This window comes from Perognathus longimembris, chromosome 2 (assembly GCF_023159225.1).
Source record: "Perognathus longimembris pacificus isolate PPM17 chromosome 2, ASM2315922v1, whole genome shotgun sequence".
Classification (NCBI taxonomy): Eukaryota; Metazoa; Chordata; class Mammalia; order Rodentia; family Heteromyidae; genus Perognathus; species Perognathus longimembris.
Genome location: NC_063162.1, coordinates 71,875,952 through 72,436,491, shown reverse-complemented (window position 1 = coordinate 72,436,491; position 560,540 = coordinate 71,875,952). Strand labels below are relative to the sequence as shown.

Below are 560,540 nucleotides of genomic sequence, written 5' to 3'. Positions count from 1 at the left end.
TCTCCTCCTCCTCCTCATCCTCTTCCTCCTCCTCCTCCTCCTCTTCTTCTTCCTCCTCCTCCTCCTCCTCCTCCTCCTCCTCCTCCTCCTCCTCCTCCTCCTCCTCCTCCTCCTCCTCCTCCAACTCCTCCTCCAACTCCTCCTCTTTGTCCTTCTCCTTCTTCTCATAGTACTGGGCTTGAAATCAGAGCCTTGAGCTTGCTCTTTCAGTTAGTACTCTACCACTTCAGCCATTCCTCTAGCCCAAATTTTCCCTGGTTAATTCCCTGGTTAATAAAGATGGAGTCTCCAGGACTTCATCTCACCTGGCTTTAAACTTTGATCCTCAGGACCTCAGTCTCCTAAGTAGCAAGGGTTACAGATATGAGCCATCAGTGCCCAACAATTTGTTCTTGTTTTTTTTGTTTTGTTTTGTTTTGTTTTTTGTCGGTTGTGGGACTACACTATCCCTGAGCTCTTCAGCTCGAGGCTAGCACTCTACCACTTGAGCCACAGCACCACTTCCAATTTTCTGGTGGTTAATTGGAGATAAGAGTCTTACAGATTTTCCTGCCTGGTTGTCTTTGAATTGTGATCCTCAGATCTCAGCTTCCTGAGTAGCTAGGGTTGCAGGTGTGAGCCACTGGTGCCTGGCAATTTATTCATTTTTAAGAGACTGACTTTTGTGCTCTAAAGGGGAGAATTGAACATTTCTCTTTTTTCCCCCAGGGAAAAAAAGAAATCATTAAAAGATCACACATCAAAAAAGGAAAGATGTCGAGCCTAACTGCTTTGTTCTAAACTGAGATACAGTGAGGTCACATATGACTTGCAGACAAGATCGGAGGACAGAGCCAAATACCACAGCCTAGACAAGTGTGTTAAAGAGCATGCAGTTCTCCCTGGAGAATGCCTAGGTATGGGAGAAAGCGTATCACAAACTTAGATAACTGTGAAAACTGTCAGAATTGGTAGCATTGTTTTTTGCCCTAAGAAAAACATTTTAAATAGCAAATAAAGTTCTAGAATTGTGTTCTTTCCAGGGTACAGAAAATACCTTTTATAATGGTTTAGAGATTTCTTGGGTAGGACTGGAATTCCCAATCCTGTGAAAGAGGCACCTCAAACCAGGCTTTTCTCACACTGAGCTGCCAGCATAAGTTGGGCCAATGAACGCCCCTCTGACACCTACCTGTGAGCTTATGACATTCTCTGAGACCCAGATACTACTGTTAAGGTCTCTGGCTGTGATCAAGGCAAACTCTGGGGTGGTCAGTACCATCCCAGGGGTGGGGCCTAGAGAAATTCCAGCAGATTCCTGGGGAAACTGAATAATGTTGTGACCAACACCCAAAGGCTCAGGTTTGAATCTCCTATCTTTACTTCTGAGCACAGAATTAGACTGCTTTTCTTCTGTTTCCTGCCAGGCAAGAAGCAAGTGCAGAGCAAATCAAAGCTCTGCCATTTCTGTGGTGAAAGTGTGGCCACACCAGCCAGTTTCCAGAAAACTCTAAGGCCTCCTAGTAGTTGCTGGGCAAGATGTGATGAATGGAAAAAACAGTCTATGTGTGTATGGATGGCAGTTACAGACTATCTCCTGTGGGGCCCCCATCTGTGGAATGCAGAAACTGGTGAGGAAGTTTCTGGGGACTCCTGGCAGAGCATTTGGAACTCATTCTGGTCTCCTGAGAGTCCCGGGATCCATGTGTATGGTCGTAAGCAGGCTTGGAAAGTCTTGGGGTGGAATATAACACCAGACAGGAGCTCTGTGATCTTTGTCATGTGTACATGAGCCAGGCAGTTCCAAGATAAGATGGGGCATCCTGAACACAAGCTGGTGCGCTCAGGTTTGGGAGAGAGCTGTGAATGTCACTGACTTAATGTTATAGCAAAGAGCAAACCCCTTTTCAGTTTCCAGAGTGACATTCCTCAGCTGGAGAAGGGAGATGACATCATATGTCATGGATACATGATATGACACATGGTAGGTTTTCCGTAAATGAAAGCACTAAGCACTGGCAGCTCATGCTTATAATCCTAGCTACTCCAGGATGCTGAGATGTGACGATCGAGGTTTGAGGTCAACTTGGGCAGGAAAGCCTATGTAACTCTTGTTTCCAATTAACCAGTAAAAACTCAGAAGTGAACCAGGCACCAGTGGCTCACACCTGTAATTCTAGTTACACAGAAGGCTGAGGTCTGAAGATCATAGTTTGAAGCCAGCCAAGCAAGAAAGTCAGACTTCTATCTCCAATCAGACCCAGAAAAAGCTAGAAGGGGCCCCATGGCTCAAGTGGTAGAATAGTAGCCTGGAACAAAAAGAAGCCCAGGGACAGTCCTCAGGCCCACAGCTCAAGCCAAGCCCTAGAACTGGGAGAGAGAGAGAGAGAGAGAGAGAGAGAGAGAGAGAGACAGAGACAGAGACAGAGACAGAGACAGAGACAGAGACAGACAGAGAGACAGAGAGACAGAGACAGAGACAGAGACAGACAGAGACAGACAGAGACAGAAGTATTAGTGTGGCTCAAGTGGTAGAGCATCAGTTTTGAGCAGAAAAAGCCAAGCAAGAGCATGAGGCCCTGAGTTCAAGTGCCAGGAGTCTTTTTATCAATCAATCAATAATTTTTAACAAATAATGAATAACTAGACAGAAGCATTTTTTATATGTAGAGCCTTTACAAGGCAATGTTAAAAGAAGAACAGGGGAATCAGGAAACTGCTTTGCCAGCGATCACTGACAGGGAAGTGCACGCAGACCCCACTGATAAACTGCCACCATCACCAAGGTATAGTCCTCCTGTCTGCACAGCGCCCCTAAATACAAGGTGCAGGATCAACTGCTGTTCATGCTGATCAACCACAGGTAGCCCTGGAGCCACCTGTAGTTTGGAGGAATTGGCTGGACCCCCACTCCCACCCCCATCTGCTGTCCCAGAGGTTCCCCTCTGTCAGACACTCCAATTCTGATTTTTCTCAGTCCCTTTTTGAGAATGAGGCTTCTTCCATGGAGTGCTTTGTTGCTTGGCTCTGTACGCTGGGCTTGGAAGCCCAGCCTTTCTCCCTGCCACAGGAAGCAGTGGTTCAGGCTGCTCTCTGTAAATTCCCTTCCCCATGACTGTTTGACACACTGACACATGGCTCTCATCCTTCTCATGCACAGCAAGTTCTTTTATTAGATTTTCTTCTCTAAAGCATAGGAAGAAAGAGAAGTGACGACAAAATTTAGTGAAAGCTGATGCTGGCACAAAAGCACCTGTCCTATTGGATTTCTCCTCTTTCTAAGCCCAGCTTCTGGTTGCCCTCTCTCGCTCCTGGCTTCCTGGATTCCTCTGCTGCATGCAGTCTCCTCTTCCACCTAAGCCCAGCTCCCCTGAGGCTTGCACCTCCTTCTCCTAGTTCCATTAGGACCCCCTCCCCTGGGCTCAGGAGGTGGTCAATCCACCCAGGAGGAGGACTAATAAGAAAGCAGGTTTGGGTGAGGATGGCCCAAAGCCAGCTCATCATTCTGGGTTCATCTTTCAGTAGCTGTGTGTCCTGGGCCATGGGCTCTGCCTCTCGGAGTATCAGTTCATTCAATGGGAACATGGGACAGAGAATGGCAAAGTTACAAGATGATTATGGGCATGAAAGAGATACTGTGAGGGAAAAACTAATAGCAAGTGCTTGATGAATTAAGAGCTAATGACAACTAATGAAAAATATCCACCATAGTTTGTATACCAGGGATACCTTCTGATGCCGAAATGTCACACTGTCACCCAGAAATACAATTCATTACAGCTCCAATGTTTAAGTGAAAGCATTTAAAGCTAATAAACAAAACCTTAGTCATTACCAGGGCAGGCTTTCTGGGATAAGGATGGTTGCCAGTATATCAGGCTCCTGCCTTACTGAAGGTTTTTATGTTTTTGTTATTTTTTTTTAATTTTTATTATCAAACTGATGCACAGAGATGTTACAGTTTCATACGTTAGGCATTAGATACATTTCTTGTACTGTTTGTTACCTTGTCCCTTCCCCCCCCCTCCCACTTTCCCTTTCCCCCCCTGAGGTGTTCAGTTCACTTACACCAAACAGTTTTGCAAGTATTGCTTTTGTAGTTGTTTGTCTTTTTTTTCCCTGTGTCTCTCAATTTTGGTATTCCCCTTCAATTTCCCACCTCCAATACCAGTATACACGGTTTCCAATATACTCAGATAAGATTACAGAGATAGTGTAGGTACAACCACAGGAAGGTGATACAAGAACATCATCAATAATAGAAGCTACAGGGCTGGGGATATAGCCTAGTGGCAAGAGTGCCTGCCTCGGATACACGAGGCCCTAGGTTCGATTCCCCAGCACCACATATACAGAAAACGGCCAGAAGCGGCGCTGTGGCTCAAGTGGCAGAGTGCTAGCCTTGAGCGGGAAGAAGCCAGGGACAGTGCTCAGGCCCTGAGTCCAAGGCCCAGTACTGGCCAAAAAAAAAAAATAATAATAGAAGCTACAAATACAGATAGGACGTTGAAAGTAGTTACAACTGTGATATAACAATCGTTTCCATAACATGGAGTTCATTTCACTTAGCATCATCTTATGTGATCATAAGGGTATAGCTCTGCTATGCTCTGCTATGACTTGCCTAAACCTGTACTAATTATTCTCAATAAGGGAGACCGGTTTTTATGTTTTAATTTTAGCAAAGCCACTATGTTTAATACACATAGATATCAGAAATGTAGATACATGGTATTATTCACACCAACAAAAAAGATAACATTGTCCACCATATTAAAATATAATAGTAAAGTAGAAAATTGCATATTTTATGATGTCATGTATCCAATAATGAAATACTAACATGAACATTGCATATATCCTCAAACAATTAGAAATGTTGTCAAATATGTTCAGAATCAGGCAGTTCCTTTAAAAAGTATAGTAGCCTAGAATTAGTGGCTCATGTCTGTAATCCTAGCTACTCAGAGGGCTAGGATTTGTAGCCCTCTGAGGTTTGTAGCCAGCCCAAACAAATCAGAGAGAAACTTATTTCTAAGTAATCAGAAAAGCTCCAGAACTGGAAGCATGGCTTAAGTGTAGAGCAACAGCCGTGGGCAAAAAAAAGCAAAAGCTAAGCAAGAGAAAGAGGTCCTGATTTCAAGCCCTAGTACCAGTAAAAAATAAAAGAAGTAAAAAGTAAATAAAAACACATAAGTGGTATAATAAATAAACAAAAATGTACTATTATACAAATAGTACAATAAGTCCAAATGGATCATAAACTGTTTATATTTTAACTATATTCTTAATTTGATTAGTTAAGTAAATGTAAAAATCTATACATTTTAATTTTGCTTTGGAAACACAAGTTCTAAAGGCATAGGCCATTGGAATCACATTTCTTATTTAAAATAATCCACATGAAAAGGTAGTTCTACTTTGAAGCTATCACGTTCTTTTTCTTTTGTATTTTGAGGGGAAAAGCTAACATACAAAGTTTATACCTTTAATTGTTTCTTAGTTAAGAAAAGTAGTAAAAATCTTACTGAGGGTTTTATGACCAGAGGTTTTTTTTTTTTTTTTTTCAATGAAATATATGGATTAGCTAAGTCCAGGAGAAGTCTACATAAAATACAGGACATCGTGAATGAAGCACAAATGGCTATTGAAAACACAGAACACCAGAGTGATATGGGATCCTTAGCCTGCATGGCCAGGCTTGAGTGGTCCTGGGAGGATGGGCTGGATGGCCAGACAAGGGGTAGTCCTGCCAACTTGCTGCTCCAGTGGACCCCGGGGTCAGGAGGAAGGAATGCCCTCCCTGCGTGCCCTCCCCCCAATCACCTCCAGACATCAGCATGGAGAATTTCACTGCAGGCTGCTCTGGGACCTGATATCCCAAGTTAGTGCACCTAGATTTGATGAGAAGATCCTGACCTTTTCTCACATGGTGCTTAGGCCTGAGCAAGTGCTCAAGACATGACACCCACATTAAGTATTGTCAGTGGGAAGGATTGGGAAGAAAGCCTGGATGGGAGTGATAAGTTTGCATAGAGTTCACACCACCAGTAACCAGCACAAGGCTAGGGTTGTGGCTCAGGCCTAGGCCAGCTTCCCCTGGGGTGAGATTGGGAGGCTCATAATATGAGGCCAGTCCAGGACACTAACTCAGCCACTAAAAAGATGGGTGTAGTGTTTCACACCTGCCATCCCAGCTATGTGGGAAGTATAGGTAGAAGGAATGGTAATAGGAGGTCCAGACATCTTGGTGTAAATATGAGACTCTACGTGGAGAGAAAAATACTAGAACAAAAAAAGGCTGTGGCATGGCTCAAGTGGTAGAGTGTTTGCCTAGCAAGCAGGAAGCTCTAAGTTAAAACCCTTGTAGCACAACAACAAAAATCAACACAAATGTCTCCTTCTGTGAACTTATGCTAAGGGCTGGGCTTTAGGAAGAAAGCTGTAGGAACATGATTCAAGACAAGATTAGAACGAAAGGAAAAGAGTGGCTTCAGCTTCAGACATGATCATACCCCTCCATTGCTTATGTCCTATTAATGGTGCTGGTGACCCACCAACCCAGAGTGAAGAACTCAAGCTGGCCTGGTCACTACCCAAAGCCCAGACCCTCCAGCCACACTCTAATACTTTTCTCATGTGCCCTGGGTTTCTCATCACACCAAGTGACAGTGTGGTCCCAAGACAGGCCCAGTTGTTCATACCTCAGTGCCTGTGCATGAGCTTCCCCTTGCCTAGAATGTCCTCCTTCCAGACCTGAGCCTTCTTACCAGTGTCACAGCCAAGAATGTGCCTATCAGCAGATATTCAGTAAATGGGGGTGGGAGGAGGGATAATCAAAACAAAACAGAAAGAGAAAATATGTTTGACTTCATAAGCCTATGGTGGAGATGTGCCATGTGGAAACAAAGCCCGAAGACAGCAAGTGCAGGCTCAGAGCTAAAGCCCAAGGTCAGCATGGAGGAAGTCAAGGGTGAGCACCCACTAGGATGTGAGACACTGCCCTGGGGCCAGCAGAGAAAACAGGAAGTGAGAGGGCAAGATTTCAGGGTGAGAGGCCCAGTGTCATGCAATTCCCTTCAAGGTCTGTCCCACTTTTTATAATAAGACAATCAAGTACACTTCCTGAAGGACTTGAGAGTGGAAAGCGGTGGTGCTGATATCATCTTGCAGAGCTCAGACCCTGAGCAAGGGCAGCTCTGAGCAGCCAGATCCCAGCTCACCTGCCAGGGAGAAGCCTGGGAGGTACCTGTGGCTTGTGGCCAGCATAAAGGTGCAGCCGGCCTCTGGGGGCCTTCATGTCAGGCAGGAGGAAAGTGGCTGACCTCAAGGTCAGTAGCAGAGTTGGCAAAGGAAGGGAGGCAGAGAGACTGCTATGGGGGCCAGACGGGGTCTGACTTGTATTTTTCTCTTCTACCCACATCCCTCAAAGAACTTTTAAAAGTATCCCAGTATGATCTTGCCTCTCTCACATGACATACGGAGTTTTAGGACCTGAGTGTGTGCTAGTGTCAACAGGACAGTGAATGAAATGCTAGGGACACACTTTGATCAGTGGTAATTCTATCTTGATAGGCAACAGTGTCTGGCATGAACCACCTTTGATCTAGGCCAAGATGTTCCATTTGTTCTGGGCATTGTCAGGAAGAGCAAGGGAATGGGAAGAGATGATGAACCAGGGCACAGAGAGCCAAGGATATGCCAACTTGACAGAATAAGATGGTAGGGCTGGTGGTGTGTGGGATTCACATCAGAACCAGAGAGGCAGGGCCCCTGACTGTAGAATGCAGCTGACAGTAAGCCCTTTGGCAGCCTTAAATTTCCTGAGGCAGGGCTGTACGGAAGGGGCACAAGAACCATTCTGGCACTAAAGAAGCCATGTGATTCCCCATACATTAGGGATGGTGAGAGAATCTCAGCCCTTAGCTTGAGGTTTCCCATTGCAACTGCTTATGTGGCTAGCTGGACACAGAGCGGGCCTGCTGTGTATTTTCAGATGACTCCACACCACAGGAAGGGGAACCCCTCAGGCCAACACAGTGTGCCCAGGGTTTTTACAAAATATCTCAATCCAGGGGTTCACTTTAAAGAAGGAAACTTCTGTTTATGGAAGTTTCACATCTGTGGTAGACAAAGAAAGAACTTGAGAAAAAAACACTTTCAGTTCATTTTTTCTTTTCTTTTTTCTTTCTTTTCCTTTTCTTTTCCCTCCCTCCCTCCCTCCCTCCCTCCCTCCCTCCCTCCCTCCCTCCCTCCCTCCCTCCCTCCCTCCCTCCCTTCCTTCCTTCCTCCCTTCCTTCCTTCCTCCCTTCCTTTTTTGTCAGTCATGGAGCTTGAGCTCTGGGCCTGGGCACTGTTGCTGAGCAATTTTTCTCAAGGCTACCACTTTGAGCTACAGCACTACTTCTGGTTTTCTGGTGGTTAGTTGGAGATAAGAGTCTCACGGACTTTCCTGCCCTGGCTAATTTGAACTGCAATCCTCAGATCTCAGCCTCCCAAGTAGCTAAGATTACAGGTGTAAGCCAACAGCACCTGGCCTCAAGCCAGGGGGTCCGTGTATGGGATTCATGGCCTCCTAGCAGTGGGGACCATACAGCCCATGGGCTGCATAAACCCCTCCAAATCATTTAGCCCATGACAGGATATGTGTATATGCCTCTCTATGGCTGCCTGTACCCACCTGCCTGTACTAATAATTGGGTATGGCCGTTAATGATGCTATAAATGTAAAAATGGACCTTGGCAGAAAAAAAAAGGTTAACTGCTTTGGATAAAAAATAGATAAAAGTTTACTGTAGATTTGGTATAAATGTTATGTTGAGGAATGTTCTCTCTATTTCTAGGTTCTCCAGAACTTTTATTGCAAAAGGATGTTGGATCTTGCCAAAAGCTTTTTTTTGCATCTCTTTTCATGGTCATGTGACTCTTGTCTTTCCTTCCTCTATTATTGTGTTTATCGATTTACATATATTGAACCAGCCTTGCATCTTTGGGATGAATCTTCCTTGACCATGTATGAATATTTTATTCATTTAAAAAAGTTCATTTAGCTAGTAATTTATTGAGAACTTTGCATCTATGATCATCAGAGTTCTCTCTCTCTCTCTCTTTCTCTCTCTCTGTCATCTCTCTCTCTCTCTCTCTCTCTCTCTCTCTCTCTCTCTCTCTCTCTCTCTCTCTCTCTCTGGATGAGTCCCTGTCTCTTTATCTCGTGCCCTGATGGTACAGGTGTGCTCAGGGTAGCCTTAAGCCTTAATTGGGCCTGGAAAAGCAACAGGCTACAGTCACATGTTCCTCTTCTAGTGTGCATTAAGCATCTGGGGAAATAGGTTTTCAATAGTGTGGTTTAAAAAAGAAAAGTTGTGGGCTGGGGATATAGCCTAGTGGCAAGAGTGCCTGCCTCGGATACACGAGGCCCTAGGTTCGATTCCCCAGCACCACATATACAGAAAACGGCCAGAAGCGGCGCTGTGGCTCAAGTGGCAGAGTGCTAGCCTTGAGCGGGAAGAAGCCAGGGACAGTGCTCAGGCCCTGAGTCCAAGGCCCAGGACTGGCCAAAAAAAAAAAAAGAAAAGTTGTGTGTGAATAGCCCAAGTGCACATTATGTTGAGGTTTCCCATTCACCTCCCCATTCCCTGCTCTCTCTCCATCTGGTCTGGAGCAGGCCCACTTCTGTGTGACACATCCACTCTCTCCCAGCACCATCACTCCAGTTCACACCTCACCTTAGTGCTCAGCCCTGGGGCTATACACCCTGTGCACTGAGAACCATGTGTGGTCTTGATGAGATCACCCTAACAGTGCCCCCAACCTCAAATCCTGTGTGCTCTCTTGGCCCTTCTTCCTTCCTGTTCCTTGTTGACAAGCTCAGTTACAGCTAACATTGTGGCATGCCTGTGAGCTGGGAGAGTTAATGGCATGTTCTAGGCTGTGGTAGATGCACACAATGTTCATCCAACACATACTGTGCCCATGTGTGAAGTGTTAAGTTTCACCAGGCTTAGTCCCTTTCAGATGTGTGTGTATATATATATGCATATATTATATATGTGTGTATATACGTATATATAATATATGTGATATATATATATATATATATATATATATATATATATATATAAACACATAGGCCCAGACCTGCTCTCTGCATCCTAGAAGTGGCTCCTCATTGGCCTCCTGTGGCCAGTAAGTTGTCTAGGTTTCTGTAAGTGTTCTAATCCCATTCCAGAGAGCTCCACCCTCATGGGCTGAAGTGGACCAAACCCTCAATAATAAAGCTATGATCTAGGAGATGATTTCATGTGGCGATTCTGAGCCCATGAGACTGGCCTCCTGGTAGGAAGCCACAGGGAGAAAGTCTTCCTCATTCGTTCTGGTCCTGGGGTCTGTGAACATCCACCCAGGTCACATATAGGCCAATGGAAGGTATTGAGTTTACCCTTCCCCTACCCCCAACTACTACAAGCCACTTAAGGAGTACTTCCTCTTAGCACTTGATCTACCAACCCTAACGGCACCCTACAGAGAATCTGAGTGTCCTCTGCCTGAGATCCTCCTGCCCTGTCCTCAGGAATAGGGCTAGGGCCTGAATCCACTAAGTGCTGTGCCTTGGCATTGAGTCTACTCCAGGGAAGATGATGGGACTAGAAGACTGTCATCACAAATGGCAAATGGTGAGATCTGGGACAAAGACTGGGCAGCCTCCTCCCCCTCCCCCGCCCCAGGACCATACAGGACCAAGTCACATCCCTCAAATTTACCACCATTCCCTTGGGGCAAGTCTCTCCAAATAGGGACCCTACCTGAGACTGGGGCATCATACTCACCCAGGACCACACAAGACCAAAGCCATAGCCCTAAGCTGAACTCCCATCCCCTAGGGATTCCAAGTAAGGATCTTACTCCATCCATGACTAGATGTCTACTCAGAATCCACACAGGGCCAAGCTATGTGTCCTGCTAGACAGAGCCCATTCCCCTCGTGTCTGTTCGCTCCAACTGTGAACCCTGATCTAGACAGGAGAGCTTCAGGCTTCCAGGGCCCATGTGGACCACGCCATGTCCAGCCAGCCATGCCCGCCCCCTCCCTGGGGTCTCTTCTCTGTTAGTCCACATACTGCTCCCTAAAAAGGAGCTCATGTCAACATGAGGACTGCCTTTGATGAGGTCTCTCTGCATCTATGTCACTAGCACAATGCTTTTTCCCATTAACTGGCAGCCTGCATTGACATTCTGAGATGCCCTGCTGGGGAGAGCCTTTGTGACACAAAAGGACCAGAGGGTGTCCTTGGATTCAGTGTCCAGATCCTCAAAGACAACATCAGCCACCTGCTCTGCCTTCCTCATGAGGGATGGGGAATCCTGGCTAAAAAAGCACTTTAGGGAGTGGACTGGGCAGTGGTTGATGGTAGAAGGCCTACCTCACATGTGTAAGGCCCTAGGTTTTATCTACCTGTATACAGGGGGTGTCTGAGTACACTACCATTGAAGGATTTGAGCACAAACACTTCTTTATTTAATATTTGATTTTATTTGGAGGAATTAGCTTATTATCTGTGGCTGCCTTCAATTGTTAGCAATTGTTTTATTGTTATTACAAAGGTGATATACAGGAGGTTACCATTACATAAATCAAAACATACATTTCTTATATTATGTAGAAAAGAAAAATAGTCCTAGTTTCCATCAACACCCATAAATTTACCTGTACTGGAGTTCTCATTTCTTTATTCATTCTGAATTCCTCTGATGAACTTGAACCTTGACCTGAAAAACTCCCTTCTTTAGAATTCCTTACTATTTGTGCCTGGAAGTGTCGACATTATTCTTTGTGTTTGAAGGACAGACATGCAGGACAGAATGCTGTTGACAGAATTTGGGGTTTGGTAATTACTCTGTTCGATGCTGACTACCTCCCTTTATTTGATGACAAAATTAATGGTGATCTGGGAAACCCTGGTGGGGGTCTTCCTGTCCTCAAGGTACATGCATGTTAGAAATGAACCAGAGTGCCTGAGGTAAATGTTATGCCAAACGTGTTTGACATCCAGCTGAACTGCATGAAAATAAAATGTGTGTAGAGTCGACATTGTGTGTGGTAATAACAAAGATGGTACCAGTATTAAAGCAAGAACAACAACTATATTGAGGGATGTTCCAGGTTGTGATTTGGATGAAGTTTTGAACTTAGGCTCTCGCACTTACTAGGCTGACCCTCCTCCTGCACTGAGTCAGACCAGCAGCCTTCGCTGTGCGGGTCATGGTCGAGAAAGGGATTTTGCTCCTGCTTGAGGCATGAGCTGGAGCCTCCATTCTCCCATTTTTCACTTCCTACCTCATCTGGGAAGACAAGCATGCCTTCCTATGTCCTCTTCTCCCCTTGCCATGGTCTCTCATGCACAATTTTCCCAGGCTGGCTTCAGTCTGCACAAGGAAGACAGACTGGAGCATCACATCCAGACCAGATCATAAAAATAGAAAACAGCAATCTACAACTAAGAAAAGGTTTTGGTATGCTGATTTTCCCATTACCAAAAGGTTTAAGGCCTGGAACCCTAGCTCTTGAGGAGGCTGAGATGTGAGGATGGTGATTCAAAGCCAGTTTGGGCTGAGAAGTCCCTGAGATTTTATCTCCCATTAACCATTACTGAGATAGGAGTAGAGATGTGGTTCATGTGGTAAATCACCAGCCTTGAGAAAGCACCTAGGGCCTGAGTTCAAGCCCCAGTACAGCCATATACATGAAATGTGACCTTCATGCCAGAAACTGAGATAGCACTCTGGGCAACACCCAGCCAGAAGAGGGCCCTTTGTACTCTGATTTCACAGAAGCCATTGTGAAGGAAAAGCAGGCAATGTGAATGAATGTGAGGACGAAGCAAGGCTAGATGTGTATCCACTATAGCAGAGAACTTCCCTGTTGTGTTGGACACACAATAGCTGGATTGGTTAGGTTGTCTGGGTTAGGAGTTGAATTTTTGCTGTTCATGTTGCATTAGTATATTGTTTAGATAGATAGTGTGGTTGTGGGGTGGCTTGGGGAGATTCATAGATAAATTAGTTACTGTGTTTGGGGTTTGCTTCTGTAGAGGACCTGGAGAAGGCACTGCAGGTCTTTGAGGCCAGAGCCACCAAGGGGTCGGATCTGGTGGTGATAGGCCAATATGCCATACTGGGGAGTTTCGGGAGCGTGCATTTGGCCTGACACACCCACACAAGACAACTTGTAGCAGTGAAAATCTTAGAAAAACTGGACAATCCATTGTGTGAAAGTGAAATGGACATCGCCAAGTCTCTGGATCATCCATGTGTAGTGAGAACTTTCCAGGTGGTGGAGAGCACTGACAAGGTGTTCCTGGTCATGGAGTTCGTCCACAGATGGGACCTGCTCCATCGCCTGCAGGAATGCAGGGGGATGAGGGTGGATGAGGCCCAGACAGTTTGTCACCAGATCCTCATGGCTACACAGTACTGCCACAAAAACAGCATTGCCCACAGGGACATAAACTCGAAACCATTTTATTAGATCAATGGGGAAGGGCGGAGCTATGTGACTTTGGACTAGGTCTAGGTTCACACCAAGACAGAAACTGGAAGTGCAATATGGCAGTTTGCCCTTCTGGGCAGCAGAGCAGTTCCTGCAGGAGGGCTATTATGGAGATAAAGTCGATGTATGGAGTCTGGGCATCCTCCTGTCTACCATGCTCACGGGTCACTTCCCATTCTGAGGGAGGACCTGGAGCAGGCTGCAAGCCCAGGTGAGCAGGGGCCACTTCCTGATGAGGAGACATCTCTCAGAGGAGAGCAAAGGTCTGCTGGCGCTGCTCCTCAGGCCCTCGCTGGAGCAGGAACTCCAGCATCCCTGGCTAAGGAACACCCAGTGACACCCGCAGTTGAGCCACAGCCCCCTGCACCAGCCCAATCCTGACATCATCAGCATAATGGCTTTTGGGGACAGTAAGCATGAAAAGGTGTGGGAATCTCTGGTGTGCCGAAGATTTGATGCCATGACATATTTGATATTAGCTACAAAAAGAGAGCAGGGGTGTGACCCCACTGGTCATGTGAGGCACCCCATTCCTGGACGTCCACCATGCCCCCCACCTGCAGGGCCAGGGCCTGCACCAGCCTAAGGAAAACAACCGGTTTGTTTACCAAACAGGCCCCCTGCCGATGCCTGCCCACTGAACAGGAGGCACAGGTGGATGGCAGCAAATGCAGCAGCTGTGCCTCCATGCTCTGCCTCCTCTCTGCCCCCAGCACCCTGGGCCCTGAGGAGGAGGAGGACTGCAGCTCGCCTCCCCAGGAGCCACAAGAAGTCAGCTCCTCTAGCCCAGCCACAGCCGCAACCCAGGACAACAGCTGGGGCTGGAAAAAATAAAGGGGAGAATAATAATAAGAGTCCTAGGAGTCTGCTGCAGCCGCCTTCTTTTCTCAAAGAGAAGGTCTGGCAGAGTGTGTCCCGAGAGAGGACAGGACAGCAACCCACACCTGCAGAGCACAGACGTGGGCACGGAGCTGAGCTCTGGCTTTTGTCTATGACCCAATGAAGTGCTTTTCACCTGCCCAATCCTTGTCTGTGGGTTCTGGAGGCAGAGAAGAGGGGTCAGGGGGAGGTAGAGGGTGTCCACAGGGACAGATTTCAGGAGGGAGGGCTCATGACCTGGGTGCTGAGTGACAACACTCAGAGGCATTGCCTTCTAAACTTTAGACCTATTTCTCTTCTCCCTTTCTTCCTGCAGATGAGTATCTCTCATTGGTGAGAAGATACTACATGTTAATGTATTTCATTATCTTAACCAATTATTGCTCCAGAGTCCATTTCATGTATTCTATTTGTGATTTTCTGTGTTACTTATTATAGCAACAGTAATCAGAATATTGTGCAGTTCAATCTGAACTCTTGCCTGTCATCGTAGCTATTCTGAACACTCAGACTACATCAATTGACATGGTCATGAGTCTTGTCTTTGCTTTGTTTTATGTGCTGTATTTCTTTACTAATAAATGCACAGTGAACCAACCTTGCACCCCTGGAATGAATCTGAGTTGATGGTGGTGTATAATTGTTGTGTGTGGGGTGCACTGTGGCTGGGCACTGTCCCTAAGCTTTTGCACTCAAGGCTGGTGTTCTACCACTTGAGTGTGACACCTCCACTTCTGGTGTTTGCTTGGTAAACTAGAGATAAGAGCCTCATGAACATTCCTGCTTGGGCTGGTTTTGAATAGATCATTTAATATTTTACTATTGTTTTATACTATTCATTATATTATACTATAATATATTTTTTTTAAATTATATTCTTTCTGGCTTTTTCCCCCTGTGTTGGTACTGAGGCTTGAATTCGAGGTCTGAGTGCTGTCCCTTAGCTCTTGAACTCAAGGCTTGGTGTACTACCACTTGAAATATGCTTTCATTTCAGTCTTTCTGATTTTGTTACAATTGTATACAGTATTTGAATTTCATTATTATTTCAATACTTGGAAACAATGTGAAATGGTAAAAATACTTAAATGTTTGGAACAGTCTTACTTAAAGTAGGTTAGCTTATTTCACTTATAATATCATTTTATTGTTTGCTTTTTCTTTATTCTTAACTAATTAGCAATGAAATTTGGTAATTTTTTTCTTTGAAAGGAGGCCACCAGTTTACATGTTAGAATGGCATTTCCTGTAATTTTGTATTGGCCTTTCAGGCCTTTTGAGGTTTTGTTTTGTTTTGAATCCTGGGGATGGAACCAAGGGCCTTGTGCATGCTAGGCAACACTGCTTTCCCACACAACTAAATGTACAGCTTCAGTGTGTGTGTGTGTGTGTGTGTGTGTGTGTGTGTGTGTGTGTGTGTGTGTGTGTGTGTTTCTGATCTGTTTTAGAGAGTTGTTAGATGTCTATTGTTTTTTCTTCCTTTTCAACAGATTTTAGATGGCTTCATTACGTGGACTAACTGAAGCTATGCACATGTGGAAACGTTGCTCACTGAAGTTCATGAGAACATTCAGGTTCTACTTGAACATTCCTCAATGCATGGTCCTTGTCAATGGAGTACTGGCTTCCTGCCACAGATTCAGAAATAAAAGCTAATTCAGAGCTCCTTTAGAGAGGGACTATATGGCTCCTTTATTGTAGCAAACCTGGCATGTAGGCCAAATAAAATGCTCCTAGCTTCATAACAGACTTAATAAAAAGTGTATTTCATGATCATTTTATGATATGTTTTGTTGAAGACAGACATTTTTGTGTATAATGTAAAATCTCAGTGTTTAACCATAACCGTATTCTTTGTATCAACCACAAAACTGTGTGTCATTAACATTTTCACACTATCCAATCTAACTTAATAAAGTATAAAACTCAAAACAAAAGACCAGTGACTAATGTCTGCAGTCTTAACTACTTGGGAGGTTGAGATCTATTTGGAAATTCACAGCTGGAGGCCAGCCTGGGCAGAAAACCAACTCTGTCTCCAAAGTAGCCAGTGCTGGAAGCATGGGTCAAGTGGTGGAGCTCTAGCACAGCAAGTCAAGAACGCAGCCCTGGGTTCAAAATAAATAAAGCACACAATTTATACAGTGTATGAATCAAGTTAAGAGGAGCTAAGACATTTGAGGGTGGTGACAATGAAATTTCAACTGAGAAAATAGTTGCAAATATTTTAATATTTGGACAAATGAATAGAATTGTGTCGTGAAGATTTAATCTATAAAGAAACCTGGGCTGGCTAAAATATCTGCTATTTCTAACTTCTTTTCAACAAATAATATTTTTAAATGTATTTGAACAATTTTGTTACTGCAATTTGTAGCAAGTAATTTTTTTCAAGTCACTTTCTAAAGTAAGTCTTTTATCACTTTCTAACTACAAAAATGCTGTGCCTATCTGTCATCGCTAAAATATGGAACTAACCCAGATGCCCCTCAGTAGATGAGTGGATCAAGAAAATGTGGTACATATACACAATGGAATTCTATGCCTCTATCAGAAAGAATGATATTGCCCCATTCGTAAGGAAATGGAAGACTTGGAAAAAATTATACTAAGTGAAGTGAGCCAGACCCAAAGAAATATAGACTCCATGGTTTCCTTCATTGGGAATAATTAGTACACGTCTAGGATAATCCTACCAGAACATAAGACTCAATAGCTATGTCTATATGAACACATAGATGATACTAAGTGAAATGAACTCCAAGTTATGGAAACAAGTGGTTTAGCATTGTTATTATTTTCTTTTTGTTTGTTCATTTGTTTATTTTTGTTGCCAGTCCTGAGGCTTGGACCCAGGACCTGAGCACTGTCCCTGGCTTCTTTTTGCTCAAGGCTAGCGCTCTACCTCTTGAGCCATAGTGCCACTTCTGGCTTTTTCTGATTGTGCGGTGCTGAGGAATCAAACCCAGGGCTTCATGCATGCTATGCAAGCACTCTACCTCTAGGCTACATTCCCAGCCCTCTGCTGTTATTTTCAACATACTATGTCAAAGTATGCCCTTTTTCCTTTGTCTTTCTTTCCCGTGGTTTTACCCCTGATGTCACTGTAGCTGATACCCTGGATATTGTATATACATGTATTGGAACTAGAGAAGGGAAAGGGAATATCAAAATCGAGAGGCAAAAGATAAAAAGACAAACCAATGCAATAGCAATACTTACAAAACTATATGGTGCAAACCAACTATACAACTCATGGGGGAGAGGGAAATGGGAGAAGGAGGGGGGAAATGAGGGAGGAGGTAACAAGTTGGATAAGAAATGTATGCACTACCTTACATATGAAACTGTAACCCCACTATACAGCACTTTGACAATAAAGAAATGAATAAAATTTGAAAAAATAAAACAAAAAAATACTGTGCCATAAACAAATTGTGCCAAGTACATTTCCTTTTGAGTTATCTGGAAAAATGCAGGGATTTATTATAGCTAAAGAGAGCTCAAGATGATTCTGTTTCAAGGTGATAATGTGGCATGTGATTTCCTAAAATAATGGCTAACATAATATGCTTCGGAAGAAAAACAAAACAACATAGAAATGAAATTTCATGAATTGTTTTCTATGTAACAATATGAGAAAACACTAAATTGTTTAAAGATCTTAAGGAGTAACAATGTATATTTAATTGTGATCTTTCTCTAGTAAGTATGGCAAAATTGAAATGATAGCACACATCATTATAATCACTCATTAAATTCACAGATTTCTTCCAAATATTCAGCCTATAGTAATGTGTTTATCTAGTTACCAAAAATGTGCTTAATATTAAATACACAGTAAGCTTCAGCAAAATGATTTGACTCTGTGAAGAATTTTTTTTCTCACTTTAAAATACTTTTCTGAATAATTCACTTTGTTTGATTGTTCAGAAATGGTCCTTATAAGGAGGGGGGACTTCTGAACAGGGCTTGATAATAATAGTAATATTTTGAGAATTGAGGGTCATGTAGTCTTTGGAACAATAGCTTGATGTTTCCATTGTTGGGAGAAGGTAATCAACATCAATACATTGCAATCCAATGAAAATATTTATGTAGGCAGGTGGTAGGATAAATTCAGTCCAGAGTAAGGTTTGTTGATTCATTTGGCATACATAACAGGGAAATGTACTCACTGCCTTCCATATGAAACTGTAACCCCTCTGTATATCACTTTGACAACAACTAAATAAATTTAAAGAGAAGCAACTTGGGGAACACATGGAATGTACAACTTTTCCAAAGTGATTCAGGATTATATTCTAAAGTGCAGAAGGCAACTTGAATCTTTGCATGACCAGGGTAGAATAGACAGAAATGTGTCAACATACAGAACTTTCCAATGAAGTGCTGTAGATTTCAAAGAAAAAGAAGTCCTAAGAAAGCCAAGCAGAAAGGATTCATTAATGTATAATTAACAAAGCAAAAGAACTTAGACTCTAATATTTAAACCACAATACTCAAAATTTGGCAAAATGTTCAAAGCCTACATAGAAAGTATGAACACAGTTCTCTTTTGTTTGAAAATGTACAAAAATTTAATCATCCATAAAAGCTGTAACTTATTATGACATAAAACACAAGAAGCAATATTAGAGTTGGTTTAGTGTACTATGTATTTTAGTTTTGAAAGCCACAGAAATCAGTTATCCCAGTGTTTATCTCTATAAATGATACCATTTTCCAAAGCATTATGTACAATTTTAATTAGAATATATCAACATGGTATTTCATAATTTTAAAGTAAACAATGAAGATGATGACTTGAAAAAGTTATTTGCTGCAATGAGTTTGAGGGGAAATTTTATAATCTGTACCATTATGGATACAAAATATAATGGTTCAACTTTTTAGTGCTTGACTGGGAGGAATAATGAGAAAAGGGTCAATATGAAGTCATTTGATTATAGTAGCAACATCTAACATTTGAAAGGCCTCCTTGCTCTTTTGTCTAATTGTAATAGAGTCAAGTATACTTATTTTCCCATCTGATATAACTGCTATTGCAAAGGAGAAATAGTATTGTCTTATTTTCCAAAAGATTTATACACAGAGCAATTTGATTCACACCCACCCCAGGGAACTTGTGCAAACCTATGTAAGATCTAAACTCTTCTCATAATGTATAAAACAGAAGAAACCTCTTCAGATTTAGTTTTTTGAAGTTTGGAATCCTGGCACTTAGCGCTAGGCACCAGTGTTCTTCACTCCTGTAATCTGGGTCAGCGGTCTGGAGAGCAAACATGATTTCTTTTTGGGTTTCTGCTTTTCCACTGGTGTTTCCCTATTTATCTGTCTAACTAGATCATAAAATATCTCATTAACATTGGTGTTAGACTTTGCAGAAGATCTTAATGAAACACATTTATACCACTGTCTGGCTAAATTCTGGCCCTGTTCTTTGCCAGCTACTTGCACCATCTTCCAGATCACATTTATTGCCAACAAAAATCACTGGAACATCTTCTGTGTCTTTAATTCATAAAATCTGTTCCCTCAAGTCCTGTAAGTCATTACATGTGGACTGAGCTGCAATAGAACACACAAATGCCAGCCCTTGGCCATTCTTCAAATACAAATCCCTCGTTGCTATAAATTGCTCTGCTCCTGCTGTATCCAGGGTTTCCAGCATGCACTGCTGGTGATCTACTTTAGCTTGCTTCCTAGGAATTTTCTATCGTCAGGTCATATTTTTCAAGAAAAATTCCCTGAACAAATTGAACCATCAGAGCAGACTTTCTCGTGCCTCCTGAGCCGAGGACCACCAGCTAGTACTCACATATGAGTGGTTTGTTTACATATTGACACTTGATATTGTTTGTTCTCTTTAAATATTTACAGGTCTCAGGACTGTTTCAAAACTGACAAGTTAGATCAGCAGGGTTTGGTGGTAGAGTCCGAGCATAAAGTCCTGGACTGGATTCTTAGCATCCCATAGTCCAGCATCTACTCCTCTTCCTCCTCCTCCTCTTTTTCCTCTTCTTCTTTGTCTTCCTCCTCTTCCCTCTTTCAGGCCTTGGCTCTTTTCAGGATCCTGCTCTGCATAGCAATGGCAACAGGAGCTGCCAGATATGGAGCCTCCAGAAGATTTTCAAAAATATTTTTATTATTTTTAAGTAGTTGTACAAAGGAATTGTCATTCACCAAAGCAATTTGTGAATACAATGTGTCATAGTCAATGTCACCCCATTTAACATTCTCACCCACCTCTACCAGCCTTCCCCTTCCCTCATTTTTCTTAATTTTTAAATTATGTATTGATTTTTTTTTGCCATTTAACAAAGCAGCTAATGTGTTCAACACATCTTGATCTGGCACCCCTTCAGCACCTTCACTTCCCTTCTCCCTTCAACTCACCACTTCCCTTGTATATTTCATTTCTGTGGCATTTACAGTGAATTCTTGCCTGCATTCTCCCCCTTCCCACCTTTATTCATCTACCCCTCCCCACTCAGTCCCACCCTCCCCTCTCACAAGCACTCACAGTTCCTGGTATTTATTTTGTTGGGCTTTGACTTAGTCTCTTTAGAGAATTACACTGCCATGCCAGCCAAAGCTTGAGAAAGATGTGTGTCAGCTGAAGAACACATGATTTTGGAGGAGCCTTGTCCCCTAAACCTTTTTTTTTATTTTTTGCCAGTCCTGGGGCTTGAGCTCAAGGTCTGGGCTCTGTCCCTGAGCTTCTTTTTGCTCAAGGATAGCACTCTACCACTTGAGCCACAGTACCACTTCTGGCTTTTTCTGCTTGTGTGGCACTGAGGAATCGAACCCAGAGCTTCATGCATGCTAGGCAAGCACTCTACCACTAAGCCACATGCCCAGCCTCGGTTAAATTATTATTATTATTTTTTTTTGGCTAGTCCTGGGGCTTGGATTCAGGATCTGAGCACTGCCCTGGCCTCCTTTTGCTCAAGGCTAGCCCTCTGCCGCTTGAGCCACAGCGCCACTTTTGGCCATTTTCTGTATATGTGGTGCTGGGGAATTGAACCCAGGGCCTCATGTATACGAGGCAAACACTCTTGCCACTAGGCCATATCCCCAGCCCCTCGGTTAAATTCTACACAGAGGTTTTTTAGGTCTTAGTTTTTTCTTAGTAGCACAAGTTTGGCCAGAGAGTGCCTGGAGGAGCTTTTGCACTGAGTGTTTGTCAGCAGAAGAGCTTTCTCCCTTATCCGTGGTTCTTGACTGAAGTTCTGGAAGCTTCACTTGTTAAGAATATTTAGCTTCCTTGGTAGCTCTCTGGTGTCTAAAAATAGTGGTGGTTGTTGCTTTGCTGTATGCAGCTTTTAGTAGGAGGCTTATCTGACACCAGTCACTCCATTATAGGCAGAGATGGAAGTCTTTGTGTGTATGTGTATGTGTGTGTGCACACACACGTGTGTGCCAGTACTCAGTGCCTTGATCTTCTTTGGCTTGCTTGTTTATTTGGTTCTCTACCACCTAAGTCATGTATCCAGCTCAGCTTTTCGCTGGTTAGTTGGAAAGAGTGTCTCAATGTTCTGTCTAAGCTGTTTTCAAATGATAGCCCTGTAGATTTCAGCCTTCTTAGTAGCTAGGACTACAGACAGGCCTGAGCCACCCCTGTGTTGGGGTCCAGCTTTATGGACTTCAGGGTGAAGGGCATTGGAGAGCGCCCGGGAGACGCCGCCCTTCCCCCCAGCCCTGGGGGAATGCGGAAGCAGGCCACAATTCTCTGGGTCTGGAACCAGAAGAACCGGCTTTGCACCCAGCCCCCAACTTTCTCATCAGCCCAGGCGCCCCCAGTCTCTCCCTGGCGTGGCGCTTGGCGCTTTCAAGTGACGTTAGCTCATGAGGGGGTCACATGGGAAGCTCGTAACCTATCAGCATCCTGGCCGATCGCCTTCTCTCCCTATCGTTAGTCCTTGCCCCCACTTTAATAAATCAGATAGCTTTTGAAGCTTCTCCGAGACCTGCATATGCCTGGCTTTCTTTACTGGTAAGGAGGTGGGCGAAGCGTTCTCGTTCGGTCGCGTGCACGTGAGGTCAGTGCTGGCTCCCCCGCCCCATCCTGGCCTTACCTGCCGGCCGGGTGACCAGGGGAGAGGGTGAGAAAGGGAGTTGTGAGAAGTGTAGCTGAGCCTTAGTCCCCGCGCCAGGGGAGGCGACCCCAACCCGACACCCCCGGTGTCTAGCTTCTGTGTTTGGTTGTTAATGGGTTCAAAATAATGGACTCAAGCCAAGTGCTATTGGCTCATATCTGTAATTCTACCAATGTGGGAGGCTGAGATCTGAGGAGCGTATCTTGAAGCCAGCCTGAGCAGGAAAGCCTGTGAAATGCTTACCTATAATTAATCACCTGCCTCTCCACAAAAGAAAGACAGAAGTGGACCTGTGGCTCCACTGAGAAAAAGAAAAAAAGATTGAAAATAAAACTCTAAAGGATATCCAGGCCCTGAGTTCAAGCCCCAGGACTGGCATATACAAATAATAATAACAATAATAATAGCAATAATAATGGCTTTTAGATCCATTAAAATATAAGACAAAAGCACTTTGTGTCCCTTTTCTGTGTGTGTTGGTCTACCTTCACATTTCAGCAATAGGAACAGAGCAAAGTGCTCCTGTCTTTGCCGTGTGCTCTGATGAGCTCTGGCAGATGTGCACACATGTGTAGCTGTGTCATTTCATTTTTAAACACAGCCTCTTTACAGTGCCTAACTTAATCAACACTAAAATAGCTTTGGCATTATAGTCAGAATCCATAAATCAGAACAAATGTTTACAAATTGGATTTTCACGATGTTTACTTAAGCAAAGGTGTGAATTACCATTTTAATACAGCTCTCTTCTATCCATCTCCCAGGCTTACTTTGAGAAGGTGAATAAATGTTTGCTAGCCAAAGTGAATTACTGACTTTGTTTCCAAATTAAGTTTCTCAAGTCTTTGCTTTCAGTAATAAACAACTTTAAATCTAGATTTGAGTTACTTTTCTTTCTTTTTTTGGTCAAGGGGCTTGGACACTGTCCTTGAGCTTTTTCACTCAAGACTAGCACTCTACCCCTTAGAGCCACAGTGAAACTTTTTTTTTTTACGTGGTTAATTAGAGATAAGAGTCTCACAGACTTCCCCAGGCTGGCTTCAAACCATGATCCTCAGATCCCAGCCTCCTGAGTAGCTAGGATTACAGGAGTGAGCCATCAACATCTGGCCTAAGTTACTTTTAAGTAACCTTTTAGCTCAGTAATTACTGTATTGTTCAAAGATTTTAAAAAGGTATGAAGGGCATTTTCAGACTTCCTCACCACTAAGACTGTGCTAGATATGATCAGCTTTTGCAGTTTGATTTTTATGTTCTTCTTGATACTTTATGTTAATAAAAACTACTGTGTTTGAACTTTGAACTACTTTAAAACTTAACTATACTCATAGTTTCCTGTTAATTGTGTTTCTTTTAAATAGCTATATGGAACATATTGTGTATCATTGGATTATTAGAGTAGACTATTTCAAGTAATTTTCCATTAAAATCCCCCTTGTGGGTCAGGTGTAGACAACTTGCATCTATCTCCCAGATATAGTGGAGAATCACATTGGAATGACTGTGGTTCTAGGCCCACCTGAGAAGAAAAGTCCATGAGCCCACTTCTCAACAGAGAAAGCAGGGCACAATGGTACATGTCTGTCACCCCAAGTGTAAAGGAAGCCTAAAATAGGGTAGTCAAGTCCCAGGCATATGCCTGAGGAAGAAGCAAGATCCTATCTCAAAAATAACCAAGACAAAATAAGAGCTGGAGATGTGGTTCAGTGGTAGAGTGCCTGCCTAGCATACAGGAGGCCCTGCATCCCAATACTGCTATCATAATCACACAATCTGGATTATATATCTCTATAGTAAAGGAATTCTTATTCCATTGCTTCTCTCCTTTGATAAGTGTTGACCTGTGAGAATGCTTAGTGTTAGTATGCACATTTAAAAATACTTCTTTTTTCATATGCTCAGGTTTCTCATGAGAAATTCTTTGCCAAATAGTTCTTCATGGCTTCAAGGAGGTATTTCAGTTTCTCTCTCACTTCACCAACATAGACAGAAAATGTTATACCATTTCTGTTTAATTTGTATATTTATCTCCCTCCCTATGTGCTATATAGATAGATCACTTTGAGTGTCCATTCATATACTTCCATGTGTTTTTCTTATTAATCTGGAAGAGCTCTTTATATATGAACTCCCAGACTACCAACCATGTTGCAGATTGTCATTTGCCTTCTAGTTATAGTTAGGTCATAGCACAGAACCCCAACCATGGGCATAGATGTGGGGGGCCTAAGTTCTAATGAAGAAGGAAAGAGGGGTGAAGTCTTCAGGTATTTCTGGCTAGATAAGAGATGAGAGAGAAGAATGTGGCACCCACACTACTCGGCCACTGGACCAAGGCGGAGACATGCGCTAGGTGCCTTGGCCTGAGTATGGGCCAGCAAGCAGAAGCTGCTTTGGATGGAAGAAAATAGTCTTAGAGTCACTGTATGTACCTGCACCAGGTGAGGCTGGCCCAGGGCCCCACAGCTGAGATCCATCCCCGGCACAGGGGTGGAGTAAACGAGGCACACTGCTATGGAAAGACATGAGAATCAATAGTGGGACGGACAGAACACTTTCATTAATGGAATGTTAGCTGCAAGGCTGTGCTATGCTGTTTTATTTTGTGGATGTCATAGCACATTAGCTTTCAAACTTTCTTTTTTTTTTTTTTTTAAACCTGACCCAAAGTAAGAAATATATTTTAGGCCATGACCCAGAACCTATAGAAAAAAATTTCACTCTGTACTATACATTTACACTCTGATATTTTATATCCTATTATATTTTATTTTTACAAAAATGCTGGCCACTGACCCTCTAAATTGATTTCATGACCCACTCCTGGCTGTAAAACTCCTGCTTTCCCTCATGTGTGGGAAGAGGGAACAGCAGGAGGGAGATGGGGGGTGAGAGAGGGAGGGCAAGAGCAGTGTCGGCATAAGACTCTCCTCTTTCCCAGAGAAGGAGGCATCAGTAAAAGGGGGGAATTTCTTTGCCCTTGAGAAGAAGTAAGGGGAACTGTTAGGTAAATCACTAGAGATAAAAGGGATCAGACATAATATCTGGCAGATACCATCTGTCTTATCATTGCTCTTTTTCTTCTTCTTCTTCCCATAATGCCCTGGGTGCCTACTCAACCAATGACAAGAGCCAGGACGAGCCATCAAGCAATCAGTGTAAGCCAGCCCAGGGGAGGAGATAAGGGAGGACTAGAGAAACGCCTCACCCTTCCAGAAGGTTCCATTGGTCTCTTTTTTTTTGTTGCATTCCTTTCCTTTTCAAATAAACTTGCTCTGTCTGCTTTAAACATTTATCTGCTTTTTAATTCTTCAGTGGAGGGAGAAAACAAACCCCCACCTCCACAGCATTATCTCAAATAAAAAGACAATTATCCCATGTCTAGTAAAGATGTAGACTCATACTGACAAAACTGAATGGAAGATTTTTCATTGTTATAGACAATCTTTTCATTGTTTTTTCTAATGGGTGAAGTAAAGTGTGGGAGATGAAAAGTTTATTAGGTCTCCAGTGTGAATGTCCAGTCCTATCTAAATAACTGAAAACATTTGCAGAACAAGATCATTTCATCCTTTTTTAATTTAAACCCAGAATTGAGCACCTTTGACTGCAGAGACTTTTCTATTGCAGATGATGGCATCTTTTACAGGTCAGTTTCCATGCAAAATCACAAGTGCTTAGGACACAGCGCTCCAATGCACCTAACTGGATCTCACAACAGGGGAATCTTACAAGATGAACGTTTTAGCAAAGTTTTGTTTTAGTATAACAGGAGAAGGGGCAGAAAGAGAGACAAGAGAGATAGAGACAATGACACAGAGAGAGATCCTTCATGCTCCCATGCAGGAGATGGACATATATGATTCAAAATAGCCACTCCTCTCTCTAGCTTTTATCATTGCTGAGGTGAGTGGATGTGTGTGTCATGTACACACTCGTTATCCTAGCTACTCAGGAGGCTGAGGTTAAGATGATAAAGGTACAGGTCAATCCAGAAAAAACAATAGATCATGGGATGCCATCTCAATAGAAAAAGCTAGATATGGTGGTTTGGAACCAATGTCTCACACCTGTAATCTTAGTTACTCATGCCTGCAGCTCCAAGCCAGCCCAGCCAGGAAAATGTATGAGACTCTTACCTTCAATAAACTGCAGGGGGGAAAAACACAAAAAGCAAAAACTAGATGTGGAACTATGGCTCAAGTGGTAAAGTGCTAGACTTGGGCAAAAGAAGCTCAGGGACAGCACCCAGGCCCTGAGTTCAAGCCCCAGGACTGGCACCACCTGAACCCTGTCCACCTACATACCCCTACCCCCCACATGAACACACACACAAACACATACACACAATCCAGCCCATATGGTAGCATGTTCCCATCATTCAAGCTATGGCAAGAAGCATAATTAGGAAGACTGTGATCAAGGCTGGCCTGGGGAGAAAAGTGCATCTTTATCTAAAAGAATAAACACAGCAAAAAGGGTTGGAAGCAAGTTCGAGCAGTAGTGTATTTGAGTTCAAAGTCCAGTACTACCAGAAAAAAATATATGAAAGTGACTTCAGGAGGAAATGGTTGTGCTGCAGAAAACATTTTGCAGGTCCAAAAAGCTCCCCAGGAAGGAGAAACTAAGGGCAGAGGGGACAGGCTGAATCAGAAAGAGATGTGCAAGAGGTGGGGGAAGAGAACCAAGCAAGGGCAGGAAGCTGGAGAGTCCATTCCTGAGAATGTTCCCAGTGGCAGAATGGTTTCCCGAGGCGCTGGGGATGGGTGCCCAGGCTCTGCACATGCTGGACCAGGGCTGCACCCTGGGAAATGCTGCCAGGCCATGCTCCACCCCAGTGGCAGAGTGGGCAAAGGACATTGAAGAGCGGAGACCAAAGATTAACATGAAGTTTCTTAATGTTTGAAAGCCACAGCCCCAAAGCTGCAGGAGGCAAACTTGTCTGCCAAGACTCCAGCTTCATTCTCTATTTTTATTCCTCGCCAGGCCTGAAGCATGAGTCAGAACTGAGTCATGCTTCCCAAAGGAAACACTGCCTCACGAACATCACATCACCCCTTTCAGCAGAAGGAGCGGCAGAGGGCTTTCCATCATGCACAGTCTTCACTGATTCCTCTTTGACTTCGTTAATTCCTTACACGTTCTGCCTGCTGGGGACAACACTGTCCTTCTCCAGGGCCACATCCCCAGGCTGAGATCTGTAGGGTCATGTAGGGCCTCCGGTTCAAGAAGTCTTAAGTGAGAGTTTAAGGCTCTGCTTGCACTCTCTTTCAACTATCAATAACACCAACCTGGAGTCCTGCTCTGTGAGTGAACAGGATGGCAGAGAGCATACTTGAGTGAAGGTATGCAGTATGTATGTCGGATCTTTGCCCTTGCCTTCCCTCTCCTAGGGAGCATTGCAAGACACTGTGAGTACAAAACGCTCAGGGTCTCTGAGGGCGTTTATCAAGGCTCACAGTGACTGGAAAAAGCCTGGTTAAACAAGACATGAACACGAACATGTCGAAGGCTCATTTTCCATTCTCATCAGCATTCTCTCCCAATGCAGAGAAATGCAGTGGTAACCATGGACCACTCTCCTACCCTCTTTCACTGGCCTGATAGCAGAGAAATGTACAGCTTTCTAGAAACCAGATGTTAGTAGGAGGTGGGAGGTGATTCTGAAATGTCCCCTTAGTATGAAGGAATGTAGCCTTTAAAATTAAATACCACAGAACAGGGAGAAGACATCTGAGCAGAGAGCCCCTGCCTTGCTGCTGTATCATCATCCCTAGAAGGAAGAAGAAGAATACTATTAGAGGTCAAATTCCTATGGTAATCCTAACTGCTGAACAGATAAGCCTTTACTTGGATGAAAGTTCATTCATCACTGAAGTTGAGCCACACTGGGTGTCCAGATGAGCAGCAGGTGACTCCCCCCCCCCCAAGTGGTGATGGGAGAATCTAGAATTATTCGTTCACACAGTCACATCACCTTTGTGCAGTGGCTCTGCCATCCCCTGCATTCACCTAGAAGTGCCTGAAGGATCTTGTGGGAAACAGTTTGGGGGTCCAGGCCAAGGAATGGCACACAGCACACATCTGCTCACATCCTACAGGCTACTAACCCTCAGTCACATGGCTGACCAATAGCAAGGAAGTCTGGGAAATGTAGTCTTTCCTATATGGCCTGGAGGAATTGGAAATGGGTTTGGTGGACTCAAGCCAATGAAGGACTAGAGAAGGCCTTCTAGTAGAGGGGACAACATAGGAAAAGGTACAGAGGGAATAATGGTGTTTTGTGAATAGGGAATACAAACAACCTGCGGCTGTCAGAATGCTAGGAGACAGGAGAGGCTGCAGATGGAAGGGCAGAGGTGTGGTGCTCAGCCTCTTCTCTTGTATGGGGTTTGTGATGAGTGGGAGATTTATTTCCTGTGAAGCAAGAGTTGTGTAATATGGCTTGCTGAGATGGTTTTCCATCTAGAAGGGCGTCCCAAGGATTATAACGGAGCTGAAAAATTTCCTGTTGTGACATCACAGCTGATGGAAGCACATAGTCCGGCATATTGTTCACATGTTGGAGAGGATGCTGGTATGAATAAACCAAACTATAAGACCAGTTGCAAGGCAAAAACACTCAATTTTTTTTTTTTTTTTTGCCAGTCCTGGGGCTTGGACTCAGGGCCTGAGCACTGTCCCTGGCTTCTTGTTGCTTAAGGCTAGCACTCTGCCACTTGAGCCACAGTGCCACTTCTGGCCATTTTCTCTATATGTGGTGCTGGGGAATTGAACCCAGGGCCTCATGAATACAAGGCAGGCACTCTAGCCACTAGGCCATATCTCCAGCCCCCACTCAATGTTTTTTAAATGCAAAGAAATTTTCAAGCCCAATTTTTTCAAATTTAACATACTCATTACTCAGTGGACGTGGAGAGACGGTCAATCAGCCCCAAGTTCTCGTCATTTGTGTTTAAATCATGTGATCTGCTCAGTAGTTTCCTGGCCTTAGTTTTGGAAAACTCTATCCTGCCCCCTCAATAACAACAACAAAAAAGTAAAACTTAATGTGCTTAATTGAAGCAATAAAGTGGAAAAGGCAAGAATGGTTGAAAGGTGGCATGTGGGGCTGGGGATATGGCCTAGTGGCAAGAGTGCTTGCCTCGTATACATGAGGCCCTGGGTTCAATTCCCCTGAACCACATATACAGAAAATGGCCAGAAGTGGTGCTGTGGCTCAAGTGGCAGAGTGCTAGCCTTGAGCAAAAAAAAAAAAGAAGCCAGGGACAGTGCTCAGGCCCTGAGTCCAAGCCCCAGGACTGGCAAAAAAAAAAAAAAAAAAAAGACTTGGGGGCTGGGGATATGGCCTAGTGGCAAGAGTGCCTGCCTCGTATACATGAGGCCCTGGGTTCGATTCCCCAGCACCACATATACAGAAAATGGCCAGAAGTGGTGCTGTGGCTCAAGTGGTAGAGTGCTAGCCTTGAGCAAAAAGAAGCCAGGGACAGTGCTCAGGCCCTGAGTCCAAGCCCCAGGACTGGCCAAAAAAAAAAAAAAAAAAAAAAAGGTGGCATGTGTGTAGTGGAGGTATCAGCACTATAGGAAAAACTCATCAACATCCACAGTACTTTATTCATGGTGCATCCTGAGCGTGCGTGGTTTCTCCTTAGTGGGAGTCTCCTGGGAGGCTATGCCTGTGGGTATAAAGGTCTATACTATTGCACAGTAGGTAATACTTGATAGTCATATGTGACTGTTAATGCCTTATACATTTATTGTGCAACATCTATGTTGTGCCATTCTTTTAGAATGTCATCTTGCTTACTAAAAAAGTATAACAGCAGCTTATTAAGCCGTGTATCAGTAGATTATACCTTTAATTCTAGCTATACAGGAAGCTGAGAGCCAGAGGATAATGGTTTGAAGCCAGCCTCTATGAGAAAATACCTTCAGACTCCATCCTTCAAAAAGTAGCCAGAAACAAAGCTGGATTGGAGGCATGGCTCAAGCAGCAGAACGCCAGGCAAGCAAGAAAGCAAAGCAGGCCAAGCAAGTTCCAAGTCCTAAGTTCAAATCCCAGTATGGGCAACAACAACAACAAACATGTTCCTGGCACAATATTATGCACATATGGACTTTGCCAGCCATAGCCTATGTATCTCGTGTTTACTGAAGTATCTTGTGCTTACTGATAGCATCAAGAGGCCACAGTGACTGACTGAGGTGGAATATCGAAGTTTGCATATAAACAAGCTAGGATGTTTTTCCTCAGTGATGAAGTCTTCTCAGAATGCAGCTCCATCATGGAGGGACATATGACTGGCTTTGTAGAACTGACTGCAGGGGAGAAGGTGGAAGAACTCTCGCAGCAGGCTGCAGAACTAGGAGCAGGGAAGTTGAGGCCTGCCTGGGGTAGGTTAACCCACCTGCAGGGAGGCTACTGAGCTCTTCCTCAACACCAGCTTCCTGGCATCTCTGGCTCAGGGGCAGACACTGCAGGTATAAAGAACTAACGGTGCAGTGAGTGGGGTACCCATGCACACAGGCATGTGAGCTCCTGGTTTAACTTGACACCAGCAAGTTAACTAAACTAAGTGCTTTCCCTGAGAATGGCTGCCCCAGGTTCTTAATGTGCTGTTTCAAAAATACCTGAAGAAGAAAATAAAACAAACAAACAACAACAAAAAGCCCAGAACCTTCTATGGATTCAGTCATTCACCTGGGACCATCATCCTTGGTGAGAGTGGATTAAAGGGTGAAGAAATCAGCCATCTGCATTAACTAAGTCTAGCCAAGGCAATTGTTGCTGTCTGCCTGGGCTTGACAAATCAATTGATCTATTACAGTGTTCCTGAGTTTGCTCTCAGCTTTTCAGCGCCAATATATCCTAGTATTGAACGCCAGTAACAGAAGGTTATCGGTGATCATAAGTGAAAAGAGCTTTTCCCTAGCATGGCTCCTCAGCACTTAATTGCTCTTGGAAGATGCAGGGAGGAAGCAGGCTGTGTCTGCTCTGAGGCTCCCTTAGTGCTGCTGTCCTGTCATCTTTGTAGAACACTGGCTAATGCCACCCCCTCCCTTGCATGTTCCCTTCCTATTTCATCTCTGCTGGCTTCCCACTTCTCACCATGGTCATGTGAGTTCTGAGCTTCCACTTTTCCAAGTAAAACATCCCAAAGCCACCTGAATGGATGCTCCATGCGTTCACAGGGCAGGGCTCCTGTGCAAAGGGAAAGTGTTGGAACCCTTCATTCAAAAAGGATGGAAAAATATCATTTGTTGTATTAAAAAGACCTCTTTCCTTTCCACTACAGTTTCTCCTTGTCTTGTTGTGGAATATTTTTAACTGTTTTTGCATATTATTTGAGACAAAGGGTAAAAATTCAACCTTTCAAGTATTATCTTGACTCTTCAATTTACCCTTGTGTTATGCAACATATTTTTAAATGAAATGATAAGATTTAAATACAAATATGAAAGCATTTAACTGCCTTTTGTGAAATTGCTCAAATCACACAATTCAGGTTTAAGAGTTGATACAGGCATCTGTCTGTCTGCATCTTCAATTTTCACCAAAGTGTAGAAACACTGCCCCAAAACACAAACACAAGACAACTTTGTGCTCTTGTATTTTTGGAAATGTAAATGATCTAGTTCTCCCAATACTCAACTTTCAGCATCCTGATGAGGATGGAAGTCCTAAAAAGAAATAGAACTATGGTTGTCTTCTTTTTTCCCTTTGTCTTCTAGTTCACCATTTAAAAAAATTGTGGTCAGCCATTGCAGGAAAATGACAAAAAGAAGAAAGGCTGTACCAGGCTTCTGGGATCATTCAGGTCACTCATGTTCTACCCCCTCCCTCTCTCAGCTGCAGATGGAGCACTTGTGCTCATGTTAAGTCCTTCTGAGCTGGAATGCATGCCACTCCACCAGAACTCCACCCTCAGAGTAGATACAGAGTAGATTCACAGACAGGAGACACTGCATGTGTCTCCTCTGCTCATTCTTTGTGTTTCAATGTCCTGTTGGGCTGGATCATGGTTTGAGGTCATCATCCCAACCAATAAAATCTGGGTAGTGGCACAAGCTGTCTTCCCAGCTATGTGGAAAGCATCAATAAGAGGATCACAGTCCAGGCCAACTGAGCCTATCAGCTTTTCATTGTTTTTGTTTTTTTGTAACAGTACTAAGGATTAAACACAGGACCTTTCATTTGCTAAGCAACTAGCACTGCCAGGTGGCCACAAACTCAGCCATTTTGCTCTGTGTTTCCTTTCTAAGGTAGAGTCTAACTTTGCTTGGGCTGGCCTCCAACTCTTGACCCTCCTTCATCTGCCCCTTACTCAGCTGGGATTACAATATGCCCATTGTACTTGGCTAGTTTATTTTTTAATGACATAAATATAATTAGATGGAGGAAAGGAAGAAGATTTAGAAAGCTAAAGAATGAAGGTTTTTCCTAGTTAACTTCAGTTCTGTTTATTCTTCTCAGCTTTGCTTCCCCAGTACTGTGAGCCAAAGAGAAAGTGACACGGGACAAGATGAGGAACAAGGGACACTTGTGGGGAAAGGGAAGTCATTTCAATGAGCCCTGTGGTCCATTTCAAGTGTCAGTCCATTTTCTTTCAAGAATTCTCAAGCTAATAATACTCTGAAACATGGCTGGGAATGTGGCTTAGTGGTAGAGTGCTTGCCTAGCATGTATGAAGGCCTGGGTTTGATTCCTCAGTACCACACAAACAGAAAAAAGCCAGAAGTGGTGTTGTGGCTCAAGAGGTAGAGTGCCAGTCTTGAGCAAAAGAAGCTCAGGGACAATGCCCAGACACTGAGTTCAAGCCCCAGAACTGGAAAAAAAAAAAAAAAGTAATACCCTGAAACACTGATTCTAGGTCAACTAGAAACATCAGATTTGTCACTGACTGTTTATGAACTAACTCTCGTGGTGCCTCTCTTATTCTCTCCCCTTTCTATCCCTTGTTTTTTTCCCCCCAACTCCTAAGACAACTAGAGGAAGAGAGATTTATCACTAGCAAACAGCAATTAGGTCTACATTATTCTCTATGTCTTTCTCTTTATCCACAGTTTATGATTCTCATTCATCAATGTATCTTTATAGAACCCATGTTGGACTCTGTTCTAGAGCATTCAGAGGTGATGATAAACAAAAGAGAAGAAGAAACTTCTGCTGTGGGCGTTCACTTTCTGGCTGAGAGATAGCAAGGTCATGCGTCATAACATCCACAGGGGCATGTTCACTATCAGATCAGAATGGTGTCAAGAGGGTAACCAGAGGAAGGAACAGAGGATGGCAAGTCCAGGGACATGTGGCTACGTGGTAGTGCTAGGGGTGGGTGGGCCTTGTGGTGAGGGCAATGGACTGAGTCAGCTCCGTTAGCCCTTCCACATCCATTTCTTACCTTAACTGTGCCCTATATGGGTTGTGTCAAGAGTTCCTCTTGGAATAGCCTCCACCCTCCCATTGGCTTGGTACAATGGGTGATAGATACTAGAAAGACAGTAAGGTCAGTAGCACATGGGGATCGCGGTATTAAATCTGGGACAAAACAGCCCCTGCCATCAAGCTTCTTTCTTGCTACCCTATAGGTTGGGAGTGGGAATAATTCTCAGTAGAGTGTCAGCTCTTTCTGGACACAAGCCACTGCGTCTTCAGACTTGGGTTCCAATAAGTACTTGAAATGCCCAGAAATCAAGACCCCCGTGACGACCCTCAGAGTAACGAGACCCGATGCACAGGCAAAGGGACTTTATTGAAAGCCAGCTGGAGCTCCAGCTGTCCATCAGCACTCAGGTACAGCGGGGTGTGGAAGAGCGGCCCCTAGCTCTCAAAGCCGGGGATTTTTAAAGACAAAAATCATAAGCAGGGGTCGCATGAGTTCATATGCATTTGGCATTACAGGATTGGTTACTGGAGAATGCTCTCTTACATGATTGGTTAGGAAGTCTAGGGGGTCTCTTGGTTCTGTATCTTGACTCACATCTGTTTGCCGGCATCTGGTTTTTCCTAACTACCGGTTACCTTAGGATTAGGGTGACCTGACAGCATTCCAGAACGTTCCCCCTGGGTGGGATAGTCTCCTAAGGTTTTATTGCTGTTCTTGAAACTTTGCCAGAGGCTCTTTCATTAAGGTTTTCTATGGTCTTTGTCACCCAGCTGTCTGAACGTATTGTTTGCTTCTAGGGAAAAGGGGAAGGGGTCGAGAGGACAGCAAGCAGCATGCAGGTTTACAGAAGCAGACTATGCGATTAATACCAGTGAATACATTTTTCACTCCTTCATACTCTCTGCTGTTGCTGATCCCATCCCACCATGCTTCTCTACCCAGTATTGGCTGCCATTAAGTCTGCCCACACTTCTGTAAAATTCCCCTTCATTCTGCTCTCCAATTACCATCTGAATGTTCTGTTTCCCAATGGAATCTTGACTTACATAGTAATTTATCCTGGGAAGAATGGCCCCAGACAGATACTCCATTGCTTATATTTGAGGATTTAAGAGCTAACCTCCTTAGAAGGAGAAAGGGGAGGAAGAAAGAGAGAGAGAGAGAGAGAGAGAGAGAGAGAGAGAGAGAGAGAGAGAGAATACTGCAATCTATGGCATGACAAAGTATATCTTCCTACTTAGTGTTTATGCTTTATTTTTCCCCTTCCCCAATTCATTGAGAATGACAATGGATAAATATAACTGGAAGAATAGCCACATTAGTTTTCTACCCAGGGAAATAAGGATTATTTTGATAGTTAGAACTAAATGGAAGCTCTGCCCTCCCCCTAGTAATCCTAAAGTGATATGGCACTTTGGAGACACAAAACGCTTAGTGCCACCATCAGAGACAGGAGATAAAGTAAGAACTAGTTCTTCCCATTTCTATTTCTGTGTCTGTTTGGCTGGTTGAAATGTTAGATTTCGATCTTAGAGAACCATCATGGATTGTTCTAGACTTAAGCACATCATAGCTGACATATTGGATGTGCCATCTTCAATGCAGCAAATTATTATATACTTTTGACACCTAGTTTTCTGCTACAATTCGTGAAAGTCCTCAATAAACAGGTGGTGAGCCACTCTCATTCCTTACTTGCTTTGGCATTTGTTCATGAGCTTACATTCAGAATGCCTGCTCTCCACCAAAAAAGAGGCAAAGCTGGAGGCTTGACATGGGCCTCTCACCCTCCAGGCTGATTTGTGGGTCACTGACTTGCACAGTGCTCCAACACCAGAGGCCATCCAACTCCCTAATGAAATGCCGCTCTGTGAGATGGACTGCGACTGATGCTCATAGCAGTAGATGTAGATCTAAGTAGGCATTTGGTTTTCTCAAACATTTTCTACAAGTGTTGCCACTTGTGGACCTACAGGTGCCTTCTTCTTTGATACAGACTCTCACAAAGTGTTGAGCATGGAAACTTCCTAGGGTGGAGATGAAGGAGGTGTGCCATGGGCTTTTGCCTTTGGCATTTACTAGTCTCTCCTGCAGCCCAGGAGCAGACAGATTGACAGGTCACGGCAATGGCAGGATGGAGTCCTTCTGACTGCATTTAAGCCATTAACCATGTACCATCTTCCTGTAACACGAATTCAGGGTTCTAGAAACTAAAGGAAGTAGGAGGAGCTGGATGAACATTTGATGTCATCCCTCTTTGGTGTCAGCGCCCTCTCAGAAATCAGAGTCAGCATTTAGAGGAGTTGAGCTGATTCCTAGGCAGTTTGGGAGCTCCTCATCCTGACGGACCAATGAACAAAGAAGGTGGTAGTCACTGAATGGGATGGGCAACAGGAGTGAACTTGTCAAACCAGCTTCCAAAAATACTGTAATTATGACTAAAACCAACAGAAGAAATGTTCAAACAAACCCATATCAGTTGGTGATGTTCCACACAAAGGAGTGGGTCCAGGTAAACATTGTTCTAAGGGATTTCTTCTTCACTGGGACATGAAGGACACAAGTGGTGAGAGTTGTTTGTAGGTAATTATCCTGTCCCATCTCTCCCAAGGCCACTATCGGCCAGGATGCTTTCCCATTCTGGCACCCGGTCATTGGAATCTGCCAGGCTTCCTCAGCCATCCTGTAATTTGTTTTTCCTATTCTACATAATCTTTATTCATAGCCACATCAGCGGTTGATGATTGGCCCATAAAGTACACACTGTGCCAAAGCACACACAAGCTTTAGCCAAGACTTAAAACAGCTGCCAAGATTTTTAGTTAGGGGAAGAAAGCAACTTGTTTTCTTCCTACATGCAATACTTTTATTTTGATCCTTGTTTCAGGATAATTCTAAACCCCATGAAGAGAAATGATCACCAAATCCCGTGGCCTCCAGTGACTTCCAGGCATGATGTGATTGCAGTTCAGGAATGTGAAGGTCATGAGGTCAGGAGAGCTGAAGGAGCAAATGCTAGTCAAGGGTAGCTCAGTTTTTGTCTGTCACTGGAGGCAGAGAGGCCTGTGTCTGAAGGCACAGAATGGCATCTAAAGAATCTGCAAAGTAGTATTAGAAACCAAGGGCAAAGGAAATCTGTGATTGTGCCAGCTAGAGTAGACCTGTAGCTACAGTGGCCAGAGAGCCACTGTTAACCTTTTTTTTTTTTTTTTGCCAGTCCTAGGGCTTGGACTTAGGGTCTGAGTGAGCACTGTCACTGTCCTTGGCTTCTTTTTGCTCAAGGCTAGCACTCTGCCATTTGAGCCACAGCACCACTTCTGGCTGTTTTCTATATATGTGGTGCTGGGGAATCGAACCCAGGGCTTCATGTATACCAGGCAAGCACTCTTGCCACTAGGCCATATTCTCAGGCCCACTGTTAACTTTTTTTTTTTTTTTTTTTTTTTTTTGGCCAGTCCTGGGCCTTGGACTCAGGGCCTGAGCACTGTCCCTGGCTTCTTCCCGCTCAAGGCTAGCACTCTGCCACTTGAGCCACAGCGCCGCTTCTGGCCGTTTTCTGTATATGTGGTGCTGGGGAATCGAACCTAGGGCCTCGTGTATCCGAGGCAGGCACTCTTGCCACTAGGCTATATCCCCAGCCCGCCCACTGTTAACTTTTAAGGTGATGTTACCTATTCAATTTTGTTATGAGTGACCAGATCATGTGGCTTTGCATGGCATTTGCTAATTAAATGCCTTCACTGTCCATACTGTCTGACAGTATTTCTAGTTAGAACTTACATAATGAATGTAATTCCTAATGCTGATATCTGCTAGCTATGGGACCTAAGGCCATTATAATCATTCCCAAATTTTTAGTGTTCTCACTTTTTTAAAAAGTGAGGCTCGTGGGGCTGGGAATCTGGCCTAGTGGCAAGAGTGCTTGCCTCGCGTACATGAAGCCCTGGGTTCTATTCCTCAGCACCACATATACAGAAAAGTCCAGAAGTGGCACTGTGCCTCAAGTGGCAGAGTGCTAGCCTTGATCAAAAAGAAGCCAGGAACAGTGCTCAGGCCCTAAGTCTAAGCCCCAGTACTGGCAAACAACAACAACAACAAAAACTCACACAAAAAAGTGAGGATCAGAGCTACTTGATAAGGACGTTATAAGGAGTAAAGAAAAATGTGTTTGTCTGGCACCTAAAGTAGTATTTATTGCATAGTGAGTGGTAGTAACTGTGGTGTTGGTGATGATGGTGATGGTGAAGGCAGGTTCTTCAGGGTCCCATGGGAGAAAAGAATCACATAATCTTGGGATTTCTCTCCTTTTATTGATGTGCTTTTCATTAACCAGGCTGGACAAGAGATGCACTACGACACCTGGGAGTAAAAAGAAATATATATTTGAGTCATTGACATTGAATAGAGTCAGTACCAAAATATCAGAGAATACCTGTATGAGAAGAGAAAGAGCCACTATATCCAAGCAAAATACTCTTAGGAAAATTACCAAAGTTAGAGGACTAGGAGGAACTAGAAAAGGAGAGAAATAAAGAAAACAGGAAGAGAGTCTGAAACATATTTCCAAGTCGAAGGGAGGAATGGTTCAGGGAGAACATTTGTACAGGAGTCATTTAGCAAAGACTGGGAATGTCTCAGAATTTTGTAGGAAGAAATCTGTTTCAGTAGATCAGTTTCCATGGAGTGGCACGTACCAGTCAGGGCTCAGTTTTAAAAAACAAACCCAGTAGAATCTGTCTGTTGATTATATACCCTTAGTTGTGATGGTTAATGTATTAGCTTGTTTTAATAAATAAAGAGACTTATTAGAATTGAGATGTGCGATTGTGGAGAATGGCTTAACAAGCCTGGAGCCCTGTAAGACATACAAGCCTGAAGAGCAGAATTACATGAGTACCAATGGAAACGTGTCCCCCGTTAGAGTGGGGATGAGAGAGGCAACTGTAGTTCAGGAATGGCCTATATAATCTTCCAGCTGATGGAAGTCTGTCATCTTAGGATCATCTCCCTTTTGATGAAACTAAAATCAGTGGATGGGGCACTTCACATCTGCACAATCTCTATTTGCCTGAGTAACAGAGAGAATGTGGGAAACCACCACTTCCTCCCTCTGTCCTCTAACTCTCATGAAAAAACTTCCTTCTTTCCTGACCTAATTGGAAACATACTGAAGAAATCATAGCCAAGTTGACAACAGGCATTACACAGACTGAAGCTATGAAGGGAACATTTGCATAAACTTTGGAATTGTCTGCAAGTAGAATGAGAAAGACCTAGAAAGATGGTTTCAGTGGAGAGTGAAGGAATTCAAGTGTAGTTAGAAAGGCCAAGTGGGCATCAAGACCTCAGTATTGCCAGGGAAAGGACTTTGTGCTGGGAGAAGCAATCTGTCAAGGACTCTGGTCCTCCCTGCACATTCCTGTCATATCTGTCAAAACTTCAAGTTGCTGTGCACTCTTTATCTTGGGCAGTTCACAGAGTTGTGTTTCCAGAAGGCAATCTTGAGGGATGAGGTAACATCTTACTCCAGAAAAAGAACAAGATAGCTTTTGCTTTCTACAAATTTACCTTCTACAAATGCAGTGAACTCTCCCCTCCCCCACCCCGCTCAGCACTCTCTCTTATAATGAAGCAAATAGCATGTGTGGAGACATGCCCTGGATTCTCTGCCATTCTCACCAGATGTGGGGGATGAGGGTAGAAGCCCACAGACACAAACCAGCATGAGGCTATGTCTGTTCATTTTCTATGAGGAATAAGGTCTTTTGTCTTGCTCTGAGAGTCTTGTGTCTTCCATTTACATTCACAAAATGATATGGCTAGATTATTCTCTTATAAAAGTAAGGTAAAATTGTGTACCCTGCATAATTCTTGCCATTTAGGTAAAAAAAGAAACAGGTTTTTTGTAATTACTGGAAGCAGAAGGCTTTAAATCTAGCAGACAGTACTCATGATGAAATTATTTTTTGTTTAAATAAATTTGGCCTTCTTTAAAATATTAATTTGTTTTCATAATCTTGGAAAAAATGTAAGCAGATCTCCATCTAACGAACACCTAACCTGGAATTTCAAATGTGTTCTCTGGTCAGTGGTGTTGTTCATGATAAGATTGCAGAATCAAGAGATCTAGGCTTGCATGTGGGCTCTTGGCTCTGTTTTCCTTAGCTATAAAATGAAGATAGTAGTATTTGACTCTTGTAGAGTTGTTTTATGGGTGATGTAAGATACTGTGTGTAATACTCAGGTCCAAAAGAAAGCATACACCCCTGTCTTTCTCTCTATCATTACTCCTACCTCACACACAGCCTTGCAATTGTCTCCTACCACTTGCATGTATATTGTACATACTTTTACTCCAACCAGTGATGTTTAGTAGAGAGTCCTCCTTCTCAGTGCTTTAAAGGAGATTCAACCATGAACAGAAGCAACAGTGTCCTCTCAAAATTTTCAGCTACTTAAATTTTCCCTTTTTTGCTGTCTAGTCTATTTCAATCAGTAGCCTTGAAGACCCAGATGTTTCATTGTGCCCTTTGCAAGCACTTCACATTTTATGTTAGGTGAGACTACCATGGTACATTGTGATGTGTATGGCAGCAATGAACAAGTCCTTTGCTCTTCTAACCTTGTTTCTCAAATGCTATTGCCATGGTTTGGTTGTGAAATGTCCCCCCAAGACCCATTAGGCTAACTTTGTGGTGACTACTAAATCTGTGGCACTACTAGTGTCGGGCTCGGGTCGTCTACCCTGGCATGGGGATCAAGGCTCAGCTATGCTTCTAACAGCTCCCTTTCTCACCCTCTCCCCTGGTCACCCGACCCGCAGGTAAGGCCAGGGTGGAGTGGGGGGCCCAGGAAAGACCACAGGTGCACGCGGTCGTACAAGATCGCTTTGCCTCCCTCCTTACCCGTGAAGAAAGCCAGGTGTACGCGGACCTCGGAGATGCTTCGTGAGCAATCTGATTTATTAAGGCAGGAGCAAGGACTAATATGGTAGGAGGGGACGAGAGAAGGCAATCAGCCAGGACACTGATGATAGGGTACAAGCTTGTCATATGACCCCCTCATGAGCTAACGTCCCTCGGAAAGTGCCAGGCCAGGGGGAGACTGGGGGCGCATGGGCTGGCGAGAAAGTTTGGGGGCTGTTCGCAAAGCCGGTTCTTCTGGTTCCGGACCCAGAGAATTGTGGCTTGCTTCCGTATTCCCCAGGGCTGGGGGAAGGGCGGCGTCTTGGGAGCGCTCCCAATGCCCATCCCCCATCAAGTCCAAAGGCTGGACCCCAACATCTGCCCCTTTTACTTTTATTTTTTATTTTTTCTTTGATCAGCAGGAGGCGCCCTCCTTGAGAGCGCGCCGTGTCTTAGGTTGCCCCCACCCATGGGGAGTCGTACCCGTCTTGGGCTAACGCCCTAGCTCTTCAGACTAAGCTTCCTGCCGGGCTGGCGGGCCCGATGAGAGGACTCGGGGAGAGTGGGATTGGCACTTGAAAGAAAACCCTGATAATTTTCTCTCATGCCAGCGGACCTCAGTGAGCAGCAGGTCCTAATGGTCGAGTGATGAGCCTCATGGGGTTCCTATATGGCTAAAAGGCCAAAGGCCAACTTGTTATCTAGACAGCTCTGGCCTATCGCTTACAATATAAGAGACCCATGTGTCTAGCACAGGGCAATGTAAACATAATGTAAATTGGAGCATAAAGCAGACATGAGCATAAGCAATCGTAACACAAGGCAAATGCAAACATGAGTAACTGTAACACATGAGCAATTATGACACAGGCACAAAGCAATGGAGGGTCTCTTATCTGGCTCAGTCCATAGGAAATAGAGGAATCCTAGTCCATTCTGGTGTCACTCAAGGTAGTGCAGATGGCTCTACCTTCCCTCGATGGTGAGGTAGAGGCAGGTTCAGGTCCTGGCGATGTGGCAGCCAGGGTGCTGGTAACTTAACAACTGAGGTTAGTAAACACTTTATAGTAAACATTGCAGCAAGGTGCCAATCCCTTGCTTATTGTAAACATTTATCATAAAACATTAAGGTGTCCAAGTCCTTTAGCTCCTATTTCCCTCCAATGGGGACCCCTAAGATAAGCAGCAAAGGGGGGAGCGAAGGAAGGAACAACAGTGTGCGAAATTTCCCTTTGGTCCTTGTGCAAGGCTGTGGGCCATGCTGCCACAGCAAACATTACTCCAAAGGGCGCCAGGCAAGGTCCAGGGAAGAAACAGGGCCGACACTGGGTCCATCGCCAGTACAGGCAGGCTTTCCCATTTCTCCATAGAAAATTCCACCACGGTCTTTGCTTTCCTGAGAGGACACAAGGAGAGACATCCCTCAAGGGCAGGTGCCCTTGGGTGGCTATTCTGATGAACAATATTTTAAGTCTCTAGCTGGTATCCAGATTGGATTCGGTTCCCCAGTTGGGAAAACGCATGCGAATCCCCTTCCCGCACTGATAAGTGGGTCTGGGCCTCGCCATGCCCCTGTAAGGGGGTCCTTCCAACGGACTTCCACCTTTAAGTAGGGTATTTGGCTTGACCAGTGTCTCTGGAAAGCCGACAGAGGTTGGTCCTTAGAGAAATTTAAAATATTCAATGTAAACATCGCTGTCCTCAGCTGGTCATGGGGGCTTCCCCCCCTTTTTGTTTTAATAATTGCTCCTTCAGGGTCTTATTATGCCTCTCAATTATGGCCTGACCCTTTGGGTTGTATGGTATTCCAGTGGTATGTTTAATATTCCACATTTGGAAAAAGGCCTGTAAAAGCTTACTGGTGAAGCAAGGTCCATTATCTGTTCTGCCATACGATTACCTTGTGCCAGGTCCCCAGGCAATCCTTGGTGTCCACGAAGGTGCTGTAAAAATATAGGCTCACCCCGCTCTTTTAACAGAGACCTGACTTGGATCATCAGAGGAGTGATTGGGTTTTCATCTAATTTAATGTATGAACATACAAGGTTGGGTAGCAAATTAACCACATACAGACTATCAGAAAACAAGTTCATTGGCTGTTTGACATGGGTCAGTGCCAGGGCGACTGTGTACAATTATTTAAATTGTGCAGAGCCAGTGACGGCTTCAAAGTAATGGGTGTTTTCTTTCCCACCAGCAGGGGGCGAGGCGGAGCACACCACTATGGCAGAGCCGGCTCGTCCCCCATCTGTAAACATATTGGCAGCCTTGACAAGAGGCTTGGTAGAGAAAAGCACAGGAGGTGTCCATTGTAGCCTGGAAAATGAGGTCACCCACCTTGAGGTGCCATAGTGGCAATATACCTTTCCCATAAAGCCCTCCAGGGCACTGGACACACGTGCGTTATTCCTTCTGACCCATTCAAAATCTGACAACCGGTAGGGAATAGTTAGCACATTGGGATCTCGCCCATAATGTCTCAGGGAAGTATCCCTGCCCTTAATTACCAAGTCAGCTAGCTGGTCTAGCTGGGAATAAACTCTGGGAGCTCCTCCCACTGAGGCGTGCACCCACTGAAGAGGCTCGCCTGACTGGGTAATAGCAGCTGAGGAAAGTTCAGACCCGGGGAGGATCCAAAGGCAAAGTGGGCACTCAGGCTTGTAGCGTGCCAGCTGTGCCCTATTTAGGGCCAATTGGATTTTCTGGAAGGCTGTTTGAAGTGATGAAGTTATTGTAATAACATCAGTGGGCGCTTTGCCCCTCAAAGAGTCATGGAGCAGAAGCAGCTCCTCTGTAGGCAGGTGAAGCCAGGGTCTTAGCCAATTAATCTCACCTAACAGTCTTTGCATCTCCACCAGAGTATAAGATGACTGGAAGGATAACTGGGGCTAAAGGGGGCACACAGAGTCTAGTTTAAGCTCTGCCCCCAAGATCTTAAAGGGGTATACTTTCTGAACCTTGTCACTGGCTATATGCAGCCCTTCTCTTTGTAGGAGGGTTTGTACCTTGCTATAGGCCAAGTCTAGCACTTGAACATCTGCTGATCCAATAATAATGTCATCCATGTAAAGGTATAAAATAATATCTGACTGGTTCTGAAGAGGTTGAAGAACTTGTGACACATAATGTTGGCAGAAGGCAGGACTATTAACTATGCCCTGAGGTAATACTACCCACTCATACCTCTGGTCTGGCCCCTGGTAGTTAACCGAGGGCACAGAGAAAGCAAACTTCTCACAATCCTGGGGGTCAAGGGGAATGGAAAAGAAACAGTCCTTAATGTCAAGTATAATAAAATTAAGATCCCGAGGAATAGAAGGGATCCATGGCAGCCCCCTTAAGGGGGTGCCTACAGGGACTATCCACTCATTAATTTTCCTTAGGTCCTGTACCATCCTCCATTTACCTGAGGCCTTTTGTACAACAAATACAGGGCTATTCCAAGGGCTTAGCGAGGGTCTAATATGCCCGAGGGACAGTTGTTCTAATACTATTTCCTTTAACTTTTCTAATTTATTTGAGGGAATAGGCCACTGTTCCACCCAGATTGGGGCACCCGGGTGCCATCGAATGGCAGGGACAGTAGGAACAGTGGCCCTTAGGATTAGGGGTGAGGCCCTGTAGAAGAATTAGGAGCCTCCTGCCCTGAGGCCTCAGAGGGAGGCGCTTTTTGGCAGTCACTAGGGTCACCTGACAGGTCCTGGCCTGTGATGACCGCAGCCTTAATCTTTCCCAAGATATCTCGTCCCAACAAGTTATCTGGTGAGTTGGTCATTATTAAGGGATGCACTACTCCCTTGCGACCATTCATATCATCCCAAGGGATCCAGTCCCTGGTTGTTTCACTCTCAGCTGTGCCTCCCACCCCCGACATCTGGGGGCCGGGGATTAGGTCCTGTCGGGCTCGATAGCCTCTCCCAGCATGGGGTTCAAGGCTCTGCTAGGTTTCTCGCCACCCCCGTTTCTCGTCCTCTCTCCTGAATACCCGGCCGGCAGATAGCTAGGATGGGACAGCGGGGTCAGGGCCGACCTCACGCGCGCATGGCCTAACAAGAAAGCGTGCCCGCCTCCTTACCGATAAACAAAGTCAGACGTACGCAAGTCTCGGAGCAAGCTTCTGGAGCCAACTGCTTTATTAAGGCGAAGGTAAAGGGAGATAATTCCGAGAGAAGGCGATTGGCCAGGACGCTGATAGGCTGAAAGCTGTCACCTGATCCCCTTGAGCTAACGTCACTCGAAAGCGCCGAGCCAGGGCGGGACAGGTAGGCGCCTGGGCTGGCGGGAGTGGAAGGCGCCTGGGCTGGCAGGAGAGTTGGGGGCTGGGTGCAAAGCCAGTTCTTCTGGTTCCGGACCCAGAAAATGTAGCCTGCTTCCGCATTCCCCTAGGGCTTGGGGGGAAGGGCGTCAAGCCCCCCGTTAAGTCTAAAGGCCGGATCCCAACAAGGTCCCACCATGGAGGCACTAACTCCTTCTTTAATATGGCCCGATCTGGGGCTGGGGATATGGCCTAGTGGCAAGAGTGCTTGCCTTGTATACATGAGGCCCTGGGTTCGATTCCCCAGTACCACATATACAGAAAACGGCCAGAAGTGGCGCTGTGGCTCAAGTGGCAGAGTGCTAGCCTTGAGCAAGAAGAAGCCAGGGACAGTGCTCAGGCCCTGAGTCCGAGGCCCAGGACTGGCCAAAAAAAACAAAAACAACAAAAAAAATATGGTCCGATCTGCTCCTGTATCAATTAAGAATTGAAACTTCTTTCCAAATATCATGATTACTGCCTCTGGCCTCATCTCAGGGACAATGGGGACTGCCCAGAGGGCCTCAGGCTGTTTATTGTCTTGGACGGTAGGGAATCTGAAAGTCAGGCCGTAAAGCAGATGTTCTGCCCAGGGCGCGTTCAGCCCGCCTCTCTCAAGAACCACCCTCCTGAACTCATGGAAATCTGTAGTTTCCTGCAGCTCCCATGAAGGGGTAAGGGCTCTGAATTTAAAAGTGGCCAGGCCGTTTGTGCTTGGTGGCGGGGTGCCGCTGCCGCCGCTGAGGCCGGAGCGGCTGTAAAGCTGCAGCTCAATGGGGCTGCCAAAATCTGCATATGTATAGAGCTGAGCCGAGCATCCCATGGGGGAGGGGTAGCGAGCTGGCGGTAGCGCTGCGTGTCTCCCAGCTGCCGCGTGAGCGGCGCCTGGATTGGGGTCCCGGGGACCAAGCGTGTGTTCGTTGGGCGCCAAAAATGTCGGGCTCAGGTCGCCTCCCCTGGCGCGGAGATCAAGGCTCAGCTATGCTTCTAACAGCTCCCTTTCTCACCCTCTCTCCTGGTCACCCGATCCGCAGGTAAGGCCAGGGTGAAGTGGGGGGGCCCAGGAAAGACCACAGGTGCACGCGGTCATACAAGATCGCTTTGCCTCCCTCTTTACCCGTGAAGAAAGCCAGGCGTACGTGGACCTCGGAGATGCTTCGTGAGCAATCTGATTTATTAAGGCGGGGGCAAGGACTAATATGGTAGGAGGGGACGAGAGAAGGCGATCGGCCAGGACGCTGATGATAGGGTACAAGCTTGTCATATGACCCCCTCATGAGCTAACGTCCCTCGGAAAGCACCAGGCCAGGGGGAGACTGGGGACGCATGGGCTGGCGAGAAAGTTTGGGGGCTGTTCGCAAAGCCGGTTCTTCTGGTTCCGGACCCAGAGAATTGTGGCCTGCTTCTGTATTCCCCAGGGCTGGGGGAAGGGCGGCGTCTCGGGAGCACTCCCAATGCCCATCCCCCGTCAAGTCCAAAGGCTGGACCCCAACATACTAGGAGGTGGCAGAACCTTTAAGAGGTGCAGCCTAGTGAAAGGAAATCAGGGAATTGGGTAGGGTAGGGGGATATTGAGCTTAAACTCCTTCCCCATCTTTTGCTTCTCTACTGCCATGAGGTGAGATGCCTCCTCCAGGACCTGCTTCTGCCATGATATATTGTGTTGTTCTCAGCAGCTATTTGTCACAGTGACTAGATGAATTACATGACTGCTGTATCATAGAAGGTCTCACTAAGTTGGTGGTGGGGCTGGACATAGATACTATTTTCCCCACTCTGAGCCTTTCTGCCACTTGGCCTTCCTGCCTTCTCTGCCCTCTCTTCTCCCTTCCTTTTCCTTTTTGTCTCCATGTCTGAGCTTATTTTCTCAAGGTCTCTTTCCAATGATGTCTTTGTGATGACCCTATGTTCTAGTTGGGGTTCTTTCTATTTCAAGGGACAGAAATTCTGTCAAAAACACACTCAACGAAGATCCACTGGCTTATGGAAAAGGAAAGGGTGCTGAGCTGCTGAGCACAGCTAGGGGCTCAGATTTGTCATTAGCTGGTTACTCTGCTTCATTTCTCAGCCCTACCTCTCTCTGGATTTTGGCCTCCTTCCCTTCCTTCAGATAGGTTTTCTTTTTGTGGTGGGAAGTGTGGCAGGTAAGAGGTAACAGCAGCCAAATGTGTCTCCACTACCTGCTGTTGTGGAGGAAGAGGTTCTGCTATCTTTTCTGGCAGAAAAGCAGCTTCTTTAGGGTTAGATGGCCACTTGTGGACTAGTTAACAACCATGGTTAGCATTACAGGCACAGGGGCCTCCCCCATGCCTGCTAACTCCCCAGTGACACTGATTAGAATGAAGGACGTGGCCCTCAGGGGACAGGATAGAGAAGAGGCAAGAGAGAGCAAAACAAGAGCCCACGGGCATGCCAACCCACAAGTAAATCAAATTGCAGATGCTATAAAATCATTTACATATATATCCTGGATTTTTACATGAGATTTTATTCTTTATACCAGTGAGTTTATTCACCAAAACACATATGATTTAAGATCTCTACAAGCCTTTTCATAAAAAACGAATTAAAATTTGAGAGAGAGAACACATTTTCCAGATGACACATCCTGATTTAGAACCCAGAAAATGTGGTCCTTGGAATAGCAAAGGACAACAATGTCTGGGCAGCTGGCTGTCCATTGTCTCCCCACCTGCTAACCTTTGGGACCCATTTCCTGGCAGAGACCTCGGCCTGCTGGAGCTCTCATGAATACACAGCTAATGATGCAGCATAGATGTGATACCAAGGAGACTTCAAAATGACTAAATTTAAAATAGACCTTAGTACCTAAAGCAAGAGGGGTAAAGCAGAAGGGAATGGAGTATATTCTCTAAGTTGATGCATTCTAAAAGAATTAAAGCCAGCTATGCCTAAAAACGTTCAGACCAGATGTTTGTGGCTTCGTTTTCTTTCCCTCTGCTCCTTCTTTATCCTAGATATGCCAGGTAAATCAGTGAACAGTGAGTAAATAATAGTGATATTAATGACATCATTACTGAGAAGAATGACACGGATAGACCGTGCATTATATGCCAAACACTGCCACGATTTCTATTTAGTTTCTTGTTTAATCCTCAAAATCACACATTGCGTATTACCTGTCTATTGTAGGAGTCTGAGATTGAGGGACACCAAACATCTCATCCAACTTTATTCATTTGATAATATTTCTATTAATTTTCTACTGCTGCTACAACACATGACTGAAGAGTTCATGAATTTAAAAAAAGAATCACATGCATGACTTCACTGTTGTGGAAGTCAGAGATTCAAGGAGGGTTGTACTATACTAAAATCAAGGTTGTGGCAGGACTACTTCCTCTGCTGGAGGCTCTGGGGGGGCCTGTGTCATGCCTTGCTGGCTTCTGGATTGGATGCCCACATTGCTTGGCTCCTGACCTCCTTCTATCATCAAAGCAGGAACATAGGCTGAGTCATCACCCTGCTGTCTCTCTGGGTCTCCATTGGCCTCCATTTCTACTTTTAAGGACCCCAGTGATTATACTGTGCTGACAAGGATAGTTTTGAGATAATCTCATTAACTTAAAGTCAGTCAGCTGATTAGCAACCTTAATTCTCTCCACTCCATTGATGGCCCTTTGCTATACTGCCCAACTAATTCATATATTCTGGGCTCAGGACGTAGACATACGGGGACATTATTCTGCCTACTGCGACAATGCCCTGGATACCCACCCCCTCCTGCTCCTTTGATTTCCTCCTTCTTCCTGACCTGAATACCAAGTCTTTACATGGCCCCCCAGCATAGACTAAAGATGCTGGCTACCTCTTAGCCTGTGACTCCTTAATCTTCTGGCACTTTGATTAAGATGGTTGAGTCCCAAACACGCAGACATATAGTCGCACAGAACTTCCTCTAGGGAAGCCCAGAACCACATGAGCCTCTCTCTACATAGCCCAACTATATATCTGAATAAAAATCATCTTGGCCATTGAGATGCTCACAAAGGGAAGACACAGAGGTCACCCAGGAGTCACAGGACCTTGGGCCAAAGCACACAGTAGCTGCAAGGCCCAAGAGAAGCCAGAGAGGAGTTGGCTAGGCAAGATGCAAACACAATGTGAAGCTTTACTAGAGTCCTCGGCCATGAAAAGGGGAGGGCAGGGAGGTGATTAGTGATGGGGAGCAACCTTTCTTAAACATGGAGGGTAAAAGAGTATGCAGGTGCAGCTATCTTGGTATGGGTAGAACACGGAGTTCATGATTTTAGGAGAGAACATGTTTGCTAGTTAGGGCTTACGGCCTATCATAAGACTTAAATATCGTAAGACTTACAACTATAACAGCATGGTGATGGACACCTGTAATACCAACTATATAGGAAGTGGAGGCAGGAAGATCATTAACAGAAGCCAGACTACACAAAAGAAGGAGACCTTATGTGAAAAATAAACCAAAGTAAAAAGAGGTTTGAGGCATGGCTTAAGCATCAGAGACTGCTAGCAAGCACAAGACTGAGTTCAGACCCCAGTCCTACCCCCAACCCTCAAGCCAAAACAATAACAATAACAGTGAATTCAAATGAACAGAAGAAATGGGTCCTGCAGAAATCTGAGCATGGACTTCAGTGAAAGGCCGAGTGGACAGAGGACCTTGTTGGGGAGCTGCACTTGGGGAATAGCTGGATCATCCTTTAGGACCTCCATGCTTCAAGGTCTCTTACTTATCTTTCCTTCTCTTCCTACTTTTCTGGTGCTAATGTGGACAGTGACTCAAGGCCCGTGTGTTAAAGGCTTAGTTCCCAGACTGCTGCTATGGGGAGAAGGCATCTTCCAGGAGGCCCTTAGGTCATGGGGAGCAAGGCGGGGGGGTGTGGCCCATTATGGAGATTGTGGAGACTTTATCTCTTCTGTCTCTCTTTCCTTCCCAACTCATGGTGTAAGAAATTTGCTCTAACATGTGTTCCTGCTATGGCCCAAAGCAAAGCGACAGCTCTGTCAATTGTGGACTGGAATCTTCAAATCTCTGAGTCAAAGCAAAGTTGTTCTCAGTATAAGTTAATACATAGCCTCAGGTATCTTGTTATAGTAATATAAAGTTGACTAATAAGTACGTCTCTGTTCACTTGTTTCTGTTTACCACTCCACAGATCTCTGTATCTCCTGGCAACACAGCTTCTCCTTTATTCTACAAATGCTAGAAATTCTACTGATGGTCTAGATGTCATTTACATAATGCTTCCTCAATTCTAAGAGTTTGATGTAAATTAACTCATTCAATGAGTTCATTTTGATGTGAATCTGAGGATAGGGACCTTTTATTCTTGTTTAACACTCTCACCTGAGCACTTCTCCCCTCTCCCCCAGAGTTAGGCACATATTTATATGTGCCTCACTAAATATTGATTTTGAGATATGTGTCCTTGCACGGTTTACACTGAAATCCATAAAGAAAAGCTGTAATTAAACTTGCTGGTCACACGAAAGGCAGGGCCCACACTAGCTGAGTCTTCCGTTCTATTCCTCTGGGAACCTCAGGCCAGCGATAGGTATGCATTTTGCATTTTCTGCAGGAAACCTGATGGACTTGGTTGTGACTGGAATAAGGGGATGAAGAGTGCAAAGCATGTGGTGCTTTGCATTTCTTGGACAGGAACATGCATAGAGCTATGAGCTACCCAGTACAGATGCCAGCCACACGTGTGATCTACCTTCACACTCACCAAGTGCATGGAGTGCCTTAAAAAGCCATTTTGTATAGTACATAGCTGAGGGTCTGTGAAAGGATTAGAATACAATGTATGTCACTTTTCATTGTGTTGCTAGTATTCATTAGGGAACAGTGGTATTCAGTAAACTGTTACCTAATAACCTGAGATTTCCTGGCTAAGACTGAAGTATGTTGGGAAAAGGCTCCAAGCTCCAGCAGGTCCTGGTAGGGATAGGCAGGCCCCTTTCCTTACAATCCAGTAGAGACCGGGATTCTGGTGACTGGCTATAATCATGGCCATGTGTTCAGAGGCAAGAGGGGTAGGCAAAGCTCTTCACCATTCTACTGGGGGGAAAAATCCAATTATAACAAAAAAATCTGCTATTGTAATAGCAAGTGAAGGTATAAAGATACTTTGTAACGTATCATTTAAAATGGAGGGTATGAGAAAGAACCTAAATCTGTCATAATTAGGAATTGGCTAGATAAACCAGGACACATTCTTGCAATCAAGTATTTTTTTCAGTGAGGAAAATGAAGCTATAGAGGAGAAGGCAATTATCTAGAAAGATATTAAAACATTGTTAAGTGGGGAAAAGCAAGTTATATATTTCACTAGGCTTCCTCTGGAGGAAGAAAACCAAACACTTCTCCTCTGGCTGTCACTCCATCAGCCACCTATTGAAGGATATACAGCAAACTGCACAAACTGTCTATCGCATTATGGAAAGATTATGGGCCTTCCAGGTTTTATTTTCCTTTTGCTTATCTTTATTTCTCTGGTATGTTTTTTCTCTGTTGGATGTTTCTGGCTTCTAAAGGAAAGAAAATATGATACATTATAATGAGCAAGGGGGCGAGTGGGAAGAAGGCAGCTGTTGGGCTTCTAGGAGAGTGCCTGTGAGGAGGAAGAGATAACTTGTTCTGTGGTTCTGTGGTTCAGAGGGGAAGCAGCATCCCAGCAGCCGCTCACCTGGGTGGTGCTGATGACTCTGGCGAACAGCCCACCCCCTGAGGTAAAGTAATTCCAGGCTTGTATCTTAACAGATCCTTTTGATTACTGTCAGCTAACTTTAAATTGCTCAAATTGTAGCAAGTGCTTGAAGGCTGCTTTTTTTTTCTGAAGAGCATCGATCCCTTCCTTAGAGCCATGAATTAACTGAAAGCAGGAACAAAGTTAGGCATCTCGGCCTCCATTTTGCGCCTGTCTTTGTCTCAGCCATTCACCTTGCAATCCACCTTGTGATCCCAGGACAGGATGTAGGTAATGTGCCTGCAAATAGATGGAGGAAATGGCCCCAAAGGGAAGCATCATCAGAACCCTGGACCAACTCTTTCCGAAATAAACAATGGTAGCCCAGGGTTAACCAGCACACACCGTGACTAGGACTGTTCCACTGTGGTTACCTCTTACCCTCTTGTCTCAAGTCTTCATCTACTTAAATCTAAAGCTCATGATTGTACCCTGAAGATGGCTGAAGATGAACTAAAGTGCTCTTCCCCTCCAGAGTGCTCCTTTGTCTGCCCCCAAATTTAACCTATTACCCAAAAATAATATGCATTTATCTCTGAGCCCTACTTAATCTCACCTTCCTAAAACCACATAACCATGAAGCAACAAGATTTTCACTCTTTATGATAGGTTAGACCACACAAGCTTTACCTATCATTTTAAATGAATTATTGACACTATTTTTAAATACACACATTTGCACACAACAAACTTCTATTGTAAAACGTACATACAAGTTATTGATTGTCATCATTTATTAATGCTCTTAGTTATTTCAATTTTCCTGGACATCTAGACCATTTTTTTTTATCTACAATACCATTCGAACATATTACAGAAAAATAAATGATATTTACTTATTTATGCCAGTACTCAGGACTTTACATTCTCATTCAGCTTACCACCTTTCAATGCATGGGAGGGAGTTGGGGCTGGTATTGGGGCTTCTTCCCTGAACTTCTTTTGCTCAAGGCTAGCATTCTACCACTTGAGACACAGCAGCACTTCCAGCTTTTTCTGAGTAGTTTATTGGAGATAAGAGTCTCATAAACTTTCCTGTCCAGGCTGGCTTCCTCAGTTCTCAGCCTCATGAGAAGGTAGGATTACAGGAGTGAGCCACTGGCGCCCAGCTGAGTGCATATTTTTATGTTATAATTTATATTTGAGCAAACTTTTAGTTGAGAATCTGTTATTTTTGTGTGTTTGCATCTTTATTCTTCAATGTTAAAAGCAATACATTCTGGATTGTCTTAAAGATGGTTTTCTAAATCTGTTCACTGAGGTATCCATTTCATTGATCCACAGTATCAGGTGGGACCCTGTAAAATTAAAATATAATCCACTGCGCCAGCTGAAGAGTCGAATGAAGGATGACTTTCTGAGGTTAAGATGACACCTAGGAACTTAAAATGCAGGAAAACATTACCCTGCCTAGTCCTGAAGGGGACAGGAGAGAAAATTCAATTCCTGGACTCTGGGAGAGGGCAATCCATGGAGGAAGGCTGGCCCGTGGGAGCTGAGTCTGGAGGGCACAAACAAGCCAGAGCAAAGTGTAGAATGCTGGGAAATGGACTGGGCCTATCTGCCCACCCTCCAGCTTCCATGGTGCATAGCATGAGTACAATCCCCAGCAGAGGAGAACAGACAGTGGACAGTCAACTCTAAAGGTGTGGGGGGGGGGGTGGGGGGGAATGGAAAGAATGCATTTATTCACTCACAAATATTTCTTAAGTGACTGCTTCATCTCAGCCACCAGGGGAGATGCATCTGACTCCACAAGCTTTGTTTGGGGTTTGTAAGATCTGCTGGGCACAGTCCTGGAGGCAATTTCTTTTTGGAGGTGAATATTATTTCTATTTACAACATTTCAATAGGGACGGCTCTGTGAAGATTAGACTGCCAATGAGGTTTGCTGTTCTACATAATGGCACATTTTGAAAAAGCCACCCGTATAGAATAGGCATGGCTTCTTATAATTAAGCCCAGGGGTAAAAACACAGTTGGGGGAGCTTTCTGGGATCTTTATTGCCTTTAAAGAAAAAAACACAAATAAGGCACAGAACACTGGAGAGGAGACAGGAGGTAGGAACAAAAGCAAATAGCTTAATGAGTTATTCAAAGGCAAAGTCATAGACTGTGCCTCTGCTTCCTGAAGTCTTACTTAAAACGTTGGGAGCCATGATGTCAGGCGTTACTACAAGCACCAGGGCCATGTTGCATGCAGAAAGAAACATGATCCAAAAGACATCCTGCTGAAAGTCTAGGTCAGAAACCACAAAACATGCTTCTTACCTCCCAGCTTTATACCCCATTTGATCTGTAGATGTACTGGTGGGTTTGCATTTATTTCCTTCTTCTAACCGCTGGCATTTTTGAAGGCTATTTCTTTTCTGCTTGCTGCCTAAGCCCTCTAATGATTCCAGTGTTCCCAGGATGAGGAGTGAGGGGATTCCACACAATCCCAGGGATGTGAAAAGAACTTCAAGGTATTTCACAGTGGGGGTTTTAGAAGGGATTTATTTTAGTGTAACATGATAAAGTAGAGCTAAATGGAGAAGGAAAGGGGAAAAAATATCTGGTTCTCCACACAAGAAATACAAGTAAAGAACCAAGATGGTGGCTCTGAAGTGCCCGGCCGTTGACATCCCCCTCCCCACCCTCCCCAAAGATCACCAAGGAGCCGATTCCCATGCAAGAACACAAGAGTCATTTATGGCAGCTCGAGCTGGACTCACAACCCTTCCTGGCACAGCAGGTCCGTGATTGCGAGTCCTGACCTTTGGTTCAGCAGGGTTTTTATTGACAATAGGGTAGGGGAGGGACAATCATAGCAGTGGCTTTGCGATTGGGTGGTGGTTCGCGGGCTTACACTTGACTGGTCAGCAGTTCGAGGGCTAGCACGATAGGACAGTATTTCGCGGGCAAGCTCTGTCTCTGATTCATTGGCTCATTTCCCATAAGGGCAGGGACTTTCTAGCTTAGCGGTTGCGGGATAGGTTAAATCCTACATAGCAAGTAAATCATAGGTTCGGGGAGACGGTGAGGTCACCAGGGCATCCGCCCCTTTCACAGTTTCCAGGAAGCCAACACTCAGGCCTAGCTCTCCTTGTTTCCCAGTCACATTGGGAGGGAGCGGCCTCCTCCAAGGGGCTAGCTGTAGAGTTAAGTCCTATGGCCTCATAAAAAGGTGGTCTTAAGTCATAACATAGCCAACATTCGCCCGTTGCATTAGGGTTGGGTTACAGGGAGCTCCCAGGGAGACAGATTCAGTAACCTATAGGCCATGTGCCTGCCCCTGTCTCTTGGGATTAAAGAACTCCCATTACCTGGGGATGGGGCTTCCCTTCCAGTAGGAATCCAGTCACCCCCACCAAGAATTGATGTGCAGATTCCTCCATATTACACCGGCTGCTCAGGTTCTTCAGCTCCTCTATGGTTTTTGTACTGAGTTGAGAGTGAGGCATGTTGATAAAGAAACATAGAAATTATAATATTTTAAACAAATGCCAAAAAAGCCAGGCTCAGACTTTTGAAGCAGGAAGTAAAAACTGAAAGGAAAAAATCCAAACCAAACACCAAAGCAGTTGATTTTCTCTACATTCTTATAGATGTTAAGTAAAAGAACAGGAGCCATGAATGGGCTGTCTAAATTTACCTTCTCCTTGGAGATGTTTAAAAGGCTGTAAACAATTTGCAATCGGTAGAGTCAGAAAGAAGGAAAGCTTTGCCTGGCAAAAGGAAGATCTGAAGGTTGCCTGCGTTTTGGGTAGGCCTCGCTAGCTTACCACAGGGAACCGCAGTAAGGATTAGGAGTCGATACAGGATTTCACCACAGGCATTTGCCCAGCATGGAAAGTATAAAAGCGACGAATCCCACATCGTGACTCTTTCATTCCTACCTCCTGTGCGAAGAGAAGAAGAAATGCTTCCCCGTGGTCTCCATTTCTCCCTATTTTACTGTTATTCTAAAATCCTTTCTAAAACACCTACCTCATGAGACTGCACTTGTTGTGAAACATGTAAGTTCTTTTTGTGTGTAGATGTCAAGTTCTTGTGATTTTTGCAGGGAAACTTCTAGTCATAGGAAAATACATGTAGTTGTGTAGGCTAGCAACCTCTAAGTACACAACGGCTTTGGGCGAGAAAGATGAACGCTGATTATTATTTTAAAACATGGAGGTGGGATCTAAGCCTCCCCCAAAACACAGAGACAAACAGGTGAGTTTCAAGACTTCTCTTTGCCAGCTGTGTATCTGTGTTGTGTCTCTAACCCTTCAGGGATCCCGGCAGCTTCTTAGCATCTCACAGGGAAAAGCAGATGCAGATTTTCCTGTAGGGGTCTTGGGTCCTTTTTCTTCCCCCAAATAAAGAATTCTGAGGCAGGAAAAGTGGTAGCAGTGGCAGAGTTTATTTGACAGTAAGAGTAAGGCACAGCGAAGTGAGGGAAGCCTCAGGACCCTGGGTGGAGAGGGCCACCTTATGCCATGGGAGTTCTGGTCCACCTACTTCCTAGACACAGAGGAGGAGGAGGAGGTGGAGGCAAAGGCCAAGGCAGAGGAAGAACATCAATTCCCTGAAGAAAGAGGATGATAGGGGGTCCAGAAATCATGCTGTCAGTAGTGTTCGCGGGATCCCCCATTTATATCCCTTTGGGAAAATCTCAGCTGTTCTGGCATCTGGTTGGGTGGCTGTTCACTGTGCCCCAGGAGAAGAGGTGCCTGCCCTGGCTCCAGTCTGCTCAGGGCGGTGAGATGCATTCATTCCACATGGCTGCTGTCTCTCCCTATCGGCCTCTCTTTCCCTTGTCTTCTTGTAACTTACTAAAAGTAGGTGATGAGAGGGAAGCTTGATGCCCTCGTGTTTCAGATTTTACTTCCTGGTTCTAATTATTTCTGAGTTGAGCCCTTTTCATGCCTATTATTATTATTATTATTGCCAGACTTGAGGCTTGAACTCAAAGCCTGGGCACTGTGCCTAAGCTTCTTTTGCTCAAGGCTAGCGCTCTACCACTTGAGCCATAGTGCCACTTCCAACTTTTTTTTTTTTTAGCTTAAGTTACTACATATACTTCACAGTACACATTTTAACCTTCACAATGATAAAATTATTATTCTACTCTACATAGCTTATGAAGTCTATGAGCTTTAACAATACCATTTCTTCCATTTTGGGTGATACGTACATTCCTTTCCTTTTGTTTGGTAATATCTGTTCCCTCTTTCACTCCTTCCCATCCCCACCCATGAGTTGTTTAGTTCATTTTCTTCAATGTCTGATGTAGCTGATAGTCACCTCTGCTATATTATTATTATTATTATTATTATTATTATTATTATTCTCACTTTCCATTTATTCTGTGCCCTCCTCCCAGCTTCCCTCTAATGTGTTCATATATACCCCATATATGATCATGGTAGGGAATATAAAGTAATCTAAAAATCATAGGACATTTTCCAATGAGGACCTTTCTTTCCTTATCTTTGGGGTTCTAAGAGGTGCTTGGGTCTTACTATTTGGTGTTTTTCTCCCATGGCTGCCCTCTTTTGTTCTCAGTGTATTTACATATCTTGAGTCCTGTTTACTTTGTCATATCTCATTGCATTTTAAATCTAACACCCACATATCAGGGAGACCATATACCATTTGTCTCTGTTCTTGGCTTATCTTGCTCAGCATGATTTGTTCTAGTACCATCCATTCCCCAGCAAATGCCATTATTTTGTCCTTTCTAATGGCCATGTAAAATTCCATTGTATATAGGTACTACATTTTTTTAGTCCATTTATCTCACTTCTAGCTTTTCCTGAGTAGTTCATTGGAGATAAGAGTCTCATCGATCTTCTGGTCTAGGCTGACTTTGAACCACAATCCTCCAGTCTCTGTCTGGAGCTAGGATTACAGGCATAAGCTACCAGTGTCCAGCTATATTTATTAATTTTAACTTTCCTGTTACCTCATCTGTTTATCTTGTCTAATAGTATATCTTTCAACACACAGGAGATGTCCTTTATTCCCTTATATATAGATTCTTCTAGATGAATATGTGAGCCTTGGAAATTGGCAGACTGCCTTGCTGCTTCAGAATCTGCCATTGTGTGTAATTTCAGCAGTTCATTTAATGTTTTAGGGCCTTGGTTTCCTCATCTGTGAGGTGGGAGTAGTGAATGGGGAACAACAGGATACAGAGAAGGCTTAGGGAGTCATCCACTGACTGCATGAGACTCTGTAGGACTGTCACCTTGGTGTGTCTCTGTGCTTCCATAGGTGTGTCTATCTTACCAGATTCTCCAAGACCTTGGTGATCTCTACAGAGAATGACACAAATCCCACTCCCAATATTAAACAAAGCCTGTGATAACCAGACTCAAAACTCTACAACTGTGGCTGGAAAGGAGATTTCAGACTGCCTTAACAATGCTGAGCTTCTGTTTCCACTTTCTTTCCAGTCTTAATGATCTCTAAGTAAAGCCATGCCAGGAAATAAGAGATCAAATAGATTGTAAGTGTGCAAATTCAGAACCCTCCCCACACACTTCTGGATCACCTCTCTTCGGGAAATGGCCCTGTGCTGCAGTGACTTCCTCTCCAGAGAATGGCATCACCAAGGGGATAGACAGTAGGCTGGCAGCAGAGCAATAAACCAGAGGAACTGGGCCCTTGCTCCCACTGGACAGTGTCATCTGGGGCAACCTGGTGAGGACTACTAGGAAAGTGAGAAATGAAATTCTATCTTGTGTCAGCTACTGAGGTCCCCTTAGCTACAATAGCTCTGCTTAAGAAACTTCTACACAATTCCTCAAGCCATGAAGACATTGTATTGTAGGGGTGCAAAAGTGCTCTTGAGACAGATTTCAAGCCAAAATGGCTAAGATCACACTTAGCCAGCTAATTTGATCTTGAAAGATGGAGCTTGAAGATGGTAGTGAGCAAAACCAAGTGTAAGAGCAGGAAGTCCTCAAGTGTGGGTCATGGATGTGTGGCAGAGGCAGCCAGTTCTGTACAACTTCAGGGTGTACTGCCCAAGAAGACAGTGGGGTGGGCGGGGAGAAATGCTTCCCGAAGTAGTGACACTTACTGGCTCCCATGAGTATGGCTAGTGTTAACAGCTAACAAACTTGATGTCTAGAGCAATACTTCTTCAGCCGTGCCTGGCTGGTTGTTTGTACTTAGCAGAGCTCTGTGCATGCTTCCATTCATAAGCATAAATCAAAGGTTCCAAGCTCTAAAAGCATCACACTAAAATATCTTCCTGTCTTCTCAGACACGGGAAAAGAAGGCATTGCCACCATTGTGGGCACAAAAAGACTCTCTTGCACACCGATTGTGGCATTCACTGCACCGTTACCTTGTCTTTTCTCTGGACTGTGAGCTCTCTGTGGATCATCTGTCTATGTACTTTCTGCTTCTAGGATGACCAATAAATATGTAAATGAATGAGTGTAGTTCAACCTCTTCAGCGTGCAATGAATCATTCAAAGTCAAAATTAATTAACAGAATCTTGTCTGCTCTTTTTCTTAGAGTGGGGAAGTTTACTTTTTTTTTTTTTTACAGAGTCTGAATGCCTAAGGCTTATCTCTTACTAGATGTCCTACAAGCCACATCAACATAAACCCACAAATGCACAAAAATCACACATATGCACAAACACCTTCCAACATACACACAAAACAAATGAAAGCACAAAACAGACATAAAATATACATAACCACAAATATACACAGGCACATGGGCAGACAGGTTGCACATTTGAATTTCAGATAAGCAGTGAGCAATTTGTTTGAATATAAATAAGTCTTAAATACCACAGGCACAAAGACACATAGGAGATATTTCTGCTAAAGGAATTACTTGCTGGGTTATGCATGGAAATCTGAGAATCCTAACACATACACATATACAAAGTCATGCAGAAACACATAAGCTCATATAACTCAAATATGCACACAGACATGTCCCCCAAATTCAGCTCTCTCTGCCACTACCACACTGGCCATTGGAATGTTAGCTCTAGCCTTTCTGCAGAGGGTGGAGAGATTCTGAAGTGGGGTGCAGACATAGTTTGAAGAGGACACAGAAGGCTGAGCCTCTGTTCACTGTGGTATTGCATGAGAGGAAATGGGATCCTCATTTTGCAGTGCCCTGAGCAGCTGCTTTGCAGAGCAGGGTTACCCTCAAAGACACATGCACACAGTTATACATATACACACACATACACACCACATATACTCACATACATATATCTACTAAGTTCAGAATCTGCAGCCTATGTCAACCACCCCCCACTTTTTTTTTTCTTTGTGAGGGTCATAGGACTTGAATCCAGGGACTGGAAGCTGTCCTTCCACTTTTTACCTGAAGGCTAGCACTCTACCACTTGAGCCACAGTTTGACTTCTGGCTTATTGATGGTTAATTGGAGATTAAAAGTCACAAACTTTACTTCCAGGCCTGGCTTTGAGCCATGATCTCAGATTTCAGCCTCCTGAGTAGGTAGCATTACAGGTGTGAGCCACAGGTGCCTAGCTCCCTTGTATTATGCTTTTGTAAAGTGACTCAGGCTCCTGGGAGGGGCTTGTGTCCCTGGAAATCTCTGTCACTGAGTCTATACACACTGTAGCAATGAATGTGGAGTGGGTTTGCATGGCACTCAACCTCTGTTTCCAGTTTGCACACAGACAATTTCCTTCCCTGCCCCTCACACCATTGTACATTCAGCACTGTCTGTGGAGGGAAGTCACTACACAGCTTTTGACTATGGCTTTGCTCTTGTTCTCAGAGCCACTGGCAGCAATCACTCTCATAATCTCTCATGTAGACTTCATCCCTGCTTCTCACTCCAAATTTGTCCACTCACTCTTCTGAGAAGCTTCTAGAATGAGACCCTTTGCCATCAGAATTACTTTTCACACAAACATCCAGCCACTTCCAAAGCTGAGCAGTTTTCATTCATTCTCTATGATGCCTAATGAATTCATTGCCTTTCAGATCGACTTCAAACCTACCTCTTGCTGCCTTCCCCGGCCTCTCTCCCCCCAGAATAAAGTAACCCTTATCCACACACCCGGAGCATTTTGCACACATGCCATTCTTCCTTATGGTTCTAGCTCTTTATCAACATTTACAGACTTCTCTCTTGGACAAGCTTGTGAGGTCTTCTGTGACAGGGCTAATCCCATGTTCCTACCAGAACTAGCAGTCCGTGGGGGGTCTTAGTATGTGATGTGTTTATGGAATATTGCTGACAGCAATATACATTGGGGGTGAATTGTGGGGCCTCAGAAAAGAGATCATGATTCAAACCAGAAAATTCCATTTATAAGATGGCAATGGTGTCTTCTCACTGTGGATGGTAGAACAATGTCCCCTCAGAGATATGCCCAGCCTGGTTCTCAGAGGCTAAAAATGTGCACACACACCCTGGAGGAAAATTGGCATTACGGATGGAATGAGGCGGGTCATAGGAAGTACAGCCTGTGGCAGGCTCAATGCACAGTTACACCTGTATCCACAGGCCGTGAATTCCAGGAGCCCTTGCAGATCTCAAAGTCTGTGCATGTTCCAGTCTCTTACAGAAAGTGGCTTAGTGTCACTATGGACCTCATGTACATATTTTCACATCCTTTATATCACTTTTAGATAATGTAGAACAGCTAACCTTAGGTCCTGAGGTCAAGTTATATCAATAGTTGTTATATTATGTCATTTAGGGAACAATGATAATTTTGCATGTGTGTGTGTGTGTGTGTGTGTGTGTGTGTGTGTGTGTGTGTGTGTCAGTGTGTGTCAGTTCTAGGGCTTGAACTCAGGGCCTGGGCACTGTCCTTGAGCTTTTCTGCTCAACGCTGGCACTCTACCACCTGAGCCACAGCTCTACTGCTAGATTTTTGGTGGTTAAATGGAGATAAGAGTCTCACAGGCTTTCCTGGCTGAGCTGGCTTCAAATGGTGATCTTCAGATCTCAACCTTCTGAGCATCTAGAATTACAGGTGTGAGCCACTTATGCCCAGAATTAACATTTTTTTTCTGATACTTGATGTGTTTGTTTGGATTTGTTGATACCATTTCAAGCCCAGAAGCCTGGCCTGGGCTTCCCCCACAGCCCAGAATGTTACAAGGGCTTTTTGTTTTAGCACTGGGAGAGCTGCTCAGACAAAAATATTGTTTCTGGCCTACAGTTTGGTACTAATTCACTGAGACACATATTGAATCTTGAATGAGATGAGAGGAGAGCCAGGTAGAGTCTTTGGAGGGCTGGTGTCCGCTTCATCATGTAAGGGAGTAGAGGTTTGTGGTCAGGAGAGCACCATTTCCCTTTTGGGTGACTTCTTTCTAGACATTCTAAACATGTTTAGACATTCTTTCTAGACCTGTGAATGCTTGGTAGAAGAGAGACTGGCTGAGCGTGGGAGATGGTGAAATGCATGGGAGGAATTACACGTCCTGCTTCTTGCCTGCCTTTCTTCTTCACCCGACACACACCTGTGCTACAGTGGAGTATTTGTCTCACCATAGAAGCATGCAACATCTCCGGACAAATTGTCTGAGAATCTTGGTTCCAAGTTCTTTGAAGCATGCCCTAATGGTGTTGTGTGGTGCTAGGTCAGGATGCAGAAGAAAGACACTGACAAAGCAGCAATCCCATCTCAACACGGGACTGTATCAGCTACAACCTCTCTTATCCTACTAATAAGATAAGCTTGTTAAAAGAGAGGTTACCGACTAAAACTGAATTCAGACATTGCAAGCACAGTAGCAGTTCTGTGATGTGACCTCAAAAGGACAAAAGAAAAACAAGGTAAGTGTGCTGATTCTTTAACTAGAATGTCCTGCATTAATTCAGTCAGTTTGGAAATAGGTCAATAATTCTATTTTCTTCCTCACCATGTTTAAATCTTCTTTCATTAGTAAATTAGAGCTCAGTCCTGAAAGGCTGAAATGAAAATAGATTGAAGTTTTTTAATGAATAGATAATTCACCAACAGCACTGAGACTAATCGAACTTGAGCTTTTGATGGACTTAGTTTTTTTTTTTTTTTTTTGTGTGTGTGTGTGTGTGTGTGTGTGTGTTCAGAATTATTTTACCAAATGCCTTTTGGCATCTAAGAAGCTCATTATGTTTCTTTCACCATTATCCTGCTAATGTGGGAAATTCACTAAGTTTCCTGATGAGAATATTTTTACAGACATTTGGAGTGGAGTGGCCAGTTGTGGGGGGAGGCAGTGGGAGCACTTCAGGGAAGTGGAATCACATTTGCTCTTGGATGTGGAGTGACCATCTGGAGAAGATCTAAGCTCTAGCATTTAGCTCTCCCTTTACTTCTCTAGAGGTGTGTGAGTTCTCTTCCTACTTTAAAAAAATGGAAAGTTAGAGAAGATGCATTGTGGGAACTATTGACACCAGACAGAAGATGGTGTCCTCCATCAGACAGAGTCCTCTGAAATGAATACCCCTTCCATGGTAGACTGGGGATGCTAGTTGTATGTGTAGAATTTAGGCTCACTGTGTTGGTTTGAATGCTCTTTGATTTTATTTGAAATTTTTAGTTAATTGTTTGTGATTGTGGTAGAAAGAGAGGTCCTACTCCTTCACTGGTTAAGCCTCTGTGTTGTCTTACTTGTGATGTGTGTATGTGTATGTGTGTGTGTGTGTGTGCACGTGTGTGTGTGTGTTTAATAGCCTCTGAATAGAACGGTTCTTTGGTTACTACAGTGGCTCTGTCTCCATCTCTCTGAGGTGCCTGGGTCCTTTTCCCACCATCTATGATTCCACCGGACCCCCAAAGGGATCCTGGCTTGACTGAAATAGTGGCTCTGAGTTAGACCTTCTCTCTCCAGAAGCTGAACCTGGAGTGGTGGCATCCTCGTAAGGATGGTGGTTAGAAGTGAGTCTCAGATTTGGGCATCCCGAAGAACAGGTTCACAAAGCCGAAGATGAGCTCTGATATCCTTCTCTCCCTTTGATTCTGTGATCTATCCTATTCCAGTGGGAAAACTGGAAAACTGAGAGCACATTTGAAAGCACATCATTGAATACACACATTTGAATATACGACATCATTTTTGTGTCTGTTTTGTTTTCATTGGTGATTTTTTTTATTGGTTTACAATTAAAGGAACCTAGTAGGAACCATTTATTTACTTACTTTAAATCTTGCTTTCTTAATACTAAAACCATTAAATTCTATAAATTTCCCCTGAGTACATTTTTGCTAAATATTGTAATTATCATAAATATTTTCAAAGTAGCTTATAAATGCACTTTGATTTGGTCTTTGGTTCCCAAGTTATTTTGGAGAAATCTGTTTTTGAGTTCCTTAAAATTCAAAAGCAAGGTGCCCAGGCCCTGAGTTCAAGCCCCAAGATCAGCAAAGAAGAAGAAGGGGGAGGAAGAGAGAAGAGGAGAGAGAGAGAAGGAGAGAGAGGGAGGGAGTGAGGGAAGGAGAGAGAGAGCCAGAGAGAGAGAGAGAGAGAGAGAGAGAGAGAAATCAAAAGCAAGGATTAAAAATATTTCCCCTAAATTTCGATTTTTCTCTGGCTCAATCATTAGCATTGTTTGGCAACTAATCTTTCTCATTAAATATTGAGTGAGTGAATGAATGAATTAGTCAGAAGGGATCCTGCACAATTCTAATTCTTGAATTTGCTGTAACTAATTCGGGAAAACTTTTGTAAATGCTTCAGGGATTTTTGTGGAGGACAAAGCGCTCTAAATCTAATATAGCAACCAAACTCTATGTTTCACAATCTCTAATCTTTCTATACTTTTGTCTATTCCATTCTGTAGTTTATCAAAAATGTTTTAAAATCTTCTATCACGTTTTTAAGTGTTGGCAGAATTAGACGGTCTCTCTGGGATACATTTTGCTTGGACTCTTCTAAAAGCAGTGAGATGTAGATGAGATGGCCTCAAAGAGACAAGACAGAGCTAATCAACATTCAAGCCTTATTCAAATGGCTTTCATCTCTCTGCTAAGGAAAAGTCACAACAGTGTTCCCTTCTCTGTTCCCAGGGAGTCCCACACTGTACTGCCATCTTAGTTAGTCAAGTCCCTTTGAATACAAAGGAGAAACCCGAAGTTGCTTTGATCCAAGAATTTGATGATGCTGGAGTCTAGCAAGTGCTTGGTTCCAAGGTGTGGTCTCACATCCCAACTCTGATGACTTTTCTGTGGGTGAGAAGATGAATTACAGTAGCTAAACGTGCCATCAAACTGCAATGCTATTGCAGTCAGGATGCTAAGGAACCATCTTTTTGTTTGTTTCCTTTTTCTCTAACAGAAACATTAAACAGCCAGCAAGCATCATTTCCAGACAGAGAGAGTGCTCAAAGGAATTTTGCAAACATTACTTGGTCTCTCTGGGAAGGAACATAAAGCTTAGAAAAACTGCCATCATTTATTAATTCCATTTGCTTTCAAAGAGAATGATGGCTTTTCACGTGGAAATGCTGAAAAGCTCCAGCTTGTCTAGGTGCAGGTGGCTCATGCCTGTCATCCTAGCTACTCAGGAAGCTGAGATCTGAAGATCATGATTCAAAGTCAGTCTGGGCAGGAAAGCCTGAGATACTTATCTCCAATTAACCATCAAAAAGCCAGACAGTGAAGATGTGGGTCAAGTGACAGAGCACCAGCCTTAAGTGAAAAGCTCAGGGACAGTGCCCAGGCCCTGAGTTCAAATCCCAGGACCTGTGTGTGCATGTGCATGTGCACACATGCATACGTGTGCACACACACACACACACACACACACACACACACACACACACACGCTCCAGCTTGTAGAAAGAGGTTTTTCATAGTTAATTTTTTCTGTAGCATATCACATTTTTTCTTGTCTTCCTGGTTTTGTTTATTTCTTGGCTCTGTTATTTCATGTGTAAAGGTGAAAACTTGATGTATTTCCTTTGAAAATGCACTCTGATCTATTAAAGTGAGCTTTTTATGTTTTACTGAATGCCTTTGTCTGGGTTTCTATCTTGTCTGATTAGATTGCTACTCTTAAATTTTTAGACATTTTCACTTAGTAGATTTCTGTCTCTTTCATTCAGATATTTCTGGCTATTTGTTAGGGAATGTGTCCTGTAGGGAAAAATTATTACATAATCTGAGGACCTTTGTGATACTATTAGAGAATATACTCTGTTTATATGCTTTGTTTGAATCACTACTGTCATCTCTAGTAAGTTGATTTAGTCATTTCTTTAGGGATATATCCCTTTTCTAGCTTGCTGTATATATTTATGTTCTGTCTCCTTTGTCTTGTTAAGTAGCTTTGTCAAAATTAATTCTTTCTTTTGTATATCAATTGTTCGGTTTCCAGTTTATGAATTTCATTTTATGTGTCTATTATTTCTTTTCTCATGTCAAAATGGGTAAAAGCATGGGTCATGAACTTTTGTTATTTATTGTGAAATGCCTTTGATATAAAACTTTGTCTATTCCTCATAATGACATGAGATTCATACTAGACACTGTCATTACTTTTTAACACATCCTTGGTTGCATTTGTAATTTCTTTTTTGTGTTTCTAGTGTTATTTGGTGAATTTCTTTTTTAGTTTCCAGCTCACATTGCTAATGTGTTGTTAATTTGCAGGGCTTTTGCACTGTGGTGAAAATAATTTGGTTACTCTAATGTATCTTTTAGTATTTGCTTTATAGCCTAAGAAACTGATTTTTTTGTAACTATATCATGGGTAGTTAGAATAAATGCAATCCTAACTTTGAATGTGGTTTCTTCCCTCAGGGTTCAGATGCCAGAAGCTTGGTCTCCTGGGTCACTGTTGAGGTGGAGAATCTTCTAGCAGTGGAGTCCAGTGGAAGAAAATGGGGCTATGGAGGGTTCTGGGCTGCAGAAGGGATTCATGTATTGATTGTGGAGTTAGTTTGGTCATGGGAGGTGCTGTCTGTCTGAAGGGATTAATGCAGTACTGTTAGAATTGGTTCTCATGGGAGATGGCTGTAATAAAACACTTGCTTGATGCTAAACTTCCCCTGTGGTGGCCCATGACCTTGTTTCCAGTGCCTCTGCCATGGACAGTTTTGGGACATCAGCAGAGGACCTTTTGGGGATGTTGGGTAGATGTCACATATTCCATTTACTCTGGGAGAGTAAAGAGAGGCCAGGAATGCACAAACCCTGGGGAATCGAAAACCGTAAGGACAACCTACTTAAATCATGTCATTTGCAAAAAATTATACAAACTTTGACAATAGTCTTCATTGTCCAGTTTCAGCTTTGCTGAGGCTCAGATTTATCATGTACACAGTAAAACAAAACAAAACAATATTGATCAGGCTAAGCAAGAGAAAAGCCTCAGCTAGGTATTCACCCAAATCCTCATATCATGGGAGATCTCAAATCTTCTCACTCATAAATCCTTTGTTGGAATGATCCTTTCTAATGTAAGACTGATTTATTTTATTTTTGCTGGTCCTACAGCTTGAACTCAGGGTCTAGGCACTGTCCCCAAGCTTTTGTGCTCCAGGTTAGTGTTCAACCACTTGAGTCAGAGCTTCACTTATGGTTTTTTGGTGGTTAATTGAACATAAGAGTCTCTTGGGTTTGTCTGCCCCGGCTAGCTTTGAACGATGATCCTCACATCTCCGCCTCCTGATTGGGCCCTGACTGGCTACAATGCGTTGGGTGCATCATTTCGACTCTCTATACCTCAGTTTCCTCAGCTGTAATGAAAGCAATGAGAGTGACAATGAAAACAGTCAGTGGCTCTGGGGCCAGTGGGTCAAACTGCCAAGTGACACTGCTTCTCCTGTGAGAGTTGATCCCCACCCTGTTGCCTTCCCTGCCCAAGGGCAGAACCCAGAGTAAGCCCTTCATGTTCTGTGCCACCCTTTTACCATTTAAAAGGTAATAATTAGGGAAACAACAACGAAGTAAGAGCCAGGTCTCTACAGGGGCACAGATGCCCTCTGAAGGTGTGATTGAACTTTTTTTGTGAGGATAAGAATGCTCTTTGAGCCAAGTACAATGGCTTACATCTGTAATCACAGCCACTCAGGAGGCTGAGATTGGGAGGGTTGAAAGTCAAGGCCAATCCTAGCCCCAAATTCCCAAGACTCCATTTCAACCAATAAACAGCTGAGCCTGGTGAGGCTGAGCTATGCAGGAGAGATGAACAGATGACCTATGATCCAGGCTGTCCTGGGCAAAAATGTGAGATTCTACTATAAGTAACCAGAAGCAGAAATGGCAGGAGGCATGGCTCAAGTGGTAAAGCATCTGAGCACCTGCCTAGTAAGCACAAAGCTCTGTGTTCAAATCCCAGTACTGCCAAGCAAGGAAGATCTCAGTTCAAATCCCAATATCAGCACCAAAACAAAACAGCAAAACTCATAAAAAAGCAATGCCTTTTGTAAATGCAGCCATGTTTGCAAGTCCAGTTTGTAACTGAACAGCCAGTCAGAAACTTAAACCCCCAAATCTTTTCATTCATTTTCTTGACAAAGATTGGAGAAGTTTATTCATAATATGTTTAAGCAGCTTTTCACTAGAAACAAGGTGCTGTGGCTTATCCACCTCCTACTAGTTACAGTAAAACAGAAAAAGTATGTATCCTTTCTTCAAGTCTTTTCCTTGACCTTATTATACCTCAAAACCATTTCTGCTCTTTTCCCGACTCTGGTAGCCTTGCGGTGGCATCTGCTTTCTGTGTGCAATGCAGAATTCCCAAGTTGTCAGCTGGGTGACTCAGCCAAGATGGCTGGGGTGCACGGACTCCCCCTCTGCACATGGACTCGCCCTTGGCACGCAGACTGTTCTCAGCGCATGGACTTGCCCTCTGCTCTCCTCCAGCCCAGCAGGGGGTCTCTTTCTATCTAGCTCTGTCCCCAAAGCGAAGCTCATGGCTTTCACTGTCAGCATAGTGCAGGCCACATCTAAGGGGATGTTTTGCTCAAGGACATTCCAACTGACTGGAGGCATTGGAGAGAGAATGGCCCCTACCAAACTGTGGAAAACCACAGACCTGGACTTGATCAGCAGACACAAGACACAAATGCTCAGTTCAAATGGACACTGGGAATGGGAGGGGGCGGGGCTAGCAAGTTCTTCAGAGGAGAGACCTGCTTCTGCCTATACACACACCTGCTGCTGCCTCTGCACACACCTGCACATACCTGCTACTGCCTCTGCTCACACCTGCACATACCTGCTGCTGCCTCTGTACACACATGCACACATCTGTTTCTATCTCTGCACATACCTGCCACATAACCTGTGGGCAGGACAATCCCTGAAAGGCCAGTTCTTTCTTGCCTTTCAGGATTGTTATGATGGAAAAGAAATAACAGATACAAAGTGCACTGATAAATTCCATTGTCTTTCCAAATTACTTCCATCAAGTAGGGCAATGACTCCACAACTGTAACTCACCAGAGGCAGAGCCTAGATTTGTTTGAGCCGGGCACTAGTCACACCTATAATCCTAGCTACTCGGGAAACAGATCTGAGGATTGCACTTCAAAGCTAGCCCAGGCAGGAAAGTCTGTGAGACTTTTATCTCCAATTAACCACCAAAAAGCTGGAAGTGGAGCTGTGGCTCAAGTGATATAGTACTAGCTTTGAGCACAAAAAGCTCAGTAGAGGCACCCAAGCCCTGAGTTCAAGTCCAAGGACCAGCACAGAAAAGAGAGTTTGGTTTTATAGAAAAGAAAAATGAAGCTGGGAATGTGGCTTCATGGTAGAGTGCTTGCCTAGCATGCATGAAGCTGTGGGTTCAATTCCTCAGGACCACATAAACAGAAAAAGGCAGAAGTGACTCTGTGGCTCAAGTGAGCAAAAAAGAAGCCAGGGACAGTGCTCAGGCTGTGAATTCAACCCCCAGGACTGGCAAAAAAAAAAAAAAAAAGAAAGAAAGAAAGAAAGAAAGAAAAAAGAAAAGAAAAGGGAGAAAAAAAGAGATTAGCTGAGGGTCTTTTAACTCAGCTTTTCCTTGAATTTCCATGTCAAGCTGGAAACTGATGGCAACAGGGAACAGGCCCAGACAAGGAGACCGTGGGTTTGTGCCTAAGTCAGACTCCAAGACAATACAGTGTGCTCAGTTCCCTACTTGAACACGTGACTAACTTCCCTCCGCCCCCAGGCTGTGACATCCTGGCTTGGAACAAATGATGGAACCAGGCTTCAGGAAGATTTTCTCTTCTGTGTTCCCAGGCTCTTCCATACTTTTCTCTAGTCCTTACCAAAGCCTGATAAGGGAAGTGGCTGCCTTGGTTCTAGAAGTATAGCCCAGAGGCAGTGACGAATGTTCCTGCATCACACAGCAAGGAAACAGGAGAGGCAGGATTCTGAGCCAGATCTTTCTGCTTCCAGAGTAACAATCTTTTATATTCTATCATCAGAAGCAGAGAAATCTGGAGAGGGCTATCTACTCAGCTCAAAGCCAAAAGATTTGAACAGCTTTCAGGAGAGGAGCTGGCAGAGGAGAGGGGCTGGCTGAAAGTTCCCGCTTGGCACTTGTTTATCTTACCTTTTGCCATTGCTGCTTTGACCTTCTCTCTTGCTATTAACCTGTTGCATATCATTGCCTGGGGGAGCCTGTGGGTTCTTGAGCCGAGGAATATTCTTTGTCTTAGTTACAGACATAAAAACATTCTAGAACAGATATTGGGATAGTGGTGCAAAGAGGGTTGGCCCCAGAGCAATGCCAGAAGGCTGTTTCCCTGCCTCCCCCACCAGTGGGCTGGCGAGGGAAACTGAGGGAGGGGGAAATTTAGGGCAACTATCAGCCTTGGAAACTCAGAAGCTTGCATTAGCAATGAAACATACTGAACATGGTAATGTATTGTTCTATATAAAGTTCAATATTAGAAGAGGCACATTCTTTCTTCATGGAATCACACAAATAGGTGGGGTGTGTGTGCCTTACTCACACTTGCTGACATGATAGACACACTGTCACACACATGAATATGGATGGCTACTAAGGGGTGAGAGAGTAATGCGATGTTTATAGAAAACGAGAAGAGACAACCTAATGTAATAGAACTCATTAATCAAACCATAAGCAGACATCAAGCTTCAAAATCTACTAAAATAGTTCTTTAGTATTTACAGGTATTGCCTAGACAAAATAATTAAGGAATGGAAATGACTATTTTTTTGCTTTGTATTCCTTTTGGATTTATTCCTTTAAAGGTTATTTTGTGCCAGATTCTGGGCTTAAACATAGGCCTTGTGCTCCTGCTCAGCTTTCTTGCTCATAGCTGGTACTCTTCTTCCTGAGCCACTCCCCCAGTACAGTTTTTGCTGAATAACTGGAAATTGCCAGAGTTGGAGGAATGGAGCAAGACGTCAAGATTGTGGAATTCATGGTGTTGGTTAGGCAACATGGAGCTGTGCACTTTCAAAGGTTGGCTCTTACAACAGATGTGCAAATCATATCATCATTTTTAAATTTTTTCCCAGTGCTAGGGTCTTCTATGTGGTGCTTGGCTCCCCAGAGCTATCAGGATAAAGGATTCTTGGTTTCACCAGTTGACACAGGCTACATAGACCCTCTCAACTACATATCCCACACTGGCTTGGGGTTCCTGGGGCAGGAAGCCCCCAGCTTGTACATAGACTATTATTTTGCTACTGGAAACTCTATGAACAACAGTTCATGCAGTAGAATGGGGAAAGTATTTTTTGAATGTTAATGAGCTGCAAATCTCTGGTAGAGAACACTTGTCTATGGTGATCCACCAGAGAAAGCAAACTGTGCCTAATGAAAAGGCATGAATCAAGGTTCTCCAAGTTCTTCCTACTCTTGGACCTGGTAATTCTATTTCTAGGGATTCATTCTGGAGAGATATCTAAGTGCTCATCCAGAAGAATTGAAAGTGATGTTTGCCACCCAGTTCCCCATGGAACACCAATGTGCTCATGGCAGGGGATGCCGGTCGAGTGTGAGGGGACTTGGCCTTCCTGAGTCCACCCTCTCTGCCCCCTCCCCCGTCACTTCCTGTGGAGTAGAGAAGGATTGAGAAAGGGCTATAAAGGCAGATATGCCCAAGCTCTAATCCAGGTGGTGCCCCCCCCCCCAAATGTCCTCTGTCTCTTCCCCTTTATCTTTACCCTTCCTCACTTCCCAGCACTCCTCAACCCCCTGCCCATTCATCTCTCAGTACCCTAGTTGCCAAGAGCTTTATTGTGGCTAAAATCCCAGGAGAGAGCACTGATCAGTTTGGGGCCTTAACTAGTTAACAAAAGAGCTGGGGAGCCTGGATCTGAAAACATCTCTATAAGTGGCCTACGGCTATGTAAATAAATGTTGAAAGTAGGATAATGAAAATAGTTGAGGTGTTAAAAGGAGGACATCCTCATTCGCCTGCACCAGTGAGTTCTCTGCCAACATCATGGATCTCTATCCTGTAGAAGTGTGCAAGCGCAGTGAGAAGAGACAAGGAGAAGGGAAACTGGGGCACCTTGCCTCTCCTTGATTAGCTTCCAATGCTTTGAAGAGGAACATGGCAGGACCAGAGCAGGCACTTTTCCTTTAGTGGTACTCCATGGAATTCTAAATTCTGTCCTAACGCAGCAGGAGACAATATCGGTCTTTAGAGCTTGGGTTCTTATAACTTGTTTTACTTTCTATCTTAAAGTTCAGAGATATCCAGACATTACTGGAAGACATCCCCATGCATTGCACAATAACATTGAAAAACTGCATAATTAAACTCTCATTATCAAGATAGTACATGCTTATTATTCAAAAAGTAGTGTTTGTTCCTACCCTCCAACCTCATTCCCCCAAACAATTATTCAAAATAACTTCAATGCTTTTGAATGTGTATAAAAGCATATCATTAGGCATGTTTAAGTACAGTAAAGCAATCATCATTCTCAACTGTTTTCTTAGAATATGCAATCCTAGGAAGATAGTTAAAGATTTGATGGAAAATAGGCAGCCTCTTCAACAAATGGTGTTGAGAAGGGAAGAAATCCACATGCAGAAGATTGAAAGTGGACTGTCGTCTCGCACCGTGTACTAATACCAATTCAAAGTGGATCAAAGACCTTAATGTAAGACCTGAAACCTTGAAACCACTATAAGAAGGAATAGGGAAACACTAAAACCTATTGGTATAGATAGAAACCTCCTGAAGAGAATTTCAGGGATTTAGCAAATAAAGGAGAGACTTGACAAATGATATTGATTCAAAGTAAAAAGTTTCTATACAGTGAAGCAGTTACTTATTTGGCATAAAAGACAGCCTACAAAATGGGAGGAGACTTTTGCTACCTATACATCTGACAGGGGTCCAATAACAAAAATATTCAAGAAGTTCAAAAACCAACCATCCCCAAATCAATAATCCAGTTTATAATGTGCAAAGGAGATAAACAGATCCTTTCCAGAAAGAGGAATAGTGATGGTACATCCTCTCTAATACATAAAGAAATAGTCAACACAATGTAATCTGAAACAACAATGAGGTTCCATCTCACTAGTCAAAATGACCATCATCAAGAATATAAATAAGAACAAATGCTAGCAAGGATGCAGGGAAAGGAGACCTAATGCACTATTGGTAGGAATGTAAATTAATGCAACTATTTTGGAAGTCAGTATAGAAATTCCTCCAAAAACTACAATTATATCTCTCCTACAATCAGCAATATTATTACCGGACATTTTCCCCATGATTGCAAGTCAAAATGCAATAAATGCAATTACTTGAACACTTACAAACCTGAAAAGAGACCCAGACACTCTAATATAAAAGTCTTTTTAAAAAAAAATCACAGGGCACCAGGAATTTGTACCAAACACCACAATTTACAGAGCTATGTAATATCTCCAGGTCATCATATGGACAATAGGTTAGGAAACTGAGGATTAGAAAATGATCATTATTACCAGATCCAGGTAGGTGTATGGATTCGGGAATTAATTCCATGACACTGACCCTGCTCCTTGCTGTCCCACGTGACATGATCTGGTGCATTTAGCTGAGTGTCTAGTCATGGTAAGAGAGATGGCCTGGCCAGCTCTTCCATTGGCTGACAGGGGTCTGTACAGTACTGTCTTCTTAGTTCCTGTCTCGCTTAACATGTTTCACTCAAAGGAAAACCAGAGAGCTAAGAGGTAGTAGAAGGCTTTGGGACCAAGAGACTTTTATGTTATTCCCTTTCTGCCTTTCTCTCCCCACAATTGGCTAGAGGCTGCATAAGTTATGAATTACCTTTACTAATACAGGAGGATTCATGAACCCAGGGACCTCAAGCCATGATCCAAAAGCCTTTCTTCTCACTGATCTGTGGATTCAGGCCAGCACTTAGATGACATATGTTTGTGGACTCTGAGAGATGCCCTGGGGCTTTCCTCACATGAAGACACGGAGTGGGCTGGGAATATGGCCTAGTGGCAAGACTGCTTGCCTCATATACATGAAGCCCTGGGTTCGATTCCCAAGCATCACATTTATAGAAAATGGCCAGAAGTGGTGCTGTGGCTCAAGTGGCAGAGTGTTAGCCTTGAGCAAAAAGAAGCCAGGGAGAGTGCTCAGGCCCTGAGTCCAAGCCCCAGGACTGGCAACAAACAAAACAAAACAAGACACTGAGATGAGCGGGCTGTGAAACCACAGTGTCTGGAGGGTGGGAGAGGAGGATGTGGCAGCAGAGAGGTCTGGAAATGGCTCTGACACTGATTTCCAGGAAATCACTGCTGCTTGTCTGAGAGGCAGCTTCAAGTGGGTGTCGTGCTGATGGTAATCAGATTTAAAATTAGCCCTGAGGCACCTTCATTAGTGATGCTTAATTGTGGGGTTCAATCAGTACACAAGCCACTTCAATGACAATTTTGCTGACAAAGTACTTCTAAACAAACTGGAGGATTTCAAAGTGGGTAAGAGTGTCTATGAGAAGTGTCTTGGGTGTCCCATAAGTTTGTCTCCATTCAAGCTCCTGCTCCTGATTTTCTTTCTTCTTTCCCCCTTTCTTTCTCCTTCTTTCTTTCCTTCCTCTCTTCCTCCCTCCCTCATTCCCTCCCTTCTTCCTTTCCTTTTTTCTTTTTCTTTCTTTCTTTTCTTTTGTCAGTTGTGAGGCTTGAACTCAGGGCCTGGACACTGTCCCTGAGCTCTTTTACTCAAGGCCTGCATTTTACCATATTGAGCCACAGCTCTACTTCCAGTTTTCTGGTAGTTAATTGAAGATAAGAGTCTCATGGACTTTCCTGTCTGGATCCTAGCCTCCTGAGTAGCTAAGATTACAGGTATGAGCTGCCAACCAGCACCTGGCTCTGATTTTATAATTTGTAATTAGAATTTTAAGACTTGCTCACTAAAAATTCTAGGAACTACTATTTTTTTCTGGCTAGGGACCCCATTGTAAACCAAGGTGTCCTGATGTTTGGTTGCTGTTTGACACCTCCTCTGAGTCTCAGTTTCCCCAATTATGAACTGATTGAAATAAGGCCTACCTTGAAAGGTTGTCAGGAAGATTAGAATAGATGATTTATAATCTGACTTTATTGCCTTTCTCTTTCCAAGTCCACCCTGCTGTTGTTCCCCAGTTCAAATGTATCTCCACATGTGACCACTGGAATTTCCGTGGTATATAAATAGCCTAATTTCAATATGTAGCTGAGCAATTCTCAACTTGGGGAGATTTTGGTTGTCAAAACTAGTGGGAGAGGGGCAGGTGATATAGGCCAAGGATGCTGCTAAAGGGCTTTACAATATGCAAGAGAGGCTTCCCAACGAAGAATAATCTGGACTTCAATGTCTACTATGTTAAAATTGAGTGATTTGGCCCTAGAAGATGATATATTCTATTAATAAAAACATTCTTGAAGGTGCTTGCGTACCATCCAGTTTCTTTCCTTTTCTCTTTGTGGTAGTACCAGGTTTTGAACACAGAACTTGGCACTTGCCTCAGCTGGTGCTTTACCACATGAGATGGGTCCCCAGCTCTTTTTCACTTTACTTATTTTTTTGATAGGGTCCTGTATTCCGCCCCCCCCCCCCCCCGGCTATCCTTGAATTATTATCCTCCTACTTGTGCTTCCTGCATTGCTAGGATCACAGAAACACTTGGCTTCGCACTTGGCTTCTGTGTTGATGGGGTCTTGTCAACTTTTTGACCAGGTGGACTCTGAAGCACAATCTTCCCCATCTCTATCTCCCCCAGTATCTAGGAAGAGGGTGGAAGCCACAGCTAGACCATCTTCCTTCTCTATAAGGAGTTTTAAAAAGAACAGTGGGCAGAAACACATGAATGGGATCATAGAACCCTCCCCAGCCCCTGTAAGTGAGTAAACAGGGGTAATTTCTCAACTCAGCCTCGACTCAGAGGCTAAATCCAGTCTTTCTTCACTCTTTGTTCTTCAGGCTGAGGTTTGTTGACTCTTGTCTAAAATTGTGTGCCATCTGATTTAATCTTGAAGTCTTCCTTCAACTTGCTTCCTGTATTTATTTGAATTTGCCATTCTTTCTGTGCATTAATTCTGAACATTGGGAAATGTAGAGATAGTTGTATGGAGGTGAGAATATGGAGAGCTCCCAAGGGGATTTCCTGAAGGTCACGGTTGCTGAATGGCTATGCTCTGGAAGGAGCCAGAGGGTCATTGGCGGAGACCTCAAGGAAACCTGGTGAAACGGACAGCATCCATTTATCCTCCTGGACCTTCAGTGGAGGCCATTCAGTTAGTAATACAGAGGCATGAAGACTTTCAGTGTGTTCTCAATTTCCTATGCCAAGAAGAATAACGGGCTTAAACATTAATGTATTTATCTTCTTGATTGGCAGTGTTTATTTACCCTGTGTACATGTATTACATGTTCACAAATTTTCTGATTAGTTTACATGTTAAAAATAATGGATATTATTTTACAAAGAATAAGAGAGTAGTTTTGGTGTCTGTTTGGATCTTATGTTCTCAGGCATTCTTCTCCTCTGAAAGTTCCAAGTTAGATGTTGGCAAGCTGCTGCTCAGAGATAAATCTCTCTCTCACCTCCCCAGCTGTGTGCTACATCTGGGCAACAGCTGCCTTGATAATGACTTCATTTGGCAATAGATGAATTCTTACTTTAGAGATGCTGAACTGATTCAGGCCAAATCAAACTGCATATGTGAATGTTCATCTCTCTTCTCTTCACTCACAAAAGGTGCCAGAGAAGGATGGCTGGAGGACAGGCAGGAGGAATGATAGGACATGCTCTCCTCTGTTCACAGTGTGCCCCTGGGGAGCTCCTGGGCTCCTGGGGAGCTGCCAGGATGTGGCTATCAGCACAAGCCTTGCCCACCCACAGCAAGTGTGGCTGAGGCTGAGGCTGGAGCCCATGGCGTGCCCCTCCACACTACCCCATCCCAGGATTCTATTCTCTTTCCTCTTGAATTTGTGGCCATGTCACTCTCTTCCAAATATAAACAGGGAAACTCAAGCTGATTATGAAAAGTTCTCACTTTTCACAGAATCACTAGTCTGCCATGGGGAAAAACTAGAGAATCATTTATAGTAAAGATTGTGGATGTTACTTGTTATAAGAGCATGACCCAGCTTTAGCCTAAAAGCATACACAGTACTCTTATATTACAACCTCTTTAGTCTAACCTTCTCAAAGGGCTGGTCTTCCCCCTAATTTGCTCTCCCAAATGCCAATCATCTCTGGAAACAGTCCCATGGACACACCCAGGGTGTGCTTTGCCAGTCTCCTATGTGTCTCTCAAATCATTCAAGGGGATAATAAACATTAATGATCACATCTGTATTCAGGGTTAAATTTATATATAAGACATAGTAATGTATCAACAATAAAAAAAAATCACACAATTAATACAGCAATATACTGTAATAAAATTGCCAAGGCTACTCATCTTACCCTTAGGAGTCAAAATTAACTTGAAAGGGGCTGGGGATATAGCCTAGTGGCAAGAGTGCCTGTCTCGGATACACGAGGCCCTAGGTTCGATTCCCCAGCACCACATATACAGAAAACGGCCAGAAGCGACGCTGTGGCTCAAGTGGCAGAGTGCTAGCCTTGAGCGGGAAGAAGCCAGGGACAGTGCTCAGGCCCTGAGTCCAAGGCCCAGGACTGGCCAAAAAAAAAAAAAATTAACTTGCAAGAAAAGCAAGTATTAGTTGTAATGGCCAAGATACAAAATCAGCCTAGGTCCCCCAAAACTCATGATTGAATAGAGAAATGTGATGCATATATACAATGAAGTATTATTTGGCTATAAAGAATGAAATTATGGGGCTGGGAATGTGGCTTAGTGGTAGAGTGCTTGCCTAGCATGCATGAAACCCTGGGTTCGATTCCTCAGTACCACATGTACAGAAAAAGCGGGAAGTTGTGCTGTGGCTCAAGCGGTAGAGCCCTACTCTTGAGCAAAAAGAAGCCAGGGACAGTGTCTAGGCCCTGAGTTCAAGCCCCAAGACTGCCAAAAAAAAAGAATGAAATTATTTTATTTGTAAATGAGATAAATCAAATTCAGAAAGAAGAATATTACACATTTTTTCACCTACACAGAATCTAGACCTAAAATAATAATACTATGGCATGATTGTAAAGGATTGAATACCTGGGGAAGGGGGGACAGTGGATGGGAGGGAGGGAAGAAGAGGTGACAATGTTATACAATTAACTTATATATATGGATGGAAGTAGTACCAATGGGAATGGCCAAAAGCTGATAAAAAGGAGCAGGAAGAGAGAAAAGTTAAGGAAGATTGATATAGATGAGGTGAATTTGATCAAAGCATATTGCATGCATGCTGAAAATATCACAACGAAACCCCTTTGTACAATTAATGTTAAGATTTAAAAATATTTTGATGAAATGATATCGTAAGTTTGTCTTCTCAGTGGGATAGAACCTCTCTCTCTCTCTCTGTTTCAAGTAGCTTACATTAGTTATGCAGAAGGTGTTTTTTTTTTCTTTTCTTCTCCTACCCCCCTCTCCCCTTCCTCCTCCTCCTCCTCCCTCTTCTTTCTTTTTCCTTCTTGTCCTGGGGCTTAAACTCAGGGTCTGGGTGCTGACCCTAAGCTTTTATGCTCAAGGCTAACACTACCACTTGAGCTACAGCTCCACTTCTGGCATTTTTAGCAGTTAGTTGGAGAATAGAGTCTCGCTGACTTTCCTGCCTAGGCTGGCTTTGAACTGTGAGCCTCAGATCTCAGCCTTCTAAGTAGCTAGTGTTACAGTCATGAGCTAATGGCACCTGGCCAAAGGGTGTTTCTTTGTTATGATATATTCTACTCAACCTTACTCCTCCATCACCCTCCCTCCTCTCTTCCCCCAAACAATTTCAACAGGTTTCACTGTTCTAGTTTCATACTTGTAAACAATCTACTTTGATCCCATTCATCCCTTTTCAAAATGTATCTCAAACTTACTCACCTTCTATCTCCCCCACCCCCACACCGCCCCCGTCTCTGAGTAGGGAAGAATTTCTAAAATAAGACACCAAAAGAATCATACGGAAAAGGTCTGGTAACTGACTCTCCTAAAAGGAAGAAACTCTTTATAAAATAAGGTGGAAAGTTGCAGACTAGAAGAAGGCATTAAAACACACACACACACACACACACACACACACACACACACACACACTGGGGGAATCACCCTAACTTTGAAGGGGTCTCCAGGTATGTTAACTTTCTATCACTGTAACGAAATGCCGGAGGTAAACAATTTATAAGAAAGAAAAGGTTGCTGGGCACTAGTGGCTCATGCCTGTAATCCTAGCTACTGAGGAGGCTGAGATCTGAGGATCGCAGTTCAAAGTCAGCCTGGTCAGAAAAGTCCTTGTGAGACCCTTATCTCCAATTAACTGTTATGCCAAGATTTTGGGTCCCCAAAGACCCTCAGATAGGCAGGGTTTTTTATTGTGATTACAACAGGGGCAGGGTATTTCCAACTTGGCAGATACTTGATTGGATGGCATTTAGCAAGCAAGTCTTGTCCTATTTCTATTGGCTGTCTAACCTTTCAGTTATCTATTTTGGCTTTGATATCGGGAACTGGCCTTAGTATCAGGAACTGCCAGCAGGTGGTCACATAGCACTGATGCAGGGGGTTAATGCAGGGGGTAGAGCAAGTCACAAATGGGTTAAGCAAGCCATTTACAGAAGCAGAATTCTGTGGTCAGGCTGACCTAGTACCAACTTTAACAATTGCCACCATGTTTTCCCGTTACCACTAAGCAAGCTTGAGTGGGCTAAAACAATCCAGTACTCAATCATAAGTAAACCAACCCAACAGTTACCATGGCATTTCTACTACTGTTATGGTTATTTCTATAGTCTATGACTATGATCATTTTTTACTGTCCGTTACCATGGTTGCTACCTAGGTACAGGGGGAACAAGGGCTCCCTATATTTTTAAATGTCAGACTACAAAAAACTAGTCTGAGAGGTGGGGGTGCAGCCCTCTAGCATGGAGTCATCACCAGGGTATAGAAGCTGTTATAGTTTTAACACTAAAACATATTTAGTCACTCAATTTCTCAGGTTAGCCCTTACAAACCACTCGAAAGACAGAAGTGGCAGCGTGGCTCAAATGGTAGAGTACTAGCTTTGAGCACAAAGAGGTTCAGGGACAGCACTCAGTTCAAGTCCCACAACTAACCAAAAAATTTAAAAAAAAAAGCATTTAAAAGCAAGTGTTGCTTGACCACAAGCACTAGGGCATTGTGTTGGTCAGTCTGATAGCTGAGATGCCTACCAACTAACCAAAAGATCAACGGTGTACACAGTAGGGCATACCCGAGAGGCCCATTCAGTTACAGGTAGGCGGAGTATACAGTTCAGAGTATGGCGTCCTGACCAAAGTGGCACTTCATCCCCGTGAGTGGCGAGGGGTGGTGTGAGGGTTCACCATGCTACTCAGAATGGCTTGTAATTAGAAATGTATGAGTTATTTACTCCTGGAATTCTCCATGTACTATATTCAGACTGCAATGCCAGGAAAACACTGAACACAATGTCTTGGACCAGGTGGTTGGTAACTGTAGCTATTAGTATTAATGACATGTGAGCACGTGGCATACAGGCATCACACACCTTGAGTCTCATAAAACTAAGTCATGAAGATTCTACCATTACCTGTAGCACCCAACGGAACACCCATTTGCTCCAACCTCTGCCATGCTTTGCTGGTTCTGTTTGCCTTCTGCATGTTGCTTTCCTAGGTCCTATCTAGACCTAGATGACTGACAAGGAAGGTGGTGGTAAGATTTGAAACAGAGAATTGATTCACCAAATGAATCAAATAAAACTTGCTGATCAGTTCCTGAGGAGTAATAGGGTTCTACTTAACCGTAAGACCCATGTGAACAGAAGCCAACCTGCAAGGACAAATGAGTGTAAACTTAAATGGACCTCAAAGCAGCCATGACTATGGGATGAGAAATGTCTGTGAATATTTCCTATGTGCTAGACACTGCTTCAAAACACACAAACATGGCTTAATATAGTTCCTCCATAGTTGTTTGTGAAGGATTCTACAAATGTTTGCAAGCCAGGAAATATCTGACCTAAATTTCTACAGATAGAAAGCAATGGAGCTTGGATCTGACATAAGACTTCAAGGCTATGTGTCTTTAACAACTGTGGGATCGTGACATTTCTCCAATGTTAGGAAACTGGTATTAAACGAATATACATGCATACCTTTTTCCTCTCTTCCTTGTGTATGCGCCATCACCAGTGTGTTAAAAATACTCACAGATCATTTTCTTTAATCTCCTATTTTGTGCTTGAACTTAGGGCCTAGATGCCATCCCTGAGCTTTTTCACTCAAGGCTGGTACTCTACTACTTGAGACACAGATTCACTTCCACCTTTGTGTTGGTTAATTGGAGTTGAGTCTCATGGACTTTCCTGCCCAGAGTTTCTTTGAACCACAGTCCTTAGATCTCAGACTTCTGAGTGGCTAGGATAATAGGCTTGGGCCTCTGACAAACAGCTACTTTGTGTTTTTGTTAAAATTATTCGTGGTCTCATCAGACCTTGCTAAATCTCTCAGAAATTATGGTTCAAAGTGCTCCCTACTTTGCCAAATGAGATAGTAAAACAGATGTGACAAGCAGAATTTAAATCATGCAAAACAACTCCACAAGTAAGGCCTTCTGTTTGCTGGAGTGTCAGAACATACTGGAAAAAAAAAAAGGGTACTGGAATCAATGCTGTTTGAAGATTATCATCATCAAACTAGAATTTAGTTATCGAAGGTGAGCTACAAGCCATGTCACATGGGAAGGGTGGAAAGAAAGAGGAAAAGAGAAAATGCAACAGTGACCCAACAGCCATGCTCAGATGCTTAAGGGTTGTCAAAAACAAGATGGATTGAATACACTTTTTACATGGCCTTAATGGGTGTTCATGAGATTAAGTAAAATTATTAAATGTAAATGTTTTCATATTCTTGCATATCTTCAGATTATCCATGGTTAGAAGGAGGCATGTTCATGATGAGCTGGATTTTTAGTACTATAGCTTTCTAGTAGGCTGGCTTGAGGCTGACCTTTTACACTTGGGAGATATGCCTATCGCAAACGTATAAAATAGAGATTTTTAGTCAGCAAAAAAAAAAAAAAATTCTCGCTTCCTCAGGTTAAACATAGAGCTCCCCTACTACCCAGCAGCCCCACTCTTGTGCATCTACCCAAAAGATTACAAACAAGAACACACTAAAGCCACCAGCACAACAATGACCATTGCAGCACAATTAGTCATTGCTAAAATATGGAACCAACCCAGATGCCCCTCAGTAGATCAGGAAAATGCAGTACATGTACACAATGGAATTTTATGCCTCTATCAGAAAGAATGACATTGCCCCATTCATAAGGAAATGGAAGGACTTGGAAAAAATTATACTAAGTGAAATGAGCCAGACCCAAAGAAACATGGGTCCTATAGTTTCCCTCATAGGGAATAATTAGTACAGGTTTAGGCTAGTCACAGCAGAGGATCACAAGAGCCCAATAGCTATGCCCTTATGAACACATAAGATGATGCTAAGTGACATGAACTCCATGTTATGGAAACGAGTGTTATATCACTGTTGTAATTATTTTCAACATGCCATGTGAAACCATAGCTTTTCTTTTGTTGATGATCCTCTTGTATCCCCTTCCTGTGGTTGTCCCCATGCTACCACTGTATCTCATCTGAGTACCCTGGATACTGTATATACTGGTATTAGAACTAGGGAGAGGAAAGGGAATATCAAAATCGAGAGACAAAGTACAAAAAGACAAATGACCCCTAAAGCAATACTTACAAAACCATTTGGTGTAAACCAACTGAACAACTCATGGTGGAGGAAGAGGGAAAGGGAGAGGGGAGGGGAGAAATGAGGGAGTAGGTAACAAATTGTACAAGAAATGTACCCACTGCCTTACGTATAAAACTGTAACCCCTCTGTACATCACTTTGACAATAGTTATTCAAAAAATTCCCACAATTCTACCAAATCATAGAAAACCATTAAAATATCTCAATGTATATTTATATTTATAAAAATGTACAGATGGGGAAGAATTGTGAATAAGGGGTGACACTGATCAAGATCCACTGTACTCACATACTGACGTGCTGAAACCCCTTTGTACATATACTTAGGGATAATACAAAATGCATAGATGTCTCATGTTTTTTTGATTATATATTTCTCAGAAATGTTTTTCCTTTCAGTGAACTATTTCATAGATTTTGAATGCCAGTCACTATGCTAGAATTTGTTTCCTTTAGCCTGAGGTTTTAGCCTTTTGTTTTAAACACAGAATCCTTTTGTGCACAGGGCTCAGTGTATAACAGGTAGAACAAAATTAAGTAGCTCCGTGTGATGAGTAGAATCGTGTGGGGCAGTCATATTTTTAAAACTTTGATATATTGCAAAATTTTTCTCTGGAGGGAGCAGAAATTCTTTAGACTTTATTTTTCTCTTGGGATATAGAGATTTTCTTTGTAGTTACTTACATGATTAACTCTAAACACATTCCAAAGATAAATAAGGAATGCAGATTCTTCAGAGACTGCATACATTGCAACATCTATTGGATCTATTTAATCATTTTGTTAAAATTTAGAAATCAGTTAAGGTCTATGCATAAGAAAAGACACTCAGCAATTATCTTGTACATGGTTTATATTGTTTCAGGACAATTTCATTTTCCATGTAGCTATCTCATCAGTCAGAGTTCCCAATCGCCAAGGGAAATTATATCCATGTAAATAATTATTACAAGAGAATTCAATTTCCATCTCCAATTTCACTTTGATGATACATATCTTCATATATATATATATATATATTTTTAATGAAATGTTGCCTTCTTGTTTTCGGTTTTACTTTTCCTGCTACTTATTTTCTTTTTCCACACAGCCCCTATCCCAACCCACTCCACTTTGATTTTGTTTGCTGGCATATTTCGCTCACACCTGTGCTTTCAATTATTATTCTGTGTCATTTGCTTTAGGCACACACTATGCAATCATCATGGTCCAGAATTTGCTTTTACAGCCAGTCTGAGATAGTTTGACTTGTGCGTATTTTGGACTTAGGATACAACTGCATGTGATACAAAAATTTCACACTCTATTCCAATGCCTGATAGCAAAGTCTGGGCCCAAATGATTTTTCTTTTTTGGCTTGGGATTGTTTTAATAATCTCTTTGCCAATATATATGCTTCCAATTTTCTCCTAGTGTAACCTTTCCTCCCATGTGGCTGCTTTGTGATATTTCTGAATGGCAAATTTGGCATCGCTTCTCATGTGACTCTTGTCCTCAAATAAGAGCCCCTTGCCAACCCTACCCAGGTCTTTCATGCTTGGCAGCTCCCTCTGCAGTTCCACTGCCCAGGTGCATCCTCTGTGCCAGCCACTAACTGGCTCAGAGTCCCCAGTGGACGCAGGTTTTCATGCCTCCGGCTGTTTGCACTCCTTTGATTTACCTGGAAAGTCTGTGTCTTAGGCAGTGGACATCGCTCTATTTAAGATTCTCACTGGATTTTCTATCTTCGGTTTCCCTTACTCCATGTTTTTGTGTTTCTTTTTTTTTTTTTTTCTTTTTTTTTTTTTTTGGCCAGTCCTGGGCCTTGGACTCAGGGCCTGATCACTGTCCCTGGCTTCTTCCCGCTCAAGGCTAGCACTCTGCCACTTGAGCCACAGCGCCGCTTCTGGCCGTTTTCTGTATATGTGGTGCTGGGGAATCGAACCTAGGGCCTCGTGTATCCGAGGCAGGCACTCTTGCCACTAGGCTATATCCCCAGCCCCTTGTGTTTCTTTTTAACACAAGGTCTTGCCACGCAGTCCAGACTACTGTGGAACTTGTGTTTTTCCAACCGCATGGTGACTTTCTCACTACCCAATTGCCTGCACGAGTCAGTTACCATGTATTGACTTAAAAGGAAAATGAGAGAGAAGTCTTGGAAGTGGCAATTCTATTTAATGGACCAAAATAGGAAGGCTAAAAGAGACCTAGCTTTTCTTAGCCCAAGTACCAGGGCAGGAGTCCAGGGGGCTCCTCTTTAAAAGATAGGCTCTGTCTGGGAATATGGCCTAGTGGCAAGAGTGCTTGCCTCGTATACTTGAAGCCCTGAGTTTGATTCCTCAGCACCACATATATAGAAAAGACCAGAAGTGGCGCTGTGGCTCAAGTGGCAGAGTGATAGCCTTGAGCAAGAAGAAGCCAGGGACAGTGCTCAGGCCCTGAGCACTGGGCCTTGGGGCCCAGGACTGGCAAAAAAAAAAAAAAAGATAGACTCATAAACCCTAGGTATATAAAGTAGACGCTGTTCACTTTCTGTGGCCAGACTTTACATTATATCATGATGCAGGAAGAACAATAGGTGTTCCCAAGAGGAAGAACACGTGTCAATCACATTTAAGCTTACTGATGAAGGAATTGTCAGCCCAACACTCAGATGTGAGGGCTCAGGTGGGAAGAATGACCCCTTCAGAATGCCCATGGGTGATAAAGGGTTTTTTCCTGCAACTAATGGAATGCCCTGGGCCATGTCATCTCAAATCAGTTCAATCTGTAACTACACATTGTCCCGGCAGGAAAATGCAGCCATCAGCATGCATCTATCAGCTGTGCTGTGAGATCACAGTGTTTGGTGGGTACCACGGAGCTCTGTTTGGTCCCTTCCATCCTCCTCTCTAGCTCTCAGAGTTTACGATCCAGATGATGCCTCCCAAGAAAAAGCCTTTACCGGGCTCTAGTCTACAATATATTCAATCACAGCTGGATTTATTTAGTTCTGGCTTCATTATTTCCAGGTCCATGAGATCACATTTTCCCCCATTACTAAATGCACTCATCTCCAAGTTAAAATATATCTCACTGGACCACTTCTATACGTTTTATAATGGTAGGAAGAAAGATACAACCAAAAAGGTTATGGTCCAGGAGCAGCAGCTCTACATGAGTTCAGATGGTCCTCTAAGAAGTGGATTTCACTGAGGAGCATTGAGGACATGACCTCCCAAAGGTTGAGAGTTTTCTAGAACAGTGTACCCCAAACCAGCATGCATACGAACTTCCAGGCTCAGAGGGGTGGGCTTTTGGATTTGGCATTTCTGAACAACTTCCCAAGTGATGCTAAAGTCAGAACAGCCAAAAGCCTAGTTACCAAATCAAAACACCAGTTCACCAACTCATCACAGTTAACTTTATTCCACAGCATGTTTAAGGGAATGTTATTTCCAGAAAGATGTTTGGGATTAAAATAATTAAAAAAAAAACCTGGAACGTACACACATTTATGTATCTCTTCTTTTCATTAAATATATCTCTGTTTGGCAAAAAAATGTTAGACTCTTTTATACAAAAAAAAAAGCAAAAGAAAAAACAACCCCAAACCCTTGCAAATTGTAAATACCTATAATAATTACAACGATGTAAACTTGGATGTCTGACGGCTTGACCATCCTGTGGAACCTGGGTTGCAACAGGAGTGAGGTGACACCAAACCCTTGGGTAGCAACTGCCTGTCACAGAGGCATTTAGGTTTAGTCTATTAGAGATGAAGCATGACTACTGATTTCATTTGTGCTTTGTGCTAAGAGGCTGGTAGCATGTGTGGAGATGAAGGCAGGTCTGGGCTGGGGCAGGGAGAGGAAGCCCAAGACTAGCTAGCGTGGTGGGAATAGGGCGAGGTCACAGTGCAGACACAGTGCAGGCATGGGCTCCTGTGTGGGAGGCCCGATGCTGGCCAAGACTATGATGAGGTTATCGTCACTGTTATTGAGACCAGAGAGGACCAGGGCAAGGCCAAGGCAGGGGAGAGGGAGGTCAGGAGGAGGTCTGAAAGCAGATCTCAACTGAACTAGAACTGGTGGTATTGCGTTGCCACTAGAAAGAGGGGGAAGGAATATGTGGCATTTGGTTTTCTGATTGGGTAGCTGGCCTATTTCTTTTAGACATGGTCCTTGGTTTGGTGGGAAAATTCTGGGGTGGCTTTTACTGTTTTCTTACTTGGCAAGGAGGGTCCTGCCCACCACAGCTGAGGAGGGAAAGGCCCTCTGGCTTTCTTATGAGTGGTGGTTTTTACTCTGTCCCACCAGTGAACTGTTGTGAACCAGAACCCAAATCAGTGAGTCTGAAAACAGATTCTAAGAGTGGACAAGGTGCCAAGAAAGGTTGGAAAAGCTTGAGCTAGAGTTGAGGCCAAAGGAAGAGTCGATCTGCAGCTTCTCTCTACTGAAACATGATGCCAAGGGATGGGTGTGTTTCCTTCATCTCTCCTGCTAGGCTTCCGACTTCCAGTCTGGAGGCATGTGTCGAGCCCGGCCACTTCAGTTACAGTCGTAGACGAAGTCATAGTTGCTGGGCTCCTTGGGGATGGGTGGAGGCGCATCAGGGATCTGGATGTTTTCCAGGTCCAGAAGGCGAAGCTTGATCTCCATGCTGAGCAAGGTGTCCAGGTCATTCCGTGTGAGCTCGCTCATCATGTCTTTCCCAAGCAGTGCATTCAGCCCATCTGTCCAGATGCAGTACTGGGCAGGAAAGAAGGCAACAGAGCACATCATTCATGACCATGACACGCACAGTTGTGCAGTGAGTCACTGCTCACCGTGCACTTTGCCTACATTGTCGTTTACGTGCATAGACGCTCTATAACATCCACACTTCGGTTATCGTCTTTGTTTGACAAACTACAGAGAACCAAGGCATGGACTGTGTTAGTGAGCACAGAGAGATTTGAACTCAGCCAACCTAATTCTGAGGGATTTGGGTTCCTTGTGACTTGGAATTGTAATATTGCTACAGCCACAGGTGAACCCCTGGCTTTAAGCCATTGATATATGTATCTCAGTAGTCCTGCACTCAGAGGCAGACTAACCCTGCTTCTTTCTGATGACAATAACAGGTCGCTGTCTTCTAGCTGATGCGTGCCTGCCTGATTTGGTTTCTAGCATGCACAGACAAAGTGAACCAGAGGGTTGGCTCTTTTCCAGGGAACTTGTTCCACTGGGGTGGTTTCCAGTGCTCAGGATTCCTTCCTTCCCCATCCCCCACTGTTTTCTGGTGCCTGACCATTTTGGAAAATCTTCTAGAGTCCACAAACTAAGAGTTTGGCTCTTTCCTCCTAGGATTGCTTACAGCCCTTTGCCTCTCTAGTAGATGATGAGCTCCTGGGGAGGAGGAACTGTGCTTCACTGATCCAAGGACCTGCCTTGTTCTTGTCAGCTTCCCTCCTGCAGGCTGGCATACTGGTAAGTGAACTATGATACCTGGTGACAGCCAGCCCCTTGCTGCTGGCAATCTCAGGAAACTGTTCGCTGAGTGCTGCCCTTGTTTGTTCTCTCACTAGTCCTTTAAGGACTCTGTGACCATCCTGCTCTTGGCTGGTTTGGTCTTCCTTCTCTTATTCACTGTAGGTACAATTCCAGACCTTATTTTAGCATTGCATTATAGCTACCTGGGCTCTGTCACAGAATATGACAGCAGATGTCATTTCTGCACTCATTGAAATCTTATAAATTATGAAAAATTATGGAAGAATTATGAAATTATGTAACTCCTAAGTCATGCATGATGGAAAGCTTCCATGAGGCATGTCAATGCCGTTGCCTTCAAGTGAAGAGGTGTATCAGGGAATAGCTGAAGACACATGTCTGAAGAGAGCAGTGCTGAACTTGATGGCTTTGCTTCTACAATGGTGAAGGCATCTCAGCCAAAGTACCTAACCCATCTAAACATAGGTTGGGTGCTAAGGAGTTTCTCTAAGCATCAGTGTCCTCATGAATATCCGAGCCAGATTCTGATCATGTCTATCCATCTGTTTTCTCACAAATAACCTTGTTAGAAATAGATACCTATACTAGAGATCCTTATTCTGTCAATGTGGGGTCAGGGAGCTTTATTTATAAAAGCTTCCCAGATTATTTTTATGAAAACCCACGTATAAACTCTGGTCAGTCTCTCCCAGCTCTTATCACTATTTTATGGTAATCCTTGAATTCCAGGGTTATTGTCTTGGGTACACAGCTTTCTGAGCCCTGGTCAGTTTCTTGGTACAAATGAATAAACCCACAGGAACATTCCCTTTGAGAGCCAGCAGGCACATAACATTTCATTAAAAATTGCATCTCCAAATGGTGCTGGCAAAACTGGCTCAACACATGCAACAAACTAAAACTAGATCCTTATATATCACCCTGCACCAAAATCAATTCCAAATGGATCAAAGACCTCGAAATCAAAACAGACACCCCGAAAACACTAAAGGAAGGAGTAGGAGAAACACTTGGGCTCCTTGGCACAGGACGGAACTTCCTTAACAAAGACCCAGAAAGGCTAAAAATCAAAGAAAGGTTGGACAAATGGGACTGCATCAAACTGCAGAGCTTCTGCATGGCAAAGGACATAGCTCGCAAGATAAACAGAAAGCCCATAGACTGGGAGAAGATCTTTACCGGACATTCAACAGACAAAGGCCTCATATCTAAAATATATGCAGAACTAAAAAAATTACCCTCTTCCAAAACAAAACCGCAGAGAACCAATAGCCCCCTCATCAAGTGGGCTAAAGACATACAAAGAGACTTCTCTGATGAGGAAATGAGAATGGCCAGGAGACATATGAAAAAATGCTCTACATCACTGGCCATAAAAGAAATGCAAATCAAAACAGCATTGAGATTCCATCTCACCCCAGTAAGAATGTTATATATCAAGAAAACTAACAATAACAATTGTTGGAGGGGATGTGGTCAAAAGGGAACCCTACTTCATTGTTGGTGGGAATGTAAACTGGTTCAGCCACTCTGGCAAGCAGTATGGAGATTCCTCAGAAGGCTAAATATAGAACTCCCCTATGACCCAGCAGCCCCTCTTTTGGGTATCTATCCAAAAGACTACAAACAAAATCACAGTAATGCCACCAGCACAACAATGTTCATCGCAGCACAATTTCTCATAGCGAGAATCTGGAACCAACCCAGATGCCCCTCAGTAGACGAATGGATCAGGAAAATGTGGTACATATACACAATGGAATTTTATGCCTCTATCAGAAAGAATGACATTGTCCCATTTGTAAGGAAATGGAAGGACTTGGAAAAAATTATACTAAGTGAAGTGAGCCAGACCCAAAGAAACATGGACTCTATGGTCTCCCTTATTGGGAATAATTAGTACAGGTTTAGGCAAGTCATAGCAGAGCATCACAAGGCCCAATAGCTATACCCTTATGAACACCTAAGATGATGCTAAGTGAAATGAACTCCATGTTATGGAGACCATTGTTATATCACAGTTGTAACTACTTTCAATGTCCCATGTGTATCTGTAGCTTCTATTATTGATGATGTTCTTGTATCACCTTCCTGTGGTTGTACCTACACTATCTCTGTAATCTTATCTGAGTATATTGGAAACCGTGTATATTGGTATTGGAACTAGGAAATTGAAAGGGAATACCAAAATTGAGAGACACAGGGTAAAAAAAAGACAAACAACTACAAAAGCAATACTTGCAAAACTGTTTGGTGTAAGTGAACTGAACACCTCAGGGGGGGAAAGGGTAAGGGGGAGGGGGAGGGGGGTATGAGGGACAAGGTAACAAACAGTACAAGAAATGTATCCAATGCCTAACGTATGAATCTGTAACCTCTCTGTACATCAGTTTGATAATAAAAATTTGAGAAAAAATTGCTTCTCCAAATAAAAATCCTGAATTTGAATTGAAAGTATCAGTACCAACTCATATATTTTATCTTAAAAAAAAAATCACAACTTCTGGCTACCTCCTCTCCTCAAAGCCTCAAAATTATGGCCCAGTGGTAATAAATGTGCTCAGATTCTAGTTGCTAACCACCATTACCTATTCATTAAAAGTAACCAGGTTCCATAGAGAAAAGGGAGAGAACACTCAAGATGAATGTGGAATATCTTGTCACAGTAAAGTGACAGGAAGTTATCGAAGATCTAGAGGTCACAAGACATCTAGAGGGGGAACTAGTGTCCCAGATAGGATGACCTGGACCTGAACTGAAGGCAATAATTATGGTCTATTGAGATACAAATGTGTTTAAAGGCACAACTTCGTAATGGTACACTAAAGTCAAATGCTGGTCATTTTTAGACATGTTTATTATTTAGAAAACTCGAAATGGGAAATCCAGACCTTTTCTGTCAACTATGTATGTGTATGTATGTGTATATATATATATATATGTATATATATATATATGTAATCAAATGTCAAAAAGACCTATTTACTAATATATGAGGATGGAAAGATGGAATTGGTATATCAACCTTTTGTAGCCTGACAGGATGGAAAATTTCTTTCTGCAAGCGTCAATTGGATATTTATAGCATCATTTGTTTGCTACACAAAATCTGCACAAAGGCAGAAGGCTGTAGGTAACCATGTGAAGGGTATGTGGCTGTTCTATCACTTATGAAATTATTTCAAGGGCTTACAGGGCCCTTGTACAGGAGGGATATTCTCTACCTCTGCTCTGATGGATCTAAGGATTAAAGCAAGGATGAGCCCATGAGTCTCCTAACATTTAAAAAAGAGGAGCAAGAAGACAAAGTCAAAAATGCTATTTTTGTTTCTTAACAAGTGAGCCTGTGTCTGGTCAGTTTTCTGATTACTCATGTATAGGAAATAGTGGGAACAGATGGAGATACAAAATAATGTTGCCAATTGGGGTGGACAGAAAAATATCTGCCTTGCAAAGATGTCCACATCCTACTCCCTGGGCTCTGAGAAGATCTTCAGCTATATGTCACGTGCCTGTCATCCACAGTGACTGCAGTCCAGGATAGCATGTGAAAAGTTGTTAGAGGTGGCTCAAGTGGTAGAACATCTGTCTACCAGGGGGGCCGATAGAGCACAAGACCCTGAGTTCACTCCAGAATGGCCCAAACCACAAACAAACCATCCACTCACTATTTTGTATTTCCCATTTGGGTCCAATGCAATCCAAGGGGTTCTTAAAAGTGCAAGCAAGAGAGAAGTCAGCTAAGTGCAAGGCAGAGGGAGCTCAGACCACAGAGGGAGGGGGTCAGAGTGATGGATGGGAGGGCTCAGTCTTCCATCACTGAGACTAATGGAGGCCAAGGACAGAGAAGGAGTCAAGCAGACCCTAGAGGTATACAAGGCAAGGACACAGCTTCCCCTGGCACCTCAACAAATAAATGTAGTCTGCTGCCATCTTGGTATTTGCTCAGGGAGACCAGCGTCAGATTTTTGACCTCCAGAATTCTAAGATGATGAATTTGTATTGTTAAGACTCAAGCTGAGTTTGTGGTAGGTTCTTGAAATAGCAGCCATAAACAAAGACAGAGTGAGAATCAGCACAGTCTAGACCATCCACAGTGCTATAGGAGTAATGACCTGATTCCTTCAAAAAATGACAGACAAGGGGGGAAAAAGCCCACATGGAAATGATCGTGTGAGAGAGGAATTTAGAGATCTCTTATGTGAGAAGCATGCCTACCAAATACAACATCCCTAGACATTATTTTGAACAAAGTACACAAGAAAAAAAACACAAATTAGACAACTGGAGAAATGTGAAAGCTGACTGTGTTGGATGGTGTTAAAAACCACCATGTGCTTAATTTAGGCATAATAATGGCATTGCAATTATGTTTCAAAATGCAATCTACTATTGAGATATGTATCTAAACTTGCTTTTAAGTCATCTGAGGGGTAACAGCTGGGGATGGGAGGGTGAGTGGATGGAGGTACAGATGAAGCCAGACAGGTTCAGACCTGGCCAGTGCTGAATGCAAATGAGTGAACTGGCATGAAGTCCTGCCACTGGATGGTGTCTCATGGGAAGGAGTTTTCTGAGCCAGACTGCCAGGGTTCAAGTCCAAGCTACCCCTTGATTGGCTCTGGGAAGTCTCCAGACATTTCTGTGCCTCATTTTCCTTCTTCATAAAATGGGGATAGTACTGGTTTGTTTTAGAGTTCTAGAAAGATGGAGTGAGGATGGATCTAGCTACAGGCTAGATCCATTCTCTCTCTATCTGTTGACCCACCTATTTACTTTTGTATCTGGCCTGCTGCAAAGTAGGTCAGGGCAATTATAATTAGTATTATCCTTTGTGTTGTTGAAGTATTCGGTTTGGCCTCTCTTTTTCCTTTGATAAATAAGGATTATCTGTAACAGAACTTTCTATTTTATGAAATGATGACAAAAATAAATGAAGGTGATGGATACACAAGTGTTTTGGAGGAATTAAAAGTATCTCCACAGGCATGACATTTTTCTTCTCAGTGCATCTGTAAGAAGTGGTAGAAATGAATAGAGACCTGCCTCTCGCAAAGCATTTGTCCTCATGTGGGATTAGTGTTCACACAGGAGAAAATAGCCTGGCACCGATTTAAATAACAGCCCAAGTTCTACAGTGCTAAGTAGCTTTCTATACTGTTCTCTATACATCTTGAATATATTGGCCTGTGCATGATCAAAATTTTATTTAAAAACAGAAATAGTAGGACACAAAATCTATTTTCAGGAAGATGAAGACAAAGTCTTACCCTTCTGAAAACTAAATGTCAAGTGACACAGAATTATATTTAAGCACCGTTCTAAATGCAAGATTTGTGTCTAATCTTTTCTCCTTCTTTGGGATGTGCAATTTAATTCAAAAGCTTCAAACCAGTGGAAACGAGATACTAAATACCTTCTAAATGAGCTGCATCTCCTCAGGGAAATGGAGAACAAAAGTCAGATTCTATTAAAATTCTCCCTTCCTGTCTAAAAGCTGTTTATGCGGTTACATGCAAAACAAAAATTTGAATGGTATCATCTAAAAATAAAAGTTTCCAGCACGATGTAGGGTTCTAGTTTACAAGAGAAAAAGTTAAATCAACCATAACTGCTCCATTATCTTACAAATGCATTTTCCAAGATTTATGCTAAATATTTTAAATATAGCTGACAGGGTGTTTCAAGAAGAGAAACAAATTATACATATAACAAGATGTCAAAAAGGAATAAAAGCATCTTGGAAATAAAATTCCGGCAGCAGAGATAGCTCTAAACCTCTTAAAATAGCTTTAAAGAAACTTGGTAGAGAACCTACTTCATCAGTGTTTTGAAGAATAGAGTCTAGTTTATCTTGAGAAAAAATTTAGAACAAAGACTAACTATTCAGGGAAAACGAAAGCTGCAGGCCGGGCAACCTCTTGCTCTTGGTGTAGTTGTTTGCCTTTGCAGAATTGGAGGAATTTGGCATCTATTTTCTTGGTTTGGACCTTGAATACCCCCCAGAGGAGGATGTGTGTTAAAGGCCAGCTAGCCAGTCTGCTCTGCAAGTGAGGGGTGGTAAAATCTTTAAGGGGTGGAGCCTAGTGAAAGAAAGTTAGGGCACTGGGGGCGTGGCCTTGAAGGAGACATTAGGATTAGAATGATGGTCTCTTTCTCTCTGATTCCCTCTCCTCTGATTTCTGGCTGCCATGAAGTGGGCAGCCCCTCCTTTACTTGTTCCCACCATAACTGTCTTACTAAGTGCCTATTATACATGGAAACTGCTGGAATTGCCAGCCTAAACAAACTTTTCCTTCTTCTAAACTAGTTGCCTTGTGTATTTTTTTATAGTTGGAAGATGACTAACACACATGAACTAGCAATCTAGCTAGAAGATGGACTTAAGGATCTACCAGTTTTCCAAAGTTTGCATCATGCTCAAAGTCAACAAGATGTCCTTTGCTTTATTTTTCCTTTTGTTTATTTTTCCAAAGTTAAAGTAATATTCTTTCATAAGTTAGCCCTCCCTGAGACCCTTACCTCATGCTTGTCAGGAGCAATGAAGTTCAGTTGGCAGTTGGAGTCATACAAGACAGAGAAAGCAAGTTCAAGCACCTCCTAGGAGAGATTAGAGAAAACACCACATTCATTACAGGTAAAGGACTCTGGCTCAGGCACTCAGGTTCATCTCTATTCTGTATGCTAAAATGTTTCTCAATTTATATGTGCTGTACCAATATAGGGTCTGCAGTCTCCGCTGGAGTAGAGAGCTGAGTTGAGCCACTGACAGATGAGAGTGAGAATCAGAGCTCAGCACTGCAGTGCTCCTGATCTGGACAGAAAGAGCTAAGTGTATTCACCCCAGCACTCACACCACCAGAAACAGACACCCTCAAAGGAAAGACTAAGGAGCTGCAGAATGGGTGCAGAATGGGAGTTCAAAAAGGTTCCTCTCCTCATTTCTTTCTGTTATTCATTTTCTTCTTTAGGCTTCCACTCTGGCTTGCCTGGTGAAGAGGATACACACACACACACACACACACACACACACACACACACACACACACACACACACACACACCTTCTCCTTTAAGTCTGGCATTTGTTTCCACAGCCCTATACAATGAGTCTTTTAATTTATAATTAATATGGTCATGGTCTTACAGTGCTATACATACATGTAATCATTTTTTAAAAAATCAATAAAGTGGGGTTGAGAATCTGGCTTAGTGGTAGAGTGCTTGCCTTGCCTGGATGAAGCCCTGGGTTCGATTCCTCAGCACCACATAAACATAAAAAGCCAGAAGTGGTGCTGTGGCTCAAGTGGTCAAATGCTAGCCTTGAGCAAAAAGAGGCCAGGGATGGTGCCCAAGCCCTGAGTCCAAGCCCCAGGACTAGCAATAAATAAATAAATAAATAAAAGAAAGAAAAATCAATAAAGCAATGTGTAACAAGAACCACGGATCCCACTCCTGATAGTCAGTCTAAACAGAAATCCTAAAATTCTGTTATTCATAAGAAAATTATGAGTGACTAAACATCTCTCTGCCCTTTGCGTATAGAGGACATTACAAGTTAGCAGCCACGAGGAATGTAGGTGGCCAGTCATTCAGTAAGGCGATTAGGAAGATCAGCCTTGAAGGGGCAGACTCTGGGGGAAGATGACGAGTGGGCAGTGGTATGCCCCACGGCTGCCAGAGGCAGGCTAGAAGCAGGCACGTGAAATGAAAGTAAGACAAGGTGCTGGGATCAAGAGGTCATTATTTCACTTCAAAACATTGTTTTGCTATCGAGCATTGTGTTCTGATCACCTATGTTAGTGGACTTGGTGCTCAGTTAGAAATGTTGTGTAAAGTAGGCTTTCTTTACTGGTCTGAGACTTGCTCACTGTGGAAAGTCAGTCATACATGAGAAGGGAGAGAAGGGAGAGATGGCTTTGCTGTGGACCTACAGATTGGGGACACTGCAGCAGCAGGTGAGGCTCTTCCTCTGGAAACAGTACCAGGTGGAATTCATCAAGGCCTTGCTGCCTGACCCTGGAGGACAGCTCCAACTTCGCATGGGGAAATGACCTAGCAGTGGCTAAAAGCCACCTCAGCCCAGCTCGATCCTCCCAACTGGGTGTCTAAGTCCCTAGGGACCAGCGTGCCAGCATGTTGGCCTGTGACACATTCTTTTCTTCAGAGGGCCAGAGAGGGAAGGGAAAGAAGAAGGAAGGAGCTCACTGACTTTGCACTCCCCTCTCATGTGGCACAGACTGCTCAGGATGCGAAGGACCCAAACTGTCATGCCTGAACCTCCTGATAAACACAGGCAGGGAACAGGAAATAAGTGGAAACGTCAATCCTCACTTTAACTAATCCTCACCTGGGAGAGGAAGGGGAAGAGCACAGCAGTGTAAGGGTGGGATATCACTTCTAGTGGGTTTTACAGATGTCCCTGGCTGGCTGGTGTTAAGTCATTGGTGGAGGTCAGCTCCACGGCACAGCCTGGAGTGATGGCACCTTTCAGGCCAACACTCTAGAAGGTATCACTTGTCCAAGCTGCCTGGTGTTGTGGATGTGGGACAGCGTCCACCCTGAGAGCGCCGATTAATGAGGCCAATTCATGCTGTGGAGTCTGGCTGCTTGGTGCTGGAGGCTTCTGCTCTCTCTGGATTTCATCCAGTGAAAAATGCACCCAGGGAAGCTTATCTCCATCCTGTTCTGCTAATGCACCCCAGCTTCCCTGCCCTCTGGAGGAAGGTTCTGGATCCGTGGGGTTCTAGGGATGGAAGAGGCTGGAGAGACAGAACATCCCTCCATCTCCTGGGGGGCGGGGTCTCTGGGCCCACACTCAAGCTTCTGGTCCCAAGAGCAGGGAGAAGGCACATGATCAGAGATATGGCACTGGGCTAGGGAGGTGTTTGGGTGTGGATTCTCCCCTGGCCAAAAGATGGACCAACAGTACAAGGAGTTTACACAACCTATTTTCAGGATGTGGGGGTGGCTGTCTCTGCCGAATGTTTGGAATAATTAATCATATTTGGCTATTCTGCCCAGCACTCCGTAGACAACACTGGGAGAATGGTTCCTCATCTACCCAGGGCATCTCCGTGGTCAAGCATTTTGATGGAAGATACAGGATGTGGGCTGGCATGCATGTAGGTACTAAATAAGCCATGTAAGTGTAGCAGACTTCCTAGCTATAGCTCATTGTTGTTTACATACCTGTGAATTTGAGTTTCTATTAATTATTATTATTGTTATTATCTTGATGGTACTGGAGATTTGAGGGCCGTGAGATCACTGAGCACTTGAGACATACTTCCCGTCCTTTTTGCATTTAGTTATTTTTCAGACAGAGTCTTGATTGGGGGGGGAGGGGATGTTGGGCTGGGCCAGCCTAGACCAGTCTTCCTCCCCAGATTTCTCACATAGCTGGGAATATAACATGTGCAAGCACAGCTGTCTTGTTCCTTGAGGTGGGGTCTCACTAGCTTCTTTTGCCCTGGCTGTCCTGGAACTGCTTCCCAAGTGGCTTGGATTACCAGGCATAAACTACCATGCCTAGTTTTTATTTTAAATTAGAAACTAATTAAAGTGAGGATGGGCATTCTTGCTTTAAAAGGCAAAACAAAAAAAATCACTCATTCATGTAGCATGGAATAGAAGAGACTGTCTTTATCAGGCAGCTATATGGTTCTGGCTCCCATCTATCTTAACAGTAATAGCAGCTAACACTTCTCCAGCCTGTCCCTGTATGTTTCCCAATCAGAGAGCATTCTTCCCCATGTGGAAAGGTCTCTTCATGCAGTTCTCTCCATCTAAAATGCCTTTCCCTTGCCTCCCCACCTGGCCAATCAATGCCTTTCAAAACCTAGTTCAGGTGTCATTTCTTCTATGAGCTGCATGCACTCCACTCGGCTATCTCTTTGTTTGTTTATGTGTTCTGGCTGAGGTGATGAATCTGTAATTGCACATTTACTTGCAAATCTCATCTGTTTGATACCCAGGGCCAGGGGCTAGGCTGTATTTATCTTTTGATTCCAATACAGATACTGAATAAATGAATGATGACTGGAGAACATCTGACTAATCTAAATAAAAGGGCTTTTGGAGAAGATCAGCAGTTTGAAGCTGATGCCAAGATATCAAGCTTCTAGTAGAATCTTGCTTCTATTTAGGCTTGAGAATCACACTAGAGAAACAAAAGCTTGGTTCTGGCACATTGGAAGGTGCCAGCTTCACTTGAAGCAAACATACTCCTATCCGAATGAGTTCAAATCCCTCTGGTGATTATACAATGACTATCTAACTATAATCCCAGATCCAGGGAGACGAGAACCAAGAACGTCCAAATTAAAACACAGCTGCTCTGGTGTTTTATCTGATTTTCTGCATTTCCGAATTGAATCTAGACTCCTTAGCACTCAAAAAGCAGAATCTTCTGGTTGAATTCCCATCCACCTAGCACCATTCTTTTCAAGTATTCAGTGGGAAGTTTTCTTTGTGTGAAGAACCCTGAACTTTCCTGTTGTCCCAACCTCTCTAAATTAGGTTCAATTCTGAGGCCTAGGAGATGAGGTCCCACCAGCCATTCTCACCATTCACTGTCCACAGCTTGGAAGTTTGTAGTTAAATTTCCAACTATTTCTTGAGATTTTTTTTTTCTTTTTCAGCTACCTTTTCTGCTATTGATGTTGACTTTCTATGCAACCTGAGACATGCTTAGTAGGACTGTTATTATTAATTTAAGACATATTTTATGGCTCACTATATGGTCTGTCTTGGTGATACTTATGACAAAGCACACTGGGCACTGGCCTACCTGAGCCCATTTTGTCCTCCCTGGCTTTATTTTTACCTCGTTGACTTTTTCCTCTGGAGCCACTCTCTTCTGTAGTTATTCTGCATTTTCAAGAATGATAGAACCAATCAATACACATCTTTAGAAAAAGGGACTGCCACCCTCCAGAGTAATTGCAATCCTTTCTGGACAAATCGCACCCCAGATGAGAGGGCAATTATCCATGATGGTGAGACTGCACAGGAGAGCAGGAGTAATCATCTCCTAAGGACCAGACTGCTCCCCTCAAATGGTGCAGTGGCAGCAACTTCTCCAGAACCCCTCGTACAATCAGAATTGAGATAACACTAGTCCATCAGTGGCCTGATGGAGATACATCCTGTCTTCTGTGTGTAGCTCAAGCTCTTCATTTGCTTCTCTTTTTGCTAAAACCTCTGAAGTCTTCCCTTTTGCCCCTCAAAGACGGTCTTGGGCCACTGACCCTCCCAACACAACATTAATGAAATCTCCTTTCTTTGCCTTAGCCAGTATTTGTCTATCTGGTCTGCTGGGATGAATGAGTGGCTGAGGCTGGTCTCTTGGAGATCCCAGAGTGAGCTTTTGCCTTAAAATTCCTGTAACCTTTCCTGTGAGTTTGAGAAGAGCGTGTATTCTGCTGGCCATTGGGTGGATTATTCTATTAGTGTCAATTAGATCAAATGGATCGATGGTGCTCTTCAAGTCATCAATCTTCTTGTTGATTTTCTGCCTACCTGATACATTGATTACTGAGAGAAAAATGTCAGCATCTCCAATATTAAAATGGATTTGTCTTATTTCTCTTTTCAATTCTATCAGCTTCAAGACTCATGTATTTTGAGGTCTTCTTGTTAAGTTCATACAGGTGTAAGGCTGTTATAATTTCTCAGACCTATTGATAATTTTCTTTGTGTTGTATTCTTATTTGTCTTAACTTTTTTTTACTCTAGTATTTTTTTTTTTTTTTGGCCAGTCCTGGGGCTTGGACTCAGGGCCTGAGCACTGAGCACTGTCCCTGGCTTCTTCCCGCTCAAGGCTAGCACTCTGCCACTTGAGCCACAGCGCCGCTTCTGGCCTTTTTCTGTATATGTGGTGCTGGGGAATCGAACCTAGGGCCTCGTGTATCCGAGGCAGGCACTCTTGCCACTAGGCTATATCCCCAGCCCTACTCTAGTATTTTTAACTTATCTTAGTCTTATATTTAAGGTGGGTTTCTTATAAACAACAAAGTTGTAGGTCTTGTTTTTCTTTTTAAAATCAGTTTGAACACTTATATTTTCAATATTTTAGGCCACTTACATTTAAGGTAATTATTGATATAGTTAGATTAATATGACTGTCTTGGTACCTCTTTTCTGTTTTGTCTTTGTTTTCTTATAGCTTTTCAAAATAATTGTGTATACAATCCTCTTTTCCTATCATCTTATAACTTTGCTATCATTCACTTCACTTTTTCATATGCTTTAAATATCCAATACCCTGCTGTGACCTTCAACAAGTGGCAGTAACCTTTTAGAGGGATTAAGCAACTGGCATTTTTATTTTATCTTCATTTCTCTTCCTTTCTTTATATAGATCCAAATTTTCCCACAGTGAACCAATTCTTGCATGTCTGTTTTTTCCATGAGAGCCGATAGCACTTTGAATTTCAGTTATTTTAAATTCCATGCCTGATAACATCTGTATTGTATGGGAACCTGGCTCTGATGATTGCTTTTTTTTTTTTTTTTTAATGTTGATACTACGGCTTGAACTCAGGGCCTGCGTGCCATCCCTTAGGCTGGTGCTCCATTACTGAAGCCACAGCTCCACTTTTAGCTCTTTGGTGGATGATTGGAGAAAGAGTCTCACATGGTCTAGGAAATGTGGCTTAGTGGTAGAGTGCTTGCCTAGCACACATGAAGCCCTGAGTTTGATTCCACATAAACAGAAAAGGCCAGAAGTGGTGCTGTGGCTTAAGTGGTAGAGTGCTAGCCTTGAGTGAAAGAAGCTCAGGCACAGTGCCCAGGCCCTGAGTTCAAGCCCCAGGACAGGAAAAAAAAGAAAAGAAGGAGGAGGAGGAGGAGGCAGAGGAGGAGAGAGAAAGTTCCACAGACTTGTCTGATTGGCTTGAATCTTGATCCTCAGATTTCAGCCAACTGGTACTTGGCCATTGTTTTGGTTTCTATTTTGTTTTCCTCCTCTTCCTCTTCTAGCTCTTCTTCTTCCTCCTGCTCCTCTTCTTTTTCTTTTACATGCCTCAAATTTTTTGATGCAATCTAGACACATTATTTCAGGCAATAGAAAGTGATATAAACAGACCTTCAGAATGAAAATTTATGATAATCTGGCAAAGAATGCAACTGTTTTTCATGGTTGCTGTAGCTATTTGAGCCAGCAACTTCTCATAGCATCCTTTGTCTCCTTCATTGGCTTTGGCTTTTCCCCCCAGATCATGGCTCACAATGTGTCCCTTACTAGCAACCCCACAGCTGACACACAGATGCTAAGAAGGGACTGTACTCTGAGGGACTCCTTTCTTGAGTTGGGATAAAGGCTGGGGAATAGGATTTTGTTGTTCTGAAGAAGGTTCTGGCATATTGACATGTGTCCATAAACATGCCATAGGTGTTCATGCTGTTTAGGGCCTTGGTGTTTTCTGTCCCAGGTTGTGATTCTCTTTTTCTCTTTCTCTCGGTGCTGGTCTTAGAGTCTCAGGGCCTGGGCATTGTCCTTGAGCTTTATCTGCTCAAGGCTGGTGCTCTACTACTTAAACCATAACTACCTCCAGCCTTTTGGGCAGTTAATTGGAGATAAGAGTCTCATAGACTTTCCTGCCCTATCTGGCTTTGAAGTGCGATCCTCCAATCTCAGCCTCCTGAGCAGCTAGGAATACAGGTGTGAGCCACCGGTTGTGACTTTCTTGATGACTGTACTCTCTGCATTCCAGGTGAGGGTTCCAGCTGAATTTTCAGTTCTCTGCTAGGTCTAAAGATAGATGTTGGCTCTCACTTCACTCAGCTTCTTCCCACCCTAAAGATGGGAGTGAAAGCGCTCAAGCTCTTTCTAGGCAGGGGCTGAAGTCCTGGCAGGTTGCTCTGCTGGTCCAGGCCTTCCCCAGGTGACCTTCCAGTGGATGTCAATTTCCCCACATTGCTTCCTGCTCAGCTGTGTGCTACACAGCCAGGACATCTCAGCCAGAGCTGACTGTGAGGAAACACCTGACACTAGGGACAGCCAGCCCCACAGCGGCAAACCATGAAAGCAACCCATGAAGGATGTTCCTGGAAATCCAATGTCTCCCCACAGCATGGAGAAGAGATATGGAAACTCTGGTAGGTACAACAGAAAACCTACAGCCCCAGCCTCTCCAACGTGCCCCAGCCTCATTAGGCTTGCCCCTGAAGCCCAGGAACGCAACTGACTTCAATTATACTTACCCGACTTAGGAAGCAAACACCTGCTGACTGCTTCCATGGCCACACCCTTCCCATTACACTCAGCAATGCTTTCACAGTATCCTGTTTCCCCTCAAGTGTAGGTGGACACGCTGCGAAGACCTTAATCCCCCCTTATTTTACAGCATTAGGAATTACAGAACAGGGACTATTTATTTCTATCCTGATCGATAAGTAGGATGTTCATCATTTTTGTATTTCCCTTAAATATTGATGCAGGAAAGAAATGTATTAATCCATTAGACATTTTTGGCATTGAGGTATCTGGAGGAGCCACATAAATGTAAATACTTGTTTTTCTTTTCTCATTCTCCTTTCTCTCTCTCTCTCTCTCTCTCTCTCTCTCTCTCTCTCTTTCTTTCTTTCTTCTTTCTGAGACAGGGTCTTCCTTTGTGGTCCTGGCTATCCTCAAATTCACTAGGTATCTAAGGTAGCCCTCTAACTCTCAACTTTATTCTTGGTCCCCTAAGTGCTGAGATTAAAGGTATGCACCAAAATGCCTGGCTATATCTGGGTATATCTGTTCATGGATGGTATATTTCATAAAAAGCCAAAAGATAAAAGCATAGAACTAACTTCCCTGATGGGCTCTTTAAAGGCAAATACCTTCAAACCAGAAGAAAGGGAAAATGTTCTCTCTACCCTCTATAAAGGAGATCATCATGGGGACAACTAGTTGGTAACTAGGAAGGGATGGGAATATTTGAATATTTGATAACTCCTTTCAGGTGTGTTTGAGATATTTCACCACCTACTTTCCCACCCTACTAAAGGAAATTAAATCCTTCACGTTTCCTCGGAGTCAGCTGCCCTAACCTGTCTCAGGCTTCAGTGAAATTCCAATGAAGCTACCGTGTGGTGATTTTGGGGAGAGGAGTGTTGAGGACACTTGGGAGATGACAGGGTGAAAAGAGCTGTGGCAATTCCTGGGGGTTGGAAACAGAAGTCAATGAAGGAAAGAGATGGTAGAAACTAGAAGCATGGTCAGTTAGAAAAGGAATAAGGAAAAGAGACATTAAATGAATCAGAAGAGGAAGGAGGGCTCAATATACAAGTCACAACTCTCCATCACACACACACACACACACACACACACACACACACACACACACACACGGAGGGCTAGGTCTATCACAGTTGCTGACTGCACTGTGCAGACAAAGCTATTTGTGATCACTTGGGAGTCATACCTTGTTTTGTTTAAGGGCACCTTTCTCCTTCATATGAGGGCAGTCCTTTCCAGTCACCACAGCTTTGATATCAGCCACTGGTACTGCAAAGAATAAAAGACAAGGAAACCTGTGACACCACTGAAAACTTTTATGTCAATAATTTAAAAAACAACAACCTTAAAAAAGCAGGTCTAAAAGCACAGAGTCTCCTACCATGGCTGCCATTCCTAGGAACTACTGCAAAAAAAAGGGAAAAAAGATGAGAGGTGAAAGGAAGAAGGGAATCAAGGCAGTGTTCCAGGACTGCAAACCGAATATAGGCACATCCTTACATTTCAGCCCAAAGCATCCCTGGAAGAACAGCTATTTCCACAAGGAGCATTTGTTTCACTAAAACAAGGATGTCAAATCCTAGAACTGTGGGACAGCAGTGGTTGTAATAGTGATGGTGGCACCAGAGCTGTCCTGCCTACAGGCTGCTGTGTGTCAGGGCCACGTGCTTTTCACATGTTGGCATCTCCTGCTTCTACACAGATACAGTGGAAGGCCCTGGGAAAGAAGTCCTGTCTCATAAGTGTTATCCAACTCTAAACAGTTGTGAACTTGAATTCCCCAGTGTCTCCCTGTTCTCACAATTCTGTAGGGTGTGCTTCATCTGGACACTTAGTTTATAATGAAATGAAACTCAATTAAATGAAGGCAGCCTTCCTTCCTGATAGGGAATTCTGAAAATAAAACAGTTAAATAGAACAATGTTATCATGCTTTATTCACCAAATGGACCACTGTTAAGAAAAGATATTTATAAAGTTGAAAACTTTTAAAACATATAGACCAAGAGAAAAAGCAGTAGAGTGGTTAGGAGCCTTGATTCAAAGAAAAACAAAACAAAATGGTTCAGCCTTACCTCTTTGCTTCCATAAACCCTCTGTCTATCAAGCAATCATGAGCCAGGGAAACAAGTGAACTGGCTTGGCCATTACCAAATATAGGAATTTAGGATCGCTTAGGAATCAATTTTTTAGACCTCTTTAATGATGAAGTAAATAAAGAACTTCATAGTTAAAGCTTGCCTACTTTTATTAAAGAAATTGTTCATAGGCTGGGAACTGGTGGCTCACACCTATAATCCTAGCTACTCAGGAGGCTGAGATCTATGGATAAGGGTTTAAAGCCATCCACAGCAAGAAAGTCTGTGAGACTCTTACCACCAATATAAACCACCAGAAAGCCAGAAGTGGCATTGTGGCTCAAGTGGTAGAGTGCTAATCTTGAGCTGAAGAGCTCAGGAACAGTGCCCAGGCCCAGAGTTCAAGCTCTACGACCAACAGAAGAAACAACAACAACAAAATGTCCACAGGATTGATAGTCAAAGATAAAACTGGAGAATTTATGGAATGCTAAAACACTAGAGCAGACACATTCTCGAAAAGTAACACTTTCCTGGTACCCTAAAGATTTAAAGATTTAAATTCACATCCCTGGAGCTCAGGGATGGAGCCTCTAAGACGAGTGAGGGTGTGATGCTGTCCTCCTGACCTCATCTGCTCCTTGAACTTGAGACCCTGACTCTAGGCAGATCATATTACTTGTACTCACTAGTATTTGGCTTTTCTCTCCTGTGGTCGTAAGAGAGACTACACTTCCCAGGAACCTTTTAAGTTAGATGAAGTCATGTGACACATTTTAGCCTATGACATATAAGAGGAAGTGCTTCTTTTCTAGGCTGAGGCAGTGAAAAGCCCTTGTCCTCCATTCTGTTTTCCATGTTCTATCCAGATGGTACAGCCATGGGTAGCAAAGCTGCCCCTGGCCTGTGTCCCTGAGTGGCTGTGTGGCACAGTCCTTCACCAACCCACATAAATTACATAATGTGAGTAAGAAAGAAGCTTTTGGTGTGCTGAGACACGGAGATTTCAGAGTTGATTGTTCCCATGGCATAATGAAGCAGTGCAGCCTTTACTTTGAATGTCTTTTCTGTTTCTCTATGCTGGCTAAGCATAGAGAAGAAAGAGGCAGAGTACACAGTGGCTAGACACCAAGCCATTATAGGCTGGACATCAGGTGGCTGCTCCAACTGTAAAAAGAATAAGACTGCCCCAAACCAGCTGGGACCAGCATGGCTTACTGAAAGGACCACTTTGTTATGATGACATGTCCCTATTATTAGCAGCTCCCATCATGCATCTAATGCCAGCACACATAAAACAACCCTATAAAGATTTTTAAAAATTAAAGTAAACTCTATTCCAGGAAAGCCTGAACACTTTACTGGAATTCCTTGCCTTTTTCCTAACCTCAAGTCCTGAATAAAGTTTGTCCATAAGAAAAGTTACCCCAAGCCCCACACGACGCAACTCTCTCTCGAAGTCCAGATTCCCTCATAAGTGCTCTGTCATGAAATTTCCTACTACTTTATCACTTCATCTCATGTCTGAATCCCTGCTGTAACAGAGACCAGAACCTGGAAATGCTGGGTAATCACCTCAATCTGTCTCTGAGACTTCCCCAAACTTCACCACCAGCAAGGTCTCTGCCATGTCCCCGCTGGGTGATCTCGAGGATTCTGGAACCTTCCTTTGACCATGAAGAGTGACTTGTCCTCCTCAAGTCCATTTTCATAACCAAGAACTGGCCTTGTTTTCCGCGTGTCTGATTTAGCCGCCTAATCATCCTGGCATCAGGGCACATGTGGATATTTGGGGAAGTTGGTTAAATGTTCAAAGGAGTCATTGAAGTGAGTTAGAAAAAAAACATTAATTCCATGCCAGTTCAAAAAACAAAATCCTCAAGATTTTCATGGAGTCTGAATCACAAATACATTGTACAAAGCCCTTTGTTATGGTATGTTACATTGTCAATGAACTGAAGAAAGTGTCTACAATGTATAAATAGTAAGTTACTGCTTGGGTTTAAAAAGTCATCCTGTGGAATGAACAGAGCAATAAAAAAAAAAGTTCTGACAAAATGTCAGTCTTGGGCTGGGGATATGGCCTAGTGGCAAGAGTGCTTGCCTCCTATACATGAGGCCCTGGGTGCAATTCCCCAGCACCACGTATACAGAAAACGGCCAGAAGTGGCGCTGTGGCTCAAGTGGCAGAGTGCTAGCCTTGAGCAAAAAGAAGCCAGGGACAGTGCTCAGGCCCAGAGTCCAAGCCCCAGGATTGGCCAAATAAATAAATAAATAAATAAAAATTTAAAAAAATGTCAGTCTTCAGACTCTCCAGTGGGAAGATTTCAAAGAACAGATTTTGTTTTCACTGAAGTTTTTAGTGTTTTTCTTTTAAAACAGGATAAATTATTTCTTTAAAATATGCATTGTCCCTCATCAGAGTGAAAAGCTGCTCTGTCACTCATAAGATAATCACTAAGAAGAAAAAGCAACAAATTCTCAAACTACACTGTAATTCTGAAGAGCTGTCTTTTCACATAGTTTGTCACTAGATGCACTGGAGTTGTAGGCCTGGACAGAAGTGACACCATTGTCCTCTCTAGTCCTAAGAGGTCAGACTCCTGTTTCTTGACTGGACACTCTACAAGGCAGCAAAGGTTCTTGTGGACTTCAAAGCCCAGCTAGTGTTTTGATCAGAACTCTTTATGTGGGAGGAAGAGAAAGTGGGGCACAGATAAGAGAACTAGGGCAGATGCTAGAGAAAGAAACACCCACTCTACCCCCCTCCCCACCGCCCGATCATGGTCTCATTTCTTATAATCACTCAGCTAAAGCTGGGTTGAAACAATCTTAATTCAACATTGCCATTTTACAGATGGAAAGACCGAGGCTTTAAGAGACAACTGATTATGCCTTGCCACACAGATAGTGGGGGAGAGTTGGAGTTAGTGCTCCATGCTTCCCCCATGATTTCTGTTTTGGGCAAGTGCCAGCACCCTAAATCATGCTGAGCATAAACTCAAATGTTGTTATCACTTCAGACATGTTCAGGAAAATCCATGCTAATATCTATGGAAGAATCTTTAATTGTGATCTTTATGCCAATAGTGGGGCTTGAACTCAGGGCCTGGGAGATATCCCTTAGCTTTTTTGCTCAAGACTGGCACTCTACCACTTGAGCCACAGTTCTACTTCTGGCTTAGTTGGAGATAAGAGTCTTCAGAATTTTCATTTCTGGCTGGCTTCAATCCATGATCCTCAGATCCCAGCTTCCTGAATAGCTAGGATTATAGGTGCCAGCCACTGCCTGGCTTTTAATTGTGATTTCAAACAAAACTATCACTAGAAAAATGTGGCCACCAGCATATAAACAGTTGTACTGTTTTTCACTATTAGGAGTTAAATCAAGCCAATACCAGCCCCAGGAAGAAACTGGGGTTGAGCACATTTCTTGAGCATATGCTGTGCATATGCACAGGGAAGACCCTGTGGGGAGAGAGACTGAGAGGAAGACAGGCCAATCCCAGGACAGTGAGCCAAGAAGGACGGGCCGATTCCATGACAGTGAGCCAGGAAGGACAGGCTGATCCCAGGACAGCTGAGTGCAGGGTCTGGTCTCTCTCACCTAGCAGGCCAGCCTGGAAAGGCTGTGCCTTTGTCAAATACTATCTACTGTCCCGCCACACTGGGCTTAAGTTATCAGAGCTTCAGCATCCTGTCTGCAAGGTGAAGCTGCAACCATAACTGACCCATTAGGGAGCTCTGAGAATGCGCTCCTACACCCTGGCCAAGCTCACTGTGGGCTATTCATGGGGGCAGTGGAGATGGGTCATGGTGTTGGATGACTAAATTGTGATCTTTGCTTTACTATTTCCTAACCTTGTGACCTTGAACAAATGACTCCAAGTTATCTTTCCTCTATCTTGGTTCTTCTATGTAAAGTTCAGATAGCAGTACCTCTTCATGTGCTATAGGAGATAATTTATGCCAAGCTCTTAGCACAGTGCTTGGCATAGTCTATGCACTCAACAAATATCCTCGGCAATTATTCCCATTATCAATAATCAAAGTTAATTCTCTTTGTAGTTGGAGGGACCCGAATCCCTCACTGCATGTTCATGACCAAAATCTTTTATTTTGCCTGACTGTGCCAGTTGCTGTTCTCTTCTGTGGTAATAGGCTTAATCTCTTTCAAGGAGGGGTGTCTGTGTCAGCCCGTACTTTCTGTCCTCTTCCTTTGATGTGGGACCAAGGAGCCATGGCCTGGATTTTTTCAAAGGTAAGCCTTGGGGGCCCTAGGCTATGGCCTTATTTAGTGGAGGTGATGGCAGCCTGCACACTTCCCAGGAGAGGGAAATGGAAGGAGTAGTATAGAAGGAGACTAGGGTTTCCAGGTCATAGTTCCTGGCAAGTGAAAAGTCTATGAAAAGAGAGATTTCCGTAACAAGTTGAACAAGAAATGTACTCACTGCCTTACATATGAATCTGTAATCCCTCTGTATCACACTTTGAATAAAGAAAAAAGTTTAATTAGAAAAAAAAGAGAGATTTCCAAACCCTTAGGGAGGTAGACATTTAAGGACTGGCTCTCAAGTCTTCACTAGTGAAGGTTGTATGAAGAGGATCCAATTATACTCTTTGATTCATCAATAACTCACTATTCATTCCTGATTAATTCAAGGGGCAGAACTTAATTCTCTCCTTCGTCTCAAGAGAAGGCTACTGTATGTGGTGAGAACAATGGCTCTTCACATTAAGGCAACGCTTCATTTTTCTAGAAGAATAGTTTCTTACTTTTAAGGGCACCAAGAAGGTGGCTATTTTGTGCCAGGAATAATGTAGAATTGGTGTGAAATGGAAACCAGGTGGCCTGCTTGAGGCAGTAAACTTCAGTCTTCCAGGCCAAGCCTTCTTAGCCTCACTAACAGCTTCATTCACCTGGTTAACAAATACACCCCTTTCTTTTGCACATAGGTACAGACAGACACACACACATACACACACACACAGCAGGTATGGGGTGGTGGCCTGAAGATTTGGGTTTCTAGGCAGTTTTCAGATGACAGGGACCACTACCCTGTCCTGAACTCCGAGCAGGAGATCCAGCCAGGACCCCCATTGCAGCCCTGGGTGTTGCTCTTCTCTCCATTGCCAGTGCCCATGTGTTTGGGGAGGCAGTTCCCCCATGGGAGGAAATGAACTATATGACACCCCAATGATCACACTGTTCCAATTTTAGTCTGCTGGAAAAGGAGAGAATGTTCCAGGCTGTCTGCCTGAGATGTCAACACAGTCTAGAAGTGTCAGGAAGTTTTTGACTTGTAGTTTATTTTTGTCTATGATGGCCCTTAACTGTAAGGAAGGTAAGTCAGAAAACCAACTTCCAGGAGCCCATGGGTGATAGGAGAGGAAGTTCTAGAAGGCAGAGTGGTGGAGAGGACATTCCTCCTGGAAGGCTCTTATCTGAGCACTGCAAGGTCAATGCAACTTTGAAAGGTGATGTAAAAGTTCCTGGCCTTCCTTTTGCCCCCTTGCTTACTTCTCTACCTGGGGTACCCTGCAGAACAGCATTTGTTCCCTTTATCTCATTTCTCTTCAGATAAATTTACTTGCCCTGTGTGCTTTGCCTCAGTGTTTCTACATTACTTTGTTTAGTTTGTACACTTAACATTGAACCTGGCACTTGGCATCCAGATGGCTGTTGGGCTAGGAGAATTCCTACACCACAGCCTCTTCAAAGCACACATGTTAACATAGGCAGCATCCAGAAAAAGCAAATAAATACAAAGAAAACTCATCTCGGGAAATACTTGGCAAACAACAGAAGACCAATATAAAATTTCAGAGTATCTGAGTTCTTGTATGTAAGTTCATCATCTTTGGTCTTTCATTAAGGCTGCAATATCCTTATAGGATATATTGAACTAGAATGAATAAATATGCTGGAGGTCAAACAGTTACATTATGTGGAATTATTCTGGGTTACTAAAAATACAATTGACCAAATTGAGTTCATATAGCTTTACTTCCTTGAAATAGTATTTAAAGTAGATAAATGATGTGGGTTAATAGTATTTTAAAGTAAACATTGGAACTCCATTTTATATCTTTCAGGAAAGATAGCTGAATATCTCCTTTGAGACATTCTCACCTGTTCAGTCCCAAAATCAAACACATCAAGGCCTTGTGCTCAATATTCAGGTTATAACCTACAGCAAGGTAAGTCAAAGTGAATGTATTCATATAGCTTTGCTACGTGATACACTGTGACTAAAACCATGCAACAGATCAAACCCCAGACATCCTTCCCAAGGGGACCACTTACGTTTGTCCTGCAAGGAATCATGGGGCACCTCTCCCTGGGGGCTTTCTTCCAAGTCTCCGAAATGCAGGACCTTGTGGTTTGGCGAAAGCCGACAATACCAAAACTTATCTGAGGAGACAAAAAAAAAAAAAAAATCAACAAGACACAAATTTACAAGGTAAGAGATTCTTGTTTCCAAAAATATCATTATGGGTTTTCCTAATATTCTTGCTTAGAGGAACAAAAATTTGTTTGATTTTAAGTCTTAAGAAAGAGTGAATCCTAGGGCCCTGGGCAATAACCTGTGATCGGATTTTCATATTTAGGTACTGCACAGCTTGCTCAGTGGAAAGTCACTCAGTTGCTCAAGTTTCATGGAGAAAGCTTTTCTTAAGAGGTTGTTTCCAAAGGGCATTTTACCACTATTTTTGAACTACCAGGGAGGATATTTCTTATCTGCCAAGGCCTATGACATGAGGAGAGAGAAAGAACAGCTCTTTGGGAGGAAGAAGTATCTCTCTTACAATTTGTCCCCATGTCTCCCTCTGATTGTCCACCTGTCAAGATGGTTGCGCATAAGGACATATATTAACTGACACCCCCTGGTTCCTAAAGTTAATACACACAGTGAATGAACCAACAGGACACTGGGGCAGATGCGGGTGGGATTCATGGAGAGCTCACCTGAATAATTTAAAAAGTTAGTAAAAGAACTAAGCTATGCCCAACCATTTTTCTAATGACTAAAGTTTAGTTCTCTGAATGGGCATAAAAAGGGCCTTAGGTTGATTGTAATTAACAGCATGTTTGACTTTATCACCTCCACCTATGTGTGATGAGAAGGTTTGAAATAAGCCTGTGAAGGAGTGAGAAGGATTTAAAGAGCCCTTTTTACAGTTCTACAGAGTGATAGCTAAGGAATTTGAACTTGACAGTGGTACTGGTGAATCTGTCAAGGCTTGGCTTAGCTGCTGCCTCCTCCAGGAAGCTTTCTGATGGCTTCAGTGGAAGGCCCCTCCTCATTCCCTTACAAGCTCCAGCATCCCCTCTGTACCCCTAAAAAAGCTTACACTGGCATGATGGGGGCCAATGGGCTAGCGATGTTAGTATTCCCTTTTACCTACCACAGACCCTAGGGGGAGGCAATTTGTCCTAGTGGGTGTACTGTGAAAAAATACTGATGGACAGAGAGACTGCAGGGGACCCATCCTGTGATGGTGTATAGGTACTGGGGTTTCTGTGGGCAGCTTTGTAACTGCAATGTCTCAATGCACAGGAGTTAGGCTGCTGGTGTTGGCTAATTTGATAAGGGAAGACTCAAGGGGCTTTGGTTAATACAAAACTGATAAAGGAAGACCCAAAAGGTAAAATGCCTAGGGTACAGAGCATCCATCATCGGCCAGCCCCTTTCTACCTTTATGTCACAGGTTCACCGTAGGGTTGACCAAGTCACTGCCGTCCTAAATCATTTGGAAAGCAATCTGACTAGAAAACGAAACCATTAGATATTAAGAAAAGAGGTTTTCTATCTGAAATTGCATTCCCTTTAAAATTCTGCTTCTACTGTCATTCCTAGCCAGGCACTGGTGGTTCACGCTTGCATTCCTACCTATTCAGGAAGTTGAGATTTAAGTATTGTGGTTCAAAGCCAATCTGTGCATTAGAAGGGGTTGAAAAGAACAGACAGGTTGTTTTGATTTGTCGTTAAATAGGATAGATGCTGGAGTCCTTAGCTTTGGTGGATTGGAGTCTTTCTAACTTGTGTATTTGTATCTGTAAGGAGGAACTGCTATGGGCAGGTCAAGCCCAGGTCACTGACAAGGTGGCAGAAAGCAATTCAGTGTCTCCACCAGCAGCAGCTTCATTTGCAGTTTCTTCTCAGGTAAGAAAAATATGTGTTTTCCTTTTAAAACCCAGCAGGATATTGTTTCCAGTGCCTCAGTCCCCCCTGGGCAATGAAAACATTATCAAAGAATGTTTAGTAGCATTTAAGGAAGAAATGAAGTTATTATGGAGGTCTTCTAGTCAATTACAAATGAGAGTATGTTGACGGTATCTCTTCAACACCAAACTCAAAAATATGGAGACAAATTTGTGCTTCTTTCTGTGTTTCTGTATCTCTCTCTCTCTCTCTCTCCTTCTCCCTCTCTCCTTCTGCCTCTCTGTCTGTCTCCATCTTTCTCTTTGTGTCTCTGCATCTGTCTCTTTCTCTCTGTAGGATCAGAGGAAAAAGCTGGTTTCTAAGCTCTCAAGCCTGGTAAGAGTGCAGTCCAGTATCCCATGGATTCTCACAGAGCTGATAGCCAGGTGGCAACTGGAATTCTTGCAGCACTGTGTGACAGACCTTACTGCCACAATAGAAATACTCTATATGTGCTGTGTCAATAAAAGGAAACACATTTCAAAGTTTTCTGCCATTTGAATTAACTTGGCCACAGGGAGCTGCCACCAGGTACTGTAAGGCGCCTGGCATACTGAGCAATAGCTACCACTGGTGAGCTTCAAGTGCTGGGTCATTTCCCAGGTACTCACTAAAATGGACACTGTTCTCAAAAGGAAGCAAGCTTCTTGCTATGAACTTTCTAGACAACACTCCCTGCCCCAAATCTCTCCCTGCAAGAGTTCAGCTCAGGGCTATATTATCAAGACCACTTAATGATAGCAATTCTAAAGATCTAATTTCTCAAATACACAATAGAGGTCAGTTGTGAAGATTCCAGAAACAAACAATGAAGCAAATAATGGACTTAATACAGATCAACTCCAGGGTCTCAGCTTCCTTCTGTCCTGAAGTTCAAGGAACAGAGAAGAATCACTCTATGATGAGTACAGAATGGAGGATATGGGACAGTGTTTAAAAATCTAACGGATAGAAATGCATCAAACACCATATTCAATGCTATAGAGGCACAACTGTTTAGCCCCAAAAACCTCATTTGATGTCAGAAAGTGGCCTTTTGATAGAGAGAGAACTCCAGACGGATGAGGAGGCTGCCCAAGGTCAGTGCTCAAAGTGGGGAGGAAGGTTCTTGAGCCCAGCCTGATGGTCCCACCGTGATTTTTTGCCTCTAAGTTCTAATGCAGCTACAATGTCCTGAAGTCCAGACTTTCCCTGGCTTCATGAACCTGCCCAAAGAACAGAGCTTGAACACTAGAGCAATCACTAAGCATTAAGCAGGAGAATTTCCAAACAAATGTGGTACAGCTAAGGGCTCTATGTTTGCTCTTCTGCTTTCCATTTCAATGGACCTGGGAGATTTCATATCCCTGCCCCCATAAAGTTAATTACTTAGGTTCATTCCAATGTGACCTTCCCCCTCCCCCTCACTGGGCTGTTTAAAGAAACCATAGCTTGGGCTCTCTAATGGTGACCGCCTCCAGCAGGCAGGTGCCCACCCAATGTGAGTTCGCCTCTGAAAGTCGGTCTTTCTTAAAAGGATTAAAACTGATTTCACGTCACATCCTCTTTAATCTGTGCAAATCTAAATGGAATGTTTTGACAGGGTGATAGGAAATCAATTTCAGTACCGTCTGCTCTGAATTTCTTTTTTTAAAGCACAGGGCCGGTGACCAGATTTCAAATCCACTTAGCAAACACCCTGTAGCCTTCCCCTCTGCAGATGGAAGGATAAACTTGCGTGAAATCCAGCTGGCCACATTCCCTAGGATGCACAACTAGTAAATATATCCTCAAGACTCTAATTCACGTGCTCACTACGGAGCTCATTTTTAGATTGGACACGTCTACAGTAAGGGATGAATACTTTTTAAACAAGAAAGTATAATTATGATATCTAGAAACATGCACTATTCTGGTCTTTTTCTGGTACAGTCTACTCATTTCAGCCTAGAAAGGGAAGTCTCATAACAAAGTAGACTGGAAGGTTAAATTTAGTTTTAAGAATTAGCATTGTTTTGGCAGTACTGGGATTTTGAACTCAGGGTCTGGGACTTGCTAAGCAGATGTTTTACTACTTGAGCCAAACTTCAGTCCTTTAACATATTTTTAAAGTGTTTTTGTTTTTTCCCCAGATAGGATCTCAGTTTTTGCCTACAGCTGACCTCAGAACACAATCTTCTTATATCTGTGGTCTCCTGTAGAGCTGGCATGAATTTGTACCACCAGACATGGCTAATTGGTGAGGTGAGCTTTGCTTTCGGCCTGGGCTGGGCTTGAACCACAGTCCTCTTGATTTTAATCTCCTGAGTGGCAAAGATTATCATGCTCAATCTCAAGAATAAGGATTTTAGCTGAGCATGAGTGAAAGCAGTTGTTAGTTCATATCTATTTGCCAACACTATCTCAAGACTTCTGTGTCCTTTGCCTAATATTAGTAAACAAACCCTTGATTATGTCACCCACACAGGGGCTGAATATCCCGAATCGCAGACCCAAGGACAGTGAAAGGATGAAGGTACACATGGACCAGCTGAGTTCTCAGAGCCTCTAGTGCTCCCCTCCCATTTTACAGATGGAACCTGTGGCCTGGAGAAGTCATGTGTCCTGTTTTCAGGACCTTCAGGTGCCTAAAGAAAGAATGGAGCAGTCTAGAACCAAGTCTCACAAAATCTTCTGGAATAACAGTAGCTACTTTCTGTGCTGATTTCTTAGAGGTATATTCAAGATCACCTTTCTTCCTTGCCTTTGGGAGACAGGCATAATTACTCAATGGGAAATGGTCCCCAAGGAGTCCCCATAGTAGCATCTGTTCTCCTTTGAGTACTGCTTAATTCTAAAATAACAAATCAAAACAGAGGGTATGAACTCACCCTGCTAGTGCTAAGTGAGGGGGATGAGTTTTTTCTTCATGTCAGCCTTTCTTGCCCCTTAGCTGTAACTCAGCCCTACATTATTCTGTCCCTGACTCTCCTGAGGCCTGCTAGAAGCTGTCAGGATTTCCCATCCTGTGAATAATCTATACTTTTATTCCTACAGGAAGTTCTGGTCTCACAAATTCTTCCATGTGAATGCTAATGGTTACACTGAACTATTTCAATGATGGCACACTCAGCACAGGGCTTCTTGGTGAGACTGTCATCAGTGGGGATCTGTGTGTCTGAGCAGGGCATTCATTGGGTTTCAAACTGTCTGCCAGAGTTTCACCTAGGTGATAACTGAGGTTTCATTACTTTTTTTTCTTGGCACAGTTTTTAATACCTATGTTTACTTCTGTATCTTTAATCTTTTCACGTCCCCCAAACTTTACTTTTTAGTTCTGTTCTCTGGCCCTTTGCTTCTAGTAGAGTATGATATGAATATTTTGTCTGCACAACTAGTATGTCAAGAGAGCAAGACAACAATCAAGGCAAAGAAACAGAAATGCTTTCCACCTACTGGATCTAGCACATTGAGCACCATTTCCTTTTCTTTTCTTTTCTTTCTTGTGCAGTCCTTCTTGGAAGTACTGGGATTTGAACTTGCTAGGCAGGAAGCTCTACCACCTGAGCCATACTCCAAGCTCTTCTGGCTCTAATTATTTTCCAAATAGCATTTCATGCTGATGTCTTAGACAGTGATCCTTGTATTACATTTACTATATAGCTGGATCACAGGCACAGACTACGGTGCTCAGTTTTTTAATGGTTGAGATGATGTTTTAAGATATTGGGACCCTGTGTGGAAAATAACTGTACAGCTTGTGGGTAGGAGTGGGAGGAAAATACTTCAACAGAGTGAGGGAAGAGGTGACATGGTTCAAAAAGAAATGTACTCATTACCTGACTTATGTAGCTGTAATTCCTCTGTACATCACCTCTACAATAACAATACTATATATATATATGCACTATATATATTGCCACTGTATATATGCTTTCTTATATATAATACACTGTTATATATACTGCTTTATATATAACGGTATATATGTAATACATATATAACAGTATATATACTATTATATATATTTTAAACTACACACATGTAATACTCAGGGGCTACTCTGAAACATCTTTATCTAAAGTGCTTCTCTGTTCTGAAATGATGTTTTGTCCCAGCAAACTGTGTTAAACTTAAAAAGAATTATCTGCCTGAACCAGCCTTGGTCACAGTCCTCCTGATTTCTGCGTCCCCATTACAGGTGTGAGCCACTGTAGGTAGCTCAAGAAATGTGTCCTTAGGTGAGTTCACATTGTGTGAGCATCGTAAAGTAGAATGACACACAAACTGAGATGGCTACAATGTCACTAGTTGGCATCATCTCATGGGACCACTGTGGTATATGTGTTCCATCAATGACTGAATGTTACAGGGTCCACGACCACATAAATATTATGTTTGGAAACAAGCTTGGCACATGAGATTGGTTCGTCCTTAGCTGTTGTTGACACAGCTGTCACTCAGTGCGAAAGTGTCCCTAAGTGTCACTTTGTGGGGAAGAATGGCACTCCCGCTCCACAGGTCTGAAAGTTTTGTGCTCTTGGTAATTATGGTTTTCCTAGGTATTCATGGCAACAAAGAGCGATCTAGACTACTCTTTTTGTCCTACAAACAGTGCCACATGGCTATCCCCCTGAACCAACACCAGGCTCTAGTGACTCCCTGGGAAGAGGCCTCAGTGTGGAATGTCCCCACAAAATACCTTGCCTCCGCCGGGCATTGAGCTTCCTAAAGCAGGTCCCCTCCACCAGACGATTGAGGCGCTGCTGCTTGATAAGCTCTAGGATTTCTGGCTGGATCTTCTCCTTCAGTTCCCTGTTGGAGGATACACACATAGTCAGTGGTGTGTCTGGAGAAGCTGGCTTGGTTGGCAGGAGGGTAGACAGATGGGCAGGGAGTGTGAGCCACATCCTTCCAGGAATGCCCCAGGAGCTCCCAAGTTGCTGCTTTACAAATCATCTGTTCAGTGTCCATGGCTTGAGTGACGTGTCAAAGCCACAGGATATCTCTGACATTTACAGACTTTCCACAAACGTACCGGCCACTTCAGTGATGTTTATCTAGAGCCAAGTAGTCCAAGAATTTCTTCTCTTGCTTTATAAAAGCACAGGTATCACTTATGCAAAGGTTAAAAAAAATAAAGCTCCTAAATGTTCCCACCCAAGTTTTCATCTTATAACAAGTCAACTCCTATGCCACATTTGCAGTCTGACCAAACAGGAATACTAAGCAGCCACATAAATAATATTTCACAGTACACTGTGTCATGGCTTAACCATAGGCCCACTTTTTGCTTTCTATTCCAGCTTTCACAAATGGAAACTACAATACTGTCCTAGATTCTAGCCCACAGAGATTGAGATAATGATGAGGTAAATTAAAAATTATTTGCATCTTGTCTCAGGCTAATAGGATGCAATTTAATTCTAGACTGTGCTCTACTGCAAAGATATTATGATAGAGTACAATGGTCTCTGAGTCTAGTTTTTTTTTTTTTTTTTTGCCAGTCCTGGGCCTTGGACTCAGGGCCTGAGCACTGTCCCTGGCTTCTTCCCGCTCAAGGCTAGCACTCTGCCACTTGAGCCACAGCGCCGCTTCTGGCCGTTTTCTGTATATGTGGTGCTTGGGGAATCGAACCTAGGGCCTCGTGTATCCGAGGCAGGCACTCTTGCCACTAGGCTATATCCCCAGCCCCTGAGTCTAGTTTTTAAAGTGATTTGGAAGATAGGAATTTGGGGTTACATATTCTGGCCTTTGAATTTGGTAAAGACGGGATTGTTCTAGTTGAAGTTGTACAGAAAGACCAAAGCTCAGCTCTCAGGGCCATGTTGGAGGCATTAGTGAGACTGGATCTAGATGTCAGAAGGCTACAGTTTCAGTCTGCTATGGGCCACTTCTAGAAATGACTCCACATCCATTGTCACCTTGCTTTTTTTTCGTTTATGAGTTCTCTGTTAAATTAGAGAGCTATCTTTCAAAGCAAAGCTACTGAACTGATGATTGCTGTAAGAATTACATTTTTTTTTGTCACAATCCCTAAAGGCTTTAAAACCTGATTTTTTTCTATCTTCTTCCACTTCCTTGCAAATGGACTCAGCCATCACAGATGTCAGAGAGGAGCACAAATCTAAGTAATCCCTAAACATTTCCTGTGGCTGAGATCTGACCTCATGGGTAATTCAGGAAATAACACTGTGGGCTGTCAGAGGAATTTGAAATTCTTGGCTTGTGGTCAATGAGGTTGAGGTCATTGGTTCGGGGGACTGGCTTTTACAATCCATTCTAATTTCACCAAAGGACATGAAAAAAGAAGAAGAGGAAGGGAAAAAGAGGTAGGGTAAGAGGAATGTGGAAAGAGGTATGTGGAAAGCAAAAGCAAAATCCAAAACCATGTCTCAAAAAGTGTGCAGGCTTGGCTAGGCCAGTCTCAATACTCGGAAGATGGTGTCATTAGATTCACCAGACTTCTTCCTCAGGTGAGGGTCTTCTCTACTGAACTGCCCCCCCCTGCCCCCGATCATCTAGCACACAGGTAGGCAAACAGAGGTAGGCATCCAACAGTCAATTCTTTAGGATTTGTGGGTCATATAGTCAATAGATCATAAGCATGACTGCATTCTAATAAAACTTTATTTACAACAAGTAGTGCAAAGGTTTGGCCCAAATGGTGATAGTTCATGGACCTCTGATTTTGGAGGACTCTGGGGAGACTTTGTGCTATGTGACAATGTCATTTTCATGGAACTCAGTCTGCCTCTGTCTCAACACTACAGGGACTCAGGGCTTAATCCTTGAGCCTGTTCTGTTCCTTACTGAACAAACTCAAAGCTTTAAATAACCAAACTTGATAATGCTGACAACTCCCAAGTTTCCATTGTAGTCCTCTCTGCTGAACTCCATTTTTGTTTGTCTCGCTGCCTGCTTGGGAGTCCCACTGCTTGACACGTCCAGTGCTAAACTCCCCATCACCTTGTCCATGTCTGCTGTATTCACTTTGTTCTCCAACTGCTCAGACCTCAAGCTTTGAGGGCACCCTTGGCTCTTCCTCTCTTTTACAGCTAACCAATCAGGAAATGCCATTGTCTCTGATCTTCAAAACATCCCATAGCAGAGACAGATCTTTTCTCATTACATCTTGCTTAAGATGACTGAAATAGCTTCCTAACTTCTCTTTCTGCTGTCCAATTTGCCTCTTTACATCATGTTGGTCCAGTGCTTGAGACCTTTGATGGCACCCAATAAGACCTTATATAATCAGGTTCCCAGTGACCTTTCCTGGATGCATCTGTTGCTCTGCCCCTTTTGGAGTAGTGATCATTCAGATCTACTGTGACACCAGGGCCTTTGCAATGGTGGTTCTCTCTATCTGTTATGCTCCTCCCCCAAATACTGAGTCCTTTGTGTGTGACTTTGCTCAAAAGTAATCAGAGACATCTATTCTAAGTACTCTTTAAGACTGGTCTCCTATTTCCCTTATCCTGCTTTGTGTCCTGTTGCATGTACCCTGCTTAGTATGTTGACACCTTGTCAATTGTGTATATCGTCTGTTTCTCCACCCAGGAACGGGGGCTGTGTCTGTTCTCACTGCCGAATAATCCACAGTATAGAACAGTGAGTTCGTATGTTTGAACACTGAGCATTGCATACCTAAGGAGGCTCTATATTGAACACTGGCTACCAGACAACTCGTGAGGGAAGCATATTTGTTAGAAAGGGGACAGACTGACAGCAGAGCTACTGGCCTATTTCTGACTCTATTTTCTCTTACTTTTTCTTCTTTATCTATTTCTCTGTACTTTCTGAGACAACATAAACTCAAGTATACTCATGGAGTCAGTTCTATATTTAATGTATGGACAGTATGGACAGTAAATACTGTGCTAAATACTTTTGCACATTATTTTGCTTCTTCCTCATGATGTTTCAGTGAAGCAGAAACTGTCATCATCTTCAGGTTTTCAAAGATGAGAAAAGAAGGCATAGAATGGGTTACAGAACTAAAAAGACATATATGTAAATGATAGCACTGAAATCTGACCTTGGTCCGTTAGCTACTCTGGTTCAGATTTCAATGCATATTTATCTCTCCACAGCTCAGTTTTAAATGGCCTATTTTCAGTCCACTGAAGCTTTTTATATCCATTAACTTGGATTAATTATGTGAATGGACTTATCTTCTCTGTTAAGTCACATTAAGTAGGAAATAAAAAATACTTCCCTTCTGCCATCACTAATCAAGAACTACAAAATGTAACAACTTTTTCAACCCACTGAATACCTATACACCGAATAATTCAATACACTGAATACAGATATCCTACAAATATCTGCTTGCATAGAGATGCCGTTTTTCTTCTGAGGATATGCGACCATTTTTATCATGATGAGATGTGTGTTTGATGGAGTCTGGCTTGCCAGAGGCCATGTGTGAGACATGGGAATGGGGATGGGGAGGGTATATGGCTGGGCTGATGATCTGGGGAGTGCAACACTAGTGTTAAGCAAAGCAAAGTGTGATCTCTCTTTGCAAATCAGAAGGCCTTAAAAGTACCTACCTTTCAGTTCTCAATTCCAATGTTATCACTACCATGCTTTGGGGATATATGCTTCCTTGGTGCCACACACACCTGTGCCTCTTGTAATCCAGCACCGAGCCTTCTGTGGTGAATTCTCCCCTTCCAACTTCTTTTTGTCAGAGTGATGTACAGAGGGGTTACAGTTTCATACGTAAGGCAATGAGTACATATCTTATCAGTTACCTCCTCCCTCGTTTTTCTCCCACCTTAAAGTCTGCACAGCATTTCTGCCTACTTTCAGGACTATGGACAGAGCCTGGCATGGAGGAGTTGCTCCATCCACACTTGCTGAATGAATGAATGAATGAGTGAGTGAAAACAGGTATACAAGATCTCTCTCTCTTTTCTCTTAGGTGGCTTGGGATTATTGTATGAGCTCTGTGACAGACTTCATACAACTCCATCATAAGGCACTACATAGCAGATAACCATGTTAGATGCACTAAAGCACTGGATAGTGGATCACACTAATGAAACATACCCTGGCCCCCTCCTACTAGTTCATGGGCTGTGACAGCCAGCAAGCTGGCCTGTGGTCTTCCCACTTTAATGTTTCAGCTTCTAACACCTCTTTATGACTGTACTGACACAGTGTGTGTGTGTGTGTGTGTGTGTGTGTGTGTGTGTGTGTGTGTGTGTGTGTGTGTATACCAAGAGCTGGGGGGGGCACTGTGCTTTTCAGCTTCACGTTACAGAGATGTGCAAAAGTTGCATCCATACAGAGCTTCTCTCTATGTTGTTTTTGTGTCTCTCCTGACAGAACGTAAAGATAGAACTTCTTATCTTTACAAGAAGCTTCCAAATGAGACAGGCAGAGCCTTGAAAGTGAAGACAGAAAGGCAGGGAAGGAGCCAAGTGTTCATCCTGGTTATGCTGCTGACTTTCTTTCTTGGAACAATTCGCGGTCAGACATTAATTTAGAATCACTTGGCTTGAACTGAAGTGATATTAATTTAGAATCACTTGGCTTAAACTGAAGTGATATTAATTTAGAATCACTTGGCCTTCACTGAAGTGATTCTGGATGTCTCCCTTTATGGTTTAAGAATAGTTGTCAAGATATAATGAAGTGTCCTTGTGTGTGCACATCTGAGGCAAGAGATGTCTTTGGGGGACGTAGGCCCTCGCTGGCCACAGCACCACAGGCTTTCTCTGCAGTGTCTCCCAGGCTCCCAGGCTGTGTCTCCCAGGACCATTCATTTGTCCAGAGTGCTTTCTGCTTGGACTTCTGACTCTTAGGTTCTCCTAGCTGAGAACCAAGGTTAACCCTGAACGATATATCTCTGTTGAGATCTGTTGTTCTCTGTGTGTGTGTGTGGGGGGGGGTGACTTAGCTGCAAAATGACAACATACAAAGCCTCTTGGAAGCTCCACTGTGTTCTGATGAAGTCCACATCCACTAAAGTCTATAATTCCACTCCACAATTTCCAATAGTGCTTCTTAGGATTTGAAAACCAATGAATAGTTTATGCTAAGGCTCCACTCCTGTCTTCTCAGACCTGGGCATTTTAAATTTAATTTCAGTCTTTCATATGCCAAGGAGAAGGAGGAGGCAGTAGCCTAGGAATCAGCAAGCTTGAGTTCAAGGGACAGTTCCTTTATTTGTTAACAAGGCCCTCTCTTTCCCTCTTTGGATGGGGAATAAATAGAATGAAAGGTGCCTTACTAATTGCTATACATTACAAGCATGAAACATGGGTGAGCAGGAAACTGAAAAGCTAGAAGGAGGGGCAGGGAGAGAGAATGAAGGGATGCTGAAGTGTTTCAGAACCATACCTAGATTCATGTTGGCATCATACACACATTCTGAAGAAGACATATTGTCTTGTGAGGTCAGAATAAGAGTAAATGTCAGCTACCTTTCCCCATCCCATCCTTCCCCTCAATTCCTCCTCTGTAAAACAGAAAAGCAGCAAAACTAATGCACTCCTGGAAAAACAGACCAGTTCTAAGAGACAAATACATTAAAGATGGAGATACATGACATTCTTTGCCAATCCCAAGTGACAACGTCTTGTGTAAAGGGGCCTGCTATATTTACATGGCGAACTTACAGCATTACAGTCACAAAGCAATCCAAGATACTCCAAACCTAGCCATCACCAGCGACCACAATAGGCTTCTCTCTTCCTCTTAAGCTCCTACACCATCCATTCCCATGCATGCTAACTCTGCAGTTTGTGTTGCTTTAACTAGTTTCTCTCTGGTTAGTCCAGAACATTTGCTTCTCAAAAGGACTGAATCCAAAATAAAGGTTCACTGGTAAGAATTTTGTCCCATGTGTAGGACATTTTAGTTGAACCTTCCTGGAGGATGATCTACAAATGGGCCGGTTCCTGGTTTTGATCCACTCTGCCAGCCTGGCCAGCACCTCCCACCACATCCAGCCCTTCCTTGCAGGGGTGGGGCGTGGGGAGTGGGGGAGGCTGCTGAGACTTGCCACCTAAGTGAGGATTTTTCAGGTATCCTCCTCTAAGGAGTCCATAGCTCACGTTGGATGGCTGATAAGAAAAACATATACAGATGCTCACACCTCCCAGGCCTCTTGCTAGACATGGTGAGACAGAGCCCTTGGGACCACGATGATTGAAAGTGGGTAACTTACAAAATCGGGCGAGACTGGAAATCTTCCTGGTTCATCCTCTCAGACTGGCGGATTTTCAGGATCTCTGTGTAGCTCAGGTTCTGTAGTTTGCTCTTGAACTGGTCCAGGGAGCTAGGCTTGGTTGTAAGAGCTCTCATAACCTGCTCCTTCACCACCTGCATTACCTGTGGATAAAAAGACCATTGTTTTCCTGGGGGCTGACTTTAGCATAGGCCTTTAGTATAGGCCTTTTGAGTTCACAGCTCTCTGCCCATCTCATCTAAATGCATGCACTCCCGGACCCAGCCTTTTACAGTGTGCTCTTGCAAGAGTAAACTTCCATTACAATCACTTCCATCCATTCTTGTATTGTTGGAACCACATAGAAGGAAATGGTGTAACTTGGAGTGAGGGGTGGGGGAGTGCTCCATTTGCTCTGTATATTATGTGCATTATGTGCCTGCTGTCAACACTGTAATCAATGCAATCTCAAGAGTCAGAAATGGAGGCCAAACAACAGCTAGAATCCTACATGTGACTTATTTCTTCCAGGAGACAATCACTGAGACACATCTAATGGTGGGAGTTTGGCTCTGCATGAGTACAGATGCCTACACTTCCCAGAGCTCTTTCTGCATGATATTGGGGCTTGAGTGCTCACACAAATTATGCATTTGGAAATGCACATGTGCTCTAGCTTCTTTGAGCCAGGCACTAAACAAAGAGGTTTATTACATTAGACTGGGTATATCCTGTTGGAAATCTCAAGAAAAAAAAAGAATATGGTTTTGTTGTCTCAGAACTGGTCTTGCTACTAAGGAGGCAGTAAACCCTGTCTCTTATCAATATGGATTCTTCTATCCCAAATACCGAAAGCAAGAAAGGTCAAGAACACACAGGTGCCTTTTAGGGACTTAAACCCAGGCTCTTGCACGTGCTAGGTAAGCATTCAAGTAGTTGAACTATGTCCCCAGCCATGTTGTTTTTGAGACAGGCAGGCTTCAAACTCATGATACTTCTGCCTCTACCTCTCTAGTAATTGGGGTTTCAGGAACACTCTGCTGTTCTCAGCTTAGGACTTACAATCTTGCTGTTGCTCTTTTTGTTTTCCGTGACAGATGAGAACAAGTCATACCTTTCATTGCACGCTTATTACATGCCTAGAACACAAACACACATCATATGTACATAGAAATTAGATTTTACAGAAATTATAATATCATTTTTGGGCTGGTGATATGGCCTAGTGGCAAGAGTGCTTGCCTTGTATACATGAGGCCCTGGGTTCAATTCCCCAGCACCACATATACAGAAAATGGCCAGAAGTGGCGCTGTGGCTCAAGTGGCAGAGTGCTAGCCTTGAGCAAAAAGAAGGGACAGTGCTCAGACCCTGAGTTCAAGCTCTAGGACTGGGAAAAAAAAAGAAATTATAATATCATTTTTATTTTATGTATGAAAAAACTGAGAATTCAACATGTGAGTCCTAAAGCATCCCATTGGTTATTATGTGGCTGAGCTGGGATCTGACCTCAGGACCCAGACCACCATCTGGGATGATTTGGGAACTTATAGAAGAGTAAGGCCCCTTCCCACTCCCCACAGATGCCTCTGCCACATGTTGATCCTGTGCCAGGATCACTTCTTTTAATCTTCCCTCCAACACAGCATAGGCATGTATGGCTCTAAAGTTAAAGGGACTGAGGAAAGATTGTTGACTTGTCCCAGATCATGCATGTTTAGTTGAATCCTGAGACACCAGGTAGTCCAGTAAGATGGATATGTCATAGACCTGGTGGTGGGCAAATTAGCTTAAGGTATCCCTGATCTAAGATTCTAATGGAGATGTAGGTGTGGCCAAGGTCATCATTCTGGAAGAATGGAAGCCATAGTGGCTGATGCACACATACACGTTCATGCCTGTAATTCTAGCTGCTCAGGAGGCTGAGGTCTGAGGATCATAGGATCATGGTTTGAAGCCAGCCTATGGGACACTTTTATCTCATGAGACTTTTATCTCAAATTAAGCACCCCTAAAAAAGCTGGATAAAGTGATAGCCTTGAGCACACACACACACACACACACACACACACACACACACACACACACAGAGAGAGAGAGAGAGAGAGAGAGAGAGAGAGAGAGAGAGAGAGAGAGAGAGAGAGAGAGAAAGAAACAGAGTCTGGTGGAGCCGAAGGCTGGCTTGCCCAATTCACATCCTAGTTTCCTCTGACACTAGTCCTGAGTTTTATTGTTCCTCTGAATGCCAAAGAAAAGATGACAGATATCACTGATTTCATTTTAAGAATATGAAACAGTTGAACAAGTCAGACATCCCCATGCAAAGTAGCTTCTACAACTCTTACAATGAATGGTGTCAAAGTCTCTGTTAATGTTGCATGTGTACCACTGAAATCAGACATTCACAATCACTATCAATAACTTTGTCCTCTGGAAGTATTGGACCTTTCACAATTAGTTTGAAGACCTGCAGATGGTGTGGCAAAGGTGTCAGCAAAACAAGAGAGCTGAACTAGTATGTACTTTGCCCATAGACACTACAGAAAACCAGCTCTCAGAATCTGCTTTCACTGTTAGTCTCCCTTTATTCAAGCAATGTCTAGAACCTGCTACTGGTAATAGTTCTGCTGTTTTCTGACATAAGGTCTTATTTTATGAGAAAAAGTAGGATTTGCATAAAGTCTTTGTTCTTCATGTGGAGAAAAGCTTTGGTGTCCTTGGAAGACTGAGTTAAGAATGGAATTGAGGGGGCTGGGGATATAGCCTAGTGGCAAGAGTGCCTGCCTCGGATACACGAGGCCCTAGGTTCGATTCCCCAGCACCACATATACAAAAAACAGCCAGAAGCGGCGCTGTGGCTCAAGTGGCAGAGTGCTAGCCTTGAGCGGGAAGAAGCCAGGGACAGTGCTCAGGCCCTGAGTCCAAGGCCCAGGACTGGCCAAAAAAAAAAAAAAAAAAGAATGGAATTGAACATCTTCCCAGTAGTCTAAATGTTCCTGGTTTTACTGCTGCTTAATAGCTCCTGCTCCTGTGTCTTATTTTAGGATTTACCAAACCTCCATGCATTCCCAGTCTGATCACTTCTCTCATCGTGTCACAACACCCACAGCCTTTGTTTTTGAACACCAGCAGAGTACTGGGCTACACTGGGAGTCTTGCATTGAATAAGCTCTCAGGCAGACACATACTAATCTCATCCAGGGAAGGAAGTGATGTCATAGAGTTTCCAGGGGAGGAAGTGGCATCACAGTGGTTCCAAGGGATGGGCATTTATTCCACACACACAAGCTCCTCTTCAGTGCTTAGGAGGATGAGGACACAGCATCAGGATTTTGGCTGCAGCTTGTGGGGAGGTTACATGTAGGCTCACTGGAGTCCAGAGGGCATTCTTGAGAAAAAGAGCAAGCAAAAGTTTGGAGGAAGAAAGGAGCACAGTGTGAGCAGGGAAGAGGTACCCTGTCTCTTTTAGTTGGAAAAGGGAGGTGTGGCTTTGAGGTGCAGTTGAAAGGCATGTTGGGCCAGATGGTTGGGTGTCTTTGATGGCAAAGAGAAAAAAACTCGATATTCTTCAGTAACTAATGACAAGTCACTAGAGAATTTGAGGGTGTGCCATGGAATTCATTAATTGAACGTATGTTGCACACCTACAAAACCATTATTAATCCTGCATTCGTTGGGGCAGGAAGCAGATGCTAAATGAGTCTGTATGGCTGCAATGAAACTTGTGCTGAGATTCAGAGGATAGACAGGAGGAGCTCCTTGGTGAAGAGGATGAAGGGGGAAGAATAAAGACAGGAGAGAGTGCATGTCTGGCATTAAAGAAAATATACTTTTGTGGTCTACTTGAGTAGATTTCAGGAATAGATGGGACATGGTTCTGTAAGGCCTCTTGGCAGATATCATTCAGTGCGCTCGATTTTGAGTCCAGGCTGAGCTTGCCCTCAACATCCTACTCAGTTTCTCCAAGATTCATTTTTTTAAAACATTAGCAAATTGAGAATATTAAAAATATAGACTTTGTGGGGTTGTAAATTAGGTAATGCCTGACAAGCCTTATGTTTCACTGTGAATCACAAGTACACATTAACATCCCTCCCTGACTGACTGTACTATGGTAGTAATAATAGAGAATTCAAAGAATTATTCAAAGAAATTTAAAATAAGCACAGTAGGTATTCAGCAAGCATCCATTCCTTGCCCTATCCAGGAGTCGCTTATGTCAAATGTTTCTTCTATAAAGTACCTTCGACAGGGTTTGTCTAGGTCATATTGGTACCATGGAGATGTCCTAGAATTACAACTCATCAGGCCTACCCTAGATCCACTCCAAGGTCCCCCTCTGCCTGGAGTGCAGTGATCCCTGCTATAACCAGCCCCCTGTGGGTCCTGATGCTCAGCAGTGCTCTGGGAATACTCAGTTCCCCTTCTGAGCCTCAGGAATGCTATCCTGTGTCCTGTAATGACCCCTTTCATGATCCTGCCACTTTCCTTGCCAGGCAGCAATTAAATTATTAAATAAAATAATAAATAATAATTTAATTAAATTATCGTGGACCCTTGGTTGTTAAGTCTCTGCAGGGCAGGAGCGATTTCTTATTTGTATTTCGGCCCACAGCACTTAACATGATATCTTCCAAACTTTCATAATGAGTGATATGCCCACTGTCAAAGACTCTATAGCATTCAGCATCTGCAGAATTAAATATCAAATAAGTCCTGAACGGCCCTACAAGACCATTAGCAAGGCTTCAGAGCACTTTTTTTTTCTTTTTTACAAAGTTTGAAGAATATAGCCTGTGGCTTTGAGCTGGTATATTCGGTGGTCAGAGGTCTCTGTGGGTTTTCTTCCAAGGCTGAGCTGGAAGGGGCTGATTTAAGGGTGGACAGAGGGTTTCTGGGGAAGCCACAATGATGTATCTTCCTGGCCATGCTGGGCAGTGCCACTAATGGGTGGGCAGTATGTACATCAAAAAGTACAACTTACCCCCATTAGTGGTGCTCATTGAATTGATTTATCTTCATAATGCAGAGAAAAGACTGTCTTAGGAGAGACAAATCTCAGCACAGTCCAGTTCTAAAGAGGCCCATGAGGAAAAGAATTTTCAATACTGAGACAATTTTCTTCCTAGGAGTGTTCTTTGCACAAATAAAATGATTGAAAATTCATAATGATAATAATAATAATAATAAACCTGAAGGAATTCTGTCTGGACAGGAGTCTTGGGGAATAAAAACACTAAATGCTCAAATATGCAAAGGATAATTTCCCTGAAATCAAGGAATGTTTTTGGAGAAGGCTATATGATTAAGTAAAATGTAAAAAAAATACCTTTTTTTTTCAGAAAAAGTACAATAAGTTAGGGTAAAAATAATTTACTAACAAAGACAATTACTGACCGGCAACTAGGCTGCTGATCAATATTTCTTGCCCCGACCTCCTGTTAAGAAAGTCTTGAAAAGTAAGGAAGTTTCTGGAAAACCAAGGTAGTTTTATTTTGAAGTGGTATCACTTAGTCCAATCTAGACATGAAGGGCACTTTGCTGAGTGGGCTCCGTTGTATTAAATGAGTGAGATAGAAGATAAAGATTTTGGTGAGCTGCAAAAATAGAAGCATTTGTGTTTCAAAAAATTATTTGGGGACAAGGAGGTAGAGAGCAGGGTTGGCAGACTTCTACTAAGGGGAGGAAAGTAAATTCTGGAAGCTTTGCTGGCCATATAGTGTCTATTGAAACTCTGTGTCAAGGAGAAAGTCACAAGCAGCATGCAAATAGATGAGTATGGCAATGTCCCAATAAAGCTTTATTTACAAAATACAGGTAGTGGGCTGGATTTGGCTTGCAGCCACCATCTTCCAACTCATGTTCGTCTTCCAACCCATGTTGTGGAGGGGCAACAGACAATTTTAGAAGTAGGTAGTGTTTGTAGAGAGGCGTGGCTCCTACACTCAGAACTGAGCCAATAACTCACATGTCTGACAGGGTTTCTTCATGTGTGCAGAGAAGGTGGTCAATTTAGTTAGGTTTAGGGGATAAAGAGCTCTGGGTGTCATAGTTATGAGTCACAATCCCAAAGCCATCTTATCCAAAGAAAATAATCTCCCTGGTAGCTTGAAAACAACTTCTATAACCTCCCCTGCTGTCTCTTGGTATTTCCAGCATGTGATGAACACTCAGGTTGCATTGGGCAGAACTGATTCTGACCCACTACAGAGTTACTTTCTTTAACCTGTATCCTCAGCTCTCACCTTGAATGGATACAGGGCCCTGGCATATGCTTTGGTCTGTCCTTGCTCCCTCTGCACCAGTGTGCCCATGGCAGTCCCCTGGTGAGGGCCCAGCTTGCCAAGGGACCCGAGGGTCAGATTTAATGTCAAGGAAGAGAAAACGGCTCTGCACCACAGAGGGCCAGCTTAGTTGGTGTGTGACCACTGAGCCCTCTCGATGTCACCACGTGGCCTCAATTATACCAGATGAACTTGAAACATCCCGTGCATCAATAATGCAGGCAGTGCTCCTCTACAGTTCACAAAGGGCAGGGGCTCCTCTTGCCATCCCACAATTAGACCTAGTAAGGCTCCTCTAGGCCTCTCTCCCCACTGTGTCCTGCATGGACCTCTGAGGGGACTTTGCTTTGAGACCCGGTTTTCAGGTAAGGGGTGGTGGAATGTGGACTCTGTCTCCTGAGAATCTGTTCCTTCTGTCAATTTTCTGAATCATTCGTATGGACCCTTCTTGAGATCCTGTCCATATTCCTAGTACCTTTCTGGTTTTCCCCACGGCCTTTTAACTGGGACTCTGCCCCTCCGGGCCCTTCTTGCAGCAGCCAGTTCAGTTGAAAATGCAAAGCCAGGCTCTTTCTCTTCTGCCATCTTTGGGCCTGGGGAGGCCTGCTAGGAACAGAAGTCCTAACATGCCAATATGTCTGAAAGGTGATGATGCTACTCGGACTGGCTACAAGGGGGGACCTCTGGAACCAAAGGAAGCACACAGCCATTCTTAAAATTGAAGGTCTGACATGGAAGTGAATTCCATTTGGGCAAGAGACTTGCTTTTGTGTACAGAATAAAATGCAACACAGAGATCACTGGTGACAAGTCAAACAAAACCAGAGGCCCTGTCACATCAGAATCCATATGATGCCCAGACCCTTACTCATCTGCTTAGGACCTACAGTGCCCAGCATGACCTCTGGGGTACACCCCAGATGTTCTAATGTGCTCCCCTTCAGCTTCTCTGGAAAAGCTGGTTGAGTCCATCTCTTATTTCCCATGACTTCCCTACGTGGAGAACTTTCAGTGCCTTGACCTCCACCCTGTGTCCTCATTTCTGCTCTTCATCCACCTGTGATTAACCCCTTCCTTCAAACATCCATTTATTGATCAAGTCTAGGATTAGAAGCCCAGTAATCCTTTCTTATCTGTATCCTCCTGCAAAGCCAGGCTGGCGCCCAATTCTCCTATGAGGGCACCGATTCTACTCTGGTGGAACAATCTACATCCTCCTCGTTTACTATTTCATCTCCAGTCCTGTAGTAGTTATTGGGGTGAATCTCTATTTTAGCTTGTGATGGAGCAGCTTATCAAATGATCAAAAGAAAGAGATGAAGCCAGGTGCTGGTGGGCTCATGCCTCGCTACTCAAGAGGCTGGGATGTGAGATGAATGGTTCAAAACTAGCCCAGACAAGAAATTCTATGAGACTCTAATTTATGATGCATTATCAAAAAACAGGAAGCAGAGCAGTGTTCAAGTGGTAGAGCACAAACCTGTGCAAAAGAAGCTAAGGAACAGAATTCAGGCCCTGAGTTTAAGCCCCAGGACCAGGAAGAAGAAAGAAAGTCATCACTTCCCAAATCAGTGGCTTACACTCCACAGTAGATCAGAGCTTTTGACATGCCTTGTCCAGCTCACTCCTGGAGCTTCTGATTCTAGTATAGGTTCTGGGAATGGATCCTATCTTACACAGCACCCCCAGGTAACCCTCATACAGGCTGGGGCTGAGGCAAGCTGGTGTTTATGAGGCATGGCAGGGTAGGGTAGGGGGTAGGGAAGGAAAGAAGGAGGGACTGCAGTTCTAGAGAACAGGAGAAGGGTCTGGCCCTGCCCCCGGTACTGCCAGCTGTGACACAGGTGCCAGCCCTGGGGCTGAGTCCTTAGCTCACTGTTGCCCCCTCCCCTGGACAGGCAGACATGGTCAGGGGACCTCGCCTGCTCCCGGCATCCTGGGGAGGGTGTTTCAGATGCCGCCCTCCACTAAGGGCCAGATTACGATCCCCATGCACTCACAGTCACGGTATGCAAGGCCTCTGCACACCTCCATGGAAAGCCTCCATGGAAGCTGCTGGCATCTTCTGAAGTAGCCCACAGTTCTTTGCACAGCCGTCATGATCAGTGTCCCTACATCCTTGACTGGAGCAGGGCAGTGTCGTGGGTGCCTTCCCAGAGTGGGAAAGCTGTGGCCAGCAGTGCCCAGGAAGAGGCCCGGGAGCCCAGGGAAGCTATTATGAGAGGGTGAGTTTCTGGATGTGCCCCAGGAACAAAGTGGTGGGAGAGGGTGTGCTCCTTCACTCTGCCACCAACTGGCTTTGGATCTGAGCTGGGAACAAAAGGGCAGGGTGGCGGCCAGCAAAGCTCTGGCAGCTTAGAAGATCCCAGGCATCTCACCACATCCAAATCTCCATCTGAGGGCCGCAGAGTTACCCTCTCCTCCTCCCTCAAATAATGCATCCTAGGACTCAGCCTACAGCTCAGCCCAGACTGGTGAGAGACTATTACCTGCGTGGCAGAAGCAGCAGGCGCTCTCCTCTTATGGCCTTCGCACTGAAGGCTTCGGGCATTTTTATAGCCCATTTAAATAAATAAACCTTTCAGCCAGTAATTCACCTAGAAATCAATTAGGTCTGTCTTGCCAAGGGACAGTGGAAAAGGAAAACATGTCCTTCCTCCCTCCTCCTCCTCTAGCGCCTGAAGGAAGCAGCTTCAGAACAGACAGAAGAGGGAAGGTCCCCAATCACTGCTCCATCCTTGCAGCCTGCCTTTCAGGGCAGAAATCCCGAGGCAAGCAGCTATGTGACAAACTGCTGCTTTTTCCCACGGAACCACGGAGCCAGATTAATATGGCAATCAGGCTAAATTTGCTGGTAAGCTAATTGAAGGCTCTGGTTGGATGACAGGAAGCTCTTTTCACCAGTGTCTGATAGAGTTGGCCTAAGGCAGAGAGATGTCCGAGCAAATTACATTAGTGGGTGGCATTTAATCCACGGCTTTAAATAAACAACATGTCAAACAAGCCAGTTAAGATGTGATGCTGTGTGTGTGTGTGTGTGTGTGTGTGTGTGTGTGTGTGTGTGCAGTGAGGAGAGAGAGAAGGCAAAAGGAAGAGAAACAAGGCAGATTTTCTTTTTTTGTTGTTGTTGTATCAGGATGAGAGGACAAAAAGCTACACCGTTTTAAGAATCATGCTACTTTTCAGTTTTCAAAGAATCTATTCATATGTATTTTGCCAAGCATGGAGGCTGAAGGAAAAACATCTTTTGCCAGAGTATTTCTAAAGTTACAAAGAAAAAACCACAGAAGTGGGAACTGTCCCCAGTGGGAGGAGCTAGAAGGGTGGACTTCTCCTGAAAACAAAGCTTCCTGATGATAGAAGGTGTGTGTTTGTGTGTGTGTGTGTGTGTGTGTGTGAGAGAGAGAGAGAGAGAGAGAGAGAGAGAGAGAGAGATAGTCAAAGGAATTTAATTGAAGTAACTAACTTTTCTAAGCCTCACAGTCATTGTGCCAAAGTACAAGGTGATAAAAATGAGTACATCACTATGGTCATGGTCAATCAACGGTATTCTGGGGACACTGGAAACACCTAGGGATGCATGGCAACACATCTGGGATCTGGACAATATCTTGCCTCCACTCTCTCCATCCTTAAGACTTGGAGCATGTGGCCCCCTGCCACTGCCCTCTGACTGTCTCCACTTCTGAGAATGTTGAGACTTGCCCTGACTCCTCTGTCCACGGACAGAATCTCTTAGCAGTTTAATGGACATCTGCCAAGTGAATGAGTGAAGATCTTAAAAGCAAAATGGAGAGGAAAGAGCTCATCGATGCCACAGATAAATCAGCCTCAAGCGATCCTAAGATTTCATTTTTCCAGGTAAAGCCCGAAGCCCTGCACATTTAGATCTCACAGCCTGATTGGTCATCAGGGTTAAACAGTGACAAATGAAACAATCTGTCCCTCTGGAAGGGAGGTTTAATAAACTTTTCTTAAGCAGATTGCTCAGGCGAGACCATAGGGGAAGTGGAGTGGGAAAAGCAGTCTGGTTTCCAGAAATGAATTCTGCCATTAGGCAAGGCTGCTGAGCCCAGAGGCAATCTGTGTGACTGCTTCAGTAAGTCACTCCACACTAAGAATAGTCAATGTGGCTATGGGTGGCTGTTTGTCCGCAGACTATATGGAGGTGGCCATGTGGTCAGCATTTAGAGCCTATGTGGTCTAAAGTCAGATACACACACTCAGCTCTGGTATCCATGAGATGGGTACCAGCCACCCCCAGCCCCAGGGGATACTGAAACTCAGGGATGCTCAAGTCTTATAAAACAGCACAGTATCTTCATATAATCACCTTCAAAACAAATACAATTCCAATGTGACGTAAAGAGTTGCCACAAGTGTTTAGGGGCCAGTGACAAGAACAGAAGCGTGCACATTTTCCGCACTGAGGCATTTTTTTCCACAGGCTAGTTTTGGTTTGTGGCTGGTTGAATCTGTGGATGCAGAACCCTTGATGTGGAGGGCCAGCCATCCAGGATACGATCGCTCTTCCCCATACTCTTCTCCAGCCTCACAGTGGGACTCAAAATGTGGCTGGTTGTCTGTTGAGAACACTCTGGAATGTGTTTTCATTGTTAAATAAATGCAGTTTCAATTATCAACAGAATATCCTAAGAATACAAGTTTGGATTTTCTTATCTTAATAGGTGCTGGTTCCTGGTATTCCATAAGAAGTTTTTAGAAGTAGGACTTGGCATGGGTGGGGTTGAGATAGATGAGGAGTGAATGATGGAAGGGGCATGCATTGTACTCACCTAAACTGACACCTGCTCAACTGACTTGTTGGACTGAAACACCTTTGTATAACTACTTAGAGATAATAAAAAAAATTTAAAAAGTATAATCAGTCCTAACTTTGTTCAGCTAGTGTTTTTCAAGCACCTAACATGTGTTCATCACTGGGTGAGGAGCTGGAAATGGAAGACCCTGGGCCCCTGCCCACGCAGAGACACCCCAAGACAGTCCTGAGGGAGCTGGGGTGTAAACAGTAAGAATGAACTTCAGTCACTGCTAGTATGGGATATAAATACCACTATAACTTGGGAGCAGAAAAACAATGATTAGTAACCACATCCCTGTTTTTTTGCTCAATAGTATATTTCTAATCTTAGCTTGCTGTTTCAACAGTTATATTTCTCGGAGTGTATTGAAACTATTTATTCACTATCCATCTCCCCAGTAGGAGGACCCTTATCCCTTTAAAGGGAAGAAACTTATCTCATTTGTCTTTTTATCCTTAGTGGATTTTTAAAATCTCCTCTACTTAGGAAATGTCCCCTGCAGTCCAGTAAACTAAAGGTCAACTAGATTACACTTTTAGAGTCATAGGTTTAAAAAAAATGATTTGTGGTAAGTCTTTGTGAAGGCCATGGACAAAGCTCTGTGATAGTTTAAGGCAGAAGGAAGAGAGGGTTTACAGCAGGAGCAGTGATAGATTAAGTCTGGTGAACACTCTTTGGTACCAATGTCCTACTGTATTTCTCCCAGATGGCTGAAAACTGGGACACCTCATAAATCGCCAGGTCTTTTCTTTTCTATGGCTACTTATTACAGTGTCCCAGGGCAGAAGAGCACTTTCTGAAGTAAAGTAATTGTGAGTCATTTGTTACCTTTACAAGGAGAACTTGTCAACCAGCACAGACACGAAGTTCAATTAGAAAGGACAAAGTACTCTGACTGTACACCCTGGCAGTCACTGCAGAGTCTGTAGCCAATGAGACCACAGGAGACATGGAATGGTGCTGGTGTTGCTCTGCTCAGCACCTCTAGGACCTCCTCTTTTCCGCTCATTGGATGCATTCATGCCTGTGAAGCCAGGTGTCTCCCTGGCTTCCACAAATCAACTTGCTCAGCCACACTGTAGCCTCTTTCTCTACTGATGTGCCCACTGCAGGAGAGAGCATAGGTGGCAATGTATGACACACATATCACCATCCCTCGCTCCCATGCCAATGGCAGACATCAATAATCTATCACACTTGTTTTTTCTCACTTGCTGAACCAGGACTCTGCCTGCCAAGACTTAGAATCAATCAATTGAATTTAGCATTCACCATGGTACCCAACCTCCACTTGTCTGAAAGCAGAAGTTACTCTTACTGAATGCACAGGACTGGAAAGTAACTTGGGAATAAATAGTCTTCAAAGTCCTAATGTCTATTAATCAACTTTCTTGGAGGTTTGATGCAAGCTTTTTTCAAGGGCCTTGTATTCAGTTTGTATATTCATGATAGCAGTAGGATCCAACAACAGCTGATATAATACCAGCATCAGTCATCATCTTTTTCTTGGAAGCTGACACAAATACCTTTAGAAATGGTGTGGTGTTTATAGTAATGGCACGGTCCTGCCTTATAACTAAGAAGCCAGGTAGCGCCAAGGAGTTTTGCTGCCTAAGTGGGGAAGGGCCAAGTTGTAGGCATTCTGATGCTTGGCATGACCACCTTTTCACTTCCTTCAAATTTCAATTATTGAAAATCTCTAGAAAAAAACATCGCTGACTACCATAAATTTAAGGAGCTTCCTTGGGATTACATGGGTGAGCTCGGTGTCAGTGGCTCACACTGTATTCCTAGCTACTTGGGAGGCTGAGATCTAAGGATTGTGGTTTAAAGTCAGCTAGAGCAGGAAAGTCCATGAGACTCTTATCCCCAATTACCCACCAGAAAGCTGGAAGTAGAGCTATGGTTCAAGTAGTAGAGTGCTAGCCTTGAGCAGAAAAGCTCAGGGATGTAGTTCAAGCAAACACACACACACACACACACACACACACACACCAGTGAAATTGACTGTTAAAAACAAATAAGAAGATTCTCAAAAGGATATAATTTGTATTAGAATTCACTTGTATAATCAGGTGCCACTTAAAAATGGACTGAATATATGATAGTGGTCTCCTAAGGTTATGTCACCTAGTGACACTGTAGTTCATGTAAATTTACTGTATGTTGTCCACAAAATGAGGGCATCATCTCGGGACAAATTTCTTAGATGTGCCTTTTGTTAAGTAATAGGATGCCAGATTAAGTTGGGATATTTAAGTATACATGTATATAAATATGCATGTGTGTATAAATATATGTATATGTTCATACACACACATAGACACACAAATGATCACTAAAGCAAGCTTCAGAAATACATGTCAAGTTATGCTGTGGGCAGTTCTCAATTTCTTGTTTAATAAAAACATGCAGCCTATATGGGATTTCCCCCATGGGTCTTACTCTTGAATTAGAAAATACACTTGTAAATTGCAACCACACTCAGTACCGACCCTCTGTCCCCTCCCATCAGTACCCATCCTCTGTCCCCTCCTATCAGCGTCCATCACAAGGGGCAAGAATATGCAAAGCCACAGAACCATGGCTGCTGTTATTTGCCAGGCACAGGTGCAGTGCTCTAATGAGGCTATCTTTAAATTCTCACTATCTTTCCCACAGTCCTATCAAGTAGGCAGTATCCATTTGTCTTAATCCCAGAAACAAAGGCTTAGAGGGATTTACATGGCTAAATGACAGGAGAGGTACATGAATCCCAATTATGCAATTAGAAAGTCTGTGCTTTAACATACTACAAAGGAAACATCAAGCTGTGGTTGATTTCAGAATATCAGATTTGAATGAAAACTGTGCTTTGTTGTAGCCTATAGTTAAATGCTACTGCACTAAGTAGGTGAGATGATTGGGGAGTAATACAAATGTCTCCTTGTGAGCAGTAGGCACTCAAGTATAATCAAACAAGAAAAGTGGTCATTACAAACCAAATCCAAGGTGGGCAGAAATTACCCTGGGACTCAACTCAGAAACAATTAACATCATATAAAAGCTGTAGAATCCTGGGATTTGGGGCTAGGGGAAATGTCAGAGGTTGAGTTGTAGCACTTGCCAGGATAGAATTGAGTGACTTGCTGGAAATCACCCACGAGTAAGTGGCAGGACAAGGATGGGAAGCTAAATCTCAAGTATTAGGGCAGGGATGGGAAGCTAAAGCTCACGACTCCCACCAGCTCCATGGTGTCTAACCTGCAGAAGGTCAAATGATTGTGACCAAGGACCGGGCAGCTGGGAGATCTCCCGGCTGGAGCGGCTGGGATGTCAAGTGTAAGGAAAACAAGTCCTGGGTGGATCCTACAGGCTGGGTGTGATTTAGGTCTAAAAGGAAGAGTAAGGGGGTGGAGGCCTTCTAGATCAGTAGGAAGGCATCTGCTTAAGAACAGCTTGAAGGAAAGTGCTGGAGTCACATTTACCGTTTATGTATTGTGTCAGGGGTGGGGTAGGGGACTCCCATCTCAGTAAGTAAAGTAGAATGGTCAGTACAGACCTTATAGAGTGGGGAAAGCACTGAAGGAGAGGATGCCTTCAAGGGGCTTTGACAGGAAAGGCCACAAATGGTAGTTACTGCTTATTATTCTTCATTTAAGAAGAATATAGGTTAAGATGAATTGAGAGCAACTGGCGACTGCTGTGTGGGAAAGACCCCCGTCTCTCCAGAAGTCTCTCCAGCAGCACTCCAGAAGTATTGAGAATAAAAGATCTTTGAGCTAAAGAATGAACTGATAAAATTCAAAGATCATCAGTCAAGCCACCACACCTGGTGCCTACTTGGCTTTGGGCCGTTCTGCTCAGGGTGTACCTTGAGTGGCCTTTGGTATGCACATCTTTAACACATTTATGTATTTCCCTCCATACATGGCCTTGGGAATCCTTGTCACTTTTGAGTACTGTGGTTGAGTTGCTGAGAAAATTCCCTCAAAACAAGGGCTTCTTTATCTTTTAAGTAATAGAATGTTCCTCAAGTCTCTGGCCAGGAGTTACCAATGGAACTTGGTAAGAAAAAGGTATTCTCTGCAAAGAACCAATATCCATGTGGTGCTAGAAAGAAAGGAAATTTAAAGCAAATGTTTCCTTCTTCATTTTTACACCCTAGTAGAGCTGAAATATTTTCTCTATAATGTCACAATCAACACATCTCTTCCTCACTGTCCCACCTAAACAACAGAAAGAGGCCAAAAGACAATTTGAATAAAGAAATGGATTCCAGCCAGTGGTTCATGACTGAAATACTAGCTACTCAGGAGGCTGAGCTCTGGGATCATGCTTTAATGATAGCCTAGGAAGAAAAGTTATGAGACTTTATCTCTTATTAAGATTTGGCTCAAGTGGTAAGATACCAGCTATGAGCAAAATAATGCTGAATGAGAGCACCAAGGCCTGACTTCAAGTCCTAGCACTAGCAATTTTTTAAAAAAGAAAAAAAGAAGAAAGATAAAGAAAAAAAAAAAGAAATGGATGTCAAACCAATGTGGTACAAGAGATGATCGAAATGGGAAGAGAATACAAGACAGGAAATACATATTGGAAAATAACTTCAAAACTGGACAAAAGAGAAACCAAGACTACAAACACTTGCACAGGATTTTCCAAAGTAAAACTGTCGAGATACTTTATAGGCCATAATTGCATTCTGTCTGAAGGCAGGATTGGGCACCAGGAAGGCTCCATAAAAAAGTCTACACAGGTAAGTCCCAAAGTACCGAGGGGAAACAATTTTATTAATGTAGATGATCTTCAGATTACAATGGACTGGTTTATGACTTTTTGACTATAAGATAAACTAACAAAATGAAAATGAAAGGTGCAAAAAAGATTTTGTAGTCAAGAGAAACTGTACTTGAATTTTGATCTTTTCCTGGAGCTAATGGCAGTGGATCTGATGATCTGCACTGTGCTGCAGCTGACAACAAGAGTATAGAAGCTATACTGTACAGGGCTGGGTTGCTAAGCTTGATTTTCATGTGGGTTAAAGGAATCACATTCATTAAAGTATTAGTCTTGCCAGGCTACCAAGGCAGCCCTCAAATCCCCAAGCTCACGTGATCCTTCTACCTCATCCTCCTGAGTAGCCAGGACTATAAATATGCTCCACTGCACCTAACTAAATGCATTTTTTTTTGACTTCTGGTACTTTGAACTCACCATGGATTTACTGGGAGGTAAACTCATCATAAGTCAAGGAGCATCCCAGACCTGAGAATGTCACCTATCGTAGAACCTGTACCTTCTGCTAACTTAGGAGAAACAAAAGTCACACTGCAGTCTCTAAATACTTCCTCTTTCTCAAGAGCCCACTCCCTCCCTGCTCTCAGCTGACTCAGCTATCTGTCTTGGGCTAAGTGGGTTTCAAAGGTGGCTGTGCAAACTGCTCATTCACCACACATCATTAATCAATGCCAAACTAAGCAGGCTCCAGGCCCAGCTGAGAAGCCAGCAGCTCAGCTCATCAGCCCAACACCTCCTGAACACACATGAGTGATGACTGCTGGGTAAAAATGTGAATCAGCTAAATGGGCATTGTTGAGATGTTCTATTGAAGGAAGCTGTAGGACAAATATTGATATCCGAGTTGTTCTCGACAAATAGTAACTTTCCAATGTGTGGAAGCTTGCAGGGTTTATTTGGGGTATTTAAAATTCTGAGAGGGATGATATTCAGATCACATAATGAGACAATCCAGCAACTTCAGTGATACTAAACAACATACTGGAATTGTAATCTTCTCCTACAGGAAAAGAAACCAGCAGGCTGGGGATGTCATCAGTTGTTTTGTTTTCTTTTGCCAGTCCTGGACCTTGGACTCAGGGCCTGAGCACTGTCCCTGGCTTCTTTTTGTTCAAGGCTAGCACTCTACCACTTGCGCCACAGCACCACTTCTGGCCATTTTCTATATATGTGGTGCTGGGGAATCGAACCCAGGGCTTCATGTATGCGAGGTGAGCACTCTGGCCACTGGGCCATATTCCCAGCCCCTGTCATCTGTTTTTTTTTTTTTTTAAAGCATAAGAGAAGCTCTGAAGAGTAAGAGATGGTGATGACCATGGGTATGTCTTGGGAAATGCTCATGGACCATAGAGAAGTCTGAAAATAACCAGTCCTGAGAATGTCTCCACTGTCTCACACCTGGGAGGACAGTCTCAGAGGAGTCTATGAATCAGACAAAGAATGGGTTCATGTAGGTTCATGAAGTTGTACACCATAGTTTCTAAGTAATGTAATTGTTTGTAAAGTTACTAAGTTGTATTGCTACGAAATAATGAAGGGAAGTGAAAAATGTTGAAGGGATGATGACACAGATCAAGATGCATTTTATATATAAACCGCTTTGTTAAGTGGCAAAAAAATACATATCCTAAATATTTAAGAAAAATGAGAGAAGGGGCAGATTGGGAGGGGTGAGTGAGAAGGTTGAAAAAGGTGACATTGATCAAGATGTACTGTGTTCATCAACTTCTTTGTTGTATTCATAAACTCCTTTGTACAACTATTTAAAGATAATAAGAGTGTTAAAAAAAAAAAAGAAGAAATAATGGAGCTGCAACTGGATTCCACAATCATACAGCCATAGATAGAGTAGGATCCTTGGTGACTGCCACGCAACATGGGATCTGGAAGCCTGAAGACCTATTTAGTATTTTAAAACTCTGTGCTCCATTTAAAGCAAGAATTCTTACCTCAGAGTTCCACAGAGAGCCTGAAATTGTGTCACACTTTGTACAGCATACATAGGCATGCTTTTCCCACCCTCTAGGACTTCCCTGGGTTGGACTGAAATGGACCAATGGTAACTGTCTGCAGGAAGTTACCTTGAAGGGAAAGGATAGAGCAAACCAGCCTACAGATAAGGGTTTGATTTCACTGAGAATATGCAGTCCTGCTTAATTTCATGAATCCTGCCCCTCTCACACCATCTGAGTTAGCTAGATAACAATCAACCAGTCTTATCTTCTAGTTTTCCAACAGAGCTGCTGTCCCAAAATAAAAATAAGTCTTCACTGTGTGTGTGTGTGTGTGTGTGTGTGTGTGTGTGTGTGATGGTACTGGTGTGATGAACTCAGGGACTCTTGCTCTTGCTTGGCCTCTTCCCTTAAGCCTGGCACTCTACCACTTAAGCCACACCAGTTTTTGGCTGGTTAACCAGAGGTAAGTCTTACAGACTTTTCTGCCCAGACTGGCTAAAACCTTGATCCTCAGATCTCAGGCTGCTGAGTGGCTAGGAAGACAGACCATGGCCTCAAAGAAACAAACTGCCTGCATACATTAGGCCTGGGTGACTCTGCTTGATCTTCCTATGAGTAGTTTGTATTTTCCAAACTAATGCTCTAGTAGAAAGACAAAGATGTCTTTGCCTTTTATTTAACTTAGGTGAAAAAGAGATGATAAAATCTACACCACAGGGTCCTTAACGTGACCCACAATGCATATGAAGGCACTTCACAAATTACCAGGTGTCATGAGAACATTAGACTCATCAGAGACATTTGGATGAACTGCCTCCTGGTAGAAAATATGAGATTCTCTCAGTTGGTGCTGTGGACGGATGGAGGCTTTGGCTTAAGAAGTTTCTAAAAATGGACTTCTTCAGGAAAGGTTGCCCTCAGTGTTCCTATGTTTGGTGATTTCTGTTTTGCTCAGGACACTAATCCTGACATAGACATACGTGAAGTAAAAACTCCCCAGCCATCCAAAACAATGTTTATTTGCTAAGATAAAAGAGGACTGCTTTCATACTATGAGGGATTCTATTCTTGAAATGAAAATGAAGATAACCACAACTGAGACCACACATGGGTGAGCCCCCATTTAGGTCTCAGAAAAGATTACCTGGTGGGGAAGAAGGAGGAAGAGGCTTTAGTTTGGAAAGGCTCTTCATCTTGAACTACAAAAAATGAACTCATGAATGGAGAGAGAGCCAAGCAGAAACAAAGCAGAAATAACAGAAGGCCTCATGGCTGACTCCCCATCTTTCTGAGACAAACTAAAAATAGCATGGGTCTGTGTTGGTGACCTGAGACATCAAAGCAGAAATGAGGCTTCCGAATGAGTCATGGCAAGTGTCCTCGGTGACAAGGAGGATGAATGCAGCTCTGAGTGATGGGTGATGTGGCTTAAGCCCCAAGCAGGAGGGGACCAGAGGGCTTGAAGGGACAGAAGCATCAGTGTGATGCCAGAACTAGTGACAGAATTTGCCTGTTCCTTCCTAATAGCAAATGCTTTGATAAATTCTATGGGAAGCTAGTCTCCCTCTTCTCTCCCTTTCTCTCTCTCTCCTTCCTTCCTTTCTTCCTCCCTTCTCCCCTTCCCCTCCTCTCTCTCCTTTCTCTTACTCTCTGTCTTCCTCTCCCCTCCCCGTCATGTACTGGAGTTGAACCTCCTGGAAAGGACCTCATTCTTGCTAGGCAGGCAGCCACTCTACTACTTGTGCCTCACAAAGTCCCAATCCTTGCTACTCCCCTTTTTCTGATCATTTTCTATGTCCGCCCCAAGCAGGTGACAACCTGTGCTTCCACAGCCTGCTGGATGAGTTCTGTGATGCAAAGCTTTCATTGCTGAGCAAGTTTTACCATGGCTAATAAAATATGCTCACCTTGCTGGGTTTTATAAATTTAAGTAACATGGCCGGGTGTTTCAAGATGTGAAGAACTACATAAAGTAAAGTCACATACGTAAAATCACATAAAGTAAAGTCACATACGTAAAATCACAAGACTGTGCACATCCACGCTAGCTCATCTAGTTCTCTACAACAGTACCACTTCTCAGTCCCTCTCACCCTCAGCAGGACAATCCTTCATCCAGACCTTACCTAGTACCTTGTGCCCAAAATCAACAAGAGGCAACGTTTGTGCAGGTTAGATGGGAGCGGGGGAACTGGGACCGACTGCCTCTTTGTTCTCCAGTTTCTGTCTGGATGGATTCCTAACCCTGCCTAGGAGCCTTAGGGCTACTTAGAAAAACACAGCTTGTCTTCTTCTGCCCAAGGAGAGGCAGGATTCTGACAGCCACCCTGACTTCATACAGAAGGTTTACAGACTGGTTTACACGTTGTTGAGGAAAATGGCTCCATTTGGGGAAAGTAGTAATTAGCTTAATGAAAGCCAAGGTTATAATTTCGGCTAGCCTGGATGTAACACAATTTGAGACAATTTGCACAAAGGAAAATTCAGTGAAATCTGGCTGAGAAAAACTACAGGATTTTTTTGGGGGTGTGGGTGGGGGAGCGACTTCTGAGTAAAACTCATAATGCAGTGAAAATAATATTTGATTGCTTTTAAAAATTGTGTAAATACCATGAATTAATTTACTACCTATGAATTATTAAGTTTCAAATCATGTTTGACCTTAGCAACAACGCCAAATTAAAAAAAATTCCTCATTCAACAAAAACAGAAATCAAAGTTCTTATTTTGGGTGAAGAATACATCATAAAAATGATTTTGGAATTACCAACTGTAAAATGAAAAAAGTGCTACATTTTACCAGCTTGAAATAAGAAGAATATTGTTCAAAAAAGAATGATTTTATTGCTAAATTATCAAGTTATAAACTGGAAGTTCATTGTTGCAATACCTGAATCTGACGAGCAGGTGTATACATATATATACATATATATGTAGGTATGTATGTGTGTATATATACATATATGTACATATATATGTGTATATACATACATATGTATATACATACCCACATACATATGTATACACATACACCCATATGACCTAAAAAGGCAGAAAGGAAAATCTACACAGATTACAAACAAATGCAAAAATATTCCATGTCATCAGTATAAAAGCTAAAACAATGAAACACCACCCTCAGCCATCAGAATGACCAAAGCTTAAGTGGCACTTCATACCAAATACTGGTTGAGAGGCACACTGTGTCCATTCAAGAAACCCATCTGAAATTAAATAATTCTACACAGGTCCCTGTGGTCATAAATGAAGATGTGAGTGATAGGATTCTCTGTGGCAGTGGGGAGCTGGAGGCAACACGAGCATCTGTCAGGCGAGGAACCTTAAATAAAGTGGGCAGAATGCAGACAAGGAAACCTAGGCAGCTGTTGGAAGGGCACAGCAACTTGAATGCATCTGAAAATGGAATGCAGAGTGAAAAATTAAGAAACTTTTCTCCTTTTTAATTTAGTCCATTTACAGGATAGACATCATTTGTATAAAGTAATATGTACACACATAATACATATCTTTTAAGGACATGCTCATTTCACTTCCAGTGTGCACAGATGGTGTACTGTAGAGGGAAGATGATAAATGAAGAACAATAATAAAGTAAGAGGAGAGTCTGGCATGTGCTTACTTTCTCCTCTTCATTCATAATGTATTTTGGTATTGTTCAACCTGCAACATTATTTTCCCTCAATCTCTCCCTCTAACCCCTTCAGAGTGTCCCACAACTACATGACTTTTCCTCTTCTCTCTCTCTAGGTCCTGTACATGTTTATGTATATATTTACCTTTCAGGTCTAGTTTTCACATATGACTTACTCCACTTAAGATGATCTCCAGTCCTATTCATGTCCCTGCTAAAAACCATGATTTCATTCTTTATGGCTAGGTAATATTCAGCTGTGTATCTTACTTTCTCTCTTCCCGATGCATTCAGTAGTTGTGGGGCATCTGGGCAATTCTCACAGCACAGCTATGGTGACTAGTGCTGAATGAACATGTGTGTGCAGATGATCTGGACCTGCATTCCTCTGGATAAATTGCACGAACTCAAGCTCTGACCCGAGGAGTATGTATAATTGAATTCCTAACAGGAGGGCCTGTTAATTCTTCAAACATTGTTTGGTTTCTTGTGAAGACTGATTATGACATATAAGTCAAATCTGGAAGTACAGGAGTTGCTCAACACCTACTGCACCTTACGACACTCCTTTAAAATGTAAAAAGAACAGAATTTGCTTTTATTGACTTTTCCATTTATTTTGTAGGTTATGAGTTTCAAGAAAGTGGAGCAGTAGGAGGAACAGTAACCTATGTGTGTGGATGACTTGTTCTCTAGCATGGATGTCTATCAGGAAAAGAATGAGAATTTATCCTCCAAAACGTGGATAAACAGGCTCAATCTCTTCACTCCCTCCCCTTAGGAAAATTAGGCCACGTCTGTGGGAATAGAGGCCTGAGAGCCAGGGTGGGGTTGTGCCTGAGGGAGCCTCTGTCCAGTAGGACCCTAGCCACTCATGCTCTTTAGTTTGCTGCTTTAAAAACTTTCAGTGGCGTTGGCTAAATAAAGCAGCAGTGGATTGCTCAAAAAGAAAATACCTTTCAAAATATATGACTAGTGGGTGCAGAATGGCGCTCCATCTGCTCTTCCAAAATACTTGAGCTTTAGAAAATAATGTAGATAGGTCTATAAATTGATACCTCCCACAAAACAAAGTAGATTTACTTTGAGGAGTAAGGGAAATATTTTTTTCCCCTTTGGTTCTTCTATAGCAAAAAAAACTAATCTATAAGAGCAGGCAAGTGTGCCTCCATTCATTCAATGAGTGGTGCCTGGGTCAGCGTGAAGCACTTCTGAGATTGGTTCCGCTAATTTATGGGATTCTGGCATTCATAATAAGGAAAGGTGTACAGACTTAGCAAAATTTCCTTCTCACATCTCAATATTCAAACAAGTAAATGTGCACCTTCAGTTGGAAGACCCTAGAAATCAGAGAAGGTAACTTTGTCACTATGTCTTCCATGGGATGGAACCTAGCATATGATGAATACTAATGCCAAATACTAATGCCTATACAAAACCCACAACACTCAGTACCCTGACAGTCTCTGCCTTTGCCAGTGCTGCCCAGGTGCTCAGAGACACTGGAGACTTAATGCCATCACTGATAAATTCCTGAACCAACCTCTCTGGCCAATGGTAAAACTTAGATTGGCTCAAGAACAGCAGCATAGTAAAACAGGAAAGTGGTGCACTTTGAGGTCAGACATCCCTGGGTTTGAAGCCTGGCTCTCGTCACATATGTTGAAGTCTCAGTCTCTTTATCTGTCAAATGAAATAATGGCCTTGACTTTACTCAATGGCTGTGAAAACGAGACAGTGTATATACAGTGTATAGAACGGAGGGATCCTGGAAACCACAGATACAAACCTACTGCTGATACCGATGTGTTGCTGTTAGCCCAGACCTGCAGGAGCAGCTCTGGTGGTCAGCGCCCATGGACTCCAGTCTAGAACCTCCACACTCAGCAATGGGTACCAGGTTCATGCAATCCAAAGCTCTCATTGGGAACCAAGGTGTTCCCTGGACCCCACTGCCAATGTGGAATGCAACCAGAACAACCTAGCCAATCATTTCCAGACCCAGCTCCAAACCCCTTGTCCTTCTCATCAGTACATCTCTAGCTACTGACTGCAATTAATGACTCAAATTCTGTGGATCATTCAGAAGTATAATATGTCACACTGAGGACTCCCATCGAGTGTAAAAAGGAATTCTGACATCAATAGTGACCTGGCCCAGGGATGTGCTGGTCCTTCCCTTTGTGAAGGTAGTGGAGCCCGACCTCTAACAGTCTTCTTCCCCAGGGGCCAGCCTTAGACGCCCTCCGATGGCCAGCCTGCAAGATCCAGCTTCTGCCTCTCTGTACTAATAGGCTCCATGGCCAAGGCACCCTAGGGTCAACCTACAGGACTTGGGGCCTACTAAAAAATTATTGGGTGAATAACAGAGTCAATGAAAACATATGACTGAGTGTTGACAGATGTCACTCCTCGTCCCCAAATGTGATTGGGATTGATGGGGCAGTTGGACCACTGCTCAGCGTAGCAACCATCACCTGGCACTGCTTCTGGGGAGAAGGGCTGGGCCTCAGCAAGCTCTGAAGGGTTTGCTTTCTCATTCTGTTGATTTATGAATATGAAAAGCAACAGCCACAATGTCCAAAATGTATGATTCTTTAAAATGTAATCATAACATGGTTTTTGTTTTTTATTCCAAAGCACAATCCCTCATCAATACACTAATTTACATACCTACATAATAAAAATTCATGCATATATATGTGCACACATTTTTAATGAATCTCAGTGGAACACTATTGCATGGCTCATGCATACAAATCGTATCTGTATCAAACCATTTTCCAAAACGGCAAGAGAATTTTTCACGTTTTCCATCCTGTTGTTGATTAAATTGTCTGTTATTAAATGTACCTCACTGATTCCTGGGATGTTAGATTATTTGAGAAGGTCCTTTGTGACTCTTTCACAAGTCACTCTATGCCTTATACAATTCAAACCCTTCTCTGTGTATGTATAAACACACATAGGTACTGATATAAATGTGTATATTAGTATATCTTATAAAAAGGGATTTCACTACAATAGTATTATAGTTCCATGAAAGTTTCATTATTCAATTTTTCCTCGTGCCTATAAAGTATGCCATCATAATCACTTTGTTCTCTTCTCCTCCCCCTCTGATTAGTTCCCTCCCCCACACAAGCCCAATTTTATACTCCTGTCATCCTTCCATTTTCGTCTGATTCTTCATAGAAGAGAAAAGATGCTATTTGTCTTTCTCATCTGGTGCATTTCACTTAACATAGTAATCTCCAGTTCCATCCATTTTCTTGTGAATGACATAATCTCATTCATCTTTATGATTTGCAGATTTAGATAATCAATATCACAGTGTGCTACAGTCTGAATGTTTGTGACCTCCCAAATGCATACTAAAACTTCATCCTCCATGCAAGAGCATCTTTACAAGCTGGGGCCTTCAGAGTTGATTAGGATGAGATCCAAACTGGCCCAAGAGAGCTTGTCAAACCCTTTTTTGAAGAAGGCAGGAAGTGAACCCTCACCAGGCCCTGACTCTGCCAACTCCTGGATGCTGAGTTTCTGAGCCTTAGAATGGCGCCTAGTAAATCTCTGTTGTTCTCAAGCTCTCTGTTGAGCCTATTTTGCTCTAGCAGCCCGTATAGGTGAAGATAAGGTCTGTGAGAAGCAGTGGGCCTAGTGGTCTAGAACAGGCCCACTGCACCTGACCTTCTACGTTTATTACTTGGCTTGTGGGTTTTGCAAGTTGTTTAATCTCTCTTGGCTTCGAAGGTTTCAATGGAAAAATGGAGATAAAAATGTTACTGTTCCCTAAAGGATTATAAAAATGGTATGATGCAATGTACAGACATTTATGTCCTGTCACTGAACCACAGCAAAGCAATTGTTAATATAACCACTGCTCCTTTCTCACGCAGTATTCTGACATCCTGGACATCTGGCAGAGTCTTTTGTACCTGTCTTGTGTTGAGTACAACTGTTGGTACACTATAAGTATACAGTAACTATCAATGCATTCTCCAGAGCTCATCAATTTAGTCACAAAAAAAAGTACTCATGATATTCTTCAAAGAGAAAGGATTGGAGGTGGGAGCCAGTGGCTCACCTCTGTAATCCTTGCTATTCAGGAGGGAGAGATCTGAGGATTGCAGTTTGAAGCCAGAAAAGTCCATGAGACTCTTATTTCCAATAAATTACTCAAAAAGTCAGATGTGGGCTGTGGCTCAAGTGGTAGAATGCTAGTCTTAAGGACAAAGAGGCTGAGAGACAGTGCCCAGGCCCTGAGTTCAAGCCCTAGGACTGGAGCAGGGGGAGGGATTGGGATAAGATTCATAGCATAAACCCCATGATTATGCCACTCTTTCTCATCTTCCAGGGTTGAATGTCTCCTGAGAAATGGAGGCATCTGGGGCATTTCCTGGGCTGTCCATATTTGATATTTACATAGCTCAAGTCAAATGGTTGTGAACTCCTTTCACAAGGGTTGTGAACTCCTTTCCATGTACCTGGTTGATATTGTCCTGAATGTTTCTCCTTGTTGGGGTCAGCTGCACCTTTAAGGGGCCACAGCTGACCTCAGCCTGTCCCTCCCCTTCCTGTCTTTAACAGGAAGAGAAGGAAGTCTGACATCACTTGAGGGACAGCCCCTTGGGACCAATCAGGGGCCCCTCTCTTGTGCCCGCCTTTGGGGTATATCTGGGAGGCTCCTCATTTGAATAAACAGAAGCCCTAGACGTTTTCTCCAGGGGCCGCGCATCCGTGTCGTTCTTGGCGGTTTGGGGGCACCCTGCGACCACACGCCACCGAGGCTACCTGTGGCCATCGCTCCCGCGTGAGCGATAATGGACCACCCAGGAAGGGGCGGACAAGCCCCTTCCCCCACAAGCCAGGGGAAGGAGAGAGAGGAGGGAGAGAGAGGAGGGAGAGGGAGAGGGAGAGGGAGGGAGAGAGAGAGAGAGAGAGAGAGAGAGAGAGAGAGAGAGAGAGAGAGAGAGAGAGAGAGAGAGAGAGAGAGAGAGAGAGAGAGAGAGAGAGAACAAAGTATGACATGTATTTGCAGTAAGCCAGTTCAAAGATGGAAACAACAATACTCAGGGGTCAGGTGTTCAGTTCTTCTGGCAAAACAGTTCAACCTAAAGAACAGGAAGATGGTCAAGGAATGCTTCTTTTGAATGAATGTCTATTATTATTTTATATCCTTAAAGGTTTTTCTATATTTTCCCTTTCTAAATCAAAGACTTTTCTTTAAAAAAAAAACAACTTCAACAGATAATCAAGTTTCTTTTATCAGCCACTTCCACTTGGCACTTTAAGACTTTTTCTTTTTAATTCCTGGCTTTGGGGGAAATTTCAGCCCATCAATTATTGGTGTCTTTTTTTTTTCTTCTGGTCAAGTGGTTATTGCAAGAAATTATATTCTTGGACTGTAGGACCTTTTCCCTCTGCAAATTAAGTAGTCTTCTCAAAATGATTTGACAGGGAAGGGAACAGAAGGAAAACAAATGAGACAAAGGAATAATGAAAACCTCCATCTTATAAACGTACACAAATGAACTATGAACTTGGTGCTGTCTGGGAGAGTACCAAGTAGGTAAAAATGGCCAAATTACAGGCACTAGTGAATGCTTCTACTGCAGATGCTGAACTTGTCTGGCAGCACGAATCAAGAACTCCCCTTCACATCCATCTCCCATGATGGCTTGTAAACAACTGGCTGAGTGTGAGCCTAAAACATCCTAACATTGACCTGCTTCCTAGGGAAGGCCTCACGGAGCCTCACTCTTCCTCTTGTCTGACAGGTGACAATGGGTGGCCATTAGAGCAGTCAGGAAATATGTAGGACAAGGGGCTTAAATGAAGACAGGCAGGGGTGGCATTTAGGGACCTTGGGGTGCCCCCTGCACCTCTGTGTGGTTTGTGTGTGGACCTAAATATGGGGACGATATAAAGAAAACTTAGCAGTATACAAATAACAGAAACACAGAGACCTCAGGCAGACAGCGTCCCCCTGACATTGCCTGTGAACAACACACATCTTCAGAGCCAAAGGGAGACACAGCGCGGACGTGTGTCTTCACTTGCTGAAGCAGCACATCTGGCAAACATACTTAAAAAGAACGTATTTGGTAAATATGAACAAAACATTTCCTGAGGAGATCCGTGAGTATTCCACATGCCTGATGGTGCGGGGTAGGGAGGATGTAGAAGAGGAGCAGAGGGCAGACAGGAACTGAGATGCCTCAGGCTGACGCAGGACGCTGGAAGGAGACAGGACAGGAGGAGGCCAGGGGCTGGGGGCCCCACGGACACTTGCAGTGCAGGCAGGAAGGATATGCAGGAAGGACTGCATTTTTGCCTTCAAGGAAATCAGTGACTTTGAGGTTTGTTTGGTGCCTTTGACTTGGGACAATCTTGACCTCTAAGGACTTTGTGCAATATGGGGATGTGGGGCTACTACTGGCATCCGGTGGGCAGAGGCCAAGAGGCCTTGCTCCACACTGTGGGGCAGCTTTCTATAAGCCAGAATTAGCCCAGGCTGGGACATATCTGACACCATGATATCCCTGAATGTGGCCGGCCACCTCAGACTGCACTCATCTGCTGGCTGAGGCTGCCACTGAAGATTACTGTCACGGATGAAAACAAAACCATCACAATGTCTAAAAATAAAACCATTTTTGTACTTCAAGGAACAAACAAAGCCATCGTGTCTTTGTGATTCTCCGAGGGCTCTCAGGTTTCCAGAGTTGGGGAATAGCAGCTCCAAAATCTATACATAGCTCCCAGCTCCCAGCCTCCCCATGAGACCTGTGCTCTCTAACCCTGGCTAGCTGCTGCATAAAAGATAAAAACCCAGATTTATTAAAAGATGCTATTTTCAGCAGGAAACAGCCAGAAACTTCTAGAAAGTTCCCTTTCCTCGCAACCAGACTCTTCCCCGGCTCATCATGCAATCCCAAGATTGCCTCCTCACCTCATTTCAATTTTCAGAGCTTGAAAGCCCAGTGTTTGTTCTTTTTTCTTTCAATTTTGCCCTGACCTGCCATACAACACAGATTGCAAAGATAGGCTTTGAAAATGAATTTCCTAACAATCAATTTTTTAAAAAGGCAAAAGGGTCCAAAAGCCATTAAATCTAGAATCCAGCCTGGTGATTACCTCAGACAAAACACCTACTTGTAATTTTCTTCCAACAAATGCTGGTGAGAACTGCCAGGCAGCAGCTGGAATTTGCTTAATGACAGTCTTTGGGAAATTAAATGCTCCATGCAGTGGTGATGGATGTGGCTCCCCTCCAGCCTCACCCCCGAGGCCTCCTCAGCCTGCAGTCTTTAACTCAACACAAGTGATCAAATACAAAAGATTGTCCAAGCCCCAGGAATCCATCTCCATTTTACCCATGCTCAACTCCTCACCACTTCCCTCTGCTCCTCCCTTTTCTTCAGTCTTCCATTTCCAGATCTTGCTCAGCTCCAACTGTGGGATAATATTTTTACCATCCTGTCTTCCTTTGCCAGAACATATTACATAAAGAAGATCCTGTAATGCCCAGATTTCAAGGCCCCCAAAGACAACCATCAGAGTCCAGAGTCAAAGCCAAACCGCAAAGGTCATTTATTACGAGTTCGAACCCAGACCTCCGCGCACTCATTGCCAGTGACTGTAAGAGGCCCAGAGCACAGTTTCAGCACAGCTTTCATAGATGGATACAGGGAAGTTTGGGGAATTTCCATAGTTACAAGCACATGATTGGTTGACATTTGCCCTAGTTTACTGGTTGCTTCAGGATTGGCCTAGGTCTTCCCACCGAACCGTAAGGCGCCGGATGGCCTTAACTCTTGTGTACAGATCCGGGTGGGCTTTCGGGAATGGTCATGTAGCCACATTCCTGGAGCCAGGCGGCCTTTTTATCTCTTGCACCCGGATCTGAGTGTGTGCAAAGTTCACAAAGGGGTGTGGGGGCGTGTGGTTACAGAGTGGCTATAGGAGAACTGCTGGTATTTTTCCCTTTCCTCATGGATTAGCAAGCAAAGGTACAGAAGCAGAATGGCTTGTTAGAGACAGAATGGTCATAATTTTATTTCCTACGCTTCTCAATCCCTAATGCCCAAGGCAAAGAGGCCAGGGGAGGGAAGAACGCCAAGAGACCCAGAGGCCAAACATCTCTGCTCTGCTTCCTAAGTCTTAGCTTCCTTCACTGAGATCAGGACCAAGGCAGATTATCCTCTTACTTTGTTTCACCCATGAAGAACCAGGTTTGGCCTGCTCAAGCTCACATGTACAGAGACAGGGTTAGGGCTAGGTCTTAAAGGAGAGCTTTCGCTCTACATAGCAGAGTTAGGGTTACTTAGCTCTTCTTAAGAGAATACACTCAAATGAGTTCTGAGTCCCAGGTTTTGTCTTTCGTAGCTCTGTAATTTGCTCAGAATTATACTTAAGCCTCAAATGAAGGGTGGGAGGAAACAGCTACACAATGACTTATACTTACTCAAAGGCACTAAAGCCCTTCTGAGAGCTCATACCAGCTACAAACAGGAATGTGTGACCACCTGCTATAGAAGCTCACAGTCCATCTCTGGTTGGTGAAGTTTAGAAGCCTGTCCTTCAGTGTTTCCCCAAATATTATGTTCAAATGCCTGAATCACTGTATATATTTTCTATATTTGTAATGCAAATTAGTGTGAGTAATTTATAATGCAAAGGAATCCCCAAATCTAGTATGCTTCCTGTTACTTGAATTAATTTTGTCTTAACTCCATATGTGCTAGAGAAAAAGGAAATACCCATCCTTTATTTTAAAACAAGGAATTAGCTGTGAAAAGACTGGTTCTGAAGGGAGTTGTGTGTAGGTGCTTAGAACTATTTAAGGGGATGCCCAGTTTTTCAGTTTCTTAAATTTAACAACCCGAAAAATACTTCCTGAGGTCTTACCAAGCACTATCTGCTCTCTCTCTCTCTCTCTCTCTCTCTCTCTCTCTCTCTCTCTCTCTCTCTCTCTCTCTCTCCTTTTGCCAGTCCTCGGTCTTGGACTCAGGGCCTTAGCACTATCCCTGGCTTCTTTTTGCTCAAGGCTAGCAGTCTACCACTTGAGCCACAGCACCCCTTCTGGCTTTTTCTCTATATGTGGTGCTGAGGAATTGAACCCAGGGCTTCATGTATATGAGGCAAGCACTCTACCACTAGGCTATATCCCCAGCCTCCACTATCTGCTTTTCTAAATGACTTTATGGGTGTAATCTAGTCAGTCATCTATAAAGTTCCCATTTTACAGATGGGGAAACTAAGGCATCTTGCCTCGGGCCAAATAGAAAGAGGGTGAAGTAGGAGCTGGACTTGGACTATAGTCCTTCCTCACTCTGCAATCCAGTCTCCAGAGAGGCTCCTTTGCCAATGAATTTGATGAATAAAGGAAGGGTGCACAAGATTCAACTAGAGAAGACCTAAAGACAACTAGTAAGTTCAAGATATATATATCTTCTTATTGGGGGTTGAACTCAGAACGTTGTGTTTGCTAGATAGGTGTTCTATCACTTGAGCCATGACTCCAGCCCTTAATTAATGCTAAGAACTGTCTTAAGGACTTCTTTTTAGTGTATTTAGTGTATGGCAAACCACAGGTCACTATACTTTGGACACATACTCCATTCCAAATCATTTAGAATTTGCTACTCAATGGCAAATAGAGGAGTCCTTGTTTAAATTACCAAGAGAGTCTTTTGAGGCTGAGTCTCATATTAGCATCAAGAAATGAACTTTGATAACTCTCCCTTGAGAAAAATCTAAGAAATAGGCTTGAAAGTTTATAGTACATGAAGGCAGACTGGAAATTTCCCAAATATGACCATATCCAGCTCAGTATTTTGGGAGACAGTCCCAAATTAATTTGGTTTGCTTTTCTCTATATACATTTAGCCAACCCTAGGAATCAACCTAGAAGGAACTGGTTCATATTATACTTATATGAATTATGTATTTATTTTTATATTTATATATTTATATAAAGAAATTGGTCACGTCCAAGGACTGTTATTTCAACCATTATGGTAAGTTCAGGTGGAAGAGATTTGGGGGAGAGGGGGCAAATAGCATGAAAAAGGTGACTCATGTCTTCCCTAGCCTGGGAAGATAGGCTTAATATTTAATCTTAATAACCTATGCCAGTTAATCCCTGATTATTCAGAAACGCACACTTTATCACTATGTGCCTATCATTCACCTTGGGGATTAGAGAGGCTCTAAAATTTTAAAAAGGCTGATGGGGAGAAACATGGTTCAAAAAAAATTTTTTTTTGTCTTGGAGGGAAAGAGGCAGGGCTCTTGTTAATCAGGAGATGAACTCCAGTGCTCTTGTATTTCTTTCTGCCCTACAGAACAGATAGTTGGCTGTCTGCCACCTGTGCCCTAGCTAACAACAGGACTGCTTGAAAAGACATACTGAATCTCCTCCCACCTCCTTTCCTGCAGACTGGGGCTTTGACACCATTGCTCGTCCTTCCCCATTTAATCAATAAGACTGAGAGGAACCAGTTAAAAGGAGCCATTGGGTGCAGAAAGCAATTACAACAGTATCAGCGACCCACAAATGGCAGTCAGTGTTTGAAAAGCTGAGTTGCTGAGAAGAGTGGCAAATACTCCATCTTTTTTTTTTTTTAAATATTTTACCCACATGCCCAGAAATCCCTAACAAGAAAAGCCAGAGATAAGCAAGCAAAGTCCTGATGTAGTATTGACAAGTATTTCAGGTTTTGTTTGTTCCACTGCCTGGTGACTTACATTGCTATTAAGGAGCCCACCAGGACCATGGTCCCCCCCCCTAGCACCCTTTCCAGGCCAGGCTGTAAGTAGTCAGTATGGCATCAAAGGCCTTCAGTTGTCCCAGAGGTCCTGGTGAGTCCCCTGCTGAGGAAAGAAAAGATTTTCACTACGAGACTGAGTGAAAGAACTTTCCTGAACCACAGGAATGTTCCGGAGTGTGATATGTGGGACACACACAGCTTCATGCATCGTGTGTAGATACAGATAGATGTTGATGATGAACCAGGAAGACAGAAGTGACCTGGGGCAGCATAACTGTGCCCGCATTATTAACTCCTATCTACAGGATATTTTCCATATCTGCCCATGAACTAAGTGCAATACCAGCCCTAGTCATGGACTTTACCATGAATGGTGGTTGAGAGAGGTTATGAGTTTTACTTGGAGTCACATGACTGGTAAGTAGCAGACAGGGAGCCAAACATAAGGTAAAGGAGATCAAAGTCCATATTTTCTATTGTGGTCTATGGTTAGGTGACCTAGGCCTGGGGTATAGAGCCCTACAATCTCACTTCCTGATGCCCAGTGGCTGGGCACACTGATAGTCCTGTACCATCTTTTTCTCCCACACAGAGTCGGGACTGAGCTTCTGCACTTCCTCCTATACAGATCAAAGAGTTGGGGTTGCCCCTTCCTGTAGTTTCCTGGGGCCCCTCCCCTCTCAAGTCTGCATTTTCTGCTAGAAAGAAATGAAGACCCTGGGTAGAAAATGATCACACATTAAGGTTCAAAGGCAGCCTGGGCAGGAAAGTCTGTGTGAGACTCTTATCTTCAATTAACTATCAAAATAAGCCAGAAATGGCAATGGCACTGTGGCTTAAAGCTGTACGGCACAAAAGCTCAGGTAAGTACTCAGGCCCTAAATTCAAGACCCAGGACCAATACACACACACACACACACACACACACACACACACACACACACACACACACACCAAATAACCTATTTTTTAGGGGGGGGTCAGATACTGGGTATTTGAACTCAGGGACTTAGGCTGGACACTACCACCAAGCCCCATTTCCAGCTTGTGTTTTGCTGGTTATTTTTTAGATCTGAATACTTCAGGGTTCCTGTCATTGTTGAGATGGCAGATCGGTGCTATCTGCCCAGTTTCTGTCCAGACTCCATGGAGATGGAATCACCTGGAATTTTTTGCCCAGGTCAGCCTGGGAATAAGACCTTTCCAGTGGGGCTGGTTATCAGCCTTCTACATAACTCGGGATGACAGGTCCATTCCACTGTGTCCAGCTATGGATTACAAAGGGGTCTGGAGAAAGAGTCAGCCTGGGCTGGCCTCCAACTGTGATCCTCTTGTTCCTAGCTTCCCAAGTAGCTGTGATTACAGGCATGAATCACTAGCAATCAGCTTTACAAGCACTTTTGAATGAGTAAATCACTCCCAGTGCCCTCCTCCAACCCTTCCTAAGAACATTCTCCAGCTCGGTATTCAGTGTGGTCCAGAAAATACTTTTTGGAATGCATGAACAATAAATGGCTCAATCAATTGATGGCTTTTAAAGAGTCTTAAGAGTCACTGCATGAGAACAATATAAAAGTAGCTGACAACATGTCATGAAGTATGAAAAATTAAAATTGGTGATGCTCAAATTCATTGAATTTGCTTTCATATGCACTTGAATCATACTATCTCCAACTGGAAACCCTGGATGTGGGCCAGAATTTGTCTGGTCAGAGAGTTGTTCCTAAATGTGTAAGGAAGGAGGTTCATCGGCTCTGTAAACTCCTTGGAGAGCAATTGAGAAAATGATCAATCGGCTGTCTCATGAGATCCAAGTGGTCTAATGAAATCATGTATCTCTACAAGGGCTTAAACTGTGTATAGAAATTATATTCCTCATTAAGTAGCACCCTGCTGTAAGGACAACTGGTCAACCCAAAGATGGGAAACTCAGCTGGTCACTGAGCAATGCAATGTTATTGTACTGACTAGTTTGCAGGCTCCTGTGGCCCCAAGGCTAACTGCTCTTAACTAGGGAATGGCTATACCCTCTAGTTAAATCTAGAAATTTTAAGGTGGCTTTTGGGGTCCAAGGCAGTTGCGTTAATAATATTAATAGTAAGCTAATTGAAAAGCTTTATTTTGCTTCCAAATTTTAGATTCAGAGGATGATTTTCCACATGCATACAATGTAGTATTTTAGGATATGCCTTTTTAAGATGAAAAGAGTAGAAAGCCTAGTTTCCTGTAATTCCCTCAAGTTAAAACTAAAATTTCCTAACCTTTGAAGGTTCTTTTCTTTTAGGCTATCATCAAAATTACTTATGCCTTTAATTTGCTGAGCTGAGTTTAGTGGGAAGACTCCCAAGTCACATGCTTGGCTCACTAACTCCTGTCACGCCTCTATGAAAGAGTGAAAATCACTGTGCACAGAATGTGCATCAGTAACATCATTTTTAAACATTATGTTTTTAGAAATACCTCACTAGGCTTTTTTTAATCTTTATTTTCTTGCCCAGTAAGAAAATTTATTATTCTGACGATGTCAGATTGGTAAAGTGTGAAGAAATGATCACAGCACATTCGAGTAAATAGAAAAGTGATTCCTCTCTCCTTTGTGCATGATGAAGGCTTGCAGGCAGAGGCAAATTCGGGGGACCTGTGAAGAATCATCTATTCAATAGTGAGATTATTGGCACTGCCAGTCTCGTTTTGTCTCCATCAGTCTTTGAGAGGCAGGAAAGTGGGTGAATTATTGACTTTCTCTTTGCACTTGATCCATTAGTGTCAACTTGACAGTTGAGGAATTCAGTCTTTAAATAATGCAAGATTTTATAAGATGAGAACTTCAGCCAGTGTCACACCATTGAACTCCAGTGAAAAGGATGGATGTAAATAAGGAAAGAAAAGTGCTTCCTTTATTTATTCAGCTGGGTACCAGTAGTTCACACCTCACTATTCAGGAGGCTGATATTTAAAGCCAATCCTGGGCAGACAAACCTGAAAAACTTTTATTTACAATTAGCCAGCAGAAATCTGGAAGCAAAGATATGGCTCAAGCAGAAGAGCTCCAGCCATTAGGGAAAAAGCTAAGCAAGGAGGGGACTGGGAATGTGGTTTAGCAGTAGAGCGCTTGCCTTGCATACATGAGGCCTTGGGTTTGATTCCTCAGCACCACATATATAGAAAAAGCCAGGAGTGGTGCTGTGGCTCAAGTGGCAGAGTGCTAGCCTTGAGCAAAAAGAAACCAGGGACAGTACTCAGGCCCTGAGTCCAAGCCCCAGGATTGCAAAAAAAAAAAAAAGCTAAGCAAGTGTAACAGGCTTTGAGTTCAAGCCCCAGTACTGGTGTACACATGTATGTGTGCCCCCCCCCACACACACATTATTAGGTAAACTACGTAGATTTAAATCTTCTAGGACCAGTACCAGCTGCTTGAGCTGTAGAGGACACTACTAGGAAAGAGGCTTGTCATGCAAGAAATTGTGACTGTAAATAAATAAAACTTTAAGAACTCAACTCCATAATCCCCAACCACAACATGCATATAGATTGTGATAAATTGCTAAAGGATTAAATTCATAACACATAAATAGTTCCTGATGGTGCATCCAACACACAGTTGCCCCTCAGTCCATGTGACCCTGATGCAAATCTCTGAATGGAACAGTGGAACGAACACACACACACACACACACACACACACACACACGCAAGCACGCACGCACGCACACACACTGACACTTACCTCCTTAAAAAACCAGGGGGTATTATCTAACTTACAGAATTCTCCTGATGATTACCTGTATATATTCAACACAGATTGAGCAAATTTTATATGCAAAGACCCTTTGTGTAAACATGTGTGTCTCTTTAAGGATGTCCATGAAAATCATAAAATTCTGCCTGATACAAGGTACAGGTAGCAAGAGTTTACATGAGATCAGGTGGTAATGGACAGACATTGCAGTGTAAGGCCGACTGCCCTTTACAGGCTAAACTTCATTCATTCACTCAGAAAACATTTTGCAGGCGTGTTAAAAGGTATTCCTGGATAGTTTAATAACACCTGGCTTTTGCTGACCCACAGGAGACAGTCTCACCCAGTAGCTTTTATGATAAGTATTTGGTTTCTTTTTATCCTTCTCCAAATTGCCCCTTGATTAATGAAAATTAATTCAGGATTGGCAAAAGTAAAGAGTGTGCCAATGACTTTTTTTTTTTGTTTGTCATTACTAGCCTAATAGAGTGTTAAGACTGAGGAGTGAATTGATTACTAGTTAGGCATCTTCAAATGCCTACATTAAAAAAAAAAATGTCATGGGGCTGGGAATATGGCCTAGTGGCAAGAGTGCTTGCCTCCTGCACATGAGGCTCTCAGTTCAATTCCCCAGCACCACATATATGGAAAACGGCCAGAAGGGGCACTGTGGCTCAGGTGGCAGAGTGCTAGCCTTGAATGGGAAGAAGCCAGGCCCTGAATCCAAGGCCCAGGACTGGCAAAAAAAAAAAAAAAAAAAGTCATGAATGCAGACTCAGCCCACTAATTCAAAGTCTTTGTAATTCAAGAAAGGTCTGACCACTGCTTACTCTAGTAGTGGAGAGGTCTAGACCAGAAAGAACTACCAAATGAAGCAGAGTGTACTGTTTTCTGTTAACTGGAGAAAGAACAGGCTAAAACCATTCAGACACACTGGGCAAAGTCTGCCCAGTTTGTCTCTGGGTACTTGAGTATGAGATGATGACAAAACTCAAGGTGAGAAACGAGCTGCAGAAACTCAACTGCACAAGAAGCCTTCAAAGTCCCTGTTGTGAAGTCCTCTCTGCACTCAGGGTCTGTGACCCATGCACACTGTGGAAGGACAGAAATCTTGGATCAGGGCAAGAGGTAATATCAACACCGCTAGGCAGATGGGCTCCAACTCTGTAAGAAGAAGGGCAATCTGCAGACCACCACTCTTCCAGACATGTGGCAAAATGGGAAGGCTTAGCATTTTGAACAGAGCATCAGGATCTACAGGGGAGAATGCAGGGGCAGGTGGGAGCCTGAAGAAGTAAGCAGCACCCTGGTGCTCTTAGGCCTGTAATTTTGTTTTCACAGGGCTCATCTCAGTGGATGAAGACTCCTATCTGACTGACACATACTCTCTAACTCTCTCCCTCTCTGCTTTGATCTTTTATCACTGTGTTCCTTCAAAGCTGTTTTGTTTTAGAAGAAAGATCTGGAGACAACCCTTTGGAAATGAAGGTGAGGGCAAGTCTCTGTCTAGAGAAAAAACCCCACAAACATGGAGTGGATGGGTAGCAAGTACAAGGTGTTGTAAAGACTGGACAAGATGGAGAGGATCTGACTGTGAAGACCCCAGGGAACACCAAGGACCAAGTCTCACTCCAGGAACACTCAGCTCAGCCCTGCTCCCAACTGAGGCAGTGAGAAGGAGGCTGGGAGGGCCATCCCAAGAGGCTCAGAGATGACCATGTGAGAGGAAGGCATGCAGTTGTGGGACAATGATTCAAGGATATACAACCCTCTTCCCCACTTTTATGTCAGAGGCTCAGCATGCTGGGGAGGGCGCCAGGCATGGAGAAGGCACCCTTGACTTGATTTCATCTCCTGCAAACATGCCTGACACCATGCCTATTGGAAGTGACTTTGGAGGCATTTGGGGTTCTGAGGGGGAGATGCCAGGAAAGGCTCAGAGCTTTTTACTTTGGGCATTGGAAAAGTTAGCAACACTGGGATTGTTTTTACTTTGGATGCAAAATAGTTGCAATGATTGAAATGGAAATGAAAACCATGTGCATTTGATGATTAGGAGATGAAAGAAGAAACAATTAGTTTGAAGGTTAATAATAGGCAAAATGCAGGATTTTTTTCCTCCTTGACCAAAAAAAAAAAAGGCATAAAAGGAGCTGTCCTTGAAAAAGTTTGGTGTTTTGCAATCCTTCTCTAGAAAAAGCTTCAAATAGCCAAAGGCCAGAACAATTCTAAAAGGAAATGCCTAGAAGGAGTTCAACTCAGGTTAGGGCTGAAGTCTACGCTGTCCCCAAGGCCTGCACAGGGGAAACTTGCTCTTCTCTTTCTTTGTATTACCTGAACTGGGCTGGCAGGCACACAACAAAGTTTTCTTCTGGCTGAGTGAATCCCCAGTACTGCTAAGTGATTCTGTGAGTATCTCCACAAGCACTCCCACTGTTAAGTTCTTCCTGAGGGGAAGTTCAGGGACTGCCTTTTCTCCTTTAAAAAGAAAAGGACTCAATGTGCCTAAATTACAAAGTTGGGGAGAGGAACTCTGTTTTCCTTAGGATCTGATATCCTTACCAGATGACCAAGCATACCTGGTATCTTGACCAGACTGGAAGACAGTAATCCAGTGTCATGGTTGAGGATGTCTATTCCAGAGGTACATCCTCCTGCCACAGCACCCCATAATACTCTCTCTCAACAACCTCTGACCCTTTAACATCATTTTCCACTTTCATGGGCCATCATACCATGAAGCTGTCCCTTAGCTTCTTTTACTCAAGGCTAGTACTTTACCAACTGAGCCACACAGTTCCACATCCAGGTTTTAGTCTTTTGGCTTGAAACTATGATCCTCAGACATTAGCCTCCTGAGTTGGCTAGGATTAAAGGTGTGAGCCACCTGCACTTGGCAAAGAACACATCTGTAATATGCTGAGACTATTTAACTACTCCCTAGACCCAGGAAGATTCTAGTTCCACTCCAGTACCATGATAGCTGGGGGCATGATCATGAGAAAAACTCAAAGACATGTGGTCTCCAAGGTTGATCCACACCTTACCAGTGATGTGATTTTGCAAAGAAGTGACTGAGTCCCTGAGTCTGTTCTTTCGTCTTTGCGCTGGGCTGTGGAGGTGGTGGTGGTTGCTTGCTCCCTCCTTCTTCCCCAGAGCCCCAGCAGTCCTTGTGCTTCAGTGAACCCTGACAATCCTGACATCCTGTGGGTTTCTGAGTGTAACTTCTCAGTCTTTGTCAGGGTTTATTTTCAGAAATCTAGGGTAGAGTACACAAATGCATTCCAAGAGACCAGAGGGTCTCCTGTGAATGTTCCCACCCCTTCTAGAGCCCTTGCTGTTCTGTGGGATAGAGTGGAATGCAACCTTTCCACATTACCTAGAAACAGCAGAGGGATCAGGCCACACCAATGGGGAGGAGCTAGGGAATCAGAGTAACTGAGCCGCTACTCATGGATGCTGCCAGCTCTGAAGCTTACCCAATGTCAAACTTCTATTTAATGAGTGAATGTATTTCCTTCCATCTAAAATTAATGAAGTCTTTCCATAAAGCCTGTGAAATGTCAAATTTATCGATTAGGATTTGGGTAGAAGGAAAACATAAAATACAAAAGAAAGAATAAGACCCAGTGCCCACACAAAATAAAATAAATAAACAAGTTGCTGAAACAAACTAGACCTGCAGCGGAACCAAGTGTGGGTGGTTGTGGGCATGAGGGCTGCTCCTGCATTGCTTCCTTTTAGATGCTGTATTTGGATTGGGAAAATGCCAGCTTTTTACTTTAGTTGTCACCCATGGAAGTTAGAATTCAAGTTCATGAGGGAGAGGATGTTGGCCTGTTTTGTTGGATGAAGTTGATGGCTTTTTAAAATAGTAATTTAAAACTCAGACATTGTGATGTTTTAAAAAAACCAAATGTGCGTTTCTCTGGATAATTTTTTAAACTATTAACTATTAAAAACAGAAGATGCTAGGCACTGGTGGCTCATGCCTGTATTCCTAGCTACTCCCGAGGTTGAGATCTGAGGATCATTGCTTGAAGCCAGCCCAGGCAGGGAGTCCATGAGGCTCTTACCTCCAATAAACTACTCAAAAAAAAAAAAAAAAGAAAAGAAAAGAAAAGAAAAAAAGAAACACTGGAGGTGGTGCTTTGGCTCAAGTGGTAGAGTACTAAGCCTTGAGCAAAAGAAGTTTGGGGTAGCACCCAGGCCCTGAGTTCAAGCCACAGGACTGGTATCCAAAAAAATAAAAATAAAAAGTTGATCTACAAATCACCTTTTTGGGATTAATTATGCATCTTTACTCATCTGAAAGGACTTCATCTTACGCTGGCCAAAAACTCAGATACTAACCAAAGGGAAAAGTATGAAACTCACTCAAGGACTAACTCAGTCCCGGGGCCTGACTACCCTTCTGTAGCTGCTTTTTCCTGCTAGCTTTGTGCAGTTCACCTTCTGCAGGTACTGTAGAGAGAGCTGACTCATTCCATCCTGTTCTGATTTGATGTTATGCACATACCAACAGCTGCATTTTTTGGACATTCAGAAATCAGGCTGTGAGAACACCATCAGCAACACTGTGGTGATGTGTACACAAAGACCCTTTCTCTCTTAAAAAGCCAGTTAAGAAGGACAGAGCAGGAAACACCAACACAGGTTCTCTTGCTTTCACTGCCATGGAACTGAGAAGCAGAGGAGCCCAGTGGTGGCCGGGGACACACAATGGAATCTGACCCACATGCACACTATTAGCCAAAGCAAGCTCTGAAGATGGATCAAAGTGTTCCAATAGCCACCCTCCCTTTAGAGGTGCTTTATGCCCAATGACACTGGTTGGCTTGACTTTCTGACTCCACAGGTAGCCAGAGACCTAAGTGGGGGTGCGGAAATCGTCAAGACTTTGTAAATGTGAAAAATCTGGAATGGCATATGTTGCTGGCATCCTCTTAACCCCAACAGCATCTGGGCGAGTGGAGAACAAACAGAAAACCATCTCCCAGTTCTGAGCCTGTTCTCCCCGGTGGGACATGCTAAATGATAACTCTGCCTAAACCAGCAATTAACCCAAGCTTAACAAGGGTTCTCAGTCACAGAGGGGCACGGAGGAAGGCAAACTCAGACAGAGTGGGCCAAGGAGAGCCTTCCATATTCATATGGTAAGAGACACATCAGTTAGAGGCCTAGAAGACTTTGTTTCTGAGAGTGATTGCTTCTCTAAGGAGACTTAAGAAGAAGTAAGAGCCACAAAGCTTCCTTGAGTTGCTCTTTTGGATGGTAGGTATTTGTGCATTGTTTAGGCCATAAAAGGGCAATTCAGTGATCTGAACACAAGCTCAGTGAGATACAGCTATAGTTTGGAGTATTGGTTACAAAACCAGGGAAGATATTTATAGCCTCTTAATGCCCCCATTTCTTTATTTGGAAGATAAGCAGAAAAGAGTATCTACTTCAGAGTTTTGTGGTGAAGACAGAAATAATAATCAAAATGTCCAGCACACAGATGCTCAATAAATATAAAGAAAATGATAATAACAAGGATAACAGGAAACAGATAAACCCTTGTCAGCTTAGTTACTTGAGTGTCTAGGATGTGCACATTTTCTACTTGGAAAAGTGGCGTCGCAACAGGAGTTTCTTCAACCGCAGGAGATAAGCCATGGATAAAATTAGCAACCACATGATGAGGCATTATAAATGGACAAGAGAGACATGGGTAAGTGGCTAGGAGAAAGGAAGTACAGCTCCTAGCTGGGAAATGAACCACGGCAGTGCCAGGAAGGAGATGGCATAGCTGGGGACTTGTGTGTAGGTGTGTTATAATATAGATGCATATACAAATATGTATCTGCATATATATGCATTATACATGTATATATACATATAAATCCCTATACAATAATATACATACACATATATACATGTATCTCCCACATATACCTCCCTTATACAATAATATGTATTCATATATATCACATCCTTATAATATTCTATTATATAGTACATACCTTGGGTGGACTCTACTACTTAATACCTCTGTTAGTTTCACATGAAATAAGTTACTCACTGATATTTTAGCCAAGCAAAGAAAATATAGTAAAACAAGGCAGTGTTCCAGACAGCCTGTCAGCTCACTTACTGTACAGGTCATGCATAGGTTATGTGTTGTTGAACTTTTAACAGTCTAGTTCACTTTGGAAGTTGTTGTCTTATGTTTTGGCACTTTATACAATGTTTCATTTTAAGCATTATGTAGGACCAAGCTCTCTTCTCATCTAGGTGGCATGAGCTGAGAATGGTCACTGTGGAATTCCTTCCTCAGCTCTCTACCCAGTAATGTCTGGCTGCACTAATTCCATGCCATGCTGGCTGGGGAGGAGGGGGGGGGTCTGGGGGAAGGAAGACAGAACTGTATAAGGAAAAGGTTTGAGAATTTCTTTTTTATACCCTTTCACTATACCTACTAACTTATGAAAGTTAAATCTACTCAACTTGCAAAACCTGGCATATCACAAACATGTTTATCCTGTGATGCCTCAAGTACCTCCTCGACAGGTTAATAAACCACTTGAATCATGCCTCCACATTTTGACTTTGCCAAGACTTTTCTGCCTGGAGTAGTTTTGAACTGCAATCCTTCAGATTTCAGTGAACTTTCTATTTCACTTCGGAAGCTGTTGTCTTGAGTGATCCACATGGCAAACCTACTCTTTCCCAACCATCTGGAAATCCAGTAAGGAAGGCCCATGGCCTCTGTGTTGTGGGTAAATGGTGGAGCAAGTGTGTGGGCTAGTTCACCATCTTCATTTGAGAGATGCTCTCCACTCTTCTAAAGCAACCTCATATGTCCTATCACAAGATCTCCTCTTCTTTCCACAGATTCATAAACTGAAGCTCAGACGGGGAAATCCACCTGCCTAGGATTACATGCCTGACAAGAGAAAGTGGCAGGAGCCAGATTCTGTTCCCTGAATCTTCCTAGTTCCCCTGTCCCAGCTACCTTGGATCACAATTATGTTAGGAGATGCCCATCACCTTAGTTCAGTGCTAGCTGAGCAAATCCAGGGAGCAAGAATTCAGTGATAGAAATAAACTCACATCAAAACAGCCTACACAGGCCTCATCTCACAACAGCTACCATTACTTCATTAGGCCAGATTTCTACCGATTTTCCATGAGGGACACTGACCAAAGAACTGTGGGGGTCACTGAGCTGGACCCAACTCTGACTCAGTAAATAGCACTTCCCCTCGGCATCAGCTAGAAAATCTCTCCCTTCATGCCAGTCTATTACTTCTGAGATCCCTCAGCTATATCTGGAGGAGACAAAATGATTTTTGCTGAAGCATGTCAACACACCTTAAAATAGAACTGTAAAGTAATTACAAGTGACATCCCTTGAATTTTGGCTCAAAAGCAGTGTTTTCTTTGTCTCAGGAGACAAGTTGGTCTACTGGCCCCAGGGAAGTTTACGACACAGGACGGGATGGGGATTCCAGGGAAGAAACACACGGCACTTTTTTTAGATGCAGATAGATGATTGATAATCTTAGTTGCAGGTAAACTTTAGATTATCCTCAGTAAAAATGGATGGCTGGACAAATGGCAGGATGTACTTCTTCTAAAGAAAGTGCTTCGTTGAGTGACAGGTTTTCTCGGTTTTGGATTATAGGAATTATGAGATCGTCCATGGTTTTGAAGGCATGAGCCTGGTAGCTGTAATCCTAGCTACAAAGAAAGTTGAGATGGGAGGATCCGAGTTCAACATCACCTCAGGCAGAAAAGTACATGAGATTAATTAACTAGCAAAAAGCTACAAAGTGAAGATATGACTCAAGTGGAAGAGCTCCAGCCTTAGGTAGAAAAAAATGAAGTGAGAGCATGAGGCCCTGAGTTCAAGTTTTAGTGTACACAAACACACACACACACACACACACACACACACACACACACACAGTGTTTTAATACCCCTGTCAGATTAGGATCTGTGAATATTCATAATCTACAGATTTTGAAAGCTTTCTGAGAAAAGGAACAGACTGTAAAGGAAGGCCAAGAGGCATTAAGGTAAGTGGTAGGATGCTGCTAAGTCAGAGGAGAGTAGACATCAAAAGATCCAGGAGCTTTATTTTGCCTTTATATTCTCATTCTCATAGCCATACACAGATACAGATAGATAGGTATGTGAATGTATACATATATACACATATATAACCTTTAATATAAAAGGTTAAAACAATCCTGATAATCAGAAAGACATTAAACAGAATTCTGTTTCGTTCTTGATTTTGAAATCTATGAAATAAAAAGCAATACACTGGTATTGATACAGATTTCCCTTGAGAGATTGAATATATTTACAGATGAACATATATGAAGCTAATGCAAGGTATAAAGTAGAGGGTAATGAAATAATTTATGTAACAATGATTGCTTTCTTTTGAAATATGGTGCATAAGAAAGGGAATGCAATGTTTTTTAGAGCAGCTTTAATAGTGTAGATATAGTATCACTTTTCCCTGTTTCTTAAATAACAGGGTATCTCTGGGTTATAATTAAGAGTGCTCTGTAGTCACTGAAAAAAAATCAAGCGAATACAATCATCTAGTATTAAAAAAAAAAAAAAAGATCCAGGAGGAAAAAGGCTGTCATTATTACCGTTGATCTGTAGTGGTCCTAACAGGACGACATTAGCTCACTCAGCACAGGTCCTGGAGCAAAGTAGCCACTCAATACAAAACACAAAAGCATGCAAGAGTAAGTCTTCATGGCCAACCATGATCAGGCCATGGCCTGGGGATAGCACCCTGTGACACAGATGGCAACGCACTGTGGAATCTGAGCCCCTCTCTCAGGGGCCCTCCCTGGGGCTGCTATGCCCTCAGTGTCTCCAGTTCCTTCATCTGAATGGTGGGATCTTAACTTAATTTTCACTGCCTGTGCAATGCAAATAAAAAAAGAAACAAATTCACTAAAGGTATCACTATTATTTGAGTGTATGTGTCCCTCCAAAAGACCTATCTAAAAACTAATGGATAATAATAGCGATCTTTTTGGTCTTTTGTCCTGTCCTCACAGGGAGAATTCTGGAAGTTACATAAAGGTGGCTATGCCTTAGTCCCTTTTCCCTTCCTTTCTTCCTGCCAGTGGAGGAGCATGTGTTTACCTTCTCCTGCAATGTGAGGATGTAGAAAGTGCTGCCATCTTGAAAGCTAAGTGAGCCTTGACCAAACACCAAACCTGCTAGTCCTTTGATCTTGGAATTCCCAGTCTTTACAACTGTGAGAAAAAAAAGCTCAGTTGTTTAGAAACCGCCTAGGCTGTGGCATTTTGTTAGAGGAGCAAGAAACTGATTAAGAGAGGCCTTCGATGGTACAAGTTTTCCTTATCCCTTATTTATTTTGGCTATGCTGTTTGGGAATTAGCAACAATATCTCTCCTATAGTTAAAAAAAAATTTAAAGCATTTAATTCAACACTAATGTTCATATAAATTCAGTCTTCACTTTCCTGTTTGGGTAAGTGCTATCTCATCTGAAATATGACACCAGTCATAACATAAGTCTAACCAACTGCCTTCCCCCTGTCTGGGCTCTCCCTGCTGGTATTTTGGGTCTTAATTTGTAAACAGACTTTTGTTCGGTTCTGTTTATCACCAGTTTTCACTCGAAGACTTTGCTTGATTGATGTGGAGGAGTAAGGATGCTTCCGTTCCCATTTCTGTCCTCAGTTCCTTGCATAGGCTTGAACGTGCATTCACTACATGACAATGCTGACATGAATAAATAACTGGAGTATTTATCTAGCATCTTGGATAACTAATGGGCATTATATACCTCTAAATAGTTCTGACACCCCCTTACTCAATAAACATGCAAATGACTTTAGTTCATACAAAACTTTGTACTCATTTTTGTAAAATGAAGAATGAATTTTCCTGACAACTAAAAATGCAATGAAGTCTTAACCACTAGAGCTAGTCTGAGAGAGGCAATGACCCTAAGGGATGTCTTATGGGATCCTTTATGAAAATGATGACACAGTGGGTAGTTCCATAATGAACCAAGTGATGCACAAACTATTTAGATAGAGATGGAGACAGAAGGGGAGTACCCATGGCAGGCCACCTCCCTTCCATGCCACTTGACATGGTTTTAAGCATGAGATACTTGGTGACCACCACAGCAATTCTTCCCCAGTTTTATCGACTTATTTCTTAGTGATGGGGATTGAGCTGGTCTACCGCTGGCTCACACCCACAGCTTCACATCGGCATGAAGCGGCCTAGGCACAGGAAGGTTAAGTAATTAGCTGCAGATCACTCAGTTAGGAGAGGAAGAAAAAGGACTTGAGCCTGGCAATGGCGCTCAAGAAACCCAGTTGTTTTTTTTTCCACTGTAAACATAATATTACTTCCTGGATCTGATAATCCTGAGAGTTCAATTACTACGACCTACACGGTAAAAATGAAGAAGCAGAGATCCAGAGGCAAGCTTGACCAAAGTCAACTCCTACACATGGAGGATTACACAATTCAAAATATAGGCTGCTTGATTTCCAAGCCCACGTGCTTTTTACAATAATACACTAGGGGCCTGCTGCATAATGACATCTATCTTTTTTCCAGATTTGGTGGAAGATGAGTCATTATTTTCTATTCTAAGCATCTTGTGCAGCCTTACTACTGAATATCGAACTGTAGTTTTTCTCCATGAAGTATCTCTCTGGTCTGTACTCTAACATGGTAATTAGACTGTCTGATGGGAAGAGCTCACTGAAATCATCTCTACTCGAAACCTCTTGATATTCTTTCTGCTCAGTGCCAGGCAATGTATGAAGTGCTCAGGAAGTGCAAGCCTTGTCTACGAGGTGTCCACAGCCCTTACTGGAAACGCACGCTTCATACATGGAGACAAGACTTAGGCAAATCCTAGTTTGTAGCATTCCTGTTATGAGCAGGCAATACCCTACCAGAAAAGCCAAAACCTGAGCTAAAAGTGACCAGATGCTTAGGAAGGGGGGCCACAAGTCCACTCTGAGCACAGAGCTCTAATAAATGTAGTTGTTAAACTTTACAATGCTTGCCGACTCCTGGCTCCTCTCCCTTCCCTTTCTATTCCCTTCTCTTCTCCCAGACTACAGCCAAAGGAAACAGCAAGAGTACACTGCTACCTACCATCATCATCTCACTATCCATACTAGTGCATTATTTCCAACTCCAGTTCTCAAACTGTTTTCCTCTTAATTGTAATTGTCTGATTGCACAGCATGATTATTGCATGTTGTCTTAAAAGTCTTTGTAAAAAGGAGAGTAAATCATTTTGGCTTCTCATCTTTAAGTGAACAGACTTTGTCTTCTTCCAAGAGAGTTTGCAGGGACTTACAGTAAGACACACCAAATCAAGAACCCAAAGAATAGGTTCAGAAAAGAAACATTAGGGAGGGGAGTAGGTGCAGGCACAAGCAGAGCCAGAGGATGACTACAATTATGGAACATTTCATGTAGCTTGAAGTATCTCTCTGGTCTGTTCTCTAATATGGAAATTAGACTCTCTGATGGGCAGAGCTCACTGAAATCATCTCCACTCGATGCCTCTTAATCTTTCTAACCTGTGCCAGGTACTGCATTAAGTCCTTGGGAAGCTCTGTTCAGAGGTATCTCTAAACTATCATTTTAAATACCATCATTCAGCCTTATTCTAGCTATGGGCTCTTTGGGCGGGGAGAGGTCAGTGCTAGGGTCTGAACTCAAAGTCTTGCAGCTGCTTGGCTTACTTGTTCAGCTAGCTGGTGCTCTACTACTTGGGTTATACCTCCACCCTTGCTTTTGGCTAGATATTTTGACTTTGCCAAGACTTTTCTGCCTGGACTAGCTTTGAACTAAAATCCTTTAGATCTCAGCCTCTTGAGTGGCTGGGCTGACAAGCATGAGTTTCCAGTGCTTGGCCAGCTATATGTACGTTCTTAACTCAATATGTGAAAAATAAGAAAGCCTCTGCACCCTAGCTTTAGCACTACGGACCTGAGATGGCTGCTTGTGACTTCGCATGGATCTGACTTGCTGTTGGGCAGGGTCCTAATGTCCCTCACCTGTCCTGTGGGAAAGAGTCCACGGTGTGCCTACATTCACATCAGGTTGTGTCTGACATTCTTCCCAGAGCTCCTGAAAGACTTATTTTTAGCAACCCAGCCATCTGGCCACACAGTCCAGAATGATGACGTCTCCTTCCACCTGGTTTTCATTTGGACAGGCCCAACTTCAATTAAAAGATGCTGAAAAATCCCCAGAAAAGACAATTTCCCTTCTTTGACTCCAAAACCCAGAGAAGTGACATCCCCCTCCTCAAGCCCCCCAGAAACTCCTTTGGAATCCTGGAATGAAGGCCCGGAGGCAGGTTATTGAAATGATTCATCTCCACCTGTCCTCGCCTCCCCTGCCCTCTGCCAGAGGACAACGGGACGTGGACAGTCTGCAGAGCAGCAGAGGTGGCTGCAGAGCTGCAGAGGCATTGATGCTGGGAACCCGAGCGGTAAACTTGACAGCAGTGCTTCTGTGCACCAAACACCCTGGGAAAAATCAACACTTGGGCAGCCCTGCTGCCATCTGTGGCATTTCTACAGCAGACAGGTTATTAATAGAAACCTGTTTGTGCAAAGCCAATATTTACCTGTCGGGGTTGTCAAAATTTACAATTCATCTGTGCCATTAGCCTGCTGTTTCTCTGCCAATAATGGAAATTTCCATCTCTAGGAAGGAAGGAAGGCTGGGGGCAGCTAGAAGGACGCTGCTCCCCTCCCACAGGTGAGAGGATGGATAGGATGAATGGCTACAGGCTAATTGTATCTGGCGTGCAAGTGGCCACGAGCCCTCCCACGATGCTGTGAAGATAGGAGGTTGTCAGGATGCAGAAAGAGAATTCTTTCAATCAATTCTTCAAAGCCACCCTTGCTAAATAAAACCAGAATGGCATTTTCTACAATGTCCGTTTGGGTGTCCCTGAATACTGTATGTATGGTAGAGAGCAGGGGCTGGGCAGTGCTTCACAAATACACCCTTTTCTCTGAAGCCAGAAAGATCCTCCATTTCTCAGTGCAAACAATCACTTGGTCTACCTCTCTGGTGATCATCATCAGTGATTTTCTTCTGCATGCCCCTTCAAAGCTGGTGCCCAGTCCTAGCCTCTCCTTATCTTCCTTCATCTTCTGACTCTGATGTCATCTTTTCAAATGACTTTTGATTTGATCTAATATTTATGAGTCCCATTTTTCTATCTCCCATCTCATCTCATTCAGCTTTCCTGTCTAGCCGCTCTAGCATTACTCAAGATAATCCCTACATCTGGATGTACTAAAAGCCTTATTCATAAACTGCGCTTCTCTTCTCTCCCTGTCCTGTTTTGTTCTTCTCCTCTATTCTCTATCTCCTTTGCAGGTACAGGCTGAGTATCTCTTATCTGTAATATATGAATTACTTGGAATTCAAAATAATTGCATGTACATAATAAGATATGGGAACAGGTCCTGCCTAAGTATAAACACAAAATTCACTTACATTTTATATACAACTTTTTTTTGGGGGGTGCTTGCCTTAAGGCTTGAACTCAGGGCCTGGGCACTGTCCCTGAGCCTCTTTGTGCTCAAGGTTGTCACTCTACCACTTGAGCCATAGCTCCACTGTTGGCTTTTCCTGAGTAGTACTTTTCTGCCTGGGCTGGCTTCAAACTATGATCCTCAGATCTCAGCTTTCTGAGAGGCTAGGATTACAGGTGTGAGCCATGGGTGCCTGGCTATATGTAACTTTTATACACAGGCGAGAGGTAATTTTGCATTTGGGCTGTGGCCTATCACATGAAGTCAGGTGTGGAATTCTTCTGCATGTGCCATTATGTTGCCACTCTATTTATTTGATATTGGAGCATTTGAATTTGCTAGCTTTAGATTAAACATAACCACAATCTACCAAGGAAACATTCCCAATTTTTTATGCTGCAGTCCAACCTCAAGAACATCCAAACAACTGCCTGATCTGTTGATTCCCCACGCTAAGCAACTGTTGAGCCCATTCCCAGTGTTGGCCATGACCTTGATTCAGGCCCTTATCATCTTCTGCTTGCAGGCAACAGTCTCCTAAATCGGTCTCTCTTCAGTGATTTTAATCCATCCCATCTCAAGAGCTGTCTTTCTAGAGTACAAATTTGATCATGTCTCTCCAAGGCTTAAAATATTTCATAGTCCTCAGTGACCTTGAGCCAAAGCCTGAATTCTGTAGCACTTTCTGCAAGGCCTTTCCCAGGCTGATACAGCTTGTCTCTGTGCCTCCTTCACACTTGGACAGGTGACCTGGAAGTGTCTGCTTTTCCTCTGGATTTCACAAGCGAGGATACTGTGCCCTATCTTCCTGGAACATTCCAAAGCTCCCTCCTTCCCTGGGGACTCTTCTCATGGCCTACTCTACCTTCAAGATCTACCTAAATTATAGGGTAAAGGTCAAATAAGTAATCAGAGCAAAGGTCAAAGTACAGAGGAGGAGCAAGCACTTCATTCTACAAACCACAATGAAGTATGGCACTGCATTTTGTGACTTGTCCCCAATAGCTACCACAAGCCCTAGCAGGCAGTAGAAGCTCAGTAGATAGGTTTTGATAAAAAGCATAACTAGAATCAAAAGGTACTTGATTTTGTATGAACCACTCAGAACAATGTATTAGCTCTTTAGAAGACACATACTTTGTCCTTTAATCATGGAAGGGGAATTGCTTCCCAGTCCCAAAGGGGAAGGGAAGGGATCCTAAGGCTGGACAGGACCTAAATTCACATAACTATGAACTGAAGAAACCAGACTCCAGCAGCTATGTTCTGGTTCAAGGACAAAACTTAGTATCTCAGCCATGTACCAATTGATATTTTACCAATTTATTCTTACGGAGGTTCTACAAGGTAAATCATTTTATCTCCCTTTACCAAGGTTCAAAAAAAAGGGGGGGGATACACTTATGCAGATTTGCACAGTTCACCTCTAAGTACATAACTTCTTCCATAAGAAAATCCTTATCATTTGCTTAGCGTTGTGTCATGCGAATGGCTGGAACCAGTTTCAATGATCTTATTGTCCCTCAATGTAGTTCAATGGTTATCTTTTCCAGGACTTGCACCCAGTTCTTGCAGCACCCAAACTATAACAGTAAGATGGAAATGCACAACTGGAGATTCAAATATATTGCCCACAGGCTGGGGATATCTAGGACACGTTCCCTACAGGAATAGTGGTATTCAGTCTACAAAACTCTCATGATACTTTGCTTTTCTTTACTTCAATCGATCTGTCAGGATAGAGATCCATCATGAAGTGTGCAGACCTCATCTCACTGGGCTGGGTTTCCCAGGCATCACTCTTCCTTGTGCCTTGCACACATATGGAGGGTGGAAAACCCTTGCTAGTTTCCAAAAAGCTGGAATTATAGGAGGGAGCTTGCATTCCTTCTTCATTTACTTCCATTGTGAAAGCCCAATTGTATCCTCTCTTGGTGGCAGACATGGTGGACTATATTTTCTTGGCTTGTGTTCACAGGGTCCAACCCAAGCTCCCCGAGCTGGTGCTGGTCTCTGGCCTGGTGCTTCTTTCTTGTGGGGCTGTCCTGGGCAGTGGAGGAGGCTTATCGGCATCCCTGCCCTCTATCTATGACTTACCAGGTTTCTCATGCCCAATTGTGATATGCAAAAATATCAACAGTTACTGACAAATTCCTCACCCCAGGAAAGCCCTCCCCTCATTTGAGAACTACTGGTCTAGCTCCATGTCAATCACAAAGACTTCTTTCCAAAGCAAATGATCCAAAATCCTCCTCACTAAGCTAGATCTACTTCTCAGATTCAGATCAGGACGCCTTTGGTCAGAGTTCTCACATACTCCCCCATGCACCATCATAACATATCTCACCACTAAAGAAGGGAGAGGACTGTGCTAGATGCACCGTCAGTAAGGCAGCACGAACAAGGGAGATGGCAGTTTCTGACTGTCACGTTCATTACTGAGCAGTCTGAGAGACAGAGGGGGCTGTTTCCTATAGTCCCTAAGAAACCCGGCAGCCCACAGGCAGCATTTTCGGTAACCATCCCATCTTCTCTGCAGAAACTCAGAAGGGTTTAAAAGTCAGTTTTCCTCCCCACTCCCTCCTGCAGTTCACAGTGGGTGAGTGGTCAGAGGGTCACTTACCATAGAGCCGTAGATTTCGCTCATTTCTTCCTTTGCCTCCGGCCACTCCTGTCTTTGCTTCTGTTGTCTTGGTTGGGCCCCATGGGATTCTGGAGCTGGTCTGTGCTTCATGGCTCCAGGCAATTTATCTTTCTTTTCTACTTTTCTCCTTCCTAAGGTGCAGATAACAAGTCTACACCCAAGCTAGGCTAAGGATGGACTTTTTAAGGCTAAGGATGGACTCTCCAGGCAGGCATCCTCATTGAGGTATTTCTCAAATGTTCACTGCACACAAGACACTGTGCCATAGGAGCACAGCTTTTACGGGAGCCAGTGTTTCCCCTCACAGGGACTGGGCTAGAATCAGTCTTTTTTTCTTGTACTTTTTTGTCTGTCCTGGGACTTGAACTCAGGGCCTGGGCATTGTCCCTGAGCATGTGTTTTTCAAGGCTAGCTCTCTACCACTTTGAGCCACAGCGCCACTTCTGCTTTTCCGGGGGTTAGAGATACGGGTCTCATGGACTTTCCTCCTCAGATAGGCTTTGAACCAGGGTCCTCAGCCTCCGAGTAGCTAGGATTACAGGCATGAGCCAGCACCTGGCTGGAATTAAATTTGAAGTTGCTTCTGGTGGGAGATTTAAGAGAAATGACAAGAGGGAATGCCTATACAACTCCAGAGAGTAAAGATACTTTCATCCAACCCAACCAGCTTCTCAAGCCAGCCACCAGGTGACCAATCTTGATTTTCCATCTCCAACACCACCCTGATATACTCAACCCGTCAGTGAGTCTTTCTGCCATATCCCTCAGGATTACTACTTTCCATCTATTTTCAGTGGACCAGGCCACCCTCATCTATCCACTGTTTGGACAAATACATCCACCTCGACTGGTCCCTTCTACATTCCATCCTCTCCAGTCTATTTTACAATCAGCAATAGAAGTCAGCTTAAAAAGGAATTCAGACCAGCACACAGTAAAAGCTTCAAGAGCTTCTTAATTGAGCTAGATCAGCTCTCTGTAACAGTGTGATGCTATGGCTTACATGTTAAAAAAAGTCCTTTGCAATGTCTGTATGTAAAAGTTTGGTCCCTGGGATAACAGTGTTGGAAAATACCCTGGACTTTTAAGAGTTGGGGCCAACTGAGCATAGTGACTCAAGACTATAATCCTACCTACTTGGGAAGCTGAGACGGGGGAAATCATAGCTAGAGATTAGCCATGAATGGTCACTGAGACTACATCTTAACTTATGGACAGGCATGGTGCTATAACCTGTCACCCCAAGTTATGGCGGGAAGCACAATGGCTGGGCACAGAGGTGAATGCCTCTAATCTCAGTGACAAAGGGAGGCACAAATAGGAGGATCACGGTTCAGGCCTGACTAGGCTTAAAGTGAGACCCTGCCTCAAAACTAACCAACACACACAGGGATACGTGGGGTAATAACACAAGTGACAGAGTTGTTGCTTAGCAAACTCCATTACCACCAAAACGCAACAACCAACTGACAGAGTCAGGGTCTGATGAGAGGTCCTTGGGTCATTAAAGTAGTCAATCAGAAGGATCGTGTGGACCCCTCCATCCTTCCTTTCTCTGTTCCATCCATCTGACCACGATGTCCCATGACTTCTTGCCTTCAGCAGATCCCAAACAATAGGGCCACCAATCTTAGACTCTGAGCTTCTGAAACAGTGAGCTAAGTACACATTTTCTCTTTATATAAAGCTGTGAGCCTCAGGCACTAGGCTGCAGTCATGGGAAGCTGGCTAACACATTGCCCGGTTAGTGACCACATCCTCCATGGTCTCTCTCACCACTTTCCCCCTTCACTGTGCTCTACCCAATATGGTCTTAAAGGCAGCTTCTACCCAGCCAAGCTCCTGCCTGTCTTCCTCCTTCGGCACTTCTGCTTATAATGTACCACAGCCCACACTGGTGGTTCTCAAATGGCATAGGCACCAGCAATCTCCTGGAGGGCTCAGTGAGCAGAATGCTGGGCCCCTACACAGGGTCTCTGGAGAGTGAGAGCCTGGAGCAGTCTGGATGGGGTCTGAGAGTGTATTTCTACCAAGTACTCAAGCGGATGCCAGCAGTGCTGGTCCCAGGACCACAGACTTCTCTGACCCTACTATCTGGAATGAGGTCTTTCCATTCCCAGAAGATTCTTCATGTGTCTCTAGAACTTCTTAGCCATGAAGATCTGTTTATTTTGTTCTTCTTTTCCATGTCTTCCTTGCTAGAACATAAATTCTATGAGGGGAAAATCATGTATCTGGCTCACTGTTATGTCCCTAGTGATTGATAACAGAACCCGATACATAATAGCTACTCAATAAATCTGCATTGATGAATGACTAAATGAAGGTTTAAAGGCCAGAGAATGGAACTGAATGGAGCTCAAAGCTCTCTACATGGGAATCGAGAAGCACATTAGAAAAGGAGCTGGCTGGGGACCAGTTCTGTCACCAGCAGGATGTCCTCGGCTGGTTGGGGGGCAATGACTGATGAGCAAGGCTGTCAGACTGGCAGACCAAAGACACCCAGATGTCTTCTCTTCTGGGGGTTGCCATTTGGCTCAGTGTGGAACACAAGTCCTGTGAAGAAGCTTCCAGAGGGTCCAAGGATTTGAAAGGAAATCTGTCAAAGAGGCCATCAGAGGTTCCTTAATTAAATGTTCTGCTGACTGACCTCTTTGCAATCTCCCCTGTACCCTGGGGGGCAAACACAGCACCTGGCCATGGGGCAGGGGCAGTGTGAGAGAGAGGGAGCTGGGGAAGACAGCAGCAATGGTGGCATTTTAATGAATGCCATGGGGAGCAGACAGGGATGGGAGCAGAGCAGTGACAGATGATGCTAATGAATCTTCCCCAGCTGTGTAGGTTTATGTGATTAATGCCCAGCACGGAGCAAATGCCTGATTAATAAGCCAGCACCTCCATGTCACCACTGTAACCTTCGAGACAGTCAGGCAAAAGGGCTCTTGCCAAAGGAACTGGGGGCCCTTGCAGGCAAGGTTCAAAGGAACAAAAATCACTGTGACTCAGTTATGGAAATGAGTGAGGGGAAGGTGGGAATTGTAATAACGCTTAAAAGAAACGCGTTACATTCTTCTCCACATAAAACCTCTGTAAGAGGAATTCCGCTGTGTGTCAAAAATTGGGGACAGAGGAAGACTGGAGTGTTTTCTGCTGTTTGAGAAGAAAAAACTCTTTGTGGGCCATCCAGGCATTTTTTAGGGGACCCACAGGAAGTGAGCACCTCTGAGGATACCTCCCTATCATGAATCTGATGTAGTGATAGCATCTCAACATAATGAAGTGATACAGTTATATCATTTTGATAGAATGACTAAAGTTGGACAATGTTACAACATTCTCTATATCCAGCGTGCACTGCACAAAACTTACTACGCTCCTAGTTATGCAGCCAATGTCCACAAGACTCAAACACTGCCACTTGTTATACCTATTTCTTACCCAAGTATGTTAAAAATTAGATGCCGTTCAATTAGAATGGATACACAACGTTTTTTAAAACATTTCTCATCCTACCATTTCATAGAAAATTCACTGTGAAAACTTTTGGAGAATATATTTCTAAGTTTCTCTAAGTATCATTTTAGTGTAATACAGCATAAATTAATTTTAAGCTTTTACTTTTTTAAGCTTTTAAAATGTAAGGCCATAAGTAATTTAAAAATATAAATAACTATATATGTATATATATATATATATATATATCACCACATATAAGTTCTGTGTGCAAAAAGGGGCTGGAGGCATGGCTCAAGTGGCAGAGTGCCTGTTTAACAAGCATCACATCCTGAGTTCGATCCTAGTACTACAGAAAAACAAAAACTAAAAAACAAATTACAACCCTACATTAACTCTCTATGCAAGCTAATACTTAGCTCCTTGGGCTTTGCCTTCCACAATTTAAATTACCTGAACTCAATCAGTTCCTGAAAACAGTCAATAGAAAACTCCAGAAATAAACCACCTATGAGTTTTAAATAGCATTTCTTATAGTATTCCACTAGAGTTGTTCTATTTTATTCTTAGTTCTTGCTTTCCATCTCAGTTATAAATTAAACTTTATATTTACATATAATGGGGAAAAATCCCACCTGTGCCTCTAGGGTTCAGTATTACACATGGTTTCCAGCAGCCACTGGGGTACAAATACTCTGAAGATGGCAGGAGCTGGGGGGTGGGTAGGTGAGGGGGAACCTAATGTCATAGTGGAAATCTAAAAGCTGTGTTCTGCCCTCAACTCTGGGGCTCACAGGAGGTCCCCTCACTCCACTCCTAAGCAGCCCTTCCAAAGACACTATTGTCGCTCACGGCTCTTCAGAGTCTAGACCGCAGACCCCATCTCACTGGGAGGTCCAAGTGCCCTGACACGTCCCCTCAGCTTCACAATGATGCTGCCAGCTAAAATGCCATCCTCGTTTATAGTTGAGGAAACAAAGACGGGGAAAGCAAGGCAGGTGCCCCAGGCCGCAGAACCACTAAGTATCAGAATTAAGGCAGAATTCTGCTGCTTCTCAGATGTCCCTTAGGCAGGAGTGGGGAGGAAGAAAAGGGAGGAGGTAGCAGGCTGCCAAATGAAAGTCAGCTGATGGAAGGAGCAGCAGGGAGCCTGGGGTCCGAGTCTGGGCTGCACTTGCAAGCAAGCCAGTGGGCAGCAACAACTTTGAGCCTTCATCTGAACATAAACAGGATAGTCAAAACACATGCCCTGTCTTTATTCGGTGTAATTTCAGCAGTGGTGCCAGTCAAAGAGTAGGAGTTGAAGAAGGAGAGTATGCACTTTGGTAGATAATAGACATTTTTGAGCTTAGAGGCCAGCTGGACGATTCCTGGTTATATAATATATGTGTGTATACATGCATGTATTGATCTGTCTATCATCTATCTAACTATCCACTATGGTTTTTTGTGCAATGTAAGTCAATATCTCACCAGATCTACCTATTGTGGAATCTCTTGAGATGTTTGGCAAAAAAATGTAGAGATTTCTAAGCTCTATGCCATTCCATCTGAATCTGAAATCCTGAACATGGTTCCCTGAATTTTTTTTCAAACATCAGAGGTTAGCGATGTTTCTGGAGGCCCAAGCTTGACAATCATTCTTAAATCCATTCCCACAACCCGTGACACTGAGGCAATGATAAAACGAGTCCTGGGAGCTCACTAAGGTCCACTACTGTCTTTCTCATTTCTATGGTGCTTTTTTTTGTGTGGGAAGTGCCTTGTGCCTTGCTGGTGGTGTTCCCAGAGCCTTGGAATGAATCATTATCCCCCCATGCAGGGAGGATGGAGTAAGTCTTCAGAAGGCAAAAACTTTCCTCAAAGGCCACAAAACCCCTAAAGGTCACACTGAAAAATCAACTCTTCTTGCCTTCTACCACCTTCCTCTGTCTCTGTCCCACTTTCTCTCCCTCACCTCTACCTTCTTCAGTCCTCAGTCACCAAATGTTGCACAACTCATTTTCAAGAGCAAATTTCAAAATTCAGTGTTACTTGGAAGAACAAACTGAACAGGTGTAGAGGCTTCCTTTATGCAAACACTCAGCAGGTGTGTTACTTAGACTCAACATAGAAAAATGGTTCAATTCCATGTTACTTCAATACAATAGTCTGATCTCCCAATGTCTCAGGGTGTTTAAGTAGCAAAGAAAACAAGTGTTCTCTAGACAACTTGGAAAGATGCATCTTGAAAGACACATTTTTTAAGTCTCCCTGAATCTGTCAGAGCTGTATCCTAGGAATCTTAGAGCTCTTTCCATGTGTAAGGACCCATCTCACCTGGGTTTTTCTTGTTACTCCTTACTGCTCCTGCAGGTCCCAGAGGCTATCTTATACATCCATGCCTTCCATTCATTGCTCAACTGTTGCTTTGAATAGAGTGACAGAGGAATTTGAAATGATACAAAATATTAAAAAGGTCAGGCTCTGGGCTGGGGATATAGCCTAGTGGCAAGAGTGCCTGCCTCGGATACAGGAGGCCCTAGGTTCGATTCCCCAGCACCACATATACAGAAAACGGCCAGAAGTGGCGCTGTGGCTCAAGTGCCAGAGTGCTAGCCTTGAGCGGGAAGAAGCCAGGGACAGTGCTCAGGCCCTGAGTCCAAGGCCCAGGACTGGCAAAAAAAAAAAAAAAAAAAAAAAAAAAAAAAAAAAGGTCAGGCTCTGATTGAGTGCAGTGGCTCATGCCTATTATTCTAGCTACAAGGAAAGTGGAGATCAGGACTGGGGTTTGGAGCCAGCTCAAACAAAAGATTAGCAAGACCTCCATCTCAATCAAAGAAGCCGATACAGTGGTTCGCACCTGCAATTTTAAATGTATGGGAGACACAGGTAGGATGGTCATTGTTCAAGACCAGCTAAGACAAAATGTGTGAGATCCAATCTGAAAATTAACTAAAGCAAAGGGAATGGAGGCATGGCTTAGGTAGTACAAATACAAAGCCCTGAGTTCACATCCCAGTACTCCCTTGCCCCCCCCCCCAAAAAAAACACCTCTACCTCTCCTCCAAATGGTCAAGGTCAGGAATTAAAACAGGACCAGGTTTGAGAAAAGCTGAAAAATCAGAGCAGCAAGCATTCCTCATTCCCTTTTTTGGATGCTAGATAAACCACAAAGGTGAGTCCAATGCTAATATTTCTGTTCCTGTAGGTTCCCAGCTCTCCCCCTCCGAGCCACTCTCCAAAGCAGCAAGAAGCTCCATTATCCTCTTTCCCACTCAACAAACCTTGTGGATAATGTACCTCTCTCTTATGCTTTAGAGAAGGATTTGTTTCTTTTATATCCATCTATCTTTTACCACAGTCCCTAATTTACCACAGGTATACAATTCAAGTCTATTTATCTCTGCATCTTTTCTCTTTCTAAAACCTAGGGCAGCGTCCTGAAGGCTATAAACATTTCTATTCAGGAACAGGTTGGAACAAAAAAAAAATCTATACTTCTCTCCAAATTCTGAATTTCCTTTCTTCTGTTCTTAGAAAGAAAATCATTAATTTACAATGTTTCAAAAGAAGGCTTTGTTTTCTTCTATAGTCAAGAAGTAAATTTAGACCTAAAGGCCATCGGATCAATCTATGGGTTCTATGTCTATAAAGGGAAATTCTGACATGGTCTAGATTGCATACAGAAAAGAAGGTCACTTCATTTCATAAGTTTTATTTTACAGCTCAAAAAGGCATCCAGATGGACGAGAAAATGAGACTTCAGGATGACACAGTGTGCCCATCTCATGCCACAAACCATCCAGTGACACAACCTTTTAGTAGTTATTGAAAGACTGCCACCAGAAATATGTCTTTGCTGCACAGCTGTCAGTTGGGGGAATTTTTCTATATTGAAATGGAAAATCTATGAAAGCTGAGCTTGTCATAGGTTAGTAATGAGCACTCTATGGTTTTTGTTATAAGTAAGGTAAAAATGGCAGCTGGTCACTATCTGAAGTGAACATGTATTGCTTCCAACTAAGCAAAGATTGCCCTAGCACAATATCTCCTCCTCTGGCCGTGTGGGCTGCCCAAGTGAGCAAGGAAAACACTATTTCCACGTCGTGTTCCCTGGTAATACTGCTGAGTTCCCACCGACTGTGTTCTCCCCAGGACAGAGTCAAAGCTATCCAAGAGCCATCTTTCTGTGAAGATGGCACCAGAGCTTTTCCAATGTAAATGTGAAGTCCTGCCTGTCAAGTGTTTGTCAATGTACTCAGCCATCCAAGCAGTTCAGAAATTCATCTGAGCAAAGACACCATCCCCTGCACGGCAATTTTCCAATATAGAGAAGGTAACTGTGCACTTCAAGAAGGAGTATGGTTTCTGGAAATCTTAAAGTCGTCCTTGAGAGTGCTGAGACAGAACCCTTAGAGCTCAGTAGTCCCTGCCAGGCTCCAGTTCCTGGCCTCAGAGGCTTCATGGTGCCTTGGCCAACTCTTTTTCCTCAAATCCTTTCCACTTCATCACCAGAATTATAAGAGAGGACAGAATCACAAAAGAGAGCAGTTCCAAGTACCTCTTTCTAGTACTGTGTATCCCACTCTAAGATACCCACCAGAACTGGCTGATCCCATACCATTCCTATATCCAAATCATCCCATCTTATTCCTGTATCCAGCTCACCCCATCCCATTCCTGCATATGTCAGTCAGGGACAGGAGGCCATGTACTCTTCCTGTTTCCCCCACATGTGACCCAGATGCTTACAGATCTGCACCTCCATAGGGTGACCTGTTTCCTTCCTCATCTAAGATCTTCTGCCTGCTCTGCTTAACATCATGAAACGTTTCCAGGTTATCCTTTGAACTCAAGATGTACCATTGGTAAATTCTCCTGCATCTTTTCCAAACATTTAATTCTTTTTAGAGTCCTGACAGAAGCCTGGCTAACTCTAAAATACTGTTCTCTCAAAGCCTCTTCATACCCTACTACCACTGACCTTGAAGATTGATAGCTGACCTTACTCCTCACTACTGTATCCAGAACACCAGTCTTTCTACTCCATAACCCCTGTCCAGTTTCTTAAAAGTCCTGACAATGGCCATACTACTCCATTCTTCCTGAAGATCCTTGCTCTCCTCTAGGTCACACCATAGTTCCTTGCAGGTCATCTTGTGTCTAATGGGACTGTCTGGTCACTATTTTGTTATTTTATTTTATGTTGTTCTATTTATAGTCTAATTTCTTAAATTACATTTAAGTAGTGGTACAGAGGGATTTCAATTGGTTTCATTCTAAAGTTATGAGCTTACCTACCAAGTGAATGTTATGCCTTCTTTAGAAATCTTATTGCATTGTCCTAGTCGATTCCTCTTCAGATGACACGTCATTTCTACTCACAGACTTCCAGGGCCCCATCCATCCTCCTTATTCTTCCACCAGATAACATTGACACTCATTTCACAAAGAAACTAAAACTGATCACAGGAGGTCCTTTCCAAGCAGGCTGTAAATTAGGCCTGAACAAAATGCCTCCTATCATGGGCACCAATGACCTCCCATCACCCCAAACTTGATTCACGTTACAACACTACATGGATCTAGTTTTTGTTAAAAGAGTCTTTCTTCTCTGGGCATTCTTATGGCTAAGGTTCTTTGTTGTTTCCATACTTCCTCCTCCCCCTGCCCCCCAGCACCTCTTCCTCTATCTGTTTATTTGTTTGTTTTCTTACCTTCCTGATCTCCAGCTGTTGAGGGGGCCTGGATCTGGTTCTTGGCTCTCGTTCATCTTAACTCACTCTCTAGATAACCTGATCTAAGACTATCAGTTAGGATATCTCTTAAATAATCTGTCAAATTTTAACTTCTTCCTTGAATTTAGATGCACCTATTTCTTCCATTTCTTTACCTCTGCACTTAGGTGTCTACCAGGTTTCTACATCCAACAGCTCCAAAGTCAACTTCTCCCTCCTCTCACCTGCCTTAAATCTCTTCCCTCCTTAGTGTTCCTCATTTCTATTAATGGTGCCAGCAAAACCTGAAGTGTCACCTGACTATACATTCCCTTCCACCCAGTCTCATCTATGATACCCAGCTAGTGTATCCTATCAGCTCTGCACTGTGAAAACTTCCCAATGGGTGACATCTCATCACCACTCACCTTCTTCCATGGTAGTCTAAGTCATCATCTACACTTCTCACTGGTCTAGTAACTACAGCCCACTCACCTGCCTCCTTTCATCCGTACGCCCCTGCAGTCAGAGCAAATCTTCAAAATGTGTCAGACCACACACCTTCTCTCTAAAACCCCTTGGAAGTTCTCATGTCAGTCAAAATGTAAGCAAAGTCCTTACTACACTTTACAAGGCCCTGCAAAATCTGCCAACTTGCCAGGTCTCGCCCTTGATATACTCAGGCTTCTTTGTTCATGGAAAATTTGTATTAATTATATTATTTTTTTGCCTTGATGTTTTGAAAATACAGCAAACTTTCTCCTTCCTGAAGCTCTTTATAAAGCCTACTCTTCTCTCTTTCAAGGATGCTGTTCCTCAGCTGTAGTTCAATTGCTCATCTCTCACCATTCAAGTGCCACCTCCTTAGAGGGAATATCTATGAGTCTTGAACACAACAAGCAGCCCCTCAGCCAGGTGCTGGTGGCTAGCTACTCAGGAGGCTGAGATCTGAGGATTGTGGTTCAAAGCTAGCCTAGGAAGAAAAGTCCAATAAACTCTTATCTCCAATAAACCTCCAGAAAACTGAAAGTGGCACTGTGGCTCAAAGTGGTAGAGTGCTAGCGTTGAGCTGAAGAGCTCAGGGACAGTGCCCAGGCCAAGAGTTCAAGCCCCACGACGACCACTACCACCACCACTACCAACAAAAAGCAGCCTCTCCCCAATTCTACCCCTTAATCTTCCTCATTTCATCTCCAAGCATTGTTACTCCCTACCTAACACTGCATTTCCAGCTATGAAGAATTACTTACATCTTAAGTTATAAGAAACAGCCATCGGAAACTGAAATTAACACCTTTGAAAGTCATTTGGAAAATTATTTGAACTTGTTAAGACTTGGATGAAGACCAGTGGTATTTAGCGTCTGGTTGCAGATCAGTGCCAGTTCATGAATGGTTGGAGATTGGTCTGCAACCAAGAGCCTGCATGTGAATGGAAGTCAATTCATGGCTTCCTTCACTGAGAAAGTCTTTCCAGGAAAAGCACAGAGACTGAGCTTAGCACTGAGCTGTTATAGCTGACATCCTGGGCAAGCTGTGGACCAGTTATAAAGAGCCCACTGCTGGTTACAGACTCTGTTAAACTGTAAACTCCTGGAAGGCAGGACTTTAGTGTGTCTAGGGTTTGAATTCCCTTATACTGCCAATAGTCTGCACATATTATACATTCAACATTCATAAGTATTCAGTTCTGACAAGCCCCCAGGTCAGCATTTTAAGTAATATTGATCAAGCTCATCCACCTCTCTTTTTCCTGAGTTTTAAATTTCCTCATCTACCTGTAGACAATTGTAAAAAAATAGGCTTTCCAGATCCCAACACACACACACACACACACACACACACACACACACACACACACACACGACACGTTCATCAATGAAACCTTTGGAATATATGCACTGATGGTAGGTATCTAGGTATATGAATAAAGACAGATGCCTAAGAAGGTAAAATAGGTAAAGAGAGTAGGTTTTCTAAAACAACCCCCAAAACCCCAATTTCCAATATGCACAGCATACAAATAATTTGGTAAAGCAGGTGAGTTAGGAAACAAATGTTTTCTGCTATGCCAAGCTTGCTGCAGGTCGAGAACCAGACTTTTTGCTCCCCTTTGGAGGAGGAGGGTGTCACCCAGACTTCCTTGCCAGTCGTGCAATGCAAGCATCTAAGCAGCAGGTGTTCCTCAGGGCTGACCAAGGAGCAGGCATGGAGGACACAGTGTGAAAAAGACTGAATTCCCTGTCTCTGTAAAATTAGATCTGGCAGAGAAAGCAGAGAGCAAAGCAACCAACCTTATTTTAAAATATCACCTCTACTTTTTAGAAGGGAAGCCAGTGTTATGCGTTGCCATATAAAACATTCATATTAAATGATATACAAGTTAGAATCACAACCTATCACATCGACTTAAGGTTAGTGAAAAGGAAGATAACACCATCAATACTAAGGAACTATGTAACTGGGTGAATTTTTTTCTTTTCTTAACAGCGTGGGTAATATGTATGGACTTTTTTGTTAAGTAAACAAATGAAAATAAAAATTGAGCCTGACACTGGTGGCTCACACCTGTAATTCTAGCTACTCAGGAGGCTGAGATCTGAGAATCAGTTTGCAGTCAGCCCATGATCTCCAGTTAACCACCCAAAAGAGCCAGAAGTGGAGCTGTGGCTCAAGTGGTACAGCACTAGCCTTGAGCAAAGAAGCTCAGGAATTACAGCTATGTCTTGAGTTCAAGTTCCACAACCAGCACAAAAAAAATCAAGTGTCATTTTAAATAACATAAAGTGTAAATGTCTTTGTGGAAAAATAGTAACAATATTGAAATATGACTTAGGCAAGTTATCCCCTTACTCATTTTCCCACAGAAAACGTCGTGATTCCCTGAGCTTTCTGCAGCCAAACCAGCACAAACAAGGAGCAAGGGTGAAATTTCTCCTTTCCACTTTGCATTAGTAGAGAGCAGAATAAATAACCTGACTCAGCAGGAAAAGCTCCTGTATCTCAAAAATCATATCAGTTAATTAAATTAGGCTTCCCACACGGAAATGATCTTCGATTCCATACTTACAAACAGGCTGTGCTTTGGCAGAATGCATCTGAACCTTTTCCTAAAAAATCCACACTGAGCTGGATAATATTAAGCTGTGGCAGAGGGACACCCCAGCGGGGTCTGGCCTCCCGCCTCTGAGAGGCTTCCAAGCAGACTGGGATGTCCTCAGTGCCCAGCCTGAGAAGCCAAGTGTTTGGATTCAAATCCCAGAGAAGGTTTAAAACGTACAGATGCTCAATCCACACACCTGTGACCTGAGCCAAGAAGTCTCAAGTTCATCTAGAAAGTGATGTGGAGCTATTCAAACCTTTGACCAAAAGAACCAGATGGAGACAAAAATGAAGCGTAGAACAGGAGTTAGAGCAGAAGCCAAGCCCAAAAGGATGAGAGGATTCTGGCAATTCTGTAGTGACCCAGGATCCAAGTGAAGATGCATGAAGATTCAGCAAGCACAGAGAAGTTAAGAATGTGTCAGGAACTGGATGTAGTAGGTGGTGAGTAAACAGAGGAAATGAAATACCTCTGAGTTCCGCTTGGGCTACTGATCTGAGAGAATTACTGAGGGCTCTGGTGGGAAGAAAAGAAAAACAAAGGAAAATCGAAACTTTATGGACTCATTTGGTGCTTTAGAGATCCTTTTCTTCTACAAAAAATGAGACAACTTGGCATCATCTGCAGTTAAGAGCCAGTGAGCAGGGGGTCTGAAATAGCAGTGTATGTTTGTGGGAATGTATGTGTGTGTGTGTGCGTGTGTGTGAGAGAGAGAGAGCCTTATCAAGTGAGATAAAAATCGCTATGCTACTACAGAAATATTACAAAAAACTGGAAAAGCCAAATGAGATGTATTTGAAAGAATATCCATACCTGTGTTGTATTTAATAGTGAAAACCTATTGATTTTTGTGAGTAACCAATGTGTTGGTTCTAGAAGCTTGGTTACACAGAGGTCCACGTAGGTACAGACAAAGAGTGCTACAATACAAGGAATAGTGGCACTTTTCATCTGCATGTCTTAACGTAAAATTGTTGAGAAAAGGGGATCACAGACCACTGATGCGGTGGCACTACCCCATACACACAGAAAAGTGTTCAAGAGCAAATAGTACTAGCAGTGTTTTTCTTTGAGAAGATGGATCATAGGCATTAGACGATGCTTGCATTCTTTGTGTTCCACCCATAAGCTTGAATCTTTTGATATAAAATATATTTTAACGTGATGTTAAAACACTACTCAGTTTTTACAATGTAGATTTGTCACTGATACCAAAGAACCATGTTTTTAACTAGCAGTGCAGAACAGAAAGACTCAGCCTCCTGACAAAGACTCAACTGTGACTTGAATGAAGATCAGCCTATGCATCTGAGTCAAGTAAAATCAAGGGGAATGAATGGCCTAAGAGACCTGCCCCTGGGTGCTGGGTCCTTGATGATAGAGAACCAACAAGCTTGGTTGATAAACTCTTTCTTCTTACTCCCATATGTCTGGAGTCATGTTTTCATGCTACCTGTGATTGGCAGGAAACTCTAAGAAAGTCCATTGCCAGATGAATTTAATAATCTTTTATGTTTATTTAAACTATGGCTACTTGTTACATACTATTAAACTTTGTAAAACTGTAAGTTCCTGGGAGGCAGAATGTATGTCTGGTTAGGGCTTATGTTTCTTGTAGTGCCAATAGTTTGTACTTATTAGTTATTTAGTGGTCATAAAAATAATATTTCTTGTACCAGATCCATTGGAATAAATGACATTTAGAATTCAGTATGAGATGTTTCTTCCCATAAGAGTGGAGAGCCTTCCTTTTTAAAACTAATCAGAATTATGTAATCCATTATTTTCCTTATTTCCCTTTTATTTTATTTTTTTGTCTTTTTACTTTGGTTGCAAGGAAATGCAGAACCACAACCTAAATATCTAACCTCACAATCTATAATGCCCCATAGGTTTAAATGCCAATTTACTTCCTTCTCTCTGTCCATGCTGTTGAGCCATTATTTAAAGGAAACTGGGCACAAGTATCATGTGCATGACTTACCTCAAACCCATTTGGGAAGTTTTTGTAACACAGAAATGTAAAGAGTTTAGTTGCAGCTAACTAATTGAGCAGCCTGACAATAAACAACAAGAGTAAAAGCAAAAGGACAATAAAAGGAGCAATCACAAATTTCCATCATGGATTCGGTGATCCACTGACTGGCTTGCTTGCCTCGGTCTCTCTGTCTGCCCTGTACCCAGTACTCCCTCATCTCCAGGGGGCGACAGCCACCTGCTTCCCATCTCAAGCTTTTCAGGAGCCATCTTTGCCTGAAAAGCTTTTTTCTATAGTTCCCCATATGGGGGACACTTGGAGGAGCCCCTGGCTTTGGGGGAGCCTCTGTCATCACCTCACTCTTGTGTACCTTCTTCAGCCCCCCCCCCACCCCTGTGCCTGGCTGCTTCCTGAGGGTGGGTGTCTTGTCTTTGCTCTGCTGTCCTGCATCCTCAGTGCCTGGAAGCAGGCCTGGCTCCTAGTAGGCCTTCTAAAAGATATACATTTGTTGCATGCGGAAATGGATGGATAGTAAAGGCTGGACCCTTGTAGCTCATAGAGAAGAACCTGTGATCTCCCTCAGGTTGGCTAAAGGGGATGGGGAAAGAAAACCCAGCTGGGGGAATTACAGGGTTTTCCAGCCTGCTTTACCTTGGAGTGGGATGCCATCATGTCATGTGCTTTCTATTTAGAAGTCTATTCTGAAATAAAGATCAGGCAGCTACAATTAAGTGTGAAAAACAATGATCAAAATGAATGTGATGCCTGTCTCTAGTCAGGATTGACCATTGCAATCAAATTTCTACTAAAAATCGAATCCAATCACTCCATGTTATCATCCATAAAGGTGACATAGAAAGGTCCAAATGGGGCATCAATTTGTCACCTTACAGATTGTTGGCACTGCTTGGGAAAATGAGCATATTTGCCTGATACAGACCTAAATGGAGACACACATACCCTCCCCCTCCACATATACACAAGGCTTGTACCTGTGGACACAATGCTTGCATTCTTACATTCTGTCTGTGTTAGTATTCCATTTCTTTTTTTCCTTAGAGAATGCCTTCAAAGCAAACTTCTGAAGGAAAAATGAATATACTTCCTTTCTTTTTAAACTCAGCCAAATCATCTCAGGCAGGCAATAGAAGGAGAAGAGGAAAGCATGTGTTATAATAGAGCCATATTTTTCCTGTAGCTCCTCTGTTAATTCTCCAGGACCTCTGGCTGCTTTTCTCTCACCATGCAACCCCATAACGCCCTTCATATCTTACATTGCCTCGGCTCCCTTCACTCAGCCATGCATTTCTGCCCAAGTCCTCCTGTCCTGGCATCTTGGCTGCCAGTGTGGGTTTTAATGTCACTTTTATGCCACCCCACTGAATGCCCTGAAAACCATTTGTGTAATGGGTATCAGATATGACTCCGTGGGTCAGCTTTTGTGCAGCACTAATCATTAAGATGTTGTTGTTTTAAATGAGAGTCCTCACTACTTGGTCTATACCTAATGATCTCAAACCATGGCATTATATATGACAAAGGCAGTCTTTCTTGAAGCAGAGTCAACCACGGGAAGGAACCATCTGCTTGTGACCATGCAGCAAAATGGCTCTCTCCTCTCCCAGTCAATCATGGAAAAAAAACAGGTATCCAATGCCATATGTGTAAAGGATAAATGATGAAGGTAATGTGTTTATATTAATCCTAGCAGTCTTGAATGTATCATTCATATCAATGAATTAAATGAATGTGCCATTTGACAGTTCTGAATCAAGACATGGTAAATTGAGAGCACCCAAGACTCCAGAGTAATAATGAAAGAGAAACGTTGGCCATCAAACAAAGTACTCAACAAAAGGGACCAGAATAGAATTAGGGCTGGTTTTATTTAAGAGAGCCATTAACCATCTGGCAAGAGGATGAGCAGCGTGGTGATTGAATCAGCCGGCGGTTTCACATGGGCAGGCTGGCTGGCAACTGGAGGTTGAATCTAAGGTAGAGGGAATGTTTAGGACTGTGTCTGGAGGCTAAGGGAGCAGCGATGCTTCCAGGTTTGTCTAACTGGTAGTTAGCTGTTGTTTGTAGATTACAATTTGGGAAGCTTTTAATAGCGCAAAGTATAAGCTGTTTCACAAGTCCTTCCCGAAGGAACTTAATATTAAGTTGTTGGTTCACAAGCGCTTCTTATCTCACTGTCTCTCTTTTCTAAAACATACAGGAATATGTAATCTATGTTAATAGATAGAAATTGGAATACTTTTAACCACCTGTGATGTTTGCTAAAAATATTCATATATTTCCAGGCCATACTTCTGAGTTGCCCTTCACCCCCAATTCCTCCAATTAACCCAGTTCTCAACCCTGGCTTTGGGGTAGGCCACTCTAGCAGGTTTCGTCTTAAATGGCCACTAGGGGGAGTGTTGGCCAAATTCTGTACTTTTGAGAAAAAGATTTTGGCTCAGACTCACAGGATAGAAAGACAAAAGGAAGAGAGGAAGGCGGGACAGGGGTGGGGTGGGAAATGGAGTCATAAAATTGAATACATTTTCTATGAAATTAAGAAAACGGAGGAAAGGGGTGGGGTTGGGACGGATGAGGAGAATAATGAAAGGGATGACTTTAATCAAGATCCATTGTATTCATATACAACTTGGCTGAATGGTAAATCCTTTGTACAACTACTTAAAAATTAAAAATAAAAATTTTTAAAACGAGCACCCTAAAATAAACAAACAAAAAAAGAAATACAAAATGAGAAAAAGAAGTGTCTGTCCCCACTTGGTAATACCCGGAAGTAGTTCTGGTAGAGACTCGGATGGCTGCCTTTGCAGAGATTAACCCATAATGATTCATAATGAAAATACTTAAGTCAAAAATACCTTAGGTTTTAGAAAGAACATTTCTTCTTGCTACATTTTCACTCTACCTCTCAGCCATACTCCTTCCAGGAAAATAGAGGCAACACAAACCACCCAGGAAACATCTTGTGCTGGTATGATATGTACAATGCTTTTGTTGTGTGTGCTTTTCCTTTTCTTAAAACCTCTTATTTTTTACATTCATCTTATTCTTCGGAGGTTAGTCACTTTATTGTCTACACAGAAAAATATTTCAATCAAATTGAACAATATTTGGAATAAAAAAAAGTTAATAGCCAACTTGTGAGCCCAACACTCAAATGCTACGTGTCAACATCGTAGTATAGAACCTTCCAGAATTATTTCAACATCTACAATTATATGATTTTTCTCTATGCTAGGTGAAAATCAGTCTATTTGTTATATTTCCCACCACAAACATGAATATGATTACCCAACATGCCATTAATCTTCCTAAATCTTTATCTCTTAAAATGTCAAGAAATTTCTGATTTCTTAGGATAGATTTCTTGATTTGGAACTTGGTCAATGGCCAGAGAAGATTTTATGCTCTTTATTCTTATTAGGCTTTTTAGGAAGGTTATAGTGGACTACACCTCAACCATAGTGTATGAGACTTGACTATATTAATAGTCTACATGTTTTGTTCTAAATGCTATATATGCACAAGTGGCCTGTCATTACTTTGTGCATGGATATGTGTCTGTATGCTAACAGAGCTTTTGTCAGGCACAGAGACACTCCTGTCTTCACTAATACTGTCTTAATAATCTTTATGCTTGTTTTCATGTAAAAATTTCATAATAATCTTCATGCTTGGTTTCGTGTAATTTTCAACTCTAAGTGTATTAACTCATGTTTCCTCTGTATTTGACTTATTCTTCCAATAGATTCCCTACACTAGCTTACTGCTTGGAGTCACTTATTGATTCTATTATTTCCTAATGTCCTACTCTACTATTTTAAATTTTTTTTAAATAATTTATTGTAAATGTGATGCACAGAGGTTACAGTTACATAAGTTAGGTAATGAGTACATTTCTTTTTGGACAATGTCCATGTGTAGGTTGTTATGGAGAAATGTTATTGCAACTGGAAAATAAAATATCTCATAATTGTTCTGGGATCATGGTAGATACTTAACAAATCTCGGGCTTAGTATGACATCTAAAGAAACAAATTGCATTATATGTTTGTTTGTTTGTTTCCCAGTCTAGAAACCTATTAAATAACCTACTAGCTGGATGCTGGTGGCTCATGCCCGTGATCCTAGCTATCCAGGAAGCTGAGATTCGAGGACAGTGGTATGAAGCCAGGCTGGGCAAGAAAGTCTGTGAGACTCTTATCTCCAACTAATCACAGAAAAAGCTGGAAGTGATACTGTGTCTCAAGTGGTAGAGCTCTTGGGCAAAAATGAGTTCAGGGACAGCACCCCAGGCTCAGAATTCAAGCCTCAGGATTATCAAAACAACTTACTAAAAAAATCTGAAAAATCACTGGTGAGAACTTATGAGGAAAACTTCTGCTAAATAAATACTTCTTTGACAATAGTCTTTGTCAAGCTAGGCCCAATCATGGGGTCAATGTTCTCTTAAATTATCTTAAAAGAAGCTGTACGAATATCTGGCCAGATATATTTCTGGAAAAAAATATGTCTAAATCATACACTGCCTCCTCTGCCCAGTGCATGGAGCAATCTCTGTAAGTATCAGCTGTGTAAATCGATATCAATGCACATCATTTTATTGCACCTGGTAAGGCTTACCTCTTGCAGGAGTTTCAGAGGAAATATTATATAAAGCAATAATTCCTTTCTCTGTCCTAGAAGCATTGCCTTTTATAACTCAAGTGCTTCCCTATGAATTATAGCAGGCTGAATTTGAAATTACTATGCTGAGAAACAAATGCTCTACTTAACTGGCTTCTGGAATGCAGAGTTTAATTAATTGTTTATTTACAACCCCAAACCCAGAACCAGAAAAGTCCTCCACCTCCAAATACTGGCCTGGGACTACCTTGTCCTGGGCTAATTACCCAGAACCCAGCCCAGCCCTGACCTCCAAACCTCCAACAGTCTCAACCTCAAAATCTCCAAAGGAGCGAGCTTCTTTCCGTTCCTCCTTCCGGCAGGCCTTGCCTCTCCTCAGGCCTCTCCACAGGCCTTAGGCCTCAGTCTTCTCCACAGCTCACCTCTGCTCTACTCCTCCCACAGGCACTGCCCGCTTTCCTGTCTCCTCCTCTCCTCTCCTATTTGTTTGTTTGTTTATCTATCTATCTATCTATCTATTTTTATTTTTTGCAGGGGCCTGGATGCCATTTATATTCGATGTGTGGTATTTACAACTTCAGTCATTCTGTGGAAATATTTTTCTTTCTTTCTCTCTCATTTTTTTCTGTCTTTCTTTTTTTAATTTTAATTTTAGGAACGCAACAGAAGAGACATACAAAGCCCTTAGGAGCATTAGTGCTATGTGTTGAATAGGGATCAATACATAGACCTTCCAATCAGTGGCTACTTGGGTACAAATGTTACATCCATTAGGTCAGGCTAAGGAGTGGCCAGGTTTTTTTATTTTAAAATTTAGCATGATGGTGGAGCTGAACCAGATGAGTTAGCTGTCTAACTAATCAGCGGTCTGGTCCCTCACAATTAAACCAGTCAGTCTTCTGATTATTACAGAGTGAACCTTAGTATACTGTAGTAGTTTGGATATGAAATTTTGAGAGAAAAGGTATGTGGCTTTATATTTTTGCTTCATCTTTCACTTTCACGCAATAACTAATGTTTGTGACTTAAAAATGTTACTTTTTGTTTACTCTCAGGTATTATCATCACTGAGAATTGTTTTTGCATTTCTTCAAATATTTATGCATTTTCCATTGCAATAACTACGATTTTTTTTGCATGATGGTAAAAATCCTTTGACATGTGTTCAGATACAACCATCTAACTTTTTAAATTTAAAGTGACACAAGTAATCAAGGTGCTGGTGACTCATGCCTTGTAATCCTAGCTACTCAGGAGTCTGAGATGTAAAGGTAAATCCATGTGACTGTTATCTCCAATTAAGCAGCAAAAGCTGAGACTGGAGGTGTTGCTCAAGTGGTCAAGTGCCATCCTTGAATGAAAAAGGCAAGTGGGAGATCAAGACTGTGAAACTAAACTCCAGTGTCAGCACAAGCGTATGGAAAAAAGTAAAAAGGGCCAAAAATCCAAAAAACTCAAAACAACATACTTCACCTAAACCCAAAAGATACAAGTATCCAGTCCACATTTTTCTTCCCCATCCATGATGCCTTAGGTCTTCATGCTGGTATTTTGACTACAGAATCATCCTTAGGCCATGATAACAGGAATCTGTATATAATCTTGCCTTTTCTTCCTTTACTCATTTCTCATGTTACTACATTAGAGTGAAAGAATGTGGTGGTGGGGTCTTTGCCCCTGGGCTGATGGCCTTAGAGCCCTTGGCTTTGCAGATCTAGTACCTGATCCATGGCCCAGCATGCATTGACCCAAAGGACATCCTACTCTACTATTTCTTAAATGATCTTACCTCTTGTGCTGTTTGGGTGCTTTCATTGTTGTTCTCCAATGGGAGTTAAATTCTGGGTTTATTTATTTTCATTCTTTCTAAAGATGACTTATCCATAATGACTTTAAGGGTACAAATGTACTGTTTGGAGACAGTTTTTTCCCTCTAAGTTTAGGCATGCAGGTTTCTACTGCCATTATTTCCCAAAGAATCTCTAGTAGTACTTTTGATTTAATCCTTGATCCACTAGTTATTTTTAGCAGCCTGTTAATTTTAGCCAACTGAACATGGACCCAAATCTCTAAAACTATGAACTGAAATGGAAGCTTCCTCTGTGTTGATTAGCATCTGTTACAAGTAGTAGAAAATGATGCTCACAAACATCACTACTACAACCTCAAGTCTTCTCTGAATTCCTAGACTCACTCTCTACCATTACTCAGCCTTAACCGCATTGGATTCATTTTCCAGGCTTTTCCTACCTATAGGCAAACACACTCAAAAATCCATTCATACACTTAAAATATACGTAGGGGTCCTATACTATATCATGACCAGTCAGACCACCTTGTTTTCTCAATGAAATATTTCCTGGCAATCTTCCCATCCCAAACACATACAGATACATTTCATTCTACCCAATAGATGCTTATTGACATAACTTCCTTATGTAGTCCCCGACTACTCATAGATCACGTGGTTTGGGAGCCCATGCAACCGTGAAGTGTGGCATTTCTGAATGTGGTAGCTGTAGTCCAAAACATCCTTGGACACAGTTCACTGGAGACTCATATCTACAGATTAGATGGGTGATACTGTGAGCTTTCTCATTTTCTCCAATCCCTGGCAGTGACAGCTGACTCCATCCTGAGCAGTGCCAGGCACCCAGGATTCACATTTGATGGGTTCTGTTGAATGAATATAGATGCCACTACATAATGATTCCACCACTACTCTTCTTCTGATGTAAGAACTAAATAATTTTCTATTTTCCTCAAGGTAGGAATGAAAGCAAAAACCTGAGTTCTGAGCTATGTGCCTAAGTTAAGATGGAGCAGGCCAACCCAGAACTGGAATTCCTGCTCCTCCAGGACTTTGCTCTGGGAGCCAGGAGCTCTTCGTGAGGCTAGTCATGGGGGGACCCAGCAGTATCAAAAGGCACTGAGGCCTTGTCATTGATTTGTAGAGCTGGACACCATCCCCAGGTTGTAAATCCTGGGTTCTTCCCTACAGGATGGCTCCATGCTGTGAAGACTTTCTTCCTGTGGTCCAGTGGTGATGCCCTATGAGTTATTTCGACTTGATTGGGGGTGGTGGTGGAGATGGAAGGAGAGGCTTCTCTAGCAAGGAGTTTTCTGTCTAAAAAATGAGGTTTCATCAGATTCAAAGGGAATATAACAATTATCTACAAGTGCTTATAGGGCCTTAACAGCAAGGTGAGGAATGAGCTGTTTAAGGAGCTTGGTGGAGGTGTGAGAAAGTCTTGGCAGGTAGTGGTAATTAAATTAACTTGAGAAAAATGATATTTCAACTGAGATCTAGGGAAGCCTCCCTTCAAGAGATCTGTTAAACACAAGTCCCAGAGGTGGTGTGTAAGCCATTAAGCTGAGCCAGTTATCTGAGGATGAACATAGGACAGGAGATGATTTCAAACTACTCTATAATCAGTTATGCTTTTCCTGGTTTGTTGTTATTGTTTGAGGAGCTACTCACAACACTCTTCCATCTCTTGTGGGGATTCCAATGATTCTGGAAAGCAATTTTGCCAAGATATTGAGGTCTGACATTGTTTACTCACAAATTTATCCTTTGAAGTGTATTTGGTCAGCTGTGCTTGGCCTCTGTGACTAGCTGTATTTGTCCAAAGGCTCATCAGCTCTAAGGGTAAAAAGAGAGTTAATCCAGTATCTCTAGTGATATCTAACTGCCCAACTTGTGCTGGAGCAGATTGTGTGTGTGTGTGTGTGTGTATGTGCGTGTGTGCGCACACACTTGCTTCACAGTATTAATAGGAGATTCTAGCTATTCTCAAATATTAGCCTTTCCAAGAATAAGATAGGATAAAAACAAGTGAAAGGACAATCTGATTTTTAAAGTCCTCTAAAACATTCACGTGCTACTTTGCAAATCAAGCATCTAGACTCCCAAGAGAGAACATGTGGGCTGCTCTCCAGGGTGGTCATTTGTGTACCTGGGGTGGCTTTAGACAGAATACCGTTAGAGATCATAAGGCTTTTGAATGCACTCCATTAGTTTGCTGCTGTAACAAAGACTGTGCAGTGGTTAACTGGCTGAGTTGAAGTCAGGAGGATTCTTGCACATGTAGCTGCAGTGCTCAAATTCGGGACCAGGAAGAGACTTTTAATCCATTACTTCTTGTTCCTCTCCCCAGAAGATGGAAACCCTAGCCATTCTAGATCACCATCCTTGGAAAACTTTGGTAAAGTCCAAAAAGCTTTGGTAAAATGGGAAAACTCTGGTTTACCAAGGTTTCATCTCATAGTTCACTCTGTCAAACAACTCCCAATTGCCTGTTAGGGCTGCCCTGAGGGGTAGCAAGGTGGAAGGCACAGGCAGTTTGGGGACCAACTTCTCTTCATCAATGGCTTTTCAGTTCTTTTCAACCAACTCTTACAAGGGTCCTGTTTTCAAAAGTGGGCGCTTCTTTATTTGAAGGGCAACTGGAAGCAAATACACTAATGAACACATAAATAATGTAGTCAATACGGAAATCAATGGGGTTTATTGACTTTTTTCTTATTATTAGCGCTCTATTTTATGGAAACTTCCAAGGTAAAGTCGAAGGATGGCTTAGAAAACAATATCTCCAGGCAGGTTAACTCAAAAATATTCACAATGTGTAATTCCAAAGCCCATTGTTGCATATGATAGATGCTAGGTATTCAGAAAATATTGATTGTAGAAAGAAGTAGGAGAGCAGGGAAAGGTGGACTTTGCATTTTGGTAAGAGTGGAATATTTACAAGTCAAATTCTAATGAATTTATCTGAGCTTTACATTTATAATAAGGACAGGGTGGCATATTACCTTTCTTCTTCCTGTCCAGGCCCCATGGAGACCAGAGACAGGCCCTTAGGCACCCCCCACCAAGACACCAATGTCAGCACCAGCCAAGATCTGGCCATGTGCCATGCCCAGGTTCAGCCTTCTGTACCATCTAGGAGGCTACAGATTTACAGTAAAGACAGAAGCAGAGTAGCCAAGGGAGGAATCACCGTTCTCTTGGCAGAAGACATAACTCAAGGGTATGACGAATATGGCTAGTTGAGAAAGGGGAGGAAAACCATCAGGAGGGGACTTAGAAACTGCATACATAATTAAAACTGTGCAAAGCATTTATTATTAGCCTGCATGAAGAAGAAAGATGGAGCTGGGGATAAGATGACCAAGATTTACAGGCCCTCTGCAGAGACCAAGAACATTGACTTACAAATGTAAAAGCCACCAACTATTCATGACAGGTTACAGGCTTTTTGGAATGCCTCAAGGCATCTCCTGAGAAGCTCAGTCTCCTTTGATCCTCACTGGCTCCCCAAATCTGGAAAAGATGTAACACCACACTGGTTCCCTAATGACATATGTAGGTTCCCAATAATTCCTCAGCAATGTGTATGGGTGGGTTGTTAGACAATACTTGATTTGGAATGATAATAGCATAGTTTGCATTCCAATGCAGAAAGCACATGGGAGGTGTTCCTATGTGTATTTTCTAAACATTCTATGTGCCAGATACAGATGACAATATTTTAATCCATGAGGAAAAAAATATACTGAGAACTAGAGAGACAACATGGAGAAACCTAAGTCTTACCAGGTGGCTCTTGTCTGAGTTTAGTGTCTGTTCCCTCTGAGTTTGGAGTTATTTCTAAGGATACAAAATCTGATCAGAGAGCTAAGAAAAATGAAAAATAAATGGCATCGGCCAACAATTGGGATGACATGGCTCTCGTCTTACATAGCACACCACCATACTTATCACTCACCCAGAGATTATTTTAATTCCCACTCTTCACTTGTCCCATGAGGAATGGAACTCCACTTGTATTTTGACAGGAGAGGAAACTGGTTCAGAGAGATTCAGTGATTCTAGTTAGTTCTTAGGGAAGTTTTGAGAGGGCAGGTCCACATTTATGTAATCAGCCTGGGCTTTTGTACCTTCAGGGCGTGTCCTGGCAATTACAGTCATGGATTCTAGAAGCATCCTGATGGAGCTCTTAGAACTAAATAGTTCTGGTCTGGGAGATGTACTAGAGTGTGGCCCGCTTTGCAAATGGTCTGGATATAATCAAAATCCTAGAAGGCAAATTTTAAATGACTGGCTCATTAATGCTGGGACCATGGCCTGGTGGACTCTAGTTGGAATGAAATGGCTCCAAGGAGCCTGGACCTGGGGTGAGAATTGCTCCAGATGCAATCTTAAACGTTCAGCTGCAAGAATTCCAACTGAGTCAGAATGAAACTTTATTTCATTATGCTTTCTTGTCTGGGAAGGATGCCAGTGAACAGCTCTCCTTGACAGCTCTCTCCTCACTTTCAGCTCAAAGGGAAAGAAAAGTGAGCTCCCAGTATACCAGGCGGCAGCTTTCCCCGTCAGATAGCTCCTCCTCCAATGAGTATCGGGAGGAGAGAGCTGGCCCTGTTTTCTCACCCAGGCCTTGTACATGGATAAAAACTTCCTGGGTTCCTTTTCAAAGTCCTGCACAAAGCATAGAGTGAAGGAAAGAACACAGGGGAAGGGAAGAAAGGTCAGTGTCAGCTGTATACTTGATCCTGGTACCTCAGCTGACTTAGTTCTGTGGTACAAAGTATGCCACGTTTCTATCTGAGTAAAGGGGAGATTGCTTTATGCAATACATTGTTGAGATGTTTGACACATGCATAACACAGGAAGCCTCTAAGGCTATAAACTTTTTCACTGTAATTTATAAACTTCTCTTTGCCCATGTGGAGAGGCCCAAGAACATGGAGGTAACCTGAAACCATTTGTTGCTTAGCTAGAAATGCTAGCCAAAGGCTTTCGATTATAATTACTATGCTGTCATTCAGATGAATGATTTTATAGTGTGTGCCAAATTGCTTAAAATAAGCTAGGAAATCATAATCTTATAGTAATTCAAAGACTTACTAATGATCTGTGTATCAATGTATCTATGCATATATACATCTACCTGTCTATCTGCTGTACCAGGGATCAAACCAAGGGCCTTGTGCATGCTAGGTGAATAGCTCTACCACTGTTACATACAAGCCCTTAGAAATACTTAAAATAATGCTTTTCTTCTATAATGCACACCTATCTCCTAGTATTTTTGCACTCACTGAAATCCAAAGCCACTTCTTTCTATTCATGACTAGAGCTATCAGTCTTGGACTTGGGCAAAAGTCAGTAAACGTGCAAAGCAACTCAGATTCAGCACTTAGGCTCAACCCTTACTTCAAGGTGCACTCTACTTCCTCAGCTGCCAGGAAAAGGAAGCTAAGCCATGCTGTGAAAATGAAGAGGTTGCAAAGCACCCACACAATCAACCCAAGAAATGCTTGCACTCTTCTGGGGGAGATTCTGTCCAGCATGCAGAGATGGGGACCATGGACAAGAAGACATCCTTCCTTGATATTACTGGCAGCACTTGAAGAAATGAGATTTTTAAAAAACTTTCCTCCATGCTTTGTGTAATTTCTAATAGAGCTCTTTATTAAAGGAAGCTTTGTGAAAACCAAGCTTAGTGTGATCTTTATCCTTCACTTTGCCAGATTTTCAGAACTGTTTAGAGGGCTGAGACTAGATGCTTCAGCAAAGGTATTATAGCATCAAAAGACTGATTTCATTTCAAAGGTAGGTTTTACATTGAAAAAAATGTTTTAGGGAGCCAGGTCCACAGGATTCTATCTGCTGTTAAAGGTTAGAATTTTAGGACCAAATCAACTGAAAGAGTAGCTTAATCAAAAATTTCCAGGTAAGCAAAATACACAGAATTGAATAAGATGATAGCAATTAAATTGTCCCTTGGCCTTAATTTTATTTGTCTTCGAAAAGACTGCTTTATTATTAAAATTAAATCAATTTCCATGGTAAGTTGAGAGATGTTATGAGTTGAATGTGTTCCATGCATTGTTTACTTAGTCTCCAAATTTATATGTTTATTTTATTTTACTGGCAGTCCTGGGGCTTGAACTCAGTCAGGGTCTGGCTGCTGACCCTGAACTTCTTTTTTTTTTTTTTTTTGGCCAGTCCTGGGCCTTGGACTCAGGGCCTGAGCACTGTCCCTGGCCTCTTCTTGCTCAAGGCTACTTGAGCCACAGCGCCACTTCTGGCCGTTTTCTGTATATGTGGTGCTGGGGAATCCAACCCAGGGCCTCATGTATATGAGGCAAGCTCTCTTGCCACTAGGCCATATCCCCAGCCCCGACCCTGAACTTCTTGTGCTCCAAGCTCACATTCTGCCACTTGAGTCACAGTGTCATTTGTGGCTTTTTCTGAGAAGTTTATTGGAGATAAGAGTTTCACCGACTTTTCTACCCAGGCTGGCTTTGAAATGAGATCTGAGGATCTCAGTCTCCTGTGTAGCTGGGATGACAGATATGAACCACTAGTGACAGCTACATGCTGGTTTTGAGAGGGGGTTGCCACTTTGGAAGGTAATCAAAATTATGTGCAATCATGAAGATGGAATTGCAGGATGGAAGCAACAGCTGCACTAGAACACAAAGGGAGAACAGAGTCACATGGGATACACCTCTCCAGGTTAAGAGAAAACAAGAAGGCTCTCATAAAACTCCTAACACCCAGATATCAGACATCCTCCAGATTGTGAAAAAATGGATTTTTGTTCTTTATCAATAAGCCTTGGGTATCCTGTTACAGCAGTGAAAACAAAACAAACTACAACAAAAAGACGTAGCTTCAAGGAGGTAGTTTCAAAGAACCACAAATGACAGGAACAAGATATTCAGAAGCTGAAAAATAGCACCAAAGGATGAACGCTGGCTTCTTGCTACAGAAAAGGCATTCCTTTTAATGTTCAGTGTCAGAGCAAAGGGGAAATCAAGACTTGGATAATGTTGACTTTTCATTAAGCAATGGTAAGTAAGGTCAGTCCATCAACACTAATTTCCTTTCTGCTCTCAGAGCCATCTTCAAGGTAGCTCACAGTGACAAGAGAACAGAGATACCGAAGGACACTGTAGGAGTGCCACAGGTGGGGAGCCCCTGAGTTTCACTCTGCTGTTCAGCAATGCTGCCCCTAAACATGGGCTTATGGAGGCCTTAAATTGTGGCCTAGTGAGACCCATTGTGCAAGGAACTTTCCAATTTCATTCAATTTGGGCTAATTTAAGTTTAAAAATAGATACTCAATTCAGCAATTGCAAATCTTGTCAGTATGTGTGGAAAACTTGCATATGTGAATCTACTTTTTGGACTACAAATTTTATGAAGACTAAATACAGATTTCCTGTGAAAATCCAGTATCCAAATTGGGTTGAGGTTTGAAACACACATCAGATTTCAAAGCTTTAGCATGAAAAATCCAATATAAAATTATACATTATATACATATATATTAATGTGTTTTATACTTTTTAAAGTGACTATTCAATTAAAAAGACAGCATAGAATTTGCACTCTACTTCCATTAGACAATATCAATTTAGAATGAAATCTGCCAATATATGTTTGTGTGGCTATTTGTTTCAGCTCACACATATACTCAGTTGAACACAGGAATGCATGTGACGTCACTCATTTGTAGCTCATATCCATGGTGGAAACCCCTGCTCCTGCAGATTATTTTTCTACTCATCAATGAGACTTTGCTCATATGCTCTGGTATTCCAGTTCTTTCTACGTTGATTAGGAACCACTGATGAGAAATCTGTATTTTTTTTCTTTTTCTTCCTAGCAGGGTAACCCCATCCCATCTCGCTTTTTATTAATACATGGTCACTGGGAATATGAGTTTGTAAAAGAGATAGAAAGGGAGATGCCCTGCTTAAGAAGGAGCAGAAGAGTTCACATGTTCACTCAGCTCCATACTAGCTCTACAACTCTGGTTGATATGGTGGTTTGAAAACCACTCCATCGGATGATTTCCGAGACTAATCTTCTATGAGTCTTTGGTAGTTCCATCAATGTGGGGTGTGTGTGTGTGTGTGTGTGTGTGTGTGTGTGTGATTTATTTCTAAGGTGGGCTAATCACATTTGCTCACCAGCTCTTCAGAAAACATGGCAGCCCTGGTGACTCCTGCAGCATACTTGGCCCTGCACTGCTCTGGACCAGCTGCCCCATTGCTCCTGCTACTTCACAAGTCTGGCCAAGGGCAAATGTAGAAAACAGGAAACCAGGTCCAGTTCAGGTCCAGTTCATCCCATTTGATCACATGCTGCAAACATACTTGCATGTCACATAATAACAAAGGGGTAACTAGTGGCGCATTTTGGTGACAGTTATTACCAAGCTGAAATTGGTCTTCCTTAATGGAATTATTAATTATTCACCCAGCAGTCCCAGAATGCCTTTTTCTATTTGATCATCATTGTGATTATTTAATTCAACTCCCTGTGTCCTGATTCTACTAGACAAACTTGATGAGCTGACAGTCTCCTCCCATTTAGGAATATGGTAAGGAATAAAAGCAACATGCCACAAAATACCAGGAACTTGCCAGTTCCCAGCTGAATAAACACAGGCTCCATTTCCTTACCCATAAAATGGACATAAAAATAATTTTGTGAGATCTGCACGGTGGAGATTCAATAAACAATTACCTCTACATATAAAAGTATGCTAAATTGGGTCGGGTACCCAGAAAACCTTCCATGCAGAATAGCTGTGCTGTTGTGATTGATTTGATTCCAGTTGTGGGGAGAAGTAAAGGATTCTTTCAGGCCAACTCTCAATACTACATTACAGGGCTTGGCCTCGATTCAGTCTATAGTCTCTTTGGCTTATATGAGTAAGTGATGCATTCTTGAAAACCTAATGGGATTCATTTTATTTTATCTCTACATGTGTCATTCCAGTATGTTGAATCTTAGCCATGCCAGGAGGAGGCACTGGGAAGAAGTCTTCTCTCTCAGGAATGAACAGAATACCGACAAGGGTGCAGTTCCCATTCTCGCACTGAAGAGCACTTTCAATTCAAGCTCTGTCATTCTGGCTCCATCAAACAACTTCACAAGTACAGGAGTTAGGAAACCTCCCTGGAAATAGAACTCAAGGTGTGTGCCTGCCGGGTAAGTGATCTACCTTTATATCTGTATACCCCAAGCCAGGATTTCTCCATTCCCATAGTCACAGATGCCCAGGACCTACTCTGAGGCTGATCTCAGGGTCACTGAGGCCAGCACCTGACTGACCAGGGCTGCAGTTGTATTTCCCATTCGGAAAAAAAAAAAAAAAGTTGCTGAACTTCAGAGTAACATAAGCTCCTGACTGTTCCCCAGGACAGGAACCCTCCTTTTCCTGAAGTGCATGTCTGCAAAGGTATTGAGGATTATGCAAAACGTATTTTCTTAGGGGCAGGGAGGAGGTTCATAGCTTTTCCATTTTTATAGAGTTCCATGATCCAAAAATAGGTTATGAATTAGTTTGAGATTTAAATTTTTTTTTTACTGCTTCCATAAAAGGCCGGCTTCTTTTCTCCTTGTCGCCAACAGGTGCCAGCATTTCCCTCCTGTGAAGTGACACTACCAGGGGAAAGAAGGGGCCGGAAGAGGATGGAGAGTCACTCTAATGAGATGACTGTCACTTCAAATACATCTGCTAGAAAGCAGACTTCCACGAAATGAGGCGAGTGTGGGGTGAAAAGGGGGCAGAGAGAGATGCCACGGAGAGAGTGACCATGCTCACGGGCACTTCTGGGTGGGTGGAACCCTCCATGCATCTCCTCTCCCAAAGCCTCTTGGGAGCCAGAGGCAAGCTTGCATCTCCAGAGAAGTTATCAGTCAACAAACAGGTTACTGACCCATCTGGTCAGTGAGTATCCGTCCTCCCAGGGATCCATCACCCAGAGCTCCCCACTCGCCCCCAAACATGAGCCTGGTTTCTTTCCTGGAAACCCTACTCTCTCAGACACCCAATTGCCCTTGGCTGCCTTGGGCCTGGGACAAGCAAAACCTTCCCAGCTCTTTTGTCTCTTTATTGGTTCACTGCAGCTCCTCATCTACAACAGAGCAGATTCTATCATAGGGCCATGTGAAGATCCACAACACTCTCCTCTGTCAAGGGGATAAATCAAAGTTCCCATGCACAGCCATCTCAACCTGATGATAATGCCTTGCCCTGTATCCTTTCTCCCTTGTCTGGACCCAAGTGCAATGTAAATAGAAGAGCCCAAGTGAACTGTGTTACTCTCTTGTACGTAAGAAACCACCTTATCATAGAAAGCTAAGTCTGATGAAGCCTCCAACGGCAGAGACAAGAGAACAGATCTTAGGATGAGAGGGAAACACAAATTCAGCCTCTGCTTTCTGCCAAGCCTAAGGCAAGTAGCTTTCCTCTCCTGTCTGGAAAGATCAGCTCCTTTGGAATCCTGCACCTTTAGCTACATACATATTTTTAAGTTTGCAGCTAGGAGAGTCCCTAAAGGCAAAGAATTTCCCTTTCCCTGTACTACCCCCCAATTGTATGTTTATAGTTTTTCTTCCCATTTCTACTCTATAACATAGAAAATTTCATCACCAGTGTCAAAAAAATTAAAGCCCCAGGAGAGCAATAGCTCAGAGACAATCCTTGACAATAACTTTGCAAAGCCTCTCCAGTTTTCAGAGGTTTGCAAGAATGCAAAACAGAGTCGTTTCAAAGCAGGCATTCGGACAGCTACCTTTCTGACTGTGCTGCAACTCATCTTTGCAAATCAATTTTACAGAGCACACATTTCAATGCATGGACCGGTTCCACAAATAAAGGACGAGGCAGGACCCAGCTCGGCACAGTGACTAATATAGCATGCAGGGCAGGGATGCTGGGGTACAGTGGCTAACAGCACGCAGGGCAGGGATGCTCTGTTCCATGGCCAGGAGTCTGCAGAATGTTTGACAGAGCATCGTAATAACATCCCTCTTCACAATGCAAACGCCAGCCACACGATCCAGCAGCTCATCTCTGCACCTGCCCCTTTCCCATCCCCTCCCTTCCCAGCAGCACACAGGCTGAATTCTTATTAATTTAGTTTTACAAACATTTTCCATTGAAATGAATCCATACCCAGGGAGATGAAGCATAACTCAGCACCTCATACTGATTCTAGCTTGCCTTCTGATGCCTAAATAGAATGCATGACCAACTACTAATCTAATCAAACCCAAGCAAAGCATGCCAGTGGTCGAACACAATCTTCCCCATCATGGGGACCCTGAATTCCTGGTTCCTATTCAGTTTTCTCAGCAGACAATAGAACAAAGCTGCCTCCTAGCTTAAGCTTCTAAGACCAGTGGACAGATGTGTAAGACTGAGGTTTACTCACCAAGCTCCCGTAACTCCATCTTCTCCAACTACAAATACTGTTTCAGAGCTGCTGTGACCAAGAAACGACTTAGCGCCGTTCCCCCGAAGAACAATGAGCTGGAAGACCAGATGGCTCTGCAGTAAGCTCGCTCACGAAGCAGGTTTCCGATTGAGCCATGAGAAGAGTCCGGCTGCACACCTTCCAATGGTACACACTCCAAGTCAAGAGAATAAGCATGGAGCTTTGCTTATGTTTATGGAGCTGGAGCCCAGGGGTGCTCTGATTGGCAGAAGTCGTGGGAAGATCAGCCAATCAAAGGGAACCTCCATTTCAGGGAAACTCCTGATCATTTATTTAGCATCTTCACAGATCATCGGCTTTTCTGGGAAAGAGCTTTTCACTTACAGTATCACAGGAAAAAATAATCTTTTATATTTGAATATCCTATGGGTCCTTGTCAAAGAATCATATCTCTTTTCTTGATATTTCTCAATGCCTTCAATTTTTCTTGCTTAAAAAAACTAACAAATGAAAACAAAAAGAAGTGAGAAAAAAGGAAGAGAAAGAACTGTTGATGAGCAGGAGATAGTTCATATGAATCAGTTTCTACCTTGTTGGGAGGGAGGGGAGGGACGAGATGGGGGGAGTGCCTGGGCTCAATAATTACTGATTCTGTTGCCATGGAAACAGACTGGCTGCAGCGAGTTGGATTTGTGTGAACATCTGCTGCCAGACTCATAATCAACGGCAACTCATCTCTTCCCCTCTCTCTACTTTTATTTTGTTGTGAGTTTGCTTCCTTCTACCTTCTCTTCATACATAGCTTTTGTCCAGAAATGTCATGTTACACTGCCTCACTTTGTACAAAATGTACAAAACTGGCTTGCACACCATAGGTGGTCCCATGCCCTGGAGGGCAGGCAGGAAGAGGAGAATGCACCCCAGCATAGGTCCTGCACTGTTTCCTACTTTAGGATGTGACCAAACAGCCTCCATCCCTAATAAAAATTTACAGTCATGCTTGATCTCAAGAATTAATGAAGAAGCCCGGTGCTGGAGGCTTATACCTGTAATTCTAGCTACTCAGGAGGCTACGATCTGAGGATTGTAGTTCAAAGCAGGAAAGTCCATGAGACTCTTATCTCTAGTTAACCACCAGAAAACTGGAAGTGGTGCTGTGGCTCAAGTGGTAGAGCGCTAGCCTTGAGCTCAGGGACAGTGCCCAGGCCTAGACTGATTCGAGCCCCACAACCAACAGAAAAAAAAAATAATGAGGATATCTTTAAAAACATTTATTAACTGATAGCTGGAATCTTTTCTACAACCAAAATTAATTTTAAAGAAAAGTTTGCAATGGTGTTTTGTGGTAGTGCCTGGCAAACCATTGTAATGGTGTGATAATAAAATAATCCGGAGATTTGTGGGAGATGTTGTAAGCACAAAGTATTTCTCGAATTAACATCTCACCATGGTCTTCCCAAAATGAGGATCTCCCTAGATTTTCTTACTTCCTCCTTCCTTCTCTTGCTCCAGGAAGCATGAACCGGATTAATGTCACAGAACTTGCCTGTGCTGCCATTTTGTTCCTTAGCAGCAGGGGCCGCCACTGAGCAATGAATGTTCGAATGACCAGGTCTGGCTGAGAATGGGGATAAGCTCTCATACTCGCGTCTGAGGAAGCCCTGAGTTGTACACGATGGAAAATGGTAGGCACGAAAGAGAACTAAGATCTCCTTTAAAGTTGTAGAGAAGGGAATTTACTCAGTTCTGTCGTCAGTCTTTGCAGGTGGAAGGATTACCTGTTTAGTAAGGCCACGCGCAAGGTGGGCAACCTCAGCACATTACTGAGACAGAGCAGGCTTTCCAGGGGGCTGGGACAGGGAGGGCTACCTGCATGCCTGGGACCACTGCAGTGACTCCCCACACATGCCTCCAGGATGAACAAGCACTCGGAACTCCCTTATTCTTTACAGGATACACGGCCCAGACCCCACACCCATCCATCTCCTGAGGCTCAGCTCTGCCCCACTGGTCCTGATCTTCGCTTTGGTCATTTGAGCATCTGAGCCCTGAGAACACACTTTGTCTCATTGTCCTTGTATGAATGTAGCAGGATTGCTCAGTCAGGCACCCAATCCCCACACTGGCCATGTTTTCCTAGTACATTCCAAACCTTCCTGGCTGTTGACAGCTCAGATGTTCTCTCTTACTTTCCTCGAACACTTGCTAAGCTGTCCTGAAGACTTTTCTCTGTCATGGGAGCCCCCACCCAGGCTCAACCCTGTTACCTTCTTGAGACCACCCAATTCTCACTGTTTTGATGTGGAAACAGGCCATTCCAATGAGGGCTTCCCTCAGCAAGCCCTAAAGAATTTTCCAACAAATCTTTAGTGAGCTTTCCTTGACAGGAAAGTTGTCCTAGGGATGCCAGTGATAGCTATAGCTTCTGTCTTACAACCCATAGGTTTGTGTACAGTAGGCTACAACTACTGAAGTAGAGCTATGATACTGGGTATGATAGACAGCTATGATTATAAAAACAATGAGAATTAGTCAATTAAATTAGCCAATGAAAATGAGTCAATGAGATCAGGAAGCGCATCTCAGCAGTGTAGGGCAATTAAGCCTAAATCTAAAAGGAAGAGATCTGGGCGCTGCTGGCACACACCTGTATTCCTAGCTACTTAGGAGGCTGAGATCTGAGGATTGTGGTTTGGAGGTAGTCCAGAATGACAAATTTATGAGACTCTTATCTTCAATTAAAACAGCAAAACTGACAGAAGTAGTAGAATGGCTCAAATGGCACAGTGCCAGCCCTGAATGGAAAAACAAAGCAAGAATATGAAACTTTGAGTGCAAGCCCTAGTACTGGCAGAAAAAGAAGGAATAAAATAAAAGCAAGACTAAAAATTAATGATTGTGCGTGAGAGAGAACCTCAGGCATAAGGAGTAAGTCACATACTTGTTTGTGTTAGGAGGGAGCTTGGCCTCCTGGACAACTTGAAAGAAGAAGAGAAGAGGGAAGATGTTGTGAGTCCTAGAGATGGGGGGGATGGAGGAGTTTGGGTCCTACAAGCAATGACAAACCCTTGCAGGACTCTGTGACATGGCTCTGTGCTGCACAAAACACCAACATATCTCCTCAGTTGACCTCAGTGACACAGACCAGCAATTAGATTGCATTTGAGACATTCACACTTGGCTAGTTTAGTTGCCCAGACATGTACTGAACCATTCATTATCCATTTAGCATTCTAAGCACATGTTCGGAGTTACCAATTTAATCCCCATACAACCATATGACATTATTATCAATATGGCACAGATAAGGAAACTGAGGTATGAGATTAAATAACCTGACCAAGGTTCAGATTATCCAGCGTGAGCCACAGACTACTCATATAAGAATCAGAGTCCTCAAAGCCCACTATATCCCTCAGAAGCCAGAATCTCAAGGAGCTGGTTGGGGAACATTATAGCATGTTAGAGCATTCTCATCAAAAACTCACTAAGATAAGCTTTACTAAGAGATGTTTGCAGACAGAAGACTAACCCTGCATGAATCTTCAGTGTATAAAATGGAGAAGGATAATTTATTCCCTTGGAAGAATAGCATCTGGCTAGTCTTTCTTTTAGAATTGGGGAGGGGGTCTTAACACTTGAAGTCATTCCAAAATCCCCACATTGGAACAAAGTAACCTTCTGTGGAATGATGCAAATTTCTATTGCATCACGTACCCCATAGTTACAGTGGAGCACACATATATAGCGTAGCAAGAGTGTATGGGAACTCAGTAGCTATCTGTGAGGTTTATGAAGAAACATAGATGTTCCTAGAAGATTTAAAGGAATTCAAGCTGCTTTAAGACCTGCCAGTAATAAAGTTGGTATGATTTATTATCTTGGACACAATGTGAAAAATGATAAATTTGCTTTACTCAGAGCCTTTAGTTTCTGAGAAAATTCATTTATAAATCAAAATTGCAAAGTAGATAGCTAACACACACACACACACACGCACACACACACACACACACACACACACACAGTTTATCTGATCCACCATCCCCTTGTCTATTCAACAGCTAGTAATTCTTTGGCCCACCCCACTAGCTAATCATGGTTTTCATTCTGAAAAAGAACCAACTTCATTGGTATTTCCACAGCCGTTCCTTTCTGTACAGTGACTGCAGGGTCTCTGGAGGGCTATCTGAAGAATGGTTTCTGTGGAATCTCGTGCCATAGTTTTCTTACCGAGGAGGTAGACAGGGTACTTATTCTATTTAGTTAATTTGAACTTATTGGTGAGCTGCCCATTCTAGCAATGACAAAAATCTATACAAGCTTACAGAGTTGATGTTGAATCTCAAAAACAGGGAGGAGTAGATTTTGTTTGATATTTGAATGTTTGCTTGGAAAGGTCCCAAATTCTAGAGAAACAAACACCTAAATCACATTTCCTCCTCTCTCTTCCAGAGCACCAGTTGCCGATGGGCATTCCTAGGGGAATTTTTAGGGCATGGCAGACTTAAATAAATGGAAATAAGTTCTTTGGGATCTGGAAGATGAGACTGAATATGATACCTCTTTGATAATTCCCAATATTTTTGGAAGGATACTTGGCAAAATTCAGAAAGTTTGTCATCTTGCAAACTCAATTTTTCCAAATATACCAGGGAAATGCATTCCAGAATTTCAGGCTGATTTTTTTTAGAGGTATGCCAAAAAGGAAAAGTGGAAATGCCAAATTTCTCAGCTCAGACTTGCCAAGCACTTCCAGCAGCAATGTGAAGACAAGAATTCCTGGACATGGTTCCAATTGTCCCACATGTGAAACCAATTCACCACAAGGAAAGGGAAGATTCCAGGCCCTCTCACATTCTTTTTGGTTTTCAGACCTAACACATCAACTTCACATAGAAGTAATCCCATTTTTCTGAGGGGAAAAATACTTTCTGATAGTCTCCATCCAAAGACTAACTTCATCAGTTTGTAGAGACTGAACTCATAGCTTACATGTTGTGCCAAATGGTTAAACATACTACTTTCTTTGCGCTATCTGTTTCCCACTCACAGACATTTTGGAAGAGGAGAAGGCCCACAGATATACCTATGCTCCTTGATGGCCTGGCAAAATAAGATTTATAGTGCTACAGAGCAGGGTAAACCATGGATGAAGGAAATAAGTAGAGAGTTTGCAGAGCAAGACAGAACCCAAGTGGATCAAGGAGACAGGAAGACTCAGTTGTTTTTTGTTTGTTTGTTTTTGCCAATCCTGGGGCTTGGACTCAGGGCCTGAGCACTGTCATTGGCTTCTTTTGCTCAAGGCCTCTAGCACTTGAGCCACAGTGCCACTTCTGGCCATTTTCTATATATGTGCTGCTGAGGAATGGAACCCAGGGCTTCATGTATGTGAGGCAAGTATTCTACCACTAGGCCATATTCTCAGCCCCAAGACTTTTTTTAAGGCAAGCAAGAGGAAGATAGCAGAAATTTCAACAGTCAGGCTCTGAGAGGTAGAAGGGAGAAGGCAAAGCAGATGGCTTGCAGGAGATCACGGACTGCATATGGTTTGCTGGGGAAGCACACAGTGGAGGCCTCCCGAGGGCCAAGGGGTCACCTGAAGACTTTTAAATCCAGTTTATTTTTATTTTGCCACTTATTGAAGATATTGGCTTTATTGGGAGTCTGTTACATCTCATTAACACATCCAGAGTTTTAGCAAAGATTAGCAACAACTCGCATCTTACTAGAAAAAACAAGGAAAAGCAATCCTGGTCACTGGGACCAAGCTGTGCCCTCACTGTGACAGGCTGGCAGATCTTCATCTCAGCACAGCCAGCAGTGTATCAGTGCGGATTGCCCTATGCTCTTCGATACCCATGTCTGCATAAAGGAAGCTCAGAAACCTGAACCATGCATGGCCCCTAGGTGAGTCACACTGACAGGTTGCCCCCAAATGGCACAGAGAACAAACTCTACAGTCTCATCGATGAAGAATATGAATTCAGATACAATCATAATCTTATTGTATTGCTTAGTACTTTTTTGCATCTTTAAGGAACTAATTTCAGAAAGCAGTTAATTTGATAATGTGAGTTTTAAAAATGGGCCTTAAGGGCATTGATTACCCCACCAATAGGCAAGGCATAATAGTGGCTCCCTGTTCTACCCAAAGCCAAGGCAAAACATGGCTTCCAAAATGAGTCCACCAATCCAGTGATAAGAATGTGAATTGGGAAACAGTTCAAATAAGGACCTATATCTAACCATGACTAAATGTTCTTGCTTGTGTATTTTAAGAGTTTGTCATACAGTAGATATCTTAGCTCAGATGAATATGGAAAAAATAAATTATATCCAACAAAGCCCACTTTGAAAAAAAGTAGTCCACTATATCCACTAATATTTAGTAATATTGTGTTTCCACACATTGCTTCTTTCAAGCCATGCAAATGTCATTACATTCTACCTAAGGTTTTTTTTTTCCTCCAGGTAGTCACTCTAGTTTATGTCTTTCCTAATAGATTCAGATCTCCTTGTGTGGTGAGACCCTACTTATACATTAAAGCTTTCCTAAGTAAAGCCCTTTCAGGCTGTCATTCTTCCTTTGGCTTCTTTCTGCCCATGGAACGAACTTTTGCTGTAATGCTACTGAAAGTCACCCCTTTTAGACATCTGCCAGATATCTCTGCTACTTTACTTGAGAAGACAAACCTTATACCATGCCAGGCACACTGTGGAAGTTTCCTGAGTCCTGGACTGCTCCCTCTCCCATATCATGAGGTGAGTTATCTCTGACAACATCTTGGTGACTCAGGGCTTGTTGTGGCCCATTCCTTCCTTCCTCCACTCTTCCAATCCTGCCCGGGAGGGAAGAGGATGCTCAGGAAAGCACTCCTACGCCTCTCCCCATGTTGGAAGTCCACGGCGGCAGCGCAGGTGTTGGGCCAAGCTCGCTCTGCAATCTGTCTTCTTTTTCCAAGGCTGTCACATCTGCTCAGAGCTTCCTTCCAGTTAATGAGTCTACCTCCAGTCCTGCCTCCGATGAGTTTTTATCTCTGCAGCAATCAATGTATATGCCAGGCACCCATCATGCTGAGCTAGCACAGCTGGCACAACCCAGGATTTTATTTCAAGGAATAATCATCAAACTCGGCCTGAATCTCACACTGTACTGTGATCTTCAAGGAATTCTCTGCTTAGACCACACTTACAGCCTGTGACAGTTCTGTACCTGGACAGTTTTTAAAAATATGATTATAAATATGATCAGTAGATCAAAATGTGGAATCTTCAAAAAAATTATAAATAATCAAACAGTGCAAAAGAAACTACTGTTAAAAATCAACCAAGCCTCTGACATTTTCCATCAGGGGACATATAATTCTGCATTCTGCTCGATTTACATTTAACATAATATATAATCTTCTGATATTTAGATACCAGGCACAAGTATTCTGAATTATAGAAAGAACTCTAACATATAAATAAATGTATCCATACTTGAGTTTATCACACACCCCTTGCTGAAGAGTTGAGTCAGTTTCAGAATGGTCTTGGGATGAAGGACCATCAGTGGCTGCGGGGTTTCTCAATGGCGGCGTTGTCCCATCAGGTTCCTTACAGCTTTATGAAGTGTCAAGGGTCTGACCAGCCAAGCCAGCAAGGAGCTCCCGCCCATTAGTGTCACCAAATGCCAGTCCTTCCTTCCCTTTTCACAGGAAGAGGTGAAGGACTTCTGCTGCATGCAGGGGAAAGTTATGAACCTGTCACACAGGAGGCCATCCCTCACTGCCTCCCACAGCACAGCATGAGACATGAGTGTGTACATTCATGTGCATCTGAGCCCCTGGCCTCCGCAGGGATGAGAGCCAGTAATTGCTCTTGTCGGACAGTAAATCCCACCAAAACAAAGTCTGAAAGTGTTTCTAAGGTAGGAAAAAACAAAATGTACAACCGTCTTTTCCCTTCACCTGGAAATATCTTGATTTTCCTACCCTAGTCTTAAAAGAAATTGCAACTATGAAGAATCTTCTTACTCAACGATGGTTCTCATTTACCAATTCTGATCTGCTCTAAGGTTGCAAAGATTGTTCTAGAATGTGCCTTTTCCTTTGCAAACATTATAAGTCTCTCTCTTTCTATATATATATACATATATATGTATATATACATATACATATATATATGTATATGTAGGTACCCTGGAGTAGAAAAGTAAGAATTAGGTCCAGTCTAGCTGCAGAAGGAGAAAGTGGGTAAGGACTTAGACTTCAGACTAGAGTTCTGGGTGCCTCCTAGACTCTGTAACATTGCTTCCAGGCAGCCACACAGGGAAGAAAGCCCCAGAGACTGCTCTGGGAGTGAACATAACTGGCTGAGAATGCAATCTCAATCTACCTACTGATGAATGTATCCACTGCTACACAACAGGGAAGAGAGTACTCAAGAATAAGGCGTCAGGAGCCTTCAGGATCTGGGTCTCAAAGGATCAGACACTTTTCAAAGGACTGTGGCTCCCCTGCTGACTGCCACAAAGACAGGATGAGCAAGTACAAGGTCTGCCTGGGGAGCAAGAAGTCAGCATAATTAAAGATGGAGGATCATGGTCCAAGGCCAAGCCCAGGAAAAGTGAACTGTGTGTGAGAAACTGAATGAAAAAAAAATGATAATGGCTGGAAGCATGGATCAACTGGTAAAAAGTCCTTTCTTAGCAAGTGCAAGGCCCCAACTGCAAAAGAAAAAAAAATCCAGTGCCCCAAGCAAGGAAATGAAAGCGCTAGGATGTATACTGCAGCCTGCAGGTTTGAGGTCAATGCTTGCCTAACAGTGAAGGGAGCTCATTTGACAAATTAAATGCTCACAGGGCAAGGGTACAGGAAGGGGAGTTAGGGACTGCAGATAACAAAAAAGAAGCCCGCGTCAGGAGTTGGTGGTCAGCATTTGGGTTTAGTTACTTCTGCTTTTACATGACCTAGGACTTAGGTGGGATCTGAGAAATCGCAGCATTTGTCAGACAGAAATAATCAAGCACTGACACTCTCCTGGGTTCTGTCTAATCCCTCTTCGGTGAGCCTCTAGATCTGGCTCTGGATCCCTTAGCTGGGTGGGGGAGGGGAAACAGAGGCTGAGCACAATCTGGGATAGCTCCAGGTCTCCATTCTCAGCAAGCTCTCCCTTGAAGTGCTTTGTAACTTGAAAATTCAGTGAATAGAAAATTCTGGTAAAATGTATCCAATAGACATTGACATCTTTTATTCACGATTTTTTTTGCTGGTACACACAGGAGTGAATTCTCTACCTATCTAAAAAAAGAAAAACCAAATCAACAGCAATTTGACCTCATTCCTGACCAGCACCTGTTCCACTGAAGTAGGAGAACAAATACCACACAGGCTCAAAACCTTGACCACTGGGGCTGGGGATATGGCCTAGTGGCAAGAGTGCTTGCCTCGTATACATGAGGCCCTGGGTTCAATTCCCCAGCACCACATATGCAGAAAACTGACAGAAGTGATGCTGTGGCTCAAGTGGCAGAGTGCTAGCCTTGAGCAGGAAGAAGCCAGGGACAGTGCTCAGGCCCTGAGACCAAGCCCCAGGACTGCCAAAAAAAAAAAAAAAAAACCTTGACCACAAAGAAAGAAGCCAGGCAAGCCTTGCTCAGCACATTGGTGAGCAGCAGTCTGTCTACTTGTCCATGGTTAGAGTCTTATGGGAAAGAGCATCTCTGTGAAATGCATGATGCTTACCCCTGTCTACTTCCGCTTTAAGAACCCAGCATCCAGGGAGCTTTCGGACAGAATTCCATGCTCTGTGATTCATGAAATGGAAATCTAGCATTCTGTGCCAATGACATTTACTTCCATGGCAGCTCAAGCGGCAAAAAGCCATATGCCATCCACTTTGAATCTAGCCAAGCCACGCAAATGGATATGTGAAAGAGAAATGAAAAAAAAAATAGGGACCACAGCTGCAGCCCTGCAAACACAAAGACACTGGAGCAAGCACCATCCTTTTACTCTTTGGATTTGTTTTTGGTGGAACTGGAGTTTAACTCAGCACTTGAGCTTGCTAGAAGGTGCTCTATTGTCAAGCCCTTTTTTGAACGATGACTTTTTTGTCTGAGTACATGCCGGTCTGAACCTAAATCTTCTTCTTTTCTATTTAAAATATGACTTATTTTATTTACTTACATTTTAAAATTACTTTAAGTAGTTGTTCAAAGTCATTTCAACATAACAGTTTATGAGTACAGTCCTTCTTGATCAATGTCACCCCTTCCGTCATTCTCCCTTCTCTCTCCCAACCTCACCCATCCCCTCAATTTTCCTATCCATTTGTGTGTGTGTGTGTGTGTGTGTGTGTGTGTGTATTGAATATTATAACTGCATTCTCTCACCATTTCTCTCTGTACTCATCTACCCCTCTCCTCTCGACCTCACGCTCTATGAAACCTCAAGTTCCTGCTTCCTGGTATTCCTTACGTCTGACTGTAAGTTAGCTGTTCAAAGGAGTTATTCCACTGACATTCTCCCCTGCATATACCATACTTTCATTGACCTTTCTGTGCATATATGCATAGGACTCTGTATGTATAGTACAAGTATTTAAAAATTAGATGTAACCCCTGCATATGAGAGAAAAACATGCATCTTTTGCCCCTCTGAGTCTGACCTACTGTACTTAACATAATTTTTTCTAGGTTCATGCATCTCTCTGCCACTTATATGGTATCACTCTTCCTAAGAGATGAGTAAAATTGTACACTCACATGTGTGTGAGAGAGTGAGTGTATCTTTCCTTGATCCCTTTGTCCACTGAAGGGTGTCCCTCTGTAGCTAGGATGACAGATGCACAACACCATGCCCAACTTCTTTCTATTGAGATGGAGTTTTGAAATCTTTCTGGGTCTCTTTGTTGTTGCTGTCACTTTGTTTGTTTGCTTTGTTTGGCCTGGGTTAGCCTAGAATCATTATCTTCCTAATCCCAGCCTCTTCCTATCACATAGCTGGGATGACAAGAGGGAGATGCCATGCTTGACTCGACTTTTATTTTCCTGACATTCTTGGGCAATGTAGTTGTCTTCCTAATTTAAGGGAATTTGGGAAGGTACAGGAAAACTAGGAATCACAATCTTTTTGTGAAGAGCACAAGTGATTTGATAGCCCACTGTATAGGCAGTTTCCTGGGCTGGCTTGGGTAGGAAAGTCTCTGTAACAAGGTGAAGAGCAGGGGCTGTTTGTCCTCTGCCAGGGAACTCTCCTGGCAGTCCTCCTGGGGAGGGCTGAGTGTTACCACTGACATTATCTTCCTCAATGGCCTGGAAAGAAGACAAGGGGGAAACAGAATACTCCCTAAATTGCCAGTGTGTGGGTTAAGCAGGCCTAAGAGTGACATGATAAATGAATGAAGCTGAAAAATGAAACAGAGGCAATTAAAAAAAAAAAACCAGGTTCTAACTGGCTTCTTGAAAGAGTGAAATTCAGTTTCAAACTCAATGATTCAATCACTTTGAGGCTTTCCAAAGTGACATGGGTGGAAAAATGATTTTACTACTGCCACTTATATTAAGAAATGAATGGTAAAATCATTTTACCTCATCCCCAAAGTACAAACATCTGAAGAAATTTGGAGGGATGAATCTAGAATGGTTTCTCAATAAGATTTTGTGTGTATGGAGGGGTGTTGGAGGAGGGAGGAGTGGAGAGTACAGAATTCTTTACTCCCTAGAAGTACAAAAATACTTAGTGTCTCTGGTCCCTGAGACTTGAACCACAGTGATTCTCCCATATTAAAATGGTGTAAGTTAATCTGGATCATTTGCCTTGTAGATTAATTTAAATCAGGCATTTCTGGGCACTGAAATATTTAACATTCAACCCAAAGTACTTAAGCAGAAATTACCTAACAAGCACCTAGAGGAGGTAGAGACCTCAAAATTCTTGCTTCCAATGATCCATGGACTTCATCTGGATAGATTTATAAACCAAGAATCCACTATCGAGCTAGAAGATAGTTAAAAACATTTTTTTGAATTCTGCTGTGTATACTCAGAAGTGTCAGGTGAATGGAAAGGAGAGAACAAACATTTCACAATGGTGCTTGTGCAGAACCCTAAAGGAAAAGGGAATTCCAACAGGGAGATGGGGGGATGATATTTGTGGCAGAGGAGATGACGATGAGCTAATGCCGACATCTGAAGCACATGCAAGAGGTGGTAGCCATTGGAGATAAGTGGGCAGTGCCTGGGGCAGGAGGAGGCAGGAGAAGCTACATTAGGCTAAAGGGCAATCATGTACAATGTCAAGTCCATGGAACTTCTGAGGCAGGTACTGGACAAGCCCAGAAAGTTTAAAGCCAAGAACAATGTGATTGAAATTTAGACCATAGGAGAGTTTGAATCTGTGAAATAAGTTAGTTAGTAACTTAGTTATTGCCATGCTAACACTGGGTAACAAGCAATCCCAACAATGAAGAAGTTATTCTCATTTTCACAGCTCTACAGGTCAACTGGGATGGATGGATGACATTTTGGTTCTATGGACTGAACTGTGTGGAAGTGTGTTCTGTTTCTCTCATTCTGGGACAGTCAATGAGATAGTAGCGGCTACCCTGGTTATCAGGAGGATGGTGGAAATACAAGAACCCAAGTAAACTAGCCATGCAGTAGGCAACCTTGTCACCTCCTAACCATGGAGTGGCCACAATCAGCTTCTTCTCCATGAGGTCATGGAGAAAAAGTAAAATTACATGATCATCACAGAACAATAATAAATTGTTATCAGTCCTTCAGTTGCCCAACACTGGGTTGAGAGAAGGGGAGGCTACAAACCAAGGCAATATGAGAAAATATGAAGCATGTAGTGATTTAAGGTGACTTAAGCCACTGATTGGTTTCAAAATGAGCAAGCCTGGTCCCTATGTTTCCAAATAGATATTTACTAGATTGTCAACCACAGGAGGCAGCGACCACTTTGCCTCCTCATTCTATCTTCCCATGCCTACCCCTGTGCCCACCCTGTTAAGAATGGTTTACACACTGGTGACTCTATTTACCACATCTCTATGGCTACAGATGCAGCTGTGCTGTTTGTGGGGTGGGCATGGGTGAAGGAAGTATGACTCTCCTAAATTCCAGGCACAGTACTAGGCTCACAGAGAAAATCTCTGCTCTCAGGCAGCAGGAGACGGGCAGTTCACTGTGCCAGTGGGCAGGATTTGCAGGGGACCCCAGAGTGAGGGGGGATGTCTTTACAGGCCTCTGAATGAGTTGTGGTCAAAATTAACTGACAGCTGCTTACTTGAGCCCTTTCCTAAAGAAGATATTGGCCCAGCTGGGAGAATGATTTCTGTGTTCAAAGGCCTTCACACAGACTCTGTGAGCACCTACTATTACTTTTCATTCTAGCAAGAACAGTAAGTCCGCACATAAACAACAACAACAACCTCAAATGAAGTGGAAGGGCAAAGGAGAAACTAGCATTTGGAATTCTCAACTCTCAAATTCAAGCTTAAATGTTCATTGTTTTCTCTCTCTCCTAATACCTATTGCCACAAAAGGGCTAGAGACACTATTGTCAAGTTGAGCCTGATGCTGGCACCTTGTAGCTGCATCTCAAGTCTTTGTTTTTGCTTCTGACCTGTTGGGACTTGATGGCTTAGCTCTATGCCTGGTGTTGGAGTGGAGTCTGGTATGTAAGTTCACATACCAAATCTGTGTGTTTAGCTCCTATTTGGCAAAGTGAAGGTGAATAGGCTTCATCCATAATTCACTACTGGTTAGATATAAAAGCATCATTTTTGGGAAAACCTACACAGGCATGTAAACAAGGCAAATTAGTACTTGGTTATGCGTATTAAATACTGAGACATATTTTAAACTGGTAGCCTGGGAGATTTTCCATGTTACAGAGGAAATCTAGAAATCTCAATTGGGATTCCGTAACTTGGCCCAGCTCTAGTTTTTGATTCCTGACTCTTAACTCTTTCATCCTGATTTCTTATGTCATTTTACCTGGGGCCCCAAGACGCCTGGTACCCCCAATAAGCAAGAATGAGACAACGCTCACAAGGCCTGCTTTCTGTTCACCCTCCAATGTCCCCCTTTCTAGCGATACACTTTCAACCTCCCATTTAATGCAATTCACTCTGCAATTACAGGATAAATATTTTCTTTTAAATCAATGAGGACTTGTATTTTTTGAGAGATCTCTTAATGGCATCCTTCTTAGCTAAGCAACCCTGATCCCTTTCTGCCCTTTAATTTAAATGCCTAAAATCTCATTATACCTTACTTAAAATGTAGGTAATATCCTGTTAATTGGACATATACTAATAAAATGGTGTCTGTGCCATTATCAAAAGCTCTCCCACAAACCACAATGGAATCTGGAAATCAGGTCATAGGAACTTGTTAGCAACTCACACGGAGCTCCAAAGCGTACTTCATAAGAGAGGAGAAGTTTCACAAGTGGCTGAATAGAGTTCTATAAAGCAGTTAACCTGGATAGCCGTGATTATTCTTATACTCCAGAATGGTCTGTAACTGAACCAAAGGATGGATGTACTGAATTGGTTCCAGTAGAAGAGCGATCAGTCAGTTCTTTCTCATAAATGGCAAGTCCTATATTAGCACAGACAAAGGAGCATGTGGCTCACACATAGAGAAAGATGTGCAGCTCCGGAAAGACGTCAGAAGTGACAGTTCTGTGCCATACCAGACCTTGATCAAACAACCGCCCCCCCCCAAAAAAAATACATGGAGCATTCTCAGACTAAAATTGCGGCACTCATTCACAATAAATAGTTTATTTTTTTAATGCTCTAATTATAGAGAATAGCTAGAAAGTGACGTGTTAATGACTTCAGCCAACTAAAAACCTGTAAATAGATTTAAAACAGTTTAACCTTTTTTTAAAAAGAAAAAATGGAAAGTACACAATCAGCATCAACATTACTGAATTCTCTTGGAAGGACTCAGCCTCCTGAAGCCTCTTTTCTAACCATGGGGGTGGGGGTAGAGAGGCCCAGGGCTCCTGACCACTTGGGCATCATCTCTGTGCTCTTCATAGATGCTGGGCAGACCCTGTGCAGCTGAAACCATGGAACTGCAGATTTGAGGACATCAGTCACTCAGTCCAAGGGAGAGAAGTTCAACCACCTGACTTAAAAATGTGTTCCACATAGAATCCTTTCCCTCTTGAGAGGCAACTGGTCTTCCCCAAAATATGCTTGACTGGTGAGGCCTCTCTGCCAGAACTGAACCCCTTATCGCCCGATGCATGCAGATGTACAGCTACCCCCATTCCGTTCCTCTCTCACAGAAAGAAGAATCTGAAGTGCACAGGGAAGTCTTTTACACAAGGCTGTTCAGGTGAAAGGGAAGTCCTGGGCTTCCTGAGGCCAGCCCCCAGTCATCTGTAGTGCATTTGTTTAGGATGGGCTGGACAGAAGTGCTTCAGAGCCAACAAATACTACCATTGCTGTTACTGTTCAAGATGAGAAGGAATTCAGCAGCTAAAGGGAATACTGAAGTTCAAGGTCATGCTGCCACACTTTTACCAGGTCCTCCTGGTAGTTATCCTTTAGCTGCTTAATGTAAAAGAGAGCCCTCACCTTGGGGAACAAGAATTGATTCTCGAGGAGCAGTAAGACTCACTCTTTTCATGTCTAAAGTACAGTTATACACACATAACATATGTTAAACAATCTACTTCTAATTACAGTTTCAGGAGGAAGGTGACTAAAGAACAAAAAAAGTCCTAAAAATGTTTCCAAATAGACATGGTGGCATTAGCCTGTGATCTCAGCTATTTGGGAGGCAGAGGTAGGAAGATCACATGTTTGAGACTAACTTGGATGAAGTTCAAGGGACATTCTCTCAGAAACAAAATGTAAACAGAAGGACTGAGAGAGCGTAGCTTAAGTAGAGAAGGACCTGCCAGCCCATGCAGGGTCCCGAGTTCGAGCTTCAGTGCTGGAGAATGAAAGGTGCTTCTGGAGGTAGGAACTCAAGAAACTGAAAACTACAGCTGTCTACCTGAGTGAATTTGGACAGGCTGAGGAAGCTGCTAGTAACACATGTCTTTTTATAAAGTACACACACACACACACACACACACACACACACACACACACACACACGTCTATTTAAATAAAGACCTGCTTAAAATCATAGGCCATGACAAAGTCATTTTGGGTCTTCTTGACGTCTCTAGACAATATAACAATCATTCCTCATGAGGACTATGCAGGCATATCATGATTACAGTCTAATAGAAAGTATCCACGAACAAGATTAACAGTACCTTACGTGAATAGCTGAAAAGAACACAGGAAATCATTTGTGCCTATTCATTGGGTAACATCAAAGGAAAATCCAAATCTATTTGAGAATGCATTTGCTTTTAGAAGGCATCCAACTACCTGCAAGGCCAACCCATGACTCCAAGACTCAAAGACTTAGGAGAGAAGCCTATGGAATAAACACTGCTAATGGTCCAGACAGCTGAAAAATGCATAACCCCACTGTACCACATTAGGCCTTGGTAAAGGACTTTTCTACTTAAGTATTCATGTTTCAATTAAAATGTACACCTACTTTATTAGCCACACCAGGCCTAGTTCAAATCAATAACAGCAGCACTAGATAGAATTCTAATGAAGATAAACAACGCTGAGTCCTCCCAGCTTCCCCTGGGCATGGATACACAAAGCTTCCTTTCATGACTGGCTCCAAAATATTTTACAGTCACCTGCCTCATGCAAATGAGGCTCATGTTTATTCATGAGTAGAGTTACAGACCACCTTTCATTCCCAGGGCCGGCTCAGCGTTACTGACAGAGCGCTGTCTGCACCACTATTAAAGTTGAGCTGGCCTAAGATGGGGACTCCTGAATATGTCATTGTCCTCCAAAAACACAGGCACAGAAAGTCAGTGAACTGAAAACAGTTTGAGGGGAAATCTGCTTCCCTTTTTCCGTTATGATTCACTGCCTCTAACGTGGTAAACACGGCCGTTTCTAGATCACACTGAAGTCCACCAGATACAACTGTTTGGCGATCATTTTACATGGAGAGGCTTCCAGGGTATTTCTGATGGCTCCTCCTGGCCTCTCACTAAATTGTAGCCTGGCCAAGGGCAGCTGTGGCTTTGTTGGGCCCAGGTTCTGGCCTTGCTCGGCCTCTGGTATTTTCGACAGAGTTTTCTCGAGAAGCCACGAATCCAAGATTCTAACCTCTATCATCTGCTACGGGATCAAGTTCCAAAGCCACGTTTTCACTCTGTGGAGGAGGTCACAACTCTCAAACCATTGCTTTCTTCCCACTTGGTGAATTGAAAACTCAACACAAAGTCATGTCATCTTGGCTTAGAACATGGATTTTGACAATCTAAAGTGGAAACTAGTGAACTGAACAGATTTCTTTTTCTTTCTTTCTTTTTTTTTCATCATGAGGTTGGAACTCATTTGCACTTGCTATGAAGGCACTCTACTGCTTGAGCCACATTGCCAGCTCTTTCTAATTTGAGAAATAATGTTGAGGGAGGGTTTCCATCTTGGAGGGGGCTGGCTTGGATCACCATCCTCCTAGTCAGGCTTCTGCTATACCTGAGATGACACATGCAGGCTGCCACACCTAATTTTTTTTTTCTGTTGGGATGGGATCTCATGAATTTCATCTGTGCCCAAGCTAGATTGGAACCACAATCCTCCCAGATCTCACCCTCCAATGTGGCTGGGATAAGAGGAGTGTGCCACTGTACCCAGCTATTGAGTAAATAGGCATTCTGATGGTCTTAAAATGGCGGGGTTTTTTTTTCTTCTAGAAAACTTCATTTTCTCCAGCCATTAAGTACACAGGAATGGTGGGACCTTCTGAATGTTAGGCTATTACCCAGGGTGTCTCTCAGGGGAAGCTAAGGTTCAACGGAGTTGTTAGAATACTCTGATGGAATCTACATAATTTCCAGCTTACAACTTACTTTGCCACTGCTAAATGGATTATTAATTCTTTTCAGAACATAATGGGGGTACGGGGGTTCATAGCTTTTCTTTCTCTCTCTCTCTCTCTTTTAATGTACTAGACCAAAACGTCTTCTTTTGAAAAGGACAACTTATACCTCTTCCATAGACAGAGTTTATTTATGATGACTAAAAGTTCACTTTATAATGGCATGTGGCTTTTCACCTCCTGGAGGTGTTCTTACATTCATTACTTTGGCTTAACATCACACTCCTCTAATATGTGTGATAAGATACCAGTTGCCATTTATTTTTTAGTTCGTCAATTAATTAATTAAGTTTCAGGCTCAGAGTTCTTGAGGGAGTAGAGTGAAAGTTTGAGCATGTTTCTTACAGAACCAGAAAGGGATTCCTAACTAGACGAAGAGGACATATTCAGGACATAGCTACTCTGTTCTGTCAATGCAGGTGACATACTCATAGCAAGTGGCATGTGTCACACACGTCAGCTAGTGGCAATCCTGTTGACATGAATGAAGATGGCTTTGCTATCCCCCCTATGGATCACACAATCTGTGGTGAAAATGGGCACTGGGGCAGGTAGATCCCAGCTGATTCTAACGTACCGTCAGGAGAAGAATCTTTTGGCTCCCCTATCCATGCTTTGCTCTGTAAATCTTTATTCAAAGGTTGGAGTAATGGCCACACAAGCTTTGAATAGGATTCTCTACCTAGACCCTCCAGTCTACCTGCTTCCTCTATCACCCTGGGAAGCCTTTCCCAGGGCGTCTGTGAGAGGACTGGCTCCCGGTTAGCTCTTCTGTAGTGTCCACAGCAATGAACAATGCAATGCATACTGTCAACTATTGGTAATAAAAGGCAAAACCATAGAACACAAACTCAGTGGCTCGAATCCATGCAGACTCCAACACTGAAAAGCTGGAAGGACTTTCTGAGGCATCAATATCTGAAGTACTCTTCAATTCGACTTCTTGTACAAAAATACAATACCTTCCTATCTTCTGTCTCTCAGACCTGGTAATGCAGAAAGTGGGTGCTTTCCCAAGCTCTTCCACGTAGACAGAGCTCACATTCATGGCCAAGCACTAAGCATCTACAGACCAATACCCAAGCTGGGAAGGAGCTAGTCAGCCTTCCATAGAGTCTGGCGTTGCTGTTCTGGATAAGTTCAACTTTTGAATCAAAGGGCACTGCTACTTCAGTGACATGCTTAGGAGAACAGATAGTTAGTTCTTGGGATCTCGGGGTTAGTGATTAACCTTACCTTTCATGGATGGTGAAACATGCTGATACTGGATATGGTATCCAAGAAAGTTCAGAAAGAAATGGTGTTTGCTACAGAGCTCTTTTAAGATATTTCAGAGTTTGCATTCAGACAGTCTTGGGGAACAGAAAAAACTATTACATCTATTGCATTTGTTCCTAAACTCAATCTCCTGTGCTACCCAGTTAGTAACAAGAAGAAAGGTGAACTGATTTCAATTCTGGCACTTGTTTTGTCTTCTATTTATTCTGCATAAAGCAAAACAGGGGCTGGTAAGCATGAGGCAGGAAAGCCCAGAAAGGTGGTCTGTGGCTCTCATGAAGAGGCCTTCTTTTTATAAAAGGCCAGATGAGGCCGAACCAGGCCTGGAAAGAAAATGGGAGTAAATATATCTGTATTTGAGAAGCTGCAGCAGAACTCTAGCTGGGTTAAAAAAAATAAAATAAAAAGGCTCATCTGTCTGTAGCTAACAAAGTTGATAGGCACACTAAGACTCTGGCACTGAACTGAAGCTGGGTACCATGGCTCATGTCTGTCTTCCTAGTCACTTAGGGGACCGAGAGGTCAGAGGAGCTCAGTTTGAAATCAGTTAGGGTAGAAAGGACCAAGAACCAAGATATTCTGTTTATAATTAATCAGCAAAAAGCCAAGATGGGGTGGGCGAGGGGGCTCAAGTGATAGAACACCAACCTTGAGCAAGTAAGTAAAGCAAGAAGAGCTCAAGCTCTAGTAATGGCAAACAAACAACAACAAAAAACAACAACCAAGAGAAAAGCACAGCTCAAGCCCAGTTAGACACAGTGCTGCTTTCTGAACTAAGGGAACACGAGGGAATAAATCTGCATCATTTAAGCCGCTGCTGTTTGCAGTGAGTTTTTACAACAGCAATAGCAAATCAACACATACGTGGTAAAATATATAGAACCGATAATACTTTCATAGTTCATAAAGTAATCCAGGAAAAAAAATCAACAACCCAAACGTGAGCATTCTCTGGTATGTACTTTAACCAAAGCCTCCCACAGTTGATGAAGGCCGCAAGCCACCTTCCCCCCTGGGAAGCACGTGTCCCTGCACAGAAAGCCCAGGACACAGCAACACAGGAAGAGTCAGGCTGGTCCAGGGCAAAGTGGCCTTAGTCACTTCCAAAGACCAATGATTTAATTCTCCTTTTTAATTTTTTTTTTGGCTTGATTATACAAAAGCTGCCTCTTGCCTGGGCCTGATTTGCACCTGAATTGCAAAAGCTCTCATCATCAAGTGAAGTAGGAAGAGAAGGCTGTGGTTGTATCACAAATGGATTAATGTGCCAGTTTTCACCACTGTCCCTGAAGCAAGCCTATCCTGGCACAGCTGCTCAGACACCCAGCAGCCCTGGGCTGCTGCTCAGGCAGTATTCTCTGTGAGGGGCATCATTTGGACCTATTTCTGTGACCTTTACACACAGGCTTGATCCTTAGTACCAGGAAATGGAGCCCGGACAATGGAGCCAGTAACATCCAGACCCATGTCCAGAAGCATATTAAAAGTACTAAGAAATAGGTGCTGAAGGCCCATGGCTGTAATCGTAGCTTCTCAGGAGGTTGGTAAGATCACAGTTTGAAGCCAGCCTGGGCAGGAAAGCCTGTGGGACACTTATCTCCAATGGACCACCAAAAAAAGCTGGAGTAGAGAACTATGGCTCAAAGTGGTAGAGTACTAGCTTTGAGCAAAAAAGCTAAGGGACAGCACCCAGGCACTGAATTTAAGACCCAGGACCAACACACACACAAAAGAGTATTAAGAGCTAAGCAGGGTACTAGTGCTTCATGCCTATAATCCTAGCTACTCAGAAGACTGAAATATGGAGGACAATGGTTCAAAGCTAGGCAGAGTGGCAAAGTCCATGAAACTCTATCTTCAAGTAAATACCAAAAAGCTAAGCTGGAGGCATGGTTCAGGTGGTAGAGCACAGCACCTGGGTCAGCAAGTTTAATGAGTGTGAGGGCCCAAGTACCATCAGTAAAAACAAACAACAACAAAAATTAAAAGCTTCTCTACGCCTGCCCAAGGTTACAACCAGTTAATATTAACCATGAAATTCCTGTTATTCAATCAAAAGGTAAATACTTCCTCTGTAGAAGCACCAGCTGAGCTTCTCCCTCCTTTTAGTTGTTCACCACCTCTCTCCACATACCATGTGCCAGCCACACTCGAGAGAAATTTTATAAAGCAGAAATCCAAAGAATATTTCAGTGCAAGGATCTAGTGGTTACTTTTAACCAAGAACCACTACAGATAAATGTACTCAATTCCCTGAAAGAGTGCTTGCATTTGAATAAATGTTCTTTTTGATTAAAGATCTGCAGATGTCAACACATCCGTGACCTGCAGCAAAACCAAAGGACTGGGCAGAGAAGTCTCCTCAGTCAGGGGGCTCCATGCTGTCTCTTGCATAAATGGGGGGGGGGGACAATTACCCCCAAATGAGCCTGTGACACCAGCATGGATTCCCCCTCCCCATGCCAGAATGGGAAAGGTTCACCTTCACCATGGTTCCTCCAGGCAGCATCTGCTGGAGGCTCCAGCAATGTCTGGGAGCAACAGAAACACAATCTTCCTCTTTCTCTCACCCTCCAGTCCCTTTCTCCATGTGCTGAGTGCCCCAGGCGCCAGAGCCCGGAGAAGGCCCTCCTGAAGGCACAGGACTCCTGCTCTTCCTCAGACCCTCCTTACCTTGTTGAAATCTTCAGAAGTTGCCCGCATTTCCTTCCACGTTTTGTTCAGGAGCTGGATACAGATGCAGAAAAATTCCTCGAAGGATCTGTCGTGGGTGAAGAACATCGGGTGGAAGTCATTGCAGGTCTCACTGGCTGGAGGAATGAGATGGGAAAGAAAAGAGGCCTTTGAAAACTGTGAAATGAGACAGTAAGCCCTGAGCAGATCCTGCACACACACAGTCATAGTTGCTTAAGAGACCATGGAGAATAGGCATTTCTATCATTTTGTGCTGGTCCAGGAGCTTGAACTCAGTGCTTGAGCACCTGCCATTAGCAGTACGCTGGTGCTCTTCTACTTGAGCCTAAGCTCCACTCTGGCTTTTTGGTGGTTAATTATAGATAAGAACAAGTATTTTGAGATGGCACCCAAAGGATGCCCCCATATAACTTAGCAGCTGCGTGCTGGATGGTCAGGCTGCCCATCTTGACTCCAGGATATTGGTTCTGAACCCATGCCAGCCTTTGGAGATCCCTAGGCCTTTGTCCCTGTGTGCTGGTTTTGGGGTGAGCTCTGTGCTTGCTCTCCTGACCTTATAGACTATTCACCTGTGTCCACATGCACAGCTCCTCTGTCACCCCTACTTTCTTTCCCTTTTTCAGAGACTTTACAGACGCCAGACTTTCCTGAATATATTCATTCCAACTTCGGACACAGCATTCATGATTATTTCCTCAGGGGCCTCTCTCCCCTCAGAAGTGGGGGACACTGAGATCATTAACCATTTGCTTTACATTTCCAGGCACAGATGGCTGGAGGTCAGAGCAATCCGAGTGTCTCTGAAGGCCTCACACAAACCCACAAAACTGGCTCATGCTGCCTCAGGTCCCAACCATCCTGTTTCCCAGGGTTGGATCCACTCCAAATACCACTCTCCTCTAATGGACCAGCGCTATAGTCCCTCCCTGCTTCCCAGCCGTCCGGACTTTTATCATCTTTCTGCATATATATTTCAGGTAATCTTCTCAAAATCCAAACACCCATATAGATTGTTACAAACACGGGAAGAACTTATATTTTAATGGGCTCTCTACAAAGATGATTAGTCTTTAAGATCCAGGATGGTAGAATTTCAGACCCTGGAAATCCAGGAGGAGTAAACAATGGCCATGGGGCTTAGAGCAGAGCCCCACTGCTTATTATGTAGATGGAAGTCCACTCCACTGATCTCTCAGAGTGGAGTGCACTTTCCAGTGACTGGACCTGGGCCAAACCCAAAGGGAATAGACTCTTGTCTTACAAGGCCATTGTTAACTTATGCCAACCTCTTCCATCTTCAGCGTTTCTGAATATCAACAGCATTAACAAGTGGGTGTGAGTCACCCTTTCAGAAAGACACAGCCAGATCTAAAGATCAGGAAATGCTCTGTTCTCCCACACAAGAGAAGGGCACAAGATGGCTGCAAAACAAGTGTGGGTAGAGGGTCTCAGGGCATGAATCCAGCCAAAGGCCAATGGCAGGCAATTCACCTTCGTCTTTCTGAGCCTGATTTTCTTAAAAAGGAAGGAAGGAAGGAAGGAAGAAATGAAGGAAGGAAGGAAGGAAGGAAGGAAGGAAGGAAGGAAGGAAGGAAGGAAGGAAGGAAGGAAGGAAGGAGCAAGCCAAGCACTGCTGGTTCAGGCCTGTGATCCCAGCTACTCAGGAGCCTGACATTGAGGACTAAGATATGAAGCCACTCTGGACAGGAAATTCCGTGAGACTCTTATCTCCTATTAACTACCATAAAAGCTGGAAGCGGAGGTGTGACTCAAGTGGTTGAGTGTTGACCTTGAGCAGAAAAGTTCTGGACAGTGTCCAGGCCCTGAGTTCAAGCCCCAGGACAAGCACAATAAGTAAATAAATAGATACGTAAGTGAAACATAGTCTCCTCTGCCATACCTGTAGATCTCAGAGATGATCTTATAACATCCCCCATAGAAAAGGACAGTTAACTCAGTCATGGGCAAAGGTGGGTCCCAGTGCAGTATTTCCTGAAAGATGGGGTGCAGTGTGACTTCCCTGAACTCATGCAAGCCACGCACAGGTCTGCAATGAGATGCTACTGGCAGAGACAGCAGCAGAGGTAAAGCTCTGAAACGAGTCACAAGGCTATTTATATTAGGGAGCTGGGAACTCCCTCAAGGGTGGACAGCACTGGCGGCCATGTGGACTGTCAGCTGTCAGTCTCATGTGGAGCCAATGAAACTGACGAGTCTACAGAAGCATGGCTTTGGGGTCTAGTGTGGTCTCATGGGCACTTGATGCTCCAGTTCATTTTTTCATGGGGTTTACTGGCGCTGAGACAGTTGCAGGAAAGTGAGACCCAGGGAAGCCGCATTCTCACTGGCGTAGGAAGACAGAAGGAAGCTTTCTGATAAAAGGCAGTGCTGGGCATCATGGCTTCCTTTCTATATAAGGAAGGATCAGGACTGCAGAACTGATGCCTTTCATCATGAACTTAATTTAGTTGGCCCCAGATGGGCACTGGAAACCCCTAGTTTATTTAGCTGAGCTGGCAGCCAGCAGCCAGCCTTCGTTGCCATCAGGAGCTCCTGATGACTTAATTCCTCACCGGCTGAGAATATCTGGTTGCGTGATCATAGCCCCATGGCCACCCACCCCACCACCACTGGCTGCCAGCCAGGACTGCAGTGGCTTAGGTGAATTACAGCCATTTGTTGCTTTCCTTTTCTGTGGCTTCCTCTCCTCTCCAATTCTTCCCCTCTCCCCCTTTCTTCTCCCCTTCCTTCTCCTTTCCCCTTCTCTCCACTCCCCTTTTTCTCCAGAAGAAGTGGGAATGAAGAAGCAGGGAGTACAGTGATCATAGCTGGGCATACTTGCATTCAAATAGCAAATGGGATGCTCTATAGCAGGTACTTAGATAATTCAACCGACCTGTTCCATTACCTGAAAAAATACATAAGCATATAAAGTTTATAAGCATCCAGTTCAATTATTTATATATGGTACATGGTAAACTAACTAGCATATAGTATGGGCTTAATAAAAGGTGGCTATTACTTCCTGTTTTTATTGGTACTAGGAGCATACTAAATTGCTTCTCACAGAGCCTGACGATTCTAGGAAATAAGAAAGGCAGGAGAGATCTGGAATAGAGCCTTGGGGATTCAGTTGATCAATCATTTTCATTAACTGTATCAAAACCCTGGAAAGAATTCAGATCCTGAAGCTTCAATGGAACGTGGAGGGTGACTGTGCTAGGCACACTTCTGGCAGCTTTTCCAACCTGAAGTCTTTGAATCCCAGTAACAACCAAGGGAAGTTTTGGGGTTTTTTTTCAATCAACATTTTACAAATGATAAAATATAGAAGGGAAGTGCTGGGGCCAGGAGTCCATGCCTGTGTCCTAGCTCCACATCTTCATCCTCTCCTGCAGGGTCTGGCATGCCATCACCTATGCTCCTTATTTTGTTTGTTTTGTGTTGTCTACTCTTGAGAGAGGTTCTCAATATGTTCTCAGGATGCCCTTGAACTCAGAGTGCAGCCCAAGCTAGCCTCCACCTGTCCATCCTCCTGCCTCAGCCTCCCAGTGCTGGGATTACAGGCTGTGCCATCTTATACTCTTCAAGTCTTCCTTTGCAGCAAGGGATGGTAAACAAGGAATTAAGAGCAATTTGGATGCAGGAAAGGACAAAAAGACTCCTGTGGGTGTGAGATACATGATTCCTTCTTTGAAGGATGTTCCCATATTAGGACTGAAGATAAAAGTATGAAGTACCCAATGCTTTTCCTCTAAAGCTTCCAAATGCAGATGTTTAGGACTGAAGTTCCCCACCAAGAAAGATCTGAGTCATCTGACCCACTGGAAGGAAAGAGATGTCAAAAAGGCAACTGGTTTACCTACAAGTTGGCAGAAGGCTAGAAGCCCAGGAACTACAGTGAGGTCCAAATTTGGGAATCACTACCTACAACCTGGGTCATCTGAAAACTGGGAGCAACAACAGAGCAAAGCTCATCAGGTTCCTTTGAGGTTGGAAAAGCATCTAGGAGAATAGCTTAGTACAAGTTCAGGCCCAGAGGATGACAACAGTCATTAGTTATGAGTGGACCCATCCCAGCTGTGTGTCTAGGAGTGTAAGCTTGTGCTTCATTGTACTGATGAGCTAAGTCTCAAGAATAACATCCTTAATTCAAAGGCTGAAAAAACAAGCAAATAAAAACGAGGATGAGATTTTTATTTTGCTGCTTTTTAAGGAAGACAACAATGCTTGTTGGGAAAAAAAAGAATTGAATTAACAGGCAATGATTTTATAAATGAAATTCAGAGAGATGCTTTCAATGAGATAAAAATAGTAAGACACTAAAAAAAAAACCACCCAAATTGTTTTTAAGCACACGATTTTAAATTGTCTTTAAGCACACTATTTTTAACACAATGAGATTCTGCTTTTTATATAAAAAGAACTCACTGGTCTCTTAAGTCTGAAATATAAAGGTATTTTCACGGTTGAGGGTGGGATGGATTCTATTAATTTGCTGTCTAATTCTTTTGTAAGCAGGCTATGTTTGAAAGCAACTATAAGCTACAACTTAGGCTTTTAAAATAAAAAGGCAAGAGCCTTTTGTGGCTTATTCCCTGTGGACTTGGTCATTAGCCATTGCTGTAATACAATGCCTGAGGATGGGTTCTTTCTGAAGGAAAGGAGTTTACTTAGCTTGCAGTGTGGAAGTTTGAGAAATATGGTGTTTGCACCTGCAGGTTCTAAGGAAGGCTTCTAGACTCCATCCCACAGGGCCGATGGAATCAGTGTGGAGTTGAGTGTGATTGGGAGATCACCTGGCCTGAAGGAAGCCAGGGAAAGACCAGACGCCAGGTTTCATAACCACCATTCTCATGACAGCACTCACCTCGACAGTAACATTACTTCCTTCCCAGGACTCCACCCCCCCCACCACTGACCTAATGAGGTTCCACATCCCCCCCGCCCTTTTTGAGGGTGGTGATGTTAATACTAGGGCTTGAACTCAGGGTCACATGCTTGCGAAGGATGTACTCTATCACTTGAGCCACACTTCAGTCCTTTACTGTTTTAGTTATTTTCCCAGTGGGGTCTTGTGCTTTACCTAGTGCTGGCACTGGACCAGGATGTTCCCTGTGTGTGCCTCCCACGTAGCAGAGTAGCTGGGATTATAGTCATGAGCTACATCACTTCTCAGTACTGTTCTACTGGGGAGAGAGCCTCCAGCACGGCACTTGAGTGTGGCATGGCCAAAGCAAAGCACCAGCCAAAGCACATTGTTCTTCAATGTGAGGTGAGTTCTGTATCAACACAGGAGTCTCAGGAAAGAAAGGATGTGCAAAGTAGCAAGTAAATACTAAGGAATAAGGAGGAAGAACAGGCAGTAGAGCTGCCCTATGACCTTGAGAAGGTCATCTCAGAATCTGGATACAGGTTTCTTACCTGTTACAATAACATGCACTCGTTAATCTGTAAGGTTCCTGCCAAATGTACTATCCTTGAATATGAAAGATCATGGATAGCAGCCAGGCCCTGAGTTCAAGCCCTAGGACTGGTATACGCACTTGCATATGTGCATGTCTGTGAGCACATGTGCATGTGCACAAACACACAATTAAAAAAAAATTGGAGACTGTGCCTGTAGTGAACTTTAGCTCCCGAGATTCCCTTTACTGTTAGGATGGCTAAACACTTCATTTTGGGTGTGAAGGCATCACTGTGACATTTGCTAGCAAATGTTTGATGAGTTGGTATTTACTCTTCATAAGAAAATTGTTAGTTGTTTTTGCACCCTTTAACCTCTTCACCCCACCGAATGTAGATCATTATGTAGGAAGATTACTTGACCAAAACCAGAATGGCAGATGACACAGGCAGGCACATGCAGAATGCTCTTTTTGCATGGAGACTTTCTAAGAGACATAATTTTTGAGATGCTGGAAACCATTCTGCAAGACCCTCATTATGCTAAGAAACACTTCAAGTAACTTCCAAAGACTAGAGGAACGTGGAGTTGGAAGGCTTGATGCAAAGTAGAATACTGTTACTATGGTATTACAAACTGGTTTGCTAACAATGGTCTTGGAAAAATGGTGACCTTTGAAAGGGAGATAAATAAGCCTAATAAGGGACATTTTAACTACAAAATTATGAGTTACTGAACAGAGGGTTAAATCATCAGTTCCTACTCTGAAGGATTTACCCCATGGAAAATGTCAGAGCAGGAATGAAGTCCCCTGCACAGCAACTCAAAAATAGAAGGATTTGAAGGTCTATGGAGAGTCTGGATTAGATATTCATGAAATCTCAGATGCAAGTGCATATTTATACCTTTGCAGAAGAATCATCTTCCTGTCCCCTAGAAAACCTTGACTTTTCTATCTTTAGCCCTGGTATTTCTCAACAGTTTGACTCTGGGGGTGAAGCAGTGTGGGAAGGTGATAAAAGTTCAGAACTCTTTGTAGGTAGAACAGGTGAGAGGAGGTGAATGAGAGTGGCGAGCTTGATGCCCCCTCTCAGCCCTCAGTTCAGCCAACACAGAAGTAGCCACCTCTCAGATTCCAGGCTGGGATCGGAGGCGTTAAACCTTCTCAACTCCTGAAGTCTGATTTAATACAACGTGGATAGCCTTTTCTGCCAAGTCTAAAAATAGTGTGAGATCCACACTGAGAAACACAGCAGCGAGTCCCATGCTTTGTTCACCTTCCCTAAGGGCTTTTCTTTTGGACACAAGGAAAGGAACATTTGCTAGTGTTAGGGCTAAAAAATCACTCCCAAAGCACTGGGAGTCTGCCAGGTCAGCAAAGTGACTGTGTCCTATCCCGGGAGCCCAGTGTGTTAGCAAAGCACCAGAGGCTCTGCAGCAGCCAGATTGGCCCACACACAAAGCTTGGTACTCCTACCCAAGAGCAATGTGGCTTCTGTGACCATGACCACCTAGTAATTATTCTAAACCTCAATTTCCTCACTAAAAACAATAGTACTTTCAAACAAGGTAACTTTCAGACATCCACCAGCATGGCTTAAATGCAAAGATAAGGTAAGAATTGGTGGTAAGGCTCCAGGTCAATAAAATCATTACGCAATAAAAGTACAATTCATCCATGGTAATAGGAGAGAGAATGCTGTTTCTCTGTTTTTGTAGTACTGAGGTTTGAACTCAAGGACTTACATTTGCTAGACAAAAGCTTTACCAACTGAATCATGCCCCCCTTTTTTGCTTTAATTTGGTATTAAATATGGTATGGCATTGTTAGTCTGTGCTAGTCTCAAACCTTAATCCTCCTATCTCTGCCCCACAAGTAGGTGAGATTACAGGTGCACCACCAAACCCATCCCTTTGCTTTGCTTCTTCTTAATGGAAGTAGATTAATCTAATTAGCTGATGGAGTTAAGTGGTAAACCATGTAAAATGTTGTCACGAAGCAGTTAGGAGTTACAGAAGGACTGGGGCTAGACTTTTCCCCTTGAAATTTAAGTGTGATCACCCAAAAGGCCCTTTCATGTCTCTGAGCCTCCCTGCCATCATGAGAATAAAAATAACTTCTATCTTGAAGAATTGAGTAGAAATATACATAGCAAGGGGATTCCCATAAAACACTTAGCACAGTGCAAGGCATACACTAAGCCTTCAATAAATGTTAGTCATAAAAATGTTGAACAGAATATAAACAAGATGTATACATTATTTTCCCCCCTCCGAAATGTCCTTTTTGAGTTAAGGTTTAACTTGCAGCCAAAGTTCATTCACTTAGCTTCTGGTTAAGAGCAAACCAAGGAAGTGAGAGGGTTCTCACCTCCTTAAAGTTAGAGTGCACTGCCAGGATCATCTCGTGAGATGTTTAAGCAAAAGAAAAAATGGTTCAAATTTCCAGTAAATATAAGTTTCTGAGAGGGAGCCTCCTGGGATTGGCTTATAATTAAAACATAATCTTGCTGATGTCTATTTGCTCTGATCCTACGTGCTGTCACTTAAATAGCCAAGAAATGAGGAGCTACAACCTTGAGCCTTGATATCTCCTCTGTTGGAAGAAAATATAGTCTTTGCAGGAACTACTGACAGGTCTAAGTAATAGCTCTTTCTTGGTCCAAATAGAAAAAGTAAGCAGGAAAATAAAGAACTTCTTGAAAATGAGGATCAAATTTGTGGCATCTGTTATCAACACACAACTAAGTGTGGATCACATCTTTGAAATCACAGCTTTGCATTTGCTAGGCATGAGCTATTCCAGTTAGACTACAACTTGACTCCTTTGGGCTCTGGTTATTTTTGAGGTAAGGTCTTGGCTTTTTCCCCTAAGCTGGCCTGGATTGAGATTCTTCTATTTGTGCTTCCCACTGTAGGTAAACTAACAATATACCACTACCACCCTGTTCTATTGAGATGGGGGTGGTCTCATGAACTTTTCCCCTGGGCTGACCTCTAACAATAACCTTCCTCATCTTAGCAGCTCACAACCCAACATGCACTTACCTTGCTAAATACATGCTATCTGACTTTAGGGGACAGTAGTGTTGAACACAGTACACGGGTTCATCCTATGGGTCAAGCTGATGGGCCTGCATAGGGGCTTGTGGATGGACAAGAGTTGTATCTGAATAAACACACTCAGTATCATGGCCCCTACAAGGTGACTGAACATCAACCAGTCAGCCAATCCATCCAAAGTCTGCACAGAACACAATGAGGAAGAATTCCCCTCTCTTTTCTTACCATAAAACTGCTTGAAGTGGGAGAGGGCATTTCTTCCCTCTCCTAACAAAGGACTAGAATTTAAACTGCCAGCTAGCTCTCAGCCCTCCAGACATGAATCAAGAGACATCTTAGCTTCCTGGGTTTCTAGCCTGCAGACAGATCTCTGGGACCCTCCACCTCCAAGAGCTCTCTTTTCATAAGAAATCTCACAAATATATGTGTATTCATCAGTATATATGAGATTTCTTCATATATATATTCATATAAATATATATATATACATATACATATACAAAAAAAGATCTTGTTTCTCTATAGGAACCCAATGGCTTCCTTCAAAATGATCCAGTCCCCAAATCTCTACAATATTGTACTTGTACTCTTAAAAGAGAACAATATTGTAGAGGAAGTGACTTATTTCTCAAAATCAACAGAGATGAATCTGCATCAGATGATGTAGAGCGATTCTGGTATATACAGATCAATGGTGGACCCTTGACCCCAGAATGGTGACTCTCCACTTCCCTTTTACCAAGCATGGGAGCCCCGAGCCCCAAGCTCACCCTGCACACTCCTCAGACTCTGTTAGAATGCATATGGCCTTCAGGTTTACTGGAGAGTGTCTAAGGCCGTGATAACCTGGGTGGTAGGAGGAGAGGAACATGTGGGACAAAAGGGGTAACAATCATGTTTTGGCCCAAGTGGGACTTGAGAGGATAAAGACAGATATCACCATGTGGAAAAAGTGCTAAACCCCTAACATTTTTGCCCCTAAAGGTTCAGTTCTGTGCCTTCCACCAGAAAGCCTAAGGACTACTCTCTCTGATATTGTGGTCACGTGAAAGAGCTGTGAGGGGGTCATAGAGGCCCCCTCCCCATACAGACAGCGCACCGGGCACCCTAAAAAACACATCCTGAAGTACCTTGGTAACATTTTAGGAAAAGGTCAAGCTTCACACAAGCACTTGACTGAGATTTACCGTGAAGGGGGAAAAAAGGCAAAGGAAAGGATAAGGCATTAAATATCAAGCCGGTACCAGCCAGCTGGAGAACTTGAAAAGGACAGGATTTGAATAGCACGGCACCTACAGAACCCGCTGTGGCGAAGCAGGTGAGTTATTTATTTCAGAGTCCTGGAATGATCATGTAAAAGGAACTGCTTTCTTCAGAGAGCTTTTGTTCATTTCTATCATGATTCCATGAGTTCTGGGGAGCTGTGATCCCTTCCCATTGTACCAGTGGGGAAATAAAGCCAGGGAGGGATGAAGTAGGAGAGCCAGGGCTCTGGAGTCCCTGGAGTCCTGCCATTCATGAGAAAGACATTTCCTCCCAAGGAAGAAAATTTCTACCAATTCCATATCTTTCTTCTCTATTTCCATAAAGTCTTGCTCTTTCTAAGGTAATTTTTTGGACATGTAATTTTTATAGTTGGTATGACTATAAAAGACTCATGTTCATCTCTTATGTGTAAGTTAGATCTAAATTATGAACACACATAAAAATATATACAGGGCCATATACATATACAAATGGTCTAAAATATGGTATACACAGAAGAGGAATCCAGTGGTGTAACTAGCTTACAAAATGAATATCAAGATGCTGAAATCGGTTTTGTCAAAGGGGGAGGTCAAAGACAGGGAGCAGGTGAATGGAGAGAGGAAGGAGGGTGAATACAGTTACAATATTCAGTGTACATATGTGAAAATGGGGCAGGGGTGGGACTGGGCAAGATGGGGAAGAATGAAGGAAGGAGAGAAACTGACTGAGATACATTATACTCACAAACTGATAGACTGAATTGAGAACCCTTGGTACAAGTACTTAAAGGTACTACAAAAATAAAAATGTAAAAGACTATAAAAACTACAGCGTCCAATTTGTCTAGGACAAGCAGTTATTTCTAAAGAATTGTCACTGCCTTACTGACTGGAAAAACAAACAAACAAAAACACCAAGTGAACACACAGGCAAACAACAGCAATTTGTAAAGTTTCAATTTCAAGGACCTTTTTTATGTGTGCCTTAGCTTAAATGGAGCCTTTTCTCAATAAAGAAAACACGAAAGAAAGGAGACTCATGGATTCCTTAAGGACATGTTCAACATTATTTGGTGGACACTAAGATGGAAGTGAAGTGGGGTAGGAATTGGGAATATAGGAAAGGAAAAGAAATACTTGAGGAACAGTTTCCCTCATCTCACCCACACAGTGTGGGGTATCTTTGGGTACTTGTTCTCTTTGTTAGCGTTGTTTTTTTGTCCAAGGTTTTGTTCTCACTTGTGTTTGTTTTCTTAGGCTTCCTGTTTGCCCACAGCAACTCATGGAACTCATTTGCAATTCCCATTGACACTGTTGGCAAATCTTTGAGTCCTGCTATTTCCTTAGTCTCCAGACAGCCAACACCTCAACAGGCCCACCCATGTCAATGGCCCTGAGTCAGGTTGAACTCAAAATGGACAAAGGTGACCTCACCATCCCCATGGCTAGCACCAGCTCATTGAATCCCTCTCGATGCTCGGGACCCCACTCAACTGCTTTGCCTCATGTGTGCAGCTCTCTCCTCTCCCTCTCTCCCTGGTCTTGTTCAGTTGCTGGGGACAGCTGTCTAGGTTAAGAGACAAGGACCCAAAATATCCCAGGCGTTCTCAGACACAGTCACTTGAAACACAGGCAACCATGAGGGGCCACTGTGAAAACCTAATGACAGCCACATTCATCTTCTGCTTCAAATTCTGAACTCCTAACTCCTTACTAGCTCTTGATAACATGGCCCCTGTCTATCCCTAGATGAGCCCATACTTTTGTGGTATATACAATACATTCTTCACTGCATTCCCTCTTCTTCCACACTTTGTTTGTCTACCCTTCTCCCCTTGAAAGGGCCAGTTTTGTTGTTGTTTTGTGCTGGTACTGGAGCTTGAACTTAGTGCCTCCTTGCTCTTGCTCGGCCTTTTCCTTCATGAACAGCAAGTGCTCTACCACTTGAGCCATGCCTACCTGAGCCACTTCGACCTTTATGCTGGTTAACTGGCAATGAGAGTCTCTCAGACTTCCTTGCCCAGGTTGGCCTTTAAACTGAGATCCTTAGATCACAGCCTCCTGATTAGCTAGGATTACAGGTATGAGCCATTAGCACCTGAAGGGTGAAGCTCTCAGAATGTTTTTGTCAAGGAAGAGGAGAAAGAATGTTAATGTATTAAGAACATACAGAATGACCAAAGGCATAAAGTGCTCACATGACTCCTAGACTTTAACGTAGGCTTCTCTTCTGCCTCAAATACCTTTCAGTGTCATCGCTTTTTCTCAGTAACAGCTCCTACAGATCTGCCAGGGCAGCTGTTTTAGAGAGCATCCTTCAACTCCTGTCACCTACAGTCTGGTCCTTGGTGTCTCCATCTTAAGTATTCAATTCTGAGAACCTCGAGGTTTGGGGTTATGCCCTCTGTCTTTGTATACTCTGTGCTTAGGGCCTTCAAAGTATTTATAGAAGGTGTGGTTAGACTTGAAATAGCCTTCATTGAATGGAGCAAAGTTAGTTTTATCACTGCTTTAGGAAAGTCTTTATCCTCTTATATTAAAATATTGCACTGTGATACTGTATTCTTGCTAGTACCAGTAGATCATTAAACACCAGCCCTATAAAACATGACCACAGGAGAAGGCTCCTTAGAGACCCAGCCCACACATTTCATAGCTGGGCTAAAATAAGCTCAGCAAGTGTGTGGGCCTGAGCCTATCGTGCCAGGAAACACGCCCTCCCATATTTAACAATAGCCTTGTTTGGCTGGGCTCTGGCTCCTGGTTGCAGGCCTGCTTGAGTCACAGGGGGAACAGCCCATTAGAGCGAACCCCACTGATGGGCTTCCTCTGTGTGCTCTGTGCGAGTCAGGAAAGATGACTTGCAGCTAACTCAGGCTCCTCACAAACAAAGCTACTCTGTCTTCCTGCCTATTATCTGTGTTCTACAGGCTCAGCTGGTTCCTTGAACATCTAAGAGAGCATGGGAACAACAGGGAAAAGGCAGGGGGCAGCTTGAGAACTAGCACTCTTTTTCTTTTTTTTAAAAGATCTGGAAGGTCATACTAACATCTTTATTTTATTATATGTCATGCTATATAATATATCATATCATATCTCATCTCTTTTCCTTGCTTTAGCTGATATTTTACTTGCATGGATACCCTTTATTTTTTTTCATTAAATTTTATTGACAAGGTGATGTACAGAGGGGGTTCAGTTACATAATAAGGTAGTGAGTACATTTCTTGTCTTGTTACACCCGCTCTCATTTTTCTTTCCCTTCCCTAGTTTAGATAAGCATATATACAATATTCAGTGAACCAAAATCATATACGGTGACCACAGGGGGTACGCCAAAGGAAATTCACCTAGTACATTAAATATAATGACATCAATAAAATCCTCCTGTTTCTCTCAGAGTTCATTTTGCTTAGTCTCATCTTATATAATCATATGTACATAGCTGTTGAGCTATTGTGATCCTCTGATAGGTCTATTCTAGATAGACCTTTTTATGTTTACTTAGTAATTGGTTTTAGAGACATAATGTAAAGTTGACCAAAACATGTAAAAATACCATTTGAAAAGAAGTTTGTCATTTTACAGATATGATCTCTACTATTCTCCCCCTACCCAACAACCACATATCAGGGAGAGCATGCGCCTTTTGTTCTCTATGTTCTAGGCTTGTCTTGTTCAACATTATTTGTTCAAGATCTGACCATTAACATCCCTTCTTTTAACAAGGAGTTCTACTGTAAAGCATCTTTCATCCAAGTGGCACAGAAACATGGTGGAGGCCTGATGCTTCAACTGCAAGCATTTCTCTGGGGACATCAGTAGCTGTTCACTTCTCTTGTCAATCAATGGGGAGTGTGTGTGTGTGTGTGTGTGTGGAGGTCCTCCCTGTGCAAGTTGACACCTACCATTGGTCTCTCAGAGGTGCTGACTGGATCATGTTCTCTTAGTTATCATGCCCAAGTTCTTGGCCAAGCAGAGACACATTTTCCTACATAATCAGGCCATTATCAGCAGCCAGGTGAGAGGCCTATCAAATGAAGATGATCTCCCATATAACTTTCAAGCTCCCACAGGTAACCTCCTAGTGTAAGAGTTTTTGGTTCCATGACAGTTCAATTCAATAAAAGTTAGCTTCTTTCCTTCTATTCCAAAACCATTTTTGAGTACTTACCACTGAGACAGAAAGGGCAGTCCATGCTCAAAAGAGCCATGGGATAAAGTACAGTGAGTTACACACACCAGCCTAATGATCTGCAAGGTTCTTTTTTTTTTTTTTTTGGCCAGTCCTGGGCCTTGGACTCAGGGCCTGAGCACTGTCCCTGGCTTCTTCCCGCTCAAGGCTAGCACTCTGTCACTTGAGCCACAGCGCCGCTTCTGGCCGTTTTCTGTATATGTGGTGCTGGGGAATCGAACCTAGGGCCTCGTGTATCCAAGGCAGGCACTCTTGCCACTAGGCTATATCCCCAGCCCCTGCAAGGTTCTACGATACGCAGTGGATGCCTTGAAGCCTGGCTTGTAACGTGCTGTGTTGACACATATGTATGAGCAAGTCAAGATGGTCCATCTTTTCACTTAAAGGAAGGCCTTGTTTTCTCTCCAGCATATTCAAATCACCAGTGTTACTACTTTTGCTCTTGGGGGTAACTATGTAAAGTAAAGATTACTTAATATAAGCACCATGCTATCCCAACAGTTACTAGGATCATCCAGGCAGCTCCCCAGTGACTAATGGTGGGCAGTATATACCACATGGCTTCTCTGGAGAGAAGGAAGGATGAAGTGGGAGGCCGCAAAATGCCGTCACATTGCTGCTCAGAATGCCATGCCCCAGAAGACTTATGAATTATTACTATGATTTTCTCTGTAATGCCATTGGATTGTAGTTGATCATAGGGCATTAAAACTTCAGAAAGTAGAAGGGTGGATAAGAAGGGACAAGTGTACCACAAAGGATTCAGAGACTCCAGAGGGAGGAGAGGGTTATTTTCTTAGAGGAACTGGTATATGAGTTTTACCAAAGCACGAGTAAAATCTGCCTCATAGTTCTGAATGGGTCTTTCTGAACAATTTCCCAGCCAGACTCAGCTCAAATTCCATTTACATTCAGACCCAAATTCTACAGTCACTGTGTTTGAGCGCCTGCAAAAAATGAACTTGTGTGCATGGTCTGTCAGGAAGGGCTTTAAGGTGGCTGATAAACAAAGCCAAGAGACAGGCTCAGTCCAAACAGCTCTGCTTTCCCTGGAGTCCTGTGCAGAGAATTCTGTCTGTGCCTTAGCAAAAGGGGATAAAAATATTCGCCACCTACTTAAGCACAGAGGCAGGCAGGCTGCAAGGATGGCTCGTGTGCACAGCTCTCTGAAATTTTCCAGAGCAAAGTGTGTTATCAAAACAAAGCCTTGCTCTCAGGAATGCTCCAGGAAAATGAAGCCAGGTGCGTATGGAAACACGTGCGCAGAAAAAGCAGCACAGGAGCCTCACTTCCCAAAGCCAGCATCCTCTAAGCAGCAGCAAATGGTTACATGTATATTTAAAAAATACCTTCCAAGTTGATGACAGCATACAAATCTCAGGACTGTTATAATTAAGCTTGGGAGTAGCAAATGATAGAAAATCAAGTAGAAGTCCACCAAACAAGAGTAATATATTTTGGCTGTGGAATTTTCTCCTAAAAACAAAAGCAAAGGTTAGGCACCTGTGGCTCAGACCTGTAATCCTACATGCTTAGGAGACTGAGACTAGGAGGATCATAGCTCAAAGCTAGCCTGAGCAAAAAGGTTTTTGAGACCCCCCCACCCCCAACCCATAGCTAGAGTGAGAACATGTGCTTGTTTTCCTAAGCTCTGTCCCCACCCCCACCCCACCTCACAACCAGGATGATAACACGTGCTTGTTATCCCTAGCTATGTGATAGGCTAAGAACAGGTGGATCACTGTTCCATGCCATTAGGGCAAAAAAGTTTTGGAGAGACTCCGTCTCGGTGGAAGAAGCTGGGCATGGCAGCACATGCTTGTCCTAATAGCTGTGACTGCAAGCCAAATAGGAGGATCACTGTTCAGGCATGGTTTTCGGCAGGAAGTAAAACCCTATCTCCAAAATAGCCAGTGCAAAAGAGGGCTAGAGGCATGGCCTGGTGCAGCCACTATCCAGCACCCAAGAGGACCTGAATTCCTAATTCAGCGCCACCACAAGATCAAATCAGAAACAAGACAGCACCGGAGGTGGAACCAGGCATGAGATTGGTCTGGTGAGTACAAGAGCCAGCGCCAGGGTGTGGAGTCCCACAGCAGAAAGCATGCAAAATAAGTGCAAAAGAAATTTCATGCAGAGAAGAGGGAAGAGGGAAAGGTCACTCCGGTCATGGCCTGAGTTTGCAGAAAGGTCACTCTAGTCATGGCCTGAGTTTGCAGAAATCATAGAACAATGAAGGCTCCCCTGTAATGCAGGGGTGGGGAGAGGGAGGGAGGAGGTGCAGGGCGTCGAGAGGGATGGAAGGGCAGGGAGGGGGAACCATGCTGACATGGCATAGATTAAGGATGTTGCTGGCAGTAGACTCCAGTGGAGTTCGTGGGGAAGCTTGAGGATGAAACAAGACTCAACTTCTTACTCAAACAATATGATTACAGCAATGTAAGAGTGGCCTTTGCAAGCTAGTTTGTGAAACTTCCCGCAGCTAACTAGTAAAACCCGCAGCAAAGTAAACAACAAGCCTCCCGTGTCAAGAGTGCAGTATGTGTTGTGACATTTTAGCAAAAGAAAACCTGCAAGGGAGAGGCTTCTCCTGAGTGTGGCTTTGCGCACACGGTCCTGAGGCTTGAACAGTAACTGCAAAGGTTTTTGTCTCTACACCAGGAGAGCATTTATGTTTGTTTCTTGGACCGCAAATCAGTCAAACGTGGGCTCAGTTGTTCCCTCCCTGGGTTCCGGCCAATCCTGCCCACCAAACCCTCCGTCAGGGGAGGTGAGGCCCCACCATGTTTTTCTGTGCCCAAGACCCAAGAAGCAGTGCCATGGGCTGACCTGAACAGACTGGACACGGGCTGGCGGCCCTGGCAAAGGATGTGACAGGGACAGGTAAGACACACTTCATTCTCTAGCACATTCATATAGTGGGAAGGAGAGAGAAGACCCAGGGGAAGGGGGCTGGGGTCCCCACAAACGACCGTCGAAGATCTCTTAGACAGATTCCTCATTAAGCCAAAATGCCAGTTGGGTTGTTTGTTTCTTTGCTGGTTTTCTTGTTTCAAGACTTCATCACATTTTGCCCAAATGAGATGTTATCAGGATGCATGCAAAGATACATGAACATAAAGCTTCAGGACACGAATGATCTAGCCGTGTTATCTAGCCCACACCTGTAATCCTAGCTATTCAGGTAGCTGAGATCTGAGGATCAAGGCAGACAAATCTGAAACACACTTATCTCCAATTAACCAGAAGAAGCCAGAAGTGGAGATGTAGCACAAGAAGTAGAGTGCCCGCCTTGAACAGAAAAGGGCAAGCAAGAGCAAGATGCCTGAAGTTCACATCCCAGTCCTGGTGGGCACACACACACAGGGACACGACTTGCCTAAGCCCTAAGGGGAAAAAAAGCTGCTGCAGAATTAAAGAAGCCTGGGAATGGCTGTGAGCTTCCTAAGCAGATGGTGACGGACTGGAAATGACAACTGAGTGTGACAGATATCTCCAGAAGACACAGCCCTGATTCCACACAGACATGGGCCTGTTCTCCCCACCTACCACAGGGCCGAAGAAGGCCGGCTTCTCCCCAGGGGACCTGCCACAATGGCCACTGGGAGCCCAGCAAAATGAGGAGAAGTCACAAGCTCTGAGCACCAATTTCCACTGGCCCAGTGTCTAAATCTCAAAAAGGGGTTCCCCCCCCCTTTTTGGTAGTGCTGGGGTTTGAACACAGGGCCTTGCTCTTGCTAGCCAATAGTTCTACCACTTGAGACACGGTCAGTTTGCTTTGACTTATTTTCTAAATAGTCTCATGCTTTTGCTGAGACCAGTCTTGGACCAGGATCTTCCTACCTCTATCTCTCATGTAAATGGGATTACAGGTGTGTGCTACTACACTCGGCTTTAGTTTTTGAGATAGTCTCACTCATGTTTTGCTTAAGCTGGCCTCAAGTCATGGCAATCCTACAGTCAGACTCTGTGTCCTAATCTTGCCTATTTGTCTTCTACCTCCTGTGACCTGGGAGGTTTAGGCCACAGATCTGCCTGGGAAGGCCTCTGTGTCCTTTTTAAAAAAAAATGTTTTAAGACACAGGGCCTTGCTATTAGCCCTGACTTGTGATCCTCATGCCTCCATCTCCCAAGTGCTGAGATGAGCTCCCTTAATTCTTATGAGGAAAGTTGCTGCCTGAGTATTGTGAGATCCACCCCTACCTTGAGTTCTGAGGAACACAGACGGGAAATGGAAAGGTCAAACAAACTCCTTCCTCAATTAGAGATTTTTCCTTTTTTTTTTTTTTGGCCAGTCCTGGGCCTTGGACTCAGGGCCTGAGCACTGTCCCTGTCCTCTTCTTGCTCAAGGCTAGCACTCTGCCACTTGAGCCACAGCGCCCATTCTGGCCATTTTCCATATATGTGGTGCTGGGGAATCGAACCAAGAGCCTCATGTGTAGGAGGCAAGCACTCTTGCCACTAGGCCATATTCCCAGCCCGAGATTTTTCCTTTTAATATTACTCCAAGGTTAGTGCATGAGTCTGCTTGAGCTGTTGTAACAAAATACCATACACTGAGTGTTTTAAACAACAGGAATGTCTTTTATTCTCACAGCTTTGGAGGGTAAAAGTCCTAGACCATGCAGGCAGTATGGCTGGGTTTTGTGGAGGCTGTGTGATGGTTTGTAGCCGGCAGCCTTTTTGTGTATGTGAGGTGCTGGAACTCAGACCCTTACTAGTGCTAAGCAAGAACTATGATCCTCAGAGCTCTGAGCCTAGGTCCCAGGGAAGAGATGATACGGGACTGTTTATCCTCACACTGGCCCCTGGCAGTGGGCAAAACACTCAGGGTGCAGATGACTTGGGCAGGCATTGAGAATACTACCTCTCCTCCTTGCCCTACAAAATAGGAGGGAGAATTCACCAGCCCAGTTTGTCCCAAAGCTGGCACAACCTGGGCAGAAACTGGGGTACTGGGGAGCTTCTCCAGTTACCTCACTGTCATCCGGCAGCCCAGACTCAAAGCAGGGCTATCTGACCTCCACCGGACTGGAAAGCAGGAGCTCCAAGCCAGAGGCTCATTCTCTTCATGGGGACTGAGTCTTTGCCAGCCTGTGCCTCTCTTCCTATTCTTTGGACAACCAACCTTTAGACTCCATATGGCTGATTTAGATAAATAAAATCTGGGATTCTATTTACTTGTTGATATAAATTCATCTCCTCATTGTATGTGAACAATATCACGTCGGTTAAACCAAAGAAAACGGAGGCACCAATCCAAAACAATACACAAGTGGAATGAACTCTTTCCCTTTTCCACAGGACCCCATTTTCCTCAGGAAAGACGTTGCACTGCAGTGCTGTGGAGGAGAGGCAGACACAAGTGGAGACGTGCACACAGGCAGGACCTGCATGCCCGGCCTGCCAGTGCAATGTGAGCAGAAGAGGACCTGCACGTGAGGTGAGGGTTTAGCATCATCCTAACAAAATCACACACAGACACAGCACAGGAAGGGCACCCAGGGGCAACAAGAGGTGCCTGTCTAGAATGGCTGAGTGCCCAGGTGATATGCAGAAAGCACCTGCCAGTGAATCCCTGCTCCCACCCAAGGCACAACGTTGTGTACCTTGGAGCAAAAGCAGCCCGGCCCGGCCTGCACACCAGGCCACTTGTTGCCTAGTGCTGTGCTTCTCTGTCTGTGAGGAAGTAGCTGTTAAGCAGCTCAGCCACCATCTGGGTGGCAGCAAGAAATGCATCTCCTTCCTCTTATGCCTAGAGGATTCTACACCTCTAATGCTGTTTTGGACTAGGATGAGCGGGACCTGAGTTATTTTAATTTTATTATTTGTAGCATAGGGAGCAGGTAATATCAACAATCCGCACAGGAAATGGGGGGAGGGGGGAGCTCAGATCACCTTGTTTTCCTGAACTTGGTTATTTCTACAATCTCCAGAGAGGACCTGAAGTACATAAAGATTAATGTTGCCACTGCATGTGATCACCATGGGCTTAAACAACTGGAAGGCCGGGCTCCCCGGGGATGGCCTTGAAATACAAAGTTCTGCTTCAAGGAGGAAAGAGACCACCTCTGCCTACCCGGCTGCTTGGGGCTGGGCTCCAGGGAGGGGCTCCCCTGTGTGAGGCAGGAAGGCAGCTGGGACAAGGAGAGGCCTCTGAGGCCCATTTCAAACACCCATGTCTATTGAGTCATGTGGGTTCAGTTTTTCCATTAATATTTCCCAAGTACATCCCATTTTCTTCATCACACATGTGCTCATGGCTCAGCTCCCACGTCTCCTTGCCAGCAACTGTATTTGAGAGCTTGACTCTGACCCACTTTGCCTGGACATCTAAAGGCAACCCAGGGAACAGGAGAGAGACATGGGAAAGTATGAGTGAAGACATACAAGAGATCCATTTGTCACATGAGTCAGAACTAAGGACCTCCTGAAGTGACACCCACCTGTGCAGTAGCAGCCACAGCCAGCTGGGCTTGGGGAGCGGGGAGTCTGTTCTCAGAACACCCTGGGGACTGAAGGCACCACAGGCCAGCAGTTCCCTTGAAGTGACTCCAGAGTCTTTGGGCTCTTGACTGTACTTCTATCCATAAGGAAGGCACATAAATAATGGCATTTTTGGAAATAGTGTCCACAACATGTGTCATTGCTCTTTCTGGAAACCTGACAGCTCTATTTTATTCACGAGAGTTACCCATTCATGGGAACTTTGAATTTCATAATTGACTGTGCATTGTTCTCCAAAGGCTTATTCAGAGCTATATCTTGTTTTGTTAAAAACTCCAGATTGTAATTATGGAGCCATGCTGATAGCTGAGCCTTCCAAATAGACTATGGTGACAAAATGGTTATAAGTCTGTGTAAATAAAAACCAGTATGAATCAGAGAGGTGAACCTTGAAGTGATGGGCATGAATGCCATCACTGGCTGCTCTGGGCTGTCGATTTCAGTGCCAAGTGGGGCTCGTGTTTTGTTTAATATGCTTATACAGTGGAACACTGGGACAGTCGTAGTGTTCTCGTCCCTATGTGTGGCTCTGGATTCTGAACACAAGGGAAAAACTAAGGAACTCTAAATCGAGTTTTGGATTTGAGTCAATGTTACTATTAATAACAGTAACAGATGTAACGTGGTAGTATAAGATGCTAATAATTGGGGGAACACAAGAAATAGGGTATTTAAGATATCTCTATATGTCTTTGCATTTTTCTCTAAATTCAGCTATATTTTAAAAAGACACGGGGGATGAAGAGGAGGGGGGCTCAGGTGGTGGAGCACTAGCCTTTGAATGGAATGCATCACATCCTGAATTTAAATTCCAGGCCTAGAAGAAGAAGAAAAAAAAACCAACCAAACAATAACAACTACAACAAAAAAAAGACCCCAACTCTGCTAGGTGCTAGTGGCTCACGCCTGTAATGTTAGTTATTCTAGAGGCTGAGATATGTGGATGGCGATTCAAAGATAGCCTGGGAAGACAAATCCAAGAGACTCTAACCTCCGATTAACCAGCAAAAAGCCAGAAGTGGAGAGATTTTCCAGCCTTGAGCAAAAAAGCCAAGCAACAACAAGAGGCCCTGAGTTCAACGCGTGCACACACACATACCCATGCACACACAATTTTGGTGGTGGTACCACCAGAGTATAAATGTTCATATTATCTACTTCCTGCCCTAAAGCTATATAGCATGCTGTGATTATAGAATGAAACATTTTTATTCAGGTCACCACCTTTGAAAAGCCTTAAACACACATTTCCCCTTTGTCCACTGGCAATTCCCCTTTTCTTTCTTCTCTACTAAATTTGAGTAGAGCTGCAAAAAAAAAAAAATAGCACTTATATGAACTCAAGAGGAAGAAGCTTTATGTGTTTATGGATTTATGCATTGCCTCACACCATGAAGGAGCAAGAGAAAATGAAAGCAGCTAAAGACAGTATTTCTCCCAGATTCCCGAAACCGTGCAGTATTATGAAATAGTCCATGCTGCCAAGAACGCTGCACACAGAAGTAATGCCACCCAGTCCCACGGTGCCAAGAATGCTGTGCCCAGAGGGGCCGCTACCCCTTCCCTCATGTGAGGTAGACTCTCCTTGTGGCCCTGGTGACCTGTTCCCCATCCTGAGAGGCAGAGTCACTGCAACCTCCAGACTGCAGTGCCCAGAGAAGAATCTTTTGTAATGCACACCAAGCCGAGGCACACCATCACTCATCTGCCTTCAGCTTACTGCTTACTGAAAGCAAATGCACTAAGGGCCAGCTGGCCTTCCTCTATCCACCAACACCACAGTCTTTCAAACTGCCCAGAACCCAACTTCAACAGACCCACTCAGGATCACCTACTGAAAGAGGGAACGTTTCCACAAATATCAAATCAGATTTGCGGGAACAGAAGTCAGCCTGGCACAGATGACTCCACCAGTAACATCAAGCATCCCTCGTACTTTTCCATAAGCAACGTCAACATATGATTAGTATGGCGCCAACCTGAGAGGACAGCAAGGGCCCTGTTCCTCCTTCCTCCGCCCAGTGGCCCCCTGGAGAGGAGAATTACAGTATGGCACGGCCCCCCTGGAGGTGCCCTGTGGCTTGGGGCTGGGCAAGGAAAGAACCCCACTGGGATTGTGCTCATTAGAGCAGGCTTTTAAGCTTTATGTTGGGCTGCTTTATAACCCTTAATGGATCAAGTGGGTGAACAGAAATGATGAAAACAAACCAAAACAAAAACGAAATCAAAGGATGCGACAATCAAAGCGTGAAGGCAATGTCTGCCGTTCACCCTAATGCTCTGAAGCCCATGGCGGCCGCACCGTGGCCCTCACAGCAGATTGTGTTACATTGAGGAGATCTTTGAAAGAACAAGAGCATTTAGGGAGCAAAATAACAGCTGACACAAATGCATCCTCTGATTTATTATAAGGGAACCTGGGAAGGCAAAGCCATTCTAGCACAAACCACAAAGAGAAAACTTTCAAGATCTTTTTTAAGCTTATGTTAGATGCCCAGAACAACTTAGGATGTGTTCACTGATGAGACCAAAATTTCCTTGGGTTCATAGACAGATATCCACCCCCCCACCAAGTCACAGACAGAGATTCTGACACTGTCACAGACACAACCCCCTCCCCTGCCTAATAAGGCCATTATGACTGAGGATCAATCAAACATTGTGCTTTAAAAAAAATTAAGACTTCATCTTGGGCATTTGCTACTGATGCTAATTTAACTTGCAAAGGAGAAAGAGAAAAGAATTGAGCCATATAAGTACACATCTCTAGGGTCAGGGTTGTGGTTGTATATCCTTCTGTCCCCAGCCTATCAGCACTTCATCTGCAGTCCATGTTTATGGGATACAAATGACCTCCCATTTCATTTCTTAAGCCTATTTAACAAAATCGCTTGTTAAGTACAGAACTACACATTAGTCAGTGTTACCTTCCCCATGCAGCCCCTCTCTATCTACCTGATGTTTGCTACTCTGTGTGAGCCTTAAAACCTCCAGCCAAAAGAACTGAGCTGACAAAAGTGGTTCAGATATAAACAAGCATCATCGATTGGCCTCAGTGATGGTTGGGCCCACTTTAGCCCACTCAAGAGGCACAAGGAGAACAAATATTCAGTGGAGCACCTGCCGCTAGCTATATGCGAGTCATGTTATTCCTTATGGGATTAATACATCACAATTAAAAGCTTTCTGTCAATATGCAGATTCTCGTTGCTCCATGAGGGCAGTGTCCCTGGCTCAGTCATGGGGCCTGCTGCAGTTAAAGACCATGACTGGCATAACAAGTGGCCTCACTGCTTCTGTCTCCTCTGCCCTGCCCTGTTCAGCTTCTCACTGCTTTCCAGAAATTCTGTCAGTGTAATTCCTCTTGCTGTCATTTTGCAGTCTTTACCCAAGGCTTCTCATTTCATGCAAGGCCATGTTGGTTTAAAGAATCAATGTCTTAAGCCACCAAGAACTGTGTTTCATATTTATGAGATAAACCAAAAGCATACGGAAAAAATCCAATGTTTATATCTACTCTGCGGCCTCATCAAACCCTTCAAACAGTCAACCTCAAGCAGATTCCCACCACATCCAGTATTTATTCGCTGTCAACTCCACCTTTGCAGAATCCATGAGTAGATAGCATCAGGTCTGGAAGTGATGAGAACTTAAATTGCTGAAGATAGCAACCAGATGTATGAATATGACATTTCACCCACTGCAGCGCCCTCTCCAATCTCTTCAGTCACCCATCAGAAACAAGTCCTGACTTAAGGGAAGGTTTGATGGAAGGATGCAATCTGTGCAGCCCCAAACTGTAGTATGGGGCAGATGAACAAGACTGGGGAGAAACCTGCATTGGTGCAGGGCAGCAATAAGGAACAAGCCAACCTCAGCCTGTCAGGACGCCCGAAAACGCTATGCCTGATTTCAGCACCAAGGAGAGCGCCCAGCCCACACACTTGTTATCTGAGGCTCTCCAACTCTGCAGTCCAGAAGCCTGGTTGTGTCAGCAGTGCTCAACAAATCAGCTGACAAACAACCCAGCATTTCGCTCTTCTGTCTTCGGAGACAACCGGATCAAAAAGCACAACCCTAAGAATCTGCATTTCCAGACATGGAGGAAATACATTTGGTTTTCGAGAAGTGAGTAGGTATTCATAAGAGTAAAAGGAAATGATAACTTTAACAGTATTGACTCAATCGGTCATGCAGTTTGGAAGAAACCACAGGACAGTGGCTCAAAACTGTGCAGGACATTTTTATTTATTTTAACACAAAACAAAAACTGTTGTCTGCTTTACTAAAAAACCTCACAAAGGTCCTAGTTTATACTCTAGAGCAATATGCATTAGGCTATGCATCCTAGAAATCTTGCTAATCCTGGAAATAACTGGAGAAAGACCTATCACATTTCATTCCATTGATTGTCTTTGTATGAGCTCACTGCCCTCTTCCTGAGTTGGTTTTTCATAGAGGGTTTAAGTGCCCAGGAAGAGGCCTAGCATCCCAGGCACAGATCAGCATGTTTCTCAGGGGACCGCTCACTCCTTCTGTGGACCTGGGAACTATTTCTGGAGTGTAACCCAGTCATTTAACAGTCATTTACCACACGCATGATTGAGAATACTGCCTACTGCAAGTGCCCAGGTCCTTTTAGCCACAGCCTCTCCAGTTCTATAATTGTGCAAATGACTTAAAAATCTAAGCATCGGGTTCTATCCAAGTTGAGCTGATCTTGATCTTGGTCTCATGGTTTCGTCTAGGAGGACATTACAAATAATTAATTATGAGCTCCATGTGGTGGTGGCTATATCCCAGCTACTCATGATGCAAATACTGGGAGGACCATGGTTTAAGACCAGCCCAGAGGGAGTATTAGTAAGAAGCTGGGTATGGTGGCACATATCTGTCACCCAGCTACATGGGGAGTCAGATATAGGAGAAATAGAGTCTAAGTCTGGTCTCAAGCAGAAATGTGGGATGGATCTAACAATAATTCAAAGAAAAAAAAGGGCTGGGGTCTGGGAGTGTGGCTTAGTGGAAGAGTGCTTGCCTAGCAAGCATGAAGCCCTGGGTTTGATTCCTCAGTACCACATAAACAGAAAAAAAACAGAAGTGGTGCTGTGGCTCAAGTGGTAGAGTGCTAACCTTCAGCAAAAGAAACTCAGGGACAGTTCCTAGTCCCTGAGTTCAAGCCCAGGACTGTCAAAAAAAGAGCTAGAAGCATGGATCAAGTGATAGAGCACCTTTTTCACATGAGCAAGCCCAGATTTCAAACCTCAGCACTATAAAAATATTCTCTTAGTTTGATGTATGCTTAAAAGTCTGAGGAGAGAGGTTTGTATGACTATATTTAGATTATGGATTCAAATCTTGAAAACATGGCCAACAAGAGACCCATACTCCTGTCTGAGAAATGGATCCAAGAACTTCTCACAATTAGGATATCATGTTAGACTCTAGATATATGAGCACTTGATTTGTCACATTGCTATTGCTGACAAGAAAGAAGATAATTTGAGGTAAAATTTAAAGGTAATGAACCAAACAGGCCTCTGCATGTTTGTTACCTTCTCTGATGAATAACACAAGCCAGAATCTTTCAGTAATACACTTAAAATTTTGTCAGGGATATAGTTTTAAGAATTGGCTTTTAAAGACCAAGAAGAAAACTTACCCTCAATCTATAACTGCTTAGTGCAACATTTCTTAAGACATATCTTCTGTTTTTAAATATCTGGGAAGGGAACTGCTTATGGAACCAAGAATGACATTGCAAGAAGGGACAGGAAGTTTACTGTGACAAAGTTAGCATGCAAATTTTTAAGGACACTTTTGCTTTGGTATTGGTGACACCAGGTAAAATGTGCTAATATTTTATCAAGTACTCTACATAGAGGCCTTAGTAGACAATATGAAAGGAAATAAAAAACAGCATTTTAAATAATTCTAACTCAAGGGAGATTTAAGAGCCTGTGTTTATTCAATATGTATAGTGTAGCCGAGGGATTTGCTTAATCTATACCATGTGTTATTTTGGGATCCTAGGATTTCAATGTTTTTAATGGGGCCCTAGGTGCTAGGATTCCTGCATGAAATGACCATGTTGGCAATGAAAATGGGCCATCCAACATCGCTGAGCCCAAAGAAAGACTCCATGTGCAAAGGAGAAAGACAATCTACATACATACACCAATTGGCTTTTCTTTCATTTTTAAAAATGATTTGCAACATTCTCAAGGATGCAATACAGTAAAAAAGAAAAGTGTGTGTGTGTGTGTGTGTGTGTCTGTGTCTGTGTGTGTCTGTGTGTAGTTAGGTTTTTGTCCTAATACAGACTAGCATTAAGACTGAGATCTAGGACAAGTTTATAACCAGAGGCTCTGGTGCAACACTGACAATCATTTTATTGCCTCCTGAATAAAGAACGTGCATGCCTATCAGTAGTTCCAAAGAAGACAACACTATATTACAGTCCCCACTTTCTGGCATCTCACCCACCTCCCCTGCAAACCTGCACAAAACAATTTCAATTTCCATTGGCCATAATGTGAAACAGAGGAGCTTCTCTGATCCAAACATCTTTCAACCATTCAGGTACGTATTAGCATATGTATTACATTTCTCCTCCCAGCACAGATGCTACTGCTTACAAACAATAGAGCTAAGCATATTCTGTCACCCAGGAAACCTATTTTCAAGGAACTTAACACTTTACTTCCCCAGGATGCCAGTGTCTCCCTGTCAGCCATGTCAAAATGTAGATACCACTCAGCCCACAACATAAACACTGAACATTAAAGTGAATGAGCAAGCGCCTTCTGTGACCAGTGGATGGTGATAGAGAAATGATATCAAGAAACAGAAGGCTGGAATGCCTGTCTACAGAAAAATAAAAGTCAAAACTAGAAGCAGCAGAGTATACTGTGAAGAGAACAGGCTTTGCTGAGTTGGGTGTTTGCTATCTCTACAGCTCAGTAGCTTGTGATTTGGGCAGGTTACCTCCCTTCTCAGAGCCTCCATTCCTTCCTCATTTGGTAATGGAAACTACAAGCAGGAGCCAAACAGGGATTCCTGGGCCCACGACCACTCAGATTTCGGGATTTTAGGATTTCAGGAATACCTTGGAGGGTACCATCAAAATGTCTGCAGTTAAGACCCCTAGCTGCCTACAACTCCTACGTTAAGTCTATCAAGAACCAAGAAAATATGGCCTGCAAAAATCCCCTTGTGGGGTAAATGAGGGTCCATCCTCACAGAGAATGGTGTTCACTGGTTCTGTGTACTGCGTTCGGAGGCTAGAAGTTTCTTGGGGAATGCATGTACACACCACATCTGTATTCAAGTTCCCTATGTGTGGGAAGACTCAGAACTGGGCCATAGCACTCAGCTGAGTGGTGCCAATTCTAGGGGCACCGTTCTCCCCATTCTTTATGTGCATCATGTACTCTAGGGATGGGCCAGCCAACCATGATCCTTCTAAGGGAGCTGTTCTACTCAATTCTCAGGAGAAAGAGCCACCCTTGATTTCCATATTTAATCCATTGAAATGATGATGATTTAGAATTGACCTTAACCTTAATTTATAACAAGCTAACCACAAAAAAATTAGCAAGTATTGGTGCTTCAGGAAATGTAAAACATCATCTGAACACAGAAAGAATTTTAAAATTACAATAGCTTGCAGGGGGGGGGGGGAGAGTGCTAGCCTTGACCAAAAAGAAGCCAGGGACAGTGCTCAGGCCCTGAGTTCAAGCCCCAGGACTGGCAAACAAAAAATTACAATAGCTTGGTTTTCTTCAGTAATATTTCAAGAAGATTTTAGTTCTAATAAAAGTTGTGGCTAAGTTCTTACACTTACGGAGAAAGGTGATTTATAAACAGGAGTTATTTTTATTGGCTATAGATCTTTAGCCAATTCTTTACAAGGTCACTGTACCTAGGAGAGAAGAAATACAATGATTATAAAGCATCAAGAGTCAACATTTCTTCTAAGTGACTTCCTTGGCAGAGGCCCTGGGAAAGGTCTGCTTTCCTCGAATTGGTTCACAATGAGGTCAATGAGTGTGGGCGTGGCTTCATCAGAATTCCTACCATATCCATTTTGCCTGGACCAAACACAGCTCTATACAACAACTTGAACCAAATCACAGTCCTTTAGAACCATTTTTTTTTTTTGCGGGGGGGCAGTGTTGGGCCTTGGACTCAGGGGCCTGAGCACTGTGCCTGGCTTCTTTTTGCTCAGGGCTAGTACTCTGCCACTTGAGCCACAGCACCACTTCTGGCCGTTTTCTATATATGTGGTGCTGGGGAATCGAAGCCAGGGCTTCATGTATATGAGGCAAACACTCTTACCACTAGACCCTATTCCCAGCCCATCACGGTCCATTAGAATGGAGTATCCATACCTATTATAAAACAAAACAAAATATTCCTACCACAGTGTAACTTGGTTTAATATGTCAGTTTTTAAAGAAGAGGAGGAAGATGATGTGGGAGAGATGAGGAGAGAGGGGAAGTGAGGAAGAAAGGAATGGGAGGAAAGGAGAGAGATGGAAGAGAGAAGGAGAGATGGAAAAATGGGGGTAAAGGGAGAGAGATGGGGAGAAAGACACAGAGGGAGAGATGCTGAGTTCAAATATCACCCACAAGGCCACATCCCAGTGACATAACTTCTTCCCACTAAGTCCCCCAAATTGCGTTCCAATTGTATCGCGAGCTAGGGACAATTCTGTGTGGGCCTACTGGTCTTCTAGCAGGTCTTCAATCTGGACTCCCACAGACTCCTCAACACTAAGATCAAGTCTTCCTGCTCCCTTGATTTGATTCTCTGGCTTGCTTTCATGGAAGTGTTAAGTTCTCTCCTCCAGGATATATCCCTCAAGTCAAAGGAATAGAGCTATTTTTTTTAACTGTGTTTAAGTCTCTGACTCTTGTGAGAAAGTTTTAGCTTGCTTCTTACAGTTTATTTGTTGTTTTTAAATTCTTACGTCAGAAACCTAAGTAGGGAGGTACCAGGTGGCAATTGCTGTCTGTTTGTCCCTCCCTCCCTCCCTCAGCCTTCCCCTCCCTTTTTCCCACCCTCTATCCTAGAGGGAGCACCTACCTACACTATCTTGCCATATGGAAGTGTGGCACAGCCACCAGAAGGCAGCAGGGAAGGAAGTGAGGGAGAGGAAGGAATCCTGCAAGCTCTCTGAGACAACCAGAGGACTAGAGGGGACACAACTGTGTGCACCCCGAGAGGGGATCACTTCACTTCCCAGGGCTCCGTGTGGAGCAGGATTTCACCCTTTCACAGAATCTTAACTCCAGGACCCCTGGGGGAAACCACAGAATCAGGACTACCTCAAGGTCTGGGAACTAGCTGAGGAAGTCTAGAGTTAGCAGATGATCTCATCCATACCCAGTAAAGATGTCTGAGATGGATGGAACTAATGTTGGGACCATATTTTTTCCTTTCATAGAGGAGACCCAAGAAAGGATGGAGAAGGATGGTGGGAGAGGAGGTGGGAGAGGGTTACACCCCTACCCTTGCAGGAGTGCCTGCCAGAAAGGATCCAGACCTCACCCTGCAGGGGCCCGGTTTGTGTCTGTCCTTGTAGGCATCTTCCTTTGTTCCCATCCACCTGCAGCAATGGTACCCAGGTCACACTAACACTGACAGCTGTCAGAGCTGAACCACCACAGGTGGCCAGTCATGGCTCTGAACCTGCCCTGCAGCCCTTCCTTTAGGAATCATTTCTTCCTCTTTCTCCTCTCCCAGATGGGCAATTCTGAGCCCCTGGATACTCAGGAAGAAGCAAATGGCTTTGCTGCTCAAGTCCATGGGTGCCACGGTGGGAATTCTGAATGATGGGTGCCAAAAAGTCATAACCCTTCTTGGTTACTTGTCAAGAACAATGACTAAAATGATTTCAAACCAGGACTGTCAAATTAGGGCTAATGAATCCGCTTTTGAGGTGCAATATAATATTATAAAAGTCAGAGGGCTTCTTGCAAAAAAATTAGTAATATGTGCTTCTAGTATATAGTATTTTATTTCTTCTTAATGAGCTGTTCTATTTTCCTCTTTCATTATATGGTAGAAACCATTTCTGTGTTTCAGTTTTTCAGTAGGAACTGCCAGCAAAAGTGTCTTGCAGAGCCAAAGAAAATGATCCACTATTATGTTAATCATTAGGAATTATTTCTAACTGGCAAGGAGATGAAAAGTGCAGCTCCCACTTAGGGAAATGTGGCTTTGTGATCACATGTGGGAGGCCTCAGACAGCACAGCTCAGCTCTGGGCAGGTCTCTCTTTTCTTCTTTATTATTCTTTTCCTCCTTCAAATGTTTCCACCGGAGACCCCATGGCACAGAGCAATAATGGGACCGTGCCTTTCATTTCCTCATTAGTTCCCAGTGGCTGTGAATTACCCATCTGGGCTGGGAATGGAGAGAGGGGAAGCAAGGATAAATAAATGACTTGCTCAAGGGCAAGAACCAACTGACACATTGGCCACCTGTTGGCATTTTAGTCAAGATAGTCATCCGTTTTAGATGTTGCTCTGATACCCTGGCAAGGAGAGGATGGAAAAAAGAAAGACACCTGTAAGGAAAGGCAGCATTGAGAAACTGCTGTGGATTCAACCTGTGCCTTAGTGTTGTGCATGTTTGTAGTTGCTTTGACCTTCAAAACAGATCTGTGAGGAATGAACTATAATCTGTGCAGATGAAAGTGAAGAGAGTTTAAATGAAGTAGCTTGTCAGGTGTTGCGGAAACATCAAAAAGTGAGTACCTAACCACTTAAGCTTAGTGCTGAGAGCAGCACCTGTGTGTGTGCACGCACGTGTGTAAAATAATGGGACCTGAACTCAGGGCCTTGCACTCTTGCTCAGCTTTTTCCCCTCATGGCTTCTCCCTCCCTCACTTCCTCAATTTTTCTATGATCACCATAAAAACACAGATTTTGAGTTAGTAGAGAATAGGGTAATAAATCTTCAAAAGAGTAGAGTCAGTAAAAGGATGATGTCATAAGCTGACAGAATTATATACTGATTTGAATGTAACCCCACTCCCCCAAAAACAAATCTAATGTGTTGGAAAATTAACTCCTAATGCAATCATATTGTAAGGTGGGAGTTTTAAGTGATGAGGAGGTGGTTAATGCCATCATCTAGAAGTGGGTTACTTATTATGAGAGGGAGTGGGTTGTTGTGAGTTCTGGTAAATGGACAATTCTAGCCTCATACTCTCTCTGTCTTGCTTCTCTTGCCTTCTCTTGCACTTTCATCTTCCACCATGAGAGGAAGAAACATGGAGGACCTTGTCAGATGCTGTGTCATGCTCTTGGACTTGCCAAACTACGAGCCAAACATTCTGCTCTTTATAACCACCCTATTTCAGGTATTATGTTCTAACAGCGGAGAAAGGATGGAGGGAGCTGTATGATCCGCTGCTTTGTACTGTGATAATGGCTTATTTTTAACTAAAAAAGTACACACTGAGTAAATTATAGTCAAATGAATCTATTGAAAAATTTCAATAGTCAAGGGACATTCTCTGTGACTGAAACACTTAGATGAATTACGCAGCTAACATGTGTTCATAATACTTTGCATCCCAGATCATCTGTGGCTTCATATAACCCAAATGTGCACGTAAACAAGACAAAGAGTCACGCTGAGGGTGACCAGGACGGAAATGAAGCCTGGCTGAGTCCTATTTCATTTTATGGGAAGTGCACAGCATTCGACCTGCAGCATCCTCGCTGACATAGCAGCATCCTGTAATTACCTCTAAAGGCCACTTGATTTGATAATATATGCAGCACCACGTGTAATTTACATAATGTCTGACAATTACCATTAATATGCAGATGGGAGGTTATAATGATGCGGCCCAGTGCTCCTCTGGCAGTTGCATTCTGCGGGTACAGGGTGCTATCTTACCTGAATGGCCTTTCCTTAAAATTCAGGAAAGAAGTCACTCAGGGAAATGAAAAAGAAACATGACCAAGCACAACGTTTTAAATTTGCACATCACTTACCACTGCACACAAAGTCCCGTGAAGCTCAATAGATAGTATGAAGATGGGTGTTTTTCCTCTCGAACTTTCTGTCTGGGTCTCTGATGTTTGGCTGTCTGTGAATACCACAGCTGAAGGTGGAAGGATGTTTTTACACTCCTGTCCTCTGAATATGTAACTAACATGAAAATAGTTTACCAGGTGGATACTACTACAATATAAAACACCCTGTAAAATTAGATCCTCTTTTCCTTTCCTGGAAAATAATTGATCTTAAATAAAAAGAGAGAAGGAAAAGAGAAATAGGGAAAAGATGGAAATACTTAGATCACTAGGGACTCACTATAGATGTCTTTAATAGCATATATGCCAGCAAAGTCAGTAAGTGTTCCCATAGAAAATTCAGCTTGCCTCCTGGACAAGCTTGTAAATCAAATTATGAAAACAAATTCCACTTCAAGCGTAAAGAAACAAGATCCTGAAGCTAAAGAAACTAGTGAGGTAGAGCTTTGTATTAATGAAGTAGCAAAAGTCTCTTAGACATGAGGTCCAGGAAAAATCACATTTGCATTAGCAACACACTCCTGGCTAGTGTTCAGAAAGCCAAAGTACTCCTTCCACTGCTACCACCTGACCCAACAACAGAATAGTGTGAAATAGCCCTGACGTTCCAGAGGGACTAACTGGGAAATAATAGATACAGTTCCTCTACTCATCATTTCACCCACCTAGGAAGAACAGAGCAATGACACACCCAACAGAAATTACTATTAATTGTAAATGCCAGGTCTGTTTGGTTTCAATGAAGGACCAAGAGGGAAAATGGGCAGAGTTCTAGAAGCAACGTGAAAGTCAAAGCTTTCAGATTGATAAGTTCAAACTTGAAGAGTCTGATTACATTACCCAAGGAGGGCTGCAGACTGCATTTCAAATCGAGCATTTGGTCAGTGACTGAACTTTGATGTATATTAGCCCAATTGGGATACATTCATTATGCCAAGACTCATTTGCAGGTCCAACAAGGAATGTAAATCTTTAAAATTACTTTTGATTAAGGACCCAAAACACAGTATTTGAACACTGTAGATGTTTTCCTTCCCTAACAAATTTGGCAAATAAGTACAGTAAAATGGCAAAAGTGCCCCCACTACCAGCAATATTTTTTAAAAGGTAAATGATAAGTAATTAATTTACTTGCAGTACTGAGGAGTGAATCCATGGTCTGGAACATTCTAGGCAGACACACCAACATTTGAGCTACGTCCCTAGCCCATAAATGTCTGCCAGCCTGCCTGCTTGCCTGCCTGCCTGCCTGCCTAAAATAAATGTATCTTTTTTTTGGGGGGGGGGGCAGTCCTTGGGCTTGAACTCAGGGCCTGAGCACTGTCCCTGGCTTCTTTTTGTTCAAGGCTAATACTCTACCACTTGAGCCACACAGCCACGGCTTTTTCTATATATGTGCTGAGGAATTGAACCCAGGGCTTCATGTATGCGAGGCAAGCCCTCTACCACTAGGCCATATTCCCAACCCCAGTAAATGTATCTTAAAAGAGCAAAATGTGTATCTAAGCAATGTTAGGGACAAAATCCATTTTGTACAAGTTTCATTTCTGAAGTAAACTTTGTCAGGATTTAAAGCTCATCTCACAAAACTCAAGATTTGGGTCCTCATTAGACCCTCAATGATGGGTTGTGAGGAAAGTCCCTGCAGCACCTGAACACCCATGGTTATAACCCAGACATTCTTGTGCAGATGAGCTTCTTTGAAAGGCACACAGTGCATCATCAAGATGAAAGTCAGTACCTACACTATCCCTGTATCTTATCTGAGTATACTGGAAACCGTGTATACTGGTATTAGAACTAGGATATTGAAAGGGAATACCAAAATCAAGAGACATAGGGTAAAAAAAGACAAACAACCTCAAAAGCAATACTTGCAAAACTATTTGGTGTAAATGAACTTAACAACTCATGGGGGGGGGGGGGAAAGGGGGAGGGGGAGGGGGGGAATGAGGGACGAGGTAATAAACAGTATAAGAAATGTATCCAATGCCTAACGTATGAAACTGTAACCTCTCTGTACATCAGTTTGATAATAAAAACTTAAAAAAAAAAAAGATGCAAGTCAGCCAGGAAGAACTTCTGCCCTGAGTATCTTTTAAGGTCTGTCAGGTCCAGTGGCTTACATCTGTAATCTTAGCTACCGCAAAAGCTGAGACAATCACAATTCAAAGCTAGCCCAGGTAGGGAAGTCCATGAGACTATTATCTTCAATTAAACACCAAAAAAACAGAAGTGGAAGTGTGGAACAAATGGTAGAGCACCAGCTCTGAGCCCAAAAACTAAAGGGAAAGCACCTAGGCTCTGAGCTCAAGCCCAGTACTAGCCTAAAAAATAAATCGAACAAACAAGAACAACAATTAAACAAACAAACAGAAGCTTGTCAAGTGCTGAGATATGATAAAGAACACTGTAGCTAAGCACACGTAACTCAAAGATGGACAGAAACACTAATATAAGTATGGTTTATTAGGATGTTACTGATTTACCTTTCATACTTTACTTTCTAATTTCTATTGTGCAGGGTATCTGTTTCATTACCAGAAAGGGGAAAAAAAAAAAGAGAGCTATGTACAAGGGGGAAAAAAAAGGCAAAAGGGGGATAATTTCAGAAACAACTTCAGACTATTAAAAAACTGAGCCATTTTTGCTTCAAAGTTATCTCAATTAACTTTATAATCACAAAATTAACAAACCAGAAATAGAAACTGGTAGTCTGGAACATCTTGAAAACTCCTTTTTTTTTTTTTTAAAGGCAGAAATCTCCTTGTTATTAGCACTGCAAATGTGGGGAAAAAAAAGTTTGCTGGAATTGAAGGTTATGCGGCTGATAAATGTATTCCTGTAGCCTCTCCTTGGACTGAATTCATTCTCCAATCTCAGAAGGAAGGATGAACTGAAATATGAACTCCAGACAGGACATGTTCACTCATAAATAAAACAGCCCAAGGTCTTTGATGAGAATCCCGGTTTCCACATTATGGAGGGACTCAGAAGCTTGAAGGTCTGCCACAAGTGCGAGGCTACCAGTGAGCAGCCGCCCGCCACCTGGCCTGGAGTGGATCCTAATGAAGGTCCCCACTCTACTTGGCCACAAAGGACACTTTGCATAACCTCTCTATCCCAGCCAGTGCTTGGGAAAGAGAGATGCTGTAACCAGCTTCCTGGAGGTAAGAATCTCATGGACTTTTCTACCCAGCTTTGAATCTCGGTCCTCAGATCTCAGCTTTCTGTATAGTTAGGATCACAGGCCCAGCCCCTAGTCCCCAGCCTCCAGCAAAAGCCACTTTTGGAAAAAACATTCTTGAACTTCCCCTAGGAAATAGTACCTTACCTACTATTCGTAACTAATTGTTTGTGACAATTTGCCATGCCATGTGATAATGTCACAGGAGAAAGTGACAACTGGAGGTGGTAACTGTTGCCAATATTTACGTCCAGGATGTAGCCACACCTATTTTTCACTGACCTTGATGGCATACCTGAGGCTCCTTCCATTTACACAGAAGACCCTTACCCCTATCTTGAGTGAAACATAAAGAACATCAATTTCCCCAAGAACAAGCTTTTGAGACACCAGTAGCTCAGAAATCGTTGTAATAGACAATTCTTTAACTTCATGAAGCTCATGACACAGGGAGCTGTTGTTTTATTTCCTGCTGTAATGAGACCCAGCATGTTTAGCAAAGGGAAGTGGTGATCCTTGTTCTAGTGCAGATAGATTGAGAGGTTTCTAGAAAACTGTACTTCAGGGAGCTGGGACCCATAAGCCATGATCAGGTCTGAATCTTGGGTTGTGATCTAATCTACGGTTTACCAAATTATTTGAAAGCTATTGCTCTTAAATATCAAGGTGACTAGCACAAATGAATTATAAGACAGAAGTTGAGATTGTAGTAACAATTGCACATCTGAACCGTAACAGTGTGCTAGGCATCAGTGGCTTGCATCTATAATCCTGGCTACTCAGGAGGCTCAGATCTATAGACTAATTTGAAGCCAGTGCAGGTAGAGAAAAAAACAAAACACACATGAGGCCAGCAAAAAACTGGAAGTGGAGGCATGGTTCAAGTGGGAGAGTGTCAGCCATGAGTGAAAAGGCCCAGAGAGAGGTCAAGGCCCTAAGTTCAAGCCTCAGGTCTGGAACACATACAATTAGTAATAATAACGATAATGATAATAATAATAATAATAATATGTGTGCTTAACCTCATTTCAAAATGACTAGTGAGCTGCTTGTCCCGAATGCCTGGTTTCCCCTCTCCTCCAGAGAACTGGACTCTTAACAGTCCTGCAGAACGTCTCCTCCCAGACTCCGTGGCTTGAGTGCATCTCAGTCTCAGTGCTGCCCATCCAGTGGCACTGCCTAGAAGCTGTCAATTCTACTTCCTGGGTTCCAGGAGTCTCTCTCTTTCTTCCCTACTGCATTCAATTGGGCAGAGAAGGGATCTAAAAAAAAGCTGGGCTCACAATGGAGCTACTAAGAAGGGGAAGGACCCATTTCTAGATCCAAACTAGTGGAAATAGAAAGCTAATCGTCAGACAGAGGGAGTAAACCCAGACCCCATTCCGTCACCTTCAAGCTCCTGCACCCACAAGCAAGGAGAATTTCCACAGAGGACCTGAAAGCTTTTCCTAACAGCTGCAGACATGAAATGAAGAAATTCCCTAGAAGAATTTTCAACTTGTGCCCAAAATGAATCGTTCACTGGAGCTATAATTTCTAATGTCTCACATCTCATAACATTTCCCCAAATTTAAATTTATCTCATTTTTAGTTGAAAGCATGAGAGAATTATTTAAGATGGAGCCTGCTCCAATTTTATACTAACGGAAAATGAGAAAATGGATCTAAGATTTAGTAATCAGCTTGGCTAGAGTATTCCGACTGTGGTAAAAAACCTATGAATTGAGAGAATTAGGGAGATAACTGTGTGTTACATTCTACTTTTCTTCCTCTTACTAGTGTAAGTTGAAATTTCTCTTATGTGGAGTTACCTCAACTTTATCCCCCACTCCCCCTTTTTTAAACTCAGGGACCAGGCATTATTCCTGAGCTTTTCTGCTCAAGGCTAGCCCTCTACCACTTTGAGTCACATCCCCACTTCTCATTTTCTGGTGATTAATTGGAGAGAAGAGTCTCATGGACTTTCCTGCCTGGGCTGGCTTTGAATTGCAGTCCTCAGATCTTAGCCTCCTGAGTAGCTAGAATTACAGGCATGAGCCAATGGTGCCTGGCAATTTTACTCTTATTGACTGAGAACATGAGTTCATTCGTGTATGCCCCATGTTTATTTATATTCTAAACCATAGATGTGCTTGAAAATGTGAAATTCATTAGTAGTTAGAGGCAACTGGACATGGAATGGTTGGTAAAGGCAGAGAAAATCAGATTATATTCCAATAAAATTTAATGGACTCCCATCTGGCTAAACTTCTGTATTAAAGTAAAAGCAAATTTCTTTTCCTACTTTATCCTATCAGGACATGGAAGGTATCCCTCCCTAGGGCTGAGGGGTCAGTGGTTATTGGGGTGCAGAAGGGGACAGGGGACCCCATCTTTTACTTCCCATGCTATAGCCCTCTTGGAGGAAAGAAGATTCCTTGCAGCTTTGTCCTTCCTTCTGCAGCTGCAAGAACCCTCTATATCTTACCAGTGTGATGAACAAATTTGAGGCAGAACTGCAGAAATCACATGAAATCACAGCCTCCTGCCTTCCTTGTTTCCTCTACATGCTTATTGGAGGTCTAAGACCTTTAAAAAGTACTAAGCCATCCACTTGATCAGTTCATTTAAAAGATCACAGACTCTTGATATCTTCCAGAATGTGTGAACAGTATATGTGTGGATTATACTTAGAACATGTGTTTGAGTACCAACTAAGGGCAACAACTGTAAATCAGAAATGACGATTAGCAAACAAATTGGATTAACTCTCTCTGTGCTCATTTCTGATCACTACTTTTCTTTCAAAAGCACCAGTACTGGGACTTGAACTCAGGGCTTTATGCTCTTGTTTGTGCTTTTTCCATTTTAAATAAAAAAGAGCCTAAGGTTTCTACAAATTTAATACCAACTAAACTAAATAGGCTTTCAGTAAGTCAACAAAGAGAAGACCAACTACCAAAAATTGTCCTGTAACACACTGATGGTGTTTTCTAAAATCCATGTGCTAGAAACTTGGTGCTATCCTGATGGCTAAGGTAAGGCCCTGAGAGGTGACTAGATGAGGTCTGAAGTCTGGGCCCTATGGTGACACTGGTGGTTTTATAAGCCAATAAGGAACATGACAATAATTACATGATCCAGTTCCAACTTACCTTACTCAGTTAAATCTAATCTAATACCTAAAATAAGGCATGGGTCAAGTCAATATGCAATAAATGCTATTTCCTGAGTATTCTGTAATGTAGGTTCTTGGGAGAGAGTGGAGACAGGCAGGAACATTCCTGAGGATCATGTCTGAGGATCAGGATGGTAGATGCTCCTCCACAGACATGCACTGACAAGGTGGCTGCAATGGCTCAAGCCTGTAATCTTAGTATTCAAGAGGAAGAGATTGGGGGTCGTAGTCTGGAGTCAGGCCAGGCACAAAAAGTCTACACAACTCCATCTCAACCAATGTCTAGGCCCGGTGGCAGGCTCTTGTTATCCAACAAAGGGGGAAGCACACACAATGGCTGGGTGCCATGGTATGGACCTGTCATCCCCTGCACAAGTAGGAGGACCACAGCCCAGGCTGGCCAAGGCATAAAGCAAGACCTTCCCTCAAAAGTATGCAATGTGAGCTGGGTACCAGTGGCTCATGCCTGTGATCCTTCGCTACTCAGGAGGCTGAGATTTGAGGGTCAGAATTCAAATCCAGCCCTAGGCAGGAAAGCCCTTGAGACTCTTATCTCCAACTAACCAAAAAAGCTGAAAGTGGTGCTGTGGCTCAAGTGGTATAGCACTAGCCTTGAGAACAAAAACAAACAAAAAAAACCTTGGGGATAGCACCCAGGCCCAGAGTTCAAGCCACAGGACCAGTGAGCGAGTGAGAGAGAGACAGAGAGAGAGAGAAAGAGACAGAGACAGAGAGACAGAGAGACAGAGAGAGAAAGAAAAAGTATGCAATGCACAGCCAAGTACCAGGAGTTCACTCCTACAATCCGAGCTAACCAGGAAGCTAAGACTTGTAAGATCATTATTCAAGGCCAATCTGAACAGAAAAGTGCAAGAATTCATCTTCTTTTAGCCACTAAAATGCAAGAAAGAAGGTATGGTCAAGTGCCACAGCACCTATTTTGCAAGTACTAGATCCGGCTCAATACCCACTATTTACCATGGAGGAGGAGGGGGAGGGGGAGGGGAGGGGAGGGGGAGGGGGAGGGGAGGAGGAGGGGGAGGAGGAGGGGGAGGAGGATAGATTATTCTGGAATGACCCTGAAAGTTTGGTGACAGGAGAGGGCACCAAGGGCAGTGAAGGTTGGGTTAATATTGGACCAGATACAGAGAGGTGGGGAAAGCATTAAAGCAGAAATTCAGTCATCTGATTGGCTTGGGAGTCACAAAGGGGCTATAACTAGTCCAAATGGGAGCTGGTTTTCGCCACTGGTTGAGCTGTTTCCTGTTGTATTAGAAAGGCCCATTAGAGAAGCAGCGACTAGCTCATGAAGCGTTTCAAAGCTCCACGTTGTATCATGAGGGTTCTAAGACTTAGCTGGAGTGGGAGTGAATGTCTGTTCAATGATTTCCTAGTAGTTGGCACCTCCAAATTGCTTTCTCATGCCCACTTAGCCCCCTTCCCCCAACTGTGCACAGCATTTAGGAGGAAGGACACCATTTGCCATTTAACCCACCATTTCTGCTGACTTTGAGATGCAGGCTTTTTACATAGATGGTAATTTTTTTTTTTAAATCTTTGAAGCAGAATCTAGGTTTTATCTTTCAGACAAAACACTGAAACTAATGAGAAACACAGATGGTATTTGAAGGCCTCCCTCCAAGAGGATGAGTCCCAAGTCCTTCTTGACAGCTAAGGATGGACATGACCTTCCCTTGAAAAATTCATCTTCACAGGAAATATTGCCTGCACTATTTTTATTTTTTAACATAGAAAGAAACCCTTCTAAGAGAAAAAGCCCCCACCCCCCATCAAGCTTTTCCTGTATGGAAAGCCACGGACCACAATCTTGCCAGTGGCTGCATACAAAGAGCAGATTTGTTGTACGGTTGTGTGGCAGGCAACTCATCTCACAGATAAAACTCTGATGGCAAAACAGCAGGTTTGAATGCCGAAATGTGCAATGGTGCGTTCATGGGAACAGAGTCGGTAATTTCAAGGTGAACAGTGCTATTATGGGGTGGGAGGTGGCAAACCTTTCAACATTTCATCCATGACCTAGAGCATGAAATACATGCTGTCCCAACCTCCCCACACACACACGTAGATTGGTGCAAAACAGATCTCACAAAATACTTTGCCATTGCCTCTTGTGAAGCACTCCAAAAAAATTTTACTTCATTTTTAAAAACACTGTTCAAAATTCACTAAAGTCATTCTGTTACCCCCTAGTGAGTCACTACTCGCAATTTCTTCAAGAGAGCAATCTATTTGACTGCCTCTTCCCAGATATTTTCTTTTTTGCATCCTCTTTCTTGAGAGAAAATGTTTACAAGCCCATCTCATGAACTGCTCAGAAATCCAATGATCCAAGGTCGTGACTCAAGAGGAATAGTCAAAAAGAATAGAAATTATGCTATTACATTACTTCTAAATTCAGACAAACACACACACATGATCTGGTGATATCGGAAAATTCCAAGAAAGATCTCCTGGTTACCATCTCACAGCCACCATGAGCAGTGTGCAAGGCCAATTACACAACGACATTTGTTTATTCTTGTTATGGTTTTCTTCTTGCCTGAAAAACCTGCCCTATAGCCAGACAAAATAGCTCAAGAAATGCCGCTGGCTGACTTATCTTTACCTCAGGATCAGGAAAGCAAAGAAGTTGGGGACTGACCTCACATAAGAGGAACAAAGATGCTACCCCAGTAAGCCCAGTGGGAAAGCAAGTCTATACATGTGGGCAGCACCCTAAGGATTCCAGCAGAAAGCAAGTTCTCAAACTGATCCCAGATAGGTATGACTTGCCGAAATGTTAATAGCACTTGAGTCTAAACTTATGGTTTTTCCCTCCAACTTTATGGCTTCTTTAAACAGTCCTGTTTCCAAGTAAAGATGGGCCAGCTGCTATTTCTGCACCCAACAGCCCGGCTGGCGAGAGTGTAAAAGCCTGGCCCACAGAATGTTTTTCCTCCAGGAAACCTAAGAGAAGAAATCAGCTGAGAATCAAAGGCATGACCTGGGTTTAACTCAGCAGCAGGACACAGACTCAACATGCATGAAGTCCCAGGTTTAATTCCCAGCCCAGGAAACCAATAATAATAATAACTGTATAAGCTTATGGGGGGGGGGGCGGGGATATAGTTTTATGGTAGAACACATGCTTAGCATATACAGGAGCCCCTGGATTTAATCTCCAGCACTAAACTAATTATTTAAGGGAGAAGAATTTTTTTCTTCTTTCTGTTCTGGTAAAATTTCAAGACTCTTGGCTGGCTGTACAGGCGATACACATTGAACATTCCTAATTCTAACAATCTGAAATCTAAAATGCTCTAAAAATCCACAACATTTTGACTATGTGCTACAAATGGGAAATTCCACACTATGAAACATCCATGCACAAAACTGATAAAAACCATTTTAAGAAAGAAACTTTAAGCCATACACACACACCCTATATATATTATATACATTGTTTATATATATATATATAATGCACATGAATTTCACATTTCAGCTTGGTCTCCATCTCTAAGATAGTTCATTACTATATGCAAATATTTGAAATAAACACTTCTAGTCCCAAACATCTCAGATAAGGGAAACTCAGTCTATGTTTCAAAGAAGAACAAACCTTGGGATGAGAAAGTGCATTGTGCTGGCTTGTGTGTGTGTGTGTACAGATGTAAGAGCAATCAGACCCATATGGAGCAAACAAGAACAGGCCATCAGTCCGGGCTCAAGGTCCTTTAGCCCCAGAATCCCTCTTCACAAGGCTCAAAGCATGTCCTCCATTCTCTTGTGCAGACCATCAGCCTCTAGGAAATATACATACCACACAAGCATAGACACTGGCACTGTTCGTGGTCTAGCTCAGTGGCTGAGTGCTTACACAGAGCCACAAAAGACAAAAACTCTCCATAAAAGGTATTAGCAAAAGTCTAGTGTACACCATTTACTGGTTAGTGACATTGCACAGACCACAAATTAAAGAATGTTCCATTATGTAGCAGCCTTTGACTTCGGTAGCATCCTTTAGGCCTGGCAATCACAGGGTTTGGCCTAGAAGATCATGAGGATCATACTGAAACCTACCACAAACTGTGGAAAAGAGGATCAGAGGTCCCAATGCCCAGGCTAGAGCTCCTACTCCCCACAAAGACATCCATGGGACTATAATCCAATTCCCATGGGAAGGCAGGCCCTAAGTTAGGAGAAGCCAAGAGACCACCTAGAACCACAAGTTTACTAAGCACATTGATTCAGGATTCCTTGTGGAAATATGCATAAAGCTCCACTAAGAGAATCTAAGATTTAGTCAGGGGCAGGAATCACCAGTGTATGTTATGTAAGATAGAAGACCAAAAGAACCAGCAGTTTTCCATTTTTAAAAAAAAAAATCTATCTGTCTATGCAAATCACTCACCTTACTTTGTGAAAAAAAACCAACATGGGAAGATGCAATTATAAAGCTCAACTTGCCTTCTTTATCAGAGAGGGAATATGATTCCTATTTCTAAAAATGCTGGGGCCACAGTTGCAACCCTTTCTTGTGGCCAAAACCCTTGGGAAACTAAATAATGGGAAGCTACATTGGGCTTGAATGTTTGCAGAGCTTCAGGACTCTGTCTTACAGCTCCAAGCAGGTCAGACGGAACTCTCTGGGAGACCGGGAGCAAGTACCATCTGGAGGGATAGACGAATGGCTGGGCTGGCCTCTAAGTGGCCACATGGGGAAGTTCAGCGTCCTGAACTACAGCAGACAATCCCAAGGAATGTGGTTCCCTTCCTCTAGTTCTAGGAGAGACGTGCACCCGCCCAGAGCAGTTAGTTCTTCACCATCCTCATCCCCATGCTCCTCCTCCGCTGCTGGAGAAGTGCTGTTCACTGGCCTCTCTGAGCCCTCCCTGAAGTCCTGTCCAACCAGGAAGAATATGTGTGCTGGTCAGACTTAGCAGGCTATAAAGAAAACAGGGCTAAAAAGGCAAGGCTAGCGGGTAGAGCACCTGTCCAACAAATGCTAGGCCCTGAGTTTAAACCCCAGTCAAGAGAGAGTCTGGTGTCCTTAGTGTCACACTTCAAGTGTTGTAGTTTGCATTGTAGAGGTCCTGCACCTACTTGATTATATTTATTTCTAGGTATTTTTAAGGCATTGTGAATGGAATTGTTCTCCTAATTTCCTCCTCATCCTGTGTAATGTTGCTGTATAGGAAAGCTACTAATTTAGGATCATACCCATTGGAAATATTGATGTTTTGACTCTTATCCTTATTAACTTTTAAAAATTTTATCTTGATAGTCACAATATACAATCTATAAAAACAGATGCCTTTTAGCTGATGAATGGATCAAGAAAATACAGTATATAAACATTCTATTATGTGTGTATGTGTATCTATGTGTCAAATATATCATTATATATATATATAACTAATACTACTCAGACATAATGAAGAATGAAGAATTTCCATGCAAGGAAATGGATAGGCCTGGGAATCTTCATATTAAGTGAACTAAAACAGATTCAGAAGGACAAAATCACAGGTTTTCCCTAATATGTGAATGTTAAGTTTAAAATATAAACATATACATAAACAGACCTAACATATAAATATAAACATAATCACCCAGTGGATCAGGAGATGATGAGAGACTGTGCTCTTTCAGCGTGTCTGTGTCTTCCTTCCTTGTGCCCCTGATCTGTAACTCCAAGACCCGGCAGGGATAGACCTTGATTGTCTCAACCACTCTCCACAAATAATATACGAAGGAATACATTCTATAAAAGTCTAGGATAAATATCAATCATTTTCATCCACTTGTAATTGAGGTATGCTTGGTTTCATCTTTTAAATTGTCAAATTTAATTTTCCTCCTAAGAAGATAAACACTTTATTGCAATTTCAAAATCTCTACAATCATGCCTTCTCAGCCACAATCAACTAGCATAGAACTTCAAATTTGTAAGGCAGAAATGATTAGCTTTGCTGTGAGGTACAGCTCCGTGCTCTAAGTCTGTGTATATTCAGGGTAAGGTTATCACCTACAGTTTATACATAACAAAGAGAGCTCCACTCAGATTTCCCTTTCTGATTCTCAATTACAGATGAGGGTGAGGATGAGAACCAGGATAATGATGTTAGAAGTGGTGGAATGGCTCATGACGGTAATGGTGTTAATGTCCCCAGGTTACAGACTGAAGAATAAAACAAAAGCTAACCATCTGATAATACTGGCAATGAAAATAAGATCCCAATGGAAAAAGCTTGGCTTCAGATGAGGAAAGCTACAAGACTTCACCAATCAGCTGTATCTACTAACCAGTGTGCCCCACTCTACACAGAGGTTTTCTGCCTTATAATATTAGTTTAGCTCTGGCAATTAGATAATTATTGTGCATAAATATATACCTTAGACTCTCTCCTGTGATGATTTTATTTATTTTTTTTTGCTTATTCCTAGTCCTATCTTATTTTTGTAACTCAGAAATACAAGATATGAAAATTGGATAAAATTCTACTTCTAGAAAGTTCTAAAATGTATCAAAATAGCCATTTGTCCTTTTACTTTTCTATTTAAAAATGGATTTGACTTGCCACATCAAGCGTCAAATATACTGGCAAATATTTCCTCTATGAAATATCATATCCACAGTCAGCACATGCAGACTGCAGTCCTGTGATGATTTTAATTTGAGCCAAATGTCCATAGCACTCTCTTTCTAAAATGAAACGCAGGCTTTAGAACATTTATATGGGTTTTGTTTGGTACTTCCAAAGTCGGAACAGAATATGAAGCAGGAGTGTAATATTACAATCCTAGGCAGAATCAAGATTGGAGAGGCTTTAGCATCCCAAGGAACGAGAGTTTTGCCTTGTATTAGCAGAACAAGGGTTCTTAAGAGGTTTAATTGTTGAAAGCTAATTTTCTTGAGCTTTCTTTAGATGGAATGTTCTGCCTACAAATGAGGGTGATGGATGGCATTTCTCCGTGTACGAAAACACCAATGTCCCAAAAGTTAAGTGCCTATTCTAATGGCTGCAACACTCCAAAGCGTCCTTCAGCTAGTGCATCTGTGTTATTTTTACTTGCTAAAGCGAAGGTGTCGGGGTGATAAATTGAACAAGGTACTTCACTGGGCACCTCCAGTGTGTTGTAATAAATATTACCACCAAAAGAGACAAAGAAAGGAAGTGGTGAACATTCTAATGGTGTGTTGAAGTTTCTTTCTCACTTTTATTTTTAGAGAGAGAAGTGGTTATTAAATCTTACTCTAATTAGAAATGGCCAAAGATAAAGACGGCAAAACAGTTTCAGGAAAACTCTGAAGGCATCAGTCACAAATATGTGTCCATTCTGTCCTTCAAAATACACCAGGGAATAAGCCATGTATAAAAGCATGGCTAGGATGCAGAAATATCTATTTGCTAAAAAGCAAAGTAATGGAGCAGAGCTCTGGCACCTTAGCGATGAACAAAGAAATAAATTATAATCAAACCTCAATTTCCATTTTTCTGTTACCTTCGATATTGGTCCATTAAAAAAAAAAAAAGATACTGGGCTGGGGATATGGCCTAGTGGCAAGAGAGCTTGCCTCGTATACATGAGGCCCTGGGTTCGATTCCCCAGCACCACATATACAGAAAATGGCCAGAAGTGGCGCTGTGGCTCAAGTGGCAGAGTGCTAGCCTTGAGCAAAAAGGAAGCCAGGAACAGTGCTCAGGCCCTGAGTCCAAGGCCCAGGACTGGCCAAAAAAAAAGATACTAGTGTGTTTCCCTAGTTCCCAGATAAGACAAAATGGCAGAGGGCTACATCTCACATCAATTGGTTATAGTTTTCTGCTTTGGACAGGAAGATGAAGAGAAGATTTTTTTTTTTTTTTTTAAGAATTTAAGGGCCCATGTTCACAGAAATGCAGTCTCCCTTTGTTCCAGGCAGCATACAGTACCACATGGGTGGTGGGGCTACCTTTACATCCAGCCTGTATAATGAGTATTGATGCACCCCGCATAGTGCCATTCCCCAAATCAATGGCCTGGCTAGGCACAGGCACAGATCATGATGTGAGTCAAGAAGGCATGCTGGAAATTTAGTGCAATAGCTTCTAGAAACATTTAACACAGTTGCACAGAAAGATTCAGCCACCTGCTCCTCTGGACCATGGATGGTAGCTGGCATTTTTCAGCACAGTGCAGAATGGCAGGAAAAAAAAAGGGGGGGGGGGGATGACATCACTGGGCAGCCAGTTAATCAGCCCTAGGGCCCACTCTGCTCTGGATTTCAGCAATAATGGAGAGTTCTACTTGCAGCTGACATCATACTGGCTGCTCATTTTTAAAGGCTGGGACTTGGACTCAGTGTGTCCCTGTTCTGCCCTATATATATATATATATATCATTGAGCTTGCAAGTTCTCATCACATTCAGAAATCCTAACCAAAACTTAGAGTACTACATCCACAGTGGGGGCATTCCTTCTCCCTGTGGACAAACCCTTGTGTGATTTTCCAAGGCCTGTCAAGTAGAGTCCAACTGTTCTTCATGGCAGATACTCAGAATTAGGTGCTTGATTCCAGAGCCAGCCTCAATGCAATGCTTCTGCTTTAACCATACAGAACTAGAATTCTCCGAACCTCTAGACCTTTCAACTTGGAATGTCTTACTGACTGAAGTTTGTATGGGCCACAATCTCCATCCACACAGTCTTAAAGACTTCACTTCTGCCCTGGGTGCCTGTGCAATTGTCCAATCTCAACACTCCTTTGATAAAGATGCCAACCCATGCCTGCTCTGCCTTCACCTCCACCACATGGATGCAGGGATCTCTTCTGAAGAATCACTCCTCCTTCTGCATCAACCTGATCCTTTTAACTGGCGCTGACAAGCATACAACCCACATTGTGGGAACATGTGAACCCCACCAAGAGTGTAAATCTTTCTCATGGTTTAGGAAGTTGACATGGAGGGGGCAGGGCATATGTCTTGCTCTCATAGAGCCTCACAAAGAATGTAGGACAAAGAAAATACAGTTGTTCCACGGCATGCATAGGGGACAGATTCCAGAATCCCCCAGAAGATCTCAAATCCAAGGACACCCAACTCCTTTATATAAAATCACGTGGTATTTGCATACAATCTGTCATATAATAAAGCATCTCTATAGTATTTATAACACCTAGTGCAATGGAAATGCTATGTAAATAGCTATATATTACTTGGAGAATGACAAGAAAAATGTTTGTACATATTTAGTACGGATGGAACTTATTTCCCAAACATTTCCAATCCACAATTGGTTAAATCTGTAGCTTCATACATAACCTGAGTCAGGCTTGCCAAGTTTATTCAATTTTAGCCAGTACGTAGTGAAGAAAGTGGGGACACTGTCCTGGGTCCTGATTACAGCTGGCAGTGTGAGAGTATCTCCCCTCTTAACCTGCAGATTGCTCTCGGAAAGTCGAGGTCCTATCACATGCAAATACACAAACAAAAATCTTAAACCATGCCCTAACTAAGGTAGGATTGATGACCTCATAGAAGCCTTCTACAAATGTGAAAAGCAGGTATGGTTGTATGGATAGAGGGCTAAAGGCTGAGAATTGAAGAGAAGCATGCCCAAGGCATACAAAAAGTGCCAGGGAGGTGATTCAAAGGTGGATCATTCTAGATCAAAAGTCACCACTCTACTTTGCTATGTTTTTCTAGGCAAGTCTCCTGAGCACCACGCTGACTGCAGTAGAGCCACACAATATGCAGTCAGCGCAAGTCTTCCCTTCATTAATAAACATGGATGGCATTGAGCCTGAACTCCTGGGGGTGTTCCAGACTTCAATTAAATAACCTTGATAAAGTGGCCTGAGAATATAAATAGAAGTTATTTTAGAAAGTACTTTTAGAGATAACATTTGCTTCTTGCCACATCAATAATTGGGAAGCCAAAGAACTGTGCGGATTTTTAACACAACTTAAAAAAAATTAATAAATATTTGGGATCAGCAACTCAATTGCACATTAATATGTTTGTTTGAGATACCAAAATATAATTGGTATTTCAGAAGTGGGATCCTCAAGGGACCTAAAATTAAAATCAAAGGAGAAATCATTTCTGGAAAATTGAATGGTTTCTACTTTTATAAACATGCTTTTTTTTTTTTAACCAGTTAGATTTTTAATTGGGTATTTTTCTAGTCTCAACATTTGCTTATGAAGCTAGACTGACCATGATCTTCAAGGTCAGTTATTAGAACAAATCTGAGAAGTGCTCAGAATCATAAGCTTAAGAATGAGGAAAATAGATTTATACAAACTGGAGGAAGATAGATTTCTGTGTAAAACTAATTTGCCTTAGAAGAAAAATAGATATCTCCTTCAGCATAAAGGTGCATTCAAATTTGTTTTTCATATTAGTAACTTATTTAATATGGCATGGGGCAAAAGGCAATCTGTTAAAAAAGTAATTTTCTTCTTTCTACAGGGTGTTTTATCATTTGATGCCGAACATTCCATCAGAATATAGCAATCCTTTAATATTTTATGAGCAGAAAACAAACTCATTTGAGCCTGTAGATTTTAGAAATGTGAACTTTTTCTTTTGCAAGCTTCGAGGAATGTTCAGATGGTCAGCAAGCAAGTAAAATGGAAAGTCCGAACACTGAGGGAAAATACACTTTAGAAGAGAAAAATCTGCATATATTTAAAAATTGTAATTCTATTTCATCTCGCAGAGAAGAGTAAGATTGTTCTTCAGCTTTCTGAAGTCTAAGAACCTTCTAGAAGCTTTGCGGTGGGGGGGGGGCGAGGGGAGGGCAGAAGCTGTATCTGGCTCAATTAGATCCACAGGGTCCATCACAGGTGTTGGCACACAGCAAGTATTCAGAAGATGTTTCTTGAACAAACAGATAGCTGTGTCTGTTATTTTTGATAAAGGGAAACAGACGGCCATGCCAGGCCTCAGGTATCCAAGCCCAGATGCACTGTAGAGTCAGCTTGAGCAGATACTAAATGTCCTGTATCAGACAAGTGTGGCTTGTGTGTCCACAAGGTGAGAGTCAGAGGAGCCGAAAGCACAGAGGAGCCTAATATCACCAGGGACCCCAAAAATGTTTGCCTTCATCCATACTTTCTCTCTCTCAGCATGCTAGATGGGTTTCCACTCTGCCTCCAAAGATTGAGTACTGCCTCTTCAGAAGGCTGTGTGTACTCCCAGAGCTCAGACTCTGCACTTTGCTGTACAAGGCCGCTAAGCCTAGAAGATACTCAGGGGAAGAGGACTGGGGAGAGAGGCTCCTGACCTCTCAGGTCCTTCTATCTAACAGACTTGGCCCCTCTGATGTGGAGGCCTACCCAGGTTAGGTCTACATTTACCCTGCCCAGGCCTACTTTGGAATCTCACCAGGTTTTCCAAGTCTTCCTTGCAAGTTGAGTATTATCTCTTCCCACTGGGTTATTCTCAGTGCAATCCTACAATTCCAGCCATAAAATGAAGATGAGTACTCAAATTGTCACCTACAATACTATACCAATCCTTTTCCAGGTGATTGATCCTGCAAGAATATGGAGTTGCAGGAACACAGGAACACTTAGTGAGTGATGTCCTACCTGGCAGAGGTGTTACCCAGCTCCCTTTATTGCTCACACTCTCCTCATACACTTTGTCCCTCTTCAGGGTTAACTTATAGCATGGTGGTAATATACCCATTGGGCAAAGGACAGGAGCAGAAAGCTGGGTATTGCATGCCCCAGCTCTCTCGATATGAGTGTGAGCAGCCCTGGTGTGCTGCCATGGAGGATGGAAATGAGGAAGGTGAGGGTAGGGACAATGAAGGATGGAAACCTGAGGATAGAAGCCCAGCCTTGCCAAACACTAGCAGAACACAATCTAGCTGACTGTCTCCCAGATCCAGGGAAAAAAGAATCAAATGGCCTTAAAATTCTCTTTTAGCAAGTGACTTCAAACAATTTCCCCCATAAAATTGAGGTAAACCTGAAATCATCAGTTATCAGATGGAGAGATTTCACGGGATTTGATTTAGGACTTGCATGCTGCAGTTGAATAAATAGTAAACTATGCTGCAGACTGAAATCTCCATGAGTCAATCTAATTGGGGAGGGGGTGGATCTGTGTGAACTGAAATCTCAGCATTTGCTGAACAGGTTAACACAAGAATCTCCAGTCAGGTGACAACTGTTCCTCCTGCAAAATGGCCCTGAAGGGGTCAGAGGTCATGACCTTGCACTGTCTGAGGCAGCTTCTTCCCAATCCACCCTCATTGCGGGTAAATATGGCCTCCTGGTTGGTCAAAATGACTCAAATTCTATCACTGTTGTGGTTTGCTGTGTTTTTTGTTTTGTTTTGTTTTGTTTTTGTATCAGCAGCACCTGTATATAGTCAGCTCTACAATGTAAATGAACCAAAAGCCCCTCTCCAATTCAATCAGTGGGTTCCTTCCCATTAATCATCCCAAATCACAATTTACACTCAAGCAGGTTAAAAGCACTTTTATACCTTTCACAATAAAGGTCAATGCCCCAACATTCTCTTAATACAAACACCCCTCTCTGGCACTCACCTTCTGAAGCCTAAGAGGGAAACCTGGCCTGGTCTCCACCTCCCTCCCTCTGTACTGGCGGGAGTGGAAGTCAGCTACTCACGGGGGAGACATAGAGGGGGGCTAAATCACATCCACCTTCACAGGTTCAAACTAAATTACAGCGAAGTGCAGAAGGCAGAAAATTATCGTCTCCCCTTTTCCTGGGATGTCATCTCGTAAATTTTATAATGCAAGTAGGAAAAAGAGCCAAAAATCTATCTCTGGCCCATTTCTCATTCCCGACTACTCATTTTCTTCTTCTTTTTTTTTTCTTAGAGCAAGGAATCAAAACAGCAGAATCACTAGGAGCAAAAGAATTTCATTAAAGTAGTCAATTTTTCCTTACAGAGAAAAATCATTTTGAAAGCAAGAAAAGAAAATTATCTCCTTGTAGGTTATAAACTCAAATTTGAAAAAAAGAAAGAAACCTACAGAATCTTCTGACCCAACCAGTAGTCAGGCTGTTCTGATGTATATTCAATTTCATAATTTTTTAAAAACTCAAGACGTAATAGCTGCAGATTTCTCTCGTCCTACAAGCTTTTGGAATAGCTCTAACTGGAGAAGGCATGTGAAAATCGTAACGCTCTCTTGGGAACTTCACCCTAGGAGGGGGGTAGGGAGGAGATAAGCATACTTACGCAGCTCGCCCACTTTCAGGATCTCGCATAACATCTTGGTCAGCTCTATACTACTACGGCCAAAGGGGCATTCATGCTTATCTTCTCGGCTGCTGTTTTCCAGAACAATCTGCAGAGAAAAGGGGAACAGGTCATAATGAGTCAGTGACTGAATGCATTAATAGCATTCATAGACCAAGGAGAACATCTACTCCTGCTCCTCAAACTAAGACTCTGCTGCTCAGGATAAAATATTACATACACAGAGCATAGAGAATCTAAAAGTCTCAGGTTATCCAAACCTACAACTCTCTCTAACCTTTAAGAGGATGTAAGAAAGTGATTCAAAACAGAACCATAAAAAATAGTTGCATATTGAACAGCCTCATGACCACAGCTTTGCTGTTCTGGAGATTTAGGAGCAAAATCCTTCCTGATGATCTCTTTAGGTAATGCATGTTATGGGTGGTTGGTTTCTCTCTGAGGAAGCTGCCTGGAAATCTCAACTAACTCCTTTGACCTGGCACTGAAAGCCAGGGTCTGCCATGAAGCCCTACATCAGCCCTTGGGCCTGAATCACCCTCTTCTTAAGAGACCTCTCTGGGCTCTAACCAGGAATTTGCTTTTTAAAAAGTTGTATCTGATGGGCTGTAAATGTGGCTTAGTGGTAGAGTGCTTGCCTTGCATGCATGAAGCCCTGATTCCTCAGCACCATATAAAAAGAAAAGGCTGGAAGTGGCTCTGTGGCTCAACTGGTTGAGTGCTAGCCTTGAACAGAAAGAAGCCAGGGACAGTGCCCAGGGCCCACGTCCAAGCCCCAGGACTGGCCAAACAACAACAACAACAACAAAACCATTAAAAAAAAAGTTGTATCTGAGCAGCCAGTTCAGGACACAATCTGAATCTCTCCAGGATGGAGAAGCAAAGTGACTGGTGAGACAAGAAGATAGGGCATAAAGCAGACAGGGAGCTTTCTGCCAGCTCCAGCTCCAGCTCCAGCCCTTGTTCCAGGCTTCCAGGGAGCACATTCCATTGTAATTCACATTAATGTTCTATTAACATTTCATGAGCCCATCAATATTTAATGAGTATGCCATCCACATACACATGAGGTAGAATTACCGCAGCCAATAAATGCTTGGGAAACATTTCCAAGGCACGGTTTATTAGCAAGCACTAAATTAAGTAGTAATTTAAGTCATCAATATGTAAATCTGCTTGGAGAAGTCCTTCTCTTTATTTTTTAATGTACCATCCATCTTCACAGATTTACCTACCCAAAGAAAAATAAACCCTCTGTCATGGCTCAATTGTGTAGCAAGGCAGACAAAAATATCTCAAAGCACTCATTTAAGTTGTAAGGTCAATATTCATACAGGAAAGCTTTAGAAAGGACTATAGTTATGAATATTGCTAATTAGATATTAGCCTAGTGAATGATCTTTCTTAAGCTGTGTAGTGCCTTCTATATTTTAAACATACTGCTATAACTCTGTTCAATCTCAATATTCTGGTGTTAGCCAAGCTCACCTAAGACACTTCATTTGGAAATATTATACATTCATTTAATCTTCATTTTCCCCCTTCATCTTCAATTTTAACATGTGCTAAGACTGAAGCCACAAGGAATGAAACACTAAAACCTGCTATTACCACTCATCTTAAAATGCATCACAGACAAAAACAAATTGTAACCTCTGCATGTTTCATAAAATAAGGATCCCGGATACCTGTTGGTGAGATATACAAAATAAATGCATGAAATGCATCAGAGTTTATACAGGGTCAACGGTTCCCCAACATGACTATAGCACTGATAAGGCAGGCATTATTATTATCAACATCATCATGATCTCAAGAGTGTTGAGTCAAAAGAAGAGGTAACCAATCAGATAGTACACTTTACCTGTGCCAAGTCTAGAGTTCAATTTTTAGTCATAGCCAGATATGGTGAGTAAGGTTTGTCTGTATTCCCAGCACTCAGCAGGCTGAGGAAGGAAGATCTCAAGTCCACCAATTTGGGCTAATAGGAAGGCCTTATCTGGAAAGAAACTTCTCTGAGGCCTTTCGTTGGCAAGACTTTTCTTTTGTCTCTTTGCAGTTTACAAATTAGCTTTATATACAATTGGCAATGGATTCAGCCTAAGGAGGCTGGGCAATGGTCTCTCAATTTCCTTATTTTACTTAATGGTCTCTAAAAATATCAGCTCATTCTAGACCAGCTCTCTCTCTCATCTCATTCATTCCCTAAAGATGAGCACCACGGTCCTCAAGGTGAATGATGGAAGCTGACACAGGTGACCTTAGACTTTATTTCCATGGTCTCTTGGCTCACCTCAGAATGTGCAGGACCCTCCACGCTTCTTTTCTCACTCAAGTCGTGAAGATCATGGGCCCATTCAGCCTGGGCCTGGACATTAGGGGCCTAGTCCACCCTCTAGCATCTGCCTCTGCTTTGGCAAGGACTGCCGGGTCTGCTTCTCTGTATTTGTCCTGCATTACATTGATCTGGTGTACTCAACAGATGGGCCTGACGTATTTTTCTCTCCAGTTTTGTACTGAAGCTACAGCGCCATGCCAATCTATCTTGCAGTTCCTACAACCAACCCTGGAGCAAGCCTGTGGCCTTCTGGCCTTGCCTTCTATGGAAGCTTCATTTCCTCCCTCATGTTGATTCAGCTTTAACCTGGGCTCAGAGCAGGCACAGGTGTGTCCTCACAGATCACAGGGCAGTGTGTCTTCTCCAGAGAGAAGGGACAGTCAGCAATGCCCAATGCTGACACAGAGCACAGGCAATGTGGACACCTGCTTGCCCAAGGCATTGCGCCTCTATGCAATATTCAAGCAAGGCCACCTAAACTCCATTCCACTGGGGCTGTTGGGCAAAGGGTCTGAATGCTACTTCATAGACGCCACATATATTACCTACTGAATCCCTCTACTTAACCCCATGTAGCCTTAGCAGTGTATCCTGAGACACTTTTGCTGATAACTAAGTCAAAATCATGATTGGTCCCAGGCTGGCTCCAGCAGGCCACCAGGGATATAGGAAAGTAAGCCAGAGACCTTCTGTCTTTACAGCAAGAGGTACAGTAGTGTCCTCACCTACTTCCCCTCTAAAATGGGAGAGGAAGTCCGGTCCACCTGTGTTCAAGAAGAAATCTCCACAGGACCAAAGAGTGGTATGAGAGGGGAAACAAACAAGGGCACCTCATAGCACCAGGCTTCTGTGAATAATGTCCAGAGATAAAACAGGTCCAGCCGCCACGGGGTGTCCATTCTCAGACTGCTTGTCAGCCTGGAAAGCCTGGAAAACTTGTCTCCTGACCCAGTGGAGGAAATATCCATCTGATCTCATATTAAACCACGAATACTCTGACAAAGCAGAAGCTTAAGCCTCAGAATAGAGAAACAACAGATTGAGTTTGGGTGACATTCCTCAGCCCAAACCCCCTCCATAGTCACAAAGAAAGCAATTGGGCTCCCCTTACAGAGACCCAGAAACCTTGGGGAGTCACTCTACTCTCCTTTGGCTATAAATGCTAATGAGGATGAGTCCCCAGAAAACCAGAGATGAGCATCAGAAAAAGCCACAGCTGCCTCTGGGACTCCATGTCAGGGCCAGGTTAATTGTGATCATGAATCTTAAGTGAGTCCACAGAGTTAAACAAACATGTCAAGATCCTAATAGGATGAGTTTAAGTGACAAAATAAAGAACATTAATGTTATATAAAATATGCCAAGCAAGCACTGTTCACAATAGCAAAGATATGGAAACAATCCAGATGCCCCACTACAGATAAATGGATCCAAAAAACACAGTACCTGTACACAATGGAGTTCTACACAGCGATTAGAAAGGACAAAATAATGGCACTCGCAGGGAAATGGACAGGTCTAGAACAAATAATGGTGAGGGAGACAAGACTAGAACATAGAGAACAAATGTGCATGGTCTCCCTGATATGTGGGTGTTAGAAATAGAAAACAGAGGCATGACAAAGAAAGCGAGACCCAAGCACCAATTCACAGGGAGACTAAAAAACAAACAAGCAAAAGAGGGTGGCCTTGGGAGAAAGGCACTCAAAAGTGAAACACAAACAATAATTAATATGTACATAAATTCATATGTACATAAATTAATATCCAGGCTGAAAAGAACTCCAAAGATAAGATGCAAAAGACTTCTTCGTAATTAGTCTTAGAGAATTTAAAGGATCCTATCCCCTTTACCTCACACAAGGTGTATACAGGTGCACATTCAAAAGAAGCTAGGAGGAGGGCATAGAAAATGAGTGGAAAATGGGGGCGGGGGGCGGAATAGAGTAGAAGGGGCCAAACAGCTGCAATGTACACTGATGAGAAGAAACTAAGCATGGGCAGCAGCAAGGATGGAAAAATTAGAGAAAAAGAAGGAACAGATTATACTAAGTAAAAGAAAAGAGATGTATATGTATATACTACCTGATCTGGAAGAATTGTTTTACAGTTAATAACCATACAGGACATAAGCATTGTGGACTAGAGTGACAATGTACATCAAGGATAAGATTTTTTTGTTGGGTTTTGAAAAAATAATGAAGAAAGCAAGGTAGGGTAGGCTGAGGGGCTGGAGGGAGGGACGGAGGGAGAAAAATTAGGAAGGGGACAACAGGTATGACAAGCAAAGTATGTGTATTCACTACCTTAAGTGTGTAACTGTAACCCCTCTACACATCATCTTGACAATAAAAAAAGAAGAAAAATATGCCAAGCAAGAAAACAAAACAGGACAGACAAGGGCTGTGGGCTGCTGGACCCACATATAAGGGAATCCCAGGCTGCTAGTTAGCCAGATGTCCAAGTGATTCAAAGATTGCTAATCTATTATTCTACCAGATCCCCAGGTAATGGATTTAAAGGCTGGTAATCCACTAGATCTCATTGCAAGGGGATCATAGGTTAGTGATCTCCTAGACCCCTACATATGGAATCACAGGCTGCTCTTACAAGAAAAGGGAAGCATAGGCTGCTATTCTATTAGATCCTCAGGTAATCGATTTAAAGACCAGTGATCTACCAGATCCCTGTGTAAGGGGATCATGGGCTGCTAATCGACTAGACCTCCATCTAAGGGGATCACGGGCTACTGATCTAGTAGATCTCCATGTAAGGGAATCTGGTGGAAGGTAATCCACTGGATCCACATGTAACGGATTCCCAGGTTGCTACTGTACTCAATCCCTATAAAAGGGTATCACAGGCAGCTAATTCTCTCTTCCTTGTTTATAATTCTCCTGAATAATGGACAGATAGACTGCTAGTGCAACAAATCCATATATAAAGACATCACAGGCTGCTAATCCACTAGATCTTCATGTAAGGGAATCACAAGCTGCTAATCTACTAGAACCTGGTGTAAGGGGATTTGTGAACTCAGAAGATTCCTTTGTGAGTGAAGCACAGGCTGCTAGTCTGCCAGCCATGCAGAAAGTGAGGCCTCAGAGTAAACAAACCTATAAAGCTTGAAGGCTGCAGGTGAGACAACAAAAGACAAACAGCAGCAGCTCTTTGTAGAGAGTGCTCATCTCCCAGGCCTGGTCTAGAAGCTTCACACTGATGGTCTGATTGCGCACGCACGCGCGCACGCACACACACACACACACACACACAGTGACTGACACTGGAGGGAAACACTGAACAATCCACCTTACAGGAGGGGAGACAGGCAGAGAGATGTCCTGCAATCTGTCCATCATCTCAGCCCACAAGTGGTCAGACCCAGCACAGGTTGGGTTACTGAATCCTACTGGAAAAGCTAAGGGTTGAAACAGTCATGAAGCCTTACCCAGGGAAGGCCCTAAACAATAACAGAGGTGTGGGCAGCATTATGGCTATGGACAGAAGCACACTTCCTGGACTGACTTCTAACAAAGTCTAGTGCCCGGTGACTTTGTACTCATTCTTCTCCCTCAGTTTTCTCTGTACAAGTTAGGGTGGGAATGTCTTGCACAAAGGACTGTAAGTTTAAATGAAAACCTAATGAAGGTAGAGACCTCTCTCCCTTGTGCCCCACAGACCACCATCACTGGGTGATGGAGGGAAACAAGCGATACTATAATACATCTATAATAACTACACAAACTCTTCTAAAGTAGCATTTGCATTTCTGAGATATTCTTAGCTCTAGGACAAAGCTGTTGGAAAAACAACAGAAGCACAATGTAACTATTATTCAGCTTATTACTTGCTCTTTGGCGAATTTAGGAGGATTCACGTAGTATCCCTTGCTTGGATGGGTCTCTTAAAGAGTTCTTTGAGCATCTCTTTAGACCAGTAGTTCTCATACTTTAGTGTGAATCAGAATCAATTGAGATTATTAATGAACATGGACTATTGAGTTAAGCCCTGGTGCTATCATAAAACTGAGATCGGGAGGACTGTGGTTAGAAGTCAGCCTGAATAAGAAATCTTCAAATCCTGGGGCTGGGGATATGGCCTAGTGGCAAGAGAGCTTGCCACGTATACATGAGGCCCTGGGTTCAATTCCCCAGCACCACATATACAGAACACAGCCAGAAGTGGCGCTGTGGCTCAAGTGGCAGAGTGCTAGCCTTGAGCAAAAGGAAGCCAGGGACAGTGCTCAGGCCCTGAGTTCAAGGCCCAGGACTGGCCAAAAAAAAGAGAAATCTTCAAATCCCCATCTCAATAGCAAAAGTGAATGTACTCTTGTCATAGGAGAATCGTGGTCCAGGTTGGCTTAAACCAACCAACCAAAACAAAATAACAAAACAAAAAACCCAAACAATTACAAAACCCAAGACTCTCTCAAAAGTTACTATGGCAAAAGGGGCTGGAAATGTGGAATAAGTAGTAGAGTACCTGCCTAGCAAGTGGGAAGTCCTGAGTTAAAACACCAGAATTAGAACAAAAAAAAAAATTTATCTGGGGGTATGGTTCAAACAGAAGAGTGCCTCCTGAACAAGCACTAATTCCTGAGCACAAAACTTAGTCTAATGCTCCCCTCAACCAAAAACAGAAATCAGAGAGACTACTGGGCAGATTCTTTCAGGTTTGATTTTGTAAGTTAGAGTAGAACCAAAGAAAATAAGTAAGTTTATAAACCACACTCCAAATGTTTCTGGGCCAGGAGACTGAGGAAGAGAGTATTAGAAAAATAATTAAATTAGTATTTTAAATTAGGACCATTATATACATAGTATATACATACACACATAAACACTCAAATCTTACGCAGCCATCAGGAAGAATGAAATTATATCATTTGCAGGGAAATGGTTGGATCTGGAAAACACACTGAACAAAGTAAGCAAGACCAAGAAAGATAAAGAATGAAAGTCTTCTCTCCTTTATGGATCTTAGACCCAAAACACAACCTTCCATATAAACACACACAGCACATGCTTATGTACAGGGTTTACTGGACTGAGGTATAGTATATGCAGGAGTGACACTCCATAGAGTAAACCTTTCAAACAATTACAGTTGAACAAAATGAATACCAGAAGCTGAAACAAGATTGAAGGGAGTAGGGAAGAGGGTGGACGGATAGAAAAAGGAAAACATAGAGCCAGAATACTCAATGTCTCTAGGATAAAGGAAGTAGGAAATGTGAAATGAGTCTGGAGGGAAGGAATAAACAGGGTAGGGGAGAATGATGGAAGCCAGTCCAGGTAGGGAAGTCCATGAGACTCTTATCTCCAATTAGCCACCAGAAAACCGGAAGTGGTGCTGTGGCTCAAAGTGGTAGAGTGCTAGCCTTGAGCACACAAAAAAGCTTAAGGACAATGCCCAGGCCCTGAGGTCAAACCCCATGACTAACAAAAAACAAAATAAAAAAAAATCCAGAGTTTGCACAAACTCTGAAGCTATTTTCAATGACTAAAGAACATGCATGGCAGGTAAAGGAGAAGAAGAAATACATGAAGTCCGATTCATGAAAGAACAAAAGCAGACAATGCCAACAGATAAAATTTAAAAAGAACAAAAAAACACCCAACATCTGGACAAATGAGAAGAATAGAAGAAAACCCAGATAATGAGGTAAAAGACAGCTAGAAGAAAATTAGGCAAGTGCACATACCAAGACATAATAAAGGTCATAAATATAAAATGGCATAGAAGTGACTGAGTAATGGTATAGTAATTAAAGCGTGGAGGTTCATAATCGACCCCGAACTGAACATTAATCAGCCCAAAAGAAAGGCTGGCTGCACTTTGATAGAATGCAACAGAAGCCAGATGCAGGCAACACAGCTAGCATCCACAGCCATTCGCTGCTGAGAGATGTTCCCCACCCCCCACCCCCAATCTCCCTATCCTCTTGGACATGCTATTGGTTAGCACAGAGAAAGAATGTGATCAATGACAGCAGGGACTGCTTGGGTTCATGCTTTGTACAGTGGTGCCAGAATCTCTGAAGGGAGCCAGGAACCAGCTCTGTTATGATCTGAAGGTCAGAGGGTAGCAGGGGTCACACCCAGCAGACTTTGCCATCAACACAGCTGGGCTGCAGGCCTGATGCTCAGGCTCGGGCATTAGTCACCCAGCCCAAGGATATGGCAGGCTTCTGTAGACAGCACTGTTGGTTTGTTTTGTTTATTTAAGGCTGTGGTTCTCTAGCCTTAGCTTGCATTGAAATCCTTTGCAAGGATATTAAAACAAACTTCTGGGCACTGGTGGCTCACACCTGTAATCCTCATTATACTCAGGAGGCTGGGGATCTCAGTTCAAAGCAAGTCCAGGCAGGAAAGTCCCCAAGACTTTTACCTCCAATTAACCAGAAAACAAAAACAAAAACAAAGAAGCCAGATATGGAGCTATGGCTTGTGCCAGCCTTGAGACAAAATCACTCAGGAACAGAGCCCAGGCCCTGAGTTCAAGCCCAAGAGCTGGCACAAAAACAAACAGCAGAAGAAAACAAAATCCCACAGACTGCTAGGCCACACTCACAAAATTATGCTTCAGCCACTCTGTGGTGATCCCAATCGTCTGAAATTCTTTGAAGTTCCCAGGTATCATGGATGCTGCTAGCTAAGGACAATACTGTGGGGTCCACTGACTTGAAGGCATCCCATATTGGGCCTGTACTCAGTAGATGGGCTTGACCCTGTCCATCAGCTGAGCTCTTCCTGCCCCGCACACTCCCACAAGGTGTCCGTGACAGATTCATTCCTTTCACAAGTATCTTTAAGCACTCATTACAAATAAGTTTAAAACAATGGGTATGAGTAAAATAATATTATGTATACTTTTTGCCACTATTGGGGTTTGAACTCAGGGCCTCTGAGCTTGCTCAGCTTGCTTGCTCTGCTAGCCCTCTTCTACTTGAACCAAATCTTGAGGTGGGGTTTTTCGCTGGTTATTTTGGAGATGGAGTCTCATGGACTTTTCTTCCTAAGCTGGTTCTAAATCATGATCTACTAGATTCTCAGCCTTCCTGAGTAGCCAGGTATATAGGTGTGAGCCACTGGCACCCAGTTCCAAATGACACTGTGAAGGACTATATTTAGAAGCTATAGGAAATGAGTTTGGAAGGGAGGGAAATTGTTCCTACCCACTTCTTTTGAGATGGTGTTTGCATGGTTTACAAAGACACCTTTTTGTAGTTAAAAAAAAAAAATGCCCAGGAGATACCAATGGGCTGGTACGGTGTGGGGGCGGGGGAGCACCTCACCTGGGGAGGGGGGGAGGGGAGCCTGGAGTTCAGTCTTGAAGGAGAAGTCAAGGTCACCAGCCTTTCTCCCACAGCATCTTCATTAATATTCCAAACCAGATGAGCAATGGAATGCAATCAAGACTAATTGCAAGGAGAAAAGGGATGCAGAATGCAGGCAAAGGAGCCTCTGTGGCCTCACTGCATGTCAGCAATGAATCTGAAGATCACAGGGCAGGATTTGGCCTCACTCAACATTACATTACCGCATACAAATGCCCCTAGACTCCTTTGCCAGAATGCAAAAACAAGATGAGCTTGCCTCTGTCTGACAATCACTATTGAAGAGAAAACAAAGCTTGACATTTCTCAAGCTGGGGTCCATGCTGAGAACTTGTCAGCACAGCATTAAGACCCAACATCTTAAAGCAAAGTTACCTTCCATATCCACCATCAGAAACACCTGGGGTTAAAACTTGCTTCATGAGGGCTGGGGATATAGCCTAGTGGCAAGAGTGCTTGCCTTGTATACATGAGGCCCTGGGTTCAATTCCCCAGCACCACATATACAGAAAATGGCCAGAAGTGGCGCTGTGGCTCAAGTGGCAGAGTGCTAGCCTTGAGCAAAAAGAAGCCAGGGACAGTGCTCAGGCCCTGAGTTCAAGCCCCAGGACTGGCCAAAAAAAAACAAAACTTGCTTCATGAAACAAACACCTTCCAGGACAATGAGGGATGAGACGAATTCCTCTAAATCGGCATACTTTCTGCTAGCTAAACTTAGGGATTTAGATGTTCACTCTGACTGGGGACAATGGGATCACGGGGACAGAAAAGTGGGGAGAGAATTATTATACTTTATCCTCTTCTGGACAAATAATAATAAACCAACCACTTCAGAAACATGTTCAAGTGAAAGGCAGGGATTTTCCTGTTTGCACATACCAAATTAGCTACTGAGAAACTAAAAATTGTAACCACCATTTTGTAGTTACTAACTGCTAATTTTGCTTCTGTAAACCACTTTGTGGCTAAGGATAGGAAACTCCATATTGTACTAAGATCCCATTCTGTACCTGACTGACCTTACTGTAAGCCCTACCCCCACCCCTCACTTTCCAGTAAAGACCATAAAACACCCTGGGACAGATAGTTCTCAGAAAAACCATAAACACCCATAAGAGTGACCAGCAGAGAAGAAAAACAAGTTTTAGAGTTACTCCAGAACTCCCCCACCCAGGTGTGGTTTCCAGTATCTAATTAAAACCCTGAAGCTGTGCACATATCCCCCTTGCTAAACCCCTATGGCTTAACCAATCAATTTTAATTTTAATTTCCCTTAATCTGACCAATGACCCTTTCCAGATTCCTTCCCATCACCAAATGTGCCAAACATGCTTTAGAATTATTTTATAATTTTCCCACGGTGTGTGTTGATTTGTTAAAAGATGCTATGATGTATGCTAAGTCTCTGCCTTCCCCAAAGAATGTCTTTATTTGCATTGGTGTGGGTCTCTGGTGGTCCTTGTGGGGGTCTGACATTTGAGTATAACAGCTACAGAAAGAAATTTATCCAGTAAAACCCAATTAAGAAAACTGTCAAGGGCACCAACAGCTCATGCCTGTAATTTTTACATTAGCAGGTCAAGAGGCTGAGATCCAGAGGATCATGACTCAAAACCAGCCAACACAGAAAACTCTTCAAGATACCATCTCCAAAATAACAGCAAAAAAGCTAGGCTGGAGGCGTGGCTCATGTGGCAGGGCACCAGCAAGCAAGCAGAGCAAGCTGGAAACAGAAGTTCAAGTCCCAGGACCAGAAAAAACAAACAGGAAGAAAGAAAGGCAGGGTGAAGCCCAGCAAGCTATAGCCCTCTTCTTGCCTCTTCCCCTCTGGCCTTGGCCCAATCTTCATTCTTCAGACCCAACTTGAATGTGACTGTCTTCATAAGACCATCAGTAACCTCTGAGAGCCTCTGAGGTCCTAGGTCTCTTCCTTTGCCCTCCTCCAGCAGCTCCTACTTTCTGTCTCAAACTGTGGCAAAACACACCGATTTCTGGTCTGCAAATCTCACAGGATCGCAGAAGAGCACATGCAGGTATTTATGTATAAAATCATCCGTGAGCAAGTGAATGATAGCAGAGCACTCAGTTCTGGCTGTTAAGGCACCTGGCATTGGCATCTCTGTTCTTACTTGGAAGCACTAGGATTGAAACTCAGTTGCTATACTGGTGAGATACTAATGAACCATGCCTCCAGCCCCGCTTTTCCAGTGGTGATTTCTGAGGTAGGGTCCCACTTCCTGCTGGAATGTACCTGAGCCACCATGTGCCTGCTATAGGATTCCTGTTGTTGCTGGATAACAGGGCCCTGCCACTGTGTAGTCTCCCTCTCTCCATCGAGATGGAGTCTCACGGACTTTTCTGCATCAGCCAATCTTGAACCATTATCCTCCAAATCTCAGCCTCCCATGTAGCTAGGATTACAGGCACGAGCACTGGTGCCCGGATGGCAGTGTACTAGGTTTTTGTCATCATTTCTGTCTTTTCAGACACATGTCAGGCACAGAGAGATCCTGTGATCTTCCTATCTTTCGCAATCCACAGTCCCCATCTGTGTCAACCCTGGACTGTAACAAAGGGAGGGCATAGGTCAGACTCCCATACCTCCATCCTCACTATACCCCACAGAGGCTGCTGGAGCCCAGTCGGACTGGGAATCGTTCTCAAAGGGAATGCAAATGGTGCACAACCCCAGCATGGGAACCACCAGCACCCACTGCCCATGGGTATACACAGTGGGTATGTCCTGGGGATATGTAGGACAAACTCAAGGGTGAGTTCCCATGGGGTCCAAGCCCACATTAGAAAGGCCTGCTTAGGGAAACAGCACTCACTTCTCTCTGTAGACTGTGAAGCAAAGAACATTCACAGAGCCTTGGAAAGTGTGAAGTGTGTCCTTAGTTGTGCGACTTGGCAAAGACTTGCTATAAACGCTTTCTATAAGTGCCTGGAGTGGGAACCTGCAGGAAAAGGCATGTGCTGACAAACAGACAAGTCCCAGAGCCAAAGACTGTCTCCATACCACACACCAAGCACACCCCCCAAGGCTACCACCCCTGCCCCTCAATAGAGGCCCCAGGAATCCAAGTGGGGGTCAGGCCTGAGGATGAGGAGCTGGGAAGTCACAATGAGCAAAGGACCTGCCAGGGAGCAGAAGGCCTCTACCTGCCTGATACCAGGATGGCAAGGCCCTACCCCCTCATGAATATTGATGAGAACTTCATTGCCAGGATGAGAAGCCTCACCCCTCCAGACATATTGATAAACATTGATGGGTCCAAGTCCCCTCTCCCAGTTGGGCTTATGCAGGCTTACCTGCTCTATATGCTTCTATTTTTTAAATATATTTTTTTTCGGTAGTTGTACAAGGTTGCCATTCCACAGGGCAGTTTATGAATACCGTGCCTCTAGATCAATGTCACCCCTTTTAATATTCTCACCCACTCCTTCCACCCCACCCCTTCCCACATTTTTCTTAATTTTTAGGTTATGTACTGATTTTTTGCCATTTAACAAAACAATGTATGTAGACAACGTATCTTGATTTGTGTCATCCCTTCAAGATCTTCACCACCTTCTACCTACTCCTTCCTTTATTTCTCTCAGTTCGGTGGCATATGCAATGCATTCTTGTCATTTCCCCAGTCATTCTTTACCTCTCTCCTCTTGACCCTCTCCCTCCTCGCAAGTACCCATTTCCCAGTACTCATTTTGTTAGGCTTTGACTTAGTTTTTCTAGAAAATTATACAGTAAGATTTTATAACTCTCCAGGTTTCTCAGCCCTCGCTACAGAACAGTAGGTAAATAAATTAATTAAATAGAAGTTAGCTGTTACTGCTATTGTGACCTATTACTAAGATACCTAAAACAAAGGAAAAATATTCTCTATTATGTCTGATTTAGAGTATATTCTGAAATTCTAGGTTTTACCAGTGCAGGGGAAAAAAAGTAAAGTTTAAGGTCAATGTAAAAATAAAATTAGCGGACAATGTCAACCCCTCCTGGCTGTCGCAGGTGTATCATCCAGTTCTGAAGTGGGAAGCTATTTTTAAGGAATACAATGGGACAATTGGGAACACTGCCACCTATATTTTATAATTCCAGTCTGAAATGTCTCCTGACTTGGGAGGGAGGTTGCTAATACCGGCTGCCTCTGGTCACAGAATCCAACTAAAGACTCAAGGTCAGCTGGGGTGCACTGGAGTATCTGGGGCAGGCTGTGTGGGACACAGCGCCGGAGCTGCTAAGGATCGGTTCTCAGACTGGGGTGGACTGAGGCCAGGTAGGCAGCTGCAAACAGAGGGGTGAACGCTTCCTCTAGATGAGAACCTATTTCTGTGGCTTCCTTCTTGGGATGAGCACTGCGGGGGCAGAGCACCAGAACTTTCTGACAGGGTCCTGCTGCTCTCTGGCTAGAAGCATCCATTACACAAATATGGCAAAAGTCCTGCCACTGTCCGGCATGCAAACTACAGCGGTGGCACGAAAGATGCTCTACACACCTACTGGGCTTGCAGGGTGGTAAGGGTAGTCAGGTTAAAAGCAGAATAGTTATTAAAAGGCAAAAAAAAAAAAAAAGAAAGAAAGAAAGAAAGAACAGAAAAACCAAAACTGTATTAAAACATGAAGCCTAGCAGTAAAGAAGAATCAGAAAGGCCATGAAAGCCCATGACCCCTCTAATTGTGAACAAGGAGGGCACAGGGCAGTCTCAGAAGCCCCCACCTCTCAAGTCAGGGCCGAAGCAGGCTGTTACCCTCTCACCTGCCCTGCAACACAGACCAGATTCAAAGCAGGCCAGGGAGGAGCAACAGCAAAGCCACAAGGCAGCCCAAGCAGGCAACGCAGACTTGGAGGCCCATGCCTAGTCAATGGCAGCAGAAAGGAGGGAGACTTGCCATAAAGCAGGGCTCAATCAACAGTCACTTAGCAAGTGTACCCAAATACAAAAATAGACAAAGTGGACTCAATGTAGAGAACCAAGTGTCTGGGACGACCATAAGGCCCCATGGGGAACCTGCACTGCCAATGCACCACTGTATACAATTCATTCTATAGCCAGCTTTGATTTTCTTCTCGATCATTTCATGGCTAATTTAAAGTACACCAATGGGGAAATCGAACTCACGGTCTTGCACATACATGCTAAACACACACTCTTCAGCTGAACAATTACCCAAACCCATCACACTGTGCTTTAAAATTTAAATAAACCCAAGACTCTAGAAACAGTGAAATGGTAAATTCTGACCAGTACCAAGAAGGAATGGATCACATCAGGGAACAATAGTTTTGAGGGATTTTTTTTTTAACCTGCTTTAGATTTCAGGTAACCCAGCCCAGAGCCACAGGAAAACCACTGGGGACAGTGGGTGTCAGGTGCTTTGCTGACACTCCACCCCACAAGTCTGTGTGCATGGACTCCAACTCCTCCCCTCCTCCCCTCTAGCCCCAGGAGAGGACCAGTCCTCTGAAATAAACCAACCCGGTCTCTAACAGTGATGTCATCCTGGGGCTGAAGCATTCCATTCAAATCCTTGGCTTTGCAAGTCAGAAACTGTGCCTCCCAGCTCAATTAGTAAATCTAATCACATATATTCACACTCTCAAGGGGTCGCAATTGTTTGGCAGTAACAGCTTGGTTATTCACAATCAACGAAATTAATGCTGCTATTTTTAAAGCATAAAAAACCTCACTGTACATAAAAACAAGCCTTCAAGCTGTGGACCTTGGTCAAAGAATGAGTAAAAATAAAAGCCTAGGAATAAACTAGTTAGATGAATTATGAGACAAAGAATCTTTTTTTTCAAAGGTCCCAGGGTACTTGTTATTCTAAGATAAATCTTTGCTCTCATCACCCAGAAGGAAAATGTCAGTCAAATAAAAAAGCTTCCTTTACACGAAGCTGGGTGTTTAACTGGCAACATATAATTTTATTTTTTGAAAAAAAAAAATTCAGAGCGCTTGCTGCTGAGACTGTTCCAGGGACGAGGGGAGGGAAGTCAGTGCTGGAGAGAAAAAAAAAAAAAAAAAAACCAACAAAAAACCGACATGCCACTACGCTTTATTCCAATCACTTGCTTCATAGTTAAGTTTAATTACACATTACACGCTGTCCTGTAATTACGCCGCTTGGGAAACTGCCAATTTCTCCCTTGAAATGTGAAAAGTTCCCTAATTTACTTTGAAGACTCTGCATTGGCTCCACCATCGCCCTCTCCCTGTACCCAGGCTCCTCACTCCTGTCTACTGTTGGCAGAGGTAGACCTGAGGGGTCTGCCTGCTGGTCTCACAGGAGGCATGGGAGGGGCTGGGTGTGCGCCGCGTTCCAGAACACAGGGGCAGCAAATGTATAGTAAGATACAAGCAATGTAAGTGGTAGTGGGATTCAAATTCAGGACTTATACTTGTTACACAGGTCCTCCACCCCTGGGCCACTCTTTTGTGCTCTGGTTAAAAAGGGAGAGTCTCCCTTTTTGTCTGGGCCTACACCTGGACTGCTGTCCTCCTGTTTTATGCCTCCTTTTATAGCTGGGATGATGGATATGTGCTACCACACCCAGCTTTTCCATTGAGATAGAGTCAGGCAAATATATACCTGGTCTGGTCTAGAACTGCAAAGTTTCGGAGGGTATTTGTTTTTCTAATTTTAAATCTTACAACTAAGAACTGAGTCTCTCCCTTTTCTTCAGTCTCAAGAGACTGGAATTAACATCCTTTATTCTTAGCAAGGGAATAAACACAATGCAAGATGAAGGTCCGGTCTCTCAAGAGCTGACAACAAGGGTCAGGAAATAAACCAACCATCTACCTCTCCAGCAGCACATTTTGGGCTGGCTGTGACAACAGTGGACCGAAATCCTTCAGGGATTCTAGGAGCCAGCAACCTGCTCAAGATTCACAGATGACCACAGGCCATTGATACCTATGGCCTCTGCCTCAATACTATCATCAAGTACTGGGCTGACTATCAGAAAGCAAGAAGCACAGACAATACAATCAGTGAAGAGGGAGAATGTACCTGCCTTCAGGCAATTCAGATTCTGCTGCCGTTATTTTTAAAGGAATAAGTAGAGCAAAATACAAATGTACAAAAAATAATAGAACAGGGGCTGGGGATATAGCCTAGTGGCAAGAGTGCCTGCCTCGGATACACGAGACCCTAGGTTCGATTCCCCAACACCACATATACAGAAAACGGCCAGAAGCGGCGCTGTGGCTCAAGTGGCAGAGTGCTAGCCTTGAGCGGGAAGAAGCCAGGGACAGTGCTCAGGCCCTGAGTCCAAGGCCCACGACTGGCCAAAAAAAAAAAAAAAAAAAAAAAAAATAGAACAAAACAGACTCTACCTGATCTGTGTCTATGTCTTCCATAGGCATCTCAAAGGCACCAGCAGGCTAAGAACAAGAGACCACCTAGATGTAAAATTCAGCTCTGGTACTTTCTTATTCTGTATCATCTTAAAGTAGAAATACACACAGTGCCAACAGCAGCAGGGTTTGGTAAGATGTGAATGGAGGTGCCCACCAAAGCTCTTTCCTGAACGCAAGCTCCCTGGTCAAGCTTACTGCTGGAAATGTGCATCAGCAGACACAGGAGGAAAGGGCTTTGAACTTGAGGTGAATCTCAACAAACAGAACAGAGAGAAGTGTGCACCAGAGGAGGACACACAGAAGTGGACAGAGGTGGCCTTATCTCCGCATGTGTGGAAGCCTTGAAGGGAAGATCACAAACAGTGCCTGTGAACCACTCAAAGAACAAGAAGGCCCCCGAAGATGGCAGCCAGTCTCCTACTTGGCGGTGTCACCAGGTTTCTTGAGATTCCCACTCCAAGAGCCAAGACTGACTATCCCAGCCTAATAGCGTTCCTGCCTAAGGAGTACTTCTCCCCACCAATTTTTTAAAAGTATGGCTAGCTTACAGATGCTGAGAAGGAGAAAACATCGCTCTTTGTGGTTTGGAAAGAGTGCAGGCATATTTTAAATTTTCATCTGTGGAGAAATGTTAGCTCAAATGAAAGAGCCTTAATGAAACCATTCCAAAACCTTGTTGACTTGACAAAGTATAAATATTTGTGTTCCAGTTTATTATATTGTTGGAAACATATATGTGCCTTGGCTTACAACCACACAAAACCAGTGCAATTAATCTTCTTTTTAAAGACATTTTCCTGCCCTCCCCCCTCCCCAGAAGCTGATTCTCTTCCATTACTGTCACCCAAATATTCCAAGCGGATGAAATGTTGGTCATAAATTATAAGAGAATGAAGGAAGAACTGCAGGGTATATCACCAAACTGGGTACATTAATTAGGTCAATTGTTTCTGTATACCAATTATACCTCAATAAAGAAAGAATCGCTGGGTATAAAGAACAAGCTGTTTCCAGGATTTACTTTGCATTTTGCTCCTGGAAGCTTGTGGATTTTATAAATTCTATTGGGCAACAGCTTTGTTGGGTAAGATTTTATAAATCAGTTGGTTACAGCAGCTTCATTATGAGAACATTTTATTTATGACAATACTACGGGGAAGGAAACAGAAAAAGGGGGGGTCTGCTCTGTTCCCCACTGGGCAGGGTATGCTCCAGGATACAGACAAGAAGCCTGGCTCAGAAGTAGGAGAGTAAGGAAACAGGTCCTGAGTGACTCTAATTAAAACACAACTAGTAAAGGTGTGAAATATTTGTGCAACGTGAAAAAACTGCAAAGGAGTATGGGATACCATTTTTATGCTCGGTTATAAATTAAATCTAAAAGTGAAAAATGTGGGAGGGGGAACTAGCTAGGTGGCCCGTGGCTCACTCACATCACTAATACTAGCTACTCAGTAGGCTGAGATCTGAGGATCGAAGTACAAAGCCATCGTGGAGCAAGAAAGTTTTGTGGGTTTTTTTGGCCAGTCCTGGGCCTTGGACTCAGGGCCTGAGCACCTTCCCTGGCTTCTACCCGCTCAGGGCTAGCACTCTGCCACCTGAGCCACAGCGCCCCTTCTGGCCGTTTTCCATATATGTGGTGCTGGGGAATCGAACCAAGAGCTTCATGTGTAGAAGGCAAGCGCTCTTGCCATTAGGCCATATTCCCAGCCCTGAGCAAGAAAGTTTGTGAGACTCTCCTCTCCAAGTAACAGCAAAAAGCCAGAAGTGGAGGGATAGCTCAAATGGAAGAGCACCGGGCTTGAGGGAAGAGGCTAAGGGAAAGTCCCTAGGCCCTAAGTTCAAGCCCCAGTATCAGCAGAAAATAAATAAATACAGCTTAAAAAAAAAAGAAGAAATGAAGAATTGCCACAAATTGGGGGGTGGGGGGAGACACCTAATTTTTGTTTTTCCTCCTTGCCTTTTCTATTTCTGCTACTTAAGAACCACAGCCTGTCTTTCCTGATTCACCATGCATATGCCCTTGGAAAGTGCTGGATAATATTTTCTGAATGAGTCAGTGAATGAATGATTGTGCGTGCCACAGGGACATTTCTTCCTTTAATTGAAAGCTTTTTTTTTCAAGCACCAAAGAAGATAGACTATTTTTGTTTTCTGAGTACTGCTTTTTCTCTTCTGACAAAGCAATAATAGAAACATCTCATCTATATGCATTTGATTTTTACTGTGGTACATTAAAAGTTTATTTGATTTTTTTTTAAGGTCTGAGACAAACACACAGCATGCTTCTGTCTGGCTGTGATGTCAAGAGGGGAACCAAAGACGACTGACAATAGGCTCTGACTGTCTAATAAATTCTTTCTGTGTCTCACTTTTCAGGTCTCTAGTCTTAAAAGAAAGACGTCTCCTGAAATCTGGAAAGCCCTGCACTGGGCTCATTGATTCCTTACACTGTTTGGTTGTCAATCAAGTATTTGGTACAGAGGAAAATGACAGCCTCGATTGTTGGAAGATTTCTAATCTAATAACGACAAGTTGATGTTGTATAAGAAAAGAAATAGGAAGTAATAAAATAGAAGGAATAGGACATTTCTCTCCTTTCTAGAAATTGTTTCCTCACTGGACTGAATTTAGGAAAATCATAACCTATTACACCCACTTGTTGCTGTTCATTCTCCTGACCTGTCCCCTTTCCCTTAGTGTCCAGAGGGTCAGTACTAGTATGCCCATCACATACCAAGTCCGGGGACAGGAGGCCACAAAATTTGGGATAACTTGAGATTGACACCCTGCAGTGGGAACTCCCATTCCCTTCCTCTACTGGCTGTTGACCCAGTGGAACTCTTCGCTTGTCCACATTTAGCTCCTAAGTCTATCCATTGAAGATTTATGGGCAACCCTCATCTCCTAGAGACTTCTGGAAAACTGAGTATCTACTAGGGATCATTTCCTCTGCTCAAATGGGAAGATGAAGATCAGCATGAAGAACTGCTTCACCCCTTTTTGTGAGGTGCATCCATTTTCCTAAGCATTTTCTAGTCTCCCTAGTCTAGTCTGGCCATGGTATCTAGGCACATGGGAGCCTTATATTTCCTTGCCATTCACTCCTGCTTTGTAGCTGGTTCTTGACTCCCACAATGGCCAGAAACCACACCATCTGAGTTTCTTGGCAACGTCTAGTTGATAACTAAATACACCAAAACCAAAAGTCTAAGTCCTAAAATTTTGTTTCCAATGGAGTCACTAAATTCTTCCAAGGCACTGAGAATTGGGATTTCAAGGCAGCAGCGGTGAAGAAAAGCAAAACTAACAGCCACAGAAAGCTTGGTTCATCCCACCAGCCTACCTGTGAACTACTGAGAGCAAGATAAGGGAAGTAAGTGGCATGCCTGCCTCCCCTGCAGAGACCTCCCCCTTGTGTCTCTCCTCTACTTAGGAATTGCTTACTTGTTGGGGAGGGATGTGGAATGGAGCACCTCTACAAATCTTTTGAGCAATTATGCTCAGAGTAAATAACACTCAGAAGTCGGAAATCATGTGATGCCTTGGGATTTAACTCCACACACAGTGAGATGCACAGATTTGCAGTTGCTCCTCATGATCTGTGCCTGTCCAGGTGTGGGGTAATTCAATTACATCCACCACGTCCCTGACATACACAGTTCCAGATATTACATAAGAAAACAAGCCACAGGTCAAGAAATGCATATATATATTCATTTATATATATTATATATATATATATTCTTTTATAACTATTAGATGGAACAGATTTTTTGGGTGGTCAAAAAAAAAAAAAAACACCCCAACCTCCAAGAGATCATTTAGATAAAGCCAAAGAAATCCTTTCCTTGCTTAATTAGCAAGAAATTATTAGAAGTCCCCATGTGGTAGGCACTGAGCCATGGGCTAGGAATAGCAATGAACTTAAGGGCTAGCTCACGCAGCATTTAATCTGTTAGAGGAGGCAGAGGTAAATACATTTAAAGCTATAAATGGTTACAGGAATTAAACTCTAAGTATGTCCAAAGACAGCTGATAAAGTCACCCAGGCAGAGTCAGGAAGTCTCTGCAGAGAGGAGAGATTTGCCCTGGGGCTGCTCAGCAAGCAGGAGGCTGGGGCAGAGAACCTGGGAGTGACAGAAAACAGGAGGCTGGGGCAGAGCACTGGGGAGTGGGCCATGACCCACCTGGTCATGTATGGATGGCCTCCATTCTGCCAACAGCAGACATGATGGCAATAGGAGGACAAAGTGAGGAACCCCAAGAGATAAAGGCATGGAGATGGGTGGGGAGCCCAAGAGTGGGCACTGAAGCACTCTGGGGTATTTTATTATTACTATGTTTAAGTAGTTGAACAAAGGGGTTTCCATTTAACAAATACTCATGTTCATAAGTATAATGCAACTTAATCACTTCTACCTCTGCCATATTTCTCCCTATCTTTCCCCATCCCACCCATTCCCTCAAGTTATCTGGCTCTATTTTCACATATGCACATTGAATATTATGACTGTATTCATTCTTCTCTGTATTTGCTTGGACTTGCCCCTTCACTTTCACCCTGACAACACACTTCAGCTTCCTGGTATTGTTCAGCTGTAACTTTGTTGTTCACAGAAGTCCTCTCTGGTGTAGACTAGTCTTTAGTTTGTTTCTTTGTGTAGAAATGCATATGGCTCTGCATAGGTTTGATATGTGTTTATAATTTAGCTCTAACTTCTACATATGAGAGTACACATGTGCCTTTTGTCTCTTGAAATCTAACTCACTTCACTTAACATAATCTTTTCCAGGCCCATCTATTTCCATTCAAGTGGCATAATATTATATTCCCTGATGGATGAGTAAAATTCCATCATGTGTATTTATATATGTACACATACATGTTTCTGAATATATAAATATATGTATCACACACATTTGTGTGTCTATCACATTTTCTTGACCAATTCCTCCATTGAAGGGTATCTGGGCTATTTCCATAACTTCGTTTTGGTGAAAACTGCAGCAGTGAACTTGGACACAGTGGTATGGCTTGATCAAAGGGTAGTTCTATGCATCTTTTGAGGAATTTCCACACTGACTTCATAGTGGTTGCACTTGTTTACAGTGAAGAAAAAGCACTGTGAACTATGTTTGGAAAGATTACATTAGCAGCAGCTGTCCTGGAAGGTGACTGGAATGTACCAGACCCCCATGGGGAAGCCATTAACATAAAATACAATCACACAGTTGAGAGGCTAGAGGAAGTGAGATGGTTTAAGGACAGGACGTGGGACACAGAGAAGGCAGCATGTCTCTGGGATGGAGCTCTGCTGTCTGGATCTTATTGACTTCTGCATAGATCTGCCCAAACAAATGACCACACGTACATGTACACATACACACACACACACACACACACACACACACACACACACACACACACCTAGGCACTCCAAATGACAAAGTGATGTCTGCATTCCCTAATGCATTAATGACACCACTGTCCTGCTATTCCCCAAAGCCAGAAATCTTCTTCCTCTAAGCAAACTGCCTCTCTCTTACCACATTCATTTCCCTGGTTCTTGACTATATTCTAAAATTTTATTTTTGCCTCTGATCTTGCTTCCTCACATTGATTTTCTAAGACAGAGTGAGTTTTTTTTCTAAAATTGCTTCTTGTTATCTTTACTTAAAACACTTCAGAATCTGGGCACCAATGGCTTTTGCCTGTAATCCTAGCTACTCAGGAGGTGGAGATCTGAGGAATGAAATTCAAAGCCACCTCAGGCAGGAAATTTTGTGAGACTATCTTCTCTAATTAACTAGCAAAACCAGAAATGGAAGGGTGAGTTCAGCCCAGTATTAACACACACACACACACACACACACACACACACACACACACACACACACATACCCCAGAGGGAAGGAGAGAAAGAAAAAGATCAGGAATACTTCCCAGTCGTTAGGCTCAAACAAACACCTTACTAGGCTTCAAATGAACCTAATGAACTACCCCACAGTTGCTCCTCGAGCCATGGTCGCTGGGCCTCTCCATCTTAGTCATGCTGCTCGGATTGGCTCAGAACAAAGCTGCAGTTTCCACAATTTGGAGCCTCCAAGTCTCCCCCTGCATTTAGAACTACCCAGCAGCAATCTGCCTAGCTCCACTTCCTCCTGAAAACATTCCTATTGTGACCCCATTGTGTCCACTGTCTCCATCCCCAGCCTCCCTAGTGGCCAGGATACTGGTGAACATTCTCTGTTTCACCCCACCCCACCCTACCTGTGTCCAGCCTGACCATCCATAGACAAGAGTCAGTACTAACGTGGTCCCTGAGCGCCCCCATCACCTGGCTGGCTGCTGGTAGCTACAATTACCGTGCTCAAAACGCACAGCCTGAACAAGTCCATAGCTAGAACCCTGGGGTCCAGTGTATCTGATGGGTGGAGGAAGAGAAAGCTACTAGAGAGCAGGTAATAATCCAGCTGAGAAGCAAGACAGACAGACTGACATGTGCCTGCACATGCATATGTATGAAAACACATATGCACATTGTGTGTGCACATATGTATACACATGTGCCTTGTGTATGTGCATGTGCAGGTATTGCTTGCATGTGCCTGTGTGCATCTTTGTGAGTGGATACATGGGGTGTGTGTGTGTGTGTGTGTGTGTGTGTGTGTGTGTGTGTATGTGTTAGAATTGCTTTTTGAAAAACCTCAATCGTAAATTTGGCTGGCAGAGAAAGTGGATGGTGAGCCGACATTTGGCTACAGAATAAGCATTTATCAAATGAAAGATAGAAATAAACAAGTAACTGCCTCCACAGAGGAGATTTACCTTCTCGAAATGTAAAACTTACCAAATAAACCCCACTTTATGTTTCAAAAGAAGACATCCAGATCATAAATCACAAGATAACAAGCTATCCGGGACTACAATCTTTACTCTGTGCTACCAGCATTCCATCACTGAGATGTCTCTCTTCAGAGTCACCAGCCAGAAACCTGCCCAGCAGAGAGCCTGGGGCCACATCCACGAGTGACCTCCGCTTACCTAAGTAGCTTTAACTTCCCACCTACTGCTAAGTTCCCAGTCACATGAGACCCTGGACACATGGGGAAGGGACACTTGACAGAAACAAAAGCCTTCCATCTTTGTCCCCAAATAACCACCACTAAATACCCCTGCACAAAGGTGAGCAAGCCAGCCTCTCCCTCACACACAGATGTATCTCCTAAGACTCTATCACATGCAAAGTTCCTTTACCTTGCCATGATACACACTTGACTAACAACAGTTTAGAAAATGGCATTCAAGATAGGCTAAAGCCATGAAATGACTTTTCAGACAGCATATGCTTTTTATGCCACTAACAATACAGCCAGCATCAATAAGCTCTAATTTTAGAGACATTCACTCGCACCCATTAATCAGTTGACAACAAACTCAATTTCTGCTTGGCTTCCACTGTTCATGCTCAAGTCTCCAAGGCAATGGGCCACATGGTGTCCCCAGAATACTAATTGGCTTACCAGGAAAGCAGATTATATTCCTAGAAAATGTCTAGGTAATACAGACATACATACATAAGACAAATCAAGCATTACGAACAAAACCGTTTTCTGAAGGAGAGCTGTATTTCTGACCGTGCAAATGACTCCAGATCTTTCAGAGAAATGACCGTGACCCTCCAATCTGCTCAGATTACAGATAATAACTCAGAATAGGTCAAAGCTTCTCGGTACAGAAAATCACATAAGCTTGAAATATCCATCTCTCCACACAGCGTCTGGAGTCCTGGTCTGCCTTTACTCCAAGGGACACTGTGAAGTGGTCCCCTGTATTATAGGTTTTGACCATTAATTCCCATTATATATGGTGAACCCCCAAGGAATATGCCCATCAAGTTTCCAAAACACCTCTAGGGAATGCGGTCCGAGCTTCGAGCCTTCAAACCTCCCAGTAGCCCAGACAAGAGGAATTTCCCAGGTTGAGGTCCCTACCCAGGGTTCAAGTCTTGAACTTTGATCTCTCAGAAGCCAGTCCTACTGAGAACCCAGCAGCAGACTGTCAGAGTTCATGCTGGAATGATCGAATCTGATTTCCAGCTCAGATTCTAGTTTGGGGGCAATGTATTCATCAAATGCTTCCTAAATTTCTACTTAATTATGATGGTAGCTCGTCAATGGGGCAGTGCCCTTCTTTCATCTGTGTCTCCCCTTGCCTCATCTCACTTGGATCCACACTGCAACCTGACTCTTCTCCCAGATGTCAGAGAAGAGGCAGCATCATGAGTCTCAGGCTACCAGCTGTGCACCCTGCTGGACAAGCTTTTGCTGTCACTGGCACCTGAGGCTCCACTCACTCACGCTTTGCCCTCCCCACAGGTCGCCACACACTCAGCAGGAAGGATCTGCTATTTCACAGGAGAAGCAATGGCCTCCCCTTCTCCCGCCCCACACCAGTAAGACCACTTGGTCAGTGGAGCGTGACTACTCTGCTAGAAAATATGGGAAGGTTTCTCTCTTTCCACCTTTCCTGTTTTCCTCTTGCTTTCTATTTACTTGATTGCATTTCTACCAAAAGACAGAGCAGAATACATCATGGTAGATAGGACTGCAGACCTCTTTCTAACTTTAATAAGTCTAAAGAGAGCTCCATGAAATCCAAGGTTGTACATGCTTTTGGAAAACACTTCGTTTTCTTTTTTCCTGGTTATTTAAAATGTTTTTTTGTTCCTCATAACTCAGTAGCAATCTATCTAAAAAGTTTTCTCAATATCAACAGTATTTTCTACATATCATCAAAGGGAGAAATCTAAAAGTTAAAAAAAAACCTATTACATACTAACATATCAATTATGTTAAATTTTAATTTTTTTAGTTTATCACATGATGGGGCAAAAACTCGGGTTGCACATCTAGAGCAAATCCTTCTGTACTTAGAGATATGAGATTAGAACTCAGCAGGATGCGGGGCTTGCTTACCCGGATGTATGCATCTTGGTGATGTTTAGCAAAGTACAGCATGTTGTCAAGAGCCAGCATCCCAGGAGGAGTCTGGGTGAAGTCCATGGCAGGGTTGACATGGTTCTGTAATGAAAACCAGTGCTCTGTGAGGTTAATTTTTCGGTGGACTTTGCCAGTCACCAGGGGACACTGCCCTCCCCCCACGCAAGACTGAAGGCAAGTTCCCAATGACCAATGATGTGAACCTGTTGGTACTGGCATAGGAACTTCGTTGAGCTCTGTAGGCTCAGCTAAATCACTTTTATACCCAGGGCTGGAAACCCAGTTGAAGATCGAAATACAGGATCATTCTTAGTCATGTCACATTTCAAGGAAAAGAAAATAACACGGAAGTTGAATTTCTAGCAGTTGCATTGAAGTTAAGCCAGTGGCACCGGTGAGAAAGACGTGGGCTGAGGTGATTGCATCCATCTCAGGGGCTGAATGCAGGGAGCCATTCCTCCCCCACCCGACCCCCATCTGCATGCTTGTGCATGAGAGTCAGTCTGGCCATGTCTATCCGTGGCTTTGTGAACTCTCCTGAAGACCCAGTCCCCAGTCCTCTACCCACAGGCGCTGGGCTCATGTCTGACCTGCACACGGTGCTGACACTAGTACATTCCTGGGATCGTATCTGGCATGACAGACTCCACACATGGCCCAGTGACTGAAGGTAACCAAGGTGCCTAACCAGAGAGCAGACCTGGCTCAGGCCATTTTTCTATATGCATGACAATAATTAAGCATGAAACACCATGATGGCTCTTCAGGCACCAAACAACTCTCCGCCCTGACACATCAAAGCCAGTCACACCAAACCCTGGACAGAATATGCACATCTAAACCATGGAAGTCATGTTTTCATTTTTTCCTCTTGAACATATGAGAAGAATGTCAAAGTGAGGTGCCATAGTGCACTCCTGTAATCCCAGCATGGGAGAGACTGAGGTAGAAGGATGGGAAGCTCCAGATTATGAGAACCTGGACCAGCAAAACAAGGTCTGAGGGTGTAGCTCAGTGACAGAGAGCTTGTCTAGCATACACAAGGCTGTGGATTCAATTCTCAGCACTATACAGGGTCAAAGACAATTTGCTGTTGTGGATGGAGTGTAGAAATGCTACAGATTTTGTGTATATTGGTTTTGTATCTAAGTTTGCTGAATTTATTTAGTAGTTCTAACCATTTGTTTTGTGAAATCATTAGGATTTTTCTATACATAAAAGTGCATCATCTACAATTTGACTTCCTCCTTTCCCGTATATATATTGACTGTCATTTCTTTCTCTTGTCTAAATTGCACTGACTAGTAATTCCAAATCTAATTCCAACAACTAGCTGTACGCTGAATAGGAGTTGAGAAAAAAAAGGTATCAAATTTCACTATCAAAATAATAGCCATGTGAGATCAAGCATTCATTATTTAAGTAGATTTAACCATTCCACAATGTATATTTATTCCAAAATTTTATACATGAGAAAAACACACATTATATCTGTCAGTATGAAAATATTTTTAAGACTGTTCAGGGATTATTAAGAAGAACTGCTTTTACCTCATAATCTGCCTATTTTCATTTTGACCCTGATTACGTTTTTAATAACCAGTTTGAGTCTATGCCTCTGTCTCTCCTCCTTCCCCCCCTCTTTGTTTTATGCTGGGATAAATTCTGGTCTAAACGCATTTTTTTTTCTTATTTGAGTACAGGAAGGCCTTCTTATGTAAGGCCCAAACCACCCACACTTCGCTACATTATTAAAATGTACACCTAAACTATCTTTTCAAAGCTGACTTGAAGACTTGCTTATGAGCTGATAAGGACAAGTAACCAGCTCCAGGCCACAGCTACTAATTCAAAACCACTCAGGTTCACCACATCCAACCAGTCCCCATGTACTGAGTCAAATGTTACATTTTAACATTTCCTCCTCATTCATTTATAAAAACATTGGGAAGATTTTAGAATGCTCAAGTACTACGAGCAATGAGAGAGAGGAGACGCTGCAGAACACTAACATAAGCCATGTGGCGTGTCACACAGTGTGGCTCAGCAGTGTGTGACGTGCCTCACTCACTGTGGTGAGAGACCAACTCATGTGCCACAGAAGTAACAGAGGAAACAACATCCATTATTGGAAAGGGACCACTAGAGAATTTGTCAAAAGGGCTATTGGTACTTAAATGATCTCCTAGGTGGAGTTTATTTAGCAGAGATTAGTGGAACTTCCCCACATCGCATATACACTGGTACATGGATACAGGAGATTTTCATGAACATATGTGACAAAGAAAAGTTTCCTTTCTCAGTGCTAGCACTTGTAGAGGACCTGACACGTGTTAAGTCTTAGAACAACACAGCTACCTTGTTCTCTTGTGGTGTCCATGTGGCTGATGAGAAACCCAAGTTCACAAGCTCCCAGCCCTCCCAACTTGTCTGTGAACAAATACATATGACTTCTGTGGACACCACAATTCAACCATCTTCTGTCCCTACATCTTCCCCTTCCTACCAGTTTGACAAGCCAGATGCTTGACACTGCTAATATTGAATTTTCATAGACCAACAACAGTTTGACATCAGCTAATCAATACGAGCCATCCTGTAGTACAGACCAGCCAGTAAATGAAAGGGCATCAGACATAAAAGAGAAAACTATGACATTTATTTCAGACCTACTGCTAGTAATGATCTATCAGTGTAATTCCAAAATAAATACACACAAAAATGGAAGGGAGAAAAATTAATTTATCTAAATCTAATTCCAACAACTCTCTTAAACATTATGTGGGTGAAAGTGAACGTGTAAAATCCCCATGACTCAGCCACCATCAAACTGGTTTGAATTTTGCATTTATAATTCCTAGTGGAGACATCTTGCATCAAAATCACACCCATCCTTGGCACCCACTGTGAGTGATCAAGTAAGTCACAATTGTTTTCTAAAGATCCTTCCAGTTGAAAAACAACAGAGATAAAGGACTCTAGACATTCCACACATACACAGTGAGACCAAAGGAGGATATTTTTAGGAAAGAGGAACACAGAGCCCTATATGCATCTGATCAGGTAAAATAATATTTATCGATATGAACTCCAGGAAAGGAAAAGAAGAGGTATCTTCTTTGTTGATTTTTTTGTTTTCTTTCCTTTTGTCTTGTCTCTTCATTTATTTGTCTTTGGGAGGGTACGAGGGGCACAGAAATGGAAGAACAGAGGGTGGAAAAATGCAGCACTGGTACTCACTAGACACTATGTGGAAAATGAACTATACAACTTGTGGGTGGGGATGGAAGGGAAAACTGGGAAAGAGTGAGGGAAGGAGTAACACTGCCCCCAAAAGAAATGTATTTATTTCCTGATCTATGTAACTATAACCCGTGTCTATCACCTTTATAATAACAATTTTTAAAAAGGTGGAATAAAGGAAACCATAGTGCAACAACCTAGGATTCGTGGAAAAATGGACTCAGGATCCTCCATGCATAGCAAAATCCTGAGATGCTCAAGCACCTTCTCTGTAATAGTTAAAACATCTGCACACATCCTCCACATACTTTACTCATTCATTATTCTTAATTATTTTTAAGATGTTGTACAAAGGGGTTCCCATTCCACCATGTTCTCTACATCTTTGCTAGATTCCCAATGGATGTCCAGTACATGAGTGCTGTGGAGGTATCTGTTATACTGTACTGTGGAAGGAACAAATAATGGCAAGCAATGCAATTGTTTGCCTTCAGTCCAGATGGAATTCCTTTCAAGTACTTTCCAATCCCTAGCTGGTTGAATCTGTGGCCACCTTTAATTGATGTGTAGGGTTCTCATCCTCAAATTAGCAAGTGGAGCTACTGAAATTATCCCAGTGATGTGGCAGGTATTATGTAAAGTGTCTTGTATCCTCAAACACTTAGGCTTCATCAAATGTTCCTAGGGTCCACATGAACTTTCTCTTCCTTTCACAAGAATACTGAACCATTCAGAGTTTCTGTAGCTCATCCAAAATTTCAAACTGGTAAATATGTATAAAAGTAGCATGTATCATAACCAGAGAGCAAACTCAAGAGTGCAGATTTTGAAGTAGAATATTGTAACATCAGACTGACCAGTTGGAATTCACAGCAAATTTCATACAGACATCAGACCCAGGTTCTAGCTTTTCAGTGCTACTCAGTCAATAGCACTGTGTCATACAGTGTGAGCCTGGGATCTATCCTTTCTAATCAAAGCTGCAATTTCTCCATCCCTCCCTTCTGCCCACAAGATACCAGATCAAAGTCCTCTGCACTTGCAATGAACCATGATCAGCGTTCAGCAAACAGGCTCTTGCCACAAAAGCCAACTCGAAAATTGCTTTTGATGTCTGTTGATTTCCTCTAGATTATGAAACATCACTGCATTTTCACATAAAACTAAACTTCCGTAGTTGAGAATGAGCTAAGTTCTGTTTCTTTCTGATTCTGGCTCTCATTCTCCCATCCCCTCTCTCCTTGAAATGAGTATTTTGGTTACCATTCTTGGTTGTTGTTGTTGTTTGTGGCTTTTTTCTTCTTTTACAATCATAGTTAAGGAAAAGGATTATAGGTTGAAATATCTGGGAGCTTCTGCACTGTGACAAAAACACTCTGGGAAGCAGCCAGGGCTCTGCCACTCCTTCCTTATTTATGAGCTGCTCTGGGTACAGATTTATTTTCCTTTCTGCTTCCACGCTATTTTTTTCCACCTGTCTTGGAACGGAAGCTGCAAGAGCTTTGATAAATGGCTTGAAATTTCCCCCTACTTTTACTGCAAAGCCTGCGTACATCCTTCCAAGATGCCATTCTTGGGTCCTGTGGAAGCCAGGCTGTGAATCACAGTGGACAGCTCCCCAGAGAAGGGGAAGAGCCGTGGCCCATTCCAGGACCCCAGAGGCTGTGGGAGTGGAGGATGGGACCAGCCACTTCGGAGACCACGCATTATGTTCCAGCCAGCATCCGAAGCGCAGTTTGGTATGTGGGTCCTGCGCTTTGGGGTTTCTTCCATCACCCACATGCCAGCTTTCTGGCTGATTTATTCTAATCATCCACCCAAGACTGCCTTATTCCAACCATTCATCCAAGGGAAAATTATAAGCTCTAAGATAGAAAAAAATCTCTGAACCTATTCTGACCATTGGAAGATAAGGTGGAGCATAAATAGTATGTATGCCAGCCCTTTGTTTTATAGATAAGAACAGCCTCAGATGGAAAGCAGTAGGGCTCAAATTGGTGCACACATCTGATCTCCTCGGGGACTTGCTAAAACAGCAATCACTGGAACGGCTTCCAGAATCTCTGGTTTATTTAAGCCTGAGGTGAGATCAAGAATTTTCATCTGTAAAGGCCATGAGTGGTGCCTGTCACCTCAGCTGCTCTGTCTAGGTGAGAGTGGTGGTGCATGTCTGTAACCCCAGCTATTCTGGATGCAGAGAGGAGAGGGTCATGCATGGTTCAAAGACAGCCAGGCCAAAAAGTTGGAAGACTCTGTCTCAAATAACAAGTCAGGCAGAGTGGTGTGCATTTGTCATCACAGCTACATGAGTAGTACAGTAGGCCCGGGCAAAAACTTATTTGAAACATGATTAAAACAAAAAGTATTCAAATGGCAGAACACCTGTCTAGCAAGTTTAAGGCCCTGAGTTCAAGCTTAAATGTTGCCAACAAAAGAAGGTAGGAAGGAAGGGAAGGAGGGAGGGAGAGAGGGCGGGCATGTAGGTGGGTGGGTAGGGAGGCAAGCAGACAGGCAGGCAAAAGGAAAGAAAAAGGAAAAGCAAGCTGCATGTCTAACAATTTTCCAGGCGAATTAAATGGTTATGGTGGGGCCACATGTTGAGTCTCACAGGAGGGGAGAATGCCTGACTCATGTCCATTAACACAGGTCATGACAGAAGATCCTCTAGAACCTGGATCCCATACAGTGTCCATTACAACATGTTTTGATCCTCAGGTTCAATACTGAATCCCCTTGTCCTTCATCTGCTTTGGCTTTGGGCCTCTCATTGATGAAATTGACTTCTTCGTTCAGCAATGGGAAATATCATTCAGCATCCTTTCCCTGGTTCACATTTCCAGCTACCGTAATTCACAGTAGCACCTCTATAGGAAGCTAAAATCCACTGGTACTTTGTGCTTTTGAGGGCTTCTTGGTTGGGGAAGCAGAGCTGGCAGTAGCTCACAGGAGGTTTGGAGTCTGGTGTTCAATTACCAATGCCACACTAGTCCTGCGCTCGTGTGGGTAACAAAGAGATGATTACAATAATGCCTGCCAGATGGCATACAGCAGGACAGCCTTCAAGGATTTAGGAGTTCGTATTTGTGCTATGTGAGTGCCTACATTTTGCCTCAAAAAGCAGGGCATTACAGCAATCTTTAACACAAATCGCAGAGTGAACATACATTTAGACTAGGAAGAGCCTTCATCTCTAGTGTCTGGCAGTTTGAAGCCACCATCTCCAAGAGGCAGGAGGGTTACATGAGTTCCAACACACACACACACACACACACACACACACACACACACACACACACACACACGAGAAGCATGCTGGTGCTTGCACATCTTTCCACACTGAACATTCTGGCGAGCTTTTAGAAATCCTCAAGTGCAGGCTGGACCCCAAAGAAGTGCCATGTGCAACTCAGCAGCTGGGAGCTAAGTAACCTCAAAGTGGAAAATCCTGAAGAACCTACCCAGAGATGATTGTCTAAGCTCAGCTGTGGTATGTCTAGGCTTTCCTACACTGGTGGTGCTTGAGCTTGAACAAGTTAGTGGAGAGCAATTTCTCCCATAGCATTCGAAGTTCGGCACAGCATCCCCTGTGTTGTATGAAGGGAAGCCACAGCTTTGAACCCATAGCAGCCCAGTGTGAGCGAGGTTAGGAACCTGTATCCACAGAAGTCCTGGGCTGGGAGCTGGATTTTACAGAATGGCCACCTCTCACATTTGTACCATGAGGCTTTGAATACATCTGACTGTAACCTCACACAGATCCAGACCCCAAAGACTCTGCCAAGTAACCTCAAGGTGTCCTCTGGTCCCAGCCCTGGCCACTCCATTTGGTCTCTAGTCTGGATGAGAACAGACAGGATGGACAATTAAATCCAACCTAAGATGGGGAGGCAGGAGGTGTTAGGGAGAAGAAGCCTAATGGGCCAGGCCTTGGCAGTGGTACCATCATCCCAAGAACACCAAGTGCCTGACTCCCCAATGAGGTGACCCCCATTCTCCTCTGCTGTGACAGCCAGCACTAACCAGGTCACAGCTCCTGGGGTGGGGTGCCTCTGCACTGGTAGAGCTTTGCTTCTTTAGTTCCAAAATGTCTTCAGAGACTCACAGCATGGGCCTCATTAGTACACACACACACACACACACACACACACACACACACACACACACACACACACACAGATCCTTAGAAATGTAAGCCCACATCTATAGACTAAAGGAAATCTGGCTCACAAATAATTCATGAGAACCCAACAGCTCATCATTAAAATTTGATTCTTTCAGGTAAAAAGCACAAAGGAGCCTCATGAAAGAAACACACCAGCCGATAGATTCCAAACCAGTGGATTGATTGCCCTGCCTTCCTTGGGGCTGCATGGGCTATTCCCGCTCACTGCCCACCCTCCCCCACTGCTCTCCGGAACCCTCTCATTCTCTCTCCCCACCTGCCACCCCCAGCCTTGCACCCTGGCCCTGCGTCTCCCAGCACGCCCTGTCAGGCCTGTGCTGTCAGACAACAGCCCCTGCTGCATGAAGCTCCCGGTCCCCATGTTGCTGAGGGGGACTCTCCCTGGAAACAAGTCCACAGCCCAGCACACTCTGGAACCATCCTCATGGCTAAGAGTTAAGAGGTCCAGGAAGCACGAAGGCCCGGAGGAGCTACCATCATATAGCAGCATGAACAGGAGCACAGTGATGAGGACTGAGGAGGTCACAGTGCCTGGCCAGGGGCACAGCATCCAGAGAACCCAGACTGGGGCACAGCATCCACGGTGCCCAGCCTGGGGCAGGCCCTCTGAGTGTAAAACACAGAGTTATAAAGACCACATGGAGAGTCACAGCCAGGATATAGGAAAGTCAGAATAGAGAAGCTGATCAGGAAAGCTGGACAGAAGAAAGCCGTGAGGTGGCTGGGGTGGGCACGGCTGGAGTGGGTCAGACCATCCATGAGCTCCAGACACATGAAGGAATGCTAATAATCCTGTGGTCCTGCAGCTAACAGGCTCAGCGGAGGAGCATTGGAGGAGGGACTGCACGTTCAGCCAATGATGCTTAGGACCTCGGCCCATTTCATTCCCCTTGCTCAGTAACTTAGGAGATTTTGATCCAGATAGTAAAGAACATATACCACCTGTCTCCAAGCGTCAGATGTAAGTACTGAAAATCTTAAAAATTCAACTTTGGATTGTTCATGTGCACTGATACATGCATGCACACACACGTACATACATACATGCATGCATGCATACATACATACACATACAGACACACACACTCAAATAACTTCACACGAACATAAAAGATCCCACACACCAAATTTTAGGTTTAAAGTAAACTTTCCTAGGTAAAAAAGAATATTTTGAGGGTTTTTTTTTTATTATTCTTGAGAAGTCTGAAAAGGTTGTGCCATACCACACACAATATTTCTGGAAATCTAGGTTGACGATGACTTCATTATGTGGAAGAAGATAAAAACTCACTGAACAATAGGATAAATGTGAGCCATTTGTTTCAATCATCAATACATAAAATTATCATTAAAAACTCAACCAAAAAATTGTCTTGGGAACAAATTTCCTTAAAAACAAAAGCTAGTTGTGGTTTTGGAACAAGTCTATGAATAATGCAATGGTGCTGCCATCATTTCTAAAGGTTTCTGTGATTTTCTTCCTCAGCCCAGCATGTATGGGATTCTGAACAGTCCAAAGATGGTGAGATGCTGGCCCCAGCATCCTTCCTCTCTCCTCCCTTCCCAGCCTGTTTGCTCTGCCCTTTCAGGATTCCTTTCTCCCCACCCCCTGTTATCACTTCCAAACAATAAGTAAAATAGCAGCAGTTACATTTCTGAGGTTTGCTCCAGCCTCACCTCCCCCAGTTTCCATCTATCTGCAGGGATGTCCAGCAAAGGATGCTGCTGCTTCTGTTTGCCCATCACTCCAAATGGCCTTGTTTATCCACTGCCAAGCCCCTTGCCTCACCTTCAACAGCTCTGAGCAGCCTCTGCTGAGGGACCACTGGCCTGGGAGACAAAACCTCCATGCAGTGGTTCAGCCAGAGGTCTATCAAGCTGCAGCTGCTACATGGAGCTAACCAGAGGTCAGAAGACGTGAAGAAGATTTGTGCTGCGGTATACTTCTGACAGGACCTTCTGGCGCTGTCTAGCTCTGATATACAGCTACAGTTGAGGATGCAGTACAATTGCACATGTAGAAAGAAAACAAGGATGTTCTCACTGGCAGCTCACACCTGTTATACTATCAGGAGGCTGAGATCTAAGGATGACAGCTCCAAGCCACATGTGGCAGGTAAGTCCATAAGATACTCACTTCCCATAAAACAGCAAAAGGCTAGAAGTGGAGGCACAGCTCAAGTGATCAAGCAGTAAGTAAGTAGTCTTCAGCAAAAAAAAAGGTGAGTAAGAATATGAGGCCCTGAGTTCATGATCCAGTAGTGGTGCGTGCATGCACCACTTTCTGTACAAAGGTATTCTAGGCCTTATTTTTTTAAATCTTATTTTACATTTTAGCTTACGTTGTTTTTTACTTTCTTTTAGGTGATACCGGATCTAAACTATAGTCCTTAGTCTTGCAAGGCAAGTGCTTCATCACTCTGCCCCAACCTTTTGGCTATCAGTTTGTTTTGCAGACAGAATCTCTTCAGATCATGAGTTCCTACTTCCACCTTTCAAGTCGCTGGGGTTACAGATTTGTGTCACTACACCTGGAGGGAGCTTTATTTATAACAGCAGAAAGGCATCAATAGTGAGGACAGGATGCCAATCACTGTTACAAACCAAGTGTCAACAAACGACTTCCCAGAAGACAAATTGAGTCCACTACTGATTTTCATAAAGCTGTGGATTTAATTCATTCTTTTGAAATTTTAAATTCTATTTTTAATCAAGGGAAGAAAAAAATCTATGGTATGCAGATTATGCAGGATTCAAATTTCCATGTCTATAATGAAAGTTTCCTTTGGTAGCCAATCATGTTCACTTATTTATCCACTGTCTCTAGCTGCTTTCACCCTATAAGACAGAATCAGGAAGTTGTGACAGAGACATGGAGGAGGGTCCCCCAGCCTAAAATATAGTCCTGACCTGGCCCTTGTTCTAAATATTTGATCCTCACAGAGATCCTATAGGTTGGTAGGAAAGTAAGTCCATAGCAATCAAATGCTGAAAATCAGAACAAAGAAATCCTAATATTTTGCTTCCTGGACACCACCGTGACCTGACCTCTTTGTAAATGCTGGGTGTCTTCCTCTCTCCAATAGATATTGTAAGAAGCTCATAGATTCCCAAATGGATAACTGGACCAACCCTGAGTCCTACAAATCTCATGCTTTGTTTCCCATCATCATCACTAATCATTGCAAGATCCCCAGGCCCTTCCCCAGTGGCTACTGTCACCTGTCACAGGGACCTCAGACAATGGCAATTCCTGGGTGCAATTAAATATTAATGATTTCAGGTGTAGAAAGGTTATATTGACATAAATATTATGTAAATATAAACATCTATGTTTCATTAAGTCCAGTAGAGTCTGTTCAATAAATATATTTTTAAATGCTTAAAAATGGAGGCATTTGGTAATTGGTTAACACTGGCCTGCTTTCTTTCCTTCATTCCTTTCTTTTTCCGTCCCTCTTCCCCGCCTCCTTGTCTTCCTCCCTCCTTCCCTCTCTCCCGTACTCATCCCTTCCTTCCTCCTTTCCTTTCTCTTCCCTTCCCTTCCTTCATTGGCTGTACATAAAATGAACCAATCATGCCGGCACCAGTGGCTCAAACCTGTGATCCTATAGCTATATAGGAGGCTGAGATCTTAAGATCATGGTTCAAAGCTGGCCCAGTCAAGAAAGTCTGTGACAATGGAATACTACATAGCGATTAGGAATGGTGAAATACTGTTATTCGCAGGGAAATGGACAGAACTCGAACAAATTATGTTGAATGAGACAAGCCTAGAACACAGAAAACAAAGGGGCATGATCTCCCTGATATATGACTGTTAACAAAGGGAGACGGAGAGACAGTAGAGACCAAGTCTGTGAATACTGTATATGTTCTTGATACATTGTATATTGCATATATGTCAACCTGACCTAGACAAGGGATAGAAAAACAGGTCGTAAGATATCATAAGAAATGTACACACTGCCCTACTATGTAACTGCACCCTCTTTGCACAACACCTTGTAAAAAAAAATTTATGTTCAATTAATAAAAAAAAAGAAAGAAAGTCTGTGAGATTCCTAGCTCCACATAACTACTCAACAGCCATAAACAGAGCTACTGCTCAAGTGGTAGAACACTATCCTTGAGCAAAAAAACTCAAGGACAGTGCATAGGCCCAGAGTTCAAACCACAGAACTGGCACAAAGAAATACCAATCAATCAGTACCAACCAGTGTCCTTGGACATTAAAATATGGCCATATCAGTGTAAATGCAGCAAGATTTCACTTGCTGATTTCTACATAAACTTACTAGGTAAAAATAATCCATTAGTTTCTTCCTATAGCCAGGCTCAATAGTTCAGAATCAATGTTCTAAACTACCTCTTTAAAAAGAAAAATTAGTGACACATTAGAAAATCTACTCAACGAAATACCTTATTATCTTAAAATTATGAACACAGAGAAGTTATCTAAAGGAAAAAGACAGAAATATATAATTTATGTTAACTATATACTATGTATAATTTCTTTACTAGTATATATTCCAGTCTATGTGTGATTTCACGAAATAGTCTCTTCATTACATAAATCAAGACTTAGACTCATCATCATTATGTACTTCAAAGATGCATTAAAACTGGAAAGAAATTCACCAGAGGATTAGTATTAATGATCTGTAGAGGTTAAAAAAATAACTAATTATTTTTCTGTTTGTCTATTTTCCTAATAAAGACACATTGATTTTTTTGTTCTTTACTTGCATTTGATTAGGGGTATGTCACAGCTATGTAACAAGGGAAAGAAAAAAACATTTTATAAGAGAACATGAGGAACAGTCTGGACTCTAAAACTGAATCCTGCTCCAGTATTTACTGAGCATTTCCTTGAAGGTCAGCTTTCAACTGTGCTGTTCATAATGACTCAGCCACCTGCCCAGTAAGTAGGCCCATTGGCTGGGAGGAGCCTTGGGCCACACCCTATAGGGCCAGTGGAAAGAACAGGGCCAGTGGCTGGAAGAGGACCTGTAGGACTCAAATCCTCAGTTACAAATCTCAGCATTTGAAGTCTCTTGGTCTTGGGACATGACACGGTATTTGCTCAGCTCCCTGCCTGGCTAGGGCCCCTCCCAGTGAATACGTTCCTCACAGGCTCCAGGGTTTGTCAAGGGCCCATGTGATCAGGGTGTCGCCCTAGTGCATGTCTTTGACACCAGCAGGGCCACTGCAGGTCAGCCTGGGGTGGTTTCCTGCCATTGTTAAGAAATATAAGATTCAGTCTTGATGGGACTCCAGCTCCAAAATTCTCCAGCCTACAAATATTAAGAGTTCCATAAATGGAGTTGAACCACCAAACTGCTGATAAGCAGCCATTTTTTACCTACAGAAGTGCAATTTTGCCTAATTCAACCTAATAACAGGTAAATGCACGTAATTCCTCTGTGTGATCTTGAACATCAAGAGGCAGTGGCTTTCTGCAGAAATGGCACTTCTAGAAGGAATCAGTCAAAGCTGAGGAGAAATGACCAGTAAGATTGCTGCACTGTCTGGACTGAAAATTAGTGCCGAAAATTTCTTTTAACTTTTCAAATTGCATCTTGTGACACCCCCACTATAGAACTGGCAAATATGGAGAATTAGCTCTCCCTCCCTTACCTGTTCAAGATCAATAGTTTTATTTTAGCCCACACAATTTTCCCTGTATACAGTGTGTTGTGCTTTTCTGAGCCATGATAATAAGACTTTGAGATAACTACCAAAAACAGAAGCAATAAAACGCCAGAGGATGAGAAGGACTGAAAATGTTACATAAGCAACATGAGATCAGGGGCTTCTAATCTTAGCAGAATAAAAGGAATGAAGAGATAGATATAGATAGATAGATAGATAGATAGATAGATAGATAGATAGATAGATAGATAGATAGACAGACAGATAGACAGACAGATAGATAGATGCTGTTCTGGTGAACCACCAGTGAACATAGTCCTGGGGATGGTCATAATGGAGAGGTATCCAATGGGCATCCTCCTTTAGGGAGACTCCAGGGTGACCCGTCAGCTGAGCTACAGTGGTACCCAGGGGTCATCCTTCAGGAAGAATCTAAGATAACCTCAAATGGTGTAGAACCCAGTGGGCAATGCTCCTTCGAGGCAGAGGAGGAGATAAAGAAGGTCTGAAGAACCACAAATGTTTATCCCCAAGCTCCCGTGGACCCTACCTGGTGGACGAACAGGAGACATCCTGAGTGGAAGCTAAGGGGCAGGGGTGGAGGTTTTGTGCAGAGTTGCGTTGGCTCTGCCAGGTTTATTGTTACATGCTGAGCCAGGCATGTGTTAGTGCACTCTCTCTCTCTCTCTCTCTCTCTCTCTCTCTCTCTCTCTCTCTCTGTCTGCCAAACCATTTTTCTTTTTTTTTCTTGCCAGTCCTGGGGCTTGGACTCAGGGCCTGAGCACTGTCCCTGGCTTCTTTTTGCTCAAGGCTAGAACTCTGCAACTTGAGCCACAGTACTACTTCTCACCTTTTCTATATATGTGGTGCTGAGGAATAGAACCCAGGGCTTCATGCACACAAGGCAAGCACTCTTGCCACTAGGCTATATTCCCAGCCCTGCCAAACCATTCTTAAATGTGTTTTTTAAACCATAACCATATCACCAGCTAGTATACAGCTTAGTATTTCCACAATCACTTTCCAAAGTTTAAAAAAAAAAGATGCAGGAGAACAATACAAATCAACATTAACATAGGAGAAAGGAGGGAAGGGAATGGACCAAGAGAGAGCCTGCAAAACTAGGGAAACTGAGGGAAGGGGTGGGGTGGGGTGGGGGAGGATTCCGAAAGGGGTAACATGATCAAGATGTGTTGTGTTTATAAACTGACATGTTGAATGGTGATCCCTTTGTACAACTACTTAGAGATAATAAAATTATAATTTTAAAAAGGAAGGAAGAAAACCAAACCAGGGGGGGTTAGATGTTGTCCGTATCCACCTGGTCCATTTTCTTTAACTATCACAGAACAGTCACATTTGAAGAAATACAGCACACTGCTAGTTTCTCTTAAATTTGAGAAGTGGGCTGGGTGCTGGTGGCTCACACCTGTAATCCTAGCTACTCAGATTGCTGAGGCCCAAGAGTCTATGAGACTCTTAGCTCCAATTAACCAGCAAACAGCTGGAAATGGAGGTATAACTCAAGTGGTAGAGCACCAGCCTTGAGTGAAAAAACGAAGTAAGAGTGTAAGAGTCTGAGTCCAAGCCCCACTATTGGTGGAAAAATTAAAAAGAAAGAAAGAGAAAAGTAAGGAAAGAAGGGGGGAAAGAAAAGGGAAGGGAAGGAAGGAGGGAGGGGGACAGAGATGAGGAGAAGGAGAAGAAAAACAAAATCAGAGTGGTGGTACAGTCTTGATTGCCAATTTCTTTCTGATTTTCCTACTGGTCAAAATACTTCATAAAGAAATCTTTAATTTAGAAAATCTATACTTTTTTTACTGTGTGTGTGTGTGTGTGTGTGTGTGTGTGTGTGTGTGTGTGTGTGTTTAGTCAGTCCTTGGCCTTGGACTCAGGGCCTGAGCACTGTCCCTGACTTCTTTTTAGCTCAAGGCTAGCATTCTGCCACTTGAGCCACAGCGCCACTTCTGGCCATTTTCAACATATGTGGTGCTGGGAACCGAACTCAGGGCTTCATGTATATGAGGCGAGCACTCTTGCCACTAGGCCATATTCCCAGCCCTATACTTTTCTACTTAATGCATAATTAAACAAGGATTCGATAGTAGCAAATGCAAGTAAGTTTAATTACCTCAGGACTTCACATTCTAAGTATTATCAAATACTATAAATATGATTAGTATTGGACATAAGATCATTCAAAGTCATTGCCCAGCTGGGAACAAGGGTGTGCCCATTCGACACCTGATATGCTGACTCTGGGGGGCTCCCCTGTGACTGAAGTCCCTATGCAAAGCAGAGCCAGAATCCAAACTCAACAACACAAGACAAAGCAAAACAGTTCAGACCCTTGGGATGGGTTTTCATACTGCATTTCATGGCATCCAGCAGATGCCTCTGTTTTTCTCAGATAAGGAATATTAATACGAACATCACAATCCTCCACGCACAAATCTTTCCCGAGTAGACTGGCATGCACATCCAGTCCTTGTAAAACCATTCTGAACACATTTGTATAAAAATCCCCTCTTGTCTGCAAAGAGCACGCTTTCCTCTTCTCGTTCCCATTTTCTAATCAAGGATAGCCCCAACCCACCCCACGCCCTCACTGTGCAAGTGTCTGTGGGATTCCCATGCTGTCAGGACAGCACACAAAGGCCATCCTCTGCAGAGCTGGCACAAGTGCTCCCTCCCTGGGTAGCCCCATGTGGAGGGTGGGAAAGAAGAAATCTAGGAACAAAGGAGCAGCACAGAAGGCAGCCCGCCATTCCAACCCATTCCAACACAATCTTCCAGGCGAGATGACGCTCTTGGCAATATAATTTCACCTTTGTAGTCACAGGTCCTCCTGTCTCGCTATGGAGGAATTACCGCTCTTACTCACCTGGCGTGAAGGTGCAGAGAGGTGATACCCAGAAAGCACTGAACGCCAGATGGTGCTGGAGAAATAGCAGCTCTCAATGATCAATGGCCAAGATTCAACCCCAGTGCCTCCCACCCCAGTCAGCCACAGCACTGGCCTGTGAAAAGCCTCCCTCTGGTTCTAGGCTAGAACCCTACAGACCTGCATTGCCCTCTGCACCTCCAGGTGTCAGGGGAAAGACGGCCTTCCTTCCTGACCTAGGGTTCGGATTTCACAGAGTACTCTGAGCTCAGGCCCTCCTTCCTAATGCTGCCTCCAGGCTCTTATCCTCGGCACTCTGCCCAAAGGATCAGGCAGAACTAATTAAAGAATCATAAGTCCCCAAAGAGAGTGGGGACATACAACCTTTATTTCCCTGCATTCAAACATGGAAATTTCCAGTGTGCTACTGGGATGATCACCGCTCTATTTATAAGGATTTCTGGCAAAGAGATTTGGTAGCATTTCTGGTTTTTCCAGGCACTCAGACATTCTGCAGCAGATACCTAACTTCCAGGTGCAGTTCCGTATGGTCTAACAGAGCTGTGCTTTGGGTATTCTGCCCATTCAAACTCAGGGACCACACAGCACTGCCCCTGTGCAGAATTACAGGTTGAACATTCCCAATTTGAAAATCCAAACTCAGAAACACCCCAACATGTAGAATATTTGGAGCCTTTTCAGAGCAGTTATGGTTTCAGATGAACAGATGCTCAACAATGTAGTCTAGGCAACTGTTCTCCAAATCTGAAAGCCTCTGAACTCTGGAACCTTCTAGGCATAAGGTTTTCAAGTAAGGGATACTCCATCCACAGCACCTTGGGAAAATGGCAAAAAGGGCAGAAGGAAGGTCTTTTCGCTGATGTCTGTTTCCTTGCTCAACACTTGCTGGAAAGGATTTCATAAAGGCACTATGGAAAACCTCCAGGCAAGCAAATAACTGTGTTAGTTAAACATCCCGCATGCCAAACTAGGGATGGGGTGTGTGTGTGTGTGTGTGTGTGTGTGTGTGTGAATAGCAGAAGAAAATGAGGAAGAGCAATGGGATTAATGGAAGAGGAGGGATAAGAAGACAACAGAAGGTCATGGGGAATGCTATGCAGGCACTCTATCACTGAGCCAAGTCCCCAGCACTTTGGGCTTTAGATATTGTTATTTTTTAAATTAACTTCTCATGATTTTTCCCAGGGCTGGTCTAGACCATGATCTTCCTACTAGGACTCCTGTTAGCTGAGAAAGGCAAGAACCACCACATCCTGCTTTATTGCTTGAGATGAGGTCTTAATTTTTTTGCCCAGGCTAGCTTCAAACCATTTTCCTCCCCTTCTCTGTCTCTTAAGTAGCTAGGGTTATAGATGTGAGCTATTGCACTGTGAATTTTAACTAAGTCTTAACCCACAATACTTCTCTCAAGAGCGAATTCTGAAGTCCTGACAAAGGGATTCCAAAGTCTGGGAGAACTGAGGAATTGTCTCGCATTCCTTGGCAGATGGATGGTAACTGCTGGATCCCCCTACATACCTGGTGAAGAGAGTAGACTTCTACTCACTGTGGTTGCTAAGGGAGCAAACACAAATGTCTGGCTCCAAGGCCAGCCCTGTGTCCCCTCCCACCAGCTGCTTTTCTGAAGGGTCTGATACTTTCAAATGAAGTCCTCACATTTTCCAGCTCCTTGGAGAGTCATCATCTGGTGACCACTTGGAAGTCCCAATGTCGAACTCTGACCCAGCCTCCACCTCCACTTCTGAACATCAGTTCTTGGGGTGCAGGTTTCTTTCAACCAGAGCACATACCAACTACCTATGCCCATCCACCTACAAACATGGGACACTATGAATGGAAATAACTGTTTGACTTGAGAGGTTTCAATCCCAAGAAAGTATTATTTTTCCAAAGGGACTCATAAAAATACTGACTAAACACATCAATAAAAAAATAATAATAATCAGCCAGGTACCCGTGGCTCATACCTGTAATCCTACCTACTCAGGACACTAAGATTTGTGGATCAAGGTTTGAGGCCAGATTTGGCAGGAAAGTCCATGAGACTCTTATCTCCAATAAACTACTAAAAAGCCAGAACTGGAGCTATAGATCAAGTGGTAGAGCACTAGCACTGGGCAAAAATATGCTCAGGGACAGCACCCAGGCCCTGAGTTCAAGCCCCAGAACACCAATGGCACACACAAAGAGAGAGAGAGAGAGAGGAAGGAAGGAAGGGATGGAGGGAGGGAGGGAGGGAGGGAGGGAGGGAGGGAGGGAGGGAGGGAGGGAGGGAGGGAGGGAGTCCAAATTTATATAAGAATAAAGAACTAGTCCCCCAAAACGAATCCTCAAAGACATAACTGCCCTCTTAATAAATGGGCTAAAGACTTAAGGAGAGACTTCTCTAAAGAGGAAATGAGAATGGCCAAGAGGCACATGAAGAAGTGCTCAACATTACTGGTCATAAAAGAAATGCAAATCAAAACAACATTGAAATTCTGCCTCACCCCAGTAAGGATGTCCATTATCAAGAAAAGTACTAGCAACAGATGTGGGCAGGGATGTGGCCAAAAGGGAACCCTACTACACTTTTGGTGGGAGTGTAAACTTGTTCAACCACTCTGGAGGTTCTTCAAAAGGCTAAACATAGAACTCCCCTATGACCCAGCAGCCCTGCTTCTGGGCATTTACCCAAAGGATTACAAGCAAGACCACACTAAAGCGACCAGCACAACCATGTTCATCACAGCACAATTTACCATGGCTAAAATACGGAACCAACCCAGATGCCCCTCAGTAGATGAATGGATCCAGAAAATGTGGAACATATACAATGTAATTCTATGCTTCTATCAGAAAGAAAGACATTGCCCCATTTGTAAGGAAATGGAAAGACTTGGAAAAAATCATACTAAGTGAAGCAAGCCAGACCCAAAGAAACACAGACCCTGTGGTTTCCCTAATTGGTAATAATTAGTACATGTCTAGGATAGTCCTAGCAGAAGATAACAATAGTGCAATAGGTACATGAATATAAACATATGATGATGCTAAGCGAAATTAATTCCAAGTTATAGAAATAAGTGGTTTATCATTGTTGCTGTTATTTTCAACACACTATGTTCTCTTGTTTTTCTCTTTTTTCTCTTGTCTTATATTCAACATACTTTTTCTCTTGTTTTTCTTCCCTATGGTTTTACCCCTGATGTCATTGTAACTTATTTTGGTACCCTGAATATTGTATATATGTTTATTGGAACTAGGGAAGGGAAGGGGAACATCAAAATGGAGAGACAAAGGGTAAAACGCAAACCAATGCAGCAGCAATAATTACAAGACAATTTGCTGTAAACCAACTGCACAACTCAGGGGTGGGGATGGAAGGAATTGGGGAGGAGAGAAGGTGGGAGAAAAATGAGGGAGGAGGTAGCAAGTTTGATAAGAAATGTACTCACCGCCTTACAAATGAAACTTTAACCCCTCTGTACGTCACTTTAACAATAATAATAATTTTAAAAAAGAATAAAGAACTACCAGGAAAGTAAAAAGCTTGCTCAAAAAAGTGAGCAAAGAATTAGAGGGAGAAAGTCTTTATAGGATTTGCTAAAAGAATTTAGCATGGCTTACAAGGTTACCTAGAAAGCCAGAATGATGTGTACAGCATTTGAAGATTTGGCTTGCGTTCCTGCCGGACCACTCGACCAATCAAAAATCTGCATGTTAGCATCTAACTCCCGGGTATCTGGCTTCAGAGAGTAATTTACAACAAAGTCAAGCACAAAGATGTTTTCTGTGAAAAGCCAATAATCCTTGGTCAGCCTTGTTTTTTTAAAAATGTTCTCACATGACACTGAGGCAATATGTCACCCTACTATTTCTGCTGTATTTCCATTTTGGAATAATTTTTCTTCACCCATGGCTATGACGCTAAACATTTTCAAAGATAGGAAAAGCAGCTCTGACGTGTCACGCGGCCTGCAAATGCAGGCACTTTTACCTTGCTTTTTCTTCTGATAATTAGAAGGATATCCTAAAGTCAGATTGCTTATAGTAAAGCAGATGATTCATGAGGAAAGAAAAGGATTTGTAACTTTCCATTAATAGTCAAACTGAGACACATTAGATGTTTTGAAAGAGAAATGTATTGTTACTATTTATGATCATTCTGAGGTTGAGGGGGTCATAGGAAATCAAGTGTCCCAAATTCCTAACTCTGGACTTAGGACTTTGATTTATGACTACCATGAAAGTCAACAATTTAGAGCACATTCTCATATGAACATTAAAATTAAAAGTTCTATAAATTCTATTTTTAATTAATAGGACTCAGAATTACATTAGCATCTTTCATTGATTCTAGGAAGATTTGTTTGTTTGCTCCAAATTTTAATGTTTCTAAGTCTGTGAAGCATTTCAATGGATGATATCTTTCAATGGCTGTCATGAAGTAACAACTTTCATTGCATGGGAGTGAGTATTCACATCGGCAGCATGAAATGAGAAAGAATAGGTTGCAAGCTCTGGAGAAAACCCTAGGAAACACCAGAGGACATTTAACCCCGAGCCATACATGGCTGTGCAGGTATGGAGAAATGGAGTCCACAGGGTATGCTTTCCCATACCAGCTAGCAGCCACCAAAGCCCCAACAACACCACAGCACCCGGCCAGTCCCTTAAGAACTGGGACATTTTCCCTCTTTCTCAGCTTTACCAACACTCTGAGCAGCACAACTGGCAAAGTAAGTGGCCACATCAAAAGATTTTCAGGAGAGCTTGGCTGCACAGGTAAATGTTTCAGGAATGACCCTTGTGCATGCACTTCCCTTGTATTACTTCATGTATCTGTATGTGTGCATCTGTGTGTGTATATGTGCATTTACATATGTGTGCACATGTGTTTATATATATATGTATATATAAACATCTCATCTATGTTTCATTAAGTCCAGCAAAACTCTTTCAATAAATATTTTTAAGTTTTGTTTTTCTTGCCAGTCCCAGGAAAACCTGAATTCAGGGCCCGCACACTGTCCGTGAGCTTCTTTTGCTCTACCCTTTGAGCCACAGCATCACAGCCAGCTTTTTCCGAGTGGTTGAGTGGGGTTTTTTTTGTTTGTTTTTATTTTGGAGATAGCCTCTTATATATGTAACTGTGATCCCTCTGTACATCACCTTGACAATAAAATTAAACATTTTTTAAATGCCAGTGATGTGTAAAAAAAATAGAAAGAAAGAAAAAGAAGTTCATGGACATTCCTGCACAGGCTAGCTTCAAGTAGCCAGGACTATAGGCATGAGCTACCAGTACCTGGCCTATAAAATCTATTGTTAAACACCTAAAAATGGAGGTATGTGTTAACTGCTTAACTAGTTGGGCTCCCTTCTTTCCTTGCTTTGTCTCTTCCCTTCTTCCTTCCTCTTACCTTTCTTCATTCCTCCTTCCCTCTTCTCTTCCTCCTTCCCTTCCCTTCACTGATATACATAAAATGTACATCTGCTAACCACTAGCCTTCAACAATAAACTATGGCCATATTAATGTAGATAGAGCAGAAAGAGTTCCCTGGGAGATTTCTAGAACTTACTAGCTACAAAAGCCACATTAAAGCTACCAGAATAACCATGTTCATTGCAGCATTACTTACCATAGCCAAGATATGGAACCAACCCAGATGCCCCTCAGGAGATGAATGGATCAAGAAAATGTGGTATATATATATAATAGAATTCTATGCTTCCATCATAAAAAATGACATTGCCCCATTTGTAAGGAAACAGAAAGACTTGGAAAAAAATCATATTAAGTAAAGTAAGTCAGACTCAAAGAAACATAGGCTCCATGGTTTCCCTCATTTGTAATAATTAGTATATGACTAGGAGAGCCCTAGCAGAGGACAACAATAGCTCAATAGGTATGTTCATATGACCATATAAAATGATGCGAATCAAAATGAACTCCAAGATATGGAACAAGAGGTTTTTGTTGGCTGGGGATATGGCCAAGTGGCAAGAGTGCTTGCCTCGAATACATGAAGCCCTGGGTTCAATTCCCCAGCACCACATATACAGAAAATGGCCAGAAGTGGCGCTGCGGCTCAAGTGATAGAGTGCTAGCCTTGAGCAAAAAAAAGAAGCCAGGGACAGTGCTCAGGCCCTGAGTCCAAGCCCCAGGACTGGCAAAAAAAAAAAGAGGTTTTTGTTGTTGATGATGATGTTGTTTTAATGTACTGTATAAAGTTCTTTTTTCCCCCTTTTGTTCTCCCTTTGGTTTATCCTCTGTAGTCCCTGTGTGTAATTCCGGTACCCTGTATATATGTTTACCTGATTTGGTTAAGGGAAGGTGAATAACAAAATGGAGGAACAAAGGACCAAGGGAGAACCAATATAACAGCAATACCTAGAAGATCCTAGGTTGGAAATGACAAGTACAACTTGTGGGGGGAGGGGGGTCACAGGGGGAGTAGTCGGGGGAAGAGACAGCAGGAGACAATAAGAAATGTACTCATTACTGTAACTTAACCCGTCTGTACATCTTTACAACAAAATAAAAATTTTTTAAACCCATTAGTTTCCTCCTATAACCAAGCCTTACTTTCTCTTCTAACGCATTTTAGACTTAGTACTTGATGAGAGTATTCAGGCCCATCTCTTCTTGAACAAGAGCAGATTCAAATTAAGGACTAAAAAGTCAACCAACTCTTTGCTTGACTGGCCTAAAACCATGATCCTTCTGGTCTTTGTCTCCTGAGTAGCGAGGGTTATAGGCATGAGCTACTGTGCTCAGCTGTTTCACTGTTTTGTTCCTTTGGAACATTATATTATTATCTATTTAATGTGTAAGTTAAACCAGGAAACACACCTTAAGGCAAAAACCTGTCATTTGGGTGGATACATTTTCACTATGGAGATGATAAAAATCATCAGACAATGATGGCAATAGCCTTCAATGTCCATCCTGCAAGAATATTCTCAGTTGGCCAAGTTCCTAGGACTCAGATGGCAGGCATTATCAGCAGAAAATGGAATTTGCTAAGGCAGGTTTTAATTGACTTGGCTTACTGTGTCAGCTTACTCTCTGTTCCCACCCTCCTTTGAAACCTGCCATTTCAGGAAAGTCTATAATGCATGATGGCTGTGCTTTGATTTGAAAATTAAACGTACTCAAAACCGAAGTCCTCTTCTAAGCCACGTTAAGACATTTTAGAACAGCAATTTAGTAGGAATATCTAGGAAATGTTCTCTTGATAATTCTTTTAACTTCAGAAAGATGAAGAGAAACCTTGGTGCTGGTGGCTCACATCTGTAATCCTAGCTACTCAGAAGGCTGAGATCAGAGAATTTTGGTCCAAAGCCAGCCAGGGCAGGGCCTGAGGCTCTTATCTCCAATTAACCACCAAAATTTGGAAGTAGAGCTATGTATGATTCAAGTGGTAGAGCATTACCCTTGAGTGAAAAATCTCAGAGATAGTGCCCAGGCCCTGAGCTGCAAGCCCCAGAACTGACATATAAGAGAAGAGAAGACAAGGGGGAGAGGAGATGGGGGAGGGGAGGGGAGGGGAGGGGAGGGGAGGGGAGGGGAGGGGAGGGGAGGGGAGGGGAGGGGAGGGGAGGGGAGGGGAGGGGAGGGGAGGGGAGGGGAGGGGAGAGGAGAGGAGAGGAGAGGAGAGGAGAGGAGAGGAGAGGAGAGGAGAGGAGAGGAGAGGAGAGGAGAGGAGAGGAGAGGAGAGGAATATTGCAAAAAACATCTCACAATTCATTTTCCTCCCTGAACCTCCATATACCATCCATACACACTATACCAGCTGATGACATTATTCTCTCCATTCTTGTGTAGACTTCATCAGTGAACTGAAGGTAAGGTAGCATTTTACATCAGACTGAAATAAAAGGAAGAGCTGTGCTATGAGGAAATAGGAGCTTTGATGGGAATTAGAGCCAAAGGCTGGCTTGTAGTCAATGAATTGTCAGGTAGAAACATGATGGACAATATGAAACTCAAGTCAACTACTTAATGCCTAGGCATTTAGTGGTAAGATACACTGAGAAGGAACATGGTTATCTTCACTTTGACATCAACGCTAAACAAGCAGGTTCTAAGTATGCATATAATTAATTACCTCATATTCATAAGGTAGAGTCCTCCATATAACCCAGTGGTAGATTGCTTGCCTAACATGCACAGGCCCTGAGTTTGATCCTTAGACACACACACACACACACACACACACACACACACACACACACACACTCAAAATAAAAGGTGCTGCTGGGGCACTGGTGGCTCATGCCTATAATTGGTGCCTCATGCCTATAATCATAGCTATGCAGGAAGCTGAGATCTGAGGATCAGGTTGGAAGCCAGTCTGGTCAGAAAAGCTCCTGAGAATCTTATCTCCAATTAAGCACCAAAAACAAAACAAAAAAAAAAAAAACAGAAGTAAAGCTGTGGCTCAAGAGGTAGAGTGCTAGCCTTGAGCATAAAAGCTCAGGGATGGCACTCAGGCCCTGAGTTCAAGCCCAAGGACCAGCACTAAAAAAAAAAAAAAAAAAGAAGAGGAGGAGGAAGAAAGGAAAGAAGGGAGGGAGGGAGGGAGGGAGGGAGGGAGGGAGGGAGGGAGGGAGGGAGAAAGGACAGGTGCTGCCATTGGCCAGTCTTCACTAGATCCAAATTCCTTGCCTACTGGCCCCAGGCTCTTCCTGACCCCAAGGCCCACATAGCAAGCTAACTCTCCACTACAGGAGGAACAGAACTCTGGAAGCAAAGAACTTTGGAGCCTGAGATCAGATGAGCAAATGAAGCCCAAGTAGCTATGCAGCAGCCTCCAGTTCCAGTGGAGACCTTTCATAAGACTTGACTGTCCTCCGCAATGGAATGTGAAATACCATTTCCTGTATGGTAATGTAATCTACCTAATAAAGTGTCTCTAAGAATTACATCACTGGCTACAGCACTGAATGTAAAGCGAAGTAGTTTAACTCTATAGAGATGCACTGGGTCCCTAACTTAAGGGACTAAGATACTACCTGCCATCTTTGATTGACCTGACCAGCAGAGGTGCCTGGGACCACAGGCCCCCTCTACTAGTGTGTGCTGCCCCATCCACTGACCCTGAATCCCATCTGAAATTCTCAGGAGAAGAGCCAGGGGCGCAGTCCTTCATGGACGAGGCATGGCTGAAGGAGGGCAGCAGAGGACGGGGTGCAAAATGTCTTTTGATTTGCCTTTTCATCCTGTCATTTAGAATCTGCCTTTGCTCCGACATGGGACTGCCTACTGGAGAAGTTATTCCATGTCAGGCAGCCAAGCTGCCTTGGGAAATCTGTACTAATACCTTGACCATGGTGATAGTTTGCACTTAATGGTTATTTTTGAAATTGGGCCTCACTATGTATCCCAGAGTAACTCAGAACTCACAATCTCCTGCCTCAACCTCCCAAGTGTTGTTAGGAGTGTAAGTGGGAACCACCATGCCCAGGCATGTGTTTGCTTTTGAGCAAGTAATGAATCTGAAGAAGGCTGGGAGCCATCCAGGGGCTCCCGTCCTTTGGGAACTCCACCAGACCTGTGGTAGCTACTTGATCAGGGAGGCTCAAAGCATGAGCCTAGAGGAAGTCTGCTTTGCTCTCAGCTTGTTACAAGGAAAACCCACAGAGAGGAGAGAAAAGGAATAAACTCCCTTGAAGAACCATCTGTGTCCTGTAGCCTCCACTCAGGACCACCACCACACCAGAGAGCCAGGGCAGCACCGGCTCAGCTCACTTCTGTGATGCTGGACAAAGACCAACCAACAGGATGATGGCTTTTCCAGTTCACCATGGCCAGGCCTACCCACTGTTAGGGGACACTAAAGTCCTGGGGAGTATGCTCTGAATAATGCCTTAGTGTCTATGAGAAGATGGTGACACTCAACCCCGCTCTGCTCCCTGGATCTGTCCAATCCTCCATCCAATTCTTTTAGAAAATGGAATAATAATTGGGGTAGTTAATCTGTAAAGAGTCCTGTACCCTTCCCATTTGACACCGACCTACTGTATGCATGTCAGCAATGCATTAATTACTCAGCATAGAGGCACTGTACTACCCTCATGGTGGTGGGTGGGGGGGTGAGCTATTTTGGTGTATAAGGCTCTGTCCAGAGTGTCTGAGACTTGTGGAAATCTATTCAGAGATCTATATTCATCATCCAAATTTGAACCTGCTAAGCTATAGCTGAAAAATAAAAGTGAAATGTTTTCTGGTTGTTTTCTAAACAGCCAACACAGACAATCTACCTCAAAAAGCAAAGGGTCCAGTGGCCCCAGGCCTTCTGGATACCTCAGCTTGCAGGTTTTTAAAGTCATCAGCCATCTGCATGGAGCAGCTGTCTGGGGACACATGGCAGAGTTCACTTAATCTAGCATTAGACCGGATGGAAATGCCGTTCCTGGCTCAATTTCCAGGCACACCCCATGCCCACTGGGTCCCTTGAGTAGGAAAAACTCCAGGCTATTGTTCATTGCACCACTCTGACTTTATGGTCTGTGGCTGGCATGCTGTTAATTACATAGCACAAAGAGGTCAAAATCTGGTGAAAATGGAATTGGCTGCTCCTATCCTAATCAAGTCCATTTGAGACACTGCACTGTCACTTCTAAGTCACTCCAAGCACCAGCCTCTAAGCCTCACTTCCATTAGTAAGCCACAAATGCAGGCCCTGAGTTTTGCAGTTGTTCCCCACAAAATGACATTTTCTTGGCACATCCCACATTGAAAAGCTACATTCCCAATGGATAAGGAAGAGTAAAGAAAGGTAAAAAACTAGGGTTCAAAGAACAAAATGTGGGGGGGGAGCAATGTTGAAAAAGAAATGGAAGGGGATAAAAGGAGAAGCAAAAGAGCATTTGAAGCCCAGTGGCTATGTCTCACACCTGTAATTCCAGCTACTGGGAAGGCTGAGATCAGAGGATCAAGGCTCAAAGTCAGACAAATCTAACAGATTCTTATCTCCAATTCACCCACAGAAAGCTGGAAATGGAGGTGTGACTCAAGAGGGAGAGCCCCAGTTTTTAGTGAAAAAAAGTCAAGGGACAGCACCCAGGCCCCGAGTTCAAGCCCAACTAAAAGCAACACACACAGAGAGAGAGAGAGAGAGAGAGAGAGAGAGAGAGAGAGAGAGAGAGAGAGAGAGAGAGATGCATTTGAGCCCCTGAAAAAGACTCAGAGGGAAAAACAAGAAAACAGGGAAATTGTTTGTGACATGCAGATATCCATGAAGTATTTGTCCCTTCCAAATTCTGAATATGGGTTTCAGAGCAATCTGTCACCAATAGTTGCCACCTTCTGCCATACAAATGGGTCACTACCCACATGGAGTGTATTAAATTGGCTTGGTAAGCTGCCCTGCTGGAGTGGATGGCAGTGTTAACCCAGCACAGAGTGGCAGGCCGGGGCGAGCCTCTCCTGTGGGAGTTAACCCAGCACAGAGCGGCCAGGCTGGGCTGGGGCAAGCCTCTCCTGTGGAAGTCACAAAGCAGCAGCAGATGATCCAGACATTGAGGGTTGCCTTCATATTCCTTAAACCTCTGCTTTTATCCACTTCCACATCCAACTCAAACCACAGTAAAGCACCCCAGCCCCATCAGGCAGTGTCTCTATTTGGCAAACCTTGGCAGCGGGGGTTCAGACTGGACATGAAAGAAAATTTCCATGTGATATTTGGGGTGAGACAGACGGAGATCAAGGCTAGTTTTTTTTTTTTTTTGGCTTTTTTTTTTTTTTTTTTTTTGGCCAGTCCTGGAAGCTTGGACTCAGGGCCTGAGCACTGTCCCTGGCTTCTTTTTGCTCAAGGCTAGCATTCTGCCACTTGAGCCATAGTCATAGCAACACTTTTGGCAGTTTTCTATATATGTGGTGCTGGGGAATCGAACCCAGGGGTTCAGGTATAGGAGCAAGCACGCTTGCCACTAGGCCATATTGCCAACCCCAAGGCTACTTTGTGTGTGTGTGTGTGTGTGTGTGTGTGTGTGTGTGTGTGTGTGTGTGTGGTGTTTGTTTTTTTCTTGCCAGTCCTGGGCTTGGACTCAGGGCCTGAGCAATGTCTCTGGCTTCTTTTTGCTCAAGGCTAGCACTCTGCCACTTGAGCCACAGTACCACTTCTGGCCATTTTCTATATATGGGGTGCTGTGGAATTGAACCCAGGGCTTCATGTATACGAGGCAAGCACTCTTGCCACTAGGCCATATTCCAAGGCTAGTTTTAATAGGCACTGGACATGGTTGAGACTGTACAATGATTTCTTAGTGGAAACTTCAGTGAACAAAGACCACAGTAGATTAGATAAAAGCAATTTTAAGATGGCCTTGTAACAACCTAACAATCTGGGAAGCTCCCTCAGAGACTCAGTGGCTGGGAGCAAGGACAGAGCCTGGCTGGGCAATCAGGGCAAAGATCCTCTCTCCCATCAAGGCTCTACAACCCTCACGGTGGCCTGGCGCAGACCTGTGTGCAGCTCTTTGACGCCGCATTACCATAGCCCCACGCCGTCACTCATGCTGGGCCCTGGGCACCACAGTATGCTCCACCCTAAGGAGGGGCTTAAAAAAGACTTGCATGTGAGCAGTGGACTGACTGGACCCCATGGGTATGCACCGGGATGGGCACCCAGTCAAAGGGGCTGAAGGTCACATGAGAGCTCCTGTAGGTTGTGCAGAGCCTCTGATTGGGCATGGGGACAGACATGTCCCACGGGCTGTTCAATCAATAATCTCAACAGTGGCACAGGTCTCTTCTATTGACACCAATTTAACCCCTGCACAATATACCCTAGGCAGTGCCTCCATTGCAACCTCCCCTGTCTATCCAGAGCTCTGCTTATCACTCTCTTCAATACATCTTTGCCATTTTCCTTCTCCCTCTGTGCCCAAGGACTCATTCCTGAAAGACAAAGGACTGGATCCAGGGGCTGCACGTTTTCAGTATCACGTTCACCACTATTCCTTAGAAGAACGTCCTGAGAACCCCAATAATAACTTCACACAAGAGGGATGCCCGCAGGAGGATTTCCCTCGTGGGTGACAAAGGCCGTCCTTGTTGGTGATACCGGTCATGACAAATATAAAGGAAACAGACGGCAGTTGCCAGCGTGAGAGCTGAATATCCCCAAACACTTTGATCTCTTCTAATGCAGTAATTCAAAAGGAAAGAGAAAGCTCTAAGAACAGACAGGCCTATTTCATAGATCATCACTTAAAAATAGAAAAATGTGTCCAGTAGTTAAAAATATCACAATCTATAACACTGCCCAATGAGATGGGCAGCCATAAATGGGGTTGTGGTATAACAATATGAAGAAATTCTTGTGTCATCGCACATCAAGGAAAATACAGAACCACCTCTCCTCTCGTAGTACAATTATTTAATCATTGTGGCCAAAATCTAGAAAGAACATAAAAAACAAAAATAGCTGGTCCACTGCAATGGACCTGATTCATCTTAAGTTTCCTTATTACCATTACAGAGTAACCAAAATGTTGAAGAAAATAAGGAAATGCTGTCCAGAGCTTTTAGAAGTATACACAATCAATGCCAGGCCATTCTAATACAAGTCTGTGAGAAACTGGACGGCCCTGGCATGTCTAGAACAAGGCCAAGGACTGGATGGGAGAACTCACAATGAATGTGCAATGAAGAGCTTCCGTGACCCCCAGGTCTCCTTTCCGATCTCACACCACCATCACCAGAGCTCTAAACACAGCAGGCACCAGCAGAAGATGGTGGGCTGTAGAGAAGCTGAGATTTTCTTTTCCCTGCCCTGTCAGAAAACCTTCTGCACATACGTGGCTTATGAAAGCTCTTGATACTCAAGTCTGTGGCAAAGAGCATCACACACATTCACACATCGACCAAGAAACAACAGCAATTAAAATCATCCCAAGTGCAGAGCTATAGTATAAGACTTCTTCTAATTTCCATAGTTCTCAAACTTCAGTTAGTTGTCTCTCTCTCTCTCTTTTTTTTTTTTACCAATTAGAAGCTTAGATAATTTGCAATATCCAAGATGCAGCAGCCCAATAATTTAGAGTATGTACTAAGGATTATACATAAAATTAAAACTTAGAAAGTAAATAAAAGTGACCTTGTAAGATGGACTTTCACTTAAAAAATACTATATGTATGTTTTCCTTTGTTCTGTGTTGTATTTCACTCCTTTCAGTCTGAGTTGACAAAGACAATTCTGCATGGATTTGTAAGTTATGTGACTGATGAGGGTCAGTGTGGGTGCTTATAAACTGAGGACACCAATGAGGGTCAGTGTGGGTGCTTACAGACTGAGCATACTTTGTGGCTTACTGCAGACTTTATTTTTGACTCACTATTTAACATTCAGTATCTCCTGGAGAATTCATAAGTACTGGAAAATGAGGTACCAGTCACAATTTAGGTTGCTCCTTATATTTTAAGGGATGGTTTATATTGCAGATTTAAGAACAGACTGTAACCCTAGCTACTCAAGAGGCTGACATCTCAAGGTCATGATTGAAGCCAGCTCAGGCAGGAAAGTCTGTGAGACTCTTGTGTCTAACCACCAACAATCCTGAAGTGGAGCTATGGCTCAAGTGGTAGAGGTCTAGCCTTGAGAAATAAGCTAAGGAAGAACACCAGCACTGCTCACCCCAGCAAAAGAAAGTTTTGAAAGTAAAAGCAACAGAAATGTTCCTTCATAGGAGCAGCCTGGGGAGAGAAATTTGGTCTTAAAAGTAATGTGTCTTAAAAGTAATCCACATTTAATCTCCACACTTTTGCATAAGTTTTAACATTTCAATTTTAACAACAAAGGCTATATATAACTAGCCAAGTTATACCAGTAGTTCACATTTATAATCCTAGCTACTCAAGAGGCTGAGATCTGAGAAATGAAGTTCAAGGCTAGCCCAGACAGACAAGTCTAAGAGATTTAATTATCAAAAAGCTGGAAGTAGAGGTGTGGTTCAAATGCTAGGACACAATCTATGAGCAAAAATAGCTGAGCGAGATCACAAGGCCTTGAGTTCAAGCCACAGTACCTGCACACATACAGGCACACACATGCACGCATGCATGCAACACACACACACAGCCAAAATTCCTAAAGAAAACGGAGTTATGAAATGCATCTGGTTGGGGTCTGATTTGGAAGCAAATATTTGGGAGAGGCTGGGAAAAGGGAATGGAGAAAAAACTGAATAGTGCCAATCACTTGTGCTCTGAGTCTGCTTCTAACCTTCACTGTGAAGGGATTATAAGCATGAGAGGACATTTGCCACACATCCGAGCTGGTGTCAGCTTATTTTAAGGGAGCTCCATGGTTTGGCATGGCAGAGGGAAGCCCTGGGCCACTTGGCCCAGAGAGGGGAGGGAGGTTGTCTTGCAGGCTGACTTCATTATGGTGACAATTTACATTGCAGATTGTCACATTCTAATTCCACATCTGACAAGTGAATAAACACAGCAAAGTCCCTGTGGCTTCACAATACTGAGACAATGACTTTGACAAAGTGGGCTTCACAACTCTCTTGCCCATCCCTGCCTGGGGTATAAGAGCTACACATTGACCAGGAAAACATCCCACTATCCAATGCTCCGGCTCCACTTCTGCAGTGGTGCCGGGGAAACAAAGTGTAAAGTGATGTGGCCCACCCATAGGACAAGGGCATCTTCACTACAAACCCAGGGAGTGCCACCCAAAGAAATGCCAGCCTCCTCAAGGGATAGGATAATAAATCATGCTCATGAGACTAACACTTGGAAATCAGGTTTCATGTTTCTATGGGGAGAAAATGATCTAAAAGATAACAAGAGCTTGAATCCAATCATGACAAACATGACACAGACTCATCTGAGAAGAAAGCACCTCCCCCAGGCCCGCTCTCTTCCACAACAGTCAAGATGGAGGAAGACAGGCCGTGGATGGGCTATTCTGGGTTAGAGGAGGGTGCAGAGAAGGCACAAAACATGTAACTGTGAACTGGATCCTTGTTTGGTTTAAAAAAAAATACACAGGACATTTGATGTAATCTGGGGAGTCATTGTGGATTAACACTGAATCTTCCGATTTTATTATAGACCCTAAGGAAACACAGGGTCTCCACCTGCTTGCAGATGCTTTGGGCAAAAGAATATGGGTGGACTTAGATGATTGATAGACAGACAGACAGATAGATAGATAGATAGATAGATAGATAGATAGATAGATAGACCGACAGATGAGATAGATGATGGATTGATGAATTGGCAGATGAGAGATAAGTAGGTAGATAGATATAGATAAACAGACAAACAGATGAATTAAGTAGGCAGAAAGGCAGATAGATAGATGATGGATGGGGGAATTTTTTGATGAGAGATTGATTGGTAAGTGACAGAGATATATGTTAGATAATTGATACACGGCAGAAGAATCAAGACAGGGCTGGGAATATGGCCTAGTGGCAAGAGTGCTTGCCTCGTATACATGAAGCCCTGGGTTCGATTCCTCAGCACCACATATATAGAAAACAGCCAGAAGTGGTGCTGTGGCTCAAGTGGCAGAGTGCTAGCTTTGAGGAAAAAAAAAAAAAAAAAAAAAAAGAAGCCAGGGACAGTGCTCAGGCCCTGAGTCCAAGGCCCAGGACTGGCAAAAAAAAAAAAAAAAAAAAAAAAAAGAAAGAAAAAAAAAACTACTCAGAAAAAGCTGGAAGTGGTACTGTAGCTCAAGTGGTAGAGGGCTAGCCTTGGAAACAAAGAGGTTCAGGGACAGCATACAGGCCCTGAGTTCAAGCCCCAAGACTGGAAAGAAAGAAAGAAAGAAAGAAGGAAAGAAAGAAAGAAAGAAAGAAAGAAAGAAAGAAAGAAAGAAAGAAAGAAAGAAAGAAAGAAAGAAAGAAAGAAAGAAAGAAAGAAGGAAGGAAGGAAAGAAAGAAAGAAAGAAAGAAAGAAAGAAAGAAGGAAGGAAGGAAGGAAGGAAGGAAGGAAGGAAGGAAGGAAGGAAGGAAGGAAGGAAGGAAGGAAGGAAGGAAGGAAGGAAGGAAGGAGAAAAGAAAGAAAGAAAGAAAGAAAGAAAGAAAGAAAGAAAGAAAGAAAGAAAGAAAGAAGGAAGGAAGGAAGGAAGGAAGGAAGGAAGGAGAAAGAAGAAAGAAAGAAAGAAAGAAAGAAAGAAAGAAAGAAAGAAAGAAAGAAAGAAAGAAAGAAAGAAAGAAAGGAAGGAAGGAAGGAAGGAAGGAAGGAAGGAAGGAAGGAAGGAAGGAAGGAAGGAAGGAAGGAAGAAAGAAATTGACAAGACAGTCACTGCCAAGGCCTCAGGCAGCCAGCCGAGGTAACGGCCCCGGGGAACAGCCTCACCCTCCCACCTTCACCCAGGCTGTGTCTGCAGGTCCTCCTGTCCCCTCTCCTCAGTTTAGATAATTCCTCGGCCTTAACCACAGACACCACTGTCCTGCATTATCGGGAAGACAAATCTACTTCTATAAACAAGAGGCCAATTAATACAGAAGTGAACAGATGAGTAGAGGTATATATAAATAGCATTATATCTTGTGTATAATAGTATGCTTTAAATTTAAGAAAAATTCTCCATAAGTATTTACTGGATGAGAGAAATTGCAATGTACTGGAGATGAGTGTGGATAAGTGGATTCAGACAGGTCAAGTGATTTACCCAAGGTCACAGAGTGACTTAAGCTGGTTGCCAATCAGGTAATTCTAAAGTGAGTACCTTGAACAGGGACACTGAAGCCACATCAACACTGCACCATGGACCTCCAATTACTGCTATTTTTCTTTTGTCTTTTATTGTTGTTGTTGTTGTTGGTCATGGAGTTTGAACTCAGGGCCTAGGTACTGTCTCTGAGCTCTTTTGATCAAGGCTAAAGTTCTTTGGAGCAAGAGCTCTACTTCCAGTTTTCTGCTGGTTAATTGGAGATAAGAGTCTCACAGACTTTCCTGCATGGACTGGCTTTGAACCACAATCCTCAGATCTCAGCTTTCTGAGTAGCTAGGATGATAGGCCTGAGACACCAGTGCCTGGACACTGCCACATTTAAGAAAACAGAGTTTACCTTGTCAGGGAGACAAGTGATCTTAAGAAGGGCAGTTGTGGCAAAGGTAATAGAAATGTATTCTCTTAGTAAAGGTACACACACACACACACACACACACACACACACACACACGCACACACAGACAGAGAGAGAGAGAGAAATACACACATACACACACATTCCCTTTACACAGTACCAAATGTAAACAACATGAAAGTTATACACTATGTTTGTGCTCCTCTTTTTCTGTGTGTGTTACTAGGGACATAAGCTTTGTCTACTTGTTTCTTGGATGGCAGGCACCCTATCACTGGAGCCATGCTGCCTCCAGCCTGGATTTTGGCTGGTTAATTGGACATGGAGTCTCATGGATTTTCTTGCCTGGGCTATAGCTTTGAACTTGAATCCTCGAGATCCCAGCCTCCTGAATAGCTAGGATGACAGGCATGAGCCACCGATACTCGGCTCCCATTTCCCCATTCTTTTTCTTTTTCTTTTTCTTTTTTTTAATTGTATTGTAAAGGTGGTGCACAGTTACGTAAGCAAAGTTATAAGTACATTTCTTGTCGAAAATTGATACACCCTTCCCCATTTCCCCATTCCTATACAAGCAAAGCCAAACAAAACAAAACCACAAAACCCAAATGACAACAAGGTAGAGACTGCCTTGAATTTGTGTGTGCAGAGAGGTAGCAGCTAACTGGGGTCTGGTGTGGGCTCTGCAGCAGCACAGGGCTCTCGTTGAGCCCTTGAGCATGCACAAAACTATGCAGAGACACTGCCCCCACGTGGCCGCAAGAGGCAATACAACCAGCACTTGGGCAAAGGAGGCAAACATCTTAAGGCCCTGAATGCACACAGGGACAGAGGCGGTGGAGAGATGCAAACCAATCTCTACAGCAACCCTGTTCCTGTTCCTCCAACGTGCTCTTGAGACTGAGGAACAGCCGGAGAGGAAGCACCTTGAAATGGCATCCCTTGGTGCATTCCTGGGAGGAAGAAGGGTTCCTTCTTTGCTGGCATCTCCGCTTCCTCATCCTGGACTTCTCTTCTCTTCGTTATTTATTAGCACAAATTAATCACGCAGAGGGGCTCTTCACCATGCTGTTTACCACATGCCTCAGCATAAATTACCTGTGCAAAGGGGATCTTCATTGTGATATTTACAACATGCAACCTCTCTCTCCTCTCCCCCCTTGTTTTGAAGCCATTGCTGGTGGGTTTCATTGTGTTCTTTTCATCTAATATTCACCTCCTCTGAATTTGCTTATATATATGTTTTTAATCTCAAAAAGAGGCAGTATAGTTTGGGGGAGAAAAAAACAAGAAAAACATTACAGTATGAAATAAAATGATCACATGAGACTCTGGGCAGGTACTCAACCTTCATATTTCAGGCATAAGATATGGAGCAAAGCAACACCTATTTTTAGTAGTTAGTTGTAAGTGAAGAAAGTACATGGAATACCCCCGAAAAGGCACTAGCGTGTGTAACACAGGCACAATCAACCGCAGCCACTCTTTCCCTGTACAGTTGCCATGGAGAAGAGGGTGGCCCCTCTGCTTCTGTCTCCTGTCACTTTCAAAAACTGTCTGCAAGGACTGACATGGTACAGAATATATAATACATATATTATGTTATGTGTATGTCATATGCAAAGGCAGGTACCTTATCACTCAAGTCATACCCTCTGGTCTTGTTTGCGATATTTATTTTTCACATAGGATCTCACATTTTTGCCCAAGGCCAGACTGGAACTGGGACCCTCCTATCTATGTTTTCCTCGTAGCTGGGGTTACAGGATGTATACCACCAAACCCTGCTTGTTTTGTGAAATGAGGTCTCACTAACTTTCTTCCAGGTTGGCCTCAAGCTAGGATCCCTGAACCTCTACTAGGAGTAGCTGGGAATGATAGGCAGGTGCTACCACAACGCTGCTTATGGGTTTGTTTTAAAGAATCATTGCTATCCGTGTAGATTTTATGAACAAGTTGGCCTGTAACTCTCTCCAACAGCCTGAGGATTTTAGGAAGTTAAAACAGCCCTGGATCATGAATCCCTTTACAAGGAAATCATCACATTTCTAGAGATGTAGTTTATTGTTTTGCCCTTCACTTATGTAAGGCAGGAATAATGATATTTATTAAAAATCTTTAAGGCAGATAAAAAAGAAGAAAAGATGAATAGTTTACTATTTATAAACCACAATTCAGGTGATAATAAAAAGTCAATAAATAAATAAACTAAGTATTATGAGAATGACAGACTATGGATCATAAAAAATGTAACAGCCCTCAAAGACAATGCTTTTGCTTTGCTCTGCAGGTGGTCATGGGGTTCTGATAGGCATTATGTAATCCAGTATCCAAGACCAAGGTAAGAGCACAGTCTCTATGCTTTCTTACTATAGGTTTAATGACTGCCTGAAAAGACCAGGTTGGAAGTGTGGCTCAATGCTAGAGCCAAACAAGCATGGTGCCCTGAGTTCCAATTCTGGTACAGCAAAAACAAAAAGTAGAAAGACTTCATGAGGGCACAGTAAACAAAAGAAAACATTGCAGGAGTGGGCTGGCTTGGAATAGGGATGCTTATTGAAGGACTTGAAGATTTCAATACCTGTGCACCTCCCAGCTCCCTTAAAACCTGATGCCCTGAGTGTGTGGATTAGATTACCTTTGGTTCCCTCAAGAGGCACGCAGGGAATTCACAGGAGGAGGGAGGCTAAGCCAGCACAAAACCCTTGCACCAAGCATGGCCCATGCTGCGCATGCTCATCTGACCCAGCATCTAGCTGGCTGGTAGTTTTACAGATCTCTCTTGGAGGAAGCGGGTAGTTTCTTCTGTGGGAAGTGAGTGGGGAAGAAAGCTTTTACATAAGCAGCGAGCAGGCAGGGAAGGCTCAGCGGGGGACTGGCTGGCAAAGAGTGACCGGAGCTCCCTTGAGGGGCGGGAGTGCAGGAGTGGGTGGTCTCCTTGGGAGCCGCAGCCTGAGGCACTTGCTCAGAATCCACACTAAAAATAAGGCTGCAGTGTGTACACAGTGCTGAGTCACTAGGAAGCCCTAAAAATAAGACTGCACCAAATGCTTTTTATAGGAGCAGTATCAATTCTGCTTCCTAGCTCTTACAATAGTCAGGATCCCTGCGCCCAGGCTATCCCACTGCCAACTTTCCCTCCTGCTGGTAGAGAGGTACATATACACATACACACATTCATACACACATGCAAACATGCAGACACACCATCATGCACACATGCCCTTGTTTATGCACATGTGCACACACCCTTGTGCGTGCATGCACATGCACACCTCTCATGCACAAAGGATCACAAATATACACCCTCATGCATGCACACACGTAAACACATCCCGTGTGCAGGTACACACACACACACACCCTTTTGTGTCATGAACATGCAGATACACCTCTCATGCACACAGGCACATGAACACATACACCCTCATGCATGCATATAGGTAAACACACAATCCACATGTATGCGCACACAAGAATTCACACCTATATTCATGCACATGCAAACACATAGCCTTTTTGCACAGGGTATACACACACCACATGCACATCTTCAGTGGGAGCTGGGTGGCATCATGTACTGGCAGTCGTTCAGTACTGAACTCTGTGAATCCTGACCCTGAGTGGTTTTCCTCAGTGGTGGTCTCCTTGGATTCTAAAGGTCTTCTATACAATTTATCTCAAGGAAACATGCCTATACAGAAGTGCTCCACACTTCTAATTGATTGACCTCTGGCCCACCAACATGCTTCCTGTGTTCCATACTTCTTTCCATCCTTGTGTCTCTTGGTTGCATTCAGCTCTGCACATCCTGACTCAATTCTGTGACAGCACCCGTCCACTCCCCCTCTGCCCCTATTGTCCTACCACCACTGCAACACTCCTGACCAGCTTCTCCTTCCCTCCCATGCAAAGGCTGAGGGTTTCAATCTCCCACCCAGGAGGCTGTGACCTCCCTTTCTTCTACACACTTCTGCTGGTGGGACCATATCACTGGCACTGCTTACCCAGAGTGCTCTGGGGCCTGGGTCACCCTGGGAAATTCTCCAGGCCAGGTTTAGGACCTGATAGGGAAGGACAGGAGGCATTCCAGGAGTTGCAGGAGTTCCAGGTCAGCACAACTCTTGTCCCTCTCTTTTCATCACAGTTTCTCAGTTGAATTTCCTTTAAATTAAGATATCCCTATCACGTGCCTCAAGCAAACGCTGAGTACTAAGCATTACTTTTATTTTGAGTGGACTTCAAAATTCCTCCAATGAACAGCCCCATCGGTAATTCAGCTGTCTCCATTAACATGAGCAGCTGTGGTGATGGAAATTCACCTCTCACCCGTCTGGAGGCTGAGGAGTCCAAGATGGAAGCCACAGCTGACTCGGTGCCCTGGAGACACTGCCCTGCTTCAAACATGGCATCTTCAATAGTCCTTCCCACATGGGGATGGGTGCAAGTGCCCTGCACCTCTTTTATAAATACGCCAGTCCCCTCCCAGGATCTCATTTCTTTTTCTTTTGTTCTGTCTTTTGACGGCTCCTGAGATTGGACTCAGGACTTCTCACTTGCTATGCAGATGCTCCACCACCTGAGGCACATCTCTCGCACTTTTTGCTCTGGTTACTTTTCATATAGGGCCTCACTTTTTTGCCTAGGCCAGGTGGAACTATGATCCTCCTATTTAAACCTTCCAGCGTAGCTAGAAATGCAAGCACACACCACCACTCCCAGCTTTTGTCTCTTGAAGTTGAGTCTCACAAACTTATTTGCCCAGACTTGCCTAGAACTATGATCCTTCTGATCTCAACTTCCCAAGTGGCTGGGATAACAAGTATGCACCACAGTGCGCAGCTGTTGGTTGGTATGGAGTCTTGCAAACTTTTGAAGGCTGACTTCAAACTACAGTCCTCCCAATCTCAGCCTCCTGAGTAGCTAGAGAGGGTTACTGATGAGCCACCAGCACCCGGCTTGGCCTCACTTCTTAATATTACCACATGAAGGATTCAGTTTCAGCATATTATTTAGGGAGGTGAGGAGCCAAAAAGGAATAATCCATCTCCTATGAAAAGCATTGTTTGAGGTTCATCTCTATTGTCCTCTCCACTAGGAAATCTCATATGTTCCAAGAACAAATTCTGCATACTCCCTTGGGGGGTTTCAAGGGCATTTCATAGTCTATTTATATTTTTTCTTATATGTATCAACTGCTACCTGTGATCACACACACACACACACACACACACACACACACACACAATATGCATCTATGTTTTTGAATGGTAGGACCATTAATTGATTCACCCAATGTCACTCCAGTCTACCCAAAGTGAGGAATGAGGCTGGGTGCAGGAGGAACAATGGCACAGAAAGCAGGTAAGGTATAATCACAGTGGAGGTACATCAGGTTAGTAAGAACTGTGCCAAGTGACATATGCCGACACTGGAAGGACAGCTCCCAGCAGAGTCACCTATAAGAAGTAACAATGGAACTAGCTGAGAACTGCAGAGGAGAGAAGAGAGTTGGAAGAGAGAGAGGGGTATGCACTTGGATGTCCAGAGTGACACAAAGTTCACCATCAATAAGCTCCATAAAGGCCTTGGCTTCTTCCTCATTCATCCTTGTGACTTCAGGTTCACTGGCACCACACCCTAAATAACCCACCTGCATGCAACTACCAGTCATGAACGAATCAATTCATTAGTCTCTTGTTAGATTGGCTCTATACCATTTTGTGAACCACTATCAACATGCCCTACATGACCAATGGGAGGCCATCTTTCTCAGAGCGTTCTACAAATGACCAATGGGAGACCATTTCTCACTTTTCCACTCGGGCCAGACCTCTATAATCCATACTTCTCCTCCATGTCTGGGACACTGATTATGGATGCCCTTCTTCTACAAGACCTGCTCCCAATCTCAATCCCTGGGCTGAGTCCCCTCAGACCCTTAGGCCTCCCTCTCTTGCCAGTGGCCCATCCCCACTCTCCTCCTTTCCCCTAGTGCTCAGAAGTGAGGAAGGGATGCAAGCAAGCCCTTCTGGGGAGCCAAGAAGACAACATCTTAGTAGATAACATCTATAAATAGAGAAATCAGGAAGGTCAAGAGAAGCCAAATCACAATTTCTTGCTTCAGGCTCCATGGAAAATGGGAGAAAGGCCAATTTCTGGGTTTCCCTGGAATCGAAAAGATGGGCATTCAGAACCTTGATCATCAAACCACGATATTTCCTCATCACTTTGTTTGGCCTAAGAGCACACATTGCGGGGCTCTGCAGAGAGAAGGGGCCTTGCAGCCAGCAGCTGAGTCACCGCAGCCCGGGGTGGAGCTGGCTGCGCCACTTGCTTCACGCACACTTGCGAAGGTTCCCAGAGCCCTTAGAAAACCAGAAATGCATTTCTCAGTGAGAAGCAAGCACCATTCTGCTTCTGACCTCAGGTAAGAGTGGGCCCCTGCTCCTGTGGGCTCACGTGGAGCATGGAGCATGTCTGTGCCTATCCCCTTGAGAAGCAAGGCAGCCCAGGTGGACAGTCACATCCTGTCCAGCAAGACAAACCTAGGGCAATTTAAACAAGCATGTGTTGCTTTTCTCAGGGACTCTGGGTGGAGTGTGGCCCTGGTGTCCCCTTAGAGGATCTGGGGGATCACAGAAAAGATACACTTTTCAAAATAGCAGAGGTATGTTCCATCTGCTTCATTAGCCTTAGCTAACCAAGTCAACAATGAAAAGTCACAACATGGCAGCCTCTGGAGGAGGTCATTAACCTCCTGAAATGGTAATAAGCCCAACTCTCTCTCTCTCTCTCTCTCCTCCCCTCCTCCCATCCTTCTCTGTCTCCTCCCCACCCCAAATGACTAAGAACAAGAAGTGTGGTGCCATGCCTGCCTGGGGACAGTTCTTAGGTCACCATGTGATTCTCCAATGGGTTCTGTCCCTTCTTCCTACAGAGACTAAATGCCAGGCCAGGGAGCAGCTTGTAGAATTTACACTGCATCATCACAGATATCCAAGCACATACATCCAAGCATGCGTAGGGCAAGATATGTAAGCACATGCTTCTCCCAAGGTCACCTCATGTGGAATTCTGAGCTCTGAAGGACATCTGACCAATGCTGCACCCTTGGAAAGGCGGAAACTGAATAAAAACCACCGTGGCTGCAGAAGGTCTTAAGATGAAGGACAAACACAGAAGGCATGGGTCCAGTGCTGTGGTCAGGGCCAAGGGAATCCTAAGTGTCTCTCTCACAGACCTTTTCTTCATTCTCTTGTCTTAGCTACCTTCAAATTCCAACACTGTTCTCAAGGATGCTCAGGTTCAAATACAAGCACTGTTTTCAGATGCTAAGGGCATCCTCCCCGGCCAGCTGGACACCTATGAAGCCCTGTCATCAGGACCAGAGGCCCATGAGCGCCCATCCAAGTCCAGATCCTCATCCAACATGCTGGTCCATACCCTTGTGAGAATGGATCACAGAAGCTGGATATGATGTCACACACATGTAATCCTAGCACTCGGGAAGTAGAGGCAGGAGGGACATGAGTTTGATGCCAGCTTATGCTACATTGCAAGACTCTATCTCAAAAGGGGGATAAGGAGAAGGTCAGTGTGGATAACTAGACCTGTTCGTAAGTGACCTCCTACCATGGCCATGTTTTAAAGGGGACAGAGTTCCTATGCCTTTTAACCTAGAAATGGAACAAGGAAGGATTTATCTGGGGGAAATTCCTACCCACACGTAGAAGGTGAAGTTGTCCACCATGCTGTGCTGCAAGGACAGGAGCTGCTCTTCCTAAGAGCAGCCTGTGGGCTCCCACACTTTGCCTCATGCGCCCCCTCATGGCCACAGGCAGCTCCACCTGCGTCAGGAGAGAATTCTGGGTCCTACGATTCAATATGGGCAAACTGCAAAAGGGAATGGAATGCAGGAGGGAAACACACAAGTGGAAGAAATCTGGAAATCTGTACACATTTTGTTTTCAACAACCAGCTCAGACAAATTCTATCCAGAATTGAGATTAATCATAGTGGAAAAAAAACAACACCAGGAACATGAAACTCAAGTATCATCCTAGTGATGACTATTCTTAGGTTTTCAGAAGTCTTTTCCTGTCCTTCCTTAAAAAATATCGAATATTTAAAAACTACAGTTATCCACGGGTCCCCTCTGCAGGACACACAGGCTGTGAGACCTTCTGGCATGGAGCTCGGCCCCTCTCTTGCTTCCTCTGTGTTCTTCATATCCCATCCTTGCTGGGGAAGAGAAGGATCAACACAACACTGAGGGAAAATCTCCCCACAGACAGAAGCCAGCATCACAACACCACACGCCAGGGGTGCTGCAGCGGGAAGCCTCACACTGAGACCCGGGACACTGTGGCTACCGGCTAAATGCCCCACGGGGGACATTTGTTCCCACGGCAGCTGGACAGCAAAGACAAGATATTTGGATCAGACTGTCTCCAAGGGGCTTCTCTGGAGAAGTGAAAATAGCCAAAAGACACATGAAGAAATGCTCAACATCTCTGGCCATAAGAGAAATGCAAATCAAAACAGCATTGAGATTATACCTCACCCCCACTAAGAATGGCCATTATCAAGAAATCTAACAATAACAGATGCTGGTGAGGATGTGGTCAAAGGGAAAGCTACTACACTGTTGGTGGGAATATAAACTTCTTCAACTACTCTGGAAAGCAGTATGGAGGTTTTTCAAAAGACTAAATAAACATTGAGCCCTTATGACCCAGCAATCCCACTTCTGGGCATTTACCCAAATGACCACCAACAAGGCCACATGAAAGCACAACTACGTTCATTACAACATTATTTACCATAGCTAAGATATGGAATCCACCCAGATGCCCCTCAGTAGACAAATGGATGAAGAAAATGGGTCATATATACACAATGGAATTCCATACATCAGAAAGAATATCACCCCATTCATAAGGAAATGGAAAGATTTGAAAAAAATTATATTAAGCAAAGTAAGCCAGATCCAAAGAAACAGATCGTGTGGTTTCCCTCATTTGTAATAACTAGAGTATGTCTATAAATCTACAAGTTAATCCAATGGATAGTAAAAGACAAATACTTACACTTGGACTTGATTAATCAAACAGCACTCCAAGCATTTGTACAATGAGAACAAAGGAGGATATTCTTAGGAGAGGATCACAATGGCTTCATAGGTATGCGCATATGACCATATAAAATGATGCTAATCAAGATGAACTCCAAGGAATGGAAACAGGTTTTTTTTTTAATTGTATTGTTTGCAGCTATTTCTTTTTTTAATTTGTTTTGTTTTTGTTGCCAGTCCTGGGGCGTGGGCTCAGGGCCTGAGCATTGTCTCTGGCTTCTTTTTGCTCAAGGCTAGTACTCTACCTCTTGAGCCACAGTGCCACTTCCCGCTTTTATTTTTTCTATATATGTGGTGCTGAGGAATCGAACCCAGGGCTTCAGGTATACAAGGCGAGCACTTTACCACTAGGCCATATTCCCAGCCCCAGCTATTTCTTTTTTCTCCTTTGGTTTATACCCTGTTGTCACTATTTTTTATTTCTGTACCCCTTATCTGATTTGGGCATTGGAAGAGGAAGCACAGAAACTGTGGGACAAAGGATGAACCAATTCAGCACTATGTTGGAAATGAACTTTACAACTTGGGCGGGGGGGGGGGGTGGGTAGGAGGGAGCAAGGGAAGAGGAAAAAGTGGGAGAGAATGAGGGAGAGGGTGATACTGTTCCAAGAAGAAATGCACTCATTACCTGACTTATGTAACTGTAACCCCTCTGTACATCACCTTTACAATAAAGTTTAAATTTAAAAAAATAAAAGGCATGCAAAGTTATATTTAAAAAGAAAAAAAATCTGTAAATATTCTAAGTAGAACTCGTGTGGGGGCATGTGTATACATGTGCATATGTGTATTCATGCATAGTTGCATTACACACATGTGTGCATGTATGTCTACATGTATGCATATATTTGTGCATATGTGTATGTGTGTATATGTGTATGTGTTATAGGTTCTGGATTCAGGGCATATAGGTTGCTAGGCAGGTGCTCTATCACCCCCTCCAGCCTCCTTTTGCTTTATTTTTTTAGAAAGGCAAGCCTCAGACCATGATCCCCTTACCAGTGCCTCTGGGCATTACTGATGGGAATCCCCATTCCCAGCTTGTTTTCTGAGACAGGCTCTCACTAACATTTTTGCCTAGGATTCTCCTATCTCCACCTTTTAGATAGTTGGGATTCCAGATATGCACCACAATGCCCACTTGACCTGTGGCACTTATGATTTCTCGACTGGCATCATTAGGAAATATGGTGACACTACCCTGGCATTGTGAGTGCCCTGAGCTGGAGCCTGTCCAGCAGGTCCCTGCCCTCGGTCCAATCACAGGAAGTAAAGCTGGACACCAGTTCCTTCTCGGTCTGTTCCAAAGTTCCTTTTCCTGCTGGCTACAACGGCCTATGGCTGCAAGTTTCAGACACATGCAGTTAACACATATGAAACCAAGCATGGAGTGCCATAACTGCGCAATGACACCAATACTCACACGCCCAAGGAGACCTCACACACACAGCTCCACAAGTTGCTGCTTTCCAACACAAAGCTGAAAGACAGCTCCAGACACAGTTCTGCTTGTGCAAGGAACAATCACCAAAATTCACGCCCAGCATTCCCCATCAGCACTGCCGGTTCACTGGGACTCCATTTACCAACCTGACCTCTGGGGACCAGGCTTGTTTATGAATTTAACTTAATTACTTGCTTATTTGGGGCTATGCTGTGGTTTGAATTCAGGGCCTCAACTCCTGCCAGGCAAGTCCCTTAGTATCTCAGCTCTGTCTCCAGCTCTTTCTTATTTCATTTACTTTTCAGGTAAAGTCTTGCCTTAACTACCCAGCTTCAACTAGCAAACCCCCAACGCCTACCTCTCATGGAGCTGGGATGAGAGGCCCAGTTCACCATGACAAATTTTTTGTGTTGAAATAGGATCTCATGATTTTTTTTTCTCTAGCCTGGCCTTGACCCTCAATCCTCTCACCTCAACTTGCCTGGTAGCTGGGAGCTAAGGTACTCAGCTATGCAAACTTTTAAATTCTCAAATATGTTATCATTTTTCATTGTTTTCAATACTTAATGTTCATATAGATTTTCATTTTCTAGCTCATTCTTTCCCAAAAGCCTATGGGATGGACTATGCCAGGCTTATGAGACCTTCAAAAACAGCCTAAGAGAAATCAGTGGGCTTGATATCCAGCAGAGGGAAGAGTAGGAGCACTCCAGTGAATGGGTCCCCCCGTCCCTTGCATCTTAGAATGCTTCTAATTCCGAGCAGACACTGATGGAGGAGACTGTGAGGCCCCCAAGTGGGACCCACAGCCTCAAGCCTCGCAGGCTCCCAGGCAGGCCTACAAGGAAGCAGCCATCACTATGGTGAAGGAAGGTCTGAGAGCCCATGGCTGTGCTCATGCGCCCCCCGGTGGCCGTTTAGTTTCAGGTCAGCATTGTCAATGAAGCCAGGACAGCGCCTGGACCTCCTCAGAACCAGATGTGCAGCATTTCAGATGAGCACGGGGGATCTGTGATGATGGAGCACCGAGGCAGCAAAGAACAGTGAGAGCCAGCTCCTGAAGCGCCGGCTCACACGGCGTGTGAGATATGCGGGAGCTCTCCAGCATGAACCGCACAGTGCCTTCGCACCTCTGAAGGGGAGTGTTGGGGGACTGGGCAATGTTATGCTTGATGGTCCCAGGCGGAGACTTCCTGCGGATCACTCTACGGCCTCAAGAAGTCTAGAAAGCTAAAATTTACGGAATTGGGGGATTACAGACATTTTTTGGAGATAGAGGCATTTGTAAGTATGGGATCCATGAGTCCTGAGGACTGACTGCATATCTCAAACCCTCTTGAATTTAAAATTCTCTCTTATCTTCCCCTCACTCCCACAGCCAAGTCTACTTGCTTATCTCCTTTGATAAACTGTCCAGGCCTTGGGGAGAGATGCCTCCCTTCTACTTTGAACAAATCCAAAAGCTACCTGAGGGTTTTCTAATGTGTGCTCCCAGAGAGGAAATGGAAAGGAATATTAGCTAAACGCTCCCGGGAGTAAGGAGGACCATCAGCTAAGTACTCCTTGGAGTTAGAAGGAACACAGACTAGGTATTTCCTGGAGTGAGAAGGAATATAGACTAGATACTCCCTGGAGTGAGGAGGACCATCGGCTAGGTGCTCCCTGGAGTGAGGACCATCGGCTACGGCTACGTGCTCCCTGGGTCCTGGCCCTATGCTGGACACTAGTCCACAATCTGGCAAGGCCTCCTGTGGTCCTAACTAGGGAAGTGCCGCCAGTTTCACAGCTGAGGAAAGCAGAAGACATACCGGATGAGGACAGACCACCAGCCTGTGGGCCAGAAGGAGGAAACCTGAAATGATGATCTAGATCCACTGGACTCCCAAGCGTGGCTTGGAGGAGAAATGACATTATGCAAATCTTTAATCTCTAAGCAGTCCAGTGAGGAGCTGAAATGGACAAGATGATCTTGTCTGGGGAACAGAGAATCAGGGGGAGCACTGCTTACAATTCCAGGGCACCCACGGCCCGCCCTGAGCCAGCTCGCAGCATTTCTGCCACATGGCCTGTAGGTGGCAGTGTAAGCACATGCGTGCACGCCCAGCACATGGGAATGTTTGCCTGTCTGGTGTGTAAAAGTGAAAAGTTTCCCAAAGTTACTGGCTGGCTGCCCCAGAAATCATTACTTAACAGTCTTTCCAGCTTCTCAACTCTCTGATGCAAGATCGTGGCCTTGGGGAAGTTCTAAAATTGAAAACTTAAAAAAAAATCATGAAAATAGTAGTAATGATTTTAAAACGAAAACACGTTAGTTATTGTCCATTTGAGTTCTACGGTTTTTCTACAATAGCCTTATGTTGTTGCGGGAGTCGAGCGGGGGGGGGGGGGGGGTGGGGAGGAATTAGTCCCACAAATTCTACCCCTCCCATCCCCACCCCCTGGAAGTACTGAATTTAAACTCAGAGCCTCATGCTTGCTAGGGAGGTAGGCTACCACTCACCCCCCACCTCCACCCCTGGCCTGAGCCACACCCCCACCATCCTAGCCATGCCCCTACCACATCCACAACGCTAGACTTCAAATTATTCTAAAGGCCAGAAAACCACACCTATGAAACCCTAACATCATAAGACAGGGCACCCTCCAGGCACAGGAAACAAAGACAGAGATGTCCCAAACCCTAAACCTTCAGTGTGGAAGGAATAATAGTCATCAGCCATAGATGGAGCCACACTAAGAAAATTCACCCCAATCTTGACTCATGGTAAAAGCTGATGATCTTACAAAAGGATAGAGTCTGAAAATAAAAAGAGCTGTGTTTCCCACTCCCTAGCCCCATCCCATTTACCAGCCTAGGCCTGCTCCGTCTTCATGGCCTCCTTTCCCTACTACTCTGCTCCCTACTGCCAATCACCAAGGACTGGAGCAGAAATACAATAAGCCCTGAAAATGGCTGGTATTTTTGGCATAGCTTGGGAGAAATCAAGGCAGTGGCAGAAGGAGGACAATAAAGCTACCACAGCACAGGGAACCCAAAGACCACCCTGCACCAGAAGAGGGCAGCAAAATCACTTTGGAGTGACTTTGAAACTCACAGGCCTTGAACTCTCTCTGGAAATTTCAACATGACTTGAAGAAGATAGATTGTGCAAAGCTTCCAGGGGATTTAGACATGCCTTGCTCAGGACACAACTAAGAAGGCAGGGAGGGGAGTGACGTCCTTCTTCACCAGGCTGAATTTGTGGGAAAGAGCTCTGTCACCAGGCAGGTGAGCAAGAAGAGGGCCCTGGTCATGGTCACCCAGCAGGTACAGCAAATCTGCATCTGCCCTGTCGGCCGTGACCCTGTTCACCAGCATATGTTAACTTCACTTCAAGTAAATGATCACATGGCACTTCCAGGTCAAAGTACAGGATATGATAGAATAAAAACAATGTCAGAATATTGTTGCAGGGCAAGCCAAAAAGCTGAGTGTATCATCAAAAAAAATCCTCTTATTAGAAAGGACATTGAGACTAACACTATAAACTCAACAACTCCCAACTGAAGAGGTACTAAGGAGAGGATTTTAGTTTGACCTTGGAATTACTAGATGTTTATCAGAAGCAAATGAGCACTAGGAAGGGCTTTGAAAATATTTATCATAGAAACGGCAGTTTCAGAAAGTCATCCTAATAATGTGATCAGGGTGATATGTGCATAGATAATGGGTACAGGGGTGTAATTGCAGATGTGTACGTGATTTCAAAACACTGAGTCAGTAACAGGGCCTGGTTCTGCTGTAATCCATCCACAAAAGCACAAACCAACCACAGGGAGGGATTACAATATTATATCTAAGGCAAGGCAGACACATTCTCATGAGAAAATCCCCAACGAAAATTCCCATGAAAGACTAGGGTTCTCAATTTCCACATAAAGCACCAGGCCACTTTTTGTCAAATTAAATGAAAATATAAACATTCATAAGTACATATATGTATAAGCAAAGCATACCTACTAATATATAGTCTATATGTATAGATGATAGATAAATAACTAGATACATATTTGTACTTTTCTAAAGAAGAGTATTTGAAAATAAAAAATGACTAGTGATTTCTAATCACTAAAGCCCAAATCCTATTCATATCATTTTGGATAGAGTTTAAGATGGAAATCCAATTTACACCTCTAGAATAAAGGTAAGAATAGAATACAAGTATAAACAGCAGATAAAGATTCTAGAGCTAGGCATGGGGACTTGCAACTATATCCTAGCTACTCAGGAAGCTGAGATCTAATGATCAAGGTTCAAAGTCAGCTAGCTCAGTCAGGGAAATCTGTGAGACTCGTATTTCCAAGTAACTATCAAAAGGCTGGAAGTGGAGCTTTGGTTCAAATGGTAGGGTAATTCCATTGAGTAGAAAAAAAAAGCTTAAGGACAGCACACAGGCTCTGGGTTCAAACCCCAGGACTGGTACAAAAAAAAAAAAAAAAAGGTTAAAGATTCTATGCAAAGAAGAGAGACAAAGAATTTTTGATGAAATAATGCTAAATTTTCCCAACTGGATGAAAACTATAAACCTAAAGATACACACACACAACATGTGTGGGAGTCAGATTGGGGGCAAAGGGAAAGACACCAAAGGTAACTATAGAGCCTCAGTAAGGGCAGCAGAAAATAGCAACTGGAGGAGGACAGCAGATTTATCATCAGAAACAATACAAGTGAGACGAGAATAGAGGACATCTTCGGGGGAGGGGGGGACAGAGGAAGGGGGGGGGTGGCTCAAACTAGAATCCTATCCATAGAGAAAATAACTTTCAAGGTTAGATAATAACTTCCAAGAGAGAAAATAAAGACACTCTCAGAAACAAAAGCTGACAGACTATGTCACATTATAAGAAATGTTAGGGAAAATCAGGACAGATGGAAATAAGAGATAGACATAAATAAAGGAAGACTTCCTCAGAAGGGCCAAGTATGTGCATAAATGCATGGGACTACTTACTACTGAAATCTTTTTTAAATGACAGTGGGTTACAGAAAAATATAGAACGGCATTTATATTTTATGCATACATACATACGTAAGTATATACATATATAGTTTATGTATGTATACATAAGCTATTTACTTTATGCATGGATACATAAAGAGTGTGACAATTTATCAAGTATAGAAGTTAAGAAGTAGAGGCACATTATTGTAAAGTTTTTATACCATGCACAAAAGGGTGTTAATTTATAAAAGAGTCTCTGTTCTAGACACCTTAGGTTCAGATTTACAGACTGAAAAAGCAATCAACAACAAAAATACCCAAAGGACAACCACCACATTGGTGTCTTCAGCAAGATAAAGCTCTAAGGAAAACACAAATCACACAAATCTCACACTGAGTTACATATATCCCAGGAGACTCTAGGTTGGATTCTGATGTGGAATTGACGTGTGTAAGTTATTCAGTCCCACACCAGATCATAAGAAGCATCCAGAACTGTCTCCACCCCTCCATCCCATCTGAAGGAGCAGGTCTGAGGAAGGCCACATGAGTTCCAGACTGATTCTTCTTGGCTACACTTAATCACCACCGAATAAACAAACGCAGCACTCACACTTGTGCAACTTATTCCATCCCCTGCAGCCAGAGGAGACTGCCATGTGACGCTGTGTAACATCTGGAAACGTGGAAGCAATTTTACAGAGCACACGAGGACCACACGCTTGAGGCAGCGGCTGAGGTCAGCCGGGGAGTGGAAGGAGAGGACTCACTTACAATGAAGCCAAGTTTCTTGTAATCCCGGGTGTACATGGACTTGCGTTTTTCCACACTGCCGCTGCTATTATTAGTTTCAGTCTCTGCATCAAAAGCGATTCTTCGAAGTTCAAATATGATGTCTCTTTGAGCCTAGAATGAGGGAGGAAGAGAAATCTGCTGTCATTGTCAAAGTGACCTCAACTCTCTTTTTCTTTCCCCCAGGGTCCAAATGAATCATGCTTTAGAGTAAAAGAAATCCAGATAAAAGTCCAGCCATGTTCTAAGTGAGAGCTGTGCACACTTTGCCCTTTGCCCTGCTCCCAGCTGCTCAAGCTTGGCATTTCTCCAGGGACCCTGGCTGCCACCTCATGTGGACACTGGTAACCAGTTGCCAGGGGCTTGGCCTAGATGAGTTCCTAAATGTGAAGAGAGACTGTGAGGGGCGGATACTGAGGTAGAGTCTCAGAGGGTGCACTGCCACCCACAAAGCCAGAGGCTCACAAGGTTGGTGAGCAGTTCTGCAGTAGCAGTGGCCCCTTGACTCCATTAAACAAGGATACATCATCAAAACTAACAGGAAACCAAAATGAAAGGAAGATCCCAAAGCAAAATCAACCCCAGTGCCCTTCCCTGTCCATCCATAGTGAATGGTGTGTATGTGGCACTCATACATAGTGGGAACAGAACTTTGATTCCTGCACAGTGCCAGTGGCTCAGGCCTATAATTCTAGCTACTCAGGAGGCTGAGATCTGAGGAATGCAGTTCAAAGCTAGCTTAGACAGGAAAGTCCATGAGATTCTTATCTCCAGTTAGCCACCAAAAAGCCAGAAGTAGAACTGAGGTTCAAGTGGTAGAGTGCTAGTTTTGAGCACAAAAGGTCAGGGGTAGCACCCAAGTTCTGAATTCAAGCCCCTGGACTAACACAAATGTGACTCGTGTTACCACAAGACAAACCTTAAAGGCACTAGGCGTAGTAAAATAAAGCAGGTAATAGGTGACAAATGTCACCTAGTATACTTCTGTATAGCCAAACCATACCAATAGGAAGCTGAAAGGAACAAGCTGGCCAGAGGCCATGTGCTGGAGTTGTTGTTTATAGGACCCAGAGATTCACTTTTGCCTGATGAATCCTGGTGATGTTTTCCTAACAATGCCAATGAACTTCCACTTTAAAATTATTCAATTATTCCATTATCCACCAACAGAAGAACATGTGCGTATTCAGGGCCTAATGAAAGACTTTATTTATTTGTTTACTTAGTGCCAGTACTGGGGCTTGATGTTCTTGTTTGACTTTTTCAATCAAAGCTTCCATTCTATACTTGAGCTAATGCACTTCCAGGTTTTTTCTGGTTCACTCAGGACAGGATTCTCACAGACTTTCCTGCCTGGCTGGCTTTTAACCAAGATCCTCAGATCTCAACTTCCTGAGTAGCTAGGATGACAGGTATGAACTACCAGCACCCAGCTCGGATCGACTTGTTTTATTATCTATAGGTATTCACCTATACTTGGAAGCCATTCCAAAGCCCTGAGAGGGTAATGAAATACTTATAGGATCCTTGTAAACTCCAGGTTTCAGAAGAACAAGTGGAAAGATGGTTGGTGGCATTGTTCTTTCTGTCAGGTGTTACTGCTGTCATGAGCACACCCACCTGGTCCTGGGGGTCCATCTTGGTCATCATCCTGTCTTCCAGGAGGTTGAAGGTGAGCACTTGGAGGACATACAGTTGGTGGGCCATCTCATTGTTGATGGCCCGCTGGGCACGAATGACATGCTACAGGGATAGTCCACAGATACCAGTGTTAAAATACTAACCAAGAAAGAAAGGACAGACCACAAACTAATCCTCATCAACAGGCCCAAGTGGAGATTCGGCAGGATGCATTTGGACATAACAAGGAATGAAGTCTGGTGAACCACCCTTCAGAAGGAAAGTCAGCACACATGTGAGCTCAGAGCACTCCCTGATGACTCAGGGGCAGGAAAAGACTTACCGTGTGCAGAAGAAAAAGCAGAGAGCATGGGGAGGCTCTTAAAGGAAAGGGCCAGGATGGGACTCTGGTCCTGCCCTGGCTCCCCCATGACACAGAGGGACTAATGGTGTCACTACCGTCATGGTCCCCCCTACCCAACTTCCAAGCATGAAAGCAACATGATTCCCATCCCACAGAAGTGAACTCACTGCAGGAACGCTGCTGAGAAGCTACCACCATCATGGCGCAAGAAGCTACTATGTCTCAGTACTTGAATCTCCAGCCCACAATTCAGTGGAAAGTGACCTGGCTTTCCCCCAGAGAAATTGGGACAGCACCCAGGTACTAGGTACTAGAAGTTGTGGAAATCTGATTCCTCTCCTTGAGACGCTAAACCATATGTGTAGAAAATCACCACAGGAAGGTGGGCTCCAGCCCAAGGGACTGATCGTGTCACCTTTACTTCTACAGCAGGTCCACCATGAAGGATGCTTCCTGTGGGACAGGAATGTTGATTCCAACTCCCAGAGTCCACCAAATTCCCTCCTTCCTAGCCCTACCCCTCACCAAACAGTGGAGTCCAGAACAAATTACAGATCAGCCACAGAAGGAACACAAAAGTTGCACCAGGCTCTCCCTCCCCACTTAGGTACTCACTGTTAGAATGATGGAACGCAACTGCTTCTGGGCCAAAATATTCGCCATTTCCTGGGGAAGAAAAACACCCACACACAAAGTCTTCAGTTAGAAAAACACCTATGATTTTCCACACAACCAAGTGCTATTCTTCCAGTGTGCTTCAGGCCTGGATATCAGCAGTATTTCTTAGAAAACTATGGCCTTGGAAGGCACTAGTATTCCATGACAGGTTGGATGTTCCATTTGGATTATAAAAGCCAAAACCCAAGTCCAAAAGCAAATATATATATATATATATATATATATATATATATATATATATATATAATTCTTTTCCTTCTAGAAAAATCACTCTCCAGAAACCAGTGACTCATACCTGTAATCTTATCCAGCCAATCAGAAGTCTGAGATCTGAAGTTCCCAGCTCAAAACTAGCCCCAGGAGACTGGGCTTATCTCCAGTTAAGCAGCAAAAAGCAGAAGTAGAGGTATGGCTCAAGTGGATGAGAGCTAGCTTTGAGCTGTTGAGTGGGTAGAGGAGAGGGAAGACCTGCACCTGCTTTTCTTAGATTGTATGTGGATGACCAGACAGCACAGACCTACAGCGAGGACATCCCAGGGTTAGAGAACCATCACTCTAAAATCTCTAAGTCACCTAAAAGCGAATTCATCTACCTCTGTGCAGAACCAAGGGGGAGTGGCCTCCACTCTGGTACTGGATCAGCAAGCTGTGCAAATGAGCCACATGGGGGTTCAGAGGGACAAATGTCTGTCCAGATGTGATGCTGTGGGTTCTCCCCCCACCTCTGCATGACCTAACCCATGCTCCCGTCTCTCCTGACCCCTGTTGAGGACTTGAGAATGGTTTTATGAAGTGCAATGGTTCCCAGGCTCTCTCTGGAAGGAATAGAGGGGAAGCCGCAGTCTTGAGGCACACCAAAAAAAAGTCAAAATACTGCTCACATGCAGGCAGACACCAGAACGCAGATCTGTGCTGGGGATGATGTTTCCGTGCTACGAGAAGAAACTAAGCTACAATGGAAAACAACAGAAATCTACTGAGGTGCAAATAAATTTTCAGAAAGCCAGGGGAGCCGAGAACATGGGGAGAGGAACTCGGGGGTGCAGGAGGTACAGGCAGGGTAGACGGGGGCAGACCAGGACAGCAGGGTCCACAGAGGGGATGTGGGTGACTTACAGTCAGAGGATACTCAAGGATGTCAACACTGTTGTCTACATCAACCTAACAGTGCCAACGCCACCACAGAAAGGAGAGCAAGCAAGAGAGAAGAAGGGGTGGAAATTCAGAGCCTCTGGCAGCTTTGATTCGATGCCCTGCCAACCCTGGGGAGGACAGTGCACACCTTCTAGAGTTATATGGAGATGGAAGACATGGAAATGGAAATCCATAATCAGGTACTCTTCCACCACCCTCAAAACAAAAAAGCAAAGGCAACTGCATCTTCAGACACAAGCTGAATGCAAGCCCAGAAAACACTATCTACCATCTCCATAACCTGATTCCTCCCCAGCTAGATAAATACAGAGACGCCCTGACCAATGACTCTTGGTGGGGTTTGATCTGGCTTGATTGGGTTGGGTTGGGTTTGATTTGTTTTGGAGCAGATAACAAACAAAAGACCCAAAGGACTCCTGTACATGTCTGCAGTGTTGCTTTTTATAAATACCATATCCCTTTTGCAAATGAAAAGTAAAGCCCATTAGCCACAAAAAAAAAAACAAAAAAATGCTTTGTGCTCCTATTTTATCTATGGGTTAATATGATTTTAAAGCATTGAAATGATAGAAATGTAGACATAACTATCGACCAACATGGAAAAATAGCCACAAAACAGTTGCCACTAGTTAGAACACTTCCTGTCCAACATCTACTAATGAATGATTATCTACTTATAAAAAAAATTTCTTCTGCATAAGACTGGGTTGTTGGAGGCACAGCAGACGCTCTGTGCTTCTTTATATCCTAAGGCCCAGGCAGGATAGTCAGCAAAGAGAAGATGACAATAAATGTTCGCTTAAGGAACACCAGAATATTTGATAGGACCCTCTAAGCTAGAGCAGAGAGAAAACAAAAATATATTTGTGTACATGAGAGCTATCTATCTTTTCTTAGGGAATAGTTTGAGTAAACATGAGAGTCCATGGGGAGATTTTCATAGCGTTGAAATGACATAAACATATAAATATATAGATAGATAAACCAATAACCAATGATGTCTACAACACAGTTTGCTATTTAAAAAAACAGTACATGTAATATGACTAGCTGTGATAAAAATACAAACAAAACTCTGGGGTTGAAAGAATGGCTCAGTTGGTAGGAAGTGAACATCAATGAGCAAAGGCATTAGGTATGAAGTTTGAGTCCAGGTCTGGAGCCAAAACAAAAACAAAAAAAGACAAAACTAAGTGAATATTTGTATGGAACAAAGCAGGCCCAGAGCCATGGAAAGTACATGGGTGCTAAGTAGTCTCTCTTTGGGAATGTAATGAAGGGAACTTTCACACTTCTTCCATTTTGGCCTTCCTTTTTTGACTTATTTTTACCAAAACTTTTAACTACAATGTTATTTTAAAATGCTTATTTTAGGAACCACAAATACAGTCAGATATTGGTAGTCTGTGCCTGTAAGCCAAGCTACTGAGAATCATAGTATAAAGCCATCCTGAGCAGAAAAATCCCACTGACTCTTATCTTTATGTAAATGGCAAAATGCCAGAAGTGGAGGTGTGGCTCAAGTGGTAGAACTTGGAAAGGCCCAGAGGAGAGAAACAAAAACAAAACAATAATAAAACCATGGAAATGTCACTCCTAGAAATGAACCAACAATCTTAAATGGAAAACAAATCAGAATCCCTCATATTTAATAACTGGTATTAAAATCCTTAGAAACATGAAGATAAGTAAGACAAGTAAAATCTGATTTTATACACAGCGTTGAGGATCAGGTTAGCTTTCTACATTCTTGTGAAAAATTCCTGGGCAGCTGCCTTGATCTCCCCATTGAACTCTCCTACAGCAGCTAACTGTGGCCAGAGAACACATTCTATGCCATGCAAATGGAGTTTTAAAAAAACAAAAAGGGAAGTGGATCTGTGGCTCAAGTGGTAGAACACTAGCCTTGAGCTGAAGAGCTAAGAGACAGTGCCCAGGCCCAGAGTTCAAGCCTCACGACTGACAAAAATAAAAAAATTTAAACATTAATGGTCTTTGAGAACTAAGCTCTAATTCCAAAACTCTGCTTCCTCACCCCTCTTTATTCTGGTCCTTCTCCCTACTTGAGAAAGAGTCAAAGAATTTATACACCAAAGAGCCCCAAAGGGGCTGGGGGCTTCCTCTGTGTTCCTTTGAGGGGTTCTCCCTCCCCTCTGTACACAAACAGAACAAAAATGAACAGCTCAGTTCCCCCAGCCATGGTCACAGGGTCAGAAGACCTAGAACCCAACAAAGAGCGCATCCCATACATGAACATGGTGACTTCCACCACAAGCACCCTCTCCAGGTGCCTCCTCCTGGTGACTTCCACCACAAGCACCCTTTCCAGACACCGGCCAGTCCTCTCACATTCCATCTCCTGCTCTCCTGTGCAGATAGAACACCCCTGAAAAATGGGGACAAAGCCTCCCTGGCCTTGGTGCATGACTGCATGACAGAAGACCCCAGGGGCTTCTACATCAGAAGCTATCAAATCAGCCAGGCTCCCATCTTTGTGTGTTCTGAGATTTTAGGGAAGGGTTCTTATATACTCGTTTCAGCCATCTCCACCTCCTCCCTCCACCACGCCCTGCCTGGTGAAATGGCAGGACCCAGAGCCACAAAGCAGCCCTCCAAGACACCCAGAGAGGAAAAAGGTCAGGTGTTCTCTGCACAAACACTTCCCAACCCTGGACACAAAGAGAGAAGCAACGTAGCTCACCTGTCTACGCTCATCGGGAGCTTTCAGGAAGAGGGCATTGATGACCGCAATGGTGTAGGTCTGAATTTCTTGATCGGTTCTGTAAAGATAAAAGACACAGGAAGTCAGGTGAGGTGAGCCAGCCCAGAGGGAAGCCGTGATAAAGCTCAGCATCGCATCACACAGAAACAGAGGTCCTCCTACCAGTGGGAGGAAAAGGAAGGACTCTCTGCAAACCTGTAGTGAGCGCTGAGTGCAGACTTGAAGCACCCGAGCTGGAAATGGCTATGCAACTGCTATCAGTGACCACTCAGCGCTGAGCCAAGTGTATGTGCAGGGGTGTGACTCCTTTGAACAATTAACAGACTGTTTAATTTCAGGAATATAAGGACCCTAAGTGGAGAGAGGAAGTCATAATACGCAATGTACACATATGAAGATGGAGCCAGAAAACTTGAGAGGATGAGTGGGGCTGGGAGAGATGGAAGGGGTGACACAAGTCAAGATGTCATGTGCTCATAAACCGACATGTTGAAATGAAATTCCTTCATACAACTACAGTGAAAAATTCCCAGTGAAGAGCTATGGTGTGGCTCAGTGGTAGAGAACCTGTTTAGCAAGCATGAAGCCTTGAGCTCAAACCCCAGTTCTATCAAAGGAGGGGAAAAATGCTGTTTGGCAATGTCTAGCATAAAATTTCTAATGAATTCTGAATGTGTTCATGATATTATAGAAAATATTATACAGCTTGGTCACCCTCAGTAAAGAACTTAGGAGAAAACATAGTTCTATGCCTTAAAAGAAAAACTCTACTGATAGCTGCCAAGGTGCATTAGAAGCTTAGGGTTTTCCCACAGCAGGGGCAGGGGCCAGAGCAATACCAAGGACAGACAAAGCAGTCCTCAAGGATAAGAACTCACCTCGCCATGTCAGTGGGAGGGGGCTGAGGGAAACAGGACTCACCATAAACTGAGTCAAGATTGTTTTGGCTGCCAGGTATGGTGGCACACTAAAACCCAAGCTGTTCAGGAGGTAGAGATCAGGAGCATCAAGGTTGGAGGCCCACACAGACAAAAAGTCAGCAACTCCTACATCTCAACACACAAGTTGGACTTGGTGGTTCATACCTATAACCCTAGCTAGGCAAGAAGCCATGGGAAAGAGGATCACTGTCCCAAGATCAGCCTGAGCAAAAATGCAAGACTCTGCTGGAAAACAGCTAGAGGGAAAAAGGGTCAGAGGTATATGGCTCAAGTGGTACAGTAAGTGCAACCAGAAAGAAAAAAAAAATAAGGAAAAGGATATTTGTGTATTCAGTAGAATAGTACCACACAATTTGCAGGCATCTTGGTGGCAGTCTCTGGGAAGCCCCTCCAAGCCTATCCCTCCCCTGAAGGAATAGCCCTCTTCCCAGGAGAACAGCATACTCACCCTTGAAGATGAGGAATGAGTTGGCCAATGGTGATCTCTTGCGCCACCTTCTGGTAGAGGTCATGGCTATTGAGCACCATGGACTCCAAAATGGCCAAGGACCGCTGCAGAATTGAGATATCGATGGCCGACTTGTTCACAAAACTTGCTATCTGAAAACCCAAGCAGCACACATCATTAATGGCTCATAGAGTTAACAGGAAAAGAAGGGGGATGGGAGGAGGAACGAAGCAAATCAGGAACTCAGCAAGGATCTCAGGCCCTAAGGATGGAACATAATTCAAAGTAATAAGAAATATACCCAGTCAGCACTGAGATTGGTGAAATCATGACCAAACACAAAGAACCTCTCTTATAATCCCTGGTAACACAACAGTTCTCTCCCTGGTTATCCTCAAAGAAAGAATTATTCTGCAAGGTTTCCCGAGACAAGTGTTCTGAGTTTCAGCTTTCCGGGGCAGATAATTTTACCATGAACATGATAAGAACTGGCACATTTTCCTGAGGTGGTGAACTCAGTGTGAACCACAGCCATTCCTCTCCCCTCCTCAAGCTGCTTCTTTCTTCCTTCATTCTATCCACAAGTCTTATGTTCTGATATATTCCTCACATACAAATCACACTTGGCAAAGTAATTCAAATGGCAACTTTTCAGCAGCTGGCTACTCTCCTGTCTATTCAAAATTACTAAAAAAGAAGAGACTAAGGAGAAGAAGAAGGAGGGAGAGGAGGAGGAGGCGGGAGAGGAGGAGGAGGAAGAAGAGCAAAGAAAGAGAGAGGGGGAAGGAAGGAAGAAAGGAAGGAGGGAGGGAGTAAGGGAGGAAGAGAGAGAGAAAGGAAAAGAGAAGAGAAGAGAAGAGAAGAGAAGAGAAGAGAAGAGAAGAGAAGAGAAGAGAAGAGAAGAGAAGAGAAGAGAAGAGAAGAGGGGGGAACCTCTCTCCTGTTCTAACTTTTAGGGTTTAAAAAATGATCATTTTTCCTACTGGTAGCTAAAAAGTGTATTAGTTTCAAGTTCTCAAATGCATTCCCTAAGGGGAAATCAATCCTTATATCCCTAGCTAATCACAATATAAGAGGGAAGGAAAATAAAAGGGTTAAAATCATGGATCAAGACAGTCCAGACACGTGGTTACCATAAAAGTTTTATTTTAAACACCTCGTTAAGATTTTCTACTGTCTGTTGACAACCCACACTAAAAGGCCATTACTGTATCAACATGATTGCTTTCTTAAAAGCTAAAATAATGATTCTGTGACAAGTAACCACTCCCTGAGTCCCTCTGTCAACACAAATGTGTTCCCTTCTATGTCCAGGCACAGCCCCTCCCCATGGCTCTCTCCTTCCAGAACACCATTCTAGTTAACACCCCACAACTCCACTTCACAGCCTCCACATGGGGGCCAGAGCAGGGGAACAGACCCCAATGCCAGCCCACCCCCGTCCATTTGTACCTCAGTAAGTAAGAATAAAGTGAAGGAAAACAGGGATGTGCCTGTCGTCACATTCCAAAAGCCATTTTTATATAGTAGGAACTACAGGGAAAGCATGGGGAGATTAAAAACTTAACAGACTGTGGTGGCTCTTCTTGTGTGAGTGTGTTTATTGTCCCGGGCAGGTGTCAGCTCTGCTCCTCACATCTGCTGCAAGTTAACATGCTTCTTTATAGTCCCACCAAGGGAAGACCCCCCCCCCTGACAGAAGTCCAATGGCATTCACACCCCACCTGCCCCAGCCCCGGGGCCCAGGTCTGTAACATAAATTATGCCCTCTCTAAGAAGAGTATAAATTCCTGAACTTCCCCTCTCCATTCATTTCCATTGTTCCAATGTAATTCTTTTTTATTTTTTTAATAAGTGTTTCTGCCCATACTGGGGCTTGAACTCAAGTTCTGGATGCTATCGCCCACTTTTTCACTCAAGGCTGGTGCTCTACTACTTGAGTTACAACTCCACTTCAACTTATTTTTAGCCAGTCCTGGGCCTTAAACTCAGGGCCTGAGCACTGCCCCTGGCTTCTTTTTGCTCAAGGCTAGCACTCTACCACTTAAGCCACAGCACCACCTCTGGCTATTTTCTATATATGGGGTACTGAGGAATTGAGCCCAGGGCTTCATGTACATGAGGCAAGCACTCTTGCCACTAGGCCATATTCCCAGCCCCCAACTTCAGCTTTTTGATAGTTAATTGGAGATAAGAGTCTCGAAGACTATCCTGTCCAGATTGGCTTTTCACTGTGATCCTCAGTTCTCTGTCTCCTGAGTAGCTAACATTACAGGCGTGAGCCCCCAGTGCCCAACTTGTTCCAATATGACTCTTGACCCGGGCATAAGAAAAGTGAAGAACCTACAAGGAAGTTCATTGATCAGAACTTCTTAACCTTTTCTCCACCAAGGGCTCTCCTCAGCACTCACATGGCCCCCTTCCTGCCTCCATTTATGGAATCTGGATGTGACTTAGGAATCCAGGGGTGTCATACTTGAGAACCTGTTGCTGACCTTGTCAAGTCCCCACTACCAACTCCCAGTCCCAAGCCCTTTCATATTCAGTCCAAGTAGAGTGATGAGGATTCCTGGCTCCACACAGCAGACACTGCAGAGACACAAGATGAGCAAGAACCATGGGTATTTCCTTAAAAGCAGGGATAGATTAAAAAGCAGTAGCTGTGAATTACTTGAAGTGAGCAGTCTCGGCATCTATCTCCCTTTAGTTATTCCAACAAGGCTCAAAATTGAATGGCATGAAAAGATATCATTGTAGTTTTACTCTTCCCTTCCCAACTGCCACACCTTTTCAGGTACCCATAATCATTAACTGCTTCCTATCCCAGGAACCTGCCTCTGAGAATGTTTGAGCTCATTCTCTTTGTACACCAATTCAGTGGATGGAGGAGTTGGAATCTTTTTTGTTAGACTGCTTGCTGGACACAAGCAACCCCGTGTGAAGAGGAGCTGCCACCATCTCACCAGAAGTTCTTTTAGCTATGCCACTTCCCTGGTTTTCCTCACAAGTCCTGGGTTGGGCCAGGGGTCTCAGTTGATGGCTCAGATAAAGGTTTAACCCTTTTCAAAATGACCAATCACACAAGATTGTGAGCCTAAGTTCTCACCAAATGGAACAAGGGCTGTGATGGGGTAAGGATAAAACACCCGAGTGGACTTCCTGCCACATGCTTACTTGGCTTCCTGTCATCATCATGACCCTCTGTGGAAGAAAAACTTAACTGAATTCGCTTCGAGCTTGTGTCCTGATTCCTATGTGGCACCCATTTCCAATAGTGAATACACACCACATGAGCCCTGTGGTCCACCTCCTCCTTGGGTTCCTAAGACAGCATCTTTTCAGTTTCCTCTCTGCTCAAGTTTTCATCTCACCAAAAAGAGCCATTATGTAGTGGGTGACACGCCCCTGTGATCCCAGCTACGATGGCTGCATAGGTAGCAGGACCTCCAAAGTATTATGAGCCAAGGTGAGCCCTGGGCTGGTAGAATAGCTAAGTGGTAGATTGATCTGCTTACCTGCCTAGATAATATGAGATCCTGAGCTCAAACCCTAGCACTGCCAAGATAGAAAGAACAGAAAAGTGCCAAACCCTGTCTAAAACACAATGAACACAGAAGAAGGCTGGGGGATGGCTCCAGTGGTAACATACCTGCCTAGCAAATATGAAACCCTGAGTTCAAATCCAGTACCACCAACCAGAAGCAAAGCAAAGTGATCCCTAAATTAAACAGAGAATTACTTAGATCACTTTTCAGAAGTAGAACTCAAAATTCTCATATGCTATCAGGATAGAAAAGAACCATGGGGCTGCAGGGTTGAATTTTATTTAAATCATCTGGATTATCTGGTAGAGGTTCCTAAATCTCTCAAGGTTTTAGGAGCCAACGTGACTGGCTCTCTGAAGCCCAGTGGCTGCATGTTTGTCTGGGCAGTGGAATCATCTGATCTGCCCAGCAAGCCAGAGCCTCCTCAGAGCAAAGGCCTCTGGGAAATACATAGGAAACTTCCCTTCCCAGAGAAGGTACTGGAGCCATGCTTGGCCAGAAGAAAATCAACGCAGAACACAGGAAGTTCTCCTTTCCTTTCTTTTCTCTCCATGCCTTCCTACCCTTTGTCAAAGTAGACAAGTCATTAAAAAGCAACTCCATAGCCAGGTGCCAGTAGCTCACACCTGTAATCCTAACTACTTGGGAAGCTAAGATCTGAGGATCTCGGTTTTGAGCCAGCACTAGCAAGAAAGTCCATGAGACTCTTATCTCCACTAAACTACCAAAAACAAACAGGCTAGAAGTGGAGCTGTGACTCAAGTGGTATAGTGCTCGCCTGGAGGAAAAAAAGTTCAGGAACAGAGCCCCTGCCCTGAGGTTAGGCCCCAGGACCAGCACAGCAAACAATAACAAACAAAGAAAACCCCACAATATATTGGTATTGAGGGCTTCCATGTTTCGAGGCATTTAAGAAATAATGTTAGTTCTTGCAGCTACAATTTGTAAACTAGAATCTAAATGCACACATGACAAAGAGAATAAACATGGAGAGAGATCTGGCAGGGAGAACATTATTTCTCCAAAGTGCTCTGAACTTGGCATCGATCTGAAGCCAACTCAAGACCACAGAAGGAAGCATCTTTTTTTTTTTTTTTGTCTTTTCTTTTTTGGAACTGGGGATCGAACCCAGGACATGGCACTTGCTAGGCACCGGCCCAAGAAGCATCTTCTATCAGCACTTTTCCTAATTATTTTGGTTGAGATAAAGCTCCATTTAAAAGACAGGGGGCAGTACAAATCTGAGGTTGTCAGGATGCTGATTTTGGTCCACCTAATGAATAAAAAGTGAACCTTACCCAAAAACCTTAAGTAATTTTCTGGTGACTAATTTGCAGATTCATTTAAGGGACTTTTTCTAAGTGGAAAGGCAAAGGGAATGAGGAAATGGGAGCGTGCTGTCCTTTTAAAATATATCAAATTTTTAAATTTAATTTGTCACAACTTTGCTTCCTGGGATTTAATGTGTGCTTTTTGAAAAATTTGCTTCAGTAAAGGCAAACCATTTTCATTAGTAAATGGAAAAGGTGCCACGTTCTCCCATCATTTAAAGAAACCCAGCTCTCAAGTCACATGTTTGACTTGGCACACCCCCACCTCTGCCCATCCCCCTGATACTTTTGGCAGAAAGAAGCAGTCCCAGTGGTTAACACCTGAGATCCACCAAGACCATGCATCAGCAGGAAGGACCCTACCTAAGACACCTGAACCAGACCTCAGCCTCCTCATCTCCTCATTAACCTATGAGTGTTGGACTCAGCGTCCTTTGCCTCCTTTCCTGTCGCTGATCACCAGGTTGGGGATGGATAGTGAAGATGGCAGCTCAGCTTGAGTTCTGAAGCCATGTGCAGTGCAACCGCCGACACTGCAGCCTTAGCAACAACACAGTTTCCTTAACTCTGGACTCTCGTACACATAACAGTTTATGTTCTCTGCAGGGACAAAAGGTCATTTTCACCCAGAATGTCCAGAGCCCCACATGTATAATCCTATTTAACACACACACACACACACATTTTAACATAATCCAAGGAAACAATGATAAAACAATCCTCAAAGCAGAGAAAGGTGCCTGTGAACGGAGGGAGGGAGGGATTGAGGCCTAGGAAAGCACAGTTGGCATTTACCTTCTTAATGAACGCCACTGAAAACGTGTCCCAAGACACGATACCATGATCCATGAGCTCTACGAAGGCCGTCAGCGTGAAGGACAGCATGTCCCCAAAGCTGTAAAACACGGGGGGACACCGAGTCAGTGCTTGGCAGTGGGGAGGTGCACAAGCGAGCCAGCTTCAGAAGGCAGACCCAGACGCTGGACAAGCAGCTGGACAGAGTCATGGGCTCAAGCGCCAGGCTGGCAACAAACAAGACAGGAAGGGACACATGTTGCAGCCAGCCAGGGAGCTGAGAAACATGGAGCAATTCACCTGGCCTCTCTGAGCCTCTGCGGTTCTCAGCTAGAAAGTAAATAATGGCTGTTTAAGGTAAGGTTCACGTAGCACACTGAATAAAGCCGGTAGCATATCAATATTCAGTAAATGGTAGTTTACAGAGGAGCAGCTCAGTGCTCCTTTATAAGCCAAAGAATCAAGAGGGCAATCCAAAATGATTCAATTAGCATAGTAGCCCTTAGGTAAGGATTCAGAGCCTCTGTAACTTTAACATAAACAGCACATGCACGTAAATAAGCATATTCATGTTGATGTTACAGTGGCCAGCACTCTGTCTTGAGTTAATGGGTTTCAGGCACTATAGATGATGATCATATTATGACTCCAAATACTGGGTTTGCTGACCCCAAACAGTAGGAGAGTGTGATATGTGGTCTAGAGATCCTGAGAGATTAGGAGATGATAGTTTGTGTAAACGAATCACAAAGGCCCACATGTTAAAGGTGTGATTCCCCAGTGCAGCTCTGGTGAGAGGCAATGGAAACTGTAGGAGGCAGGGCCTAGTGGGAAGTCCTTAGGTCACTGGGGAACGGTCAGGTGAAAGCTTCTGTTCCATCATAATGAGCTGCCTCACCCAAAGCAACAGGCCCAGCCCATCATAGACTAACACCTCTAAAATGTGAGCCACAGTAAACACCTCTTGTTGTGAGTTAACTAAATCAGGTATTGGCCATGGTGATGGAAAGTTGTCTATGACCAGTGTGTTTCAGGGGGACCATCTTTGTGAAATACTTTCATTAGATAGTTTCCTAGGTGACTGTGCTTTCAAAAACATTCTTAGGCATTTACACATTTCAGAAATTTTGGATATGCTCATTCTTATCATAAATTTTTATCATCATCGTCATCATCATCATCGTCTAGTAACTCCAAACCATCAAGGATCTCTCTATAAGCAGATAGAATGATAGGATTTTTATCATGTGTTATACAATAATACAGATACCTATACTCCGCTATTTTTTTTTAATGAAGCCAGTCATTCCAATTTTTAATCTGGAGGAACAGACATCCCATCATTGCTTCATCTCAAAGTCTGCTAACAGATTCTGATTTAGATTTAGGTTTACATTTACAGCTTTGCAGTATCCCTTCCTGCTACTCTTCTCAGCCCAGTCTCAAAATAAAATGACTTTTTAAGTTCTGCTTTATTTCAAAGGTTGTGATGCTGGCAAGAGGCCACACAAAGGGAGGTGACTCTCAGAGGAGGACCACAATTCAGAGACCAGAGGGGAGATCACAGACTGGACAGACAGGGCCACGAGGTGATCTCTGGAGCCGCACACAGAAGCCCCCCACGTCAAGCTCTAAGCGAACTCTCCAACACTAGTCTCCCCATTCTTGAGGATGATGATGGTGGTGGTGGTAGTGGTGAAGATGATGGTGATTCCTCATTCAGAGAGTAATGGAGTAGAAAATGAGCAAACCCAGCCTTTGATCAGGAACAGAAAGTGGCAAGTGCTAAGTGAGCAGCCATGTAAAAAGTAGCATTGTGGATGCAGGAAGGGCAAACGTTTTGCCTTCAATGTGGAAAGAATTCTATGTTCTCAGAACCAAGGGAGAAAAGTGCAAGGAAAGGCCAGATGGAAAAGCAGCCTATGTCTGTGGCTTCCTACACACAGGCAGCCCTAGGTGGCACCAGTGGCCTACACCTCAAAGACAAGCTCCCAACAGGAAATGGGAATGATGGAGAGAACAAATAACTAGAAAGCAAGGTGGATGATGACTCAAAACAGTAGCAAGAAAGGTCAAATGAAAGTTCTGGGAGAATCCACTCTACAAGAGAATTCAAGTGTCAGAATGTAACAATAACAGAAATGGCCTTAGGAAAAATAAGAGCAGGTAATAAATGCAATTCATAAGATTTATGAATAGATTGGGCAGGCTTCAGTATTACAGTACTGTGAAAACTTTAGATAATAATGTATTAGTAGCAAGAAATAATAGCTATTTTGTTTACTTATGCATGAAGAGAAAAACAATCACATAATAACAAATAGTTGGCATTTACTCATATCTTACATAATAAAAGATTAGAAATGCAATCTTAATAATAACAGATTAGAAATGCAATCTCCACTCACCTGCCACAGCGTCTACTCAAGCCCAGATCTTTGCCTTGGTGATAGCAGTTAGAGAAACCAGTAGAGAGCCGAGAGAAAGGAGATGAGCCCACAACTGGGCTCAAGCTGCTCTTCTGTTTTGTTTTATTGGCAGTACTGAAGTGTAAGCTCAGGGCCTTGCCCTTGTTCAATAGGAGCTCTACCATTTGAACCATACTCCTAGCCCTTTATGCTGTAGTCATTTTTCAAATTGAGTCTCCCATGTATGCCCAGGCTGGTTTGGATGACAAACTTTCTGTTCACATTTCCTATCATAGCTGGGATGATGTATGCACATCACTATACCCAGCTTTTCCTTGGCTGAGAGGGACTAGAGATAACTTTTTGACCAGAGTAGCCTCAAATAACAAGCCTCCCAATTTCCTCCTCTTGCATAGCTCAGATTACAGGCATGAGCTACTATGCCTGGCTTAAATTCATCTTGACATTCCCAGTTTATCTGAAAGTGGTTGTCTCTACTTCCTATCTACCAGCTCACTCCCACCCTAATATAAATGGCCTGAAGGAGCCCATCTGAGGACAATCAATCTGCCCTAAAGAAATCCAGTCTGTCTACAGACTCCCCAGGCAGGCTTCAAGGACCTTAGTAGCGGGAAAAGATGGAGAGGAAGAAGAACGCCAAGTGCTGCTGGGGACCAAGATTTCCCTCTCAGGCTTTCAAGGAAGTGAAACACCGTTTTGGAGATGGCAAGCAAGGCTCTCCATACTTACAGTGGTCCATTTCTGTGAGTGATAGACAAGTGGGAGAAAGGGTGCTTCACCTCACTTACCCACTGAGGTAGTCACAGGAAGTATGGTTCTCCTGATCTACTTAGTAACACAAGAGACAGACAGACAAATTGATGATAGAAGACAGAGAGAGAAAGAACTGATACAAGATTGAGATGAGGGAAAATATATTTGTAGATGATAGAAGATAGGTGATACATAGATGATAGATATACATAAATGATAAATAGAATTATATAACCTACTATATAATACATGCATATAGCATATACAAATGCATTTAATACAAAAATATGTAAAATGTTCATACTGAGATAATGTATACTATATAAAAATACATAATACATATATGTGTGATAGATTATGTAATACACTGTATGTAGTCTCTATACAACATGTATTTCCCTGGAATAAGTTGTAAGTTATTCCTGAGGAAGAACCTTTTCAAACATCAACTTCAAACCTTTAGCAACAAGGAAATGACGTTATGTTTGAATATTGACACATTTCACATGAAAGGCCCTCTTTCCAGCAAGGTGGCTGGAAGGGCTGTCCTGCAACCCTTCCATCGGGGTGTTCACCTCCACTTCTGGAGAGGAGAGATTCAGACCCCGAAGAGAGAAGGGAGAAGCCAGGTTCTGACCTCCACACTCCATCTGTACAGAACACCATGCCTGGAAAGCACTGGGAAAGAAAAGCAAGCACATGGCACATTCTGGAACATTTTTATTTACTGGGTTTGTTTGTTTTTATTATGTGCTAGGCTAATAACTTCTACAGTAGTGACTGCCACAAAAGGAAGCGTCTGCAAACTTTACATACTGGGCCACAGGCACTGTCACAGCCAGCCGCACACCATGTGTGCTGGTATGACTCAAAGAAATGTTTCTCAACATACTAGGGATCATCTTCCTTCCAGAAAAATCCAGCCAATCTCAAAGCAAGCATCTAAATTTATGCTGCCAATTTTTTCAGAGCAGAGTGCATCCCAGTGTTTTCATGGAATGACATACCAGATACAGACGGGAGAAAAGAAAGGAAAGGCGCTTTTTAAAGCTATTGACACAGGCTCACGCCTGTAATCCTAACTCCTCACTAGGCTGAGACATGAGGATCATGGTTCAAAGCCAGCCCGGGCAGACATATCGATGAGACTCTTCTCCCCAATTAACTAGCAAAAAGCTAGAAGTAAAGGTATGTCTCAAGTGGTAAAGCATCAGCTATGAGCAGGGAGGTAAGCAAGAGCATAAGGTCCCAAGAACCAACACAAAAGAAGGAGGAGGAGCGGATAGAAGAGGAGAAGTGGATTCAGCCCACAAGTGATCCAACATTTTCTCAGGCCTGAAGCAAATCCTTTCCAATCTACATATCAGTTCCAAATACTTTTCAGATGCAGTGCTTTTCCTTCCTTCTGAGTCACTGAAGAAAATCAAAGCCTTTAATCTCTGAACATCACATAAGCTACCAAAGAAGAAAGCTCTGCATAAAGTCATGCACAGAACTCCACCCATTTTCTAAAGGGGAAGGCAAGGGGGAGGAAAGCCTCTGCAACCATTTAGTGGTAACCAACAATAAATACTCTCTCCCACAAAGGGGGAAAAAAAGAGGTAGGTTTGAAAAAGAACCTGTGTATAAGAACATCATAGCTGGGTGCTGCTGACTCACACCTATAATCCTAGCTACTCAGGAGGCTGAGATCTGAGGATCATAGTTCCTGTGCAGGAAAGGCCATGAGATTCTTACATCCAATTAACCACCCCAAAACCAGAAATAGCACTGTGGTTCAAGTAGTAGAGTGCTAGCTTTGAGCTGAAGAGCTCAGGGACAGAGCCCAGGCCCAGAGTTCAAGCCCTATGACGGACAGAAGACAACAACAACAAAAAGGACATCAAACAGAAAGGGGGGTAAAAACTTACTCAAAATATGTAGATACATAGTTATAAAATAAGCCAGAGGACAGGTTTTAATTACTCAGACAGAAAACAGGAAGTATTAAAGTATAACATAATCTGATCATTTAGTCTTACCAAGGCTTCATAATCTTCTGCAATTTCTGGTATCGTCTGTAAAATTGAAAGACAGCCATGAGGAACATGTTTGAATGCAGTGATACTTGATTCACACAAACAATGTATCTGGGAGCAAACTCAGGTTTAGAACCAGGAGCGCAGGCATTCAGTGCATTCAATACACCACTCAAAGGGATAAATGGGCATTAAATAATGATAGGAGGCAACAAAAACATCAGGATCAGACTAATCACTTACACCAGTCATCACATTTACTTACAGGTAGCTCCATTTGGACCAAAACAGATCCATGGTTGATAGGGAGAAACCCCACAGAGGATACAGAAGAAGTCAAAAGGAACAGAACTTAAAGCAATGACTAGGTAGCTAACTTTTGTAACATGCCAGCTGACCGTCTTGGTCCTATAAGAGAGGGCCTTGCAGTTTGCTAAAATACCTGCTGTAGTCATGTGCCACAAATAGGACATTGTGGGAGAAAAATAATTTGAACCCACAGGTACTTGAGAAAGTCAAGCTGAAGACATAATATGGATCCAGTTATGAGAAAACTATACAAACCTGGAGGAACATGTGTGCATTTCAAAGACAAAACTGTAGTATCTGTAACATACCTTCCTGAGCCATCAGATTCTAGTCCTGCTGTCTTTGGGCTGTTTTACAATGTATAGGGAAGTAGATAGTGGAAGGAAGGGAGGGAGGAAGAGAGAGAGAGGGAGAGAGAGAGGGAGGAGTGGAGGGAGAGAGGAATGGAGGGAGGGAGGGAGGGAGGGAGGAAACACAAAGGATGGATGAACTGATAGATGGATGGGTGGATGGATAAATAGATGATGGATAGGCAATGGATGGATATAGGTGGATGGCAGATGGGCAGACAGAAATCCCTGGCCCCATCCATTCCCTCTGAAAGTGATTTAAATGGTTTCTGCCTGATGGTAGAAAACCAGTTAGACCTCCAATTGCAATTCATCTTCACCTTCCTTTCCTCATATAGAATTTGTATTCTTTTGACTTTTTCTTTGCAACAATTATAACATCTGCCTAGTCTTCTCATGTAAAATAGATAAATTCTTCTAACGCATGCTTATATGTATATCTGTATTAGTCATAACACTTTTCTCTGGAAATAATCCTTAAGAATTTTTTTTTTGCTAGTCCTGGGGCTTGAATTCAGGGCCTGAGCACTGTCCCCTGGCTTCTTTTGTGCTCAAGGCTAGCACTCTACCACTTGAGCCACAGAGCCACTTCTAGCTTTTTCTGTTTATGTGGTACTGAGGAATCAAACCCAGGGCTTCCTGAATGCTAGGAAAGCACTCTACCACTAAGTTATCTTCCCAGGCATCACAAATTACCTTTTAATAAACCTAGTTAAAACATTCTCTACTTGCCCAGCACCAAAGGCTCATGCCTGAAATCCTTGCATCTCAGGAAGTGAAATATGAGGAATATGGCCAAAGCCACCCTGGGCAGCAAAAATCCATAAGACTCTAATCTTCAGTTAATATCTTCCACTTGCAAAAATTAAAAAAGCCAGAAATGGAGGTGTGGCTAAAGTGGAAGAGAACTAGCCTTGAAATGAATGAATGAATGAATGAATGAATGAATGAATGAAGCAAGCTCTGGGATAGCACCCAGGCCCTGAAAACCTCACAACTGGCAAATACAAGCAGATAGATAGATAGATAGATAGATAGACAGATAGATGACAGATAGATTCTCAGACAGGTAGATAAATAGACAGAAATATAGAAAGATATAGATGATTAGATACATAGATAGCTTCTACTAAATTGCTAAATTTGGAGTCTTTAAAAAGATATCCAAATCATTCAAGAATGTAAGACCTACGAAAGGGTTGCAGACTGGGAGACTGAACTACTGGGTGGAGATAGATCAAAAGATGTGCCCAGAATAACTTATAAAACTTGAGTGGTGGGCTGGGGATATGGCCTAGTGGCAAGAGAGCTTGCCTCGTATACATGAGGCCCTGGGTTCGATTCCCCAGAACCACATATACAGAAATCGACCAGAAGTGGCGCTGTGGCTCAAGTGGCAGAGTGCTAGCCTTGAGCAAAAGGAAGCCAGGGACAGTGCTCAGGCCCTGAGTCCAAGGCCCAGGGCTGGCCAAAAAAAAAAAAAAAAAAAACTTGAGTGGTGAGGCATACCCCAAATAGTACAACACTATCCCGAGTGACAGCTTGAGTGGGCTCTGTGAGTGAAGGACAGCTTGAGGTTCCCCATTCTGTTCCTGTGAAACTTCCCTAGGTTTAGAACTCCCGTAGTAACGTGTGTGTACACGGGCTTGTACACATGCATGCTCCACACATGACATCAAGCCAAGATTGCAAAGTTATGTTCTGGCTTGAGGCCAGTGCATCTTTGGGGTTCTACATGTTCATGTCCTCTGGGGACCGGTGCCGAGAGCAACTTGCCTGACTGTGGGCAGGTGAGCCTGGGGAAAGAATGCCGAAACCAGCCTCCTCTCAAGTCATGCTTCACTCCTACCTCCTCCCTAGCACCTACTAAGGCAATTTCACCTTGGGGGTGATTAGTGCTTAGTTGATAGCTGGGGCTATCAACTGGTGGTAGGGAAACTCTAGGCCAGTTCCAACCAAGCTGAAGCCACCCACACAGATCCTTGTGCATCCTTAGCCTGACGTTTGCCCAACAAACTCCTACTCAGGGCTTCCTGCACATGTGCTGCATTTTATATATGTGCTTAAAACTTTGGGATGACAGCTGTGCTCATGGGCAGGTCCCATCTACAAGTGTGGCTAGTCGCTGTTGCTCATTGCTCATTTCCCTAAGATCAGCCCACTGCTGTTAGGGAGAACTCTCCAAATGCTGGAAAGCTAAGCTCATGTTTGCTCTTAAAAGAGTACCAATGAAAGCCTACTATTTTCCTCAATGTGGTATTTTCTCTCTGTATTACATTCTTCCTTGCTCTGCAACGTGTGTGTGTGTGTGTGTGTGTGTGTGTGTGTGTTCATGTGCATACACACAAGCCCATGCACATATCATTCAATTCTTTGTTGGAGACACTAAAAATCACTCTTCTTCCCACCCCCCCCCCCAACATGTTTTCCCACATTCCCAACCTCTGCATCCTTACTGTGGCCTCAGAAAAGTTGTTGTGGTATGTGTCCCCCTAAATAAAACCCCTTTCTATTCCTTCTCCCTCTCTCTGTCTCTTTCCAAGTACAGTTCATGTTTTCACGAAAAGAAAGAAATGTGAGCAGAAGAGCTGTGGCTGGTAGAAAGGCTAAGGTTTCCTAGAGGTCAAAAAATGTCTTGCCCTAGCCCAAGGAATGAATGGCACTCTCCCTCTTTCAACAGCAAAGGTTGTCCAGGGAGAGGAGGCCCTGTATGGGATTTTCTGGGGACTTAGACAAAGCCTGCCAAGGCTGGCTCCTTGGGCCTTTGTGATGTTAATTCCTGGCTGTGCTCCAGAGGGGCAGAGAGGGGCAGCTCCCATCAGGACTACCCCAGGCCCCCACACACTAGCACCCAGGCAGAGAGAACTAGGAAGAAGCTATAACCTCACAGCGAGGACAGAAAGCAGGACCACAGATCCCTCTTTCTGGCTCAGGCTGGAGTTTGCTGCTGCTGGTCACTGCCTCTCTAAAGGTGAAATGCAAAACCAGCATGGTGAGCCTGGCTTTGATGCTAAGTAGAGAGGAGCCACTTAGCCCTCCCAGAACAGTTATGTCCTCTGAGAAACAGCAATTTCCAAGAAAGCTGACAATGGCTTGCAAAAAATGTCAGCCAAGGCCAAGCCTACTGTCATACACATCTTGGGGTTTTCCCCCATGTCAGGCCTAGTTCAGGGTCAGGGATAAAGTATGGTGCTCAAAGAACACAAACTTGGCTAAATACAACCTCCAACCCCTTTCTCAAAGGTGACAGCCAAGACACTTGAAGGCCACACCAAAGTTCAGTACATGAAAATGAAGGTAATTTTCACAGGTAAGAAAAAGACAACTGGAATAATGCAAGTTTGATCTGAGACTCTTTTAAAAATCAGTATCAATAGAAATAAGCACTAATACGTATGGTCTTGTATTCTTTATGCATGTGTGTATGTGCATATGTATATGTGGTGTGGTGTGTGTGTGTGTGTGTGTGTGTGTGTGTGTGTGTGTGTGTTAGTCCTGGGACTTGAACTCGGGGCCTGGGTACCATCCCTGTGCTTTTGTGCTCAGGACTAACACTCTACCACTTGAGCACAGCTCTACTTTTAGCTTTTTGATGGTAAATTGGAGATAAGAGTATCAGGGACTTTCCTGCCCAGGCTGGCTTTGAACCATCATCCTCAGATCTCGGCCTCCTGAGTTACTACGATTACAGGCATATGCCACTAGCACCTGGTTACTTTACTGTTCTTTCTTTTTTTTTTTTTGCCAGTCCTGGGGCTTGGACTCAGGGCCTGAGCACTGTCCCTGGCCTCTTTTTGCTCAAGGATAGCACTCTGCCACTTGAGCCACAGCGCCACTTCTGGCCATTTCTGTATATGTGGTGCTGGGGAATTGAACCCAGGGCCTCATGTATACGAGACAAGCACTCTTGCCACTAGGCCATATCCCCAGCCCCTCTTTTTTTTTTAAGTTTTAAAATGTATATCTTCTGAGTAAGGAATTTAATTTTTGCAAAATAATTCCAATAATCACTAGCTTTTAGTTAAAGCAATTTGGAAAACATTTCAAAAAGCAACAATGTAAAATATCCTATATTAAGATAATGGCTAATTACAGAGTCTATAACCTTCAAATTATTACATAATATTGTTAATCACTTGTATGTAAGCAAAGCTGTAATGATGAAATCATACAAAAATAATAAAAAACAATGGGAGAAGTATTTAATGACATGGAACTTTTAGTAGGTACAAAAATAGCAAATTATAAAGAGAATTAATATTACAATTCTACTTTTATAAATCTTGAGTAGATCTAAAATAATATAAGATTGGATGTTCACATCTACAATCCTAGCTACTCAGGAGGTTGATATCTAAGGACCTCAGTTCCAAGAGGAGGTGTGGCTTAACTAACTAGCAAATGTTAGCATTAGCCAAAAAAAAAAAAAAAAAAAATCTAAGCAAGAGCACAAGGCCCTGAGTTTAAGACCCATTACTGGTACAAAATTAAAATAAAATAGGAAATATATATATATATCATATATATATATATATATATACACACACACACACACACACACACACACACACACACACATATATACCAAGACCTTACCAGGTGGCGGAGCATGGGGGCTGAGGGGGAAGGGGGGGGGAGTACAGATGACAAAGAATTCCTGTGTTTGATGCTCCCTGTCCATTTTCCTGAAGGAATGATGGCTGATTTAAAAGGACTGTGAGTTCCTTGGAAACAGAGATTTCGCTTTTGCCAGTTTGTCTGCAGGGCTGACTCATTTTCCAGTGGTGTCATTTTCCTGACACAGAGCCAACTGGAAAGGGAACTAAGTGCCTTCCCTTTGTTCTATGGGACCTCCCTGCTCTGCATCCCAGGGATTCAACAGCAGGAGGATTCAGAGGAAGCGGCCCAAATGTCTGTGTGTGGGAGCTCCGAAACCCACAGGGCTGTGCTGCAGGGCCCCCCCACTTTTTTTTTGCCATTCAAATCAAATCAGATCAGATCACTCATTTCTGAAATACCTTTGTGTAATCACCTTTGTTCCCCCCTTGACATCCCTAATTGTGCTGAGGTTGGAGCAATGGCCTTCCTCAGAACTCAACTTGCTTTCTAAATGTCAGTATTAGTCAGAAACTAAGAATGGCTGGGCACCTGTAATCCTAGCTACTCAGGAAGCTGAGATCTGAAGATTGTGGTTCAAAACCAGTCTGGACAGGAAAATCTGAGACTCTCATCTCCAATTAACCACCAAAAAGCTGGTAGTAAACTGTGGCTCAAGTGGTAGAGCACTAGCCTTGTGGTTTTCCTGGGTAGCTGTAGAAGGATCTTGAAGCACACAACCTTGATTGAAGACAAGCAGGCAGGCAAGCAATCTTTCAGTCTCATTATTACTAAAGTTAAGGGAGGAAATCCCAGCTCTGTTTTCTGTGGTTCCAAAAACTTTCCACAGACTAGGCAGCAGAGGGATTCTCTTCCTTCCCAGCTGGAAGGCTGCACACTCAGGGCCAGGAGTCCTCACTAAAAACCTCTCCAACTGCAAGAGTGCTTTAGTCTGTGTAGTTTCTGTTCCAAAGGGTTCCTGGCAATTAATTAAACTCTTGCTATTTAATTTAATTGAAAAGCCAGGTTGCCTTATTAAAAAAAAGTATCTTTCATTTCAGTCTCTCTCTCTTTGTTTTCTTTAACTGAGCAAAAGTTCTGATAAATTGCTTTGGACCAAATGATCATCTCTAAGAACTGCAAGAGACAGGAAAGGGAACCTGAGGTTCAGCCCCTCCTTCCCCAATCGCCAGAAGCTGCAAGGCTTTGAACTTATGTAAAACAGTGAAGGAAGAACTAAAGGAGATCCAGAGATAGGACATTCCTTCCCAGGAACCCAGTGTGATGGGAAAATCTAAGAGGACACTGTAGAACAGAATGCTTCCAAGATCTGACCTTGTATCGGTCTGCCTGTCCCTGCAAAGCAGGGCTGCCTGCAGCCATATGCAATGCTGATTATGATGAGGAAGGTGGAATTCAGTAGTATCTCAGATGGAAGCCAGGGCAGCCAGGCAAAAAAAAAAAAAAAAAGTAAGCAAGCTTCCAACTCAACAAATAAGCCAGGCATGGTGGTACATATCTGCCATCCCAGCTATGTGGAAAACATAGGTACCACAGTCTGAGGCCAGCCATAGGCACAAAAGCACAAGAAACTCTCTGAAAAATAACTAAAGCAAACAAATAAACAAAAAGAAAACCTCGAGAGTGTGGCTTAAGTGGTAGAGCACATGCCTAGCAAGTGTGAGGCTCTGAGTTCAAATCCCAGTACTGCCAAAAATAAAAAAGGGGAAAAGCAGTATTTGCACAAGATCACTGTTTATGGCCCTGGCACGAAGTGTCGGTGGCACAAACTCTCCAGTCAGCGCTGACACTGCACCACCCTGGATGAGTGGACACCAGCAGGCCCGGGCTCTCATCTCACTTAATACCATCACTGAGGTAGCAAGCCCCACATCTCCCTGTCCCTTAGGTAGCAGAGGTGTCACTCTGTGACACAAGCTGACCACAGGATGAGGCAATTCTCTGTGGCCCCAGGTTGAGGGTGAAATGTTGGCAGTTATAGCCCCCTACCCCCACGGCCTCCTACTTCTGTCCCAGCCAGGAAGCTCCCTCTCCTTTCTCTAAACTCACTCTCGCTGGCCTTTCTTCAGGCTGTTTTCACTTCTAGTAACATCCAGACATTGGGTTTCTCTGTTCCCCTGTTGATGATGTTCTGGGAAACTGCTACAATTGGAGTCTCAGGCATCATTCATTAAGAACTCCAAATGGGCTGAGTGCTGGGTGCCAGTGGCTCACATCTGTAATCCTAGCAACTCGAGTGGCTGAGATGTGGAGATTCAAAATCCCTAAGACTCTTATCTCCAGTTAACCACCGAAGAGCTGGAAGTGTAGCTGGGGCTCAAGTAGTAGAATGCGAACCTTGAGCAAAAAAGCTTAAGGACAATGCCCAGGCTGTCCTTCAAGTCCCAGGACTGGCACACACAAATCTCACTGGCCTTCTCCAGATAGCACAAGTTTGTCAGTGGTCTTGGATTTCATTTTAGAGACTTTCTCTACTTGTCTATAAAGTAAGACCCCAGATTCCAAATTTCACAAACATTCTCAGATGGAAGAGTCCTGTTGTTGTAACATGTACTCTATTTGAACAAGAAAAATAAAACTGCAGTTTAAATCTTGCCAGTGGTATGGTGGGGGAGGAAGGGACACAAGAGGAATCCATTGTGTAAGTTACTTATTCTTTGTGTCCCTGAGTGCTGAAGAGAAATGTAAAGGACCCATGCTGAACCCACAATCCCCAATGAGGTTTATCCTTTTCCAATACAGATCTATAGGGAACTCTTACATTATGACTTCCCTGTTAGGAAGCAATTAACTGATTCTGCAATCTCACCTGCTCACCTGGTCTCAGATTGTGTATAGGGGTGCTCTCCACACCACCCTGGCTCCTTACTCCCTCACTCACACCAGAGAACCAGAGCTGTCATGAGAAGGTGGGCTCCCCCACCACAAATGCCAGTCCCTCCCTGGCACATGACAGAACCTGCTCCCTCTACTCCCTGGCTAATGTCACAGGCTCAAAGTCCTGGTGAGGCCTAAGTCTCCCAGTCTTTTGCCTCCAGTTCCTCAACAAAAACTCTCATCAACTGGGTTCAGCCTATAAAACAGTCTCCATCCATGTTTGCAAGGCAAGACCCTCATCTTTGTCATTTTTCCCCACTTTCTACTTCTTAGCATAAAGTATGGTATTCTCTGAGTGCTTACTGTGTTTAATCATAAACTCACTACCTATTTTAATCCTTAAAGTGTGTTTTGCCTTACTTTGGTATGTGTGCTTTTTCTGGGGCTTGAACTCAGGGCCTGGGTGCTGTTCCTGGGCCTTTTTGCTCAAGGCTAGTGTTCTACCACTTTTACAGCTCCACTTTTGGGGGGTTTGGGTGGTTAACTGTAGATGAGAGTTTCAGGGACTTTCCTGCCTGGTTGAGCTTCGCAGCATGATCCTCACATCTCAGCCTCCTAAGTAGCTAAGCTATGCCTAGCCACATGAGCCACTGGTGCCTGGAATGTTTTCTTCTTCCAAAACGTATTCCAGGGGTGGTCTCTTGATGTAGCCAAGACTCTGTTCTTCAGCATTGGGAGGTATAGGGGTAAAGAATGTGAGAAACAGCTGGATCTGGAGCAGAGAGGACAGGAGGGAAGTGTGGACACCAGTGTGGATGCACCAGTGTGGATGCCAGTGTGAGCACAACAGTGTACGCACCAGTGTGGACACCAGCTACTTACTCAGTGCCGCTCTCCACCATCTGAGTGAGGAGAGAGATGCCATCCAGGTTGATGAACTCCTGGGCGAAGGTGATGTCCCGGGACAGGCTGGCCAAGTCCTTCAGGGCCTCCAGCTTGGCATCCATACTTGCCGACTGGATGCGTTCATGGAGCTGCTGGGCATTCTGAGCCTTTGGGGGCAGGGAGAGGGGCAAAAAAGACAAAAGAGTGCTCAAAAGGAAAATTATGAAATCATAGAAATGACAGCATCCCTGAGCAAATAAAGACCTGCAGCCAGAAGCAGACAACACCTCTGAGCGCACCTGAGTACCTGGGCCTCCCATGGGCAGGTGCTAGAGCAGGAGCTCTGCCCACCCAGCAAGCTGCCATCCACTTCACCTCCTATTCCCAAGAAAAAGCAAAGTGAGGCTAGGAGAACATCAAAGGCCCAGACACTGAGCAGGGTATGGGGAGACAGGAGCAGGGGTGGGGCAGATGTTTACTTTTGAAGCATAATCATTTATCTACAAGTAACTAAAAACGACTTGCTTCATTAAACAATGACATAAGTGCAGACTCATGCCCATCTCTTCAGTCAATACTCTGAGTAATAACAGCCTACATATTATGTCTGAGAACTTCATTCCCATTTTATCCAACTGTGAAATACGTATATTCTCTAAAGAGTAAGGCAGCAAATACTGTAATTAATTTTATTATATAACTCACTGTGATTCCAATGGCTACACACACACTAGACCCCTACATGGCTTTTTAAAACACAAGCCTGGGCCATCTCCAGGATTTCCTGTGTCCAAAGCCTGGGCGTGCCAGAAAACATGCACTGAATGAGGCCCCTGAAACCATGATGCAGCAGGTCCCAGAGGCTCTAAATCATTTTGGCTTTTTGAGTTTTGTTTTGTTTGTTTTTTGGTGCCAGTCCAGGGGCCTGAGTACAATCCCTAAAGTTTCTTTTTTTGTTTAAGGCTAGTGTCCTACCACGTGAGCCACAGCTCCAGTATTTAAGATAAGAGTCTCATGGATTTTCCTGCCCAGGCTGGCTTTGAACTGTGATCTCCAGATCTCAGCTGAGTAGCTAGGATTACAGGTGTGAGCCACCTGCACCCTTGACCTTAGCTGCTTTGGCTCAAGGCTAGCACTCTACCACTTGAGTCACAGCTCCACTTCTGGAGGCTGGGTGCTGGTGACTCACACCTATAATCTTAGCTACTTAGGAGACTGAAATCTGAGGATCAAGGTTCAAAGCCAGTCCAGTCAAAAAAAAATTTTTTTTTAAGAGCTCAAGGATATTGCCCATGCCCCAGAGTTCATGCCCCATAATGGACCCCCCCATCTGCCCCCCGCCCAAAAAAGATGGTCTCATGACTATCCTGCCAGGGCTGGCTTCAAACTGTGATCCTCAGATATCAGCCTCCTGAGTAGCTAGAATGCAGCCATGAGCCACCAGCACCAGGCTTCTAAATCACTCAGAATGCAGCCTCCCCCAGGGAAGACTGTATGGAACTCCAGTTCTGTCTCCGAATCACCCCCTGGACTTCCCGGCTGAGAAACAATGTGCCCTGCCTGGTCTACTGTGCCAAAAGGACATTCTGTTGGCCCTTCTATACATGTACCTTTCCAAAAGAACTTTTGCTAAGAAAAATGTCAATAAACAAAGAGGAAGTTAGGTGGAAAGAATTTATACCTAGTTCATTCTACCTCAACTGGAAACCAACAGAAACGCTTACTTAAACGGAAACAAATACTTTTTTTTTTTTTTTTGGCCAGTCCTGGGCCTTGGACTCAGGGCCTGAGCACTGTCCCTGGCTTCTCTTTGCCCAAGACTAGCACTCTACCACTTGAGCCACAGCGCCACTCTTGGCCATTTTCTGTATATGTGGTGCTGGGGAATCGAACCCAGGGCTTCATGTATATGAGGCAAGCACTCTTGCCACTAGGCCATATTCCCAGCCCGGAAAAAAATACTTTAAAAAGGAAAATATACTTAAATGAAAATACCACCTCCACAGAGTAGAGGCACAACTCAACAGTCACGTGTTACCTAAGCTTGGTTTGTGTGTGTCTGTGTCAGTGTATGTGCATGCTGTGTTCACATTGTGTATGCATGTTAGTGTCTTATCTCCCTGCAGGGAGCACACTCAGCTTGCTAGATGAAGGAACCTTAAGTGCTAACATTGTTGAGCACTGATGGCTCATGCCTGTAATCCTAAAGTAGCAAAATATCTTCTTCTGTGTTTTTCACAGTAAACTTTTCTAAAAACTGGATGGATAAATTCACTCATAAATTCATTTTTACTGTCTACGTAAATATTGAAAGAGCCAGGCCCAGGTGGCTCACACCTGTAATCCTAGTTACTCAGAAGGCTGAGCTCTGGAGATCACTGTTCTAAGCCAGCTTGGGCAGGAAAATCCATGAGACTCTTAACTCCAATTAACCACCAAAAACCTAGAAATGGAGCTATGACTCGAGTGGTAGAGCACTAGCCTTAAGCAAAAAAAGAAAGTTTAGGGACAGTACCCAGGCCCTGAGGTCAAGCCCCAAGATCATCACACACACACACACACACACACACACACACACACACACACACACACACACACACACACACACACACAGTGAGTTAGCCAGACAGCAGTTGTTCATGCCTTTCATCCTAGCTATTTGGGAGGCTGGGTTCAGAGGATCTCAGTTCAAAGCCAGCCTGGACAGGAAAGTCCTGAGATTCTTACCTCCAATTAACCATCAAAGACCCAGAAATGGAGTTGTGACTCAAGTGGTAGGGTATTAGAATTGAGTGAAAAAAGAAAGCTAAGGGACAGTACCCTGGCCCTGAGTTCAAGCCCCAGGACCACACACACCTACACACACACACACACACACACACTCACGCACGCACGCACGCACATGCGCACATTATGTGTTATTTTTCAGTTAAATTTACAAAGTAATCTAGCAATTAATGCCATTTTCAGATCCCAAATATTTTGCCATGACATGATTCCCAATTCCAAACCCTCTGTCTAAGCAGAGAGCACAAGGCGGTGTTTCAAATGCAGAGTCTGTGTGCCATAATCAGACACTGCAACCCAAGGCCTACACACCTGCAGGTCAAAGTTCACAACAGACCCACATTGGCAACATAAGCCAGTCTTGTCTTGTGGCGGCATCCTGTTTGCTATCTATCCCATCGTTCCATTAACAGAGCTGGGAATGTGAAGAATATTTTCCAAAACCCCTCCTCTGGGATGACAGACCTACACTGAGTTAAGATGCTGCTCTGAGACCTGCTGCATGAAACTTAGCCTCACAGCTTTGCTTTGTTTTCCTTCTTTGATGTATTTATTCTAGAACTTTCCACCACAGAACACTTGTATAACTGGACTGGGAATGGGAATAAGGTAGAAAATTGTATTTGAAAAATAGGTTGTATTTGGTTTGTTTGTTTTTTACCAGTCCTGGGGCTTAGACTCAGGGCCTGAGCACTGTCCCTGGCTTCTTTTTGCTCAAGGATAGCACTCTACCACTTGAGCCACAGCGCCACTTCTGGCTTTTACTATATACGTGGTGATGAGGAATCGAACCCAGGGCTTCATGTATATGAGGCAAGCACTTTTACCACTAGGCCATATTCCCAGCCCAAAAAATAGGTTGTGAATAAAAGTCAACAAATGTAAAAAATTAAAAATAAAATGCCACTCTGGGCATGCTGGCACTCCCCACCCCCGGACACCAACCCTCCTTTCTAAGAGTGACTGATCTAGTGGAAATTCTGCCCATGAATCCCCAGTGAGGGGAACTAACTCTTTCTTTGGCTAGGAGATGGCCAAGACAAAAAGCTGAGTCTTTCTAAGCAGAAACAAAAGACATGGTCTGCAGTGTGCACTTCCTGCCTGGCACGCAGATGAGGGACTTTGAGCAGGATAAATAGGAATGCAAAGCACGAACAAAACGCTTACCTCCAAGGGTCAAGCTTGCATTAATTCACTTTGAGTCCAGGAGTCAGATAAAAATGGCTGAACTACTACATAGCCACCAAAAAAGGACAGCAAACTATCATTTTCATGAAGCAGCAAAGTTGGCAGTGGGCAACTGCCACAGTGACCCAGTCATTCCATCTACTGAGCCTGTCCCGGTGTTTAGGTTGTTTTAGGATAAAATACTTAGGTCTTGTATGTAAGTTTATCTGATTTGGGGAGGGGAAGAGGAAGCAGGGAAATGGTGTGACAAAGGATGAACTAATTCATCAGTGATACTCACTAGACGCTATGTTGGAAATGAACTATACATTGGGAAGTGGGAGAGTTGGGGGGAAAGCAGAAAAAAATGAAGGAGGGGGTGACACTGTTCAAAAGAAATGTACTCAATACCTGACTTGTGTAACTGTAACCCCTCTGTATGTCACCTTACAATAAAAATTAAAAATTAAAATTAAAAAGTAAATAGACCAATTTAAGTAAAAAAGAAGTACTTAGCAGTTTTTAAACCTCTCTAATGTAATTTGCAGCAAGATGGATCTGTGGTAGTTACACTGCCCACAGTTTAATTCTAGCCAGATGCTTTATTCTCCAATTTTGAAATTTATTTTTAGCCTACCACATGGCTTCAGTGACAACTGGAAATGATAGATAGACACAGTTTTCCTCAACTGTGCGGGGGGGGGGGGGGGGGGGTGAATAGTAACACTTGGTATATTTGTGCTGCTTATATTTTTTAGGAAAGGAAGGAAATGCAGTGTGGAGGAATATGGCTCAAATATGCTAATGTTACTACTCACAGGCTGGACCGGGAAACAAGACAGACAGACCAGGATGCAACCCAATCACTGCAAGTGCCACGGCCACCTTGCTCAGCCACTTTCACTCACAGATCTACACGAGTTCTAAGATCAGCCACCCATAGTGGCCCAACACTTATTAGATTTAACTATTTTGAAATCAATTCTCACCATCACTGACAGACATTAGAATATACTTATATTCAATCTCTCTTTCTCTGTGTCTTTGTCTCTGTCTCTCTCTCTTTTTCTCCCCCCTCACCCCCTCCCTCTCTCTCTCTCTCTCTCTCACACACACACACACACACACACACACACACACACACACACAGATTTTAAAGGAAGTAACAGCCTATCTTTAGTCTGGCTTGCCTTGTTTCCTGGATTTGCTCAGGCAAGTTGATAAGAAACCAATCTATATAACTAAGTTATTCTATCTGTAATGTAAGAGCTGTTGAGATGGTCACCTAACTCCAATTCCATGATTCCCAATCTATTCTCTTGGCCTTCACAATGGAACAGTCTCCCTCCTTCTCTGCCATGGAAAAGAAACTGGAAAAGAGGCTTTCCTATTAGTAGACTCTGCATGTAAGGACATCCCAGGGACTTCCTGTTTTGTACTAAAATCACTATCAGAAAAACAGCATTCCATTAGCACATACAGCAGAACCAGCTAACAGCTTATGAGGAAATAACCAAGATCAACTTACTGGAGATGTGGTTAATCGAAGGATAGTGCCGTTTTTTATTTCATTGCGATTCTGGAAAAGGAAAAAAAAAGTCTGGGTGAATATTCAAGTAAGAAGCAGCTAAGAGAAGAAGAGACTAAAAACATAACATAGGCAAGTATCAACTCTACACAATAAACGTGCTTATGATTACTTGAGTCACTCACAGAATCTTAACCTGGGCTCCAGATGTGTTCATGTTATATCAAGTTGTTGACAACACTCAGCACTGAGGAAGTAAATTTATTTTCACTTGCAAAGACTAAGGATGTGGATCCCACAAGGAAAAACGAGTCAATTTAAACATTAAACTCAGGCAATAGAACCCAGAAATTCCATGCCTATGTTTAAAGCCAAGAGAACTGAAAACACATGCCCAAAGAACTGAAAACATATACCCATATAAAGAACACGTATATTAATGTGCACAGAAACATTGCTCATTAACAATGAATAAGTGGAACAATGCACGTCTAGGGATATCACTGGCTACAAAAAATGAGGTCTGTCCATCCATTCACTAGGAGATGATTTGGTCCTGAAAAAAAAGCACAAAGCATTGGTGTGTGCTATAGCATAGGTGTTCCCTGAGTGTATTACACTCAGGGAAAAAAAAACAGACATGAAAGGGCACATATCATATGGACCCACATACAGGAAATGTCCAGAATACACAAATGTATACATAAAAACAGGAGGCAGATTCATGACTGACAGAGGCAGGAGAAATGGAGAATCACTGCTAATGAGTGAAAAGTTGTTTTTTATGGGGTGATGAAAATGTACTGAAATTAATTGTTAATGGTTGCACAATTCCATAAATAACTTTCCCCACCCCCACCCCCCCCAAAAAAGCACATCTAGTAGAATACATTTTAAAAGTATATTCTGGGGGCCTGTAGGACATCTCAACAAAGCTGCAATTTTTATTTTCTTTATTGGAGATACTCAGGGCCTCATGCTTGCTAAGCAGGTGCTTTATCACGTGAGCTATGCTGCCAGATTCTTTCTGCACTGCTTATTTCCAAAATAGGGTCTCATTTATAAGCCCAGGGCAGCAGGATGGATCTTGGATGCAGACCTGCACATCTTCATGGTCAGTGTCACTAACAATGACACTGTCATCCAGCAGAGAACTCACAGCTTGGACTGAAGGTTTTTGTCTGGAATAGCAAGACCCTCACCTAAAAGTAACCAGTGAAAACTGCAGGTGTGATTCAATAGCATCATGCTGGCTAGCAAGCACAAGACCCTGAGTTCCAATCCTAGCACTACCAAAAAGAAGAAAAGAAAAAGGACCACAGCAGAGATGATGGGGTTGGAGCACAGGTCATTTCCTAGCTGGGAAACCCTGCTGTGGGCGGCATAGCTGGGCTGTGGCCAGGCCCGCTCCTGTGGAAAGTGGGGACGGCTGGAGCTCCCTGTGAGGAGAAAAATTCAGAACAGCACCTGACACACTGCAAATGCTCAGAGGGGGAATAACTTTATTACCAAGCACAAACTAATACCCATTAGAAAAGCACATTGCTGTGCCCTTGTGTATTTTCAACTAACCCCTTCATGTAATGTGGTAAGAGAGAGGATACAATTTATGCTACCTCACAGACAGCCACACATATTCACACCTACATGCCCGCGGGTGCGCACACACACACACACACCTCTTCTGCATGCAGAACAGCATGGCTAGGGAAACATTCTGGTTAGAGATGCTCCAATATCAGAGCTCTTCTCAGCTAATTCTACCCATCTTCTGTGTCTCTTCTAGAGATCCACTGGCTGATTTGGTCCTCCGAGTACTAGACTCTTGTGTGTGCACATGCACATGCATGCACACATATTTACACATGTGCACCTGTGTGCATATGATTTCACTTATTTATCTTGCTTACTGTCCATCCCCCCCTCAAAATGTCACCTCTGTGTGCTGAAAGCTTACCCTTGGCTCCATTGGTTATATCTATAGAGAGTGGTGAACTTATACAACCCAGTCGACATGCAATAAGCATTGGGGGATAAAGGGCAAAGTCTCCCTATCAGGCTATAGACAGACAGGACTAGTTTCTATCTTCTAGACATTCAGTAAAGTAAGAGAGACTGCAATCTAATCACTGCATCTGTGCCATAACGGGGTCAGCGTAAAAGAGAGGGTGGTCAGTAGTACACCAGCCCAGGTGTGTAATGAGGAGATATGAAAGAGAAGAAAACATAGAGCAAATGTTTTTAGTGCAGGCAATATTCAAGAGGGTCTCCCAACCACACACAACACTTCCCAGAGAGAGGAGGAAGCACAACTGCACAGGAAAGGCTGAAGACATCATTATATACCAATGGAATACTATTCAGCCATACAAAGAATGAGATCCTGCCATGTGGCATAACATAGAATTGGAAGCCATTATGTTAACTGAAATGAGGCAGGCACAGAAGGACTATAGTACATGGTCCCATTCACATGCAGAACCTAAAACAGCTGATCTCATTATATCACCAAAGTGTGTTTAGAATGGTGGATCCCAGAGGCCAGGGACAGCAGTGGGGAGAGGAAGGAGAGTGATCAATCCATACGTACTGTTACACTTGGATAAGAGCTGGAAGTTCTAGTGTGCTGATGCACGGTCGGGTAAATATTTCACAAGAATAGATAGGATCTGAGAAAGGATCTGAGTACATTTACCAAAAGAAATGATAAATATGACCTGGGTGCTGGTGACTTGTATCTGTAATCCCAGCTACTCAGGGGTTGATACCTGAGGATCGAGGTTCAAAGCCAGAAAAGTCTGTGAGACTCATATCTCCAACTGACCACCAAACTCCAGAAATGGAGGCATGGCTCAAGAGCACTAGCCTTGAGTGGAAAAGGTGGGAAGAGCACAAGATCCTGTGTTCAAGCTACAGTACTAGCACATACACACAAACAAAAAAAGAAAGAAAGAGAGAGAGGGAAGGAAGGAAGGAAGGAAGGAAGGAAGGAAGGAAGGAAGGAAGGAAGGAAGGAAGGAAGGAAGGAAGGAGGGAAGGAAGGAAGGAAGGAAAGAAGGAAGGAAGGAAGGAAGGAAGGAAGGGAAGAAAAGAGGAAGGGAAAAGGAAAGGGAAGAAAAATATGAGAAGACATATTCAGCCTAATTCAAACATCAAGCAATGTATACACATATAGAAACATCATACTGTACCCCATAAACGTGTACAACTTTGATGTTTTGTGTATCAATTAAAAGATGGAAATTTTAATTTAAATCTTTTTAAAAAGTATTCGAAATGTTGAAGTGATAAAGTCTGCAATAAGCAAAACTAATTTTAGCTCTTCAAAAATGAAGAAGAGAAGCAGCAGAAAGGATAGTTCTGCAGACAAATGTCCTGCACATGATGCCGAAGGATGACAAGCAACCCAGGGAAAGGCACACACACCCCGCTCCCTGTCTGCTCTCATATTTCTTCACACTGCCTGCCATACCCCCAGTCCCCGCCTGCCCCAACCATCCACATTGCTTCCATGGGATGGCTCTGCATTTCCTTGCAGAAGCATCCCATCCATTCAGCATCCATGTGGATAGTATATAATAAGGTCCTGCAGAAGAATGTCACCTCTGTCCAATTTCTCCCCCTCTGAAGTTTCTTCTTCCATATGCCAACTTTCGACCTCATCAGACAAATTAAGAATGGTGACCTGGTCTAAAATTCAATTTCTACTCCCCTTACTGTGATTTAACAAATACAGGGGCTGGGGATATGGCCAAGTGGCAAAGAGAGCTTGCCTCGTATACATGAGGCCCTGGGTTCAATTCCCCAGCACCACATATACAGAACACAGCCAGAAGTGGCGCTGTGGCTCAAGTGGCATAGTGCTAGCCTTGAGCAAAAAGGAAGCCAGGGACAGTGCTCAGGCCCTGAGTCCAAGGCCCAGGACTGGCCAAAAAAAAAAAAAAAACAACAACAAATACAACAGAATTTTCCAGGCAAAGGAGATGCCTATGATTTGAAGGGTGCAGCTCCCTACTTTCCCTCCCCCATCCCCCACTCTGCACCTCCACCAGCCTGGCCTCTCTGTCTCTGGGCTCAGAGGAGCCTTTTAGTTTGGAGGCACAGCTACCAAGGAACTGTTCAGCAGCCACTTACTTAATCATCCCAGAGACTGGCTTTGCATGCAAAAATCTGCTCCTGTTCATCCCTTTTGGGTCCCATTTGCTTGATCTTCACCCTTCAGGCTAATGAAGCAGTTGAGGGCCTTGTATGATACCAGTTGCTAGGATACAGAGGAAAGCCTCAAGACAGAGGGCCACAGAGCTGACATTTAAGGAGGAATGTTAAAAATACCCTAAAATAAAATCTGATTTCCCCAAAGAACCAGGTAGGGGGAAAAGGTAGAGAGGTGACTGTGTAGAAGAAGGAAAAAGGAAATGAGGTGAACTCTTGCAAATACTTTCCTATAACTAACACTGGACCTTTTCTGGGGCAAGATCTTGACATCAGGGTCTCTCTATCAGTAGAAGTGTGGTTGACTTCTTTCCTAATTTTTCTTTCACCCTCTTCACTAGATTCTTCACTAGATTCACTAGATTGGTTGTCCATTTCCTTCAATAGTTTTACTGTATGGAGTCCTCAAAATCCTGTGCTCAAGTCTCAAGAGGAGGGGGGAATGGAGTGGGGAGGGGGAGGAAGAAGAGGAGGAGTAGAGGAGGAGGAGAAGGGGAGGAGGAGGAGGAGGAAACCCATATTAAGGGTTATCTGATAGCTACCCATTGTGATCTGTAAACCCAGAACAGAAATGTGCTTGCTTGCTCCCCAATGAATGGATGAACTCTTTCCATCTGTAACAAGATCAAGTTCTTCTGAAGGGAGACAGAGGAGGGCAGACAGCTCCCAGGCCTCCAGGAATGTACCAGCATCTCACAAGCCTCAGCCAAAGACCACCAGTAGACTGACTGTCCCCTGCCAGGGCCAGGGTTGTGATCACATACCCCTGAAGGCAGAGATAAATGTGTTTTTCTGGAGACAAACCAGTTTCCCTTAAAGGAAAATGCACTATTCCATGTCTTCTCCAGATAAAAACTGGAACCACCTGCTAATGAAAAGGAACAGAAGTGGCCAACTTCCTTAGCCAACCTCACATGACAAGACTGAACAACTATCTCCCTTTGTGCTCCGTGCTCAGGTCCACCATCCAAAGGCCAAGACAGAACCTGATTGATAGCCAGATCCCACTAACACCCTGAGAAAAGATGTTATTGGCTCCTTTTTTTTCAAGTGACAGGAGGTAATTATTTAGATTTTAGCGTTGGCCTTGGACCCAGGCAGTGGCTGGGCAGCCGCGCACAGCAGGGGAAGAGGTCCAATATAACTGAATTTCCAGCCAGGTGCTATGCTGGATTAGATTTATGGAGTAAGCTTGGTGGGCTCATTGTGGCCTGGAAAGCCTGACAGAGTAGGAGGAAGGAAGCAACAGGCTGGGCCTGAGCCAACTGTCTTCTCACATGACCTTGAACATGTCAATGAACTTCTGTTTCCTTATCAAAAGAATAGAGGCCCCGAAGCCCTTGCTTGAGGTCAATTCTTTTCTATTTTATTGTATTTTCAGTACAATAAAGAAAGAGGAAACATGTGAGACTTGAGCAATATTGCTGATAGAATGAAAGTGTGTTAGGGAAATAAATCTGTCATAAGAAAGAACTTGAGGAGAAAGAGCCAAGGGAGAGAGGCTCTGAGCAGCTGTGCAGGCCCTGACCTTCCATGTATTGGCTCAGGTCACCATTCAATCTCAAATTAAACAATTCAGAAGAGAAAGCCAGGCCCAGAAAGTTAGTAAGGAGTGGAGTCTATGGCAAAGATGCCCACCTTTCCTCCCATGTGGTCAAGGACTGAGTACAGAGATGCCTTGTGGTAAATGACTTCGTCTCATGTAACAAAGATCTATTTTTTAATGCCCAAATTCAAACTGCATTTGGAATTTTTTAAATCCTGCACACCTTTCAAATTTTTATTATTAAATAGTTGTACAGAGAGTTTACAATTCCCTAAGTCATGAGTACTATGAGTATCTTGAGAGTGTTAGGATAAGCATTTGAATTTTTATCTTGTGAAAACATCTGAGTTGCAGGTATGCTTTATAAAAGATGTGCAGCCGTGTCCACATGTGAGAGAGGATTCAGGTTATGCACTTGCTGCCTCTCAACCCAAAGCCCATCTGGCTTTGGTCCTACTGAAGCTGGATCTGGGGCTCGCCCCACTTTCCAGCTGGGGAAATGAGAAGCTGCACCAGAAGAGGGCGCTAGAGAAATGTCCACTACTGGCAAGGAGAAAGCTCCCACCACAGAAGCAGCCCTCAGGTCTCCTGCACCCCCAGGCCCTGCTCCCCCTTCTGGGAGTCACTTCTTAATATATAACAGAGCTCTTAACATACTGCTATCGAAAAATGCTATTATGGAAACATAGGTCATCACAGGTCACGGAAGCAGGTTATAAAACTACACAGAAGCAAGAGTTCAGAATACAGTGAGTATGTGCACTGGGAGATACAGCACACAGGTAATCCCTAAATAATGTTAATGGTTTACAATATGAAAAAAAATGCCTGATATTTTGGGTAACATCCAAACTCAAAAGATGGCCCACCTGATTAACACAGAAAGCAACCTCTGTGGTTCTGGACAGAACCTGCCCAAGGTAAGTGAGTCACACTGAATTGCTTCCTTTTATTCTCTGGGATAGAGCCCTGCTTACCAGCCCCTCCCACAATGGTCAACTTTAACCTGGCCACCAATCAAAGGGCAATGGCAAATATTTAACTCTGGATTGCAGAGGGAAAGGTAATGCCTACAGTCTCAGAGAGCCACCAAGTCTGAAGACAAAAGCTGCACTGACAGGGAAGAAGTTCGTGCTTGAAAAAAAAAATGAATTAAAAAGTTGTAAAGGGCCATTGCCAGGGACTGTCAAGGACATTTACCCCATGTGCACACCTAGGTAACACCAAAACAACAACCCAACAAACAATCCTTAGTACCGACAGAAAGTGGCAAGCGCATCCAGCTGAGAGCCATAGGGTGTAGTGCGTGAAGCACTCAGGGGATATGGCCAGGATGAGGCCACATGGGGCCACGTGGCCTGCAGAACGGAAGTAACCTAGCAACGCCAAGTGTCAGGTGGGCCTGGAGAAAACCCCAAAGTTTCAATGAGCTTTGGTCACTGAGCATCTGGTATTGCTGAGACACAACAGATACTCCTAATCTGAGTACCTGGCACATAGTAAATGAATGTAATTGCCCCTCAGTGACAAAGCCCACAGATGTTCAAGTCCATTGTTCAAAAACAATGGAGTGCTTGAATAGAAACGTGATCTTCTCAGGTCCTTTAAATTATCTCTTGAATAATTATAATCCCTAATAAATACAGTGCCAAGGGTATGTTGTTAGACTGGATTGTAGGAAATTATGACAAGGAAAACTTTTTTTTTAATTGGTGCATACTCAGTATGGAGGCTATTTTTTTTTAATTGTTTTCCACCTGGGGTAGATTGAGTTGTATTCATCTAAGCAGAGACCACAGATGCAAACAAGCCACTGGGCCTGTGCATGGTGCCTCTGGGTCTCCCTTCCCACCCTGCTACCTGAAGACAGTTCCCACACTGTGTCACCACGGGATTCAACCAAACAGTCAAATAAGGCCTCTGCTTGACACGCTCATGAAATATGCAAAGGCCCAATTATCACTCATAAGAAGAGGCAGATTCTGCCACCAGACAAGGGAGGAAGAGAATTGCACACTAAGAAAGAAGGCCCAGGGCGGCATGCCCAGGCCTGAGACAGTGGACTTTTAGGGGTGGCTTTGCTTTTCCCTTTCTGATTTGGAGTCTTTCGGGAATCAGTTTAAATCTCTGGTTCTCTTCTCAAAATAATGCTTGTAAGTGCATAAAACAAAATACGGACGTTTGCTAGGAAACCAAACAGTGATCCAAATATTTTAATTGGTTTCAAAGTGACACCTAATCAGTATCATCAATGCAGGACTAAGCCAATATCTTCTGTGTGAGCCAGACCGTATTTTAAGAGTGTACTGGGAGAGGAGGGGTCGGCTACAACAGTGACACACGGGTGAATGGAGATGGCTGCATTCCAGGGCACCAGATGTGCAGAAACAGGTGGCACCTCAGATGTGGTCCAAGGCTGTTGTTCCTGACTTCCTCATTAATAAACAATATTAAATGATAATCTCTATTAGGAATTCACAAACAAAATTAAATAGAAGATCTATTAGGAATTCTAGTAACTACCATGATTCCTAATCAAATTTTAGGTGTAAAAATGGAGCCTGGTACCTTGAAGGGATGAGCAGGGCTAGGAAAGATGGGAGAGAGGTAAAATAGAAGGGGCACCACTGATCAAGATGCTTTGTACTCATAAACCAACATGTTAACTACCAAGCTCTGTAGACTACTGAAAGATACTTTCAAGAAACAAGTAACATTTTAAGATAACTGTAATGAGAGCAGTAATGAATATCTCTCATCTCTCCCAGTGACGGAGGAGCATAGATACTGCTTATAATGTTGTGGCTTCCTGCCATAATGCAAGAGTGACACATTCATACAACTGCAACTTTATTCTCTTAGGAGATCAAGGACAAGAGGTTAAAACAATGGCCTTTCATCATAGTTACAAGAAAACCCAAATTCCTCTTGTGACTGAGAAGACTCAAACTAGTGTGGCCCTGGCCAAGGTCCCTCTAGAACCTCATCCCACCCCAGCTCACTGTCCTGTCCTTTGTTCCATCAAACAGGGTGCTTTGTCACGCTTCAGGAATGGCACAAGCTGTCCCTTTCCTGGCAATGTTAGGATCTGGCTCCAGGGCAATCTTAGACAATCCTTACAGTGAGAACCTTGGCCAGGACGGACAGCCAGGGCCTTGCATGGAAACACAGATAGTCCCAGGGAGGAAACAGAAAACATGTGGATGCACAGCCTTGACTGACACTGACCTAGAATAGTGCTCCTGCCTAGTCAGGTAGAATTTTGTTTGTGGTGATTCACATGGTTGGAAGACTTAGCCCCTTACTTCTCCAGTTCTGGCAGCCAAATGCCTCTACCAATGGCCGTATTCATTTCTATCTGGCTGTTTATAAACCTGAACCTAGCCAGGTCACACTTCTAGCCAATTCTTAAATCTATATGCCAAGGCCAACCTTTCAGAATAAACCAGAATAGCAACAGCCACCAAACTACGTGATTCCATGGCTTTATTGTGCTACTCGCTTAAAAAAAAAAAAAATACCTTGCCAGGTGCCTACTCATGCCTATAATCCTAGCTAATCAAGAAATCTGAGAAACGGGGCTCAAAACCAGCCTGGGCAGAAAAGTACATTAGATTCTTCATTTCAATCAACCACCATAATGCTCCACCGTAATGCTCAAGTGGAGTTGAGGCTCAAGTGGTAGAGCACTAGCCTTGAGCAAAAAACCTCAGGGACAGTGCCCAGGCCCTGAGTTCAAACCCTAGGATGGGCACCAGCACCAATAAATAAATTTAAAAAACAATTAAAGAGCTAGTTCATTTTCTAACAATGTCTGGTCTCTTTCCACACTCACAAGAACATATATTCAAAAAGAGTAAATATTGGGCTGGGGAGATGGCCTAGTGGCAAGATTGCTTGCCTCGTATACATGAGGCCCTGGGTTCGATTCCCCAGCACCACATATACACAAAATGGCCAGCAGGGGCACTATGGCTCAGGTGGCAGAGTGCTACCTTGAGCAAGAAGAAGCCAGGGACAGTGCTCAGGCCCTGAGTCCAAGGCCCAGGACTGGCCAAAAAAAAAAAAAAAAGAGTAAATATTAGCTGGGCACCCATGGCTCATGCCCATAATCCCAGCTACTCAAGGGTGTACAGCAGGTAGGAGACTTGACAAATGGGATTACGCAAAACTAAAAAGTTTCTGCACAGCCTTTAAAGGACATAGTTACTAAATTAGAAAGACAGTCAACAGATTGGGAGAAGATCTTTACCAGCAATACAGACAAAGGCCTAATATCCAATATACTCAAGGAGCTCAAGAAACAAACCCCTCCCAGTGCTAATAAACCAAGCACTAAATGGGCAGAGGAGCTAAAGAAAGACTTCTCAGAAGAGGTAAGAATGGCAAAGAAACATATGAGGAAATGCTCAACATCCCTGGCCATAAAAGAAATGCGAATCAAAACAATTCTGAGATGCCATCTCACCCCAGTTAGAGTGGCCCAACATCATGAATTCAAACAATAACAATGTTAATGGAGATGTGGAGGAAAGGAACCCTATTCCACTGTTAGTAAAAATGTAAACAATCACTGGGGACAGCAGTCTGGAGGTTCCTCAAAAAAGTAAACATAGATCTTCCCTACAACCCAGCCATACCACTCCTGAGCATCTACCTATAGCACTGTAAGCCAGGCTACAATAAAAGCACCTTACGAGCTGGGGATATGGCCTAGTGATAGAGTGCTTGCCTCGCATACATGAAGCCCTGGGTTCGATTCCTCAGCACCACATATATAGAAAAAGCCAGAAGTGGTGCTATGGCTCAAGTGGTAGAGTACTAGCCTTGAGCAGAAAGAAGCCAGGGATAGTGCTCAGGCCCAGAGTTCAAGCCCCAGGACTGGCAAAAAGAAACAAACAATAAAGGCACCTACATATCCATGTCCAATGCCATTCACATAGCCAAGTATGGAAACAGTCCAGATGCCCTACAATATATGAGTGAATCCAAAAAATGTGGTACCTGTACACAGTGGAATCTTACACAGCTATTAAAAAGAATATTATTATGTCATTTATAGGGAAATGGATGGACCCAGAACCAATCACGTTAAGTGAGTAAGCCAACCTCAGAGAGACAAACAGCACATGTTTTTTCTCATATGCAGAAGCTACATATAAAATACACTGGGACATAATACATTATGCAGGTCTCTACATATTCACACACAGTGAGACCAAAGGATGATATTCTTAGGAAAGGAACAGAAAGGCACAATACCTATGTGCGTCTGGTCATATAAAATAATATTTATTGAAATTAACTTCAGGATATGGAAATGAGGGTCTTGGGGTTCTTTTTGCTGTTTTTGCTTTCTTTTCTTTTTGTTCTATTTGTTCATTTATATGTCTTTGGGAGAGTAAGGGGAGGGACAAAGGGTAAGCAAACAGCAATGGTATTCACTAGACACTATGTTGAAACTGAAGTATACAATTTGTGCATGGGGACAGGAGGAAAAAGCAGAGACAACAAGGAAAGAGCTGACACTGTCCAAAAAGAAAGGTACTCTTTGCCTGACTTACGTAACTGTAAACCTTCTGTTTTTAGCACTGTCAAATAAAAATATTTTTTAAAAAAGAACAGAAATAATTGCCCTCTCTCTTCCCATTTGCAAACAAATCTCAAGCTATATTTCCTTTCCCTCCCTGTCTACTTCATGTCTATTCCAAAGTGCATGTGTCATTACACATCTTTTAAGAGAGAAGCGATCAGAACGTCCATCGTCTATCTCCTGCCCGGACAGCTCCGACTTCTGAGGCTCAGAGTCCAGAACCACACTCAAAAATTCAGCCTTCATGGTCCCAAGAAGGGTCCCTGTAGGAGAGGCTGGACAGGGGCCTTGAGAAAACAAGGTCTGGACTCTCAGCCAGAATAGGAACCAAATCAACAGTACACGACAGTGAATGGATGGACTGCCACTTGAATCCCACTCTTGTACCTTTCCACCATTCCCTCCTTTTGCCAGAAGAGAAAATACAATCAAAGGAGACTTTACTAAATAAATGAGTAACACACTAAGTGTGATGAGAGGTAAACAACCAATACTTTCAAAAGGATTGAGTAGCCACATGCAAATCAAGATCACGACAAGATACAATCGCACCAGTCACCAGTGGCTATAGCAAAAAGACACATACCAGCAACAAATCCTGGTGAGGATTCAGAGAAAGAGGAACCCAGGTACAAGTAATGAGAATGTGGTATTAGTACAGACATTCAGGACAACCGCTTAAATGTTCCTCCTAAAGCTAGAAATGAGATACCATCTGGCCTAGCAGTTCCACACTGAGTCTGAACCCAAAGGAAAGAAATCAATATGGGAGAGAAACACAGCTGGGCCCCAGGAACTCATGCCTGGAAACCCCACTACTCAGGAGATAATCTAGAGGACCCAAGTTTGAAGTCAGCCTGGGCAGAAAAGCCTATGAGGCTGTCTCCAATTAACCAGCAAAAAAAAAAAAAAAAAAAGTTGGAGGTGTGGTCCTAGTGGTAGAGCACTTTCCATGAGCAAACAAGTGGAGTAAGTACAAGGCTAAGTTCAGATCTTGATACTGACAGAATAAAAGGAGACGGAGGGGGAGGGGAGGAAGAAGACCAAGAGGAGGAAGAGACTGAGGAGGAGGTGGCAGAGGAGGAAGAAGAGGAAGAGAAGAGAAGGAGAGGGAAAGGGGAAGGGGGGAGGGGAAGGTAAAGAAAGGGATGGGAGGAGAGGGGAGGTGAAGGGAGGAGAAAGGAAGGGAAGGGAGAAGGAAATTAGCTAATTCAATAATTAGGACAAGGCTGATCATATTAAAATGCCTTTATAAAAGACACCATAGAAAAATAGTTTTTAATAAAACAGCTATGGCCTGTGTGGCAATACATACAACAACAAATCTATGTCCACCTCTCATGACTCCATCCTGTAAATCCATGAGCTCAGAGGAGGCATCTGCACAGCTAGACTGAGATTGCATAAGCAACCGGTCACAGATGGGAAAGCTGATGAGGAAGCAAGCATAGGAAAAGATGCTCCACCTTCGTGGCTGGAAAAAGACAGACTGAAGCCAGGAGAAGTCCCATGACAATGCTGCCCAGGTATAAAAACCAGCCAGACCCTACAACATGCATGTATGGTGAGCAGGCACTGGAACACTCTGCTGCCTGTGGGCAGCTCTGAAGCTAGCAGGGAGGGGCAGTGACCACCAAAGGGGGCCATGTGTGTCCATTAAGGCTTTCTCCAGTAAGGCTTTCCATGGCCATTCTAGATTACCTTCTACAATACACACAGACAACACAGCATTATTGTGATAAAGAAGTTAAGAAAACAAAGGATTATCTGTAAGAAAATGAATCAGTCATGACACGGGGACCACACACAAAATCCATCTCCAAAGCAGTCCTCAGAGGGGACAAATCACATTAAAAAAGTTACCTACATGAGGTTACTGGTTATGGTTTTTGTTTTGTTTCTTTTTTAAAGTGTGTTGTAGGGCTTAAACTCAGGGCCTGGGCACTGTTCCTGAACTTTTGTGCTTAAGGCTAGCACTCTACCACACTCTAGCCACAGCTACATTTCTGGATTTCTGGTGGTTAACTGGAGATAAGAATTTCACAGACTTTCCTACCCAGGCCTCCTAAGTCGCTAAGATTACAGCACCAGTGCCCAGCCAATGACATAAATTTGGAAGCACAAAACAATTCTATATATTATCAATGGATATGTACCTATGTACAAACCTACCGAACACTCATGAGAATCATATCCATCAAGCCAGTATCTAACTCCTGTAATCCTACCTACTCTGGAGGCATAGATCAGAAGGATAGCATTTTTGACAGCCTGGGAAAAACATGTTACTAAGATTCTTTCTCAACAGAAAAATCAGGTGTGTTGATGCATGTTTGTCACCCCAGCTACTATAAGAAGTATAAATAGGAGATCATGGTCCAGGTTGGTCCAGGCCAAAAGTGAGACCTATGCTAGAAATAACCAGAGCAAAAGGAATGAGAGGCATGGCTCAAGCAGTACAGTACTGCTTGCACAATCACAGACATACATTCCTCTTTTTCAAGGTGGAGCAAGATCTCCTTCCTTGCCTCTCTCCTCACTCCATCCACTCATCTAACTTTCCTTCATGCCTCCTCTTTCTTTTGGGTTTTTTTTCTCCTGTCTATCACTTGTGTCTGACCTTGGGGTGTTGTACTAGTCCATTAAATGACTATTTGTAGGTCAGACAAAGGAGAGAAGATCTACATTTGGTTTTGATCTTGAGGAACAAAGAGTAGAATGAAATGCTTTTCAAACTAGGAAGAACTTCCTTAACCCTTCATTGAACCATGATGGGTTCTAGCATATATATATATTTGGGGGGGGGGGGCAGTCCTGGGCCTTGGACTCAGGGCCTGAGCACTGACCCTGGCTTCCTTTTTGCTCAAGGTCTTTTTTTTTTCCTCAAGGCTAGCACTCTGCCACTTGAGCCACAGTGCCACTTCTGGCCGTTTTCTGTATATGTGGTGCTGGGGAATTGAACCCAGGGCCTCATGTATACGAGGCAAGCTCTCTTGCCACTAGGCCATATCCCCAGCCCGGTTCTAGCATATATTTTGAAAGCATAGAGTAAAATAGAAGACTAAAAATATCTACTACAACAATAAGAAGCCATTCCAAATGTTAAATATCTGTTTCATGAATCTTTAATTTACCCTACACACACATACACACACACACACACACACACTCAAAATATACACATTGTGTTACCAGCCCAAAACTGTGAGAAGCAGAGTTTAATAGCTACTTAAAGCAAAGCATAAAGACATGACTACCATTCTGTTTTGAAGATTTGCAAATAAGTTTCTAAACATCTGTGAGGAGTGGCAGAGCCAGGCTTGGAACTAATCTGATAGTGACTTTCTGTTTCTTCCCCCATTGTTAGTTGCTTGGGTCACTTCAGGGAAACAAGGGTCTGTCTCTGAGAGCAGCCTATGTGTCACTCTTTATGCACCCTGAACCTTACACAGTTAAATGTTTTAGTAGCTGAGTCAATGTATTCATTGGTTTAATAGCTGAACTGGAGAACATGGAATTATCATGACCTCTGGCATTTATCATTGCCTGCAATTCTAGAAGCAGCCCTATCTTACCAAACACTAGCAAGGGAGCCCAACCAAGAAAAGTCAGCTGCCTGTGTAATCATCCCGTTATAGCTTGTACCCAACAGTCAGTGGTCAACATTAAATAACATGTCATAAAACCCACTGACATCTGAGTAATGCTGGTGGCGGTCACTGCCCTTCTTCTCCTCTTCGCCCGAGGTCTATCTTTTTGCTTTGCTCTGAAATAAGCACATGGGCCTCCAATTCCTCTCTGAAGGAAAAACACCCAACGAAAATGATAGCCTCCATCCCTTCCTCAAACTCTAATTAGGAAACTCTGGAAATGTTTCCAGAGACTTCAGAAAGTCCACTGCCAGTTTAATTTGACTCACTACAAGCAGCTTCAGTAGGATAATGATGGGGTGGCATTGACGGAATGGGGAATGGCTGGCTGAAGGCCAATGTCAGGGCTGGACAGCACCTGGGGTAGTCAGGACAATTGAAGGGTCTATGATGTGTGCGTGCGTGTGTGTGCACATGCGCGTGTGCATGCATGCAGGCATGTGTGTGTACACGTGCATGTGTGTGCATATGCATGCATCAGTTCAATTTTCACAAAGTATGCTTCATACAAGGCTGAGTAAAGGAAGCCTAACAAAAATATCTACCATTCTATCCTGAGCATGCTCTGAGAACCAACTGCTGACTACCCATTCATTATCTTGCCCTTGGCTGCACTCCTACCCCTGTCTTCTTTTTATCCTCAACCACCGAATTGGGGAAAATCCAACATGTTCTTAAATATTGCATACCACTAAATGCCAACATAGGCTGTAGTGATTTATCTCAAAGTGCCTTTTTTGTTTGAAAATGGCTGCTAACTTGTCATTGTGCTCTTCCAAACCCATGTACAAGTTCGGTTGTTCCTTAGTTAGTGGAAAGTGTGCCAGGCGATATAGAATAACAATCTTTAAAAAATATTTTATTTTATTGTAAAGGTGATGTACAGAGGGGTTACAGTTACATAAGTCAGGCAATGAGTACGTTCTTTGTCGAACAGTGTTAGGGAGCAGGGGGAATACAATCAAGGTTTCTAAGCCAATGCCTGTGTTTTCCTTGACACAAAGTCTGAAGTATGTTTGTAAGCTCACAAATCTCTTTCTGCTCTTCTGGGCCTATTGATTCTCAGAGCCCACTGTGTGAAATCAAGAACTGAAGGTGGGTGGTCCACATGAATACTAATGGGCCCTGCCCCAGGGTGAAAGACAGAAAAATTCACTTACACAGAATTGTGCAAGCACAGAATATATAGGAGGAAATTCTCTTCCCCAATCACAATTTGGTCCCTTGCATTAACAGAAGAAACAGAGAGGGTCTGTAGAGGTTAGCCCTGATAAGTGAACAATGGAAAGTAATAGACCATATTATCTAAGTAGACATTATTAGAGATTCCTTGCTACCTTTGAACTTGGGTAACTGTTGTCACTGTCTGTTTTGTTTGGTGATAGGTTATATGTACGCTTAGACACCAGGTGGTCTCTGTATTTATTTCCCTCCTGACCATTATTGTCACGGGAGATACGTTCCCACAGGTTATCACATTTCCTGAAATACATTGCTTATTCCAAATAAAAGATGTTTATATCCATGGGACAAGATTTACTTATCATGTTATGACATCTCACAAATCCCTAAAAAACCCTGCAGTCAACATCAGCACAGCACAGATTTTATAGGTTCAGGAGTCCTAATGTATTTCTTTCTTCTGATAAAAAAATGTTTTTCAACAGTTGTGATAACTAAAAGGCAAACTAAACTCCCAAAGACTGATTTAGGATGTAAGAGGATCCATAAGATGGATTTGCTTGCTCCCCAACCCCTCCACTGTGCAAATGAGAATGGTAACTGAATTCACTATCACACAGAATTGATTAAGCAATTAATTGTGCTTTTATCTTACAAAGAAATGGCAAGGCATACAATCAATAATCTTTGAAAACCTACAAAGCATGTTCAAGGAACCAAGTAAGACATTAAGGGAGGAACACATATGGTTGCTTTTTATTGTGGTTATTGTTTCATTTTGTTGTTGTTGTTATATTTTGTTTTGGGGAATGTGTGTGTGTGTGTGTGTCTGTATGTGTTGGTCCTGGGCTTGAACTCAGGGCCTAGGTGCTATCCCTGAGCTTTTTTTTTTTTTTTTCTCAAATCTACCATTCTACCACTGAGCCACATCGCCACTTCTCATTTTGTTTTATTTTTCAATCATCAAGCAGAATCCAATTGAGGACAAAATACAAATCACACAGTGACACCGTAATTCAACACAACAATGAAGACATGTGGGTCCTGCTGAGTGAACCAGGAACCCCAGAGACAAAAGACTAAAAAAGACGATGATTCCCACAGATGCAGAGAAAAGTGGTAAATATCTAGCAGATGCTGAATTCAAAAACCAATTGGCAAAATTGGAGGAAAGATAATTCAAACACCAAAAAGGCAAGGTTTCTGGTAACCTAGCCAACCTAGGGTCAGAAGGGAGAGGCTATGGTTTGAATGTATTACCCAAAGTTCCTTGGTGGGAAATGTAGTCTACACATACCAGACTGGGGCAGGAAGGTGGGGTCCAAAGCGGGGATAGTGATAAAGTACAGAAGCCTTACCTGTGGGTGCTAGAGGTTGGTACAATAGGAATGGGTTAGCATGTAGGTCAGTGGGCTTCCTGGAAAAGCCAGTTCACCTTCTCTAGCCTTCTCCTGCATTTGCTTTCCTACTATTTTATCTACTTCCATGGACTGCTGCAATAAGAAAGCCCTCAAAACATGTGATCCCTTGACCTTGAACCTCCTAGTCTCCTGACCTCCAAGAAACAAATGATACAGAAGTTGTGGTCTCCTGTTTAAGTAGAAGAAAATAGACTGTGACTGGAAAGGGAGATGGCTGTCCTGAAATGTGGTTGTTTTCCTGTGTGTTGTCTCTTTATTCTCAGCACCTAGTCTGAAATGAAACAGAAGAGGAAGAAGGAAGGGAGGTGGAACTGATTTCCAAGTTAGGAAAGCTACACCAGGGAGACAAAGCAGGTGCACTTGGAGAATACTAATGTGGTTGGTGAAAGCTGAGGTAACTACAGAATAAAACTGAAGAGGCTGACTAGGGCTTGACTGGGGCTAGACAGTGACATATACCTTAAGTTAAGGAGGATGGACTTCAATCTCGCTACAACAGTGGACACCAATCCAAATGAGCCCTACAGCTAGGAAATAAAAAGGAAGGATGTGCCTGGAATCCAATAAGGAAGCACAATGTGGTTGCTCACCTCCCATAGGAACTGGAGGAAAGAACCAGAGGCTAGACACCGCTCCTGCCAGAAGGCTTCAAACACCAGGCCCCCTTGTACACAAAATGTCTGATCACTGGGCTTAGAGGCCTGAATGGGATCTCTTTCAGCTTTTAAGTCTGAGAGCTAGTGTTGGGAAGATAAATAAATTCACTGGGTAAAAATAGCATTATGTTCACCATTTAGTAATTAATGCACTGTGGAAAATGAAAATAAACTAGGAACAATGGTTAACACCTGTCATCTGTAATCCCAGCTACTCAGGAGGCTAATTGAGAGAATCAAAGTTCAAGGCCAGCTATAGCAAAAGGTTCATGAGATCCATCCTCCAGCCCCACAGAAAAAAAGCTGTGCAGGGTGGTGTGTGCCCATCATCCCAGCTACACAAGATGCTTGACTGTATGGTCTGTAAGGTCCGTCCCAGGAAGGCTCCATGTAGATGTCCCCACCTCATGAAGTCTCCACCCAGTTACCTTGGTAACCAGCAGACCTGGAGGCAGTTACCTCCCCTTCCCCTGAGGTCACATCCTAATCCACCTGGCCACACCCCTTGCCCCTGCCCTAGATAAGGCACGTCTAGGTGGGGGTCACCCTTTCTCTCCCTTCTCTCCAGCCATGGATCATCTCAGCCACAGGCCAGCAGCTGGGTAATAAACTTTCTCTCCTACCTGAATACCACATGGCATTCTCCTTTACTGGCTACCTACTTAAAAAACCTAACATGGTCCAGGCAATCCCTTGCCAAAAAGTGAGACCCTACTCAGAAAAAAAAAAAAAACAGGAAATGCTGGCAGTATGACTCAAGTAGGAGAACACGTGCTTATTACCAAGCTGAGTTCAAATTCCAGCACCACCAAAAAAGAAAAATGAAAAACTATAAATAGCCACCAGTATACATTCTACATGGCTAGATTAAAAGGTGTGTGAATTACATCTCAACAACCATGCTTTAATAGAGTTCATAGCCAAAGCAAAAGATTTTTCAATATATGTAGAATCAGACTGGTTAAATTATAAACCTAAGTGATTTGAAAACTACAGTCCCAATAATCTCCTCAATCCTGATGCCTTCAGTAATCAGTAGTACCAAGGAAACAACCCCTCCACTCAAAACTCTAGGTGAGACAATTGTATCCTAATTCTCATTTTCATCCCATCACATATGAACTTGTCAAATCTGGGCAAATTTTTCCTCCTTTACTCCCCTGTCCTGATCTATAGGAAAACACGACAGATATCTAACTTATTTTCCTGCGGATATAAACTAGAAGCATTTTGTATCTAAAATCAGGGCTAACTTTATCCTAAGTTAGAAGTAAAGAGGAAGTTATCATTAGATATAAGTAGGTAACTATGTATTAACATTTTATCCATTTGGGCAAAACACTTCATCAAGAAGACATCTCTATGGGAAGAAATAAACACTTTTCCTCACTATAATGTATTACCAGAGCCGAAGCCAAGCTGACAAGGAATGAAGGCAGAAGCTTTTTTTTTTTTTTGGCCAGTCCTGGGCCTTGGACTCAGGGCCTAAGCACTGTCCCTGGCTTCTTCCCGCTCAAGGCTAGCACTCTGCCACTTGAGCCACAGCGCTGCTTCTGGCCGTTTTTTGTATATGTGGTGCTGGGGAACCGAACCTAGGGCCTCATGTATCCGAGGCAGGCACTCTTGCCACTAGGCTATATCCCCATCCCAAAGGCAGAAGCTTTTTGAAGGCAGACATTTTAGGACTATAACATGGTCCAGTTTTTCCTTGGAATCTAAACTACTACTCAGTTGAATGCGAGTGGCTTGTCCCTATAATCATAGCTAATCAGAAAGCTCAGATAGGAGGATTCAGGTTCCAAGCTGGAGACTTTTATCTCCAATTAACTAACAAAAAGTCAGAAGCAGAGGTGTCAGTCAAGTGGCAGAGTGCCAGCCATGGTCAGCTGATGACTTTAAAGGCCTCCATTTACCCTCCCCCTTGCTTCTCATCTATGCCTCAATATACCTCCAGACATAGTTGAGTGTGGACACTCACATGTGTCCTTTTGTGCCACTTACTGTAATGCCATAACAGTGTAAATGCCTGTCTGTGAGAATGGCAAAGTTGGAACTATTCTCCAGGATCAGCCCAGAGCCTGGCACACACAAGGAATCGATCGAGTTGCTTGTATTGAATGCATTTGTAGTATGGAAGTCAGATCTGGCCAGCACCATCATTGGCCACATGGTGGGCTGCATTATCTGCCATCTTGTCTTAATGGGTGTGTTTGAATTCCTAGAGGAAGGTAAGTCCCATCCCCAGTTCATGGGTGTTCCTGAATCTCTGGAGACAGGGGTGGGCCCTTGGCCTATAGGTTACTGAACCTGTCAGTCAAGTGCTTGGAACTGGGAGTTTCCTGTGACCCTACCCCTGACCTGACCCTATTTAGGGTCAGATCAGCCCAGGTGCCATTATGCCACACCACATGTCTCCATGTTCATGTCCTGTGTCCTGTCTTGTCTCCAGTCACCATGGCATCCCACTTCTGCTCTCCACTGTAGCTGAATTGATTTGTTGGTATTTGTTTTGGTTCTATCTTTCCTCTCTAACCTGTTTCCTGACAGTGTTAAGAGTATTTGCAGGCTGCAGGCCTTTGTAACAACTGGATGCCTGCAGACTGCTAATGCTCTAATAGACTCCTTCACACATGGGTTTTCCTTCCCAGGTTAGCCGTGTCCTTCTAACAGCTGTGCATCTGGAGCTCACCAAGTTTAAGACAAGCAAGCAGACTAGGAGAGTCCTATGTTTGACAAAGGCTGGGGACAGACACACAAGCAGGCAACAGGACAGCCTTAAAGCACCGATAATAGAAGCCAGGCTTAGTCAAGGATGAGAAAATGGGTTCAGCAGAAGGGCATGTATTTCAGAGGAGACAGAAAGTCACAGAAGTGTCAGGAGGGGAGGGAGGACCAAAGGGAAAACATGATAGAAGTCAGGGCCCCTGGAAGAGCTGAAGGTCCATGACTGCAGCGTACTGCCTCCACTCCCTTTCTGCCTGCAGACAGCCAGGCCAGTTCCTTCTGGCCCAGTCTGCAGGTCTGACTGTGCATGGGGGTGCGGGGGTGGGGGACAACAGGACACACTACACCTGGCTGAGGTGTAGGGCTCACTGAGGAAGCAACCGTGTCTTCTTGTCCAAACAATCTAGAATTGGGAAGTTTATAAACTTCTTGGACTTGGGTTTGTTTGCTCAAATTAAAATGCCCGTCCTAGGAAAGGATCTGTGATTGGAGGCCAGGAAGATCTGCATACAGTGGTTTCAGTCAAGGGGCAGAACTGACCGATCTCAGAGCTTCTCTCCCAGGGAGGTACAGACAGGAAATCTCCCAATTCCTGCACCAGCCTTCTGCCCTCCTCGTCTAGAAACCTCAATCCTTTCTGGAGGTTGGTTTTATTCTACTAATTTAAGTCTTAATCTACTAAAGCACTGAGCTAAACTCCACGTAATGATGTCTGGGTAAAGGTGGGGGGTACCCACATCCCTAGGGGTCATACAGTCATGTCCTCCCAAGATTCTAGGGAAAGTTCAGGGCTGCCTGAGGACCTGTAGACCAAATGAGTCAGGTATGAGAGAACGCGGGTGTGCCCTAAAGGACACTACTTCCTCCCAAAGCTCCTGGTCAGCTTTCCAGGGGGCACCTTGATGAGACTCAGCTGATCTCTACCATGACAAGGGAAGGAATTTATCAGTCAGATGGAGAGCACTTGGGGCATTCTCAGTAGGGTAGAGGCTCTGCAGACTCCAAAGCCTCCATTACCAATAAGTACCCAACCTCCTGGCACTTTCTGTACTGAAACATGGATGTTGGGAGACCAAACCCTCTGCACATATAGGGTAAAGAGAACAAGGCAGTTTCCCATGTGCTTAAAAAGAATGGCATTGGTAAACATGTGTGCACACATACACATACACACACACACCCATGCACGCACTTAAGATAGCCATCCAAAGCATAGCAAAGGGAAGTGAAAGGCTCTGTGAATCTCTGCTGAGTGTGGATGTCCAAACACACAATGTCCCCCCATAAAGGAAGCCATAACCTGAAACTGGTAACCAGGGCTCTAGGTCTGAAACTTCAGCATTTAATCTCCAGAGATAATCACTATCCTGAGCTAGAATCCATGGATACAAATGGAGCCCAGATGGTGGCATGGAGGAGCTCCAGAAGAGACCAGCAGGGCCCACCCACTTCTGACCTGTGTAACCTGTGACCTCACTTCTCATCACCCTGCCACAGTGAGCATAACACAACGTAGCAAGCCTAAATGACAAAGGTGCATGCTCTCCTTACAATTCCTACTCAAAAGGCAAATTTTATCAAAATGCTTGTTACCTCCCCTCCTTCCCTCTCTCCCTTTTCTCCCTTTCTACCTCAGATATCACCCTAAATATGTAACTTTCTGTGACAGAACTTGAACTTATAACTGAATTTTACCTTCCTCTGATGGGTGTGTGTGTGTGTGTGTGTGTGTGTGTGTGTGTGTAGTGCTCTACCACTTGAGCCACAGTCCCACTTCTGGCTTTTTTATGCTGAATTGGAGGTTCCTATCTGGGCTTGTCTTGAACTACAATCCTTGAATCCTATCCTCCTGAGTACCTAGGATTACAGGTATGAGCCAACAGCTCCTGGTCTCTAAAGCTTTTATTTGCTTCTATAGACTGCTACTTAACATGCCATTTTCCTCATTGGGCTGAAAAGCTCCAGTTCATGGCCCAACAAACAATGATAATTTTCAGAAAGGGATTCAGGGGAAGAGCCTACCTAGGCATCTCAGAAGAGAACTAAAGCATCTCTGGACCATTACCTATGTGATAACTATGAGGAGGGAAAACATCATCTCTCTGAGGTTCTAGGACATTTTTTTCTCCAGCAGAAGGAAGAAAACTACCTCATATATGTGTCAAAACCAGTAACTAATGGCGCATGCAAGTTTCAAACATGAGTCACTGGTTTCCATGGTGATGCAAATATTGCATAACAACTTACTGGTCTGTAAGTAACCAAGAAGACAGCAGTGAGGAAATTCAGGAATGGAACAAGGTCTCTATTTTCAGGACTATTTGCAAGAACCTATATGAACCTACACAATAAATACTCCAAGGATAGCCCAGGTTTCAGTGCACAGAGGCAGGATTTACCAGCCTCTCCTGCCCTGTGTGTGCCCAGCTCTGTGTGTCACACACACACACACGCAGAGAGAGAGAGAGAGAGAGAGAGAGAGAGAGAGAGAGAGAGAGAGAGAGAGAGAGAGAGAGAGAGAGAGAGAGCTAGAACCAGGAACAGCTGCATAGGAAGTGATAACGTTTATTTACAAATACAGGGTTACAATTAGGAACACTAGTCTCCTCACTCGCTTAACTCTTAATAAAAGAACCATCTCTCTCTGTAACTTCCCGCTGAAGACCTGATGGCAGATTTAGATGGCCTGTCCCTTTGAAACTCAACAGGAAGAATTTTTAAGGCAAGGGTAGGGGCACATGGCTCAAGCAGTATAGCACCTGCCTAGCAAGTGTCAAGCCCTAGTTTCAAATCCCAGTATTGCCTTCAGATCATTTCATAGGAAAACACAAAATTTCACAAAAAATAACTATGAAATCCCTTAGAAGGATGTTTTCTCTTGTTCTCAGTAGTTTGGATTTTCTAAGAAGGTATGAATCAGGATAGCAATGTTAAAGGCTATTATGTATTTTTAAATGATATCAAGAAATGGGAATGCATATATATGTTGCAGAATCAAACTGTGTGATAACTTCTGACCAGCGTACACCATCCCTTGCACACAGGGGCTCGCTGTACAGAAAAGAGACTGAAGACCAAGACACTTTCTTTGAGTAGTGTCTGGATCTCCTCTAACAGGATTCCCTGGAGGAGTCCCTAAAATAAAAATCCTCCAACATAGACAATGTCTATCCCAAATCCGAGAGTGTAGCTAAGGCCTTTCCACTCAGGATCTCTGGGGCTGAGATTTGAGAATCTATATTGTGATGCTTATGTCTTGATATCTGGGGATCCCATAAGTAGCAATCAAGAATAAACTAAGGGGCTGGGAATGTGGCCTAGTGGCAAGAGCGCTTACCTCGTATACATGAAGCCCTGGGTTCAATTCCCCAGCACCACATATATAGAAAACGGCCAGAAGTGGCGCTGTGGCTCAAGTGGCAGAGTGCTAGCCTTGAGCAAAAAGAAGCCAGGGACAGTGCTCAGGCCCTGAGTCCAAGGCCCAGGACTGGCCAAAAAAAAAGAATAAACTAAGGTTCTTAGACTGTGAGGACAGAAGATATGGTAGTGGGAGTCAGGAGGAGAGAGCCAGGGGAGAGAGGACACAAGCCAGGATACATTGTTTAAAAGCAGGACTATCCACACTCAAGCTACACAGATTGTGTGTGTGTGAGAGTGTGTGTGTGTGTGTGTGAGAGAGAGAGAGAGAGAAACAAGTATTTCACAAACAATACAGGTAATACATTCTCTGAACTACTTATTCTATTATTCTACTCCTATTTTTAAAAACTTCTGTCACCAACTGAACTGATCTCACCATAATGATTTAACTGCAACCATGTCATATTTACTTATTTATACTCTGTCTCACAAATATGAGCATGTAAATAATATAGGTGTAGTATAAAATTAGTGAAAACCAGTAAGAAAGAGGTGCAAAAGCCAGGAAACTAAATGCTGATGGAATGAATCAACAGGAAACCTAACTGTAACCAGGAAATCTAGTCCTGTCACTAACTCTCAGCTTTCCAGCTATCAGAGTAAAGAGAAAAACATGATCAACTACAAAATTTCTGGGAAGAACAAAGCAATGGCTGTGAAGCATTTCCAGGCCTCTGACCAGGTTTCCTCCTGCTAACCAAATGTCCACTCTCTTCAGGGTGAAGAAAGTAAAAGACAAGTAGGAGTCACATCTTTTTCTGCTGTTCTCACCTCCCAAGCCTGAGGTCACCTGATTCATCCATCCTAGTGAAGGCTACCACTCTGAAAAGACAGCCATTCACTAGGGGCCTCTCTCCACACAGTCGTCACCCACAAATAGAGTACTGGCTCCTCTGCATTTCAGTGAGTTTGCTCCACATGTGAGCTGAATGCTAATCCATTCTAGATATTTCCATATCTCTGAAGCCCAAAAATTGGATCTCACTTCTTGACTGCAGAGTCAAGTTAGTGACACTGTGTGATCACTGTGTGACACTGTGTGAAGTGGGTGTAGCTATGTGATCTTAATGATCCAGCCTCTTATCCAAACAAAGCCAGTATGTGTATATCATATATTACTCGTTAGAAAAAAAAATCAACAAATTAATGTAATTTGCTTGGCACAGTGCCCAGTACCCAGTAGGTGCTCTGTAAATGCTGGATTCCCCTTCTCCTAAATTTCCTTGCTTCTAGGTCCATTTATAGTCTTCACAAATTGCTCTTCATTCAAGCTTTCTAAAGTGTGTGAAGATCATCTGGGAAGAAGTTGGTTTCCAACTGACACAGGACAATGACTGCCTAGTGCCACATGTGAAAAGATTTCCTGTCACTGTTCTGAATACTTCAAAAAAATTACAAAACAGAGGAACCTGAGTGCTGGTAGCTCACACCTGCAATCCTAATAATTCAGGAGACTGAGATTTGAGGATCATTTTTCAAAGCCAATCCAGGCAGGAAAGTCAGTAAGACTCTGATCTCCAATAAACTACCAAAAAAGCCAGAAGGGACACTATGGCTGGTAAAGCACTAGCCTTGAGCAAAAGAAACTCAGGCCAGGACCAGGAAAAGAAAATAAAGAAGATTAAAAAAAAAAATCAAAGGCAATACATGTATATACAGTATCCAAGGTACTAAAATCGAGAGACAAAGGATAAAAAGACAAACTATTGCAATAGAAATACTTACAAAACTAACTGGTATAAACCAACTGTATAACTCAAGGAGGGGAGAGGGAAATGGGGAGGGAGGGAAAATGAGGGAGGAGGTAACAAGTTGGATAAAAAATGTACTCATTGCCTTACATAAGAAACTGTAACCCCGCTGTACTTCACTTTGACAATAAAGAAGAGAGAAAAAGGCTGGGGATATAGCCTAGTGGCAAGAGTGCCTGCCTCGGATACACGAGGCCCTAGGTTCGATTCCCCAGTACCACATATATAGAAAACGGCCAGAAGCGGCGCTGTGGCTCAAGTGGCAGAGTGCTAGCCTTGAGTGGGAAGAAGCCAGGGACAGTGCTCAGGTCCTGAGTCCAAGGCCCAGGACTGGCCAAAAAAAAAAAAAGAAGAGAGAAAAAAAAATCGGAGGCAAGAGAACTGAACTAAGTCATCCAGTATCAAGTAAATTCTCTAGCCCAGCAATATTTATCTGTTAAAAAGGAAATGTGATTTGCTAACAGGATTCAGAAACATATTTAGCCTTTACTCTTGAAAAGATTAACTATCTTTTTGTAAGAAGTAGTGGGGTTTTGTTTTTGTTTTGGGGGTGTTGCTGCTTTTGTTTAGATTTTTTTTAATAGACCTTATTTTTAAGGATGGTAAAGACATAAAAACTCAGCCTAGCATGCTAGGCCCTACACAAAAGAAATCCCAGTCTCTGTGTACCGCCCTTCAGTGTAAGTGTCCTAGATTAAACAATGTGGCTGGCCTACCTTTTCCGTGATGTAGAAGTTGGAACTGTCAGCATGTTGCAGTGCGAAGCATTCATGGTTGGCAAGAGACCACCTACAAAATACAGCATAAGTAATCAGACAGACAAAGTGGTTGTTTTTATTTGTTCTACACATATGATTAGAATGGAGCTAGTCTCAAACAGGCACAATGTAGGCCCTAAACAAAATGGCATTAACTCACCTGCTACCCTGAGACCAACAGTCCTTTCCTCTCTGAAGTTCCTAGACCCAGACTACTGCCCAAATTTAAGCAGTTCATCTTCAAGGCATGACTTAAAATGCGAATAGCAACATTCTTTGTTTTCAAGGATTGCAGCAGAGAGATGATAGCCAAGAGAAATGGTGGCAATTTAAATATCAGATAATTAGCACACTGACAATTGTCACTGAATTCTCTCACAATCAGTCCACACAGATTGGGACATATCAATTAAGTATGGTGAGTCTTCTCTAACTTTCCCATAATATTCTATTCACAGTTCTTTACAAGTCCAAGAAATCCCATGCAACTTTCCAATATGCCCTTCCCCAGAACTGTTAAACCGCCCAGAAAAGGGGAGAAAAGCCATGTCAAATGGGGAAAATTCCACAAAGCACACAACTACCCAACACACAACTATTCTTTCATCTTCCACAGAGGCCTGTAGAATACTTTCAGTGTATGTCAGATGGTGTATGTATTTAAACCTCAGGAACTTTTAGACTGTCCCCTCCTTTGAAGGACAAGAGAATGCAACTGCTCAAGAGAAATAATACCAATCCCACTGTGCACCAGACCCAGCCATTCCATGCCTTCCATTCTTTGAGGAATATGGAAAAGATTTTGGTAGAAAAGGTTGGGTACCTCTTACAAGGTAATTCTTAGTGACAGGAAGGTCACACGACAGAGTTACAAATAAGATGTACGCTTGTCATTCATAGAATCATGAATAATATGTTACTCCTCCAATGGAAATACTCTATGTTGCTGCCAATGTATGGAATGAGTACTTCAGAGAAATCCTGGCAACACTTACCCATCACACACTTCCTTGATTATTGCAGACAGTGGTTTTTTCTAAAAAAAAAGGGAAATACTGTTAAGTTTCGTTTCATCATTTTAAATGTTAAAAAAATCTGAGATTTAAAAAAAAACAAAAACCTCTAGGCAAAAAGAATTTACATTTGCTATTCTTAGTTGTGAGTGAACTCTTACATTCTCACAGATACCAACCAGCTAGCAAGTCACTACCTAATCTATTAATGATTTATTACCCTTCTGGCCCTTTCTTTCCCTATACTTAGCATAATTAATTGAACAAAGTATGTAACATATTTAATTCTGCCTTGCTAAAATCAAGACAAAAGTACACTTTATTCAAAGATCTCACAGGCAAGCAGAAATCTGCAAGTTCAAGGTATAACCAGAAACAAGCAAGCAGCCATTTGGTTTTAGGAAGTCAAGTTTGGATTCATGAGATTTTGATGAAGAGTGTGGCAAATGGGACATGAGGCATTGCAAAATTGTTCCTGCAAAGTGCACAGAATTCTTCCCCCAAGTGTGGCCCCATTAAATGCCAATCACACAGCATTGTTGGGCTCACACACTGGAGTAATATGAGCATGACTCCATGTGCCACCGCGTCAACTGGTGCTGACCAGCTGTGCTCTGGTCCTCACAGCCACACTTGCGCTCCGCCTGTCCCACAGAGTGAAGGAATGCAGCGAGGAAACATTTGCCTGCCCAAAGATGTCGAAACTTTCTGTTTTAGATGTGAACAGACACCCTCTCCACGGGCAGGGAGAACAAATCACAGAGGAGTAATGGATGGTGAAGACAGAAAGAGAAAAACCCAGAAATAGAATACATGGTTCTGGATTTTCAGATACGCCCATTAAAAAAAATTATATATACATATATATTATGTATATACACGTACCTATATATGTGTTTATATGTATATGTACATATGTATACATGTGTGTATGTATCGATGTGCAAGCATGGTCTACATCTGCCTCTCTGACAGAGTCCAGTGCCTATTTCTGTCAACTGCATTGGCATCTAGCACTTCCTGGTCTGCCCCATTAACAGTCTCTGTTATGCAGACCAAACTTCTGCATCCCTCTGGGCTGTTAGGAACTTAAATGGATGTAAATTAAACAGGAATTCATTTTTAAGAGTTAAACACTGCAGAAAGGGAGAGGCCTTCTTTACCCTCTTCTGTTACTGAAAGAGCTTTTTTCCCCCAGAGTATACTTGTGTTGGGCACAAGGTCACTCCATCTGCTCTGCTGGGGAATTCTGAGCACTGTCCATAGAGTCCTCCCCAAGGGCCTCCGTAACCCCTGTGCAATGCCCCAACTCATTGTGCAGCGGATGACCCACACTTTGCCACCTCCACACGCTCAAGACCGTGTCTGCCTCTGCCCAGAACACTAAACACAATTCTTGAGAAAGGAGAAACCAAGAATATCTGAGTTTTCACATTTTTAATTTATTTAAATCGCCTAGGCCTTGTACCTCTTCATGGGGTGAGATACAGACATGGTACAGACCAGAGTGTGTAATGTTCAATTATCCACTCCAGGAACTAGCCTGTCCACTGGCACATTTATGCTATTTGGGGACATTTAATAATCATTTTTGCTACTTTTTATTAGCACACATTTATATAATACTGTGAGATTTCATTATTATATGCCATAAATGGACATAGTATAGTATGAACAAGTTCACCTGTTTTATTATCACATTCCCTTAACCTCCTGCTTGTACTGCTGAGTGGATCTCATTATGCTATATTCATATACAGAGTATGTATATGTGTATACCTATACTAAATGTACATATATATGCAAATGTATATATATATGTCTGTCTATATCTATCTATCTATCTGTCTGTCTGTCTATCTGTTCATCTCTCTGTTCTTCATCTTATGCATTACCTTACAATTCCGATTTACATCCCTGCCCTCACACTCACCTTTGACCATAATAAGTTAATTTTTGTAGTCATTCCTTCTAAACTGGGGGTATTGCTCAGTGGTACAGTGCACACTTGGTATGCATGAAGTCCTGTGTTCAAAACCTAGCACCCAACCCAGCATCTCTTCTATCCAACTGTACTCTTGTACCCCTTTAACCATCTTCTCTTCACTCCCCTCCCACACTTCAGTTTTCATGCTCTGGTAATCATCATTCGATTCCCTAGTACTTTAAGACTAACAGGTAAGTGAAAACATATATTTATTTGATTTTGTTTGAGGGGGATGATTTATTTCATTTAACATAATGTCTTCCAGAATTCCACAATGATAAGTGGGAAGATTCAGAAGCAGAGGTGAGGGGGAATGGAGAGGTACTTTTGACACCCTGTGTTGATTTCCTTTAGAACAAGGATGGAAGTGGTGACAGAAGCCCACAGTGGCACACATATTACTAGGTGCACAAGCCCTGGATCTCAGCACAGACCCGTTAGCTGGTCATGGCTCTCACTGTGAGCAAAGTGGCAGACATGTCCTCATAACTAAATGGCAGAGGAGCTTTAGGAACAAAACCTTTCCCAGGAAACATCAATTTTGGAAAGACAACAATTTTGTGCTTCTAACTGCTATAGACCCCTCCAGAATGTTAGTACATGGTAAGGTCCATCAGAGACGCTCCAGTTGCCAAATGGGACTTCTTACACCCTCAAAAATAAAGCATAAATAACCAGGTTGGGATTTGATCTTAAACTACATGGAAGCAACAGATCTGAGAAGGGGACTGTTACTGAGGTAGGCCAAGACTGTGAATGCAATTGTTCCCCTCAATTCAGCTTTTTAGGTGAAGCTTCCCACAGCATACTGTGAGTTTTAATTAAAGTCTGATTCATAGATATAGAATCAAGTTTAAAAAGACATATGTCTCTGGGATTCTATTGTATCTAGAATATTCTGAACCTGGATATATGACATGAATAAAAACTACTGAAGTACAAAGCTTAGAGACTTGATACAGAAAGATTAAAGAAAAAACTCAAAGCCACAAGGAATGGCAGCTACCTGAATACCCACCATGCAGCTTAGCCAGTTAAAATGAATGTTACATAAGGACTATGCAACCTAGCCAATTAAAATGACTGTTACATAAAGACCATTCAGCTTAGCCAATTAAAATGAATGTAGGGACAGGGCTGGCCTCAGAGTCCATTTTCTGGTTCTTCTACCTGCTCCAATCAAATGTGAGCCCCTCAACCACCAAGACCCTAATCCCAGCAGTGTTTTCAGACCCACCCTGGATTTCCATTCTTGTCTTCTTTCACTGATCTCATAGACTTAACTATTTTAAGTCTGTGGTTCTAATTCCAAACACTTTTAAACATCTCACTGTTAGAACATTTTAGCTCTCCTTCATCAACTGATAAAATACACAAGAATAAATCGTCAATCACAGCTCCCTGAGCCTCCATGTACCCCAGCAGTACAGCAGGCCCTCCCACCTCCCCACCACATCACAACCTAACACCTTCCCTTTCACTATGGCTACACTGCTGCACAGAAGAAGCATGGACTTCAACTTTCATCTTCAATCTAGTTATTTCCAGGTTATTTAGACTCCTGTATGGCATCCACTCCATAACCTCTCCCCACCCCTGTCATCCTGACTCTCTCATCTCAACATGGGATAATGATTACAACACACACACACACACACACACACACACACACACACACACACACACACACACACACACACACACACCCTGGAGCTTTCAATTCTGCTTCCGAAAGCCCAGGGCCTTCCTGAGCACCAGCCCATGTCCAGTAATGGCTTCCATAAGTTGCTGATGACATAGTCTGTTGTTAAATCAACACAAACTTAACTTCCATGGGTTTCTCAACTCTATTCGCCTACAAATGACTGTTCTTCCAGGCACATTTCCAGAAAACGTCATCAAATCTTGTTTTTCCTTTTCTGTGACACGGACATTTACAAGACACCAGTCTGCTCACGACTCCCCAAGTCTCCTCGTCTTCCATTTTCATTCCCAGACTCATCCTACCACCTTTGTTCTTAGGATTTCATCAGCAGATCCCTGAAAACAACCCTGCACCTCACTTCTCTCATTCTCTCTGATCACCATGCCAACTGTAAATGGACGAAATTGTTCCCTCTTTCCTCCCCAATGCTGCTCATGCCTCTCTGTTGTTGTAACATCCTTCATGGATTCTCAATGATGATTAGAAACTTGAAGTCTCCAAGTGTGACATGCAAGGCCTTCCATCATCTATACAAGTTCAACATACTTCTGCATAGGAAAAAGAAAAAAATGAAAAGTCCTATCTCCACACTTAGGCCACTTGATCAGTTGGAATGTCCCTGTCCTTCTTTTTGGTTCCCTTGTAACAGGGAAATATTTCCCATGGTTGAGCCTCCTCTTCCCAGCCCTGCCCAGAGAGACTGAATTGTTCTAACTGTACTTAGCACCATAACTGACTCTCCCCTCTCTCCCTTTTCTTCTTATCCCTGGAGAACAAAGCATCTTAATTCATCTCCCTCACCATCCATCCTTTGGTCCTGGCTATCACAGTAAGTAGATGCTAATCAAATATAAGAGGAGACTCAGTATGTCTCTGTTAAAATAAAAATTTAACAAAAGCCCAGATTTACTCATATGTGTGTAGGGGGGGGTGTCTTGAGACTTGAACTCAGAGCCTGGGTGCTGTCCTTGAGCTCTTTTTTGCTCAAGGCCAGTACTCTATTACTTGAACTACTGCTCCATTTCTGGCTTTTTATTTTAAGTAGAGATAAGAGTCTTGCGGTCTTTCTGGCCTGGGCTGACTTCAAATATCCATGCTCAAGTTTCAGCTTCCTGAGTACCTAGGATTATAGGTGGGAGCCACTGGGTGCCCAGCTGTGTTTTCGCTTTTACATAGGGTAGGGCGAATGGTGCATTTCAGAGGTGTGCTGATGGTCCAAGCTAAGAAATCATTTGTTTCCTAACAGGACAGCTGTATTTCTTCTTGTATGCTTTTCTGAGACTGTTTATATTGATAATTGTGTGCATGTGTGTGTGCACACACATGCATACATGCACACACACATGCCAATTGTAGGGCTGGAACTCAGGACTTGGGCACTGTCTTTGAGCTTTTGTACTCAAGGCTAGTGCTTTACCACTTTGAGCCACAGCTTCACTTTCAGTTTTCTGGTGGTTACTTGGAGATAGGAGTCTCCTAGACTATACAGTCTTGGCTGGCTTTGAACCATGATCCTCAGATACCAGCCTCCTGAGTAGCTAGGATTACAGGCGTAAGCCACCAGCATCTGACATAAAGCAAAGTATTTTTAAGGAGCGCTTGAATCCATCGGCATGTCCCCTATTTCCTACCACATGTACCATGACTAGGTGGCTCTAAGCAGCTCCTGGCCACAAGCTGCAGACACATGAAAGCTGTCACTCCACTCTGCACAGAATCAGTCTCCTGGGAATCACAGGAGGCTTGACTTGGAAATTGTGTAGCCAGAAGATGATAAAACAGACACTAGTACCATGCCTATTGTGCCAAACAGGTGAGCTGCCAGGGCTTTTCTCCAAGAGCCAACCCTGAGCAAAGGCTCCCACGCAGACCACACCAGTCTAGTTCCACAGCTTTGACAAGAACTCATTGTCTGAGCAGTAAATTCCAATCAGATGTCCTTCCCAGTGGTCATAGTTGTGAACATTTGCCTAGAAGCTTCACAAGAATATTCCTGTCTATCTTGCCAGCTCTTCAAGGCCTGGGACATTCTGCATAATACATGACCAGCTTTCTGTAGACTCACTGAGAAATTTGCCTTTCACCTGAGGGGGAAAAAAGCCTAAAATAAAAGTAATTTTGAGCCAGGCACCGGTGGCTAGCTACTCAGGAGGGTGAGATCTGAGGATCACGGTTTGAAGCCACTCTGGGCAGAAAAGTTCCCATGAGACTCTTATTTCTAATTAACCACTCAAAAACCAGAAGTTGCACTATGCTGTGCCTCAAGTAGTAGAATGCTAGCACAGAGAGTGCTCAGGCCCTGAGTTCAAGCCCCACTACCAACAAAAAAAGAAAGAAAGAAAAAAGAGAGGGGGGCGAAGGGAGGGAGGGAGGGAGAGAGGGAGGGAGGGAGGGAGGGAGGGAGGGAGGGAGGGAGGGAGGGAGGGAGGGAGGGAGGGAGGGAGGGAGGGAGGGAGGGAGGGAGGGAAGGAAGGAAGGAAGGAAGGAAGGAAGGAAGGAAGGAAGGAAGGAAGGAAGGAAGGTTGGTTGATTTTATATATGAGGCAAGCACTCTTGCCACTAGGCCATATTCCCAGCCCCAGAAAGAAAGATTTTGATCTATAATGAGAAAACTGGTTCTATTCCCTGTATTCCACAAACCTGCAAAGGAACTAAAAAATGAATTCCTAGACTTGCTTGAAAAATATTTGGATTCAGAATATTGGAGCAAAATTATTTAACTGCCTCTGTCAGTTTGCATAACATACAATCTATAGCTAATCCTTAAACCTTCTCTTTCCAAAGCCATCTTTTCAGCCCCAAAAGAGCTTGTTTTGCAGCATTAGCACGTTAGTGGCCAGGCCTCTATCTAAGCAGTAGTTTCCAAATCACACTTGTCCTTCCTGTTATCCACAGGAAGATCCACATTACAGCAGACAAGTCTTTGTTCTTCACTTTATATTATTCTGGGAATCTGGGGGAGGCAATGTCTGCCAGTACTGGGGCTTGAAAACAGGGCCTTGCACTCTCACTTAGCTTTTTCAATGAGGCCTAACATTCTACCACTTAAACCACAGCTCCACTTCCAGCTTTTGGCTAATTATTTGGAGATAAGTGTCTCATGGACTTTCCTGACTAGGCTGGCTTCAAACCTCCATCTTCAGATCTCACCTTCTAAGACTATAGGCATGATATGCCAGAACCCGGCTAGCCAAATTTAAATGTATGCAAAACCACTTATTTGGTAAAGCATTCATTTCTATATGAATCTGATCGGCAGTGTGCCATCACCATTTTCAAGGATTTAGCTTCCTTTTAAAGTACTTACTCTCTTTCTGCCTTAGCTCTATTCCCCAAGAGTTCTTGACTTAGCTGAATGAAGACAGTAAGTCCAAACACCAAATTTTGTTGCAAATGGCCACACTTGTTTTTTGATGGTGTTGTTTTTTTTGGGGAGGGGGGGCAGTTTGTTTCTAAGCTACATGATTAGTTTATATGCCATTTGCTGGCATGACTCTCTCTTCCTTATAAGTGAGTATTAGTCATCTTCTCCTCCTCATTTTTTCTCCCCTTCCTCTTTCTGACTCTCTCTCTCTCTCTCTCTCTCTCTCTCTCTCTCACATACACACCTTTAATGAAACATTGTCATAAATTCCAGAATTGACATCTCCCATTCTGATCTCCTCCTCCTCCTTCTTTTTGTGAGTTGTTGGGCTTGAACCCACAGAGCTGTCCCAGAGCTCTTTTTTGCTCAAGGCTTTGAGCCACAGCTCCACTTCCCATTTTCTGGAGGTTAATTGGAGATAAGGACTTTCCTGCCCAAGATGGTTTTGAACCGTGATCCTCAGATCTCAGCCTCCTGAGTAGCTAGGATTATAGGTGTGAGCCACCAGCTCCTGGCTCAGCTCCTTTCAACCTTTGTGCTTCTTCCTTGCTATAAGCCACATCCTCCTATTGCCTCCCTCTGTCTCTTAAATATCATGACCACTCCCCACACAGGCACAGAGAGACCCCCTAGGGATCCCTGTCTGTTTACTGAGGAGGTGGCTAGGCCAGTCTGGCAGGAGGCTTCTTCCCAGGAGACTTGCCCAGCTGCTGTCATTCATCAAACCCCACCCCACCCCATCTTGCCATGACAGGCCTGGCAGTTCCTGGATGCTGGACCACCTGCTCCTGACTGTCGGCCTTAACAAGGCCTCCAGGACTTCACCCAGACCCCAGGCACACCTCAGGCTGTTGCTGCCCACATTGCTCCCTTACACCTGTGTGCTGAAGCTGGCAGTGCCCCACTGGTGGACCACACACCTGTTAGTGACTGCACATTGCAGGCTCAGTTCTCTGCAGAGATAAACCACACTTGGCGCTCATCAATGTCCAGCATGTCAGCCCCAGGAAGAAAGCTTGGCTTTGCCAGTGTGTCTAATCAAGCAGACAAAATGCTCCAGGGATGCTAGGAAGCAAACAGATATCACAAAGCCATTTGAGATGGCTTGATACTTGCTTTTCTTTTGAGCGAATTTAGACAAAAAGCCTCTGGTCCCAGCTAGCCTAAGCATGAAGATAAGATCCTATTCAAAAAGTTAACTAAAGATTAGGCAGGCATTGGTGGCTCATGCCTATAATCCAAGTTACTCAGAAGGCTGAGATATAAGGGTCATGGTTCAGAGCTAGCCCAGGCAGACAAATCCAAGAGACACTTATCTCCAAGTAACTAGCAAAAAGCCAGAAGTGGAGCTGTCACTCAAGTGGTAGTACACCAACTTTGAGCGAAAAGTTTTAGGCTCTGAGTTTAAGACTCAATATTTTATTACTGTATTATAATATTAAAATTTATAATATTTATAATATAATACATAGTACCATATTATAAGTAATATAATAGATTATGGTGTTATATTACAGTATTATAATAACAATAATAAATAATAACAACAAACCAAAAGGGCTCAAGATGTAGCCTACGTGGGAAAGCATGAAGCCCTAGGCTCAAACTACCAAAATGAAAAAAAAAAGTTAAAAAGTCTCTTGGGACTGAACTCCAGCTTCTTCAGTAACTGACTTTGTAACATTAGACCTATTGCTTCCCTTCTTAATACTCTGGTTTTCTCTTCTGTCCCTAGGGTAAATGCAATAACACAAACAAAGGAGGGTCACAAATGAGGAAAGCTCCTTAAATAGAACTGATATGTAGTAAGATATTATATAACGGTACCTCCAAAGAGATCCACTTACTTCTTACATGCTCTGTCTGGACACTTCGCCAATCCCTTAAAAACTGGCTTGTTAAAGAAATGAATAACCAAGCAAGGTGGCTCGTGCCTGTGATCCTAGCTACGTGGGAGGCTGACATTGGGCAAGACAACAGTTCAGGACCAGTCTAGGCATCAAAGTTTTCAAGTTACCTTTGCCACTGAGAGTTGGGTAAAGTGGTACACCTGTGTTATTTCATCAACAACTGGAAGCTGAAAACAGGCAGATCACAGTCCAGGCACAGGCCTGGGCAGGAAATGAGATCCTATCTCAGAAATAACCAGCACACACATATTCGCTCTCATATTTGGATGCTAGACCCAGAAAATAAACAAAAGTGAACACATACCGAATCCTGTACCTACATATATGATCAATCTGATTAAAGTACCACACATGCATGTGTGAAGGACCATGGTGAAGCCCCTTTGAACAAGTACCCTGAACTCTAACAAAAACAAACATTAGGAAGGTAAAACACCTCTTGTATGTGGTGAGGGAATCAGTGGGAGGGGTGAAGCGAATGGAGAGGGTGAAGAGGAGTAAATGGGGCCAAAATCTTTTATATGCATGTGTGAAGATGAGCAATGAAGCACATTGAAACTGATCTGGGAAGGAGAGAGGATGGAGGGGAGTGATGGAGAGAGGGAGTCAGATCAAGGCGCACTCTGTGCATTATGGACATGTCAAAATGCAACTTCAAACAGCCAATGAAAGAAATTGTTGGCGGTGGGACTTAGCATTAGAGCTCCTGCCTAGCAAAGAGGAGACCCTGGGTTCAAAACGAAGGACTGCCAAAGGAAAGGAAAAAAATGGAGTATCTATTTCCTCCTTCTTCCTTAAAGTGACCAGCCTTTAAATACTACCTTTTGTCCTTCATTCATCCTGCTTTTATTCTTAAAGTCATTTTCGTGTGTTTTGATAACTAAATTCTGCCTACTTGAAAGGCAGAGCTGCCCCTGAGATACTCTGTCACTTCTCAGGCATGTAGGTAACAAATATAGATGAAGAACACATCTGTTATCAGATTTTTAGTTTCTTTCCCTTTGTTTCTAATCTTTTTCTGGCTGTTCCTGAGACTCAGGCAGGCAGCTGGAGGTGGGACCAGCACAGAGCAGAACAATCTCACTCCCATTCTCTCATCTGTCCTTTCTAGCACCCACATGCTCCTGCACCCTTTTAATTGCAAAACTCTTTTCTACACAGGTTTGAAAGGTTTAGGTCCTAGACTATTAACAAAAAGCTTTTCTCTCGTGCTTTAAAAGAATCTGACAGATGCTTTATTCTGTCTTGCTGAGGCAATAGGGCACAGAAAAGCACTTGGGTTTCCCTTTGCTTTTATAGATGGAAATTCACTCAACATATTCTTCATGGCAGTTATCAGTAATGTTGGCCTGGGAAAAGAGGAAACACAGCTCCCAAAACACTGGGAAAGGATGCTCAGATCGACCACAGATTGTAGAAACTTTAAGGAGCAGTAAGCCATCCAGTTCTTAGTCCTGAGGACATCATGTGAATGACACCACTTTATTATAGTTTTATACTCCTCCAATGAGCTGGAGACTGCGCTTTGAGCCACACGGAGCTGGTACAGATGGATCTGCTGTGCTAGGACAGGTGTTCTCTTAAGCACATCTTCACTAGTCTGAACAATGATGGCAAAACTATGCTTCACCAAGGCAAAGTTAGCTGGGTGTTTGGAAAGCAAGCATTTTGACACCAACTGTGATGTGAATCATGAACTGAAGACTCCAGTCATTATCAGAAATGACAGGAGGGGCTGACAACCACCTCCCCAAGGCAGGATAACCATGGTATCAAATTAATTTTGAAAACTGAAAGATGACAGGACAGGCCACTTTTTTTTCCCCCTTGAAGAATGTTGATTTGTTTCAAAAATGATTTACGAAAAAGACTTGTTTCAAGCTTCATGGAGCTAATTAAATAGATTTACACCAAGATAAATTTGATCTTTGTGTCACAAAACCACTGGACTATGAAGAGGGGCATAACTGATTATGAGTTATGAGACATAACTGAATGAGTAGGCTAAAGATAATAAGCAAATATCCTTTCTTCTTTCTTTTTCCTTTGGCAGTACTGGCGTCTGAACTCAAGGCCTGTACTTCTAGGTTGCTTGTTCAGCTGGCATACTACCTACCTATTGAGCCAGGCCTCCAGGCCAACTTTCTGCTGGTTATTTTGGAGAGAAAAATGTCTTACGGACTTTTCTTCCCATGCTGGCTTTGAACCATGATCCTTCCGATCTCAACCTCCTGAGTAGCTAGGATTATAAACATGAGCCACACACACTCTTTTAGACATTCTAAAATACTACTAATCTATAGACACTCATTTCTCTTCATTTGGAAGAGAAACGGCAATTGCAGAAGACACATACAAAGATGAACAATACAAAATTATAGCACTGTTTGTATCAATGATGATCTTTAATGAGCCCCTTCCTCATCTCTATTTATCCCACAGCAATATTGCTATGGTGACAAGGAATCGTTTTCCCTAAAATTGGACTTTCTCTGATAGCAATACCAATCAGTTTCCTAATTCTATCTCCCTCTTTATTAATCTTCCTTAATCTCCATCTTCTTTAGAAAGTACTTGCAGATAACTCTGCACTGTCTCACTCCATGACCTTGTAATCCAGGGTTCACAGGCAATCAGTCCTAGTCTTCAGTCTGCTTGCCTTCATCCATACCAAGCAGTCTATTTATCTTGGTTGAATTCCTACATGGAAGCTTTGCTATCTTTATAGACATGGTATGAAGCTAAGAAGACAGATGAAGCAGGGTTCACAGAAATGGCTGTCTATCCAGATAGGCCATCCAATCCTTCTGTTCACAGAAAAGGTGAGCGGACACAAGGAATTCAGCTAAATTTTGAAGGCAGAGTAGGATCCAAGTTCAACTTCCACATGGTGCTAGGAAGGCTTGTCAACTACCAAGAAGCTGACACTGGAAGTAAGACAGCAGGAAAAAAGAATACTGAGATGAACTAGTAGAACAGGGCATATTAAGAGGTAAGTTCAAGCCAGGAACAGTGGTGTCCGCCTATAATCCTGGATGCTGCAAGAACTATAGTTCCAGAGAAGTCGATGCAAAAAGTCCCAAGGACTCCATCTCCACAGAAAACAAAAAGCTGGGTATAGTGATGCACACTTGTCATCTCTGCTAGGGAAGAAAGTGCAAATAGGAGGATAACAGTCCACATACCAGCTCAAGAAGAAACAAGATCTTGTCTCAACTAACTAGAGTAAAAAGGGCTGGCGGCATGACCCACATAGAAGAGTCTGCTTAGCAAGTATGAAGCCTTCACTTCAAACTCCAGTACAACAACAACAAACAATAACAATTTTAAAAAAAGTGAGTTCTCATTTCTCCTTCATCTTTTCCCCCTTTGACTCATCTCCTGTCACAAACTGGTAGGTCTAGGTTTGTAAGTGGAGGCACCAAATTCAGCTCATTGATGGCTAAGGGATGAGACAGCCACCTGGCAAAGTGTGAAGGGACAGAGACTTCAAACAAAGGACCCTTTAAGGAGACAGGGGCACAGTGAGTGTAGCCAGATCTGAAGATTAATAAGGCAGGCATTGTAGGAAGGACCTATTCTAACAATGGTACAATCTCATCCTTGCCCTCCCCCCAAACCCTAAGGTCCCCTAGCTTCATCACACTGGCATGAGTGTGTGTGTGTGTGTGTGTGTGTGAGAGAGAGAGAGAGAGAGAGAGAGAGAGAGAGAGAGAGAGAGAGAGAGAGAGAGAGAGAGAGAGAGAAAGAGAGAGAGAGAGAGAGAGAGAGAGAGTATCCTGGGGCTTAAACTCAGGACCTGGGTGCTGTTCTTAAGCTTCACTTTGCTCAAGGCCAGCATTTTACCACTTGAGCCACAGCACCATTTCTGGCTCAACCACACTTGCATTGCTTATGACCACTTAGCTGACTCTCCTGAAAAAAAAAACAAAAAAAAAACCAATGCCAGTAACTACAAAGTTTGAGGAAACTACACCATATCCTCAAACACTGACAATTTTGAGTGTGCTATGCTACTGAGAAGATTGTGGGAGGCTCCTGTGGTGTTTCATGGTATGTTCAATGACTCATTGCATAGGTAACAGAGAATATGAACCAAGACAGACTCATGTAATTTTATAATCTGGGTTTTTGAACTTCATCCAAATTTAGAGTTGTTGCAACAAAAAGCCCAGATGCCCAGAGGTCACACCTGAGAGGACGAGGCTGCTATTCTAGTCTCCAGCACAAAGGTAAGTACAATGGTTTCTTTTTGCAGTACTGGAGTTTGAATTCAGGTCTTTGTGTTGCTAGGTGGGCACTCTACCACTTAAACCACATCTCTAAGTCCTCTATTCTTCATTTTCATTATTTTTCAGATCTCACATTTTTGCCTGGGGATGGCCTCTGATCACAATCTTAGTATGTATGGTTTCCCTAGTTGCTGGGATCACAGTGTACAACAAGCCCAGGCTGTTTGTTGAGATGAGGGTCTCATTAACTTGATACCCAGACTGCAACTGCAATCCCTATCTCTACACTGGAGTAGCTGAGAGTCCAGTCGTTGCTGGCCCAGGCCTTGCTAATCTCCTGACAAATGCTACCTAAAGTTCAATGTGCATGACTATGGTAATAGCAGACCTTTGCTCACCCATGATTTGCATGAATCATGATGAAATCCTAAGTGAACACTAAAACTTCTCACACCATACTCTGGAAGTGAAAGTTCTTCCCTCCTCTCCAGCTTGAATTACTTCGAATACCAAATCCCCACCAATTCTACTTCTCTGTGGTCCCTTTGGGGCCCAAGCCAATTCAACATATCCACATGTAAACTCCATCTTAACTCTCTGACTTCTCAACTTACGTTCATCTTCTACTCTGCCTGAACTTCTACCTTTCTATTCTGTTCGTTTTCACTCTTGCTGCTTCAATCTGAGGCCATGCTCTAAACTTGCCTGCTTATTCTGACTGTGGCTATCGAGGAAAGCAGATGATAATTGGGCGGTGTAGAGTATTTCTGAATGTGCAATAAGTAAAAAGGCCTAACTGAATGGATGGTCACATGGGATACGGAGTAGCTAACTAACAATGTCATAGAAATGAGCGGCCGAAAAAGCAAGCTGGAAGCAACACAAGGCCAAAATGCTTCATTCATTCATTGGTACGAAGATCTGAACTTGCAGTCTTACTTGTTTGCTGAGCAGGTCCTCAACCTCTGAGCCGTGCTTCCAGCTCACTGCAGACTTTCTGATGGGAAAGTGTCGCAGTAAGATGTGTTTTCCCCAAGGACTGGAGACTTCACTGGAAGCTTACAGATCAGTAACATGGACAAACTGACAAATGACCCAAAACATAACAAGATTTTGAAAGGAGCTCTGACCATGTGAATAGCCAGTCCACTCTCTTCCTCACCACTGTGAGTGAACTTGCCACATTTTGGTGGATGTTGTCACCATCAACATGGCTGACCATACGGAAATCTTAAAATTCCCCCCAGTACCCCGTTCTACTTAAATATTGCCTATTTAAATACAGCCTTTCCTTCATGGATTCACTTCTTAATTAGTGTTAGGGTTAGGGTTAGGGTTAGAAAAGTAGGTTGGGACTCCAACCCAGTTTGGCACTCATATTTTTCATTCCTTTATCTCTCTGTTATGTTGTGGGTCAATCTTCTACCCACATTCTCCAAAGCACCAATTCTCTCTTTATCCAAATCCACTTCAGGATGAAGTGCCTTACTGATTTTAAACAACCGTTATTGTTTTCATTACATTTAACTTGTTCCCTGGAGGCTTTCATTTTTGAGATTTCTAATTGGCTCTTTCCAGGTTCGTTTGTCCTTTATTTACACTAGAGAACTTTGTGTTCGTCATCTCTCACTTCTATGGGTATCAGTCCCTGTCCTGCAAAGTTCTCTCCTTGGGGAAACTTAACACTTGTTTTTTTAAGTTCTTTCAGTATCCTTCCACCTTGACTAATTAGAGCAGCAGCAGATATAATAAAGCAAAACCCCAGTGGCGGGACCTGACTAGATAGAGAAGTGCAGGGGAAGAGAAAGGCTAGGAAGATGTCATCCAAGGCTACAGGTGGACACTAAACTCCATAACTGTGGTATGGACCTTTGGGGTCCTAAATGTGGAAGATGATTAGGCCACAAGGTGTAGTCTTACTAAAGAGGCACAGGGAAGCCTGGGTGTCTGTTGCTTTCAATTATCTAGCCAAAAGTACTTTGTTATAACAACCAGAAGAATGAAAACAAAGATTTATCATCATAGCTGTAACCCATACTATGCTGCTAAATCCCAACTACCTTTTAGTAGTGGTTTGACTCTCTGCATGGAGTTCTGGGTCCAGGACTGAGAAATGCAAGGGTGTATGAGGCTTGTAGCTTCTGTGTATGCAGAAAAGCACCGCCTTAGCCCCACACGGCCCCTTTTAGTGGAAATCCAGCAAAAGACAATAGAAGCCAGAACAGAGGCCAAGAAGAAGCTAGCTACTATGACTGACACAGCTCCTTGGAAAGATTTTGACAGTCTATTGGTTAAAAGGTCCCAGGAACTTTTCCTCCTGACAGAAAACACACAACTGTCACCTCCAAACTAACTAAGATGGGAAGTTACAGGCAAGTCACCCTGGGCAGATCAGAAATCTCCTTGGAATACAACAGGCTGAGTGAGCTGATAATCACCAATGAAGAAACTTCTCCCACTAATTCATTAACACTACAGGGAGACCCCCAACGTTCTGGAAACAACTAAACGTCTCACGATGGTTTCTCAAGCTATAGGAACCCCTGCATCGGATCCATCTGGTGATTATCAGACAGCATTAGGCCACTCCCACCACCCATCTCCAGGATGGCAGAGGGAAGACCCCTGCAGGAGGAAGACTAGACCGCCTGGGTGGTTCTTGTACACACCAATGGAGGGGCACACACAACCCCACAGAACACAGCACAGCAATGTTGACTTCACCCTCTAAAACTGGCTCTTCATGAAACAGCATCTACCTACACAGGTTAAAAAGGAGCTAAACAATGGGAGGGAGAGAGGCCAATTTCCTGCTCCTGACTGAACAGGTAGCAGACTATCTAAGGAACAACCATTGGTTCAACACTTCAATGTACATGGACAACATGGATAGTGTTTCCAGTTCCTGTGCCCTGGTCTTGCTCCACTACAAAATGACAGCTGCCACAAACACTGCCATACTTGAGCCACTGCAAGTCAGTGGGAGTCTGAGCTCCTAAATCTCAGTGATGGTGTTTTCTGGCAGCCTGCAATTTAGTCAACTGCTTCTAACTTCAGTCCAAAGACAATTCCTGGAGTTATGGCTTAGCCTGACACTCAGGGACAAATCCTGCCATTTCTCTGAACTTCAAATATTCTCATCTGTGAAACCAGAATAATCACCAAGAAGGAAAGAAAGGAGCGTCACGTACCTCCAGATACAATGCACTGAGAAGGACAAGAGTTCACTTCTCTGGTATTTCTGTCCCAAATGCAAAGTCTAAAACTAATTGGTGGATAGGTCAGAAAACTTCAAACTACTTTCTATAATACTGTTGTCATATATTCTACAAAGATTCACAAAAAATAAAGACGGGCTGGGGATATGGCCTAGTGGCAAAAGTGCTTGCCTCGTATACTTGAAGCCCTGGGTTCAATTCCCCAGCACCACATATACAGAAAATGGCCAGAAGTGGCGCTGTGACTCAAGTGGCAGAGTGCTAGCCTTGAGCAAAGAGAAGCCAGGGACAGTGCTCAGGCCCTGAGTCCAAGGCCCAGGACTGGCAAAAAAAAAAAAAGATAAAGAAAGACTAAGGGGTTGTTCCCTATGACTAGAGACCAGAGCATCATGACAATAAACATAGTATATAACCCTGGATGGAATATCAGACTGCAGGGAATTTTAGAAGAAAAAGAAAAGTCTCACTTGAGAATATCAATTATAGTGATGTTGGCCAGGCTTAGTGGACCACACCTTTAACCATAGCTGTTCAAGAGGCTAAGAACTAGGGATCATGGTTCAAATCCAGCCCAGGCAGGAAAGTCTGTGAGACTGCAATTAACCACCAGGAAAACAGGAGTGTTACTTTGGCTCAAAGTGGTAAAGAGCTAGCCTTGAGCACCAAAGGTCAAGAAAAATGCCCAAGCTCTGAGTTCAAGCCACACAACACACACACACACACACACACACACACACACACACACACACACTTAAATGTTTTAAAAATAAACTGATGTTGGTGTGCTGACGACATCTCCTTGCCAACAACCCCCACCCCAAATACACCTTTCCTTACATTCCAATGAAAACTGCAAAAATTGCCCTATATCGTTTAGCGATTCCTTTTAATTCTCTCTCTGCTATAGCAGTCCTGCATTCAGTGACCTTCATCCAGATAATATGCCCAGGAACAAAATATCATGTAATTTTGAAGCAGCATTGTGACCACAAAGATTAGAGTTGCCATGGTATTCAAACTGGGAAAATGGAGAAAACCATCTAGAATCCTACATTAGAGGCTTTTTGAAACCTGTAAGTGGATATTAAGTCTCAACCTCTCTTTCCTCCCCTCGTTCCCTGTAGAATACCCACACGGAGGCCAGAATGAAGCTTTGCAGACCATCTGCCATCCAACAGTGACTAAGAAAGAACCAGACCTTGTGACCACACTCAAGCCAAAGGATAGCTCAACCCTCTCTCACAAGCCTTCAGGGTATTTTTCATTCAGTAAACATTTCCTGAATGTCTGGTGTACACAGAACAACCCGCTAGATAAATACTTGGTAAATTTACACTAGTAATAAAATTACAATTGGCTGGGATCCAAAACTGGAGTCCCTCAATGTCAATCTCATTTGAAAGCTGTTAACATTAACAAGTGGCAATGCACTCATTCAGCTGCTTCTCCAACAAGTGAAGAATGATTAACCTGGGCTAGTGGTTCACGTCTATAAATTCTAGCTACTCAGGAGGCTGAGATCTGAGGATTATGGGTCAAGGCCAGCCCAGGCAGGAAAGTTTATGAGACTCTTATCTCCAGTTAACCAGCAAAAAGCCAGAAGTATGACTCAAGTGGTAGAGTGCTAGCCTTGGGGAGAGGGGAGGAACCAAGTCAATGTGCAAGGCCCTGAGTTCAAGTCATACTACTGGCACACACACAAAAAAAGTTTTAAAAATTCAGGCAATGAACATTTACATTGTGGATATTCCGAGTCATGGAAAGGAGGGGCTCCCCAGTCAGCAGCTTGGGAGCCCCATCCACCAGTCCCTGTTCCACTGCTCATGGCTGCGAACACAGCCCTAAGCAGGGACACCACCGAGCAGAAATGAGAAGAATGGACAAGCCCATCCACTGCCAACACCACGGAGAAGGGACACCACGCCATGCTGTATCTGTTACCATACAGCATTGTCAACACAGCCAAAGAGAAAAAGGGGAAACATTCCCTCACAGGAAGGAAGCTGACGGCCCAACTGCGTCTAGGTCACTAACCTGGTCGATCTCCATGAGTTTTGGGTAGGCGCCGGGCCATTCTATGGCCACCTTGACAATGTCTGCCGGTGGCGGCATGGTCAGAACCCCGAATCTTCACAGCCTGCGGCACTGGGGATCCTCCAGCCAGGGCCTCACGTGTCCACACCTAATGAAAACGACAAAGAGAAAGAGAAGTTGCTAGGCATAAAGGCAGGGCGGGTTCTGCTTCATCATTTCCTGTTTTCACCCCTGGTTTAGGCATGAGAAACCGCTCTTCTTGTCGCCTGCAGGGGCACAATACATACGTAGCACCACAGGCTCCCCAAGAAAGATAGGGGGAGACACGCCCTGAGTCTAGGTCTACAGGACCTGTCCTGAGGACGGAGCTTATAAACAGAAAGTGGCCTCTTCCCAGTGAAGCCCAGGCTCAGATCCCCACAGCCTGTTCCATCTGTCCAGACATGCATGGCCAGCTCTGTCTGTCCAAACATACACAGGAATACCTGCCCCATGGCTAGGCAATGGCCAGGAAGCCATTGTTATTTAAAGCATTTTCTGTGTATCACAAATAGATCTCTAAAGTACAGCCACCAGGATGTCAAGAGGAAGGAAAAATATCCAGGAGTTTACACACACACACACACACACACACACACACAAAGGCTCCAAAGGCCAGTCACACAATGATATCTTTCAGGGATGGGGAAATGCACGCATGTGGCTAGAACAGCATTCCACAGACCTTGGATTTTCACTGGCTAGTGCTGCTTGCACAAAGAAGCTGGCCTCATCCTCCACTGCCTTGCACACTTCTGTAGTTTTTAACTGCTGAAAGTCATGTAACAGCACATGTCCAAATGTACAGCAGTGTCTTTTCCCTCAGTGTGACACTCCCAGCCACCAACTACTTCATTCCCCAGCCTCCTGCTCTCCAGATATTCAAAGTCACTCATTCTTTATGTAGCCTTCTAAAAAGACCCTGGGAGAGGCAACAAAACATCATTACATTTCCTCTTCCTTTACTCCCTACTTTGTATATTTTCAGTACAGATTCTGAGTCTTCATGCAGTACTTCAGAGGGAGAATCCTGGCTCACTTTACTGCTACATGGCAGTTCAAGCATGGAGACAGCTCACATGAATCTCAACTCTGCTGGGGTGGTTCTGGGGTTCCCTTCTCTTTTCCCCTATGGACATTTTAAACAAGACAGTAGTGCACAAGCTAATGCATATGTAATATGGCACGTGTAAAAGCGTATCGATATAACCTAGTCCCAGAAGTAAAACGACTGAGTGGGAAGAATATGTACAGTTTTAACTATTATTAATTATTATTATTATTATATATTAAATAGCACTAGTGTTTGAACTCAAGGACTGCAATTGTTAGCAATCTAAAGCTTAACACTGAGCCATATGTCCAGTTGTTTCTTACATTCTGTTTTTGCACTGGTTATTTTTTGCTATTATGTTTCCCCTTTTCCTGGATCCTGTGCCTGGACAGTAATCCTCTGATTTTAGGCTTCCTATTGTAGTTTGAATGACAGGCGCACACTACCACACCCAACTTCTTTCCTTGAGGTGGGGTCTTGTGAATTTTTTTATTTTTCCTAGGCTGGTCTGGCACCTCAATTCTCCTGATCTCAATCTCGTGCATAGCTAGGATTATAGGCATGATCCTTCCAATCATCATTTCCCAATGTCCCTCTAAGGATGCTTCTAGCAATTCATATTCCTTCCAACAATGAATGGGGTTGCTTACATAATACATACAACCTCACCAACAGACGGAGGGGGACCCCTGGCAGGCTGAAGATCATGTGATCTCTTATTCTTTCAACTCATGTTTTTCTTATTGTGTATGAGAATGAACATAAGGAGGAAAAGCCTCAAGTATGCTTCCCTGTGAACTGTCCAAATCTTTTGCCTTTTCTACAGGGATCTTATGGCTACTTTGGGGAAACTCATCTCGACATGAAGATTTTAACCAAAGCTGTGCACAAGGCTCTCTATGAGGCCATGGTAAGCCTCAACAGTTTCTGTCCCAGATCTTCAGGGCAGCTAGACATGGCTGAGATGACAGCGGGCAGAGTGGCTTGGTGACATCTGCACACTTTAATAATCAACCTCAGCTGAGCCAACAAGGAAAGGAAATGAACCAAAACAAAGCTGTGTCACCCCAGCCCAGGGTGGCCTGGAAGCCTGCTGTGAGCTAATCCATGATCACCTGCAAGGGCAGGTCGGCAGGGCAGTGGCCATCCCTCCTTCCACAAACAATGGCTGAGTGAGCTTGCCTCCACGGGGTGGGGCGCCAGGCCTGATCTCCATGCTGTGCAGACAGCAGAGCAGCAGATTGGGGTGTTTAGTGGTGAGGAAGGGCACTGAGAAGAACATAGCGTGGAAGGAGGCTGTAACCCAGCCCTGTACCGGTGGCTGGGTTGGCAGAGAAGACGTGGGGAGGCGATGGACAGAGGAATGCAATTGTGAACAGAAAACTCTGGAACAGTTTCACAGAGACGGCAGTGTTTGAGTAAAGACCTAGGTGAGGCAAGAAAGTAGGCCCTGTGGAGATCTGGACAAACTATGTCTCTGGAAAAGGGGAGAGCATGTGCAAATGCCCTCAGGCAGGAACACATCTGGCATGTCCCTGAAATAGGTACGTGTAGAGACCAGGTAAGGCAGGGCAAGAATAATGCATTAATACAGTAAGGGAGAAAGGTCACCGACTCCTGAACCCCTAGGCATTACCATGTGCTCCAGTGACTCTTCCTGACTTCCGCATAAGTAAGTTCATGTCTGCACACAGCTATTCACATTTCCAGAGGGCCTTTGGCAAACTGTACCCAAAGCCTTCCAGGTTTGCACCCTGTTCAGTAACTTTCATTTATCTAGCATAGTATTCTCAAGAAATAATGATTAGCCCTAGCAGCACTAAGAACTGTTTTGTTCCCAAACTTATCCAGCAGCGGGAACTATTTTGTCTCCCCTGCATTATACAAGCAAACAGCCAGGCTTCTGCTGCAGACTCAGCACCCTGCTTCAATACTTGAGCACTTTCAGAAAAAAAATGGATTCTAGTTGGACCACGGATTCCAATTCGGTTTCGCCCCCTAGACCAAGAAATGGGTCATAATGTGGATGCAAACCGTGTGAGGGCCAAGCAACGTGATCCAGAGAGTGGTCAACAGGACAGATAACAGAAATCAAAAGGTACTTTGAGCATCCTTCCCCCACAGACAGAAAACACTAAAATTACACCAAAATAGGTCATCTAACTTCCCAGGAATCAAAGCCCATGATTGTTCACCTACTCTCTTACCTGGGGTTTGTTTCACCCAGACAGGCAAAAAAAACCTGCTGAACCGGTGTGGTGTTGGAGACCCAGTGCCTCTTCTGGGTCTCCCAAGGAAGGAATGAGGCCAGGGATGCACAAAGCAGCTGTTAAGAGAACCAGGAAGCGAGAGCCCCGCCCCCACTTGGGATATCCTTAGCCATGCCTCCTTATGGCAGAGCACAGGGCTCTTTCAGGAGAACAATGGCAGAGGCTGGGCTGGCGCGGCTAGGGTTAAGGCACAGGCACAGATCGCACACAGCAAGCTCTAGTCCACTCTTTATCCACTCCTCTACCTAAGTCTCGGCTGCTACACATCACCTTTGGCACAATGGAAAGCTGGGGATCTAATTCGGGGGTGGGGTGTGTACGTGTGCACATGCAGGTGCATGCCCTGCACTAGGCAATGATCTGTAAGGGTTGGCAGCATCATGACCCATGCCAGGATGAACAGGAATCAGCCCCCTCAGTCTCTGCCACCCATTTTGACTGCTTCCCATCAGCCTCCAAAGGCACCATCATCCCCAATGCAAAGCTGGGCAACAGCAAACCCTCCAGCAGAGATGGGGGCCTTTGTCAGAGGACCCCAAGAAATCATTTGGTACACAACGTGACAGACACAGAAGCTTCTCCTACACTTCTCAGGCTGCCCCAGGGCCCTTGGCCTGTTGTGACCATATTGTGTGGCCCCTGAGTCATGTTTTACATATACAAATGGCCCCTGACAGCAAAGCCGCCGCCCCCATCCCCATCCAATGCTGGACAGATCACAAGGTCAGGGCCACCCTCCTTGGAGCTGCCACCAGGCCAATGTTCTCAACAGGCTCAGCAAGAAACAACAGTACAGGCCCAATTCTTGGTCAGTGTTGTAAGAGATTAATGTGTCCTTTGAAATCTTCAGCCAAAACGTCCATCTCCAGGTGTCCTTGGTTTCCTCCTGCCAAGCAAGGGCAGGTGGCACTTGACTCTTACAGTCCAATGCTCTTGGAGCCCTCTAAAGAAACTCCCAGAACCTGTTCACTGTTGTGTATCCAGGACCAGGCAGGCATCTGCTTCATGACTGACATCTCATGAGCATCACTGGCACAGGGGAAACTGAGTCCAATGAAGCATCTAGCAATGAGACACCCTGGATGATGTTGGCTGCCCAGTGGACGTAAGCTACAGGAATCTGTGTGGACAGCAAGGCATAACAGTTCTTATATAAATGGAAGAGCAAGCATTACTAAAGACAAGGGGGAAAGGCAAGTTTCAGCTGGCTAGACACTGCAACCACTACCCTTTCCAAGGTAGTTATCAAATTCCAGGGAGCTGAGGAGTGGGTAGAAAATCCTAAAACAGTCCTGATTACACTGTTGGGTTTACAGTATTCCATGTTTAACATTAGGAGTCTACGCCCTGCTGGGCAGGCTGGCTCATGCCTATAATCCTACCTACTCAGGAGGCTGAAATGGAGTTGAGCAGGATTATGGTTCAAGGCCAGCCCCAGTAAGCAAAAGTATACAATACCCCCATCTCAATTAATAACAGGTTGAATATGCTGGTGCATGCCTGTCATCCCAGCAATATGGAAAGTATGTTAGGAGGATCATGGTTCCAGGCTAACCCAAACCAAAAGCAAGACCCTATCCCAAAAATAAACAGAGCAGATAAAGGGTTGGGGATGTGGCTCAACTGTTAGAGCACTTACCTGGGAAGGACAAAGTTTGGAGTTCAAACCCCAGTGTCACAAAAAAAAAATTGTATAACCTTACTATATATATTAAGTAATTTGTTTAGAGTTGAGTTAATGAAATGAGGTAGAACTTTCTCACAGGACAGATAGTTTCTAACATAACTGAGAAAATTATCAGTTACCATGCTCCCTCTGTGCCAGAGGGTGCTGAGAGAGCAACACAGGGCTGGGCACTGCTTCTGTCTCTATCAGGTATAGGGTGGCCACTGTGAAAACAGAAGACCCAGCGGGGTACTCTGCAGCTTCAGAGAAAGGAGAAGCCTGCACTGGTGGCTCACACCTGTAATCCTAGCTATTCAGGAGCCTGAGACCTAAGGACTGCAATTCAAAGCCAGCACAGGCAGGAAAGTCCATGAAACTCTTCATCTCCAATTAACCAGCAAAAAACAGCCAAAAGTGAAAGTGTGGATCAAGGGGTAGAGTGCCAGCCTAGAGTGGAAAAGCTAAAGAAAAGAATGCCCTGGCCCTGAAGTCAAGCACCAGTATCAGCACAAAAGAGAGAAGAGAGGCTGGGAGCTGGTGGACAAACCTGTAATCCTCACAACTCAGGAGGCTGAGATCTGGAGATCGCAGTTCAAAGCCAGACTGAACAAGAAAGTCCATGAGATTCTTATCTCCAATAAACTCAGAAAAAGGCCGGAAGTGGTGCTGTGGCTCAAATGGTAGAGTGCTAGCCTTGATCCAAAGAAGCTCAGGGACAGCGCCCCAGCCCTAAGTTCAGGCCCCAGGACCAGCACTTGAGAGAGACAAAAAGAGGGGGAGGGGGGAAGGAGGGTAGGGGAGGAAAGGGGAAGGGAGGGGAAGGGAGGGAGAGAGAAGGAGGGAGAAAGAGGGAGAGAGATAGAGGGCAAGAGAGAGGGAGAGAGAGAGATGGAAGGGGGAAGGAAGGGCTTTGGGGGTCTATACAGTAATGTTGTGTACAAAAATGAATCTGTGCAGAAGTTCGCCTTTCTCTCTGGGAACCTCTAAGGCACTGGTTTCTTGCAGAATACACTTTAGGAAATGATGACTGGAGACTATTTGTCTCCTTGCATCTCACAAAGACAGCTACAAAGTAGTCTTGGCTCACAATCTACTGGAATCTGGCAAAGAAGAAATTTTCCTTAGTCCTGCATGGAATTCTCATCACCTGCATTTCCAGGAAATCAGCCCAAGACTTCTGTGTAACTTTTCAAGTCTGAGAAAAAAGTAAAAATTCAATGAGCTACAGCTTCAATGGTGCAGATGAGCAGAAAAGAAATGATGAAAAGAAGAACACTTGCATTTGGGGTCACTGGAATCTGAGTGTCTCACTTGCTGCCTTAAATGCATGGAGGGTGACTTGGGATCCATAGAATAGAAACCTCCAACTAGCAGCCAGCCTTCTTCCCAGAATCCACCCCCACCACGGTGTGCCAGCCCTGAGCCGGAGTCACATCTGGCAGAGCAGTTCTCAAGATCGCCAACAGTCCATTTATAGTGCTGCTGGTGGCAGCAGCTAGAGAAAGTGCCCCCTGCCAAGCCTCACCACCAACTTCCAGGCAGACAGGACTTTCTCCAAGGGCAGCAGGGACTGGGAGGCCACTAAGAATTTGTGACAGATACTGGCCATCTCTTCCTTTCTCAAAGGCTACCATTTTCTGAGAGTGCCCCTGGTTGGAACATAGCTTCTCCTCTACCCCAGAGGTACTGTCCTCTCCTCGCCTCTCTTCCAGGTCTGTTTCAGAAACTCCCATGCAAGCTGGGCCCTGGGTGCCAGTGGCTCATACCTGTAATCCTAGCTACTCAGGAAGCTGAGATCTAAGAATCATGGTTCAAAACCAGCCCAAGCAGGAAAGTCTGTAAAACTGCTATCGCTAATTAACCACCAAAAAGCTGGAAGTGGAGCTGTGGCTCCAGTGGTAGAGCACTTGCCTTGAGCAAAAAAGCTCAAGGACAGAGCCCAGGCTCTGAGTTCAAGCCAAGGACTGGAACAAAACAACAACAAAAATCTCCCGTCTAGACCCAGAAGCCAATCTCATATGCCAGCTTCTGGAGGGGACTTTGACCTCTCACCTCTGAAGCTAGAAACAACTGTTCAATGCCACCTTCTTGATCCCTGATCCTGGCCCACCAAAGCTCTTTTCCATCTCTCCCAGCTGGTTTCTGTGAGTTCCCTCAGGAAAGAAATCCTATCTCATTCATTTCCATAGATGATATGGAGAACAGATCAATATTTTCCAGAGGGGTGGAGGGGGGTGAATGAATAAAGAAATCAATCAGTCACTTATTCCTTAAAAACAAAGGGGCCCATAACTCTAGCTACTCAGAAAGCTGAGAACTGAGGATCATGGTTTGAAGCCAGCTGATACAGAAAACTCTGATTAACTAGCAGAAAGCCAGAAATAGAGCTTATGGCTCAAGAGTACCAGTATTGAGCAAAAAAGCTAAGTAAGGGACGGCACCCTAACCCAGAGATCAAGGCCCCACACTGGCACAAAAGATTAAAAAAACAATTTTTTAAGGTGAAGGAATATTCAAACCAATGATGTATTTTTTAAAAATGCAGAATTCTTTGCCCAGAAAACCTTCAGGCCTTTCTTCCAACAGTGGTGTTAGCTCACCGGACAGAAATAGAAATGGGGTGGGGCAGATCAGAGGTAACATGGGGTCTACTCCAGATTCCTTTGCCTCCTGGAGAAATTCTGCCCACAGCAGCCAGTCCAAGCTGAAGGACTAGCCCCTCCTTTTGTCTGAGCCTTCTCTAAGCCAGGAATCAGCATTGCAACTGGAAAGTTCATTATTTGGAAAACTAATGCACAGACTGCCTCCCTTGGGCTTTTTGGAGATTTGCTTTTCAAATTTCTTTTCAGCTACTGTGATACTGGGTGACTTGTCCCCTCCTGCTAGCAGGCCCTGTCCCCTGGGGTTTGTGTGCACACATACCCCCTGCACAGAGGGAACTCTGGGGCCCAATTACCTATATCAAAACCCAGACACACAGTTACAGGAAATGCTACAGAGCCTTTCCACCATCCCGCAGCCAAGCACTCTCAAAGTTTCCAAACCTGCTGATCAAAAAACAATATGCGAACCTTCCTTCCTCCCTGCTCCTTCCAGCATACCCAGAACTCTAATGGCTGCCCCAGGAAATTTGACTGCATCAGATTGCCAGGAAGGGCCAGGAGCAGCACTGGGAGTTCGGGTGGGAGGACCACTAGCTTCCACCTGACAGGTGGAGCACACAGAATCCCTGATAATAGAGGGCAACAGTCACTATGCCACAGGGCACACAATGGCGCTGACCTCTGATGTCAGTTCCTCCTTTGGGTCCCTGGGGCCTCATTCCCTAGATGATTGACTGACCCCAGGCTTTTCTCAGAGGCAGAGGTTGGCTTGAATGTCCATCATGGTCCCGCCACATCCAGAGCCAGAGCTCTGAGACTATCAACAAGTTGCATAACAAATCAGACCTCTGTCCTCACCTGCAGAAGTGGAGCAAAGGTAGTCCTGTGGGCTTAGCGCCTGGCCTGCTGAGACCTCTGAACTAAAGGTCACGGTAACGACCTCAGAAACCACAACTCTCTGACCTTCCACTGCCCTTCTCCCTGATCTTGCTCTCCCTGGAGGCCAGCTTCAGAAATGAGAACCCTTCTCCAGCTAGAATTAGAATTCTTGTCCTCTGAAGCTGGTTATAAAACCCAGGAAATTCTAGAAAGGTCATTCTTTGCTTTCTCCTTGCTCCCTTTAAAAAAAAAAAAACATTCTAATAGTAGAGTGGCTCAAACCTGTAATATTGGCTATATAGGAGGCAGAGAATTGGGCACAGCAGTTTGAGGCATCCTAGATCAAATATGTGTGTGTGTGTGTATATATATATATACACACACACAAATATGTATATATATAAATATGTATAAATATACATATAAATGTATTTTTCTCAAGATTCCATCTCAACCAATAACCAGGTACAATGGCAGCACCTGTCACTCCTGTAACACAAGAAGCATACACAGGAGGATCACAGTCCAGACTGGACCAGGCATAGAGCAATACCCTAGCTCCAAAAGTAAAACGGACTGACAAAGTGGCTCTGGGGCAGAGCACCTGCCTAGCAAGTATAAGGTCTTGAGTTCAAACCCTGATGCTAGAAAAGAAAATTCTTTTTTGCTATATAAATTAATCCTGCTTTTTTGTTGCAAGCATTTCTTTTGTCTTCGCAGGAGTACCTGTTGTGACCCACATTATGGGTGGGAAAAGGTATTCCACAAACCTACCACTCCTACGGTATACACTCACGGTACAGTTAGGAAAACGAAATCATTATGATGTAATTACAACGGAGCCTGGGCTGGTGTTTTAAACAAAAACATAGGAAATGTGCAAGAATAAAAGCAGAGAAACAGATCTACAGTCTCATCTGCTCAGGAATCCATCCTGTCCTAAGAATCAAAACAGAGCAGAGAGACACAACAGCACCATAGCACTGCGCAGGAAATGGGAGAAAAGGTTTTTTAGATAAGATTGTTTTTGTCTGAGATTTAAGGGTTGTGCAAAAGGTTCAGGAGGACCTGAGTTAGAGGAATCGGGGGTTAAGGTTAGGAGTAAGATCCAGAGGGTGGGCTAGGAATTAGAGATTCAGTATCTTTTTCTGCCTTGGATCCTGGACAGGAAGGGAAAGGCATGATCAGGTAGGAGGTCCTGCCTTGTAGTAGCTGGAGGCAGCCACTAGGCAATGGCTAAACAGATTCCCTGATAGAACCCTTTTCTTTCAGGAAGGTTCTCTGGGTACAAAGAGTTAACCTGGACTCAACTTCCTCCCCAAGGAAATGGGGTATGCCTATAGTCAGGATTTCTACTAGTGTTTCTGCACAGCCTCTGGTGCACTTCCGGCCTGAGAGGGCCACCTGGCCTCTCTTGTCTGAGGGAGAGCTGACCCCAGGCTGGCTACTCCTGAAGAGCTGTGGCCTAGGGATTTCTGGGATCTAACTCAGAGTGGTCTAATTACAGCTTAACACACAACAATCTCAAGACTGACTCAAGGCTGACCTCTCATTGGAAACCACGTGGTAGTAGAAAAGCCCAGGGCAGTCAAGCCCAGTGCTAGTGGCTCAATTCTGTAGTCCTCGCTACTCAGGAGGCTGAGATCTGAGAATGGAAGTTCAAAAGCTAGGCAGCAAAGTCTGTGAGACTCTTATCTCCAATTAACTACCAGAAAACAGGAAGTAGAGATGTGGCTCCAAGTGGTAAAGCGCTAGCCTTGAGCAAAAGAGATCAGGAACTGGGGTCAGACTCTGAGTTCAAGTCCCAAGACCAATCAAGAAAAGAAAAGAAAGAAAAGCAGAGAGTCCGGGAATTGTGGCCAGACAGCTTGCATGTGGCACGATAAGCTGATAACCCCAACCCAGAAATAAGAGTGGGGGCTAGGAGAGAATGAGGAAGAAGGGCAAAAGAATGAAAAGATAAAGTCAGGACAATAAATCTTTGGCAGTACAACAGGAAGGAGACACATCAATCATCTTCCAGGACCCCAATTCTCCCTATTTAACTCAAAGCCGAGCTCTGTAACCCTGAAGATGGCACAAGTTGGCAGAGACGGGCTGAAGTGCTGTCTTCCCCTGCCATGTACTCTCTTTCTTGGCCATGTTTCTCCTGTAATAAACTTCCCTATCATTTTTATTATTTCAATCTAGCCAGAGCAAGGCACTCAAGGTCAACCTAGCTGCCCTGAATTTCTGGTAACACCTCTACACCTATGAGTCCAACCAAGTGTGGACTGCAAAGACTAAAAACAAGAACAAAAGCCCATACATTTAAATATATAAACTGTTTACATAAAATCTGCATGGTATTAAATATTTTAAGTGACCTACAGGATGTGCCTAGATTATATGCAAATATAACACACCTTATTACATGAGGATTTGCAGCCTCTGCAGATTTGGGTGTCTGCAAGAACCCTGGGATCAACTCTTCAAGGACCTAGCAGGACAAGTGTGTTTTGTCCCTCTAGTGTTTGGGTACAACTATATACCTACCAGCAAAACAAATACAAACACCCCTGGCTTGTTAAGCACCTATATCTTTACTCTTTGGAGACTGGGTCAACATTATTCTACTCCCTAATTTTGTAACACAAATCTCTTTATTCTTGATTTTTAATCTGAGTCACCTCAAAAGTCTGGTGCAATTTGTCTTAAGACAAAACCTTTTTGGATACAAATGATCAGCAGTAACCCAGGCCTACCCCTTCGATGAAGATCCAGATGACAGCCAATATCTAAATGACAGCAGATCCTGTGAGTCAACATTAAGAAAAGGGGTTTTAATTATATTAAGTGAAGTGAGCCAGACCCAAAGAAACATGGACTCCATAGTTTCCCTCATAGGGAATAATTAGCACAGGTCTAGGCTAGTCACAGCAGAGGATCACAAGAGCCCAATAGCTATACCCTTATGAACATATAAGATGATGCTAAGTGAAATGAACTCCATGTTATGGAAACAAGTGTTATATCACTGCTGTAATTTCTTTCAACATGCCATGTGAAAGCATAGCTTCTTTTGTTGATGTTCCTCTTGTATCCCCTTCCTATGGTTGTCCCCACGCTATCACTGTATCTCATCTGAGTACCCTGGATACTGTATATACTGCTATTAGAACTAGGGAAGGGAAAGGGAATATCAAAATCAAGAGACAACGGAAAAAAAGACAAATGACTCCAAAAGCAATACTTACCAAAAAAAAAAAACATTTGGTATAAACCAACTGTACAACTCATGGGGGGAGAAACAAAAGGGGAAGGGGGAGGAAAGAAATGAGGGAGGAGGTAATAAACTGTATAAGAAATGTACCCACTGCCTTTCGTATGAAACTGTAACCCTCTGTACATCACTTTGACAATAAATAAGTAAATTATTAAAAAAAAAAAGAAAGAAAAAAGGATTTTTGGGCCCAGCACAGGTGTCTGATGCCAATAATCCTAAGTACTCTCAGGAGGCTGAGGTGTGAGGATTGCACTTTGAAGTCAGTCCAGGCAGGAAAGTCTATGAGACTCTTATGTCCACTAAACTACCAAAAAAGAAAAAGAAAGAAAGAAAGAAAAGAAAGCCCAGAAGTAGAGCTGTGGCTCAGGTGGTTAAGTGCTACCCTTGAGCAAAATAAGTTCAGGGACAGCATGCAGGCCCTGAGTTCAAGCCTAATGACCAGCAAAAAAAATAAATAAATAAATAAAATTTTTTAAAAGGAGAGAAAGATTAGCTTCTCCACAGATCTGCATGTAAGTACAGAAATTCTTTACCATATTTATCTATACAGAAACACAGAGGTGCTGAATGGCTGTCCCCAGAGACTACTTAGGGGAAATGGGGTCTGCTAGTATGTTCCACAAGCCAGAGCTACTGATTGCATCCTGTTGCTGCTTCATTGCTGACTTCTATCCTCAGGATGGGTAACATAGTGCATGGATGTGGTTTTCCCAAAGCTCATTTTCCCCTCACAGAAGCCTGCCCAGAGCTTTCCCACTCCTTACCTGTTCACACTCCTGGGGAAGTGGCTAAATTAAAAGCTAGTAAGAGGAAAACAAGGAGTAATGGCAACTTGCTGATTTAATACCTTTGAAAATCTACTTAGGTTTCTCCTCTACCCTCCATTAACAACAGGAAGCTGATCATTTAAATGTCTTTCTTGTTAACAGCTTCCAGGTCTACCAAAGCCTTAACTTGCTAAGATTTGCTAGATTCTGTTGTGGGAGGAGAAAAAACAAAAAACACCAAAATAAGAAAAAAATTGCTAAGGATAATTGTGAAGACATCATGCATGTTACCTTTTTTTTTATTATTACATTATCCCTCACCATGCCTACAGTTGCAAATCAGTGGGGAGCACCAGGGTTTTGCAGACAGGTCTGCTCATAATGGGGAACAGATCCTGAGCCCAATTAACCAAAGCATGGTCTGATCTTTGAAGACAAAGAAAACAATCTAGAAGACTAAAGAACCTTAATTTTGGAAGGTTGGAGATATGGCTCAGTTGGTAGAGTGCTAGCCAATGAGCAAAAGCTTCAGATACTGAGTTCAAGTCCTGGTCTTATACTCTAATACTCTCCTCAGGCATTTTCAAACCAAAGGCAACTCCTACACTCTTTATATTGGCAAGACAGCAAAAGAAAAGGTTCTGGCAGTCAACACCAAGGCTGGCGGTATTTTAAACCAGAGCTTACTCAGGATGAGCAGATTTTATTTTACCTCTACCTACACAAAATACAGACTGGAATGGGGCAAGGATGAAAAGGTATGAATTGGTAACAGACAGCAACTGGTGGCTATGTTGTGGGCTAAAATGGCAGTGGAGATCAAGAAAGGAATAGATTTATGATACACTGGAAAAACACTTTAAATCCAAAGGAATTGATAAGAAAGAAGAAGCAAACTCTAGCACCCAAGGTGACCCAAAATTTAGACTTGTGTAGAATTGAGATGGTGATCTCATTTATGGAGATAGAACAGTCCCAAAACAGAAGTTAGACCCTCAGCAAATTTGTTGGCTAGCCTATGTCAATGGATGCATAGACTCAAAGGAATGAACCACTGTGAAATACAAGATGGAGGTCTGAGGCACACCCCTCTTACTCTTCTCTTTCTGGGGACCTATTTATGCTACTACAGATGACATTTTAAAAAAAGTCAAGAGCCATTTTCTCCTTAGCAAGCAGGAATGAAGCATCAGTCACAGTCTGGACTCATATGATCTGTCTTCTAGCTCAAGTTTCACTGCCTCCACCACAGAAGAGAAAAAAATCCCAGCACCTACATCTCACGGGTGCCGATGACAATGAGTGAAACTGTCAAAACCTTCAGTGCGAACACACAAACTCATTCAGGCTTCTCCCACAGCCTTGACTCAGGTTTTCTGTCTTCCTCTCCCCTCTAAAAAGGAGGAAATGCAAACCCACCATGAACTGGTTTAGTTATCAAGCCTGTCCCAAGTGTACATACTGACATTGACACTGGACTTCCTCTCACTTTGGCACACAAAGCCAGAGAGAGTAAGAGAAAAGCCACCTCTAGCTTAGACTACAGCACCAAGTGTGGTTGTGAGAGAATGAAGAGCTCAGAGTGTGACACAGGTTTCCACTGCCGACCCCTGCTGCACTTCCCACTCCATACTTACACCAGATCTACTTCAATTCTTAATCTTGCTTTGATTTTGACTCTGTGGACAGGAATCAGCTCTGACAAGGGATTCTCATGCTGAACAAAGACTCCATTCTTGGAACCTAATACCACCTCTGAGAGGTACCTCTACAGGAAAAATAACCACCACTGGGATCAAAATTTCTGGTGTAGTCCAACAGGAATCTTTCCATGACCTCTGTCTTTATACCTTGCTACTTAATGAATGGCTGACCTTTTGTGTGAGCTCAATGTCTCCTCTTAGCCCCAAAGAAGGAACAGAGAAATTCTTTCAGAAGTAGATAACATGACTTTATATTTCCACTAACAAAGAATAATCTTAATTGACATCTAGCTCTTCAGAGCACAGCCTTAGAACAAAGAATCAAAACTGCCATAATCACATTTTTTGGGAGCAGGTCACAGCATTTAATGAGCTTATTATGACAAAGAACCTAAATAGCAAATCAATTCACTCAGGTATAAGAGAGTTCACTGGGAAGTTACACAGCTTAAAGTGAAAGTTTAGGAAACCTGACTGAAATTGGAAAAAATAATAATAATCAAGCAGACATGGCTGATACTTCAAATATCTATTTTCAAATTTTCCAGGCAAAAATTAATTCAGCCATACACCTATACACACAAAGCACAAAACTCTGAGGACCCACCATCTCAAACGTGTGTGTGTGTGTGTCCTGGGGCTGGAGCCTGAGCACTGTCCTTAGCATTCTTCCTCAAGACTAGCACTCTGCCACTGGAGCCACAGCGCCATTTCTGGCTTTTGGGTGATTAACTGGGGATAAGTATCTCATAGACTTTCCTGCCTGGATGGGCTTTTGAGCAGAGATCCTTACATCTTATCCTTCTGATTAGCTAGGATTATATGTGAGTCACCTATAATCTGACTTCAAATGGCTTTTTAAGAAAGAAAAAAAGGCAAGATGTCATTGGCCCACTTAGGAGGATGTTTGGATAGTCTATTCAAAAGTGGGACCAAATTTGGCCATGTATATTTCAAAAGGGTTTAAACTCAACCCTTCACTGAACCACTAGTAAGACCTACGTGCTTTTAAGTAGATACAAAGAATTAGAAGTAATTGCCTACTGCATCCTTAAGCATAATAATGAATTTACTGCCATCTACAAAGATTTATAAACAAAGTTTACTCCTATCTTCAATAAGGACATCTTATATCTTTAGGCTCAAGAATAGGAAACTGGCTTAGCAATTTATGGTAAAAATCATACAGTAAAATAAATAATCCTTTAAAGCAACATTAGAAAATCACTGGCAGGACAAAAATCACACATATTTCTATTGACTATTTATACCTGCTAATATTTAAGTATCAGTATGAGTAAGTATTCAACGAATACATACTTCAGTGTCAAGAGCTCTAGAACTGTCATGCATTACTATAAGAACGTAGAACTCTTTTAAGGAAAGACTGGTCAGTTTCTAATAATATAGAATATACATTTTCCCTATGTCCCAGCAATTTGTATGGGAATTATTTTAATAATTTTATTTTTTAAAGCCAAAAACTATCACTTTCCTCCAAGTAGTAAATGTAAAGTCCGTCCCTGGAAGGCTCCTTGTAGATGCACTCCCACCTCATTAAGTCTCCACCCAGTTACCTGGGTAACCAGCGGACTTGGAGGCAGTTACCTCTCCTTTCCCTGAGGTCACATCCAAATCAGACTTAATGAAGTAGGAGCGCATCTACATGGAGCCTTCCAGGAATAGACCTTACAGTAAAGACTAAACAAAATGATGGAATGTCATTTGTACAATGGAAGGCTACTCATTGTAATATAGAGGTCAGATCTGGCCAATGCCATCACTGGCTGTTGAAGGGTGTCAGACTGACTCCATCTCAAATTAATTACAGAGAGCAGAAGCTGACTCCATCTTCGATGAGATTTCCCCAGCCCTATCCAGGGAAGTTCCCCTTTGCTGTGCTAAGATTGTGTAAACTGCCTGACCACCTGAGTAGTGGAACGTTCAAGGTTAAACCTGTGCCCTCCCATGAGTAGGCATATCTGCCTGCATCATGTGAGCCCCACCAAATCTATGCTCCAATTCTAACTAAAATGATAGGTTGATTCAAATAGATACTACAGATTGTAACCCCATTGGCCACCTGCGTGTGACCTGGCATGCTCTGTAAGTGTTGTAACCTCATTGGCCACCTGCATGTGGCAGGCTTGACCATGTGACATTTGCCTTCATAACCCGACCCCGAGCGTGACCCAGGGCGCGCTGTCCCAGCTCCCTAGTCTGGGCTGTGGTCCTGGTCGGCCAGCCTGCTTTTTATGGTCACAGTTTCAGCTCCAAGTCTAGGCTGCAACTCTGGCCAGGTCAGTACACTTTTTACTTCCCCAATAAACCCATCATTTTACTTGAGACTGTCTCTGAGTGGTGGACTCTTGGAGGGATGGGGGATTTCTCCCCCTCAGGCCTCATTACATTTGTGGTCCCCTCCCATGGGGGGACCCCATTACACTCAGCAATTTTTTTTCATGATACCATTAGAAATCAATTTTGCAATAGTTACTAGGGAGACAGGGGTCAGAAGGATCATGGTTCAAGCAGTGAAAGAGAAAAAAAAAATTCATGAGATTCATCTTGAAAGGAGAAGCTGAGTGTGGTGGTACCAGATTGTCATCCCCACTAGGCAGGAAGCATAAATAGAAAGACCACAGTCCTGGCTCTGCCTAGGCGAAAGAGCATGAGCCTATGTCAAAAATAACTAGAGCAGCCAGGTGCTGGAGACTCAGGTCTGTAATCCTAGCTACTCAGGAGATCTGAGGATCCCAGCTACTGAGATTTGAGGATCTCTGTTTGAAGCCAGCCTAGGCAAGCAAGAAAGTCTGTGAGACTCTTACCTCCAATAAACCACTACTAAAAGAGAAAAAAAGGCAGAAGTAGAGCTATGGTAAAGCACTAGCCTTGAGCAAAATAAATAAACAAATAAAAATAAAAATTAGGGGACAGCACCCAGGCTCCAAGTTCAAGCCCCAGGACCAGCACAAAGTAAATAATAAATAGTCACAATAACTAGAGCAAAAGGGGCTGAGGGAATGGCTCAAGCAGTATAGCACCTGTGAAGCCCTGAGTTCAAACCCCAATACAGCAAAAAAATTCAAATAAAAGAAGTCAGCTATATTAAGTCAGGTGCTGGTACACTGGGACTATAAGAGCTGTGTCCTGTTCACTTAGGTATCAGAATTTCACTAGAATGGAATGCTACTCATTCATATACTGTGGCCTCCAAAACTCACACCCCAAAGAAAGGCACCTGGCATGCAGAATACTATGAACCACAAGAGACTGGAAGGCCTTGAAGCAGACTGATGATACAAAGTCTCTCAGATCTCTCCCCACGTTCATGCCTCTGCCTCTTTTATTTCCCGCAGCAAGTAATAGAAACTAGAATTCTTCTTCCCCCAGGCTGTTTTTACAAACTAGAACTTCTCTCCTCCAAAGTCAGTGATAAAATCTACCAAGGGCACTCTGTTTCCCCCTCCCCCAGGAAGGCCCTCATTGAAGAGGGTCCTGTCCCACACCTAGAGGAAGAAATGCCACACACAGAGGTTACCAAGGATCTGAACAGACTGACCCTGTGACATCTCTGCGCTCCATCTAGCATCATAGACCAGAGTTCCCATCGCATTCCTGCTTCACAAAGCTAAACATAAAAAGATAGTTCTCCCTTGGTCTTCTCATTCATTTCCAAAAGCACTGGTGCCACATGAATCTTTGATTAAATGAATCTGTAATGCTTTCCTCTGGTTAGCATTTCTTTCATTTCATAAGAGTTTGGGCTGTGAGCCTTATGGTAAGTAAGGAGATATTACCATATCTTTCTGATACACAATATTGTCCAGGACTTTTTGTGTGTGCCAGTCCTGGGGCTTGAACTCAGAGTCTGAGCACTGTCCCTGAGCTTTATGCTCAAGGCTAGATCTCTACCACCTGAACCATAGAACCACTTCCTAATTTTTTGGTTCTTAATTGGAGATAAGAGTCTCCTGGGCTTTCCTTCCTAGGTTTGCTTTGAACCATAATCCTCAAATCTCAGCCTCCTGAGTAGTTACTGTCCAATAATTTTTTATACTATAAACAGCAGTTGAGTAGTTCTAACAAAGACTATGTGGTAGGCAAGCTGAAAATATCTGCCACTTGACAGAAAAATGTTTAAAAGCTTGCTGTTTTCTATGCTCAATAAGAGAAGCCAGATTTTAAAATACTACGAACTATATAACTTTGTTTCTAGAAAGTTCTAAACAGTGACCACTCTCCTCTCATTTTTCTCTCTACCCCAACTACAGACTCACTCTAAAACTCACCTGAGTATCCTTTCCTTTTAGAAAAAGAGGTAAAAGTCCCAAGGTCACACCATTGCCTTTGACTCAGAACACAAGAGGTTAGTTAGGTCATGAACTTTAAAAATCTCAGATGGTTTATGTGGTACCATATAATCTAAGCACTGGGAGGACGGAAAGAGAAGGAAAATAACTCTGGGGTCTAGGAATCAGGAACAGAAGTGCTGGGGGAGCCAAAGAAGCCAGGGAAAGATTCCACAGAACATCACACTCAGGAAGGGCTCCAGCCCCTGGGGCACCTCCACTGTCCCATATTTTCTGCCCTGACTTATGCAAATCCCTCTGGAATCCTTCAGTCAGTTCAAGACCCAGACCTGGTCCTAGGCCAGGAGTGCTCAGACAAGAAGCAAAGCCCACTCGACAGCAGGCCATAGAACACCCCATACAAACCATCTCTGGGCTATTAGTGACAAGGGCCAGTGCCCTTTAGAGCATGACAGAGGGGTGAAGGTCCCCTTTTATACCCTTAAAGCCAATCATCTATGCCTCTCATAATAAAAGGCAAAATTGCACTGATATTCAAGGAACCCTCATATGGCCACATCAATTGTTTATTCTTATAAATATCACATATATAATAAAAAGGGATTTTAGTCCAGATAAACAACTGCACTATTGAAACATATGACTCAAAAGTGAGGGATCTCATGATTCTTTTGCCTTCACCTCAACGGTGATCCAATTGGGCCAAGAGACTTCTTTTGTTTGTCTTCTGAAGCCTTAACTGTCTATAGAAAATAACACAAGAGGTTCTACAAGGCAATGCTTTAATTTTGCCCTAATACTTTATTTTTGTTTCCAGAACAAAGAGAAGAAAAACAAATTCAAGTCAAACCAAATTTCTTCTTGTCATTTCACTCATCTCAAGATTTGGCCAAGTTTTGCTGGAGGAAGAAGAGCAAGCCAGGGCCCTTTTGTGCTTACATCCTGTTTTTCAGGTGCCAGACAGCTCAGGCAGGATATTTGCTTTTTTCTCACATTGATAGGAAAATAACACAAGAAGTGAATCCCATTCAAGTCTTGAAGGTAGCATATGAAAGGTGGCTGGCTGAGGCTAAATCATCTTATCAAAAGGCTGGCTGATTTTGTAAACTCTGGGTGAAGGCATCTGGAACTTGTTAAGGATTACCTCCAGGTGGTACCCAAATATCTAGATATTTGAAAGCTGTGACTGACAACTGTCACTTGAAGGTGACAAATGCTGGGCAGGTATTTAACAAAGAGAAAATTCTTTGGCTTCATGGGTATACCCCCAAGTCTAGAACTGGAAAATGATTACAGGTTTTCTTATCTGCTGCCATCACTGAAGAACACATCCCTTCTGACTGAATAACTTCACATAGCAGGCCACATTGAATTGTGAATTCTATGACAGGGAACTGAGAAACTTCAGAGTGGAGAGTCTTTCAAAGGACACCTGAAAATAAAAGACACTGTTTAAGTGAGCACTGACTAAGGGCCCAATGTGCTGCTGGGCACCGGTTAAAGTGTGGCAGGGACCTGAGCAAAGCTTTGGAGTTTGCCAGGGATAACCAGCACCCCGGTGAGGCTTAGGTAACACCAAAGCAGTCAGGGAGGGAAAAGGGCAGCCAGCCACCTTCCACAGGAAGCCTTGCCCCCATCAGAGAGAAGAGAAGTTCACTTCCAACTTGGAGCTACTGCCAGAGCGCCACAAACTTCTCATCTCAGTCATCCTTTCTGATGGCCAAACTTTGATCTCAGCAATCATATAAGTTCAAACACAGGGGGAAATGTGGCTTTTGAGGTGGAGAGCTCAAGCACACACCAAGGCCACCCAGATGCGCAACAAAAAATCCCTCCTGTCCTCAGGGGCAGCTCTGTTTCTCAGTTACTGGGGAAGTCACTTTTGTCCTCCTCTAAGACCGAAGTATAACCAAGTGCCACCAGAAGCACAATTCTCGCTCCTGCAGGATCACCACCGTATCAGGAATGGGTAAGTATCACACATATAAAAACACTAAAAGGCTAATATTTATTGTACAGCCTACTAAAGATCACAATCACTGAAGGGAAAAAAACATCTGATAAGTGAATCAGCAAACTAAGATGCCTCTTCCATTAACCACATAGAGGAACCTCTGTCAAGGTCCAGACAAAAGACCAAGAAGAAGTTGTTTCCAAATTCTCTGTAGAAAATCACATCTGAGATATTGGATGAGAACTTCAGAAGAAGCACTTTCTTTTTTTTTTATTTGTTTATTAATTGGACATAAATTTTTTTACAAGGTGTTGTGCAAAAAGGGTGCAGTTACATAGTAGGGCAGTGTGTACATTTCTTATGATATCTTACGACCTGTTTTTCTATCCCTTGTCTAGGTCAGGTTGACATATATGCAATATACAATGTATCAAGAAGATATACAGTATTCACAGACTTGGTCTCTACTGTCTCTCCATCTCCCTTTGTTAAAGAAGAAGCACTTTCTAAAAAGTGAAAACTACTTTGGATTAGGCTTATCATTAAACTATATCTCACTGATTTAAAAAAAAAAAAAACAATGTTCAGATATCAGAAAATGATGTTTCCACAGTATGGCACCTGAGCACCAATGCCACTGTAAGGACTGAATGAAAGCATTTTAGAAGCAAAATCTTCCTCATCTTCTCCTGCCCTTCTTTTCCTGTTCCGCTAGTCCCCACACTGCCCACAGGAACTAGAATTCCTCGTTCCTGAGACAAAACATAGAAACTAGAATTTCTTTTCTCCAAAAGTGGCTACAAAAACTTTGTCCTGCCTTGCTGTGCAGGAGCTGGCCATAAAGAAACCTATCACCTATGTTGTGAAACTCCTCATCCTATAGGTCAAGTTGTCTTGCCCTTAGCCTGGGAGGAAGGAGTGCCTTGGGGAATGGCCAAGAAGAATCTGGACAGCCAGGCTTTGCTGAGCTTCCCTGTCAATCTATTATCATTATCCTCATCCAATCACATTTCTTTATGGACTTCCATCAAATCTCAGCATACTGCCTGTGTCTTCGGATGGCTCTGATGTCAGGCAAACTGATTAAATAAATTCGTGTTCTACTCTGTTCACATGTCTTTTGTTATGGCAGTGTTAGCAATGATGACCCTTATAAGGAGGAAGCAAAGCCACACCCCTTTCCAACACTTCACAGACAAACCATTTTTCTTTTCTTAGTGCCTAACTGTACAAAGGGGTTTCACTGTGATATTTCCATAGGTGCATAGAATTTACTTTGGTCAAACTCCCTCCCTCTGTTACTCTTTTCAACATCTGTCTCATCTCCTGTAGAGTATCTGTGCAGTAGCTCCATAATTTCATTTTACAAATAGGGCACTGAAATATAGCAGCCAAGACCTGGCTGAAACTGAGATTCATTGGTGGCTATGTTTTTATGTTTCTACTGGAACTGAGGAAGTCAGATTACCTCCAACCCTCATATTAAAGAACCTGGGTCATGACAGAGGATACCAATGCCCAGACTTAAAAGTATTCAGAAAGAGGTCACAGACTATATGTAAATATTAGACTACTTCATAGAAGAGACATGATCAAATACGAATTTTGCTATGGGTCCTAGAACCAATCCCTTAGACACTGAGAGATGGTTGTATATGAAACAAAATGTTATAGTCTCTCTGTATAAGACAGAAAAACCTAAAATGTGTTGAAAAATACTGCAGAACACCAGAAAAAGGGAAATAATGTTTATGAATGAGAAGATCCTGTATTGTCACAAATGTTCTGCAACAAATACGGCATCTGGAGAAGGACATGGGCCCATAAGGAACCCCATCGGTGCTCAGCTGAGACTTTGGATTAGGGTAAGGATAAGGATTTGCTTAACAAATGGAATTGAGACTCTGTAGCAGAAAAGTGAAATCTCACTGCTACTTCAAAATGTAACTTAAATCAAATAATTTCTGAGAGGAAATATCTGTGTGACAAAAAGAAAGAGAAACCTTAGTAAATCTTAGGATACATGAAATCTTAATTACCATAGAGCAAGAAATATTTTTTAAGCAAATGAGAAAGAGCCCAAAATGTATAGAAAGAGACTAACTAATCCACCTGTAACCAGAAACTTCTGTTTACGAAAATAAAAAAAACTCAGGCATCATCAGTGGCTCACACCTGTAATCTTAGCTACTCAGGAAGCTGAAAGCTGAGGATCACGGTTCAAAGGCAGCCCGGGCAGTAAAATCCATGAGACTCTTATCGCCAATAAACTACTCAAAAAAACCAGAAGTGGAGCAAAAGAAACTCAGAAGCAGGGCCCATCAGAGTTCAAGCCGTAGGACCAGTCCAAAAAGACAAAAAAAAAGGAAAATTATAAAGATGAAACATAGGCAAGAAAGACATAGTATATATTAAGAGAAAAGATCCTTTTTTTTTTTTTTTTTGGCTGATACTGGGTCTTGAACTCAGGGCCTGCGTGCTGTCCTGAGCCTTTGAGCCACAGCACCATTTCCAACTTTTTCTAAGTAGTTTATTAGAGATAAGAGTCTCACAGACTTTTTCTGCATAGGCTGGCTTCAAACCACTATCCTCAGATCTCAGCCTCCCTGAATAGTGAAGATTGCAGGAATGAGCCACTAGCATGCAGTAAGAAAAGATACTTTTAATATTTACAAGTCTTATGACAAGAATTTATAAAGAATTCTAATGAGCCAGTTTGGAAAGATCTGTCCATCCAGAGGGCCACGAGGCTAGGCATTTCATAGAAACGCATACGTGAAGGTCAAAGGAAATATGAAGGCCAATAAACTAATGAAAAGACAGATGACTTCACTGGTAATCAGAAAATTCAAACCCCAGAGGACTTGAAAACATATACAATCTGCCACTCCCCAGGTTTGGCCAGTGATAGGTATTTTCACAGACTTCTGGTGAGAACTTAAAATTGGTGTAAGGACCTTGGGAACAAACCAGGATTGCCAGGTAAAGTGGGAGGCATGCCTCGTCTACATGGGCCATCCATCACTCAGTACCTCTGTTCCTGGCTACGCAAGCTTGAAACACTTTGCTCACCAGGTCTAGAAGATGGACACAATAGCCAGCATCCTAACTGAAGGCACTGGAAACCTCTCAGTGTCTACCCCAGGAAAAATGAAGTATACTGCATTCACAGAAATGGAATGCTCCCTAAGCAGCAAAAACAAACTACAGAGATGTGCATCAATGTGGGTGAATCCCAGAAACATGATGTTGATGTTGAACAAACCACTGAAAAATCCAGTTAGTATAACCTCATTTTTATAAATTTGCAAGACGCATTATTTGTATTTATGTCATTCTAAAGAAAAACATAGAAGATGCTAATATAGCATTCTAAGCAACTTGCTTTCCTAAAGGAAGAAAGGGAATGAAATTCAAGCTTCAAAGTTACTGACAATGTTATTTCTTAGGCCGGGTGGTGAGTAAGTGGGTATTCATTTCATTATTCTTCGGTAAATAATAGATCTATGTTCAAGATTCTCATTTGCCTATAGTGTATAATCAATATTCAAATAGCATCCTAATTTATTACAAAATGATAAGTTTTGGAGATCATTTACTGTGGAAGATGATGTATATCAAACACAAACTTAAGTGTGACAACAGAGATTAAGAATTGTTACACTGATAAATAGACAACTCCCCCAGACTTTTTGGTACAGGGAGTGAATCTTTTCTTGCGATTGCAGGAAGGTGCTCATTTTCCGTCTGGATTGAAATGAGTACCCTCTGGATGGAAAAGCATGGGAGGATGGAATTCTTCATCCCTTCAAGCGGTATGTTCCCACACACTGCTCGAACTCCTCTTACTTACCTTCTACATGCAATCAGCCAGCTTCCAGGAGTTACTGAGAGGAGTTACTTGTGCAACAGAGTTGAGGAAGAAGATTTGTTCATAGAGAAATCAGAACAAAACTGAAATGCAGACCCAGAAATACCCTGCTCAAGCCCCTGTTACTTAAACTAATAAAAACAGCTGTCAGAGATGAAATCCTGACATGACTTAAATTGCTACAAATACTAGTGGTAATTACCAGTTAGTCATTCTCATGACCTTTTGCAGAGAATACATGATGAACACTAACTTAGCTCAGTTTCAGTGGAGGGAGAAGAAAAAAGTAATATGCCAGTTCCAAAACTCTCTGATTTATTGTAAAGAATCTGTTCTTGACCCCACAGGTAAAAAATATGGAAAATAATCAGAAGAGTTAAGCCAATAACTTCTGAGGGCAGAGGGCCTCAGACAGAAGGCTGGCTCTGGACTGACCTTTAGCATCTCTGGATTCTCAGTTGTATAAATCTGGAATTTTACAGCTGCCTTCTCAGTGTGCTGTGATAATTCAATGGTTCTGTGTGATTCAGGTGAGTCTTTGGTACATAGCAAATAATCAATATGATCAATAACAATTATTTTCTAAGACCAAGAAGCCAATCAGGTCCAAAATAAAATTTTTCATGAACATATCATTTTATTTACCGCTAACTATACAATCTTTTCTTTAATGGTACTAGAATTTGAACTCAGAGCCTTGTTATTCTTACCACTGAAGTCATGTCTCCTGCCCACTTTACCTTGGTTATTTTCAAGTAGAGTAGGCACACACCTGGACCTTGCTTGGTATTCCAATTTTAGGCTTCCTGCTGTAGCTGAGATGACCACACCCAGTTTCTTCCACTGATGTAGTCTCATAAAGTTGTTAGTTCTGTTGGTTTATTGGATTGTATGCCCTGGCTGTCTTGGAACTTTGATTTTTCCAGCTGGGATGAAAGCTATATCACTGCACTCAACTGTGTTAAGAGGGGTCTTGAAAACTTTTTTGGGCTGGCTTTCAACCATGATGCTCCTGATCTCAGCCTCCTGAGTAGCTAAGATTACAAGCATGCAGGCTTATGCCCAGCTTCATCTTAAAAGGGATAACAATGATTAGCCTTTATGATAAGTTTGAATTGTGCTCCTAAATTTCTACCTCCCTCTAACCTCCCCAGTCAAGAGAAACATATGCAAATTTATTATTTCAAAGCAATAAAAATAGAGTAATTCAATAGAAAATTGTCACTCTTCTCTCAATCCCTCTGGTCTGGCTTACACAAATAATGGAATTTTCCATTGTGTTTCTAGATACTGTAAATCTCTCACTCATTAGGGGATCTGGCAGCTGGCACTTCTCTTTAGAACTCTCTTTTCATAATTATTTTTCTTTCCAACCTGGCACAGAGCAGACGGGAGTGATTATCATGGCACATCTTTTCCACTCAGATGGGCTCTTAATGATGGCACATGAAGCTAAAACTGGCCTTATGTGCCAAGGCTCATAAAGGGAAGAGTCAGAGCCCCAGAATGGAGAGCCAGTGCCACATGAACTAAAGCACCTGCCTGAGGAAACATCACCCAGGGCAGTTAAATGGTTCCCCCAGAAATCCCATCTTATCTGATTGAGTCAGGTGTTGCTTTCGGAAGTTCCCCCCGACAGAGTCAGATATAACCCTAAAAATGGCATTAGCGGTATCTTTTCCAGGAAGACCTCTTATTTACCCTAAAGACAAAAGCAAACCATTTCCTTAACCCAACAGGCAAAAGTGATTATGTAATAGATTTAGATGTATATGGCAAATCCCTCTGTTGAGTATTTTGTGCTTTATTTTTTTCTCTTCTGTATTAAAAGAAGCACAAGGCTTATTTGTTCATGGTACTATTTTGATTTCAGCAGAGCTTTCTTTTTAAGAAGCTCCACACATTATCATAAATACTTAATGGCTTTGCAAACCATTTTTATTCACTACAAGCCAGCAGAAGAACCAACGGAAGCTCCAAGAGTAAATAGAACAAAGTCATAATTCCCAGTTCTCTCGTTTTCTTCACTGCCTTTGCAGTGAGGATGAGCTCGTGGGTAAGACACAGAATGGCAGAATCATCCAATAATCAAGCAAATTAAACATTACCAATTCTTTCATAGCTCTAAAAACATACTGAAGTAATCAGAGTGGGAAAAATATACGTTATGTGGGATCTGCTTTCACTCGTTCACTACTGGGTGTTTTCCATTTTTAATTATGCATGAGTTGTGGACACAGTGCATAACAGTCCCAAAAAACTAATCCAGCCGTACAATTCAGCTCAAGTCTGCTTTCCCCAAGAGCTCTGGTTTATTACACCCTGAGATCATATTGAAACTTTGGAGCATGGCATAGGATGTACAACCTTCTATCTGAATGGATGCTGGCCAATGCCCAGCCCATATGGCAGCCAGTCCTGGCTGAGTTCCAGCTCACAGGGTGCCTGAGCAGGCCCAGAAAAGAAAGAAGTATGTCATCATTTGTGTCTAACCCCCTTTCTCCATTGATTAATAAATTTCTGGAAGTCTTGCAGAAAGCTTATTATAAGATAGGCAAAGAATCATTACCATTGGCTAGATAAAAAGAACAATTTAAAATTTTTCTCTAACTCTACAGAGTAATGGTTGCTCTTCTCATTTCTCTGACTCCTCTAATATCTCCTCTGTTTGGAAACCAAGCAGGCCTACACAGTTTGATGTAACTGTTGTTGTTGTCAGTCCTGGGGCTTGAACTCTTGACCTGGGCTCTGTCCCTGAGTTTCTTTTGCTCAATGCTACCACTCTACCAGTTGAGTCACAGAGCCACTCCTGGTTTTTTCTGAGTAGTTTATTGGAGATAAATGTCTATTGCACTTTCCTGCCCGGGTTGCTTCGAACCACAATCCTCATATCTCAGCCCCCTAAGTAGTTAGGATAGTTAGGATTACAGCTCCCAGCCCTACACACATTTTAGCAGGTTACAGTTCCCCTGACAAAAACTTGATCGTACAGAAATAGTAATAATAATAATAATAATAATGAAACCTTCTTGATGAATGAGGACATACACATAAATGTTTCCCAAACAAAACTCACCAATTATACAGCCCAAGAGTCAATGGCTGAGCCAACTCAGTTTCAGGGCTTTAGGATTTAAACCCAATATCCATTGTTTTGCTTTTAGATTTATTTTTGTGCCATTTTCATCCATTCAAGATTTTAAAAACTAAAAGAAATAATCCATGACCCTCAGAATTCACAGAATCTCTTAAATATCCATTAAACATCTTGTAGCCACAGGGTGTGGTGTTTCCTACAAGTTTCAGGGCCAAGGGCTGTCTTGGGATTTTTAGCCATCCTGATTCTCATCCCTGCAACTGACTTCACAAGGTTCAACAAACTTTGCTGATGCTCCCTGGGTGGCCACGCGTTCTTTGGTTCCTTTGTATTCAGAGAATCAAGCTTTCAGAACCCTTTCTCTTGCTTTTAAACCTAATCAATACTCCCCAGTGGGTTCTATCATGGAAGAAAACCTAAGAACTAAAAATTGACAGGTAACCAAAGTTAGGTTACCATCCTAAACAACCAACAGTTACTTGGGGGAGGAGGAGGGGTGAAGCATGATTGAATTTACGCAGAGCCTCTGGGAAATACAGCGGCCAATGAACTCCCTCCAAGGGCTTCACAGACAGAGAGGAAACTAATTCTTAGCACAAACTACAAGACTGCTGCTATGAGCATCCAAAAAGCCCCATAAAGTCAATTGCCTTTGTTAGGTTGGTATGTAAATCTCAAGGCACAAGCACACATTTAAGTAAAGTGTGTGTCACTTCTGTCATTCTGTCTCCTGTCAGCTAATTTCCAGTCTTCATCCCAAAGTCACAGAACCTCAAGTGGGCAGAAGGAAGTTTCCCTCCCAGCAGGTTCTGGAGACAGAAGGTAAACGTGAAATCCAAGTTGAAAGTCTGAATATGGCTGGTCAAGCTGGTGGGATGGCGGGGCCAAGGCCTCGCAAATCCCAGCTCTGTCAGGGAAGCCTGCCCAGGGCACGGAAGTGCTGGACCTCAGGGGCCAGTACTTGGGGACTGGGCATCCAGGGCAAGGATTGGACTCAGTGAGGCCCCAGCTCTCTTTCTTGACATCTAGAAATAAGGGTGCAACCTGTATGAGTGAGCCACAAAGCACAAGAACAAGATAGGTTTGACATTCTAGCTAAGACATGTATGAGTATTCAAACAGCCAGCAAGAAAACTGAAAGACAGTAACCAGATCTGGACTCTTAAAAAAGCAAGCTGGGGGGCTGGGAATGTGGCTTAGCGGCAGAGTGCTTGCATAACATGCATGAAGCCCTGGGTTCGATTCCTTAGCACCACATAAACAGAAAAAGCCAGAAGTAGCACTGTGGCTCAAATGGTAGTGTTAGCCTTGAGCAAAAGGAAGCCAGGGACAATACTCAGGCCTTGAGTTCAAGCCCCAGGACTAGCAAAAAACAAAAGAATAAAAAAGAAAACCGGATGCTAGTGGCTCACACCTGTAACCCTATCTACTCAAGAGGCTGAGAGATGAGAATCGTGGTTCGAAGCCAGCACAGGCAGGAAAGTCCATGAGACTCTTAAAGCTGGACGTGGTGCTGTGGCTCAAGTGGTACAGCCACGAGCCTTGAGCACAAAGAGGCTCAGGGATGTGTCCAGGCCCTGAGTTCAATCCCAGACTGGGAAAAAAAAAAAAAAAAGCCACAAATCCAAAAAGAGAAATGGTAGGAGAAAGAAGAACCAACATTTTTTTTTTTTAATTCCCAAGGCCAGGATGAAAAGGGGAAAGAAGCTACTATTTGGAGATACGGTCGTCTGTGCAAATATTTCTATCTAGCTGGCTGGATTCTGGACTCTGCTCCACACAATCTGCTCTTCCTCTTTCAAAAGATGGTGTCATTCTACACACAATCTGAGCATCATTCCTGATAGCACCTCTGTTCATCCTGAGCACTTAGATGCCTTTTAACCCAACAGATCCAACCTCCTCTGCTCATCCCAACCGACCTTCATCATTTCCCTCCTCAGCCTTCATTTCCAACATGGCTGCACTGTGGCTCTCTTCCACTCCCTTGCCCTCCTCTCCATGCCCAACTCCATCCCCCAGAGAGTATACAATACCTTTCCCTGCTTGGAATCACTCAATGGATTTCCAACTCTCCCAGAACCTCTAGCAAGACCTCATCTTACATCCCATTGCCCTTCTTCACTTTTGAGCTAAGCCTCTCCTTCAGACGTCACATTCTAGCCTGGACAAGGGTAGTAGTGCATGTCTGTAATTCTAGCACTCACCAGGCAGAGATAGCAAAATTCTTTTTTTTTTTTTTTAAAGGTCAGGCTCTAGCCTACTTCATGTCTATCTCTTCTGCTAGAATAAAGTCCAACTGCTAATCTGAAGTGTAGCTCTTTCCAGAGAGCTCTCTCTTGCTTCACAATCCCACTTCTCAGACACTGGTTCTTGCCACTGACAGAACTGATAACCTTACTGTGACACTTATTAGTGGCCTTGTGCACATCACACCCTCCTCCTTTCTAGGCAGACTGCAAACTCCAGGACATTCGGGAATGTGATGGTTTTATTTCCCACTGGTGCCCACTACCCAGGTCACACCCAGCACTAGGAGAGACAATCAAGTAGTTTATAATGGCACTGAGCAAAAGTGCTTGCATCGCCCCAGTCCCTGATGACTGGGGGACCACAGGACCCAGCAGTTTGCCTGACACAGTCTTTCACTGCACCTGTTGTCCTGGTATAATGATGGATAATGCCTCATTTTTTTCTTCTGGGCTCTGTGACAAAGCAGTGTGTCTCTCCTGAAACAAATTCCTCAATAATGAAACAAGATCATGATTACAAAATGGCAACTTTTCAGTGTTGTTGCTATTGTGGGTTTTTCCAGTGCACACTACACATGAGGCTACACTCACAGTCCAGCTCCTGACAGTCCCCGTTGCCCGCCCTTCCTTCCTTCCTTCCTTCCTTCCTTCCTTCCTTCCTTCCTTCCTTCCTTCCTTCCTTCCTTTCTTCCTTCTTTCCTTCCTTCCTTCCTTCCCTCCCTCCCTCCCTTCTTTCTTTTTTTTCTTTCCTTCTTTTTGTGCATGTCCTCGGCCTTGAACTCAGATACTGGGTGCTGTCCCTGAATTTTTGTGCTTGAGGTTAGGCTCTACCACTTTGGGCCACAGCTCCATTTCTGGCTTTTTGGTAGTTAACTGGAGATAGGAGTTTCATGGGCTTTCCTGCCAGGGCTGGCTTTAAATGATCTCCAGATCCTCCTGAGTAGCCAGAATCGCTAGCACCCAGATAGATTCTGGCTACATACATGATCTATGTAGCTGATTTTTTAAATATCATATACCTTATAGGCCATTACACAACAACATTTTGACCTCTGAGAAGTTGCAATGGAGAGGAGTATACTTTGGACTTCTGTGGCTAGAGAAACCAATGTAGTCCTGGCTGCTCACCAGTATCAAGCTATTGCTTGGAACTAAATGGCAACTAGAAAAACCATCTATGGCATCTCCACCCCTCAGCCATCAGCAAAGTGTGCCCAGAATGCCATATTCACCAAGGACCCGGTGCCACACTACCAACATCTATCTTCTCCTGTTCAAAGCCATTCTGAATTCCAACACAAGCTTTAGGGAAGGACTCCTGCACACAGAAAAATAACCCGACACATCTTAGAAGTGTAATTTACATTTGTTCAAGCAGGAATGCCTCAAATAGCATCCTGGTCACGAAACCTTGGGCCATTGCAATACCGCATGGCTTATGTTTTGGTGTTTTTCTTTTCCTTTTCTTTTTTTTTTTTTTAAGCAAAGTCCACTTTTTTTTTTTAAAACTTTAATTCAAGGAAAGAAATTACAATGCAGCCTCCTCAAAGCTCCATTTTTCCACAGCAGCAAATTAGAGAGAATTAATTTGTGGTCACAATTGTGCTCTGTCATCTGCACCTTGTCTCTTTTAATTTGGACAACCCGAACCCCACAATTCCATTCGCTTTTACTTTTCTACATAGTAGAATTTTAGCCATCACACTGGGTTTCAAAGAATCCAAAATAAAACCAGCCCACATTAAGCAAAACAGCCACATCAAACCTTTCCTTTTATGGATGGAGAAAATAACTTTCAAAGTTCAGAAGGAGGACTTTTTTTTTTAATTTTGTGAACATCACATAGTCCTGGCAATGTTTTAAAAGGTGCACTTTTAAAAGCATTAAGATTGGTTTTTTCTCTATTGTCACTGATATTTGCATTTATATTTTTTGTAACAGATCACCGAGGTCAGTTGCTGGAAGCCTACATGCTCTAATACCCTGCTTAAACACTTCAGCTATTCCAGAGTCTCTAAGACATGAACTGTCAAGTTGGAACTCCAACCTTCCATCTTGTTGCCATTGGAACCCAAATGACCCCTGGAGCTCAGGCTGCCAAGGACAGAGTGGTGTTCTCCTTATCCCACTATCCAGCCTTGTAATTAGCCATCTGGCTAGCCTACATCTGCGAGAAACAGGCTGGTGAGATGGGAACCACCAGCAGCTCACTCCTGTAATCCTAGCTACTCAGGAGGCTGAAATCTGAGGATCATGATTCAGAACCCAAAAAGGCAGAAAAGTCTATGAGACTCCTATCTCCAGTTAACTAACAACAAGCCAGAAGTAGTAGAACATGAGCCTTGTGGGGGAGGAAGGAGGTTAAGGGACAGTGGCCAGGCCCTGAGTTCCAGCCCTAATCAAGTCCTGGCCCCCCACCCTTCCCCAACCCCACACACAAGGCCATGGATACCTCCAACTAAATACTTCCACTTGTGTCTCTGAGGGTGTGGCCAGCTGAAAGCTCAAGTGGCCCTGCAGTTCCTTCTGGCACGTGCCACCCTCATTATGAAGATCCACTATTAGAACTTAGTCTGGGCAGAAAACAACCAACTTCCAATATCACATTGCCCTCCTTCAGGCTATTCCTATCTCTCAGAATTCAGAGTGGACTCCTGGCTCTTCTTCTCCACTCTCTCAAGGATCAAAGAGTCTGTATCTGTCACCCAGGCTCTCTTTCAGCAAAGCATTTGCCTGCCACTGTTGGTACCAGAAGATGGCTGTGGGGTGCGTAGGCTATCCCCACAGAAAGCTATAACAATGCCTCAGACATCAAAATGTTGGCTTTTGAAAAATGCAGAAAGTAACAGGAGCTCAGAGCCAGTGTCTCCACCACAAAACTGCACTTCACAGCTGTCCCCGAGCCCCAATAACCAAGCTGGGATGGCGGCTTGCCACATACAATGTTTGCTCACAACAGCTGTCAGCATTGTGCCACCTGAGAGCAAAGCTATCCACATCTCAGCAAGACTGTGTGCCCTGGGCAAGGGGGCTGCCAGACAGAGCTGAGAGCAGCCGAAGCCTTTCCATCCCACAGCGAACAGGATGGAGAGGGTATACACCCGAGAGCCTTGTCTCTCTTCTTTAACAGTACTGGGGTTTAAATTCAGGGCCTCTTACTTGAAAGGTAAGCACTCTATCACTTGACCCTACTTCTCAACTAGGATCTCTAATTTATGCCCAGGACGCCTTGACTGTGATTCTCCTATTTATACTTCCCACAGAGCTGGGATAATAGGCATATGCCATGAGGTTCAGATTTTTCATAATTGGGATGGGGTCTCATGAACTTATTGCCCTGGGTGACCTCAAACTTCAATCTTCCTGATCTCTAGCTTCAGAGTAGCTAGGATGGCAGGCATGACTCACCACACCCAGCGATAAGCTCATCTCTTATTACAGCATACTTTTTATTGTCCTGACTCCTTGGCACATGCCACCCTTATGATAGAGATCCACTATTAGAACTTAAGAATTAGTCCATCTGGACATATACCAACCAACTTCGAACATCTCATTATCTGCCCCCACCAGATTCCCTTGGGCCATCCCCAACTCTTGGAATTCAGAGCGGATTCCCAGATCTTCCTCATGGTCTCAAGGATCAAAGCCTTCCATCTCAATCACCCAGGCTGTACAAAGCCCAGAGATGGAAGAAAGTGAAGGTCACAGGTCCCTCAGGAGACCTCAGGACCTATAGGTAAGAGTGCATTACAGGTGATCCTATTTCTAACCATTTTTCTCTGTTCCTTGGAATTGGACCTCATCTGAGTCCCCAAATCATTCAGAGATGGAGAAGGCATCAATAACTAGGGCCTCCATGCATGCATGGCTCACTGCTCTGTTTCCTTGGCAAAGGGAAACCGGATCTCTGTTCTAGAACAGCAGTGGCTATAGTTATAAAAGTATGTCTGTAAAAGGTTTGTCGTGGATCACAGAGAATAGAACTAAATATAAACTTACACTGACTCTTTATATTTGGACGAGTGCAAGCTAATCCATGTATGCAATTTTTTCTACAAGTCTTTAGAAGAATCCAGGGTTATCATACCAGACAACACCCATGGCCCTTGTCACAGAGAGAAGAGACATGGCCCCTCTCACCCTTTTTCCAACTTCAGGGATCTCTTCAGAAACAGGCACCAGCCCTCAAGCCTCAGGAAACAAATGGCCTTTATGCAAAAGCCACATGGGAACCCAGGTTCCAGAGCCCAGGGGCCTGAAGGAGGACATATGGCCACCTGAGCAAATGGAGCTGGAATCCCTCCCCAGGGACAGAGGAGGGTATGAGCTGTCAGAGGGTACCTCTCTTCCAGAGCACTGGGAAAAGAGAACAGTAATCTCACACACACACACACACACACACACACACACACACACACACTCACTCACATGCCACCACCACCACCACCATCACCACCAGCAGCAGCTACCTAGCTGGATTCTGTAGAACTACTTCCGGTCACAGCAGGAAGACAGGGTTCTCCAAAAAGAAATACACCTACTTTCTATAACATAAGGAAGTTAAAAATCTCTAGAGAAAGCAAAATATTCTAAGACAATAAGCTTTAAAAATATATTTCTTCCATGGCTCTTGGATTGTAAATATATATATTATATATATATATACACCAAATCTCTTTCTAATCAAAGTTCCTTCATAAGCTGGGGGGCCGGCGGGTAGCAAGGAGGATCTCTCAAGCAGCCAAATGAAGTGCTTTGTTGTTTGTCTCTAAGAATTAACCCTAAAGTCAACCCAGAAAGAGCCAATGCAAGATAACAAGCCTGCAAAGATACTCAAGACTCCATGGGCCTGCTCAGTCAGCAGAACTTAGGAGCAGTCTGCAATCTGGTGGGAACTATTAGCACACATAAAGAGAGAACATTTCAGTGTGAAGCAGAGGTGACCAGGAGAGACAGCTCCACCACCAGCTCCATCCAAGGAAGGATGAGTGAGGGCCCATCCACTCCCTTAATTGACACCTGAGCATCTCACAGCAGAGTTCAAGGCCTTGTGAACAGGATGAATGAAGGCCTCTGGCTGCCCTACCTGGATGTCTCTCAACTGTCTCCTTATATGACCTAGCACCTGTTCTTGAGACTCCCAAGTTCACCAACTCGAAGCCCCTTGAACTTTGCCAATGGAGAGGAAATGTGCTAAAGAGAGCCACTTCCCTGACTGCACATCTTACCAGGAATCAAGCTGCAATCTGTCATCTCTTTCCCCAGTCCCTAAACAAATTTGCTAACTGCTCTGTCCCTGGAAGGTACCTGTGCCATCTTGATGCTCTGCTCTGAGCCTGCCTGCATGTGAAACCACCTACTGAGGGTACTGAGACTCTCGATTTCACTCCTCCTTACCCTCAGTGCACCCCAAGGCCTACCAAAACACCAGGCCACAAGCAGAGACAAAGGACAACTTACCTAGTGTAGGACTGGTCCCTGGAGAAAGGCCAAGCTGGTCCTCTGGCTTTTCTTCCTTAAATTTCTTTCTTTTATTACTTGAGAATAATCTAAAATTCACAAAAAGGGAAAGAAAAGATGAAAACTACAGCACAATGAGCACTCTTTCTTTCAGGTCATGTAAAAAACTTGCCACCTCGTTCCCACCCCACCACACACTAATGTATTCAAGTGCATTTTTTCCATGTTGCAAGTCAGAGAATAGACAGTGAGCACATGCTCCATTTGCACCTCAATTCCATCATACTTCACCAAAAAGACCACTGTCATGCTTTCCCACCCAGCTCCTACTCCCACAGCCTGAATTTGTCAACATAGCTTTTTGGTACAATGCTTCTCAATGAGATAAAGGGTGGGAAGGAAAGGACACAGGGAACATGCTTTATGGACAAAACAAAGGCAAGGCACATCACTTGTTCGTGTAAGAAAGGTTCCTTTTATTCATTCATTCACATCACAGACATTTATGGAGCCACTCCCTCTTAGGCACTGGTACACAGAGGGCAAGGGCCCCTGCAAAGGGAGTCTGATTTCTTACAGAACATCAATGCCTAAACCACTGTCGGCCAGCAATGAGAAGGGACACTCCAGCTTGAGAGGGAAGCGCTCCAACAGCAAAGGGCTAAACCCAGGGCACATTCAAGAACTAGAAAGTACAGAGAAATAGAAACCTAAGGCAAATGTGAGCAGAGCCTGGAGGAGGAAGAGACAGAGCTGGAAGTCAGTGCCCAGAGCAGCCTATATCTTATTGTAGAACCCACAGGAACCACCAAGGGGTGGAAAGCCACGTGGGCAGACCACACAGGCATTTGTAACAACTGGAAGAATGCTGCGAGGGGGAGAACGGGGACAGAAAGAAAGCTAGGCGCCCAAGGATGTACGCAAGGAGACAACTGCAGTGATTGCCAAACCTGAGGCTGACTGGAGAGAAGGGAGGAACAGATTCCATAACACAGAACCAATGGGGCCAAGCTGAGGGCCCAGAGGACTCCCAGATGAAGTGCAGAGGGGAAGGGGGAACCATGATGAGAATAGGTGTTGATCCTTTAGAACATCTGGACAGTTGGGACACAGTGGCTCACACCTGAAATACCAGCTACCTGAGAGGTGAGATCCAGAGGATCATATTCTGAGGTAAGCCCAAGCAATTATTTCACAAGACCTCACTTCAACCAATAAAAGATGGGCATGGTGGTATGTACTTTTCATACCAGCTACTTGGGAAGCAGAACTAGGAAGACTGTGGTCCAGGTCAGCCTACACATCAATGTGAGACCATACATACACAACACACACAACACACACACACACACACACACACACACACACACACACACACACATTTTAAAGCAAAAAACGACTGGGGGTATAACTCAAGTGTAAGAGCTAGCTAGCAAGCATGAGGCCCTGAGTTCAAACTTCAGTATACACACACACACACACACACACACACACACACACACACAAGAAATAAACTTTCCAGACATAAAAGCAATTTCGCAATCTCTTTTTTGCCCCAGTAGCATTTCCTTAGACACAAATAAATGTCTCAAGTCATTATCAACCTGATAACATGGCTATGGAAATGGGGCCAAGGCCAAAGATGGAGGTTCAGCCAAGACACAGGGGGCAGGAGGGGGGAGAAGGGGTCTTTACAAAAATTGGCATCTTGTCTAGCCAGCCATGAGTCTATTTTCCTGAAGAAAGGAAGATTTTAATCACAATTATCATTTTACTTGGGCAGGTCCCATTCCCTTTAGACACATGTTTATCACTGCAGGAGAAATTAGGGGAGGAAGAAATGCGGCTTTATTCAATGTCATTCTATGCTGGCCACAGCCCTGTCCTGCTCACATGTGGGCCACAGCCCTGCCACCCCAAGCCGTAGCTTAGAGCCTAGAAAAAAACAAAACAAAACAAAAGGCATTCCCATAGATGGAGGCCAAGGCAGGCCAGGATTCACATGATTAAGGAATGCTCAATAGGTGTGATCTAACAGGAACTTTTCAATGCATGATCTACAAAGGATGTCATTACACAGGACATAACAGACTGTACCTCTACACTGGGTCCTCGGCTAGCCTTAACTAAAGCAGGTCTGCACTTATGAGGCCCTCCATTACCTCGGGGAAGCTTCCTTCCAAACGCCCTATCCCAGCAGTGCTACGGACTCGACAATCTAGCAGTCCCAGGAGCAGAGCTTGCATGTCCTTCAAGTATCCTGCATGAGCCAGCAAGCCCAGTGCTGGCCCCAACACCTGCCATGGTTGTACTGCCTATCCCCCATCCTGCCTCCTGGCTGGACAGAGATTTTCAGTCCCCAGCTGAGTAGCTGTGTTCCCATCAGGAACTGCCTTAATCCGAGATGATTTTACAGGTTCTGAGTCCTCCGTGATCAGACCTGCCTTCATATCCTCCCCCTGCCAGGCTTGCCCAAGACGGACAAGGAGGGCTGCCTTCTTCAGTTCCCTCTACAAACCTCTTGAGGAAAAGGAGAGGAGAGGAGCAGTTCTCTCCAAGGATTGGGGTGAGAGGGTAGGAGATTTTCTTGTCTATCAATCAAAGAAGTGTGTAAAGAATTCCAGTCAGTGAACTCGTGCTGAAGAAACCAACCATATTCATTGTGCCAGGACTGGAACTCTTGAGTAGGGTGCCATGTGCAGAGAGACACACTGGCCCTGACTCAGACTCTTCCTCCACTTGTGCCCAATGCAGGCTCAGAAAGAGATCAGGCCTCCCCAGGCTTCCCAGCTCCCAGGTTCCACTCCCTTGGATGGAACCAACTGTGAAGCCAAAATACTTGTTGGGGGAAAAAAATGCACCTATCCTGAACATGTATAGACATTATTTTTCTTGCCATTATTCCCTTAATAATAAAGTTCAACAAGTATTTGCATAGCATTTACATCTCATTTAGATTATCCCAGAGGATGTGCATTGGGGATATGCAAATCACATGCAAATTCTTGCTATTTCAATAAGACCCTTGAGCACCTTGAGGATTCTGCTACCCAAGGGGTCTCTTGGAAGCCATACCCAGACACCAGGGAACAACTGTGCAAGCCTATCAGCAACCCTGTGCATTCATGAGAATGGAGCTGGAGGGATCTCTTCATCCTGTTCTCTGGCAAACAAAGAGTTGCCACCCTCCTGGGTAAGGCATGGCATTGTGCCAGTTGGAACAGGATCAGACTGAGTCTGTGCAAGTGGGAATTTTACAAATTCACTATGTGGCCAGAACCCCTGTCACCTGAACTTACCTGCATCCCCAACCACCTCCTCTCCCCATCCTGTGCTGAGGAAAGTTTATTATACCTGAAGAAGGAGGCACTCTGCAACCCTCCATCCTCACTTAGCCTTGGGAGGAGGGGGAATAATGTACCCTCTCCATTCCCCTTGCCCCCTGGGGTCTTCACCAGGAATCACCCACTGCAGATCAGCAAGTTGTGGAACTCACAAGGTTCCCAAAGCGGCTGATTTCCTTCCCCTTGCATTTATGTGACAAATGCCAATTCATCCAGAGAGCCAGAGGTATTGATTTAGTGACAGCTGTGCAAGGTCTGGGAATTTGGCTCCAGTGTTGATATTTTCCAGTCCCTAATATGGCACAAGTTTAGTATGGCACTAACTAGGAGAATGATGATGGTGGGGGGAGAGGGGGTCAGTGGGAGTTCACTAGTTAGTCTACATTGCTCTTATTTCCGAAGCCCCTTGTCTGGTGCTCTACATGGTTGTTCAATGTAAACACTGCATCAAGGAATCTGGAGAGTCAGCCCATATCACCAGATGCTGCACAAACCAGGAAGCCACTAGATTGAGTTCTAAAAAAAGGTTGGAGGGTAAAGTCACCATCGCCCAGCAGCAGATTCTTCCTTAGGACACACAGCTGCATTTTTCCCCCTGTTCAAGACTAGAACTGGAACACCCCATCTGATGCTTTATGCTCATTGGTGGGTGCCCTACCACCTTTCAACCCACTGGAGCTAGGGTTTGTTGTATCTTCCTTGACACAGGAATGGTTGTGCTAAGGGTGGGAGGACATGATACCTGGTGTATCAAGAGACTCTACAATAAAAATAATCAGCAAAAACCAGGGCTGAAAACATGGTTTAACAGTAAGAGCACCTGCCTAGACATCTTAAGGCCCTAAGTTCAAACCCCAGGACCACCAAAAACTTTTTTCCTTATAATGGAGCTATTGCTTAACTGTGAAAAACAGCATTTTTTTCTTTCTTTCTTTCTTTATTTCACAGATTTTCTGAAGAAAGCAGGAAGAAGTCTTCCCTGGCAGTGTAGGCTCTGAAATTTGCTGAGCAAGCATTCCCTGGAGAGGATTTGCTGTCACCAACTCAATGAAGCATTGGTAATGGAGCCACCAGCTGGGTCACTGAAATGGATTTGAGACAGCAAAATTCTCAGTGATGAGATATTATCTAAATTCCTCTTTCCTAAGAGTAGGGCATAGATGGCTTTAATACTTCTCCACCAAAAACAGCTACAAAATAAATAAGACACCTCTCTTGGTGCATACTGCTCCCTGTGCATGTAACAGTCTCCCCTCCCAGCCTCAGCCCTACTGGCCGGGGCCTCGGCCTCATCCTACCCCTGTCTCTGGCTGTCACATCCCCCATGCATTACTGAGGCAAGAACAGCAAGTTCATCCTTTGAAAATACTTCTCAATTCCCCCAGATGGGTTATTCAGTTCTTCCTCTCTGCCCCAGACTGCCTGGTACCCCTCGCCTCCCTGGTGACTGCAGTATCTGTTTGCAGGGACTCAGGAGGACAGGGCCTCTCTGTCACAGTCTGCAGCACAGACGAGGCCATCCACAGATGTCTGCTCAATAGACGAACCACAGAAGAAACGAGCCCACAACTGGACTCTGTGTGTCGCAGCTTTCAAATGCCTGTGGGAGAAGTCTTTTTCCAGCAAGAAGCATTTCTCAACTTGATAAAAAAAAAAAAAAAAAAAAAAAAAAAACCTTAACGGGCATCCTATACAACATGTAGCACAGAAACACGCCCACCAAGTTCAACTGAGGGGAAAGCTTCCTTATCTGCGGTGACTCTTGCAAAAGACTTAGAATCACTAAAGATTAAACAAAATTAAACAAAGAGGCTCACAGGTTGCTTGGATTTACACAAATATCTAGAATAAAATAGAACACCAAGCCAGGCACCAGAGGCTCACATCCTTAATTCCAGCTACTCAGGAGACTGAGATCTGAGGATCGAAGTTCAAAGCCAGCCAGGTGGGAAAGTCCATAAGAATATTATCTCCAATTAACTACAATTTAAAAAAAAAGCTGGAAGTAGAGTTGTGGCTCAAGTGGTAGCATGCTAGCCTTGAGCAAAAGAAGCTCAGGGATAGCAACCAGACCCTGAGTTCAAGCCCCCGGAATGGCACACAAAAAATAAAAAAGAAATACAGGATCACAATGCTACCCTATATACAATGTGTTCTTTTACTTTATATCTTTGGCAAGCACCAAGGAACCAAACTTGCCTGTGTATCAGGGACACTAGATTCATGTGGGACAGGCCTCCTGGGACTCAGTGTCATGCTCCTTAACTCGAATTAGGGAGTCAGGAAGATACAGCTATTGGTATTGTAGTTAAAACACAAGACTGGCTGAATCATAGCTCAATAATGTCTTGCAATATCAGAAGCTCTACGAAGGACAAACAAGTGTCCCGCAGGCCTCCCGGGACAGCGCACATGCTGCTCCATCCTAGAACATCATGACCCAGATGGTCCAACAGCTGGCCTCTGGGAGGCTGCACTCACCAGGGCTGAGCCCCAGAGCATCAGTCAAAATGTGCTAGGGAACCTATCCTTATAAGGACAAAGCCAATACTTCCTGCTCCTTATCAGTTGTTCCCAGTCCACTGCAGCTACAGGCAGAAGCAGGAAACACAGCTCAAGCTGCGGAGATGAGATACCTTTTGGCTTTAGAAGTATTTGCAGGCTGTGATGAGGACCCTGACTGCTACTTATTGCATTAGAGACTGTTCCATCATTTTTGCAGACTTCTGACAGCCCTCCCTGAGATCTAGACATCTGACAGCCCTCCCTGAGATCTAGATCCTGTGTCAAACACAATTGAGCTTACAAATATGGCAAAAAATCATGTTCTTGGGGTGAAAAACACTGATGGCCACAGGGAAATCTGTGCTGTCCAAGTGGTCATTGTTTTCTCTCCTTGTAATTTTCCACCTTCAAAGCATGTACCAAACACTTCTACTTGATGAGATGCTGAACTCGGTAGGCTAGAATGATGAAGGGCAGAAGGAGGTTAAAAGTAACCTCCTTAGGAAAGAGAAGAAAAAGTCATAAGGATATAAGGAAACCTTCTCAGTCCTGTTTTTTTGCATCTTTAAAAGGTTTTGTTGATTGTATGGTCTCAAAGGTCCTTCCAATATGAAAACATGACTCACTAGTCATCAACAAAATGGAAGCTATAACACAATAAAATGCCAGGTTCACCCTTCACATGAGCAAAGTCCAAAGAATTCAAGAATATCATGCATCAACAAAAATATGAAAAGTAGGGGCTGGGGATATGGCCTAGTGGCAAGAGTGCTTGCCACGTATACATGAGGCCCTGGGTTCGATTCCCCAGCACCACATAAACAGAAAATGGCCAGAAGTGGCGCTGTGGCTCAAGTGGCAGAGTGCTAGCCTTGAGCAAGAAGAAGCCAGGGACAGTGCTCAGGCTGAGTCCAAGCCCCAGGACTGGCCAAAAAACAAAACAAAAATATGAAAAGTAAGCCAGCCAGGTGCTGGTAACTCATGCCTGTAATCCCAGCTATTCACAAGGCTGATCTGAGAGTAGCATGGTTTCCCAGACAGCCTACGTAGGAAAGTTCATGAGATTTTCATGTCCAATTAACCAGCAAAAAGCCAGAAGTGGAAGTGTGGCTCACGTGATAGACCACAAACCTTGAGCAAAAAAAAGCAAAGTGAAAGTTTAAGGCCTCAAGTGCAAGCCCTAGTAGTGTCAGCACACACACACACACACACACACACACACACACACAATGCTAAATGAAGTGTAAATTAGCATCGCCTGTGTGGAGAACAATTCATCAATTCACTTACTATAATACAGTTGAACAAATTCAACAGGGCCTTTATTCAAACTCCAACATAACCCCATAGGGCTAAATACATAAAGATATTCACTAGAGAATGCTTCTTTCAGTGGAATCAAAAACAACTTCCACGTCTAGCAGTGAATAAATGAAATACAATGCAGTCCAGTGGTCTAACAGGTTAGTCTTCTTTGAATTACTACAACAAATACTTGAGATAAATCAGCTTATACAGAAGAAAGGTGTTATTTTAGTTTTGTTTGGGAGGTTCTAGTTCAGGGTCAGTTTGCCCTTTGCTTTCAGATCTCTGGCGCGGTGATACCATCATAGTGGAAGTGTACATGTAATAGCCAAAGAATAAAATAGCAAGGGGTCCACTCCAAGGGCACACCTGCCCAGTGACCTAACTTTCTCCCATCAGGCTCTACCTCCTAAAGGTTCCACCTTCTCTCTCCTAATGCCTCTGACTTGTGACTAGGTCTTTCACACATGGGCCTTTAGAAGACATTCCAGATCCAAGCTTCTAGTATCCAATACACAGCAGTTACAGGGATAAATTATACTTATATAGCTCCTAGTTACATTTTTGGAAAGAATGGACAAGCTAAGATGTTGATCAATATATAGATAGTTCCTGAGAATCATAAAAGAAATTATACAGTCTCTGTGGACATGTGCATGAATGGACTATTATACATACATATATATATATATATACATTAAATATGTCTATGTATACATATGTTAGCATTTCCCAAACAGAAATGATTTCTCCTCCCTTGGGACACATTTTTCTCTGTCACAACTCAGCCATGGGGTGTTAATGGAGACCAGTGGGTACTGGCCAGGCATACAAACCAGAGTTACCTGTCCTTATCCTAAAATCTGATAGTTCATCTTACTTGTCAACTAAATTGGGTTGAGAAGACCCTCCCTGCCAGGAGATTGAAATGTACTTTGGGGTATGTCTATAAGGGCATTTCCAGAGATAACTGACATATGTGGACAACAAATGAGAAGATCCACCCTAGACTTGGGTGCCACCACCAAATAGGGTAAAGGCCTGGGTGGAACTGACTTGGAAGAGGAAGGAAGCCAGTAAGTATGGGATGCTGTCTGCCCTGGGCTGCTCTGGGGGCAGTGGCAGTGCTCTACCACACCCTTGTCACATGATGTCTTGTTACAGGCCTAAAAGCAATGGAGCTGGCTGCTGTGTGCCAAAATAAGTCTTTCTGCCCTCAAGTCAATTTCTTAGAGCAGTAAAAGATTGACTAATTTACTCACCAAGGAGGAATGACCTGGCCTAAAGTGCTTATAAAACCCTAACACCGATGCTGAGAAACCCCTCTACAGGAGACTTCCAGAATCAAGTTAAGGTTATATTTTAATTATTTAACTGAGCTCTGGAAGCTACATGCCACTGGAATAGCCACTGGATGGTATACGAGTGTGCTATCCTCAAAATACAACAAGCCAGGTTTCTTGGAGCCTCTCAAAACAAGCATGACATGTTGACCACCTCTATCTCCTTTGAGGTGCTGAGAGATCAAAATATTCCCAGTACCCTTGTCATCTCACGATCACAAATTTCTATCAGTTGTCTAATAGTCTAAGAAGATCTTCACGTACTCTATGGCCCCTTTCCTGCTCCAACTTCTTTCTGTCTCTCCCCATCCTTCATCTAAGTGTAAAGAGTCATTTAATTTGCCGGTTAGTGACTGCAAACTGCTATTCTTCCTGACAAATTATTCTGTGTTGGTAAAAACTGAATCATGTTTTTAATGAACTAAAGTAGGTCATTGCTGTAAGGAATTTGCTAACAAACCTCGTATGTTGGAAGCTTTCTCTCACATGATCACTTCAGCCCTAATCAATCTGGTGCAGTAACACAAGTTGACTGTAAAGCCACACAGATTAAAATTTCTTTATGCTTTATTTCCAAGAAGTTTTATGGTCCTCACTCTACAGAATGCTGGTGTTTGTTCTAGCCAACTTGAGACTAGACCTATCTGGTCAAAGGTCTCAAAGGAGAAAGGTCAATAAATCAATAATTCTCAGACACAACTGCTGCAGAAACAGAATGGGGTCAGAACTCTGGAGATGGCTTCTTAAAAACAAATGTTAGTTACCAGAGATTAAGGGGAGGCAGGAAATCGGGTGGCAGAACCAGTTGTATCGATTGCAGATGCAATTATGAGAATCCACACATGCAATAAAACATCATTAAAGTAAAAACACTGGTGGTGCATGACTGTAGTCCTAGCAACTCAGGAGGCTGAGATCTGACCATTGTGTTTCAAAGCCAATAAGGGAAGGAAAGGCATGAGACTCTTCAATTTACCACCAAAAAACCAAAAGTAGAGTACTAAACTTGAGCAAAAAGAGCTCAGGGACAGCACTCAGGCCTTGAGCTCAAGCCACATTACTGACAAAAGAAAAAAAAATGTATCAGTCTATTCCTAGTAAAGCTCTCTTTGGTGAAGTATACTGATGACCCATTCAACACTGCTGGCTGCAGCAGATTCCAAGACCTATCTACCCCTCCTTTCCCAACATTAAAGAATTAGCTGTCCTGCGACAAGGTAAAATAAAACTGCTCCAAAAGCACTAGGAAGGCCAGCACATAGAGGCCCAATCCCATCCTTCCCAGGTCATACACGAGATGTACTTAAGGAAGTTAAGGCAACCTGAGTATGTTAGCACGCTCTAAAACCTGAGGAAGCACAGACGACCACAAACTCAACCTACACTGCTACTTCTCCAAAGCATGTCAGGCATTCTGCTACAGGTGGAAAGTGGTAGGGAGAAAAAATGTGAGTGGAAGAAATTATACCAGGCCAATATTTGCACACTTCTGTGTAATGGTGGCTCACACCTGTAATCTTAGCCTCTCAGGAGGCTGAGATCTGAGGATCAAACCAGGATATGGTTTGAAGCCAGCCAGGGGCAGAAAAGTCCCTATGAGACTCTTATTTCCAATTAACCACCAGAAAACTGGAGGTGGTGCTGTGGCTCAAAGTGATAGAGCGCTAGCCTTAAGCAAAATGGCTCAGGGACAGTGCCCAGGCCACGTTCAAGTCTCACAACCAACCAAAAAAAATTTTTTTGCACAGCAATGTTCATTGTGACAATGTTCACAATCACCAAGAGATAGAAACAACCTAAGTGTTTATCACTATGTGATTGCTTAAACAAACTGACGTGTACACATAATAAGAAAGAAATCCCCACATTTGATACAATGTAAGTGATTTATGAGAGTATGAAAAGCTAGTCACAAGAGACAAGTAGTGTGTGATGACACTCAATAAAGATGTCTAAAAACTCTTGGAAACAGAAAGAAGACTGCTAGTGGCCAGGGTCTGGGCAGCAAGAGTTGTTCAATGGGAAGTTTCAGTCAGGTAGAAGGAAATAAATTCTTCAAGTCTGTTGTACAACAGAATGGAGAAACTATACAACCCATGGGGGGGGTGGGGGGACTGAGAAGGGGAGAAGGAGGAAGAAAAATGAGGGAGGAGGTAACAACTTTGATTTAAAAAAAATGTACTCACTGACTAACATATGAAACTGTAACCCCTCTGTACATCACTATGAAAATAAATTTCTTTTAACTATGGAGATGGGCAATACTATCAAATGATATACTTTATAAAATGTCCAACATGATATATTTTATGTTGCTTTTTTTCTGGTGTCGTGGTTTGAATTCATGACCTCAGGCTCACTCAGCATGCCTACAAACGCTGCTCTTGGCTGGTTATTTTGGTTATCTTGGCTGGTTATTGAGATCAAGTCTCACAGACATTTTTACCTGGTCTGGCTTTGAACTGCATTCCTCTGTATTTCAGCCTCCTAAGCAGGCATGAGCCACTGGCACCCAGATATGCTTTGCTTTTAAACACAATAAAGAATTTCAAGCTGGATGCTGGTGGCTCACACTTGTAATCCTAGCTACTCAGGAGGGTGAGAGCTGAGGATCACAGTTCAAAGCCAGCCAGGGCGGCAAAGTCTATGAGACTTTTATGTCCAATTAAATCACAGGAAAAAGCCAGAAGTGGCACTGTAACTCAAGTGGTAGAGTGCTAGCCTTGAGCAAAAGAAGCTCAGGGACAGCACATAGGCCCAGAGTTCAAGCCTCAGAACTGGCAAAAAAGAAAGAAAAAAAAAAAGAATTTTAAAACCAAATAACATCAGTGAAACCATTCTCCCATAGCACATTTCAGCACTGTTTACAAATCTGGCCATGACACTAAAAGCCCGCATGATTTTCTGTCCTAGCAAAGGACACATCTCTCAGCAGAATCTCGGCAGAAAGCATCTCCAGAAAGCTCATGTGCAATAGGGTTTTGTAAATAAAAAGTTCCTTACAACCTACTGGATACTATTGCTTTCTATTCAAAAATCTTAATTAATAACAGTAATTTAAGAAAAGGCATCATTACTGGAAAGCTACTTTTCATGCTAATTTATGGGCTCTTCTTAGTGACTTTATTTGAGAAGCATCTCAGTTATATATTGCTGCATGAAAACAATCCTAAAACCCAGTGGTTTCAAATAATAACAGTAGTTTTAGTTGACTTATGAAAGGGCCAGGGTTGGTCTGTGTTCAAGTGTAGTCAACTGAACCGGGGCTTACTGAATGCTCCACTTTCAAGACTGTCATTCACAAAGCCAGGATTGGTCCCAGGCATCTGCCAGGCGCTCAGCCAGGCCTATGGGCCCTAGAACTCAGTGACTCACATCTGGGCCTCAGGGAGGTTGCTTGGGCTTCCTCACAGCATGGTGGCTGGATTCTAAGAACAATACATGTAGGTGCTTACCATTGATCACGTAGCTTTGCAAGGAATCTAGTCATGATTTCCACTAGATTCTGTCAGTCAAGGCTGTGACAACATAGTCCTAGAGATCAAAGAGAAGACACGCAAACACTACCATGAGGTGAGAGGAGTAAAAAGGAGTATGGGAAATGTGTGCCCAGAGATGGCTATCTTTGGAAAATTCAATCTGCTACAGAATCCTTAATATCATCTCCATTTGGAAGATGAAGAAACTGAGTTTGGAGAGACTCGGACACAGCTGTCTAGGCACATAGCTTACAGGGCAAAGTCCTTGCCAACAAGGATCCAGCTTCCTACTTCCTCTAAAATTCCTCCTGTAATGATTCTGGCCTGAATGGCCTCAACTTTCCCTGTCTAGGAAGGGCATGTTTCATGTCACTAACAGGAAGATGAAGGTGAACTTCCCATTATGGAGATTTTGCTAAATAAGATACCAGTCCTTTCTCCTCAGCTAAAGTCTGAACTGCCTGGAAGACAGGAAGCAGCTTAATAAAACTTCGTATCCACTCGAAATTTCATCCAGTTCCATGGATACGACAGGAGTTCAAGGAATACCTATTTGAGATGCACCTACTTATTTCTATTCTGTGCCTCCAACTCTCCACCACACCATGATTCTGTAAAAAGCACAGGAAGAGGGGCTGGAGGCCTGCCTGGCTCCAAGCTCTTACTCCAGCTCCTCATCCCTCAACCCACACACACAGCCCCTCACATTATGTCCCATAAATGAATTAATGAATGTATGAATGAATGAATGACAGATGGGTTTAGGTGAGATGGATAGTATTCAGGTTTATCATCACTTTCTTGATCCAAACAAGCAAACTCTAATATAAGAGATAGATAATGGGGGCTTGGAATGTGGCCTAGTGGTAGAGTGTTTGTCTAGCATGCAGGAAGCCCTGGGCTCAATTCCTCAGCACCACATATGCAGAAAAAGACAGAAGTGGCGCTGTGGCTCAAGAGGTAGAGTGCTAGCTTTGAGCAAAAGGAAGCCAGGAACAGTGCTTAGGCCCCAAGTTCAAGCCCCAGGACTGGTGAGAGACAGAGAGAGACACAGAGAGAGAGAGAGAGAGAGAGAGAGAGAGAGAGAGAGAGAGAGAGAGAGAGAGAGAGAGAGAGAGAGAGAATATGAATGCCTTCACTGTGACATCTGGGCCAGGCTAAGTGAAGGCAACCTGACATGGTTTTTGTTGTTGTTGTTGTTTTGATTTTTTTTCAAGATGATGTACAGAGGGGTTACAGTTACATACTTAAAGAGCAGTGTGTACATGTCCTGTCATACTTGTTATCCCCTTCCTCATTTTTCTCCCACGTTCCCTCCCCCCAACCCATTGCTCCTGCTTTCATCATTTTTTTAACCTTCCCAATGATGAACACCATTATTCTAATCTACAGTGCTTATGAACTCTATGAACATTAACAATAACACAATTTCTTCAGGTCGGGGAATATGTACATTCCTTACCTTTTGCTTAGTGTACACTGTTCCCTCTTTTTCTCTCATTTCTTCCCTCCTCCCCACTGCCCTTGAGTTGCTTAGTTTGCTCTCATCAGTATCCAATGCAGCTGTTGGGCCCCTCTACTGTATTTTTTTTCACCCACTTTCCACTCATTCTGTGCCTTCCTCCCATCTTCCCTCAGATGCACACGTGTATACATTGTATGTGAGGTAAAGAATAAAGGGTCCTCTAAATACTATAAGACTAATTAAGGAGAAGTCCTTTGTTTCCTTATCTTTGGAGTTCTTTTCAGTCTATATGTTAAGTACATATAAAGTAGTGCTTGGGTCTTACTACTTGGTGCCTTCCCCCCAAGACTGTCCTTCTTTGGTCTCGCTGTGTATTGGTATATTGGGTCTTGTTTGTTTTGTCATATCTCCTTGCAATTTAATTCTAACATATCAGGGAGACCATGCACCATTTGCCTCTCTGTTCTTGGCTTGTCTCAGTCAACATGATTTGTTCTAGTCCTGTCCCTTTCCCTATGAATACCATTATTTTATCATTTCTAATAACTGTGTAGAATTCCATTGTATATAGGCACAATACTTTTTTGATCCATTCATCTGTAGTGGGGCATCTGGGTTGTTTCCATTTCTTGGCTATTGTGAACAGCACAGCAATGAACATGAAGGTGTGCAGGTGTCCTGGTCATATCCTAGATCCTGTTGCTCAGGGTATATGCGTAGGAGTGGTATGGCTGGGTCACAGGGTATGTCTCTGTTTAGTTTTTTGAGGAAGCTCTGCTTTCCAGAGTGGTTGTACTAGTTTACATTCCCACCAACAGAGAAGTAGGCTTCCTCTTTTTCCACATCCCCACCAGCATTTGTTGTTGCCTTAGTTCAGAGTAGAGGGCGTTCTGACTGGGGTAAAGTGGTAGGTGTCTCAGGGTTGTTTTTATTTGCATTCCCTTTACTGCCAAGGATGCTGAACATTTCCTCATGTGTTTCTTTGCCATTTTTATTTCTTCTTCTGAGAAATCTCTCTTTAGCTCCCTTGCCCACCTGACATGTTTTGGTGGAAAATTAAACCCAGTGGGTCTTATGTTGGAAAGAAACAGATAAAGATGCATCACACAGAGGATGGCAGTGCAAAGAGTTTTTAGCTGGATGAGGGAAAGGATGAAAGTTTTGTTGCTGTTGCTTTGGTTTTGCTGGAACTAGGGCTTGAACACAGCATCTGGGCACTGTCCCTTAGCTTCTTCACTCAAGACTGGTGCTTTCCTATTTGAGCCATATCCCCATTTCCATCATTTTGGTGATTAATTGGAGATAAAGGTCTCATGGACTTTCCTGACTTGGCTGGCTTTGAACCACAATCTTCATAGCATTACTGGAGTGAAACACTGGCAGCCAGATATAAAGCTGCAATTTTAAAGCCTACTCATCTTCTCTGACCCTTTCTGACACCGTCCCTATTTGAATTCTGGGATCAAATGCAGAGGACACAAGAAGAGTAGGAGGAAGGAATCAATGTTCCCCAATGCCTCCCGTACCCCATTTTCTCTCCTGAGTAGAAGCCTAGGGTTTACTCCCACTTAGTAGACATTTTCATAATGAAATTGGGGAGGGGCAGCTGGAACAGGAAGTAGGGACAAGAAGTAGATCAGCATTTGGCTGGCTTTTAGGGGAAAAAAAAAAACTGTTCTAAGACATAATTACAGAGATGCAGCAACTAACCCCTTTCACCAGTATTCTACATTGGAAATCCCACAGGTATCCTGAACTGTTAATGGATTAATTCAAAGAGGTACATTCTCCTTCACTTCACAACACCTTTCTGCAAATAAATAAAATCCCCTGGCTTTTATTTACCATGTCAATGTAAAGTTTGTTTCTCCCAGGCTTTTCCCATCTACCACACTTCCCTGGTTTGAAAAGAAAGCACTGCAGGAAGGTCCACATACTTTCTCTTCCCAGAATGAGTGGGCACCATGAATTGTAACCATGGATAAAGCAAGAAGCCATCATGGAGATAAATTTCTTTCTGCTCTCCCTTCTCAGAGTTCCTTCAATAAAAATTAATTTTGCTGGCTCTTGCCCCTTAAGGGTCTTAGAGAGAGGTTATAAACTGGCATGCTGAATTGAAATCCCTTTGTACAACTACTTAATAATATATACATATATGACATTTACTAAATACCACTTTGTGAAAATAAATGAATAAGTTAGAGAGAGGTAATACATTATATTGTCTAACTTCTCTATTGTGTTTGAAAGGTCTCTTTTCATAAACACGGTCTACCAAAATATTGGGTACCAGTGACGACTCATACCTGTAATCCTAGCTACTCAGGAGGCTGAAATCTGAGGATCATGATTCAAAATTATCCCTGGCAGAAAAGTCCCTAAGACTGTTATCCCCAATTAACCATCAAAAAGCCCGAAGTGGAAGTGTGGGTCAAATGGTAGAGCTCTACCAACCTTGAATGAACAAAGCCAAGTAAGAACATGAGACCCTAGGTTTAGATTTCCTGTTTGGCTTTGTTGTTTCTGGAAGAGGGGCAGGGACCTCATATGCTTGGTGAGCATATTTTTTCCTAGTCTGGTCCGTAATGATTTGCTGTGCTTTCTGGTAATTGTCAAAGGCACTTCAACAAGCACCTATACAGTTTGCACTACCATGCTGAGGCATGGTAGGGGAACAGAGTGAAGACCCACTCCTTGGCCGTGCATGGCTGCAGCTGTGTGACTACTAAGGAGAGAGTTCCAGTCTTCCTCCACCGTGACCCACTGCCTGAGGACTGAGGCCCAGGTTCCATTCTCAGCTACCTGGCATAACCTCTGCTAACAGGCAAAGAAGGATACATTAAGATTGTAACGGAGCTGGGAAATTCCTGCCACCTGGTGACATCCGTGATGACATGTGAAAAGCCTGGGGCCTGCAGATGGTGTCCAAGCCTAGCACCCTCCTCTATAAGACCCCTCACAGTGACCCTCAATGACCGTGCCCCTTTATGTGTTTACCACATGGTACTTTCCAGTCCTTAGAGTGTGTTTCTTCTATTAAAAAACAGAGTTTCCTGCAAGACAAATATGGGCCATAGCCTCATACTTGTGTTTATTGTTGCGTTTTTCTGTTTTGTTTTTTTTTTCTTTTCTTTTCCTTTTGTAACAATGTCTTGTAACATAGCTCAGGCAGGCTTCAAGCTCTCAATCGACCTGTTTCCTCAGGGCTGGGATTACAGTTGTATGCCACCACATCCACAGACCTCATGGAGTGCCTGACCTGAACCAGCTAGGTGCATACAAGTACACAGATGTCATCCACACCTAAGGACTCTTTCACTCACCACCAAATGATGAATGATTGATGAATATTAGACTGTTTAAGTGATGCACAGCTACGTACATAATTTGTGCTCCAAAGAGGAGGAGATTCTGTCCTAATTAAAGTCCTCTTCAACGTTCTCAACTACTATCTACCTCCACCCACAACACAACTTCTAGAAGGAACCCCACTAACACCATTCAAGCTCAAGGTTCAACTATGTAGTTAAAACACAGAAAACACTTTGAGATCTTAATACATCTTGCAAAGTAATGTCCTCAAAAGAACAAAGTGACTTCCTCAAAGAAAAGCCTCAAGAAGAAAGCAGGAATCTCTGCATTCACAGCCCCATTCCCAGCACCCCAGATGTAGGGGGGACCCAAGTGTAGAGGGAAGTGGGGAGCTGCAGCCCTCCCTCTACCTCTGCCACTTCCTGCTACTTGCTTTGCCTGCCTTCTGTAAGAGGCTTCTGCTGTGGGATATTGTATATATGACTCCTTTGTGGCTGTGACCAAAAACCAGACCAAAACAACTAAAGGAAAGATTTGTCTTGGTTCAGTTTTAACGTGTGGCTCCAACTGTCTGGGCAGAAGAACATCACAAAAGCTGTTCTTCAGTTCACAGCAAATAGGAAGCAGCAGCAAGACAGACAGGAAGTTGCCAAGGGTAACTGACAGACCCGCCCTCAGTGACCAACTTCCTCCAGATAGCTCCCACATCCAAAACCAGAACCTCCACACTGGGCGCCAAGCATTCACAACACAAGCAGGGAGGTGGGGTTATATTCAAACTACTGTGAATATCTTCTGACTAAATTGCCAGCTTTTATTGGAATTTTCTAGGTTAATAGATGAAGACATTATTTACAACCTAGTTAACCAATTTTTTAAAAACCCAATATAAGCAAGCATGAACAGTAACAACTACTTAAAGAAAATGCAATCTTTGTGCTTTGCTTCTATCTTCTTTTCAAAACGGCATTAGCCTTATAACATGTGTCCACATCCTTTGACATGTCTTCCATTAAAAGGTGGTCTTAATCCTTTCTCTTACCAACTCACCTTCTCAAGTGATGTAATTTGGATCTTAAATGTTTCCCCAAGAAGCCCATTCAACGAAGGCTCAGCTCCCAGCCTATGGCACAGTGGGGGGGAAGGTGATGCAGAGACTGGGAGGAGAAGGAAGTATGCTCCTGAAGAGAGCACTGGAAGCCTGGCTTCTCCTCTTCCTCTCTCACTTTGCTTCCCGGACAACATAAGCAGAGCCGCTTTGCTTCGCCACACACTCTCCGCCACACACTTTCCACCAGGACGCTTTGCACACCTCAGGCCCCAAGGCAACAGAGGCAACAGACCACGGACTGAAGTCATACTGAAATCTACAATCTTTACTCTTTCCTAGGGAACTCCATAATCAATACTTCATATTATCAGGACCACTAAATGAGCACAAGCAAATCTGAGATGGTGTTTTAAGATCTGCAACTTATTTTTTAAGATAAATAAGTGAACACTCTGTAGATAATTCCTTCAGTCTAAGGGGAAACCATCAGGCCTCCAACTGTGGCACCTGCTAAATCAAATATGCTAATAAACCACGCTAATTTTATCAACTGTCAATCAACTTGACCATATGAATGAAAGTGAAGAAAGTAAGTTGACATGAGGCCAATTCCTAGTTTGGGTTTGGTTTGGTTTTGGTGCTGGTTCTGGGACTTGAACTCAGAGCCTTATGCTCTCACTTGGCTTTTTCACTCAGGACTGGCACTCTACTACTTGAACCACATCTCCACTTCCTGTCTTTTGGCTGGTTAATTGGAGATAAGAGTCTCTTAGATTTGTCTGCCCAGGCTGGCTTCTGAGTGTAATCCTCAGATCACAGCCTTCTGAGCAGCTCAGATTATAGACATTTGCCTCCAATGCCCTGCAAGTCTGCATTCCAAATCTACTCCATCAACTTATGTACATTAGAATCCTGGGACCTTGATTCCCATTGAATAATGGGGCCAAATGAATAGACCTCATCATTCAAGTGTCCCACCATGACCGCTACTCCTCTACCTCACTGAGCCTGGGGGAGACTCACACCCCGTCACCACCAGCAGAGGAGGGCTCCCACATCCTGGCCACAATCTGAATGGACCCTGCAATTAAGTAACACACCTTCACACCTCGACCCAACAGATAAACATTTGCTCAGTTCTGTTCAATGTCTATTATTCTGGGATTCCCCTCAAGAGGACTTCAATAAGAGCCTAAGAGATTTCAAACAAGCAAATTAAGCTGACAACAAGCTTTTTAGCCAGTTAGGTGCAGATTGGAGAAAAATGTGTGTCACGGCACCCAATGTGCTAACCTTCTGAGCAATCCCAACATTCGGTTTCGTGTGTGGCTGAAGTTCTTCCTCAATTTCCACATGAACTCACATGTGATACACACCAAAGGATAGAGAGTAAAGAGCCGTAAAAGCAAGGCCCTACTGAACACTTCCCACAAGTAAACCATGCACAGCACCAACCCTCATCCAGTTTATTTCCATAACAGTCATTTAAGAGGATGTCATTAATCACCTCCATGGTTCAGCCAAGGAAGGGGGAGCACCACACGGCCTTACGGGTGGCTGCCCCACTGAAGAGGGCAGAAAGACTAGATCACAGGCAGCCATCCAGAGTGAAGAGCTGCAACCCACCAAAAAAAAATCTGCTGAAATGTGAGCTCACCATCCCTACCTGGAAACAGGGTCTTTACAGACAAAAAGAATTAGAATGAGTTCACGAAGCCTGATCCTACTGTAACTGCTGTCCTTATGAAAGGAGGAAAACACGGTATAAAAACACAGGGACACACAAGGAGAATGTGGCCTTAAGAAGATGGGGCAGAAATAGAAGGGAACTGTAGAAGCTAAGAAAAAACTGGGGCCACTAGGAGATGGAAGGAAGGGTGAGGGAAGCCGCACTGGAGGTTCCAGCAGGAGCTAGTCCTGTTCACACCTGGACTCCTCATCCCCAAAACCCTGAGGGAGGTTTTCGTCCTCAGGTGAGCCCTCCAGCTCATCACAGCTGGCTAAGGCAGCTCTGGAAAACAAATTTGATGTTCCAGGGCTCTGCTCAGCCACCCTCTCCCTCCCTGTCCAAGCCACTCGGTTAAACATGACCCATCTGCCAAGGGAGAGAAACAGAAACCTCTGCTTCCTGCTCTTTTTCAGGGCATCACATCCTGGGCAGAACGTAGAGTCTATTCTGAGGCATCATTAGCAGTACTTGCTTCTTGAAGTTGAAATAAGCACATTAGACACCTAGGTAATTTTTCTTTTTCTTTTTTTTTCTTTTTTTTTTTTTTTAAGAGCAGCTCAGTCACCCCTGCCCTCCTTCTGTGCTCCAAGCTAGTTGAACAGATCGTCTTTTCGAAGTGCAGTATCTGATGGCCTGGCCCAGTTCACTGCAATGAGGTAAGGCCCCTGGGGAGATTCTGAGCCTGGCATTGGATCTGTCCCCACCCCTGGAGTGAGCCAGGGCTGGCTCAAGGAGAGACAGCTTTCAGTAGCTGTGAGAGTGTGCTGTTTCAACGCAACTCTAGCCGGTGAACAGCAACCCCTTGGATGAGTCACTGATCTCAAGTGACCCAGCATCTGCAGACTTGGAACAAGAAAGGAATGGCAAACCCAGTCTCTTCCTGAAGTTCAGGTGCAGGCAGGCAGAATCAAGGAAGTGTCTATGTCCATGACCAGGCCCGAGGTAATTTCATTTTCTTCAGTGAAGGGCTGGTAATGCAGTGAGGGGACCAGAAAGAGCCAGGGTCACCACTCTGTGGGTTGCTGAGGCCATAATTCTAGAATTTAGACCAAGACTAAACTACTCAGATAATACCAGACAATCTGGGGAGAAAAACACCCAGGGTAAGTGAAATGTCTCTGGTGTTGGTACCCATATCTCTAGCAAGCCCAACCCCCTCTCCAAAAAACACAAACAAAAACCTCCACTCCTTATTCCCAAGACAGAGCATGGTGTGGTAGAGAACAGAGATACAGAGATAGATGCTCAGGAATGAGCTGTTAACCTACCATGCACTTTTCAGCAATACACAGGGCTGGGAGGGCCCTTGGCTATTACAGAAGGACTGGCCTCTGTGTTACCACTTCCACAACAGATTAGTTACGTGACTATGCAACTTATGAGGCTCCTTCTGGTAGCTAGGGTTCTGAATTAGTTGGCTTTTCATTTCCATATTGAAATAGCCAGGGCAGGCTATCTTATAGAAAAAAGGAGGTTTTATTGTGTCACAGATTTGGAGGCTCAAAGCCTGGTCTTCGTTGTGGGCCCACAGTACCCATGGCAGTACCCATCACAGTGGCAGCAAATGTCTATCTGTCTCTACAGTCCCCACCTCTCTGCTTATAAAGCCACCAGAACTCAGTCGTGGGGACTCTACCCTAAAGATCTCATCTAATGTAACCGCTTCTGAAAGTCCTTACCTCTAAACAATTGAGTCTTTGCCCTTTTAATACCATCAGCACATGACTTTGGGGAATATAAACTCCTGCAGGAATTCAGGGGGATAAACCAGATTCAAGCCACAGTGGATCCGTAGTTCTAGTTAGATTCATAAAAAATAACAATAATAATAATAAACCCTCAATCAGGGTTGTTAATATACTTGTCATTAAAAATATAAAAAGAGGGGCTGGGGATATAGCCTAGTGGCAAGAGTGCCTGCCTCGGATACACGAGGCCCTAGGTTCGATTCCCCAGCACCACATATACAGAAAACGGCCAGAAGCGGCGCTGTGGCTCAAGTGGGCAGAGTGCTAGCCTTGAGTGGGAAGAAGCCAGGGACAGTGCTCAGGCCCTGAGTCCAAGGCCCAGGACTGGCCAAAAAAATATATATATAAAAAGAGCCAAGCACCAGTGGCTCACACCTATAATTCTAGCTATTAGACTGAGAGCTGAGGATCCCAGTTTGAAGCCAGCCCAGGCAGGAAAATCTATGAGTCCTTTCTTATCAACCAGCAAAAGGCTGGAAGTGGAGGCATGATTCAAGGGTAGAGCAACAGTCATGAACAAAAAAGCTAAAGGGCAACAACACCCAGGCTCTGAGTTCAAGCCCAACACTGGCACAAAATCAAAATCTGAGAAGAAAACTACATTAATGGAGAAGAGAGAAGTACTGGGTACTTGTGAGAAGCACTTCCAGGTCAGGGAAATGTCAGATAGAAGATCAGAAGGCTGTGACTGGGTGCTGTGAATACATGCTGTGACTGTTATGCTAGGTGTCAATGGTTTTCAGGATTGAATCCCACTGTCAGAGTGGATTTGTTTTCTACTAAAAGGTAAAGTATATTGTTGCTGTTTTTATCCTTTCCTGGTTGTTGCAAGGAAGAAATCTGATACTGTGTGACAGCACTGAAAAACAGTTCAGCAAACTTTAGATTTCCTTGTCTATTTAATGCAGGGGTCAGTATCATTACTTTATGTCATGACTTAATAACTGCACACTGTTGGTGAGATGCAGAAAAGACTAGCTAAGAGTCTGTCAGCCACACATGCTAGCATTGTCATATTTATTTTGCTCATCATTTATGGAACTGAGACCATAGTCTTTCCTATTGTGTGGCGTTTCCACATAGGCATCTTCCCTTGCACAAAATGTCTTAGTCATTGCTATAAACCAAACGCAGGAAGACAGCCACTCTTCCATTTCCCTCTCACTGGACAATGGGACTGCTTTCATTTCCTCCTGCACACCTGACACAAACCTCTTCAAACAAAATCTTTGTCCCGGGTGGAAGATAAAGGCCCTGAAACTTTTACCAAGTTCCGAGCACTGTGTTATGTCCTAGAACTTTCTGTGCCTTGTTCCCAGTGATCTTGACAGCAGCCCTGAGGCATGTGCTCTGGTTTTGCCCACTTTATAGGAGAAACGAGAGCACTCAGCTCAAGGAGGGCAAAGCACACAGACCCATACACTGAGTGTCATCCAGACAAGCCCTCAGCAACCCCGGGTACTCAGATCGCAGGGGAGACCACAGTTCACAGTTCACAGTTCACAATCACAAGACAGAAAACTGCCTCCCAGAGAAGCAGGAGCGATTTTACCCAGCAGGGCTGTCCTGGCGTGGCCAACAACACACCAGTAGTTTTATTAGGCTTTGAGCTGGAGACAAACACATTTTATATTTGATCATTTAGGCACAGGGGCACATTTACCATCCAGCTTCAAAAACCATTCCCATGATTGAGCTCTCACCATTCTCATTGCAAGTTAAGAATTGTTCCTTTTGTCACTACTTAGGGATTATTTTCTTAAAGCCAGCCCTACAATCCCAAATCCATTGTCTAGGAAGACCACCAGGAGCTATGGCAAAGACAACACTAAACTCAATATGTCAATGGTTCTTTCCACAGCCACACTGTGGCCACACTCTTCCCAGCAGCCTTTGCGCTTGCTACAACACAAATAGAATGTAGGCTCCAGGCTGGCAATCCCTCTGAACAGCCCTCATCAAAAACCACATCGTTATGGCACTACATCAATATTTTGGAGTCCTTTGAATTGAATAAAATTCACAAGAGGACACTGATTGGAACAGATCAAGCCAGTAATGAACTCACTCATGTTAATAAATAAGCTAATAAACCTAAGAAGAAACTCTTGGCCAGTCCTGGCAGCCTGGTTTCAGTTAATTGCAGAAGGACAGGCAGCTCATTAGAATAAAGTAAAACATAACTAAGTAGACAATTATGCTGTCACCAATTAGAACCTATCTATACCTAATTTTGACTTCTGTCTAATCAGGTGGGCGGGCCCAAGGTCTCCAAACTTGTTTTAGGTCTCAGGGCTAACAATTGGTTTCTGTTTTGCTTTTGTTTTGTTTTGTTTTTAACTGCTCTGTAGTGTACTCTGCTGAATTTAATTAATCTAAGAGGGTTTTTTTTTTCCCTTTTAACTCTTTGAAATAGCACTTAACATTAACTAGATAACTAAAGAAAGCAATGTCTTCCAAGAATGAACCACTCAGGTCCCACCCATCTCTATGGCTCTCTTGGCATGTCTGAATCCAAATTACCTAGCTAACTTGGCATCCTTTGTTCCTATTTCCAACCAAGCCATCCAGTGTACCCACTTGGCTGTGACAGTCTCAGCATTTCAGAGCTGGAAACTCCTAATATCAGGGTATAAGCACAACCCAGAATTCCTAGCCACATCTTCCTTAGGCCTAAATATACACTCAGCACCACGCTTAGCTGTCTACTGAGGAGGCAGAGTGAGAGGCTGAGTTGAACAAGTTCCACCAAACAGTTTAAAATCCAGAGTTTTCTGCAAAGGAGCACAGATGTTCCAATCTCTGACAACAGCCAGAATTTGCTGCCGACACATCAGGCCATTGCAAGAGAAAAACAGACACAAATACCAGATCTATGCCAAGTTCTCTCTCAAATAGTTCCCCACCCCCTATTTTCTTATTCTATCTAATGTGACTCCCTTTCTGCCTGACCCAGCACCTACTTTCTGATCCCCCGGCATTTGGCCATTATCAGCCAGGAAGGCTCAATGTTGCTAGCACCCTTCAAAAACCTCTGTACTCTAGCCAACAACCTTATCAAAATATCATGGTTCATTTGGGTCACCCTCCAGATGCCATAAATCTTTCCCTGTGTGGACTGTCTCTAGATATCAAAGCAGAGAAGACTTGAGCCTGGAGAGTCTCCAACAGAATCAAGACTTCTGAACTCCAGGCTGATGAAGCTGACACCTCAATTCACCCCCAGCTTCTTCAGGATTTGAACCTGAAGCCAATGAATGAAGCATCAAAGGTAAGAGGAGAAAATTAAAATATTTCCCAAAACTGGACAAAATTAGTCTGTCCCAAAACAGGGCACTGTGGTGGATCTTTCTGAATAATCTCCCAATGGGCAGTGATGAAAACTGCCAGACATCACAAACTTCAACTGGAGAGAACTAGCCAAAGGATTAAATCACTTACACTGGCCAAAATTGGCCCAAGGCTTGGAGTTTGCAAATATACTCTGGTGTTTAACTACAAGGAGCTGGACCAGAAGTGATGGGTGGGTGGATCAGACCTGAGAGAGACCAGGAAGGCAATCTATCCTCCCAAAATATAGACAAGGGGTGCCTCTGTCCCCATCCAAGTGGTAACCTTTAAATGATGCAGTTTACAACCCTCGTGCATTGTGCAACTGAGATATCTGTGTCCTTGTCAGACTGGCAAGCTGTGACACTTAGAACATCTGGCCACCGAAATGAACGCCAGGCATAGCCAGAGTACACCAGTCCACCTCGACATCAACGTTAGATGCACCCTCAGCCCAACCTGAATCACCATGCAAGCAAAACAGGATTTATTGATTACTGATGACACTTGTAACATCCAGAGAAATAAATGCAATGAAGAAACATGGCTGCCTTATTAATCAAAGTCTTGTTCAGCTCTGAAAGAATCTTATTTCTGAATCTCCACAGGGAATTTATCCAAGAGGCTGGATATTATCAGCTTAATTCGTCAGTGTTTTTTTTTTTAATTTTCCATACTTTCCCCTCTCAAAAAAAATTTTTTTTGCTTTGCTTTGGCCTCAGGAGTCTAGTGCAAATCAGAACACATGTGTGGCACTGATGGAGAAGCTCATGTGGTTTTCCTGCTTCTTCTGGAGGATTTGGCTGTTGGCAAAAACAGACAACACTTTTAGGGAATTTGGTTTAGTCAGGAAGCAGTTGGTTTTCACTGGCTTGCCACATTTCTGTGGCTGTTCTAACATTTGAACAGGTGCATAAGCAAAAGAGGCAGTTGACAGTCATCTTCCTCTGGAGTTCACTAATTATCAAGTAGTGTGTTCCAGTACTGATGTGCCCCAATGCTTACAAGCAAGCATCTACACAAGCAAGGTGCCCCACTGAAAGAACACCCCAAATCCAGAGATGCTTCGGAGATCCACTGTGGGCTAGCTAAGGACACACAGACAGTCTTTCACCTATAATTCATAGGAAAAGCCAAGTCTACAGGTGTGTGCTGAATGCTCCCATCTTGCAGAGGAAGAACAGATTTACAAGCACAACCTACTTTATTTTTTTTTCTTTTTTCAAATTTTTATTATCAAACTGATGTACAGAGAGGTTACAGTTTCATACGTTAGGCATTGGATACAATTCTTGTACTGTTTGTTACCTTGTCCCTCATGCCCCCCTCCCTCCCCCCCTTTTCCTCCCCCCCCCCCCCCGCCGGTGTTCAGTTCACTTACACCAAACAGTTTTGCAAGTATTGCTTTTGTAGTTGTTTCTCTTTTTTTACCCTGTGTCTCTCAAATTTGGTATTCCCTTTGAATTTCCTACTTCCAATACCAGTAAACACGGTTTCCAATATACTCAGATAAGATTACAGAGATAGTGTAGGTACAACCACAGGAAGGTGATACAAGAACATCATCAATAATAGAAACTACACATACACATTGGACGTTGAAAGTAGTTACAACTGTGATATAACAATTGTTTCCATAACATGGAGTTCATTTCACTTAGCATCATCTTATGTGTTCATAAGGGTATAGCTATTGGACCTTGTGATGCTCTGCTATGGCTTGCCTAAACCTGTACTAATTATTCCCAATAAGGGAGGCCATAGAGTCCATGTTTCTTTGGGTCTGGCTCACTTCACTTAGTATAACTTTTTCCAAGTCCTTCCATTTCCTTACAAATGGAACAATGTCATTCTTTCTGATAGAGGCATAAAATTCCATTGTGTATATGTACCACATTTTCCTGATCCATTCGTCTATGGAGGGACATCTGGGTTGGTTCCAGATTCTTGCTATGACAAATTGTGCTGCGATGAACATTGTTGAAACACAACCTACTTTAAAGTCTCATTCCTATGACACTGAAAAAGGACCCAGATCTGGGTCTTCCAGACTCCAAGCTCTCTGTTCCACAGTGATATCTTCCCCCCATGACAGGCCATTTCCTAAGAATATATAAGAGGAACATATGCCCCCATTTCATCTGCCACCTATTAAGGCAGGCACCAGTGAGTGATTCATGCTGATAATCCCAGCCACTCAGGATGCTAAGATAGGAGGACCACAGTTCAAAGCCAGGCTAAGCCAAAAAGTTCATGAGATTCTTACCTCCAGTTAGCCATCAAAAAACCATATATGGAGGGCTGAGAATGTGGCTTAGTGGTAGAGTGCTTGCCTACCATGCATGAAGCCCTGGGTTTGATTCCTCAGTACCACATAAAAAGAAAGGCCAGAAGTGGTACTATGGCTCAAGAAGTAGAATGCTAGCCTTGAGCAAAAAGAAGCCAGTGACAGTGCTCAGGCCCTGAGTTCAAGCCCCAGGACTAGCAAAAAAAAGCCAGATATGGAGCCATGGTTCAAGTGGTAGAGCACTAGTCTTGAATGAAAAAAGCTAAGCTAAAAGCAGGAGGCCTCAAGTTCAAACCCCAGTACTAGCACACAGACATACACAAAAAGACATTCCTCTTACCACCTATGGCAAACTGCACACAGGATTGACCTATCTCTTACCTAACCTATAAAGGCTCCCTTTCCCTTCTGAACCTAAAGAAACTCATAGCTATCAATTTATTTCTCAAACCTCTGTTCCCAATCTCCCTATGTATTTCATTGTTGCTTTTTTTCACAAATATAAATGTCTGCTTTTGCTACAATCCATAAAGCCATGCAGAGTAAAATCATTCTTTCCTGGAAGCGCCCTCTTGGGGATTTCCCCCAAGAATCCTGCAAATGAAGCTGACAGATGGGGGTCAGATCGCCTTCCCTTCCTCCTGTCGCATGTGTAAGTACCTCTACCAGACAGTGGCTGCATTCAGAATCACTTAAACTCCACTCCCTTATGTTTCTTGTGCCTGTTCCCCAAACTAGACCACCATCCTTCCCTGGAGCTCTGGGGGACAATATTCTGAGAGCTCTGCAGGGTGGTGATGTAGCATCCTCAAGGGAGGCCCCTGGAGGAGGGAGTCCCCGGGACAAGGTAGACAAGGTCCCTTGAGGAGAGACAGAGCATACTGCCAAGGGCCAGCTTTGGGTACCAGGGACTAGCCGGCCTCCATGGACCAACTCCTCCAGACATAAAGATGCCCAAGAGTGGGCTATGATTGTTTTGTTGGCTTTCTCTATCTTTCCAGCTAGCATTGAGCATCTGGAGGGCTCAGAATTGTTTGTATAAGGGGCTGAAAGCCTTCAAACATTTTAGTACTATTTTTCTTATGCCTGCATCCTCCCATCCCAAGGTTGTTATGCATGCATCTTTCTACTAGTTCTTGATTATTCGTGAGCATAGAGTTTGTCACAACACGCTAGATAGACTGGGAAACTGCCAGCTGCACAGGTTGCCCAGCCCCACCTCACCCAGCCCCTGAAGGACTGAATGGTCTGTAAGATTCTGGGTCGCCTGTATCTCTGAACAAATGACATACTCTCCAAGAATATGGTGATATTAGCAACTGAGGTAGAGCATTGGCGATTTGGGTATTTTAATAATATAGCCAAAAGCCTAGATATCTGTCAAAGAGTTGATGTGAGGTACAAATCTGAGCCTATGGCACTGCTTAGGGAGTCTAAGAAAGGTACAGAGATTGTTTTCAAGCACAAGCCTCACACACAATCTCTCCTCTAATGGGTGTCTGAAGTCAAGGCTATACTTCTGAGACCAAAAGAACCACTTCCAGGAAGTGGGGAACTCTCAGGACATTTGGCTCTAAACTTCCTAAAGCATAATGCACCATAAAAGCAGTGGTCATTGCTGCTCATTGATCTTATCGTATTCTATTATTCAACTGCCTTTGGTTACAGAACAAGAACCATTTTGGAATTGTCAACAGCTTGTTCTTTTACCCAAAAAGTATTGACTAAAGCTATGTTATTCCTACCCGCTGCTAGAAACTAGGAAAGTAAAGATGAAAGGTGAAGGCCAGCCCTCCGTCTCCAGGAGGCTCAGGGTAAACACACATTTCCTACCTTCTCAGCCTTGCTTTCTTTGTCAATTCAGGCCACTCTAGCAGTTTACTGTAATAACAGGGAATTCTTTCTCTCTACTCCTGGAAGTTGGAGATGGGGGTGTAGCTTGGTTGGAAGGTAGAAGACTGGTTGAAGGCTGACAGCTGCATGTATAAAGTCATGAGGGACCAGGGCAAGAGGCTTTTGCATTCCCTCCATATGGACTGTCAGGAATCCACTCGTGGCAACTTCAGTTTCCACCAACGAACGCCCAGAACTGAGGGATGGTCACACAGAAGAAAGCTTCCTTCCGGCATCGCAACATGGACATATCCGTTAGAATTGCTACATAAAAATGAGGAGTCTGTTGGGCACTGGTGACACATGCCTATAATCCTAGCTACTATGGAGGCTGAGATCGGAGGCTCCTGGTTCGAAGCCAGCAAAGGCAGGAAAGTCCATGAGACTCTTATTTCAAATTAACTAACTAAAAAAATGGAAGTGAAACTGTAACTCAGGTGGTGAAGCACTAGTCTTGACCAAAAAAAGGCAAAGACAGCACTCAGGCTCTGAGTTCAAGCCCCAGGGCCAGCACCAAAAAAATTAAAATAAAGAAGAGGAAAAGAGAAGTGTAAACAGAAACATAAAATCCCTTGTAGTTGCTATCTGAAGTTATTCATGTGTCTTTCTGGGTTTGGGGTTTGGTGCCATTACTGGGACTTGAACTCAGGACCTCACACTCTCCCTTAGAGCTTTTTCATTCAAGACTGGCACTCTATCACGTAAGCCACAGATTCACTTCTGGCATTTTCTTGGTTAACAGGAGATAAGGGCCTCATGAACTTTCCTAACCAGGCTGGCTTCAAACTAAGATCCTCAGATCTCATAAGTAGCTAGGATTAGTGAGAGCCTGTCCCAAAAGCCTTTCTAATCCCCTAACCAAAGGACCTCCTTTCTGAAGCACAATCCAGAGAACTGCAGGCCATCTTCTCATTCAGCTCTGCCTCTGCTGAGCTCCACCACCTTCCAGGAGTTCTCCCTCTCTGTGAACTGTGAACTTTGCTATGTAAAACAGGAGTACTAACAATTAAAGGGCTACAGTGAGAATTTAATGAGATAGACTGAATACATTACTGAGCCCCTTCTTAGCAGTGAACCCCCAAAATGCAAGTGTCAACCTCACCAACAATGGGGCTTCAAGCCACGTCCTGTCCAGCCTCCACACCAGCTCAGGCACCAAAGAGGCTCTGCAGTGCCTCAGTGCTGCCCAGGCCTTGTCTTGGTCCCATTATACTTCATATGTCTCTTAAAATTACTGCAGCTTAGTCCTATCTGAAGAGAGACCATCAGTGAGTCACGGGTCTGCTGTGCTCACTATGCTTTAGCAAATACATGTTGAAAGCAAATAAAGACTCATTTAAATATTCCTTAAAAGCCAGCAGGAAGATCTAACTCATTTCCTCCATTCTGGGAACTGTGCACTCAGCACCCTCGTCCAGGGTCCTATCCCTAAAAAGTCTGTAGTTTCCCTTTTGGAAAAATCACAAGCCAACCTTTGCAAACTCTCCTGAGCCTCTTAAGGCAGTAGAGAGGTTCAGAACCCCAGGGGATCTCTTGGAAACGCCTTTCATGCCTCCACTGTCAGAACAGCAGAGGTGAGCTTGGCTGCTACAGTGTGAACCTTGTCAGCTCCCTGCCCCCAGCACCAGGTGTTTGCTCCAACTGCAGCCTGAAAGGTTCTGGAATCTCAGCAAGAAGGCCCAGTGGAAGGAAATCAGGTCACTGGGGACTTACTTATCTTTCTAAGGGATGGTGGGACCCCACCCCTTCCTATTCCTCCCTCTTTGCTTCCCACCCACCATAAAGTGAGCAGCTTGGCTCCGTCCTGGGCTTCGCCATGTGGAGTTGCTTGGCCACAGGCCCAAAGGAGGGGGGGGCCAAGGTACCATGACCCAAGCTTGAACACCCAAATAAACCTTTCTTCTTTGGGATTTGGCTGTCCCAGGTATTTTGCCACAGTGACAAAAAGCTGCTAACAAAGGTATGGAGTGGACCCCATGGCGTTCCAAAGTCAGACTGACATCCAGACCGCTCTCTCTAGCTTAAATAGCTCAGTCCTCTTCCTGCAAGCATATTAACCTGTTACCTGGGGGGGAATAAAATGGTTTGCCTCAATAGACAACGTTTTTGCAGTTCAGTTGACAGAATAATAAGAAATTTCTGTAAGGAGCTATATTCTCTGAGAGATGAGAAAAAAAAATTGGTGGTGCTGGGGTTTGAACTCAGGGCCTCCCATTTGTTCAACAAGTGCTCAGCCACTTGAGTCACTCCAGCAGTTGCTTTATGCCACGGTGAGGTCTCAATTTATGTCCCAATCAACTTAGACTGTGATCCTCCTATTGGTGCTTCCCTTCAGGTGTGACAGGCATGCACCACCATACCCAGTGACTGAATGGGTCTCAAGAACTTTTATGCCCAGGCTGGCCTCAAACTATGATCCTCCAATCTGCACCTTGCAAGTAGCTAGGATTGCAGGCTTGAGCTATGACATCACATCTGCAGCCACTACACCCTGAGTGGCAGCAACCTGCTCTGCACATGAGTCACAGTTCACACTCATGGAGACTCTCCTTCCTATGTGGCTAACTGAAAGCCATGCTGACAAGGGGGGAAGTAATCACAATGAAAATGACCTAGAATGAAATTTGGCAAACCTTTTTTTTTTTTTCTGCAGGCCCTGGGGCTTGAACTCAGGGCCTAGGCACTGTCCCTGAGCCTCTCTGGGCTGTGTTCTACCACTTGAGCCACAGTGCCACTTCCAGCTTTTTCTATTTATGTAGTAATGAGGAACTGAACTCAGGGATTCATGCATGCTAGGCAAGCACTCTATCACTAGGCCACATCCCCAGCCCTTAGCAAATCTTCTATGGACTCCAAAAGTTCAGCCCTTTCATGAATAAAAAGGACTATGTTAACTCACACATGTGTGTGAAGCATCTGTGCATGACTACAACAGTGTTTTGTATATATTGGTGCAGTGTATGCATATATACACACATATATACATATTTATGCCTTTGTGTGCGTATGTGTGGGCATTATGAGTATGTGCGCATGCACTTGTGTATGCATGTGTCTTTGTGTGCCTGTGGGGGGGGCCACACATGTGTAGGCATACATGTGTATATGAACCTGTGTGTGCATGTATGTACACGCATCTCAGCATATGCATGTGCACATGTATGTGCATGCAGCTGCCTGGGCATGTGTGCAGGCATCAGTGTTTGTGTGTGCATGTGTGTGCACACGTGTGCATACATGTAAAGAAACAGAGCCCACAATCCCCTTTGGAAAGGACGAGTTAATATTCCGTACATTATGAATCCTGCACACCTCTTCCTCCAAGGACCCATCCCAGGGAAAAGAGAAGCAGATCAGAGGCACAAAACAGTCCATAAAATAATACAAGGTTCTAAAGATAAAATTGCCCCTAGTAAAAGGGGAAAAAGAGTGAGTGATGACTTTTGTCACCTGTCCCCGGACACTAAAATTGTGTGAAGGCGAAAGTAAAATTTCAGAGGAGCTGTCCACACTCAGCTCATTCAATGAATGCTGCTCTGCAGCCACTTAGCAGCCCCAAGCAAGGGGATGTCCAGTCCACACAGGGAGCGGGCACGCCCAGTCAACAGGAGGGGCATGCAGCAAATTCCAGGGCTCAACCAAGAGGACCCCCTGCACACACACAATACTCCCTGTCCAAGTCCACATACAACCTACAAGATGAAACCCATAACAAGGAAAGGCACACTACTAACACCTCAAACCAAATGCTTGCCGTGCTTTTAAGTGTTCACCAATTCAAAGACTTCACAGACAAAAGAAGCGCAATTCACCAATTAATTCATCGCTGCTCACAGATGAGCTTTTTCTTTTTTTCCCCTTTTTAATGAACAGTCTGTCCTTAATCCAAAAGCAGAAGCAAAACACAAGATATAGAGCATCCTGCTACCTCTCCCCTCTCCTGGGCTTTCTCTCTCCTCCTCACAGTGTTTAAATTTAAGCAGCTCTGTGATGCAAACAGCCTGGGTGTCACCCAGCACTGTGCCAGCGTGGGGGTGGGGGACAGGAAGCCAGGCTTCCTGCTGGCAGCCAGGCGCTCCCCCTTTCCCTCTGGAGGACTCCGGGGCCCCACATGGGAGGGAGGGGCTCTTTGTCAATGAGAGGAGGCACCACACTGAGAGGACAATGCAAGTTGGAAGGGTTTGCACAGTGCCTGGCTTTAAACTATCACTGGCCAACTTGCCTCAGCAGGCATCCCCTTGGTATCAGCCACAGAGTGGAAAGGAAGAGGCTGGCCCAGACGAACCGCCCCGATGGCAATCCCAAGTACAAAGGAGAGGGTTGTGTGAGATGCTTTTCCAGCCTATTATTGTTATTTTGAGGTCTGCTGGGGAAGTGCTCTAACACTGGGTTAACCCCCGCCCCAACAACCCTGGCTGACATACTTTAAATCTTTCTTAGAACTGCTTCTAGAGTTTGGAGAGGGCTTAAATGTGTCCTCCAAGTTCTGCTCCCCCCCACACACACACATACACACACAGTGTGGCAATGTTAGGAAGGACTGAGGCTTTTAAGTGGGGCTGAAGGGGTGAATGAAAGTAAACCCCATTTTCAGGTAGCCCCCATTTTGTTGTCGGTTTAAACTATGAGCAAACCCAGGGCAAGCTTATTAGAGCCCAGCCGGTCAAGAACTCTAACCGCCTGGGAATGCTTAACTCTAACCGCCCCTAGAATGCCTCCAGCCCTGAGCCAATCAGATTTGTACCCGTATCCTAATCTTGCTTGAACACCTGATTGCTGTAACTTTGTTTTTTGCCTTTATAAGCTCTGTGCAATCGCAGCTCGAGGCTGCCTCCTAACCTCCGCTGTGTCAGTGGGTAGGAGAAGCCTGGGCCAGGGCCCGCTTGAATAAAGTCTTGCCTTGCTATTGCATTTCAGAATGTCTGAGTCTCGGTGGCCTTCTTGGTGGTCGTTTCGCGACTTGGCATAACAGGGACTGACATGTCCCAGCAAAAAGTAAGATCCCATCTCAATCAATAAGCCCGAATGGTGGTTGACACCAGTCATCCCTGCTACATGAGAGGCAAAAGTTGGAGGATCATTGAGGCCAGCCCCAGGAAAAAAATGCAACACTGACTGAAAAATAATTACAAGCAAAAAGGGCTACAAGCTTAAGTGATAGAGTAACTAACTACTACTGTGAGATCCTGAGTTCAAACCCCGGCACCACCTAAAAGAGAAAGGGAAGTGAGGCCTAGTAGGAGGCCATAAACTCATAGGGGTCAGTGACCCAGGAAGGGATTAATACAGGACCCACCAGCACTCTGACTTCCAGTCCCAGCATGTGATCTCTCGATCTCAACCTCTCCCCCCCCCCCCCCATATTTCTGTACTTCAGTGCCATCCACATAGGGTCTCTACCAAATGACAACAGGGGCATGGCCTTGAACCTCAAGAACTGTGAGATAAACAAACCTCTTTTCCTTATATGGAATGTAGCCTTGGGTGATTCATCATGTGACACAGAACCAGCCAGCAGGAGAGATAGGCAGTCAACAAGCACCTGAGGTTCTCTTTGTTTTCCTCCGTGTAGGGGCATAGACCACCCAGCTAGGGGAGGCTTCTCCCTGAGCACCAGCAGGCCTTTTGGCAGGAGGTATTTCAGAGACCAACAAAAAGGGACCTTGTCAGATACAAGGCCTCAACTCTGCACTCCAGAGCTGTGAGCCCCAATAAACCTCTTTTCTTTTTAAAGTTATCCAGCATCAAATATTTTGTCACAGTAGCACTAAAGCAGACTCATGCTGAAGCCTCAAAATTCACAGTAGATCTATATAAATGGAAAAGTTCCTGGTCAAGTGAATAAGAATTTAACCTGATTCAGAAGAACAGCCTATGGCCTCTCAACAGACTTGAGCCCATCCAAACTTGCAAAATGGAGAGGTTGTGCCCTTTGCAAAAGGGACCCTACTATACTGCCAAAAATGTACTCAAGTTGGGCACCAATGCCTAACACCTGTAATCCTAGCTGCTGAGATCTGAGGATCATGGATCAAAGCCAGTCCAGGTAGGAAAGTCCATAAGACTGTTATCTTCAATTTACCACCAGAAAACCCGAAGTGGTACTGTGGCTCAAAGTGGTAGAGTGCTAGCCTTGAGCAAACAAGCTCAGGAATAGCACCCAGGCCCCGAGTTCAAGCCCCAAGACACACCAAAAAGTAATCTGCCAATCCTTCCCTAAAGGACACACACGGACACACACACACACACACACACACACACACACACACACACACACAGCCTTTTCCCAGAGTAGCTCCCTACCTGAACAAAGGTATTTAAACTGACTACCACATTTAGAAGTGGGGTTGTTGGAGGAGGGGGGTGCTTGCATTAGATAAGGTTATCAAGGTAGGAATATTGGTTATTTTATAAGAGGAGGAGGCCAAAAGACATCCAGTTAGGCTTTCTAGGGACCACGGGAAAGTTCCAGAAGACTCAAAGCAATACTGTGGCCACAGAGAAAGAAGGGCTTGTGGGAGCCAGGAGATAGATGGGGCTTGAGTTCGGGTGTGTTTTGCAGCGGGTCCCACGGGTAGTCTCCAGTTTCAGGACGCATAATTAGAACAGAGGTGGTCCCCAGGGTGGCCCCTGACCTCCAGGATGCACAATTAGCACAGATCCACACTCAGCAGTAGCAGCAGCACCGACCCTGAAAGAGGGAGAGGCCCTGGCAGAGGTGAGAGGTTCAAGGGCCCAGACTGGCTCCGCTTCCAGAGTGAACTCAGAAGACTCAGCTGTGGGGTTGGCTGCATGTGCTACTTGGCTTCAAAGAGGTGGGTGCAGCTCAGCCACTCAAGCATCAGGATAAACCATAGTGGCCTGGAAGAGCCAAGATACGATCAAGTTTCCACAGCTCAAGTTTCCACAGCTCGCTGAAGCCCTTGATAACTACGAGGAAAATACTATGCAATTAGAGCCTAGAGACACAAATGACCGAGGCTACAGTGCTCTCTCTGCATGGATAACCACATGTGTGGGAGTCATCCCCCCCCTTCAAAGTGGACTGCATGAGGGTGGGGACACAGGGGACGAATGTAGGGCTTGCCCCAGAAATGCCTCTGTCCTCTGGAGCTCTGGTCTTTGGATGTGCATGCGTACACTGCCTGGCTGTGAGGGTGGGGGTGGGGAGCTGTCAAGAAGACCTCTGCTCTCCTCCTCTAGTCTCCTGATGTCCATGACACTGGGGTACAGCTATGTCACCAAGACAGTGACAGAGGCCTATGGGAGATGAGGACATTGCATACCAGGACCTCGGACATGTGACAGGAACTCTGGCCCACAGCCTGACGCTCTCTCCTGCCACAATGACCTGGGGCAGGGCCTGTCTACAGCAAAAATGGGGAAGAAGCACAGTCACATGGCAGGCAGGCAGGCAGGCAGGCAGGCCTGAGAGCAGAGGAGTATGCCTGGGCCCCTGCCAGGCTCTCCTGGAAAGGCTCTGTACAACAGCCACAGTGCCTCCTACCTGGGCATCGGTGTTTCCTTCCACAACCTTCGCTGGCTCTGCAGGACACAGGACACATCTGCCTGTCCCCTAGGCCACTGGAGGACACCAGCTGTGAGCCACAGGGCAAGGCAACATGCAAAAGCACTTTGAGGGTTCAAGGAAGAGAGCACTGAGAAATCCTGGGAAGTTCCCAGGAGGAGACCACTGAGTAGCATACCACACACTAAGAGGAGCTGTGGGCCCATGCCCTTCACTTAGATAGGAGACTTGTTTTCTTCGCTAGCCCATGAAACTGCTTACTGCCTTCATGTACTTTTGTTTTTAAGTACGAGGGGTTGAACTCAGAGCCTTGTGCTTGCTAAGCAGGTGCTCTACTATTGAGTCATGTTTCCAAACCTTTTGTGTGTGGGTTATTTTAGAATAGGGTCTTCTTGGCTGTGTACCTGGGCTTCAATCCCCCATACTACAATTCTCATTGACTACGATGACAGCCACATACCACTGCACCTAGCTCTTGGTTGAGAAGGGATCTCAACCACAATCCTCCCACTCTCGGCCTCCCAAGTCACTAAGATTATAGGCATGAGTTGCAGCGTCCAGCTGCATGACTTTTCTGCCCTTGCTGTATTTTTGCCATTAATATTCATTTCACTCTGGTTTCACCTGAGTAGAAATTCTGGGATCCCCATACCTACTTGCCAGGGAACAGCCTGAATCTGAGCCTTACCACACTACTACGTCAAATCTGGAGACAGTCACAGGGAACAGGGATGTTAAAGAGAGCTGCCCCTCCCCCAGAAAAGTACTCCCAGTGTCCTGGACCCTCAAATCTCTGCAAGAAATTCCCTTCTGCAGCAACTAGGAGCTGAGCTCAGCCTCCTGCTCAGGGACAGTAGAACAGAGCAGGGCCTCTCCCACCCACTCTTCTATCAGACCCCTCTTCCTCATCCCTGCCCATAAGCCTGACAATCATCTCACCCCAGACTCACAGAGAACAGGTTCTCACTCAAAGGTGGCAAACTAAGAAGGAAAATATCTGAGATGCAGCCAGAGTGAGCCAAGGAGTTGGGAAAGCAGCAGAAGAAAAGGATTAGAAAATAAATTAGAAGACACGCAAAAGGATTTAGAATCGATTTCAAGTGCAATGGAAGAAAATCCTTCCCAGAATTGGACGCACAGGTCCGGCTTCAAACCAGGCAGCAGCAAGGTTGCACCCAGTCCAGCCCACCAACAATCTACTTGGGCCCCTTTCTGGGTGATGCTTCTCAAAGTGAAGCTGGGGGCCACCCAGAGACTGATCAAAATCTGGGTCTCAGTGATGCTGAGGTGTTCTGAAGTTCGAGACCCAGGAACAAGGCCCTTCCTTCTTCATTCCTGGGTGGTGGCCGCCCCCTGCTAAATCACTCTTTTAAATGGCTATTTAAAATAGGAAGGAGACAAGAATGGCTAAACTGAAAATTGTTAGGGCAAGTAGAATAGTAACTCTCAGTCACATGGTAACCAATTTGAAATGATGGAAGACCTGGTCAAAGCAGAGATGTGATCCTGTCACTGCGCCCAGGAAGTAGCACTAGACTTCCAAGGCTTCCCATGGTCCTTTGAATGAGACCTTGGCCCAGGGCCTGATCAGCCCCTCCTGCCCAAGCTAACTTAGGGATCAAATTCCCTCACGGAGCCCTCAACAGTGCTGAAAGGCCAAGGCCTGCCCCCCATGTTCCTCAGAAGCCAGTCACCCACAAAAATGCTCCTCTCCCCAGGAAACCCATTTGCCCTCTTCCCAGACATCTGAGCACACAGTCTCCCTCCCCACCCCCTTTAGACCTTCCTCTCATCAGTGCCTTTTCCCCAAGGTCCCCAGTCCTGAAATGAAGTTTTATCAAAACGCAGAATGAGGGCCCGGTAGAGGTGGCTCAAGCCTATAATTCTAGCTACTCAGGAGGCTGAGATCTGAGGAGCGTGGTTCAAAGCCAGCCCAGACAGGAAAGTCTGTGAGGTTCTTATCTCCAATTAATCACGGAAAAAAAGCCAAAAGTGGTACTGTAGCTTGAAATGGTAGAGTGCTAGCATTGAGTAAAAACTCAGGAACAGTGCCCAGGCCCTGAGTTCAAGCCCCACAACTGAAAGAAGAAAACAAAAAGGCAGAAGGAAGGACTAGAAGTGTGTATACTGGAGAAGGTGTGTAAATGTTGGTTCCATGGAGATTTGCATACAGGGCTCAGATAACTGTCTTTTCAGGACAAGTGTGGGAGGGAAACGGAAATCCAACAGTTCTACTCTCCAAATACACACTCAGAGAACACCCCATTTCTGTATTTCTTTCTCTCTGTGTAATCTTAATCTACAATGAAGCTTTTCCCCCAAACACTCCACCATAAAGGCCATTACTATGGGATTAGTACATAAGTATATGAATTGCTGTGCCAGGAGCTGACAAACCTGTAAGAGAAGAGTGGAAGGTGAAAAAGTAGCCCAATAAACTGCCAATAATCAGAAATAATGGCCAGAAAGAGAAAGAAGTCAGCCTCTAGCATAGGACCTTTTGCAAAGTGTAAGTTAGTATAATGCATTATTCTGGGATAACTGAGCTAGACAAGGTCTATACTTAGAGCCAGAGTCATTCTCTTTTTATTTCTCTTTTTTATGCTGAGAGTGATTTCTAATCTGGCTGACAATCTGATGAACTAGCTAAAATTAAGGAAGGAAGATTAACACTTATCACTGCCCACAGCCAATTTCAATAATCTACCTACTGGAAAGTTCCAAGTGATTCAAAGTGCAATTGTACACCAGGCACGGGTAGCTTACTCCTGTAACTCTAGCTACTCCGAAGGCTGAGATCCTCAGATCTGAGTTCCAAGCTAGGATAGGCGGAAAAGTCTGCAAGCCTCTTATCTCCATTAACTAGCAAAAAGATCAAAGTGGAGGTGTGGCTCAAATGGCAGAGCACCAGCCTTGAGTGAAAAACTAAGCAAGAGCATGAGGTCTTGAGTTTAAGCCCCAGTACTGGCAAGTACATGCACACATATGCGTGTGCATGAGCACATACACATACATACACACGTGATTATAACACCTAGATTCCTTGACACACCACACAATCACAGAAAATCCAGTTTGAATGAATTAAATCCTTCATAAACAGCCCAGAAAGCTGGAACAGAAACAAGTGAGAGAATCTTAGCAACATCCATTCTCTCCCTCCAAAGTGAAAACATAATAAAATAAAACAGCAGAATCCCAGGTTGGTTCAAACAAAAGTAGAGGTAGGCCTCAGTTTACCAAGGCTTTTAGGTGAGTAGAAATCAACCAGTAACAGGATTCATTACACCAGTTCTTTTCATTTACAATTGATCGTAATTTATTCTGGCCTATATGTCAGCAGGACACTTCTGTGTTCTTGAAGAAATTATGTAGCAAAAAATAAAAATAAAAATGAGTTGAGATTTTGGGAGGAATGATGTAATAATCAGTGTGGAGCTTCAAGTGATTCCAGCAGGATATCTGAATTTAAAACCTGAGTAGAAATTACACAATGATTAACAATAACATCAGCAGAACTGGCAAATCTGATACATTTTTGGCACCCTATTTGATTACATTTATTCATCTCAGCACCACAAAGTACAGAGCTCAGACTCCCTCTGTCAGAGAGAGTAAAACCTGAGGTGGAGGGAGATAATTGACTTACCCAGTCACCCAGCTGGTGTACTCAGAAAGAGACTTGAACCCTTATTTAGCTTTGACTTCAAAGACTCCTTCTTTCCCTCTTCCCCAAATCCAATCAATCTGCAAATCCTTTAGTGTTTTTGTAATCAATGCTTAGCTGCGAACATAAGGAGTAAATGTCCTCCCCTCCGGACCCATCCGGCATCAACACATGGGTGTCAGATGGAAAGTGGGGGAGGGTCCAGCTCTCTTCAAATAGCATTTACACAGCAAGCACACTGCTGGATTTATTTATTTATCGATCTGGCAGAGACCATGGTGTTTACCTGGTAGGACAAGAAGACAGAAATTCACAGCTCACACCAGTCCTGGCCTCTTCCTGCTGGCTGTATTATCTAATCTACCATCCTCTTGGTCACTTTGGGAGTTAAGAGTTGTCAAGGAAATCCAATTGGCTCTGTCCCTTGCCTCAGATCCATTAGCTTTGTTTCCCACTCAATTCAGATGCCCAGCTTCCAGCAGAGGTGGTACAGGCCCTCCCAGACCTCCCTACACTGCTTGCAAAATTCCATGGGCATGTCAGCTTCCTTAATATTCAGATCAGTTGTGAACTCCTTCCTCCATGATCTATAAACAAACACTGTGAATACATTTAGTATATTTAATTATTGCTGTCTCTTAACAGGTCTCCCTCCAATTCAGCACTCAATCCCACGCGCCACACAAAGAGTCCTCTGACCCCAGAATATACAAGTAATCACAGCAACTGTCACATGACTGACTGGCTGGATGAATGGTGAACAGATGATGGATGATGGATGTATGGATAGATGATGGATGGGTGATGAATAGATGATGGGTGATGGCTTGATGGGTGGAGTATTAAAAAGAGCAATAGTACAATTAAAAATGTTTACAAGGATTTTAAGTATGTAACTCCCTCAGCTAGACCCAGAGGTAGCTCACACTTTTAATTCTTACTACTTGGGAGACTGAGCTCTGCAGGATCCCAATTCAAAGCAAGCCTGGAGAAATTACCCAAGTGGTAGAGCACCAACCTACTAATGGTGAGCTCCCCAGGCACCCATGGCTCACGCCTGTAATCCTAGTTACTCAGAAGCTGATATCTGAGGATGGCAGTGCAAAGCCAGCCTGAGCAGGAAAGTCCGTGAGACTTTTATCTCCAATTTAACCATCAGAAATCAGAAGTGGCACTGTGGCTCAAGTGGCAGAGCACTAGCCTTGAGATAAAGAGCTCAGGGACAGTGTCCAGGCCCAGAGTTCAAGCCCCATAACCAACCAAAGAAAACAAAACAAGAAAAACCCAATGAGCTCCAAGCCAATACGGTATATGCTTCTCAATTCTTTCTACCAAAATACAGCATATGCTTCTCGATTCTTTCTGCCAAAAGATAGTAGATGCTTCTCAATTGTTTTTCTTGTTTGGGCTTGCACATCATCACCTCCAACCCCAAGATTCCCTATTAAAATATAACACAATTAAGAAATAAAGCATTCTCATGTTTCTCCCATCAGAATGGAGGGAAGGTTTCTAGAACATGTTCTGGTGAGGAATGGAACTGACAAAGCACTTCTAACAAGTCCATCTCTGACCATAAGTGAAGGAGAGATGTGGTAACACACTCAGTCCTTGGCCAAAGACTTGCTTTGATGAGATTGGAGCCAACTTGCTGTAAAAATGACCTGCACAGGAGAAAACAGGGTTCAGTGGCTGATAGAATTGTTTCTCTACTGCTGACGACCTTCCATGGTAAGTGTAACTGCCTGAATGTGTGTACATGTGTGCATCTGACATACTCAGCACCTACTTATTACCTAGCATATGGAAGAGTTTCAATCCCCCAAGTCGAAACTGTTTACTAAGTAAGTAGTTATGTCCACAGAGTGGCCATAGAGCGAACTAGGACACAGTCCACTGGAAAAGTCTGGGCCATCATGAGACAGCATGGAGCGGGGTGGGCAGGAGTCATGGAGAAACCAGCCTTACTGAGTCTTATTGGAATTCACTTCTCGCTTGGCCAAAAAATGTGCAATCTGCCCAAAACCCTTCAACTGGCTCTACCTCCCAAGCCACAGGATTCCTGAAGGCCCGGGGCAAAGCCGCCTGTGGTTATACATTTAGGTTAAAGAGCCCAAAAACACACACACAAAAATTATTTGGAAATGCATTACACTTCAAAATCAAGGGTAATTGTGTGTAGCAGCCTGGAAAAACATAGCTCACACAGGACTTCAGAGCCACCGAACCCCATAGCCCTAAACTCTGGCAATTTCAAACTGAAAATGAAAAGGTTCAGAGGATGGAAGGAAGGGTGGAGGGTTGGTACAGGACTGTGACTTTTAAGAAGGCTGCTTGGGGAGGTGCAGCTAATTTATAGCCCAGGGATGCAGGTTACCACCAGAGCAACAGCCTAAGAGAGGAGATAAACAAAAGGTCTGCATGTCATTATATAACAAAAGAATGTGGCTGGGTTAGGACACAAATCTCACTGGCAAACTGAGTAGAGTTCACATAAACAGAGGCTGGGCGCTGGTAACTTATGCTTATAATCCTAGATACTTAGGAAGCTGAGGTTTGAGAACCACAGTTCAAAGCCAGCCTGGACAGAAAAGTCCATGAGCCTCTTACCTCCAATGAACCAGCAAAGAGCAAAGAAGTAAAGGTATGCCTCAAGTAGTAGAGCACCAGCCTTGAAAGAGAAAGCACAAGTCCTGGAGTTCAAGCCCCAGTGACAACCCAAAATAAATAAGCTAATTAAGTAAGTGAAGTAGACAGTATCTTTGGCCTTCTGCTGCAATATTTGGGGGACACTAAGCAAGTACCAATATCCATTACTACCCAGCTAGCCAAGGGGGATTTGAGAGACAGAGGAAGAGGCGCTTGGCCCTTAACTCACCGCCTCCCTCTCCCCATATAGATGTCTTTATCTTGTGACTGTGCTGGGCCAATTACCCACCTTCCTTCATCCATCTTATTCTTATCCTCTGAAGGCTGCTGTCAACTCAGTCACCAGCACTCAGAATCCAAACCTTGTTAGGAAACTAAGACACACACTTGCCAGTCAAGGCCTCTCCCTTCCACCATCATGTAGGATGTGAGAAATAAACAGGAAGGTCCAACTTCAGAGCACTCAGAAAGTGCTAGGACGACAATGGCCTTTTAGGAGTGAAGGAAGCTGGGGAAGAAATGGGGAGAGCCCCAGGAAAATAAGCAAACACAAAAAGGCAAAGAACCCAAGGAAAATTAAGTGAATACAAAGGGTGGAGCAGCCCACTGGGAATACTCTTTCTAGGCTCCAAAGAATATCAGTAAACAGAAAATAGAGTTTACGCCTGCTGCTGAAAGTCTAGATGCTCTGATATCCCAGTTCCTCAGTTCGTGAGGAGAACAAAGCAGAGGTTTCCCAGCTAGGCGCATGGAGGGGGTGGGGGTGCTGCTCCCCCAGAAAACAATCTGGAAAGTAAAGTGGACACATTTTTTATTATCCCAACACAATAGGCAGGCTACCCACCCCTGGGGAGAGGCAGAGGGAAGACCTTTTTGTTATAAAGCTTGAAATGTCAATAGCATTGAGACCCAGACTTTGTGAAATAAATGGCCAATTTCAAGGGCAGTGCTGCAAGTAGAGAAAGAAAACTACCAGAAACCTGAGCCACCCTGCTAAACAGACTCTGCATTCACCTATGGTTGGAAACACAGAGGCAGGAATAAGCATAGACCCACTGAATTTCCCTCCCCATAGAGACTATGCTCCTGATTTCACCATGACTCTGGAGTCAGAGTGAGTCTTTATCATGGTAGAAAATGGTGAGTCACCATGACTCAGCCACGCAGGAGGCTGAGACATGAGGATCCCTGTTCAAAGCCAGCCTGGACAGGAAAGTCCATAAGACTCTTTTCTCCAATTAACCACCAAAAAGCCGGAAGTGTAGGTATGACTCAACTGGTAGAGCACCAGCCTTGAGTAAAAAAGCTAAGAGAGAACTATGCTGTCAGTGCAAGCCCCAGCACAGGCAGGAAAAGAATACATTCATTATTTTTGGCAAACAGTTCTCCTTTTTATTAATTAAATTGTTGGGCTGCTTCTCTATCCTGGGCTTGGTTGATGGACACACTGTCCCCAGGGGAAGGCCAAGGCCATCTACTGAGTGGCACATCCAAAGAGGAGTCAGCTCTGCAGAGCTCTGCCTCAGTGGCAGCAGGTAGCCCTGGTTTCCATGGCAACCCCGGGAGCATCCTTCACAACCAAGAGCTTTCATTTCTTTTGTTGGTGCTGTTTCTTATGTTTTATGGTTCTGGGGACTGAAGCTAAGGTGGCGTGCAACTTGAGCAACACTCTCAGCAGAAACCAGGCCAAGTTCATCCTCTTGATCCTCCTGCTTCTGCTTCCTGAGTAGCTGAGATTACAGGTGCTAACAACCAACAGTGCCCGGCTAAACCATGAGCATTTCTATCGGCATGCAGGAATAAAAATTCTTCCCAGAAGCTACTACAGTAGAAGTGTGAGAGGCACACCCTAGCATCCAAGGCTAGCAAGTCCAGGAAAACAAGAGAAGCAATCAACCAGTGCGCCAGACATGGGGGGGGGGGAGGGGAAGAAGGAAGGTAGCAGAAGCAAAAGAATTGGCAGAATTGGCTTTAGGCTCAGATCTGCTCTCCAAATATGCCACTGAACATTTCACTCCTCCAAGCCATGGGGATAAGGAGATTGTGTGCAGACTTTGCTGTGGCTTCCACATTGCATGGAGAGGATGGGTTCCTGCGGGAGGTGGGGAGCTGGGGGTGGGGGTGAAATCACATCCACCCTGGGTCTTCAACCCATGTGCTAGTGTTTACCCACCCATCATCCGTCCAAGTACTGCTCTTCCTGCACAAATACAGTTCTCCTTGGAGTAGATCAAGTTCCAAGTCCAGCATTTTCTACTGAGGAAAAGTTTTGTTCCTAGGTTATTAACTCTTGGAACTAAAATAGCCCAAACTGTAGCCTCAATTCTTAAAATTGCGGTTCCAATAATAATCTCACTCCATTTCTGGAAGCCAGTGTTAGGGGGAGTGAGGGAAGGAAAGGGGGCTCAGGAACCTTGAGCGGCATCTCCTTCTATTTATACATGTGACTAATTTCTCCACTCACCACTACACCAGGTTGTGCCTGCGGTTAATTCTGTTTGGTGAGCTAGCGTTCCTGCGCCCACATGTACTTCTATCTCCTACTCCACTCTCATCCCACCCCCACCCCGCTTGAGGACAGTGACAAAACTCTGCTCAAATTATCCGTGCATTTACTTCGTGAGACGTCAGAAGACATACTGCAAAGACACAGGTGGTTAATTTAATCGTAGATCGTGAGGACTGAAGCCTGGCAGGCTTTGGTAGCAGTTATGATAGGTAGGTCGTGATGGTGAACACTCACAGCCTAAATCATGCTCAGAACTGATGGAGCAGAGCAACTTCTATGCACACCGCACACATGTTGGCTTTGCTTCGCCTACAAACACAATTCTGGCCGGAAGGCAGGGGGCGGGGTAATGTCACAGGGGCCACCCTTTGCAACTTCGGATGGAGGGCTGGCTTTCGTATCCTTATGTTTTTGGACCATGCTGACGTTAGGAGCCCTTGGCTTTCTTCTTTAGATAAAGTCTCAAGTCCCGACTGGCTGAAATGCCTAACTGAATCATACGCCACAGCACTGTGGCTGCTAGCAAAAGAGATTTGCCAGGGTCTCACAAATCTCTTAATTAAAATCACACATATGGTAACTGCTCAGCATAAAATAGGAAAAGGAAGGCACGGCAGATCCAAAGATCTCCAAAGTTCTAGACTAGCACACAGATTTAATTCTAAGTGCAGTAATGAAGCAATTCCACATCACCACACTGGAAATAAGGCATGTCACTGGGTCTCTGACCCTTCCAGGAGATGGTGTTTGGGCCCAGCACGCGGCCCTCCCTGTTCCATAAGCAGACAGGAACCCCAGGATCTAGGTTCCATGTCAGCCCAGGCCAAAAAGATGTTGAAACCCCACCTCAACAGGAAATTCAGCCGGAAGCAGCAGAGTGCACCTGCCAGCCCAGGAACTGCTGGCAGTCCATTCCAGCCAGCAGGAATGAAAAATGAGGCCCTATCTCAAAAAATAACTACAGAAAATAAAGAACTGTGGGTCTGAGTTGGTCAAGTGCTAGCATGCCTCTGAGTTCAAACTCCAGTACAGTAGGGGGAAAAAAATTCCCTTAAAAGAGGCATTTTTTAAAGTTAAGCCAATGATTGATACTGCTCCTGCTTCAACATTCAAAAGTAGAGACTTTTACAGATTAAACCAAGTGTCGGTGGTCCACAGAAACAGCTATGTCCTTTTACTTCAGTAAAAAAAAAAAAAAAAGTGTAGGTCCCCAGAACTTCCATGATTATTAAAAGCAAGAGAAAGTGAGTTAAAAAAGAGGAGCTTGGAATGTGGCTTAGTGGTAGAGTGCTTTCCTACCATGCATGAAGCCCTGGGTTCGATTCCTCAGTGCCACATAAACAGAAAAGGCCAGGAGTGGTGCTGTGGCTCATGTGGTAGAGTGCTAGCCTTGAGCAAAAGAAGCTCAGGGACAATGCCCTGGCCCTGAGTTCAAGCCCCAGATTAGAAAAAGAAAAAGAAAAGACAGACACCGCTGTTCACACCTATAATCCTAGCTGCTAAAAAGGTCAAGATCTGAAAATCCAGGTCTGGAGCCAGCAGTAGCGGACAAATCCCAAGCAAGACCACGGGGTTCTGAGTTTAAATCCCAGCATGGTATTTAAAACACACACTCACACACAACACATATCAAGCCATACATTGGTCATTAAGATCCAGTGTGCACAAAGAATAAGACCAGGAGGACATTCTTGAAAGAGGATCACAAAGATTCAACAGTTATGTGCATCTGATCATATATAAAACTCCAGGAAATAGGTTATTTTTTCTTTCTGTTTCTATTTTCTTTTCCTCTTGTCTTATTCATTCATCTGTCTTTGGGAGGGAGGGTAAGGTAGGGCACAGAAATGGAGGGACAAAGGAAGAACAAACGCAGCAGTGGTATTCACTAGACACTGTTGAAAATGAACTATACAACTTGTGGGTGGGGACTAAAGGGAAGAGTAGGGAGAACGAAGGAAGTGGTGACATTCTGTACAAAGGAATGCATTCATTACTTGATTTATGTAGCCTCTCTGTACATCACCATTATAATAACAATATAACTCAATATGTGTTTTGTGAAACACAATTTCTCCTCTGCTCACCTCCACTGAACATTTTATCATTTATTTGTTTGTTTATTGTGCTGTTACTGAGACTTAAACTCAGGGCCCAGGCCCTGTCCCTTACTTTTTCTGCTCAAGGTTGGTGCTCTACAATTTGAGCCACACCTCTACTTCTGGCTTTTTGATGGTTAATTAGAGATAAGGGTCTCCTAGACTTTCCTGCCTAGGGCTGGCCTCAAACCTTGGTCCTCAGACCTCAGCCTCCTGAACAGTTGGAATTACAGGCATGAGCCCCCACACTGGGCCTACTGCATGTTTTAAATGGCTGACCTGAACCATCAAAATTAGTATCATCTTGTTACATACTCCTTAAGCGTGCAATCCCTAGCCTGACAGACTAGACAGAAGCCAAACTGAATGTGCCCAGCTGTGGCAAGCACCTCCTGCTTTGCAAGGAAGCCAGGCTTAACAATTCCCAACCTTTCCCAAATTCAACAGGATATCTACAAAGCCAAACTAACTGCTTGGATGGCTGGGGGCACTAAAATGTGGTTGTGAGCTGTAACAAAGCTTAATGGACAAATTCTCTCACCTGAAGCAGGGGGAAAGTTCCCCTAGAAGGAATGCCCCCCTCTCAACTTCAGTGTTAGACAAATAGATGGTGTCTGCGCCAGGCAGCTCCTGGCCCTGCCCCCAGCCACATCCTCTGGGCAGGGGCTTCTAAAGCCCTCCCTTCCTGCCCCTCCCACCCCACCCACTCACACCCAAGACACAAAGGGGGTCAATTAAGCAAAAACACTCAAGCTCAGCCTTATCTTCAATCCTGTAATTTCATAAAGATTATGACTTTGCAGCACTTGTAACTTATTTATCTGCTTTCTCCTTTTCATTTTCCTTCTCCCTCCGGCATCTCTCCTGTCTTCTCCCTGGGAGTTCTCTGCACCCTCCTCCCTACCCCCCCACCCCCTCACCCCAGTTGTCTGCACCCAGCCTGGCCTCCGGGCTCCCTTCCCTCTCCAGCCTTCCTCGTAGCCTCCTCCCTGCTTCACTTCCATGCTGGGAGGCCATAGGACACAGTGGGTGAATGTATGGCGCTCTTAACAATAATGGCATGTTTGGCTTTGAAGTCTTGTCCCCAAAATAAAGGATGCAATAATAGGCCAAGAATAGTTTACTCTCCCAGGAAATCACCTCTTGGCCCCTTTCTTGTCTGAGATCCTAAGGGAGGAGAGGGGAAGGCAGGAGAGAATCTGAAAGAGGAGTGGTCATAGATAAACAAAGGTATGGCTTCTCACCTGCTCTTGACACTACAGCCTTCTCTTGGTCTCTTTCCCTGGTGAGCCCCTACCCACACAGGCATCTCTCAGTCAGTCAACAGACATTTAAGGAGCACCTACTATGGCCTAAGCATTTGATGTGTAAACATGCCAAGGTATTTTCCTCTAGAAACTTCCATTCTAATGGGAGAAAGACAATAAACAAACAAACAAGTGAATGTATCAGGCCAAGGGGGAAAAATGCTAAGAAAGTGAGAATAGCAGAGGGCTATGCAAGGTGGCTTATTTATTATTTAGTCATTTGATTATTTATTTGATACTACAAGGGCAGGGCCTGGGCACGGATCCTCAGTTGTTTTTTTGCTTAAGGCTGGTTGGTGTTCTACCACTTGAGCCACACTTCCACTTCAGGATTTTTTGGTGGTTAATTGGGGGTAAGAACCTCAAGGTCTTTCTTCCTCAGGCTAGCTTTGAGCCGATATCCTCAGATTTGGGCCTCCTGAGTAGTTAGGATTACAGGCATAAGCCACAAACACCTGAGTTCTGGTCTCTGCTTTAGATGTAGTATTCAGAGAAGGCCCTGTAAACTGAAAACTGAGCAGACCAAAGTAAAGGAAATAAGTGAATGAGCCATCTGGCTTTGAGGGAGAAAGCAACTCATGCATAAAAAAAAAGAATGTGCAAAGGCCCTGAGCTGAGAACTCAGTGAACAAGAAAAATGGGATGTGTTCAGCATGGTTGCACAGGACAAGAGCTAGGCCTGTTGTGGGGCACATACCATCCAGCATTGGGACCACCCATCCTGAGGCCTACTGCAGGTCCTGAGTTTCCAGAGGCTGCTGCCTGGGCCTGCCCCTGGCTAACACCTCCAAAGAGTCTGGTTCCTACCTTTCCCCACAATTTGAGCCCCTGCCCCAGATGAAGTCCCCACCCTCATTCTTTCACAGTTTACCAGTTAATCTAATTTAACAACACCACACACAAGGAACTGAGTACACATGCAAAGGCAAGGTGGCAGGCCACATGAACTTTGCAAACCCAGCCTTCAGTAGACGGGAGAGATATTATTGTAAAGAGCTGAGAATTAAAATTAAGTCTGCTGTATGTCTACTGAAGATCTGACCTACTAACTTAGCAGTCTCCCCACTTCTGCAAAAGAGGGGACAAAAATCCTTGAAACAACCTTGGAAGCAGGGATGGAAGGTGGACCTGCAAACCTGGAGCCGAAGAGACTTCCGCAGCTTCGGGCAGCCTGTGCAATCTCCAAGTGCAGAGGACTGGACCAGGCCCTAAATTTCTCTCAGAGATCCGCTATTTAAACGCAGACTCTCAATGACTCTTGTTTTCTAGCACGCTCCCATTTTTCCACTGGCCCTGTCCTTAGGACACAGGCAGGCACCTTTGCCTCTGGGGCCAAAACCCCCTCTCTGGGGTTCTGGAACATTCTAACCCTGTCAGATCCACGAGTCCCTGGTAGGGGCCGGTTGGCCTGGTCTAGGCTGTGTCCTGGGGAGCTGTCCAGGGCCCTGGGCTAGCCCTGCGGGACCCTGCCCTGCGGGAGAACGGCCCTGGCTTTAAGCCAGGGTTGGTCCTGAAGCCATAGGCCCCTGACCCTGCTGGCCAACTTCAAAGGGCCCCGGGCGGGACAGGGTCAGTGAGAGGGGAGACCCTGACGACAGAGGGCCCGCGGGCGCGCGCTCCGCGCGCTCCATCTCGGGGGCGCGCACCCACACTCCCCGCACTCGCGCACTGGTATCCCCGCTCGCGCCCGCCGCGGCTCAGCTCAGTCCCGGACAGGCGGAGTTACTTCCTCCCTCTCGAGCCCCCCGGGGGTACCGGGACTGCGCTCTCCGCCCGGGCTCTCGGCCCCCAAGCGGCGCTGCCTCCTCCGGCGGGGCGCGCCCCGCGGCTCCACGCCCCGCCCCCGCCCCGGGCCACCGCGGGACCCCGCCGCCCGCCGGCCTGGACCCCAGCGGAGCCCGCAGCGCGGCCCCAGGAGGCGAGAGTTTGCAGGGCTCGGGACCGCAGCTGTCCACAGCGCCCCCCGCGCCCCCACGGCTCCATCCACTGAGGCCGGCCCGGAGCGCGCTGGCGGGGCGCTTCTCGGCTCTACAGAACCCCGAGCCCGGCCCTTGTCCTCCACCAGCAGCGTCCCGGAGCAGCTGCCCGGCTCCGGACTCGGTAGTCCCGACGCCCCCGCACCGTGGCGCAGCCTCCGCGTCCCGCGAGCCGGTCCCGGTCCACACGTCTCCCTGGGGTCCCCGGCCGTGCTCCGCGTCCCGGGACGCCGCACCCGACTCCCGCCCTCGGCTCCCAGACTTCCCCAAGTCCGGAGCTCGGCAGGCGCGCCCCAGTCATTGCCCTCCGGCCGAGGGAGGCGGAGGGAAGAGGCGGGAGGGTAGCTGCTGGCTCGGCTCCCTCCCCGCCGGTCCCCCAGCTCCCACCCGGCTCCGCTCCCCTCTCCGCCAGCCCCAGAGCCCCCGGCCCGCTCTCCGCGCAGCCCCCCGGGGTCTCCTCCTCGCCGGCCCCCTCCCCGCCGGCGCCGGGGATCCCCTCCCCGCGCACCCCGGAGCCCCTCCACACCGACCCCCGCCCCGACCCCCCTTCCCCGCCGGCCCGGGGAGCCCTCTCCATCCCCGCCCGGCCCCAGGTCAGCGACCCCGCGCGGCGCGGACCAGGAAACTTTACGAACCTGCCCCGGGGTCTCCGGACAGCGGCGGCGGCAGCAGCGGGGATTCCCGGCGTCCGGAGCCCTGGCGACTCCGCGCGCACCGAATCGGGGCCCCGAGGCTCTGCGGCCCGGCCGTGCGGGCGGCGGGGCGCTGCACCCCGCCGGTCCCCGCTGCTCTGCTCCGCTCGCCCGGCGCACGCACTTACTCTCCGGGTCGGGCGGCCGCCGCTGCTCTCACTTCCTCTTCCTCCCGCCTGCTGGCCGCTGGCTCCGTGTGCATCTGCGAAAGGCATCGCGGGCTCGGCCGCGAACTCCCGCCCGCCGCCCGGCGACGCTGCCCCGGGGCCGCCGCCGCCCCCGGCACCTGCGCCCGGACGCGCGCCCGGCGCCCGCGCCCCGCCCGCCGCCCGCCCACCGCGCCTGGGGAGGGGGAGACTTCCCGCGTCCCCCACTTTACAAAGAGGGAAATCCACAGCCCGCGCGCCCCAGACCCGCGGTCACGCACCGAGGGTGCGGGAGACGGCAAGGGCCCCACCACCTACCTCCGCCACCCGCAGCGCCACCCCCGGGGCGCTGGGCATCTTGGCTCAGGCTCCCCGCTGGCCAGGCACGCGGGATCTTCTAAGGGGAAACTACTTGGATGGGTGAACTCCGAGCTTTTCCCCTTGAGCTGAGGGGCAGAGGTAACTCCATGCTATTGGTCGCCTGTGTTTGCAGTCACTGGAACTCGCAAGGTGAATTTTGCATCGTTTCGTATAAAGCAGTGTATTCTCCCCACCGCCCCTGAAATTGGTATTTAGGATAAATTATTTAATTCATACAACCTATTTTCAAAGCGGTGACTCCCAGCCTAGCTGGCAGGAGAGGAATGACAGTTGCTGGAACATTCAGGAGGAACACCTGTTCTCTACAAATTCAGAAATCTCTGCTCCTCAAGAAAAGGCAGACAGAGGTGCTTGCTAGGCATCCTCTCCTAACAGTGAAGTGGTAAATAAGTAAGGGCCTTGTAGGTCTCAGAATCTAGGGTGGAAAGCAACACCTCTCTCTCTCTCTCTCTCTCTCTCTCTCTCTCTCTCTCTCTCTCTCTCTCTCTCCTCACATACACACAATTTAAATTTTAACTCTATTTGCTAGCCACTATTGAATATTTGAAATGAGCAGACCTGAAATGTCTTGTAGGTGTATAAAACAAGCCCACGATTTAGAATAAAAAATGGAATGCTAGCTAAATTATTTTTATGTTGATTTTATCATTTCAATAACTGAAAATGTTTACAATTTGGAACTAAAAGGTCAACTGAGTTAATATATCAGCTTAAGATATAAATATATAGAATTTAAATTAATCCCCTCAGTTTCTTTCTACACATTCTAATGCACTACTAGGAAATGTCAGTGACCCATAAGGCTCTCCTTAGTGGCTCACATAAGAATTCTAAAGAACAGCTCTAATCTAGGCCATGAACATAGGGAAACAGGCTTACAAGCAAGAATGCCTGAGACCAAGGTAGTTGTAAGCTAAGCACCACTTAAAGCAGGATGACTCTAGGAAAGGAATAGTAATACTATAACAATAACTGTCAACGGATCACCTAACCATGAGAGAACATTTTAAAAAGCAACCACTCAGTGGTGAGTTTGCTAGTGGTACAATGAGATGAATGAAGTGAGAAATACTAATCTGATCAACAACTGTCTAGCTAAGGTTTGCAGAGACCTCACCTTCAGTGTAGCCACCTCTGAATCAGGTGGTAGGACTATTGTAGTTACCTCCCTGTACATTATCACCTGTGGTCCACTCTGCCCCATGCAAACAAAACAGCTTAAGTTGCATCCTTCTTTCATCCACCTTCTCTGTGGTCTCTTGGGCGAAATCCAGCCATTCAGTGCCTCCTTGTAACCACAGACTAGGTTAAAAAAAAACACAAAAACCTATCATGTGATATCTTGCCAGAGGATTCTGGGGTTCCTGCTGCCAAGGGTGAGAAACAACCTTCTCCAATCCTCTGGTTCATTAAGGTATTAATAATGATCTCAGTGCATTCTCCAGACCTCATTTCCTGATGAAGATATTTAGACATGCTGTCAAGTGTCTTGAAGAAATCACTGGTGACCAAGAATATCACTGTAGGTGTCGACAATGTCATATTGTCATGGGAAAGGGCTTGTCTCACAAGCTAGCTGCTGAATATAAATCCTTGCATTTCCATAGGTTGTTATTCTATGCAAATCAGCAAGCTCCTGGAAGTACCCTCAACTGGAAAGAGTGCAGGAAGACTAAAGACTTAACTGTAGACTTCTACAACAAGGCCACACATGAAAACACTCAGTAAATGTGAGCTGAGCTATTGCTAGTGTCTACACCACTCTGATAATAGATGCTAATAGACAAGTCACATGAACAGAGTCCCAAAAAAAGAGCAATATCTTCTCGCTCTTCCCACCTTACTGTCTTCAGATTTGTGGTTCCAATGAACCTGCCATTGAGGAAATGCCACACATGTGCAGGGTGCCTCGAGTTCAGTCTTGTACTGTACTGTGGATGCATGATTCGTTTTTCTATAAAGACATGCCAACTTTTAACAAATGTAAAATTTCCACTTGATCAGTTCAGTGAAACACATTCATTTTTAACTTTGCTTTCAGGGCCCCACTTGATTTTTAGAAGCAAATTTTCATAAAATGAAGGCCAGGGAAACATAGCAGCCGATACAAGGATTTAGATAAAACTGACCACAAGGCAGCACTTCCTTGGAGTGCCTGCTTCCACTGAGCTTTAGAATGTGCACTGGGAGTTTAAATGTTAGTGTTTGAAAATTCTTTTCCATTTTTTTAATTGCACTTGGTCAAACCCCTGCGTGATAAATCCACAAGCAAGGTGGACTTACTGTGGCAGCCTCTGCCCGCTGCCAGTGGAACAATCCAGGCTCAGCCCTGGTGGGAGCTTGGGACTTTTGGCCATGGGGTCATGCATCAGCTCCATGGGTAGGAGAACAGACTCCCAAGTGGAGCTGAGGATCTGCACCTTTAATCAAACAACACAGGCAGGGCCTGGACTCTGAACAGATGGCCCACTTTGATTGACACCTGAGTATATAGGGAAGTTCACCCAGGAACTCCTTTGTAGAGCCCACCCATAACAGTTTCCTGAGAGGAGGACAAAAGAGAGCAGAGTATGGACAGATGACTAGAGAAAGATCTGAAGATTACAGTTTGAGGCCATGAGACTCATGTCTCCAATGAGGTCCATGTCTCCAATTAAGCACCAGAAAAGCTCAAAGTGGAGCTATGGCTCAAGTGGTAGAGTACTCACCTTAGCAAAAAAGCTCAAGGACAGTTCCCAGGCCCTGAGTTCAAGCCCAAGGATTAGCACACACACCAAAAGCCTTGTGCTTTGTTCATTGTAGATGGGTGGAAAGGTATTTAGATTTAAACACACTTATCATGTGTCTCCCAGGTCTTTACCCTTCCTAGTGGTTCAGAGATTTAAAATAAGAGTAATGGGACCTTAACAGAATGTCACTATGTAACTCCTAAGGTGCGCAAATGGCCTATTATATTTTTAATTGGTGATGATGACCTGTATTGATCAAGCACTCACAAACACTCATTCACAATCCATTAAGCAAAAACACTTATTAGGCTCCAAACAGGACTCATGTATTTAATAATAATACATTTACTAAATAGCTTCAGAATTCTGTCCCAAGTCATAATCAGGATCCATCATGAATCTATTCCTTTTTTCTGTGTTGGAAATCAGATTTCTCCTCTCTGTCCTGGTTGTCTATTACTTGGGGGGAGGGGAGAGAGACAGATGGAGAGGGGGGAGAGAGAGAGAGAAAGAGAGAGAGAGAGAGAGAGAGAGAGAGAGAAAGAGAGAGAGAGAGATTGAGATTAGTTCCAGGAAGCTATTGCACCAGAGATGATGAAGTCTGGGCAGCAGTCAGACGCCTGCAATCCTGAGCCACCGGGTCAGTCCTTGAACAAGCAGGGAGGCAGAAAGTTCTCCTGCAAGCATTCCTTCACTAGTCAATTACTACTGCAACATGCAGAAAATGCCTTGAATATGACTGCTAGCAGGGTGTAAGGAGGCCCCAGGGCTAACAAGGGAAACGTGGCATGCACCCTTCTAGCACTTCCATTCTAAGACAATAGATTTAAATGGCTACAACAATAATTAAGGAATGTAATATCGGGAAGGATAAGAAATTGCAGTACACAGCCTGCCTTCCATCAGCTCCACCACCTGAGATGAGACCTGAAGGATGAATGAGGCAATGTGAGTCTCAAGTGAGAAAAGAAGTAGGTTGATGATAGGGAGGGTTCTCAGCAAAAGCATCCATGCCTTTATAGGAAGTCTATAGAAATCACAATGCCTAGGCACTTTGAAACTCATGCAGCAGGGCACTGGTGGCTCATGCTTATAATCTAAGCTATTCAGGAGGCTGAGATCTGAGAATCTCCGCTCACAAAGTGGAGCTGTGACTCAAATAGTAGAGCACTAGCCTGAGCTGAAGAGCTCAGGGACAGTGCCCAGGCCCAGAGTTCAAGCCCCATGATTGACAAAAAAAAAAAAAAAAAAAAAAAGAGTAAAAAGAATCAGGGTTCAAGGCCACCCTGGGCAGGAATGTCTGTGAGACTCATCTTCAATTAACCACCTAACCTTGAGTAAAATAGCTCAGGGCAGCACCCAGGTCCTGAGTTCAAGTCCCACAACTGACAAAAAAAAAAGTCAATGTGGCTGAAGTATGAGAATACCAACACTAGATAAATAACAGAGGTACACAAAACCCAAAATTTGGAAGCCCTGCAGAGTCATTTCACAGAATCTGAGCACATTAATAGAAAGGCACTGAAGTTTTGTTTGTTTTGTTTTGTTTTGTTCTGTGTTTCCACTGAAATGTTCCAAGTACGGGAATCTCCTGGTCAGTTTTGTTTCAAAGGCTGACTCTCCTACTGGGCAGAGAATAGATTAAAGCAGAGACAAAAATGTATGTGGGAAGAACAGTGCCTTATTCAGCGGGGTTTGCCCTAGCAACAGCCCATAGACTGGGTGGCTTAAACAACCTAAATCCACAATGCACAGAAAGTTATTGCAGTAAAGTGAGGCTGGAACTAACGTCAAGCTAAGCCCTGCTTCAACTAAAGGAAGGGCTGGGACAACTAGAGGAAGGACCAGGAGGTAGCCATCTGGGTTGGAGAGAGGCACAGATGAGCAAGTCTTTCTCTTTTTGCATTGGCTCAAAGGAACACTGAACTAGGTCTGCTTTCTTGGAGCCTGGAGGCCAACATAGTTACACCCAAAATATCTGCCCTCCAAGTCAGTGACCTGCACATTTTTGTTAGACTTCTGCTCCTCTCTGCAGCACCATTATCCTGAATTCATCTCCAACACCTCCCATCATCTGCCTCCAGATAGAAAATTATTCCGTACACTAACTCCACCTTTTTTCTCCAGTTCTTTCACTTTAGTTTTGAACAGACTGTGTTTTTACCCAACCCTATACTCATTGTGTAATCCACCAGTTCAAGAGCCAGTGGCCAAGAGAATTACATGAGTAGTTTGGTGGGAGGGGTAACATTGATCAAGATAAACTCATGTATTGAATTGAAATCCTCTTGTGTAACTACTTAAAAGCAATAATAGTCTAAAAATTATAATAACATAATTTTAAAAACAAAAACTAAACATAAGCATCCTCCCAACCTTACAATGAATGCCGACAATTAGACTGACCATCCAGCCTTATCAGAGAAATTATGCAGAATATTCTAAGGCCTATGTATTGGAGGGGACAGATTGGAAATCCCAGCTATACTTCTAGCCATGTGGCCTTGGACATTTTGGGTCTCTTTCTTTTCCTCTGAGATCTAAGATGAAGGATGTTAGGATAAGAATGCTTCTTCAGACAGAGCTGAGCACATGCTAAATGCCCAACAGATGGAGCCAATGAGAAAATGTGTTTGTACTGGCTATTAATGTATTGTAGGATAGCCAGGGTAAAATCCTAGTACTCTTTATTCAGTATGTCTCTTGTAAAAAGTATAGAAATAACTTGTGGGCAGGGACAGGAGGAGGAAACTGGAGGAAAGTGAAGGGAATGGTGACATTCTCCAAAACCAGAAAATGTACAGACTCTCTGACTTGTGAAATGATCACCCCTCTGTACAACAAACACCTCAATAATAACAGTAATACTGTATTTTTTCAAGTATATAAAATAGTAAAGGACGAGTAAAAACACTTTCCATACCCAGCTCTAGTTCCTCTCAAACAATACAATTAATCATTCCTGTTTTGAATTCATTTCATGATTACATGTCATGGTTCTGTTTATACGTTCTCATTTTATTAACTTCATCTATTACCCCTGTCTTTCTCAATTCTGTTTTCTTTGATCACATCTTTGAATGTTGGTACTTGCTAGGTTTTCTGTTACCTGACTTTTCTGGTACCAACATTTCTGTGTCTTCAGTTTTTTGTCATTATTCTATCCCTGTAGAGTTTTTTTTAAAATAACCCCCAGGCACAAGGAACATCCAGTCCATGAAACATGACAGAATGAACAAAGTTGGGGTGCTATGTGTACCATGTAGGTGCCACATCCCTGAGTACCCAGGGGCTGGGTGGTGTAGTAACCTTTCACCTCTGGCTGTTCAGGGGTCACCTGAGGCCTTCATGATGACTGTCTTGTAGCTCAAACTCCTCCCTCTGTCCACCACTGCCTCCTTCCTGCCTTCTCAAATATAACTCTCAAGGACACTCCAAAGTCAACCTCCCAAGTGTCAGTTTCCATCTCAGAATCAGTTTCCTAGGAAACTGGACCTGAGACATCTGTTCTTGTTTTATAAATGTAACATTTTCTATTGCTGTGAGGTTAATGACAGCGTTTTCAGATTGTTCCCTGACTTGCCCTGCTAACTCTATTTCATGATGACATAATTACTCACTTGAAGGCTCCTAAACATCTTGGTGCCATGCTTATGTTGTATACTCTATGCTCTAACCATCCATCCGTTTTCTGTAGCTTATAGCTGTTGACTCTCATTCCTTCTTTCCTTTCTTCCCTTTCCTCTCTTTCTTCAATGGGATTTTGGAAGAAGATGAAAAGAAAGAAAAATCTCAAGTACTTAAGTCACTATTTTCCACTCAAATGTCTCTTCATCTTCTGAATCTCTTCAACCTAAGGCAGCACCCACTTGCTGAGTTCACTGCCCATCCAATTTCAGCCACATTTTTGGATTCATTCCCTTGTCCATGTTTATTGGTGACCCTCAAAGAAATCACTTAGTCCTTGGTTTTGTCATGACAGAGGGAGAAGTGTCACCTGCCTCACTTGCAGCCACCCGGGTTGTTTCCCAAAGGCCTGGTGTCCTGAGTTACTTCTTCTAAGCCTGGGAATCTGTTCTCTAATGAGTCTAGAATTTAGGGCATGAGTGAGGAAAGTCAAGAGTAAGGAAAAATCATTAGTTTTTTTCCCCTGAATGTAGAATTCTTAATTAGCGTTTTGTATCCATAAGCAAAGTGTTTTACACACACACACACACTCATATTTAAAAAGGGAGGCCTTTTTTTCAGCAAAATATACTAGATGACAGAGGTAGGTTACATGAATAGCACAGTTACATTATCTTAAACACTCATCATTGAGGTAAGAGTCTCTTTCATTTGCATATTCATTTATAGAAAATAGAAAAGTTTTGTAATATTTGGGAAGGATAATTCTGTAGTTTATTCCAAAGAGACTAATTATAAAGGAAAAGGAATTTGGCATCCTGGCAGGCACAGTGTTGTGGCAATGTTGCTTTTTAATCAAGATAAACAATAATGAACCACTGTAGACACTAACATTCTTGTCTAAAATTTTAAATCTGAGGAAGCAAAAATGAAGAAAGGGTTTCTTTTATTGAAATTCAATTTCACAGCAACCCAACAAAAGATCTTTCATTGTCCCTGTTTAATAAATGAAACAGTCCAAGAGGTTAAGTGGTTTGCCCAACTCACACAGTTATCAAGTGGCAGAATGGAAGTAAAGCCGAATTTCTCGATCCAGAGCCAGTGAATGTCATGCTGCAATAGCGTCATACACCTCTCCAGCTGGTCTTGTGGGGAGTGCGGAGGTCTTCCAGCAAAGACTATCATATGACTAACTGTACCCGGGGAAAGAATCTTCCTTCTCATAGGAGTAAAGCAGAACTGGCAAGTGACTGTAGATTATAGACACACAGATTGCTGAACACGAACTAATCTAATATTACTAGGCACATACTTAGTGTCATTTAGGAGCAGGGACTGTGCTTCAACAAGACCTGACCCCTGCTCTATTTTAGTACATTCCATATAGGAAGGAAACAAGGGAATTGCATAGTTGTTTTTTTGTTGTTGTTGTTTGCTTTGTTGTTGTTTGTAAGTGTGTGTGTGTGTGTGTGTGTGTGTGTGTGTGTGTGTGTGTGTGTTGCCAGTAACGGGGCTTGACCTCAGGTCCTGGGCACTATCCCTGAGCTTCTTTTGCTCAAGGCTAGCATTCTACCACTTGAGCCACAGCACCACTTCTGGCTTTTTCTGTGTATCGAGGAATCTAACCCAGGGCTTCATGCATGTTAGGCAAGCACTCTACTGCTAACCCCCATTCCCAGCCACATCACTTTACTTTTTGAGTAAGGCAAACAAACCACCATTGTGGTGACAGTTTTGTAACACTGGGATGGGATGGGGCTGATGTTGGGATGTGTTACATCCCTCAAAGACCTGTGCTCTGAAGGCTGGGTAAACAGTCTGTGCTGCTATTGAGAGGCCTCTAGGAGGTATGGCCTCATGGAAGGAAGTTAGGTAATTGGGGGCAAGCCCTGGGGGACCCCAAGACCTCTGTGTGTATGCCTCTTTCTGTCTCTGTCTACATTCTGTCTGTCTCTCTGTCTCTGTGTCTCTGTCTGCCTCTCTCTTAATTTCTGTCCTCAGCTGCCATGAGGTGAACAGCATTGTTCCTGTACTCCACAAGCCTTTCTACAATCGCTGAGACAATAGAAGCCAAGTACCAAGGACAAAAGCCTCTGAACCCATGAGTCAAAATAAACCTCACTCATCTCAGATACAATTGTCACAGCCACTGAAAGCTAACAGAGCTGAGCGGTATGGATGAATGCAAAGGCGAAAGATCTCTGATCATACCGTGGTCCCTGCTTTCAGTGACATTTATTTTTATTATTATTATTATTATTTTTGGCCAGTCCTGGGGCTTGCACTCAGGGCCTGAGCACTGTCCCTGGCTTCTTTTTGCTCAAGGCTAGCACTCTGCCACTTCAGTCACAGTGCCACTTCTGGCCATTTTCTGTATATGTGGTGCTGGGGAATTGAACCCAGGGCTTCAAGTATATGAGGCAAGTGCTCTTGCCACTAGGCCATATCCCCAGCCCTAACCTCTGGCCTTTTCTATATATGTGGTGCTGAGGAATCTAACCCAGGGCTTCATGTATATGAGGCAAGCGCTCTTGCCACTAGGCCATATTCCCAGCCCATTTTGGTGACATTTATGATGAAGCCATCTCAGAGTTAATAAAATTTAATATGAATTAACTACTCCACAGGATTTTATATCATGAATTAATTTATCATGAACTAGTTTAAAATTTCTTATTATCAATAATGAGCCAATAAGCACTTTACAAATACAAGTTGAACATTTTTCTATTATTTTATTTACTTATTCTCTAATTTTTTTTCCATTGTTTCTTTACCAAAAAAAAAAAGTCCTATAATTTGTTTGGGCTGTAGCTCAGTGATAGAGAACTTGTGTAGCATAAGAGAGATCCCAGGTTTAATACCTGGTACCAAAACATTAAAATGTTATTTAAAAAAAAACAAACCTTTAGAGTGATATTGTTGAATCAAAAAGTGGATGTGTTGGATATGTTGGTACATAACACAAAATTATCTTCTGGAAATACAGGATCAATAAATTAATAAATGAACTTCCCATTCACATCTGTCTCTTTAACTTCACATTGCTCATTTCTAGGCTAGTATTTCCTGCCAGCTGTTTTATTAATTTCTAAAACTTGAAAAGTTACCCACTATCTACAAACCCTTCCAAGCACTGAGTAACATGGCCTCCCAGTCCTAGACCAGCCTGCCCCTTACGCCTTTATCTCTTTTGTTTTCCATTATGATTTCTCACTTTGACTACACTGGTTTTCCACATAGGTATAATCCTTCTCTGTGAACCCATATACTAATGAAATATTAAACAGCTGTGAATAGAAGTCTGTCTGGATATTAGTTGCCAAATGAAAAAATATATACTCAAGACCATCAAAGCTCTGTACATGAATTGTGTTTGTTTTGCTTCTTTCCTTTGTAGCCGAAACAATAGTCACGTTTCCTTTGAACATTGAAAAGTTGTCTACAACACCTTGGCCAGGAGCCTTTCTGGCCATATCGTCTTTCCTTTCTGTCTCCTCACTTCCCATTTGAGTGTCTGCCTATTCCAGTGGCACTTGGCAAATAAGCCAATGCAACCGTCTCCCCCATGGGAACCATAAATTCATCCAGAGCTTGATGTCCTTCTTTTGCAATGCTGTGTGATTCATAAAAACCCAAAAATCATTTACAAAAAAATAGACTATATGCGTGAATAGTTGCATGCCTATCTGCCTGCCTACCTTAAACATTCTGCATGACTGAGTTGTCTCCCTTTGCTCTCAGAATAGAACAGCTATCAGTACAGAGCTGAATGGCGTTTGCCTTGAGGAGGCGTCCTTTCTGGGTAGGTCTCATCTCCCAACTTCCTTTCTCTTTTCCTGTTGAGTACACATTGAGTGGTCTCAGGCAGAGGATGGATTTCAGCTTTTCCTGATAGAATTTTCCTTCAGTGCTGATGCAATGGCTTGCTCAAAGGTTAGTAAAATGCTCAAGAAGCCCACTTGTACTTTTGTTTTGTTTTTTTAAAACCCTTCCCACAAGCTATTCCGGTATGCACATTTTCATAAACCCAGTACACAGGAATAGATGACTTTCACTTAGATACTTCCTTTATGAATGTCTTGAACATAGCGTCAGAGACCTTATTTAGAACATTTAGTCTTAAATATTCCAGATTTAGTGGAGGTTGTTGATTATATTTCTTCAGTCCCACTCCCACTAGCATTAAAAAAATCAGATGTAAGTGACTTGTTCTTAGCTATCAGCAAGATTAAATTACTGCTAAATACCACTGCTAACACTAAATAAATACTGTTAAATAGCACAGACATTACTTTTGTTATCAAATTATTAGCAAAATGAGAATGACCATGTCTTTAAATGGGCATTGTTACAATTCTTTAGTTTTTTTGTGTGTGTGTTTTTTTTGTTTTTTTGTTTTCTTTTTCCAGTCCTGGGGCTTGGACCTGGGGCCTGAGCACTGTCCCTGGCTTCTTTTTGCTCAAGGCTATCACTCTGCCATTTGAGCCACGGTGTCACTTCTGGCCTTTGCTGTTTATGTGGTGCTGAGGAATTGAACCCAAGGCTTCATGCATGCTAGGCAAGCACTCTGCCGCTAAACTACATTGCCAGGCCAATTCTTTAGTTCTTATTTCATAAGAAATGGGAGTGTAGACTCTGGAGTTAGAATTTATTATCCTAATCCTGCCATTAGACTAGCCATGTGCTCTCTCTCTCTCTCTCTCTCTCTCTCTCTCTCTCTCTCTCTGTTGAACTCAGAGCCTTGCTGAGCCTGTCCACCCTGGTTTTCACTCTCTCTTTCTCTCTCTCTCTCTCTCTCTCTCTCTCTCTCTCTCTCTCTCTCTCTCTCTCTCTCTCTCTCTCTGTTGAACTCAGCGCCTTGCTGAGCCTGTCCACCCTGGTTTTCACTAGTTATTTTCAGGATGGCATCTTGCTTCCCACCCAGATGCATCTTGAAGGTAGATTGTGGTCGACCCTATTGCATGTTTCCCATCATGGCTGGAATCACAGGCATGTACCACTGAACTCCAGTTCCCTCCATGGAGATGGGGATCTCAGGGATTTGCTTTGCCCAGCCTAGCCAGGTACTGAGATCCCTCCAATCTCAGCTTCCTATATAACAAGGGATGACAGGCATGGGTTTAAAGGGGTCTCACAAGCTTTCCTGCCAGGGCTGGCCTTGATCCATAATCTTCCCATTCTCAGCCTCTCATGTAGCTATGATTGCAAGAATGAGCCACCAGTCGCTAGATCCTGATGCAATCTTTTGATTCTTCAAGAGGGTAAGGGCTTGTACTCAGGGCCTTGTACTCTTGCTTAGCTTTTTCACTCAGGGCTGGTGTTCTACCACTCGAGCCACAGCTACAGGTAAGAATCCCACAGACTTTCCTGTCTGGGCTGAGTGTCAATTGTGACCTTCAGATCTCAGCTTCCTAATAGTCAGGATTATAGGTATGAGCCTTTGGCTCTCTGATAATCCCTAATCATTCTATAAACCAGAATCGTCAGAATACTAGAATCCCAAGATAATTCCAATATAATTCCAAATGTTGATTTAAATCATGTATATTAAAGAGTAAAGGTAAATTGCTCACAAAATGTCAGCTATTTTTAGTTTCGTTGTGTAGGATAGTCCAGAAGGTAACAAGGAAATAATGAGCAGAAGGCTTCTCCCACTCTCCCCCATGAGCTAGTCGACTCATTTATTACTTAGAGCTAGCATTCCTTGGTCCAGTGATGCTCCTGTGATTGCTTGATGTTGTGTCAAAGTATGTGACACAACTTAAGGGAAGAATGAGGGGAGACGTGTTCTTTTCTCTCATAGCTTCAGCCCATACTGGTTCGCTAGCTCCATTTCTTTGGGTCTGAGGAGAATGTAAGCATCATGGCTGTGGGCTGTTCACCTCCTGGTTGGCACAGGGATGGGGGAAGGGAGGGGGAGAGGGAGGGAGAGAGGGAAGGAGAGAGGGAAAGGGAAAGGAGGAGAGAGAGGGAGTAGGAGGGAGAAAGAGAAACTGGGAACAGGTCTAAGCTTTAAAAACATTACCAGGATCTGAGTTCAAGCCCCAGGACCAGTGCACAGAAAGGAAAATAAAGCATGCTCTGTTTTGATTGGTAGCCTGAATAATTTTTCCAAAGAAAATAAAATGAATGCAGATCCACAAGACTTGAGAGAGGGGCTGGGAATATGGCCTAGTGGTAGAGTGCTCGCCTCGTGTACACGAAGCCCTGGGTTCGATTCCTCAGCACCACATATATAGAAAAAGCCAGAAGCGGTGCTGTGGCTCAAGTGGTAGAGTGCTAGCCTTGAGCAAAAAGAAGCCAGGAACAGTGCTCAGGCCCTGAGTTCAAGCCCCAGGACTGGCAAAAAAACAAAACAAGCAAAAAAAAAAAAAAAAAGACTTGAGAGAGTGGAGAGTCAAGACCTAAATAAAGTCAGTTGATGGAGAGAGTTTAAAACTTAAATAGAAAGGGGCTGGGAATGTGGCTTAGTGCCACTTCTGGCTTTTTCTGTTTATGTGGTGCTATGAGAAAAAGCCAGAAGTGGCACTGTGGCTCAAGACATAGAGTGCTAGCCTTGAGCAAAAAGAAGCCAGGGACAGTGCTCAGGTCCTGAGTCCAAGCCCCTGGACTAGCCAAAAAAAAAAAAAAAAATTAAATAGAAAATGCCATTTCACAACTAAGGCTAATTGAAGCAACTGGAAATTAAAACAAGAAATACTACCAAACAGGTAGTGGACTCAAGTTTAAATATGTGGAGGGAAGTATGGCTTCAAAGGGCTCCACTTGAGATTAAATAATAAACCCTAGTTAAATGCTTTTATTTTATTTTATGTTGTGCTGGTCCTAGGGCTTGAACTCAGGACCTGAGCATTGTCCCTCAGCATTTACTGCTTATGGCTAGCTCTTTACCACTGAAACCACACCTCCACTTCTACCTTCTTGGTGGTTAATTGGAGATCAGACTCAGGAAAGCTTGTGAGACCCCTTTAAACCCATGCCCGCTCAGCCTGGCTTTTAAGTGAGATCCTCAGATCTCAGCCTCTTGAGTAGCTAGGATTACAGGTGTGAGCCATGGGCATCTAGTGAGTTTAATGCTTTTTAGCCAATAATGACATTGAACCTTCTAATAATTATCTGGGAAAATAACCTTACTTATTTATAGCAGTTCCATTTGACCAGCATATACATTGCCTCTGTGTTAAGAATGAGAATAACAAAGAAACAACCTTGGGTCACCAAGAAACCATCATCTAATTGAAGACAGACAAGGTAAGCAAATAGCTGCCATTTTAGGATTTAGAAAATTTGTGATCCTAAGACTTAAATTTTTAAAAAGGGAGGGGCAGGGAGCTAGGTGCTGGTAGCTCCTAGCTACTCAGGAGGCTGAAATCTGAGGATTATGGTTCAAAGCTAGTCTGGGCAGGAACATCTATGAGATTCTTATCTCAGTTAACTACCAGAGAACTGGAAATGGCAATGTGGCTCAAAGTGTTTGAGCACTAGCCTTGAGCAAATGAGCTTAGGGACAGCACTCAGGTCCTGAATTCAAGCTCCATGTAATAAGATTTCTGATAGTGAGTTTCACAGGGAAAACAAATGTGGGACTTGGCTTACATCTTTTTTTTTTTTAAATTTATATAGGCATCACTTTAAATTTTGTTTTGTGTTTTAAATGAATAAATATATGCTTATTTTAGAAAACACTAAAAATTTAAAGTATACAAAATAAAAAGTAATAAATAAGTACATTGCATATGTTACATATGTCTTTAACAGGCATTTTGAAAAAAAGTAGAATGACACCACGAACCTAAGGGTTGCATGCTTTGTTTTGATGTTGTTCCTGGGTCACTATCTTTATGTTTTAAAAATAAAACAGCAGAATCATCTTCTATCAAGATCCAGAATGAAAATGAATTGTTTAAATCATCTTTACATGAAAGATAAAATTTAAAAATCTTTTCCTTTCTGTCATAATCACCCTAATTCCTGGCTTTTGTAACATAATTCTGCTTGTGACTAAGATTTCTTTCTTTTTTTGTGGGGTGGGGGGTGGTCTTGGGGCTTAGGCACTGTCCCTGAGCTTCTTTTTGCTCAAGGCTAGCACTCTACCACTTGAGCCACAGCACCACTTCCAGATTTTTCTTTTTATGTGGTGCTGAGGAATCGAACCCAGGGCTTCATGAATGCTAGGCAAGCACTCTACCACTAAGCCACATTCCCAGCCCTTGCTTAAGATTTTGATGACCAAGTATTTTTTAGAGTACGTATCTTCTTTGCAAAAAAACATATTACCTTCTTTTTATCGAGATTTGTTTTCTCGTCTTTGAGGTAAATTTTCAGCAATTGTTTGAATTAAGTGGTACCCACTATTTCAGTCTGTCTCTGGCACCAAAAATATATATTCTTGCTGGGTACAGGTGGCTAATATCTGTAATCCTAGCTACTTGGGAGGCTGAGATCTGAGGATCCTGGTCCAAAGCCAGCCATGGCAGAAAAGTACATGAGACTCATCTCCAATTAATCACAAGCCAACCAGAATAGAACTGTGACTCAAGTGATAGAATGCCATATTTGAGGAAAAGAAGCTTAGAGACAGGGCCCAGGCCCATAATCCAAGCCCCAGGAACAACATAAGAAAACAAATAGATAAATGAATACATAAACACATTTTTGAGTCTTCACTTTCTCTTTCATTTAAATGGAATACATGATTTTTTAAAGCAAACAAAAACAATTTTTTGGTTATGCTGGGGCTTGAGTTGAGAACTTTGCACTAGCTAGGCAGGTGCTATGCCACTTGAACCATACTCCAGCTCAACTACATCTTTTTAAAATAAGGGTGAAGGGCCAATATAGTTTTAGAATAGTTGCAAATCTGAGGCTGTGTTTCTGTTGACTTCACACTGATAAAATTATGGTACAATTCTCTCCCCTCAAAAAAACTTTGCCAATGATGTGTCTTTGGCATTTGGTGTCATGGAGACCTGTTTGATTTTTTTTTTTTAATCACATACCACATAACCCACTTACCCATTACAGGCTTGTTTTTCATCTCTTTGGATTTTTATAAATTGAGTATTTGTCAGGATGTAATCTAATTTTTGTAGGAATGTGGTGAAAGTTATTGTGATTCATTTCCCAGTGATTTTTTTTTTTTTTCCAGCCAGTCCTGGGCCTTGGACTCAGGGCCTGAGCACTGTCCCTGGCTTCCTTTTGCTCAAGGCTAGCACTCTGCCATTTGAGCCACAGCGCCACTTCTGGCCATTTTCTGTATATGTGGTGCTGGGGAATCGAACCCAGGGTCTCATGTATACGAGGCAAGCTCTCTTGCCACTAGGCCGTATCCCCAGCCCCCCCCCTTTTTTTTTTAGTCTGAGAAAGAATCCTACATTTGTGTGATTCTTGCTCTTGCAAAAATCTTCACCATGAGCTGGAATGTAGCTCAGTGGCAAAACACTTGCCTAGTAAGTGCGATGTCCTGGGTTCGATCCCCAGTACCAAAAAAGAAAAGACAAAAAAAAATACGGTTAAAAAAAAAAATCTTTAGGGCTGGGGATATAGCCTAGTGGCAAGAGTGCCTGCCTCGGATACACGAGGCCCTAGGTTCGATTCCCCAGCACCACATATACAGAAAACGGCCAGAAGCGGCGCTGTGGCTCAAGTGGCAGAGTGCTAGCCTTGAGCGGGAAGAAGCCAGGGACAGTGCTCAGGCCCTGAGTCCAAGCCCCAGGACTGGCCAAAAAAAAAAAAAAAAAAAAAAATCTTTACCAGGCACACAGAGAATTTTGCAGTGGATTCTTGATTCTCTCTACCTGCCACTTTTATCATCTCCATTGCCAACATTTTCCATTTTGTTATTCTTTGTGTTCCTGAGCATTTCTTAATCTCATCCTCTGGGGTACTAATTTGATTTTCTGAATTGTCAGTGTTTCCTCCCCCCACATAATTGCTGTAATTTAGAATTCTATGACCAAAGTTTTATGTTTTCTTGAGCACTTTCCTCATCTTTCCCCCTTAGCATCTCAGATTCTTCTATTCTCCACTTTTCCTACTCCATCTTTTTCTGTCCTGTTCCAGTTGCCAGTTGCTAATGTCTGTTAATAGCTTGTTTCCAGGGAGCAGATTTTGCTTTTGCTTTACTTTGCTTGTCAAAATAAAGGAGGTCTGGGAATGTGGCTTAGTAGTAGAGTGCTTGCCTAGCATGCATGAAGCCCTGGGTTCTATTCCTTAGTACCACATAAACAGGAATACCTGGAAGTGGTGTTATGACTCAAGTGGTAGAGTGCTAGCCTTGAGCAAAAGAAGCTCAGGGACAGTGCCCAGGCTCTGAGTTCAAGCCCCAGGACTGGCTAAAGAAATAAAGGAGAAAAAAAAAGAGATGCGTATAACTCCTAGCTTTGGGGTTTTGGCAACTAGGGAAGAAAGGGATTCAAATGAAGAAATCTTTTTTCATCTCATAGCAAACCAGAATTTGCTGGGTGAAATATTATAGAGGTGTATTTTAAAAGCCAATCACAGTGGGAGCAGAAGAAGGGGCATCCAGGGCAGTCAGGATACCCCCACCCTACCCCCAGAGGTTCTACATCCCTCACTATAGGCTTGAGCCATCATGTGTGCAGGCCCCCTGGAGCCCACAGCACCATGGCCCTGAGCAAGCCAATAGGAATCATATCATGGCCATTGTCCTGGAAGACTTGCACGTGAACAGCAGACTGAGGGGACCCCAGAGGTGTCCAGGACCAGGCACCCAGTCAGAGGGACTAAGGATGCATGAAGAGCTCATGCAGGCTGTGGGGCCTCCGATTGGGTCTGGTGGCTGATGTGGCTCACAGGCTGTCAAGAATCTCAAGAATCACATAGCTCTCTCCTAACTGTACCTTATTCACCCCTTTGCACTATGCACCCCAGGTTGTGCCCACTCTTGGTACCCTCTTGTCTAGCAGGAGCTCTACTTGTCTTCTTCTTCAACAAATCTTTGCTGGTTTTACTTCTCCCTCTGTGTCTGTGGCCCTCAATCTTCGAGACCACAGAGACAAAGAACCAGATCCAGGGTTTGCAAGTTTTCAGTACCAGTAGAACAGTAACAAAGCTTGGCATTTGATGAGGCCAAAGACTCCCTCTTCCTCTCACATTTTCATCTCTGTTGAATTTTCCTGAGTGTGGAATTGCCGCTTTGGGGACCCTGAGCCTGACATCAGTTTGTTTGCTGTATTATCAATGATATGACAGAAATCTAAGTTAAAGGAGGAGAAGAGATTTGGATTCATGGTTTCAGAGGTTATAGCCTGGGGGTCCACTGGCTCTGTTGTGTCTGCAGTGCATCATGAGGGGAAGAGCAAAGCTGGTTAGCTTGCAGTGGGCAGGAAGTAGAGGAAGAGATGGAGAAGAGTCCTGAGGACAGGCCCTGAGGATGATACTCCCACCAGAATAAGAACCTCTCAAAGAACAACTCTTCCCAGGACAAGCCCCCCTCAAAGACAAGCCCTTCCAAAACAAGTCCCACAGGACAAGCCCCCAAGGTCTCGGTGACCAACTTCATATTTGAACCTTTTGAGGGAAGACTTTATATCCAAAACAATAATATAAACCATGAAAATAACTTTCTGCACACCCATCTCTCTAAGGCTCTGCATTTTCATTGAGCAATAGAAATATCTGTGACATACCAGGTTGGATTTCTACCACCAGATGGACAGAACTCCCCTACAATCACTGGCAGATCTCAATCAACTTTTTTTTGTGTGTGTTTTTTTTTGGCCAGTCCTGGGCCTTGGACTCAGGGCCTGAGCACTGTCCCTGGCTTCCTTTTGCTCAAGGCTAGCACTCTGCCATTTGAGCCACAGCGCCACTTCTGGCCGTTTTCTGTATATGTGGTGCTGGGGAATCGAACCCAGGGCCTCATGTATACGAGGCAAGCTCTCTTGCCACTAGGCCATATCCCCAGCCCCTCAATCAACTTTTTTTAAAATTTTTTTTATTTGTTTATTAACTGAACATAAATTTTTTTACAAGGTGTTGTGCAAAAAGGGTACAGTTACATAGTAGGGCAGTGTGTACATTTCTTGTGATATCTTACGTCCTGTTTTTCTATCCCTTGTCTAGGTCAGGTAGATATATATACAATATACAATGTATCAAGAACATATACAGTATTCACAGACTTGGTCTCTACTGTCTCTCCGTCTCCCTTTCTTAACAGTCATATATCAGGGAGATCATGCCCCTTTGTTTTCTGTGTTCTAAGCTTGTCTCACTCAACATTATTTGTTCGAGTTCTGACCATTTCCCTGCGAATAACAATATTTCACCATTCCTAATTGCTATGTAGTATTTCATTGTGTATAAGTACCATATTTTTTGGATCCATTCGTCTGTGGAGGGGCATCTGGGTTATTTCCATATTTTGGCTATTGTGAATTGTGCCGCGATAAACATGGAAGTACAAATGTCTTTTTGATATCTTGGGTTTTGCTGTTTAGGATAGATGCCTAGGAGTGGTATGGCTGGGTCATAGGGTAGGTCTATATTGAGCTTTTTGAGAAACCTCCATACTGTTCTCCAAAGTGGTTGTACTAATTTGCACTCCCACCAACAATGGAGGAGGGTTCCTCTTTCCCCACAGCCCCTCCAGCATTTGTTGTTTCCTGAGTTCAGAGTATAGGACATTCTAACTGGGGTGAGGTGGTATCTCAGGGTTGTTTTTATTTGCATTTCCTTTACTAGCAAGGATGTTGAGCATTTCCTCATGTGTTTCTTTGCCATTTTTATATCTTCTCTTGTGAAGTCTCTCTTTAGCTCTTTTGCCCATTTCCTAATAGGTTTATTGGGCTTGGAGGGGCTTAGTTTTTTGAGTTCTCTGTAGATGACCGATATCAGGCCTTTGTCTGTTGCTGTGCTGGTAAATATCCTTTCCCATATCGTTGGCTGTCTTTCTATTTTGGTGGCTATGACCTTAGCTGTGCAGAAACTTTTTAATTTGTAGGAGTCCCATTTGTCGAGTCTTTCCCCTATTTGTTGTGCCCCTGGGACTCTATTCAGGAAGTTCCTTCCTGTGCCTATAAGTTCTAGCGTCTTTCCTATTCTGTCTTTCAGTAGTTTCAAGGATTCAGGTCTGATATTGAGGTCCTTGATCCATTTTGAGTTGATCTTGGTGCATGGTGATAGGCTTGTGTCTACTTTGAGTTTTCTACATATGGCTGCCCAGTTCTCCCAGCACCAATAGTTGAAGAGGCTATGTTTATTCCATTGTATGTCTTTAGCTCCTTTGTCGAATATCAGTTGGCTGTAAGAGTGCGGTTTTATTTCTGGGTCTTCAATTCTAATCCATTGGTCTTCCAATCTGTTTTTATACCAATACCAGGCTGTTTTTGTTATGATGGCTCTATGATAGAGCTTGAAGTCTGGTATTGTGATACCTCCTGCACTGTTTTTTTTGCCTAGAATTACTTTGGCTATTCTAGGTTTTTTGCTGTTCCATATGAATTTATGGATTGGTTTCTCTATTTCAGTGAAGAATGTGGCTGGGATTTTGATAGGTATTGCAATGAATTTGTATAACAATTTGGGCAATATGGCCATTTTCACTATATTGATTCTGCCTACCCATGAGCATGGGAGGTCTTTCCATCTCCTTGTGTCTTCTTTGATTTCCCTTATTAGATTTTTGTAGTTTTCATTGAATAGGTCCGTCACATCCTTGGTTAAGTTGATCCCTAGGTACTTTATTCTTTTTTTGGCTACTGTAAATGGAATTGTTTCCATAATTTCCTTTTCTGTTTGTCTATTGCTGGTGTACAGAAAAGCTGCTGACTTTTGTGGATTGATTTTGTATCCTGCTACTTTGCCAAATTGGTTTATTAGGTGTAGGAGTTTGGGTACTGAGTTTTTTGGGTCCTTCAGATATAAGATCATGTCGTCTGCGAATAGGGATAACTTGATTTCTTCCTTGCCGATGTGTATCCGTTTGATGTCCTCCTCTTGCCTTATTGCTATGGCTAGGGATTCCAGCACTATGTTGGACAGAAGTGGGGAGAGTGGGGATCTTTGTCTTGTTCCTGAATTTAGGAGGAATGATTTAAGTTTCTCTCTGTTTAATATGATATTAGCAGTTGGTCTGTTGTATATGGCTTTTATTGTTTTGAGGAATGTTCCATCTATTCCTGTTCTCTCCAAAGCTTTTAATAGGTATGGATGTTGTATTTTGTCAAAGGCTTTTTGGGCATCGACTGAGATAACAATGTAATTCTTAATTTTAGATCTGTTTATGTGGTGAATTACGTTGATTGATTTACGGATGTTGAACCATCCTTGTGACTGAGGGATGAAGCCTACTTGGTCATGATGTATGATTTTCTTGATCAGTTTCTGGATCCTGTTAGCTAATATTTTATTGAGGAGCTTTGCGTCTGTGTTCATTAGTGATATTGCTCTGTAGTTCTCTTTTTTTATTGGGTCTTTGCCTGGTTTGGCAATGAGTATGATATTAGCTTCATAGAATGAGTTTGGGATTTCTCGCTCTGTTTCTATTTCGCGGAAGAGTTTGAGGAGTATTGGTATTAGCTCCTCACTAAAGGTTTTGTAGAATTCGTTGGTGAATCCATCTGGGCCTGGGCTTTTCTTAGTAGGGAGGTTCTTGATTACCTCCTGTATCTCACTGTAAGTTATTGGTTTATTTAGTTGATTTATTTCTTCTTGGTTCAGTTTGGGCAGTTTGTACTTCTCTAAGAATTGATCCATTTCTGTAAAATTATTGTTTTTTGCTGAGTAGAGGTTTTGGAAATAGCTCCTTATGATTGTTTGAATATCGTGTGTACTTGTAATTTTTCCGGTGGAGTCCCTGATTTTACATATATGAGTCTCTTCTTTTTTTTGTAAGTCTTGCAAGGGGTCTGTCAATTTTGTTTATTTTCTCAAAGAACCAGCTTTTAGTCTTATTTATTTGTTGAATGGTCTTTCTATTTTCAATCAGATTTATCTCTTCTTTAATCTTTGTAATCTCTCCCCTCCTAGTCGTTTTAGATTCTGTCATTTCTTGCTTCTCCAGTTGTTTTAGTTTCATTGTGAGGGTATTCACCTGCTCTGCTTCCATTCTTTTAATGTGGGTACTGAGTGCAATGATCTTGCCCCTCAGTACTGCCTTAGCTGTGTCCCATAGGTTTCTTTGTGATGTGTTTTCTTTGTCATTGTGGCTTATGAATTTGTTGATTTCATCTTTAATTTTGTCTGTGGCCCAAGTGTTGGATAGCAGCGTGGGGTTTAGTCTCCAAGAGTGTGTGTAGCCTCTGTGGTATCCTTTGTTGTTGAGGGTTACCTTTAATCCACTGTGATCAGATATAATACATGGGATGACGTCAATACTTTTGTATTTGCTGAGGTTCTTTGTGTGGGCTATGACGTGGTCTATTTTGGAATATGATCCATGGGCTGCTGAAAAGAAGGTGTATTGGGTCTCTGTAGGGTGGAAGGTTCTATATAGGTCTGTTAGATCCATTTGGGAAATGGTGTTATTTAGGTCCTCAGCTCCCCTACTAATCCTCTGGGTGTTGGATCTGTCTCTTGGAGAGAGAGGAGTATTAAAGTCACCCACTATGATTGTGTTTGCGTCTATCTTGCTCTGTAATTCTGTGAGAATTTGCTTGACGTATGTCGGGCCTCTTTTGTTCGGTGAGTATACATTTATCACCGTGATTTCTTGATTCTGGATTTTTCCTTGTATTAATATGTAGTGTCCTTCTTTGTCTTTTTGAGTTGACTTTAATGAGAAGTCCAGCTTGTCTGAGATCAGAATGGCTACACCTGCCATTTTGGTGGGTGCATTTGCTTGGTAGATCTTGCTCCATCCTTTCATTCAAAGCCTGTTTTTTTCCCTTGCTGTAAGGTGGGTCTCTTGTAGACAGCAGATGTCAACTTTTTGCTTGTGAATCCATTCTGCCAGTCTGCTCCTCTTTATCGGGGAATTTAAGCCATTTATATTTAAAGAGATCAAGGATAAAGGTGTTTTTTTCTCCTTCCATTTTCTTGTTGGGCTGTGTTTTCCTCTTTTTTTTTCTTCTTGTCTTTAGTGAGCTGGTCTTTCTGCTGGACTTTGGCTATTGAAGTTTCTTTCTGATTCTGTCTGTGTGTCTTTTACGATCTCTATTGGGTGGGGTTCCCCTCTTAAAATTCGCTGTAGGGCTGGTTTTTTATTCACATACTCCTTTAGCTCCTCTTTGGTGTGGAAAGATCTGGTTCTCCCTTCGAATGTGAACTCCAATTTCGCTGGATATTTGATCCGAGGTTGTAAATTGTTATTCTGAAGTACTTGGATGGTGTTCTTCCTCTCACTTCGAGCTTGGTAAGTTTGTGTGGATAAGTCAGATGTTATTCGAATCCTCTTCCCATTGAAGAAAGTGTCCTTCTTCGCTTTGGCTGAATTCAGAATTTGCTCTTTAATCTTGAGGTCTGTAGTCTTGAATATTATGTGCCTTGGGGTGGCTTTCCTGGGGTCTGGCCTGCCAGGTGTCCTATAGGCTTCAGTTACCTGGATGGGGTCCCCTGTGAGATTGGGGAAGTTTTCTGCAATAACTTTATTGAGAACATGATTAAGCCCTCTGTTCTGGTATTCGGCTCCTTCTTCTATTCCAATTATGCGCAGATTATATCTCTTGTCTTTGTCCATTAGTTCCTGGATTAGTCTGCCCTGAAGCTTCACCTTTTCTTGGAGTGTGGTTATTTTCTGGTTGTTGTCAGCTGCTTCATCGTCCAGGCGAGAGATTCTGGATTCTATATGGTCCACTCTTTGTGTTATGGTTTCAATTGTGGAGTTTATGGATGTCAGAGAGCTATTTATGGTTGTCATATCTGCTCTGATCGTGGAAATTTCTTCCTTTAAAGAGTTGTATTTTAAATCTATTTTTTCATGCATTTCAATTCTCAGGATGTGGAGATTTTCTTTAAAGGAGGCTTGCATTGTATCCATTTTTGCTTCCATTTCTTTCTTGGCTTCCTGGGTGTCCTTCCAGATTTCCGCTCTAAACTCCTGGAATTGTTTTCTGATTTCATTTCTGACGCTTTCGATCATTCCTTTTAACATGGCCTCATTTGCTTTTTTAGTCTCCATCTCCTCTTCAGTCATGCTGCTTTTTGGAGCTGGCGAGTTGGCTTGCCCTTTGATGAACTGCGTTATGTTTCTTTGTGATTTGCGCATCTGGAGATCTGTGTAGGTCTTCCCTCCCTTCTGTGTAGGCGTGTCTACTGCAGCAGGTGCTGTCGCTGTGGCCCCGCCCACCAGTGCAGGGTACGCCTACCAGAGTGGGCGCTGTTGCCGGGGGCCCCGCCCTCCTGTCCACTGTGCATCCACTACAACAGGCACTTTAGCAGGATATGCCTCCCAGAGCGAGCCCTGGGTTGTTGGGTTGTGCTTGCGCCCTCCCGCCAGTCTGTTGGGGGGGGCGGTATGTGTGGGGCCCAGTGGGATCGACTGTCTGGGTGTGGGTTGGCACCCTCAGACCTCGCCTCCGCTGCGAGGGGGGGACGTGATCAGGCCCAGGTGACCCTGCTGGGCTGGTATTGCCCTCCAGTGCCTGTGATTTTAGTTGTAAGAGTCTGCGAGGTCCAGGCGCCTCGGGTGGGGCTTGCACTGACGGCTGTCCCCCGGCCCCTGTTGGGAAGGGGGCGGGGCCATTTCTGCCAGTTCAGGAACCTGTGGGGGCTTGGGGCTGCTCCGCCCTTCCCCTGCTAAACTGACTTCCCAGTGCCTGATGGGAGCTCCCCGCCTGATTTGGGGGTTCTTTGTTCCCTGGGGTGGGGAGGGGGAGGGAGGGAGATCTAGCTTCTTTGTAGGGCTTGGGTCTCTGATAGCTGGTCTCCCGTTGGGGGAGGGGATAATGGGGGACTCACAGTTGCTGCTTTGTGTGTGTGTCCCGCGCAGCCGTTGGCCCTTCAGGGGTTGGTGAAGTGTGGTGGCTTCTCCGGTTCCCTCTTTCTGCCACGCTGGGTTCCCTTGTCCGAACCCGGTGTGGACCCGAACTTCTCGTCGCTGCCGGTGTGTGTCTTGGTCCGCACCCTGCCTTGTGTCCGTGGGGTCTCCTGCTATCTAAATTCTGCGCTCCTGGCAGCCTGTCTGCCGATCGCCGGGTTCCCCTTTCCCAGCCTGACCCTGTTTGGGCCAGGGTCAGCTGGTGGGGGGAGGGTGCCCCGGAGATTCTCCGGCTCCGTGTAGGTTTTCGGTTCTTCTTTTTTGCTCCTTTTTGTTTTCCTGCGTTTCTCCACTGCTTCTGGATGCTGGTTTTGCTGGGTTCTTGATAGGGTGTTGGGTGTTGGAGTTCCCAGCTCGCTATTCAGTTGGAGCGAGTCAGGGTGCCTCCCTATTCTGTCGGCGCCATCTTTCTAGATAATCCCTCAATCAACTTTTGACACATCCAGAATTGGAAATAAGGTTTAATCCTACCCCAGACACATTTTCTTATAAATTCAGAGAAGCACCCCTACCCCACCCCAGGCAAGGATGAACTTAACATGCCTTCATCTTGGAAACCTTCCTAGATTTTGGGTTTTCTGGTAGCCTGGACTTCAATCATGGGTTTCCACAATGTGATATGCGGTACCAAGAGACATGATGTGGGAAGCAGAACCTAGGCACATGTTCCTCTTCTATGTCATGGTTGTATTTCAGAGCTGAAAAAGGGAAGAAGGAATCCTGGGAGATGGGTGTAGAGAGGAAAGAGAGACAAAGCTCATTGTCTTAATGCCCCTTCCTGAGACAGGGAAGGCACTACTCTAGAATCAACACTTGGAGGTTGACTAGCATCCCTTACCTGGTCTGCACAGGTGTAGGGATGGGGTACCCCTTTCTTAGGTATAGCTGGCTGTGGCTTTCATCTTGGGCTGCCATCTTCCATGCATTCCCTTCTATTCTCCAGATTTCCATCTCTGAGCCTCTTTCCTGGCACCCAATCCTATTGCTTTTGTTCCCTCCCCTCCCCTCCCTTCCCTTCCCCTCCCCTCTGTCTCTCACTGTGTACTGGTACTAGGGCTTTAACTCAAAGCCTAGATGATACTATTTCTCTCAAGGCTGGCACTCTACAGCTTGAGCCACAGCTCCATTTCTGGCTTTGTGTTGGTTAATTAGAGATAAGTGCCTCACAGACTTTCCTGCTTGAGTTGGCTTAGCACCATGATTCTCAGATTTCAGCCACATGACTAGCTAGAATTATAGGCGTGGTCTACTAGTGCTTCCTGTTCTTATTTCTTCTTAAAAATTGAATTTTCCCAGATACTTAAAATTAAGGGATGACTTTTAGGAAGTAATTATTTCTTCTTACATGCAAATAAAACCCTGCTTCATCCTGACAAATGAGCAGGCTGGGTGGGTAGCACTCACTAAGGTTAGGCAGGAAGACAGGGAGATAGAGCCCAGATACCACAAGTAAACAAGGGCTAATTCACTGTTAAATAGAATAGATGCCCTCTCAATCAGCCCTTTCATTCCTTTAATTTTTTGATGTATTTCATGATAACGTTTTGTATGAAATTGATTTAATAATTATGTAAAAAATGTGTCCCTAAATTCTCTTGAAAAAATCAAGTGCATGTGTGATTAGGAGACAGTTATGGTTATATTGATTTCAAAAACTAATTATGTAGGAAGGGGGGGTATGAGGGACGAGGTAACAAACAGTACAAGTAATGTATCCAATGCCTAACGTATGAAACTGTAACCTCTCTGTACATCAGTTTGATAATAAAAATTTGGAAAAAAAACTAATTATGTACCAACATTCAAACAATGAATATTAATCGGATGTTCAAGTACAATTCTAGGTACCAGTGTATATCAGTAAACAAAACAGCATTCCTTTTATTATAATTTAAATGTTTCTGTGTGTGCCTATACTGGGGTTTGAACTCAGGGTCTGCACCCTATCCCTTACCTTTTTTTGTTCAAGGATAGTGCTCTACTACGTGAGCCACAGGTTCGTATCTGGCTTTTTGGTGGTTAATTAGAGATTGAGTCTCATGGACATTTTAGCCTGGGCTGTCTTTGACCCACGATCCTCAGATTTCAGCTTCCTGAGTAGCTAGGATTACAGGTGTGAGCCTGTGGTGCCCAGCTCTACAAATTAAATTTAAGATAATACTTTCTGTAGCAATAGTCCATATACAAGTGATGTATACATAAATATTATACATAAATATAGAGACAAAAAAATGAAACAATCTTTTCTACCTCATTCTCATCTAAAAAAGTAGTGTTTTTTTGTTGTTGTTTATTTGGTTTTTTGTCAGTCACTGGGCTTGAACTCTGGGCCTGGGCACTGTCCCAGAGCTCTTTAGCTCAAGACTAGCACTCTACCACTTGAGCCACAGCACCACTTCTGTAAAGTAGTTTTGTTTGTTTGTTTTGATTCTGGGAATTGAACCCAGGGCCTCCTAGTTGAAGGACTCAACCAATGTAAGCCATACCTCAACTGTTTTGTTTCTTTTGTTTTTGAGATACCATCTCACTAACTTTGTACAAATCCTATTTATTTATTTAAAATCATTTTTATTATCTTTAGTTGTTCAATTCAATATATCAGTTTATGAGTACAAGGCATCTGGATTGATGTTACCCCTTCTATTGTTCTCTACTTCTCCCGTCCCCCCATCCCAAGTTACCTGGTTACATTTTCAGCTATGTACGTTGACTTTTATGATTATATTTGTCTACTTTTACTCCTCCCCTTAAACCCTCTCCCCTTTCCTTGGGGGGGGGGGTCCTGGGACTTGAACTCAGGGCCTGTGCACTGTGTCCTGGAGCATCTTATGCTCAAGGCTAATGGTCTAACACTTGAGCCGTAGCTTCACTTCTGGCTTTTTGATAGTTTACATTGTCTCATGGACTTTCCACCTCAGGCTGGCTTTGAACCATGATCCTTGGATCTTAGCCTCCTGTGTAGCTAGTATTACAGGAGTGAGCCACTGCTGTCCAGCTCTACTTTGGTCATTTTTAGGTTGGTTTTTATTTATATCTCACTATTACTGAGTTATAAGGGTTCTTTATAGATGCTGACTATGATTGGATACATTACTTGTACTGTTTGTTACCTCGTCCCTCATACCCCCCCTTCCTACATAATTAGTTTTTGAAATCAATATAACCATAACTGTCTCCTAATCACACATGCACTTGATTTTACTGATATTTGCAAACATTTTCTCCCATTCTGTGAATGGTTTTTACCCTCTTTACAATGTATTTTGATCCTAAAATTTTTATGTTTTGATAAAGTCCAACTTACATGTTTCACTTGTTACTTGTGTTTATAGTGTCATTTAATAAGAATCCATTGCAAAATTAAGGGCACAAATGTTTACTTCCATGTTTTCTTACATCTAAACTTTTGAATTTCTTGGAGTTAATTGTTGTATAAGGTTTTTAAGTTTAGCTATTTTTTTTCTTTTCACTTTTAGGTCTTTTTTTTTTTTTTGCCAGTCCTGGGCCTTGGACTCAGGGCCTGAGCACTGTCCCTGGCTTCTTTTTGCTCAAGGCTAGCACTCTGCCACTTGAGCCACAGCGCCCCTTCTGGCCGTTTTCTGTATACGTGGTGCTGGGGAATCGAACCTAGGGCTTTATGTATGGGAGGCAAGCTCTCTTGCCACTAGGCCATATCCCCAGCCGCCTCACTTTTAGGTCTTTAAAAAATGAAATCAAAGCTGGGCAGTGGTGGCTTACACCTATAATCCTAGTTATTCAGGAGGCTGAGATCTGATAATCATGGCTCAAAGTCAGCCTGAGTAAGTCTGTAAGACTCTTATCTCCAATTAACCACTAGGAAACTAGAAGTGGCACTGTGACTCAAAGTGGTAGAGTGCTAGCATTTGAGCAAAAGAGCTCAAGGATAGTACTGAGTTCAAGCTCTGAGTTCAAGCTCTATGACTGACCAATTAACTCAAATTATTAGCTAAACCAATTGTTGACATGAAAATGTCACATTGAAATATTAATAAACAGGCTATTGATGTGTCAAAGAATGATAAAATTTGGACAATAAAATCCAGTAAGCTTTGTGTTTGTATGACATCTTTTATATGGTCTGCATAATGTCTCCTGGATAATATTGTGGTCAAACAATATTTAGAATAATTCCATCTCCGCCTCCTTCTTCACCCTGTCAAATGAACTCTTCTATTTTGCTTATGAATATTCATACCTTGTTTCCATTCTTGCTATACAAGCCCATTCAGTGTTGCTTACATAACCCAGCTTTTGTTTTCCATTTTTAATAAATTCTGCTTCCTCCACAGGCACATGGACACACACACACACACACACACACACACACACACACACACACACACACACACCTACCTGCAATTCATTCATTCTCCACCTTTCAAGTTACATATATATGAAATTTTCTCAGTTATTTTTATGAGCACATTTCAACATGAAGGCATTCTAGATGAGAGGGAGGAAAAAGTCACAATGGAAAAGGAAGGGTGAGACACCCTGTGTAGTCACTCCTTTGTGTTTGCATAGAAGAATGTAAGATCTAGCCACACAGTAAACATAACGCATAATCATCACATTGGGATGCTGAACACAGACATGCATTTGCTCTGCATAGAAAGAGGTCTGGTTCACTCAAAATGCAGGTTTTGCATTTTCCCCCCTAGCAAAATCAGTGAGTGGGTAGGGAAGGAGTCTGGCATGCGGATGATTATTTCAGAATACTAATGCCTACCAGAGGCGGTGGCAGCCTCGCGTGCAGCAGTCTCCTCTGGTTATTCCGAAGAGAAGCTTTCATCCCACTCCTCAGACGCCTTTGTCAGCAGCAGCCCAACAGGTAATTTGGATTATCCATTGCATCTCAATGGAAGAAAACAATATCCAGCTAATTATTTTTTACTCCTGCAACAATACCAGTTCCATCTTTATGCAACAAATGATCAACACTTAAGTCTCCATTTGTGTGACACTGAATCAAAGGGCATTAAGGACACAAAGGAGGGAAGTCTGGGGGTCTGGGGGTAGGGTGGTAAGATGCTGAGAATCCTCACCCTGTCCCAGTGTGGGTTGGAACTGGATGGTGGAGAATGGAAACAATTTAAAGTAAAAAGGGAAACCAGGAGGTTACAAGTGAGAGAGTGGAGGGACAGAAGCATAGTCTAACATTGCAGCTGGGATGGACAAGAACTGAGCAAAGAGTGCTATGGATTTCTGAGAGGTGTTGTGGTCATCCTTGGGGAGTCTTTGACCTCTTTATGGACTCATAGATTCTAAACAGCAACATCATGTTCTGATCCAAAGTTCTGTCTTTTCCCCACTGCACACTGTAGAGATACTGGACTACAGGCACGAAGACTAGAGTTACTATTAATTCTTTTTTGTTTTTATTTTTGCCAGTCCTGGGGCTTGAATTCAGAGTTTGGGAGCTGTCCCTGAGCTTCTTTTGCTCAAGACTGACATTCTACCACTTGAACCACAGTGCCATTTCTGGCTTTTTCTAATTTTTTTTTTTTTAGATAAGAAGCTCATGGACTTTCCTGCCTGGGCTGGCTTTGAACTGTGATCCTCAGATCTCAGCCTTCAGAGTAACTGGGATACAGGTGTGAGCCATGGGCACCTGACTTATAATTCTTTACCTTCCAGCTCTGAACATGGTCATGTGCTCCTGCCTGACCTGCCAGGCAGACCTGAGAGTGAGAATCACTCTTTCAAATCAGTTGTCTCCCAACTTGATGATGTAAGATCTCAGAGTTTAAAAACATTTATATTTTTCTAGCCTTCACATCACTAATAAAACTGAAGGGCCTTGCTGGGTACCAGTGGCTCACGACTGTAATCCTACCTACTCAGGAGGGTAAAATCTGAGAATTGTGGTTTGAGGCCAGCCTGGGCAGGAAAGCCTGTGAGACTCTTCACTCCATTTAACTTGAGAGACAGACAGACAGACAGAAGTGGAGCTGTGGCTCAAATGGTAGAGCACTAGCCTAGAGCCAAAGAAGCTCAGGGACAGAGCCTAGGCCCTGAGTTCAAGCCCCAGGATTGGCGCACCGCCCCCCCCCCCCCCCCAAAAAAAACCCTCAAAACAAAAACAGAACAAAACAAAAATACAGAAGGTCCAGGGGGTAAATGTTTACTTACGTCACTTCTCTGATCATCCCTAAACTCAGCATTTATACCTACGCAAACAATAAAGACAAGATAAATCCTTCTCATTCTATAGATTCGATGCTTGTGAGGTCTTTGTTGTCTTGAATTATTTCTTTTTTTTTTTTTTTTTTTTTGCCAGTCCTGGGCCTTGGACTCAGGGCCTGAGCACTGTCCCTGGCTTCTTCCCGCTCAAGGCTAGCACTCTGCCACTTGAGCCACAGCGCCACTTCTGGCCGTTTTCTGTATATGTGGTGCTGGGGAATTGAACCTAGGGCCTCATGTATCCAAGGCAGGCACTCTTGCCGCTAGGCTATATCCCCAGCCCAAATTATTTCTTGTATATTATACCATGCCATCTTTTTTTGGGAAACGGCTTTCCTAGTGACAGAAATGTGATCCAATGGGCTCTTCCCAGCCTGGAGGTTACTGTGGGCTTGCAGGAACACCAGCCTGTCTGTGGGCACAGGGGAGGATGCCTGCTCCAGCTTTTCTCTCCCTGGCACACCTGGCTCTCCTTTAGGCTCTCTACTAAGACTTTGCTAAACCCAGTCTTTGCTGTTTTGTTTTTCAGGAGTTAAACAGCAGTGTGGTTCTACTCTCTTTATAATTACTGTCCAGTGGAATGGAAAAGTGATGGCTAGAATTTTGCTAGGTTTGCAGTGGACAAGAAATGGAGTTGCTGAGTGGAGTAAGGAAAAAGAGGAAGGTAGATTAGTACATTTACTTATGTGCTCATTATTAATCCCATTTGTAATCTTATTGAGTGCCAAGATGTAGATTTGTTGTGGGAGGCTTGTGGTCAGCAGCAGCATTTAAACACTGCTTGATTTGGTTCCCAATTGCAGTGTTTGATTAAGTACCGTGTTCATCCTGAATCCATCCATAGCAACATGTTACTAAGGCAGCACCTGCATCCCACATAGACAGGTAACTGGAGATTTGTGAGCATCAGCTTGGAAACCCCGGGGCTCTCCAATACGGAGCAGGCTGCAGTCTAAGACGACCCCTTTTCTAATGTAACAAAAACAGGAAGCATCTAGTTGAAATTCACTGCCTTTTTGTATCCAAGCAATCTGAAGTGGTCTTCCAGTCTTAGTTCATTTTTCCTCCTTCTGCATTTATTTTTCCATTATTACAAAAATGTCACTTTCCCCATAAAATGTTTTGCCTGGCTGTCAAGTTTTATTTGGTTCATCTTTGAAGTCAGGAGTACTGTGGCTGAACACTCCTGTGTATGCCAAAGGAATTTTCTTAGCTACCATGTTAGTTTTGTAAAGATACACTTTGTTTTTAAAGGTAGTTTGAGAACAAATATTCACTAAAAAAAAAATCCAATCTAAACCATAAAACTCCCAAAGCCATAATATACCTAGACATAATTTGACTCAAGTCTGATGGAAATACCTTTTCTCACATAAACTTAAATTTAAAAATTGCCATTAGAATTAATTTGGTCAGAAGAAGGGAAGAAGACAGTGCACATGTGCTATTTGTGCTCTGGGAGTATACTACACAGGTGGAAGTGAGAAGAAACAGTTCCTTGGAAGCTCTGGCAGGCATGATGGTTCAGCTTTCATACAACCTCCAGGCCTGTTCTAAGTTCCAACCCTCCATTTCGATCTCATTGACCTTTGCCCTTTTCATCTAGCTTTTAGAACTGTCACTCACATTCCCAAATGCTTCTCCAGGTGCAAGATACCAGTTAGCCCAGGGGAAGCCCCAAGTTTGGTCCTTTCTTCCTCCTCTACTATTTAATTTAATTACTTTTTTTGTTGTTGTTGGTACACCAGTTGGTGCTTGAACTCAGGACCTGGGTGCTGTCCCTGAGCTTTTGTGCTCAAGGTTAGTGCTCTACCACTTGAGTCACAGCTCCACTTATGGCTTTATGGTGATTAATTAGAGACCAGAGTCTCATAGGCTTTCTTGTTTGGCTAGCTACAATCCTTGCTGCTCAGATATCAGCCTCCTGAGTAGCTAAGATTACAAATGTAAGCTCCTAATGTTTAGATATCCTATAGCTTCTTTCCAAACAGAAACTCTTCATTGAGTTAGTTCACTCAATATGACCAATAGCAAACTGCCAGGAAAAAAATCCTTTCCCTTACTCTTTAAAAAGTAAATAAAGCTGGGTGACAGTGGCTCATGCCTATAATCCCAGCCACACAGGAGGCCAGCCCAGGCAGAAAACTCCATGCAACTCTTTTTTTTTTATTTTTACTTATTCACCTCTTTTCATTTTATTTTTAAAATTTTTTTAGTAATAATTACTTATTTATTGTCAAAGTGATGTACAGAGGGGTTACAGTTTCTTACGTTAGGCCATGGGTACATTTCTTGTACTATTTATTACCTCTTCCCTCCCTCTTCCCTCCTCCCTCCCCTTTTCCTTCTCCCCTCATGAGTTGTTCAGTTGGTTTACACCAAATGGTTTTGCAAGTATTGCTTTTGGAGTTGTTTGTCTTTTTATCCTTTATCTCTTGATTATCCCCAATAAACTACTCAGAAAAATCCAGAAGTGACACTGTGGCTCAAGTGGTAGAGCACTAGCTTTGAGCACAAAGAGGCTCAGGGACTGCACCCAGGCCCTAAGTTCAAGACCCAGGACTGGCAAAATAAAATACGCTCTGGAGATGAAGATGGTTTTGTAAAAAACAATCTGAAAGGAGCTTTAGTTAATGAACTCATTCAAAATTCTTGCTTATCAAAGATTTGTAAGGCCAGGCAAACGTAGCATTTCCTATATAATCCACAAGGCTTTTTTTAAACTATAAGTTTTTAAGGCTAATATTTGCAATGTATTCCTTAGATGTATAAGAATAACATTGATCAAGATGAATTCATAAACTGCTTTGTTAAATGGCAACTCCTTTGTACATCTATGTAAAGACAATAATGAAAAAAGAGGAAAAAGAATAAGCAAAATCTATTTTTAAAGAAAGATAAGAGATTATATAAATTTTGTTTCAAAGTAGGAAAGTTTTGTTAATAGATAATAGCCTGTCATTTTCTGAAAGTATGGACCCCTCCCACTCCTGGTCCTGAAGCTTGAACTCAGGGCCTGGGCGCTATCCCTGAGCTTTTGCAAAAGTTCGAGGCCAATGCTCCACTACTTTGAGCCAGAGCTCCATTTCTGACTTTTTGGTAATTAATTGGAGATAGAAGTCTCATAAACTTTTCTGCCAGGCTGGCTTTGAATCACAGCCCTCAAATCACAGCCTCTGACGCCTGACCAGAAAATATTCCTAAAATTTATCTTTAAGTAGTTGTACAAAGCAGTTTCAGCTCAACATGTCAATTTGGGAGTGCGGTGCATCTTGATCAATGTCACCCCTTCCCACCGTTCTCCCCCATCTATCCTAACCCCACTCATCCACTCACTCGACCTGGTTCCATTGTCATATACTCACCTTGAGTACTAGGACTGTACTTACCCACCATTCTGCACTCCATTTGTCTCATCCCCCCCCCCCTCCCCTCAGACAAGACATGCTTCAGCTTCCTGATATTCATTTTGTTAAACTGTTAATTGTGCAAAGGAATTACACCATGCAAATCCCCCCTTGTCCACAGTTTGTGTATATGTATATGTGAATATGCATATGTGTGTATGTTTTCAGATGTTCATATTTTAGATCTAGCCTCCCCAGAGGATAGAAACACTGCTGATCAAAGTGTAATCAGTTAACAGATTTTGTTTATTTTAAGGAAGTTGCTTTATTGTAATGAGGTTTTCAACTTACTGAACCGGGGTTGAAATTCTCACCTTTATCACAGCTCTCAGCTTACTGTGTAGACTTCCCTTCAATGCTACTCTCAGTGGCCACCGTTGCCTATCAGGGGAGACAACATAAGAGCACCCAATGATGATTTATGGCATTTGCCACACGGATCTGAAGGTAGTTCATGTGCCTCCCTATCACACACTTTCTAGTTGTCAGCTAGCTTCTGTTTTCATACTTCCAATGGTCAGAGATTGTCCTTTACATTGCAATAATTAATTACAAGATTTTAAGTCGTCACATTCCTGTAGGAGTGTAGGTGAATGCAAAGGTTGGGAGCAATGGAGAAGAAATAACCCAAATAAAGGGTTTTGATACTTCTGGTTAAATGTACAATGAAATGTGAGATCTTTTCATGCTGTATTAACTAGCTTCTCCCTGAAAAGCTTAAAAATATAAGAATTTAGGAAGCATTTCACTTGGTCATTACAGATACCCAGTATCCAACATTTTTTAAAATAGATGTCACAAAAAAAGTAAAAAGAAAATAGTGCCAGCTGAAGAAGCTGAGAAGACATTCATGTCATAAAAAATAGGTCATGTGAAAAATAATAGACGCTGTGGGCCCTTGCTCACAGGGCCTGCTCCTGTATGTCCATCTTTCCTAATGCAAAAGCATGTGAGGCAAGACGCGAGGTGAGGAGAAGGAACCACTCTTTCTGTAGGAGATCTGCACCGGGAGGAAATATGGTCACTTTACAGATGAGTTCA

General features: G+C 43.6%; 1 protein-coding gene, 2 long non-coding RNA genes and 1 pseudogene across 4 annotated transcripts; all 4 read right to left on the bottom strand.

Annotated features, from left to right (window-relative positions):
• Positions 1-19,633: 19,633 nt before the first annotated feature.
• Positions 19,634-34,981, bottom strand: LOC125344739 (annotated as a pseudogene).
• A 51,450-nt stretch (positions 34,982-86,431) lies between these two features.
• On the bottom strand, positions 86,432-525,298 carry Elmo1 (engulfment and cell motility 1). Of its 2 annotated transcripts, none has more exons than XM_048339446.1 (23): positions 525,190-525,298; positions 473,862-473,932; positions 438,648-438,795; positions 420,180-420,220; positions 419,143-419,215; positions 392,272-392,322; positions 386,787-386,956; positions 377,815-377,850; positions 372,612-372,711; positions 366,941-367,092; positions 365,531-365,609; positions 361,612-361,662; positions 360,633-360,755; positions 358,995-359,126; positions 308,597-308,701; positions 282,549-282,657; positions 230,487-230,623; positions 124,170-124,333; positions 117,690-117,802; positions 111,130-111,237; positions 103,932-104,014; positions 95,039-95,116; positions 86,432-87,772 (listed from the first exon to the last, which is right to left on the bottom strand). In XM_048339446.1, exons 3-23 carry the CDS (start codon positions 438,723-438,725, stop codon positions 87,572-87,574), a joined length of 2,184 nt encoding a protein of 727 aa, XP_048195403.1. In that variant the 5' UTR covers positions 438,726-438,795; positions 473,862-473,932; positions 525,190-525,298; the 3' UTR covers positions 86,432-87,571. The 2 variants fall into 2 exon arrangements, with proteins under 2 accessions (XP_048195403.1, XP_048195402.1); XM_048339445.1 differs by lacking the exon at positions 525,190-525,298 and adding an exon at positions 525,005-525,179.
• On the bottom strand, positions 216,388-220,277 carry LOC125346705. The gene is made up of 3 exons (XR_007210011.1): positions 220,267-220,277; positions 217,079-217,083; positions 216,388-216,653 (listed from the first exon to the last, which is right to left on the bottom strand). It is a non-coding gene; the product is annotated as an uncharacterized LOC125346705 (long non-coding RNA).
• On the bottom strand, positions 256,010-259,055 carry LOC125346704. The gene is made up of 3 exons (XR_007210010.1): positions 258,627-259,055; positions 257,883-257,884; positions 256,010-256,054 (listed from the first exon to the last, which is right to left on the bottom strand). It is a non-coding gene; the product is annotated as an uncharacterized LOC125346704 (long non-coding RNA).
• Positions 525,299-560,540: the final 35,242 nt, after the last annotated feature.

Coding starts and splice junctions, on each gene's coding strand:
- Elmo1 (XM_048339446.1), bottom strand. CDS start 438,725: ATGCCGCCACCGGCAGACATTGTCAAGGTGGCCATAGAATGGCCCGGC. Junction 365,610..366,940: donor CTCATTCCTCATCTTCAAGG/GTGAGTATGCTG, acceptor TTATCTTTACAG/AACCGATCAAGAAATTCAGA. Junction 95,117..103,931: donor GTGCCCTTAAACAAAACAAG/GTATGACTCCCA, acceptor AATCTCTCCTAG/GAGGTGCTTGAACTTGCTTT.